Genomic DNA, 573,684 nt, shown 5'->3' with positions numbered 1-573,684 from the left:
AGGTATTGAGGTGCTCCTATGTTAGGTGCATAGATATTTACAATTGTTATGTCTTCCTCTTGGATTGATCCCTTGATCATTAGGTAGTGTCTTTCCTTAAAGCATCTGAATGCAGAGTTCCAAAGAATAGCAAGAGATAAGAAAGCCTTCCTCAACAATCAATGCAAAAAAATAGAGGAAAACAACAGAATGGGAAAGACTAGAGATCTCTTCAAGAAAATTAGAGATACCAAAGGAACATTTCATGCAAAGATGGGTTCGATAAAGGACAGAAATGGTCTGGACCTAACAGAAGCAGGAGATATTAAGAAGAGGTGGGAATACCAGACCATCTGACTGGCCTCTTGAGAAACCTATATGCAGGTCAGGAAGCAACAGTTAGAGCTGGACATGGAACAACAGATTGGTTCCAAATAGGAAAAGGAGTATGTCAATGCTGTATATTTTCACCCTGCTTATTTAACTTATATGCAGAGTATATCAAGAGAAATGCTGGGCTGGAAGAAGCACAAGCTGGAATCAAGATTGCTGGGAGAAATATCAATAACCTCAGATATGCAGATGACACAACCCTTATGGCAGAAAGTGAAGAGGAACCAAAGAGCTTCTTGATGAAGGTGAAAGAGCAGAGTGAAAAAGTTGGCTTAAACCTCAACAGATCATGGCATCTGGTCCTATCACTTCATGACAGATAGATGGGGAAACAGTGGAAACAGTGTCAGACTTTATTTTGGGGGGGTTCCAAAATCACTGCAGATGGTGACTGCAGCCATGAAATTAAAAGACGCTTACTCCTTGGAAGAAAAGTTATGACCAACCTAGATAGCATATTGAAAAGCAGAGACATTACTTTGCCAGCAAAGGTCCATCTAGTCAAAGCTATGGTTTTTCCTGTGGTCATGTATGGATGTGAGAATTGGACTGTGAAGAGAGCTCAGTGCCAAAAAATTGATGCTTTTTAACTGTGGTGTTGGAGAAGACTCTTGAGAGTCCCCCGGACTGCAAGGAGATCCAGCCAGTCCATCCTAAAGGACATCAGTCCTGGGTGTTCATTGGAGGGACCGATGCTGAAGCTGAAACTCCAATATTTTGGCCACCTCATGTGAAGAGTTGACTTATTGGAAAAGACCCTGATGCTGGGAGGGATTGGGGGCAAGAGGAGAAGGGGACAATAGAGGATGAGATGGTTCCATGGCATCACCGACTGGATGAACATGAGTTTGAATGAACTCTGGAAGTTGATGATGGACAGGGAGGCCTGGCATGCTGTGATTCTTGGGATCACAAAGAGTCAGACACGACTGAGCGACTGAACTGAACTGATTTTGTCTGATGTGAGGATTGCTACTCCAGCTTTCTTTTGCTTCCCAGTTGCATAGAATATAGTTTTCCATCCTCTCACTTTCAGTCTATATGTGTCTTTAGTTCTGAGGTGGGTTTCCTGTAGACAGCATATATATAGGTCTTGTTTTTGTATCCCTTCAGCCAGTCTGTATCTTTTGGCTGGAGCATTTAATCCATTGACATTTAAAGTAATTATTGATGTATACATTCCTATTGTCATTTTCTTAATCGCTTCGGGTTGATTTTGTCGATCTTTTCTCTTCTCTTGTATTTCTTGGCTATATAAATCCCTTTAATATTTGTTGTACAACTGGTTTGTTGGTACTGAATTCTCTTAACTTTTGCTTCTCTGAAAATTTTTTATTTATTTCTCCATCAATTTTGAATGAGATCCTTGTCGGATACAGTAATCTTGGTTGTAGGTTTTTCCCTTTCAATACTTTAAATATATCCTATCATTCCCTTCTGGCCTGTAGAGTTTCTGCTGAAAGATCAGCTGTGAAGAATATGGCGTTTCCCTTTTATGTTACTTGTTGCTTCTTCCTTGCTGCTTTTATTTGTTTTATTTTTTTTATGAGAAAAGTGTGAATTTTATTTATTTCCATAATGACCCATTGCCAGTTCATTTATTCACCCTCAGAATCCTAATTTAAATTTTGTGAGTTTTTTTTTTTAATTTTACTTTATTTTATTATTTCTTTGTGTTTAGTTTTGTCAGTTTGATTAGTATGTGCCTTGGCATGTTTCTCTTTAGGTTTATCCTATATGGGACTCTTTGTGCCTCTTGGACTTGATTGACTATTTCCTTTTCATGTTGGGGAAATTTTCAACTATAACCTCTTCAAAAATTTTCTCATACCCTTTCTTTTTCTCTCCTTCTTCTGGGACCTCTATAATTTGAATGTTGGTGCTTTTGATATTGTCCCAGAGGTCTCTGAGACTATCCTCATTTCTTTTCATACTTTTTACTCTATTCTCCTCTTCAGAAGTTACTTCCACCATTCTATCTTCCAACTCACTGATTCGTTCTTCTGCTTCAGATATTCTGCTACTGATTCCTTCTAGATTATTTTTCATTTCAGTAATTGTGTTGTCTCTGTATGTTTATTCTTTAATTCTTCTACATCTTTGTTCATTGATTCTTGCATTTTCTCCATTTTGTTGTCAAGATTTTTGATCATCTTTATTATTCTTAATTATTATTATTCTGAATTATTATTTTTTATCATTATTCTGATTCTTTTTTCGTAGTTTGCTTATTTCCTCTTCATTTATTTGGACTTGTGTGTTTCTAGTTTGTTCCTTCATTTGTGTACTATTTCTCTGCCATTTTATTATTATTTTTTAACTTATTGTGTTTGAGGTCTCCTTTTCCCAGGCCTCAAGGAAAGTTGAATTCTTTCCTTGAAGAAGGTTGAATTTTTTCTTCCTTTTGGTTTCTGCCCTCCTAAGGTTGGTCCAGTGGTTTGTGTAAGCTTCATATAGGGTGAGATTTGTGCTGAGTTTTTGTTTGTTTGTTTGTTTTTCCTCTTATGGGCAAGGGTAAGTGAAGTGTTAATCCTGTCTGCCGATGATTGGGTTTGAATTTTTGTTTTGTTTTGTTTGCATAGGGTGCTACTGTGGTTGGGTGATGCTGGGCCTTGTATTCAAGTGGTTTCCTTTGAGTGAGTTCTCACTGATACTCTCTAGGGTTAGTCTAGGGTCTTGGAGTCAGTGCTCTCACTCCAAAGGCTCAGGACTTGATCTTCGGTCAGGAATGAAGATTCCACATGTGGTTTGTTATGGCATTAAGTGAGATTAAAACAAATATCCAAAAATGAGAAGCCAAAGATGAACCCCAGACAAATGGCAGCTACAAAATCAGGCAAGTAATGATTAAAATAATGGAATATATATATGTACAAATACTCCCATGTGCAAAGTCAAAACAGTCAAACAAAAATAAAGTACAGTAGATTGACCTAGAGAATAAAGAAAATCAAAAATTATATTTACCAGTTAAGAACAAAACTAACTAAAGCACAAACTGGAAAACAAAACTAAAGCAAGGTGCTAAGTGGGGAATAGAGCAATGAAAACAAAACTAACAGATATGTTGAGAGGAAAGGAAAGAAAGAATAGATATGCAATGTTAAACAGAGGTAGATAAAGAAAATTTATATAGATTAAAGATTAACTGCAGGGGGAAAAGAACAGCAGGAAACACAAACAAAGGAATGAATGTAGAAAAATATAATAGGTTTAAAAAAAATAAAATTATAAAAAAGAGAAAAGAAAAAAAAAGAAGAAGAATGAAAAAAAAAAAAGGAAAACTTCTCAGAACTGCAAAAGCCCAACGTAGAAGCAGAGGTTTACAGCAACAATAAAAATTGTGACTGAATATACACATATACATATACACCCATAAGTGAAATCAAAACAGTCCAACAAATATAAAGTACAATAGATTGACCCAACAAACAAAGGAAACCAAAAATTAGGTCTATCAGAACAAAACTAACTAAAGCAAAAACTAGAAAACAAAACTAAAGCAAGGTGCCAATTGGGGAATAAAGCAATGAAAATAAAACTAACAAATACGTTGAGAGGAAAGGAGAGAAAGAAAAGAAAGAATAGATATGCAAAGTTAAATAGAGGTAGATAAAGAAGATTCAAATACGTTAAAGATTAACTGCAAGGGGAACAGAAGAGTAGGAAAACTAAACAAAGGAATAAATGTAGAGAAAATAATTATAGATTTAAAAAATTAAAATTAAAGAAGAGAAAAGAGAGGGGGCAAAAAGGAAAATTCCACAGAGCTGCAAAAGCCCTACATAGAGGCAGAGGTTTATAACAGCAATAAAAAATTTGAGAAAAAAAGCTCAAAATCTTAATTGGACTTCATAGTGCCAATAAAATCAACAACTACAACAGAGGTGGAAAAAAGGGGGGGGGGGCGGAATTCCAAAAGAATCTACAGAACAAGTTAAAACATAAGAATAAGAAATGTTTTCTTGAGTCACTGCTGTCAGAGTCCTTTCCCTAGCTGGGAGTCACGGTCCACCTTACCTCCCTAGAATGCCCTCCAACACTGTGCTGATCTCTGGACCTGTGGTGGGGGCAGCTGATTCTAATTTGGTCCTGCTTCTGTATGTCCTTGTCTCCAATGTCCACAGCTATCAGAACTAGTGTGTTTTATTTTGTGGGCACTCTGCCATGACCTTTTATATATTCCATAGACACAGAGTCTGCCTAAGTGATCATGTGGATTTAAGCTGTAGCTTGTATAGCTGGTGGGAAGGTTTTGGGTCTTCATTAGTCACACTGCCCCCTGGATTTCAACTGTGGTTTTATTTCCACCTCTACATGTGAGTTGTCCACTGAGGTTTGCTCCTGAGGCTGTCCTGGAGGACTTGGGTTTGCCCCTTTGAGGGCCAGATGTGGAGGTGGTGCAGTTGTTTGAGTCACAGGGGTTCTGGTAGCACCAGGTACTCAGGGGAGTTGACAGCTAAGGCCACAGGAAATATAGTGGTCTAGAAGGGTATGGCAACCAGTATGGGCCAATAGGCTCCAGTATTCTTGCTTGGAGAACACCCTCCCTGACAGTGAAGCTTGGCAGGCAGTCTACAGGGTCGCAAAGATTTGACACGACCGAAATGACCCTTCATCCATAGATGCAAGACATTTTTTTGCCTGTGGTAGCTCTGACCCAGTAAGAGTTTAGCATGAAGGTGGCACAGCTGATTGGCTTTCAGGACCCTAGTGGCATCAAGTGTGCAGGGACACCGACTGCCTACACTGCAGGAATTATGGCTGTATCAGAGTCTTTTTTCAAGCTTCTTGTAGCTGGCGATCAGAAGGCCTCTTTGGCTAGTCTTTATAGCGCCACCCATTCAGGCACTTAGAGGGCTCCCTTGCCTGGGGTCCTTCTCCGTTGTTTGGCAGGTCAGGCTCATAGAGGGGTCTCCCTGTCTAGGATTCTACTCTGTAGTTCCGTGTGCCAGGTGTTTGATGGGCCACTCTTTATTGTTTAGCTGCCAATGCTTGCGGGTGGGGAAAGAGAGGCTATGGTGATGGCTCCATCCGCTATGTGTGACTCAGCAGTATCACCTTGCTTCCATGGCTGCCTGGCTTTCTTCCACCAGCATTTCCCACCACGATCTCCTCACTCACATTCCCTTCAGTCCATCTCTCCACAGTCAACAGCAGTCCTCGCCCTGGGATTGCTCCACAATCCCTAAACTCCAGCCCCCAGCCGCTGCACCTTCCAGGGGACCAGCGTTCCTGTCTGGGATATGTATGGCTGCTGTAAGGACTGTCTGATTCTCATTCCATTTAGGCTGCCTCAGATCAGCTGTTTCACTCTCAGCCTTAAATGTTTCTCCTCTAACTCAGACAATTGCCCCAATGTGGGGATCGGACCGCTGCTTCAGTTTTCCCCCCACCAAGCGCAGGTCCTGTCCTACTAACACTCCTGCTTTTCCCCCAGTTCCTTCGTCCTACTGAGTTTTTCATGGTTCTATATATTCTTTTCCCCTGGTCAGGTATTCTTGTCCACTCTCAGCTGGTGTTCTGCATGCACTTCTGTGTCTGAAGGTGTATTCCTTATGTATCCATGGAGAGAGATGTACTCTACGTCCACCTATTCCTCCTCCATCTTTTTACTCCTAAAATCATCTTTATATTCATTAATTGTTAACAGAAGCTTACTATTTCTTTCCATTACAAAATAGGCAAAAAAAAAAAAAACCCTCAACAACCCTGTAATATAAGCTTTATCAGTGACTTTTTCACCAAAAGAAATCATAGATATTTTCATTTCATTTAATAGTTGTTAGATATGCATCAAAATATATTTATACTCATTACAGCTTTGAAATTATGTAATTAGACTCATTGATATATTCCATTATCTAACATTTTAAATGAGAAGCATATTTACTTCTATTCAAAATTGTAATAGACACATATATAGGTATGGCTGAGTCCCTTCTCTGTTCACCTGAAACTATCACAACATTGTTAATTGGCTATACCCCAATACAAAATGTTTTTGGTGTTAAAAAAATTAAAATGAAATTTTAAAAAATCCCAATAAAAAAAGATTTTTAATAATAATAAATATTATTTATTATAGATAACTATAATGCCATATACTGTTTTTTGTATAATCCTATGTATTTTATCTTATGCATCTAAAAACATTATTATGAGAAGGGGTCCATAGTCTTGACCAGAGAGCCAAAGATGACAATGGCTATGGCACAAAAAAGAAGTTAAGAGCCTTTAACCTACAGGGTAAAGACAAAATATAGTTTCAAGACATACAAAAATTTCATGATTATCCTCTTATTTTCCATTTTAATCTCTCACCGTAACTCTTTCCTTTTCCTCTTATTCTTTTTTTAATTCTTAATATAAATTTATTTATTTTAATTGGAGGTTAATTACTTTACAATATTGTGTTGGTTTTGCCATACATCAACATGAATCCACCACAGGTATACACGTGTTCTCCATCCTGAACCCCCCTCCCTCCTCCCTCCCTGTACCATCCTTCTGGGTCATCCCAGTGCACCAGCCTGAAGCATCCAGTATCATGCATCAAACCTGGACTGGCGATTCATTTCATATATGATATTATACATGTTTCAATGCCTTTCTCCCAAATCATCCCACTCTCTCCCTCTCCCACAGAGTCCAAAAGACGGTTCTATACATCTATGTCTCTTTTGTTGTCTCACATACAGGGTTATCATTACCATCTTTCTAAATTCCATATATATGTGTTAATATACTGTATTGGTGTTTTTCTTTCTGGCTTACTTCACTCTGTATAATAGGCTCCAGTTTCATCCACCTCATTAGAACTGATTCAAATGTATTCTTTTTAATGGCTGAGTAATACTCCATTGTGTATATGTACCACAGCTTTCTTATCCATTCATCTGCCAATGGACATCTAGGTTGCTTCCATGTCCTGGCTATTATAAACAGTGCTGTGATGAACATTGGGGTACATGTGTCTCTTTCACTTCTGGTTTCCTCGGTGTGTATGCCCAGTAGTGGGATTGCTGGGTCATAAGGCAGTTCTATTTCCAGTATTTTAAGGAATCTCCACACTGTTCTCCATAGTGGCTGTACTAGTTTGCATTCCCACCAACAGTGTAAGAGGGTTCCCTTCTCTCCACACCCTCTCCAGCATTTATTGCTTGTAGACTTTTGGATCACAGCCATTCTGACTGGTGTGAAATGGTACCTCATTGTGGTTTTGATTTGCATTTCTCTGATAATGAGTGATGTTGAGCATCTTTTCCTGTGTTTGTTAGCCATATGTATGTTTTCTTTGGATAAATGTCTATTTAGTTCTTTGGCCCATTTTTGATTGGGTCATATATTTTTCTGGAATTGAGCTGCATAAGTTGCTTGTATATTTTTGAGATTAGTTGTTTGTCAGTTGCTTCATTTGCTATTATTTTCTCCCATTCTGAAGGCTGTCTTTTCACTTTGCTTATAGTTTCCTTTGTTATGCAGAGCTTTAAAATTTAATTGGGTCCCATTTGTTTATTTTTGCTTTTATTGCCAATATTCTGGGAGGTGGGTCATAGAGGATCCTGCTGTGATTTATGTCGGAGAGTGTTTTGCCTGTGTTCTCCTCTAGGAGTTTTATAGTTTCTGGTCTTATGTTTAGACCTTAAATCCATTTTGAGTTTATTTTTGTGTATAGTGTTAGAAAGTGTTCTAGTTTCATTCTTTTACAAGTGGTTGACCAGTTTTTCCAGCACCACTTGTTAAAGAGATTGTCTTTAATCCATTGTATATTCTTGCCTCCTTTGTCGAAGATAAGGTGTCCATATAAGGTGTCCATAGGTGTGTGGATTTATGTCTGGATTTTCTATTTTGTTCCATTGATCTATATTTCTGTCTTTGTGCCAGTACTATACTGTCTTAATGACTGTGGCTTTGTAGTAAAGTCTGAAGTCAGGCAGGTTGATTCCTCCAGTTCCATTCTTCTTTCTCAAGATTGCTTTGGCTATTCGAGGTTTTTTGTATTTCCATACAAACTGTGAAATTATTTGTTCTAGCTTTGTGAAAAATACCGTTGGTAGCTTGATAGGGATTGCATTGAATCTATAGATTGCTTTGGGTAGTATACTCATTTTCACTGTATTGAGTCTTCCGATCCATGAACATGGTATATTTCTTCATCTATTAGTGTCCTCTTTGATTTCTCTCACCAGTGTTTTATGGTTTTCTATATATAGGTCTTTAGTTTCTTTAGGTATTTTATTTTATTCTTAGTATTTTATAGTATTCTTAGTATTTTATTCTAAGTATTTTATTCTTTTTGCTGCAATGGTGAATGGAATTGTTTCCTTAATTTCTCTTTCTATTTTCTCATTATTAGTGTATAGGAATGCAAGGGATTTCTGTGTGTTGATTTTATATCCTGCAAATTTACTATATTCATTGATTAGCTCTAGTAATTTTCTGGTGGAGTCTTTAGGGTTTTCTATGTAGAAGAACATGTCATCTGCAAACAGTGAGAGTTTTACTTCTTTTCCAATTTGGATTCCTTTTATTTCTTTTTCTGCTCTGATTGCTGTGGCATGCTCTTATTCTTAATTTTCATTTTTTAAAAAATGTATTTTAGTGTTGTAAACACACTATAATGTCACATGCACACATGATTCCCTTTGCATAGAATTTCTTTCTTCCTCATCACTTTAGCAAGTTTGCATTCTTGAAAGGGATATGTAGATATGATCAATATTACTAATCTCTTGACTTTGAGTTAATAAAAGAAAGAGATTTTTCCAGGTGGGTTGAAGTCTAAGCCTTTAGAAGTAGATTTCCTTAGAAATAGAGAATATTCTCTTCTGAACAGCAGAAAAATCAAACAGATTCCAAGTGTGAGAAGATGTACCACTGCTGGCTTGGAGACAAAGGGGACCATTTATCAAGGGATGCAGATAGCCTCTAGAAACTGAAGGCAGCCCAAGCTGACAGGCAGCAAAGAAACAGGGACCTTAGTCCTTCTGCAATGAACTAAATTCTACCATCAGACTAAATGAGCCAGCAAGTGATTCTTTACCACAGCCTCCCGATAGGAGCCCAGCTGAGCCCTCACCATGCTTTTAGTCTTGAAACACTAAGCAGGGAACAACACTGAACTCACCTGGACCTCTGTCCAACAGAGTGAAAAACAGATCATAAATGGCTATTGTTTTAAGTGGTTAAGTTTGTAGCAATTTGTTTTACATGAACAGAAAGTGGACAAATGAATAGAATTTTTAATTTATTAGCCAATATGTTCATTTATTCATTGTAATTATATGTGACTGCTTTGCCAAAAACTTATTTTCAAAGCAAAAGGGAACTTGAAATATGAATTCAAATGTTGATTTTCAAATTGACTAAAAGAAAGACTGAGTAAACATTGAATGTCAAAGTGTTTGCAGAAGTGCTGAAAATTCCATTCATTCACAGACATCACAATTTCTGGCCTCAAATCTTTCATTATCTAGCAGAAGAAATATTTTGAAAATAATCAAAACTAAAACTAGATGCCTGCTTGAGGGGAAAACATGGGTCAAGGGCTATTTGGACAGTGGGGAAATTAGGGGAAAACATCCTGGGGGGAACATAGGCTCTCAAAGTCTAGGGACCCTGTGTTCAGTTCAGTTCAGTCACTCAGTCATGTCCGACTCTTTGCGACCCCATAAATCACAGCATGCCAGGCCTCTCTGTCCATCACCATCTCCCGGAGTTCACTCAGACTCATGTCCATCAAGTCCGTGATGCCATCCAGCCATCCCATCCTCGGTCGTCTCCTTCTCTTCCTGCCCCCAATCCCTCCCAGCATCAGAGTCTTTTCCAATGAGTCAACCCTTCTCATGAGGTGGCCAAAGTATTGGAGCTTCAGCTTTAGTATCATTCCTTCCAAGGAAATCCCAGGGTTGATCTCCTTCAGAATGGACTGGTTGGATCTCCTTGCAGTCCAAGGGACTCTCAAGAGTCTCCTCCAACACCACAGTTCAAAAGCATCAATTCTTTGGCGCTCAGCCTTCTTCACAGTCCAACTCTCACGTCCATACATGACCACAGGGAAAACCAGAGCCTTGACTAGACGGACCTTAGTAAAGTAATGTCTCTGCTTTTGAATATACTATTTAGGTTGGTCATACTTTTCTTCCAAGGAGTAAGCGTCTTTCAATTTCATGGCTGCAATCACCATCTGCATTGATTTTGGAGCCCAAAAAAATAAAGTTTGACATTGTTTCTACTGTTTCCCCATCTATTTCCCATGAAGTGATGGGACCGGATGCCATGATCTTCGTTTTCTGAATGTTGAGCTTTAAGCCAACTTTTTCACTCTCTTCTTTCACTCTCATCAAGAGGCTTTTTAGCTCCTCTTCACTTTCTGCCATAAGAGTGGTGTCATCTGCATATCTGAGGTTATTGATATTTCTCCCAGCAATCTTGATTCCAGCTTGTGTTTCTTCCAGTCCAGCGTTTCTCATGATGTACTCGGCATATAAGTTAAATAAGCAGGGTGACAATATACAACCTTGACTTACTCCTTTTCCTATTTGGAACCCTGTGTAGTCAGATTCTAATTAAATGTCTTGAATCTTACAGTGAGGTGGGTTTTTAGTTGAGAACTATACTACAAAGAGAGGAAACAATATTTTAGGTATACGGGCAAAGACACAATGGGGGAAAAAAAAGGATCTGATCTACAGAAAAGAAAACTTTAAGTCAATGAAAGTAGGTGCTGATGTTGTTTAATCATGACTGACCCTTTTGTGACACCATGGACTATAGTCCACTAAGCCCCTCTGTCCAGGAGATTTTCCAGGCAAGAATACTGGAGTGGGTAGCCATTTCCTTCTTTAGAAGGTCTTCCTGACCAAAGGATCAAACCCACATCTCCTGCACATATCTCCTGCATTTCAGGCAGTTTATTTACCACTGAGCTATCTAGGAAGTCCAGGTGCTATTTTAGCTACAAAGAAAATCACAAGGTGAGTTAGGAGAGCGCTTGAAAATGGCAATTGGCACAAACATCAATATATTTTCACTTTCTCATCTTAAAGTTGGATCCCTCTTTAAGCAGACACCAAAGAATTACTGGGCCAGATCCAGACATGTCTTGCACTATTGCACTAATAAAATCAAGTGAACAGCTATCCAACCTTTTATGAAAAAGTTTGATCTTATTCAAAGGTTGATCTGATCATGTTTCACACCTGTCTCTTCAAGGGAAAAGGGCAGGGCCTGAAGACCAGACTGTCCTGACTCAGAACAAAGAGTACCATCTCTTGAAAGACAAACACAAAACTGCTCCAAGTATTAAGGGTGTTGCTTAGGTCTTGGACACAATATTTTCTCATTTAATTAGCCAGAACCAGGAAATTCTTACTTGCTATGACAAAGGTTATCAAGTGATTCTTCACCTCAAGTCACACTATTGGTTAAAGTTTACCCATCCCAACTTGTTCAACTAGTTTATTTTAAATCCTTTAAGTATCCTTTCTTTAGTCAGCTGAAAGAATGCCCAGAGTGCTACTCATTTGACGAGAAATCACAAAGCAGCACAGAGGTGGAAGAGTTTGTATTCTTGGCAGTGGATGATGTATCAGTAAGTTTAATTTTATTTCATGTTTAAAAGATATGTTTCATATTTGTGGCTTCCAATTCAGGAATTATTCTGATTTGTGGATTTAATAGTTATTTTTTCCTCTACTGTTGGAGAAAATAGTAACATAGTAATGTTAAAACTCTTTATTTCAGGAAACCATGCTAACAATTTTTTTTTAATCTGAAAATTCCACATGTTGGATTTTAATTGGGAAATTTAAATTTAATGTGAAAATGACATAATAACAGAGAAAGGGAGGAAAAAATACAGAGCCTGAGGTAAAATTGTGTAAGTTTTCAACATGGAAAGATGGAGAAAGTAATAAAGTGTTTTCTCATCCCAGTTTAGAATGCTGTTTGTGATCTTTCTAAATTATGCATTTAATAGATACACTGAAAATAGAAGAAATATATAAGTTGTATTTGTGTGTCTGTTAGTTGCTTAGTCGTGTCTGACTCTTTGCAGACTCATAGACTGCAACCCACCAGGCCCCTCTGTCCATGGGATTTTCCAGGCAGGAGTACTGGAGTGGGTTGCTATTTCCTTCTCCAAAAGGAACTATAGAAAGAAAGAAAGTGAAGTCGCTCAGTTGTGTCCAGCTCTTTGCGACGCCATGGACTGTAGCCTACCAAGCTTCTCCATCCATGGAATTTTCCAGGCAGGAGTACTGGAGTGGGTTGCCATTTCCTTCTCCATATAAGTCATATAGGAAGTATTATGTTATAGCCCTTCTTCTGAAATTTATAAATATTATTAAAACTTCAAAAAGAAAATAAGAACTTTAATGACCTTTGATAAATTCTTTGTCTTTTAAAATGAAAAATTAAAGAACAGTATAAGAATAATTTATACATATGACTATAAAAAGTGAAAAGCAAAAAATAGTGATAAGTGAATAAATAATTCTAAGATTTTGTTCTTTAATAATTTGGAAGGAAATCTACAGAAAATAAAGCTTAAATGCTTTAACCTCCATTTCCCTATCCGATCTATTCTTCATTTTCCTACATTTTCCAAATGTTTCATTTGGAACATTAATTCTTCCTACACAAATATGATGTCAATAAGTACAAACAGCTCAAGGTAATAAAGGAATTACAGATGTATTTTCTAATGACTTTTGCCTGGAGTTGCACTCTTGTCTTCATTGGTAATAATAGAATATTGTCTATAAAACTTAAACACATGGATTTCTGGACCACAATCCCCCAACAAAGTCTTTACAATCAGTCCAAATGTTCCCTTTCTCCTTGCTTACCTTAGAGACACAAATTAAGATTTAGGTGGTTAAAAAAACAAAACAAATTAAACAAATAAAAACTTTTCCCACTTAATTGATCTTATTTCTAACAGGCACACACTAGGATTTTCTTTTCAAATGGACAGTAATAGAAACATAGTGATGATACTATTAACAATATTTTTATTTTTACTTCAAAGTATTTCTAATCTGTAGGGGAAATATGATGATTCTATACTAATAATGATAATTCAATTAATCAAATTATTTTTTGCTCTTCAGTATATTTAACTGTCATGTATTTATGCAAGATCTATTTGTGCTGTACCAGTCACCTTTTTTTTTTTTGGTATTGAAAAGATGGGAATAAGTAAACATAAAGTTTTTTTAAATTTTATTTATTTTTTAATTGAAGGATAATTGCTTTACAGAATTTTGCTGTTTTCTGTCAAACCTTAACATGAATCAGTAATAGGTATACATATGTCCCCTCCCTTTTGAAACTCCCTCCCATCTCCCTCCCCATCCCACCCCTCTAGGTTGATACAGAGCCCCTGTTTGACTTTCCTGAGACATGCAGTAAATTCTCATTGACTATCTATTTTACATATGGTAATGTAATTTTCCATGTCACTCTTTGCATACATCTCACCCTCTCCTCCCCTCTCTCCATGTCCATAAGTCTATTCTCTATATCTGTTTCTCCATTGCTGTCCTGAAAATAAATTCTTCAGTACCGTTTTTCTAGATTTTGTATATATGCATTAGTATACAATATTTATCTTTCTCTTTCTGACTCACTTCACTCTGTATAATAGGCTCTAGGTTCATCCACCTCATTAGAACTGACTCAAATGTTTTCCTTTTTATGATTGACTAATGTCTCATGGTGTACATGTACCACAACTTCTGTATCCATTCATCTGTCGATGGACATCTAGGTTGCTTCCATATTCTAGCCATTATAAACAGTGCTGCAATGAACAATTGGATACATGTGTCTTTTTCAATTTTGGTTTCCTCAGAGTATATGCCTAGGAGTGGGATTCCTGGGTCATATGGTGGTTTTATTCCTAGTTTTTTAAGAAATCTCCATACTGTCTTCCATAGTGGCTGTATCAGTTTACATTCCCACCAACAGTCCAAAAGTGTTCCTTTTTCTTCACACCTTCTCCAGCATTTATTTTTTGTAGACTTTTTGGTGATGGCCATTCTGACCAATGTAAGGTGATATATCATTGTAGTTTCGATTTGCATTTATCTAATAATGAGCGATGTTGAGCATCTTTTCATGTGCTTGTTAGCCATCTGTATGTCTTCTTTAGAGAAATGCCTGTTTAGGTCTTTTTCCCACTTTTTGATTGGGTTGTTCGTTTTTCTGGTATTGAGTTGTATGAAATGCTTGTATATTTTGGAAATTAATCCTTTGTCAGTTGTTTCATTTGTTATTATTTTCTCCCATTCTGAGGGTTGTCTTTTCACCTTGCTTATAGTTTCCTTTGCTGTGCAAAAGATTTTAAGTTTAATAAGCTCCCACTTGTTTACTTTTTATTTTATTTCCATTACTCTAGGAGGTGAGTCATAGAGGATCTTGCTTGGTTTGTGTCATTGAGTGTGTCATTGAGTGTTCTGGCTATGTTTTTGTCTAAGAGTTAAACCTACAGTTTTAATTCAGCTTCTTTTAAGACTTAGGTAAATTTCAGTTCTGGTTAAGTGTTACAGCTGGTTAATGGAAAAAGAAATCTACCAGAAAAGTAAGGAGAGAAATGAAAGTGACGTAAAGAGACCAAAACAAAAAAAAAATAGACTGAAGTAAAAATCAGAGAAAAGCAAAAGACCTACATCTGGTTAACAGACTAACAAACCATTTAGATCTCTCCATTCTTATTACTTTCCATTTTCAAGGTTTTCAAATTTTTCACCTCCAGGACCAAAATCCTTAAAACTTGGACAGTCCCATCCACTATTCAGATAAGCCAGTAAGCCTACTTTACAGAGTTTTGCCATACTAGCCTTGGCTTTCTTTGGCTTTGTGCCTCACAGGAATAGTAAAGGATGAGGGTGCTGGGAAGAGTTGGAAGAGGTGTCGTTTAAAAGCTGTCTCTACTCCTTCCATTGATGATCCACGCCCCAGAGTAATTAAGCCCCAGAGGACTTTTTCCATTTGGAATACCCAAACAAACATTTAGTTATTCGTTTTTGTCACCCATGGCTAATATGAAGAAAACATATCTTATTCCTCGTTGTGCATGCCAATACAAAGTAGAATGCTTGTTGAATCATTATTCATTCTTCAAATTTATTTGGGACCAATTTCCAACTAACAACTCATCAGCTACTGGTTGTTTGAATATTTTCTGTTATCTTAATATCCACATAATTGGATTTTATACTATTTTTAAAGACTCCTTTACATACAGAAATATTTTGTATTTCTGTGTATATATATAGAGAGAACATATTTCTGTAATATATATATTATATATAGAGAGAGAAATATATTTATAATATTTAGTCCTTTTTTCTTTCCTGAAAATGAGTATCTATGAACTAGATTTCCTGGATTATTGCATTCTTACAGTGATGTTCTGAGTAATATTACATTCCTCTTTACCCCACACAGAAATATTAGAGTCTCTTTTTTTAAAAAAAATTAAGATACAGTTTACATATAACCTTACAGTTTCAGGTGTATGATGTAATGATGTAATATTAGCATTAATATATCTTGTGAAATGATCACCACAATGTTTAGTTAACATCTGTCATCATACATAGTTACATTTTTTTTCTTGTGATGAAAACTTTTAAGATGTACTTTAGTAATTTTCAGATACAAAATATGTTATTATTAATTATGCTGTACATTATATCCTCATACCTTATTTATTTTATAACTAGAAATTTGTACCTTTTGCTCCCCTTCACCCATTTCTCCCATCCGACCCTTACTTCTGGCAACCACTTAGAATCTCTTTTCATGTAGTAACACCCATCAGTAAATTTTACTTCCCACAATGATTGTTTAAATGAGGTTTATGGTTTATATCAATAGGCATAAAAGAACTCTGTCAAGTGAAAACATATCAATGTAGAAATCAGAGACTAATGATTTTAATTTAAAAATCAAATATGATTTTAAGTGAGAGTCTTTCCTCAGCTTCTCTAATAGTACCTTATGTCCTAGAAGTTCAGCATTGTCAGTGTCGTACTAGGAATAGATATCAAAAAGGTGAGATGACTGATGACCCCCCCAAATGAGTAATTAATATCTCTGATGTTTCTTTCAAGTTCAAAAATGCACTTAAAACTTTATCAGAACATAGATACATATAATATACATATATTTGTATTGTCTTTTTTATAATATATATTTTTAAAAATGAGTTAAGATACAAACATATCTATTTTATCTATTGTGTATTTTTTACAGGAAAATATGATAAATTATCCATATTTAAAATGTTTTTAATATTGGAATCATTAACACTCATTTTATAATTAACACTGCAATAATGAACAACCCTCTGGGTAATCTTTGCATACATTCAAAACTATTTCCTTAGAATAAGTTATTTTTTACACTTGCACAATTTCTGGAGTACCATCCCATAATTACCAAACTACTCCATGTCCCAGATAATTTTTTTCTCGGAATATTGCCTATGTCCTTGTAAAACTGAAATGTAATCTTTCGTCAGGACACAACATTGTTTACAGCCCTCTCAAGTAAGAGATTATTATTGAAGATTTTGCCTTGTCTTCACTGCTTAATGCCACCTCAGATCATTCCTTTCTACATCCCTGTAAACCACTTTATTACTCTGAGGCTCACACAGTTCTGCTCGCATTCCTTTCCTTCCTCATCTTTGTCCTCATGGACTTATGATAATGCCTTTATTTATTAAAGGCTGACACTTGCTTCCCTATATCATTCTTTACTCCAAGCCCTACATTTACCCTAAGTAGCCTCAGTGCTTATGCTGATTGACCTTGAAATCCTACTCATTCATTTCCTTGTCTCATCACTATAAACTTCTCTTCAAATATCACTCTCATCCCACACCCCAGACTTTGTCATGACTCTCTGAATCATACTTTTGGACAATTATCACTATCCTAACCTTCCTTCTTACAGTCTCAGTTACTTCTAGTGTATAAAGCATCCACTTTTTAAAAATTATTATTTATTGGTTTTTCCAGTCTATGAACTCTTCCTATCCTTCAGCTTGCCACCTCCACCAAACACACATCACACACACATACATACACTCCTCTTGGTTTCTCTTGTGATCCTTAAATTCATCAATGGAACAAATTTTTCAATGTCTTAAACTCCACTAAATTCTCTTGCTGCATATTTTCCTTCATCATTTATACCTGGATAAATTCTAGACAGAATATACCTCTGAACAATGGTTCACCTCTGCCAAGACAGAACACTGGGAGTGCAACAAATGTGTTTGAAGTGCCTGTTCATCTGAGCCCTCAGCTCTAATCATTACATCCCCTTATTCTATGCTCTCATTTTCTATAATTACTGTTTTCAATTTCTCTGGCCTCCTCAAACTGCCAGTTCTCACCACCTGTCCTCTCATGTTTCTATTTCTAAGATATATTTTGATGATCACTTAGATGAGAATTCCTTCAGCTTCCTTATCTGAAACCAACAAACCTACCTATATCCATTCATACTCTCAAGAGGATGCTGCAGTTTATTCAAGTTCTCCAATATATTAGATTGAACCATATGAAGCTGTCAATATATTAGCACTTTTGTCCTACACAAATGGCAATTTTATATGTGTGAACTTAATAGTTTAGAATTCATGATCCTTCAGCTGTGCTCTCAACTCAGTCCTCCTCCAAACTTCAGCATCTCTACAAGTTCCCTGGTGGCTCAGATGGTAAAGAATCTGCCTGTAATTCAGGAGACCTGCGTCTGATTCCTGTGTCCGGAAGATCCCCTGGAGAAGAGAATGGCTACCCATTCCAGTATTCTTGCCTGGAAAATTGCATGGACAGAAGAGCCTGGTGTGATCCCAAAGAGTTGGATATGATAAGCAACTAATATTTTCACTTTCACTTTTCAAGTATACTCAAAACTTAAATATTCTAAAGAAAAAAAATCTTCCATCAACCCCATAACTTCTCTCTCTTCTAATCTATAATTCAACTCATAAAAAATTGTTGGTATCCATTGTTTCATCTCATTTCTTCCAGTTATTCTTCAAACCCTTGACATTTAGGTTGTAACTTTGGTTTACTACTCTGTTCCTTCACCTGTTGTGGTCCCTGTGATCCACTATTATTTAATCCACTAGTTATTTGAAACTTTATCATTTGATTTCCTAACCACATTGGACAATTTGGATCAATCTCTCCTTGGATATCTTTTATCCTTTGTTATCATATCACACATATTTTCATTAGAGAGTGAAGAGGAACTGAAGAGCCTCTAGATGAGGGTGAAAGAGGAGAGTGAGAAACCTGACTTAAAACTCAACATTCAAAAAACTAAGACTATGGCATCTTCTCCCATCATTTCACAGCAAAGAGAAGGGGGAAAAGTGGAAACAATGACAGATTTTCTTTTCTTGAGCTCCAAAATCACTGCTGATGGTGACAGCAGCCATGAAATTAAAAGACACTTGCTCTTTGAAAGGAAAGTTCTGAAGAACCTAGATAGCATATTAAAAAGCAGGAATATCACCTTACCAACAAAAATCTGTATAGTTAAGAAACTATGGTTTTTCCAGTGTTCATGTATGGATGTGATTTCAGTAAGTTCAGTTCAGTCACTTAGTTGTGTCCCGCACTTTATGACCCCATGAACCACAGCATGCTAGGCCTTCCTGTCCATCATCAACTCCCAGAGTCCACCCAAACCCATGTCCATTGAGTTGGTGATGCCATCGAACCATCTCATCCTCTGTCGTCCCCTTCTCCTCCTGCCCTCAATCTTTCCCAGCATCAAGGTCTTTTCAACTGAGTCAGCTCTTCACATGAGGTGTCCAAGGTATTGGACTTCCAGCTTCAACATCAGTCCTTCCAACGAACACCCAGGACTGATCTCCTTTAGGATGGACTGGTTGGATGGCCTTGTAGTCCAAGGGACTCTCAAGAGTCTTCTCCAACACCACAGTTCAAAAACATCAATTCTTCAGTGCTCAGCTTTCTCTATAGTCCAACTTCCACATCCATAAATGACCACTAGAAAAACTGTAGCCTTGACTAGATGGACCTTTGTTGACAAAGTAGTGTCTCTGCTTTTTAATATGCAGTCTAGGTTGGTCATAACTTTCCTTCCAAAGAGTGTCTTTAAATTTCATGGCTGCAATCACCATCTTCAGTGATTTTGAAGCTCCCAAAAAAGCCACTGTTTCCATTGTTTCCCCATCTGTTTGCCATGAAGTGATGGGACCAGATGCCATGATCTTAGTTTTTTGAACGTTGAGGTTTAAGCCAACTTTTTTGCTCCCCTCTTTCACTTTCATCAAGAGGCTCTTTAGTTCTTCTTCACTTCCTGCCACAAGGGTGCTGTCATCTGCATATCTGAGGTTACTGATATTTCTCCTGGCAATCTTGATTCCAGCTTTTGCTTCCTCCAGTCCAGCGTTTCTCATGATGTACTCTTCATATTAGTTAAATAAGCAGGGTGACAATATACAGCCTTGATGTACTCCTTTTCCTATTTGGAACCAGTCTGTTGTTTCATGTCCAGTTCTAACTGTTGCTTCCTGACCTGCATAGAGGTTTCTCAAGAGGCAGTTCAGGTGGTCTGGTATTCCCATCTCTTTCAGAATTTTCCACAGTTTATTGTGATCCACACAGTCAAAGGCTTTGGTTTAGATGGATGTGAGAGTTTGACCACAGGGAAGGCTGAGTGCCAAGGAACTGATGCCTTCAAATTGTGGTGCTGGAGAAGACTCTTGAGAGTCCCTTGGACAACAAGGAGATCAACCCTGAATATTCACTGGATACTTTGGCCCCCTGATGTTAAGAGCTGACTCATTGGAAAAGACCCTGATGCTGGGAAAGACCATAGGCAATAGGAGAATAGGGTGGCAGAGGATGAGATGGTTAGATGGCATCACCAACTCAATGGACATGAATCTGAGCAAACTCCAGGAGACAGTGAAGGACAGGGAAGCCTGGTGTGCTGCAGTCCATGTGGTCACAAAGAGTTGAACACAACTTAGTGACTGAACAGCAATAATAAGATTTATGGTAGGCTAGAGACCAATGTCAACAGGAGAGTGGCAGTGAAAAGATGGTAGGTTCTGTGAATTATAAATCTCAGTGGGGTTAAAGTCAGGGTACTAAGGCAGTAAACTAGAAGGATATGTCATGACAATTGAAGAGTTTGATGACTAAATTAAAATTTAGTTTGGGGAGAAATAGAAGCTCTTGGTAATGATGAGATATAGAGTTTGAGTATGAAGGTGGGCAGCTAAGGTAGAGAGAAAGACAAGGTCACTGGCACAAACAGCCAGAATATAAAATAGGACATGATCACTATAACAAAATAGACAGCAACAAGGCAGGAGAGGAAGCGTCAAGGTAGCTGTTAATTGGAGTGAGATAGCTGTGAATAGATTAATGGATTTGGCCCTTATAGAAGGCTTTATAACAGCACACTGAAACGTTTTCAGAAATGGAAACACCAGGGATTTCCCCGGAGGCTCAGTAATTAAGACTTCAGCTTCCAATGTCGGGGCTGTGGGGTCAATCCCTGGTCAGAGAGCTAAGACTCCACATACCTCCGGGCCAAAAAAAGATACAGAAGTAATATTGTAATAAATTAAATAAAAACTTTAAAATTGGTCATCAAACTATCTTTTTAAAAAATTGAAAAAGAAATAAACAAATGGAAATGTCAGCCACTGGAGAAAAGGAGATTAGAAACACAGAGGGAGAGAGGATATTTTAGGTAGAGGATGCTGTGGTAGAACAGGGGTGGGGGCTGTAAGAAAGAGAATAGCACATGTGAAGGGAAGTACTATACATTAAGAACCCAAAAGTGAATTAGACACAGCAAATGAAAGACATTTTTTTAAATAAAATGTAAAGCATATCAACGTCCCTCCCATATTACTGCCCACTGGGTTCCTATAAACCCTCAGAATTAATAACACCTTGCCATGGACTTCAGGGAACCCCATGATTTGGTCCTTGCTTGTCTCTCTAGCTGGACCTTTTCTACATTTCCCTAGACCCACTGTGATCCAACACACTATGTTCATTTCTTCCTGGAACTCAACAAACTCACTCCTATTCCAGCTCTAGGAACTTGTTACCATTGGATTGCTCTTTGCCCAGTTCTTCTAGATGTTTCCTCCCTATTTACCTCTTAGCTCAAAGGGCATCTCGTTGGGGATGATCCCTTAAATACCCTCACCCCTTGGCTTCCAGTCACTCTTTTTTCATCAGTGTGTTTTTACTTTCATGAGTTGAATCTTACTCTTTGGCTTGTTTAAGTATTTCTTGGATGAATGAATGAATATTAATCTAACAAGTACAGTCTACATAATGATAAACATCTGAGAGTTTTTATACAAGGGGATCACATTAATAGAGCTGTATATTTAGAAGATAGTTCTCACTGCTACACTGTAGAACATAAATATTTGATAGGAAATCATCTGGAGATAAAGAAATCTATTAATGGCCACTCTGCTTTTTCAGATAAGATACAATGAAAGCCTAAGGTTGGATGGTATTAAGCAAATGGGAAAAAGACAAATAAGAAAGACAATTCAGCAGTGACTGATGAGGTAAAGGAGTTTTTGAGAGGAAGATGTCTGTGATTTCAGGTTTCAGAGAATGGGTAATCTAGAAAGCTGCAAATAATATTGTTAATACATATATTTGCTTTCTCTATTTGATTAAAAGGTAAAAGGAATTAAAAGGTGATGGGAATAAGAAATGAACAGACTCAAGTGGAAAAAGAGTGATATAAGAATGAGTCAGAAGAAACTAGAAGATAGAAAAGATAAAAACCACTGTGCTGTGCTGTGCTTAGTCACTCAGTTGTGTCTGACTCTCTGTGACCCCATGGACTGTGGCCCTCCAGGGTCCTCTGTCTATGGCTCTGTCTATGTCTTCTCCAAACAAGAATACATGAGTGGGTTGCCATGCTCTCCTCCAGGGGCCCTTCCCAAACTAGGGATCGAACCCAGGCCTCCGGCATTGAAGGTGGATTCTTTGCCATCTGAGCCACCAGGGAAACTCAAAAACAAATACAGCACAGCAAAGAAAAAAAGATTAGTGAAGATGTGGAGAAATTTTTAGATTAAAATTAACATTTTTAGATTGTCAATGGGAATGTAAAATGCATAGACACTTTGGAAAAGTTTAGCAGTTCCTCTAGATGTTAAACATAGATTTAGCATATGACCATATTCAACTCTTTGATATACGTGCAAAGAAATGAAACCATGTACATACAAACTTTGAACATTAATGTTCACAGAACCATTATTTATAATAGCCAGAATTAGAAACAATTCAAACGTCCATCAGCTGATGAATACATAAATAAATCATAGTATATCCATAAAATAGAATATTATTTGACAATAAAAAGAAATGAAGCTTTACCTTTCATTACAGAAAACCATATGGAGGTGATACATGCTACCACATTGATGAATTTTGAAAATACTACATTAAGTGAAAGAAGACAGATAGCAAAGACTTCATATGATTTTATTTATATGAAATATCCATAATGAACAAATCCACAGAGACAGAAAGTAGATTAGTGGTTGTCTACAGTGAAGGGTTAGGGGAAAACAGAGAATGACTATTAGTGGGTATGGTGTTTCTGTTTGGGGTGATGAAATGTTTGAAAATTGATTGTGATGATGGTGGCACAACTTTTGTGAACACACTGAGGACAACTGAACTGCATACTTTAAGTGAGTGAACTGTATGGTATGTGAATTACATCTCAATAAAGCTATTAAAGAAATAAAGGAAGGAAAGAGACAAAAAGAATGAAGAAGGAGGGAAGACACCAAAATGTTCTAGAAGCTCAAAAGGGTATTTTCATTAAATATAAAAGCTCCTGAGAGCTATTGCTCACTGAAGCTGTCAGTTACCTGCCTCTCACCATCCCCCCAATTTGGCATTCATGAGACCTCTATAGCAGTATCAAACAGTTCCGTCAGTAATTCTTTCTGACTCAAGAAAATCCTCAGTTAATTGTCTTTTCATGTTTTAAACTTTATTTTTTCAAATAAAACTATCTCCCAATGCTCAGATATAGTGACCGAACTCTTTCATTAGGAAGGATTTGTAGCTAACATGTTAGGACATATTTCAATGTTCAGAGAAGCCCTGTGTCCTTGCAGAGGTCAAAATTTATTCATAAATATCAGTAGGAAGAGACATGATTAAAAATAAATGATGCTTAATTGAAAACATTAGTAGGAAATCAGGAAAAATTGAAGCCAAAGTGGGTGGGAAGTACTGCTCCAGCAATCTTCTTCAACAGCCCAGGTCAATGGCATATGCCCTCTTTTTGGTTTTCATCAGGCTTTAAGGACCTCAGTGTTCTAAAATTCCCTTCAAGGAACAGCTTCTCATAGAGTTTCACCATGTAAATTTGCATTAATGAGCAGAGCTCTGAAGAGTAACACTCTCTGACCTTGTTTATTTCCTTTTGGACTCTTATCAACTAATACACTAATTATTTTAATTACATTTTAATTATGACATCCATCAACTTATCTATGAAACATTACATATTTCTTATTTGCATTATGTGGGGTTATGTAAACAATACACACAGCTTGTCAGAAAATGAAGCATAAAAGAAAGCGCAAATCACTTAATCTTTTACACAACTTTGAATAAGTCTATCCACATTACAGATTTAATGAAAGTCTCATAATGTCTGGTGGTACAATTGAAATGATCATTATTATCATTGTTCAGCCACTGTTATCATGAGTAATAACACCACCGCCTACGGATATTTGCATAACAACTTTCTTCCAGAGTTATTCCATCTTCCTCAGGTGATGAATTAAAACCCCAGCTAGATGACTTATCTGTATTATCTTGCCTTGAATTTTCCCATACCCATTATTTTTGCCCAGTAATTCTTTCCTCATGGATGCTCACCATGTGAGCATCAAAATGTGTTCACCACATAGCGTCTACTTCTGAATCCTATGATTTCTCTTGAAGGCTCTAAAGTCCTTCCTCAACCCAGATAGAATGATTTTATCTGCTGGAACTCTCCACAGGTAAAATCGGGGCTTTGCTAGTCTCCCAGACTGCTTCCCTGTCTCTGTGTATTTTGTGCCTAGTGTCATCACTCAGATTCTGAAGTCCTGGACACCAGTTCTCACTTTTTTCTTTCATGAACAGCACATCCAATATCTAGTATAAACTTTCCACCAGCTCACTCCACTCCATTTATGTACAAACTCCTTGCTAACATTTTCAGTTGCTTTCAATAATAAAAAAAAGAAAATAATCCAAACTCCTAAGTCCTCACCTTGTTTTAGATACAGTTCTAAGTGACTTTTCATATATTAACTCATTTAATATTTTCAATAAATCCCACAAGGTGGGTATTATTACTTTTATCTTACCATAAGGAAGCTGAGGCACAAAGGTCCTGCAGTGGGGAGTCAGGATAAAAACTCAGGTAGGCTGGCTACAGAAACTATTCTCTTAACTGCTCTGCTGAGTAACCTCTCTCAGAGACCAGAAGCCCTTCAAATCATGTTGTGGCTGCTGTGCAGAAAAATCACTTTATTCCTCATATTTGAATTATTGGGCTTCCCACATGGTGCAAGTGGTAAAGAACCTGCATGCCGATGCAGGAGACATAAGAGAAATGGGTTCGATCCCTGGATCAGGAAGATCCCCTGGAGAAGGGCATGACAACCACTCCAGTATTTTTGCCTACAAAACCCCATGGACAGAGGAGCCTGGAGACTTACAGTCTATGGGGTCACAAAGAGTAGGACACAACTGAAGTGATTTAGCATGCATGCACATTGATTCACTGGCTGACAAACATTTTGATTAAATAAAGCATTTGCAAAAACTCCAGGAAAAATAATAGATGCTCAGAGAGCCATGTAAGGTGAAATAACCTGAAGATGTACTTTGGTAAAGGCTGTAACATTGAAAGAGAATGGTTGATAATGAAAAGAAAAGGCTAAGTTCTTTCTATTCTGAAGTTTGGTTGAATACCTCCGCATGGGATAGTCTGGATAATGTGTCTGTGAGTGCTCAGTCACAACTGACTCTTTGCGACCCTATGGACTATAGCCCACCAGGCTCCTCTGTCCGTGGGATTTCCTAGGCAAGAACACTGGAGTGAGTTGCCATTTCCTCCTCCAGAGGATCTTCATGACCCAGGGATCAAACCTGTCTCTCCTGAATTGGTAGGCAGATTCTTTACCACTAAGTGTCACCTGGGAAGCCAATCTGGTTGATAAGCCCCCTCAGAATTTAAACAAAAGTAGAGAGCATCAAAGTTTGAGATGGCTGGACAGCATCACTGATGTAATGAGCATGAACTTGGGCAAACTCCGGGAGGTGTTGAAGGACAGGAAGGCCTGGCATGCTGCAGTTCATGGGGTTGCAAAGAGTCGGACATGACTGGACGACTGAACAACAAGAGAAGGGATTAAAAAGATGACACTTTTCAAAAATACTTTGACTCTTTGTGAAAGGCTCTCTAAAGCCTGCTGAAAGGATAGCTTTTGTCACTGCCCATCTTCACTTTGATGTGAATGCCTCAAAGGTGAGGTCACTTAAATTTTTATTTTGTTTGGATGTCAAAGTCTTTTCTAAGGCTGGATTTTCCTAACTACAGTGGACCTGTTTATTGGACCTTATTGGAACAGTCTGACCAAAATTAAATTCTTTGTATCTGAAGGGTTGGGGGAAGTAGAAACCAAGAAGGGAAGAGGAGAAAGCTGCCCATTAGCAATTTTTAAGTACAAAATGTACAATTGTATCTTGATTCCAAATAAGTGCTTAATCTGATTTTTCCTCCTGCCATGTTTGAGGTAACTCATCTCTAGCAAAACTACTAAAAATAGTTTTTCTGTTGCTAGTAGTTTAGGGTTGCTTCTACCTTATACACAATATTTTATTTAGTAAACAAATATCTACCAAGAACCTAAGAGGTATAATCTCTACCAATATCAAACAACCACTGAAATTAGTCATTGAAATTAGTCAACGTTTAAGATAAAATTCCATTAGAACTAAAATAAATCAGAAATAAAGCATTGTTTTATTTAAAACAAAAACATATATTAATAAATATTTTAGGGCATGTCAGCATGGTTTCCTGGTAGCTCAGACAATAAAGAATCTGCCTGAAATGGGGGAAACCTGGGTTCGATCCCTAGCTTGGGAAGATTCCCTGGAGAAGAAAATGGCAACCCACTCCAGTGTTCTTGCCTAGAGAATTCCATGGACAGAGGAGCCTGGTGGGCTACAGTCCATAGGGTCACAAAGAATCGGACACAACTGAGCAACTAACACTTTCACTTTCTGCATGGTTAAGGAAACGAACTCAAACAATTTTTCACTTGTGATCCTTACATAAAATGGTAAGTAAGTCACAGTGATTTTCTGGAGTTCAAACAGTTCAACAGGAAACCACAACATTTTGATGATGAGAATTTTGTTGCAAAACAATCTCCCTCTTTATGAATGGTTTTCTATATCTGATACAGAGGGGGAAAGAATGAGAAGATGGATCTAGCATTTTCAAGTTTTAAAAAAGTATCATTATTTTTCAGCCATTATTTCCTCCAAAGAAAAATCATTAGTTCTTCTCTGAAATTCTATTAGAAATGTTCTGCAAATCCGGTACAATGTGTTACATTACGCTCCTCCTTTAAAATACTGTAAGTTCCTGGAGGGGAATATTGGAGATTCTTTTCTATGTTCCCCTGCATTTCATACATATGTAAATAAGTTAGTCACTCAGTTACGTCTGACTCTTTGCAACCCCATGGACTATAGACCTCCAGGCTCTTCTGTCCATGGGATTTCCCAGGCAAGAATACAGGAGTGGGTAGCCATTTCCATACATAGTACTGCTCAATAAATATCCACCAAGCTAACTAATTGCTCTCTCTTAATTAACTTCACCTCCGTTCTCATTTACGAACTCTACTTTCTCAAGTATGTTCTTGAGACATTCTTGTCCTTGTCTCATGTCACCTTAATTTATACTATTCCCTCTGCCTGTGATACATCCAGGCAGATTTCCTTCTCAGCCTTCAAGAAGCAGTTCACAAGACAACTTCTCTAAGGCAAAACCATGTACCCACTCAGCTTCCACAGCGTACCAGGCATCATTCCATCATGACATTTATCACTGCTATTACAGTAGTTACTTAATATGTTTCTAGATCACACCTTCTTTGAAGATGGAAACCTATATATTATTCAGTTTTGAGTCTCAAGCAGAAAGTGACGCACAGATGGAACTCAGCAAATCTCAACTGAGTTCATGATTGCCCACGACCTTCTGTTAATAAATGTGATGAATACATTCAGCAGCACTTGCCTGGGCCCGAGCAGCATCCCAGCTCTTTTATTGATACTTCAAATGTTTGCAGATGTAATACTCTTCCCACCAACCAAAGAGTAGAAGGCCAGAGTAACTTTAACTTTAGATCCTTCCAGAAACACAGAAGAACTCAGATTTGGTGCTACCTGAGATACTTATAAGAGGTCAGGTTGATGGTTCTGAGTGGGGAAACTGCCTCTATCTTCTTGCCCAGATACAAAGACACATTGTTGCTATTGTTTTTCAGTCACTAAGTCTTGTCCAACTCTTTACAACCTCATAGACTGCAGCCCACCAGCCTCCTCTGTCCTAAACTATCTCTCTGAGTTTGCACAAATTCGTGACCTTGAGTTGGTGATGCTATCTAACCATCTTATCCTCTGCCACCCCCTTTTCCTGCCCTCTGTCTTTTCTAGCATCAGGGTCTTTTCCAGTGAGTCGGCTCTTCACATCAGGCGGTCAAAATTTTGGAGCTTCAGCTTCAGCACCAGTCCTTCCAGTGAATATTCAGGATTGATTTCCTTTAGGATTGACCGGTTTGATCTCTTTGCAATCCAAGGGACTCTCAAGAGACTTTTCCAGCACCACATTTCGAAAGCATCAAGCATCCCTAATCCTTCCAGATAGCTGATGCCAAAAGGCACACCTCAGTTAATATCTTTAATTTTTTATCTGGGGCCTATTTTCCACCAGCTACCAACTCCAGGGAAGAAAATTCCTTATTCTTCTTTTCCATGTGTAATTTTTAGCAGAACAAGAACTGGTACCTTTAACTTCCTAAAGAATATTCCTGTTCAGTTCTCCCATAGATTAGATCCTCCCAGACCATCCATGTTCATCACAACCCTGTCATTGTTCAGTTAGTCCTTAGACTCTGGGCCCTGACATTAGGATGGAGACAGGCTTTTCCACATCTTCCTGCTTCCGCAAAATTTTCCCAGATATCAGTCATTCGCATTCCACTTTCATTCTTTCCATTATATTTTCAATATATTTCAATATGAAAAGTAAAAGTGAAGTTGTGTCTGACTCTTTGCGACCCCGTGGACCGTAGCCCACCAAATTCCTCTGTCCATGGGATTCTCCAGGCAAGAATACTGGAATGGGTTGCCATTTCCTTCTCCAGGGGATCTTCCTGACCCAGGGATTGAACCCAGGTCTCCCACATTGCAGGCAGACGCTTTAACCTCTGAGCCACCAGGGAAGCATATATATTTCAATATATTACTGTCTTAATATTTTTCTTTAAATTGATTATTTATTCAAATAAATCTGTCCTTATCCTGTGCCACATCACCTATAAAAGTCACAAGTTTAAAATCTCATCATCTTATGACATAGATGTTTATTATATAACACCAGTGGCTCTCACACCACATAGTACCTTGGTCCAAAATGTCAAGCTTTCACTATTAATTTGTTTACCATGTAAATGATATCATTTTGGTTCACATATTATTTTTTTTCCTTATAGTTCCATTCTGTTTTCTTTTCTTCAACCTGTCCTATTTCAGATGCTCTTCATATGCATTATAGATTACTTGTCTTATAAATAAGGATTATGGGTTTAAGAAGTGTGAAAGAGTCCCAAAACCCATGTTCTAGTGCCAATTCCTCCAATATCCAATTTGAGGATTTAGTAATCTCTCTGAGTCTGACTGTTCATGTTAGAACAAAAGGAGTGTACCAGAAGCCCTCACTCTTCGAGGCTCATATGATGTGAGGCACATAAACCAAATATGAGGTATTAGTTCATTTACAAAAACAAAAATATTTCAGAACATCTAGTATCATTAACCAGAAACAAAGGAAATAGTAGTCAACTATAGTACAATTCTGAATTTTTAAAATAGAAATGTAAAGTCAAAGGCCAATGAGACCTTTAATGGTATTTTTCTAATTTTTTATAGAAAAATATATTCAAATGTTACTAAGTGCAATAAGGGCTAACTATGAATTCCAGAAAAAATATTCTATACCTAAGCTATATGAAATTGAGATTCTAATGTTTAAGTTCTATTTGTTTGTAACATACAACTCTTTCTCAAAAGGCCAGCAATTCTTGGTAGAAGAACATATTCACTGAAACCATGGATGATTGCCCTTATTATTACAGCTGTTGTGTTGGTCCTAGCAGTAATCATCGGTCTCCCTGTTTATTTTTTGGTATTTGGTAAGAATCTGATTGCATTATTTTGAAAATTTAAAGACCTAGACAATTGATTTTAAAATCTTAATATTTTAGAAACCCTTTTCTAACATTTTCAAATGCAATTTTTATTGCAATAATTTATATAGATGTATATATACTTTGTATAATTCAATATTTATTTGCATAAATTTGTCTACATTTGGGAAATGTAAACATTTATGTGTAAAAATTACTTCTAGCATTTAAAATTTGACTTGGTTCATATAATATTTTCTCTCAAACAGTGCAGTAGAGTCGTATCATATATTATTGTATGGTTTAATAATACTTAATGTACTGAGAGCAAAATGTTATTTTAGTAGCAATTCTAACTTTTAGGTCAGCTTTTTCAATATAATACATTCTACTATTATTATTTAATTAAGAGCTTAAATTTATAAGTTACCACTAACAGGTGGTAATTGTGTCAGGATGCAACTGACAACCATGTGACTATGAGAATGTGTGATCTTAATAAAGGTTAAACAGCTACAGCTGTTGTGTTTAATTCCCAACAACTTGTCAGTTACAGGAGTTTTCTGCATATCATCCCTTCTGATAGTTATACAACTCAAATGATCCATTTTTGTTTTCCTTTCCAGATCAGAAGGTTCATTATTACCAAACTTCCTTCCAGATCCCTAGTATTGAATATAATCCTGATTTTTCAGTAGAACATTCAAAAAATAGGACAGACCTGAAACGAAAAATCAGTAATGAGGTAAGTCTGAGCTTTTCTGCCATCATTCCTACCCTGACAATATTATTAATGAGGGAGTTTAAATTATAATAAGAGGCAATTTGAGAACATACAAAATTGCAGTTATGTTAGGGTTGCCAGAAAAACAAAGAATGCCCAGTTAGATTTTAATTTCAGATTCTCCTGAGTATATATTTCATGCTTATACTAAAAAAATCATTGTTTATCTGAAGTTAAAGCTTAACTATATTTTTATTTGCTAATCCTGGCAACTCGAACTATCTCAGGAAGACTGGAACAATACATTGGACAAAGGATAATTGTACCATATGCTGAACAACATAAGCCCAAGAGATAAACAGGTAGCTCAAATACACACAAAAATATATATATATATTAGATTTATCTGGAGACATAACTTAGTTAGGTACAAACATTACCACATACAATATAGTAAGCACCTACTGTGTGCATGACCCGATTTAGGCAACTTATACTGAACATTTTATTTCCGAAAATATACCACAGAAACACACAGACTAGCTCTTTCACTGAAGACTTCAGTTTATACACAGATTCTACGGAATATAGCATTGACCAAAGATGGCAGATCTTTGCCAGGTTTAGAAATACGTCTTTAGATCTTTCCCAACCAAAAGCAGAAGCTGATGAAATGAGTTGAAGGATGCAACTGGGTAGGATTGGTGTGCCTTTCCAAAAATACATTCTAAGCAAATACTTAGGGGAAAAAATTGGTGCAGAATATATACTATTTTATTATATGAATCTAGGTAAAGATTTGATGCCTTTTTCTTGATAAGTATATTAATTTTTAAAAAGTGTTCCCCAAAACACACATTTTCCTCCTCTTCCCCATTTACCACAGTTTCAAAACACAGCCTATAAATTTTCACCAAAGCCTAAAAAGTTTATTTTTAATCACACTCATGGGGATGATAATTATGTTTGAATGATAGTGGTTGTTAAGTCCATTCATAGCAAGTTTTCAATGAAATTCAGTCTCTGTACTGGCTGTTGAAATATATGACTTCAGACCAGGTGATAATTTATTCAAATACCAACACTCAGTTGCAGAGATGACCTTTATAACCAGATGATGCCCAAATGAGCTTTCTGGGCCTAGCTGTAAACAAACTTAGAAGTAAATACTATTTGAATCACTGTACATTTTATACAAGCATTTTTGTAATACCCTAAAATGTGCAAAATTCATATTTAACAAAGTTCTACATTTTTTTTTCTTTTCTCAGATAAATGAGATATTTCAAAGATCCAGTTTAAATCATCATTACATCAAGTCTCATGTTTTCAATGTTAGGTAATTATAGCTAATTACTTTGATGAAAAGGCAACTTTGTATTATTTAGTTTTTCTTCAATTATTTGCTTTCTGGATATGATATAAAAAATTAAGATATAATGAGAGTAAAAATAAGTTAATATTATTGCATTTAATTGTTATTTCTCCTTTACAGAGTACATTTAGGGAGAGTGCTGTAACTTGGGTAGTGATGAAATATATTCTACTGGTTGTCTTTTAAAAGTTTTTTGTATTTCAGTTAAAGATTCTTACAATCATTAAAAACTCCTCTCAGTTTTACTTACATTTTAAACAATAAACAAATATAATGGATTTTTTAAATCAAGAATAAAATACAAGGTTGATGAATTTAACAAGTGCTTTTATTTGTCCAGAAAAAAAAAGATTGTACCATTTTCAGATACTCTCCCCTCCCTAAATATGATCAAGTTTTACAAACTAGGAGTAATTCAGGTATTAACACCTATATGATACAGAAAGGGAAAACATCCATGACAATGAAGAGTATACAATATTTATGTTGTATTTGCTTGAATATATAACTATATTTATGTAATAAGTTATAAAATAGTAATTACTATGCTACATCCTCACTCATTTATTCTGATATTTTTATTTTTCAGGCCAAGTAATAATGGTTTGAAAATAAACGTATTGCTCAAATTTCAGTTTACCTCTAACAATGCAGACACAATAAAAAAAGAAGCTGATAGCATTTTGCATCAGAAGTTGAAATTAAATGAAAGCTTCTTGAAGATAGATACTTCATTGCCCTATCTTAAAGGCAAGAAATACCATTTTTCTTTCTTTGTTACAGTTTATCATTTTAACAGTCTTCTCATCTACAGAGAAATCTTTATTTAACCATAAAATTAAATCACTTTTATTTGTAAGTCTCTTATTTACTTGATAATAAACAAATCTCCACATGATCAACACTTCCTTTGGTTAGTATGGACACAATTGTAAGACAAGGATAATATGATAATCCAAATAGAGTAGTATGTCCTACTGTTTAAAAAATATTTTAGTGGAATTTTTTGAACTAATTAAGCATTGTTGTTTTTGTTCAGTTGCTAAGTCTTGTCCAACTCTCTGTGACCCCATGAACTGCAGCATGCCAGTCTTCCCTGTCCTTCACTATCTTCCAGAGTTTATTCAGATCCGTATCCATTGAGTCTGTGATGCCATCCAACCATCTAACTCTGCTGCCCACTTGTCCTCCTGCCCTTAATCTTTCCCAGCATCAGGGTCTTTTCCAATGAGGTGGCTTTTCACATCAGGTGGCCAAAATATTGGAGTTTCAGCTTTAACACTAGTCCTTCCAGTGAATATTCAGGATTGATTTCCTTTAGGATTAACTGGTTTGATCTCCTTACTGTCCAAGGGATCTCAAGAGTCTTCTCCAACACCACAATTCAAAAGGATCAGTTCTTTGGTGCTCAGCCTTCTTTATGTTCCAACTCTCACATCTGTATGTGACTACTGGAAAAACCATAGCTTTGACTATATGGACCTTTGTTGGCAAAGTGATGTCTCTGCTTTTTAATATGCTGTCTAGGTTTGTCATAGCTTTCCATTCAAGGAGCAAGTGTCTTTTAATTTAGTGGCTGCAGTCACTATCCGCAGTGATTTTGGAGCCCAAGAAAATACAATCAGTCACTGTTTCTACTTTTCCCCCATCTATCTGCCAGGAAGTGATGGACCAGATGCCATGATCTTAGTGTTTTGAATATTGAGTTTTAAACCAGCTTTTTCATTCTCCTCTTTCACCCTCATCAAGAGGCTCTTTAGTTCCTTTTCACTTTCTGCCACTAGAGTTGTATCATAGGCATATCTGAGGTTGTTGATATTTCTCTCAGCAATCTTGATTCCAGCTTGTGAGTCATCCAGCCTGGAATTTCACATGATGTACTCTGCATAGAAGTTAAACAATCAGGGTGACAATATATAGCCTTGACATATTCCTTTCCCAATTTTGAACCTGTCTGTTGTTCCATATCCAATTCTAACTGTTGCTTCTTGTCCTGCATACAAGTTTCTCAGGAGACAGGTAAAATGGTCTGGTATTCTCATCTCTTGAAGAATTTACCAGTTTGTTTTATCCACATAGTCATAGGCTTTAATGTAATCAATGAAGCAGAAATAGATGTTATGCATGTGATAAAAATCTACTCTCTCTTACTGATATGGTAATATTTAGTACTTGGGTTTTTCTGATGCAATACTCTCTCCAATCTGAATTCAAAATGTAAGAATGGTCTGCACACAGATATCACAATATGTGAGGTACTGCATGATTTGGCTCCAGTGAAAAGAAGTCTGATATTTTTTCTTGTACTCCCATAACCTTTTTTAGGCATGTAGGATAGGACTGGCCTAGGTAATAAAAGGAAGAGAAAAATGACACACCCTGATAGTACCTGTCTCAGGCATAAAGACACCATCTTATTTACATCAGACATATTTCTAGGTGATGAATGTTTGGGGTCTGAGATTAAACAAAACTTATTATAATTTGAAGACTACTGTTAGCCTTCTATAAATTAACTTTGAAATGTTCATATTTTACCAGACTAAGGTGTAAATGAGATTAAAAAGCTAACAAGCTACCAGTAAGTCTTCTCTTGGTACTTTTTTTCCCCAAATTGTTTAGAGGGCTAGAGCAGATATACTATAATATGTTAAAGAGGAGAAAGGCATCACGGATTTGACTAAAGAAGAAAAACAGCTTGAAGATAAAGACATGAAGTCTCTGTAAGTGATGTTCAGCGTTCAGTTCTGCTAGTCATGCAAACAGAATAGGGTAGATTCTGAATCTAGTGCACTGGGTTTAGACAGCAAAAAAAGATTTCCTGAAAGAAATATTTTGTTAAAAAGGTGTAGGTATGTACAAAATTTTAATTTCAAAAAATTTAGATTTTGACCTCCCATTAAGACAACTGTTAGAAGCTGAAACCCCATCATTTCTGTGTCTGTCCCCCACTCTTACCCCCACTCTGTGATGTTAGTGGATTTAAGTTGTATACAGAGTTGCTGGATCAGGGTGGGGGGACTGGTCCATGCAGGCATCTGCTGGTGATCCATCCATCCAAAGATTTTCAGCTGCCTGTCTAGGCAAATTACTGTTAAGACATTCCTCATTCCCACAGGAAGGTCTCCTAAGATTCATAATTTATCCAGAGACACTTCTGTCCTTATCAGGGTGCTTGAAAATTAATTCATATATTATTTTTAAGAATGTACTTCTCTGCAAAAGAGTGATAAGTCCTTGAATACAGGAAATGTGTCTTCTGTAGACATAATCACCTTCAGAAGATTAGCACAGAACTCAGTACAGGACAGGAACAGGGTATTTGCAAAACGTTGTGTCTTTAACTCTGTAAACTAACTCAGGGTGAGCATGAAACAAAAGTAGTGCTTTAACATTAACAGACACCACAGAACACTGAGGAACCTGGAATCCTTCCTTTCCTCACTTAAGAGTTTTATAACTATGCTTTAGAAAGTAAGAGGTTATATATATAATATTTAAAAAACAAAGTCTCGCTTTATAGGGTAAGAGAACTCATTTAAATACATATAATATAAAGAGAAAATGCATGGAATGCACACCAGGAAGGACGGTAGGTGGTAGGGAAGAGAAACCATGACTTAGAAACCAGAAGACCTATGTCCTGGCAATAACAGTTGTAGCCTCCGATAAATTGTTGGACCTTTGTGTCTCAATTCCTGTTTCGCAAAATGAAAATACTAAGTGCGCGGGGATGACCCAGAGGGATGTTGTGTGGGAGGGGTGTTCATGTTTGGGATTGCATGTACACCCATGGTGGATTCATGTCAATGTATGGCAAAACCAATACAGTATTGTAAAGTAAAATAAAGTAAAAATAAAAATTAAAAAAATACAGTATTCATTGAAAACTACATAATTTCACAAAAACTGAACTTTTATGAAATACAAGAGAATATATTTGTAAATAGAGAAAATAAGAATTCCAAAATAAAGTATTAGAAATAAGAATCCCATCACTTACAAAATTAAAAAAAAATACTAAGTGAAACTTATTCTTTAGGAAAACGTAAAAATTTTGAAACATACGAGAACAAGCAAATTAGTGTAATGTATTATTAAATGGATTTTCTCTGATGTCTTTAACAATGTTAATCCTGGGAAGTTGGAGAATTGATTAACCTGTCTTTTAAAAAGGGAGAGCTTGGAAACTAAACACACAAATGACTCCAAAACACAAATATTGAAAGAGTTATCTGAGAATATCTTGATTCCAGCAGAAATCTGTTAAGCTTAGTCTTTTAAAGGTATTTTTTACAGGATTATGATAAAGCTCAAGGAGAAGATTTGAGTGTAGCTTTCAACTAAATTTTGTTTTGGGTAATGAACAGTTAAAATCGGAAAGGAATGACAATAAATCAAAAATTTTAAAAAGCTGATTATCTAAATATCATGTAATTCATAAAAAATATGCTTTTTCAAATCAATTTTAATTGGAGGATAATTGCTTTACAATGCTTTGTTTATTTCTGCCATGTAACAACATGAATCAGCCATAAGTATACATATGTTCCCTCTCTCCTGAACCTCCCTCCCACCCCTCAACCTATCCCATCCCTCTAGGTTGTCATAGAGTACCAGGTTGACCTCCTTGTGTTACACAACAACTTCCCGCAAGCTATCTATTTTACATATGATAATGTATATGTTTCCATGCTACTCTTTCTATTTGTCCCACCCTCTGCTTCCCTTGCTGTGTCTACAAGTCTGTTCTCTATGTCTGAGTCTCTATTTCCACCCTGAAAATAGGTTCATCAGAATCATTTTTCTAGATTCCATATATATGCATTAATATATGATATTTGCCTTTCTCTTTCTGACTTACTTCACTCTGTACAGGCTCTTTGTTCATCCACATCAGTTCAACTGATTCGAATTCATTCCTTCATTCCTGGCTGAGTAATCGTTGTATATGTGCATCTCAACTTCTTTATCCATCCATCTGTTGATGGACATCTAAGTTGCATGCTATTGTAAATAGTGCAGCAGTGAACATTGGGGATGCATGCATGCGGAGAAAGCAATGGCACCCCACTCCAGTACTCTTGCCTGGAAAATCCCATGGACAGAGGAGCCTGGTGGGCTGCAGTCCATGGGGTTGCTAAGAGTCGGGCAGGACTGAGCGACTTCATTTTCACTTTTCACTTTCATGCATTGGAGAAGGAAATGGCCACCCATTCCAGTGTTCTTGCCTGGAGAATCTCAGGGATGAGGGAGCCTGGTGGGCTGCCATCTTTGGGGTTGCACAGAGTCAGACATGACGACTGAAGCAACTTAGCAGCAGCAGCATGCGTGTGTGTTAAGTTGCTTCAGTAGTGACTGGACTCTTCACGAAACTATGGATTGTATCTCACCAGGCTCCTCTATCCACTGGATTCTCCAGGCAGGAATACTGGAGTGGGTTTCCCTCCCCTTCTCCAGGGGATCTTCCTGATGCAGGGATTGAACCGGTGGCTCCTGCTTTGCAGGTGGATTCTTTACTAGAGATACTGGGGATGCCCCAAATATTGGGGGTACATAAGTCTTTTTAAATTTTAGTTTTCTCAGGGTATATGCCCAGTGCCTTTGACTGTGTGTATCACAATAAACTGTGGAAAATTCTAAAAGAGATGGGAATACCAGACCACCTAACCTGCCTCTTGAGAAATCTATATGCAGGTCAGGAAGCAACAGTTAGAACAGGACATGGAACAACAGACTAGCTCCAAATAGGAAAAGGAGTACGTCAAGGCTGTATATTGTCACCCTGCTTATTTAACTTATATGCAGAGTACATCGTGAGAAATGCTGGACTGGAAGAAACACAAGCTGGAATCAAGATTGCCGGGAGAAATATCAATAACCTCAGATATGCAGATGACACCACCCTTATGGCAGAAAGTGAAGAGTAGCTAAAAGCCTCTTGATGAAAGTGAAAGAGGAGAGCGAAAAAGTTGGCTTAAACCTCAACGTTCAGAAAACAAAGATCATGGCATGCAGTCCCATCACTTCATGGGAAATAGATGGGGAAACAGTAGAAACAGTGTCAGACTTTATTTTTGGGGGCTCCAAAATCACTGCAGATGGTGACCGCAGCCATTAAATTAAAAGGCGCTTACTCCTTGGAAGAAAAGTTATGACCAACCTAGATAGTATATTCAAAAGCAGAGACATTACTTTGTCAACAAAGGTCCGTCTAGTCAAGGCTATGGTTTTTCCAGTAGTCATGTATGTGAGAGTTGGACTGTGAGAAGGCTGAGGGCCGAAGAATTGATGCTTTTTAACTGTGGAGTTGGAGAAGACTCTAGAGAGTCCCTTGGACTGCAGTGAGATCCAACCAGTCCATTCTGAAGGAGATCAACCCTGGGATTTCTTTGGAAGGAATGATGCTAAAGCTGAAGCTCCAGTACTTTGACCACCTCATGCAAAGAGTTGACTCATTGGAAAAGACTCTGATGCTGGGAGGGATTGGGAGCAGGAGGAGAAGGGGACCACAGAGGATGAGATGGCTGGACGGCATCACTGACTTGATGGACGTGAGCCTGAGTGAACTCCGGGAGATGGTGATGGACAGGGAGTTCTGGCATGCTGTGATTCATGGGGTCGCAAAGAGTTGGACACGACTGAGCGACTAAACTGAACTGAACTGATGGTAGTTTTATTCCTAGGTTTTTTTTATTGTTGTTGTTTTAAGGAATGTCCATGCTGTTCTCCATAGTGGCTATATTCATTTATATTACCACCAACGGTGCAAGAGTTTCCTTTTTCCCACATGCTCTACAGCATTAACTGTTTATAGATTTTTTGATAATGGTCATTCTGACTGGTGGGAGATGATACCTCATTGTAGTTTTTATTTCCATTTCTCTAATAATAAGCAATGTTGACTATCTTTTCATGTGTTTATTGGCCATCTGTATGTCTTCTTTGGAGAAATGTCCTTTTAGAGCTTCAGTCCATTATTTGCTGGGCTGTTTAAAAACACCCTTTTTTTATTTGTTAGTTACTTCATATTTCTCTGTAATATCTTACTATTTTTCCCTTACCTCTTTTTTTTGTTGTTGTTGTTGTTGTATACTCTTCAAACATCAAACTTGTTATATTATTTTTAAAGAGAAAGATAATTCAGACTTTCTATCAGCATGTTTGATGGGCTTTTAAATTATTATTTTGAAATAATTATAGATTTACATGAGGTTGCAAAGAAATTTATAGAGAAATCTCATGCACTTGCACCCTTCCCCAAGCCTTCCTTAATGCAGTACATTAAAACCAAGAAATTCAAATCAATACAATCCACAGAATTTATTCAGATTCCATAATAATATATGAACTAATTTGTGTGTGGATTTGTGTGTATCAGTTCAGTTCAGTTCAGTTCAGTCGCTCAGTCGTGTACGACTCTTTGCAACCCCATGAATCGCAGCACGCCAGGCCTCCCTGTCTATCACCCACTCCCGGAGTTCACTCAGACTCACGTCCATCGAGTCAGTGATGCCATCCAGCCATCTCATCCTCTGTCATCCCCTTCTCCTCCTGCCCCCAATACCTCCCAGCATCAGAGTCTTTTCCAGTGACTCAACTCTTCTCATGAGGTGGCCAAAGTACTGGAGCTTCAGCTTTAGCATCAATTTGTATGTATATCTCTAGGTAATTTTATCACGTATTGTATAACTACCACCAGAATCAATATATTTAGCTGTAAAATGTGAAGGCTCTCTAGTGTTACTTCTTTAATGCCACACCTATTTCCTCTATCTATACCTAGCCCAACTACCACTAATCCAGTTTTCATCTCTGTAATTGCATTATTGTACAGATTTCACATAAATAGAATTATATACTTGGTATCCTTTTGAGATTGACCATTTTTGTTCAACATATTTTGCTTGAGGTTCATCCACCTTATTGTATCAATAGTTTGTTCCTTGTTATTGCTAGGCAGTTTTCATAGCATTCCAGTTTGTTTAACCACTCATTTGCTGAAGAGCATTTGGGTAGTTTCAAGTTTTTGGCTTCTACAATGAAGCTGCTGTAAACATTCATGTCCAAGTTTCTTCATGAAAATGTCTTCATTCTTTGGGATAAATGTCTAAGAGTACAACTGCAGTTGATAAAAACATTTTTAGTTTTGAAAAGAACTACCAAACTATTTCTAAGAGTGGCTATACAATTTTGCATTTCCTATTATGTGAGTTAGCCAGTTTCTCTGCATCTTTGCCAAAATTTGGTGTTATCACTATTTTTCATTTTAGCCCTCCTGATAGGTGTGAGGTGATATCTACCTATACCCTCTTCTGTTTAACTTCCATTTTAATTAATTGATGTGGGATTATGAACAGGATTTTCCCAGAGGCCACATATAGTCAGAAGAAGGGTTTAATCTATGTCTGGGCCTCTACTTTTTGTAGAATTTTATTTAAATTAAGAATTTATTGACTTTTCAATTCCTCCAAAATAGAAATATTCATGTCGTGTAGAGTATTTAAATTATAATTGTTGCACTGCTGACCAATCATCTTGTTTTTTTCCCACAGCTATGAAGAATGTAGAAGCAGAGCATATCCTGAACAGCTGTAAGTTCAACATTATTATTGAGATGCACATAAATCAAATTCTTGCCTGTGGCTCAGTCGTGCCCGACTCTTTATGACCCCATGGACTGTAGCACCAGTCTCCTCTGTCCATGGGCTTTTCCAGGCAACAATATTGAAGTGGGTTGCCATTTCCTCCTCCAGAGTATCTTCCCCACCCAGGGATCTAACCCACATCTGCTGCCTTGGCAGGCAGATTCTTTACCATTGAGCCACCTGGGAAGCTCATATAAATCAAATAATAGAACCCAAAACACTTCTGGAATATCACTATTCCCATATAAACTTTTTCCCAGAAGTATATAACACCTTCTAATGGACACATAATTTAACTCTCCCCAAGGGGAAAAAATTACTATTAATAATCGGAAATGTCTATATGGACATACTTGCTCTACTGCAAAGAAAGTTTCACTGATGACTTTTTTTTTTTACAATCCCTTTTCATTTTATCTTATTTGTTTTTATTTGGCTCATTTTGCTAAAGCAGATTTTTCTTAGAATTTAATGACATCCACTAATTTTAATATGTGAACTTTGACATGTATGCTATTGTAGCATAATGATTTTTTGTAACATTAGAGAAGTATTTTAGAAGAGTAAAGATGGTATTTTTCTGCTATAAGTAAGGTACATTTCACACTCAAAATTGTCAAAAATCACTCGGGTAAACTTCTGCCTATAAAAATGTAATTCAGAAAATATGAAAAAAAATGTAAAGTGAAATTGCTGCAAGATGTATCAAATATTTTTTTAAGTTAATCCTTTTTTCAGTGTGAATAATTATTATTCTGTCATGCAGTTTTGATTAATTTTTAAGGTAAGGCAAGGTTACATTTCCATTTTAATGTGCCAAACATACTCACACACATTTATAACTCTGGAAATAACTGTCTAATTCCCTCTGACAGGTTGCGGTTTAGGGAGGGAGTTCCCTTCCATGGAAAGAATTGCCGATGGTAGTGTTGCAAAGAAAGCTGATTGGCCTTGGCAAGCCAGCCTGCAGGTTGATGGCATTCATTTCTGTGGAGCCACTTTGATTAGTGAGGTGTGGCTCCTGACTGCTGCTCATTGCTTTGATTCGTAAGTCCTCACCTATGCCAACCTCTCCATATATAACAGAGATCACCATTTCATCTCCTCACCTTCATATCCTGTAATTATTATCCCCTTTTCATTGGTCATCTTAGACCCTAAAATGGTATACATAATTGTCCAGCAGACTTAGAAGTAACAATTACTGCAGAATAGGAAAAAATCAGAATATTTTCAATTCCAACTGAATATAGATTCTCTAACAACCTCAACTTTAAAAACAAGTTAACATCACCAAAAGTTAAACACATACACACACACACCAGTTTTCCTGAAATATACTGTGCATTTCTTAAAATAAAACTCAGATAATAGTATCCCGACCCTCAAACTTACATCTGATTTTCCCACATGAATATCTGGTGCTGTGCTTTTATTATTTGTATGCTTTTTGGTGACAACATATGGAACACTTGGGGATACTAAAGAGATACAATAAACCTATTGAAATTCATATAAAATAGGAAAATATTCTAGATAAAATGTTTACTGAAAAGGAAGGATGTGAAAATAATATAAAAGTGGCTCCATCTCTCGCTCTTTCGCTCTCTCTTTTCTCTCTCCTTTCCTCTCTATTTTCTCTCTCCATAAATATACATACATTTATGTGCACAGATATGAGTACTTCTGTGTGTACATGTGGGTACATATGTCTGATTTTTATTTACTTGTATACTCCTCAACTAATCTGAATTACTTTTACAACCAAAACTGGTGATAATAAAGTTTCCTTTAAAAAAATTACACACTTTCCCTCAAGGAGAGTAATTTTAAGCTATTTTAGAATGAGGAAGCATTATCAGCAAAATGAAACAAAGCAGTCCCAGGGAGAAGCCACAAATAAAGAAAATGGGAGGATCCCAAGCAACTACTACTTTAAACAATTTGCCCTTTCCCACCACTATGTCCATGCTCATTCAGAGTCCTGGGCAACTTCCGATCAGAAATGATCTAAACCAATCATAATCCTTTTAATATGTGATCAGCTACGAAAACCCCAAACGCTGGACAGCTAGCTTTGGAACAACTCTAAGCCCCCAACTAATGAGACGAGAGGTGCAGTCGGTTGTCATTCATGAAGACTATGCTGCCCATAAGCGCGACGATGACATCGCTGTGGTGAAGCTCTCCGCCCCTGTCATATTTTCGGATGAGGTGCACAGAGTCTGTCTCCCGGATGCTACTTTTGAAGCCTTGCCTGAGAGCAAAGTGTTTGTCACTGGATGGGGAGCTCTAAAAGCCAACGGTGAGTATCTCAGTAAAAATGTACAAGTGAAGAAAACTCATCCTCCATTGGAATGCGTGCGTGCATGCTAAGTCACTTCAGTCATGTCCAACTCTTTTGACCCTCTGAACCATAGCCTGCCAGGCTCCTCTGTCCATGGGATTCCCCAGGCAAGAATACTGGAGAGGGTTGCCATTCCCTCCTCCAGGGGATCTTCTCCCCTGTTGGAAGACATATAAGATACAAAATCAAAATAAAGAAAATAGATGAAATCAAGATGTCACATGAAAAATATGGCTGAAATCAAGATGTCACATAAAAAATATGGCTGAAACAAGATATAAACCCTTGGTGATAGGGTTTATATCACCCTGTATCAACAGGGAAGCTTGGCATGCTGCAGTCCATGGGGTCGCAAAGAGTTGGACATGACTGAGTGACTAAACTAATGGTAAATTCTGAAAACTACTATTAAACAGTGCCTGTATGTATTATCTTCTTTATGGGATATTGGAATCTATGTAGCTATAGCTTTCCTTTAAAAAAAAAAATGACAACCTACTCCAATATTCTTGCCTGAGAAACCCCATGGACAGAGGAGCCTAGCAGGCTATAGTCCCTGGGGTCTCAGAAGAGTCAGACACAACTTAGTGACTAAACAACAACTTTCCATATAATGTTTTTCTTTCTTTTGTTGCCATTTGTACACAGAGATTGTTATGGTTGATGATTCTTAAAGGATGTAACTTGTGAACACTAATAATGACAAGCTTTCTGTAATGTACAGAATACAGTTAAATGGAAATACCTTAAGCAAGCAATTTGAATGGTGTTCTTGATACTAAAAATTAAAGGAGCCCTTTGTATCCATGTATCTATGAAAGAGTTTCTGGGCCTGAGACTTTATAAATTTGACAGACATTACATTTTACTACACTTAATAATATACAATAAACTGCAAAGAGAGAACTTTAGAGCCTGATTTGAGTTTCCAGTTCCCATGTCTCTTGGTTGGATTTATTACATATAATTTAATCTGCTCTTGAATTTCTGACTCTTATAGGCTTCCCTGGGGGCTCAGGGATAAAGAATTTGCCTGCCAGTGCAGGAGACACAAGTTCCAACCTTGGGTTGGGAATATCCAATGGAGAAGGAAATGGCAACCTAATCCTGTATTCTTGCCTAGAAAATCTAATGGACAGAAAAACCTGGTGGGCTCTAGTACATGGGGTCACAAAAGAATCAGACAAGAGTAAAATACAAGCAACAATATAGACTCTTATAATGGCATTACAATCTTGTTTGTGTCCTTGCTCAAAGTATAGCTTATATCTGAGTCTTTATCAAGTAGCAGTTAGTATTTTCCAGCAATAAGATTTTTAAATTAACATGTATATATATACATATATATATATAGAATAATGCTGTTGCACACTTGCTATCAGTTCAGTTCAGTCAGTAACTCAGTCATGTCCGACTCTTTGCCACCCAATTAATCACAGCATGCCAGGCCTCCCTGTCCATCACCAACTCCCAGAGTTCACCCAAATTCATGTGCATCGAGTCTGTGATGCCATCCAGCCATCTCATCCTCTGTTGTCCCCTTCACCTGTCCTCAATCCCTCTCAGCATCAGGGTCTTTTCCAATGAGTCAGCTCTTCACATGAGGTGGCCAAAGTATTGGAGTTTCAGCCTCAGCATCAGTCCTTCCAATGAACACCCAGTACTGATGTCCTTTAGGATGTCCCTTGCAGTCCAAGGGACACTCAAGAGTCTTCTCCAACACCACAGTTCAAAAGCATCAATTCTTCAGCACTCAGCTTTCTTCACAGTCCGACTCTCACATCCATGCATGACCACTGGAAAAACCATAGCCTTAACTAGAAGGACCTTTGTTGGCAAAGTAATGTCTCTGCTTTTCAATATGCTATCTGCGTTGGTCATAACTTTCCTTCCAAGGAGTAAGTGTCTTTTAATTTCATGGCTGCAGTCACAATCTGCAGTGATTTTAGAGCCCCCAAAAAATGAAGTCTGACACTGTTTCCCCATCTATTTCCCATGAAGTGATGGAACCAGATGCCATGATCTTCGTTTTCTGAATGTTGAGGTTTAAGCCAACTTTTTTCACTCTCCTCTTTCACCTTCATCAAGAGGCTTTTTAGTTCCTCTTCACTTTCTACCATAAGGGTGGTGTCATCTGCTTATCTGAGGTTATTGATATTTCTCCCAGTAATCTTGATTCCAGCTTGTGCTTCTTCCAACCCAGCATTTCTCATGATGTACTCTGCATATAAGTTAAATAAGCAGGGTGACAATATACAGCCTTGATGTACTCCTTTTCCTATTGGAACCAGTCTGTTGTTCCATGTCCAGTTCTAACTGTTGCTTCCTGACCTGCATATAGGTTTCACAAGAGGCAAGTCAGGTGTTCTGGTGTTCCCATCTCTTTCAGAATTTTCCACAGTTTCTTATGAGCCGCACAAAGGCTTTGGCATATTCAATAAAGCAGAAATAGATGTTTTTCTGGAACTCTCTTGCTTTTTTGATGATCCAGCGGATGTTGGCAATTTGATCTCTGGTTCCTCTGCCTTTTCTAAAACCAGCTTGAACATCTGGAAGTTCACGGTTCACCTATTGCTGAAGCCTGGCTTGGAGAATTTTGAGCATTACTTTACTAGTGTGTGAGATGAGTATAATTGTGCGGTAGTTTGAGCATTCTTTGGCATTGCCTTTCTTTGAGATTGCAATGAAAACTGACCTTTGCCAGCCCTGTGGCCACTGCTGAGTTTTCCAAATGTTCTGGCATATTGAGTGCAGCACTTTCACAGCATCATCTTTCAGGATTTGAAAGAGCTCAACTGGAATTCCATCACCTCCCCTAGCTTTGTTCGTAGTGATGCTTTCTAAGGCCCACTTGACTTCACATTCCAGGATGTCTGGCTCTAGGTGAGTGTTCATACCATCGTGATTATCTGGGTCATGATGATCTTTTTTGTACAGTTCTTCCATGTATTCTTGCCATCTCTTCTTAATATCTTCTGCTTCTGTTAGGTCTATGTCATTTCTGTCCTTTATCAAGCCCATCTTTGCATGAAATGTTCCCTTGGTATCTCTAATTTTCTTGAAGAGATCTCTAGTCTTTCCCATTCTGTTGTTTTCCTCTATTTCTTTGCATTGATCACTGAGGAAGGCTTTCTTATCTCTCTTTGCTATTCTTTGGAACTCTGCATTCAAATGGAGATATCTTTCCTTTTCTCCTTTGCTTTTCACTTCTCTTCTTTTCACAGTTATTTGTAAGGCCTCCCCAGACAGCCATTTTGCTTTTTTGCATTTCTTTTCCATGGGGATGGTCTTGATCCCTGTCTCCTGCACAATGTCACGAACCTCAGTCCATAGTTCATCAGGTACACTGTCTATCAGATCTAGTCCCCTAAATCTATTTCTCACTTCCACTGTATAATCATAAGGGATTTGATTTAGGTCATACCTGAACAGTCTAGTGGTTTTCCCTGCTTTCTTTAAGTCTGAATTTGGCAATACGGAGTTCATGATCTGAGCCACAGTCAGCTCCTGGTCTTGTTTTTGCTGACTGTATAGAGCTTCTCCATCTCTGGCTGCAAAGAATATAATCAATCTGATTTTGGTGTTGACCACCTGGTGATGTCCATGTGTAGAGTCTTCTCTTGTGTTGTTGGAAGAGGGTGTTTGCTATGACCAGTGCATTTTCTTGGCAAAACTCTATTAGCCTTTGCCCTGCTTCATTCCGTACTCCAAGGCCAAATTTGCCTGTTACCCCAGGTGTTTCTTGACTTCCTACTTTTGCATTCCAGTCCCCTATAATGAAAAGGACATCTTTTTTGGGTGTTAGTTCTAAAAGGTCTTGTAGGTCTTCACAGAACCGTTCAACTTCAACTTCTTTAGTGTTACTGGTTGGGGCATAGGCTTGGATCACCATGATATTGATTGGTTTGCCTTGGAAATGAACAGAGATCATTCTGTTGTTTGTGAGATTGCATCCCAGTACTGCATTTCGGACTCTTTTTTTAACCATGATGGCCACTCCATTTCTTCTAAGGGATTCCTCTCCACAGGAGTAGATATAAGGGTCATCTGAGTTTAATTCACCCATTCCAGTGTTTACACTATACACTTACTATAGTGTAAATTGTAAACATTACTTTTCATATGTACTATAAAATAAAAAAAAAATTGTATGTCTGGCTATATTGAGATATTAACTTCAGTGTGGTGGTCTGGAACCAAACTTGCAATATCTCTGAGATATGCTTATATAGCTGTGTGCTTTGTCAAATGATGAGGCAGATTTTCAGATAAGGTAAGGTAAACTGTCACAGATTATCCCAGGTGGTGAGGAATCCCAAGTTTAAATCTAACATTATCCTTCATGTAACTATGTGATCACAGCTAAGACTCAAAACCCAGTGAACTTTGGTTTCCTCTTCTGAAAAAAAGAAGTCTCACACCTATCTTTGATGATGGTAGCTAGGATTAAATAAGATAGTAGGAGTCAGTGTGCCAAGCATGGTACCTAGCACATAGGAGATACCCTAGAAATAAAACTTGAATCTGAACACTGTCATCGAGTCCAGAGTTATATTACCTCTAGAAATAGGTTTTATCACTGGTTCATCATTTGCAAGAAACAACAATTAACTGTCATAAGCAATAATATGGAAATTCTTCATCTGTTTATTTTTTTCTCTTTAGGTCCCTTTCCCAATACTCTAAGAGAAGTTGAAATAGAGATCATAAGTAATGATATCTGTAATCAAGTTCATGTATATGGTGGAGCTGTATCATCAGGAATGATATGTGCTGGATTCTTGAAAGGAAAACTAGATGCCTGTGAAGTAAGAATACATTTACATCTACAAAATGAATCTGTTACTAGAGATGACTTGACTGAATATAGACTAATGTCACTTTATATGACTCTATGACATTAACTTTGTGGAGGAGAGAGAATAGCAGAGTATACAGGGTTACATTTAAAACAGATAACCAACGAGGACCTACCATATAGCGCAGAGGACTCTGCTCAATATTCTGTAATAATCTAAATGGGAAAAGAATTTGAAAAAGCATAGATACATGTGTATGCATAACTGAATCACTTTCTTGTACATCTGAAGTTAACACAACATTATTAATCAACTATACTCCTATATCAAATTAAAATTTTTTAAAATGAGAAAAATTTTAAAAAACAAGCATGACCAGAAATTTTTTTAAAAAGTTACAGAGAACAGAAGAGCCATAATAAGTAGTCCTTGTTTACTATTATCTAGTGCTGTGCTTAGTCGCTCAGTTGTGTCTAGCTCTTTGCAACCCTATGGACTGTAACCCACCAGGCTCCTCTGTCTGTGGGGATTATCAAGGCTAGAACACTGGAGTGGGTTACCATGCCCTCCTCCAGAGGATCTTCCCAATGCAAGCGTTGAACCCAGGTCTCCCACATTGCAGGTGGATTCTTTACCATTTGAGCCACGAGGGAAGCCCAGAGCCATGTGTAAAGAATAATCACCAGCTGCAAACTGGTGGGCTCTGATTAAACAAAAGCATTTCTTGTAGATAACAGAAACCAAACCAGAGAGATATACAATCATTACTTCAAGCCATAGTCAGACTTTGTAGTTATGTACCTAATCCCTCTAATTGCAAGGCCCTGTGGCCTGGGACCTGCAGATGTCTCCATGGCCAGTAGAGCATCATCCCACCAGTGCTTGAACCTTTGAACTTAAATAGTGTACATCACATAGAATTATACTACTTAAGAGAGAAAATATCTATACATTCATTTTAAAGTGTTACCTCACAAATCACATACTAATTAAATAAATTACATTTCCCTCAACCTTCAGTTCAGTTCAGTCACTAGGTCGTGTCCAACCCTTTGCAACCCCATGAATCGCAGCATGCCAGGCCTCCCTGTCCATCACCAACTCCCAGAGTTCACCCAAATTCATGTGCATCGAGTCAGTGATGCCATCCAGCCACCTCATCTTCTGTCGTCCCCTTCTCCTCCTGCTCCCAATCCCTCCCAGCATCAGGGTTTTTTCCAATGTGTCAACTCTTCACATGAGGTGGCCAAAGTATTGGAATTTCAGCCTCAGCATCAGTCTTTCCAATGGACACCCAGAACTGATCTCCTTTAGGATGGACTGGTTGGATCTCCGTGGTTGGATCTCCGTCCTTACAGAGAATTAATTTTAATCATTAAGCATTTAAAGATAATACATTGTAAAGTAGGGCTATTTCAAGGACTGAAAATAAATAATTAAACTTTCTACCTATAGCATTTGAAACTGAATCCAATGGTTTAGTAATTCTATATATGAAATAGACTCAGCTCCACAAAAAAAGGAATCTGTTGGATAGAGACTTGTATCTGAATTTATTCCATAAGAGAGCAGATGTTCTCATTCTGTTGGTTCATGCTCCCTTGCTTCCTTCACCTCTAGTACACTAAGAACCTAAATTAGCATTTAGGACTTTGGGAAAGAAGTTCAGGACAACTGTTTTTGGTAGACCAGTAGGATTGCTTTTGGTAGACCAGAGTTCTTACTCTCTGTCCACTGGGCAAGAGAGTGTACTAAGAAGTATGTGATGGGAAGAGAGTTTAAAGGCACAAGACTCTAAGAATCCTGCCTACTTCAAACAGAATCATCTCTCTTATTTAAAAGAAACATCCGGAAGGGGTTTCCATATAATATTTCTTTTAAGTGAATAGATTCATTGCTAAAAGATAAAATTAAAAATTATTTGTGAAAGGGTTAAATACCTCAGGGAAGTCTTCTTGATTGCTACACTCAAACCAGTTCACTTGGGAGCAAAATCCTGTGTGTAATCAACAATGCACATTTATTTGGAATGTCCTTTGCCTATCTTTCTCCTCTCAAACCTATTGCTACACAGTGATACAGTGCCTCAGACATCTTCCTATCAACTGGTGGAACAAGGTGGGGATTCAGATTCAAAGCATGAGATTATTCCTACCTAACAGATTTAGGAGAGGCTTCATGGCAGAAGTGATACTTGAGGTCACATTTATGTAATAAATGGATGCTTAGACCTAGGTTGAGTTTGTGCTGTCTGCTGAGACCAAGCAAAACTAAAAACTATGCAAGTACAAAACTGAAACCTCAACTTTAGTCACACTACCTTACAGAAAGAGACATTAATAGAGGTAAACAGACATAATCAGATAACAGATAATAAGAACCTCAACTATTAAATTAATGGTGAGTAAAAACAGAATTTGTTTTTCATATTTCAACTTAAAATATTAATTTATTAGACATCCAGATTCTGATTAACTTGTATTTCTGACACCCCTTTATTTATCACATTGATCTTTTTTTTCTTCCCGCTTGCCAGGGTGATTCTGGGGGACCTCTGGTTATACCACGTGATGGAAATATCTGGTATCTTATCGGAATAGTAAGCTGGGGAATGGACTGTGGAAAAGAAAACAAGCCTGGAGTCTATACCAAAGTGACTCGTTATCGGGACTGGATTAAGTCTAAAACTGACATCTAATATAATAACCGCCTCTACCTCCAAAATGTAAATGCCATGTGTGGCCTCTGGCAAATCATGTTTAGTATGTGCTGCTATGTATATCGTCATCAGATTCAAGATGCAAATAAGCCTGATCTGACAACTCTCCTCTAACATGTGAGGAAAGGCTTTCTTTCACATCACCTGAAGTGTCTCATGGTCCACAAGCATATACCAACTCCAGCAAGATCTGCCACTGCTGCTAAGTGTCTCTGATTGCCTCCTGGCTCATCTTTTGGTTTCTACTACACACTTTCCATTTTAGAAAAATCCAGCAGTTTAATCAGATGAGTACCAGCTGGCTAAGTATTCCTTATTTTTTTCCTGACACAGCATACTGCCCTTCCCTGACTTCACAGTTTTTAGCTTCCTCCTCAAATAATCCTCATTCAGGATCTGTAGATTCACTACACCAGACAAATCCAGGTGATTCTTTTTGGCTGACACTAATGCAAACAATGAAGAGGTATTAGGCATGAAACCAGGACTCAACAGATGGCACTGCAAGAGTCCTCTCCCCTTTGCCCTCAGATGTTCATTTAACCTCTTTCTGAAACTTGAAAAATCTTGACATTTAAATTTACACCCAACAGTGCAGATTTTAAACTCTTTAAACAACTACACTAATGTTCACTTTAGAACAGTGAATAAATCCTTGGATCAGATAGTAGAACTGGAAATATTGCCTAGGATAGGATTTTGTTTCAAACTATGTAAAAATGACTTTTGATAGTCAGAAAATAAAAGCAGTTCCTTGGCTTTTCATCAGGTGGGGAATGAGAATAGGCAAGAACTTAGTGAGAGAAGTTACTTTCCAGCTCTAAAAACTGGAAAATGTTCTGGTTCTGGTGTAACTGTACTTTTCACTTGTTTAATTACCTACTAATGCAGCTTATTTCTTAAACCATTTTATTTTCAACTTCAGAAAACTTAAGGGACCCACAGAATGAAATGCCAGTATAAATTATATATTCATAAATATATGAGAAGTCAACAGAAAATTAGAAATTCATTCAGTTTGATATGAGTTTGGGAAAGACTTTATTGTATAATATTTAAGTTTACTGTTACAAATGGTAGTCATTCTTTGAAGAACTGTATTTATAAAGAATATTCAAATAAAGCATCTTTGGAATGGTTTAATAATGATATAGTCATTTTATATATATTTAAATGCATATTTTGTGGCACTGTACATTACTAGTGTTCAGCAAAACTCAAACTTTTATTGTGCATCTGAACTTTATTTGGCTCCCCCTCCTGTTATAATTAATTTAGTTAATGAAATAACTGCCATGTGAAGACATTTTGAGTTTTATATCAAGAGTCTTCCTTCTCCCACATAATGTTATATTGTAAATTAAAATATATTTATAATGATAAATTCAGACTCATTATCTTTGAATCATCACTCCATGGCAGAGTTTCTTAATCTTGGTACTATTGACTTTGTGTCAGGTAATTCTTTCTTGGGGTGGAGGTGGATGGGGGAGGTTTGAGGGGCAGCAGAATCTTCTACAGTGTAGAATGATTAGCAACTTTCTTTCCCTCTGTACCCTAGGTGCCAGCGGTAACTCTACCAAGCTGTAACAAATAAAAATGTACCTAGTCATTGTTAAATGTCCCCCAAGGGGCAAAATCACCCCCCAGGTGAGAACCACTGCCATGGAATCAACAGAAAAAAAAGAGTCATCATTAAAAATCTTGTACCCACAATTGCCTTACATGAGTTTGAAAATATCTTTCTTCTCATCCTTTATATAATGTCGATACAGTGAGAATGCCAAAATGCCATTTATCATGATGGTATTTAGACACTCATATCTAAACAATCCAAGCCAAATTAAGATCATTTGAGGATTGAAACTAGTTGGATAAAGGAGGCAGTTTGAAGACTGAGATGCTACAAAGAAATAGTTCATCTCTAGTTGGGCAGATGGGTGGGTGGATGGATGGATAGATATAGACATAAATAGATAAATTTATTTATCTAGAAATATAGAGAGATTGTATAGATATTAATATAAATATGTATCTAGAAGCATAAATGTCAAATAACTAAATCCTGAATAATTTGTATATCTTAAATATCCTTGAAATGTATAAACAGATGTAATTTGAAAGAGTATTACATAATGAGTTGAGGCAGAATGTCTCAGACCATCATTCACTAACACTGTAGAGTGAAGAATAGAGAATCATGTAGCATACAGTTCAGTTCCATTCAGTCGCTCAGTCGTGCCCAACTCTTTGCAACCCCATGAATCGCAGCACGCCAGGCCTCCCTGCCCATTACCAACTCCCGGAGTTCACTCAGACTCACGTCCATCGAGTCCATGATGCCATCCAGCCATCTCATCCTCTGTCGTCCCCTTTTCCTCCTGCCCTCAATCCCTCCCAGCATCAGTCTTTACCAGTGGGTCAACTCTTCGCATGAGGTGGCCAAAGTACTAGAGTTTCAACTTTAGCATCATTCCTTCCAAAGAACACCCGGGGCTGATCTCCTTTAGGATGGACTGGTTGGATCTCCTTGCAGTCCAAGGGACACTCAAGAGTCTTCTCCAACACCACAGTTCAAAACCATCAATTCTTCGGCGCTCAGCTTTCTTCACAGTCCAACTCTCACATCCATACATGACCACAGGAAAAACCATAGCCTTGACTAAACGGACCTTTGTTGGCAAAGTAATGTCTCTGCTTTTCAATATGCTATCTGCGTTGGTCATAACTTTCCTTCCAAGGAGTAAGTGTCTTTTAATTTCATGGCTGCAGTCACCATCTGCAGTGATTTTGGAGCCCCCCAAAATAAAGTCTGACACTGTTTCCACTGTTTCCCCATCTATTTGCCATGAAGTGATGGGACAGAGGATGAGATGGCTGGATGGCAGAGAATGAGATGGCTGGATGGCATCACTGACTCGATGAACGTGAATCTGAGTGAACTCCGGGAGTTGGTGATGGACACGGAGGCCTGGTGTGCTGTGATTCATGGAGTCGCAGAGTCAGACACGACTGAGCGACTGAACTGAACTGACTGATGGGACCAGATGCCATGATCTTAGTCTTCTGAATGTTGAGCTTTAAGCCAACTTTTTCACTCTCCTCTTTCACTTTCATCAAGAGGTTTTTTAGTTCCTCTTCACTTTCTGCCATAAGGGTGGTGTCATCTGCATATCTGAGGTTAATGATATTTCTCCCAGCAATCGTGATTCCAGCTTGTGCTTCATCCAGCCCAGTGTTTCTCATGATGTATTCTGCATATAAGTTAAATAAGCAGGGTGACAATATACAGCCTTGACGTACTCCTTTTCCTATTTGGAACCAGTCTGTTGTTCCATGTCCAGTAAAATCTGGATTGTCTAATATAGTAGACACTAGCCAGTTATAGCTATTTAGATACAAATTAATTAAAATTAATACAATTAAAATTTATTTCTTCAGTCATACAAATCACATTGTTTTAAACAATTAAGGTCGTTTCCTTTTTTCTAAACAAAAAATTAAACAAGAACCATATTTCAAATCCCTTTTCTGCTGGAACCAGAAAGATGTAGATACAAATATGTTTTAAGGCTTTACCCTGAACCCTTTTATACTCATGTAATTTAACTTCATAAGAATCAGAGTATAAAACACATATGTAATCTAAATATTATTAAGCTCCAAGTGAAACTGCACAAATGTTAATATTCATCAGCTACATAAACAAATCACAATGCAAACACAAAAATCACTACCTGTGACTAGCGGCTACCTATACAGATAAGTATGCATCATTTTCATCGCAGAAAGTTCTATTGGACATCACTGACCTAGAGTATTTGATGCAACTACCTATATAATAACGTATTCATCTAACAAACATTTCTTAAATCTCTATGCATTAGACATTGGGTATTCTAGACAATGGGTACACCGTTGTATATAAACCTCAGTCCTATGCTCAAGACCACATAAAGAACCAAAAGTACTTTTTAAAACTGCTGTTGAAAGTAGCAGACCCTTTGGAGAGTATGGTTAGGCAGGCAAAGCATGACCACTTTTGGACTCTTGTTCCTCTGGGGCTGCTGGTCCACTAGTGGAGAGGGGATCTGTATGATGATCTACAGCAGGTCCACAGGGACCCACAGGTAGAAATGGGGCTTTCCTATTTCCCTTAGATAACGATCCTAGAACTTCCTCAATTAGCAGTATATTAAAGAATCAATGAGAGGTGTTTTTTTGAGGTTGTTACTTTCTAAATCAATAGGGAATTTCTTGTAAACACAAAAGCTATGTTAATAGCAACCAAACAAGAGTAGCAAATAATGAGGTGTATCAGAGTGACTTAGTCACAAAGAAAAGAAATATCAAATTATAGGTTAAGCAAGAAGTCAACCCCCAAAATCAAGGATTGGATTGTGCAATCTGATAATGTAAATTTATTATAGATGAATCTGCTGCTGCTGCTGCTGCTGAGTCGCTTCAGTCGTGTCCGACTCTGTGCGACTCCATAGACGGTCTCCTACCAGGCTCCTCTGTCCCTGGGATTCTCCAGGCAAGAACACTGGAGTGGGTTGCCACTTCCTTCTCCAATGCATTAAAGTGAAAAGTGAAAGTGAAGTCGTTCAGTCGTGTCCTACTCTTAGCGACCCCATGTACTGCAGCCTACCAGGCTCTTCCGTCCATGGGATTTTCCAGGCAAGAGTACTAGAGTGGGATGCCATTGCCTTCTCCGACAGATGAATCTAGAAAATATGAAACCAACAAATCACTGTGACCACACATATGTTCATTCAAACGTTGCCAGGACCTAAGAAACTTAGGAAACCTAAGAAACTTAGACCAAACGTGTTACTATGCTGCCATCTCCTGGTTCATGTTATTTTAAAAATATATTTTATTGTAGTTTCATTTCAAGATACGAAATTACAGGAGCTGTTTGCTAAACATAAAGCAGTACAGAGATAACTCTGGCAATACCTCTCCAATTCTTTCCTAAGATAACCAAGTTTAAAGTTCTATATATGTTTTTATTGGGCTGGCCAATAAGTTCATTCAGGTTTTCTGTTACAGCATATGGGAAAATCCGAAAGAACTTCTTGGTCAACCGATTATGCTGTTTTCTATGTATACAAATATGAATGAATATATCTGTTCACTTATAAATAACTTACCCACCTTTCCCCCCCAAAATGATATTATTTTATATATACACACACACTCTCTCCCACATATGAGTATATCTGGGCTTTTATTTCTACCAAAATGGTAAACTAGCTTAGGAAAATACTCCTTTCTCCAAATCAACCAAATCAGATAAATTATAGAATAAGAAGTAAACATGAATCTAGACCAGGAAATCATAACAAAAGTGAGGTAGCAGGAGAGAGGCCTATCTTGAACCAGAGTACATAGGAAGGGTGGGCCCCTGAAGCCTAGAATGTAATGAGCAAATAGTTGAAAGAAGTTTTTTGTTTTTTTTTTTTTTTTTAAATTTTACTCGGTCCCCTAGGACCCTGCCTTGCCCTGTATTACCTTGAGGCAATGTTCACCTGTTTTTCATATCAGTCTAGACTCAGCAACCCAAACCACCAATTTTGGAAGTATCTGGGAAAATTTATACAAAGGAGAGAAACTTCTGGAAAAGATAGCAAATGATCAGCTGCTTTCAGGTTTTCTTTTCCTCACCCTCACTTCTCCAGACCTCCAGGACTGGTGAACTGAAGTCTAAGAACAACATGACTTCTCCCGAGTGCTGCTTCACTGTGAGAGCCCAGATCTGTAGCTATTAGTATCCTGGTCAGCCTTCACCTGCAGAGGAGCGCCAACTTGGCTATGCTCAACCCCTGCCCACCAGCTCAGTCCTGGTGGCTTTGGTAAGCGGCATGGGCCTGCCCACGGTAGATATCCACTGGTGGATCTTCTGGCTTCATATAACACCTGTTCCAGAATGGCCATTTTCCTTGGCCTTTTTATTTCTTTCTCCAGTATCTGCCCGGCCAACTACGGAATTTCTGCTTCACTCAGTTTTAATTGTGCTTCTTCCAGTCTGTTAAGATCTACTCTTGCAAGTGTGCCCAATCTCCTTGGTCCTTGACAGGATGTTAAATTCCCTACCTCAAGAAGGTCGATGGATTCTTACTTATCCCATCTTCAGTTCAGCCCTCCTTCGTCAGGGAACTTCAGAACCCAATGCCAGGAACAGCAGTACTCCTCTGCCAGCACATGCTCACTAATTCTTATAACTTCTTCAGTGCATAGTCTCCTTACCTCCTTCTCAGGCTCAGCACATTTTTAGCTGAGTTATTGGCATGGTTGTCAGTAGAGGAGGGGGGATATCTCTAGAGGAGCCATCGGTTGCCAGGTGAGGGAAAGAGTTCTGCAGCTCTTCCAGCATGGGATAAGTGTTGGCACCTAAAAGGAACAAGGGGCTGAGGTTCAGGAAATCTGCAGGATTTAACACCAATATCTTTCCGCCTGTCTCCCTCTTACATTTCAAGATTCCAGGTTTTCTTTGTGTGTGTGTTAGTCACTCAGTGGTGTCTGATTCTTTGAGATCCCACGGACTATAGCCCACGAGGCTCCTCTGTCCATGGGATTCTCCAAGCAAAAATACTGGAATGGGTTGCCTTGCCCTCCTCCAGGGAATCTTTCTGACCCAGGGATTGAACCTGAGTCTCTTACGTCTCCTGCATTGGGAGGTATGCTTAACCTTTAACTGATTTTAAACAACCTTCAGTTTCTCCTTATCTCTCTGTAGGGCAATGATACAATTTAACAGTAACCAGCCAAGTCCACTATCTTTGTAGGCATTCCTCCTTTTCATCCCTTAATTGCTAAACCATCACCCCTACAATCATGTCCCCTCCGCCAGGAAGTTTTCTGAGATCACTGTTGGCGAAATCTTTAGCAAATTAGGTGTCACCTCCTGCCAGGGATTATCTGTGCCTCACATGCCACTCAGAATGTCCTCTTTACCAATAGGTGGGGAAATGAGTTTTCTGATCTTCAATTTTCTGAAATAACTCAATCATACTCCACAGTTGGATTTAAGGCACAAGAGATTTATAGGGGTAAATTTCTGTGAAAAAAAAATGAGACATATGTTGGAAGAGGAAAAGAGACCCTTCAAGATGCAGTTCAGGTCCAAAATTTGTGTAGTAAAGGGGGAAAAGAAGAGTTAGGAATAAAAGTATCACTTGGCAGTGCAGGTGCAAGGAAATTTGGCCAAGCCTATGGGCAGTCTTCAAATTAAAGTCAAGCATCAGAGAAGTCCCACATTTTCTAAGAATATGTTTGCCTTAATAAGCCTGCTGTGTGCTTGTATACTGCTTCTGTTAGGTAAATAACACCATGGATAGAATGGAAAAAGATATTTAAAGTGTTTAAAACTGAAAAGTTAGTGATATCTTTAGCAAAATACAAAATACTCTTGCAAATCAACAAGGAAAGGAACAACCATATTAGAAATATGGACAAATGATATGAAATGGCAATTTATAAAAAAGAAGCAAGCATATAAAGCAAATGCTTAAAGAATTAGTATTTGGATTATTCAAATACAGTTAAAGCAAATGTAAGGCATGGCTATATACCTAATAAGCAAGTAGAATAATGGCAAGTGCAAGGAAGGATGTAAACTTTTCATGAACTACTGATATTCGCAGTCAGTTTTAGTTAAATTATGTATACACTTGTCCTATGACCCCCAAATTCTATCATATGTTATATCATGCACAAAGTCAATTTCAAATTGTTTCCTTCTACATTTTCTTCAGATCAGATAACCTGGAAAAGTTTTAATTTTCTCATATAATTTCAAGTTCAAGCTAAAAATCAAGAACACAGGAAATCTTCATTTAACAATAGTTTAGCCATGAGAGTAGCAGACTTATGACAGAAGGAAAAGCATGCATTCTCAAGTAATGCTGTTAGGCTTCACAGCCTTGAGAACTGATGACCCATCTCTACTGCTGCAGGAAGGAGAGAGTGTTTCCTCACTTTGAATAAATTTCCCTAGGTTGTTAGAGTAAGCAGTAAATGATGAGCCTGGCATTCTATGCAAAATAAATGACATATTTTCATCTCTCAGAGGTGCAAGGAGTAGAGGGAAGGTTTTGGACATTAATCTTTTAATTTTAATAGATTCTTATATTTATAACTAATACCTGTAACTTCATTAACTCACAATTTTGATTGAAATTAATACATTAACAAATTTTCTTCTGTTTTTCTACTTAATGTAAGATGTAAAGTATGATGTAAGATGTAAAGTAAGATGTAAGTATGATATCCATGCCAATGATATGCTTAGATTATAATCCAAGCCATGTTCTTTCTTTTGCATAGAACAGGGTAAACAGTCTTCTGAAACCTCTAGGGCAATAGTTTTCATGGGGACCATCTCTCAGGAGACAGAGATGCTAAGTAAGTGGGATTCCAGTTTTGCCCTGCTCAACTCAACCAGAACTACTTCAGTGTGATTTGCTCATGTATTTAACTTCAGCATAAAATTCATTTAGAGTAAATGGTCCCATTACTTCATCTCCCCCACCCCTAAATAACTGTTGTAATTCATTGTTTTAGGAGGATGTTTGTTAACATTTTGTGACTTAGTGGAAGTGGGGTATAGGTTCTTATGTTAATGAGAAGGAGACTTTGAATAAATGCAAGTCATGACAACTTAATAGATGTAGAAAACCCGAGAATGGATGAAGGGAAATTGGAGAACAATATCTTGTTTGGGCATTTTAAATTTGAGATATCAGAAACAATACCATGTAGAACTATTCCAGAAACAGAACTTTAAATCAGAAGAATTATAATAAATATTTAAAGAGATTTGTGGGTCAGATGCTTATAGATGATATCTGTGGCAGTGGATTAGAAAGTATGGAAGACAGATTTCATGATATGAATTTGGCAGTGATTTCTTAGACATGACACCGAAAGAACAGGCAACTAAAGAAAAAAATGGATAAACTGGACTATGTCAAAATTTAAAACTTTTGTACATCAGTGGAAACTATCAACAGAGTGAAAAGGCAACCCATGGAATGAAAGTAAATATTTGAAAATCAAATAAGGGGTTAATAGCCAGAAATATCAGAGAAGGCAATGGCACCTCACTCCAGTACTCTTGCCTGGAAAATCCGATGGACAGAGGAGACTAGTAGGCTGCAGTCCATGGGGTCGCTAAGAGTCGGACACGACTGAGCAACTTCACTTTCACTTTTCACTTTCATGCATTGGAGAAGGAAATGGCAACCCACTCCATTGTTCTTGCCTGGAGAATCCCAGGGACGGGGGAGCCTGGTGGGCTGCAGTCTATGGGGTCGCACAGAGTCGAACATGACTGAAGCAACTTAGCAGCAGCAGCAGCCAGAAATATATAAAGAAATTCTATGACCCAGCAACTAAAAAACAACCAACCAAATTCAAAACTGGGCAAAAAACTTAAACAGTATTTCTCTAAAGATACACAAATGGCAATAGGCATATAATATGTTGCTTCCGTGGTAGCTCAGCTGGTAAAGAATCCGCCTGCAATGCAGGAGACCCCGGTTTGATTCCTGGATCAGGAAGGTCTGGAGAAGGGATAGGCTACCCACTCCAGTTTTCTTGGGCTTCCCTGATGACTCAGTTGGTAAAGAATCCACCTGCAATGCAGGAGACCTTGGTGTGATCCCTGGGTTAGAAAGATCCCCTGGCAACCCACACCAGTATTCTCACCTGGAGAATCCCCATGAACAGAGGAGCCTGGCAGGCTGCAGTCCATGGGGTCACAAAGAGTTGGACATGACTGAGTGACTAAACACACACAGGTGTTGCTCAATATCACTAATCATTAGGGAAATTCAGATCAAAACCACAGTGAGATACCACTTCACATCCATCAGGATTCAAAACAAGAACAACAACAACAACAAAAACAACAGAAAATAGCAAGTGTTGGCAAAGATATGAAGAAATTAGAATACGTATTCATTGTTGGTAGGATATAAAATGATATAACTGTTATGGAAGGTGGTATGACATGTCTTAGTTGTTTCTGGCTGCTATAACAAAAATAGCATGGAGTGGGTAGCTTACTAATAAACATTTGTTCCTCACAGTATGGAGGCTGGGAAATTCACGGTCAAAGCGCGGGCAAATGCATGACTATTGAAAGTTTGCTTCCTGGTTCTTAGATAGCCATCTTCTTGCTGTGACCTGACATCCAGAAGAAGAAACAGAGTTCTTTGGAGTTTCTTTTATTAGGTTCTAATCTCATTCATGATGACTCTAGCCTCATGACCTCATCACCTATGAAAGGCCCTACTACCTTTATCATCACATGGGGGTTAGTATTTCTACATATGAATTTTGAGACAACACAAACAGTCCATAACCAGTGGTTCCTCGAAAACTGAAAGAGAGTTTCCATATGAACAATGATTCAATTTCTGTGTATATATCCAAAAGAAATGAAAACAGGGACTGATATTTATATATCCATATTCATAGCATCATTATTCTCAATCACCAAAAAGTGGAAGTAACTCAAGTTACTCAAGTACATCGACAGATGAATAAACAAAATACGACATGTATATATACAATGGGATATAATTCCAGTTTTAAGAGGAAGGAAATCCTGATACATGCTATAATATGGATGAAACTGAGGATGTTAAGTGAAGTAAGCCAGTCACAAAAAACCTACTATATGATTATACCAATATGAGGTAGCTTTAAGGTCCTTAGAGTCATCAAATTAATAGAGACAGAAAATAGAATACTGGTTGACAGAGTCTAGGGGAAGTGGGAAACTAGAAATTAGTGTATAATGGGTAAAGAGTTTCAGTTTTGGAAAATGAAACAGTTCTAGAGATGGATGATGGTGATGGTTGCAGAACACATGGGTTCAGTCCCTGGTCGGGGAGTTAAGACCCCACACACCCAGAGCCAATAAAACAGAAACAATATTGTAACACATTCAATACTTAAAGATCATCCACGTCAGAACATCTTTAATAAAATAAATACAATGGTAAATTTTGTGATCTGTATATTTTATCACATTAAAAAAGAGAGAAAAGGAGGGAGCACAAAGAGAACAAAGAAGAAATCCACGTCAAGACTCAAACAGAGATTGGAGTTTTTAGATACAAGCCAAGGAATTCCTGGAGCTACCAGAACTAGAAGAGGCAAGGACGGGCTCCCTTTAGCCTTTGGAGGGAGTGCAGCTCTGATGACACCTTAATTTCAGACTTCTGTCTCCTGAACTGTGAGAGATTACATTTCTAGGTTTGTTGTAATTTGTGAAAGCAGCTTCTGCAGCCTAACATAATCATGTAGGAAGCAAAGTCATCAGCTAATAGTGAGAAGTGAAGGGATTTGAGTAAAGAAGAAAAATGAAAAATTGCTGTTCAGGAGTGTGAGAAAGGGAAAGGCCTATGAACTATAAACTGACAACCTGCAGCACTGAGCGACTTCCCTTTCACTTTTCACTTTCATGCGTTGGAGAAAGAAATGGCAACCCACTCCAGTGTTCTCGCCTGGAGAATCCCAGGGAGGAGGGAGCCTGGTGGGCTGCCATCTATGGGGTCACACAGAGTCTGACACGACTGAAGTGACTTAGCAGCAGCACTAGGAACCACTTTAGGATGACAGAAATTTAAAATTAAATCTATCAGTTTGTGTGTTTTTCTACAGGCCTCCCTGGTGGCTCAGAGGTTAAAGCGTCTGCCTTCAATGCGGGAGACCTGGGCTCGATCCCTGGGTCGGGAAGATCCCCTGGAGAAGGAAATGGCAATCCACTCCAGTATTCTTGCCTGGAGAATCCCATGGACAGAGAAGCCTAGTAGGTTACAGTCCACAGGGTCTCAAAGAGTCGAACACAACTGAGCGACTTCACCTCACCTCAGCTTGTATATCTGCATAATAGTTACAGGTGTAGAATCATAAAAAGTTGGATTTATCTAAGGTTATCTTTTTAATCAAGAGAGTACTAAGTGAGAGAGAAGTTGGCAGCATACGAAAGTGAAGTGAAGTGAAAGTCACTCAGTCGTGTCCAACTCTTTGTAACCCCAAGTACTATACAGTCCACGGAATTCTCCAAGCCAGAATACTGGAGTGGGTAGCCTTTCCTTTCTGCAGGAGATCTTCCCAACCCAGGGATTGAATCCAGGGCTCCCACATTGCAGGAGGATTCTTTACCAACTGAGCCACAAGGGAAGCCTGAGAATTCTGAAGTGGGTAGCCTATCTCTTCTCCAGCGGATCGTCCTGACCCAAGAATTGAACCAGGGTCTCCTACATTGCAGGTGGATTCTTTACCAACTGAGCTATCAGGGAAGCCCCAGCATACGGAAGGAAGCAATTTTTTGTTCAACAAAAATTTAACAGCATTTCCTGAGTCATATTGTAAATCTAGGCTTTAAGAATAGCTGATTGTCTTTATTAAGAGCTTTTTATGTGAAGGTTTCTTTAAGATATTTGCATACCTACCAATAATCTTCTTTAAACTCTTAATCCTAGTGCATTCCTAAGGTATTTCTCACTCAAATCCCTGTAACCAGTTTCTTCTCCCTTAACAAAATTAGTCAATATCAAAAAAAAAAGAAAGAAAGAAATATTGCTTTCTTGTTGGGACTATGCTCTCTCTGGGCTCTTTTCTTCAAGCTGTTCTATGGGTTGAGGCTTCTCTGTTCAGACTTGTCAAACTAGTTTCATTTCAAGTGCTTGTAATTCATTTCCTTATTTCTTCCAGCCGTAGATCTCTAATATATCTAGAGATGTCATATAGTTGATTAGAAGGTCAGATTGAGTGGGCGCACACCTTGAGATCATCTTCTTCCTCCTACAGATAATGTATCGGTAAGTTCAGTATTGTTTGGCAATGGCTTGTCTACTCTGTCAATGGCTAGATTCTCAGTGTATCCGGAGGACTGCCTGTGAGGTGTCCTCAGTGGATTCACTCTGGACTGGATGTTGTAAGATTTCAGAAATTATTATAGCAGCTGGATTAATTAATCTTCATAGTTAAAATGAGTATTTTTGTATTAAAATCACTATTAGCTTTATTTCATGTTGCCAAATTCAATAGTTGGGATTTTAGAAGAAGATAATGAAAAACTATATTACGTTGTGTCCTGATTGCTTCTGATTTTGGAGGGGATGGAAGAAGGTGTTAATTTGATTTAAGAAAAGCCTCCTTTCAGCAATCTGATTAAACTTATCTTCTTTAACACTTTACCTTCACCTGCTTTTTCTTGTACCTTATAGTCAGACATTGGGAACTAATATAGATTGGGAGGTCAAAAGCTGCCGAGACATTTGCCTTTATCTGGAAATGCTAGGACTTCTTGCTGAGAGAAAAAAGATGAATTAAGTTTGGGGAAAATATGTTTACTCTCTAAAATTTTTTCTATTAAATATTAAAGATAACAGAAAACTAAATGATTTCAAGGTTTTTATTCAAAGTAAGGTTTGCTTACTGGCATAACCTTTGATAAAATCAAAATAGTGGTTTTAAACATCCATGATAACAATAATATTTCACCATTGCTTATATGTATGCCATTTCCAAAACATTTTTACATTTATTATTTCATTTATATGTATATGACTATATTTCATAATAGTCAGGACAACCTTGTGAAATCAGCAGAACAGAAATAAATTACCATTTTAAAATGAGGAATCTAAGGAAAACAGATGTTAAGGGGCTTCTGTGTGTCGACAGAACTGTGATACCAGAATCAGAGTACTGCAACCCACAAATCCTTAAGTCCAGTCTTCCTGGACTCTTGCAGCCTCTCTAGGTGGCCAGGATTCCACCTGGGGAATTTCAAAGATGAGAGCTTGACACAAGATCAGCCACTAAGCCCAGTGAATTTCACTGGGTTTCCTTCCTCACTAATAAAATACACATTTAGATCAGTTCTTTAGTGAGCAAATAGTAGCTGCCAGAGGGTCTCTGAGATCCTTAGACGGTGTCTACAATGCTTCACACAAAACTGGCACTCCGCAAATATTTGTTGAACAAATTAATGAATAAACAAATACAAATGTCTAGCATTAGTGTTTTGCTTATTAAAATTTGTTGATTTGAAAATATATATTCCATGCCTATAGAAATCATGATACTGTAAAGCAGTAATTCCAACCTTTCCTATTTCACATTTTCCAAAGTATTCTTTTAAAAATATCAACTCTCATGATTATAAACACCAAAAATCCTCTTTTTTAATGAATATTTATGTGCTTAGAGGAATGTTTTCAGCTAAAGGGAAGTAAATTTTAAGAGCAATATGGGGAATCAGTGCTATGATTTAGAACCTCCATGACAAAGGGAACAGTGAGAAACACTGAATTTTTATGGTTTCTTTAAGATAAACTCAAGGAACATTAATCCAGGATTTGGAGGATTTGCAGGAGTTGGCCAGTCAGCCTTAAAGATTGAGGCAAAGTAAATGCTTAATAATTACTATGACGCCCCATGTCTCACCTACACAAATTCTACAATACGCTCTAGAGTCGTGCTGACCATTCTTACTTCTCCACTAACAAGAAACTTAATGTGGAAACTGTGTCAAAGTATACTTGATTCGTATCATTGCTGTTTCTGTCTGTTAAATCTTGGACTTTTTTCTGTGGGTTTTGTGACCTTCTTCTTGACCTTTCAGAGATAGTCCTTAGTGTCCCAACTTTGCAATGAATATCCACTTTCACTTGCCTTTAGCAATATCCTTACCCCTACTCTTTCCTATAAATTTATTAGTTGAGTGATGCATTCACTTAAAATCTCAATTATTTCTCTTATAAAAGATAAAATATCAAATGACTTCTTCATCTGAGATTCCTGTCCTGTACCCAGACAACTGGCATCTCTCTCTTCCTGGGCTTCCCTCATAGCTCAGTTGATAAAGAATCCACCTGTAATGCAGGAGACCACGGTTCAATTCTTGGGTTGGGAAGATCTGCTGGAGAAGGGTAGGCTACCCACTCCAGTATTCTTGGGCTTCCCCTGTGGCTCAACTGGTAAAGAATCCACAGGCAGATTCTTTATAAGACCTGTGTTCGATCCCTGGATTGGGAAGATCCCCTGAAAAAGGAAAGGCTACCCACTCCAGTATTCTGGCCTGGAGAATTCCATGGACTGTATAGTCCATGGGATCCCAAAGATTGGACACGACTGAGCAACTTTCTGTCTTCCTATCACTTCATAAATGCAAAATTAGATTTCTCCTTGTCATTATCCTCATTTAGAGAAAAAGTCCTGGAAAAGTCTTTGCAAGCATTCATGTTTTACACTTTAATTTCATTTTGAACACTCATTTTAATCAACTTGTTAATTTGCCAATTTCTGTCTCTAATATACTCAAAAACTGTATCTTCAGAGTTAAAGTCAAAATAACAGGCTAAAACCTCCATGTTACTGATCACTAAATTTGTATAAATTATCAGTTAAATTTTACTGTCTTATTAGTTTTTAGCAAATTCATAGTGCTTGCCAGGTGCTACATATGCACTGCATTATATTAGCTCATTTAATTATCAAAACAATTCTTTAATCAAGCAGTACTATTATCTCCATTTTATAGAGTAAAAAGTAACTAGCCCTACATCACAGGCTATTGAGTAAAAGAGTTGGGATTTGAGCAATCTGGAGTCAATACATGTGGGTTCAATCATGTTGCATTAATGAAAACTAACATGTGACTCTGTTCTACCTCTAATCTGAAATCAAAATTCAATGCCATTTATTTAGACTTTGTGCTAAACTACCACAATAAAACTCCCTGTTTTGCTTACATATGAAGGTGAGAGAATTAAATGCCAGTCATTTCTCAGATTAAGGCTAGAGAAATCCCCCTTACTGATTCAGGACAGGGAAATCTAGAAGGGACTCATTATGGCTGAGTAGATGCTAGAAGAAAGACAGAGCTGCCAGGATTCAAAGCAAATCCAGCCCAGCAGGAAGATATGATAAGTAGTGAGTAACTGTCTATGCCAGGGAGAGGCAGGGGTGGGAGGATGAGTACATATCCCTCCAAGAGGATGAGTACATATCCCTCCAAGAGGATGAGTACGTCCATAGCGATTCCAGGAAAGGTGTTCTTAATCCCCTTTAGTTCACATTTTCTTCTTCCAGACTCAAATGCTCAGTTATGTTCCTTTTTGCTCAGTGCAATCATTGTTTTTTTGGACCAGGGTGAAGGAATTTCCCTAAATAGGTGAAGAAGTAGGGTCTTGTCTCTTCTGGTGTTCTCATTTTCTTTCTCTGAGTCACCTGAATTCAGTTCAGCTTGAATCTTCATTATTTTCTATAGACAATCTTCTTTGGTCTGGAATCACAATGATGTTTTATTCAATTTTGCCCCTCCTTCTTTGTCACAGCCCTCACTTCATTCATAGCTGAAAATTAAATACAGATGGAATATTAGAAGTTTTCTTTGTTTCTTTCTTTTTTTTTTTTTTCTTAACCTTCTGTCAATGAAGCATTCCATGGAGTAGCACATTGGTGTAAATACATCTGTTTTTGTTTAGGTCATGTCTGACTCTTTTGCAACCTCATGGACTGTAGCCTGCCAGGCTCCTCTGTCCATGGGATTTGCCAGGCAAGAATACTGGAGTGGGTAGCCATTCCTTTCTCCAGAGTATCTTCCCGACTCAGGGATCAAATCTGGGTCTCAAGCTTTACAGACAGATTCTTCACCATCTGCACCCAGATAAGTCCAAATGTGATTATTAATTCTCCTCATACATACTTGCTTTTACATTCCTCTTTCATTCCTCTTCCTCACCTCAAGATGACCTCTGCTACTGTCTAGAGAAAGAAAAGGCAATATTATACTATAGTATAGTTTGAGAGTTCTATGCCATACTATACTTTGAGAGTTCACAAGCATTTAAAGTCAGTAGAAATGAAGATGTGAAAGCAAAAACAAATTCAAGGCTTGACCACAAAGGAGATGGGTCATCCCCTCTGACCAGTAAAACACCCTCTGCCTTCACTTTATAAAAACTTCATAACACTTCATAGAAAGTGTTTATTTTATCCTCCAAATGCTCTTGTCAAGCTCCTCTGCAAAAGTTGGGCTAGAACTAGGTACTATCTCTGCAACTGGCTGCATGAGTTGAACAAACTGTTCACCTGTAAAATGAAGATAAATAATTCTACTGACAAGAGCGTTTGGAGAATAAAATCAACACTTTCTACAGGGTCGCAAAGAGTCGGACACGATTGAGTGACTGAACTGAACTGATGAAGACAGCACTTGCCATATAGTAGCACTTGATCTTATCACCTTTAGTACTAAATGTCATTCTAAAATAGTCACAGAGTACCCAGACAGATACTCACATATCAGGACCTATTAAGTCACCATGAAAGGTTGCTTTTCTGTAGCAAATGACTGAGTTCAGCTGCTCAAAGGGAATGATGATTTTTATTGATGGAAGGAGAGTTTGGCACTTTGGTTTATAAGAATGTTCCTCCGGGGATGGGTGCCAGTTTAGGAAAAGAGGAGCAAAGTTTTCTATACTAATTGGCTCCCAGGAATTCAATGCATTTAGCACCTTTGACAATTACGTTACGAGTTAAGTAGACTATAGTTTGGCCTGGGAAGCTAACCAATAATCAAAAGGTTAGCAATAATAAACCTTTTCAAGTCATTTAGTATATCTTAAACCTCAGAAAATTGTCTCTATGAGGATTTATGGGAATATAACCTGCCTGGAAATTGGCACTTGTATAATTATCACATGTATCTAGATTTGTATAATGATAACATGCAATTACAAGAAAGCAGAAAACTAATGCTAAAAAGTAAAGATTTAGAGCTTGTAGATAAAATGATAAAGGGCACGTAGTTGACTATGGAGTAAACCAAAGTGACTGCCTTCAGGGGAGGTCTTTTTAGGAAGGGAGGAGGATCTTAATGGAGGAGGGGATCCATGATGACTTTTGCTAACTCATCTTTGAACTCACATATTTTAAAGTCATCAGCTTAGTTTGGTTACTGAGAAAATGAACATCCCAACTCTGATCATTAACAATTCATGCTGCTCTGTGTATTCTTCAAGGTATATATCCTTCAGTCTTCAAATTTGCAGAAAGCAAAGTCACAAAATTATTCATATTATCACCATGTTTTTATTGATAACATCTTTGGAAAAATCATACCATAAATAAACTCCTTTAAACAATGAATAATCAAACTTAATGAAGGTAATGGGTAAACTGGATTTCACACAGATTATAGGTTACGTTAGACTAAATAAATGTCTTCTGTACTTGTGCTTTCTTTAAAAGAATGCAATGTGCTAATTAGGTCATGACTAGGGATTACTTTCAGCTCTTTTCCTACTTTATAAGAGTTCACTTTGTATTCTCCCAAGTTGTTACTGAATAAAATAGTCTTATAATTGTATCATTAAAATAGAATTCCCTTTTTTTATCCTGAATATATTTTATTTTATTTTTAATTTTTATTTTTATTTTATTTTACTTTACAATACTGTATTGGTTTTGCCATACACTGACATGAATAGAATTCCCTTTTAATAGTCTTCTCCCAACTCCACAAAAATTACAGAATATTTTATATCTCACATGCTTTCCTCTGAAGGCTGCAGATTTCTGCCCCTTTTTATGAAAGTTGTATTTTCCATTGTGAAAAAAGATTATAAGATCCTCCAAGATTCCCATATATCTGTGTATGCATTCCTTCACATTTAAACACTAACCTAGGTACTGTTGTGAGAGGATTTTGCAGGTATAATGTAATGAAGATCTTAAATCACTTTTTTTTTTTTTTGGTAACATTTATCTATTTAACTACATCTGGTCTTAGTTGGTTGTGGCACACAGGATTTTCGTAGCATCACTCAGGATTTTTCCTTGCAGTGCATGGACTCTCTAATTGTGGCATGTGTGCTACAGAGCATACCAGTTCAGTAATTGAGACACACAGTCCTAGTTGCTCCATGCTATGTGGGATCTTAGTCTCCCAGCCAGGGATTGAACCCACATTCCCTGCATTGCAAGGTGAATTCTTAACCCCTGGACCACTAGGGAATTCCCAATCAGTTGACTTTTAAATGGAGAGATGACAATTAGTAAGCCTAAGCTAATCAGATGACATCTTTGAAAAGAACAAGACTCTACCTAGAGAAAGAGACTCAGAATGTGAGAGATTTGATGGAAGATTCCCCATAGCTGGCTTTGAAGATGGAGTGGGCCACATGGCAAAGAACGTGGGTAACCTCTAGAAGCCAAGAGAGGCCTCTGACTATATAATCAGCAAGAGAATAGGAATCCTGGTTCAGTGTCAAGGAACTGAGCTCTCCCTAAAACCTAAGTGAGCTTGGAGGAGGGTCACAAGATGAGACGACAGTCCCAAACAACAGCTTGATTTCACCTTCATGAGATCCTAAGCAGAGAACTCAGCCATGCCATGTACTGAACTGTGAGTGAATAAATGACTGCTGTTTTAAGTTGCTAATTTTGCAGTAATTGTTACAGTCACAGAAAATTAATACACCAGTGTTTGTTTAATGGGTGCAGGTAAAAAAACATGCTTAAGCATCTCTACTTACAAACAGGCTAGATTCCAAAAGGCTTTATGAAGTATATTTCTTTTCAAATCTGAAGTGATATGATGCAAATCACTAGCAGAACCTCTTCATAATGGGTGGTTGATGATGTATATTTGCTCTCATGCATTTCTTGTTCATATTTATCAAAGTCAATGTTGAGTTGAAGTTTATTCATATAGGATTAAGCAGCTATGGCTTTAACCTATGAATCCTGAAACTTTCGCAATTTGGCATTGTGCACACATACCCCAAAGGTTTTCTGAAAAAGGAGACATGCTCTAAATGACAATGTATCATCCCTATCTGTTGGCCACCATTTGCTCCGCAATGTTCACAGCTTCTTGTATGGGATTTGTGGACGTGACTGCCGGGGCACTTGAAGAAGCATGTCAGTGAGTGTTGAAACATTCTCCTGCCTACTGTCTCATAGTCTGTAATAGTGTGAGTCTGCATAACTCTTGATGGTGGGGATGTGATCTTGCTGTGTCTACTTTCTCCATTTGTACTACTCAGGCGAACTATGTCATGATAGGAAGACAAACTTGAAAGTCTGTGAATCTCCTTGAGATCTAGCCTTTCTCCTTTGGCCTATTTTTAGTTTTGAAGTGAAGATACACTGATAAAATTCTCTAAGAAAATAAATGATCATATATGATCATAAATGAAGAATGAACTGACTCTTTGTGACCTCATGGACTGTAGTCCACCAGGCTCCTCTGTCCATGGAATTCTCCAGGCAAGAATCCTGGAGTGAGTAGCCATTCCCTTCTCCAGGGGATCTTCCCCACCTAGGGATCAAACCTGGGTCTCCTGCATTGCAGGCAGATTCTTTACCATCTGATCCACCAGGGAAGTCTGATATGATTATATATATATATATATATATATATATATATATATATATATATATAATCTAGTTAAGTATTAAAATGCAATCAGCATTAGGGAGGGGGGCTGTTACTCTGGCATTGAGAAAAAAATAGTGTCCCTGAAGTTAGAAGACATGAGTTTGAGATGATTGCTAGTTCTTCTATATTGAAGAAGTCACTTAATCATCTGTAGGCCTCAGCTTCCTTAACTGGAAAATGTTAAATGTTAAATGCATTGTCCTAAATAGTCTATAAGTTATCCTTCATTTCTGAATTTAGATTTTAAGTCAACTAGGAGGCTAAGTAATGTAATAGCTCATGAAACTTCTATTTGTTGTTTTTATGTTATGGCACCTTAGCTCTTGTGGAAAGAGCTTTCCACAGAGAGTTGTCTAGGTTATTTTTAATCAGTCAAATGTGCATTGCCAGTATTTTCCATAACCAACAGAATTTAGGTCTCTCAAATTCTACTAGATTTATTGGCTAAATGTAATTTTTATGCCCAAACTATCACCTTAACTATTTAGATCCAAATACTTTGTTAAAAGCTGGCATAAATGAAAATATCTTATATTTTAAAAGACTTCCTGTAAATCAATTAATATTTCTTAAAAAGTCTATTAGAGTGGCCTTCCTTGGTGGTTCAGTGGTAAAGAATCTGCTTGCAATGCTGGGGACTCGAGTTTGATCCCTAATTCAGGAAGACCCCTTGGAGAAGGAAATGGCAACCCACTCCAGTATTCTTGCCTGGAAAATCCCAAGGACAGAGGAGCCTGGCTGGACACAGTCCATGGGGTTGCAAAGAGTTGGATATGCCTTAGTAATTAAACAACATCGACTACTTAGAGTAAATCAATGCACTAAATTTTGTAAAACATGAAAAAAAGCTTCTGCCCCCAAAGAATTTAGGTAATCAATACATACACACAAAAAGATAAATTCTAATGAAAGGGATAAATTGACTACAATGGCAAATTGCAGAGAAGAAACACTAGAAAATGAGTTACATGTCCTTTCAAGATTCTTGACTCTAACAAATACCAAATCCTCTCTCTCAGCCTCACTTAATTCATATGTAAGGTTGATGTAATACCTGCCTGATTCTCATGGATTTATAAAATTTTCACTTTGTACTAGATACCTTATTAGATCTTAATAATAAAAAAATGAATAAGAGTAGTTTAACTCATTGAGGAAAGCTGCAGAGCAGTTAACACACAGAATGTGTGTCTGACTCTGCAACCTCACAGACTGTAGCAGACTAGATTCCTCTGTCCATGGAATTCTCTAGGCAAGAACACTGGAGTGGACAGCGGTTCCCTTCTCCAGGGGATCTTCCCCACTCGGGGATCAAACCTAGGTTTCCTGCATTGCAGGCAGATTCTTTACCATCTGAGCCACCAGGGAAGCCCAACACATTGAGGAGTTCACAGGTAAGTATAGGTTAATATACATGAAAATAAAGTTAATACAATATGATTAGCACTATTCTTGAGCATATCTAGAGGAGGAAGAGCAAAGGTTTACTTTTTTCCTCCTAAACTGTGGTAATTTCCTCTAATCCAGAGGTGATGTGATATAAAATATACAGTATCACTTTAGAAATATTTTGCCAAATGAATTTAATCAAGTATTTTAGATCTAAATTTAAATTCACAAGAAATGACTAATTAAATGGGATCACACGAAAACATTCAGACAAGTCCAGAAGCTGGTCATTCTAAAGAAAAATTGGCTTGATCTCTTCAACAAGTCAATGTCATTAAAAATTAAAAAGTGATCAGTACTCAAATATTAAAAAAGACTTAAAAGACATAACAACCATGCTACTATGAGGTCCTTGATTTGTACAAACCATCTCTAAATATAATAGGGACAAAAAAGGAAACTTGAAGATGGATTTGGTATTATGAAAAGTCATGATTTCCTATTTTACATTAAAATACAGAAGAAAAAAATAAGTAAAGCCATTATAACAACTGATAAAATGATGTGATGAATATAGGAATGTTCTAGTATAATATTTTTTCTAAATTTCTGTGTCTGAAAATTTGTATAGTTAAACATGAAAGATAAAAAGTAAATAAGACAATAGATTTGAAATCACTTTGTAAACTTTAAAACTATAGATAGATAAAGAGATTTTTTAAAAGACTATTGGAGAAAGAAGGAACAGTTCTTTCTCAAGCATAGGTACTACTTGTACCACATGCTAACACTGGCTACCACAGCAGTCCATCCAATGCCTCTAGAAATAGAAGCTAGGAGCACTAGCATGGATTCGCAGATCCTGATCTTAATACCTCCCTTAATGCCAATGTGACCTTGATTAAGTGCTCAGTCAGTCATGTCCAACTCTTTATGGCCCTATGGACTGTAGCCCAACAGGCTCCCCTGTCCTTGGAATTTTCCAGGCAAGAATACTGGAGTGGGTTGCCATTTCCTGCTCCAGGATATCTTTCTGACCCAGGGATCAAACCCACCTCTCTTACATCTCCTGCATGAGCAGACAGATTCTTTACCACTAGCACAACCTGGGCAACCCCAACCTTGACGTAAATTCAAGACAACTGTCTTCTTGCTGAGGTAGGCGAAAGCAATATATGCTTATCCAAGGACAACCAGAAAGCCTGTAACCATTGCAACGTGAGAGTAACTGGTGAGTTTTCCTTTTTGCAGAGCGGCAGTATTTGACAGCCGAAGCAGAGGTCTGAAACCATGGATGATTGCCCTTCTCATTGTACTGTTACTGACAGTGGTGGCTGTGGCTATCGGTCTTCTGGTTCACTTCTTAGTCTCTGGTAGGTAAAATTAGGGATTTCGCTCAGTTTGATTCATTTTTTCTGTAAAGCTTCATTTGTACATATGTAAATTTAATTCCATCCAAAAATAATGTACTTTCACTAGTAAATATCCACATTTTGAATTGTTTAATTTATTCAATCATTTCATCACCTACTGTCTAGTATGTCCAAGTATTTTTCAGGGCACCAAGAAACAGCATTAAGCAAAGCAGATAAATTTCTCACCTCCTTGGAGCTCACAATCTGGTATTCTTTACAGAGTCTACACAAAAGATCAAAATATTAATTGTCTAAAATTTACCAGTAATCATAATAAACTCTAATCATTCATGTATATGCAAATGAAAATTTTTGATAAATTAGTCATTAAAATTGGCTTTTTTACTCAGCATTTTCTATTAGCATTTCTAGAGGAAAATAATACATGTCCAATGAGATAACGAATTTTGAAGTGATTAATAAATTACAAGTATGATGCAATATGATTACTTGCTTTTACAGAAAAATAGCTATTCTTTCAAAAACAATATTCAGGTATTATTTTTCTATTATATGATATATTTATAATTCCACAAAGATTCACTTCAGAATTCTCTTTATATTTCATTACTCTGCAGAATGCAAAAATTTTGGATAAATGCCCACAACGTCAATCTCACATAGATGTATGTTGTAAAAACAACTAGTTTTTACTAGAATGGACTTATCTGTTGTCATCTTCCCCAGACTTGGTGGAACAGTGAAGATTCTTTTAGGAACTTTACAGGGCTTCTAAAAACATAGTTCTAGGCCCCATATAATATCTGTAGTTTACACCAATGGCAAAAGATTCTCAGGTCAGTTCATTTAACACATAGAAGCCCCTTTACTATGAGTATAATGTAAATTATAATATGGACCATATAGATTAGTTATTGGAGGGGCCAAAAAAGGCACTACTGAGTCCAGAGATGTCCCTCAGAGACAGACCATCCTGAGGTTCCCATTCTTAACTAGATCCATGGCTCCCTAAGGAAAGCGGTAGCTCTGTGGTTGCTCCATTCTCTATCTTTAACTCTGCAGATTTCTTGCCCACTGTACCATACTCCTAAGATTACTACATTCCTTAGGAGTCTTCACTGCTCTGTTTTCTTACCTTTCCTGAGCAAACAAGCAGAGATCTGATTGATCCAGTCCTATTAAACACTGTTCTCACCTCCAGCCTCAGACAATCTTTTCCCTGCCTTTCTTTTCACATCTTTCTTAGTGTCCCTGGTTCTTCTGTTACAAATCAAAATTCACAAAAATACTTATTTACCTCTACTTTCAGTAGGGTATAAGGTGCTATACATTTCACCTCAGCAAGAAGCAATATAGGAATTAAATATGCCACCTCTAGAGCTACACTTGTCTGGGTTTAAACTTGGATAGCCAATCACTAGTTGTATAGCTCAGAGCAAGATATTCAATGTTTCACGCCTCACTTTCTTCATCTGTAAAATGAAGGTGATACCAGTCTTAGATTTGGTGTTTGAACAGCAACAACTATTACTAACATAGAGCATTAATCATTATTTTTATTGTATTTATTATTAAACTAAAGTAAAATCTCAGATATATATTCAAGACTTCATATTGGCCCCATCATAGTTGAGCCTTGGATCCCAAAATCTATCCTCAAAACCTCTTAATTTAATGACTTTTCTTTTCATCACAGACCAGAAAATGGAATATTATCATGCCACTTTTAAAATTTCAGACCTACGAGGCAACCGTAATTCTGGACAAAACAGCCCATATCAGTTTATGGAATTACGGGAGATTAGTGAAAATCTGGTAAGTCAGATAAAATTCTATCATTAAATAATGCAAGTGGAAGGAATTTTTGTTAGCTGTTTCCCCTACTATTTCTTAAAACATGATTTTAAGACCACTTGCACCATAATCATCTTGCAGATTCCAAGGCCCCACTCCAGACCCTCTGAGTCAGTGTCTGATGGGATGCATGGATGGGGAGAGGGGGCTAAGGGAATCTACAATCTGGCAAATGGATGATTCTGATAAGTCACTCTTTATAGAACTCAACCACCTCACTTAAAAGTGAGAGAACAGAAGCCAAGGTATCCGAGTCCATCATTCCTCCATTCTACCACAATATTACTCAAATGAAAAGCTTAATCATACCAGAAGTGGTTATAAGTAAAACCACATGCTTTTTTTTAGACCATATTTTAAGATTTAAACTATTTTTTAAGAATGAAAAAAGGAAAGAGGATTATAAATGTTCATTTTATCTCATAAACATGCTAATTAAGATAGAAATCATAGATACATTGTGAAATACTGAAATGTAATGCCAACAACTATGTTAAAATTGAAATACAGGACAGCCTTTACATCCCCCCAAAAGTAACCACATTTGTATCATAGCTCTGCTCATGATGTGTGTGACCCACACTCAAAAACTAAGGTCAAGTTAACTTCCTTGACAAGGAGCCACAGAGCATAGAGTTATTTTAAAAGAGTGGAAATGTCAGGTATGTTGGTTGGTTTTAGTCAAAGAATCTTTTTTTATTCAAGACATTTCTTTTCTTTCTCAAACCAATTTCATTTTTTCATATCACTATTTGATCTTTGTTCATGTGGATACCCAGTTGCAACATATTTACAGTAATATTATTGATGGAGTTTGTAAGTTATATATTCAATTCTCATTATTCACATATGTTCTATCTTGCAGTCTCATTTCCCCAAATCAATAATTACATTTATAGATTGATATACACCATCCATTCTTCTATATTCAGAGTACCTTAAAAATTAGCTTTAGCAATCCTTTCTTGAGGAATGCCAGAAAAAACTTTGTTATATTAACCCAGTACCCCTTTCCTTCTTCTGACCCTGAGTGACTCCACAAAACCTCCTCAATGTGAAAGTACTAATAATTAATTAATCTTAGTTTAAAAGACACATAATTTCTTTGAACATTGAGAAATATTTATAATTTATCAGGAAAATTTTAAATTTGTTTTATGTTTTACAGCCAACGTTGTTGGCGTTGCTTTAGGCTGACATTGTTTCTACTGAAGTAAATGGAGAGGAATGCAGATCTTTTCAAAGAAAGTGAAAGAAATGCACTTATAAAGGTTCATCTATAAGTGTTAGAAAGTGGACTTTGAAGCTTCAGTAAAGCATACATTTGTAGATGTGAAAGAACTTCAGATACAAAAGTTGTTAGGTGATAACACATTACCATCATGAGAGCATGCAAGTCCCTTCTCTAGTTGTTTATTTATTTATTTATTTATTTTTGAGTTTGCGTGTGTATTCAGTCAAGTCTGACTCTGCATCCCCATGGACTGTGGCCCTCCAGGTTCCTCTGTCCATGGGATTTTCCAGGCAAGAATATGGGAGTGGTTGCCATGTCCTCTCCCAAGTGGTCTTCCCAACCTCAAGGTTGAACTCATGTCTCCTGCATCTCCTGTATTGTCAGGAAGCCCTCCTTCTCTAGTTGCTACTATTTATTTCTTCTCCTTTATTCTCATTCACCTCCCCTTGCAGGCAACCATAATACATTTCACATATATTCTTTAGTTTGTAATAATTCTTACAAAAGTACAGTTTTGTTAGGTGTATAGCTCATGTTTTTACTTTATTCTTTGTGTTATAAATTCCTTGTTTTAGTCAGTTTGGACTGCTATAAAAAAGCACCATAGTTTGAGTGGCTTACAAACAACAGAAATTTATTTCTCACAGTAATGGAGGCTGTGAGAAGACTGAAGACCAGCCATTAACATGCTCAGGTACTGGAAAGGACTATCTTGCAGAATGCAGACTTCAGCCTTCTTGGTGTATCCTTACATGGTAGAGAGCAGGGAGGCTAGAGGTCTCTGGGATACCTTTTACAAGGCACTAATCAGACTCATGACCTAATCACCTCCTAAAGGCCCCACCTCCTATGAAAGTGTTAGTTGCTCAGTCATGTCCAACTCTATGTGACCCCATGGACTGTAGCCCACCAGACTCCTCTGTTCATGGAATTCTCCAGACAAGAATACTGGAGTGGGTTGCCATTCCCTTCTCCAGGGGATCTTCCTGACCCAGGGATCGAATCCTGGTTTTCTGCATTGCAGGCTGACTCTTTACTATCTGAGTCACCAGAGAGAAAGCCACCTCCTGTACATTGTCTTTATTATGTTAAGTTCCCTCTATGCCCACCATCTGGAAAGGATTTTTTCTTTTTTTCCAAAAAAATGCGTACTATCTGGAGTGGAGTTTTTTTGTTTTTTTTTTTAACATGTTATCTAGGTTGGTCATAGCTTTTCTTCCAAGGAACAAACATCTTTTAGTTTCATCGCTGCATGAAATCATGGTGAATGATCCTTTTAATATATTCTTAGATTCAGTTTGCTAGCATTTTGTTGAGGATTTCTGTATCTATATTCATCAGTGATAATAGTCTGTAATTTTCTTTTTAAAAAATATATCTTTGGATTTCTGTGTGTTGATTTTATATCCTGCAAATTTACTATATTCATTGATTAGCTCTAGTAATTTTCTGATGGAGTCTTTAGGGTTTTCTATGTAGAGGATCATGTCATCTGCAAACAGTGAGAGTTTTACTTCTTCTTTTCCAGTTTGGATTCCTTTTATTTCTTTTTCTGCTCTGATTGCTGTGGCCAAAACTTCCAGAACTATGTTGAATAGTAGCGGTGAAAGTGGGCACCCTTGTCTTGTTCCTGACTTTAAGGGAAATGCTTTCAATTTTTCACCATTGTGGATAATGTTTGCTGTGGGTTTGTCATAGATAGCTTTTATTATGTTGAGGTATGTTCCTTCTATTCCTGCTTTCTGGAGAGTTTTTATCATAAATGGATGTTGAATTTTGTCAAAGGCTTTCTCTGCGTCTATTGAGATAATCATATGGCTTTTATTTTTCAATTTGTTAATGTGGTGAATTACATTGATTGATTTGCGGATATTGAAGAATCCCTGCATCCCTGGGATAAAGCCCACTTGGTCATGGTGTATGATCTTTTTAATGTGTTGTTGGATTCTGATTGCTAGAATTTTGTTAAGGATTTTTGCATCTATGTTCATCAGTGATATTGGCCTGTAGTTTTCTTTTTTTGTGGCATCTTTGTCAGGTTTTGGTATTAGGGTGATAGTGGCCTCATAGAATGAGTTTGGAAGTTTACCTTCCTCTGCAATTTTCTGGAAGAGTTTGAGGAGGATAGGTGTTAGCTCTTCTCAAAATTTTTGGTAGAATTCAGCTGTGAAGCCGTCTGGACCTGGGCTTTTGTTTGCTGGAAGATTTCTGATTACAGTTTCAATTTCCGTGCTTGTGATGGGTCTGTTAATATTTTCGATTTCTTCCTGGTTCAGTTTTGGAAAGTTGTACTTTTCTAAGAATTTGTCCATTTCTTCCACGTTGTCCATTTCATTGGCATATAACTGCTGATAGTAGTCTCTTATGATCCTTTGCATTTCTGTGTTGTCTGTTGTGATCTCTCCATTTTCATTTCTAATTTTATTGATTTGATTTTTCTCCCTTTGTTTCTTGATGAGTCTGGCTAATGGTATGTCAATTTTATTTATCCTTTCAAAGAACCAGCTTTTGGCTTTGTTGATTTTTGCTATGGTCTCTTTTGTTTCTTTTACATTTATTTCTGCCCTAATTTTTAAGATTTCTTTCCTTCTACTAACCCTGGGGTTCTCCATTTCTTCCTTTTCTAGTTGCTTTAGGTGTAGAGTTAGGTTATTTATTTGACTTTTTTCTTGTTTCTTGAGGCATGCCTGTATTGCTATGAACTTTCCCCTTAGCACTGCTTTTATAGTGTCCCACAGGTTTTGGGTTGTTGTGTTTTCATTTTCATTGGTTTCTATGCATATTTTGATTTCTTTTTTTATTTCTTCTGTAATTTGTTGGTTTTCAGAAGCATGTTGTTCAGCTTCCGTATGGTGGAATTTTTTATAGTTTTTCTCCTGTAATTGAGATCTAATCTTACTGCATTATGGCCAGAAAAGATGCTTGGAATGATTTCAATTTTTTTGAATTTACCAAGGCTAGATTTATGGCCCAGGATGTGATCTATCCTGGAGAAGGTTCCATGACCACTTGAGAAAAAGGTGAAATTCACCTTTCAGCTCATGCAGCTCAATTTCAGAAAAATAAATGACCCAATCAAAAAATGGGCCAAAGAATGAACCAGACATTTCTCCAAAGAAGACATACAGATGGCTAACAAACACATGAAAAGATGCTCAACATCACTCATTATCAGAGAAATGCAAATCAAAACCACTATGAGGTACCATTTCACAAAAGTCAGGATGGCTGCAGTCCAAAAGTCTACAAGCAATAAATGCTGGAGAGGGTGTAGAGAAAAGGGAACCCTCTTACACTGTTGGTAGGAATGCAAACTAGTACAGCCACTATGGAGAACAGTGTGGAGATTCCTTAAAAAACTGGAAATAGAACTGCCTTATGACCCAGCAATCCCACTACTGGGCATACACACCAAGGAAACCAGAAGTGAAAGAGACATGTGTACCCCAATGTTCATCACAGCACTGTTTATAATAGCCAGGACATGGAAGCAACCTAGATGTCCATCAGCAGATGAATGGATAAGAAAGCTGTGGTACATATACACAATGGAGTATTACTCAGCCATTAAAAAGAATACATTTGAATCCGTTCTAATGATGTAGATGAAACTGGAGCCGATTATACAGAGTGAAGTAAGCCAGAAAGAAAAACACCAATACAGTATACTAGCACATATATATGGAATTTAGAAAGATGCTAATGATAACCCTGTATGCGAGACAGCAAAAGAGACACAGATCTATAGAACAGTCTTTTGGACTCTGTGGGAGAGGGAGAGGGTGGGATGATTTGGAAGAATGGCATTGAAACATATATATCATATAAGAAATGAATCACCAGTCTAGGTTTGATGCAGGATACAGGATGCTTGGGGCTGGTGCACTAGGATGACCCAGAGAGTGGTATGGGGAGGGAGGTGAGAGAGGGGTTCAGGACTGGGAACACGTGTACACCCGTGGCGGATTCATGTTGATGTATGGCAAAACCAATACAGTATTGTAAAGTAAAATAAAGTTAAAATATATATATATATATATATCTTTGGTTCTGGTATCAGGGTGATGCTAATCTCAAAGAATGAGTTTGGGTATTCATTCCTCTGTAAATTTTGGAATAGTTTCAGAATAAGTGTTAAGTCTTCTCTAAACATTTGATAAAATTCACCTGTGAAGTCATCTGGTCCTGGACTTTGTTGGGAGATTTTTAATCATAGTTTCAATTTTAGTACTTGTGATTAGTCTGTTCATATTTTCTTTTTCTTTCTGGTTTAGTCTTATAAAACTGTACCTTTCTCAGTATTTGTCCATTTCTTCTAGGTTGTCCATTTTATTGGCATATAGTTGCTTGTAATAGTTACTTCTGTCTCTTTATTATCCTTTGTATTTCTGTGTCTGGGCTTCCCTGGTGGCTCAGAGATTAAATCATCTGCTGTGTCTGTGTAACTTCTTTTATATTTCTAGTTTTATTGATTTAAATTTCTCCTTTTTTGTCTTGATAAGTCTGACTAAAGGTTTATCAGTTACTTCTGTCTTTTCAAAGGACAAGCTTTTAGTTTCATTGATCTTTTCTGTTCTTTTCTTCTTCTCTATTTATTTCTATTCTGATTTTTATGATTTCTTTCCGTCTACTGACTTTGGGTTGTGCTTATTCTTCTTTCTCCAGTTGCCTTGGTGTCAAGTTAGGTTGTTTGAGATTCTTATTTCCTGAGGTAATATTGTATTGAACTTCCCCAATATGTTTAGTAACATACTGTTTAGCCTTCATGTGTTTGTAATGTTTAGTTTTTTTTTTATGTGCATGCTAAGTCACTTCCGTCATGTCTGACTCTTTGCAACACTATGAACCATAGCCCACCAGGCTCCTCTGTCCATAGGATTCTCCAGGCAAGAATATTGGAGTGGGTTGCCATGATCTGTTTCTAATCTCATACTGTTGTGGTTGGAAATGATGCTTGATGTGATTTGAATCTTCTTAAACTTACCAAGGCTTGCCTTGTGACCCAGCATGTGATTTATCCTGGAGAATGGTCCATGTGCACCTGAGAAGCATGTGCATTCTGTTGTTTTCAGACAGAATGCTCTATAAACATCATTTAAGTCCATTTGTCCTAATGCATCATTTAAGACCGGTGCTTCTTTATTGATTTTCAACCTGGATGATCTGTCCACTGATGTAAGTGGAATGTAAAAGTCCCCCACCATCACTGTGTTACTGTCAATCTTTAGATGTGGCTGTGGGCTCTGGAAAGCTTTAGGAAGCCCGTCTATTGATGGATGGGGCTGTGATCCCACCCTGTTAGTTGTTTGGTCTGAAGTATTTCAGCACTGGAGTCTACAGGCTGTTGGGTGGGACCAGGTCTCCATGCAAAAATGGCAATCCCTGGAGCACACACCAAGGAATATTCTCATCATCAAAGTCCTTGTCTTGCCAGTGGGCCACATCTGATTCTTGGCTCCCCAAGAGACTCTCTAAGACTTTCAGGTAGATCTATGGGCTCCTATGGAGTCACTGCTTTGCCCTGGGTCCCAGTGCATATGAAATTTGTGTGAACTGTCCCAGAGTAGAGTCTCTATTTCCTCAAGTCCTGCAGAGACCCTGCACTCAAGCCCTGCTGGCCTTCAAAGACAAATGCTCTGGGGCCTCCCCTTCTCAACGCCAGAACCCCAGAGCCTAATGTGGGACTCAGAACTTTCACTTTTATCAGAGAACTTCTGAAATGTATTTATTTTCCAATTTGCGAGAAGCCCATCCAGCCAGTATGAGGTTTGATTATATAGTAAATGTGCTCCTTTTCTTTGTCTTTGCATGTAGAATATTTTTTCTGATAGATTCTACTCTTTTTGTGGATGGCTATTCAGCAGATAGTTGTGTTTTTGTGAGAGAAGGTGAACTCACATCATTCTATTCTGCCATCTTTTCTCCAATTTCACTTACTGGCCCCACTTTCTAAGACCTTCATGTTGCAGGTTAGAACTTCAACATATGAATTGAAAAGTGAAAGTGAAGTCGCTCAGTCATGTCTGATTCTTTGCAACCCCATGGACTGTACCTGCCAGGCTCCTCCATCCATGGGATTTACCAGGCACAGGAAAATCTTGCCAACCTAGGGATCAAACCCAGGTCTCCTGCCTTGCAGGCAGAACTCTTTACTGTCTGAGTCACAAGGGGGCTTCTATGAATTGGGCAGGAAGCAAATATTTGACCATTGCATCATTTTTGTTTAATACTTTTTTACCCAGATCTGTTTTTTTTAACTCTATCCATATTGATAAATTTACATTTAAATCATTTCTATTAACTCCTGTATAATGAGTTGTAGTGTATATCTTGGAGAAGGAAATGGTAATCCACTCCAGTATTTTGTCTGGTAAATCCCATGGACAGAGGAGCCTGGCAGGCTACCATCAATGGGATTGCAAAGAAACAGACATGGCTTAGTGACTAAACAACAACATCAATAAACCCTTGTTTTCTTTGGAATCTTAACTCTATAATTACAGTCACTAAAATCCACAATGGAGGAAATGTGGGTTCAATCTTTGAGTCGGGAAGATCCTCTGAAGAAGGAAATGGCAACCTACTCCAGTATTCTTGCCTGGGAAAAAATTCCATGGACATTGAAGCCTGGTGGGCTACAGTCCATGGGGTTGCAAAAAATCAGACATGACTTAGCAACTAAACAACAGGTGTATATCTGCAATACTGATCTCTTGTCCATCATCTCAAGAAAGACTGAACTAAACATCCTCCTACTTATCCCTTTATGGATCCATTCCAGTTCTTCTGGAAGCAGAATTACTGGCTCATTGGGTGTGCATACACTTAATCTGAATAATTGATGCTGAATTGCTCTTCAAAATGGCTGAATTAGTGTGCACTCCCATCTGTAGTGCATGAGGATTCCTATGTCCCCTTATCTTTGTCAACACTTGGTAACATTTGGCTTTCTAATTACAGCCAGTGTAATAGGCATTAAAAGTGTATCTTATTCATAGTTTAATTTGCATTTTTCTATTGCATATTTCAATTGTGCATCACTGCCATATACTTGTCAGCCTTTCAGACTTCCATTTCTAAAAACGTCCAGGTCTTCAAATTTGAGTCAGTTCTAGTAAAGTGGATGAACCTAGAGCTAGTTATACAAGTTACTCAGAAAGAGACAGACAAATATCATGTATTAATACATATATATGTCATCTAGAAAATGGCACTGATAAACCTATTCACAGGGCAAAAATAGAGACTCATATATAAAGAACAGACTCATGGACACTGCAGGGGAAGGTGAAGTTGGGACAAATTGAGAGAGTAGCATTAAAATACATACATTACCATGTGGAAAATAGATAATTAATGGGAAGTTGCTAATGAGCAGGGAGCTAAGCCTGATTCTCTGTTACAACATAGAGGGGTGGGTTGGGGTGGGAGATGGGAGGGAGGTTCAAGAGGGAGAGGACATATGTATACTTATGGCTGATTCATGTTGATGTATGGCAGAAACCAACAAAATATTGTAAAGCAAGTGTCCTCCAATTAAAAATAAATACATTTTAAAAACTGTTTTTATTGTTTGCCTATTTTTCTATTATAGCTGTTTTATTAGATTATTAAAATCTTGCTTTGTAAGATTTTCTTATGTTTTGTACATGTAAACAGTTTTTTGTAATAGACATTGCACTTATCTATTCCATTTTTTATTAATTTGAGCCATATTGTCCTTCAAAAAACAGAAGTCCATAATTTTAAAAGAATCATATTTACCAGTTTTATCTGCCCATAAATTTTTAAAAGAATTTATTTCCTCTTTTTAAGTCATAAAATTATTTTACCGCACTTTCATTCTATTAAACTTATACTTTTACCTTTTACAGAAGGTTTTTAAATGCATCTTAAAGCTACCTTTGAATGTGATGTTAGGTAGGAACCCAGGTAGTGAGCTAGTTTTCCCAATGTAACTAACTAAACAATCTATGAAATATATGATTATTCAGCTCATGACAATTTTTAGCCCCTGAGTCTTACAGTAAAGGAAACACAATCCACCTCTTCAAACTCCTTTCCATCTCTTTGGAGTGATGATAGTAACACACATTAACTGAACAGCACCACATGATATAATTAAGGACTAAATTGTCCATTGAGGACAGTAAGTGCAGAAGAACTTCAAAGAGGATCAACTAGGGTTCACATGGTCAAGAAAGGCTGTGTATTATTTTAGCCCTGTTTAAGTTAGATGGTGTCCCTTTCCCTCCACTCCCCATGAATTTACCTTTAGGAGAATTCTAGGAAGTATTCAGGCCTCATCCAGAGCCACCCCTGTGTATTGTTGCTAACTCCCAATGAATAAACCAGATTCTTCTCTCTGATCTTTGTGAGTGCTAATTAAACAGCCAAGAAAGACAGGTTGTAGATCTTGTTCTTCCTCATATTTGGGGATTTACTGATTTGAATGGAAATGGAGACGCAAAACTAAAATGAGTTCATGCTCAGATTCTACTAAAATCCATTCCAGTTACTAGATAGTAGCAAGGACATATCTCATCTTTCATATTATTCTTCAGATAAGAGTCCAGTAACCAGACACTATGATATTCCCAAATAGGTAGGTCTTTTTCATTATTATTATAAGTTTGAGTAGGATCACTGACTAAGGGGGCACTTCATTTGAAGAAATATATTTCAGAAATGTTTTTAAAGTATAGCATCATTACAAATGTGGAAACCAAAAACTTGTAACATTCTAACAATAACATTAGTTAACATGTGTTGAATGCCAAGCTCTCAATTAGCTTAGCACCTTAACCACTGTATCTGTATTATTTTAGTTAATTCTCAAAAAACAAACTTATGAAGTAAGTACAATTATTATCACAGTTTTATAGATGAGAAAATCAAGGTATCAAAGTTAATTTACCCAAGGTCATTCAGCTAGTAAGCAACGTAGTTAGGATTTGATATTACATTTTCTTAATAAATTTTTGTCATCTGTAAGAATCACCTGCATGATTTTATTTCCTATCTACCATCCCACAAAACACCAGAAATCAAGTAATTATCTGTGTTATATTTTTCTCTTTCAATTACAGTTGACCCTTGAACAACATGGGTTTGAACTGCACAGGCCACTTATATGCAGATTTTTAAAACAAATACATGCTATAGTGCTGCATGATTAGTGGTTGGTTGAATTCACAAATGCAGAACCAGGGATACAAAGGACCAACTGTGAGCTATATGCATATTTTTGCCCTAACTCCCCAGGTTGTTCAACGGTCAACTATGTAACCACCATCTGAACTGACAATAATGGCACTGGTTAGAAACTTTCTTAGGGTTGTCTCCAAAAAAAAAAAAAAAAAAACCACATGACTCCTGTACCCAAAGTAGTTCTGAATTTTATCTTCCTTGTGCCCAGGAACACCAGAACAGGGCCTAAAATGATCCTCAAACTATCTTTGAGATTATGTGTCTAGAGTTGTAGAGACAAAGAACTTGGAAACAGAAAGTGATGTAAGGAGAAGACATAGTTCAGGAACACTCTATAAAGAAATTGAAGCACCAGTGAGAGACTTGGCTCTCTGAAGCAGGATGCTCTCCTCTTGAGAAAAGGCAACCAGGTCAAAGTAAAAAATTTAACAAAGGTATTAGACTATCTAAAGTTTAGAGTTGCATAAGGTAATAGGAGTAAGAGGCCCAATGCCTGGTCTTGTTCTGAGAGGAGTGATTGAACTTGAAAGTCTAGAGAAGAAAATAAGCAGCCAGTATTTAAAAACAAGAACAACAACAACAACAACAAAAGCTTCATGTTCAGAGGTTCAGAAAAATTGGATGAAGAATGTAATGAATTCTTACTTGGGAGCTCAAACTCACATTCATTTTGTAACTGAAGATTAGGAATGACTAATAGAGGAAAATGTGTATCACAACCTCTGCCTTCAGTGTATTTAATTTTAATTCTGAAAGAAAAAAGCTAGTTGCATATTTCATGTCTGATCTCCAATAAAACATTGCAAAGGAGGCATTGTTATTCACACTTTATAGATAAGAGAATTAAGCTCCTGAAGCTAAAGTGCACAGTTTGTAAATCATGTAGGTGAGATTTGGAGCATATAGGTTAACTCTAACATGTGCTCTGTCCACTAAATTTTTCTACTTGTCAGGAAGGGACTCAACTATAACAGAAAGTTCAGATCTACATCAGTTCTTCTCCCATTTAATTTTTAAATCCATATATATTATAAATCTACATGTTGTATTAGATCACTTTTACTCAGCCAACACATTGGGAATACATTGCTAATTATATAAAGATGTCTTCATCTTTAGTTTCTTCATTTTCTTGTATCAATTTTTTCAGCTTTATTAATACATAATTTACATATAACATGTGAAATTTGATGATATGATACACTTATGTTGCAAAATGATTACCACTGTAACATCTCCATCATATCACATAGTTATTTCCTTTTTTGGGTGAGAACATTTAAGATCTACTCTCTTAGCAGCTTTAGGATATATAACACAATGTTGTTAAGTATAATCACTACAATATACAAGAGATCCAAGAGCATATTCATTTTATAACCAGAAGCTTGTACTCTAATCAATATTTCTGCATTTTCCCCATCCTCTAGCCTTGGTAACTATCGTTCTGCTACCTGTCTCTATGAGTTCAACTTTTTAGATTTCACATGTAAGTAACTTAGTAAAGTATTTGTCTTTGTTTGACTTATTTCACATAGCATAATGCCCTTAAAATCCGTCCATGTTGTCATAAATGGTAGAATTTCATTCTTTCTCATGGCTATAGAATGTATAGCTAACCTTTGAAAAATGCAGGTTTGATTTGCAAGGGCCCACTTATATGCAGATTTTTTTTCATTAGTAAATTCAGTAGGATTACATGATTCAACAATAGTTGGTGGAATCCATAGATGCAGAGCCATGAGTAGAAAGAAAATATTTATATGGGAACTGTGGATATGTAGGGCAAACTATTTGTTTTATGGGGACTTCCAATCACACAGAGGTTCAGCACCCCTAGCCCCAACATTTTTCAAGGGTCAGCTATGTCTTTAACCATTTGTTTTTTCATGAACAGTTAGGCTGTTTCCATATCTTAGCTACTATAAATAATGCTGTGAGGAACATGGGAGTGCAAATATCTCTTTGAGATCCTGTTTTAATTTCCTTTGAATGTATACCCAGAAGTCAATCCAACCAGTCCATCCTAAAGGAGATCAGTCCTGGGTGTTCATTGGAAGGACTGATGTTAAAGCTGAAACTCCAATACTTTGGCCACCTGATGTGAAGAGCGGACTCATTTGAAAAGACCCTGATGCTCTGAAAGATTGAAGGCAGGAGAAGGGGATGACAGAGGATGAGATGGTTGGATAGCATCACCAACTCAATGGACATGAGTTTGGGTAAACTCCAGGAGTTGGTGATGGACAGGGAGGCCTGGCATGCTGTGGTCCATGGGGTTGCAGAGTCAGATATGACTGAGCTACTGAACTGAACTGAATTGAGGATTGCTGGCTCATATGGTAGTTTATTTTTAATTTTTTAAGGAATGTCCATGCTTTTTTCCAAAGTGGCTATATCAATTTACATTCCCAAAAAGAGTGTGCAAGAGTTCCTTTCACCAAAGTCTTGCAGTTTTAGTGTTAAGATCTTTGACCTCTTTGGTTAAATTTATCCCAAGGTATTTTATTATTTTTGATGCTATTATGAATGAGACTGTTTTATTTATTCTTTAGATATTCTGTTGTTAGTGTATAGAAACAAAACTGATTTCTATATGTGAATTCTATATGTTTGATTTCTCCATTGATATGTACGCAATTTTGTGGAATTCACTGGCCAGTTCCAACAGCTTTTCAGTGGCATCTTTAAGATTTTCTATGTAAAATTATATTATCTGCAAATAAGGCAATTCTACTTCTTCTTTTCTGGTTTTGATGCTTTTGTTATTTTTCTTGCCTGTTTCCTCTGGCTAGAGCTCCTAGTACCACAGTGAATAGGAGTAGTGAGAATGGGCACCATTCTTGTGTAGCTCCTGATCATAGAGGGAAAGTTTTCAATCTTTTATGGTTGAGTTTGGTGTAAGCGGTGCCTTTGTCATATATGGCCTTTCTTGTGTTATGTTCCTTCTACATGTGATTTGTTTACTGTTTTTATTTTAAAAGAACCTTGTATTTTTTCAAATGCTTTTTCTGCATCTACTGAGGTGATTATATGATTTTAATCTTTCATCCTATTGATGTGTTGTGTCACATTTATTGTTTTGTATATGATGAACCAACCTTGCATCCCAAAGATAGTTGTTGTTAAGTCACTAAGTCATGTCCAACTCTTTGTGACCCCATGGACTACAGTATGCCAGGCTTTCCTATCTCTCACCATTTCTTAGAATTCATCCAAGTTCATGTCCATTGAATCAATGATGCTATGCAACCATCTCATCTTCTGCCACCCTCTTCTCCTTTTGCTTCCAATCTTTCCTAGCATCAGGGTCTTTTCCAATGAATTGGTTGTTCACATCAGGTGGCCAAAATACTGGAGCTTCAGCTTCACCAGCAGTCCTTCCAATGAGTATTCAGGGTTGCTTTCCCTTAGGATTGACTGTTTAATTAATTTTTCTCAGAGATAAGTCTCACTTAATTATGGTATATTATCCCCCCAATATGCTGTTGAGTTTTGTTTAATACATTGTTGAGAATTTTTGCACCAGGAATATTTGTAGTTTTCTTTTCTCGTAGTATCCTTGCTGGCTTTGATACCAAGGTAAGGCTGGCCACTCAATTTGGGTTTGGGAGTGTTCCTTCTTCTCTGGTTTTTTGGAAGAGTTTGAAAAGGAATGTCATCAACTCTTATTTAAATGATTGGTAAAATTCACCAGTGAAACCATCAGGTCCTAGACTTTTCCTTTTGAGAAAAAGGCTTTTCCTTTTTTATTACTGCTTTATCTCCTTACTCATCATTGGTCTCAGATTTTTTATTTCTTCATGATTCAGTCTTCATTGTATTTTTCAAGGAATATATCCATTTCTTCTAGATTATCCAATTTGCTGGTGTATAACTGTTCACAGTGGAAAATTCTTAAAGAGATGGGAATACCAGACCACTTGACCTGTCCTGAGAAATCTGTATGCAGGTCAAGAAGCAACAGTTAGAACTGGACGTGGGACAACAAACTGGTTTCAAATAGGAAAAGGAGTACATCAAGGCTGTATACTGTCACCCTGCTTATTTAACTTGTATACAGAGTACATCATGCAAAATGCCAGGCTGGATGAAGCACAAGCTGGAATCAAGATTACTGGGAGAAATATCAATAACCTCAGTTATGCAGATGACACCACCCTTATGGCAGAAAATGAAGAAGAGCTAAATAGCCTCTTGATGAAAATGAAAGAGGAGAGTGAAAAGTTGGCTTAAAACTCAATATTCAGAAAACTAAGATCATGGCATCTGGTCAGATCACTTCATGGCAAATAGATGGGTTAAAAATGAAAAGAGTGACAGACTTTATTTTCTTGGGCTCCAAAATCACCTCAGATGGTGACTGCAGCCATGAAATTAAAAGATGCTTGCCCCTCGGAAGAAAAGCTATCACCAACCTAGATAGCATATTACAAAGCAGAGACATTACTTTGCCAACAAAGGTCCATCTAGTCAAAGCTATGGCTTTTCCAGTAGTCATGTATGGATGTGAGAATTAGACTATAAAGAAAGCTGAGCACTGAAGAACTGATGCTTTTGAACTGTGATGCTGGAGAAGACTCTTGAGAGTCCCTTGGACTGCAAGGAGATCCAACAGTCCATCCTCAAGGAAATCAGTCCTGAATATTCATGGGAAAGACTGATACTAAAGCTGAAACTCCAATGCTTTGGCCACCTGATGCAAAGAACTGACACATTGGAAAAGACCCTGATGCTGGGAAAGATTGAAGGCGGGAGGAGAAGGGGACGATAGAGGATGAGATGGTTAGATGGCATCACTGGCTCACTAGACATCAGTTTGAGTAAGCTCCAGGAGTTGGTGATGGACAAGGAAGCCTGGCATGCTGCAGTCTATGGGGTCACAAAGAGTCAGACACGACTGAATGACTGAACTGAACTGTTCACAGTAGTCTTTATGATCCTTTGTATTTCTGTGTTATAACATCTACTCTTTCATTTTTTATTTTATTTGAGCCTTCTTTCTTTTAGATATTCTCACTAAAGCTTTTCAATTTTATTTATCCTTTCAAAAACACAGCTTAGTTTTGCTGATCTTTTCTATTATTTTTATAATCTTTATTTTACTTATTTCTGTTCTGATTTTTAATACTTCTTTCCTTCTGCTATCCTTGGGATTAGCTTGTTCTTTTTATAGTTCCCTGGGGGCTAAAGAGACCAAGAGACCAATAAGTCTCTAAAATCCTGTGAGCACCACCAGTGCTCATGTTGGCCATGTTCCATACAGGCTTAGGATAATCATTCACAGTTCTTAAATTTTGGATTTTGAAAAAGTCTGGTTTTTATATAGATAGCTTAGCAAGCTTAAAGGATTTCAATAAGGACTATCAAGATTATTATCCTTATTTTTAAAGGGCAAAGAATATAGACTGCCTTTGGAGATGGGTAATCATTACACATTGCTTGTACATGCCAGGAATCAAATTACTGAAAAAGTCAACTAGGAGAAAAAATTCCCCTCAAATATTCATGGGCAGTTTTATTTTTTCTCTAGGGGTATTGATCTCAATCTGGCTAAATCTCATTAAAAAATGCTAATAAAAACCTCCTGGTAAATAAATGCAAGCAGTATTGTTGTTTAGTTGCTAAGTCATGTCTGACTCTTTTTGACCCCATAGACTATAGCCCACCAGGCTCCTCTGTCCATAAAATTTTCCAGGCAAGAATACTGGAGTGGGTTGCCATTTCCTTCTCCAGGGGATCTTTCCAACCCAGGGACTGAACCCACAATTGAATCTACAGATTCACCTGCTTTGCAGGCAGATTCTTACCACTGAGCTACCAGGTGTGATCCAAATGCAAGGTAAATGCAAGGCTTTCAATAAATTCTCTTTCTTTTATTAATTCATTCAAAAAACCATGCTACATTCCTACATACTGTAGAGTATGAAAAAGACTGATTGCCCCTATCCATAAAGAGTTTGCAGTTTAGTAGAGGGCTTCCCTTGTGGCTCAGCTGGTAAAGAATTCGCCTGCAAGCAGGAGACCTGGATTTGATCCCTGGATTGGGAAGATCTCCTGGATAAGGGAAAGCCTACCCACTCCAGTATTCTGGCCTGGAGAATTCCATGGACTGTATAGTCCATGAGGTTGAAAGAGTTTGACACGACTGAGCGATTTTCACCTTCAGAGGAGATAATGTATTAGCATAAGCAACTATATTAAGGAGTAAAAGATATAAGAGGGATAAGAACAATTATGTCTTCCTTGGTGGCTCAGAGGTTAAAGCGTCCGCCTCCAATGCAGGACACCTGGGTTCGATCCCTGGGTCGGGAAGATCCCCTGGAGAAGGAAATGGCAATCCACTCCAGTATTCTTGCCTGGAGAATCCCATGGACGGAGAAGCCTAGTAGGTTACAGTCCACGGGGTTGCAAAGAGTCGGACACGACTGAGCGACTTCACCTAAGAACAATTAAGAGAGAAAAAGGAAAGATTACTTTGAGGTTTAAGGAATTAACCCAAAGCAGGTCTTATCTGAAATAGACCTTGAAGGAGATTCAGAAAAGTAAAACTAGCAGGATTAGAGAGAGAGCCACAGACCAAAGGAATAGTCTGAGAAAGGCAAGCATGCCAGGAAACAAGAGCCATGCCTGAGAACACTGCTCCCAAGCATGAAAGATAATGGTGGTGCTGATAGGTGGCAGGGGGGGATCAGTCGCAGATGGTGAAAGCATCTAAAATGAAAGACAGGCTACATGTGTGAACAGAGTTAGTTTGGGAATGAGAGTTCAATGGCTGGGTGTGTCTATTTGTTTGAGTGGAAAGCCTCTCCCTAACTCTTTCATTAAACACACAACTAACCTTCCATTGCCCTCTTATAATTTAATCTCAGTTCAACTTCCAGTATTTCAAAATCATCATACATAAAGAGGTACCACCCTGAAAGAGGGACTTTTATTCAATGTTAGGAGACTAACTCCAATCACAAAACTCTGCAAATGCCCCCAAAAGGAAGAAAGATAGATTTATAAATCACTAAATCTATTAAGTTATACAAATAATAAATTTATAACAAGTTGGCACACAGCTTTAAAAACAGTGCCCTTTGAAACTTCTGAGAATTCAGAATTAGAATGCCAAAGTGTTGGCAGATTATTTGATGAAAGAGGCCTTAATCTGCCAGGGAAACATTTTTAGAGGATCTCTAGAAAGCAGGTTCATATATAAACTCTATTCAGCAATAAAGTTTGCATTCATGTTTTCTCGGGAGAAGGCAATGGCACCCCACTCCAGTACTCTTGCCTGGAAAATCCCATGGACGGAGGAGCCTGGTAGGCTGCAGTCCATGGGGTTGCTAAGAGTCAGACATGACTGAGCGACTTCACTTTCACTTTTCACTTTCATGCATTGGAGAAAGAAATGGCAACCCACTCCAGTGTTCTTGCCTGGAGAATCCCAGGGACGGTGGAGCCTGGTGGGCTGCCGTCTATGGGGTCGCACAGAGTTGGACACGACTGAAGTGACTTAGCAGCAGCAGCATGTTTTCTCTGATTTCCCATTTTAAATTCCTTTGGTGTAGGAACTTCTTAGCCAGTCTCTGTCCCCCAGTATTTCTCAAGCTGTTTTCCTGGCTACATGGATCACCTTAAGATTTTGGGCTTCACACCAGACCAGGCTATATGGATCACATAAAATTCTGGGCTTCACCCCAGGCCCAACCAATGAGACTTTACAGGGACAGGTATTGGAATTTGAACAATAGAGAAGAAACTTCTATATTTCTGTGGTTACAAAAGTTACTTCTACCTAGATTCTTCCTGTGTTATTCTTTTATCGCTTACCTTCCCAGACACTTGAACTGTTCAAAGATGGAATGGATGCTGGGGCTGGATAGTCTTCTCAGCAGGCACTTTGCCAGATGAATGATGTCATCTGGAGTCAAAAACTTAATCCAATACTTTTACCAACAAGTCACAAACAGCCAAGGGATCTACTGTGGGTAGAATTTCAGAGGATAACTACAAATCAAACTATTTTAAATGCCTAAAGAAATTTACTTTTACTCCTTTTAATATTGATCAATTTTCTCCCCTTTGTTTTTGGTTAGCCTCTTCTTTTCTATTTCCCCCAGATACTGAGTAACAGGACTGGCTCTGAGTACCACAAAAGGAATGAATAAAATAATATCACTCTTACAAAAATGTATCTTACCAAACAATTTCATTTCTAACATATGAACCCCACATTTCTTCCGCCCATTTAAACTTTTCTTATTTAAAGTCAAATGAGTGTATATTCTGGATACAAGTTTTCTAAATACTGCCTTGGATGGAAAGTGTAAAAAATATATAACCAAATATATCTCTACAAGTTTTACACTTTAAGTCAATCAACTGTTTATGCTATAACTTATTGTCATATGTTCTTTGACAGAAATTGAAGTAAAATGTACATTATATTTAACAAGGAGGTTGTGTGATTGATAAGAGATGAATGAAAAGACAGAAACCTACATTTAAATCCCATTATATTAATCCACATGATGCTAGGGAAATTCACACAATGTCTCCATGTGTCAGTTCTGTCTTCAAATGAAATAAGAATCAAAACATTTTTTATTTCATAGTTATTATAAGGAGTAAGGGAGATCATGTATATTTTGTTTCCTAATCAAGCTTTTTATGAATGCCTGATAGTGCTAAAACAAGTCATAACTTGTTCCTTGATCTCTGAAACAGTCTTCTTTTTATTTTCATTAAGAGTTAAACTTTTCCTGTATCCTCCTTAAGGATTTAGGATGTAGTTTTTTCACACTTGGCTCATCAGTCAAATATGAAAATCAGTGCCTGGATTCAGATGACACTGGTCACTAGTGGATACTGCAAGCCAAACTCTACATGTGATGTCACAGCATCATGGTGCCTTGTTGCTGTTGTTCAGTTGCTAAGTAGTGTCCTACTGTTTGTAACTCTATGGACTGTAGCACGCCAGGCTCCTCTGTCCTCCACCAATTGCCAAAGTTTGCTGAAATTTATGTCCACTGAGTCAGCAATAGATCTAACCATCTCATCCTCTGTCACCCCTTTCTTTTGCCTTCAATCTAGCCCAGCATCAGGGTCTTTTCCAATGACTCAGTGCTTCATATCAAGTAGCCAAAGTACTGGAGTTTCAGCTTCATCATTAGTCCTTCTAATGAATATTCAAAGTTGATTTTCTTTAGGATTGTCTGGTTTGATCTCTGCAGACCAAGGGACTCTCAAAAGTCTCCTGCAGCACCACCGTTCGAAAGCATCGATCCTTTGGTGCTCAACCTTCATACGAACCAACTCTCACATCTGTTCATGACTACTAGAAAAACCATAGGTTTCACTGTATGGACCTTTGTCAGCAAAGTGATGTCACTGCTTTTTAATACACTGTCTGCATTTATCATGGCTTATCTTCCAAGGAGCAAACATCTTTTAATTTCATGGCTGCAGTCACAGTCTGAAGTGATTTTGGAGCCCAAGAAAATAAAATCTGTCACTACTTCCACTTTTTTCCCTTCTATTTGCCATGAAAGTGATGGAACTGGATGCAATGATCTTAGGTTTTTGAATGTTGAGTTTTAAGGGAACTTTTTCACTCATTATACAGTGGAAGTGAGAAATAGATTTAAGGGCTTAGATCTGATAGATAGAGTGCCTGATGAACTATGGAATGAGGTTCATGACATTGTACAGGAGACAGGGATCAAGACCATCCCCATGGAAAAGAAATGCAAAAAAGCAAAATGGCTGTCTGGGAAAGCCTTACAAATAGCTGTGAAGAGAAGAGAGGCGAAAAGCAAAGGAGAAAAGGAAAGATATAAGCATCTGAATGCAGAGTTCCAGAGAATAGCAAGAAGAGATAAGAAAGCCTTCTTCAGCGATCAATGCAAAGAAATAAAGGAAAAGAACAGAATGGGAAAGACTAGAGATCTCTTCAAGAAAATTAGAGATACCAAGGGAACATTTCATACAAAGATGGGCTCGATAAAGGACAGAAGTGGTATGGACCTAACAGAAGCAGAAGATATTAAGAAGAGGTGGCAAGAATACACAGAAAAACTGTACAAAAAAGATCTTCAAGACCCAGATAATCATGATGGTGTGATCACTAATCTAGAGCCAGACATCCTGGAATGTGAAGTCAAGTGGGCCTTAGAAAGCACCACTACGAACAAAGCTAGTGGAGGTGATGGAATTCCAGATGAGCTGTTTCAAATGCTGAAAGATGTTGCTGTGAAAGTGCTGCACTCAATATGCCAGCATATTTGGAAAACTCAGCAGTGGCCACAGGACTGGAAAAGGTCAGTTTTCATTCCAATTCCAAAGAAAGGCAATGCCAAAGAATGTTCCAACTACCGCACAATTGCACTCATCTCACAAGCTAGTAAAGTAATGCTCAAAATTCTCAAAGCCAGACTTCAGCAATATGTGAACTTCGAACTTCCTGATGTTCAAGCTGGTTTTAGAAAAGGCAGAGGAACCAGAGATCAAATTGCCAACATCTGCTGGATCATGGAAAAAGCAAGAGAGTTCCAGAAAAACATCTACTTCTGCTTTATTGACTATGCCAAAACCTTTGACTGTGTGGATCAAAATAAACTGTGGAAAATTCTGAAAGAGATGGGAATACCAGACCACCTGACCTGCCTCTTGAGAAATCTGTATGCAGGTCAGGAAGCAACAGTTAGAACTGGACATGGAACAACAGACTGGTTCCAAATAGGAAAAGGAGTACGTCAAGGCTGTATATTGTCACCCTGCTTATTTAACTTATATGCAGAGCACATCATGAGAAACGCTGGACTGGAAGAAACACAAGCTGGAATCAAGATTGCTGGGAGAAATATCAATAACCTCAGATATGCAGATGACACCCACCCTATGGCAGACAGTGAAGAGGAACTCAAAAGCCTCTTGATGAAAGTGAAAGAGGAGAGCGAAAAAGTTGGCTTAAAGCTCAACATTCAGAAAACGAAGATCATGGCATCCGGTCCCATCACTTCATGGGAAATAGATGGGAAAACATTGGAAACAGTGTCAGACTTTATTTTCGGGGGCTCCAAAATCGCTGCAGATGGTGATTGCAGCCATGGAATTAAAAGACGCTAACTCCTTAGAAGGAAAGTTATGACCAACCTAGATAGTGTATTCAAAAGCAGAGACATTACTTTGCCGACTAAGGTCCATCTAGTCAAGGCTATGGTTTTTCCTGTGGTCATGTATGGATGTGAGAGTTGGACTGTGAAGAAGGCTGAGCGCTGAAGAACTGATGCTTTTGAACTGTGGTGTTGGAGAAGACTCTTGAGAGTCCCTTGGACTGCAAGGAGATCCAACCAGTCCATTCTGAAGGAGATCAGCCCTGGGATTTCTTTGGCAGGAATGATGCTAAAGCTGAAACTCCAGTACTTTGGCCACCTCATGCGAAGGGTTGACTCATTGGAAAAGACTCTGATGCTGGGTGGGATTAGGGGCAGGAGAAGAAGGGGATGACAGAGGATGAGATGGCTGGATGGCATCACGGACTCGATGGATGTGAGTCTGAGTGAACTCCGGGAGTTGGTGATGGACAGGGAGGGCTGGCGTGCTGTGATTCATGGGGTCGCAAGGAGTCGGACACGACTGAGCGACTGAACTTTCACTGTCCTCTTTCACTCTCATCAAGAGACTCTAGTTCCTCTTCATTTTCTGCCATTAGAGTGCTGTCACCTGCATGTCTGAAAGTGAACGTGAAAGTGAAGTTGCACAGGTGTGTCCAACTCTTTGCGACGCAATGGACTGTAGCTTACCAGGCTCCTCCATCCATGGGATTTTCCAGACAAGAATACTGAAGAAGGAAATGGCAACCCACTCCAGTATTGTTGCCTGGAGAATCCCAGGGACGGAGGAGCCTGGTGGGCTGCCATCTATGGGGTCTCATAGAGTCGGACACGACTGAAGCGACTTAGCAGCAGTAGCAGCAGTAGCAATACTGAAGTGGGTTGCCATTTCCTTCTCCAAGGTTGCTGATATTTCTCCCGACGATATTGATTCCAGCTTTTGATTCCTCTAGCCTGGCATTTTGCATAAGGTACTCTGCATATAATTTAGACAAGCAGGGTGACAATATTCATCCTTGACCTACCCCTTTCGCAATTTTGAACCAGTCAATTGTTCCATGTCCAGTTCTAATATGATGCCTCAGCAGGTGATTAAAATTCTGCTCAAACAGACCCAAAACAGTAGTTTTCCTTCTACTTCCCTGTTGACATAAACTGAATAACACAACTTTGACCTAAACCTGCAAGACCACCTTACTCTTTCTTCCTCCCTTGCCCACTCTAGGGCTCACAGTCAACAACAATTAAAAGATCATCGCCTCTTTCCTAAATCTCTAGTACTTCTTCCCTGTACTCACATCCAAAGACCTGCAAAGAAATCTGAGACCTGCAATGCCCGGATGAGTGTTAACCTGACCCACCGACAGGCTACTACCAAAATATACCCAGCATTTTATATGTGTTTAATCTTTACAATCCTATGAGTAGCATATCAACATCTTTGTTTTAGATGTTAGGATACTGAGGCTCAAATTGGCTCAGTAACTTTCCCACAGTCACCCAGTTTATGAGTAGCAGAACAGGTTGGCTTCAAACCCAGTACTAAGCCAGGGTTCTCTCCACCACCTCTCAAGGACTCCCTCTATAATCCATCTCTGCTCTCCATCTTTCTGCTTCACTTTCTGTGGAATTTTAGGAACATAATGTCTATCCCAAATACCTGCATCAGCATATTAGAGTCATCTGGGAGATTTTTACAACTACAAATGCCTAGGTTTAATTTAATAACCAAATTTAATTACCTAGGGTAATTTATAACCAAAACTCTGGCAGAGGCACTCCAGCATCTTTAAGTCTTTTCTTTTTTTTCTGAAAATGATTCTGTTGCACTGTTAGATTTGAGAACCAGTGGTTTAAATAATGATATTACTCATGTTAAATTTTTTTTTATTTTTATTTTACTTTAACATTTAATCAGTGGTTTGTTCTTATTATAAAATATCTTATTAACACATAGTTTCTCTTTATTGTAATAACAGGTGGATGAGACATTTATAGATTCGGCCTTCAACAAGCATTATATCAAGAACCAAGTAGTGAAACTGACGTATGTATGCTTGGGCAAAGGTGACTTCACAGTCTAGAGTGACCAAAAGCACAGGAGACAGGAACCTTTATACACTGTTGCCTCTATGAGACTGGCTTTTGGCCAGGACTTCTTATTAATATGATTGCAACAACAGTCTCACCATCATTTTGTAAATGCAAAAACTGAGACTTTGGGAGGTTACGTGAAACGTTCAAAATTCCCCAAGTGACAGAACAGGATTCAAATCCCATCAAGTGATGGATGGTAAGGCCTGAGACTACCAGAAACCAGGCCTTGAGAAAACCCAGCAGCATGTCACTGCATGCACCAAATTGTATTCTTTCAATATATATGTCATTTTAAAAATATTAAGGAGCCAAAGTTGACTACAAAATAGGGTCACAAGTCTTTCCTGTATTGAACCCCTAGTGACAGGAGGCATGCCCAAACACAAAGAAATAAATTTGAAATAAATGTTGAAATAAATTTCCATTTGTAGACGTGGAGGAGGAGACTCATATAGACTGAGAAATTCCTCAGAGGTTTCAGTTGTCTGGAAAGTTCATAGCAAAACATGTATGTAACAGATACAAACCTATGGGCCTGTGTGACTCATTTTCTTAAAAAAAAATGAGAATATCTAGATGGATATATTTGAAGGAAATAATAATCAGTTTTCTTACCAATAGGCTAATGCCCTATTTGCAGAATGACTCCAAGTTTCTTACACCTTTACCGAGTAACTAGTGACCTCCAGAAGGATTTTACAACATAAATTTGATACATTTTATAATATCTAGGAGAGACAAAGCATGTTTTTGCTGAAACTTTCTAGATTTCCTGCCCTCCATTTTCAAATTCTGACTTGCCATAACATCCTAGCAAAATTATCATAGCCTTATGCACTCCTTTGAATGTGTAGTCACTATCATTTTGTAACTTTTTGTGTGGGTGCATTCCACCTGGTAAACAATGTTTTCCCTCTGATTTAAGAAGAGGGGATATTTGCCAATTTGACATAAAATTCTGATTATTTATAGCTTCACATTCCAGAGCCTAAATGAACCACAGTATATAAAATCCCTTCAAATTGATACCATTTCCTCTTTTTTAAAGTCAAGGGATTCAGGAAAATAGGGCTTTCATGCTTTTTATAGCTTTGATCTTTTGAAGCATAAAAATAAGAGATGTGGCAGAACAACATATAGCTTTCCGTTTGTTAAAAGACCTTTAACTGTTTAATTTTCATATTTTAAGTATATATGAAAATCCAGCCCCTCAAGTGAAGGGGCTTAAACATGTTTATATAGAAAAATTTCAAGGAATTGGATATGCTTAATTTGGAGAATACTCAGAGACCAAGAATACCAGTGTCTTCAAATACTATACATGGAAGAGGGAACTGATGTTTTATGTATGTCCCAGCTGGTAGACATAAGCCTATGGAATGGAAGCTTTAGGGAGATATGTTCAACTCCAAGTGAAGAACTCTCTTAAAATCAAAGCTGACCAAAGAGAAATAGCCTATTTATGGAAGTAAATTTCTCATTATTTTAATTACTTGCTGGGGTGAGATGACCACTTATCATGGAGGCTTAGAGCTGATGAAGGTATCACATGAGTGATAGATCAAAGACACCATTGAAGTTTTTTCCAGTCTTCAGGGTTTATGATTTTGCTGATAACATTTTAGTGTCTGAGTCTTATACAAATGCTATAGCAAGCCTTCAAATTAATGGCAAAATTCACTTAAAGCAAAAAGAGAACATGAAGAGGGAATATATGAAACAATCTTGAGTCAGAGTGACATAAATGAGAAGCAATGTGAGATAATCAGCTGCTGACACTTTCAATTGAGGCATAATTCAAGGGAATAAAATACGAAAAAAAGAGTGCAGGATAATACTGGATGTACTCTTTGAACAAGTACCTTTCTATTCTGTGTCATAGTCCAGAGGAAGATGGGACGACAGTAGATGTCATTATGGTGTTCCAGTTCCCCTCTGCTGAGTCAAGTGCAGTGAGAAATAGGAAAATCATCAGCGTCTTAGATGAGAAGATAAGGAACACAAGAGCCTTGTCAATAAACACCTCATCAGTAGAAGTTAATGGTAAGTAGGTACCTTTCTACGTGATGTGAAGTTCTCTATTAAGTCTATTTTATGTCTAATCATAAATTTATTTACTATTATTTCCATTCCAAATAATAGCTAGAATTCAGATAGAAAAAAAATTCAAGTTAAAAAAGTGACTTTTAAAGGTTTTATTGTTCTCTGATAAAAGCATATCTGAAATTAGTCAAGTGGCTTTTCCTGTAGTAATTGACTGGCACTCGTCCTGAAATAAAAGCAAACCTTTACCACTAACAGAGTTCATCTGACCCATCCACTGCCTCCATGATTAAGCAAGTGAAAACACCAAGTGTTGAGCAATGGCTGTTTTTCTGTTTCAGAAACATAAACCCAGTTGCTGCCCTTTAAAAATAGAAATAGTTTCAGTGAATAGTGAAATTGTGAAATTTGTGTTAACTTTTTTCCTTTGGGCATTTTGGAAAATGATAAACTAACTTTGGAGCCACTAAAAGCCATCTTACAAGTAGTGATTAAAATAATCACAAAACTAGAAATTATAGGAACAATTACATCATCATTGCTTCTCTAAAAGAAGTAACTTTTATCGAGGCCCTTCTCTATGCCCTTTACATTTAGCATTTAACTTCTTTATTCTTATGAATTAGGCAAATTCATCTTTAAAGATGTGAAAGAGGGGCTTTAGGCCTTCTATCTATAGTGAAAGGACTCTGGTAACTAAAAAGGGCAAAGATTTAGTTAAAGACCCAGTAATTAAAAAGGGCAGAGATTCAAATCTATTGATAGATTGCTAATTTTTTGAGAGGCTTTTTGCGAAAAAAAAAAAAAAAGTGTTCTTTGGTCAAACACTTTTTAGAAATTCGGTCTACAATATTGACCTCTTAGAAATTCACCCCTTATATTAGCATACCAAAAATTCTCAGGAGTCCAGCCAGACAGAAACCTGTTTGAAAGTAAAAGTGAAAGTCACTCAGTCGTGTCCGACTCTTTGCAACCCCATGGACTGTAGTTTGCCATGTTCCTCTGTCCATGGAATTCTCCAGGCCAGTATACTGGAGTGGGTTGCTGTTTACTTCTTCAGGGGATCTTCCCAACCCAGGGATTGAACCCAGGTCTCCTGCATCACAGATGGATTCTTTACCATCTAAGCCACTAGTGAAACCTGAAAACCTGTTTACCCCTGTTCATTAAGCTGCTTCCACAAGCATCTATTCCTGAAAGACAAGTACAGATTTCCCCTACACATTCCAGTGGACACCAGAAGAGAATCAGAGTAAGTGTGATTCATAACAGACATGAAACAGAAAGCCCTACCCTTTCAAGGGTCTGGCTGACTCTATAGGAGGAAACCTGACCAGGAAATAAAATCTATGGGAATGGGATGGGCAGGGATGTGCTGATGAGACAGTCAGTTAGTCAGGAAATGAACCTGGGGACCTCTCCCAACCCAGGAGGGAAGAACCTCTCAAGGGCTTAATCCGCCTTCTTTGTTTTCTCCTTTGTGGAGAAACAAATGAATCGAGGTTGTGAAATAGTGGAAGTTGTGATTAGTTACAAGATGTGTTCTACATAATTTTAAATAACCAGTTAATTTGCAAGGAACTTAAAAGCCTGAGCTATCTGAAACCAGACATGAAGCATGAAGTGGCCATTGGGTATCTGGGCTTTTTGTTTCTTATAGGTTCAGCTTGTGACCTGTAGTCTGTTTTAATGTCTATAGTAGATTAAAGGGCAGGACGTGCTGATGAAGAACCTGATTTGAGAGTTACCTGATCCTAACTCCACTGAGTCACTACAGGACTACGCAAGTTCTGTAAAGGACTTGTATTTACAAAGTCCACCAAAGGGCTACCATGCCTTTTCCTCCACTTTCTCATCTACAATCTTGCAAATATAATATTTGTTCTTCCTTAAGTCACAGAAATATCAAGAGGTGGGAGGAGGGTTCAGGATGGGGAACACGTGTACACCCATGGCAGATTCATGTTGATGTATGGCAAAACAAATACAATATGGTAAAGTTAAAAAAAAAAGAAAGAAAGAAAGAAATGTTAGTAACTTAAAAAAAAAAAGAACATATGCAAGAAAACAGAAAATATAATATTGAACATATAGGCTATTAGAAAGCTAGAAAATTGTGCATATGCTTTAGAAACCTGAAAACATTAATGCAAATAATTGGTGGTAGAAAAAACTAGAAGCCTGAAGGTTTCCAAATTTCCAAATGTGAAAAAAGCAGCATTTACTAGCACTTGGGAAAGCCTCACTTGGTAGAAAACTGATTAGAATCCTCAAGGCAATCCTTGTAGACAAAAAAACTGCTCTCCAGCAATACTTAATTTGGGGGATTTCAAATGAATGGAAAATTGCAGAAATTCTAGACAAAGTCTAGAAATAACCTTGCAGCCCTAGATTGATCCATAATCTGGCAAGAATCTGTGTTTTGGTTTGACAAATAACTGTGTGGTATGCACCCTTCCTGTGATGTGATGTCAGAACAAAATTAATATTGACTCCTTTGAATTGCAAATGCCATGGCTGTGGAAGAGCTGCTCATCACCCATGTGCTGTTGATGTGGCCAGTCCTTATCATGTTATCTGTAGTGTGTACAGCCCTGAATACGATTACTGTCAACTCAGAAGTGTGTTAGAGGGTCATGTTCAAAACTAAGGTGTTAATGTTTGTTTTCACTCCTAAACGTAGAAAGTAAAACCATTTTGTCAAAATTGGTAATTTGCAATAGTCAGTCACTTGTATATGGGCAGTTTACCTTCAGGTATAATCATTCTGTCTAAAATGCTTTCCTCAAAAATCCAATGAAACTCCCAACTATTACATGTACCCTGGTCTCATTCCTGGAAAGAGCTGAGTTGCATCTTGCTCAAACTAAGCAGAAGAAGCTCTAACTCAAGAATTCTAAATTTATACCATTGTAATGCATTACTAACATGGTCCATATTCAAATACCTCATTTTATTTCACTTCACTTTATTGCACTTCACAGATGTTGTGTTTTTTTTACAAATTGAAGGTTTGTGGCAATCCTGTGTTGTCAGATGACAGTTAGCATGCTTTAGCAGTAAAGTACTTTTTAATTAAGGTATGTATATTGTTTTTTAAGACATAATGCACACTTAATGGACTACAGAATGGTGTAAACATAAACTTTTAAATGCACTGGGAAACAAAAAAATTTTGACTTGCTTTATTGTGATATTTGCTTATTGCCGTGGTCTCGAACTGAACCCACAATATCTCCAAAGTATGCCTATAGTTTTAAAACATAAAACAAATTTACTACCTTAAAACTACATTTGACCAAAAATCGAGTTTCTTCTATAAATAAAGACTGAGGATCTGTACTGAGCAACTGATTCTTCACTATATAATGATTTAGTTATGCCTTTTACAAGTTTATTGGATATTCTCAAGAGCTCCCACTTTGTATAGTTCATCATCATTAGTTTCCCAAGTGAAATTTATAGAAGGTAAGTGGAAAGAAACATTCTTACCATGCATAATGGGAAGTTAAATGTACAGAATATGAGTCTGAGACACATAGGACTGGTAGAAATAAGTAAAACCATCCATCCTCATTTTACCTATTAAGCGCTTTTATTTTGAAAACTATCCCACTTTTCATGCAACCATTCATCAACTTATGTTTGTATTTCCTTTATCAGGTTACCAACTTTGTTGGAAATGACAGAATTTTATCTTAGATTCTGTCCAATAATTAGCCTCTACCAGTATCCAGCAGGTGTATGATAACAGTATATAGTAGTTTATTCCTTGGGGAGGGGAACATTTTGATAATTTAAGAACTGTGTTTTAGAAGTATTTTAAATATACTTTCTGTGGTAGTTTTCAAAGTTTGTTTTTTTTTTTCATCCTTAAACCCCTGCACCAAAGAAAGGCTTATGTGAAATCTTAAACAGAAGAGATAAAAGCAGACTTGTTCTAGTTGAGGCTGAGTTTGCACCTAAAGACTCCATTAGTTGTTCCGTCTTTCCCCACTTTCTCTATATCCTTAAGTAAAATCCAAAGATTTATCCTAAGCCATTGGAAAGCCACTGTTCTGTATTACTACAAATGATTTGTGGGTTTTGATTATCCATATTTGAGCCTTAATCATTCACTGCTTATTGCCTATATGTGCAGTGCTTAGTCAGTCATGTTCGACTCTTTGTGACCCCATGAACTGTAGCCCACCAGGCTCCTCTGTCCATGGGGATTCTCCAGGCAAGAATACTGGAGTGGGTTGCCATGCCCTCCTCCAGGGGATCTTCCCAACCCAGGGACTGAACCCAGATATCCCACAGTGCAGAATTCTTTACCATCTGAGCCACCAGGGAAGCCTAGAGATTGCCTATAAATCTTTACCAAAACCATACATATATCCTGTTATATCAGCTGTTTTCCTGACTCATCCATATGCTCAAATTTCTGGACTCCATATATGATGAGTATTCTATGATTTCTGGTCATTGAGACCAACTAGGAGAATATCAAATTATCATTCTTTGTTCTATCTTGTTTTTCAGCAATGAGCTCATCAACAGGGAAGCTAACTGTCCAAGCATGTAAGTCTAGTTAGTTTATAAACACAAGTTCCATTTCCATCTCAGAAAGGATAATATCTTCAAATATTAGCTCATAATTTCCCACTCATGTTCCACATTTTCTTTTGGAGAGAATAACAATTGTGTAAAAAATGAAAATACTTTTTTTCTAACTCTAAAACCAACCTTTTTTGTCATCTTCAAGAAAAATATTTTACATGGTGGAAATCTAGGAGCAATTTGAAGAAATTTTATATTTCTGATTTGGAATAAATGGACTTGCCTTGATAATTTTTAAATGCTACTAATTATGCTTTCTACTGAGAAGTAAAATAATGAGAAAGTGATAAATGGAAAAGAGATAGACTCCTTTACTTGTGATTGTCTATACAATTTACTGATCATACTCGTCTTCATGGTTGACAGCAGCTCCACTCACTCACTTCATATCATTATTTGCTTCATATCACTGTGGCCTAAATTTTGAAAGAATTTTTTTAAAGTGGTGATGACTTTGAGCAAAGGTGTTCATTCATTTTCATCTGTCTTGCAAATATACTATACAACATTCATTCAATAAATATCCTTTTAAAATCTACCAAGTGCCAGAAAGTGAATACAAGTGTCACTAAGACATGATTCCTCCTCTAAAATTAAGGGTTTGAATTTAGAGGAAGACATAAATCAATCAGGAAATGTTAAAACAGTGTGATAAATGCTATGACAGAGATAGTGCAGTGAAAGTCAATCACAGAGTCAGCTAACCTGACTTGGTCTTATGGGGTCTGAAAGTGATCCTTGAGACAGGAGAAAGGAAGGACCACAAATCAAGTGACAAGTGGGATGAATGTCTTGGGCAAGGAGAATAGTATGTAAAAATGTCTCTAGGAAAGCAAGAACATGATCACTTCTTGTAAATGAAAAATGTCAGTGTGGCTGGAATATAGGATTGGGGATTGGGGACATGAAAAAGGGGTATTATTAATTAATGATTAATAGTCATCAAGGACCAGAATCATGCTAAAACATTTCAACTTTATCTGGAATGAAAAGTCACTCAAGGGTTTTAGACAAATCAGAAAGGCCACTCAGGTTTCAGGGTGGAGAATGGATTGGAGGAGCAACACTGGAGGTAAGGAGATGATCAGGGAAGCTGTTGCAGTCCTCCAGGTGAGAAAAACAGTATGGCACCCCACTCCAGTACTCTTGCCTGGAAAATCTCATGGACAGAGGAGCCTGGTAGGCTGCAGTCCATGGGGTCGCTAAGAGCCGGACACAACTGAGCGACTTCACTTTCATTTTTCACTTTCATGCATTGGAGAAGGAAATGGCAACCCACTCCAGTGTTCTTGCCTGGAGAATCCCAGGGACGGAGGAGCCTGGTGGGCTGCCCTCTATGGGGTCGCATAGAGTCGGACACGACTGAAGCGACTTAGCAGTAGCAGCAGCAAACTAGAGATGGCAGTGATGGGGATTTCTAAACAACTGGCCACAGTAGGAGTGTCATCAGTACCAGTACAGTGAATTTCCTCTTTTATACCGAATTTTTTGGAATAAAAGTTGAACCTACCGTATTTTCTTTATTAGCAGCATGCTTTAAACAGGCTTCATTCTTAGTGGGAATCCTAAGCAGCAAACTAATCTCTGATCTGACACACAGAATAGAGTACTTATTTATCCCCACCTATAGCGAATGTGATATTTACCTGGAAACATAGAATCCTCCATCCTAAAGAGTAACAGACTGGTCATGATGCATTAACCATGCCACTTGAGGAACTAGTCACTCAGAAAAATGTATGAGAGGAGTTCCAAGGAATTGGCAATTACTTCTCTGATCAGTTCTTCTGGTGAGGACTTTTATGTCAAAATAACATGGTGGGATCACCTAAAACCAGGAAAGAATCATCTTAGTAGGAGCTCCCAGAACATCTGGATAATTGACATTGCAGGTCCTCAAGACATACACTTTGTGGTGTGTCAATACTTCTCAGACTTAAGTAGCTTCAGTGGGCAATGTATATCCATTCTATAAATAGAGGGAGTGAGCAAAGCATCAATGAGAAGGTGGATATTCATATTGTACTTGTTTATATAATGGCAGATGCAAACATTGCACTGCAGCCCTCTACTAATTTCTCTGTATCAAGAGTTACAGAGACATTTCTTATAATTTAACGATCGCATCTCTTTCAGGTTGTGGGAAACGAGTTGTTCCATTAGTAAGCAACAGAATAATGTCTGGAGAGATCGCGGGCAAGGCTGCCTGGCCTTGGCAAGCTTCTCTTCAGCATAAAAACATACATCAGTGTGGGGCCACCTTGATTAGTAATACTTGGCTTGTTACTGCAGCGCACTGCTTTAAGAAGTAAGTGATTGATGTTACTACTACTTAAAAAACCATCTGAGTTTTATTGTCTTCTGAGTAATAATCAACATCCCCAAGTATGGCTGAGGTAAAATAAGAAAAGCATCTTTCACGACTTTGTACTTGAACTTATTTGGAAAGTTCCTAGGGGGAGTAGTCACTATCCTAGTATATGCTAATCAGGTCCTTAGGGTTTTAAATAAAGAAATTATGGCTAGAGAACATTTGGATATAACACTGGTGGTGAAAATGTAAATTGGTGCAGCCAATATGAAAAACACTATGGAAGTTCCTTTAAAAAAACTAAAAATTGTGTTGCCACATGATCTAGCAGTCCCACTCCTGGGCATATATCCAGAGAAAACTCTTAATTGTAACACATACATGCACCCCAATGTTCATTGCAGCACTACTTACAGTAGCCAAGACATGGAAGCAACCTAAATGTCTATCAACAGATGAGTGGATAAAGAAGATGTAGTATATATGTACAGTGGACTAGTATTCAGCCATAAAAAAAGAATGAAATAATGCCATTTGCAGCAACATAGATGGACCTAGAGATTATCATACTAAGTAAAGTAAGTCAGAGAAAGACAAATATCATATGATATCACTTATATGTGAAATCTTTAAAAAGATACAAATGAACTTATTTACAAAACAGAAGCAGACTCACAGACATAGAAAACAAACCTACAGTTATCAAAGAGGAAAAGTGGGCAGGGATAAATTAAGACTTTGGTATTAATAGATACTCACTACCATATATAAAATAGATAAACAACAAAGACCTACTGTGTAGCACAGAGAGCTATATTCAATGACTTGTAATAACTTACAGTGTAAAAGAATCTGAAAAAAAGAATATATATAAGCTGAATCATTTGATGCATACCTAAAACATTTTGAGTGAGTAAAAGTCGTTCAGTTGTGTCTGACTCTCTACAGCCCGCCAAGTTCCTCTGTCCGTGGGGATTCTCCAGACAAGAATACTGGGAATTACCATACCCTCCTCCAGGGGATCTTCCCAACCCAGGGATCGAACCCAGGTTTCCCACATTGCAGGAGGATTCTTTATTGTCTGAGCCACCAGGGAAGCCCAAAATATTACACATCAAACGTTTTTTAAAAAAAATAGGTTGATAAGCAAATATCTATATGCACAGCATCTGTATCTTTGCCTATTCCTCTTCAATGATGTTATTAATAGTTCAGTTAATTAGTTAAGGAATATTAATCAGTTCAGAGACACTCAGTCATATCTGACTCTTTGAGACCCCATGGACTGTAGCATTCCAGGCTTTCCTGTCCATCACCAGCTCCTGGAGCTTGCTCAAAATTATGTCCATCAAGTCAGTGATGCCATCCAACCATCTCATCCTCTGTCATCCCCTTCTCCTCCTTCAATCTTTCCCAGCATCACGCAGGATCTTTTCTAAGGAGTTAATTCTTTGCATCAGGTGCCCAAAGTATTGGAGCTTCAGCTTCAATATCAGTCCTTCCAACTAATATTCAGGGCTGATTTCCTTTAGGATGGACTGGTTTGATCTCCTTGCAGTCCTAAGGACTCTCAAGAGTCTCCTCCAACACCACAGTTCAAAAGCACCAAGTCTTCGGCACTCAGCTTTCTTTATGGTCCAACTCTCACATCCATACTTGACTATTGGAAACACCATATCCTTGACTAGATGGACCTTTGTTGCTCTCTAGGTTGGTCATAGTTTCTCTTCCAAGGAGCAAGTGTCTTTTAAATTCATGGCTGCACTCACCATCTACAGTGATTTTGGAACCCGAGAAAATAAGGTCTTTCACTGTTTCCATTGTTTCCCCATCTATTTGCCATGAAGTGATGGGACTGGATGCCATGATCTTAGTTTTCTGAATGTTGTTGTAAGCCAGCTTTTTCACTCTCCTCTTTCATTTTCATCAAGAGGCTCTTTAGTTCTTCTTCACTTTCTGCCATACGGGTGGTATCATCTGCATCTCTGAGGTTATTGATATTTCTCCCAGCAATCTTGATTCCAGCTTGTGTTTCATCCAGCCTGGCATTTCACATGATGCACTCTGCATATAAGTTAAATAAGCAGGGTGACAATATACAGCCTTGATGTACTCCTTTTCCAATTTGGAACCAGTCTGTTGTTCCCTGTCCAGTTCTAACTGTTGCTTCTTAACCTGCACACAAATTTCTCCAGAGGCAGGCAAGGAGGCGGTTAGTTACCAAGGAACTTTAATCTTATTATTAATAATATATTTTACTGGGAGATGGTATCCAAGAAAGAACAGAGAGAGGCAAACAGACATGTGATACTAGGCATATAATATAAAACATCTAGGTTATATTTTCCTTAAGTATAAAACAAAGGCTTTACTAGATGACCTTTCATTACTAGATGACCTTTCATTACTAGATGATTTTTCCGGTCCCTACACGTGCCATGATACACCAGCTGCTCAAGCCACAAGCTAGAAGTCACTCACAATCATCTCTCTTAGGACCTCTGACAGCTTTACCTAACCCACTCTTGCCTTCTAACAGTCTAATCTCTGGAAAGAACCATTGTGATTTTTTAATGTAAATGAGAGTACATTACTCTCATTAAAATCATCCAGTGAATTCCCATATTATTTGAATAAAATCTAAGCATTTTATTCAAGACCTATTTGTTGTCATTCAGTTGCTTTATTCTACTCTTTGCAACCCCATAGACTGCAGCATGCCAGGCTCCCCTGTCCTTAGCTATCTCCCAGAGTTTACTCAAACTCATGTCCATTGAGTCAGTGATGCCATACAACCATCTCACCCTCTGTTTCCCCATTCTCTCCCTACCCTCAATCTTTCCCAGCAATAAGGTCTTTTCCAGTGAGTTGTCTGTTCGCATCAGGTAGCCAATATCTTGGAGCTTCAGCTTCAGCATCAGTCCTTCCAATGAATATTTAGGGTTGATTTCATTTAGTTTGATCTTCTTGCAATCCAGGGGACTCTCAAGAGTCTTCTCCAGTACCACAATTTTAAAGCATCAATTCTTCTAGACTCAACCTTCTCTATAGTCCAACTCTCACATCCATACATGACTATTGGAAAAACCATAGCTTTGATTATCTGGACCTTTGCTGGCAAAGTGATGTCTCTGCTTTTTAATATGCTGTCTATGTTCATCATAGCTTTTCTTCCAAGGATCAAGCATCTTTTGATTGACCTACAAAACACTCTAAAATCTGGCCTCTGCCTACCTTGTCAAACCTCATTTCCCACCATTCTTCCTTTGTGTCCTGAACTGCAGCCAGTCTGTTCTTGGGATATTTGCCTGAAAGGTTATCATCCCATCTTCCCATAGCTGACTGCTCATCAACCATGTCTCAACCCAAATGCCATGTTCTCAAAAGTGACTTATCTAACTACCCCCTTGTACCCTAGTCCACTGCCCTATTTATAGTCCTTATCGCTGCTGTAAGTTATTGATCTATTTTCTATCATTTTGCTCTTTTTCCTTCCCTGGAATCAGATGTACCCACCAGCAGGGGCTTTTCTGACTTGTTCACCACTTTATTCCTGGCATTTCAAATAAGGTTCAACATGTAGATCATCAATAAATATTTACTGAAGAAATGAATGAACAACATTTTATAGGCTTTACAGTTCTAAAATTCAATAATTCTGTACTGGATTCCAGCTCAAAGATGCTCTTTGTATATATTTTATCTTTCAAAATAGTAGCAGTAGACTATATGGTCAAAGAAAGTTATCATTGAATCCAAGTGTATTAGGGTGGAATTTTCTTTTTTATCAGCCTACATGCAATTATTGTAATGCAGTTCATATATTCTGTTAATATCTAAACTTTTCCAGTAAAGCAAACCCACGTCAGTGGACTGTTAGCTTTGGAACAAAAATCAACCCTCCATTAATGAAAAGAAACATCAAAAGAATTATTGTCCATGAGAGGTACCGCTCCCCAGCAAGAGAGTACGACATTGCTGTTGTGCAGTTCTCTCCCAGAGTCACCTTTACTGATGACATCCGTCGAATTTGTTTGCCAGAAGCCTCTGCATCCTTCCAACCAAATTCAACTGTCTATATCACAGGATTTGGAGCACTTTTTTATGGTGGTGGGTATCCAAAAACGAATCACGGAGCCCTAAGCTCTATTTATGACAGTGTTATTTAATGTCCATCAGTAATATCCTATCAGACTTTTCCACACAGTTTGGATTAGGGCTTTTGTTTTGCAAGTGACAGAAACTCAACCCAAATTAACTAAGTAAAAATAATAATAATATGGCAAATTTGGCCCTTGTAATTTGGAATTAAGAGGTGAGATGAGTTTGACTTCAGATACATGTGGATTCAGGAATTTGTGTGATGTCATCAGGCTCTGAGTTTTTCTTTGGGTTGGTTCTGGTTCCCCAGGTCACCTTCATTACAAGGGATTCTAGCGCCACATAGTGGTGAGAGTGGCCAACAGCAGCTCAGCGTGTACATCTTCACCTAGCTGATGCCAGGGAAGAACACGTGTCTCTCTTTGCCAGAATCTATGTTAATCCCTGAAAAGGTCTCTTTTGGCCCAGGTTGTGTCCAGGGGTACCAGACTGACTGGTTGACTCAATTCTCACTCTTAAGCCTACAGAAAGAAAAGTAGATATGTGATTGGCCACCTGGTCAGAATCACATGTAATGAGGGAAAGAGCTCCAACAGGAAAGGCTTCAAGGAAGATATAAAGGGAAAGAAGGTTCCCTCAGAAACACTAAAGTCTATCTCTATGTCCCATTTCCTATGCAACGCCAGATATACACTAGATATGCTAAAATACTCACGCCCGCCTTCACTCTGACTCTTTCACTTTGAGCCTCACCTCTGTGAGTCTCCTCTCTTTCTCACCTCCCTTTCCCTTTAGTTTGCTCCGTCACTTAGTTTCACTTTTCTCAGCCACCTCAAAAATGTTTCCTTTGTTCAGCTATAATCTCCAATTGCAGCAAAATCTGCGTCAAACCTAAAGAAGGTAATTAAGAGTGATTTGGGTAAGAATACTGTATAGAGACAAATCATCTCTGATAATAAAGTTTCCACTGACCTCTCTAAAATGATTTAACTTGATATACTAACAATCTCCTAAGAAATAAAATTGGCTTCATGTTTTAAGGTTTTCAAAACAGACTCAGACACACTCTGGATTCTAAAATCTGGTCCAGGCGCATACATATAACAACAGCGACAGGGTTTCTTTGACTCTAGGCTTGAGAAGATAAGAAAGGACTTTTTGAGAAAGACAAAATTCATTCACAGAGCTCTATACAATTTATTGATATACAATAAACTCTAAAGAATAAATCATTAATTCTCATTCTTCACTAAGGAACCAGGAATACCTTTCACTAATGTGGTTGATAATGGGCTTGATGGTCTTTAGATTTTTCTCCAGATGTTCCATGTGGTTTCTTTAATGTTATATTTCCAATCACAGAAATTATTACCCATAGCTTAATAAGCCTAGGGAGCTGTGAGCCTGACAACAATGTCTTCTCTCTCTCTAATGGATCTTCTCCTAAGAGTTGCATTCTTTATTTGATGAGAGGAGCATCTCAGATTCCCTTTGCCTTGATGGAAAGAAATCATTTCTGACCTGGAGTCTAAGTTTGGTATAGAAATATATGTGCCATAATAGTTTTTGAATAGCAATAGAATCTAATTTATGCAGAACACTATAATTAGCAACAAGATACCTACTTTTTTAAAGCACCAATGGAACATTCGCCAAGATAGACTATATCTAGTTCTATAAAACAGTCTCTGACAAACTTAAAAGAATGGAAATCATATATAGTATGCTCTCTGATGATAATGCAATCAAACTAAAAACCAGTAATAGACTGATAATAGGAAAATCTCTAAATGCCTAAAAATTAAACAACACACTTCTAAATAATCCATAGATAAAAGAGGAAATCTTGAAGATAATTATAAGTATTAATAGAATGAAATGAATGCAGGATCCAGCTAAAACAGTACAGAGGGAAGCATAGCAAAATGCATGTATTTATAAAATAAGAAAGCTCTCCTTTTAAGACACTAGAAAAGAAGAGAAAATAAACCTAAAATAAACACGAAAAGGAAATAATATGTTAAGAGTGGCAATGAACATAATCAAAATGAAAAAATGGAGAAAATTGAATTGAAAAACTGATTCCTTGAAAAAAGAGCAATACTTTCTGGGAAATGTCATTAAGCATTCTCACAATAGTTGAGAAATAGTTGAGGGATGTACAGGATTTGTAGGCTAAACTCTTTATAACTCCTTGCCAATGAGTTTTATTTAAAAGTTATGAATTTACACTGTTACCTACAATATGCGTTTCATCTCACCTTTCCCAGCACTGGGCATGAATTATTTTTAATTGATAATGTAGTAGCCAAAAAATATTACTCTAGGTGTACTCAAAGAACAGAATATCTTAAGCATTTTTAAACATTTTAGCAAATACCTGTCCTGAAAATTCCTGATTGACATTTTACGGAAATTAGTGTCCATTATTAGTTTTCTATTGCTGTGTAACAAATTGCCACAAATTTAACAACTTGAAAGAAAATGCGTTTATTATTTCACAGTTTCTATGGGTCAGAAATTCAGACATAGCATAGCTGGCATCTCCTCTCAACGTCTCACAAATTAGTAATCAAAGTATTGGCTGGGGTTGAGGTTTCATCTATGACTCTTTGCCAAGCTCACTGGTTGTTGATGGAATTTAGTTTCTTGCACCTACAGAGTTTATGGAAGCTTGCTTCTCCAGCACCATTGAGAGAAAGTCTCTGAACTCAGGGAAAGCCTAGTTCAGGTCATTTCAGTCACTCAGTCCTGTCCAACTTTTTATGATCCCTTGGACTGCAGCACTCCAGGCTTCCCTATCCATCACCAACTCACGGAGCTTGCTCAAACTCAGGTCCATTGAGTTCGTGATGCCATCCAACCATCTCATCCTTTGTCATCCCCTTCTCCTCCTGCCTTCAATCTTTCTCAGCATCAGGGCCTTTTCCAGTGAGTCAGTTCTTCACATCAGGTGGCCAAAGTATTGGAGCTTCAGCAGAAGGCCTAAACCCCTTTCAAAAGGGCTTATCTGATTAGATCAGGCCTACCTTGAATAATTTCCCTTTTGATGAACTCAATGTCAAGCTGACTACATCTTAATTAATCTTCAATATCCCCTCACCTGTGTCCCAGAATATAACCTAATCATGAGAATGACATCCATAATATTCACAAATCCCACTTAGACCTAGGGGAAAAGAGATCAGATAGGAATCTTGGGGATCATAGTAGAATTTTGTCTACTGCAGGGTCAGTTTCCCAACCAGCATGTGGCTGATACAAAGAACCCCTGAATACTTGTGATATTATTGGTTTCTGTCATAAATAGTTGTCTTCTGCATTAGTATCGGTTTCTATAACTCAGGCTCTAGTTTATGACCTGGGGTTCCAAAATTACAATACATAATGAAATCATTGCCTTTGTGTGTCATTATGTGTGTGAGAGTTCCCCCTAAAATATAAAGGATAAAATAAAGATATATAGTTATTTTATCAAGCCAAAACTGTCTAGGCCTACAAAGTTTCTGGGAACAATCTACAAATAAAAACTTATTTTAAAAAATAAATACCTTCCTAAATATACAAACTGATTGTTTTTTAGTAAAGGTACAAAGGTTTTCCAGAAAAAAGAAACAAAATGTTTTCTTTGCTAGTATAGGTATTTAAAAATGAGATAAGGACAATTTTCATTTACATTTGCCAGAGAATAAATAGAACTTATTTCCTTAAGAATTGTTTACATTACCTTCATCTTGTTTGACAATTTTTGTTGTTCAGTCACTCTGTCATGTCCAACTCTTTGTAAACCCATGGACTGCAATGTGCCAGGCTTCCCTGTCTTTCACCATCTCCCAGAGCTTGTTCAAAGTCTTGACCATTGAGTTGGTGATGCCATTCAACCATCTCATCCTCTGTCATCCCCTTCTCCTCTAGCCTTCTATCTTTCCCAGCATCAGGGTCCTTTCTAATGAGTCTAATCAGGTGGCCAAAGTATTGGAGCTTCAGCTTCCACATCAGTCCTTCCAATGAATATTCAGGATTGATTTCCTTTAGGAATGACAACTTTAGTTTGAAATAAAAAGGTCTGCACTTCATTCTAGCTAAGAATACTGGTTGTAAACACTAAAATTACTTCGCTTTTCCTTAAGGGGAATCCCAAAATGATCTTCGAGAAGCCAGACTGAAAATCATAAGTGATGATATGTGCAAGCAGCCACATGTGTATGGCAGTGATATAAAATTTGGAATGATGTGTGCTGGATATCTGGAAGGAATATATGATGCCTGCAGGGTAGGTGGAGAGAGATTATTTTGATGTCATTAACTCAAAAATATTTTATCTGGCTCAAAAATATTCTATGCTCTTTATATTAGTAAAATACAGAGATATGTCCATGCAAAAATTTATAAATACTAATTTCAAACACAAACATTTTAATGTTCCATTAAGCAAAACAAAATAACCAAAAAGCTTCCTTGATGTTATCAAACTAACCAATAAAATTTAATTTTAATACCAGAAATCCAGAGTTTCATAAAGCAGAGTCTCTTTCCTTAAAGAGCTAACATCTAAAAAGGAAATAATCATGAACAATAAACTATGATGTAATGTTATATAATGGAGAACAATTTTTTATTTAAAGTATAGTTGATTTACAATACAATGTTAGTTTCAGATGTGGAGAATAAACATTTTTAGCTTGAAGGGAACATGTTTGGAACAAATATGAGATAATACTTCAATGAGGCCTGAAAGATAAAGAACATTTAGCCAGTTATAGAATAAGCAGAGAATATTATAGAAAAGAGATAAAGCATAGCCATATTATGAAGGTGTGAAATTACAATTCATATTTGAGGCAACTGCAAGTAATTTGTTGGGTCTCAGCCTAAGGAGGATGAGAAGTGAGAAGCAGTAAACGGTGAGGTGGATTAGGTCAAGTTGTATCTAGTCCCCTTTCCAGGGCCCTCCTCTTGTCCAGCATCTATCCTGCACGTATATTTTCGGACAAATGCATTTGTAACGTGTTTCATCCTGTAGGCACTTGCTTTATAAGTGTTTACAAGAACATGTGGGGTTCTTGAAAACTCCAAGGAGGTGATTCCATATGGTGAAATGATGGGAACTGTATTGTCATCAGGTGGCAGAAAACCCTGCCCAGAGTCCCACAGATTACACAGCATAGACAACCTCTGTCAGAAAACCAGCAGGGAGTTGTGCAGCACATGGGCTGGGCTAGAGCAGAATCCGGTACACATCTAGCCCCAGTCGCCAAGAGTGTGGAGAGGGGCAGCTAGCATTCAGGGATTCCAGAGAGAGGTTCATGCTATGACAGACAAGTGAAAGGCGGTGACTGGAACACAGGGGACATGGGAATCTAGGCGAATGGTGAGATTAGTGGTAAGTCTCTAGATAGACTGGGGGTCATAAAATAGAGAGCTTTCACTGCATTGGAGGGAACAGGTAAGACTCCTGCCTTGTGACTGTGCAGTGTATAATAAGGCAGCTCTAGGCAGTTCTAGTCATAAAAAAGTTGGGAAATCATCAAGGAAGGGACTCAGGCACAATGGAAGCAGGAATACAAGGATGGCTACTAGGGTGCATGGGGAAGGGTTTGGTTTATCTGATAAAATGAAGCCCAGGCACCCTACTTGGAGTAGGAAAAAAAAATCACAGCTTGACTTTCTGTGTTGTATACTTGAAATCTGCTAAGAGTAGACCTTAAGCATTCTCACCACCCACCCACACACACACACACACACACACACACACACACACACACACAGGCACACATGCACACATGCACACATACACGCCAAGTAAGTATGTGAGGTGATGGATGTGTCAATTAACCTGATCGTGGTAATCATTTCGTAAAGTATATATGTCAAACTATCACAATGTACACTTTAAATATATATGATTTTATTCATGAATTATCCATCTATAAAACTGAAAAATAATTTTTAAATGTGGAAATTGAACTTTAAGGCTTTTATAATTACTGAAACCCATGTTTCAATGAATTATCCTTCAATTGGTAGTCTATAAATATACTTTCTAATAATAAAATATGTGGTTCATCAAAATATCTTAAGTAATGAGTTTCATATTTAATTCATCTTCTTTCTCTTTTTTTCTTTTCAGGGTGATTCTGGGGGACCTTTAGTTGGAAAGGACCTTAAAGATACCTGGTATCTCATTGGAATTGTGAGCTGGGGAGATAACTGTGGTCAAAGGAACAAACCTGGAGTCTACACAAAAGTGACTTATTACCGAAACTGGATTACTTCAAAAACAGGCCTCTAATTCACTATACAACTTAAACACTGAGAGCTGTATGCAGGCCATACATGCATGAGAATTCATATATTCTGTGGTTGTATTACAATGAAGTGAGATTAAATGACATGATTTATTTCTGAATCACTTTAATCAACCAAAAAACCCATGGCCAATTTGTAAAGGATTTAAATTTATAAGATAATGAGCCAGTTTAGCCTGGTTTGGAAAATACAATAGAGATACTGAGCTTTTTAAGTCAGTGAGCTAGAGTATAGAAGAGAAGCAATGCAAATTTTTTAGGATAATCCACAACATTTTTAGGATGTCTTTGTAAGGGATGTCTTCTTAAACAAGAAACAAGAGATTTTACATATTTTCTAGTTATAAATCCATTGGAAGGATTTTAATTTTTTTAAAAGTTATATATAAGAAACAAAGTATGGTGATAAATTAAGCCAGAGATCTTCTGACCTTTGTCTGCTGTGAAATCTCCCTAATTTTTCAGTGATAAAGATAAGAAACACACACACATACCCCCACACACATGGGCACATACAGAATATCCCTATCTTCAGATATTCCCAGAAAAGCGTGATTGATAAATATAGACAGTAATTAGCTAGTCAAAACGTATTTTTGTTTCAAATATTTGAGGGAATGTGATAGTAACTTTATGAGCTGTCCCAAAACAATGGGAAACATTTTACAGGTGCATTTACATGCTTTGACTACCAGGGGGAAGCTTTGTAAATTATTGTTAAGGTTAAATGCCTAGAAAAAAATGAGAATTTGTTAATATGTTGAAGAATTAATGAGCATTATCTTTCCACATGGGATTCTCTGGTAGCTCAACTGGTAAAGAATCAGCCTGCGATGCAGGAGACCCTGTTTCAATTCCTGGGTCGGGAAGATCCGCTGGAGAAGGGATAGGCTACTCACTCCAGTATAAAAGTTTATTCCTTTGTATTACTGTAGCCAATTGTCTCCTAAGGCTTGTGGCAATAGCCTATTGTAACCATGAAATACCAAGTATTTTTTTCTAATTTAATAAATGCAGATTGTGATGACCTGCCATACAGAAGATATGAACAAAGTTCTTTGAAATAGCAAATGAACCCATAGATAAAGTGTCTCATGAAGATATTAGGAGAGTCATGCTCATGTATTCCATAATATTAATACGATTAGATGATGATTTTGTAGAAACTGTTACTCTGTGTGACAATACTGGTTAGACATCAGGGTTATGCATCATTTACTCATGTAAACCAAATATAAACCAAGCCATTAGAAAATTGAGCTATTTTATAATTCCCCTCACGTGCTATTGATAAGGCATAAAAATAATCCTAAAATAATCCAAAGGAGATTTAAAATTTATTCACCATAAAAATTAATCCATAAGTTAGACTCGTAGAATTTGAAGCGTAGAAAACACTACAAGTCCTGTAGGCCAGTACACTTAGAGTTCAGAGAACTGAAGCCAGGAAAACTAAATGACTTAGTGAAGCTATAGGTAATTTGTATCCCCAGTGGGCCTAGGGCTCAGAGCCTAGGACCCATCAATTTCACATATCCTTTTGTTACAACCTATCTTTACGATCATCTATATTATTGAATCATCAGCTGTATAAAAATTTCAGTGAGTTCTACTGAATCTGTTTTAAATTAAGAAACTCAAGAATTTTAAATGATGTGATTCACTTAAGCAGCTGGCTGCCAATTCTCAGAACTCACTTCAGGATAAAGTTGCTTCTTCATACATAAAGATATACATAGGCACATAAATTATTCAATATTATGATAGTAAGATACCATTCCAATTTCTAGAGATTCAAGGAACAATCTTAGAGTTATAACTTTGTGTTTCTAAAGAGTGTTGTGAAACATTTAATCCTGGATCACATATAAGCAAATATTGGTGTATCACTTAAAATCTAATAATAAAGTTGGTGATCAGAGCATTCTACAAATAGTATCATTGAATCTGTGTTAGGCCAATTGAATAAATCTTTCTTTCAACTTTTGTTTAAAAATTACATTTCTTTTAATTAACTAGTTTGGGTCACTCAAACTAGTTTGAGACCTAACAGAAGCAGAAGATATTAAGAAGAGGTGGCAAGAATACACAGAAGAACTGTACAAAAAAGATATTCATGACCAAGATAATCACAAGGTGTCATCACCAACCTAGAGCCAGACATTCTGGAATGTGAAGTCAAGTGGGCCTTAGGAAGCATCACTACGAACAAAGCTCGTGGACATGATGGAATTTCAGTTGAGCTATTTCAAATCCTAAAAGATGATGCTGTGAAAGTGCTGCACTCAATATGCCAGCAAAAAATCTGGAAAACTCAGCAGTGGCCACAGGACTGAAAAAGGTCAGTTTTCATTCCAATCCCAAAGAAAGGCAATACCAAAGAATGCTCAAACTACTGCACAATTGCTCTCATCTCACACACTAGGAAAGTAATGCTCAAAATTCCACAAGCCAGGCTTCAACAGTACATGAACCATGAACTTCCAGATGTTCAAGCTAGATTAGAAAAGGCAGAGAAACCAGAGATCAAATTGCCAACATCTGTTGGATAATCAAAAAAGCAAGAGAGTTCCAGAATAACATCTCTGATTTATTGACTATGCCAAAGCCTTTGACTGTGTGGATCACAGTAAACTGGAATTCTAACAGAGATGGCAATACCAGACCACCTGACCTTCCTCCTGAGAAAACTGTATGCAAGTCAAGAAGCAACAATAGAACTGGACATGGAACAACAGACTGGTTCAAAATTGGGAAAGGAGTACTTCAAGGCTGTATACGGTCACCCTGTTTGTTTAACTTGTATAGAGTACATCACATGAAATGCTAGGCTGGATGAAGCACAAGCTGAAATCAAGATTGCCGGGAGAAATATCAATAACCTCAGATATGCAGATGACACCACCCTTATGGCAGAAAATGAAGAACTAAAGAGCCTCTTGATGAAAATGAAACAGGAGAGTGAAAAAGTTGGCTTAAAACTCAACATTCAGAAAACTAAGATCCTGGCATCCAGTCCCATCACTTCATAGCAAATAGATGGGGAAACAATGGAAACAGTGACAGACATTTTGGGGGGGGGGAATCCACAATCATTGCAGATGGTGACTGAAGCCATGAAATTAAAAGATGCTTGCTTCTTGGAAGAAAAGCTATGACCAACCTAGACAGCATATCAAAAAGCAGAGACATTACTTTGCCAACAAAGCCAACAAGGGCTGTCTAGTCAAAGCTACGGTTTTTCCAGTAGTCATGTATGGAGTGAGAATTGGACTATAAAGAAAGCTAAGCACTGATGTACTGATGCTTTTGAACTGTGGTGTTGAAGAAGACTCCTGAGAGACCCCTGGACTGCAAGAAGATCCAACAAGTCCATCCTAAAGGAAATCAGTCCTGAATATTCATTGGAAGGACTGATGCTGAAGCTGAAACTCTAATACTTTAGCCACCTGATGCGAAGAAATGACTCGTTGGAAAAGACCCTGCTGCTGGGAAAGACTGAAGGCAGAAAGAGAAGGGAACGACAGAGGATGAGATGGTTGGATGGCATCACCAACTCGACGGACCTGAGTTTGAGTAGGCTCTGGCAGCTGGTGATCCACAGGGAAGCCTGGCATGCTGCAGTCCATGGGGTCACAAAAAGTTGGACACAACTGAGTGACTGAAATGAACTGAACTAAACTGAATTTGGGTCACTCTGAAGCAGGATTTTTCAACTTTAGCACTCCTGACTTTCCGGACTAGATATTTCTTTGTTTTGAGAGGCTACCCTGTACATTGTAGAATTTTAGCAGCATCCCTGACCTCTCCCTTTCAGACATCTGAAATACACTTCTCTCCACCCCACTCAAAATATGTTAACTGAAAATATCACCAGATGTTGGCAAATGTCTCATAAGAGGTGAACTTCTTCCCTATTGAGAACTATTATTCCAAAGGCATTTGATTATTTTCAAAAACGCCAGAGATAATCTGAAAATTTTTACAGAGTATTCAAAAACTATAGTCTGCTGGTCAAACTGTGTGTTCACTATCATGTTCTTAAAAGAAATGGCAGAGTAAGTGACAGATACTTGACAGATACTGTAGTCAGTGACTATTTCAGATACAGAGTGATTGCCTCATATACAATGTGATTGAAGAGTTTCTCATGCTTCTGCTTACAGCAAATTGATAGAGCACTATCAGCTATTGCTATGAAGACAGGCTTTCTATGAATACACCCTCTAGTAAGAATTTCTCTACACTGACCACAATTCACAGTAAGAAATATATCTCATATCAGTTCAGTTCAGTCGCTCAGTCGTGTCCGACTGTTTGCGATCCCATGAATCGCAGCATGCCAGGCCTCCCTGTTCATCACCATCTCCCAGAGTTCACTCAGACTCAAGTCCATCGAGTCCGTGATGCCATCCAGCCATCTCATCCTCGGTCTTCCCCTTCTCCTCCTCCCCTCCCAGCATCAGAGTTTTTTCCAATGAGTCAACTCTTCGCATGAGGTGGCCAAAGTACTGGAGTTTCAGCTTTAGCATCGTTCCTTCCAAAGAAATCCCAGGGTTGATCTCCGTCAGAATGGACTGGTTGGATCTCCTTGCAGGCCAAGGGACTCTCAAGAGTCTTCTCCAACACCACACTTCAAAAGAATCAATTCTTCAGCGCTAAGCCTTCTTCACAGTCCAACTCTCACATCCATACATGACCACTGGAAAAACCATAGCCTTGACTAGACAGACCTTAGTCAGCAAAGTAATGTCTCTGCTTTTGAATATGCTGTCTAGGTTGGTCATAACTTTTCTTCCAAGGAGTAAGCATCTTTTAATTTCATGGCTGCAGTCACCATCTGCAGTGATTTTTTAGCCCAAAAAAATAAAATCTGACACTGTTTCCACTGTTTCCCCATCTATTTCCCATGAAGTGATGGGACCGGATGCTATGATCTTCATTTTCTGAATATTGAGCTTTAAGCCAACTTTTTCACTCTCCTCTTTCACTTTCATCAAGAGGCATTTTAGCTCCTCTTCACTTTCTGCCATAAGGGTGGTGTCATCTGCATATTTGAGGTTATTGATATTTCTCCCGGCAATCTTGATTCCAGCTTGTGTTTCTTCCAGTCCAGCTTTTCTCATGATGTAGTCTGCATATAAGTTAAATAAGCAGGGTGACAATATACAGCCTTGACGTACTCCTTTTCCTATTTGGAACGAGTCTGTTCTTCCATGTCCAGTTCTAACTGTTGCTTCCTGACCTGCATACAGATTTCTCAAGAGACAGGTTAGGTGGTCTGGTATTCCCATCTCTTTCAGAATTTTCCACAGTTGATTGTGATCCACACAATCAAAGGCTTTAGCATAGTCAATAAAGCAGAAATAGATGTTTTTCTGGAACTCTCTTGCTTTTTCGATGATCCATTGGATGTTGGCAATTTGATCTCTGGTTCCTCTGCCTTTTCGAAAACCAGCTTGAACATCAAGGAGTTCACGGTTCACGTATTGCTGAAGCCTGGCTTGGAGAATTTTGAGCATTACTTTACTAGCTTGTGAGATGAGTGCAATTGTGTGATAGTTTGAACATTCTTTGGCATTGCCTTTCTTTGGGATTGGAATGAAAACTGACCTTTTCCAGTCCTGTGGCTACTGCTGAGTTTTCCAAATTTGCTGGCATATCGAGTGCAGCACTTTCACAGCAACATCTTTTGGGATTTGAAACAGCTCAACTGGAATTCCATCACCTCCACTAGCTTTGGTCTTAGTGATGCTTTCTAAGGCCCACTTGAATTCACATTCCAAGATGTCTGGTTCTAGATTAGTGATCACATCATCATGACTATCTGGGTCATGAAGATCTTTTTTGTACAGTTCTTCCGTGTATTCTTCCCACCTCTTCTTAATATCTTCTGCTTCTTTTAGGTCCAGACCATTTCTGTCCTTTATTGCGCCCATCTTTGTATGAAATGTTCCCTTGGTATCTATAATTTTCTTGAAGAGATCTCGAGTCTTTCCCAATCTGTTGTTTTCCTCTATTTCTTTGCATTGATCGCTGAAGAAGGCTTTCTTATCTCTTCTTGCTATTCTTTGGAACTCTGCATTTAGATACCTATATCTATCCTTTTCTCCTTTGCTTTTCACCTCTCTTCTCTTCACAGCTATTTGTAAGGCCTCCCCAGACAGCCATTTTGCTTTTTTGCATTTCTTTTCCATGGGGATGCTCTTGATCCCTGTCTCCTGCACAATGTCACAAACTTCATTCCATAGTTCATCAGGCACTCTATCTATCAGATCTAGGCCCTTAAATCTATTTCTCACTTCCACTGTATAATCATAAGGGATTTGATTTAGGTCATACCTGAATGGTCTAGCATTTTTCCCTACTTTCTTCAATTTAAGTCTGAATTTGGCAATAAGGAGTTCATGATCTGAGCCACAGTCAGATTCTGGTCTTGTTTTTGTTGACTGTATAGAGCTTCTCCATCTTTGGCTGCAAATAATATAATCAATCTGATTTTGGTGTTGACCATCTGGTGATGTCCATGTGTAGAGTCTTCTCTTGTGTTGTTGGAAGAGGGTATTTGCTATGACCAGTGCATTTTCTTGGCAAAACTCTATGAGCCTTTGCCCTGGTTCATTCTGCATTCCAAGGCCAAATTTGCCTGTTACTCCAGGTGTTTCTTGACTTCCTACTTTTGCATTCCAGTCACCTAGAATGAAAAGGACATCTTTTTTGGGTGTTAGTTCTAAAAGTTCTTGTAGGTCTTCATAAAACCGTTCAACTTCAGCTTCTTCAGCATTACTGGTTGGGGCATAGACTTAAATAACTGTGATATTGAATGGTTTGCCTTGGAGACGAACAAAGATCATTCTGTCGTTTTTGAGATTGCATCCAAGTACCGCATTTCAGACTCTTTTGTTGACCATGATGGCTACTCCATCTCTTCTGAGGGATTCCTGCCCGCAGTAGTAGATATAATGGTCATCTGAGTTAAATTCACCCATTCTAGTCCATTTTAGTTTGCTGATTCCTAGAATGTCGACATTCACCCTTGCCATCTCTTGGTTGACCACTTCCAATTTGCCTTGATTCATGGACCTGACAGTCCAGGTTCCTATGCAATATTGCTCTTTACAGCATCGGATCTTGCTTCTATCACCAGTCACATCCACAACTGGGTATTGTTTTTGCTTTGGCTCCATCTCTTCATTCTTTCTGGAGTTATTTCTCCACTGATCTCCAGTAGCGTATTGGGCACCTAATGACCTGAGGAGTTCCTCTTTTGGTATCCTATCATTTTGCCTTTTCCTACTGTTCATGGGGTTCTCAAGGCAAGAATACTGAAGTGGCTTGCCATTCCCTTCTCCAGTGGACCATGTTCTGTCAGACCTCTCCACCATGACCCACCTGTCTTGAGTTGCCCCACAGGCATGGCTTGGTTTTATTGAGTTAGACAAAGCTGTGGTCCTAGTGTGATTAGATTGACTAGTTTTCTGTGAGTATGGTTTCAGTGTGTCTGTCCTCTGATGCCCTCTTGCAACACCTACCATCTTACTTGGGTTTCTCTTAACTTGGACATGGGGGTATCTCTTCACAGTTGCTCCAGCAAAGCACAGCCGCTGCTCCTTACCTTGGATGAGGGGTCTCCTTACCGCCACCATTCCTGACCTTCAATGTGGGATAGCTCCTCTAGGCCCTCCTGTGCCTGCGCAGCCACTGCTCCTCAGGTTGCTCCTCCTGTCTGTGGGCCCTGGCCTCGGGCGTGGGTGTCTCCTTCCAGCTGCTGTCCCTGGCCTCAGGCTCGGGGTGGCTCCTCATGGTCACCGCCCCTGGCCTCAGGCACGAGGTGGCTTCTCCCGGCCACCCCTGACCTCGGACCCGGGATGTCTCCTCCTGGACGCCACTGGCCTCGGATGCGGGGTAGCTCCTCCCGGCCACTGCCCCTGACCTCGGACACAGAGTAGCTCCTCTCGGCCATTCCTGTGCCGTCCCAGCCTGTCACTCTAGGCTGTTGCCCCTGACCTCGGACGTGGGTAGCTCCTCTCAGCCGTGCTTAGTGAGCCGGCTCTCGCCGGCTCTCTCAGCTGCCCGCGCTTAGTGAGCCGGCTCACACAGCCACCCACGCACAAAACACATATAGATTAAAAATTGAAACAGAAGATTCCTAAAACAATGCCTCTCTTACTAAATACAATAAAATTTAATATTTCTGTTCTATTCTGCTTTTTAAAAATGCTTGACCCACCAACTAAATTGATTTCACAATCTATTAAAAACAAGTTGTAACCTGCAGTTCCTATAACACATTCTGGAATAATCATTCGCCATTATTAATGCCATAGTGTTATTATCTCACCTGTTCCCACTACATTCCCTAACTTCAAACTATATTTTTAGCAAACTGTAGCTAGATTATGGGGCTTCCCAGGTGGTACTAGTGGTAAAGAACCTGCTTGCCAATGCAGGAGACATGAGACTCGGGTTCGATCCCTGGGTTGGGTAGATCTCCTGTAGGAAGGCATGGCAACCCACTCCAGTATACTTGCCTGGAGAAGCCCATGGACAGAGGAGCCTGGCAGGCTAACGTCCATAGGGTCATAAAGAGTTGGACATGATTAAAGCGACTTAGTACAGCACAGCACAGCTAGATTATGATACTGTTCAATACTGCTATTCCCATGCACTCAAACCTTCACTGATTTCCCCTTTGCCTGATAAACAGAGTATAAATCCACATCACCATAGCTTGCAAGGCCCTTTACAATCTGCCAACAACCAAGTAAAATTTTGTTTCACTCGTTCTCAGTGTTCTTGTAACACTGAATGTTACTCTTTATTTCCTAACACATAGATGGTATGTTATGCAAGATTCTCTTAACTCTACAAGATCTAGCTCAAATATCACCTCTATCAATAATACCTTTACTATCCAATAAAAATTACTCTTTATCCAGTTTTTTTGAATGCTTTTTTTCTTTCCCTAGAGCTTTTCTCATACTTTACTCTGTTTTATAACTTTTATGTACATTTATTATCTCTAAAAACATACTAAGTTCCATTAGGCTAAAGACTGCTTTATTCATTTTTGTATTCCCTACAGCTTTTAGGAAAATAATCTGTATATATTATGGTTCATTAAAGAATAAATTAACAGGCTAATTATGAATTCTATGAAGGAAAAACACCTCAGTTCTCGGTTACTAACTGCCTCCCTCAGCTCACTTTCTTTTACACTGCTTTCCAACCTGTGCTGGCCCCATCTAGCGTATTCTTGAATGTTTCTAAGGAGTTCCAGCTCTCTGTCTACATTAGAAGCAATCAAAACACAGTAAGACAAGTCACTAACCTTTCAGGAGCCTCTTTAAGTCAAAAACTTTGCCCCATATTCCCTTAACTGAGCACATTCCAAACCTAAAGGATATTTGGAGATAAAATCAAAAAGCACATCTCCCATCTTCTTTTTTGTGTTTTTATTTGATCTATGAGGACTGTCCTTTCATCTTTTTTCTTTCATGGACCTCACAAATATAAGTACTTCCAAAAGGTCACCTTAGATCTCCATGATTGTATTTTTGCAGTTTAGGCTCTTCTTTGTTGAATTTTCCCAATGAGAGATAATAGAGATAAAACTAAAATTCATATACAATATCCACTTTTGAATGCTCACAGAAATAAAAGGATTGGAATTTCAGAAGAAAAAAAAAGATGACATTTGGTTCACCAACTTTAATTATCCATATGCCTGTCCTTTCCTTTCCATTAGTAATCAAGAATTAAATGATAAACTAATATTTTTAAACTGATTTTATTCTTTTCTAAGTTCAGGAGACTCCTCTCACACCAGAAGTCAATAAAAAAAGTGAAAAGAAATCCCAAATGTCACTTAGAAAGTGAGGGAAAATCAAAGATGAAAATGTAGGCTTCAGGAGTCAGAAAAAGAACTGAAGAGCAGTTCTTCAGATTACCCTAAACTGTGTTTAGCCTTGAAATAGGTGTTATGGGTTAAAGCATATAGATGATGTTATGTCCTATACAGGGCCACTGAAAATTACTGCATAACCTGTTGAATATTTTGCATGGGCTATAATGATCAATTAGGGTAACATCATGGTACAGAAAAAAATAGATTGAGCCCCTCTCTGACTGAGGTATGTGGTAACTGCCCTCACAGAGTGGACCAACCACCTCTGCACTCTGGGCCTCCCAGGGTCATCTCAGGAGGATCTGCCCTGTAGAAGCTCATTGCTGCTTTGTTTAAGTGACTAAAGCAGAAAAGTATGAAATGACTCACTGGGGAACCTTAAATTTTTTCACTCAACCTTGACAATTCCCACATATTAAACTGTTGTCAAATCATCTTGCTGGGATCATGTCTGGGTAGAGACAGCATTCAGATTTCTATCAGTGCTTTCTTGAAACTGTACTATGCTGCTGCTGCTGCTGTTGCTGCTAAGTCACTCTAGCCGTGTCTGACTCTGTGCGACCCCATAGATGGCAGCCCACCAGGCTCCCCCGTCCCTGGGATTCTACAGGCAAGAACACTGGAGTGGGTAACTGTACTATAAACAGTAACATAATCTGGCTCATGATACACTGCACAGTGGGGGTCAGCACAAGCCTATAGCTGGGCCTCCAACACCCAAAGCTCCTATTCCTTTCCCTGGAGGGACAACTGGGAAGTAGGATGGAGACCATTCTAGGTCAAAAGTCATGCCACGGCGGACCACAGTTCTGTTTCCTCTCTCTCCTTCTCATGCAATGAACACTATTCCTGGTACAAAGGCACAACCTTTTCTTCTGGCTTTTCATGAAAACACTCCAAAAACAGCCCAGCCCTCACATTGCCTTTCATGGGGTCATTTTTAAGAACCTAACCATCAAATAGGAGATGCTTACACCATCTCCTAATTCAGCCTCATTTCTTATTTCCTTCTCATTTAGATGCCTCTGCAAAAAATCAGATCAACAGATTCTAGCACAAGACAAATAAAACAAACAAACATTTTTTTTCCTAAGCTTTTTATTTTGTACTGGGTTATAGCTGATTAACAAACAATGTTGTGATAGTTTCAGGTGAAAAGGGAAGGGACTCAGTCATTACATATACATATACAAATACATATACATATACATATATCCATTCTCCCCAAAGGGCTTCCCTGATGGTTCAGTGGCAAAGAATAAGCCTGCAGTGCAGGATACACCAGAGACACTGTTCGTTCAGTGGGTCAGGAAGATCCCATGGAGGAGGCAATGGCAACACGCACCAGTATTCCTGCCTGAAAAATCTCATTGACAGAGGGCTATGGTCCAAAGGGTCTCAAAGAGTTGGACATCACTGAGCACAAACATTCTCCCCAAACCCTCCTTCCATCCAGGCTGCCACATAACATTGAGCAGAGTTCCATATCACATACAGTAGGTCCTTGCTGGTTATCCATTTTAAATAGAGCGGTGGTAGTGGTTTAGTTGCTAAATCGTGTCTGACCCTTGCAGCCTGGTGGATTGTAGTCCGCAAGGCTCCTCTGTCCTTGGGATATTCCAGGCAAGAATACTGGAATGGGCTGCCATTTCCCTCTCCAGAGAATCTTCCTGACCCACGAATCAAACCTGGGTTTCCTTAATTGAAGGTGGATTCCTGCATTGCAGGCAGATTCTTTACCAAGTGAGTTACAAGGGAAGTCATAGCAGTGTAGCAGTGTACACACTCTAATCTTCTTAGAGGATTAATTATTTTCTAATTCATCTAGATTGCCTTTGTTTTTTTATTTTTTTAATTTTTAATTTTTATTTTTTAAATTTTATTTTTACTTTATTTTACTTTACAATACTGTATTGGTTTTGCCATATATTAACATGAATCCGCCACAGGTGTATACGAGCTCCCAATCCTGAATCCCCCTCCTACCTCCCACCCCATATCATCTCTCTGGATCATCCCCATGCACCAGCCCCAAGCATCCTGTATCCTGTATTGAACATAGACTGGCGGTTCGTTTCTTACATGATAGTATACATGTTTCAATGCCATTCTCCCAAATCATCCCACCCTCTCCCTCTCCCTCACAGTCCAAAAGTCCATTCTATACATCTGTGTCTCTTTTGCTGTCTCGCATACAGGGTCATCAATACCATCTTTTTAAATTCCATATATATGTGTCAGTATACTGTATTGGTGTTTTTCTTTCTGGCTTACTTCACTCTGTATAATTGGCTTCAGTTTCATCCATCTTATTAGAACGGATTCAAATCTATTCTTTTTAATGTCTGAGTAATACTCCATTGTGTGTATGTACCACAGCTTTCTTATCCATTCATCTGCTGATGGACATCTAGGTTGTTTCCATGTCCTGGCTATTATAAACAGTGCTGCAATGAACATTAGGGTACATGTGTCTCTTTCACTTCTGGTTTCCTCGGTGTGTATGCCCAGAAGTGGGATTGCTGGGTCATAAAGCAGTTCTATTTGCAATTTTTTAAGGAATCTCCACACTGTTTTCCATAGTGGCTGTACTAGTTTGCATTCCCACCAACAGTGTAAGAAGGTTCCCTTTTCTCCACATCCTCTCCAGCATTTATTGTTTGTAGTCTTTTGGATCACTGCCATTCTGATTGGTGTGAAATCGTACCTCACTGTGGTCTTGATTTGCATTTCTCTGATAATGAGTGATGGTGAGCATCTTTTCATGTGTTTGTTAGCCATCTGTATGTCTTCTTTGGAGAAATGTCTATTTAGTTCTTTAGCCCATTTTTTGATTAGGTCATTTATTTTTCTGGAGTTGAGCTGCATAAGTTGCTTGTATATTTTTGAGATTAGTTGTTTGTCAGTTGCTTCATTTGCTATTATTTTCTCCCATTCTGAAGGCTGTCTTTTCACCTTACTTATAGTTTCCTTTGTTGTGCAGAAGCTTTTAATTCTAATTAGATCCCATTTGTTTATTTTTGCTTTTATTTCCAGTATTCTGGGAGATGGATCATAGAGGATCCTGCTGTGATTTATGTCGGAGAGTGTTTTGCCTATGTTCTCCTCTAGGAGTTTTATAGTTTCTGGTCTTACGTTTAGATCTTTAATCCATTTTGAGTTTATTTTTGTGTGTGGTGTTAGAAAGTGATCTAGTTTCATTCTTTTGCAAGTGGTTGACCAGTTTTCCCAGCACCACTTGTTAAAGAGATTGTCTATTCCATTGTATATTCTTGCCTCCTTTGTCGAAGGTAACATGTCCATAGGTGTGCAGATTTATCTCTGGGCTTTCTATTTTGTTCCATTGATCTATATTTCTGTCTTTGTGCCAGGACCATATTGTCTTAATGACTGTGGCTTTGTAGTAGAGTCTGAAGTTAGGCAGGTTGATTCCTCCAGTTCCATTCTTCTTTCTCAAGATTGCTTTGGCTATTCGAGGTTTTCTGTATTTCCATACAAATCTTGAAATTATTTGTTCTAGTTCTGTGGAAAATACTGCTGGTAGCTTGGTAGGGATTGCATTGAATCTATAGATTGCTTTGGGTAGTATACTCATTTTCACTATATTGATTCTTTTGATCCATGAACAAAAACAAACAAATTTTTTAAAAAAGACTAAATTCCAAGGTGAGCTGGTAGCTTTTCCCTGTTCCATGACTACAGACTATTCCTAATCCTCAAAAGGATCATAGTATTAAATGTTCTTTCAAAAGCCTTGGAAAACAAATAAGGATGAATCAGTAGAAAATCACCAGTATTACTGAAAAAAAAACAACTCAAGTACAAGCTATTTAAACAGTAAGTGAGACCTATTATCTTTGTGTCAAAAGGATGTTATGATCCACTTTCATGGTTCCAAATGACCTCAAACTCTGTTCAAGTACCTCCCTACTGCTAAGTCACTTCAGTTGTGTCCGACTCTGTGCGACCCCATAGACGGCAGCCCACCAGGCTCCCCTGTCCCTGGGATTCTCCAGGCAAGAACACTGGAGTGGGTTGGCATTTCCTTCTCCAATGCAGGAAAGTGAAAAGTGAAAGTGAAGTCACTCAGTTGTGTCCGACTCTTAGCGACCTCATGGACTGCAGCCCACCAGGCTCCTCTGCTCATGGGATTTTCCAGGCAAGAGTACTGGAGTGGGATGCCATCACCTTCTCCTAAGTATCCCTCTATTATCATGTATTTCACACATTGGTGAAAGAGTGCATTACTAATACAAAGCGAGTACACTGATGTTAATTTAAATCAACTGGATTATTAAATATAGGTTTCAATAATCTTGAACAAACAAAAAGCTATGTGGCAGTCTAACATAACATTATGCTATGTTAATGTTACATGTATATATATATATATTATATGTACATATATAACGTTTTATATATATATGTGGAAGGGGAGCTGAGGGAGGAATGGATACATATATATGTATGGCTGGATCCAATTGCTGTGCACCTGAAGCTATGAGGACATTGTTAATCAGCTATACAATACAAAATAAAGTCTTAAAATATTTTTAAAAAATTAAACAAAATCCTGTCTAGACTTTAAAAAATAATAAATAAAACACAAAGCAAAAAATAATAATAATAAAACAATCAGAGAGCTTTTACTTTTTACTACATCTGTTGAAACTACTCATGTATATTGGCAGAATTTTTACATTTGGTATAATGCCATCACCTTTCTTTCTATCATTTATCTCATTTTGAGCTAATTTCTTCATAATCTTTATTTCCCAAACATGCACCCACTCTCAGCAATAAAGACCTTAATAAATATTTCTAGGTACTTTCTTCCCTTGGTAGGAGATTTTATATATCTTAATCATAATAGGCTAATCATTCTGTTTTAGACATGTATATACTGTTTCCTTTAAAGCATCTAAAAACAAAAATGAAAAAAAACCATGTTTTTAGCTAATACTTAATGTAATTTTATCTTACAAAACACTCCTACTTGCCTCACCTCTCCAGAGGAATTTCCCCTACTGTGACTTAATCTTGGTTACTGGCCTGGCAGCCAGGAGAGGAGATGTCTGCTGCTCCTGGAGAGAATGGCTATCAGCTTGTGAAGAAGAGGCCTGTACCGAATCCCTGCACAACCTGAATGCATGCTAAGCTGCTTCAGTAGTGTTCAACTCTTTGTGACCCCATGGACTATAGCCCACCAGGCTCCTCTGTCCATGGGATTCTTCAGGCAAGAACACTGGAGTGAGTTGACATGCCCTCCTGCAGGGGATCTTTCCAGTCAAATGATCAAAACTGTGTCTCTTACATCTCCTGCATTGGCAAGCAGATTCTTTACCACTAGCACCACCTGGGAAGCCCATCCCTGGACAATGCTAGTTCTCAAAGGAGAGAAAACTCACTTCTGCAGACTCAGAAGGCTCAAACAACAACAACAACAACAAAGTCTTCAGAGTCAAAAACTTCAGGTTATCTTGCCCAGTAGCCACATCCCATGTTCAGGTCCCAAGTTTTACCAACTAGGTCTCTGACTGGATCAACAGATCTGTCTGTTGAGCATCCAACTATCACTGGAGTTCAGACACTATCCAATCCTGTGTTTTATATTCAGCTTTACCTGCTCATCCACTGCATTAGATGAGAGCTTTTCAATCCACTGAGGATAATCTCTGGATCTCATATTCAGCTTTCAATTGTGTTAATTTCCCTCAACCTTTCGTTATCCATCTCTGGTACACACATGCAAACTAGTAGAAACCATGCAATTACACTGTCTTTATGTGTATCATCTTCACCCCCATTCCTTTCAGTGCATAAACTGGCACTGGTCCATGCACTCACCTCTACTGTCATGCTGGCCTGGCACCAGGGCTGAGAGTTGTAACAATCATATCGTCATACCACCACCTCATGCTGGAAGCTATTGGCATGCCACCTAGTATCCAGTTCTCACTACCAGCTGAGTGGTGATTGATCCAGTTCCCAAATCTCATCTTAACTCCTGTTTCCTTGGAGCTCTTTCAGTACTACCTACTATGAATTGGCCTTTCTGGGTAGCAGAAACTTTGACAAAGTAAAAGAGAGAAGGTTTATTGAGAACTAAAACCTGTGAAAGGAAAAGAGAGGAAGGATCTGTCAGGGAAAGTTATCAGATGGCAACACAAACCTGACAGAAATGTCTTTCAGATCATCTGGAAAACTCTGAAATAAATATTCAGTTCAGTTCAGTCACTCACTCATGTCTAACTCTTTGCAACCCCATGGACTGCAGCACGCCAGGTTTCCCTGTCTATCACCGACTCCTGGAGTTAGTTCAAACTCATGTCCATCGAGTCAGTGAAACCATCCATCTCATCCTCTGTCTTTCCCTTCTCCTCCTGTGTTCAATCTTTGCCAGCATCAGGGTCTTTTCTAATGAGTCAGTTATATGCAACAGATGGCCACAGTACTGGAGTTTCAGCTTCAGCATCAGTCCTTCCAATGAGTAAATATTACCTGTTGAGAAATCCACACTAGGTGGAAATGACAAGACCTTTATGCCACTACCTTGCTCAATCATTGGCTGAGGACTACCCAGAAAAAAAAAAATGCTTTGAGCTTGAAAACTGAGGCAAACCCTGACAAAGTTAACAGCTAGAATCAGGTTATTTTAAGTATATCTTCTTATTCTGATGCTTCAATATCTGAGGGCTTGCCGACCCTTGGATAGACTGCCTCTTCCAGGGCTAGTTATTTCCCAGAAACAGCAAATAACTACACAGTGAGTATGTACTCCAAATGCAAACCGACCGATCCAGAGCCTATACCCCTCCTTTTTTGAGGTCTTACACTCTGGGCCATTATTCCTCTGCCAGGGAACAGGATACACACAATTACAGTGTACGCATGCCAGAGTCAGATACCAGACAACTGGCCACAGCCCCTGTGTCACAGAGCCCACTGAAATTATTCAAACTAGCTAGTCTTAAGCCTGCTACCCTGACTTGCCCATTCTTCTGACGGAAATCATAATGAAGGCTCTCATACACAGTTGTCCCTTTTTCCCTCTGCCTCTGAGTGACCCTGTGCTTCCCCATGTGACCCTGTGTGATGTACATGTCCCCTTCTTGGGAGCAATAAATAACAAACTATCTTTTCTATCAATGGAAATCATCTCCTGATCTGTTAGCCTCACTTTACTAAATAAAAATGAAATTCATGCTGTAAATCTGTGCTGTAAAACACACGTACTTATACTCTTTGCAGCTGAGTAGGTTGTCTCGAAGGATGATCTGAAGGCTACCTCTATGTGTTTTACAGGAGTGATTTTTTAAAGCAGGTCAAAAATAGCTATAATACTTCAGAGAATCATTTCATTCAATAATTTTTTTAATTAACCTAGTTATACATGCTAGTTACAGATGATTGGCTCTCAGCATAGCAGTTCTTTTCCCCATAGACCAGTATGGTCTACTGTAGAATGATTTTAAAAATGTGCTGACAATGAAGGAAACTATAAGCAAGGTGAAAAGACATCTCTCAGAATGGGAGAAAATAATAGCAAATGAAACAACTGACAGAGGATTGATCTCCAAAATATACAAGCAAATCATGCAGTTCAATGCCAAATAAACAACCCATCAAAAAGTGGGCAGAAGATCTAAATAGACATTTCTCCAAAGAAGACATACAGATGGCTAATAAACACATGAAAATGCTCAACATTGCTCATTATTAGAGAAATGCAAATCAAAACTACAATGAGCTATCATCTCACACTGGTCAGACTTGTTGTTCAGTCACTAAGTCATAGCCACCTTTTGGCAACCCCATGGACTATTGCAAGCCAGGCTTCCCTCTCCTTCATTATCTCCCTGAATTTGCTCAAACTCATGTCCATTGAGTCAGTGATGCCATCCAATCATCTCATCCTCTGTTGCCCCTTCCCCTTCCCTCAATCTTTCCCAGCATCAGGGCCTTTTCAATAAGTTGGCTCTCCGCATCAGATGGCCAAAGTATTGGAGCTTCAGCTTCAGCATCAGTCCTTCCAAGGAATATTCAGGGTGGATTCCCTTAAGGATTGACTGGTTTGGTCTCTTTGCTGTCCAAGGGACTCCCAAGCGTCTTCTAGACTCTTGATTCAAATCAAAATTTGAGAGCATCAGTTATTTGGCACTCATCCTTCTTTATGATCCAACTGTCACATCCATGCATGACTACTGGAAAAACCATAGCTTTGACTATATGGATTTTTATTGGCTAAGTGATGTCTCTGCTTTTTAATACACTGTCTAGGTTTGTCATAGCTTTTCTTCCAAAGAGCAAGTATCTTTTAATTTCATGGCTACAGTCACCATCTGAGGTGATTTTGGAGCCCAAGAAAATAAAATCTGTCACTGTAGACTCTGTCACATTCTGTCACCAGTCAGAATGACCATCATCAAAATTTGTACAAACAATAAGTGCTGTAGAGCATATGGAGAAAATGGAACTCTCTTGTACTGTTGGTGGGAATGCAAATTGATAGCCATTATGGAGAACAGTAGGGATATTCCTTAAAAAGCTAGGAATAAAACCACCATATGACCCAACAATCCCACTACTGGGCACATACCCTGAGAAAAATCATAACTGAAAAAGACACATGTACCCCAATGTTCACTGCAGCACTATTTACAATAGCTAGGACAAGGAAGCAACCAAGATGTCCATTGGCAGTTGAATGGATAAAGAAGTTGTGGTACATATATATAATGGATAATTACTCAACTATAAAAATGAATGTATTTGAGTCCATTCTAATGAAATGGATGAACCTAGAGCCTATTAGTGAAGTAAGTCAAAAAAAGAAAGACAAATATCATATATTAACACATATTATGAAATCGAGAGTGATAGTACTGATGATTCTACTTGCAGGGCAGCAAAGGAGACACAGACATAAAAAATAGACTTTCGACACAGTAGGGGAAGGAGAGGGTAGGATAACTTGAGAGAAGAGCGTGGAAACATATACATTACCATACATAAAATAGATAGCCAGTGGGAATTTGCTGTATGATGTAGGGAACCCAAAGTTAGTGCTCTGTGACAACCCAGAGGAGTGGGATGGGGAGTGGGGGTGGGAGGCTGGTTCATGAGGGAGGGGACATATGTATACCTAAAGGTTAATTCACATTGATGTATGGCAGAAACCATCACAATATTGTAAAATCAGTTCAGTTCAGTTCAGTTCAGTCACTCAATGTTGTAAAATAATTATCCTCTGACTAAAAATAAAAATAAAAGTGTGCTATAATGAGCATGAGAGGAGAAGCAAACAAATATGGGATCACATTAAAGAGAAGCCAACCTATCCTAGGGACTTCTCCAGCGGGCCAGTGGCTAAGACTCCATGCTCCCAATGTAGGGGGCCTGGGTTCAATCCCTGGCCAGGGAACTAGATCCCACATGCTGCAAACAAGACCCAGCACATAAGTAAATAAGTAAATAGTAAAACATTGGAAAAGATCCTGATGCTGGAAAAGATAGAAGACAGGAGGAGAAGGGGATGACAGAAGATGAAATGATTGGCTGGCATCACTGACTCAATGGACATGAGTTTCAGCAAGTTCCAAGAGACAGTGAAGGACAGGAAAGCCCGGCGTGCTGCAGTCTATGAGGTAGCAAAGAGATGGACACGACTGAGTGACTGAACAACAAAAACAATAATAATAATAAATTATTTGTTGGGGCTTCCCAGTGGCGCTAGTGGTAAAGAACCTGTGTGCCAATGCAGAAGATGTTAAGATATGCGGGTTCAATCCCTGGTTGGAAGAGCCCCTGGAGAACGGAATGCCAATCCATTCCAATATTCTTGCCTGGAGAATCCCATAGACAGAGGAGCCTGGCATAGTCGGACATGACTGAAGTCCAAGCATGCAAGCTATCCTAAGAGTGAAGAAGCCCTCATAGAGGGAAAGCATACAAGCAGTCCTGACAGACTATTCGGAGTTGGAAACTAAGAAATGTATCAAAAGAGACATAAAACAATGGGGAGAGCTGAAGGAACAGAACTGAAGGAGACAGAGAGGGCAGTGTATGCAGGTAACAAAGGATATTCAGGGTATAGACTGTAGAGTTCAAGAAGCAGGGTGGGAAGGAGGGTGAGAAGGTAGGCAAGGTCCAGCTGCTTCAGAGCTCTGCCACCTGTGTTAAGGAGAATGAACTCTCTTACCTGCAAGGGAAGCTACTGAAGAGTTTTTAAGAGGGTAGCAACATAACTCAATCTGTAATAATCACTCTCATAGTGTCAAGAAGAGACTAGATTGGGAAAATATTATGGGCAGAAAAGCCAATCAGAAACTGTGGCAGTAATCCAGCTGAAAGATCAGAGTGGCTGGAGTCATGTACTGGCAGTGGGTATAAGGACAAGGGGAAATGGGTTCAATAGCTATTTATGCACATAAGGCATTGAGAAATGAGATAGAGACAAGGATGACACCCAGATTTCTAGTCTGAGAAACGAGGTGAATGGGAGGTGACTTATTGAGATGGAAAGTACTGGAGAGGCAGATTAGGAAGAAGCACAAAGATGTGCATATAAAGAACAAGTGAAAAAATAAGTGGCCTCCCAACAGAGGACAAAAACCTTTTCCACTATAAAAGGAAGGATACAGGCAGAGGCATAAAATTTACAGATTCAATGACAAGTAGTTAAAGGAGTGTCCACCTAGAGGCTTCCATCTTTTTCTCTAACAGTAGAACTGTAAGTCATCCATTTAAAGCAAAGGTAGAAATAAGAGATAGAAAATAAACACTTGGAGAAGAATAGATATGATATGAAATGGTTTTTGTAAACACTAAACCCTGAATATTCATTGGAAGGACCAATGCTGAAGCCAAAGGTCCAGTACTTTGGCCACCTGATGTGAAGAGCCAGGTCATTGGAAAAGACCCTGATGCTGGGAAAGACTGAGGACAGGAACAGAAGGGGACAACAGAAGATGAGATGGTTGAATTGCATCACCGACTCAACGGACATGAGTTTGAGCAAGTTCTTGGAGATAGTGAAGGACAGAGAAGCTTGGCATGCTGCAGTCTATGGGGTCACAAAGAGTTGGACACAACTTAGCAACTCAACAACAAAGCACTGATTAGAGAAACCTGGCTGCATTGCTGGGTAGTGTTGAAAAGCCAGCTAAGGCTAAAAGTCATAAACTGATAATGGGATAAATTTTAAAATAGATACTTACAATGATTATGTGTATTCATAGTGTTTCTGCTACTGCTAATTCATTTTAGTCATGTCCAGCTCTTTGAGACCATATGGACTGCAGCCTGCCAGGCTCCTCTGTCCATGGGATTCTCCAGGCAAGAGTACTAGAGTGGGTTGCCATGTGCTCCCCCAGGGATCTTCCCAACCCAATAATCGAACTCCAATCTCTTACATCTCCTGCATTGGCAGGCAGGTTCTTTACCACTAATGCCACCAACTGTTCCTATTATCAACCAAATAAAAGATCACTTCCCTGGTGGCTCAGAAGGTAAAGCATCTGCCTGCAATGCGGGAGACTTGGGTTCAATCCCTGGGTCAGGAAGATCCCCTGGAGAAGGAAATGGCAACCCACTCCAGTACTCTTGCCTGAAAAATCCCATGGATGGAGGAGTCTGGTAGGCTACAGTCCATAGGGTCACCAAGAGTCAGACATGACTGAGCGACTTCACTTAATTTGAGTTTACCAGCCAGATCTTTGAACTGATGAGATGATTTACATTGTTTATTAATATGCATTATATTTATTTGCCTTGATTGTTTCTCTGAATGTGGAGGAAAAGGGAAAGAGTCAAATTTTCGTATATATGTAGGATGATGGAAATTACTTTCTATAGGAGAAAACAAGTCTAGGCAGCCCAAGGCCAACTGATGTGGAGAACTTAGGCGAAGGGTAAAGAATACAAGTTTCTTCCTCTAACAAGATAAAAAGGCTTATGACCAAGATGCTTCTTTGACCTCTTACTATCAGAAACTGGCTTAAAAAAATTTACATGTGAAAAGCATAAGAAAATAGTTGGCTCTCAACATAAAAGCAATTACAGATTTTTAATAAGCTTTAGATTTCTTAAACCATGTTTGAAGGAATGCTATAGAAATCAGATTATTTTGGCAAATCACAGCCAAAAATGTGAATCTAGGAAAGAGTGTACTTTAGAAACACTCAGGGCCATTTTCAAACTGTCTGTGCTTTCCACCTCTCAGTAATTGTGACTTCTACACATGTACAAAAATACTATCTTGAGACTCAGTGCAGAAGGAATGACCACATAACAGTTGCATTGCCGGGTGGTTTATCTTGATTAGTTCATTTGATTTGATTTCTTAGAATTTTCACTTCTCCATGAGAATGGTACTTTAACATCATTTGTACATGTAAGAAACCTGAGGCAGACACAGATAAATAATTTTGCTCAACCCTGTTGGATGGTGAGTAGAAGAACCAAGATTTGATTCCAGGTATATTCTAACTCCAAAGAATGCCTTTTGAATAGACAAAAGCCTTTGAAACATAATGCATGTGTGTGAGCTTAGTCCCTCAGTTGTGTCCAACTTGCAATGGACATGGACTGTAGCCTGCCAGGCTCTGTAGCCCCCAGGCTCCTCTGTTCATGGATTTTCAAGACAAGAATACTGAAGTGGGTTGCCATGTCCTTCTCCAGTTGCAACATAATAGAACATACTTATCTGCATATGCCCCCTTACCTCTCGCTGCCTATAGGTCATAACCCACAAAATTAAACTTGGTCACACTGAAAAAATCAAATTACTACCCAACTTTTAAATTTATACTTACAGTAAATATAAACATGCTTATTTAAACAACACTTTACAACTTACAAATGGTGAGCACATCCATTATCTTTTTTTTTCTATCTATATAATAACTCTATGAAGGAGGTCATGACAAATTCATTACCAACTATAGCCATATGACTGTGCTGCCATGAACGTGATGACTAAGCAAACTCCAAATTTAAAGAAAACACCCTGGCCCACACCTTCTTAGATCATCTGCCTTTTGGTTGCTTTCTTCTGCCCTTATTATTATGATAGGTTCAATTGAATGACTCATACTTCTCTCAAAGCTAGAACTTTTTTCAGACATTTGTGTACCTGATGATACTGTCTTTACCATGGTCTTCCCCTTCAGGCTAGGCAGGCAAAAGAACCAACCTCAACAGTGTGTACACTACATGATTATCCTCCATCTAAATAAATGATCTCATCTATTTTCTTGAAGCCTGTTCCTGTCAGTCCTAGGTCACACTATCTTAGTCTTATGAATGTACAGTTGTAAGAGTAAAATCAAGCCCATGGCAGACAAGAAGAGGATTCTGATATTTTTTGTACAATGTCATTCTATACACCTTATTCTTGCAATGACCACCTTTTGTAGGATAGAAAAGGTCAAGCCCTATCCTGCCACTCCCTGAGGATCTGAAAATTAACAGTCAACATCTTTTGAATTAGTCCCTGTTAAGAGCAATCCCTTTGCTTCACAAACCGTAATTTCATGCTCCACCTCTCCTTCCATGTTGAGCTCATCACAGGAAAGCAGGAAGATGCTTTCAGACTGAATACAGTTTTCCCCATGCCTTTCCCCTGACTCATTCCCAATTTCTGTGTGAATAGTGATGGGACACCAGAATCTGCATTAATTCATTTAGTTATTAGACAGTCAAACAATATGTGCTGACTAAGCACCTTCTCATTAAAAAGGACTCTGCTGATTGTTCTAGGAAAAGAACATCAACATTGGAGATGGAAAAGAAAGAACACGTAAAGTTGGAGGAAAGTGCTGTCAACAAAAACCAGAAGACAATATACTTCACATCCTTAAAAAAAGTACTGAAACAAAAGCAAATTTTAAAGGTTGTTAAATATTTAAATAATTTGCCCCAATAAACAGTTTTTCTTTTCATTTATTTCTAGGAAATATTTAGCAATGGGGTTAAAAAACATGTTCATGAAGGTGGTCAAAATACTTCATATTAGGAGATGGTTTCAGTATTTTATGATGAATCTATTTGGTGTGATATGATTCTATATGGTTGCATATGATTAAAATTCAGCCATTAAAATTCTTAACAATTGATGGATCTAGGTCCTATATTTGCAAGTTTTCTGTAAACTTGAAATTGTATTAAAATAAAAAACTACAATACAGCTTCATATAATACATAGTATCATATATATAGTTTAGTATAATGTATAATGTTATATATAACTTATGTAACAAGTCATAATACAGCTATACAGCTACTGGATACATACATAGCTACTAGAAATAATATAGAAGCCATTAGAAATAAAAATTAGTAACACAGGGATATGCCTATGAAATAATATTGAGCATAAAAAAGCACAATACAAAGTTATACACTATGATATAACTTGTGAAAAAGATCTGTACATTCAAGGCTAACATGTAAAATGAAAATGGCTTGTTTAGGTAACTGTTTCATTTAGGTAACTGTTTGTTTAGGTAACTTGCTTATATCAACTGTTTTGATATATTGTTTTATTCTTTTTAAAAATAAAGATCAGGATGTCAGGCATGAGATATGAAAATGCATAAAGGAATGGTAGGGAGGAGCCCATGCATTCCTATTCCTGTTGTATGCAAAGCTTTGCACATTATATTTTAAAAATGTGTAATTGAACACTTCTTGAGTTACCGTCCTGGAGTAAATTCATTAGTGATCCATGATTTACATGATAGTCATAGAAGACCAAGTAATCAGCACCTAATTTTTTCAGCAAGTAAACGAGACTCATAAAGGCATAAATAATGTTTTGCTTAAGCTTCACAATTAATTGGTGAAAAAGCTGAAATCCAAATTCAAATCGCCTAATTCTGTTATACAATTCCAATAATTTAGTATTCATTATTTCTCACAAAGTAACTTCAGCAGAACCTTCCAATCCTTCCCAATACAATACACAGAAATAGCTTTTCTCACTTCCATGCTATTCTACATGGAATTCCCGTTCTGCACTCTGCTTCCCACTCATCTGCTGCAATACTGAGTTAGAATATTTTTTAAAGACATACTCAGAGAAAGACTAAGTGAATTTTAGTTTCAGTTGTTCTTGCTTATCTCACAAATTTGTATACATACTCAATTACTTCTCTGATTTCAAATGCTATGAGGAAAAGAGAATTTTATCAAAGAGAAGGGAGTATTACCAATTAATCTATGGAAAGCATTTTCTGATAGTCTTTCGCTTGCTGTGGCAAAAAATAAGGTGTGTGATAACATGATAACATGGGCAAGAGTGTCACATCCTTTTTAAATTAAAAACTATGATGCTGCAGCCAATGGAGTAGTTATAGCCTTTCACAAAATACATATCACCTGTTATGTTTAATCACACGTTACCAGTATAAATAAAATTTTTACTGATTTGTAAGATTTCCTGTCCATTCCACAAGTCATATGATTGGTTCAAGTTGATTCCTTCAGACTTGTTTAACAAGTTAGGTTTTAATTGTGTGGAATTTCCTCCTTTGCTTCAGTTCTTTCATAGATCACATATAACATATAAGAGTCATTCATTTGAGTGGAAATCTCAGAGCAGTTGCATAGGCAGAAAAAAGGACTTCTTCATTGTAAAGGATTAAAATGTATAGGTAAGTTCTGTTTTTGTTTTGAAATTTTGACTGTACCATAAAGCATTTGAAACGTATACAGAAGCTTAAGAAATTTTAGTTGTTAGTTACTTCTAGGTACTGTTCTCAAAACTTCATTGCAACTCTTATTAGCTAATGTTTAGGTAATATGCTTGATATTGTTTAAATAAGGTGCTTGGCTGCTTGACTGAATTTTTAACAAATTGAATAAATCTAAATAGATGACTCAGTGTTATGAACACATATATTTAAATCAGAAAGTGTTTTGGTTTTCTCATGTTTAACTTCTCAGAAAACTGATGTGTGGTTTTAAAATATAATCAGTAAAAAATTCCTTTGTTGTTTTAAAGTTTTTAAGGGTTCTGTATTTTCACTTCTGTCATGATATCACTTTAGCTATTAAATATGAAGTGAATTCTGAAGTTCTCTTTAAGAAAGCAAAAACTGTGTTTGTCTACCTTTTATACACTATGATATCATTACTTTCAAGCAAGTTTTTGTTGATACTTAAAAAATGGTATTTGCCTAGTTTTATTTTCAATAGCTGCTTATCTTCATATACTTCCACATTAAAGAGTAATAAATTGTAGCACAATCTAGAGTCAGATGGTACAATCTCAAAATTATATAATTTGAGATGTTTGTGCTTGCATCTGTGAGTATATTGTTCATTTTGTTTTCCCATGAACACAAAAAAAGTGTGATACAAATAAGTCATTTTAAAAGGGAAATAAATGAAGTATGGATAGTTAGTCATGTCAAATGTAGTTGAGTTTATTTTAAATCTCCTGAACTTTAGGAAGGAAGAAATCCAATCAAAATTCAAAAATTTTTAATAAAATATATATAATTGTATGCATTTAAATATATATATAAAACAATAAAAAATGGGTGGCAGGAACTTCCCTGGTGATACATTGGTTAAGATTCCACCCTCCCAATAGAGGAGTTACAGATTTGATCCCTAGTTGGGGAACTAAGATCCCACATGGTGCAACCTTAAAAAAAACAAACGTGTAGCAGCCTAAGCTTTCAAAAATAAGTATTAATTAATAAGTAATAATATAAGAAAATAATAAAAATAATTTCATATTCATACAAGGGATAGTATAAGAACCTATTAAACTAGGATAAAATCAATAAAATAGCATATATTGTATGCTCCCATTTATGTGAAAATGAATCACAAAATTGTATTTACTCATTTACCCACCTCTAAAAACTATACATATGAAAATGTCTAATGAGAAATATAAAATATTAATGTTTGTTGTGTTAGAGTGGTGAGCTTATGAATTATGTTTTTCCCATTATTCCTAAACTTTTTATGACAATGTGGGATTGTTCTAATAATCACAATACAATTTGAAATGATTTTTCTAAAACATTTTTAATTTTGTGAAGAAATTCCTCTGATTAAAAAAAAGTATCCTCATAAATAGCTAAATGTCTTTCAAAGAAAAATAAAAGGAAACCTGTAAACAATGCAAATAATGAAATTGTACAATTTCAGAAAGCCTTGAATCAATCTAACTTCTAAACTGATCCATCCTTACACTCAATAAGACCCAAACTTTACAGTTACAAAAATAAAAAACAACAACAAACAACAGCTCTTCTTTGGAACTTGGTTTCTATGCAGCATACTTTAAAATATTTTCTCTTAAAAATAAGCTGCATCTACAAATAATCAGTTTTTACTTTTTTATTAACCTGAAAGTACGTAATCAGAAATTAGTTTTGCTCATTGGTTGGTTGATTTTTAATTGTAAGAAGATAATCAGAGTCACTATGCCAAACTGGTGAATTTTAAGAATAACAACCCTTGTTCATCAATTTGAGGACCCATGACTAGGAAACAATGTCCCTGTCAACCTGAGTAAGCAGAATTTTCAGTGGAAATGGGAAACCTGTTACTCAAATGGCATGGGTAATTTAAAAACAGCAAATTTTTACTTTGACAAGACATATGCCTGAGTTTAATGGTGGGAGGAATTAATTAAAACTTTCAGTTTCCTTTTACTGGAATATCCCCATCAGCATAAAGACACACCCTACTATCTTCAATTTAAAATAAATAAATAAATAACTCAAGCTTCACTATTTTCCAGTTCCTCCATATGCTCTGAGGGAGCAACTGGGTACGGGAAGTGATATGAAAGTAATGTTTTTAGGTAATTCTAGGTCATTTTTAGGTAAAATAATCAGGTAATTTTGTGATACTTTTGGTTGACAGTGGCGTCTCTTAAATGGTTTGTGTGCGTGTGTTAGTTGCTTAGTAGTGTCCGATTCTCTGCAACCCCATAGACTGTAGCCCACCAGGCCCCTCTGTCCACTGGATTCTCCAGGCAAGAACACTGGAGTGGGTTGCCATTTCCTTCTCAAAAAGGAACTATAGAAAGAAAGACAGTGAAGTTGTTCAGTCGTGTCCGACTCTTTGTGACCCCATGGGCTGCAGCCTACCAGGCTCCTCCATTCATGGAATTTTCCAGGCAAGAGTACTGGAGTGGGGTGCCATTTCCTTCTCCATAAATGGTTTGATTACTTGCATATATACTCTAAGACCTCTTTTAGGTTGTCCTCTCCTAAAGATTGCAAAGATGGTGTGTTTCTTTTTTTACCTGCCTGTTCACCTCTCTCTGAAAAGGGAAATCCTATCAGAGGACCCAGGAATCTGGGCAGTGGAGTTATCATGATATAATTATTATTCTTTTCAAATCCTTAAGTACCCCAGATTTTCTCAGGTCCTCTAAGAGAGTGTGTTTTCCACTGGATTACATGAAAAGTGTGAAATGAGGTTTGGAAAATAGGATGAAGATTCAAATTTGGAATTTAGCATGTAGTTTAAGGAAAGATTAAAGTAAATAAGAATATCTCAGCTCAGGAACAGACATGTCTTAGAAGGACTCCTCCCACCATAACAAATCTTATTTCCATTTTCTTCCTTTTTGTTCATGCTCATGATATGATTAACTGACCACATAGATATGTCAGTCAGTCAAAAGACATGGGGAAAAAAGCTATAACTGTCAGAAATACTTTCCAAATTCTGCCTGTTGATTCAATTCTGGTTTGTTAATTGCTATTTTAATTTTCAAAAACCATGCTTAAAATTGTAAAGCATTAGGCAAAGGATATATTTCTCAGTAGAAATTAGGCAAGTGGATACCAACTTATCTTTACAGTAACAGAGCCCAAAACGGTGCTTTTAGAGTACAAGATACTATGCATAAGAACTTCAAGCCACAAGCTGAAAGAGCTACCCAATGGGCCAGACCAGAATGTTTAAACAAAAAGGAACTGTCAAGGGTGTGAAATGTTGCTAAAGGTCTATGAGACACTTGTACCCCAATGTTCATCGCAGCACGGTTTACAATAGCCAGGACATGGAAGCAACCTAGATGTCCATTGGCAGACGAATGGATCAGAAAGCTTATCCATTGGTACATATACACAATGGAATAATACTCAGCAATTAAAAAGAATACATTTGAATCAGTTCTAATAAGGTGGATGAAACTGGAGCCTATTATACAGAGTGAAGTAAGTCAGAAAGAAAAACACCAATATAGTATATTAATGCATATATATGGAATTTAGAAAGATGGTAATGATGAGCCTATATGCGAGACAGGGAAAGAGACACAGATGTAAAGAACAGACTTTTGGACTCTGTGGGAGAAGGAAAGGGTGCGATGATTTGAGAGAATAGCATTGAAACATGTATATTATCATATGTAAACTTGATTGCCAGTCCAGGTTCAATGCATGAGACAGGGTGCTTAGGGCTGGTGCACCGGGATGACCCTGAGGGATGGGATGGGGAGGCAGGTGGGAGAGGGTTCAGGATGGGGAACACATGTACACCCATGGCTGATTCATGTGAATGTATGGCAAAAACCACCACAATATTGTAAAGTAATTAGCCTCCAATTAAAATAAATAAATAAATAAACAAAATCTAAAAAAAAAGTCTATATCTTATGTTCCCTTAGAAAGTCATGAGGGCCTTAAAGCAATGACAATTGGTCATTTTTTAAATGTCCCCACTGTCTTACAGAGTGACACAATAAGTACTTGATATCTATTGATTTTTTCCACCATTCATTCAATAAACATTCAATTTAATGTTTCCACCATTCATTCTGTGTAAGAGAGTGCCCATAATATATTAGGTTGATTAATTAATTAATTTAAAAGAGCACAGACAAAAAAATTAACAGACAACTCCATACCACCAATTAATCTCTCTTTAGATCAGTTTGTTCATCTGGATAATGGATGAAGTGGAGTAGGTATTCCTGCAGTTCCCTTCTACTGCTAACATTCTGTGATACTGCAGAAAGTTATCACTCTTACAAGATGCTATTACAGAAATAAATAAATAAAATGATACCTGCAGTTAAAATTGGGTTTTACCTAAAAGAAGAATATAAAATTTGCCATTTATTGAAAGCAGGCCAGAGTTCTAGGTACTTTACAAACAGAAACCCCTTTAATTTTCACAACCCTTTGAGGTATGTGATTGGCCCTATTCTATGAATGAGGAACAAAGGCTTAGAAAGATTTTTTTTTTCTTTTTTTTTAATTTTTAGTTTTTTATTTTTTAAATTTTAAAATCTTTAATTCTTACATGCATTCCCAAACATGAACCCCCCTCCCACTTCCCTCCCCAGAACATCTTTCTGGGTCATCCCCATGCACCAGCCCCAAGCATGCTGCATCCTGCGTCAGACATAGACTGGCGATTCAATTCACATGATAGTATACATGTTTGTCACTAACCCATGGTCACATTGTGTCTGTCTGGATACAAAACTTGTGATTATCATTACTGTACTATATTATCTTTCTGTATTTTTGTAAAATAAAATAGAAAAAAGCTGAGTAAATAGATCCATTTATCCAGAAGACAGAGAGGGATCTGTTACGGCTCTTCATGCCCATGCTAGAAGCCTTAACAACCTTCACAGAGTGGACAGGGCCTCCCCTCCACTATCTAACCCACCTCTCACTGTACAGATACACTTAAACAGACCATCACAAACTTCAGGGGACACAGTGGAGAACTAACCACAGTTAGTCCCTCCCTCATGAATTTGACTGGCTGCACACTGACAAAGGGCCGAATGTCAGACAATAACTCTAGTTTTGTTAACACAGTTCTTTATCCTCACGACAACCTAGAGGAAGGTACCATTATCTCCTCTATTTTGCAGATAAAGTAATAAGGAGAAATAAGGTAACTTCCCAGGTTCATGCAGCAAGTAAATAGCAAAAATAGAACCTGAACTCATGTAGTCCAGCTTCAGAGTCTATACTCTCAACTGTGGCTCCTCTCACAGAACTTAATCTACCAGGGAGGGGAGGGAGGTGATGTGGGAATGGGGAGATAAGAAAAATATAAGCAGACAGACATTGTTAAGGGAATAAAGTATTTGCAAAAATTTAGTGTGTGGTAGATGCGAGAGAATCTACCAAATAGAATGGTCATGGAGTGAGAAGGAACCATCTATGTGAAGCAGGAGAAAGCAGAGAATACTGTGAAGGTGGTCAGGAAACTCACTGATTCTTCAGTCAATGACAAAGGAGAAAACTCAAGTTCATAGAAGTGATTTGCCTAATGTCAAGCAGCTTTGCTGATCTCTTCCAACAGTGTTTTCCTCCACACTATGTAAACTGCTTCCCAAGAAAAGAGATATATTTGCAGCATTTTTACTAAGTTCTGAAGAATATATTCTATTGTGTAGGTTTCAAAAAAGTTAGCACCAAGACCCTGGAACTCTGTTCATTTCATATGACATGGAATCCTCCTGGGAAAATGATACAGAGAATCTCAATTTTTTCCTCTGCCTCTTTAGAAAACCTGGGCAAGAAGCCACTAGGATTAAGTTGTGAAGGGTTGTTGTTTTAAAGATGTTGTTTTAAAAAATATACTGATGCAACTAAATATTACTCAAGAGCATTTGAAACAACTAATCTTGGGTTTGGTCCATGATTCATTAAAAGCTACTGCTTTTCCCTATGAGAACAATTATCATGTACTGGGCATAGTTAAATAGAACTAGCCACGAAGAATACATACGAGGTTCTGATTTTGGTCTTCACTCTTTCCAAGTTATGGGTAATAACACTTAACTAGTAGCTCTGAGAGAACAGTTCAGTCAATTTCCAGATTCTCTATTCTATCATGCCCACTAACTTATTCCATCCAGCTTGTGCTGGCTGAAATATCTTTCTTGCTTTAGAACCTACACTAATACATTTTTACTTAACTTGTACATTTCATTTTCTTTCTTCCACCGCATCATTCACTGTACCTCCTCTGTGCCCCTATAAGTAAACAATGTTAAAAATCTAGTATATATGTTTCCACACAAATTAAACCAGATTGTCGACTGGCAATTATTAGAATTTTTAAAATTTGGGTCTATAAAGAATAATCAAATCAAACATTGTAGGATAAACACATTTAGAGCACACACACAAAAAAATGCTTCCTTGTGCTTCTTCAGAGTGTGATATACCAAATTTCTCACCTCACTGAGACATGCTTTGAAGAAACAATGAAACTGGAAATATCCTGATGCTCTCAGTTTGGTATTACAAATCAGATCACATTGAGTTAGGAGTATGAGCCCCTAAATACTACACTCATTTATTTCCTACAGAAAACAAATACATATCTGGTTTTATATTAGGGTCAGTATATTTGACAAAGCAGTAAGTTAAGGTTTTCAACATTTCATAATGATCTTATAGGAGGATTGTCTCCATTGTACTTGGACTTTCAGGAAACAGAGAAAAAACTAGGATGCCTTTACTAAAAATCACTCTTCTCTGCCTTGGAGCTATTCTGATCTAATTGTATCCAAAATTTTTGCTTCACAAAGTGTGGTCCTTGGACTAATAACATCAGCATCACCCTGGAACTTGTTAGAAATGCAGAATCTTGGGCCCAATCCCAGATTCACTAATTTAAATTGGCATTTTAACAGGTAACTCATATACATATTGAAATATAAGTACTAAACAAACCAACTGAAACTAAACAGCTACAAGGTAGTTTCCAAGCATTATTCAAAATGGAAAGAGAGTTACAGCAAGACGTACTTCTTTGCATTTACATATGAATGAGCATGCCCTCTAAGCTGGGTGTGCAGTAGCTCTCCCATTCCTTTCCTGCAGAAACACTGAGTGATTTAGGCAAGTCAGAACTCACAGAGGAGCATTTTCTTAACTGAGTTCCAGGAACACTATGCTCCTCAAAATGTTAGGTATTTCAGAAAGAAATGTTTCTGCACTCAAATAAGTCTAGGGGACACTCTTATTTAGTCAGTTCAGGCTGCACAAAAAAGGAAGAAATGGGAGAACTGGGGAATGTGTAGAAAATAAATGGGATTTTTTGGTCATTTAGCAGATGGAATTTAAATATAAGTTTTTCTCTAGGACTTCTTACCTTTTTTTTCTACCCTGACAAGTAACAGTAATATGCATGACAGACTTCTGTAGACCTAACCAGGCTTATAAGCAATTCCCAGTGCACTCCTTGTAACTTCACTCAAAAAATAAATTAATAAAAGGAAAACACAAATGAGTGAGAACAATGTTATGGTGGAATTATGCTTTAAGTTGTGCATAAATAATTTCAAAACTCTGAAGCTTTAACTATTACTTTGAACAATTCGCTTGCTATTGTTGCTGTTGTCATTAATGATAACACACCACTGCATTCTAATACCTAGCAGAGAATTGCTTTAGAGGAAATGGCACTGAAACTTGAACTGAATGGGTTCAGTTCAGTTCAGTTCAGTCGCTCAGTCGTGTCCGACTCTTTGCGACCCCATGAATCACAGCACACCAGGCCTCCCTGTCCATCACCATCTCCCAGAGTTCACTCAGACTTGCATCCATCAAGTCAGTGATGCCATCCAGCCATCTCATCCTCGGTCAATCCCTTCTTCTCCTGCCCCTAATCCCTCCCAGCATCAAAGTCTTTTCCAATGAGTCAACTCTTCTAATGAGGTGGCCAAAGAACTGGAGTTTCAGCTTTAGCATCATTCCTTCCAAAGAAATCCCAGGGTTGATCTCCTTCAGAATGGACTGGTTGAGTCCTTTTTTGTCTCTGTGAGTTCAAGTCCACCTTCACTGTCAATTATTCTTTGAAAGTTTGGTAATTTTGTTATTGCAGTAAGTTGAGAATCATAAAAGATAAACAATTTTAACAGCTTTATGGAAATGTAACTATGTATAATAAAGTTCACCTAAGTGTACAATTCAGTGGTTTCTAGTATACTTAGGGTTGTACAACCATCATCAAAATCAAATTCCAGAACATTTTCATCATCCTAATAGATTTAATTTTCAAAACTAATTTCAAACATTCATTTTTAAAAGAGCATTTTGACAATAAAATATCACATCCCATGCTTGACATATACACACTACCATGTGTAAAATAGGTAGCTAGTAGGAAGCTGCTGTATAACACAATTTGTTCACCTCGGTGCTCTATGATGACCTAGAAGGGTAGGAAGGGGGTATGGGAGGGAGGTGCCAGAGGGAGGGAATATAAGTATACACATAGTTGATTCACTTTGTTGTATAGCACAAATGAACACAATATTCTAAAGCAATTATACCCCAATAAAAAATAAAAATATCACATGTATATGGTATCATGAATAGTCCTTTGCAATTTGCAGAAAGATGGCAAAATAATGTTGGTGCCAATGAAGGTTAAATATCATCTTTAGGCTTCCTTTGTGGCTCAGCTGGTAAAGAATCTGCCTGCAATGCGGGAGACCTGGGTTCAGTCCCTGGCTTTCAGAAGATCCCCTGGAGAAGGGAAAGGCTACCCATTCCAGTATTCTGGCCCGGAGAACTCCATGGGCTGTATAGTCCACCAGGTCACAGAGAGTCAGACGTGGCTGGGTGACTTTCACTTCACTTTAGTTTAAAAAAAAAAAAAATGTAAAGGAAAGGAAAAGGAAAGAAAAAAGAAAAAAATCTAGTCTTTAGAAACTAAATCTATATAGGAAAAATACTATTTGGAGGAATACAGACAAGCAAATCTTCAATTAAATAGTTATTTCTTACTCTGAAACTACTCTGGGCTCAATGATTCAGTCAGTAGCTACCTACACTTTATAGAGTTCAGATGGAGTACTAATATGGAGAGCAGTGCCCTCTAGAGTACATGCTAATCTTTCCCTAACGTTAATCAGCCAAGAAGACAGGGAACCTGTGTCAGGACTTTCTCTGTTAAGTGTCTGTACTGATACACCAGGTACATGTGTTTTTAGTGGTAGAGTCAAGATAGCATGACTCCATGACTGTGGGTTTGGTGATTTCTAGAGAAATATTCTTAAAATATCAGTGTCTCAAGTTCCAGAAGTAGCTTACTGTTCTGTTGTTTCAGATCACTGAGGCAGGCTCACTTTTGCAGACAGTGTCACTGTGTACCATAGTACCACTGTGCCTGTTTGCATACTGAAAAGGCTCCATCATCTCAATTATAAAAGCAGAACCTACCCTTTGGGCAGCTGTACTGTTTCAGCAAAGTTGACTTTCCTTATAGAAGCATATATGTTAAGTTTAGCAGCACTGTGCTGAATCGCTCAGTCATGTCCCTCTCTTTGTGACTCAACAGACTATAGCCCACCAGGCTCCTTTGTCCATGGGATTCTCCAGGCAAGAATAGTGGAGTGGGTTATAATACCTCCTCCAGAGTATCTTCTAGACCCAGGGATCGAACCTGCATCTCTTATGTCTCCTGCATTGGCAGATGGGTTCTTTTACCACTAGTGCCACCTGGGAGGCCCGAGTTTAGCAGAGCAATAACTTAAAAAAAAAAAAATGCCTTTAAGTCTTTAACTGACTCTGTCATTTAGGAGTCATCAAATACCTTCTGTTAATAGTTATACAAGTCTAACTCTATTACTGAATATAGAGATATATTCTGAGTAAGGGAAACCTGGCAGACTTTACTGATCTCAGTACAGCAGCATTCTTTAAACCCTCCTCAGCGGTCTACTCCATTCGATTAACCAGACCATCTGCTTGAGAAAAACGAAGCATGAGTGGGACAATTCAGATAAACCACTTCCTTCCTTAGTCTAAAATAAGATAAATATCAAACAAAGGTCAGAAACAAGCATCTGGAAATGCTTACTTTAAAATAATAGCAGCAAGGCTGCATTAGAGTTCTGATTTGAACAGGAAGAACTTTGATTTTCTTTGGATAAGTCTTCCAGAGTCAAGAATTTATTCCCCTGAAAAGGTCTTTGAAACCAGCCTGACTTATGAACAAAGACTCTTGTTTTTGGTGTATGTCACATTCTATTATAGTCGTTTCAATATTAGAATCAGTTCTTGCTTCTAGTCAATGCCTTTCTTGAAAGATTTCTTGAATATGTTGAACACACAGAAACCAGAGTAATGGGGCCAGTCTTCTTAAAATAAAGACATTATTCATGAGAAGGAAGTAGAAGGAAAGGTGGGAAAGAAGGAAGGAAAAACCTAGGGAAGGAAGGAAGGAAAGACGGAAAAATCCCCACCTTCATGAAGCTTCTAAACCAAAATAGCAAATAAGCAAATTTTCAGAATAGCAAATAAGAACACAGTCTCAGCCTATAGCTGTGAACTGGTTGGGAAAATTTATCTACAATGAAATTATTATGATCTTGGTCTCATTATATTATGCCATAAGTAATAAAATAATTAGCTACTGAAGGGCCACTCTTACTCCACTAAACCATCAATCGATTGTTTAAATCATCATACACCCAAGCACCCAGCATGAGTAGCCATTTATGTTGTTTCATTCATTTGGCTATTGTTGCCTCTTTAAATCATAGGCTAGTAAAAGAAGTACAGAAAACAATTTGTATTTCTTTTCTATTTGTCAGCCACAATAAAAGTTCATTTCTTCTGGGTCATGGTTTATTGCATTTTTAGCCTCATACATAAAAATTATTTCACTTAGGACAATGGTGTGATTACATGTATTTTGTTGTTTTGTCACCAAGTCATGTCCAACTCTTTTGCAACACCATGAACTATAGCCTTCCAGGCTCCTCTGTCTGTGGGATTTCCCAGGCAAGAGTACTGGAGTGGGTTGCCATTTCCTTCCCAAGGAGATCTTCCTGACCAAGGAATGGAATCCGTCTCCTACATTGGCAGGCAGATTCTTTACAACTGAGCCAGTTGGGTTATCCTTACAAGTGTTTAGTAAGTATTAATTAATGGCTGCCTAAATTATACATACACACTGATTTCATAATACCAGGTGTTTTTACTTATTACTGGATACCTAAGGCTGTGATAACAGAAAGCTCTTTATGACATCAAATTCACGTGCGTTTGTGTATCTTCCTGGACATTTACATTGTAGTTTTTTTCCATCCAAATTTAGTGAAATTAGTTAGTTTCACACTCTCTTTTTCAGAGCTTTAAATTACTCTCTCTCAGAAAGTAGCTTCAGAAAGGATCTCTCCAGTCCCAAGATCTTTTCCCAGGCTAGTTACCTTTCCAGCTAACTGCTGGGAATTATCATACAGATATTATTAGTTACCAAAATTAAATATTATTAAAATATCCAAAAAAACCTCAAATTGTCTATTAATATAACTAGTATAACTAATTCTTAAGTTCCTCAGGCTGAACTTTCAGTCTCATTTTGGGCTGCCACTCTTGCCTCTGGCACTGACTCCTCTATCAGGAAATGGTCATAGTTTTCCATCTTCCATCTTTCCCTCAATCCCTCCTTTTCCACCCCACAGTCTCTACAGGGTACAAGGCCCATCCTATCCCGTTCATGGATTAATGGGTTAGTCTCTCCAGTAAGACCTCCTGCCTCCCAACTCCTCCCATTCAGCCCAATCAAGCCATCAGATTGGCCTTTCTACAACATTGCTGTTTCACTATAACCCATCTCAAAAGCCTGAGTGATGTCCTAACGCAAAGACTCCAAATCTATCACACTTAGTCTCTTCCATAATCTCGACTGATCTCGTTTTTCTAGATTATCTTCCATTTACTCCTCGGTAAGTGCAATACATGACCAAGTACTCTTCGCCAAGCACACTGTACTTTCTATCTCTTTTGTCTTTGCTTATTTGTCTACTCAGATCTCCTGTCCATCCCACAAAGCAGAGCTCATGTGCCACATGTTCTGTGATGACTGGAAAAATTCCTCACCCAAAAGTTGTTCTCTCTCTGACCTCTCAATTTTCTATAGCATTTGGCATCCTTACGTGCCACTATCACTCTAAAGTCATTTAAGGAGTTTTTTTGCATGTCCAGCAAAATAACACGTATGTAAAATCAACAAATATTTCTGAGTAAAGCAACTGATGACTATAGAAGAAGACTAGAAAATTAATATTAAATTTCTTCTACTACAGATATTACCTCAGTAGAGGTACTATGGACATGTCCATAGCTATGGACATATCCCTTTCCTTCAGTATAAGGTATATGTGTGATAATACCAGGTGTCAGTTGGAAGATATTGAGAGTTCATGAAAAGCATTATAACAGACATGTGGACACAGGAGGGAAGGGGAGGGTGGGATGAACTGAGTGATTGGAATTGACATATATATAGTGCTTGTGTGCATGCTAAGTCATGTCTGATTCTTTGCAATCCTATGGACCGTCGCCAGCCAGGCTCCTCTGTCCATGGGGATTCTCCAGACAAGAATACTGGAGTGGATTGCCATGACCTCCTCCAGGGGATCTTCCCAACCCAGGGATCAAACCCAGGGCTCCCAGGGCCCCTACATGGTAGGCACATTCTTTACCACTGAGCCACGTGGGGAAGCCCTGTGTAAACAGATAGCTAGTGGGAACATGTTATAAAGCACAGGGAGCTCAGCTTGGCGCTCTGTAAGGAGCCTGAGTTCCAGGCCACAGCCTGAGTCCTAGGAAAGGAAGAACTTGACAGCCTATGAAGCGATTGAACCCACACTCTTGACTTCACCGGCAGTAGGTTCTCCTGAACCATCATCAAGCCCCCAATTCAACTACTATATACATGCCAACATACACACATGCTTACATACATACCTATTAGCCATTTGTCTGTATCAATTTGCAAACTTTGTAAGAGAAAAATGAATCCTAGGTTGGCATTTCCTACAAGCAGCAGATTCCAAATTTTGATATATCATTTCTGGTCTGTTGTATACAGCTATGCAGCTTGTATAATGCACAAAAATGCTGGTTCAGGGGGAGACTTGAAGTCAGGATTGTGCCTATGCTCCCTGCCACGCTGTCTGGCTCAGACTAGAGCTGCATGTAGCCCAAGGAACACCTTATGTCTGTTTCCCAGAGAAGCTGCTCTTTTCCTAACTTTCACAAAAACATTGTACAGGCTTGCTCAAGTACCACTTGCCCAGTCTCTGTATCCTCAGCTGGTATTAGTTCAGGTGCTCAGTCGTGTCCGACTCTTTGCGACCCCATGGACTGCAGCATGACAGGCTTCCTTGTCCATCACCAATTCCTGGAGACTACTCAAACTCATGTCCATTGAGTCGGTGATGCTATCCAACCATCTCATCCTTCGTCGTCCCCTTCTCCTCCCACCTTCAATCTTTCCCAGCATCAGGAGCTTTTCCAATGAGTCAGTTCTTCGCATCAGGTAGCCAAAGTATTGAAGTTTCAGCTTCAGCATCAGCATCAGTCATTCCAATGAATATTCAGGACTGATTTCCTTTAGGATGGATTGGTTGGATCTCCTTGCAGTCCAAGGGACTCTCAGGAGTCTTCTCCAACACCACAATTCAAAAGCATCAATTTTTCAGTGCTCAGCTTTCTTTATAGTCCAACTCTCACATCCATACATGACCACTGGAAAAACCATAGCTTTGACTAGACAGACCTTTGATGGTAAAGTAATGATTCTGCTTTTTAATATGCTGTCTAGGTTGGTCATAGCTTTTCTTCCAAGGAGCATATGTCTTTTAATTTCCTGGCTACAGTCACCATCTGCAGTGATTTTGGAGCCCAAGAAAAAAAAGTCTGGCACTGTTTCCATTGTTTCCCCATCTATTTGCCACGAAGTGATGGGACCAGATCCCATGATCTTAGTTTTCTGAATATTGAGTTTTAAGCCAACTTTTCACTCTCCTCTTTCACTTTCATCAAGAAACTCTTTAGTTCTTCTTTACTTTCTGCCATAAGGGTGGTATCATCTGCATATATGAGGTTATTGATATTTCTCCTGGCAATCTTGATTCTAGCTTGTGCTTCATCCAGCCTGGCATTTTGCATGATGCATTCTGCATGTAAGTTAAATAAGCAGGGTAACAATATGTGATTTATATCCTCAATGAGTATAAACTTATTTAATTGTTATCCAAGATTAAGTTGGAAAATAAACTATTGAATTAAAAGAAAGTCAGGCAGTGCATCCCAAAGGCATATGCACATAAAGTCTCATGGATGTGTGCTTCAAGGATAGGAATCTTATCTTCCATATGAATCCAGTGTTTTAAGAATGCATCATGTTTTAATAAAGCAAATATATCAAAGAAAACTTAAAACTAGAGCACCAACTCTACCATCATCCAGTTGTGCAATCTTGAATAATTCTGTGTCTCTCTTTTCTTTTGGAGCACACTAAAGCTATCAAAAACAACAACAACAAAAATTTTCTTAATAACACTTAAGAAATTATTAAAAGCGTTGGGCTAGATCAGTGATTTGTTAGAAATAGGAAAGGGTCCTTTTCCCACAACTCAAAATCAAACAGAGAAGCTATTCCATTTTCATCTGCTTTAATCATTAAGCTTTCAAGTTTTTTAAGACCTTGTTTGAACAAAGCATTCCTCAACTTAAAAAATTAAATCACTGAATTGGATAGTCTCTAATGCCTGCCTTGTGACAACCATCGAGATTTAATGAAAGGGAATAAAATAGAAAAAGTCCCTCTTCTTTGGAACTATTTCTCATATTCTGCATAACACCAACATATTAATACATACACTCAAATAACTGTCTTTGCATATCCTGTAATATAAGGGCTATAGAAATATTTTGAACTTTCTGTTTCTTAGTACCAACAAGGTAGTAAATGTGATAGAAATTAATAACAATATAATAATTAACAGAAAACTTCTTCCCATCTGAAGTGGTCATTTTGTAGTTTGAACTTGACAGATCTGGGTTTGCATTCCAGCCCTCTTACTAGCTGACTAATTAAGCTTCTATTTTATTATCTGTAAACTAGAGAACCTGGTGTGCTGCAGTCCATGGGGTTGCAAAGAGTCAGACACGACTGAGCACCTGACCAAGGGTTTTTAACAGGGATTAAATTAAATGATGTTGAAAAGATCAGCCAGTACATTGTAAGCACTCAATAAGATGGCAGAGATTATTCTCTGATCCGTATTTTTTTAGTATTTAAAATAAGAATGCACAGACTACAGTGCTAAAGTCCTTCCAAACAATAGTAAAATTATTTTTTATATCCCTCTTTGCAGTCATTCATCAATTTTTCAATTGCAATGCCCAATGTGGACTCACTCTATAATAGGTATTGTATATGAATGAGGCATATCCTTGCAGACAAGATGCATCTCTACCTTTCATGAGTTACGGCAAGGGTCACCAACCCCTGGGTCAAAAATCGGTACTGGTATGTGGCCTGTTAGGAACTAGGCTGCACAGCAGAGGGTGAGCAGTGGGTGAGCAAGTGAAGCTTCATCTCTATTTACAGACACTCGCATTACTGCCTGAATTTTGCCACCTGTCAGATCAGTGACAGCATTATATCCTTATAAGAGTGTGAACCAAAGTGAACCCTAACCCAGAAGTCAAGGCACAATATACTGAGATTGCCACAAAATAGAAATAAAGTACACAAAAATTTTAATGCACTTGCATCATCCCAAAATCTTCCCCCGCCCCCTCCCCGCCATTTGTGGAGAAACTGCCTTCCAAAAAACTGGTTCCTGGTAAAACAAAGGTTGCACACTGCTGAGCTACAGCCTAGATGAGGATGCAGGCACATGAAGGGATAAGGACTGTAGTAGAGAAATTCATTGAGCATTATGAGATCAGATGAGGGGCAGCAAGAGGAGAAAAGAGTAACTACCTGGTGGGAAATGAAAGATGTTTGAATTATTTTAGGATAAAATGAGAACTATACAGATATGACATTCTCCAGGCAAAAGACATCACATGCAGAAGTGACTGTGACACTTGATCTGGATGAGGTCAGTTGGGCAGGTGAGGCTGTGACAGAAGATAAAGTTGCAGAGGTTGGCCTTAAATGCCATGGACGGTTTGAACGCCATTTGAGGATTTTTGATGAGCTGTAGATAAATTTAAAATAAGGTATTATTGGAAGGGAGGATATCGGACCCTAAGATTTACATTTTTTAAAGCACTTGAAGGATTTTAAAGGGTTGACTGGAAAGAGGCAAAATCCTGAATTCAGTCTGGATTCCTCCTTTTCCCACATCTCGTAAGTGAATCATCAGCAAATCCTCTAAGGCCTAAATTCAAAATATATAGAGATTCTTACCACTTTTCATCATCTCCACTTCTACCACCCTTTTCTAAACTACCATTGTCTCTCATTTTAGTTATTTAGCGACCTCTTAAGAGGTCTTCCTGGAGGAAGAAATGGCAACCCACTCCAGTATTCTTGCCTGGAGAATCCCATAGACAGAGAAGCCGGACAGGCTACAGTCCATAGGGTCACAAAGAGTCGGACACAATTGAAGCATCTTAGCATGCATGCAAGAGGTCTCCCTCTCCATCGCAGGCCCACTACTCCCCATGAAGTACCCAGAGTGGGCACCTATTAAAGAAATATATCTGATGTCATGCCTTTGCTCAAAACCCTCAAAGACCCTGTCTCACACAGAATAAACATCAAAGTCCTTAAGTGCAAAACCCTAAATGATTTTCCCCCAACCACTGCCTTCCTGCTCCTTATCTTTCTGACATTATTTTCTTTCAATGTCAATGTCCCCCACCCCTGTCTCACTCCACTCAGTTCAGTTGCCTCTCTTAATGGTCCTCAAATTTACCCTGTGAGTTCCTGGCTCACGGCCTTGAAACTGCTGTTCTTCCACCTAGATAATTCTCCCCCTGATATCTTTATGGCTTGCTCATTCACCTCCTTCTGATCTTTACTCAAATGTCAACTGCTCAGCAAGGCCTTGCCTGGTCACTCTATTTAAATTTTCAGCATCCCATATTATTCCCTTTCTCATCTCTTTGCTTTTATTTTTCCTTTATTTTACCTACTTATCTTATTCATTTCTCTCCTCTCACTATTAGGACTGCTATGATTGTTTCTTTTCATTGTATTTCCAGCAATTACATTCTGCCTAGACCATCGCAGGCACGCACCAAATGTCTCTTAATTAGGTAATGGAAGAAAGGAGACCGGTTAACAGGCATTTCACATAATACAAGATGATAACATCCAGAATTGAGAGAGAGGGAATGAACAGAAAGATTTAGGCAGTAGGATAAACACCATTCAGTGACCTCTCAAAAGTGGAAAATTATCAAGAAGGAGCAGGTACAACTAAATCTTAGATCTTTAATTTATGGTACTAAATAGACGGTAGGGACATTCCCAATATTAGAAATAGCAGGGAGGAGAAAAAAACTTGGAGAAAAAGACAGCAAGTTCAGTTTTGAACTTAACTGTTATACTTAGTGAAGTGAAAGTGAAGTCGCTCAGTCGTGTCTGACTCTTTGCGACCCCGTGGACTGTAACCTACCAGGCTCCTCCGCCCATGGGATTCTCCAGGCAAGAATACTGGAGTGGGTTGCCAGTATTCTCCAGGGGATCTTCCCGACCCAGGGATTGAACCTGGGTCTCCCACCTTGCAGGCAGAAGCTTTTAACCTCTGAGCCACCAGGGAAGCCCAACTGTTATACTTAAGGAGGCTGTAAAACCACCATAAGATGTCCAATGCACAGCTGGATATAACGGTGTGGAGCTCAGAGACTGAGATCTGAGGGGGAAGATCTATCTCAGAAAATATTACCTTATTAAATGCTACCTGAAACCAGGGTGTAGGATGGATCAGCGAGGAAGAATATATATCAGGAAAAAAACAATCATGGACCAAACCTTTATATCATACCTTAAATCTTATTCAAAGAGACACAAAACTGTCTAAAAGTCCTCTACAGACAGACTATGTATATCTGAATTTGTAATTACCGTTCCCTGTTTTCCTCTATTCTTACAAATAATGGAAAGCCATTGCCAAGTGACTCTATTAATCAACAACCATTTATTGGTTCTAACTATGTGTTGATGGACAAAATTAACTAGTACTCTTACATAAATCTGATATATTAATCTAAGATGTACTCTCAAATTAAACCAACAATTATCTTATTGCACATATACTATGTGTAAGAACAAAATCCTAGCGCTCAATTTAATAAAAACTAAGGCAATGGCACCCCACTCCAGTACTCTTGCCTGGAAAATCCCATGGACGGAGGAGCCTGGTAGATTCAGCCCATGGGGTCGCTGAGGGTCAGATACGACTGAGCAACTTCACTTTCGCTTTTCACTTTCATGCATTGGAGAAGGAAATGGCAACCTACTCCAGTGTTCTTGCCTGGAGAATCCCAGGGATGGGAAGCCTGGTGGGCTGCTGTCTATGGGGTTGCACAGAGTTGGACACGACTGAAGTGACTTAGCAGTAGCAGCAAAAACTCAACAGCTGTTGATTCTCTTTGCTTCCTCCAAGTGATATCAGGAGAGAGAAGAGTCCCAAAGCTTTTCTGTCTCTTGTAGTGTGAGGGAGGAAGTGTATGTCAGAGGAAGTCCATGTTCTTACATTCTAACTGCCCTTTCTATTTCCAGTTTCTGTCACTCCTGAGAAATTATGAGTTATTTATGTTTCTCTGAGCCTCAGTTTTCCTGTCTTCCAAACAGTGGTCATAATATCCACCTTATAAGACTATTATGTAGATTGGCAATAAACATGTATAAAGTCTGCCATTTAGGTTCTCATAAGAGCATAGAATATGTTTTTCAACATTTCTTGTAATTTTCCAAGTCAATGAGAGAAAGAAGGAGGCGGAAGCTGGTTAAATATGTCACAGCTATATATTTGTTTTGCTGTTTAAACACAAGCACCAAAAACTTCACTGATTAAGATACTGCTTTAAAAGCAAAGTATTTACTTGCAGATTTCCACTGCTTGTGAGTCAAAATTCAGACAGTGTTAGCAAACTTATTTTCCCTAAGAATTTGCAAAGCAAACACTGAACACAATTTAGTGTATGTTGTCCTAAGCTTTATAATCAGCCACATACAAAGGCTCAATGACAAGTTGAACCTGTAACAAGAGAGCAGATACCAACAAGAGAACAGATACTTCTTAAGTTGTTTCTACAAAGTGGAACAACACATTGTTATGTAATTAAATACAGCTTGTGAGATTAAGCTAATTTGAGGTCCACACCCTTTGTTTATTGAGTCATATGTCTCATGGTGTTTTTCAGCCACTGAGTTTTAAGATGTTTTCCATGAACCGAAGCAAAGTTGCCTCAAAAACCATTCCCATGAGAGGCTCATCCAAGCTAAAGCATATGCTGACTCTAGCCTTTGCTTTGGGGTTTTGTTTTGGTTGTTTTTGTTGTTGTTGTTGTTATTTCAGCTTTCAACTTAAGCCTAGTTCTTAGTAATTTCTCACTCTACTCTAATAAATCTTGACACTTCTACTCATCTCTGGAAATACAGCTGGTTCCTGATAGTTGAGGTGATACTTTGGGGTGGCTTGTTTCCAGCTCTTCTTTTGGCTCTACCCTGCCAAGCACCCACTGACATTCACAACTTGCAAATGTCAAACAGTGTGCAACTGTGACCACGTGTCACCAGCCACAGCAAGACTTCAAAGAAACAGAAGAGTAAACTGAGGCTTAAAAAGTTAGCAAATATCAATGTACCAATTTTATCCTATTTATAAAATAACTACAGTTCAGTTCAGTTCAGTTGAGTTCAGCTGTTCAGTTGTGTCTGACTCTTTGTGACTCCACAGACTGCAGCACTCCAGGCCTCTCTGTCCATCACCAACTCCCAGAGTTTACTCAAACTCGTGTCCATTGAGTCGGTGATGCCACCCAACCATCTCATCCTCTGTCGTCCCATTCTCCTCCCACCTTCTATCTTTCCCAGCATACAGTTAGTTATTCCCAAATGTTGGACTCTGGACTCAGTGTTAGTGAAAGTCAGTTTTCACTAGCATAGCAAAATTAATAAGAGCAATGGAGTAAAAATACATCATTAAGCTAAGGCTAAATTATTCATCTTTTTTGTTATTCTGAGATTATGTTATTCCTATTTTCATGAATTTAAATGCCATTTTATTAAACAATAATATTTGAGCTGGTCAATTTTTATAATGTTTAATGTGTTTATTCAACAAAAAAGTCAGCAAGTCTATGCCTACCTCCAATAATCTTCTGAAATGATGTGCTTAGCCATTCAGTCATGTTTGACTTTTTGCAACCCCATGGACTGCAGCCTGCCGGGCTCCTCTGTCCACCGGGATTCTCCATGTAAGAATACTGGAGTGGGTTGCCATGCCCTCCTTCAGGGGAATTTCCCAACCCAGGGGTTGAACCCAGGTCTCTCACATTCTGGGTGGATTCTTTACCATCTGAGCCACCAGGGAAGCCCAGGAATACTGGAATGGGTAGCCTATCCCTTCTCCAGAGGAACTTCCCAACCCAGAAATCAAGCCAGGGTCTCCTGCATTGCAGGCAGATTCTTTACCAGCTGAGCTACAGGGGAATTCCTCTGAAATGATACTGGTCCCATATCCAGGGCCTTCAATGCACAGGTGATACAAAGTGGGAGATGCCCCTTCATCAGTGTGAGTTGCGTAAAGCCCAAATACCAGGCAACCCTGCTGTGAAACCTACACTCAGAGTCACTGACTCTCAGATCATCCCCTTCCTATATACATCAGAATGTTAGCAAAACAAAAAGAAAGAAATGGAAGTCTGTATTATGGCAAAATGTAACTGCTTTTCAGTTCTGTTAAGGCTTTTAAAACTGAAACACAGGAGTTAACATATACAACAAATATTTATAAATATCATAAATCGTAGGTGATCCTAGTAGTAAAGAACCTGCCTACCAAAGCAGGTAGACATAAAAGATGTGGGTTTGCTTCCTGGTCGCTCCCTGGGTCAGGAAGATCTCCTGGAGGAGAGCATGGCAACCCATTCCAGTATCCTTGCCTGGAGAATGCCATGGACAGAGGAGCAAAAAGTCAGACAAGACTGAAATGACTTAGCATGCACCACCTATATATACCAAGTAGCCTACAAAGTGTTAGAAACATATGCATGAATACCAACTTTATCTTCAAAGTTCTCACAGCCTAGTAGATAACATATTTAGTAGAAATATCTACTTTATACACTTTACATAGCCTACATAACATAACCTCATTGATTTTCAAAACAGCTTTAAGAAGCAAGTATTAGTCCCATTTTTCAGATGAAGAAAATCTCAAATAAATGACAATATGATCTTCAAGCAAACAGGGATAAAATAGAAATTTATACACAGTACTTCTGGTGACCTTCCCAGAGTGAGTGTTTGTGGTGGGAAAGGAGACAGTGATGAAGTGTTTGGATTATATGCCTAATATAATCCAAGAAATCCGCTACTACAATCTAGAAATGAGATACTGTGTTAGTACAAATCTGTTGGCTTACACTGCTATTGATAAATTCATGAGTGAACAAAATCACACAAATACAGTTCTAATTAATTATAAGTGCTTGTTACTCTCCTGGATCTCAGCTCTCAGCTTCTAGCCATATCCTCATTTTAATAATATAGAGGCTATTACTGTGAGAAAAGCTACTATTCTGACTCCCTATGCCCTTCTTCCCACCAAAATTGATCTCTCTTCAGCACATCCCTGCGGATGGTGCCCAGGTAAGGGAGCTTACTACAGTAGTGTCCAACAAGGGTTTTAGAAGTTGTAGTAAAACAGAAAAGAGTTGTTATTCTTGAGAAACTTATTAACTATCAGAAGAAGGAAAAGCAGTTGCAAACCATAAATCATATTTCCTTATTCTTCTATCAAACTACCTAAATGTCAACATTTTAGTGCTTAAAAAATGGTAAGAAATACCATTAAAGAGAGTGTTGTTCAGTTTGATTTCATTTCAGAGTCATATTGCTATTTGTATGGTGAAAACCAACATGATATTGTAAAGCAATTAACTTCCAAATAATAAATTTAAAAAAAGAACCAATCAATTTTCTATGATAGAGCCATGTGCAACCTAAGAGACTTCAGAAGTGCTGAAATGATGGTTTCTCTGAATGAAATGTATGAGCTTTGATCTTTTCCCCTTGTTCTAAGGCCAGCACGAGTGACATCAGCCTCAAGATCCCTGAATCCATACATAGTATTTTTTGTCGTTGTCGCAGTGGTGGTGATCCTGGCAGTGATCATAGGTCTACTTGTCTACTTTTTAGCTTTTGGTAAGTACCAAAAGATAAATACCACTTCTCAGATGAATTAACTGAATATACTTTCAGATTCAAAGTTTGGCCTTCTCTCTTTTATTGCCACTTTTATTTTTTAATACAACATAAGTATATATTTTATTTATATACCTCTAAATATATTCTCATGTTTATATTTTCTATAATTCAGTATTTTTTTCTCTTCCATTTTATTTGTTTATTTAGTTTTGGTCTTTTTTAGTATACCAAACAACATTATTACCCAGGCAAGGATTATTCTAGCCAACGAAAAAGACAGTATTTATCTGATGCTAGAGTTCACCTGTTTTGTTTTTCATTAACCTTATAATTTCCTTCTTTATTTAAAATATTGCAAAGCACCTTAAGTTTCAAAATCTAAAAAGTTGGATGTACCTAAATATTCATTAATTCATGATCTGTGTCCTGAAAACAATCTTAGGAGCAGAAAAGAGACACAGATGTATAGAACAGTATTTTGGACTCTGTCGGAGAGCGAGAGGGTGGGTGGGATGATTTGGGAGAATGGCATTGTAATGTGTATAATATCAGATATGAAAGGAATCGCCAGTCCAGGTTCGATGCATGATACTGGATGCTTGGGGCTGGTGCACTGAGACGACCCAGAGGGATGGTACGGGGAGGGAGGAGGGAGGGGGTTCAGGATGGGGAACACGTGTATACCTGTGGCGGATTCGTGTTGATGTATGGCAGAACCAATACAATATTGTAAAGTAATTAACCTCCAATTAAAATAAATAAATTTATATTAAAAAAAATAAAATCAGATGTAAGGCACACACACAAACACAAAAAGAAGTAGAAAGAGCTTAAAAACAAGCTTACACACAACTTAATATCCCAGTGAATATTCTTTCAGAGGTTTTAATGTAGATAAAATGTGTCAAATTTCACTAGATAATATATGCTATGATCTGTTTTTTTAAAATTTCAGCTATAATTCCATTGCATTATTTAAATAATTGGGGCTGGGATAAGAAGAGAATGAAGGTATATGGGTATGTTTAAGGGTAGAGATTAAGTGAGAATAAATTTATTCCAGTAACTAGTAATAGTCTTTTCAGTCAATCGAATTATAAAATTGTAGCTAAATTTTACTTTGGACTATATTTTGCTATCAAATCACCTAGACACTATTATGTGCAAGGTGAATTACAGAAGTAGGAAAAACCAACATCAAGTTTCAGATTTAATGAATTTTCCCTTCTAACAACACTATTATCACACTTAAACACAAAGACAGGAGCCTAAGCCCTCTTTCAAAGTGTATTCGGTGACCATTCATGGCCCTAGAAAGACTTGTCCTTCCGCCACAAAGGACCATACTACCCTATCCCCAGGATCTCAAATGCTTTCCCTGATTGAGATATTTCTCTGTATAAATTATGTATATGCATGATCAGATGGAAACAGGGATTTTTTTCCTGAGACAGATTAGGTTATGTCCATGTTCATAATGTTTCTAAGATATGTACAAGTGTGTTAGGAATTTTCATTTCCTTCATAAAATTTAACATCCTTTGTAAGACCATTTCTGATAGAAATAGTTAACAATGAACAACCAGATTAGCTGTTTTGTCAGAATAGTTATTTTCTAGACTAGCTCAGTCCAGAAAACTGACAGGTCATTAATTCCTCTAAAAAGAATGGCATTTGAAATAATTTTTAAAACTATTCAGAATCATTTTGGATTATTCCTTAATAATAAATGAATAATAATAGCATGTTATAGACATCAATAATTCTTGAGCGAATATATCTGCAATCACAATATCCCTAAAATATAGTAGGAGTGAAAATTATGATACTGCTGAACAATTTAATTTCTCAAATAATGCTGCTCTGATTTTCATGCATTTTTAATGTTTCAACTTTGCCAATCTTTTTAAAGACTGAAAGAGAAAATAATTTTATTATAGTTACATTTTTACTGTTTAGAATCTTTTCCTTTTAAAGGAATTAAATTTTTTTAATTGTATAACATAGCCTAAATAATCCTGAAATAAAAATTAAAGTACTCAGTAATGTGAGACTGATTCTGCCTTTTCCTTGTTTTACAGATCAAAAATCTTCCTTTTACCAAAGCAGCATTCAAATCCTGAATGTTCAATATAGTGATGAGTTAAGTTCACCAGCTACAGAGAAATATAGGACTTTGAGTGGAAATATTGAATCTATGGTAAGTTAATATTTGTCTTTGTTCTTTATTTTATCATAAAACAAATATGATAATAAACCTAATATTTTGTGATATATTTACAACTGCTAGATGCATATTTTCCTTCCCTGAGTGGTGAAGGATGTGTTTCATCATACTTCTTCCAAGTCAATTTGCTTGTACATTGGTTCTTATTCACATTTTCTTACATCATAAGTGAAGAGCTTTAGGTCATGAGTAAGTATATTTTTTATGATTATGGCTTCAAAAATTGGAAGTCTATTGTTTGTGAAATTTGAGCATTTCTCTATTCTTGAGTTTGTTTTTTTAATCATTTTCATTTTGCCTTCTTTCCTTTTTACTTATGCAGCTAAACACACAGGTAGTATGTGTTAAAATACATATCAACATAGTTTGGACAAATCATACTTTGCTTCAATGATCAACATAGAAAATAAACAAAGCAAGTCTGGTTTCTCAAATGAAGAGGCCCCAAGGCTGCCTGCCAAGAAATCTCACAAGCAGACCCCTAGTTTATTATCATAGACCAGGGTTTGGCCTTCAGCCCTGCAGAGTCAGTGCTGACCAATCTCAGCTCACTTACATTACCTTTTCTGAAACTCTTAAGAATATAAATTAATCCAATGGATCTAAAACTTCAGCATGTAACAAAATCACCTGGAAGGCTTATTAAAAAACAGATCTCTGGGCCCCAATGTCAGAATTTCTGATTCAGTAGTTAGAACTTTCATTTCAGCAAGTTCCCAGGTTATGCTGATGCTAACTGTCCAGGGACCTCACTTTGGAATCACTGAGTCAAGCTATAATGAGGCCTATGATGGATGGGGGATTGAGTCATCTGCTTGTCTGACAACCTTTACCCCTAGAGACAAATTATACTGGGAGCCAAGTTATGAGAAAAGTGCTCCGTGAGCATAAAATTAGAGCAAGGGAAGTTAGGTATATTGTTTAAGTGTTTAATGAGATCAGAATAAACAACTGAACCAGAATAATTTGGGAACAGAATCTAGGCCAGGAGGCAGAGGTAGGGCTAATATTGTGGAACATCAGTTGGTTATGTCAGAAGTGGGAGCCTCCTGTTCCTTCAATAAACATTAAACATTAATCCCGCAAAATGCAGTGGACATACAGAAAGTGGAGTAGATATCAGATATTGGATATAAGTTTGTGCTAAGAGGATAAATTATATCCTATCCTGGAGATGAGAGATGGTTTCTTATAAAAGATGATTTTCAGGCTGATTTTTAGAATGAGTAAAGCATACCACAGCTAAAACATGAGCCAAGACAGAGAAGAAAATGTCCTTAGCTAATAACAAATTTGGGTTTTATTTTGTAGACAAAAAGTCTTGAGCTACAGGCAGAATGATGCAAACAGGATCTGATAGATTCATGTTCAGAATGTAAAAATTAGGTTATAAAGAGAAGAGTCCACACACAGTAAGGCTAGTTAGAAGCTCATTACCCTGGTCCAGAAGAAAACCAAGGGGTTGAAAGCTTGAATTAGGGCATATTTCAGAAAATATAGAAATGCATTTTAGGCTTACCTCCCCAACTTCACTTCATGGCAAATAGATGGGGAAACAGTGGAAACAGTGGCTGTTTTATTTTTCTGAGCTCCAAAATCACTGCAGTAGGTGATTGCAGCCATGAAACTAAAAGACGCTAGCTCCTTGGAAGGAAAGTTATGACCAACCTAAGCAGTATATTAAAAAGCAGAGACATTACTTTGCCAACAAAGGTCTGTCTAGTCAAGGCTATGGTTTTTCCAGTGGTCATGTATGGATGTGAGAGTTGGACTATAAAGAAAGCTGAGCACAGAATTGATGCTTTTGAACTGTGGTGTTGGAGAAGACTCTTGAGGGTCCCTTGGACTGCAAGGAGATCTAACCAGTCTATCCTAACGGAGATCAGTCCTGGGTGTTCATTGGAGGGACTGATGTTGAAGCTGAAACTCCAATATTTTGGCCACCTGATGTGGAGAGCTGACTCATTTGAAAAGACCCTGATGCTGGGAGGGATTAGGGGCAGGAGGAGAAGGGGATGACAGAGGATGAGATGGTTGGATGGCATCACGAACACAATGGACATGAGTCTGGGTGGACTTCAGGAGTCGGTGATAGACAGGAAGGCCTGGCGTGCTGCAGTTCATAGGGTTGCAAAGAGTCATACATGACTGAGCGACTTAACTGAACTGGACCCCAACTTCCTACTATCACTTCCCAACCTGTTGTTAAAAAATCATTAACAATACTTAGTCATATCATTTGAGTCATGAGAGCCTATTGTTTAGGCTTCAAACCAATGCCCATTCTTAAATTTCTTGGAGAAGCTGCTAGAGATAAACATCTCAGGAGGCCAGTCTGAGGACCATTATTCATAATGAAGCCCTCATACCCACACAAAGACATCTTGTAATGTTTCAGCTGTGTACCTAGTTTAATAAAAGGGAATAAATTGAAAGTGTGTATTTTGAAAATCCCAGCTTCATTCTAGGGAATTAGAACCTGGCTACCAGTCATTAGAGCAAGATGCCAGAAATGTCCTCAGCCCTAAAGAGGTCATTCAGTTTCTGTTAGAGAGACTAGATATGTTGGGTGAGTTCATCCTTCATAGAGCACATGTAAAATTGCAAAACACTAATTTGGAGAGAAATGGCATAAGGCATAAAGCACAACATATAACACCTTCAGCAATGTGAAAACATAAACTAAATAAGTTTCTTTGAAAACCTTTAGAAGATATTCAGTAAGTCTTTAAAATACACTCTCCAATGCCAAAAAAAATTGTACAATCTAACTTGTTATTTTTAATTTATTCTCAAAAATGGTCTATAAAGCAAATCATAACATATATAAATTTTCTTATCAAAATGAAAATTTTATTAATGTCTTTTGTTGTAAAGATAAAAAACACAAATGTATAAAATTCAGGGCATTCAAGAAATCTTAAAAAAAGAAACATGCACAAAATCTCAATACTAATATATCCACGATTAATATTTTGATGTTTCAAGTATCTTTCATGTAAACTTCATAATCATACATGCACAAACACATATAATTTGCTGTCAATGGAATAAGACTATATATGCTTGCTTTTTCCTATTTTTTTCTCAAAAATGTGTCATCAGTTCAGTCAGTTCAGTCACTCAGTTGTGTCCAACTCTCTGCGACCCCATGAATCGCAGCACGCCAGGCCTCCCTGTCCATCACCAACTCCCGGAGTTCACTCAGAATCGTGTCCATCAAGTCAGTGATGCCATCCAGCCATCTCATCCTCTGTCGTCCCCTTCTCCTCCTGCCCCCAATCCCTCCCAGCATCAGACTCTTTTCCAATGAGTCAACTCTTCGCATGAGGTGGCCAAAGTACTGGAGTTTCAGCTTCCGCATCATTTCTTCCAAAGAAATCCCAGGGCTGATCTCCTTCAGAATGGACTGGTTGGATTTCCTTGCAGTCCAAGGGACTCTCAAGAGTCTTCTCCAACACCACAGTTCCAAAGCATCAATTCTTTAGCGCTCAGCCTTCTTCACAGCCCAACTCTCACATCCATACATGACCACAGGAAAAACCATAGCCTTGACTAGACGGAACTTAGTCAGCAAAGTAATGTCTCTGCTTTTGAATATGAGATAGAAGTATTTGAATATCAATGAAGAAATCTACCATTTTAAATAACTAAACATTATTATAGTGCAAAAAGATACAATACTTCATTTAACCACTCTTTTGCTGACAGATGTTTAAACTGTTTCCAGTTTTTCACTATTATATTCAATATTCTGATGACCATTCTTGTTGATACATACTTGCACACCTGAATGATTATATTATTGGGACATATTCCCAGGACTAGAATTATATCAGAATATAGGTTTATGCATTTATTTCTCTCTAAAGATTTTCAAAATTTTCTTCAGTTTTAACAAGTATTTTATTTCAGAAGCATTTTTGATTTATAGAAAAGTTGCAAAGATAATATAGAATTCTCATACACATCACACCCAGTTTCCTCTGTGTTTAACACTGTTGTTCAGTTGCTAAGTCATGTCCTACTCTTTGTGACTCCAAGGACTGCAGTATGCTAGGTCTCCCTGTCCTTCATCTCCCAGAGTTTGCTCAAATTCATGTCCCTTGAGTCAAAGATGCTATTTAGCACCTTACAATAGTACATTTATTGCAATTAATGATCAAATGTTAATCAGTTCAGTTTAGTCACTCAGTCATGTCCGACTCTGAGACCCCACGGACTGCAGCTCGCCAGGCATCCCTGTCCATCACCAACTCCCAGAGGCTACTCAAACTCATGTCCATCTAGTCGCTGATGCCATCCAACCATCTCATCCTCTGTCATTCCCTTCTCCTCCTGCCTTCAATGCTTTCCAGAATCAGGGTCTTTTCCAATGAGTCAATTATTTGCATCAGGTGGCCAAAGTATTGAAGTTTCAGCTTCAGCATCAGTCCTTCCAATGAATATTCAGGACTGATTTCCTTTAGAATGGACTGGTTGTCCTTGCAGTCCAAGGGACTCTCAAGTCTTCTCCAACACAGTTCACAGCATCAATTCTTCAGCGCTCAGCTTTCTTTTTAGTCCAACTCTCACATCCATACATGACTACTGGAAAAACCATAGCTTTGACTAGAGAGACCTTTGTTGGCAAAGTAATGTCTCTGCTTTTTAATAGGTTGGTCATAGCTTTTCTTCCAAGGAGCAAGTGTCTTTTAATTTCATGGCTGAATTCACCATCTGCAGTGATTTTGGAGCCCCCAAAAATATAGCCTTTCACTGTTTCGATTGTTTCCCCATCTATTTGCCATGAAGTGATGAGACTGGATGCCATGATCTTAGTTTTCTGAATGCTGAGCTTTAAGCCAACTTTTTCACTCTCCTCTTTCACTTTCATCAAGAGGCTCTTTAGTTGTTCTTCACTTTCTGCCATAAGGGTGGTGTCATCTGCATACCTGAGGTTATTGATATTTTTCCAAACAATCTTGTGCTTCATCCAGCCTGGATTTTGCATGATGTACTCTGCATATCAGTTAAATAAGCAGGATGACAATATACAGCCTTGATATACTCCTTTCCTGATTTTGAACCAGGCTGTTGTTCCATGTGCAGTTCTAACTGTTGCTTCCTGACCTGCATACAGATTTCTCAGGAGGCAGGTCAGGAGGTCTGGTAATCTCATCTCTTGAAGAATTTTTCACTGTTTGTTGTGATCCACACAGTCAAAGGCTGTTGCATAATCGATAAAACAGACATAGATGTTTTTCTGGAATCCTCTTGCTTTTAATGTATTAACTCTAATGTTAATACATTGTTATTAAACAAATTTCATATTTTATTCAGATTTCTTCTTTTACTTAATGTTCTTTTCTGTTTCCTGATCCCATCCAGGATAGCAAATTACATAATTGTTATGTCTTTTTTAGGCTCTGAAAGTTCGTCAAATTTTACTTCTGGTGATAATCTTGACAGTTTGAAGCATACTAGTCAGGTATTTTATAGAAATGTCCCACAACTAGGGGTTTTCTGATGTTTTTGCTTATGGATAGACAGGGGCATGGGGATTTAGGGAGGAAGACTATAGAGGAAAAATTTCATTTTCTTTACATTGTATGAAATGGGGGTATATAGTATCAACATGATTTATCACTATTGACATTGATCACCTGGCTTTAGTAGTGTTTGTCAGATTTCTATTAATACACTGAAGTTCCTCCCTTTTTCATAGTATACTCTTTGAAAGAAAGACACTATGTACAGGCCACACCTAAGAAGTGGAGTGAAAAGTCATGCTTTGAAATTTAAAGTATATTTGAAGTTAGAACTGGACATGGAACAACAGACTGGTTCCAAATAGGAAAAGTTGTATGTCAAGGCTGTATATTGTCACCCTGCTTATTTAACTTATATGCAGAGTACATCATGAGAAACGCTGGACTGGAAAAAACACAAGCTGGAGTCAAGATTGCCGGGAGAAATATCAATAAACTCAGATATGCAGATGACACCACCCTTATGGCAGAAAGTGAAGAGGAACTAAAAAGCCTCTTGAGGAAAGTGAAAGAGGAGGGTGAAAAAGTTGGCTTAAAGCTCAGCATTCAGAAAATGAAGATCATGGCATCCAGTCCCATCACTTCATGGGAAATAGATGGGGAAACAGTGGAAACAGTGTCAGACTTTATTTTTTTGGGCTCCAAAATCACTGCAGTTGGTGACTGCAGCCATGAAATTAAAAGACACTTACCCCTTGGAAGAAAAGTTATGACCAACCCAGACAGCATATTAAAAAGCAGAGACATTACTTTGCCAACAAAGGTCCATCTAGTCAAGGCTATAGTTTTTCCAGTAGTCATGTATGGATGTAAGAATTGGACTGTGAAGAAGGCTGAGTGCTGAAGAATTGATGCTTTTGAAGTGTGGTGTTGGGAGAAGACTCTTGAGAGTCCCTTGGACTGCAAGGAGATCCAACCAGTCCATTCTGAAGGAGATCAGCCCTGGGATTTCTTTGGAAGGAATGATGCTGAAGCTGAAACTCCAGTACTTTGGCCACCTCATGCGAAGAGTTGACTCATTGTAAAAGACTCTGATGCTGGGAGGGATTGGGGGCAGGAGGAGAAGGGGACGACAGAGGATGAGATGGCTGAATGGCATCACCGACTTGATGGACGTGAGTTTGAGTGAACTCCAGGAGTTGGTGATGGACAGGGAGGCCTGGCGTGCTGCGACTCATGAGGTTGCAAAGAGTTGGACACGACTGAGCGACTGAACTAAACGGAACTGAAATTCTTCTATTTGTCTGATCTCTCCATGTTTTTGTGCATCCATTTGTTTAGATCAATATAGTGGTCTAAGCGTCTTTAAGAATTATTTTAATTTCTAGATTGCACTCAAGTGCCCTACGTTACATTCTTACCGGTCCCAGTATGCATTCAGTTCAGTTGACTTCAGTTCAGTCATTCAGTCGTCTGACTCTTTGCGATCCCATGACTGCAGCACACCAGACCTCCTTATCCATCACCAACTCCAGTAGTTTACTCAAACTCATTGAGTCAGTGATGCCATCCAACCATCTCATCCTCTGTCACCCCCTTCTCACATGCCTTCAACCTTTCCCAGCATCAGGGTCTTTTCCAATGAGTCAGTTCTTTGCATCAGGTGGCCAGAATATTAGAGTTTCAGCTTCAACATCAGTCCTTCCAATGAATATTCATGACTGATTTCCTTTAGGATGAACTGGTTGGATCCCCTTGCAGTTCAAGGGATTCTCAAGAAGCTTCTTCAACACCACAGTTCAAAAGCATCAATTTTTCGACACTCAGCTTTCTTTATAGTCTAACTCTCACATCCCATAGATGACTACTGGAAAAACCACAGCTTTGAGTAGTTGGACATTTGTTGGCAAAGTAATCTCTCTGCTTTTTAATATCCTGTCTAGGTTGGTCATAACTCTTCTTCCAAGGAGTAAGCGTCTTTTAATTTCATGGCTAAAGTCACCATCTACATTGATTTTGGAGCCTGCAAAAATAAAGTCAGCCACTGTTTACCCAACTGTCTGCCATTAAGTGATGGGACAGATGCCATGACCTTAGTTTTCTAAATGTCAAGCTTTAAGCCAACTGGTTCACTTCCCTCTTTCACTTTCATCAAGAGGCTCTTTAGTTGTTCTTTGCTTTCTGCCATAAGGGTGGTGTCATCTGCTTATCTGAGGTTATTGATATTTCTCCCAGCAAACTTGATTCCAGCTTGTGCTTCCTCCAGCCCAGCATTTCTCATGATATACTCTGCATAGAAGTTAAATAAGCAGGGTGACAATATACAGCTTTGACGTGTTCCTTTTCCTCTTTGGAACCAGTCTGTTGTTCCATGTCCAGTTCTAACTGTTGCTTCCTGACCTGCATACAGGTTTCTCAAGAGGCAGATCAGGTGGTCTGGTATTCCCATTTCTTTCAGAATTTTCTGCAGTTTGTTGTAATCCACACAGTCAAAGGCTTTGGCATAGTCAATAAAGCAGAAATATATATTTTTCTGGAACTCTCTTGCTTTTTCGATGATCCATTGGATGTTGGCAATTTGATCTCTGGCTCCTCTGCCTTTTCTAAAACCAGCTTGAACATCTGGAAGTTCACGGTTCACATATTGTTGAAGCCTGGCTTGGAGAATTTTGAGCATTACTTTACTAGCGTGCGAGATGAGTGCAATTGTGCCGTAGTTCGAGCATTCTTTGGCATTACATTTCTTTGAGATTGGAATAAAAACTGACCTTTTCCAGTCCTGTGGCCACTGCTGAGTTTTCCAAATTTGCTGGCATGTTGAGTGCAGCACTTTCACAGCATCATCTTCCAGGATTTGAAATAGTTCAACATGAATGCCATCACCTCCACTAGTTTTGTTCGTAGTGACACTTCCTAAGGCCCACTTGACTTCACATTCCAGGATGTCTGGCTCTAGGTGAGTGACACACCATCGTGATTATCTGGGTCATGAGATCTTTTCTGTACAGTTCTTCTGTGTATTCTTGCCACCTCTTCTTAATATCTTCTGCTTCTGTTTGGTCCATACCATTTCTGTCCTTTATTGAGACCATCTTTACATGAAATATTCCCTTGATATCTCTAATTTTCTTGAAGAGATCTCTAGTCTTTCCCATTCTATTGTTTTACTCTTTTTCTTTGCACTGATCTCTGAGGAAGGCTTTCTTATCTCTCCTTTCTATTCTTTGGAACTCTGCATTCAAATGGGTATATCTTTCATTTTCTCCTTTGCTTTTGGCTTCTCTTCTTTTCACAGCTATTTGTAAGGCTTTCCCAGACAGCCATTTTGCTTTTTTGCATTTCTTTTTCTTGGGGATGGTCTTGATCAGTCTTCTGTACAGTGTCACGAACCTCCGTCCATAGTTCATCAGGCACTCTATCTATCAGATCTAGTCCCTTAATTCTATTTCTCACTTCCACTGTATAGTTGTAAGGGATTTGATTTAGGTCGTATCTGAAACATCTAGTGGTTTTCCCTGCTTTCTTCAATTTAAGTCTGAATTTGGCAATAAGGCGTTCATGATCTGAGCCACAATCAGCTCCCAGTCTTGTTTTTGCTCTCTGTTAAAGCTTCTCCATCTTTGGCTGCAAATAATATAATCAACCTGATTTCAATGTTGACCATCTGGTGATGTCCATATGTAGAGTCTTCTCTTGTGTTGTTGGAAGAGGGTGTTTGCTATGACCAGTGCATTTTCTTGGCAAAATTCTATGAGCCTTTGTCCTGCTTCGTTCTGTACTCCAAGGCCAAATTTGCCTGTTACTCCAGATGTTTCTGGACTTCATACTTTTGCATTCCAGTCCCCTATAATGAAAAGGATATCTTTTTTGGGTGTTAGTTCTAGAAGGTCTTGTAGATGTTCATAGAAGCATTCAACTTCAAGCTTCTTCAGCATTACTGGTTGGGGCATAGGCTTGGATTACCGTGACATTGAACGGTTTGCCTTGGAAATGAACAGAGATCATTCTGTCATTTTTGAGACTGCATCCAAGTACTGCATTTCCAACTCTTTTGTTGACTATGATGGCTACTCCACTTCTTCTAAGGGATTCCTGCCCACAGTAGTAGATATAATGGTCATCTGAGTTAAATTCACCCATTCCAGTCCATTTTAGTTCGCTGATTCCTAAAATGTTGACATTGACTCTTGCCATCTCCTGTTTGACGACTTCCAGTTTGCCTTGATTCATGGGCCAGCCATTCCAGGTTCCTATGAAATATTGCTCTTTACAGCCTCAGACCTTGCTTCCATCACCAGTCACATCCACAACTGGGTGTTGTTTTTGCTTGGATCCGCCTCTTCATTCTTTCTGGAGTTATTTCTCCACTGATCTCCAGTACCATATTGGGCACCTACTGACCTGAAGAGTTAATCTTTCAGTGTCCTATCTTTTTGCCTTTTCATACTGTTCATGGGGTTCTCAAGGCAAGAATACTGAAGTGGTTTGCCATTCCCTTCTCCAGTGGACCACATTTTGTCAGATCTCTCCACCATGACCCGTCTGTCTTGGGTGGCCCTACACAGCATGGCTCATAGTTTCATTGAGTTAGAGAAGACTGTGGTCCATGTGATTAGATTGGTTAGTTTTCTGGGACTGTAGTAGGTATGCTTATTTTCCCACAGCATTAACACTATACATTGTAAATCTTATTCCTTGCTGCTAATCAAACAGATAAGAAGTAATGTCTCATATTATTTTGATTTGCATCTCTTTGATTACTAACAAGATTTAATCTGTCCCCATATATTAATAGGTCATTTTTATAATCACATTTGTGAATTTCCTGGTCATGACCTTGCCCACTTTCTTACTGGAGCATTTGTGTTTTCATGTAAATCTGGAAAAAAATTATTTCCTTGTTAGAATATCAGAATTTGCCCGTTTTTCATCTGCATATATTTCTCTAACTTGTGATTTGACTTTCAACCCCATTTATAATCTAGGATTTTTTAATGCCAAATAGATTTAATTTTTTATGAAGCCAAAATTATCAATCCATCTGTAATTTATTTGTAATAAGATAGAAATCCAGCTTTTCCCCAAAAAATAACTAGGTGGTGGTACCAAAGCAGTATATTAAACAACATAATGGATTTATTTGTTGTACCACTTTTATCATACACTAAATTCTCCCTTTATTTTTCTGTATTCCCCTCTCTTTCACTGACTCATCTTTTCCTGCACCAGTACCAAACTATTTACTGTGGCTTTATGATTGAACATCTGGCAGAGAAAAATTCCGTTTGAAATTCTTTTGACTGTGATTTCCATAGTTAATCTCATTTATTCATACTTCTGTAGAAACACTTTGAATAATACTCTAATATAGTGCTTTATAGTTTCTAAAGTACTTTTATATATATCATCTAACCTTCAGTTCATAATAGGTATATTATTTTTATAGATGGGTAAGTAAAGATAGTGAGCTTAAGAAACATGTCAAAGGCCATTCAACTAGAAAGTGCTAGAAAAAAAATTCAAACCAAGGTCTCCTGATTTCAAATATAAGAATCATACCATTCACCAGTGTTAATATGAGTCACATCATCATTCTTGTATCATAGTCAGTAGTGTTATACTTAATGAGCAGTGGAATAACTCCAGAACTTTCTATTATATCAAATAATTCACTTCTCTTTCCTGGTTCTCAGTTCATTCATTAGTAAAATAAAATCATTTGACTAGATGATTTTTATAATACATTCTAACTCAAAAAGTCCATGATTATGTGATTTTTGCACAAGATACCACGCTGCCCATTCACCAGTTTTTCTCACCCTGCTTCTCTCACCATTCATTCCTCTGTACATTTTATAGTCTCATCTTCCTCTACACTGACATTAAATGTTAAGATTCCCCAACTCTTTGACCTATGCCCTCCTATTCTGTCACTATTTTCTGTCTCTAGATGATCTCAACCCTGACCAACTTCAACCAACACTTACATACTAATGTCTCATTCTGTCTCCAGCCCAAACTTTTCTTCTCTACTTCAGACCCTCACACCCAGCTGCCTGCCTAATAGCTCTACTTGGCTCATGTAAAAACAACTCAAATATATTTTGTCCCCAAATCAAACTCATGATCACCCCATGCCATACTAGCCTTCTTCCAATAATTCTATCCCCATTAATTAAAATGTTATTGTTTTCCAAACCAAAACCCTAAAACTCATCTTTTATATACTGTTCTCTATCATTGCAAATACCCAGTCTATAGGTTTTACCCCTATTCTTTCCCTCAAATCCATTCATTTCCCTCCATATCTACTACCACCGTATCTGTCCAAGCCATCACCTCTACAATGAAGTACCAAAATAGCACCGTGACTAATCTGGCTTATTTTGTACCTCAAATTGTTTATCCAGATGCAGCCAGAGAAATTTTTCTCAAATTGCAAATCTGATTTTATTACTTCCTTGTTTAAAACACTTCCCATTATTTAAGATAAAGACTAAATGCTTCACCACTAACAAGGCTTTCATTCTGGTCTTTCTATCACTCTAGGCTCCTTGCTTTCTATGCTACAATCACCTTGCCTTTTAATTTCTTAAACACAAAGTGTTTGTTCCCACCTAAGGGTTTTTCATGTGCCATTCACTCTACCTGCATAGCTGTTTCCTTCCTCTTCAACCAGTTAACTCTGATTTTTCTTTAAGATCTCAATTAATATGAATGTACAATAATGAACAAGTAAATGAGCAGTTAGTTAGGTAATACAAGAACTGACACTCTTCTATTCCTGGCTAGAGCCACACTGCCAGGTAAAGCAATGTCTTAAGTAAATCAGTATACTTCTTAGAAGTTTAAAAGAGAAAAGAAAACAAAAGCTCCATCAAATAAGAGGGTATTGAAAACAAGATAATGATTTACCTTCTTGGAATAGCTAACAAGATCTTTTCCCACTCAAGATGAAAAAATATGTAACAATTGTAGGCATAATATGTATAATGTATAATGTTTTATCCTTCATATGACTTCATCTGTTAACAGGTTAATGATGGTAGTTTGCAAGAATTTAACTCAATAATCCATATCTCACTTCAATTCTTATCAATATGAATATTACTGAGGTTTAAGGATCCAAGGCTATTCTATATTTCAAAGATAGTATTGTCAACCAGGAGAGAAACATAAAATAGTCCTTTTTTTCATTGTTTACTTTATTTTTGCCTATTGTAATAAAAGGGTCAATAATACATATTCCAAAATAAAAGATGTGTGAAAACAAACTCATCTGACCCATTAAACAATAATTTTGAAGGGAGGGGAAAAGGACAAAAGGTTGTATATAAACTTCACTGAAAGTAGATGCATAGCCTCTAGGACTTGCAGCAGCCAACTGTGCACAGATCAATTTTTTAAACACACTTTGGACTGTTCTCCTCTTACAGATGAAGATAATGAGAGGAAGAAAGGTTACAAAATTCATTCAAGTTCCCAGAGCAAGCTAACTTCTCTCCGTATACCCTGTGTATACACTTCCCACCTAGCCCACTGTCTTCCTATTCAAGCATCTGCTCACTGATTTTCTACCAAGCATTTGATAAGTTCTGATGAAAGAGTCCACAAATTTTTCATATTCTCTATGAAATACAGAATCTTATACATAGGCTTCTTCTTTTATCCTCATATATGGATACCAGCCAATTAATCAACTTTCTTTATGTTGCTTATTATCTTCACCAAATTACCTCAATATTTTCCACATAGCAAAAATGTAATAATTAAAGTGGATTTTTAAGCCTTTGGTCAAGTCTAGCCTGTGCTGGTACAATACTAAATCATGAAATATAATTACAAGAAACATTTACTTAAATTTTAGCAATTCCTTCAGTTTTAGGTCAGTTCTTTCTACTTCTGTTAAAGTCAAGTAACATTAAATTTAAATCAGTTTACTAACCTACCTCCTACAATATACCATATAAACAAAACATTAAAACCCATCCTTCTGTCTGGTGTGAGATGGTACCTCATTGTGGTTTTGATTTGCATTTCTCTGATAATGAGTGATGTTGAGCATCCTTTCATGTGTTTGTTAGCCATCCGTATGTCTTCTTTGGAGAAATGTCTATTTAGTTCTTTGGCCCATTTTTTGATTGGGTCGTTTATTTTTCTGGAATTGAGCTGCATAAGATGCTTGTACCATCTCACACCAGTCAGAATGGCTGCAATCCAAAAGTCTACAAGCAATAAATGCTGGAGAGGATGTGGAGAAAAGGGAACCCTCTTACACTGTTGGTGGGAATGTAAACTAGTACAGCCACTATGGAGAACAGTGTGGAGATTCCTTAAAAAATTGCAAACAAAACTGTCTTATGACCCAGCAATCCCACTGCTGGCCATACACACCGAGGAAACCAGAATTGAAAGAGACACGTGTACCCCCAATGTTCATCGCAGCACTGTTTATAATAGCTAGGACATGGAAACAACCTAGATGTCCATCAGCAGATGAATGGATAAGAAAGCTGTGGTACATATACACAATGGAGTATTACTCAGCCATTAAAAAGAATACATTTGAATCGGTTCTAATGAGGTGGGTGAAACTGGAGCCGATTATACAGAGTGAAGTAAGCCAGAAAGAAAAACACCAATACAGTATACTAACACATATATATGGAATTTAGAAAGATGGTAATGATAACCCTGTATGTGAGACAGCAAAAGAGACACAGATGTATAGAATGGATTTTTGGACTCTGTGGGAGAGGGAGAGGGTGGGATGATTTGGGAGAATGGCATTGAAACATGTATACTATCATGTAAGAAACGAATCGCCAGTCTATGTTCAATATAGGATACAGGATGCTTGGGGCTGGTGCACAGGGATGATCCAGAGAGATGATATGGGGTGGGAGCTGGGAGGAGGGTTCAGGATTGGGAACTCATGTACACCCATGGCGGATTCATGTCAACGTATGACAAAACCAATACAGTACTGTAAAGCAAAATAAAGTAAAAGTAAAAAATTAAAAAATAAAACCATCCTTCTACAAAGTTAACTAGAATATGGCTGACCAAATGGTAGCATCCTATAATTCTAGATCATAGAATTTTGAGTGACTTTTTGCTTTCTTCTTAACACTTACTAGTACTTCTTGAATTTTTAAAAAAGGAAATTATTTTGATAAAACTAAAAGCCTCATAATTCTTAAAAATATTCATGACTTCTAGAAAGAAAAAAAGTTATCATATTTTCTAACAACTGGTTGGTCCAATATCAGCCTAAAGAAATGGATATTGAAAAAAATAAGATATAATATGGTGTGGCAAAGATTATGTAAACTTTACAATCTCGAGAATTGACTTCAAATCCTGGCTTAATATAGTATTCAGCATGCTACTTAATTTCCCCATTTGAATATCTTCACATTCACCTCAACCTTGATCCAACCTCACAGTACTAGCCAACAGAATCCGCTCCACAATATGATGGCTTAGTACATCTCGCCTTGCATCTTGGTAGAACTGTTCCAGTCACAGAATCACTACTAGTTCTCTGTGAAGCTAAACTTTATACCTCAAGTGAACCATTCTTGCTGGCACTGAGCAATAATTCAGGGGGAAGGTTAAAGTTAGACCAGGAAATAACAACTGATCTTAAAAATAACTTAAGATGTTTAGGCATTAATCAGAAACAATAAGGAAAAGACTGTCCTTTATTTCTCTTCCTCCTTTTCATCAGGCTCTCCATTGCTACTCATTTTAATCTGGTTTTAACCTATTTAAGAACTGTAGGATCACAGTGTAAGTTGTATAGTGTTGGGTTGGCTCATGCCCCAACCTCTTCAGGAACAGCCACAAGATCACATAACATGAGCTCTCATTGAGCAAAATGTCTGCTGTGTTTAGAATGGCTTCTAATGAAGATGCAGCCTGTCCATTATTATCTTTGTGTAATAGATGAAGAACAGACACTGCTTCAGAAGGTTTTTAGCCTGTCTAAATTGATCCCAGGTGTTCTGAAGTGGAACTGAACTAAATTGAACTAAAAAAACTCCAGTCTATATTCTTCATTAACATAGTCCCATGTTTCAGTGTTGGAAAGAGGAAGGAGAGAAAGAACTGTAATTACAGAAAGGTGTTTTTTTCCCCCTTTCTACAGATTACTAGAACATTCAAAGAGTCAGATTTAAAAAATCAGTTCGTCAAAGCTCATGTTGTCAAACTGAGGTAAGTGGAACTATAATATATATATAAGCCTAGATACAATTTGCTTCATTTGACTTTGTTCATAGCATAGATAATGAAAGAGACTTTAATACAATGTGTTGCAATATCATGAAAATAGTATCATGGGCAGCTTAAAAAACAATGTCAAATTATCACATATGGTCTGTATATCTAGTAATGTGAATGACTGTTACTTCAATTCTTCATGGGAAAAGGAAGACAGTTGGGTGACGGCACAGTAACAAGGCTATTTATAAATTCAGGGGATACTATTCACAATGCAGTCTGTGCAAACAGTGCCTTGTGGAGATGTGCAATGCTGTGATCCTGGGCATATTCATCTAAGATAGGAATGCTAAACCAACATCAAAAGTAGCTTTTCAGTTTTTGTCTCCCTGGAATGTTTTAAAGGATGCTGTGGCCAGATACAGACATGTCTGAAATGAATCAGTAATAGGGGAAGTAGCAGCATGCATATTTATTATTTTCCATTCCTACCTGAATGGAATACAGACCTATTCTTGTGATGTGATGTGATGTGATGTGATGTGATGTGATGTGATGTGATATCTCTCCCAACTAAAATAGTTACCCTTACTGAACTGAAAGTAAAAGTGACTGGCCCTACCACTAATGTCTCAAATATCCACACTGCTCAGTCCTTCAAATAATGTAAAAAAATTCTTCAGAAGAAAGAGAAATTATACTAATTCTTTCTCAAACACTAAAACCACAAAAAGATTAATTTTTCTTATTCTTGGTACTGTCACCTAGTTAAGTACAAGCACGGCACTCTGGTCAGTTAAGTTTTGCTGAGGTGCTTGAGAAGTAAGAAGAGTTTGTTTCAAAATGTATTTCAGTCAGTTCAGTGCACATTCACCTTAGGACTTTCTTGAGCAAGTTTCTGTACTAGCCACTAGCTGGCAATACTTGTAGAACAGAATCTGTATTTTTTTTCCTTTTGTTCACTTCCCACTTACTGCTCAATCTGCCCTCTGGCTTCTGATCTCACCACAAAATACTAGTTGTTCTTCCCAAGTTCAACAATGACATTTAAATCACAAATTCCAAAAAAAATTGTATCAGTCCTCTTCTTGAACCTCTCAACAGAATTTAGCACTGTTGAGCTTTTATTCTTTTTTGAAATAGTGCCATCCCTTGGTTTCCATAACCCTCTACACTTTGATTTTCCTTTTACTTCTCAGTTATTTCTTCTCAGTTTTCTTTTTTAGCTCTCATTCTTTCTTTTTACATTCCTCAAATGTCTGCCTGTGCAGTAAGCCTCTCATCACACTGAAACTCCTTTTAGGGGCTTCCCTGCCCCCTATGCTGGGAAACATTGAAGGCAGGGGGAGAAGAGGACACCAGGATGAGATGGCTGGATGGCATCACCGACTCAATGGACATGAGTTTGAGTGAACTCCAGGAGCTGGTGATGGACAGGGAGGCCTGGTGTGCTGCACTCTATGGAGTTACAAAGAGTCGGACACGCCTGAGCGACTGAACTGCCCCCTGTATGCTGCTGCTGCTGCTGCTGCTGCTGCTAAGTCGCTTCAGTCATGTCCGACTCTGTGCGACCCCATAGATGGCAGCCCAGCAGGCTACCCATCCTTGGGACTCTCCAGGCAAGAACACTGGAGTGGGTTGCCATTTCCTTCTCCACCCTATATGCTAATTATTATCAAAGTTGTATCTCTGGGGCCAGACCTCTTTTCTCATCTCTACATGTGAACATATACAGCCATCTACTTGATATCATAATATGGCTATCTTGCAGATAACACAACTTTAATACATCCAGACCTGAACCTATCCTCTGTCCCCAATAAAATATGTTACTCATTTAGTGTTGCCTTTATTGACTATGCCAAAGCCTTTGACTGTGTGGATCACAATCAACTGTGGAAAATTCTAAAAGATGGGAATACCAGACCACCTGACCTGCCTCTTGAGAAACCTATATGCAGATCAGGAAGCAACAGTTAGAACTTGACATGGAACAACAGACTGGTTCCAAATAGAAAAAGGAGTATGTTAAGGCTGTGTATTGTCACCCTGCTTATTTAACTTATATGCAGAGTACAGCATGAGAAACGCTGGGCTGGAAGAAGCACAAGCTGGAATCAAGATTGCTGGGAGAAATATCAATAACCTCAGATATGCAGATGACACCACCCTTATGGCAGAAAGTGAAGAACAACTGAAGAGCCTCTTGATGAAAGTGAAAGAAGAGAGTGAAAAAGTTGGCTTAAAGCTCAGCATTCAGAAAACTAAGATCACTGCATCTGGTCCCATCACTTCATGGCAAATAGATCAGGAAACAGTGGAAACAGTGTCAGACTTTATTTTTGGGGGCTCCAAAATCACTGCAGATGGTGACTGCAGCCATGAAATTAAAAGACGCTTACTTCTTGGAAGGAAAGTTATGAAACCTAGATAGTATATTGAAAAGCAGAGACATTACTTTGACAACAAAGGTCCATCTAGTCAAGGTTATGGTTTTCCATTGGTCATGTATGGATGTGAGTTGGACTGTGAAGAAAGCTGAGCACTGAAGAATTGATGCTTTTGAACTGTGGTGTTGGAGAAGACTCTTGAGAGTCCCTTGGACTGCAAGGAGATCCAACAAGTCTATCCTAAAGGAGATCAGTCCTGGGTGTTCATTGGAAGGACTGATGCTGAAGTGGAAACTCCAATACTTGGGCCACCTGATGTGAAGAACTGACTCGTTGGAAAAGACTCTGATGCTGGGAGGGATTGGTGGCAGGAGGAGAAGGGGATGACAGAGGATGAGATGGCTGGATGGCATCACTGACTCAATGGACGTGAGTTTGGGTGAACTCCGGGAGTTGGTGATGGACAGGGAGGCCTGGTGTGCTGCAATTCATGGGGTCGCAAAGAGTCAGACATGACTGAGTGACTGAACTGAACTGAACCTCTGTCAGCGGTGTTAGCTTCAACTTAGTTGCTCAAGAAAGAAATATGAGAGTTATCTTTAACTCCTGTCTCTCCTTCAGCCCATACATACGATCGTCTAACCTTCACAGTTCTGTTTCTTAAAATGTTTAAGATCCGTAACTTCAAACACACTGCCCTCAGTCATCTCTCTTCTGGACTTCCACCACCTCCTAATGAATCTCCTCTCCTCTAGTCTTGCTCCATTCCACATTTTACATAGCAGCCAGTAAGATTTTTTTGAAATGATAAAGCTAAACATAGTATTTGCTTAAAGTTCTTCTAACTTCCACTCCTTACCCCTATGATATATAAACATACATTATGTCTGTATGTATAACATTATATGTGCATATATGTACATGTGTAACACAGTATATTTTAAAACAGAAGAAAGAAGAAAAAGTGGTGTGAGTGTGTTTATGTGTATTTCAGACAGAAAGAATAGCTTATATATGAAGTTTTTGAGGTTAAAAAGAGTGAAAACCGGAAAGCAGCCTAGTGGGACTGGTGAGTAAAGAACACCATCGGTTAAGTTCAGTTCAGTCACTCGGTCGTGTCTGACTCTTTGCGACCCCATGAACCGCGGCACACCAAGCCTCCTTGTCGATCTTCAACTCCCAGAGTTTACCCAAACTCATGTCCATTGAGTCGGTGATGTCATCCAACCATTTCATCCTGTCGTCCCCTTCTCCTCCCGCCTTCAATCTTTCCCAGCATCAGGGTCTTTTCCAGTGGTTCAGCTCTTCACATCAGGTGGCCCAAGTATTGGAGTTTCCGCTTCAGCATCAGTCCTTCCAATGAACAGCCAGGACTGATCTCCTTTAGGATAGACTGGTTGGATCTCCTTGCAGTCCAAGGGACTCTCAAGAGTCTTCTTCAACATCACAGTTCAAAAGCATCGATTCTTCTGCACTCAGTTTTCTTTATAGTCCAACTCTCACATCCATACATGACTACTGGAAAAATCATAGCCTTGACTAGACCTTTGTGGGCAAAGTAATGTCTCTGCTTTTTAATATGCTGTCTAGGTTGGTCATAACTTTCCTTCCAAGGAGTAAGCGTCTTTTAATATCATGGCTGCAATCACCATCTGCAGTGATTTTGGAGCCCCAAAAAATAAAGTCTGATGCTGTTTCCCCATCTGTTTGCCATGAAATGATGGGACCAGATGCCATGATCTTAGTTTTTTGAATGTTGAGCTTTAAGCCAACTTTTTCACTCTCCTCTTTCACTTTCATCATGAGGCTCTTTAGTTGTTCTCCACTTTCTGCCAAAGGGTGGTATCATCTGCATATCTGAGGTTATTGATATTTCTCCCAGCAATCTTGATTCCAGCTTGTGCTCATCCAGCCCAGCATTCAGAGTAATAGAAGACTAGCCCAGAAATAAGAATGGTAGGAGCAAACTCGATATTGGAAAGTTTAGTAAACCTTATAAACACACATCACTTTTTCTCCTTCCTCTTCTTTTTTAAAATACACTGTGTTACAGGGAACTATACTGAATATCCTGTGATAAACTATAATGACAAAGAATATGAAAAAACAAATGTATTTATATAACTGAGTCACTTTGCTTTACAGCAGAGATTGGTACAACATTGTAAACCAGCTATACTTAAATATTAAATTAATTTTTAAAAAATACTGTGTTATCAGAAAATTTGAGGTACAATAAGGCCAAAAAATCAGATGATGACTTCTGAAAAGACAGCTTGTTACTCACAGTTTCCAAGAGGAAGGGATATGACTCTTAGACAGAGTTGTTATCAAGATCAAATAAATGATGCATAAACAGAATCCTGTTTCATCTATTTACATGTTTCTCGTTCACCAAAGGTCCCTCTTCTTTGAATTGTTTTTCTATTGTTTGTCTTTTCCTTATTAATTTGTAGGCGTTCTGTGTTTATAGGAGGCACCAAACATTCATTGAGTTCCGAATATATTCTCCCTGTCTATAGCTTATCTTTACAGTTTGTTTATGGAATCTTTTGTTGTAGAATATCAATTGCAAAATGTCTTATTTAAGAATCCCTTCCTTCTCCTATATATAAAGACATTCTCTCATACCTGCTTATAAGTTTTAAATTTGTGCTGTTCACATTCAAATGCTTTGTTTGTGTGTGGTATAAGCAGAGATTTCTTGCACGAAAATCTCTTTATTTTCCTTCAGATTTGTGATACTACTTCTATAATATATTGTCATACATGTCTATGAGTCTGTTTCTGGACTCCTGCTATGCTATGTACTCCTCCCAAAGTTTTACACATATTAACTCATATAACCTTCTCGATAACCCATTTTAATGTGAGGAAACAGACATAGATTAAGAAGAAAAAAAAAAAAAAACCACCTAAAGTCCAACAGTAAATGGTAGAGTTGGTGTGCAAACTCTGGCATTCTGACTTCAAAAACAAGCTATCCTGAATGGTGGGTACAGTGTCCTATGCACTGAAATCAAGTGTTTGCAGGATACCATTGTGATATATTATTACATATACAAACACTGTGTGTGAATCTGTCCTAATGTTAAATTTCTTCAGTAATTTTTTAAATGCTTAATCAAGAAGATGTAAAAAGAACAGAATATTATCCTAATTGTACACTTAAAAATATTTTTATGGGTATTCAGGCAAAGCGGCAATGGCGTGATAGCGGATATTATCATGAAATTTAAATTCACCAGAAGAAACAATGAAGCCTCAATGAAAAGCAGAATCGAGTCTATTTTACAGCAAATGACAAATAACTCTGAAGACGTGACAATGAATCCAACTCAGTTAATATGCAAGTATCATTTTTTTTATATACCATTTCGTTTCAGTGTATCCCTCTACAAATTCTATTTCTTGTTTTTATTTAATGAGGGACTCTTTTTTCCTGAGTTAAATTTTGTGAAAACAGCTTACTATGAAGTTAAATGTAATATATAGTTCACTAATATAAAATATTCTGATGTTTTAAAGAATCATATTCATATCATAACTTTTATTTGCTAAAAATTCTTTATTGTTTTTCCCCTCTCAATATTCTTTATGAGGGACATTGCTGTCAGATGTTCAATTTGTAGGTATGTTATAAGGATGGTAAATAGCTGTTCAAGGTCAGAGAACAGTTTAATTTAGCATCCACCTCACTGAGAAAAATGTATGTAATTGGAAGGGGTCTGGTAAATACTTGTAGAATAAAGAAGGAAATTAGATTTAACAATGTCTCTATCTCCTCTCTGAAAATCCACACTACTTCTGCCTGGAATGAAATTCTAGTTCCATTGTTTTCCATCCCTATTGCGATCACTGTGGTCCAAGCCAACATCATTTCTTACTTAAACAATTACACTAGCCTCCAAGCTACACTCCTTCTTTTACTTTCATAGCCCTTCCAATGTATTGGCCACATATTGATCAAGGAAATATTTTAAAATATAAATACAATCTTGTTTAAAAGTCTCCCATGTATTCCCACAAAATGAAACAAAAACACCACCTATAAGCAGAATACCATATTTCCTGGTTTACTCAGGACAGTAATGGGGACCATGTCAATTGTCTAAGAACCATTATTAATATTACCCTTTACATGTTCTGATTTGAACAATAAATGATATGGTGATCTCATCTAAAGCACTGTATGATCTCATTCACGCTCTTCCTCGTTTACCACAATCTGGCCACATCTTTAACTTCTCCATCTGCAAAGATTCTCTCCTTCCTGCCCCAAGCCTTTGCATACACCAGTCCAGTCTCTTAAAACACTTGCTAGATCACTCCCTTGCATCTGTCAAGTATCATCTGGATCATTTCTTTCTAATGTAAGCCTTTTCTGACTTCCACTACTAAATTGTTTACCTCTGTCACAGACATCTTCATTTTCCTTCACAGCATTTATCATAGCCGAAACTACAAACTTATTTCCATGAGTTTGTATTGTCTTCATACTACTCTAAGTTTTTTGAAGGCAAGAACCAGTCTGCCTTGTTAATCCTCCTTACTTCTCTTACTCAGTATCTAGTACATAATAAGTACTCTGTTAATATTTGTCACATAATTTTAAAAAAGAAATTACTCAATTCATGTATAAATACTCCTCCAACTTTGTCATGTACTACTATCTTAAGAAACCATGATTCACCTCATAATAAGCTCCAGATTAAAGGGTTCTGGTGACTCCCACATTGGACTAGTAGTTAATCAACATACACTTGTTAAAATTTTTTTTTTTAGTTTTTTATTTTTTAAATTTTAAAATCTTTAATTCTTACATGCATTCCCAAACATGAACCCCCCTCCCACCTCCCTCCCCATAACATCTTTCTGGGTCATCCCCATGTTACCAGCGGTTAAAATAATGAAATTCTTTCCTATCTGTTGGCAAATAACCACTACACCAGGCCCACAAAGTTGCCTCTCTAACCCGTCCAAATTCTCCTATCCCTATCCTGGACTCCCAGATCCAGACCCTGAAACTACAGAGTTGATGCTTAGCACATCAAGGACCTCCAAGACACTGCTCCAGCTCTGTGGGTGGTTGTGTCCTGCCTGACTTGCTGATGTTTATTCAAGTTTGTCTAATGCCCACAACAACCACATACTATAGATCCTTCTATTGTCCCCACTCAGAAAATATAGATAATTGTCCAGGGCATATAGGCAGGATGAAGGCTAATGTTAAAAGTAAAGGTGTCAAAAAAAAAAAAAGAGTATAGGTGTCGAATGAGGAAAGCATGTACTCAAGTAGTAGCTAAAGGGATGGGAAAGATGGGGCTAATTCAAAGGATAGTTAGATGCTAGAAGGTACAAAATTCGGAAGCCAATACGATGTGGGAAATAATGAGAAAGGAGTTAGAGACCATTTCAGATTTCCAGCTATTGGTGGAAGTGATGTCATTTATTAAGTGTGTATGTGTTTGTGTGTGTGTGTTAGTGGCTCAGTAGTGTGCAACTCTTTGAGACCTCATGGACCGTAGCCCACTGGGATCCTCTGTCCATGGGATTTTCCAGACAAGGATATCAGAATGGGTTGTCATTCTCTTCTCCAGGGGATCTTTCCAATCCAGGGATCAAACCTAAGTCTCCTGCAGTGCAGGCAGATTCTTTATCATCAGAGCCACCAGGGAAGTAGTAAATTGGGGCTAAAATTGGGGGACATTGAGTTTGAGATGGCTTTAGGACATTCAGAGGAAACAGCTCTGTAAGCAGAAATCGAACTGGAATAGACAGGCCTTCAGTGTCTGGTACCAACATAGTTTCTTTCTGTGCTCCCCCATCACTTTCCTACATGCAACATTTGTATTATCTCTACTGACTTCATTGCTCCACAAACATCTTATATCTTCATGCATTTGTGCCACTATACCTTTCACCTGGAATGCCTTTCACCTCTTGGCTGCCTGAAAAATTGCTTTTAGGTATTCAAAATACAATTCAAATATTATTTTCACCATGATAACATCTGTGAATCAGACAGCATTAGTAACGCTCTCCTTTCTCCTCTCTACTTTGCATTTAAATTTATTTGAATGATTCCTTAATTTCTTTCTATAAATTATGTGAGAGCAAACCCCCTATATTTTGTTATACCTGCAGTACTACAAATAATATCAGTCTAGGAATACAGATATAGTTATATATATATATATATATAAGAATAAGTGAAAAATTAATTTTTCTTAGAGTTTATTGCTTTGTATCTCAATAACTATGTTTCTGTTTTCCCAAGTAAACTGAGTGACTTGAGAACAGAAATATCTTTTAAATATCTTTTAACTGTTTGATGAGAAGTTAATGCACAAACTTTAGTGTGATTAATGACAAATTGGGGCAAGATAATAAAGGCAGTTTTGTGGAGCCTGTGACTCAGATTGTCTCAGCAGGTCTGGGGTGGAGCCTAGGAATCTAAATTTACAGAGTCCTACAAATGATTCTGATTATGGTTGTCTGAGGACTACACTTTAAGAGATGAATGTGAAATGATATAGTCTTTTTTGTATTGAACTGACTCTCCCTCTTTTTTAACCCTAGCATTAACTGGCCAGGATACAGTACAATTGTTCACTCGAGGTAAGATTTTAAATTACTTTGTAAATGTGGTTTACCAAAATAACAAGGGTAAATGTTCAAGTGATTTGTACTCTTTGCCAAGGAAGTATGTATTGAGATGGTATCAGTAATCTTAGTTTACTCATGTAGGTGGTTGTTGAAATTAGACACTGCAAACTTCATTGGGCTATGAAGTGATATTTAGGTTTTCTCCTATTTTCAGAAGGAGAAAGAAGTATTAGTGCCATTTCACCCACTCTGTATCAAGTTTGGTCTCATTAAAGTTTTCTTGGCAGCTTTGGCAAGTTTCTCCAGCCCTGATTCTATGGTAGCGTTTTAGCAGACTTGCAAATTACGTTTGGCTGCACCATTTATATAGCTTTTCCTAACTACCAGAATAGTTTGCTTTGTGATAGATTTAAGTTAATCATAAAGTATAATAAAAAAATTACAAAAAGCATTATGAGTTTTATGTCTATAACATAACAGAAAAGTCAGGGTTTTTCAATGTCATTATATATACTCTCAGGCTAGATAGCGGACATATAAACCCCTTGAAAAGAGTAGTTTGCTCCTTAGGCTGATAACATGTAGTTAGAAATTTGTTTAATACATCTTGATAGCTGGCCTATCTCAGATACTTAAGTGATATTATAAGTTAATACTTCCTCTATGGGTATTTTTCAACTTCATGTATATTTATTTTAATAATTAATGCTTCTTTTTTATTAGAATGTGCTTAAATAATTTACTAGGGGCTTCCCTGGTGGCTTGGATGGTAAAGAATCCACTTGCAACTGGGAGACCCAGGTTCGATCTCTGGGTCGAGAAGATCTCCTGGAGAAGGGAATGGCAACCCACTCCAGTATTCTTGCCTGCAGAATCCCATGGACAAAATAATTTACTAGAGAACTTCCTTGGAGTATGCAGCAAAGGAACCTATATGCCATTTATATTCTTAATAGAAGTCTATTCCTCCTCTATCTGGGAGATCTGTTGGAAAATAAATGCCTTTGGATGGCATCCTATTGAAGTCATATCACTTACCTTAGAGCTGGTTCAGCAACAGAAATTTTTCATGGTGATTTACGTCTAATTTCTTGGTAACATACTAACCAAGAGCAAATAAACCATGAAAGTAGGAGTTGAGTGATTAAGCCCACTCCAGAGCATTTCAGCTTTGGCCACTGGAGTATCATGGGCTTTCTTAAGATGTTTACATAACCTAATCTAGATACTTAAAAACTCTCAATCACCCTCAAGAATATTCTGTGGACATAAAATAATTCCTTTTCTATGGCCCATTTGGTAAGATAGAATCAGTTATGGATGTGGACTGGGTCGTCTGTGATGAACTGCATTACCACTACAGTCTTCATGATAAGAGCAGTTTCCCTCTAACATCACTATGCACATGAATCACTTGTTAAATACAGCTGCTAGGAAGTTCTGGGAACCTAATGTATGGCTTGGTGACTCTAGTTAGTAACAAGGTATTATACATTTGAAAGCTGCTGAGAGTAGGTCATAAGTATTCTCACCAAACATACACACAAAAATGAGTTCACTGTGTGAGGTATTGTGGGCTTCCCAAGTGACTCAGTGGTAAAGAATCCACCTGCCAGTGCAAAGATACAGGAGACCTGGCTTCAATCCCTGGGTCAGGAAGTTCCCCTGGAGGAGGAAATGACAACCTACACCAGTATTCTTGCCTGGAGAATCCCATGGACAGAGGAGTCTGGCGGGCTACAGTCCATAGGGTCTCAGAGTTGGACAAAACTAAGTGACATGCCCATGCATACATGTGTGAGGTGTGAGATGTGTTAATTATCTTGAACTTGGTAATCATTTTGCAGTGTATTTGTATATCATATCATCACATTGTACACTTTAAATACATACAATTTTATTTGTCAATTCCTTAGTAAAGTTGGAGGAAAAATGCAGTTTTTGATTTGTTCCCTAATATGGGCCTGAGAGTCAACATTTCTTTTTGTTGTTGTTCATCTTTATTGTGGTACAGCTGACAAATAAAATTGTAATATATTTAAAGTGTACAATGTCATGATTTGATGTATGTATATATTATGAAAAGAGTTCCTTCATCTAGCTAATTAACACATTCATCACTTCATGTATTTATTACCTCCCTCCCTTTTTTTGGCAAGAACATTTAAGTTCTACTTTTTAGCAAATTTCAATTATATAATACAGTGCTATCAGACACAGTCATAATGTTATACATTTGATTCCCAGACCTTATCAGCTTATATCATCCTTTAACCAAACTCTTCCTATTTCCCCTACACCCTGGCAACCACTTTCTACTGTTTCTAGGTGTTTGCTTTTTTTTTTTTTTAATTTCCACATAGAAGTGATACCATGAACTATTTGTCTTTGTCTGGCTTATTCCCTTAGGACAATACCCTACAGTTTCATCCATGTTGTCACAAGTGACAGGATTTCCTTTCCTTTTAAGGCTGAAAAACATTCCAACGTGTGTGCATGTTTCTACGTGCATATATACCACACTATTTCTTAATTCACACATCTACTGATAATCACTTAGATTGTTTCTACACAGAGCCAACATTTCTATCAAGCTTTTTGGAGACACTCATGTTGTAGGTCCACAGACCACACTTTGAATAGCAAGGCTATTGAGAAGATGGATATTCCCCAGGGAACCTGTGGCCTCAGCTATTTCCTCTAGCACTGACCTACCTTAAACCCCACTCATGACAAATTCCAAAGAACTGTGAATCTGCCCCACAATTTGCAGCCTCCATGACAATCAAGTTCAGAAATGTTCTCTAAAAGGAAGTCTATAGGTAACAGTCAGATAAGTATTCTAAAAGTATAACATATTGATCATGCTTTTGGAAAGCCTAGCATGTCCTGAGAAAGAATACATAAGACATAAAAGTCATAAATTATGGTGAAACTCCTACAGCATCTCCCAGATGTAAGCGTCATGATCTTCCTAGCACATTTCTTCCCTTTCCCATTAGAATGTGGGGTCCGCTCAGACCTGATAACCTTGTCTGCGGAGAGAATCATGGGAGGCATTAAAGCTGAGGAAGGAGACTGGCCATGGCAAGTCAGTCTACAGTGGAGCAGTTCTCACCGCTGCGGAGGAGCCTTGATCAGTAATACTTGGATCCTGTCAGCAGCTCACTGCTTCAGAAGGTAAGAATGCAGTTCCCTATCCATCTTAGCATGCCCTAGATGTTTCAGCGAATACTTACGTCTGTGTTAGAGGGTATCGATCAATCACATAGTACTAGAGATATTAAGTAACTTGCCCAGAATAACACTGCCAATGTGCAACACAGGTAAGGTTCATAAATTCAACTGGTTCCAAACTTTTGCTGAAAGAAAGGAAAAGAAGGGTGGGAGAGAGGCAGACAGAGAAGAAGAAGAGTGCCTTTTAGCATCTTCACTAAAATGACCTGAGTAAAAGAAGTTTAGTGTAAAAAAAAAAAAATCCATGTAATTTGTTTGTTGTCAAATATTTTTTCTTTAGAATTTCTAACTAGCACTTACTCTTCTGCAAATTGCTATACCTCACAAAAGTATCTCCTGGACAATAAACATAATTTCTATTGTTCATATAACTCTACTATCAAAACTCCACAAAACTCTCAAGTTATTTGGTTACATTTTGTTTTTATTCAACATTAGGAGCATGTTGAAATTATCAGCTTCCAATTCACAGAACCTTATTTTCATCAGTTTGTATAAGACTTTTCTCTCATTTTATTTTTCTCCTGTCATACCTGAATTTCAATTCTAGTGCCTTCCCTGCCCCCCATAGGCCTCACCCAAATACTTGACATGTGTCTTTAAATATGCAATTACCTGTAAAACCTTTAGTTTGTGTGTGTGCTTCTTTAATTTATACAAGTAAAACTGTGTATAAGTCTCATATTGTTCCTTAATGTTTTTGCTCAACCCTGGCAATTTTAATCTGGTCCACAACTGCATGTACCATATCCCTTCATCCAGCTAAGCTGCGCCAACTTCCCACAGCCACAGATTGCAGCACATACAACTTTTTCTCATGCCTGCATATGTGCCTCTCTATAAACCTTCATCACATCACTGCAGATGGTGACTGCAGCAAGGAAATTAAAAGATACTTGCTCCTTGGAAGGAAAGCTATGACAAACCTAGACAGCATATTAAAAAGCAGAGACATCACTTTGCCAACAAAGGTCCATATAGTCAAGGCTATGGTTTTTCCAGTAATCATGTATGGATGTGGGAGTTGGACCATAAAGAAGACTGAGTGCCAAAGAATTGATGCTTTCGAACTGTGGTGTTGGAGAAGACTCTTGAGAGTCCCTTGGACTGCAAAGAGATCACACCAGTCAATCCTAAAGGAAATCAACCCTGAATTTTCACTGGAAGTACTGATGCTGAAGCTGAAGCTCCCCAATACTTTGGCCACCTGATGCAGAGAGCCAACTCACTGGAAAAGACTCTGATGCTGGGAAAGACTGAATGCAGAAGGAGAGGGAGACGACAGAGGATGAGATGGTTGGATGGCATCACCAACTCAATGGACATGAGTTTAAGCAAACTCCAAGAGATGGCAAAGGGCAGGGAAGCCTGGCAGGGCTGCAGTTCACGGAGTCGCAGAGTCAGACATGACTGAGAGACTGAACAACTACAAATAAACCTTCAAGAATTTCTCTGACACATGCACCCAGAAGTGTATATACAGTGTGCTAAATACACTGCAGTGCTTTCCAGAATTTTGTATCTTCACATTTAATGCAAAAGAGTTTGAACTTCTTTCTCACCAACACAATATTATTTTTTCAATTTTTTCCATTCTTATGAATATACATTAGATGCTCATTACTGTTATAATTTTCACTTCTCCACTTACTAGTGAGTTTGAGTATTTTTCATGCCTACTGGCTGTTTGGCCTTCTCCTCCCATAAATGCCTATTAATATTTTTGTTCATTTTATAATGGTTCTCTTTCCATTTATTGTTGGTTTATAGAATTCTGTTTATTCTACAAAAATTTTAGATGTTAAACATTGCAAGAATTTTCTCATGGTTTTTCATTCATCTGATAAATATATCTATGGTGCAGTTAATTTTGTTTTTAGTTTTATATATCTTTTAATTGATTTGCTTTTTTAATGTTACAGATGTTTTATTGAAGTATAGATGATATACAATATTATATAAGTTATAGGTGCACAACAAAGTAATTCACAGTTTTTAAAGGTTATACTCCATTCATTATAAAATATTGGCTACAATCCCTGTGTTATACTATATATCCTTATAGTTTATTTATTTTATCCATAACAGTTTATAGTTCTTAATCCCCTGCCCTATCTTGTACCTCCCCCTCTTTCTACCCTTAGTAACCATTAGTTTGCGCTCTATGTACAGCACACTTAGTGTTAATTTCACGAAATTCATTCTTCTTAACTGTTCAGTTTGTATTTTGGGAGTTTGGCAAAAAGCCCCTATTCCTAGATCATAAAGATAATGCCTTACATTTTGTATACATTAGTGCTCTGTCTCTTTCTGTATTCATACACACAAACATATGCACCAAAATCTTCAACAAGCAACATACTTAGTACAGAAAAATCATTTATCCACTGATAAGACAAGGAGCTCATTCATCACTACTATTTAAATGGGGCTTCTGCCTAAAGGAAAGGAAAAAAATAACAAAAGGAATCAGTTAAAACTAAAGTGAATGGTGTTTCAGACTTCTTAGTTGCTTAAATGGAAGGATGTAGAAAAAGGGAGAAATAAAAGAACAGTTTTGCTACACTAGTGTTCTTCAAAGTACCAGAATATCCTCATTGGAACAGAACACCAGGATGTTCATCACCCCACAATATGTTTGCTAAAGCATTTCCATGTTTCTTTAGACCAATGATCATTGTGCCAGTAAAGAGTTACAGAAATAGATCCCAAAGAAATGTCTATCAACTAGTTCCTAGATTGGGGGGCCGGGGCCAGGGCTGGATGACGAACGCAAAATCCAAACATTTGAAATTCTCACAAGTTCTCTATTCAAATAGCATGTTTTCATATTTTTTAGCTACTCTGATCCTCGTCAATGGATTGCCACCTTTGGTACTTCCACAACATCTCCTCAACAGAGAGTAGCAGTAAGGAGCATTTTAATCCATGACAATTATAATCCTGAAACTCATGAAAACGATATTGCACTTGTACAACTTGATAAAGAAGTCACCTTTAACCGATATATTCATACAGTGTGTCTCCCAGAGGCTAACCAGGCCATTTCTCCTGGTTCCACTGCTTATGTAACAGGATGGGGATCTCAGAGTTATAGCGGTAAGTCTCTCAGGAAAAATAAAAACAAAGACAACAGCAATATCTCCTGGTACTTGCCACTATGCACTTTTTTTCTAATCAAGGGACACCTTAAAGGCAGGTTCTTCAGAGAAAATCATCCTACAGTTTGATCATCCTAAGCTCTAACAAGAGTTCCCTCAGCAAAGGAAAGTGCTGTCCCTAGAAGCTATAGGGAATTCTCAAATATAGTAATAGGGAAATGTGAAAGGAAGTGACGAAAAAATATGAGTTCTTCAATAATTCAGAGACTCTACAGAGACTTAAGTGTCTCCCCTAAAAAGAAAATTTTTTAAATTTAAGATAGAATTTGGATAGGTATCCTCTAAGGGTTTTAACAACCTTTAAGGTATTACCAGCCATTTAAGTTATTCTGAAATGAAATAAAATTCTGCCTTTACAGCAAGAAATTCTGTGTATACACAAATGTTTTTCACACTTGTTTTTGAAGTGAATAAAATCAGATTAAAAATAAGGATAACATGAAAGAGCAAATATGACCAAAGGGAAAACAAGAGTTATCAGCTAGGGAGTGGAAGGGTAGAATTAACAATATGTGTATGTTTCTACCCATGTTGTAGACCATCTCTCCAAGGAATAAAACAAAAGCCTCATTGTCCTAAAAAAAAAGTTCATTGTATTTTCATGGCCCAAAGTAATTTGGTATAATAGATAAAATTTGTGCCAATAAGAAAAAATGGCAATGCCATTGTGAAGAAACATCAATATGCAATAAATTCATTCTTTAGCCTTGAAACCAGATTGGTTACTCTTTTGTTACTAGATTAAAGGTTACTTCAACATGTAAATTTCTAATTCAGAATCACTCAGTGGATGTTTCAGAGTCTACTAATCTATTTTAAGGAAGCAGATGCTTTTCCCTTATGGTCTAAGGGGCACTATTTCACAAAGCTAAAGTAAAACAAACAAAACAAAGATACTGATGTATGTAAAGGGGTTATCCATCTCTAATGCAGAAATCATTGCTAAGGAAAAGACTCCTAGGACATCTTCAGTAGCCTTCTTTGCTGAATAAGAGATATATTTGGAGTACAAATATTCTTTCCTATATCCACCATAGCTTCATTAATTCATCTACCCTGAAGTCCATTTTATTTCTCCCTTTATATTTAACAGGCAGCACAGTTACAAATCTACAACAAGCACGGGTCAATATAATAAGTAATTATTTATGTAATGCACCAGCTGGTTATAATGGAGCTGTCCTGCCTGGAATGCTATGTGCTGGAGTACCTGAAGGTGGAGTGGACGCATGCCAGGTAAGTTCAAGACAGCCTTATCCATGTCATGTTCAAGTTTATAAGCACTTACTAGCATGTCTTACCATGATAGACATAATAGTAGTAGTATTGTTATTTGCTCCGTTGTGTGCAACTCTTTGTGACCCCATGGACTGTAGCCTGCCAGGCTCCTTTTGTCCATGGGATTCTCCAGGCAAGAATGCTGGAGTGGATTGCCATTTCCTTCTCTAGGGGATCTTCCTGACCCAGGGATCAAACCCAGGTCTCCTGCATTGAAGGCAGATTCTTTACTATCTGAGATACAACATAATTTTACCCTAAATGTCTAGATTTTACAGACTCATATGAAATTTTCCTGCATTTTCCACGCTGGGCCTCACTGATTTTCAGTTAAAATACTATAATGCCTAGAGTTTATGTCTCAAAATAGCACTTTACATAAGAATTTATGAGAGCCTATTTGTTTTTGTTCACTCATTCATTTTTTTTAATTGCATCACTTAATTTCTATGTGCCAGACTTTGTACAACATCACTTGAGCTCAGCAAGTGTATGGTCTAGAAGAGAGAACACAGGCCTAACTGTCTGTTCAGTGAGGCGGTAGAGCTGGCCAAATATAGGAAACATTGCATCTATTAAACTAAGTCCCTCTTAGTTTAATATTTGCTCGCCCTCTCTTGGTAACATGTTTTGTAGAGAAATCTCTTACTATAGAAGAAATAGCAGGAAAACACAGTGAAGGGAAAGTGCTGAAAACTGGCAAACTGGAGCACATATGCATTATCTAAAGGAGCCGGGAGCCAATCGGCTCCACACAGGGAGTGTCATGCAAGCTGGTGATTCAGACACTAAACCCTTCTCCCCATATACACCAGTGATTAAGCACTCATGGAAGAACTAACTACTAAGAGCAGTCAAATGAATACCAAACTATTCTAGAAGCATACTTGGTGATAATAGCTGACTTTTATTAGTACTGACTATTTAGCAGGATGTACTCAGAGTGCTAGGTGTGTTAAACTCTACTAAACACATAAAATTATTATTTACAGAGGAAGAAGCTGAAATACAGAGGGCTGTTATGTGGCTTACTGGAAATCATATAGTCATTAAGTAGAGGATTAAAACCTAGACCAATTCAAGAACCTCAGACTTAACCCATCATGCAACATGGAAGATATACCAATTTTTCTCTCCATATGGACTATTACATGTAAAAATATTTAGTTGGTTGATTTATTATCAATATTATAAGCGGCTCATAAACATTTCATAAGGAATGCTTTACCGATTGCCATATAAATTTCTTTTCTATTATTCACCAAAAGGATATTTTTGATATATCAATACTATACATGAAACACTATGCATTATGCTATGAATAGGAAGATAAATGAGATTTCTAAAAACATGTTCATGCAATAAATATTTTCTTAGCATCTCCTTTAGGCTAGAAGCTTAGGGCATAGCAGTGTCCAGAACACATATGCCTCTCTTCCCTGATGAACCTTACAGGATAGCCTGAAAACTACACACTGAACAATATCATAAATGCAGTGAGGGTTACAGAGACGTGCAACTGCTACAACGAGGGGAGCTGACTCAGTGGGAGTAAATTCAAAAGGCATGCAAATGTGCTTGTATAAAATAATGAAGTAGCAATGAAGGAGATATACACGGGGTGTGGGAGCACTGGCAGTAAAAAATAACCTAGCCCAAAGCTAGAAGGGGTGACACGGGAGGAAAGGTGGAAGTCAGGGGCAACCCCCTGAAGGAGGGGAGCCTGGTGGGGGTAGCAGGCTGGTGAAGTCTAGGAGATGTGCTTCTCATCTTCTCACACTTGCTGAAGGAACAACGTGTGTACTTGGAGGATTTTTTAAATTTTTGCATAACTTAGTATATAGTATTTCAACAGGAAATTAAGACTAACTTTTCTGTCATTATGTATGTGATTTCTATTATCATAGAAATAAACTTCATACTTCTGGGTTGTCTTAAAGTTTACTTATTTATTGTCTTCAAGTTTAAATAATCTATCACTCTATTTCCTTCAGGGTGACTCTGGTGGCCCTCTAGTACAAGAAGACTCGCGGCAACACTGGTTCATCGTGGGGATAGTAAGCTGGGGGTATCAGTGTGGTCTGCCAGATAAGCCAGGAGTGTACACTCGAGTGACAGCCTACCGTCACTGGATAACCCAAAAAACTGGGATCTAGTGCAATAAATACATCTCGGTTCAAGCGTCTGAATGCAGACATGCCTGTCTAAATTTCTAAAACTTTCCAGCTGCAAAAGAAACTAAGCGTCCTATTTTAACATTGTTACATAAATATGTTTCACACTATTTAATCTTTCTCTGTTACTATGGGTTTATATTTTCTCAAGAAAATTACATGAATGTTGCATAGTACTGGGGCTATGTGCCAGGAGAAACATAGTAAACTAGTTACAGAGGTAACAATTATGCTATACTTGTGATAACTTAAGTACTACTAGTGAGAAAAGCAGGTACCCAGAGAGTGGAAACTAGAGGCAACTGCGCAAGTCTCCAGGGTCAGAGGAGTTTCCTCTAAGGAAGTCTCATCGAAGCTGAGAAAGGGGCAAAAAGTATAGAAACTTGCAAAGGAAAAACTTGTAGATAACATTCAGGACAGAACACCATGAGGCAATAAAAATACTAGTTTTTAAAATTTCTGGTTACTTAATATTTTATATGAGGTGTGAGTCCTAAAAGTTATGTATGAAGTCACTGTAGAATCATATAGCAATCTTAATTATCTTGTAGGAACATGCTCCCAAGAGAACTAACCAATGAATTTCAGGCACTTAACAATCCAAACTAGAATATTCACTCCTCATCAGAGAACCAAAGAATTATAATTTTCATAACTATTGTTTAAAATACCTTCATCTATGTGAATGAGAGAATTTGTCTCCTCCATAGAGGAACTGAGTAAATATACCTACACAACATTCTCAGGTAACTTACAACTGTGTACATACGCATTGCTTTTTAACAACTAAATATGAGTAACTTTAAGATCTAAAGATCACCAGTGGCATTTATTTTTGAAAGTTTAGGGATCCTTTGTAGCTAACTCAAGTAATGAATTGAAAGTCATGAGGGAAAATAATAAGGGAAAAAATTTTTACTTTGCAAAAAAGTAAAATTAAAAAGGGTAAATAGCTTTATTTCAACACAATTATTTTAGTGAAGAAACTTTTCTCTCTCTCCTTTTCCCTCCTTCTTTCTCCCCCCTCCCTCCATCCTTCCCTCTCTCTCCCCATCTCCTTCCCTCCCTCTTTTAATAGATGCACATCCAAAGAACATGCATAAAATGTATTAACATTTAATGGCACAGCAATTTATGTAATATAAATTATGAGTGTCACTGAATTTTTATGGGATTCTAGCATGATCATCTATGTGTCAGAGCTTCCACCTTTTAAAAGCTAATTCATGACACCTGGATGTCAGAACAACTACATGCATTGTGATGAAAATGTCTTGTATTTACTCATGTAAAATTGTGAAAAGACCTCCACTGAAATCATTTACTTCATAAAAGCTGAAAATTTAACTGACTCTTAGTGAAATGTACAAATAAGTACTGGTACACATTATTCCAAATAAACTATTTTAAAATCACTTCTCTGCCTAAGTATTTATTGAAAGTTATGGTTTATGAAGGACAATCTAAAACAATTTATTTAATTGGTTCTCCAATAAGAGAACTGACAATTAGACTCTACAGTTTTGGCACTTTTGACTGCCTTATAATCAAGCTCTGTAACTAAGCAAGTATCTAGCTTGACACTTCCTGGCTGCTCCCAATGAGGACAATATTAAACTGGTCATTTAGAGTAAGTCTCAAGGGAATGTGTTTGTGCAAGAGTGTTGGTGTGTTTTCATGTTTGCGTGTGTGCCTTCACATAATCATAAACATACTAGTTTCTATTTATTGAAACCTATAAAGGAAAGTACTTCTTTAGCAGATTTGATTATTTCTTTAAAATATTTAGCAAATATTCATATCTTTATGAAGAGACATTTGAATAAATCCGCCTCTCACATATCACTTCATCTCCAAATTCTCTCATGATGAAGCAAAAACTTTAAATTCATCAGGAACAAAACAAATTATCCAGGGTAAAGAAATCAAACTGATCAGAATTCAAATTAAGTAGAAAGCCATTCTGGTGAAAAAGAGAACTGAACTAAATGAGAAATTAATTTAAAAAGCAAACAAAGCTCAGGCACTTTCCCACCTCCAATCACACAAGTTAGACTGGAATTACTCATGCAATAAAAATCTGTTGATACAGTAGTAATAAATGATTTTTACCTTGCAAAATTCATCCATCTAATGAGTCATTCATTTTTTTTTTACTCATCTATTCGTTTACCAATAGATTTTGAGCACTTCCAATTTGCCAGGAAAATTGTTGGCCAGCTGAGTCAACTTCAAGGAAAGAATAAGGTAAGCAGAAGAAGATGCAAAAGTCCTGAGCCAATTACAAGTTTCTGGGTTTGAGGAACACTAAGGGGTTTCCCAGGTGGCACTAGTGGTAAAGAACCCACCTGCCAATGCAGGAGACCTAAGAGACATGGGTTTGATCCCTAGGTTGGGAAGATCCCCTGGAGGAAGTTTGACAACCCACTCAAGTATTCTTGCCTGGAAAATCCCATGGACAGAGAAGCCTTGCCAGTCACAGTCCATGGGATCTTAAAGAGTCAGACATGAAAAAAAAAAAAAAGAGTCAGACATGACTAAGTGACTAACACACAAGAAGTCAGCATGACTGGAGTGAAACTAATTAAAGACTGGTGTTAGGGGAGGTTGAAGAAATAAATGTAAAGGCAAAATTCTGAAGGGAAATTAGATGATGATGATGATGATGACAATTACTTTTTACTTTCTAGACTTCCCTGGCAGTCCAGTGGTTAAGACTTCACCTTTCAATGAGGGGGGCATGGGTTTGATCCCTGGTCAAGGGTCTAAATGCCTTGAGGCCAGAAAATATAAAACAAAAGCAACATTAAAACAAATTCAATAAAGACTTTCATTTTTTTAATTTTTATTTTTACTTTATTTTACTTTACAATACTGAATTGATTTTGCCATACTTTGACATGAATCCACCACGGGTGTACATGCGTTCCCAAACATGAACCCCCCTTCCACCTCCCTCCCCATAACATCTCTCTGGATCATCATCGTGCACCAGCCCCAAGCATGCTGTATCCTGCGTCAGACATAGACTGGTGATTCGATTCTTACATGATAGTATACATGTTTCAATGCCAATCTCCCAAATCATCCCACCCTCCAATAAAGACTTTTAAATGGTCCACATCAAAAAAGTCTTTGCTCTGCTGAGTAGCTTCATTCGTGTCCAACTCTGTGCAACCCCACAGACAGCAGCCCACCAGGCTCCCCCGTCCCTGGGATTCTCTAGGCAAGAATACTGGAGTGGGTCTTTAAATTTTTTCTATTTTCTGAAGTCTACACTGGTGAAACTGAGGTTAATCATCAGTTGGATCCATTAAACCTGGAACTTACCTTCACTGATCCAATTCCCTTTAATTGCTACTACAAAACTTGTATGTCCTCCAAGTGGCATGTAATCTAAACAATATAATGTTTTCCCAGGTTGTGTCCAGTTCAAGCTCCAGTTGCTTAAGACTGGTGGCGACGGCAGACCCTCCAACCTGGAATGCCTCAGTGACCACTTAGTGACATTTTGACGCCAGAGGGCCAGGTGCTCCACCCTCAGAACATGCCAACACCACCATTTTATGACCATGAGTTCTAAGATGAAGGCTGTAGATTAGTTATATCTGTGCAGAAACGCAATTACCTTATCTTTTTCTTATTTCCAATCATCTTTCCCCACTCTCCCCATGAATGGTTAATAGGGTAGCAGAGATGTGCCTGCAAATGGGTCTCTCTGCTCGGGCTGAGAGTCCCTGCAAACGAGGCATTCTGCCAAAGAGTCTGGACACAGCCTTGAGTTTAATGGTCCCTTGCAAATGAGGGAGCATTCCCTTCTTGAGATAAGAAGGAGATGAGGGCTTTGGGCAGACTCTGCAGTAGACAGGTATTTCACTCCCCTTTGCTGTACGATAACATGTATGCACCTGCACTGTGCTGAAAAGGCTTATTCATGCAGTCTGGAATTCTGCCTAGGGGGCTTTTATAATAAACGGCAATTAGTTTTTTGCCCAGTTCTGTTCCTCCAGCCGGAGTGTGTGTCTATCTTTTGTGTGTGTCTTGTTTTATGTCATTTTACTCGTAATCTCCAACATCCCCACACTTCAGACCACCCTGTTTGCTTATCCCAAGTCCCTCCCTTTGGGAAGTCCAATTTGATATTTTGTTCTCCCATCTCCTCACTTGGCCATCTCATGAATATGAAACAAAGTCCCCCTGAAGCTGAGTTCCTCTGCCAAATTTATGATTAACCTCTCTATCCAAAACTATTTTTCCTTTCTTGCCCCATACCTATTGAGGAAAGTGGAGATTCAAAGAAAAGAAGAGATTGATATTGAGCAAGACCCTGTGGGGTCCTTCTGGGAATAAAAGCACTTCCTTGTCCCCTTTGTTTCTTGTTCAAAGACTTTCCCTGAGTTCCAAAAAGCACATTTAAACTGCATTAGTTCCTCTTTAAATTATATACATAACAATCTGATACTTTTTTTTGAGTTCTTTGACAGGAAGTAAGGCCTTGACCCAGGTGAAAGATGGTAACTTCAGGCTGAGCACAAGCATGTAGACCTCAGATTGGTTGGAACCAGAAGGCTGCTGATTAGGATTCCTGGACCACCACCCTATAACCTCATTACCAACCAATCAGAAGAAAGTCATGCATCCTGCAGCCCTCCCCTTAAGTTTGCCTTTAAAGATTCGTCCCTGAAGACTACTGGGGAGTTGAAGTGTTTTGAGCATGAGCCTCCCATACTCCTTGCATGGCCCCTGCAATTAGCCTTTCTCTGCCCCAAATTCCAATGCTTCAGTTTGTTTGGTTCCATTGTGCATCAGGCACAGGAACTTGGGTTCAACAACAAATAAACACTTTCTCTGTTGCAACACTCCGTGGTCTCAGCATTTGACTTGCTATCATCAGGCAAATGAACCTCATTTGGTTACACTGGCTACTCTGTAGAGAAAGGTAAAGAGGACAAGACAAGAAGGGAGACAGTCAGAAGACTAATGCAGTAATTGAAGGAAAAGATGGGACTGACTTGGGTTAAAGAGCTAACAGTGAAGATGGTGACAAATAATGCCATTCAGAAAACATCTGTGGGGAGAAACAACAAGAGTTTTTGATCGACTAGATTTAGAGGCTGAGGAAAAGGAAAAAATTGAGGTTGACTCAAATTAGGAGTCTGAACCACTGAGATGAAACTTGAGAGGCGTAAGTTTGGCTCAGGGGTGGAGAACTGACAATTTCTTTCTGAATCTGTTACATTTTAAACATACAAGTAATAAGGTCAGGTAAACAACTGTAAATGTAAATACCTATCTGTAGTTCTGGGGAGAGATTGACACCTGAAATATCTATTTGATGGCATTTACAGTTTCAGGGAAGTGGGGGACAAAAATCATGTTGGATGACTAGAAGAGGAAGTGGGAAATATAGCTTTTGGAAAATGGGGAATATGGAAGGAAATATCTTGATGATCAAGAAATATTTTGATGGCTAAAGAAGATGGAATGATTTTAGCATCACAACAGAAAGGGATTTAAATGAAAGAAGTTAAATTTGATTTTCTTAAAATTAAGAACTTTCTATCCAAAATACACTATTAAGGAATAAAAAAAGTCAAAATGACAGAGTGAGAAGATATTTGCAACATACATAACATATACCATATATCTAGAATGCATAGGGAATGAGTACAGATCAAAAGGAAAAAGATAATTCAAAAGAAAAATGGAAAAAGATTGAAAAGGCATATGAGAAAAAAAGAAGTTTAAGTGGATGATAATGCAAGATGAGGGGTTTAACCTTATTATAAATAAAGGAATGTAAAATAAAGCCATTGTAATGTATCACAGCCACACATGTACCAATGGATAAAATTGGAAAGTCTGACGATATCAAGCATTGGTAAGGATGTTGTTGTTTATCCACTAAGTCATATTCTGACTCATTTGTGGCCCCATGGACTGTGTCTACCAGGCTCCTCTGTCCATGAGATTTCCCAGGCAAGAATACCAGAGTAGGTTGCCATTTCCTTCTCCAGAGGATCTTTCCAATAAAGGGATCAAACCCACCTCTCCTGCATCATGGGTGGATTCCTTATAAGTGAGCTGCCAGGGGCTCATTGGTTAGGATGGGAGAGTGTAAATTTCTTTAACATGAAAAAAAAATGACATTCTCAAACAAGAATATCATATGCATATCCTACAATACAGCAAGTTTATTCCAAAGTGAACACTCAAGAAATGGTTGCACATGTGCAGGAATATTCAAAGCAGTATTATTCTTCACAGCCAAACAGTGGAAACAACCAAATGTCCATCAACAGTAAAATGGACAAATAAATCTTATTTTTCATACAATGGAATAAAATGCAACAATCAAAATGAACAGACTAGAGTCACACCTAATAACATGGCTGAACCTTAATATGCCAGCAAATATGGAAAACTCAGCAGTGGCCACAGGACTGGAAAAAGTCAGTTTTCATCCCAAACCCAAAGAAAGGCAATGTCAAAGAATGCTCAAACTACCACACAATTGCACTCATCTCACACGCTAGTAAAGTAATGCTTAAAATTCTCCAAGCTAGGCTTCAGCAATACATAAACTGTGAAATTCCAAATGTTCAAGCTGGTTTTAGAAAAGGCAGAGGAACCAGAGATTAAATTGCCAACATCTGCTGGATCAACAAAAAACAGAGAGAGTTCCAGAAAAACATCAATTTCTGCTTTATTGACTATGCCAAAGCCTTTGATTGTGTGGATCACAATAAACTGTGGACAATTCTGAAAGAGATGGGCATACCAGACCACCTGACCTGCCTCTTGAGAAACCTGTATGCGGTCAGGAAGCAATAGTTAGAACAGGACATGGAACAACAGACTGGTTCCCAATAGGAAAAGGAGTATGTCAAGGCTGTATATTGTTACCCTGCTTATTTAACTTATATGCTGAGTACATCATGAGAAACGCTGGGCTGGAGGAAGCACAAGCTGGAATCAAGATTGCTGGGAGAAATATCAACAACCTCAGATATGCAGATGACACCACCTTTATGGCAGAAAGTGAAGAGGAACTAAAGAGCTTCTGATGAAAGTGAAAGAGGAGAGTGAAAAAGTTGGCTTAAAGCTCAACATTCAGAAAATGAAGATCATGGCATCCGGTCCCATCACTTCATGGCAGATAGATGGGGAAACATTGGAAACAGTGGCTGACTTTATTTTTCTGGACTCCAAAATCACTGCAGATGGTGACTGCAGCCATAAAATTAAAAGACGCTTACTCCTTGAAAGGAAAGTTATGACCAACCTAGCTGCTGCTGCTGCTGCTAAGTCACTTCAGTCGTGTCCGACTCTGTGCGACCCCATAGACGGCCTCCCACCAGGCTGCCCCATCCTTGAGATTCTCCAGGCAAGAACACTGGAGTGGGTTGCTGCCGGGGTCCAGCCCCGGTGGATCCGGGGAAATCGAAGGGTGGACAGTGTTGGCGTGGAAAGACTTGTTTATTGATTGATATAAGATTAGATTAAGAAACTATCGTGTAGTAAGAAGATTAAGTGGAGGAAGAGGGCTGAATAGCTTGGTTTACGCGGAAGACCAATAAAATTCCAGACAAGGAATTTGCACCATCTACGTTGGGCCACCGGCGCCCGCTGGAGTATCTAAGGGTGCCTCGCCTTAAGCTCCCTTTCGCGCGGGTCTTAACAGCCAGGGCAAGTAAGTAGACCTGGCGAGCCTCCACGCCCCAGATGGAAATTCAGCCTGAAATTAAAGTAAAGAGCAGAGGGAGGGAAAGGAAGAGAAAAAGAGAGAGAGAGAGACACGGGGGGGGGGGGGGGGAGCCAGATTCCCAAAAAACCAGGCCGAGAGACTAGTTCGAGAAACTGGTCTGAGAAGCTGGTCCCATCCTTTATTGTTCAGAAGGCCTTTTATACTTTTGATAAAACAGGGAGATCAATGGGTAACACAAAATTATGTAGCATTCTCAACCCAGACTCTTTCTGTATATCATTTTGTATACAAAAGGTCTCAGGTGATTTACATTATCTTCTGGCCAAGAGGCTTGTTAACACTTTTTGGCTCTCTTCCTTAATGAATGTTAATTTTGTTTCCCCTGAAGTGTTTTTCTTTAATCTACATCTCCTTAAAGCATTAAAGTTACATCTCTATAGAACAAAGGTGCAGTGGGTTATAACAAAGAAGGTACTTAACTGAAAGATCTAATGTTGCTAACACCAGGTCTACTACTTGTTTTTCTATATACCAACTGTATCTAAAAATAAAGGATATGACAATTTGGCAGCAAGCATTGACTCAACAAATGAAACTTTTAATCAGTCCTATTCTAAAGATTTTGACTCCTCGGAAGCTCCTACATTCCTAGGATGTTTTAAGCTTCCTGTGCCTCCTGTGGTCAGGAGGCCTCAAACAATCACATGCGCAGCTGTATGAGTCCTGCAGGCAGGCTAGAAAGCCACCGGAGGGGTTTTTGGATTGAAACACTCTTTCAAATGCAGAAGACTAAAGCCCTGAATTGACTTTTTCCAGAAAATGTCAGAAGAGTGGAAAAGCAGAGCACAAAAACCGGCAGATTTTTGTTGGGGTACATGCTTAGGAATTTCCAGAGGGGCCCCTGAAGTCTGAGCACGCCTTGCGTATGTCAGCTTCCTTCCTCATGACCTTGTCACGGGCGGGATTCCTCACACTGGCTCCAGGCAGGTTGCCATTTCCTTCTCCAACGCATGAAAGTGAAAAGTGAAAGTGAAGTCGCTCAGTCGTGTCTGACTTTTAGTGACCCCATGGACTGCAGCCTACCAGGCTCCTCCATCCATGGAATTTGCCAGGCAAGAGTACTGGAGTGGGGTGCCATTGCCTTCTCCAGACCAACCTAGACAGCATATTAAAAAGCAGAGACATTACTTTGCCAACAAAGGTCCATCTAGTCAAAGCTATGGTTTTTCCAGTGGTCATTTATGGACGTGAGAGTTGGACTATAAAGAAAGCTGAGCACTGAAGAATTGATGCTTTTGAACTGTGGTGTTGGAGAAGACTCTTGAGAGTCCCCTGGACTTTAAGGGGATCCAACCAGTCCATCCTAAAGGAGATCATCCCTGGGTGTTTATTGGAAAGACTAATGTTGAAGCTGAAACTCCAATACTTTGGCTCATTTGAAAAGACCCTGATGCTGGGTTGATTGAAGTCAGGAGGAGAAGGGGATGACAAAGGATGAGATGGTTGGATGGCATCATCAACTTGATGGACATGGGTTTGGGTGGACTCTGGGAGTTGGTGATGGACAGGGAGGCCTGGTGTGCTGTGGTTCATGGGGTCACAAAGAGTCAGACATGACTGAGCAACTAAACTCAACTGAATGAAAGAAGCCAGGCACTAAAGAATATATACTGTATTATTTGTTTAAAATGGTATATTTTTAGGAATTCAGTCTTACCAATTTAAAGGTTTTTTTTAAAGAAAGTAATTAATTACCAAAAGATACCAGACAATATTTACCTTTAGAGTTGCTGGGTAGATTGTAATCATGAAGGGAAAACCTGGTTTGTTAGCAAAGATTTGTGGGTATATGCTTTATAGTAAGCCATTAAGTTGCATATATATTTTTTTATTTGCTTTCCTATGTTTTATTTGCTTTCCTATATATGTATTGCTTTTCACATCACTGATACAGAATATCTGTGGGCATTCCACCCACAGTGAGGGAAAGTAATCTATAATTCACAGATCATCCAAGAAAGAATGTTTGAAGAAAATATATGAAACTTTTTAAAAGTATATATCATGATAGACAACAGAAAAGAGCATATTATTTCTGCTCATGATTTACACTAATCTTTTAAAACTTGTTTTTATTTGAATTTTAAAGATTTAGCAGGATTGCCTGTCAATGTTAACACTGTTATTATACATAAACATTTCTAATGTGCATGTACTGCTGTGCTTAGTCATTCAGTCGTGTCTGACTCTTCACTACCCCATGGACTGTAGCTTGCCAGGCTCCTCTGCCCATGGAATTTTCCAGGCAATAATACTGGAGCAGGTTGTCATTTCCCACTCCAGGGGATCTTCCCAACCCAGGGATTGAACCCAGGTCTCCAGCATTGCAGGCGGATTCTTTACAAGCTGAGCCACCAGAGATACCCAAGAATACTGGAATGGGTAGCCTATCCCTTCTCCAGGAGATCTTTCCAACCCAGGAATGGAACTGGGATCTCCTGCATTGAAGGTGGATTCTTTAACAGCTGAGCTATCAGGGAAGCACTCTAATGTGCATAGTACTATTCAAATATCTGACTCTATTTCTTCCACAATTAGCAGTTTTCCTAAACTGTAAGTTATTGAGGGTAAAATAAAAAGATACATAAAACCCCATTTTGTAACAAGAGGCCGGATCAAATGATTCGAGTTAAATCATATTCAATGCTTCAGGTTAAATAATTGTACTTGTAAAAAAAGTAAAAATGGTTTAATAAAAGATTGTTTCGTTTGTAAATAGAAGGCTTCTTGAACACTTCATTCTACTTTTACTAATTGCCTCTGCCTTAACATCTAAACAAACTTCTCATTATAATAAAAATGTTCTGTTTTTGGCTTTGACTCCTTTAAGTATAGACAGTCCCAGGGACTTGACACATCCCCTGAACTCCATCTAGCCACTGCCTCCAAAAAAACTCCTTCCATGCAAGAAAAGAAAACTAAAGCTTCCATAAGTGTTAGCACAATGAAACAGGGAATCTGAAAGTACAGAGTGAGGTCGCTCAGTCATGTCTGACTTTTTGCGACCCCGTGGACTGTAGCCTACCAGTCTTCTCTGTCCATGGGATTTTCTAGGCAAGAGTAACAGAGTGGGTTGCCATTTCCTTCTCCAGGGGATCTTTCCTACTCAGGGATTGAACTCCGATCGCCTGCATTGCAGGCAGACGCTTTACCCTCTGAGCCACCAGGGACAAAAGGTATTGGTAAACTGGGTTTCGAGTGAGTCGGCCAGACTGTAACTTTTAAACTACCATACTTTTTTCTGCAATGTTTGCTTCCTTTCAGTTCTAATGCTGTCCTAATTCAGTACCTCTCATACTCATTATGGGCCATGGGGGGCGGGGGGGACCTGCATTTTGATCCTTTCATGATGATTTATCCATCCTTATAAGGAAATTTCACTAACATTTTTTTGTCCTGAACAGGCTTAGGATGCAGCCCTGTTTCTTTTCAACCATAAATGTATCACTTTCTCTCTAGTTTTGACAGTAAGAGTAATTTCATGAACTCATCAACATTGGCTCATAAGATATGTGTTTATCACCCACTTAGACTAAAAAAAAAAAACCAAACCTTTAAAATTATCCCACAGATGTTAAAGTCTGTATAATTATATTATTCTGGTTTAAAAAGGAAATCTCCATTTGGTTTATAGCACTTACCAGAAAAGAAAATATTTTTTCCTCTAAAACGCTGAAGCTTTTTATAATCCTTTCTCTAAAGCTTTTCTCTATAGAAGACTCAGCAAGCACTAGCAGTAGTCATCGTCGTTAGTCGCACAATTATGTCTGACTCTTTGTGACCCCATGGACTGTAGCCGGCTAGGCTCCTCTGTCCATGGGATTCTCCAGGCAAGAATACTCGACTGGACTGCCAAGGCATTGTTATTATAAATTGACAGTGACTTCATTTTTTTCCCCAAACCTGACTCAGGAAACATCAGTTGCAAAATGAAACGCCTTTAAATTTAGGGTAACACTTACCTATGGTACTGCCGTCAATGCCCACAGGAAAAATAAGATGGAATCTCGGTGGTAAGGTCGCCCTTCCTTTGTGCTTAGTCTAGTTTCATTTGCTCATAGAGGCCCCACACAGAGGCCTTGTATTAACACACTGGATTAGCACTCCCAGCACAGAACCATAAGCCGACCCCTTGGCATGTGTGCAGAATCTGCACACAATGCTGGGATCCAAGATGGCGGGAGGGGGCCGGGTGCAAAAAGGCTGTGCCTAGCACTCCTAATCTAGAGTGTGAGCCCTGTCACCTTGCGAGAACTGTGCGCACCCAGCAATATCTCCTCCAGATGAGGAGAATTCTGTAAATCTACCCTGCTGCCAGCCTGTCAGGGAGAACACATAGACTAGAACAAGAGCTCACAACTCTCCATTCTTCTTGTTTAGTCGCCAAGTGATGTCTATTTTGCAACCCCATGGACAATGTCAGGGTCTATGTGGAACAATATTTCCACTTGATCCTATAAGTTGGAGTTTCTTTAACAAAGACTGTTATCCAAGGAAGCCTTTGCTCCCACCGTAACTGGATTCTCCCTTCCTGCTGGTCCCTGGCCTCTGGCAAATTCTTTTTCTTCCAAGTGGCTAAACATTAGAATGTTTCCTATCTAGTTTCCACAACATTATCTAAATTGGCTGCTAAGAACCAGAATGATATCTAGAAATCTGAAAACTTACTGGTTATTCCATATATACTTTTAATTAAAAAAATAATCACCACCTTTTGGACTTCAGAGAAGTCCAAAAACTTCTTTAATGAAAAACTCTTTAATGAATGCTAATGTTAGGTTTCTTCTGGGCTTGGGCAGGGGTGGGTAGGAGCCGGCACCTGAGGAGGCGGGATGCAGGTTGAGGGAGCTCACTGATTTAAAACGTCGGAGGCTGCCTAAGCTCCCCCTGCCCTCCCTGCTCTGTCTGCTCGGCCCGCTGCTCCATGTTCTCCTTCTCTTCTTCAATCAACTGGATCTCTTCGTTGATGACGTCCAGCTGCTCCTGCAGCATCACAGTCAGTCTCAGCATCTGCCTGCCCGCTGGGCGACAGCTGAGTGGCCGAGCTGATGAGAGGGAGACCAGCTGGGAATCATGACTATGTTACAGAGGAAGGCAATGGCAACCCACTCCAGTACTCTTGCCTGGAAAATCCCATGGACTTAGGAGCACGGTAGGCTGCAGTCCACAGGGTCGCACAGAGTCGGACATGACTGAAGTGACTTAGCAGCAGTAGCAGCATGCAGTAACAAGCATAATGTAGATGGATCCTAAACTACATATTAAGTGTAATTCATAAATGAGATTGTGCTTACATAAAGAAATGATCCTCTGAAGTGTAGAATTAATGGACTTTTAGATATGCAGATGACACCACCCTTATGGCAAAAGTGAAGAGGAACTAAAAAGCCTCTTCAAAGTGAAAGAGAGTGAAAAAGTTGGCTTAAAGCTCACCATTCAGAAAACTAAGATCACTGCATCTGGTCCCATCACTTCATGGGAAATAGATGGGGAAACAGTGGAAACAGTGTCAGACTTTATTTTTTTGGGCTCCAAAATCACTGCAGATGGTGACTGCACCCATGAAATTAAAAGATGCTTACTCCTTGGAAGGAAAGTTCTGACCAGCCTAGATAACATATTGAAAAGCAGAGATATTACTTTGCCAACAAAGGTCCATCTAGCCAAGGCTATGGTTTTTCCAGTGGTCATGTATGGATATGAAAGTTGGACTGTGAAGAAAGCTGAGCGCCGAAGAATTGATGTTTTTGAACTGTGGTGTTGGAGAAGACTCTTGAGAGTCCCTTGGACTGCAAGGAGATCCAACCAGTCCATTCTGAAGGAGATCAGCCCTGGGATTTCTTTGGAAGGAATGATACTAAAGCTGAAACTCCAGTACTTTGGCCACCTCATGCGAAGAGCTGACTCATTGGAAAAGACTTTGATGCTGGGAGGGATTGGGGGCAGGAGGAGAAGGGGACGACAGAGGATGAGATGGCTGGATGGCATCACGGACTTGATGGACATGAGTCTGAGTGAACTCTGGGAGTTGGTGATGGACAGGGAGGCCTGGCGTGCTGCAATTCATGGGGTTGCAAAGAGTTGGACACGACTGAGTGACTGAACTGAACTGAACTGAATGTTAGTTTAGCAGTAAAAATGTCAGGGAGGAAGTCATGAGAGGGTGATATGAGTCTGAGGATACAAGAGTTATGAGTTGTAGAACATTAAGATTCTAGTGGAATGTTAGAACTTGGAGATCCATTGGTCTTCCACCCAAAAGCAATAAAGAAATTGATGCAATCTAGGTGCAGGGTTCCCCAACCTCCAGTATCTACACCTGATGATATGAGGTGGGGCTAATGTAATAATAATAGAAATAAAGTGCATGATAAATATAATGCCCTTGAATCATCCCAAAATCATCACCCCCTCACATCTGTTGAAAAATTGTCTTCCACAAAACCAGTCCCTGGTGCCAGAAAGGTTGGGGACCACTGAAGGGAATAAGGGCGGCCGCTCTCTTCAGACTCACAAATACGGAACTGGGTAAAGACTATCCTTCTCAAACCAGGTGACCTTATTGCTTCCTCAATCACAATGACTGAGAGTTTTAAATTTTGCCTCTACTGTGTTGAGTATTTATGATTTATGGAATAGCTCATGTTTTACTAATGTACAATTAGGAAATACTCAGAAAGTGCTTTGACAATGCAAAGTTGTATGAGCACTAAGTATTATCATTACACCATTATCATAAAACACATAGTAGCCACAGAATCTCATAAGCTAAATAGGTGGAGAATGACTGAGCTGCACAGCACTCGAGGAGAAGATGGCGAAAGGACAACCTCCACAGAGAGAGCAGGCATGGACACCACGGCAGAACAGGTGGGCTTGGGGGCTGGGCAGCAGGGGGGCTTGCCCTTCATTCTCAGAGAAACTTTCTAAAGGGACCAAATTCATTAAAGTAGCTTCATTCGTAATTTAAAGTCTCAAAAATGAACTTTTTATGAAAATAAGAACAAAGTATATTCCAAATCAAAGAAAAACAAGAATGATTAAGATTGATAAACTCTAATTATCAGAGTCTGTTTTGCTTCTTTTTGTGAGAAATTTTTTCATCACAGTTAAAACAGTCATGAGAAGTGTATGTATAAATTGCTGAAGCAAAATTGGGACATTTTGCTTTTTAAGATAACTTCACTTTGAAAACTGAAAGATCACAAGATAGTTTATATATATATATGTTTATATTTATTTAATGGTGTGTGTTGATACAGAGACATTAATGTTCATATTTATAATATGCTATTTTACCTACAGGAAGTGATAGATAAAAGTTTAAGTTAATTTTTGATCACTGAAATATAAAGTGCTTCATTGCTATACATTTTTACTGGTATGATTTAATATTTTAGATAGAAATAAGAACAGAAGGAGATTTTATTTTATTTTATTTTATTTTTGATTAGCAACACCATATGCTTAGATAGCAATTGGCCCAAAAGTCAAAAAAATGTGCTGACTGGTTCCATGGCACACACAGATGGACAGATAAGTTTTGATTAGCACACAAAGATAAATGTTCTCACACATATTATAGTCTTTTCTGTTACTTCAAAATGCATGCCTTAACAAGTCCATTAGGCCTGATCCAGATTTTTAAACAAGTTTTCTGGTTTTCACATCTTGACAACATCTAGATTCTAGGTGAACAGTTTAATAGAGGTCAGAATGTAACTTAATTAATAATTGGTCACTTTATGCATTCACATTAATATTTAATGTAACTATAAGAGAACTCCCAAAATCTTTTCCATTAAATTTTGACTGTTAATCCATATGATTTAATTGACAAAAAGTCTAGTAAAAATGTTTGGTCTTGGCTCTAAGTAATATATTTTATGTTCATGTTAACTTGCTCAGTTCCTTATGCTCCATTAACAATATATGAGAAATAATGTACAGACACACCCTGATTTCATCCCTTCAAGGAAATAATTTTTAAGTAAAACTCACCAGTTAAGTCACATTTTCTGAAATTGGTAAATCACCTTCAATACCATTATTACACCTGAGTGGCTTAAAAATTGTTGTTGTTGTTGAGTTGCTAAGTCATGTCCAACTCTTTGCAATCCCATGGAATGCAGCATACCAGGCATCCCTGTCTTTCACTATCTCTTAGAGTTTGCTCAGTCTCATGTCCATTGAGTCAGTGATGCCAATCAACCATCTCATCTTCTGTCACCCCTTCTCCTTCTGCCCTCAATCTTTCCCATCATCAGGGTCTTTTCCAATGAGGATTCAAGATACACTTGGTGAATAAGTAAAACTCAGGAGAAATAAGCATGTGGTTGAAATCAAAATGTTTTTCTATTCCTCATGCCACCTCCCACCTAAGACCCAATTTCTGTTGGTAGTCTATTTTGCAACAGACCCTTCATATAATAACACTTTAAGAAAGTAGAATTTAATATGTCTCACATTGTTTCTAGAGAATACTTTAAAGAATCTGAATGGTGACAAGGTTTAATTTGTCTTTTGAATTTAGGAATACCCACACACACACACATACAAACAAAACATTCAAACAGAAGATAACTAGTTTCCAAGTCAATAAAACCCATCTTCATCTTTGAAAACTCAGATAATAACAGAAATAAAGTTTATTTGCCTTTAAATTTTTATTAACGAACCATAATTTTACATTTGTGAATCAAGATAGTTAAGTCTTGATCACTACAGTGATCTCAGATTTTGGCTGGAAGATTAGTGAGAGTTCGAAGTTGGAGAGTCCTATATAATTTAATTTTCTTTCTGGAGATCAGGAAAGAATCTTAATCCAAACTCTAACCTTATCACTAAATATACTGCTAATAATCAAAGAAGAAATCTCTACCTACCTAGAATGCTTGTCTTCCCTAGATTCAGAAGGTTCTAAAAGAAAATATTTTCCTTCAATTTCCACATTTTTAATAATGAAACAGCAATGGATGATTTGCAAATTCCCTGCCAACTCCAAAAGACCATGCATCTCTCATTCTAGGAACTTTACATTGAAGAGAAGTTTGAAGCCAAACAATCTTTCTAGTAAACAAGTTCTTGTTTACAAGAATCACTTTTTTGTCAACTTATAGGCAAAGAAGGAGAAAAAATTAATGAAATGTACATGTATCTATATGTTGAATTATTATAAAATTGGCAATATTCAAAATTTTTTATTCACAAAGCAGTGTTTTTATATAGTTCAATATAGTTTTAAGAACACAGCTGAGATAAATAGAAAATATATTCTAAGTATTTGCCACATCAAATTTCACACTCCATTTATCACATTTTCATTGAGGTTTATTCCATGGTAACCTGTATTAAGGAAAACATATAGACATATACTTTTCGGTATGGAAGAGAATGCTTTAGGATAACATACTCATCTACAGGAATTTAAGTTACCAAGGTTTTACAATGTCCTTTAGTCTTTTCCTTTTCCAAAACCTGTGTCATATACTCTTCTAAACTCAGTAAGTGAATTGGTCCAACTGAAAAGTGTTTTCTTCTAAACTTTTACATAGTCAGGTATCCTTAGGTTTTTTTTATTTTATTATGGACCGAAAGAGTTCATGACTATCATATTTCTTTTTTTTTTTTTAATTTTAGTTTTTTATTTTTTAAATTTTAAAATCTTTAATTCTTACATGCATTCCCAAACATGAACCCCCCTCCCACCTCCCTCCCCATAACATCTTTCTTTAGAAATATTGAGATATTAATTTTATGTGCAGGATACAAACATAATTTTGACAAACAATATTTAAATAGTCAAAATGAGCTTTCTTTTTAAGTAAAAGGAAATATCTAAAAAACTTAAAATTTGGACATTTATCTATTCCAGGGATCTAGTAAATATTTCTCCAAGGAATATTACCTTTCAGAGAATGACTGTTAACTAACTAAAAAATAAATTTATGATAGATACTTGACTCTATTTACAAATTAAAAATCAAATTAATATGAATGCTTTTAAAGTAATGAAAATTTTGTATAGTCATTTTAATGTATATATTTCAATGACATATATCAGCAATGTCTTTCACATGTACAAGCATACCTGGAATATTATACATGTGGGTATATATAAAATATGAAATATATAATATAAATTAAAATGTATATTATATTATCAATATAAACATGAAATGCTTTAGTTTCTTAGGTAGAACATTCTACAGCACAACTGACCCAGTACCTTCAATAAGTCAATGTCACAAAAAATTTAAAAAGGAAAGCAGGATATGAAAGGTATTCTAGATTAAATGAGACATAAGCAAAATAATAAACAAATGCAATGTGAGGGTTTTGATCTGATTTTTGTTCAACAACAAAAAAAAATGTAAAATATATCTTGAGGAATATGAACTTGATATTACAGTATATTTTAAAATTATTACTAATTTTATTAGAAATGATAATCATTTTTAAATGCCCTTACTTTTTAGATAGAAAAAATGTTAAATTACTTTTCCATTGTTAATGTCATGATGCAATTATTTTCTATAATTATTGCTTTCTGTAACTACTAATACTTCAGAAAAATAGATGAAAAACTACAAAATGTTTTTAAATATATTCAATTGATAAATTGAGTTTTATTAAACTATTTTCTATACTTGTATGCATATATTTAAATTTTCCATAATAAAATAAGGCTTTTCTTGATCCTGTTTTCTTCACCATGTGTATATTCCCATATCTTTACCCCCTTTTTCAGCAAAATCTTTGAAAGTGTGGTCAGTGCTTATTGTCTCTAGTTCCTCTACTTCCATTCTCTCTCAAACCATCTCTAGCTACTATCATACCCCTTCTATTCCTAAAATTTCTTGCATCAAGGTCACCAATAACCTCATAATGGTAAACCAATGATGAATTGTCAGCACTCATCAATTTTATGAGCCATTGGCAATCATCTGACACAGTTGATCCCCTACACAATCCTTGATACACTTCTTTTGGCTCCTAGGACATCGATTTTCTTGGTTTTCCTCCTACTGGCATTGGTGGCTTCCTCTCAGTCTCCTTTGCTTGGTCTTCCTCTTCTCCCTGATCTCTTAAAATGGGAGTGTCCCAGTGATCATCTCTTGATCTTTTTCTCTAGTTACACTAGCTCCTTTGATAATGCCTTCTGGTCCCAGAGCCTAATCTCTATGTTGAGGAATGCCAAATATATATCACCAGCCCAGACCTCTATTCAAATCTCCAGACTTGTATATCCCACCTGCATCTTCACTTGGATGACTAGTGAACATCTAAAACATAAAACTGAAATAATAATCATCTCAAAAACCTTCTCAAATAGCCTTCCTATCTCAGATGTAGACAACTCCCTCCCTCAAGCCCTCAAGCTAAAGAACTGGAAACAGTCTTTCACATGTCTTTTCCATCCACTCCACCAGTTCATCAGGAACTTCTATCAGCTCTGTATTCAGAATATATCCAACTCAAATCCTTTTCATTTTCTCCACCTCCAGCACTCTGGTCCAAGTCAACATCATATTGTGCCCCAATTATTATCATTTCTTATCTTGTCACTCTGCTTCCAGCCTTGCCATGTATAATTTACTTTCCACAAAGCAGTCAGAGGGATCTCATTAAGAAATTAGGCCAAATCATCATAGTCTTCCATTCAAAGACTTTCAAAGTTCACACTTAATTCAAAGGGAAAAAAATTTATTACAATGACCCACAGTCCTTATATGACCTGGACCCTGGTACCAATAAGAATTACTCTTACCACTTTCCCCCTCATTCACATTCCTTATGTAGCACTACTTTTCCTACAGTACTTATTATCTTTTTACCAGAATGCATTCTATTTATTCAATATATTCTATTTGTTGTCTATATCTCCTTAGTAAAATGTAATCTTCATAAGGAAAGAGATTTTTATTTCTACAACTATGCTTAGTAGGCTATCTATAAATATTTGCTGAATGAAGTAAGTTTGATTTTAGTAATACATTATCCATATGTGCTGAAAAATAAGCAGGTCAATATTAATTCACTAGTTTTACATATTGTTCCCCAAGCTCAGCTTCCCTGGTGGCTCAGAGGATAAAGGGTCTGCCTGCAATGCAGGAGACCCGGGTTCGATCCTTGGGTTGGGTAGATCCCCTGGAGAAGGAAATGACAACCCACTCCAGTATTCTTGCCTGGAGAATCCCATGGACAGAGGAGCCTGGCAGGCTACAGTCCATGAGGTTGCAAAGAGTCGGACACGACTGAGGGACTTCTCACACACACACACACACACACACACACGCACACACACAAACTCAGCAGTCCACTGAGTCCATAATTAATGTAAAACAGTGCACTTTTACATTTTACATCAAAGTCCATGTTTATTTCTGAGAGTATCTTATATTTTGCTCATATTAACACTTGCTTCCCTATCCTTACTGCTCAAAAGAACGGATTCAAACACAAAAATGAAAATCACAAGGTGTGGAAAAATTACCCTGGGTATCTTAACAATGGTCATCGCCATACTAGTCATCGGACTCATTGTTTGTTTTGTCACTTATGGTGAGTACTCAATATGTGTGACTTTCTGATTATACAGAATTATTGGTTCCATTGTTGGGAAAATTAGGAATTTTGAGAATGAGGGAAGGAAAGCAGTCCAATAAGATTACTAGACAGAGAGAATTTCTCGTGGTTAATAACATTTAATGAGATTGTTCTTTAGCAAACTTTGGCTTAGGGCATTCTGCATCCAAACATTTGATGTGGTGGTTTCTGGGTAAAGATTGATGTTCTCAATTCAATGTATTATTGAATCAAGTGGTCATAGTCCCTACCTTTGCTGAACATAGAACTTTCTGAAGAGAAAGTCAGTGAGTTAACAAATATACATAAATCTATAACATGGGATTCTAAGCTTTCTTATCCCAAGGCCTGTAATTTTTTCTCTATACTAAGTTTTCTTCTCATAAAATTCTTACTAAAAAGTAGAATTTTCCCTATTATTGAGGAATAAAATTTAAAAGGTCAGAACAATATTTTTCTGTATTTTGCATGCTATAGAAAAAAATGTGGAGTCATCCTGGGGGCTTTCCTGGTGGCTCAGATGGTAAAGAATCTGCGTGCAAAGCAGGAGTCACAAGTTTGATCCCTGGGTTAGGAAGATCCCCTGGAGGAGGGCATGGCAAGCCACTCCAGTATTCTTGCATGGAGAATCCCATGGACAGAGGAGCCTGGAGGGCTACAATCCATGGGGTCACAAAGAGTAGGACACAGCTCAGGTACTAATGCTTTACTTCCAGGTCGTTTTTCTTAAAAATAGCTTTTTGTGCCAAGTTTTCTGTTCTATTCTTGTTACTGTCTTTAACCCCCTCTTTCCTAACCTTTTTAAGAATGAGGACTTTTTTATAGGGAAAATATTTTTCCTACATTCCCTCAAGAGAATAAATACTTCTTGAATTAAAAAAGGCATAAACAATAAAAATTTAGTAATGCTTTTGGTTAACCTGCTTAATTACATCTATATATGTTTGAAAATGACATATATATATGTATAAGAATTGTTTTTTATTAAGTATAGAAAAAATGCCTGGTATATATACATATATTTTTTTTTTTCCCCAGAATCATCTCTACTGCCAACTTACCCCTACCCTGTATAATTCATGGCTTACAGGATGGGGACAACTGCTGTAAATCATACAGTATTTTTTTTAATACATTTAGAAAGAGGCTTTCTGGCTAAATAAACACTCATTTCAGTTTATAAGAGGACAAGAACTTGGATAAAGAGAAATTGAGTTGTGTGTAATGGAATAAAGAGGCCATCTCCTGGGTAACTATGTGTTTTACTACCATCTGTTTCATCTTCCAGAGACAGACACAATTGTGTGAACACTATCATTAGGTAGGTTATAATGCCAGCTGCTACCATAGCCAAAACAAGAGTCATAGTCATAGTATATGCTCGTAAACTTTTGAGTAAGAGGTGCTCACTCGAGACAGACATTGCCTTTCATCAAGTGTGTAAAAGTGCCAGAAACTGTAGATAGGAAAGGATATTTGAATAGGTTATCTTTAGAGATAGGTGCACTGTAATTTCCCATACAACTACAACCACCCTGATATGTGAAGAATACGTGATGTATTTCCCTTTACATCAAGCTGAGAGAAGGACTTTGAAAGAGACCAATGCAACCCTAAGAACACTTGCAGATCCAAGAAGAGAGTGGACTGGACTCTGACTCACATGAGGACATTCTAAAAGGCAAGAGACGTGGTGCTTGTTTAGCAGAGTGAAGAGAAGACAGTACCCTTGGGCCGTTTGAACAACTAGTCTTTGAGACAAATAATGCATAAAATGTTTCCTGTGAAGCAGATATAGACCACCCTAGAAAAAAGCCCCATCACCTTCGGTTGTTTTCAAGAGGCCACCTGGAGGGGTAATTAGATCTTCAGTTAAAGAATGGGAAGTATCTCCAGCTACTTAAACGCTAAGGAATAAGTAAAGTCAAGCTGGAATTATTACATTTGTTCGTGTAAAGGAACTGTAGTTGAAACATCACCAGTAATAAGTAGAAAAATGAATGTCAAAATTCAGGAAAAAAAACTAGAAAGAAGTTAACTTTAAATACAAACTAAGTTCCTAGAGCACAAGAGCTAGATGCCAAATTCTCAACCATTCAAGTAGGCACCTACAGGGGTCCAAATCCTGTAAATTAAGTGGAAAGGGAGGAATAGCCAGACTTAGTGGGTAAAGAATTAAACTATCTCAACTTTAAATTAAGTTCAAATTTTGATTATTAAATGGACCTGGATATCTTACTTTCTGAATCAAGATCCTGTTTTGTATTTATAGTGACTGTAAGACTTTTTAATACTAAAGAATTAAATCAAATGTTTCCTTTGAAATATCAGTCTATATACATGTGTATATAGTACAAATATATGCATCATGTTGTATATAATGTATATATGAAAGTAAAAGTGTTAGTTGCTCGGTCATGTCTGACTTTTTGTGACCCCATGGACTGTAGCCTGCCAGGCTACTCTGTCCATGGAATTCTCCAGGCAAGAATATTGCCATGGTTAGCCATTTCCTGCTCCAGGGGATCTTCCTGATCCAGGGATTGAACGCAGGTCTCCTGCACTGCAGGCAGATTCTTTACCATCTGAGCCATCAGGGGTAGCCCAATATATATATAATACACATATTTTATACATTATATGCATATGATATGCATATTATATACATAATCACCACTTGCAGTTTATTCTAAAACAATTAAATTCAGATAATTTCAGTGGGCCCAGAAGAAACTACTCATGGGAGAAATTAGTATGAATGCCATGCCATCCAACCATCTCATCCTCTGTTGTCCCCTTCTCCACCTGCCTTCAATCCTTCCCAGCATCAATATCTTTTCTAATGAGTCAGCTCATAGAATCAGGTGGCCAAAGTATTAGAGCTTCAGCTTCAGCATCAGTCCTTCCAATGAATATTCAGGGTTGATTTCCTTTCTGATTGACTGCTTTGGTCTTCTTGCTGTCCAAGGGACTCTCAAGAGTCTTCTCCAGCACCATGGTTCAAAAGCATCAGTTCTTCAGCACTCAGCCTTTTTTTACTGTCCAGCTCTCACATCTGTACATAACTACTGTAAAAACCATATCTTTGACTATAGGGACTTTTGTAGGCAAAGTAATATCTCTGCTTTTTAATACACTGTCTAGATTTGCCATTTTGCTTCTCTTCCAAGCAGCAAGTGCCTTTTAATTTCATGGCTGCAGTCACCATCCACAGTGATTTTGGAGCCCAAGAAAATAGTCTGTGAGTCGTAGCTCATAGGCCATACAAAACTCAGCAGCAGGCTAAATTTCATAGTTTGCTCATCCCTGATCTAGAGTAATAAACTTTAGCCCTGACTGCACCTTAGAATCACCTGGAAAGCTTTTTAAAAGAGTACTAATACAAAAGCCCCACTCAAAAATGCTGTGTGGAATGGAAATTTTAACTTTTAAAAGCTCCCCAGATGGTTCTAATGTTCAGCCAAAGTCAGAACTATTGATCTGGAAGGAGACAGATATACTATAAGATTCAGAGGTACAAATAAGGCACAAATAAGTTTAGAGGTCAGTGACTCAGGTTCAGTTTGTCACTTCAAGATTTCAGGGACCCAGTCTCCTTCAATCTTGCTATGCTACCATTGTCCAGATCTTAATGTTCAAAGTGATGGTGTCAGTTCTGACCATTAAGTTCTCATTCCAGACAGACAGAAGGCAGAGTAGGAAGGAAATGAGCATGCTTTCTATCAATAAGAAAACATCTCAGGAGCTGCACATATCATTTTCCCTTTCATTCCATTTGTCAGAACCTAAGTGCACTCCATCACTCCCAGGTGGAATAAACAGGGGCAGAAAAATATAGATTTTTATTTCTGGATAGAATCTCCTCAGTTAAAAATCACAAACTATATTGCTATAGGAAAAGAGAAGGTAGAATATCAAGAAGTAGCACATAATGTCTTCCTTGGGAATTTAAAATTCTATCTAGGCTAGGCTGTGAGTAATTGATGAGGAAATGAGCAGATGAGACTTCCAGGGAAGTTTCGGAATATGCATGGAGAATGTTAATCTGTCTGGATGGTTTTCTCACTACTGGTAATTCAGGAAATTTCAAGTATTCCCATGCCAACTGTAAATGGAAACTGTTAATCCAAAAATAGCAATCTCGCTTTCAAGGAACAGGAAAAGAAAGGGAAAACAGAGTCAAGGCAAAAATCATTCCTTCTTGAATTGAAATTTATTTTCTTTGTTTTTGTTTTTGCTCCTTAGCAAAGAACAAAATGATATTAGTAAATATATGAGATACTTTTCCTAGACTTTCTTTTCAGGGCTAAGTTTAATGTTAACTAGTAGGCTTTGGAAAAAAGTATTTCTTTGACTCTCTAGATCCTAGTCTAGAGAACTACTTTTAACAAGTACTAAACTTTGAGAACAGAAACCAAGGACCAAGCTGGTAGTATTTCAGGTGATTCATTTTTTAAGATAATAGCAGCCAAAAATGGGAGCAATTGGTGGCCACTGGAATCCAGTTTTGAGCAAATAAGTCACCATGTGTGAGAAAGAGCTAGGGGTGGAAAATTCAAGGACAAGTACACAAATGCTGTTATCAGTTAAATTATAAGCCCACAATACATGTATGGTCCTTACCACAGAAAGAGTTCTATTTGTCACAGAACAAGTAGAAAATTCAACATAAATCTATTTCCTTAACAGCATTTTTTTTTATTACTTCTCAGTAGTTTTGGAAAGATACAGCAGTAGGGGAGAAATCTGGCACATGGACCAAATGAATAACATCAGCTCTAAGGGGACAAACTGATATCAGGTGCCTAATATTTGCTGAAGGACACATAACTGTTATGATATTTATTGGCAGAAAAATAAGCAAATCATAATCTAAATCTAGTCATAAAAAACATCAGTCTTATTCAAATGTCAAGCCACAAAGAACTCCCATATTCTAGAGAGGCTGTGTCTCATAATTACTCTTCTTTTTTAGAAAAGTCTATGTTATTCTGGACCATTAATGCCATCCTCTCTAGAAGTGCATTTTCTTAATCTTGGTCTACAGAGAACTGATGGAGCATCCATATAGGAACTAAACACTACATTTCCCTTCACTGATAATCCCAGGCCCCCACTTCATCCCACATAGGAATTTTAGCTATCAATAACTTCCCAAGTGATCTAGCACAAAGGGAAAATTTTCTGTAGTTGCAAGTCATTAATTTGTGATGGGTATTGCTAAAGGCCCATCAGAAATCTGAACAGAGAAAGAAAAGAAGAATTTGGGATATAGAAAAGTAGTATAAAGACTTAACCTTGACTATCACAGGAAAGAAGAAAATAAGTTGAAAAAAACTTGTTAGGCAGGAACACCAGAGGTACAAAAGTAAAATTTTTCAGTTGCAAAACCATGGCATTTCAAGAAGTAAGGAGGACATAGCCCCTAACAGGACACTTACCTGAGAACCTGCTATGTCTTCCTCTTCTGCTTCCTCCTCAAGGTTTCCTCCTCAGGTGAAATAATGCGGAGAAATCACAGCAGCATCTTCAGAATATGCCTTTAAAAGCTTCAGCACAGACCCTTACCTGCTACCACCACGGCCACAGGCAGAAGGGTCTGGAAATTCAGGAATGCCTATACTTCCCTGTCTCAGGAGAGATTCAGGAAAGATGACTCCTACATGAAGAACAAACTTTGAGCTTCTTCTCTGTCTTTGAGGACCCTCCCTTCCCACAAATGTCCCAAATTTTGCTACACAATGACTAATGTGGGCTGCACCACTCTGCCTCTACCAAACCCATGCAGAACAGACCCTGTTACCTACCCTAGGACCAAAGGCTGAATCCAACCCTCATAAATATGCTCGGGAGCCCAGATACTTAGCCCCAGCCTCAGAATCATCTAGAGCTCTTAATTAAAACAACATTCATGCTCCCACCGAGTCCAATAAACAGATCTGTGGGAGAAGACACAAAGAATGATAGTTCTTCAAAGTCCACATGTGATCTTAATTGAAAGTGCAGGCTTAGAGCCACTTATCTAAACCCTGCTTTTCAAGCTTTAATATGCATAAAAATCACTTGGAAGGATGTTAACTAGACATTATGGTGATCATTTTTCAATATGTACATATATTGAATCATTATGTTGTACACATGAAATTCTGGTAGCTCAGTTGGTAAAGAATCTGCCTGCAGTGTAGGAGAGCTGGGTTCGAGCCCTGAGTTGGGAAGATTCCCTGGAGAAGGAAATGGCAACCCACTCCAGTATTCTTGCCTGGAAAATCCTATGGACAGAGGAGCCTGGTAGGCTATAGTCTATGGGGTCACAAGTCGGACATGACTTAGCGACTAAACTACCACCACCACACATGAAACTAATATAATGTTGTATGTCAATTATATCTCAGTTTTTAAAACCACTTGGAAATCAAACAAAAATAAGTAAAGACACAGAGAGAAAAACTGGTCAGGATAATAGTCCTCCCTGAAGCTCTTAACCCTAGCCCAGAATGTGACCTGGAACCTTTGAAAAATGTGACTCTTCTAGGAAGGAAAAACCAATCAAAATAATACTTAGATCATAATCCATAATTTTTCTTGCTTAAGGTCTAGGTTACATTTGAAGGACAGAAGCTAATCTTTTAATATAATAGTCTGATAGTTCCTTTGAATGCCAACAGTGGCACTCAGTTTACCACTGTATCTTCTAATTCAGGACTCAGAGCTCTAACAGGATAACAGACCTAGGGAATGGCTTTCCTTTCTAGTGTTTAAAATTCTTTTAGTAGTTCAACACATTAATAAAGCCTAATACTATCTAAATGGCCTAGATTTTCAACCCTGATATCCTAATGGAAAATTAAGAAGTCATACAGTATTTATGGATAAAAATATATAATGACAAAAATACTATGTTCCTTTGAAACTTTCTTTTGCCAGCTTTACTTAAATATAATTGACATATGACATTAATGTCAGTTGAAGGTATATAACAAGTTGATTTGATATATATTGCAAAATGGTTACTACTATACATTTATATAAAATGATTATCACAATATGCTTATACATTATTTCAGATGTTTCATTGTTAGTGTATAGAAACACAACTCATTTTGTATCCAACAACTTTACTGACTCAATTAGTTCTAACAGTTTTTTGGCGGAGTCTATAGGACTTTCTGTATATAAGATCATCCATGTACAAATCACAATTTTCCTTCTTCCTTTCTAATTTGGATGCCTTTTATTTATTTCTCTTACCTGATTGTTCTGGCTAGGATTTCTAGAACTATGTCAAATAGGAGTAGTGAGAGTGGGTACCCTTATCTTGTTCCTGATCTTTCAACCTTACATCCTTGATTATCATGCTGACCGTGGATTTGTCATGAATCACCTTCATTATGTTGAGGCTTGCTCCCTTAGGTTTTTATAATGTGAAAGGTTATATTTTGTCAAATGCTTTTTCTGCCTCAATTGAGAATGGTCAGTGATTTTTATCTCTCATTCTATTAATATGGTATATCAAATTTATTGATTTGTGTATATTGAACTATCCTTCAATTCCAGAGATACATCTCTATGATGTAGATCCTTTTAACGTGTATTAATAGTTAAATTCAGTCTGCTATCATTTTGTTGAGGATTTTTGTACCATATTCCTTAGGGATTTTATTGCAGTGTCCTAATCTGGTTTTGCTATTAGGGTAATACTGGCCTTGTAAAGTGAGTTTGAGCTTCCCTGGTGGCTCAGTGGTAAGGAATTCACCTGCCAATGCAGAAGACTTCAGCTCAATTCCTGGGTCGAAATATCTCCTGGAGAAGGAAATGACAGCCCACTCCAGTATTCCTACTTGGGAGATAGCAAAACAGAGGAGCCTGGCAGGCTACAATCCATGAGGTTGCAGAATCAGACATGACTTAGCAACTAAACAACAACAAAATGAATTTAGAAATGTTCTTTTCTCTTCTATTTTTTAGATGATTTTGAGAAGGATTGACATTAATTCCTTAAATGTTTGGTAGAATTCATTGGAGAAACAATCTAGCCCTGGGTTTTTCTCTTTGGGGAGGTTTCTGATTATTGGTTCAAACTCCTAACTCATTGTTGGTCCATTTAGATTTTCTGTTTCTTCATGATTCAGTCTTGGCAGGTTGTATGTTTCTAAAAATTTATCTATCTCTTCTAGGTTAATCAACTTTTTGGTGCATAATTGTTCATAGTAGTCTCATGATCCTTTCTATTTCTGTAGTATCAGTTGTAAAGTTTTCTCCTTAATTTCTGGCTTTGACTCTTCTGTCTTTTTCTTAGTCTAGCTAAATTTTGTTGAAATTTTGTTTAAAGTTTCGAGAAACCTTGATCTTTGCTTCACATTATTTCTGCTCTGATTTTGTTGTTTTCTTGCTTCTGGTAACTTTGGGGCTTCCTCAATGGCTCAGTGGGCAAAGAATCCGACTGCAATGCTTGATGAAGGAGAAGAGGGTTTGATCCCTGGGTCATGAAGATCCCCTGGAGAAGGGCATGGCAACCCACTCTAATATTCTTGCCTGGAGAATCCCATGGACAGAGGAACCTGGGGGGCTCTAGTCCACAGGGTCACAAACAGTTGGATGCAACTGAAGTGACTAAATACACACACACACACACACACACACTATTATTATATCATTGTCTATTTCTTCCTTCAGATCTATCAGTATTTACTTAATGTATTTAGATGCTCTGATGTTGGGTACATATGTATTTAAAATTTTTTGTCTTCTTAATGAATTGACCCCTTTTATCATTACATATATTATTATGTTATGATCTTCTTTGTCTCTTATTATTCAATACTATTTTTAGCTTAAAATCTTTTTATCTAAGTATAGGCACTCCAGTTTGAGTATTATTATTTTTGTCACATTTGCCAATACAATTCAAGAAAAATGATATCTTATTTTACTTTGCTGTTTTCTTTTTTACTATTAGTGAGTGTATAAGAAAGATCTTTTAAAATAATTAACTGCAGTCACTCATATGAATAATTTTATTAGAATGCTAAAATATGACTTACATTCTTTGACAAGGTTATAATTTAATATGCAAAGTTATTTCAACAATCACTAGGAACTAATACTATTTAAATGTCAAGTTACCTGAAATTTCATAGGAGTATTCTATTTCACAAGATTTTTCTTAGGAATGAAAGCAGTTATAATAAGCAAAATGAAAACTGTTTTTTCTTTTTTCTTCTTCTCAGGAAAGACATATTTCTACCATCATATCAGCTTTAAAGTCAATAATATTGACTATGACAGCAAGTTTGCAAAATCATATTCACAAGAATATATGGACTTAAATAATAAGATAGTATCTTTGGTAAGTTGAAATTCTTTTCTTAGCATTGTTTTTTTTTTTTAATGCTATCCTCCTTTAAATGCCTGAATCGTAGCAGTCACCTTCCAAGTTGAAGATGATTTATAATTTTATATTATTTCTTGCCACTACCTCATTTCTAGATGAAGATAATCAGCCCTTTCAGAAAATCAGTTAGAAAACATGCATGGGAGGAAAAATGTAAGAGACATATTTTGAGAACACCTAACACCCACTTTGTGATAGACACTCAAAGAAGGTTTTTAATGTATTAAAAATTAAATGAATGAAACTTATTCCATATCCAAGATACCTGATAAAGGACATGTTGTTTCTGCTTCTAATTTAAACAGTTATTCAAGGAAGAGAAATGGTCAGTGTAGAAAAGAACATACAACCCCAAATAAAGATCTTCATGTTAAACCTCAGTGTATGTAAACATTAATGTCTATTTAAGAGTACGTTTTGTTATGTGTGCTGTGCTGTGCTTAGTCGCTCAGTCGTATCTGACTCTTGCGACCCCATAAATTGTAGCCTGTCAGGTCCCTCTGTCCATGGGATTCTCCAGGCAAGAATATTGGAGTGGGTTGCCATTTCCTTCTCCAATATTTTGTTATAAGTTAAACCCAATGAAGAGTCTTGACTGCCCCTTTAACATTAGCTTCCTTTATCATAGATGCCACTTTAACTCAAATAATTTTATCAACCAAACCAAATTCTGCAAGAGTAGTGGTGGCATCATTCATCTCCCATTTTCCTGAGCAGATTCTTGACAACACATTTTCAGACCTAACTCTCTGACAAAAGCTTGTAGTTTTTCTAAGGAATTTCAGTACCTCCCAGTTTCTAATAAATCGATGTCCATCAGCAGATGAATGGATAAGAAAGCTGTGGTACATATACACAGTGGAGTATTACTCAGCCATTAAAAAGAATACATTTGAATCAGTTCTGTTGAGATGGATGAAACTGGAGCCAATTATACAGAGTGAAGTAAGCCAGAAAGAAAAACATCAATACAGTATACTAACACATATATATGGAATTTAGAAAGATGGCAATGATGACCCTGTATGCAAGCCAGCAAAAAAGACACAGATGTGTATAGCGGACTTTTGGACTCAGAGGGAGAGGGAGAGGGTGGGATGATTTGGGAGAATGGCATTGAAACATGTATGCTATCATGTAAGAATCGAATCACCAGTCTATGTCCGATGCAGGATACAGCAGGCTTGGTGCTGGTGCACGGGGATGACCCAGAGGGATGTTGCGGGGAGGGAGATGGGAGGGGGGTTCATGTTTGGGATCGCATGTACACCTGTGGTGGATTCATGTCAATGTATAGCAAAACCAATACAGTATTGTAAAGTAAAATAAAGTAAAAATAAAAATTTAAAAATAAAAAATAAAAATAAAAAGAACCAAAAAAAAAAGTTTTGGTATACTTTTACCATTATACAAAGAGTTAGTATATTAAAAAAATGAAAGAAAATTCCTGCTTTTAATTTAGCTTTATGATAAAGAAGGAAATGACATGGAAGTAATCAATATAACTCACTGATTAATAAATAGGCTTTGGATTCAGAGTCCTTGTTCAATTCTAAGTTTAACCATTTACTAGCTGTATGACTTAAGACAAGTTATTTCATCTCCCCACAACTTCAACTAACAATGAGATGGCAGACACAGATACAATACCATGGGAATATTCTTGGCATTACATAAAAGATGCTTACTCCTTGGAAGAAGTTATGACCAAACTAGATAGCATATTGAAAAGCAGAGACATTACTTTGCCAACAAAAGTCCATTTAGTCAAGGCTATGGTTTTTCCTGTGATAATGTATGGATGTGAGAGTTGGACTGTGAAGAAAGCTGAGCACAGAAGAATTGATGTTTTTGAACTGTGGTGTTGGAAAAGACTCCTGAGAGTCCCTTGGACTGCAAGGAGATCCAACCAGTCCATTCTGAAGGAGATCAGCCCTGAGTGTTCTTTGGAAGGATATGATGCTGAAGCTGAAACTCCAGTACTTTGGCCACCTCATGCGAAGAGTTGACTCATTCGAAAAGACTCTGATGCTGGGAGGAATTGGGGGCAGGAGGAGAAGGGGACGACAGAGGATGAGATGGCTGGATGGCATCACGGACTCAATGGACGTGAGTTTGAGTGAACTCCGGGAGTTGGTGATGGACAGGGAGGCCTGGCGTGCTGCAGTCCATGGGGTCGCAAAGAGTCGGACACGACTGAGCAACTGAACTGAACTGAAGGTTATATATGTCATAATCTTAGCAGAAGTTCTATTAATCTGTAAGCCCTTAGAATTAGAATAAGGGCTAAAGTGAGTACCATTAATAGATAAGTATATAACAAAGCTAATGTATAACTTTAAAATAACTCCAAATATGCCTATACTAAGAAATTCACCTTTTATGCTATAAATTCAAATCAAGATATTCAAATAAATTAACCTATGTTTACTTCACAAATGAATATTCCAAAACTATCAGTCTGATCTATTGTTATATCATCTTGGTTAATCAAACATTAAGATGTCCTGACATCTTGTTTCAGGCTTCTTTTGCAGCCCTCATTCCCAGTTTCTAACTACCTGTATTAAGACAATCACCAAATATTTCTCATACTTTTTTCATTTAGATGGGTCAGGATGCCTGCTTTTACATGCCTTTCTCTCTATTTTCATTTAATCCAATGTTTTTTGTATTATAAGTATTACCATATACACAACATCCATAAGTACAACACTAGTGATAACCAAATGGAGATAGAATGTACCAAATGGAATTCTGAACATTCATCAAACTTAGCTATTAGTCACAATTACAATGTACACAGCCTGATTTCCATTAAATAATTCTTGTGATGATTCACTCTAAGAGAAGAAAAGGAATAAAGAGAGATGTTGCTTTATTATGAATGACAGTATTTAATTTTTTACTACTGAGAATACATGTTCCTTCATACAGAACATTTTCATGTTTTAAATAAATGGCTTTCCAGTGGGAAACTTGAGAAATATCTGTAATTTCTTACTTTTTGTAGCTCCCCAGCAGATATAATGCCCCACTATAGTCAATATAAATTCCAAAATTTAGGAGTGAGGCAGTACCTTAACAACAAAAATTAGCTTTACTAATTGTCAGTACTGGTCTAAGCACTTTACATATTAACTTATTTAATTCTCCTGGCATTCTCATTTTCTGTATGAAGAAACTGAGGCACAAAGAAGTTATTTTACCTAAAGTTATACTGCAATACCTGCATCTTCTTCATGATGTATTGCCCTATAATTAATGAGCATGTGAACATTATAAAATTTTAAGTGTACATCAGATTACATCATCTTTCATATGACCAGTCATATATTCCAAAATGTTTAAGCAACTCCCATGTAGTTTTCACATATAAATGCAGTGGATTATAGATGACCAAAATGATACCTGGTATGTGTAAGGTATCTAAGATGATCCATAAGAAACAGATCAGCCAAACATATACATCAAACCACTTACCAGAGTATCCAAGAGCAGAGAGCATCTTTGGTCATTATATAACTATAGCATTTGTCAAATAACAAATATTCAGCTGAGCTAACCTAAACCTGGTGTAAGCATATACACCTTTATGCTTATAACTCTTCTTGCAGTCTACCAAATGATAGATCATCTATGGAATTCATCAGACTTAAAAGTATGTGATTTTTAAAAGGTAACAAAGTGAAGGATAATATTCAGGATTCCTGTTCCATCTAATACAGATTAGAAATGTCTCAGGTTGAGTAAAAATTAGGTTAGTGTTCATTCAGTTTCATGCCCCTCAAAACTTATCAGAAAAGTTTTGTGTACTCTCCAGTATAAGCTACTGAGAAAAGCGCTAATCTGATACAGTAAATGAAAATCATTGTGCATTAAGTTTCTAACATGAAGGAACTAAGAATATCCAAGGTTTATAAAAAAATGCAACCAATATTACAGAGACATTATTCATATTTCAAATGGTATGAAGAAAACTTACAAAACTTACTGATGGACCAGCTTTCTTTCATACAATTGGAACATAAGGAAAGAAGAAATAAATACTAGATGCTCAGGGCAGGATGTCTGCAGACATGGTTGCCGGGGCAGGGGTTGATAATGCCCACTAACATAAGTTAGTGAGAAACTAAGTGAGTTTCTGAAACTTGGCATTTGGTTTCAGGTCAAATATCTAACAACCCTTTTCCTACAGGGTGTGCCAAGAGTCTGACCCTCTTAAAAATAGGAATTATATGACTGTTACTGGGGAAACTCTCATAAATCCACCTTACAGCTTCTTGGAACACCCCAAGCCTAAAGTTACTATTCGCTCAAAGGATGGTTCTACATCATCCAGCTATACACACCTTATTAAACAAATATTATACTCTAAGCCTGGGTGTCTGAGTTCATTCTGAAGCAATTTTTTAAAGGATCATTTCAGTTCAGTTCAGTCGCTCAGTCATGTCTGACTCTTTGCAACCCCATGAATCGCAGCACTCCAGGCCTCCCTGTCCATCACCAACTCCCGGAGTTCACTCAAACTCATGTCCATCGAGTTGGTGATGCCATCCAGCCATATCATCCTCTGTCGTCCCCTTTTCCTCCTGCCCCTAATCCCTCCCAGCATCAGAGTCTTTTCCAATGAGTCAACTCTTTGCATGAGGTGGCCAAAGTACTGGAGTTTCAGCTTTAGCATCATTCCTTCCAAAGAACACCCAGAACTGATCTTTAGAATGGACTGATCTCCTTTAGAATGCGCTCACTGGATCTCCTTGCAGTCCAAGGGACTCTCAAGAGTCTTCTCCAACACCACAGTTCAAAAGCATCAATTCTTTGGTGCTCAGTTTTCTTCACAGTCCAACTCTCACATCCATACATGACTACTGGAAAAATTAGTAGGCATCATTTCTGATCTTGATTCTAGTCTCTTTCCATGGTTTTAATTCATGGTATTCCCATTCTCAGACTCACCTAGCCACCATATCTTAAGGTCAATTTTGACCCCTCCTTCTCCATTATCTAACCATTCACCAAATTTTATTACTTATTCCTTCAAAGTGTTTCTAGCCTAACTTCCAAAGCAAAATTGCTGAATAATAGTGAAAATTTATCCCTCTCTCTCCTCAAATTTCACTAAAATGACAGAAAACAAATAAAAACAATGTGTCTTATAATGACAGAAATGTTGCCACCAAAAGAGTGAGGAGTTTTTGGAAGATAAAAACTAGAGATTTGCAAAATCTCAGCATCACAGTTGCTGACAAATAACTCCCTGGAGATAAAAATACTGGTCTCCAAGAAAGTGAGTTTTCCAACAAAAACTTGGAACAACCTTGAGATCAGAGAAATCAAAGATTATGAAAGAAAGTCACAGTGAATAACTAATTAATTAATCAATTTAAGGTATTATTTCTACAGGAAATAATATATTGTAAATTAATTAAAGGACTGAATCAAATATTCTACTAGAAGTCTATTCCAATGCAATTAGAAAAAGGAAAGGAAGTAATATATGTACATTGGAAAGAATGAAGGAAAATGCAGGGGTCCAGCCCCGGTGGATCCAGGGTAATTTGAAGTGGGGACGGTGTCGGCAATCTGATAAGATTATTTATTCAGAGATATAAAGAGAGATTAGGGAAGAATAATGTAATGGAGAAAATAATAGGGAAAAGAGGCTGTATTCCTTGGTTTACACAAGAAGCCAATAAAGTCTCAAGACAAGAGACTTGCACTGTCTACATGAGGCCGCAGAAGGAGTGGAGACACAAATCGCCTCCCCGATCAGGTCTTTGAAGCCCAGGCAAAATTAGTAGACATGGCGAGCCTCTGTGTTCCAAACGGGAATTCAGCCTGAAAAGGAGAGCGAGAGAAAAGACAACACGGGGAAACCAGTCTTTCCAGGAACTGGTCCAACTCTTTATTTTTCAGGAAAGCTCTTATACTTTAGGTTATACATAGAGATCAATGGATAATACAAAGTCATGCGGGGTCAACAGGCCTGACGTTTATCGAGACCAGGCACTCTTTATGCATGTATACAAAGGTCTTAGGTGGTTTTACATCATCTTCTGGCCAGGGGGCCTGCTAACATTTTATGACCCTTTCTTTCTGATAATGGTCAGCCAACCAGAAAACTTATTTTTTCCAGGGGTGATTTTTCTTAAACCAGGCGCCAGCCTCCAAAGGCGCCAGATAAAGTTGCATTCCTACAAGGCAAAGGTGCAGTGGGCTGTAATCAAGAAAAGAATTTACTAGCCTAAGGTCTAATGTGATTAATATCAAAGATTGCTACTTATTTTTCCCATATGCCAGTTATATCAATTAATGTATATAAGGGACAAGGGATATGGAGACTTAGCAGCAAATATTGGCTCAACAATGAAACCCTCTACTGGTATATTTCTAACAACCCACTAATAATTTCTAATTTCTCAAAAGATTCTGTATTTGGAAAGTTCAAAACATCTCATGCCTCTCACGGTTGGGAGGCTGTGAACAATTATGTGTGGTTGTAAGAGGCCGGACAAACTTGTCAGGCAGGCTAGAGAGCCATCAGAGGAGTTTTTGGACTGAAACACTCTTGTTACACCCAGGAGACTTATTAACTGGAGCTCCAAGTTAACTTTCAGAAGAAGGTGGTGGGGGACAGCCCCCCTGTAATGTCAGAAGAGTAGGTGGAAAGCATAACGCAGTAAAGCAGGCAGACTCTGCTTTTGGGGGTAGATGCTTGAGAAAATCCAGGGGGACCCCTGAGGCCTGATCCCGCCTTTGCATTTGTCAGTACCCCTTCCTCCTGACCTTTGCCACAGGCAGGATTCCCCATGCTGGCTCCCGGCAGGAAAAGGTCATTATTTACTGATAATGTTGTTGTTAAGACACTAAGTCGTGTCCAACTCTTCTGAGACACCATGGAATACAGCCCACCAGCCTCCTCTATCCATGAGTTTTCATAGGCAAGAATACTGGAGGGGTTACCATTTCTTTCTCCAGGGGATATTCCTGACCTAGGGATTGAACCCGTGTCTCCTGCCTTAGCAAGCAGATCCTTTACCATTAAGCTACCAGGGAAGCCTACTGACAGTATTCTGTATACTAAAATACTCAAAGACTTAGTTGAAAAATTATTAGAATCAACAGTAGAGTTTTGTAAGGTGGCCAATTACCAGACCAAAATATAAAAAGTAATATTTTTCTTAATTACCAAAAGAAACAAAATATAAACATTATTTTTAAACTCCACTTAATAGCAACAAAATCTATATGATATACATGAATGAAACTAACACAAATTATAAACAGTCTATATGAATAAAAATATGAAACAGTCTATATGAATAAAAATATGAAACCTTGTTAAACAATATAAAAGAATAAATAAGAGGAAAAAACATGTAACTTTATTTTAATTATGCCAATCCTTTGCAAATTAATCACAAATTCAGTACAATCCTTTATGATAAAGATGTTATTTCAAATTCAGTAATGTTAAGACAATCAGCTAGCCATCTGGAAAATATAGGAAGTAATATTGCTTGCATTTCTGGCATAATCACTCTATTACATAAGTAGTTAGCTTGGGCAAGATTCTGTTTAGTTATTTGAAGAACAGGACCAATTAAGATTAAGGTGGTTTATAGATTTAAATTCCATGAATCTGTGGATTTATTACTATCAATTCTAGGATGCTATTATCTAACCACTCCAACTCAAAATGTTGTCTCCCATCTCTGAATATCTACAGAAATCACAATCTGTGGTATGAATTTTGTCACTGTGTCTTTATTTAGCAGCTACAGGTATGCTCCCTGTACAATTGCCCCAAACTTTCCCTCATATTCAAATAATATTTGGGGAAATAGGAGAATAAAAAGTCAGGGGAAGGGGGTTAGGAAGGAGTGAGAGAAGAAAAGTGATGAAATAGCTCAGGTATATCAGCAGAAATATTTCTGCAGCCTAGAAGAGCTAACAACAGGTACATTATTCTGAGCATATAAGCAGTTGCATTATTTCCTCTTTTCATAGGTTTTCTTTTGTGGCTCATTTGGTAAAGAATCCACCAGCAATGCAGGAGACCTAGGTTCCATCCTTAGGTTGGGGAGATCCCCTGGAGAAGGGAAAGGCTACCCACTCCAATATTCTAGCCTGGAGAATTCCATGGACTAAGTCCATGGGGTAGCAAAGAGTCAGACACAACTGAGCGATTTTCACTTTCTTTTCTACACGAAACAAGATACTGCTCTTCCAGAGTGCAGTACAGTATTTCAGGTCTGTTCTTCAGTGATATCAGTAGCTAGCTCACACACTCTCATCTTAAAAGGTTGCTCTTGACTCTGTTCTCCTCCAGCAACAGTTTCCTGCTCTCCTTCTCAGTAAAATTTTGTTGAAAAAATTAGATTTCTGTGCTGTTTCCACCTCCTTGTCACCTGATCTCACTTTAACCCTGTCCAGTTAGAATTTCTTTCTCTCTACCCCATTCAATTATTCTTATAGAGGTCACCAAAGACCTCACAGTTGCCAAATCTGATGGTCACTTGAGCTTAGCCCCATTATTATCTTCTTCCTTCTTCCTTTTCTCTTTTTGGTGTCTAAGACACTTCCTTCATTTTTCCTTCTTCTTCACTATCTGCCTTTCCCAGCTGCCTTGGGTGGTTCCTTATCATCTGCAGGCGCTAGTGGTAAAGAACCCACCTGCCAGTGTAGGAGATCTAAGAGATGTGAGTTCAATCCCTGGGTTGGGAAGATCCCCTGGAGGAGGCAACTCATTCCAGTATTCTTGCCTAGAGAATCTCATGGACAGAGGAGCCTGGTGGGCTACAGTCCATAGGGTGGCAAAGAACTGGACATAACTGAAGTAACTCACCATGCATGCACACTATCATCTGTAGATCTCTAAATATAGGTGATCCCCTCTGCATTTTCCAGACCCCAAGACCTGTTTCTCCTCCTGCCTTACACTTCTCAGTAAATAACACCAAAATCAACCCACCTGCTCAACCTAAACACTTAACAAAGAAATACTTTTCTCAATCAAGAAATTAGTACATTCTATTGACTCCATCACCAAAATATAACTTTATAAATGAAAATCAAATCACATCACTTACCAGCTTTAAAACCTCCAAAGATGTTCAAGTTCATTCATATTTATATAAAGATGTAAACATAAAAAATAAACTTAAAATGAAAACTTATGCAAGTGGAAGGATAGGGTAAAACACATAAATGGATTTTTTTTTTAATTCAATCTTCCTTTTGCTTTTTTCCCTATTTTTTCCCACTCCTTCCTCTCCCTCTAACATACATCCCCAAACTCTACCTCTAAGTAATTCATATTGACAAAATGGTATATATCCTTTCTTATTCTCCTCCTTGATTAATTAGCCTACATAGAAAAGAAAATCCATAGGAGTATTTATCAGTATTTTACTGAAGAGGGTTTATATTATACACAATCTTCTGAAATTTGTTTGCTTTTCTCAGCAATATCTCACAGATACTCTCCAAGGCAATGTAAAGGTTCAACCTATTCTTTTCTATGACTGCATAATATTCCTCGGTATGGATGTAGCACAATATATTCAATTTTTCCTGTATTTCTAGTTATTTACTTTGTTTCCAGGCTTTGACTAATATGACCAACATTGCAAAACTGTCCTTGTATATACATCCTTATATAGATTCGATAGGTTTCTAGATTGAAATTTCTTAATCAGATGAGAATTTTTAATTTTAAGAAACATTGCCAGATTGTTTTCCAAACAGTTGAAAGAATTCACACTTCCACTAGTTGTGTATTTGAGTACTCTTCCTCTACCACCCCCTGCCCCCCAGCAACAGGTACACAGTTTTAACTTTGTGCTAATTTGATAAGTACATGCTAGTGTTAATTTAATTTGCATTTTCTCTAACTGGTAATGAGGTTGAGAATTTTTTTCTCTACATACTGACCATTTGGGCTTGCTCATGTGTGAATTTCCTGTTACTTTCTTTGCCCAGTTTTTCTATTGTGTCGTTTGCTTATCCTTGTTAATCTGTAAATATCTCTGTAAATTATAGATGTTGAAACTTTCTTTACTATTCACATGCAAATATCTTCCCAAATGTACTTTTTGCCATCTGACTATTTATGTGGTCTTATGTTGACTTTATTTTAATTTTTTGAATTTTTGGTCTTGATTCAAATGGACTTCACAGCCCATGAAAAGAAGTGTATCCAATTTCCTTGGGAGTTTTCCCCCCCTATTTTTAAGTCTTTTTCCACACAGAAATAATTTAGTACAAGGTGATTCTCAGTCACTTCAGTAGTGTCTGACACTTTGCGACCCCATGGACTGTAGCCCACCAGGCTCCTCTGTCCATGGTATTCTCCAGACAAGAATACTGGAGTGGGTTGCCATTTCCTCTTCCAGAATTAGTACAAGGTAGGAGCCCAAATGTATTTTTCCCCAAGTATAGAGAGCCAGTTGAGTTGGCAGTATTTATTAAATAATTCAACCTATCCCTGTGATTTAAAATGCTAACTCTGTATGCAAGACAGCAAAAGAGACACAGATTGTATAGAACAGACTTTTGGACTCTGTGGGAGAGGGGGAGGGTGGGATGATTTGGGAGAATGGCATTGAAACATGTATAACATCATGTAAGAAACGAATCACCAGTCTAGGTTCGATGCAGGATACAGGATGCTTGGGGCTGGTGCACTGGGATGACCCAGAGAGATGGTATGTGGAGGGAGGTGGGAGGGGGGTTCAGGATTGAGAACTCATGTACACCCGTGGCGGATTCATGTTGATGTATGGCAAAACCAATACAGTATTGTAAAGTAAAATAAAGTAAAAAAATAAATAAATAAAATGCTACCCTTTCATAAGGAGAAGCACAACATTCTTCCTTCACCAAAACAACAACTAGTGTTTCCACTGCTTCATTAAAAAAAAAAAAAATCTACAGAACTAAGTGTAAGAAAGAGGCAGGAGAGATTTATTTGCCAGGCTCTATACCTAATCCTGGGTTTCCCCAATGGCTCAGTGGTAAAGAACCCACCTGCAATGCAGAAGATAAAGGAGACAGGTTCTATCCCTGGGTCAAAAGATTCCCTGGAGGAGGGCATGGCAACACACTGCAGTATTCTTGCCTGGAGAATCCCATGGACAGAGGAAACTGGCAGGCTATAGTTCATAGGGTCATAAAGAGTTGGGCATGACTGAAGGGACTGAGCAGGCACACATACCTAATCCTACTTCTCTATAGGATTCTCCAGAACCCAACAAGATGGTCTTCCAGCACTTTTGTTTCAACTGGGATCTGTGTGCTGAACCAAATCAAATTTCCTTCTGCTTCACATTTTGTATGTATCTCTGTGTGTTTATTTCTTTATTGCTCCGCATCTTTGCCTTTTGACCCTTTGGTATTTGCTCTTAACTTTGTCATCCCATATCTGATGTTTGATACGTGTTTTCAAGTTCTAAACTCTGGCTTTCCAGTTCTCAACCTTCAGTTTTATTTCAGTCGGTTTAGTTCCCTTCAGTCACTCAGTCGTGTCTGACTATTTGCGACCCCATGAATTGCAGCATGCCAGGCCTCCCTGTCCATCACCATCTCCCAGAGTTCACTCAGACTCAAGTCCATCGAGTCAGTGATGCCATCCAGCCATCTCATCCTCTGTCTTCCCCTTCTCCTCCTGCCTCCAATCCCTCCCAGCATCAGAGTCTTTTCCAATGAGTCAACTCTTCGCATGAGGTGGCCAAAGTACTGGAGTTTCGGCTTCAGCATCATTCCTTCCGAAGAAATCTCAGGGCTGATCTCCTTCAGAATGGACTGGTTGGATCTCCTTGCAGTCTAAGGGACTCTCAGGAGTCTTCTCCAACACCACAGTTCAAAAGCATCAATTCTTCAGCGCTCAGCTTTCTTCACAGTCTAACTCTCACATCCATACATGACCACTGGAAAAACCATAGCCTTGACTAGACGGACCTTAGTTAGCAAAGTAATGTCTCTGCTTTTGAATATACTATCTAGGTTGGTTATAACTTTCCCTCCAAGGAGTAAGCGTCTTTTAATTTCATGGCTGCAATCACCATCTGCAGTGATTTTAACAAGCCCTTATACAGCTTTTTTTTTTCTTTTGGAAAAGTGTCTGTCACTGTTCTAAGCATAGTCATCATAACAACTCATAAGCTACATATAATTACAAGCCCCGTTCACAAAATGCTTGAAGTATGAAATATTGCCAACACCTGCAGTGAATCTCATCCAAGTCTTAGGGCATCCAATGTAATTACTGGGAGACAGTCACCAACCACATAAGCATGGAGTGGCCACATGACTGACCTTAACTGTTTAATCTGTAGCCCCTCCAGAGGTGAAACTGATATACCCTGACCAGAGCCCCAGGCAAACAAAAGCAAGCATCCCTTTTGTTTGTTAACTTGAAGACTGCTGCTGCTGCTACAGCTAAGTCACTCCAGTCATGTCCGACTCTGTGCAACCCCGTAGATGGCAGCCCAACAGGCTCCGCCATCCCTGGGATTCTCCAGACAAGAACACTGGAGTGGGTTGCCATTTCCTTCTCCAATGCATGAAAGTGAAAAGTGAAAATGAAGTTGCTTAATCATGTCCAACCCTTAGCGACCCCATGGACTGCAGCCTACCAGGCTCCTCTGTCCATGAGAGTTTCCAGGCAAGAGTACTAGAGTGGGTTGCCATTGCCTTCTCCCAAAGCCTCAGGTTTACAAGACACTTCTCAGGCAAGATAATCCAAGGTTCAAATGTTATCTCTCAGAAGTCGCTCACGGGTCTCTCTTTTCTTTTGGAATGAATGTATAAAGTTCCTATGCCTACTGAGTTAACTCTTTACTGAACAGATAGCTTCTAGAATTTATGCATCTCATAGGAAAATTAACACTATTATATGAGGATGAGGGTCAGGGCCCTAAAATGATGATGAATGCATCATGAACACCAACACTGGAAGTATGGGGCAGAGAAGGATAAATTAGTCTTGGTATTATGGAATCAGAATCCAGTGTGTTGGAAAATTTTTCCAAATTGGACATGCAAAATATTTTAAAGGTTTCAGGTCTTTCTTTTTTTTTAGATGTAACTGACATTTAACACTTTCAACATTTTGTTGGTTCATAACATGATTCCATGTATATACATATTGTGAAATGATCACCACAATAGGTCTGTTTAAGATCCATCAGTATTTACACATATTTCAGTAAATGGTCAAATGGATGTTCCCTTGTACTGGGAACATATTTGATAAGGTAGTATATAAAATCATAAATATACATCACATTTTTTCTCTTATAATGGAAATCATACAAAATAAACTATATAAGAATCTTTGTGTTTTAGAACTCAAACCTGTGGTCCTTAAACAGTGAGTACACAGGTACAAACATGAAATAAACCTAGATCTTCCCTAATTTAAACTACATTTTTCTAAATAAAATTTTAATGTTAATTTGAAAAATAAATAAAATAAAATGCCATCCTTGTTGTATCCTAAGTCCCTATATAACCTGGGATCTATTTTTGGATTCTATATTGAGTGCCACATTAATTGTATACCATCTCTTTCTCATACCTTCTTTTCAACAGTCTTTATCCCTTTATTTACAAGTATGATTCTTTTAAAATAATAGATAATTAGGCTTTAATTTTGAATGCAATTTGATAGATTCTTTAACAACAAAGCTTTATCTATTCTCATTAATTGTAGCAGGTAGTATACCTGATTTCATTTCTTCAGTTGGCTTTACGTAAATAATGTACTTTTTTAGTTTCTTTTCCTTATTCTTGCTGATTTTCATTGTTTTTCATTCTATGTTTTTCTTCTTGAAAATTTCAATGTACTTAATTAATAGTTAAGTTATCTTTCCTAAAACTCAGTTAGATGAATATTTGTCTGTTATTAAAAAAATTATTAGCCCTATCAAGACGTTATTTTCCTTACCTAAACCCTAATCCAAGAATAGGAGGCCTTCGACATACTTTCACGTTTCTTCTCTCTTCACATTCTTATTCCCCACTGATAGGGCTTTGAAGCATTGTTTCCTCTCCTCTTCTGCCCTCCTTTCCTATTCCTAATAAGCAGGTTTGCCGAGATAGCACTGCAACTGCTGAAGTATTGTTAGCCTGTTTCTTACAGTACACTGTTTCTGCTACAAGCATTTCAATTTTACATTCATTGTATTTCACACACACGCCTCAGGTTTCATTGCTTGATTTGCTCCCTCTCCTCTTCATCTCCCCCTCTATAAAGACTCCAATTCTAGCTTAGATTTTGCTTTCCTAAAAACCTTAGTCATATATTTTTCTTTATTGAGATATGTGAGTGCTATGCCACTGAATTTTCAAGTATCCATAGGTATCTTTCTTTTACTCTAAAAAGAGATTATGTCCTGATTGGGAATAGGATTGTTGAATTGTCAGTTTTTTCTCTCAGGTATGAGGCTATTATTCCACCAGCTTCCATCTTCAAATGTTACAAATGAAATTGATTCTATTTCTTCTATTAATATATTTTAACTGTCGCAATGACAAGGAAGAAAAGAGGAATGAGCTGTCTTCCTTCCTTTTCCTGAGATCAAAGAAAATAAAGAGAACAGTGAGCAGGTCTGAACACTCCTAGTTTGTTTACTTATTTATTTATTTTACTTTAACTTCTCCAAATTTTGCATGTCTGTAACTAAGTTTGCTTTTCTGCCTCCTAACATTGCAGGAGCTATATTCACACCTATTTTCCTTTGACTCTGCTAAATACAGCCTGTATCTGCTGTTTACCCTTACAACACCCATCCTCTTGGAGAAGGCAATGGCAGTCCACTCCAGTACTCTCGCCTGGAAAATCCCATGGATGGAGGAGCCTGGTGGGCTGCCATCCATGGGATCACTAAGAGTCGGACACAACTGGGTGACTTTACTTTCACTTTTCACTTTCATGCATTGGAGAAGGAAATGGTAACCCACTCCAGTGTTCTTGCCTGGAGAATCCCAGCAATGAGGGAGCCTGGTAGGCTGCCGTCTATGGGGTCGCACAGAGTCAAACACCACTGAAGCGACTTAGCAGCAGCACCCATCCTCTCACAGTTACATATCAGAAAGTAGGCCACAGAGCCACTGAACTACCAGACTCAATTACTGGGTTACTGACACCAGCCTATGACTCTTTTTGACAAGATCCTAACACTTTGTTGCTCATCACTGACTCCTGACTGTGAGCCTTCAACTGATATAAGCCCCTAGACTCCTTATGGAGGGGAGCACAGTTGTTGAGGCATGAGCTTACTGTATTCCCCTCTTAGCCAGCTGAGAATTAAAGCCACTTTTCTATTTCCTACAAACTCTGTCTCCATATTTTTTTATTCAGCTTCAGTGGGCAGAGAAGCCAAGATTTTGGCCAACAATATAACTTCAATATTGAAGTTGGTAGAAGTGTTTCTTTGTGTCTAAAATTTGAAAATATTCCTCTGATATATCAAATCTGCCTGAAACTCAGTCTATCTCTTTGAATAGGCAGATTTTGATCTTTCTTTAATTCAGAACCTCTCTGTCCTACTACTTATATTACTATAATTTTTTCTCTCTTCAAGATTCTATTATTCATAACCACTTTTGGAATCATGATCTAAGTGTTTTGTTTTGTTTCTCTTTGTTTTCTTCTTTTTATTTTTTTTTTATTTTTTATTTTTTGTTTTCTTCTTTTTAAATTTTACTATTTAGAGTATATATTATTTTTGGCCTTTTAAGCCACAAATTTGTATCTCAAGAATGACACTCATCTTTTTAAATTGACTCACTAAATATTGAAAAGTGTGCTTCTTAACACTATATCGTCTTTTTTTTAACCTACCTAAATGTTGGCATGAGTGCTTTTTTTGTCATTGTTGTTTTTGTCATTGCTGTTTTCTCCAGAAGTTCTGTTTTCATGAGACCTAATCTGTTATTTCCTTTCTCTGGCTTCTGGGTTTCCTTATTTGTGTTATCATTTTTCCTTGTTGGTGTATTCAGGCCACTGCCTTGTTACTGGAGACAATCCTACAAGATAGAAGGTGAATGTTCTTAAATCCTGTAGGCTGAAGTTGAGGCAGCAGGCCTCCTGCCTCACCAAGGACCCAGGAGGAAGTCTTCCAGCTTCCCACTTTCCACCCAGTACTCTCCCAGTATCAGGAGCAAAACAGCTCCAGCCCCCTTTGCAGTTCCTTCATGACCTCTGTTGGTCCATGGAAACACAGTCTCATGGTCCAGTGTCAAACTTATCCCTGGATATTCACAAACCTCTGTCAGCCAGGATCTTCCCAGGGCCTGTTATGATTCTGTCCTTGCACAGGACTCAGATTATTCTCTAGGTTCTTCCCTGACCCATGGGAAATGGTTTCTCATCACCTTCCTGTTTGTAGGACTTCTATAAAACTCAATCCCACCTTCCCCTCAGGAGTGGCAGATTGGAATAGAGAATTGAAGAAAAATACAGGATAGTTTAGTTACCATGGTGTCAGGATTCTTCCATTCATTATATTTAGGAATAACATCCAAATTTATTACCAAATCCAAATTTATCCAAATAGGCTCTCTGTAATGGCATTGCTATTTACCAGGGCAACCTCAACTTAGACACTCTCCCTTACTCACTTTACTTGAGTCACAACCACTTTACTTCTCTCCCTCAAATACTAATCTCATTTTTATCTGGGATTATATCACCTGCTGTTCACTCCATCTAGAATATTCTTCTCCCCTTGATTATCAACTTTGCATCTTTCAGGTCTCAATCAAATGTCTTAAAAAGGATCTTATTTTATCATTCAAACAGTATCCCCTGAATCACTCCATTATGTTATTTTTCATTTTCAATATCACCTAACACTATCTCAAGTTATCATATTTATATATTTATTTCTTTGTATGCTTATTATCTCTCTCCTTCATTGAATCTCCTAGAAAGTATGGATCTATCTAATTAATTATTACTTTTATTTCAGTAGATATTATTGAATAAATGAATACTTTCAATTGCTTTGGAGCCAGAGAAAAAAGATATATTAAATCTCTGCAATTCCAATAATAAGTGACTATTTTTGAAGCACTATCTTTGCCGAAATAAAAGCTATGGACAGTGCAAATTTTGTCTTGTACTCTGTGAAGATCCTGTTGTAATAAATTATCCATTAGGTTAAATCCAGAACAGCTGAGGAAATGACTCTTACATAAAATTTCTCTGAGAGATTTCCATGTATACTGCTTTGAACCTACCAGTAGCACATAACTGAAAGATCAGGAAAAATGGTTTGCAGTCCAGATGTGAAGAAAGAGCTTCCATAGTACAAAAATAAACTAGAAACATTTCCTCCTTCTGGGGACACTTCTGTTTAGTGGCATTGATGTTCACCAAAAGTCTGAACATGGAAGATAAGCTCTATCAGGTGAACCTTTGAATATAATTCTCCAAAATAAGAGAAAAATATTCTTTCCTTTCATATTGTTAGGAAGGAAGCAAATATTTTTGCCTCACTTTGTCACACAATTTATTGATTTAAGAATATTTGTGAATTAGTTGAGCCAGTATAAAGGTAATTTAAAAAATACATGTTTAACACACATTGCATCTCTTTTTAAAATGAGATCCAGAGAAATTTGAATACTATGTATTTGATGATATTAAGTAATTATTTAATTCCTAGGATATGGGTAGTAGTAAAATTAAACTGATTTGGTCATTTATTGATATTTGGTGAAGCTGACTGATGGGTATGCCGGGTTCATTTTTCTTTCTATACTTTCACATATATTTGAAGTTCTCTACAATGAAAATTAAAAAATAAGTCATTATTCATAATACTTTTAACAGATAAATGAAACATTTCATGGATTGAGACTGAGAAGACAGTATGTCACATCCCATGTTGTCCAAGTAAGGTATGTAATGCAGCCTGAAATGCACAAAAAATAAAATTTTCCTTTGCCTTCATATCTTATATTTAACAGAATGTCTTTGTATAGGATATAATCAAAAGTTTGAATCTAGGGCTTCAAAACCACTAGCAGTTTCAAATGTAAAAAATATATTCAAGGTCTGCTGGAAAATTATTAAACCAGAACCAAGAGTTCCATCTCATGGAGAGTATCAGCTAAGGGTTAAATGGATTTGTTTTTCATTTAAAGGCACAAAGCCAAAAAGCAAATTTAAAATGAGATGATTATTTCAATATAAGAAAGAATGGATAAGATAATAGAACCAGGTACAGAATGTCTGACACAGGAGTAGCTAATATCTCAAATCAGGTAATATATCACCTTACCTGATATGACCTGGCTGCTCTCTGACTTCATCTCATACCCTCATCCTCATGTAACACTTGATATCCACGCAGATCTGCTGTTATTCCTCCAATAAACATGCCAACATTGTTCCCATCACAGGGCTGTCAAAGCACAAATTACACCAGACAAAACTGAACAGACAAGGAAGACAATGTTCAAGTCTTTTGCAACAGAGAAGAGAAGCCAGAACTGTTTTACCTTCCCTGAAACAAAGCACCATAGGGTTTTTAAAGGCTGGGGTGAAAAAGAGACCTTAGGCCATCTATGTTTGTGATTGGCTTTGCCCAAAGAAAAGTAAACTTTTCACATATTCACAGTAAGAGAACTTGACCCAGTCTTGCAATTGTGCCTCCACCAATAAAGAAAAAAAAAAACTATAAATGATTCTCTCATCTTTACCTGTTACATTTCATTTCATTATTTGCTACTGGCTCTTCTTACAAGGTCCATAGTGCATTTATGAAACATAGATACATTTATGTTAGTAAATAATTGTCCCATAACATTCTGAGATTTTTGAAAACACCTCTACATACATTATCTTATGTCGTGTTTACAATAACCCAGTAAATGGTATTATCATCCCCATTATAGAGATGGAGAAGGAAACAGCAACCCACTCCAGTATTCTTGCCTGGAAAAGGCAAGAATAGTCCTCTATCTCCATGGACAGAGGAGCCAGGCAGGCTACAGTCCATAGGGTCACAAAGAGTCAGACACAACTGAACGACGGAGCATGCACACATTATAGAGATGAACAGTATGGAGTAGAGTACTCCTTGCTATAGTCAATGAACTGGCAAATGGTAGATCTAGAATACAAAGTCAGTTTCCATGAGTCTGAATCACTTTCTCTTTACTGTTCACTATGCCAACAAAGGGCCATTTTCACTCCCTTTAAAGGAATTGGAAAACTGCCAGGAACTCTGCTAACCAAAGGATAGAATGACTCCACTAAAAATGATAGAGACTCCGTAATAAAGTACAATTTCTTTGTATTTTTTTTCTGTTTTGCAGTCGAGCCAAAGGAAAGGTGATAATACACATCGTGCTTAAGTTTAAATCTTATTATACAAATACTTCTGCAAAATTTCGAGATAAGATTGAAACCATTTTACGTCAGAAGCTAAAGGGAAAAACTGGGTCATTATGTATAGATTCTTCTTCATTTAGATTTTCAGGTAAGTCTTTTTATGTATGGGGCAGAGTAATTTTCATCTTTTAATTTGAGTGTGGTGCTTTGTTGTGCAATTGAAAATAATACTGCTCTCTTTAATTATCATTTAATAGATAATGGTAATTACTTTTAACCACTGTTAAAGTAATTAAGGTCTGTGTTAATCAATTTTTAATATTATTCCTTTGTTCTTAAAATCAAACTTTACTTAATTATAGATTTTTTTTAAAAAAAGCTATCATGGTCCCAAATTATCATGGTCCCAAATATGAGTCCCAAGTTTTCTTTGCGTGAACCCAAATATCAGGGTGCCAAAGAGTGCTATTTCTTTACTATGTGAGCTCATGTTTTTAGCAGACGAATTTCCAAAAATATATTCTTGGTGGTGAATTTTCTATAAACTGGAGAGCTACTTTATTTCTCTGTGGTTTTGTTTTTGAAATCATCAAAGGTTGGATAAGCTATGTAAGGAGAAAGGCTCTATGACAGAGTATCTAATAGTACCCAAAGAGAGTAACACTGGTTTCCAAGTTTTCTTTGCAAAACAAGGCAATCTTAAACTAGAACTCTTATGGCTTGTTTCTGTGGGTCATGATTTCTCCCTGAGTTCTTTTGGATGTCTCAAGAATCTAGACTCCCAAATTCCAGAAATCGAGTTTAAATCTCCTTAACAGCAAATTTATTTCTTGATAAGCCTTTAGTGGACTTCATTTCTTTCACTCTTATGTATAGTCTAATTCTTGTTCTTGGTCATGTGTCAATATTGTGGAAGACAGCTTCTAAAAGACAGGGACACACATTCTCCATTCCCAGGATAATCAGTGTTTCTCTGGTCTTGAAAGTACAGCCAACGCCTGGCACATCTAAGCTAGGCTATCAGTTCTCTGCTACAACAAATATGATCAAGGGAAAAAAAGGATCCCCAGCCTACAGAAAGGACTGAATGTTTGTGGAAAAACATCTGCTCCAAGTGTTCATTTGTCTGGAATAGCAAAAGAATCAAAAAGCACAACCTGAATATGCTTCTCCTGGATAAAAAGCCGTCATGTTGTTGAAATGTGACTCTCCTCAGGTTATATTAGATGCTCTGTTGTAGAGCCTTCCTTCTCACATAGCTTACCCAACCTCTGATGACCTCAAAACAAAATCACAGAGAAATAAAGCAGTTCTCCAATTTATAGAGAATTCACCACCAAGGACATATTTTTGGAAACTCATCTGCTAAAAACATGAGCTCATGTAGTTAAGAAATAGCATTATATTCCTGGTATTCCTCCAGACTTTAAGAACATTACATAGGATCCCAGGAAAATGAACTTTCTGAAAGTATTTTCTAGGTTTATGTCTTTTCTCTGTAGTTTTATTTATTACAGTGCATCCTACAAGTTTCTGAAGAGCAGTGACTGGTAAGTGCAATACACTTAAGTACATACAGTGCTTTGGTACGGTCTTAGCCTCCACCTGTTGCCTAGAAACCCCCTCTCTCTCCTCCCATCACCTTTTATCAGAAGCTAGATGTCTCATGAAACTGACTGGGCGTTCACAGGTGCAAGATCAAACTCAGAAGCCAACCGGGCTAGGCCTCCAAAATCACAGTGAAGTGACTTAACACAAAGCTCACATTCAAGACAGTTCTTACTTAAAGAGATTATGAATATTCACTGGTCACCACATAAATGGATCTCTGGCTTAGGGATTTACGAAAGCTTATTTAGGTAGCCAAGGTTGCTGTCATAGCATCTTTTTGAATAACCTGACCTTATTCCTGCCTGGTTAGTTGGGTTGCCTAGCACTTGCTAAGTATGTCAAGGTTGTGGATTTCATTTTCATACAAGCTGCTAACACAGAGGAAAAAGACATCACTGACCAGTGCTCTAAGCTACAATGAATTGCTGAATACAATATCCAGTGTTTCTATATTATTATGCTTAGAAGAGCGCATGTCGAATAACGATATGCAGAAACTCTGAATCATCTGGATGATATTTTAGGTGCATAAAAGTTTCATCAAAACAAAAGCCACCTGGGATTTTTGAGCTTAATCCCCTTCCAAAATCCCAATTGAGAAAGACTGATGGCAAGTTTGGCACATATATGTTCTAGCAAACATTTTATCCCCAGATTTAAGATGTAAAGAATATCTTAATTACTAAGAAGTACGAACATAATATGTAATTTAATTTCCCACTTACTCATGAATTCCAAGAAAATGACACTTGAAACTACTGTCCTAGGTATTAACAGTCAGTATTTATGGTTTATTCTTCAGTGAGAGATCAACATTTTCTCCATCAATTATAAACTTATTAGATCAGAGGGTTTCAAATTGACCAATGAGTGTAAAACCTAGAAAATAACATATAATTTTCCCCTGCCCATGATAGAAGAGTTTTCTGAAAAAACTCTCAGGTGGCTTCAGTGGTAACAGATTTTATGCATTCCCAAACCCCTAAATTTATATTCACTTATGCTTTATGCTTAAACAATATTACATTATTTTAAAAATAGAGATGATAACCTCAATAGTTATAATTAGTTAACACAATTTTTCTTTTATAATGTCCTTTGTAAATTATAAGGTCATGTTTACATGATCTTGTTGTTTCACAGCTTAAGAATCAAAACAGAACATACATATGATACTTATGTTCATGTAATTAAAATTTTAATGCAAAGAAAGAAAAAACAGGTAAAGCATTGCAAGTGATATATCACCCAGCAAGTCGAGCTCACAATATGATGCACTTGACTATCACTGCCGTAAACTATTAAGCCAAGAGCTAAGAAGAAAATGTAACGCTAGATGTACCAACTACACAGCTGCAAGGATGACCATATTGTGTTTCTCTCCTGGAAGCTCTGGAAGGAAAAATCAAAATCATTTTTTGTAAAAACAAAAAAATAGCCTCATAAGCTGAAGTGAGGTTTTTAATAAAATGCCTTATAAAGTTGAATGTTCATGACGTTAATAGGCATACTTAAGGATATGACTGTAACTTGTTTTAAAAAGTAATTATTATTTCCTGCAGAAAAATGCCTTGCACATACTGCTACACTTAACCATCTACTGATTAAGCATGAAAAATATTTTAAATACTTATGCTAAATCATAGTTGGTTAAAGTAAAAACTCAAATTACGTAGAACTAACAGAAATTCATACACAAGGATGGTCATCCTGACCCACTATTAAGGGTTTTACAAGAAGAATAAACTCTGGTCTTGAACTCATTTGTGAGTAACTGGCTAATGCTGAGATATAAATCATGTTAATAGAACACACCTTTTTCATGCGGCTTGATCCTGAGATGCTGCATAGGTTCATTTGTAACACATGTTAAGCAACTTTATCCAATAATTCTTAGATAAACTCTAGAATACATTTTTTCAAAGTATGTTGCCTCCCACGGTGTCCTTTCTCAACCAAGAAGCAATCTTCAGCTCCACAAACATGTTTTATCTGCAAAGTATCTCTTAAAATAGTCTCAGTAGTATAAGACCTTGACCATAGACAATTCTTTGAAATAAGTCTTTCTAAATAGGCAAAGTTCCTGCTGCTGCTGCTGCTGCTAAGTTGCTTCAGTCGTGTCCGACTCTGTGAGACCCCATAGACGGCAGCCCACCAGGCTCCCCCATCCCTGGGATCCTGAAGAGTTTATATTTCATCTTTTTAACAAAACAGAAAAATTCTCTTTAAAATTATATTTTTACAAAAATCTTTCTCAAACCTACCACCTCCTCTTTGACATAACTATGGACATCCATTAATTTAGAGTAGATATTGTAGCGCCCTCAAAGCATTTAGGGAATGAAGAGATATTAATGCCTTCACCAAATAAATCCCAATATAGGAGTTTTGAGCTCTCATATTTGTTCATTTTCATATTTCAATTCTTGCTGTCACTTTTATTTTCTCTGTTCTTCCTCCTATCTTCTTCAAATTCATCTTAAAATGTTAAATTTTAAAATTTAAGAATATCTTAAAATGTTTTATAGTAATTTCTATATTAAAAGTGGAAAAATGAAACAGCCTTTCAATTAAGGTGTGTTGAGCTTCCTTATTTAGTTACATAAGCTTTAGTGAGCTGATATTTTTGATATATCTTTTGATATAGCTTTTGACTTCTCAGATACCCTTGTTTCCTGATTGTTGACTTTATTGCAGAGAATATGTTTCCATGTTCACCAAGAGATATGGAGCACTATTGCTGTTGGCAATTCAAAATGTCTTTCAATAAAGCCAGGAATTTGTTTCAAGTAATATTTAAGTTACTTTTCAAATGCAAGTTTGAAATATATGTTATTGAATGATACAGCTATTAGACATTGTCCAGATATTTAAAAGAATTAAAAACTTGTTAATAGTCATTTCATTAAAAGACACTATCAATAGGGCCCACAAGAGACACTGCCACAAAATTATCCATGAACTAAGAATGATCTTCCAAATGAATCATCCTTATTTTCTAATCTCTAAAAAGGAAAAAACATAATTTACAATAATTATTTTTGATAGTTAACACCAAGTTTAAATGATTAATGCTAAAACACTGCCTCTAGTGAGCCAATTCAATTACTTGCCTGAACTACCTGTTAGATTAACTAGAATGACTGACACTCTACATCAAAAGAGGCATCCTAATAGCTGACCAGACTCCACAGATTTTTTTTAGTGAAGTTCTAAATTCATCTTGCCAATTTAGATCCAGTATACCTGAGATGAATCCTGAATTTCTGCCCTATGCTTTCTGCATCATCTCTTTCCCTTGATACTTCTTGTGACTGAATTCCCAATCTGCTTCTCTATTCTGTACAGATCTCTATTGTACAGAACCCCTGGAGAAGGAAATGGCAACCCACTCCAATATTCTTGCCTGGAAAGTTTCATGGACAGAGCAACCTGGCAAGATATAGTCCATGGGGTCACAAAGAGTCAGGCACAACTGAGCACACAATCCTTGTACCCATGGCTTTCAACACCTGCAAACCAGACACTACTGTCCTGACTAAAGTCTGGCATTATTCATCTGAGGTTATATGATGGTAAATTTTGTGCCAACTTGACTGTGCCATTCCATGTGCCCAGATATCTGTTTAAACATTATTCCTGGATTCTGTGAGGATGTTTTCAGAAGACATCAGTATTTGAATTGGTGGACTGAGCATTTGAATTGGTGGACTGACTCATTGCCCTCTCCAATATGGGTGAGCATAATCCAATCCAGTGAGGGCCTAAACAGACCAAAAGGATAAAGGAAGAGTGAATTCTCTCTCTCTGCATGGCTGATGAACTGAAGCATTGGTTTTCTCCTGCCGTCACACTCACTGGAAGTGCATTTCTCAGGCCTTTGACTAGAATGACAGTACTCTCTTGGTCTCCAGCTAGCAAATGGCATATTGTGGGATTTATCAGCCTCCATAATTGCCTATGAGCCAATTCCTCATAATATATATGTTTCTCTAGAGAACTCTGACTAATACAGACTGCCAGAGAGCACTGTAAGCTACCATCAAGCCCAAATAAGCTCAGACTTGTTATGGGCTTTTGGAAATCCCACTTGTCTTACATACTCCTAAGAGTCCAACTGTGCATATAGCTAGAGCAACTCTCCTATCTCTTTTCAAGTCTGTCCTGGCTGCCTTTCATTTCCCAGGAACTTAAGTCTTTGAAGCCACAGAATTCCACATGCTCAGCTTGAGTATTTTATAATATAATATATATTAAAAGTGATTAGTTTTAGGTTAAAGAGTTTGTGCTTTGGTAGTTGTAAAGGGTCCATTAAAATCCATTAAATCATGAAAGACATGTAATCAAAGCTCTGTTTTCTAAAATTTTTATCTGATAATATTGTGTAAGATGAACTAGTGGGGAGAGTTTAAGCAAAGAGATCAGTTAAGAAAGAACTGCAACTGTCCAAGTGTGAAGAATTAAAAACCTGAAATATAATAGTGAAAATAATACTAGAAATAATAAACATGTCAAAGAGATTATATTTATAGAATTGGCAGAACTTAAGACAGGATATGCAGAAGGCAATGGCACCCGACTCCAGTACTCTTGCCTGGAAAATCCATGGATGGAGGAGCCTGCTAGGCTGCAGTCCATGGGGTCGCTGAGAGTTGGACATGACTGAGTGACTTCCCTTTCATTTTTTACTTTCATGCATTGGAGAAGGAAATGGCAATCCACTCCAGTGTTCTTGCCTGGAGAATCCCAGGGAGAGGGGAGCCTTTTGGGCTCCTGTCTATGGGGTCTCACAGAGTCGGACACGACTGAAGCAACTTAGCAGCAGCAGCAGCAGCAAGACTGGATATGAGACACAACAGTGAAAGGAATGGAATACAACATCCAAGTTTTAACTCTGAATTATCAGTGAGATGATAACTTCATTGAGAACAGATGAAAAGGTAGGAGAAAAAAAGGTTTATAAATATTCAATAAGGGATACATAATGTTACCTTCTAAGAAGATGGACTGGATACACTTTTCCATGTTTCTCTCACTAAATACAGTTTAGACCCCTAAGTGTTACAAATAAAACAGATATAAGAAGAGCCCAGACTGGCTAGTGACCTCAGGGCCCAACAACATGGTGAGACTCACAGGTTTGTTTTATATATCCTGAAATTGGAACTGAAGAGGCCGGCAGTCCCAAAACTTCCAAGGGTACAGGAGAAATCATCTTTACATATTGAAAGACTCAATTAGACAGCAATTGTCTCCAAATTGATATACAAGATCATATTTTTTAGGAAAAAATATGGGAGGAAACCTTCGGCATCTAGGGCTAGGTAGAGTTCTTTAGACTTGACACCAAAAGCATGTTTCATAAAAAGAAAAAATAATGAATTGGACATCATCAATGTTCAAATTTTTCTCTGTGTAATATAACCTGTTGCTGCTACTGCTGCTAAGTCACTTCAGTTGTGTCCGACTCTGTGCGACCCCATAGACGGCAGCCCACCAGGCTCGCCCATCCCTGGGATTCTCCAGGCAAGAACACTGGAGTGGGTTGCCATTTCCTTCTCCAATGCATGAAAGTGAAAAGTGAAAGGGAAGTCGCTCAGTCGTGTCCGACTCTTAGCGACCCTGTGGACTGCAGCCTACCAGGCTCCTCTGTCCATGGGATTTTCCAGGCAAGCGTACTGGAGTGGGGTGCCATTGCCTTCTCCGAATATAACGTGTTAAGAGGAGGAAAAGACAAGCTACACACTTGGAAAAATATTTGCAAATACACATCAAATGACTAGAGTTTAAAATATAAAAAGAACTATCAAGACTCAGTGAGAAAACAAACAATCCATTCAGAAAATGGAGAAAAAATATGAAGATACATTTGAGCAAAAGGAATATATAGATAGAAAATAAGCACATGAACAGATGCTCAATATCATTAGCAATTAAGGAAATACAACTTAAAACTGCAATGAGATATTGCTACACACTTATGAGATGGCTAACAAATTCTAGCAAGAATGAGGAGAAACTGAATCACTCATACAATGCCTGTGGGAATGTAGGATAGTACATTCACTCTGGAAAACTCTTTGGTAATTTCTCAAAAAAAGCAAGCATGCAACTACCATATAACCCAGCAGTGGCATTCCTTGTCATTATCTCAGACAAATAGTGAGTTGTGTTCAAACAAAAATTTATGCATGAATGTTTATAGGAGCTTTATTCCTAATAGCCAAAAGCTGAAACAACCTAGGTATCCTTCAACAAGTGATGGTTAAATAAACTCAGGTACATCATGACATGGAATACTTCTCAACAAAAATAAAGAAATTGAATACTTAAAGAAGCCAGTCCAAAAAGTTACATCGTGTATGTGTCTATTTATATGAATATATGACATTCTTGTGGAGAAGGAAATGGCAACCCGCTCCAGTGTTCTTGCCTGGAGAACCCGGGGATGGAGGAGCCTGGTGGGCTCCCATCTATGGGGTCGCGCAGAGTCGGACACAACTGAAGCGACTTAGCAGCAGCAGCAGCAAGACACTCTTGAAGTGACAAAATTACAGAAAGGGAAACAAATTAGTGTTTGCCAGGAACTTGGCTGCTGTCTATGGGGTCGCACAGAGTCGAACACGACTGAAGCGCCTTAGCAGCAGCAGCAGCAAGAATGGAATAGAGTGGGAGAAAACAGGTGTGGCTATAAAAGAGCAATGTGATAAATTTTTGTGGTGATAGTGTTCTATAATTTAGCACCATCAATGTCAATATCCTGGCTATGATATTGTAGTATAGTTTTGACAATGTTAACCTTTACAACATCTTTGCAAGATATTACCTTTGGTAGAAATTGGGTACCAGAGTACTTAAGTGGTGTTTATTGCATCTGCACCTGAATGCGCTATTATAACAAAATGATCATTTTTTAATTGCACTGATGAATTTGGCTCCTATCTCTCATGTTCCTAGATCTCTAAGTTGCTGCATAACAAATATTATTTAAATGAGTCATAGTATGAGTTTTGATTCATAAAAAGACATAAAAAGTCTTATGAATAAGAAGTCTTTTATAAAAAAACATTCATAAAAAGTCTTGATAAAAAAAGACATTTTTTTAATTTCTTTGAAAAATTTGGACATCTTTTCATACAAGCATAATGGATTACTCCTACTACAACATAATAATATTTTATCTTCCATTCCAGAAGCCTGAAACCTTTTGACATTCATAAATACTTTATATAAGATTGTGAAAGTACTAAAATTATGTGAAAAGCCAGTTTGATTTTTTCTTTTTTATTACTGATAAGTTGCATATGATTCTTTAATTCCTGCATTAAATAGCTAAAAGTACCATATACTAAATGCCAGTTTTAATGTTTTCTTCCTCTTCAATTGATTTCTGTTTCTGATAAAATATGCATTGAAGAGCCTTTATTAAAGCTTATAATGTGAGATAAAATCAATAAGGGATAAAATAAGGCATTAAAAATATTAAAAGCTCTTTTTTAAAAGAGAAAAATCTTTCTCAAGTCTGTCAATTCAGGCCACAAAGAAACTTTAAAATTTCAGAAATTTCTCCCAAACCAATTTTTTATTCTTTTAAAATAAAGTATCTTTATACTCTCTGCATTTTTTTGTCTCCTATGTATAATTTCCAAAGAAACACACGAGTCCTACATGTTCTGAGTAAGAAAAAAATAGTTGTGGTTTGTCTATAATGACAGCTCATTTGTTCAGCTTCAACAACCATGTAATTGTCATGGATTTACTCATAAGTAATGCATAAAATAAGTCTATAAATTCTGTCATAGTTGTAATTGAATCTATTAATCACTGCCTGAATATTATTTCTCTGTGTGTTTTTTTAAATATATACAGTTCCCAGAAGAATTTTCACTTTGGGAAAGATATATTCTTTTTTTTTTAATGACCAATATTTATTTATATATATTTGTCAACATTAGGATAATGGTTAAGTAGATGATGGTATATCAAATGGGATATTGTGCAGCTTTTCAAACTCAATGACATGGAAATTATGTCGAAACATTCAAATGTTTGTGGTTTGATATGAAGTTGAAAAGAAAGACATAGAGTTATCAGTGTACTGTGATTCAGTTCAGTTCAGTCGCTCAGTCGTGTTCGACTCTTTGCGACCCCATGAATCGCAGCACGCCAGGCCTCCCTGTCCATCACCAACTTCTGGAGTTCACTCAGACTCGTGTCCATCGAGTCCATGATGCCATCCAGCCATCTCATCCTCTGTCGTCCCCTTCTCCTCCTGCCCCCAATCCCTTACTTTGGGGAAGATATATTCTTATTTCAAGAAACTTGAAATAAGTTTCAGAGAAAAAAATTTTGTTTGTTCAGAATGAACAAGTGAATATTACCAGGTGATGGTTATTTTGAATCAAAAACTACTATAGCATCAAAATGCAAACTCCACAGTGTCTAGGTATGTGGGAGAGCCAGTCTAGAAACTCTCCAAACTGAAAATGCTAATCTTAAATATTAACTTCCTGTCCAACATTATCCACTGAGTCCTACATCAACATAATTGTCTAAAGATACTTCTCAGTACATGTACTGTCCTCTCTTCATTACAGCAATCTTTTATACTGCTTCCAAAACAAAACCAACAAAGTCATTGGAGAAGCATTTGTAATATCCAAATAAAAATAGATGCTTCCTATCTTTCACATTCCCTTCAGTGAATAGTTCTACCTTTCAAGCTATCACCTGTGTATACATCTGGTTATTTAATTGATTTATAAATAATTATTTAAATGTAAATAAAATATTTTAAAATTTTATCTTCAGAGTCAGAATGGCAAACATATTAAAGATCTGTACTGTGAATAATTAATCTACATCACTTTGATAGTATTACAAATGATATATAATATCAAACCACAGAGATAATTTTCAGTCTATTAGAAACATAAAGAAAAGAGGCTAAATATGCAGCCAAGTGACTATTCAAAACCTGCAGTGAGTGAATGGGGGATTCAGATTTTGTTCAACCACAATCCAGGTCCATGCTCTGTTCCCTTGCCTTTCAATGTAGATCAGTCATATTAATGCTCCAAAGTAGCTGTTTTGGTGAATATATTGTGAATAAACTTACCTGATAGGAGATGATCATTTCTGTGTCAGAAAACAATTTTATTTGTAGCAGTGTCTTGCTCAGTAAGTCCCTGTATGTTTAAAGATTTTCAGAAATTTATTACATGAATATTTTAAAATAGTTCATAAAACAAATTTGTAAGATAATTCAGCTGATCTCCTCTATATTTTTACTGCTGTAACCCTAGGAAAACTATCTGAAAAGTAGGGTTGATCAATTAATTTAACATTGGATTCATGTAAAGTAATAACTACCTGCATTCCTGTTTAGTCGCTCAGTCATGTACGACTCTTTGCAATCCCATGGACTGCAGCCCACAGGCTCCTCTGTCCATGGGGATTCTCCCCCAGGCAAGAATGACGGGTTGCCATGTCCTCTTCCAGGGGATCTTCCCAACCCAGGTCTCCTGCATTGCAGGCGGATTCTTTACCATCTGAGCCACCAGGAAAGCCCAATAAATTCACCTCAGTGGAGTTAAATCCCATGGTCTATGTAAAATTTATATTATAAATGTATCCACTGCTACTGTAAAATTCTTCCTTATTGGAACCATATATCTCAGTTTTCATTATTATTATGCTTCAGACTTCTTTCTTAAGAAATAAAATATTCACTAGATAGCAGACTTTTAGAGTCCTCATTCTTACCAGTGCATCCAAAGTTGCATTTCTTACTTCCTAACCTCAAAAAGACACCAAATATGAAGTAATAGTCATGGATTTGCAACACTACAGATCCAAAAGTCCATTTAGAGAGCACTTATGAAAGTGAAAAAGTAAGTGTTAGTTGCTCAGTCATGTCCGACTCTTTGTGATCTGTGGACTGTAGCTCACCGGGCTCCTCTGTCCATGGAATTCTCCAGGCAAGAATACTGGAGTGGGTTGCCATTCCCTTCTCCAGGAGATCCTAATCTAATCTTCAGTAGTAAGTGAATTATGCCTATTTTGCTCCAGTAAAATTAATTATTTGACCCTTCCCCAAAAGAATAGTTGTTGTCAACTGTTCCCATTGTCCTCATCATCCCTCTATGCTAGGTATATCCAATTTTCTATGCCTACATCTAACATAGTACTTATCACATAATGTTATCTATTTAATTGTACATCTCTTCCACAGCACTCCAAGTTCATTAAAGACAGGGTCCATGTCTCTCCTTTGATTACTGGCCCATTGGAGAAGACCAATGCTAAAATTAGCTGAGCTGCTTTTTAAAACTGCTTTTTCATATTACTCTTTGGTGGAATCTCCTCCTTAGCAAGGGCAATGCCATTGTTTTTTGTCACTTCCTTTATGTGGTACATTGTAAACAGATTACCTTAGGTTACAGCACTGACTCCCTGATTCAGAGGTAAATCCAGAGGAGTCCCAGCCCTCAAGTGTGAGCCAGGGGCTCACAGGGTTAGGACAGAAACACAGACAGCCATAGCAGTGACTCAGTCAAAAACAATGATGACTTCAGTCATTTCCCCATTCATCGTCCTGTCTTCTGCCTACCTAAGATATACTTGTTATTTTAAGCTCTAAAATAATACAGCTCTTACAAGTAAGTTCTAATTTAAAGACATTTCTTCTTTTTAGAAAATCATGCATTAATAAAGAAAACCTCAAAGAAAGAAGAAAGTCTGCCAACAAATTAGGATTTCTAAACAATTAATTCTTAAGATATAGGAATTAACATTTTTATAATTGAATTATGGGAGTTTAATTTTTAATTATTTCCCAAGATATTAATACAGTTTGATATATTTTACCAGCCACATAAAGCTCAAAATCAAACTGCACAAGTATAATGTTGAGTAAAAATTAGTTTCTGGAAAGCAGTCATAAAGGATTAGATGGAAATATGCCATCTGTTTAAGTAGGTGTGGCTCATACTCATAGTCCATCTAACTGCTGAATTGCTCCTGCCTTTTTGTTCAGGCAGGTTGACTTTCTGGTAAAGCATTCTTATGTCTCCCTGATTCGTTGTGCAACCTAATATAAGAGTGTAATTGTCATTGGCATATATAACTGGATACTCCCTCTGGGTTTACAGAAATCAAGAGCACAATAAAAAATGAAACTACATTGGCATGTATACTATTTAACTCATAGAACACCTGGTGATTTTTTTTGAAGAGCAACTCCTAAGAAGAAATGCCTCATAGTTTTACAGTTCTCTGCATCTGAAACTTGGGACATAATTGTAATCCATTTACTCACCCTCTCCTCACACAGTTTGCACATGAATTATAAACAGGTTTGCAATTCTGCAGGAATTGGAGAGGCATAGCAAAATTATCTGGATTAAATCTTACTCTAGAATATTCCCTAGATATCGAGGAACGAGTAGGAAATTATTATTAATATATTTTTATCCAAAATGAATGAGAAGTGGAATGGCACACTTAACTGAATGTTCTGAATAATGGAAACTTACTATACAAAATGTATTGATTTCTAAATGAGCAAAATACGGCAAAATGCATGTAACACCAAAAAATTCATTAAATGTAACAACATATCGCTCTTTCCTGGTTACAAGCATTATTTTTTCTGTTATATAGTTATTTTAGTGTCATAGCCTGCTTTCTCAAAAAGCAGAGCCTGAGACAGAGACTTGCATGCAGTAATCGATTTGAGAAAGAATAAAGGATAGAAAGAGTAAGATGGGGAGAGGAAGTTGACCATTACTAGCAGCAACCCTGGCTTCATCTCACTGGACGTTTTGAATTTTATTTCCCCTATGACTAACGGGGGAAACATTTTTGCATCAGCTCTCATCCTATTCTGGCTCTAACAGAGTTACTGCCCCTATCTCCCATTGTCCATCTGGGAATGTCCAGTGGTTTCCTTCTAGCAGAAACTGAAAAGTCCTAGGTACTGACTTGAGAAAGTCATTTGTTACTCCTGAGATGAGCAGATCCAAATCTGCATGGAACTGGTAACCATACTGTGGCCAAGATAATTGGGCCAAGAGCATTCAAAGTGGCACCCAAAAAAAGGGGTTAAATGCATTTAGTATTTAGTGATTTGTATTCAAGATGTGGTAAAAGATCACCATTTTTCATATATTTTAGTATTTTTGAGGACCCAGACTTCTTTCTCAAATAACTTGTAATGGGGAACTTGAGAGTCTTTTTAGAAACAGAATAATAAATACTAAAATTTTATTACTCTCTATGCTAACATATGAACATAGAAATCACATAGTCAGCAAATGAAGCAACTGACAAACAACTAATCTCAAAAATAAACAAGCAACTCATGCAGCTCAAGTCCAGAAAAATAAACGACCCAATCAAAAAATGGGCCAAAGAACTAAATAGACATTTCTCCAAAGAAGACATACAGGATGGCTAACAAACACATGAAAAGATGCTCAACATCACTTATTATCAGAGAAATGCAAATCAAGACCACAATGAGGTATGATTTCACACCAGTCAGAATGGCTGTGATCCAAAAGTCTACAAGCAATAAATGCTGGAGAGGGTGTGGAGAAAAGGGAACCCTCTTACACTGTTGCTGGGAATGTAAACTAGTACAGCCACTATGGAGAACAGTGTGGAGATTCCTTAAAAAACTACAAATAGAACTGCCTTATGGCCCAGCAATCCCACTACTGGGCATACACACTGAGGAAACCAGAATTGAAAGAGACACGTGTACCCCAATGTTCATTGCAGCACTGTTTATAATAGCCAGCACATGGAAACAACCTAGATGTCCATCAGCAGATGAATGGATAAGAAAGCTGTGGTACATATACACAATGGAGTATTACTCAGCCATTAAAAGAATACATTTGAATCAGTTCTAATGAGGTGGATGAAACTGGAGCCTATTATACAGAGTGAAGTAAGCCAGAAAGAAAAACACCAATACAGTATACTGACACATATATATGGAATTTAGAAAGATGGTAATGATAACCCTGTATGTGAGACAGCAAAAGAGACACAGATGTATAGAATGGACTTTTGGACTGTGAGGGAGAGGGAGAGGGTGGGGTGATTTGGAAGAATGACATTGAAACATGTATACTATCATGTAAGAAACAAATCGCCAGTCTATGTTTGATACAGGATACAGGATGCTTGGGGCTGGTGCACGGGGATGATCCAGAGAGATGATATGGGGTGGGAGGTGGGAGGGGGGTTCAGGATTGGGAACTCATGTACACCTGTGGCGGATTCATGTCAATGTATGGCAAAACCAATACAGTATTGTAAAGTAAAATAAAGTAAAAGTTAAAATTTAAAAAAAGGAAAGAAATTACATAGTCAAGACTGACTAAAATTATATGCCTATAGAATGTGTTCTCCAAAACAAAATAGTTAATATTAATATTTTTAAATGTATTCATAAATCTAACTATGTCCATTTTCTTCTCCCTTGACATTTAGATATTGCAATGCCAATAGCAGAAAATTTTCTCCATACATGTAAGTTCATTAATAGTTATTTTCTAGTAAAAAATTTCCTAGATGGGAAAAAAAAAAGAGGTTTCACTTGAGAGTTAATGTGGTATGCACAAAGGGGCAATGGAAAACCTTCTTTAAAAATTGTGTGAAGGTGATTGTAGATGGTCTTACATTAACTGATACCATGGATTTAAAATGAGGAACACATTATCTCATGCCATAATGGCAGAAGGGATCTAAGCACTGATAATTAAAATCTCAGAATCTAAATGTAGCTATACATGTTTTGAGCCCCAGGTCTGCCACTTACGAACTGGATGAATTTACACAGGTTACTTAACTTCTCATACCTTCAGTTCGAAGGTACTGTGATGATAAATGGAGGTACAAGTAAGTACTTAAAAAGAGTACACGCTCCTAGTGAGCACTCAAAAGATGTCAGCTATTTGCATTTTCTATTCTGCCAATGAAAACTTCAGGCCTAAGAGCTCTCTGTGGAATTCTGATCCTAGAAGCCAAGTCCATTAGTGTGCTGAGAAGTCTGCTGCCTTACATACAAGCAGCTCCTTGCTGGCCAAAGCCTTCTGCTTCTACTCTTCTGCTAGACGCTTTAAGAAATGTGATCCCCAAGGTTACTAGAACCTGGAGCACACTGTCAGGGAGAAGCACTCTTCTTACCTGAGGTTGAGCAGCTGGATTAGAGGACTTGCCCTCCAGAGCGAGGTGACACCAACCCCAGTGGGTTATCCTTCAGTCACAGCGTGGTTATTCCTGAGCAACCTGGGTAATATTTAACACAAATCTGTATTAGATTGCTTTCCTCTGTGATATATTTTTATGAAACTATCATTTAGCAACTAATAAGACATTTTAAGCTAAATTATTCCTATAAAAAAACTTCAGTACTGATATGATCAAAATCAAAAATTAGGAATCTGTCAGGTTGGTAGAGAGAAGTAATCCACATAGGAATAAAAGCAGTGATAAGAAAGAGATCAGTCAGTTTGTGCATCCCCCCAGACTAGAACATTAAACAAACATCTATATCAATATCCGAATTTGACTTGGTTTATCTGAGATTTTAACTCTACTTTAAATAAAAGGGGAGAAGGGAGAAGCAAGAAAAATCAAACAGGGTTGAAAAAAGAATAGAGTGGCATGTGACATAAAGTGACATATTAAAATGCAGTAGTAAGATAAACAACAGTGTCCTACTGTATAGCACAGGGAACTATATTCAATATCATGTGATCAACCATAATGGATAAAGAATGTATATATATATATATATATATATATATAAAATTGAGTCACTGTGCTGTATAGCAAAAATTAACACAGCATTGCAAATCAACTATACTTCAATTTAAAAAAAGTGTAGTAAAAAGTGATGATAGAGAGGCTGTTAGAGCTTGGTAGATTATTTGATGTTTCTGAAACTATCACCCAGAGAGCCTTTATTGTATTCCTTAAATCCTTGAAATTTGCCATAAGACTTCTTTTGACAGAACAAAAGCTCTAAGGTGCCAGGTAAGATTTTGCAAATATAATAACAAGGTAATACTGCAGAGGTGGCATCCAAAAGCTTAACAGAAGTAATTATCATGAATAAGTAAAATCTTGGAATGAAAATTGGTGCATGGATGTAAATTAGATTAAAATTCTGAGTAAGAGCAGAGACAGGGAAGTAGAGTCACCGAGGGGAGGTTCTACTAGCCCAGAGAGCATCTTTGTTTTTACATTCCTCTGAAAGAAGTTGAGTAAAAGCCAACTTCCTTTAGGAGTTGTTCAAACAGAAGGGAGGATCCAGAGGAACCCTTATAGTTTTAGGTTCTGCATTATTTGCTTTATCCTCAGTAGCGTCCATGGTAAGGGAGTGGAAAGAAAGAGGGAAAGAAAAAGGAGTCATACTCAGTGAGTCAATATGAGGGTTCTCTCATTCAAAAATAACAACCACAAAGGCCCTGCTTCAACTCAGTGATGCTTGCAAAGAACATGCCTTAACAACCTGAAGTTTGCGTCTCATCAAAGAGAACAATCTAGAATCAGAAGCAATATATAAGCTTAAAGACTTCAACAGGCTAGTGAAGGCCTTTTAAAAGTCTATGTCCCTCTTCTGTGTTTCTAATCCTTTCCACACTCAGGAAAGAATATCTCAAGATACATCTTGTCACATATAATGCATAACATCTCTATGAAGCAGTTGACCGTCTAACCTTTCCAATAAATTTAAATATTCCCACTCTTGATACAAATACCTTTATCTAATTCAGAGTTTTTCAATCTTAACTACTAACATTTTGGGCTAGAAAATCTTTTGTTTCAAGGACAGTTCCATGCATTACAGGATTTTTAGCAGCATTCCTGTCCTCTACCCACTAGATTAACAGTAGCCAAACACTGCCCTCCTTCCAGTTATAACAACCAAAAATGTTTCCAGATATTGCCAAATTACTTCTGGGGATGGGAGGTGGCATGTTAAACTGACATCAATTGAAACCACTACTTTAATCTATGACCACTGCATTGATTTTGGCAAGTTTTATTTACTCTCCAAATTCTTATGAACAAACCTTATACATAAAAGTTTTGTAGTCAAATATTTTTATCTTAAGATGTCTCATGAATTACACTATATAGACTTCATTTCTACAAACATTTGAGAACTTGTTCGAGCTTCTTTTATGTGATGAGTTCTCTCCATTAGGTTCTGGATATATAATTTTTAAAGATATGGTTCTTACCCTCTAGAAATATTAAAGAGACTGAGAATCTCTAGCAAAAGGTATCATAAATTGTTAAGGGACAAGCTCAGTGCTTTAGATGGAGTAAGGCAAGATAAGAGAATCAGAGAGTGGGTCAGATGGGCAGGATAATAGTGAAGTTATACTATTACTGCAGATTTGCTTTAAAGAGTCTAGCAGTTTCTCTGGACCTGAATTGACACTAAAGTACAGTCTTGATACTGAAAAGTATGTGACTTTGGGGAAAGGGTTAGTTCTCTTCATGTATTATTCCTTTTACCCAAGTAAAATACATTTTTGTGTACTCTGTCTCTCATCAGTAATTCATTCACATTCACATTCATTCACATTTTCTTATAAATGCTTCCTAGCAATCATTGCTTTAAACAACTGTTCACAAATTCTAAAATCACACATTTTTCCATGCAACTTCGTAATTTGTTTTACAATTATTCCAAATTTAAACATTTAATTCCACCTACCTCTTTCAGGAGGTCATAGCAAGGACATGCACACACACAAAGGGGATGAGGATGGGGGAGAAAGATGTCCATCTATATTGAATAAATTTTCAGGAAATCTCAAGACATCAGTAAATTAGTATTAACGTCTTCAAGACTGTGTTTTTTCTCAATTAAAAGTTAATAGTGACTTATTTATAGAAAGGTAGATTGCTTAAGAATGCATGCATACATGGTATCAATATCGTTATGTGCTAATGACTCCATTTTGGAGCAGGTTGTGGACATCGCAAAATTACTCACTCTGGCAACAAGATAGCCGGGGGCATGGATGCTGAGGAAGGAGAATGGCCCTGGCAAGCTAGTCTTCAACTGAAAAGTGTCCACCGATGTGGAGCCACTCTGATTAGTAACAGCTGGCTTGTCACTGCTGCTCACTGTTTCATAAAGTAAGCTCTGGACCACATAAATTTCTCAAATTCACTCAAGTACCTAAAAGTCTGATAGGTATCTTTCAAGAATACAGCCATATAACTATGCTTCCAACTGTCCAGTATTGTGAGGTATAGCTCAAAATTACTCAATGAATTATCAGTTTTTTTAAAAAAAAGATATATTCAGACTGAGCGATGTTATCAACAGTGGCACATTTTGGACCAAATAATTCTTTGTTGTGGGGAGCTATTCCGTGCCTTATAGAATGTTTAGGAGCATCCCTGTCAATAGCATCAAATGTCAATAGCATCCCCTCAAGACTGACAACCAAAAATCTCTCCAGACATTAGCAAATGTCTCTTGGAAGACAAAATAGCTCTCAATTGAAAGTCACTAAGATGAATCTACTTAACTCAATTTCATAAGGAAACTGTAAAGCCCAAATTGAATGCAGATCTGTTTCTTTCTCATCTGTTACATTAGGTCTAATTTACTTAATTATAAGTATTTTAGTCCCTCCTGCAAACTTCCATATATACATCTCTCTTTGAAATGATTTTTTCTTTAAAGGACATATTATTATATCAAAAGTTTGCTTTTTTATACCTAAAAGTTTTTTACCCTTTTGTTTGATGGTTTGTTTCACCAATTTCTGTTGACTTTATATAACACTTACTGGTTTTATATACAAACAAAAATTCCTCTCAAACTTGAGAGTTGTAAAGTGTTCCAGCAACAGTACTTTTCAGTGCTTAATGTGTTGAATACAACCCTTGATTAACAAGTAATAGTAAAAATCAGAATATCTTTCTATTTATAGTTTTTAATGATTATAAAAGAGAATTTTGACTATATCCTTAATTTCCATAGGTTTACTCTGTCTCATATCCTTGCACACTATTTATAAAATCTTATTTATCTTGTGTTGTTATATTTACCTTTCTAAATCCTCCTGAGTCTTTTCTGTACAAATAATAATAATAATAAAATATAGTTTCTATGAGTTACTTTTTAAAATAGAGCTTATTGACTTATTCAAAATTTATTCATGCTATCATTATTTTAGCTTTTTTTCTTACATACAGCTTTGCTTTTGTGTGCTTATATGCACTATGGAATTCAAAATTTATCTATTTCTTTTTGCAAGTATAAGATATTAATTCCTACAACTCCAATATATAGGACTTTTAATAAATAAATCTATTTTCTTTAGGGCCAGGGATCCCAAACAATGGAATGTTAGTTTTGGGCTCCTTTTAAGTGATCCACAAATACAGCGAAGTGTCAAGGATATTATAATTCATGAAAACTACCACTACCCTTCACACGACAATGACATTGCTGTAGTGCATCTGTCTTCACCAGTACTGTATACAAGCAATATCCGAAGAGCATGTCTTCCAGAAACTTCTTATGCATTCCCATCCAATTCTGATGTGGTGGTCACTGGATGGGGAACATTAAAGTCTGATGGTGAGTTCCTAAACTTCTATCATTATATGGTTTGGGTTTTAGGAGTTTAGAAAGATACTCAGAATCACAGCTAAACCTGAGAAGTACTCTCTCTAGGTCATTTTAAAGGAGATGAAAACCAACTTCAATGACATTCATATAGAAACTACAATTTCGTAGCATTTTTTAATGTAACTTCACTTCCCTTAACAATGGCAGTTTTTATAGAAATGTAATATTTGAATAAATTGCTTATTACTTGAATAAGCAATTCATTTACCTTCATTTCATTTATTGATTTACTCATTCAATAAACATTTACTTTGATCACAACCTTTATTCCAAGTACTGTCCTAGGTCATTTAGATATATTAGTAACTAAAATAGGCAAATATTTCCTGCTCTTACAAAGCTCACATTCTTGGCAAAGGAAGACAGACAATAATCATGAGATATAATAAATAAGATTACACAGCACATTTTCTATAGGTAAGTACCATAGAAAAAGTAAGCACCACAGAAGATTGGACATTTTTGATGGGGTAAAATGAATGACCTGTGACAAAGCAATACTTGAGCAAAGACCATTTAAACATGTGCATTTACATGACCCTAATAATGTAAGCATGTTGTGTTTGTATTCATAAATGCATTTAAAAGCAGAAAATATAAACTCCAAATTCCAAGATAGGATTATAGTAACAACAGAAAATCTAAAAATAATCATAAAATGTATATTTCTGGAGTATGAGTTTTTCATTTTGTTTTCTAAAGTATATGTGTAATAAACATAAACCTCCAAAACAATTCAAAAGTAAAAAAATTACATCAACATGGATGGACGCACTTAGTATTTCTAAATATGGTCATTTTTAACAGTAGCTGGGTGTGTTCGTAACATTGTTTCCTTGTCAATAAGAAAGCACACAAATACAAGTTTAAATAAAACATATGTTTTACATTGATTTTGAAATTGTACACAATGTTAGATACTAATAACCAAGCAAGGGAGATTAATATTGACTTTAGAAAAAGTTATATAATTTTTTCCCTAGGAACAAGTCCTAATATACTCCAAAAGGGATTAGTGAAGATTATAGATAACAAGACCTGCAACAGGAAAGTGGTATATGATGGTGCAATCACACCTGGGATGTTGTGCGCTGGGTTTCTGGAAGGAAGTGTCGATGCCTGCCAGGTAAATCTGCTTATTCTATTTTCAAATGGATTTTTTTGTATGATTTTTAATTTCCAATTAATCTGTTCAATGGTCTCAAAAGACTGATAATCTTTAAAGACTGAAGTACATATTATACCCAAAGTAGCTGATTAAAATTATATTTCATATATATAATGCTAGGTCTCATTAAAGTATTAAAGGGCTAAATCACCCTTACTGAAAGGGGATGAGAATCAATTTCAAATAAGCAATGACGAGATGCAACTGAATATTGGTAACTTTAGTTCAACTGGTCCTCTTTCACTGGGAAACACAACTGGGTTTGACAACAGGACTAAGGATTATGGAGCTTTTTTGATTTAGAGTGGCTCCAACACATTAAATTTTGATTTATTTAACATTTATGTAGCATCTTCATGAGCTAGCTACTGTTTTAAGCTCTTTAAAAATAATTTAGCTGGGTTATGCCAATCTTGTGATGTATGCTTATACTATTATAAACCCTACTTCTCAAATGAAGAGACTGGGACAAATAGATCAAGTAATGTCTAAACTAACACAGGTATTAAATGATAAAACTGAGATTAAGTTAGGGAATTAGACTCCACAGCCTCTAATTTGAATGCTCCACCAAGTTTCCTTTCCATATGCTTAATATACTTCAAATACTTCTGATGCTGTTTATAAGCAATAGTCCTAGAACCAACAAAAATACTATTGTAGTTATCTAGGCAGGCAGAATCAGTGATAAATCCAGAAGGATTCTTATCCTATTCATTCAATTCACTTATTATTCTTTCACTCTAGGAGCTAGATGACATGCAAACAAGAACTTGTAATACATAATTATCATTTCTTATTACTTATTCCCATTTTCCCAACTGTCCCATTAAACTTACTCTTCAAAGTCATTACAAAATTAAATTCTGTTTCACTCACTTTATCCCAGTCTATCACCCTCTACCCCATGACTCTCTTCTAAGTTTGTGCACCCTAGAATCCATGTTTTATTATTTCAGCCACTATATTGACAGCACCATCAATGATTTCATCATCTTTTGATTCCCCCACACCCATCTTAATCTCCAAACACAAGGCAATCTATTTGCCTTACTTGCTTTTATATATGATCCGCTGTTCATGGGGTTCTCAAAGCAAGAATACTGAAGTAGTTTGCATTCTTGTAATGGTTTGCCTACAAGACCTTTTAGAACTAACATCCAAAAAAGATGTCCTTTTCATTATAGGGGACTGGAATGCAAAAGTAGGAAGTCAAGAAACACGTGGAGTAACAGGCAATTTGGCCTTGGAGTACAGAATGAAGTAGGGCAAAGGCTAATAGAGTTTTGCTAAGAGAATACATTGGTCGTAGCAAATACCCTCTTCCAGCAACACAAGACAAGACTCTACACATGGACATTGCCAGATGGTCAATACCAATATCAGATTGATTATATTCTTTGCAGCCAAAGATGGAGAAGCTCTATACAGTCAGCAAAAACAAGACTGGGAGCTGACTGTGGCTCAGATCATGAACTCCTTATTGCCAAATTCAGGCTTAAATTGAAGAAAGTAGGGAAAACCACTAGACTATTCAGGTATGACCTAAATCAAATCCTTTATAATTACACTTCCACACAGTGGAAGTGACAAATAGATTCAAGGGATTACATCTGATAGCCAGAGTGCCTGAAGAACTATGGATGAAGGTTCATAACATTGAACAGAAAACAGGGATCAAGACCATCCACCAAAAAAGAAATGCAAAAAGGCAAAATGGCTGTCTGAGGAGGCTTTACAAATAGCTGTGAAAAGAAGAGAACTGAAAGGCAACGGAGAAAAGGAAATATATACCCATTTGAATGCAGAGTTTCAAAGAATAGAAGGAGAGATAAGAAAGCCTTTCTTAATGATCAATGCAAAGAAATAGAGGAAAACAATAGAGTGGGAAAGACTAGAGATCTCGTCAAGAAAATTAGAGATACCAAGGGAACATTTCATGCAAAGATGGGCTCAATAAAAGACAGAAATGGTATGGACCTAACAGAAGCAGAAGATATTAAAAAGAGATGGCAAGAAAACACAGAAGAACTATACAAAAAAGATCTTCACAGCCCAGATAATCATGATGGTGTGATCACTCACCTAGAGCCAGACATCCTGGAATGTGAAGTCAAGCAGTTCTTAGGAGGCATCACTATGAACAAAGCTAGTGGAGGGGATGGAATTCCCATTGAGCTATTTCAAATCCTAAAAGATGATGCTGTGATGATGCTGCACTCAATATGCCAGCAAATTTGGAAAACTCATCAGTGGCCACAGGACTGGAAAAGGTCAGTTTTCATTCCAATCTCAAAGAAAGGCAATGCCAAAGAATGCTCAAACTACCACAAAAGTGCAGTCATCCCACATGCTAGCAAAGTAATGCTATAAATTCTCCAAGCCAGGCTTCAGCAATACATGAACTGTGAACTTCCAGATGTTCAAGCTGGTTTTAGAAAAGGCAGAGGAACCAGAGATCAAACTGCCAACATCCACTGGATCAACAAAAAAGCAAGAGAGTTCCATAAAAACATCTGCTTCTGCTTTATTGACTATGCCAAAGCCTTTAACTGTGTGGATCACAACAAACTGTGGAAAATTCTTCAAGAGATAGGAGTACCAGACCACCTGACCTGACTCTTGAGAAACCTCTATGCAGGTCAGGAAGCAACAGTTAGAACTGGACATGGAACAACAGACTGGTTCCAAATAGGAAAAGGAGTACGTCAAGGCTTTATATTGTCACCCTGCTTATTTAACTTATATGCAGAGGACATCATGAGAAATGCTGGGATGGAGGAAGCACAAGCTGGAATCAGGATTGCTGGGAGAAATATCAATAAGCTCAGATACGCAGATGACACCACCCTTAAGGCAGAAAGTGAAGAGAAACTAAAAAGCCTCTCGATGAAAGTGAAAGAGGAGAGTGAAAAAGTTGGCTTAAAGGTCAACATTCAGAAAACGAAGATCATGGCATCTGGTCCCATCACTTCATGGCAAATAGATGGGGAAACAGTGGAAACAGTGACAGTCTTTATTTTGCGGGGCTCCAAAATCACTGCAGATGGTAATTGCAGCCATGAAATTAAAAGACGCTTGCTCCTTGGAAGAAAAATTCTGACCAACCTATACTGCATATTAAGAAGCAGAGACATTATTTTGCCAACAAATGTCCGTCTAGTCAAAGCTATGGTTTTTCCAGTAGTCATGTATGGTTGCACTATAAAGAAAGCTGAGCGCTATTGGAGAGATGGTGTGCATGATAAAGAGGCAGGTTGAGGAGGGTAAAAGTTCCATTTGGGATTTGTAAAATATGAGGTGCCTATGGAATATCCAGATATATATGTTTAATATATCATTGTAAATAAGAATCTTGAGGTCAGAAAAGAGTTCTGGCTACAGATATATACCTAAAAGTCATTGTCATCTGGACAGTAGTTATATTCATGAGCATGGATCAATAACTCAGTGTATAAAATAAGAAGCAGCTAAGTAACTGAACTCAGGTATCATGCTTTTAAAGGACTAACAGTAAGAGATAAGAATGATCAGAAAAACTGAAAAGCCTAAGAAATTGATCTCACCAGAATCCAGGGATCGGGAAAAAAAAGGGGGGATGGTTAATAATAATACATAACATCAAGTCAAGTTAACTGCTGGAAAGTGTCTATCAAATTCAACAACTGTATATTGGTAAAGTTGGAAAACTGCATTGGTAGAAAACCCATTTTGAATTTTTCTACCAATTGAGTAAAAGATTAAGTAAGTTGAGCAAAAGAGTATTAGTTTAATATAGTCTCATTTATTTATTCTTTTGCTCTTGCCTGAGAAGACATCCAAAAAGCTATTGCTAAAACCACTGTAAAAGTGATTACTGCTTACATTTTCCTCTAGGAGTTTTATGATTTCAGGTCTTATATTTAAATCTTTAATTCACTTTGAGTGTATTTTTGTATGTGATATACGACAATGGTTCAGTTTCATTCTTTTGCACATAACTGTCCAGTTTTTCTGAAAGTGAAAGTGAAAGTCACTCAGTCATGTCCAACTCTTTGTGAAATTCCAGGCCAGAATAGTAGAGTGGGTAGCCTTTCCCTTCTCTAGGGGATCTTCCCAACTCAAGGATCTTCCCAACTCAGGGATCAAATTCAGAATCCACATTGCAGGCAGATTCTTTACCAGTTGAGCCACAAGGAAAGCCCAAGCACCATTTATTAAAGAGGGTGCCTTTCCCGCATTGCATACTATTCTTGCCACATGAAAAGATGCTCAACGTCATTAATTATCAGAGATATGCAAATCAAAGCTACAATGAGATATCACCTCATACCTGTTAAAATGGAAATTATGAAAAAGAAGATACAAGTCTTGGTGATTGCAAAGAAATGGGAATCCTTGTACACTGCTGATGGGAATGTGAATTGGTGCAGCTGTTATGGATAACAGTTGGAAGTTCCTCAAAAAAATAAAAATATAACTAGTTTATTATATGGAAGCTTCCTAACTGTCCATTGATAGGTGAATGTATAAAGAAGATGTGGTATATACACACACACACACACACACACACACACACACACAATGGAATATGATTCAACCATACAAAAGAATGAAATCTTGCCATTTGCAGCAACATGGATGGACCTGAAGGGTATTGTGCTAAGTGAAACAAGCAAGACAGAGTAACAGTAACTATATGATTTCTCTTATATGTGAAATCTGAAAAACAAAATGAAACAGACTTATAGGAACAGAAAAGAATCTAGTGGCTACCAGAGGGGAAGGAGTAGGGGAACAGATGAAATACGTGAAGAGAATTAAGGGGTACAAAATTCCAACTATAAAATAAATAATGAAGTAGAACATAGAAATATGTCAATAACACTGTAACAACTTTGCATGGTGACAGTGGTACCTGGACTTATCATGGTGATCAATTCATTATGTGTTCAATATAAAAGATCAAATCACTATGTTATATACCTGAAAATAACATGATATTATACATTAATTATAATTCAATTTAAAAAAAAAGAAGTGAAGAATGAGAAACTGGAAACTTCAGTATAGACTACTACATTAAGTTTGGGCTTCCAAGTGGCTCAGATGGTAAAGAATCTGCTTGCAATGCAGAAGACCTGGGTTCAATCCCAGATCAGGAAGATCCCCTGGAGAAGGAAATGGCAACCCACTCCAGTATTTTTGCCTGGGAAATCCCATGGAGAGTGGAGCCTAGTAGACTACAGCCTATGAGGTTGCAAAGAATCAGACATGACTGACTCATTAACACTATTACTACGTCAAGTCCCTTTTATGAAAAGAAGATAATTAGGACAATAAAAGAGCTTTTAATATCCAGAAATACTGTGATTTTTTTCAGGTAGACAAACCAAAACAGGCAGACAAAAAGTATATATGCCTACAGAGAAAAGGCAGTGAAGGGAATGAAGACATATTGGAAAAAAATACACAAAACAATTACTGATAGAACAAAGTTTTGATTCAAAGAACAGATGAGGGGATTAACCCTGAAAAGAAACAAATACATCCATTTGCCTGAAAAGGGGAGTAAACATAGATGTGGGCTGATGTAGGTGAGCTGGGAAATCAAAAGGGACAAGGACAGGAAACAGAGAGATTGCTCCCTGTTGCTCTCTACTTATTCCATCAATTTGAAACTAAGTAAGATACTAGGTTCCAAGTGAGAAAATCAAATTTTTAAAAATTCTGAAATGAACCTTGTATGTTGCTGGTGGGAATGTAAAATGGTGACCCTATATGGAAAGCAGCATGGTAATAATTTTTCAAAAACAAATAAAAATATATTAACCATACATTCCAGCATTTCCATTTCCCAGTATTCACCCAAAAGAATTAAAAGCAGGAACACAGATATTTGTACATCCATATTCATAGCAGCTTTATTCACAAGAGCCAAAAGACTGAAGCAACACAACTTTCCATTGATGGAAAAATTGATAAACAAAATGTAATATATGCATAACATTACATATTATTCAGCCTTAAAAAGACGAAACTTCTGAGACACTCTACAACATGGATGAAACTTAAGACATTATGCTAACTGAAATAAGCTAGTCGCAGAAGTACAAATGCTATACAACTCCATTCATGTAAGGCACTTGAAATAGTTAGATTCATAGAGACAGAAAGTGGAATGGTGACTGCCAGGACCTGGAGAAAGGGGACAATGAGGAGTAATCATTCAATGCTGGGTGTAGAGTTTCAGTTGTCCAAGATGGAAAGGTTCTGGAGATGAGAGGTGATGATGATCACACAATATGAATGTACTTAATGCCATTGAATTGCATACTTAAAATGGTTAAAATGGTAATTTTATGTGTATTTTATACAACTGAAAAATAAATAATAATTTTTTAAAATTATGAAATGAGAAGAGTTTTTACTGGCTCTTCTTAACAATGAGAATGAAATATGTCTAGGGACCCCACAGGGGAGGGGATGTTGGTTTAAGGATGTAAATTTGTGACAAGATTTTCTTTCACAGTGTATGGTTGGCCCAGATTATAGTGTGTGGAGGGTAAGAAGCTAAGAATCTTGTTGGCAGAGTGATCGTATGGATAAATCATGCACTATAGTCACATAAAGAAAGATAGAAAGTAGGAGGTAAGTTGGAGAAGGCAATGGCACCCCACTCCAGTACTCTTGCCTGGAAAATCCCATGGACGGAGGAGCCTGGTAGGCTGCAATCCATGGGGTCGCGAAGAGTCAGACATGACTGAGCGACTTCCCTTTCACTTTTCACTTTCATGCATTGGAGAAGGAAATGGCAACCCACTCCAGTGTTCTTGCCTGGAGAATCCCAGGGGCAGGGGAGCCTGGTGGGCTGTCACCTACGGGGTTGCACAGAGTTGGACATGACTGAAGCGACTTAGCAGAAGCAGCAGCCTCAGGAGGTAAGTTAATACACTAGGAGAAAAGGGAGGAGTCAAAAATTAGCTTTCTCAAGAAGTTGAAGAGCAGATGTAGGCTGAAAAGGAATAGAGTGCAAGTATAATGCTGGTAATAGCATCTCAAAGGTGGAGCCGATCCAGGTATTTTCCCAAGATTGGAAGAGCAATAGCCCAGTGCTGGTAGTGAGTAAATATAAATTACTTCTTTTTCAACATCTGTGTGAAAATGAGAGCATTTGGGGAGATAATCAGAGAATTCCTCAGCATACTGATGATGGTATAAGCAACAATATCTTAATTATCTCTTTTGGGTAATAATTGAGATTTTTCAAATGTATTTCTTATTATTATATTGTTGTATCCAAAGACATATATTGATGTCTTTGATTTAAATAAATGATTATAAAATTAAAAAGTGTTCTTGACTAGAATCATTTTAATATTGAAATATTTAGCATTTTTCCTTCTGTTTCTCCTGTCTTTACTACAGGAGAAAAAAATAAGCAATATTCATACTTAAATTATAAATAGTCATCATATATCCTTTTCTCTCTAGGGTGACTCTGGTGGACCTCTGGTTGGTGCAGATTATAAAGGCACTTGGTTCCTTGCTGGTATTGTAAGCTGGGGAGATGAGTGTGCCCTTCCAAACAAGCCTGGAGTCTACACTCGAGTGACACACTATAGAGATTGGATCATGTCCAAAACTGGTCTCTAGTGCAGAAGTACATTAAAGTTCAAAAATTATACCCTTGTAAAACATGTTTGTAATTTCAAAGCATATTTAACTTAGTATCACCTCTCTTTATGCACATTTAATGTTTCAAATTTAAACATATTTGTGTAATTTTAGAATTATGAAAAGTTTTTGTGTATTAGATTTTGACAGATATTTACTGATAGCAATGGAGTAGGACATAGAAATCTCCTTTCAAAGAAAAAAAAAAAGAAATCTCCTTTCACCCCGCTCTAGACTGAAAGGAATTATTTGAGTAAATATGGATTGCAGTTTACTAAGGAGATGTTCTCTGTTGATTTGTAGATCCAGGTCCCTTGAGAAGTCACAGATTAGATGTTATCAATAAACTCCCTTCTATTGCATATAAACAATCTCCTCCTGAATCACATGGACTTCTCCAGATCCAGATATCGGTGGGTTGTAAGCTACTGAGCTGCAATAATACTGCCTATAAAAATTTTTTCAGGAAAATTTGTCTACTTGTTTTCTTTCTAGTTTTTGTACTAATGCTAATCCCCTATTGATAGCTTCCTTACCTTGAGTGACACACAATAGAATGATAATCCCATAAACTATCCCAAGTCAATAGGTCCCTTGACAAATTCTGATGTCCCTACAATACTGTTATATGATATAGCTGTTACTAAGTATCTACCTAGCATAGCACCTAAAATGAAATATTTGCCGTAAAATTTTTGCCTGATTTAACACAGTAGGTTTATTATTTGATTGGTCTTAAAATATTCTGTTGTATCTTGAGACATAAATGTGTAAAAATTAACATTTCTACGCCCCGCCAAAGTAGTGCTGAAGTCCTGTCCAGTGTTCCTGAGCACAAGAAGGCTGTAACATGCCTTATGGAGAAAATGTACATGTTAGATGGGCCTTGTCAGGCATAAGCTATAGTGTTGTGTCCATGAGTTCAATGTTAATGAATCAAAAACCTTGTACATCCAGAAAAGGTAAGAGGAAATTTGCTGATCTGTACATAAGGCTGCTTCAGAGAGTGCTAAGCTGAAACCCATAGTATATGACGAAACCATAGAAAAGCTGCATGATGGTGAAAGTTGTGGATTCACGAGATGAGGGCTGATTTTTTTTTAAACAAGTCAAAATTAATTTAATCGGCAAAATGTTATAACTTCAAAAGGTATTTACACTGACAACACAAACATTGTCTAAAAGATCTTAACGAAATAGTTTAAATTCTCTTTTTCTTATCCCATCTTCAGAATCCATTGTGCATTTTACACTCAAAGCACATCTCAGTTCAGCTAAGCCAGACTTCAGATGGTCAGTTGCCACCTCTGGTTGATGGCAAAAGTGCTGGAGTGGGGTGCCATTGCCTTCTCCGGGTTGATGGCTATAGTGCTGGACAAACCCATGTCTCGTCCATTTCACCAACTCAAGTCGAAGCTAAATGATAGATTGAGTCTTTCATTCTAATTAGCATCCCAAATATCAGAAGTTCTAGGCCAAGGGTCAATTATTCGTATAGGCTTGTGGGAAGAGCAGGTATTCAACACTGATGACTTTGGCTTGTTTTTATAAGGAGGTTGACAAATGAATCTGTGTGATGCAAGTGATATTTTTGGCTTGCAGAAACCTAACAGTGTGTTTTCACTAGAATCAATGGTTCAGTATTCACTAATTCAGAGTTCATGGCAACTTTATAGAATATAACTACCACAAATTATTGTCATATTGACTTATTAGAGCAAATAAGTAAAGTGAACTGTATATTTATGATATATTTTTGTTTAAAAATGCATGTGTTACATTTTTCTAAAAAAAACACACTCCTCTTGATTTCTAACTCATCTATTTCCGCCACTAATTTTTCTAAAGCTGTCTATTTCAGAACCAAAACAATCCATTAGAAAATATTTCCAGACCCTTCAGAAAGGCACTTAGGAAGTAGATTCCATGTCCTATGGTATAATATTTCATCCAGGTCTAGAAGTAGGGAGGAAGCCAGTATTTCTGAGCATGTGGTGACAACCAAAAGGGAACCCAGGTAAGCAACTGGTCTAAGCTGCTCAAAACCCAGGAGCTAGCACAGAAGACACTGAAGAGGTACGTAAGGTAAGTCCAGTACCCTTATCTATCCTTATATAGTACCAAATGACTCCTTCAGGGCCTCGGTGATGCTATGTTGTTGTTGTTGGTTAGTCTCTAAGTCATGTCTGACTGTCTTGTGACCCCATGGACTATAGCCCACAAGGATCCTCTGTCCACAGGATTTCCCAGGCTAGAATACTGGAGTAGGTTATCAGTTCCTTCTCCAGGCGATCTTCCCAATCCAGGGATTGAACCAATGTCTCCTGCAAAGGCAGGTGGATTCTCTACCACTAAGACACCAAGGAACCGCAGATGATGCTATATTCATGTTTCATTCACCTGCCAAGAGAGTATATATAGCAGGTATTTAGTAATTATTTACTTAATAAATGAATGTAAGACAACAAACAAACAAATGAAACTACAAGAATGGGCCATCTAAATTAAAATAACCACTCTTACTTTTAACATTATTCTTTCTTTGGCTGCTACAGAAGCAAACTAGCTGATAAGACAAATCAATCTGGTGATTTAATAAATTCCAATCTAAGTCATACCAGTAGTAGGAAACATCATCAAACACTCAATATGTAAGATACAACAACAACACAGAGAAAGTTTCTAAGTGGCCCTAATGTGAAATGATCCAACTACAATATAAACGGATGTATATTATATATAAACATGCATAGATGTGGTTAAAGCATTTATATAGTATTCTCTCTAATACCAAGCTACCCCATGAAATAACATGCAAAAACAGCAAGTACAATAATTAGACAATTATAAAATCAAAGCAATAACAGAAAAATTGTTCATGAAGTTAATGATTTTATCTAAACATTAAGACTGATTGCATAAATTTGAATGCATCTCAGTATTAGATCAAATTAATTCTAACTGTTAAGGTATTAGTTTGATGTTTCATAGAGAACAGTTCTGAATAAATATATTTATCTAGTGTTTGGATGCTCAGCATTGTATGACTGAAAACAAAACAAATTTTTTGAGAAATTACAAATTTGTGATTCTTTAAATTACAAATCTTAACTGGATCAAGTTCTTTTTTAGTATTTTCTTCTTTTTCATTTTGCATGTATTGAACAGAACACTTAACATTCTTTTTCTAGAAAACGTCTTCACTAAAGTTACTTGAATAATATCCTAAGAGAATTTTAAATACAAAATTAAGTTTCAAACGTCCTTATTCACTTAGGAAAAATGTTGTGAAAACCAGGCCATCTGCTGAGATACTACAGTTACATTTGGCCCTCAGAAAGTGTTTGTCTGCTTCGCTTTAGCACCCTGTTGGATTACAAGCCCACAAAACAAGTTCACCTTGATCTTTCACTTTAAATACAAAGTATCTCAGGGACAAAATTTGACATAAATATAAACCTGTGACGTTACCAGCCAAAGAAGGCTGAAATAAAACAGGACTCCAAGTGCAATTACAATAAAACATCAGAAGTGCCAGAAACACGAGTCTTGAAGCTGTATCAGCCATAAAGGATGGCAAACGGTGACTCTCCTGATCAGAATGAAAACCACTGTTCAGCGATCAACAGCAGCATCCTACTGACACCGGGCAGCCTCCCCACCCTGACCCTATCTGGAAAGATCCGAGTGACTGTTACTTTCTTCCTTTTTCTACTCTCCACAATTTTCAACACTTCTTTCCTGTTGAAACTTCAGAATTGGACTCAAAGGAAAGAGAAGAGGAAAAAACTCTCAAAAATGAAGGTGCTTTTAAAACACTTGACTTTAGCCAACCTGCTGGAGACTCTGATTGTTATGCCACTGGATGGAATGTGGAACATAACTGTTCAATGGTATGCTGGAGAGCTCCTTTGCAAAGTCCTCAGCTATCTGAAGCTTTTCTCCATGTACGCCCCCGCCTTCATGATGGTGGTGATCAGCCTCGACCGCTCCCTGGCCATCACCAGGCCTCTAGCAGTGAAAAGCAACAGCAAGCTCGGACAGTTCATGATTGGCTTGGCCTGGCTCCTCAGTAGCATCTTTGCTGGACCACAGGTAAACCAATATTGCAGATTTTTTATGGAGATTACAGATTTCCTATCTAAATCTGAATGAAGGTCTTGTCAAAGGTAGTATTGTATTATCTCTGATAGCTTGGGCTCTGGAAGTCAGAGGGTGGAATTTAATCCTGACTCTGCTGTTACCTTTGGCAAATGTCTTAACCGCTCTGGGTTTCAGGTCTTGCATGTATAAAATGGAGGTAATGTCTACTTGATGCACCTTTGTAATGATTAAACAAATAATTTGTTAAGTTTTCTATCATACTCTCTGGCACACAGCAAATGCTCTCTCAAAATGAAGCTATTTCCAAATTTGAACTCATCCTCATTTGATTCTTCCATCTACATTTTCTTTTACTCTGGTTGACATGGTAAATTGGGAGAATCTTTAGGAACAATAAAATTTGCATAGGTAGAAAGTATGCATACCTTGTTTTATTTGGAACTTCGTGAGTCTTCTGTCATTGCAGCATAGAAAGAACTATCCTTAATTAGTATGTTCTGCAGTTTGCAGCTGGGTGGGATGGAATAAAAGGAAATGTGGGGCATCGTAGACGTTGATTTCCCTGAGGTTGACTTGAGCTTTATCTGGAGGTAGATGAGACTGTAACAGGCTGTGAGCAAAACTCTGTGACTACTGGTGCAGGCAAGGCCCTTTCCTTCAGAAAGCAGATAGCCCTCCAGACTGTCTTTATCAAAGGCACTCCGGTTGATGGATCTTCAGAATCTGCCTCTTCAACTGTCACATCTCTGAAGAAGACAATGAATTCTTGAAAATGGCAAAGATGACCAAATTGTCTCTATGTGTGTGAATGTACCCTGTGAAGAATCCAGGGTACAGGGATGTGTCAGGAAGTCAGGCTCCTCCGTCCATAGGATTTTCCAGGCAAAAGTACTGGAGTGGGGAGCCATTGCCTTCTCCGGAGTTTACCATGATCCTCCAAAAACTTGTCACTACAAATAGACATTTATCTAGAGATTCTAAACTAGCCAGCTGGCATAAAAAACAAACAAAAAACAAGCAAACAAACAAAAGCTGCCACACAGGATGCACTAAATAGTTCACGACACTAGAACGTTAGATAACTATATTCTCCCACCAATTCCTCACTTAACATTTTTTGTATATCAGTGTGTGTTTTATGGCAGAAAAAACCAAAATGCTTTGATTTCCCTGGAGAAAAGTATATTAAAATTATTCTCACAGTGACTGCATATATAAGAATTAATTTAGCAAACATGTCACTTAAATGAGGTTACTTAGCAAAGGTTTATGCTCTGAAATTTTTCATTTTATTTCTTTGAACTATGAGTGAGGTGTATTTGTGTATTGTTCAATTTTCTTAGAGAAGATAAACACAAGTTTGGTTCCTAACACTGAACCAGGTACTGATGAAACAAAGAGACAAAAAAATGTCATTCAGTTATAGAAATAAAACTTATACAAAATGAATACAATTATGTACAAAAAAGTTTTCAAGCCTATTACCAGTATAAGAAGAGAGAGAGAGACGAATTATTAAAATGGTGAAGGAAGGGTAAAAGTAGGATAAACTGAGTTTTTTTTAAAAAAAGGTCTCTAACAATTTTATTAATGCTTATATAATAGGTCTTGTGCTTAGTTGCTCAGTCGTGTCTGACTCATTGTGACCCCGTGGACTGTAGCCTGCCAGGCTCCTCTGTCCATGGGATTCTCCAGGCAAGAATACTGGAGTGGGTTGCCATGCCCTCCTCCAGGGGATCTTCCCAACCCAGGGATCGAAACCAGGTCTCCCACACTGTAGGTGGATTCTTCACCAGCTGAACCACAAGGGAAGCCCTAAAGTGAGTTTTTAAAGATGAATGTATTTGAATGGAAAAAATAAGCCAAGGATCAAATGTATTTTTCAGCAAAAGTTGTAAAGTGGTTAATTTTCAAAGGAGATTTGTTTGGCTGAAGGGACAGATTGACCAGTAGCAGGAAATTAGATTTCATGGTTGCTGCCTTTCCTTTGACCTCATGCACACTGTTTGTCAGAAAACATTGTAATTGTGTACTTGTTTGTCTTTGCCATTATGATATGTGCTGCTACAACAGTGAAAACTGTTGTGTTCAACTTAATTCATATTCACAATACCTAATGAGACACCCAACAAAAATATAAATTTTAAATGTTTGGATACCCTGGTTCCTCTTCAGATCAAATAAACCTTTCACCTTTTACTAAAATGAAAACAAAGTTTGGATAGATCAATCAATAAATGGAGGTGGAATGGATGTATATAACAGAAGATAGCTGGGGGAAATTCTGAGAACAATGTGGAAGACATATAACTTTCATGAGTCTTACTCAAGGATTAAATGATTTTTTTGTTTTTCTTCATTTTCATTTTTCTGAGAAACAGTCTGTGTACATCACCATGTAGGTTTAATGTGTGCAGCATGATAGCTTGATTTACATATAATGTGAAATGATTAACACAATAGTTTCAGCTAACTTCTTACATCATCTCATATTGACACAATGAAAAGAAAAGAAAAAAGTTTTCTTTCCTTGTGATGAGCTCTCTTAGGATTTACTCTAACAACTTTTCTAAACATCATACATCAGTGTTAACTGTGGCCATCATACAGAATATGGTAGTATTGACGGTATTTCATTTTGTAAAACAAATGACTCAGTCTTGCTTTCAGCAGCACTTTAAATTGATAAAGCACTTTGCTGATGTTTCCTAAAAAACCGCACATTCATAATCTTATGTGGTATTTATATGGACTCTGTAAGGTATGTAAAAGCTATGCTATTATCTCCATTTCACATAAAAAAGACCATTCAAAGAGAACCTTTGAAATCAATGTCCTTCAAACTTTCTTGACAGTAATGGAAAGAAAGAAATACATACTACATAAAGACTTAATCTGTCTCTCATAGACCTATAATTGAGAAAAGTTTTCATAAAATAAATACTCTATTCTGTTCCATTTCATTTTTTATTATTGATTACAACCAACTGATGGGTACAACCTGCAGTTTGAAAAGTATTCACTTAAAAGGATTGTTTGCCCAGTGCCTGTTGAACTCCTGTCTTTTTGTAAGTCCAGTTTATCTTTTTATTATAGCTCTCTGCTCTTTCTCTCTGAATAAAAGAGGCTTCAACCCTGTGACTAATGTTATGTGTGCGTGATGGGGAAGACAAGAGATAGGAAAGGCCTTTGATTTCCAGGCTGTGTGACAGTGAGTACAGCTCATGCTTCACCACGCTCCACAAAGCCCATTGACAAAAGCACATCCTGTTGTAGCTAATTTAAAAGGAGTTTGAAAGGATGACTTTTAGTTTTCATCCTTTGTTTGTTATTGTTCAATTGCTCAGTCATGTTCCACTCTTTGCGACCTCATGAACTGCAGCACACCAGACTTCCCTGTCCTTCATCATCTCCCAGAGTTTGCTCAAACTCATGTCCATTGAGTCAGTGAGTGATGCCATCCAACCATCTCATCCTCTGCCGTCCCCTTCTCCTCCTGCCCTCAATCTTTCCCAGCATCAAGGTCTTTTCTAATGAGTCAGCTCTTCACATCAGGTGGCCAAAATATTGGAGCTTCAGCTTCAGCATTAGTCCTTCTAATGAATATTCAGGATTGATTTCCTTTAGGATTGTATTTATCCTTTGGTATATATATATGGATATTCTATCACTTGATTAATTCATGCTAGGTTGGAAAAAGAAAAAAAAAACCAACAAGCTAGTTGTCATGTTCCCAGGAACCTGAGAATTTATGACATTTTGCTAGAGTTCAGAATGACCAACTTTCAAACTGACCACCTTGCTTTTCCACCTTGCTGATCACCTCAGAGTTCTGTCATGGTTTGGGGATATATTTCCAGAACTTTCAGTGTACTGTGACCAAAATTTTATACTTTTGCTTGTAATTGAATTTTATTTAAAATGAAATTCTGTGTGGAGCTTCAATAAATGAAACAGATATAAATGGAGTTGCTCTGGTCAAATAGGGATAAGGGAATCCCAGTCCTGTTTGACCATTCACTGGCTCCAGTCCTAGTCTCTGAAGACCTCAGATATCCCTGCAAGTCTGAAAGGCAGTGGGATTTAAACAAAGCTGGTTTCAAATCTCAGTGCTGTCTTTTGCCAGCTATCTAAGTAAATTACTTAACCAAGTTTAAAAGGGTCATTGTAAAAAGTGCTACAAAGAGTAAGATATACACAATCATACATAAGACTTTAAGTATAAAGTCTTAAAAATGCATTACTATTCATTCCTTCCCCTTTTCCTACCTTAATTACTTCCTTCATAATAGGATTTTTGAAGTCAGGAGAAAAAAGTATTATGGAAATCTGAGTATGAAATAAAATAATTATTTAAGAAACAGCAAACAAAATTGCTTATGTAAAGATTGCTTCAAAAAATTATGACATTTATTCTGACTGATAAGTAAATTGGGCCAATGTCCTCCCTAGTCACTAAGCTGTCTTATTCACTCAAAAAGCTTTATATGCCAGAGCATAATGATTCAAGTCTTGGAGGTATTGTTTCTAAAGTAGGATAAGAAAGGAAGAAAAGGAGGAAGGGAGAGGAAGGCAAGGCAAAACAGCCAACAGGACTTGAAAGGATATCTGACTTAAGACTGACTGTGGTTAGGCTAGCAGGTGTATGTTAAGGAGAAAACATTTCCTGAATTTGGTGTGTCCATATCCAATTAAAAAATGCAAGGTTTCTGATGACTGTCATCTAAGACCACAAGAATTCCAGAGCAGCAGATTATTTGCAGATAGAGTTCACATCACTAGTTTCTCTATGCTACTAGGGAGAATTATATGTTGACAGCTTTTTAATTCTGTAGGTAACCCAGGTCTGTAGAGAAAATGCAGTCACCCTCAATATCCCCAGGGGATTTGTTCCTAGACATCCTCCTTCCCCACCATGGTGGCCTCAGATAAGAAATTTCCCAGATGCTCAAGTCTCTTCTATAAAATACAGTATAGTATTTGCCTGTAACGTATGTACACCCTCTTATATAGTTTAAATCATCTATAGATTACTTATAATACATAATACAATGTAAATGCTGTGTAAATAATTGTAAATACAATGTAATATATAGACAGTTGCTGGAGCTTTCCAAGTTCAAGTCTTGCTCTTTGGAACTTCCTAAAAATTTTTTTTCTGAATATTTTTCCATCTGCAGTTGAATCTGCAGATGTGGAACCCAAAGATTTGGAGGGTCTGTTGTATATGAGTATTCCTTTATTCTTTGGTGTGAAGATGTGTGGTTTAAATAAATGTGGAGGGTTGCCTGTTACAAACAGAAATTTACAATTCTAGCAGGCTCTTCTGAACTTGACAAGCAGCTTGTGCATCCTCTGTCCTTGCTGCCACTTCAGTCGTGTCTGACTCTTTGCAATCCTATGGACTGTAGCCTGCCAGGCTCCTCTGTCCATGGAATTCCCAGGCCAGAATACTGGCTTGGGTTGCCATGCCCTCCTCCAGGGGATCTTCCCGATCCAGGGATCGAAGCGGCATCTCTTATGTCTCCTGCATTGGCAGGAGGGTTCTTTACCACTAGCGTCACCTGGGAAGCCCCACAAGCAGCTTAAATTCAATAAATACTCATTACTGTGTACAATACGTCAAAAATGTTACTGAAACATAGTAATAGCATACTAGTAGCAGAAATAACAATAATAGTGATGATGATTTTCGTAGATAATAGTTACTCAGTACATAAACATGTGCCAGGAATTGTGTTAAACGCTTCTATGTTGCTTTGTGTTTTTTTGTTTGTCTCTGGTCATGCTGCGTAACTAGCAGGATCTCAGTTCCCCTAGCAGGACTGAACTCGGGCTTCAGCAGTGAAAGCCCAGAATCCTAACCACCAGGATTTCCAATCCGCTTGGAAAATTACATGAACAGAAGAGCCTGGTGGGCTATAGTCCACGTGGTCACAAAGAGTTGGGCACGACTGAGCGACTGAGCATGCATGAGTATCATTATATCACAGTGTGCAATACTGTCTCTTTTTTCCTGTAAGAGGCTAGAGAAGGAAAAGGCAGGAAAATCTTAAGGTGAGAATAAATAGTTAAGTGGTATCAGGAAAAATATGGTATAAATTTATAAATATGTAAACATATGCAATATATAAATTGTGTGCCTCAAACAAAATTTTAAGAATGGCTAGGATTTATATAGTGCTAACTGTGGGCCAGGCATTACTCTAGGTGCTTTGCAAGTATTTGCTTGTTAATTGTCATGACAGTCTCTAGAGTTATTTATATCTCCCTAGCCCACCAGGTTCCTCTGTCCATGGAATTCTCCAGGCAAGAATACTGGAGTGGGAAGCCATTCTCTTTTCTAGGGCATCTTCCCAAGCCAGGGATCAAACCCGGGTTTCCTACTTTGCAGACAGATTCTTTATTGTCTTAGCCACCAGGGAATCCCAAGAGGAACCTAAAGCATAGCATCTAAAGATGGAAAGATTAAGTCATGGTGTCACTAGTATGGGGTAAAGCAAAGGTTAAAAATTATATGCTAAGAGGAATAGCATCTGCAAGTGACTGTAAAGATGGAGAACAAACTGCTGTTGTTTAGGGCAAAATAAAGTAAACACTGATGAGAACTGGGGCCAGGCATGAGAGAGGAGAAACAAAGAAATTTTTAAAATATCATCGAAGTATAAAAGAATCATTGGAAGTAAAGTATATCCCTATATTAATCATTCAAATGAACACGGTCTTGGAGTTGAAAATAAACTGAATGAAGCCTAAAACAAATTAGTTTGTGGATGAGTAAAATTCTCAATTTTCATAACACTGTAACTCACCTTTGGAACTTGTCACAGTCTATTATTATAGTTGTCACATACATGCTGTATCTCCCCTAAGAAATATTTAATTTCTTGATAGCATGATATATTTAGTTCATCTTTCATGAGAGTGTACCTACTATAGTTTTATGACCAAGGAGTTGCTTTAAAAACAAGCATTCATTACATAAAGATGAAAACCAAATTCAAATCATAGTACTATAAAGTCCTTTTCATTGAAAGATTCATCATTATAACTTAAGAATATGAACTATTAAAGTGAAAATGTGACACAATGCAGAGCAGAAAATCAAATTCAGATTATCTGGTTCCAAGGCTGACTAGGGAGATGGAAAGAAAAAAGGGTTTTTAAGAATTAGAAGACTCTCAGGGTCATGTGAAAAAAACCCTTCCCAAGATTTCAATTCACAATACCTGGTGGGTCAAATTTAAAACTCAACTTTAAATAAGGACAGTTTTCAAAGAAGTATGGAAAACTGAAAGGGTCACTTTGTAACATGGAAAAAATTGATCTGGATCATAAAACAGAATTAGCTGAACTTGCTTTTCTTGACTTTAAGATCGATAATATTATCATTGGGCGCCCTCTAGTGGATTAACTTCAAAATTATTGTTTGTCCTTGAAGCTGAAAAGATCACAAACTGAAAATCAGCATTTTAATTACAAATAAAAGAAATAGGCTTGTATTTTATATTATATGTACTTAGATCTTATTATATCTGTATTTATTTTGTTCATTATATTTTATATTTATTAAAGTTTTTCTACTCTACAAGCAAAGAGGAAAAACAGTATTTTTTAAGGTATACTATTTCCACTCTGCCACCCCCAAAAGGAAAGAAATTCTGAGCTTATTAAATTAACTAAATGGAATTTAAGTTTACTAATTCAGTGAACAACTAAATGAATACTGTCCCTCACTTGCTTAAAACTTAAAAAAAGAAAACCTGCAACATTTTTGTTTGAATTAACTTGTTACCAGTTTTAAAGCTCTTGGGCACTCATCTCTTCATTTTAATATTTTGTGGTAAAATGAAGTTTTTCAGTAGAAAATTTTGGAAATTATGAGGTAAGAAATCTTGACAGATTGGGAAAGAATGAATAAATGTCAACTAGAACTTGTTTGTGAAAACCACTTGCATTGTTTCCTTAATTGTTGACTCAGTTCTTTTTTTAATATAATTTCACACTTAAGGAAAGGTTGCAAGAATCATACAAAGATTTCTAGGATACTTTTCCCTCAGATTCCCCAAATATTAACATTTTGCTACATTTGCTTATTTGTTTATTCTCTCTCTTGTATGTATGTTTTTATGGATTGTTTAAAAGTTCAGACATGATGTCTCTCTCAGTACCTCAGTGTGTATTTTTTCTAGCACATTAAGTGCAGTATAAAGTATCAAAATCTGGAAATTAACATTAATACAGTACTACTGAGTGCCAAAGAATTGATGCTTTTGAATTGTGGTATTGAAGAAGACGCTTGAGGGTCCCTTGAACTGCAAGGAGATCAAACCAGTCAATCCTAAAGGAAATCAGTCCTGAATATTCATTGGAAGGAATGATGCTGAAGCTGAAGCTCTAATACTTTGGCCACCTGATGCAAAGAACCGATTCCTTGGAAAAGACCCTGATGCTGGAAAAAACTGAAGGCAGGAGGACAAGGGGACAACAGAGGATGAGATGGTTGGATGGCATTACCAACTCAATGGACATGAATTTGATCAAGCTCCAGGAGTTGGTGATGGACAGGGAAGCCTGGCGTGCTGCAGTCCATGGGGTTGCAAAGAGTTGGACACAACTGAGTGACTGAACTGAACAGTACTACCATTTAATCTATATGCCCTATTCATATCTCAGCTGTCTCAATAATAACCCCTTTAATAAAAGAAAATTCAAGATTATGCGAAAGGTTGTCGCCTTGTCTCTTTGCTTGCGTGTTCAGTCGTGTCCAACTCTTTCTGACCCCATGGACTGTAGCCTGTCAGGCTCTTTTATCCACAGATTTTTCCAGGCAAGAATACTGGAGTGGGTAGCCATTTCCTACTCCAGGGGATCTTCCCAACCCAGGGATCAAACCTGTGTCTTCTGCGTTGATGGGCAGATCCTTTACCACTGAGCCACCTGGGAAGCCCCGTTGTCTCTTTAGTCTCCTTTAAACTAGAACAGTTCCTTGGTCTTTCTTTGTATTTCATGACACTGACATTTTTGAAGAGTGCAGACAAGTTATTTTGTAGAATGCCCCTCAATTTGAGTTTGTCTGATATTTTCTTGGGGAGAGATACAGGTTGTGCACTTGTCAACTGAAAAAAAAAATCTACGACCTAAAAGTTGAGAAATATGTTTTATTCAGTAGACTTTTGAGAACTTAAGCCTAGAAGACAGTCTCTCAGATTGCTCCCAATTCATAAGAGGCAACGGAGGAGCCAGGATTTTTTAATAGGAGGCTTCTTTGCAACAAAAACCTGGTAGTCAGAACATCAGAAGATTATTGCTAATTAAAGAAAAACCATTCATCTCAGGTTAATAAATGTAGCACTTTTCTAAGTATAGAAAGATGCAAGAGTTTGGGCTTATTGAGATCATTCCTTTGATACATCACCTTAACGATCTAGGGCCATGTTTCTACTTTTCTCCATCCTGAATCCACTCCTTAGGGAGCACTCCTGAGGGTAAGTGCAGTGGCTAATAACTTGATGGCCACAACATCCTTTGTTTGCTGACATTGTAGGCAATATTCTTTGTCTACATTGTTGTTGTTCCACTCAGTTGTGTCCGACTCTTTGTGACCCCATGGAATGCAGCACACCAGGCTTCCCTGTCCTTCACTATCTCCCAGAGATTGCTCAAAATCATGTCCGTTGAGTCAGTGATGCCATTCAACCATCTCATCCTCTGTCATCCCCTTCTCCTTCCACTTTCTATCTTTCCCAGCATCAGGGTCTTTTCCAATGAGTCAGTTCTTCCCAGCAGCTGGCCAAGTATTGGAGCTTCAGCTTCAGCATCAGTCCTTCCAATGAATACTCAGGATTGATATCCTTTAGGATTGACTGATTTGATTTTTAACAAAAACATGAAAGAGGTGACTCTGAGTTCTTCTCAATGCTTTCTAGAAGGAAGCAGATGCTGTCAATCTGTCCCATTATTGGCAATGTTAGCTTAATTATTTGGTTATTTCTCTACTGTAAAGTTATTATTTTACTGTTTATAATGCAATGTATCCTACAGGTAGATACTTTGAGATGACATAAATAAACTAGTCTCCTCAAGCCTACACCCATATTTTTACCATTCATTGGTGATTCTTGCCTGAATCAATTATTATTATAGTAATTACAAAATGGTAATCACTACTTCCATTGTATCTTTTACATTTACTAGCTGATTTTCTGTAAAGAGCTTTTTCCTTTTCCCATGTATTTGTTATTCTGGTTTTGTCATTTACATCAGCATGGAGTCATGGTTTCTTTCTGTATTTGAACTCAGTCTTTTCTTTCAGGATTGGTTTGTTTTCATGCTTAAACTATCCCAGATTTGGCCAATGGGACCTCTTTCAAGCTGGTGCCTGAAATGTTTTCACATGCTCCATCATTCCCTGGGCATTTCCAGACTTTTTGGCACAGCAGGTGTTCCAATGACTTATTGTGCTTTGATTGCCCCAGCCTTGGGATTACGCACTTCGCCAATGAGCTCTGATTCCTTTTGTTAGAGAATGATACTAAAAATAAGATTTGGGTACTGGAGAGCGAGGTATGCTCACTGCTACTTAGATGACATTGTTCTTAGCCTCTCTCCACACAGAGCTAGAATAAATGTATGTACATGTACACACACACAGACCTTCAGATAGAAATTTCCCTCCCTCTTTTTTTTACTACTGTACAGGACTCCACTGTGTGGTCCACCATAGTTTATTCAGCTGCTGTTCTATGAATTAGTATTTAGATTATTTTCAATGTTTTTCACTTATAAACAATGCATCAGTGAATAATCTTGTGCATATGTATTTTCATATAATGGAAGTAGGGGTGTATCTTCATGGAAAACTCCTGAATGTCAGATTCCTGAGTCAAAGTTAAGTACAAATATATACTAATTATTGCCAAATTCCTCTCCTTAATGACTGTATCAATTTGCGTGCCCATTAGCAATGTATGAGGGTCTCTGTTTCCCTATAGCCTTGCCATGAGAGTTTATTACTGTTTTTTCTTTTTTTTTAATTTTGCCAGACTTGATAGTGGGAAATGGCGTTATCAGTGTAGCCTTAATTGATTGACACTGCTCTTATCATAAGTGAGGTTGAAACTATGTTTTTATATACTTAAGGGTCACTGTTACACCCTTTTTTAATGAACTGTCTGTACATGTTTCTGGCCATTTTAATGAGATCTTATGTCTCAAAAATAAAATTTAAATATTTATTTTGAGGGCATATTCTAAATGCCAGACAGTTTTTGTGTGTGTGTGCTGCAGATTTAACAATAAAATCACTTGCAAAAATTTACTCATCATAATAGCATCTGAAATTGAAATACAGAGGAGGTTTAAATCTTTGGTTGGTGATTGTTCTGCAAGGCTGAAATAATTTTGGAAGAAATTCAAAGTCCTACAGATCCATTCACATTACCCAAACATATTTTAAGTAAAGATCCACTTACAACTTTTTGTAGAAAAGCCAAAAGCCAAATGTCAAGAAGCTTAGCAGTTGCTTTGGGCAACAACATGTTAGAAGATTAGTACAATACAGAAGAGAAAACATTCAAGAAAACTTGCAAATATTGTTTGAAAATAAGCAATATCCCTTTTTAATTGTTTAAATTTTCTCCTACAGTTATACATCTTCGGGATGATCCATTTAGCAGATGACTCTGGACAGACTGAAGGTTTCTCTCAATGTGTAACACACTGCAGTTTTCCACAGTGGTGGCATCAAGCCTTTTATAACTTTTTCACCTTCAGCTGCCTCTTCATCATCCCTCTTCTCATCATGCTGATCTGCAATGCAAAAATCATCTTCACCCTAACAAGGGTCCTTCATGAGGATCCCCACAGTATGTATTTCTCAGATTATTTGTGGATGGACAGTTGTTAATGGCAATACTCCTACCAGAGAATCAGAATGGCACTTGCTGTGCCATATACTATTTTATCTAGAATAGTATTGTATTGTAGTAGTATTGTGATATTATTATGAGCAACTAACATAAATTAACTCTTTCAATATTCAAAATCACTCCATGAGGCAATACTTTTATTATCCCCAATTTAGAGATGAGGTAATTTAATATCTCCCCATATTATACATTTACAGCATGGAATTAAAGCTAAAAGGACAATTACTTCATTTACCCAGTAGAAGCATGGGCAAATTGTTCCTGCTGGTTCATCATAACACTTTATCAAACACCTGATGCCTAGAATATAGCAAAGTACAACTCATAATGTAGTTGCCAATAGACTTGTTAAAGTTACGCTGTTCTGTGTCACATTCAAATCTCCTATATCCACACACTATGCACATTTCGGTGTGTGTGTTGAGTGTGCTAAATATTATGGAGCATGCAACTGACTATTTGATCTTTCACTTCACACACATGGTTGTACCTTTTTTGCTTCAAGAATCTGTTGCATTCTCTAAAACAAATGTATGAATTTTTAAAATTTTATATTGTAGTTGATTAGCAATATGGTATTAAGTCCTGATGTACAGCAAAATGATTCAGTCATACATTTACATGTATTTATTTTTAAATTATTTTCCCATTTAGGTTATTTTAGAATAGCCTAATAACAGAATAGTGTTCCCTGTGCTATATAATAGTCCCTTGTTGGTTATCTACTTTTTGAATGAATACCTTTTTCCATCCCTTCACATTCAGTCTGTGGTGGTGATTGCTAAGTCTTATCTGACTCTTGTGGTCTGTATGTATCCCTAGATTTGAAGTGTGTCTCTTGTAGACAGCGTATATATAGGTCTTGTTTTGGTATCCACTCAGCCAGTCTCCGTCTTTTGGTTGGACTATTTAATCTGTTTACACTTAAGATAATTATAGACATGAATGTTATTGCCATTTTGTTCATTTTTTTTGGATTTGTTTTTGTAAGTTTCTTCCCTCCCTTCCTATTTTGTTCTCTTCTCTTGTGATTGATGACTCACTTTCAGTTCAGTTCATTTCAGTCACTCAGTCATGTCTGGCTCTTTGGGACCCCATGGACTGCAGCACACCAGGCTTCCCTGTTCATCACCAACTCCTGGAGCTTGCTCAAATTCATGTCCATCGTGTTGGTGATGCCATCCAACCATCTTATCTCATCTTCATCCCATCTCATCCAACCCTTCTCCTCCTGCCTTCAATCTTTCCCAGCATTGGGGTTTTTTCTAATGAGTCAGTTCTTCACATCAGGTGACCAAAATATTGGAGCTTCAGTTTCACCATCAGTCCTTCCAATGAATATTTAGGACTGCTTTCCTTTAAGACTCACTTTAGTATTGTGTTTGGATTCCTTTTGTGTGTGTGTGTATCTATTGTATACTTTTGGTTTGTGGTTACCATGAGGTTTTGATATAGCAGCCTACATATAAACAAGACTGTTTTAAGTTGCAGGTCTTTTAATTTCAAATGCCTTTCCAATATCTTGCATTTATGCTCTCCTCACAGTTAATGATTTTGATTTCATATTTGTCTACAGATGATTTCCTACTTTTATTGTATGTTTGCCTTCACCAGTAAGCATTTCCATTCATAATTTTCTTGTTTCTAGTTGTGACCTTTTCTTCTCCCCCTGGAGAACTTCTTGTAGCCTTTGCTCCAAAGCTGCTCTTGTGGTGCTGTATTCTCCTAGCTTTTGCTTGTCTGTGAAGCTTTTGATTTTTCCATCAAATCTGAATGAGAGCCTTGCTGAGCAGAGCATTTTTGGTTATGGGTTCTTTCATCACTTTAAATACAGTAAATCCTCTATATACAAACCTTCAAGTTGTGAACTTTCAAAGATATAAATGTGCCTTCACATGTCCAATCACATAAGTTAGTTCATGTGTCTAGTGTGTGAAAATGGCAGCCTTCAAGAGAGCTACACCAATGAGTACTCCCCAGAACTACCACTGTCAGTGTCCCTGTCCTCACAGTGAGCCACAACCACCCCCTGCCTCCATAGGAGACCCTCCAATACTAGCAGGTAAATCTAACTCAGTCTCTCATGAGGTCCCTAGTTTTAACTTGGGTCCTAGTATTCACAAGACCTTGTGTGTGCTCTCTAATAATGGAGTTTCTGTTTCCTCCAGTAACTCCTAAGATCAAACCCTGATGGTCTTCAAGGACAGATTCTCTTGGGGCTCCTCCTATTGCCAGATCCCCAGGCTGGGGAGCTTGATGTAGGACTCAGAACTTTCACTCCTGTGGGAGAATTTCTGTGGTCTAATTATTTTACAGTTTGTGGGTTACCCACCTGGTGTGTATGGAATTCGATTTTATCACTATCGCACCCTTCCTACCATCTCATTGTGTCTCCTTCTTTATCTTTGGATGTTCAATTCAGTTCAGTTCAGTCGCTCAGTCGTGCCCAACTCTTTGCAACCCCATGAATCGCAGCACGCCAGGCCTCCCTGTCCATCACCAACTCCCAGAGTTCACTCAAACTCATGTCCATCAAATCGGTGATACCATCCAGCCCTCTCATCCTCTGTTGTCCCCTTCTCCTCCTGCCCCCAATCCCTCCCAGCATCAGAGTCTTTTCCAATGAGTCAACTCTTTGCATGAGGTGGCCAAAGTATTGGAGTTTCAGCATCAGTCCTTCCAATGAACAGCCAGGACTGATTTCCTTTAGAATGAACTGGTTGGATCTCCTTGCAGTCCAAGGGACTCTCAAGAGTCTTCTCCAATATCGCAGTTCAAAAGCATCAATTCTTCAGCGCTCAGCCTTCCTCACAGTCCAACTCTCACATCCATACACGATGTAGGGTATCTTTTTCGTTAGGTTATAGTGGGGTTTTTTTGTTGTTGTTGACAGAGTTGTTCAGCAGTTAGTTCTGATTTTGGTGTTTCTATAAGAAGAGGTGAGCTAATGTCCTTCAACTCGTCCATCGTGTATTAGTCCTTAAATCTCCTTAGTGCCAACTAGGATTCTGACACCAATCCAGTGCATGTGTGTTTTTGCCTACACCAAGCTTACATCACCTCCTATGATGGCAACAGGGCTTCCTGCTTGGTCAGTCAGGAAAGGTGAAAAGTTATAAATTTATAAAATAAATGTGGCAATGTTGGCATGACAACCAAAAGGCAGTGAATTAAATTCAGTTCAACCTCAGTCCACTCTCTTAAAATTTTATTTGAAGAATTTGAGTAACCTCATATTTCAAATCCTTATTAGTTTGATGGAAAATTAATTTTAAGAGCATTACTATCTTTAATATTTCTATTTATTATGTAGCAGAGTGGAAAATTTGAGATATAAACGTGCTTTGTAAGCATATTGTCATTATTAAAAATATTAGCAATTTGCCTCCATTATATTCACCAGGTTGAATTACGATTCTCTGTTTCTTTTTTTCTACTTTGGCTTTGTAATAAAACTGGTCATTAAAAGCACCTTCTATTTTCTCTGTTTAAAAGAACTACAACTGAATCAGTCCAAGAACAATATACCACGAGCTCGGCTGAGGACCCTAAAGATGACGGTTGCATTTGCCACTTCATTTACTGTCTGCTGGACGCCCTACTATGTCCTTGGAATTTGGTATTGGTTTGATCCTGACATGGTAAACAGGGTGTCAGATCCAGTAAATCACTTCTTCTTTCTCTTTGCTTTTTTAAATCCATGCTTTGATCCACTTATATATGGATATTTCTCTCTGTAATTGTTAGATTGCATAGAAAGTCAAAGAAAGGCAAAGTAATGAATTTCCCCTTTTGGGAATGAGAAACGCAAAGCATATTGTGACATATTTACATATAAATAAAGCAGAGTTTAAGGTAATATTACGCTTCTTCCTTTAGAAATCACAGAAACTCAATTACAAGGAAAAGATTTTTTTCAGGAAAAACAATGAAATATTTTCACTTAATCACGTTTCTGAATTAATCTCTTTGCTTTCTAAATTCCTATAACACATTATATGGGTTTTTTAGTCACTTTATTCTTGTATAATAATATATAAATATTTAAAATAGCCATGGCCTAAGGCAAACAAATGCCAAAAATTAACACTGAGAAACACAGACCTTTTTCTGCAAAGGGGCTTAGCAACAATTACAATCTTATGCTAAGATAATAAATACATAAAGCACAGATAGTATTTCCCCTGCCCTTATGATCAGTTTTTCCTCCTGTGGGTTAAGAAAAAATGCAATGAATCTAATTTTTCCCTTGGCTTCAAAAGCATTCTGATGTTTGGAGTATTTAGCAACCAACCCACTATCCACTCCTTCAATTTGACATGACTTATAGTTCTCCTTCATCCCATTCTTCACCTGGTACAGGTTGTGAAGTACTTCCATATAAAAGAGAGTTTCAGAGGGGTTCAGATTTGGACTGGGGGATAGAACATTCCTGTCAGCTATGTGGTCTATGGAGTTTGTGGTAATTAAGTGCAGTAATAACAACATTGTTTTAATATACAATCAAGAAAAGATCTATAGTGATTATGTTTTATAAAAAATATACCCTCTCTTTTAAGATGATGGATTTTTTCTGTCTTCTGATCTTTCTAAATCCATAATCCACAAATCACTAAAAAAAAAAAATCAAGCAAAATGCATAAGCAAAATATTATTTGATATGTAAAATGAACTCTGGAAACCTCAGTCTCACTATTACAAGTCAAAAGAGACAGAAGAGTATTAGAAAAAGGAAAAGAAAAACTCTGTAAATGTGAAACTAACATCCACTGATATTCGCATTAAATGCTGTGGTTTCCAAAGTATGTTGGCACAACACCTCTTTTAATTCAGGCCTGTTTCCATACATTCCATGAAAAGGGGACTAGGATGAAAGGGTTCTTTAGTATCCACTAAATAAGAAAACTATATAAGGACTTAAACTCAACCACTATTTATTTTTTTAAATAGGTAAAATATTACTATATTCACATGTGATATGCAGTGCCACATTGAAGATGAAATGTAATTTCCACATATTCCAGGCCTTGTGGAACTGTGAAAAGTAAATTGCTAATTAAACTAATGGCAGGTCTTTGTTTTCCTTATTTTTCTCTCCTCATACTTTGTCTTTTAGTTTTGTAGGGTGTGGTGGGTTTTTTTCCACATTCTATATTATTTTCCAATTCTGTCTTTATTAATTGAATTCCTTCTTTCTACCTTTTTTTCATTCACATCTCCTTTTTACTAAACTCATACCTTTAGCCAATCAATGACCCAACTCCACAACTGAATTGGGCTGGACTCAAAATTTGTAAAGTGCTAAAATACTCAAAGTTAACTTTAAAGGTGTGTATATTGATACCAAGAATATATAGTTCTGCCAGATGACACAGGAATATAAAGATAAGTCACAACAAAACCATGCTTCTCCCTTGTCTCTTCATCATGCGTATTCTTACTCCTAAACTTATAACAATTCTGTTGGGTGGATTTAAAAGCAAAAATATATGAGATACAATCTAAGGGCTTTAGTAGATTTGTGTTTATAAAACATATGTCAGTTTGGCTTTGTTCATGGAACTGTTTTATTTAGATATGTTCTTGGGCATTTTTGTAAATATATTAACTAAAGGGCTATTCAAAATCTTTATGCAGGTGTTTTTAACCTGTGCTCTATGCACAAAACTGTTTCAATGGAACAACTTTTCTTTGATTCCTATTTCTATTATTTTATGTACTTAAAAACATTATCCTGAGAGGAGTTTATAGGCCAAATCAGGCTGCCAAAGGAGCAATGTCACAAAAAAAACTAAGAATTGCCAACTGATCTTGTATATTTATAAAGAAGTTTATTATAATAAAAATGTATCAGAATATATTCATCTGTTTGTGCATAGTTGTGACCCCATGGACTGTGTTTATATATACATAATAATATTGAAACTGGATTTCAATTTGATCACTCACCATTTTAACCTTGGAAACTCTCTTAAGGCTCCAAATGTATGAAAAACTTTGCAGAAGTAACTATATTATATAAAATATTGTGGTATGTAAATTATGAATACAGATGCAAACCAAAATTAATAGTGCAAAAGGTAAATGTAACTTTTAAAAGTACATCACTCAACAAAGAGTATTTAATATTTGATATTATAGTCATTTACTCTATTTTCAGGCATAATAAAAGATGAGGATTCCTTGTATCTTCTGTAATTAAATCTATCAGATAATTAAGAGTCTATCTTGGCTGTCTTTTTTCTATTTAGCATATGCTGCTGCTGCTGCTGCTAAGTCGCTTCAGTCGTGTCCGACTCTGTGCGACCCCATAGATGGCAGCCCACCAGGCCCCCCGTCCCTGGGATTCTCCAGGCAAGAACACTGGAGTGGGTTGCCAGTTCCTTCTCCAATGCATAAAAGTGAAAAGTGAAAGTGAAGTCACTCATAAAACAGGTTTAAAAAATGGATTTCTGCTTGCAATTCAATTTAGTTATACATAACATGAACAAACAACAATGAATTAAACAAAGACTGCACAAAGTCAAATTCAGTTTGAAAAACAGGTATCATAGCTAAAAATAAGCAAACCAAAAAGTGTTGAGGTACCACAAACATTATCTTCCCAGGAGAATAAATCAGTGTAAATGAACTAGAAAAAAATTTTAAGTGCTCTGGTCTCAGAACTTACTTGGTAGTCTCAAAGACATAATATTTGTGTTAAAATACATTTAAATTTCATCTGTTAAAATACATCTGAATTTCATGTTTTATCTTTGGCCTAGTTTCAATGTCAAATCAATTCCTAAAGCTTGTCTGACTGCTATAATTTGTGTTCATAGGAAACCAAATAAAATTAAGATTCAATTTAATCTCTAATTAGGATTAACTGATTTAAATCTTTAGTTCTCTTGGTTATTAAGTTTAAAAATTAGGTATAAAACAATTAGTTTAATGTTTAAATTATACAATATACAAAGTGCATGCATAGGAACAACAGAATATATGCAAAAAGTGTTGACATAGTTATCTCTCATTTAAAAAAAATTTTCTTTCTTGTGAACACCTATATCCCAAATTTCCAAAATAGATATATATTGCTTTTGTAATGAGAAAAGGGTAAAATAAATACTATATGTGTGTTTGTATGACTTTTGTTTTATGCTATTTCTGTTAGAGTGTTTTCTGTTGTAATAGAAATGTCAGACTAGAAATGGTGTGTTTTCATTTCATGTTACAGGAAGTCCAGAAGAAAGCATGCAGAGTTGGTTAGCTCAGAGCTTTGAGTCATTTTCCCTACTTCCTCTAGGTTTTGCTTTATTGATTAGAAGTTAGTTGTCACTGACTAGGAGTCTTAAAGGCATAAAGAAAGGGTGGCTTCTCACTGTGCTTCTCTCCTTGCCAGAACCCTCAGCACTTCCTCTCAAACTGGCTAGAACTGGAGCACATGACCACCCCTAAACTAATCACTACCAAAGGAGAAAAGGATTACCCTAAACACTTTAAGGATATGTTTTATCTTACAGAGAGCAGCACTCGGTTTCCTTGAACATTTAGTCACCTGATAATTTTTTAAAAATCAGTTCTCTTCCCGCCCCCCGCCCCTGGCCCCATCTCTCTCTCTTTTTCTTTTATCTTGTTTTGTGAGAACAAGAGGGGAATGTTTTGGGGATGAGAAGTCAGAAGTGCCAGCTACAATCACCAATTACCTTCTCAAAATCATAACTAGGTATACCACAAAGTTTAAATAGCACAAAATTCAAACACAAAGAATAAAGGCTAAATATGGTAATTACACGATAGCAATTAAACAATAAATGTAGCCTTAAGGGAACAGATTTTATTATTTTTCAAAATCAAAATCCAAGCGTGGTCCTAAGATGGTGGAGGAATAGGACAGGGAGACCACTTTCTCCCCCACAAATTCACCAAACGATCATTTGAACACTGAGCAAATTCCATAAAACAACTTCCGAATGCTGGGGAAGGACACCAGGCACCCAGAAAGCCAGCCTATTCTCTTCGAAAGGAGGTAGGGCAAAATATAAAAGATAAAAAGAGAGACAAAAGAGTTAGGGACAGAGACCTGTCCTGGGGAGGGAGTCATGAAGGAGAAGTTTCCAAATACCAGGAAACCCTCTTACCAGTGGGTCTGTGGAAAGGTTTGGAATCTTGGAGGGCAATATAACTGGGAGGGGAAAAAAAAGAGAGAGAACCCACAGATTAGTTGCCTAGCTGCAACTCCCAGCAGAGAGGTAGCCCAGAGGCTTGCGTCTGCCAGCAGCTAGTGGGGGCTGAACAGGGAGATGCCGGCAGCATGCATAGGGTAGGGACCCGGCCTGAAGGCCCTGAAGACAATCTGAGGGAGCTAACATGAGATAGCAATCCAAACTGCAGGATAGCCAAAGAAAAGGAGAGAGAGAACTTTCCCATGAAAAGCTCTAAGGCACAGCCTGGCCTGCTCACAAAACAGGATTGAGCGGAATACTAGAGGAGAGCTAGCTGGCTGCGGACCAGCCCCTCCCCCCACTGGAGGCAGAGACACAGGCAGGCGACAGCCAGAGCCAGAAGGCAAGGGACAATCATGGCCCCAGAGATAGGATCCTCTACCAAACTGTGAGCAAGTCCCCAGTTACTAACAAAGTCTTGCTGGGATCCTGGACGGCTGACATCCGCCATGAGGGTTGCAGTCAGAGATCAGCTCCCCAGAGGAGCCACATGGCACATTTGAGACTGCGCTCTCGTGGCGCACCCAGGAAACCAAGAGACTGGGACCGGGGAGTTGATAAGATGCACCGCCCAGCTGGGAGAGTCCACTCACCGAGCACCTGGTTGCCTGAGCTGTTCAGACCTGAGAAGGGCACAAAACGCAGGCCCAGCTGAGTCTGTCCCTTTGTGGAGTACCCGAGAACCTGAACCTGAGTGGCTTAGACCTGGGAAGTACATGCAACCCAAGGCTCACTTTAGACAGTTCCCCTGCAGAGCAACCTGGAGCCTGAGCATTGTAGACCAGGAAAGCATATACTCCATGAGCAGGGGCAAACCTAGTGTGGCCCAGACACTGTGAGCACTCCCCACACACACCAGTGATATTTGTTTGCAGTGTTCCTTCCTCTCCACAGCACAACTGAACAAGTTAGCCTAAATAACCTAAATAACTTTGCCCCCTTGTGTCAGGGCAGAAATTAGACGCTGAAGAGACTTGCAAAGAGAGGAAGCCAAAATAAACAAACAAGAGGGGACTGCTCTGGAGGTGACAGGTGCAACAGAAAAAACCCTGTAGTTAGCATTGACTACATTGGAAGGGGCCTATAAACCTTGAGAAGAAGTATAAGCTGGAAGAAGGAATTATTTGAAACTGAACTGACCTATTTGAAAAGACCCTGATGCTGGGAAAGATTGAGGGCAGGAGGAGAAGGGAATGACAGAGGATGAGATGGTTGGATGGCATCACCGACTCGATGGACATGGGTTTGGGTGGATTCCGGGAGTTGGTGATGGACAGGGAAACCTGGCGTGCTGCAGTTCATGGGGCTGCAAACAGTCGGGCACGACTAAGCGACTGAACTGAACTGAACTGAACTGACCCCACACTGCCCTCAACAGCTCCAGAGAAATTCCTAGATATATTTTACTATTATCATTTTTTAATTTTTTTTAGTTTTAAGTTCTTTATACTCCTTTAATTTTCATTTTTATAACCTAATACCTTGCCAAAAAAAGACCCCTTCTTAAAAGCAAATTTCATATATATATATATCTATATTTTGTGTGATTTTGTTTAGTTTTTTTAATATTGTATTTTCAAGATTTTAACCTCTATTCTAGATTTTTAATCTTTGCTTTTTGGTTTTTGTTATCAGTTTTGCATCTTTAAGAATCCAATCTTCAGTACCCATTTTTACCTAGGAGTGTGATTACTGGCTTGATTGCTCTGTCTCCTTTTTGATCTTTCTTTTTCTCCCTCATGTCAACACTATCTCCTCTGTCCCTCTTTTCTTCTCTGCCCAACTCTGTCAATCTTTTTGGGTGCACTGGGCACCCAAACCCATAGACACCTCAAAACTCACTACTGAATACTTTAGTGCAGTCCAGAGAGAGGAGATCCAGCATCACCCACCAGAACACCGACACAAGGTTCCCTAACCAAGAAACCATGACAAGCCACTCATCCAACCCCACCCACAGAGAGCAGGCTCCACAATAAAGAGGAACCACAAACTTCCAGCATACAGAAGGCCACCCCAAACACAGTAATCTAAATAAGATTAAAAGGCAGAGAAATATTAAGCTGGTAAAGGAACATTATTGGAGAAGGCAATGGCACCCCACTCCAGTACTCTTGCCTGGAGAATCCCATGGACAAAGGAGCCTGGTGGCCTGCAGTCCATGGGGTCGCTAAGAGTCAGACACGACTGAGTGACTTCACTTTCACTTTTCACTTTCATGCATTGGAGAAGGAAATGGTAACCCACTCCAGTGTTCTTGCCTGGAGAATCCCAGGGACGGGGGAGCCTGGTGGGCTGCCATCTATGGGGTCACACAGAGTTGGACACGACTGAAGTGACTTAGCAAAGGAACATGATAAGTTCCCACAAATCTAAACAAAAGAGGAGGAGATAGGGAGTCTACCTGAAAAAAGAATACAGAATAATGATAGTAAAAATGATCCAAAATCTTGAAAACAAAATGGAGTTACAGATAAATAGCCTGGAGACAAGAATTGAGAAGATGCAAGAAATGTTTAACAAGGACCTAGAAGAAATAAAAAAGTCAATCAATAATGAATAATACAATAACTGAGATAAAAAACACTCTGGAGGGAACCAAAGCCTTTGACTGTGTGGATCACAATAAACTGTGGAAAATTCTGAAACAGATGGGAACACCAGACCACCTAACCTGCCTCTTGAGAAATCTGTAGGCAGGTCAGGAAGCAACAGTTAGAACTGGACATGGAACAACAGACTGGTTGTTGTAGGAATAGGAAAAGGTGTACGTCAAGGCTGTATATTGTCACCCTGCTTATTTAGCTTATATGCAGAGTACATCATGAGAAACACTGGGCTAGAAGAAACACAAGCTGGAATCAAGATTGCTGGGAGAAATATCAATAACCTCAGATATGCACATGACACCACCCTTATGGCAGAAAGTGAAAAGGAGCTAAAAAAGCCTCTTGATGAAAGTGAAAGAGGAGAGTGAAAAAGTTTGCTTAAAGCTCAACATTCAGAAAACGAAGATCATGGCATCCGGTCCCATCACTTCATGGGAAATAGATGGGAAAACAGTGGAAACAGTGTCAGACTTTATTTTTTTGGGTTCCAAAATCACCGCAGATGGTGACTGCAGCCATGAAATTAAAAGACGCTTACTCCTTGGAAGAAAAGTTATGACCAACCTAGATAGTATATTCAAAAGCAGAGACATTACTTTGCCGACTAAGGTCCGTCTAGTCAAGGCTATGGTTTTTCCTCTGGTCATGTATGGATGTGAGAATCGGACTGCGAAGAAGGCTGAGCACCAAAGAATTGATGCTTTTGAACTGTGGTGTTGGAGAAGACTCTTGAGAGTCTCTTGGACTGCAAGGAGATCCAGCCAGTCCATTCTGAAGGAGATCAGCCCTGGGATTTCTTTGGAGGGAATGATGCTGAAGCTGAAACTCCAGTACTTTGGCCACCTCATGCAAAGAGTTGACTCATTGGAAAAGATTCTGATGCTGGGAAGGATTGGGGGCAGGAGGAGAAAGGGACGACCAAGGATGAGATGGCTGGATGGCATCACGGACTCGATGGACATGAGTCTGAGTGAACTCCGGGAGATGGTGATGAACAGGGAGGCCTGGTGTGCTGCGATTCATGGGGTTGCAAAGAGTCGGACACGACTGAGTGACTGAACTAAACTGAACTGAACTGGAGGGAACCAACAGTAGAATAACTGAGGCAGAAGATAGGACAAGTGAGATGGAAGATAGAATGGTGGAAATAAAATGAAGTAGAGACAAAAAAGAAAAAAGAATTAAAAGAAATGAAGACAACCTCAGAGACCTCTGGGACAATGTCAAACACCCCAACATTTGAATCATAGGAGTTCCAGAAGAAGAAGACAAAAAGAAAGGCTATGAGTAAATAATCAAAGAGATAATAGTTGAAAACTTCCCTAAAATGAGGAAGGAAATAGCCTCCCAAGTCCAAGAAACCCAGAGAGTCCCAAACAGGATAAACCCAAGGTGAAACATCATAAGACACATATTAATCAAATTAATGAAGATCAAACACAAAGAAGAAATATGAAAAACAGCAGGGAAAAACAACAAACAACACACAAGGGGATTCCCATAAGGATAACAGCTGATCTTTCATTAGAAACACTTCAAGCTAGAAGAGAATGGCTGCTGCTGCTGCTGCTGCTAAGTCACTTCAGTCGCATCCGACTCTGTGCAACCCCATAGATGGAAGCCCACCAGGCTCCCCCGTCCCTGGGATTCTTCAGGCAAGAACACTGGAGTGGGTTGACATTTCCTTCTCCAATGCATGAAAGTGAAAAGTCAAAGTGAAATCGCTCAGTCGTGCCCAACTCTTAGTGACCCCATGGACTGCAGCCTACCAGGCTCCTCCATCCATGGGCTTTTCCAGGCAAGAGTACTGGAGTGGGGTGCCATTGCCTTCACCGAAGAGAATGGCAGGACATACTTAAAGTGATGAAAGAGAAAAACCACAACACAGATTACTGTACCCAGCAAGGATTTCATTCAAATATGAAGGAGAAATTAAAAGCTTTACAGACAAGCAAAAGCTCAGAGAATTCAGCATCACCAAACCAGCTCTTCAACAAATGCTAAAGGATCTTCTCTAGACAGGAAACACAGAAAAGGTTTATAAACTCGAACCCAAAACAACAAAGTAAATGGCAACGGGATCATGCTTATCAATATTTACCTTAAATGTAAATGGGTTGAATGCCCCAACCAAAAGACAAAGACTGGCTGAATGGATACAAAAACAAGACCCCCATATAGGCTGTCTACAAGAGACTCACCTCAAAACAAGGGACACATACAGACAGTAAGTGAAGGGCTGGAAAAAGACATTTCATGTAAACGGAGACCAAAAGAAAGCAGGAGTAGCAATACTCATATCAGATAAAATAGACTTTGAAATAAAGGCAGTGAAAAGAGACAGAGAAGGACACTGCATAATGATCAAAGGATCAATCCAAGAAGATATAACAATTATAAATATATATGCACCCAACATAGAAGCACTGCAACATGTAAGGCAAATGCTAACAAATATGAAAGGGGAAATTAACAGTAACACAATAATAGTGGGAAACTTTAATACCCCACCCACACTTACGGATAGATCAACTAAACAGAAAATTAGCAAGGAAGCACAAACTTTAAATGATACAATGGGCCAGTTACACCTAGTTGATATCTATAGGACATTTCACCCCCAAAACAATTTCACCTTTTTCTCAAGTGCACATGGAATCTTCTCCAGGATAGATCACATCCTGGACCGTAAATCTAGCCTTGGTAAACTCAAAAAAACTGAAATCATTCCAAGTCTCTTTTCTGATCACAATGCGGTAAGATTAGATGTCAACTACAGAGGGGAAAAAAAACAAAACTATTAGAAATACAAACATATGGAGGCTAAAAAACATGCTTCTGAATAACCAACAAATCACTGAAGAAACCAAAGATGAAATCAAAATATGCATAGAAACGAATGAAAATGAAAACACAACAACCCCAAATCTATGGGATTCGGTAAAAGCAGTGGTAAGAGGAAGGTTCATAGCAATACAAGGTTACCTCAAGAAACAAGAGAAAAAATCAAATTAATAACCTTACTCTACACCTAAAGCAACTAGAGAAAGGAAAAATGAAGCTCTCCAGGGTTAGCAGAAGGAAAGAAATCATAAAAATCAGGGCAGAAATAAATGAAAAAGAAACAAAGGAGACCATAGTAACAATCAACAAAGCTAAAGCTGGTTCTTTGAAAACATACCACAAAATACACAAACCATTACCCAGACTTATCCAGGAAAAAAGGGAGAAGAATCAAATCAACAAAATTAGAAATGAAAATGGAGAAATCACAACAGACAACACAGAAACACAAAGGATGATAAGAGAATACTATCAGCAGTTATATGCCAATAAAATGGACAACTTGGAAGAAATGGAAAAATTCTAAGAAAAATATAACTTTGCAAAACTGAACCAGGAAGAAATAGAAAATCTTAACAGACCCATCACAAGCACAGAAATCGAAACTGTAATCAGAAATCTTCCAGCAAACAAAAGCCCAGGACCTGATGCCTTCACAGCTGAATTCTACCAAAAATTTAGAGAAGAGCTAACACCTATTCTACTCAAACTCTTCCAGAAAATTGCAGAGGAAGGTAAACTTCTAACTCATTCTACAGGGCCACCATCATCCTAATACCAAAATCAGACAAAGATGCCACAGAAAAAGAAAACTACAGGCCAAAATCCTTAACATGCAGAAATCCTTAACAAAATTCTTAACATGCAAAAATCCTTAACAAAATTCTAGCAAACAGAACCCAACAACATACTAAAAAGATCATACATCATGACCAAGTGGGCTTTATCCCAGAGATGCAAAGATTCTTTAACATTCACAAATCAATCAATGTGATACACCACATTAACAAATTGAAAGATAAAAACCATACGATTATCTCAATAGATGCTGAGAAAGCCTTTGACAAAATTCAACATCCATTTATGATAAAAACCCTCCAGAAAGCAGGAATAGAAGGAACATACCTCAACATAATAACAGCCATATATGACAAACCCATAGCAAACATTATCCTCAATGGTGAAAAATTGAAAGTATTTCCCCTAAAGTCAGGAACAAGACAAGGATGCCCACTCTCACCACTACTATTCAACATAGTTTTGGAAGTTTTAGCCACAGCAATCAGAGAAGAAAAAGAAATAAAAGGAATCCACACTGGAAAAGAAGAAGTAAAACTCTCACTGTTTGCAGATGACATGATCCTCTACATAGAAAACCCTAAGACTCCACCAGAAAATTACTAGAGCTAATCAATGAATATAGTAAATTAACATACAGAAATCCTTTGCATTCCTATACACTAATAATGAGAGAACAGAAAGAGAAATTAAGGAAACAATTCCATTCACCATTGCAACGAAAAGAATAAAATACTTAAGAATAAATTTACCTAAAGAAACAAAAGACCTATATATAGAAAACTATAAAACACTGATGAAAGAAATCAAAGATGATACAAATAGATGGAGAAATATACCATGTTCATGGATCAGAAGAATCAACATAGTGAAAATGAGTATACTACCCAAAGCAATCTATAGGTTCAATGCAATCCCTATCAAGCTACCAATGGTATTTTTCAAAGAACTAGAACAAATAATTTCACAATATGTATGGAAATACAAACAACCTCAAATAGCCAAAGCAGTCTTGAGAAAGAAGAATGAAACTGGAGGAATCAACCTGCCTGACTTCAGGCTCTACTACAAAGCTATAGTCATCAAGACAGTATGGTACTGGCACAAAGACAGAAATATAGATCAATGGAACAAAATAGAAACCCCAGAGATAAATCCACACACCTATGGACACCTTATCTTTGACAAAGGTGGCAAGATTATACAATGGAGAAAAGACAATCTCTTTAACAACTGGTGCTGGGAAAACTGGTCATCCACTTGTAAAAGAATGAAACTAGAACACTTTCTAATACCATACACAAAAATAAACTCAAAATGGATTAAAGCTCTAAATGTAAGACCAGAAACTATAAAACTTCTAGAGGAAAACATAGGCAAAACACTCTCCGACATAATCACAGCAGGATCCTCTATGACCCACCTCCTGGAGTAATGGAAATAAAAGCAAAAATAAACAAATGGGACCTAATTAAACTTAAAAACTTTTGCACAACAAAGGAAACTATAAGCAACATGAAAAGACAGCCTTCAGAATGGGAGAAGATAATAGCAAACAAAACAACTGACAAAGAATTAATCTCAAAAATATACAAGCAGCTTCTGCAGCTCAATTCCAGAAAAACAAATGACCCAATCAATAAATGGGTCAAAGAACTAAACAGACATTTCTCCAAAGGAGACATACCGATGGCTAACAAACACATGAAAAGATGCTCAACATCACTCATTATCAGAGAAATGCAAATCAAAACCATAATGAGGTACCATTTCACGCCAGTCAGAATGACTGCTATCAAAAAGTCTACAAACAATAAACATTGGAGTGGGTACGGAGAAAAGGGAATTCTTTTACACTGTTGGTGCGAATGCAAACTAGTACAACCACTATGGAGAACTGTGTGGAGATTCCTTAAAAAACTGGAAATAGAACTGCCATACGACCCAGCAATCCCACTGCTGGGCATACACACTGAGCAAACCAGAATTGAAGACACGTGTACCCCAATGTTCATCACAGCACTGTTTACAATAGCCAGGACATGGAAGCAACCTAGATGTCCATCGGCAGACAAACGGATAAGAAAGCTGTGGTACATATACATAATGGAATATTACTCAGCTATTAAAAAGAATGTATTTGAATCAGTTCTAATGAGGTGAATGAAACTGGAGCCTATTATACAGAGAAGTAAGTCAGAAAGAAAAACACCAATACAGTAGACTAACACATATATATGGACTTTAGAAAGATGGTAACAATGACCCTATATGTGAGACAGCAAAAGAAACACAGATGTAAAGAACAGACTTTTGGACTCTGTAGGAGAAGGCGAGGGTGGAATGGTTTGAGAAGATAGCACTGAAACATGTATATTATCCTATGTGAACTAGATCACCAGTTCAGGATCAATGCATGAGACAGGGTGCTCAGGATTGGTGCACTGGGATGACCCTGAGGGATGGGATGGGAAAGGACGTGGAAGGGGGGGGGGTGTTCAGGATGGGGAACACATGTACACCCATGGCTGATTCATGTCAATGTATGGCAAAAACCACTACAATATTGTAAAGTAATTAGTCTCCAATTAAAATAAAAACAAAATAAACACTAAAAAACAAAATAGGGAAAAAAAAATATCCAAATGTCTAAACTCTAGTGGCTGGAATCTTCATCTGATGCATAGAAGGTAGCTTCTACCTAATTACTGACTTTCTCTCATAACTAGTCCATTGAATAAGAAATTCACATGAGTTTTTAAAATTCTAACAATCATTTCAGATCAAGATAATAATTGTCAAGTAAATTAATAATTTTAAAATGTGGCAACCTGAAGTGGATTTCCTAGGAAACTAATGAAACTTTACTTCAAATCTCCTTGTTCATCCCCCTCATGAGCCCTGGAAAAGAAGTCTTCCTATGGTTATATGCTTTTATAGAATCACAAAAATAAGATAAAATCGTAATGAGCTAAGACCACCTCTTTTCACTTTTACTTCCCCTCTATCACATTCCTTTATCAGATGAGGTGGTGGTGGAATGACCATGGATAGCTTTGGGATACAGCCAAGGTGAACCTGTTGTTCAGTTGCTAAGTCCTGTCCCACTCTCATGCCAGGCTCCTCCGTCCTCCACTATCAAAGGGAGCTTGGTGGTAGGCAAATCTATTTCTTGCCTATCCCCTTCATCCAGAATTGCCCAACATTTGGAACTAAATATGAAATCTTACCAGCAGAGGGATGAGGATTCATGGGAGTAGTCTGTCATTGTTGTTGCTATTTAATATTACCTTAATTGGTAATAAAAATCTTTAGAGTATTTTATCCTAAAACCGTCAAATTTCACTATTAAAGATAGATCTCTCTCTTCCTGTCTTATTGGAGATGATAACCTAGACTCAGTATGTTTTTCCACACCTTTGCTTCCTATCTCTATCATTAAAGCATTAAATCATCTAGCATTAAAGCTTCCCTAACTGCACTGGTGAGGGTTATTGTACAGATTAGAAAAGAGCTGCTGGGAGCTCTACTTGCTGGAATATAAAATCCAGCCTCCACCCAAAGCCCAGTGAAAAGAGGAATGTGAGAGATGACTCCTTCAATACCTTCTTCAGTGAGATTAGTGTTGTTAAGCATGTCCCCACACGAATGTTTCTAGACCTACAATGGATTGTAAGTGATGAAGGTATCTCTAGAATGACACCATTGGCAAAGAAGATGTTGCAAATACCTATGCCCCTAGGCACTACACCACTGAAAAGAAAATCAATGAGCTAGTGTTGGACAGGGTTCAGAAGCTAGCTGACCAAAGTGTAGGTTCAGGCTTTCTTGGATTTCTGCTGACTGTTTGTAATGCCAGTTTCTATTTCACATTTCTGCTGATAGTTGATTATAGGAACAGAATTCATTTACCCAACTTGGTTTTTCTTAGCTGTCACTATAAGTCTTCATCTACTATATAGCATTATGATTCTTCTTTTATATGAGCTAATGGAACTATTTACATTTGTGTTGAAACCCTGATAACAAGCAACCAATATGCAATAAGCTTTAACCATATTTCAACAGGATTCTATTCTCCATCAACACTTCCCTCAAATTTTATGATGCCATTCATATCTATATGACAGACTTCCAACCAACTTCTTCTCTGTTTCCATACCTACTCCCTCTGTCCACATATATTCCATATATTGCTTTTTAAAAAAAGCCCAATTACAAACATTTTCTGTTCTAGTGCTTGTTATGAGTTAACCAACCCTGTGACCCTTCCAATGGTAAACATAAGGCATGTCTAAGGAAAGGTAGGATCCAGAGCACAAAATGACATCAGACCCAAAAGGAATGGGACTGCAAATAAACCAAGCAATAGAAACAAAAGACTAATGCAAAGATAAGTACAGCCCAGAATTCAATAAGGAAAGCTGTACTGAAAAAAGGTTTAGAGGTAGCCCACAGAATGAGTTAGAGGAAGCGACTGAGCAATGCAAGGCACTTTCAAACCAAAGGCCTAGGTCTAGCAGAAGAGATATCACCAGGGAACTTTTTAGAAAAGCGAATGCTCAGCCCCTCAACCAAGCATAGCGAAGCAGAAATGCTACAATCTGCTTTAACCTGCAGGCCAGGAGATCCTGCTGTGTGCTGAAGGTTGATGCCCCCAGGCTACAGGTTTTGTTGTTGTTGCTCAGTCACTATGTCTGTCAGACTCTTTACAACCTCATGGACTGCAACATGCCAGCCTCCTCTGTCCTTCACTATCTCCCGACCTTTGTTCACATTCAGGTTCATTGACCTGGTGATGCTATCTAACCACCTCATCCTCTGCCACACTTTTCCCCTCCTGCCCTCAATCTTTTCCAGAGGGCCTTTTTTAAAGAGTCTGCCACAGTACTGGAGCTTCAGCTTAAGCATCAGTCCTTCCAATGAATACTCTGGGTTGATTTCCATTATGAGTGACTGGTTTGATCTCATTGCAGTCCAAGGGACTCTCAAGTCTTCCCCAGAACCTCAATTCGAAAGCATTAGTTCTTCAGTGCTCAGTCTTCTGAGCAACATCACACATCTGTACAAAAACTATTGGAAAAAACCATAGCTTTGGCTATACAAACCAGCTAGAGGTGCTGGTTGTCAAACTAAAGACTAGAAAACAAGCCATCCATGGGAAGGGAGATGATCTGAATATTGTTTCAGTCAAGACAAAGAGGTGAAATCCAGTAGTTTGTGTCTATGGTGAATAGTGACTGGTTGAATTTGGATCTCTGGAATAGGGCGCTGAACAGCTTCCCTCATAAAGGGATTGAAGCATCTTTATCACGAATTAGGGCATATTCTAATGCATTTACAGCATATTGCCTAGAAAGCCACAAAAATACAAAGTCACACTTAGGGATTTTCAGATTTATTATCTGTTTTCCACCAATATTAGAAGAAGGTTAAACTTAGGAGTATGATTTATTATATTTTATCTCTATTTACTGAAAAAGTGGGTTAAAACTCGAGATCAGAAAATTAAGATTATGGCATTTGGTCCCATCACTTCATGGCAAATAGACAGGGAATCAATAGAAACAGTGACAGACTTTATTTTGGGGGGCTCCAAAATCACTGCACATGGTGACTGCAGCCATAAAATTAAAAGACGTTTGCTCCTTAGAACAAAAGCTATGATCAACCTAGACAGCATATTAAAAAGCAGAGATATTACTTTGCCAACAAAGGTCTGTCTAGTCAAAGCTATAGTTTTTCCAGTAGTCATGTAAGGATGTGAGAAGTGGCCTATAAAGAAAGCTGAGCACTGAAGAATTGATGCTTTTGAACTGTGGCATTGGAGAAGACTCTCGAGAGTCCCTTGGACTGTAAGGAGATCCAATCAGACAATCCTTAAAGAAATCAGTCCTGAATATCCATTGGAAGGACTGATGCTGAAGCTGAAACTCTAATACTTTGGCCACCTGATGGGAAGAGCTGACTCACTGGAAAAGCTCCCGATGCTGGAAAAGACTGAAGGCAGGAGGAGAAGGGGACGGCAGAGGATAAGATGGTTGGAGAGCATCACCGACTTGATGGATGAGTTTGAGTAAGCTCCTGGAGTTGGTGTTGGACAGGAAAGCCTAGTGTGCTGCAGTCCGTGGGGTTGCAAAGAGTCAGACGTGACTGAGCAACTGAACTGATCTCTAGTCACTGATGCATAAGTCGATAAATGAAATAATAAAGTGTCTTGGAAATTTCTATTTCAATTGTTAATCTACAGTGATTTGTCTTTGTACTGTTGTATGGGCAACTAAAAATATATATATTTCAGGAAAATGTTACATGCATATATCCCAATCCATAGACCACTTAAGAGGATAATTATTCACATTTTGGAAAGGTTTATTTCCTTCACAAAAGAATTCCCTCGAGTTCTTTCAAATGGCCAGCTTGAAGAAAATTCAAATGTTACTGCAGCAGCTTTGGACAGTGAAGTCTGCTTTCCCAATAAAATCTCTGGCTTTGTCAGCACGTGTCTCCTCGGACAATTCACTTCCAAGTGTTAGACAAGAGCCTAGTTTTGGGCCCTGGAAGGGGTCCTCCTTCCTGCAACAAATGAGTGTTAGACAAGAGCCCAGTTTCAGGCCCTGGAAGGTGTCCTCCTTCCTACAACAATGGGACCAGATGCCATGATCTTAGTTTTCTGAATATTGAGCTTTAAGCCAACTTTTTCACTCTCCTCTTTGATTTTCATCAAGAGGCTTTTTAGTATTCAAACATACAAACATACACAATACATATAAACACATGTGCAACACAGGGACAACAGAAATGATGGAAATTATAGAAATCAGCCACCATACTTTTCAGCACTCCACTAAAGCAAGAAAGGAGCTTTCTAGTCCTGGAAGAGTTTTCCTGAAACCTGAGAGAAAGAAACATGAGCCTGAACTAAGAAAAGTAAACATCTGCTTTGCCATTCATCAGGCATAAAGACAGATAAAGACAGCTGTAAAGTTAACAGAAAATACTATTTCTCCCAATAACATGCTGTAAAGCATCACCAAAAGAATCCACTTCAAGTAACTGCTACTTTTTTCACTCACAAAGAACTCTTTTCTCTAAAATCATAGATTGTCAAACAAACCAAAAAAAAAAAAAAAAACTTGCTCTTTGAAATCTTTCATTAAAACTGAAATATCCCATTCTTGGCTAGATGACCTAAGTTATGTGAAACAGCCTCTAACTCCAGAACTTCAGAAAAGGAGTTTGTAGACATATTCCCCGTCTACTTTCACTCTGTAGCTTCAAAAAAAAAAAAAAAAATTAGTTGAGAGATTCTTAGACGTATATTTTGGTACTTAATCTGACAAGTCACTTAAATTGATTGTAAATTTGTCCCTCACTCACAAACTAAGGGCCACCTGGATGACATATGCCATTCATCGTTCAAGAAAATCACGTGATTCTACCAAATCTGTGACAGTGCTTGACATGTAATAGACATCCAAAATTAGATGTTACACGTATAACGTCTTAAAATGGAATTCCAGACTGGAAATCCGGAGCTACTTATTACTAGCGTTTCGGTTTTTTCTATTTTCAATAAAATGAAGCGTTTCTTCTTGCCGTAAAACTCTTAAGGATTTTGCTATGCAATCTTACTTCGCTAGCCATTGAAATCCTGTGTTTGGCTTGCGATGAGTTTTGGTTCAGCTTAAATCCGTCAGAACCAAGTCGCTACAGTGCCACTTCAGGGTTCACTGATGGGTCAGACGGTAACGCTCTGACAGAGAGACAGACAGACAGACAGACACACACACACACACACACTCCCCGTTCCCAATTCCCACAGCCCCACCACACACTGACACACACACACATCCGTACACCCCTGCGCACTTCAACTACCTGCGGCAAAATCCTCTCCCGGACCACACCCAAACCGGAAGCCAGGACGGCCCTGGGGTTGACGGGAAGGCGCCGCCTGGCTGTTGGCTTGTCAGGCCTGCCCCCTCCTGTGACGTCATTACCCGCCCCTTGACCTCGCGGCCCCGCCCTCTTCCCTGCCTCCCACTAGGCAGCTGCGGCTGCGTCTCTGGAGGCGATGGAGGAATCCCAGCCGGAGGCAGCACGTCCGGGGGAAGAGGCATCTTGCTCCTCCTGGAGGACCAGCCGGTGAGAAAAAGAATGTGGGCGCGAAGTGAGGCATTGCGGGCAGGACCAGGGGTCCGACTTTCTGCATCTCCCACTCGGGCGAGCAGGGAGCGCGCGAGAGGCCGCGGGGCAGGGCAGAGCCGGCCTTGGGCGGCGAGGGTAGCGCGCAGGGTAGGTGTGGCGGCGTGGGCTCCGGCCTGTGCGACTCCCGGCTTTGCTGAGGAGGAAATCCACTGGTCGCCCCTTTCGTCGCTTTCTCAGTTCTGGTTGGGGTCTGCCATCCTTCTTCCTTCCAGTCACCGGACGTAGGAGGGAGGGAGGGAGGGGCTTTCGGTGCGAGCTTCCCTGCCCCGGTGCCGGACACCTTCCTTCCTTTCGATAAAATGAAAGCTGAGCTCCATGGTGCACGACCCTATGCTGAGATTCTCCTTTGAAAACTGTTACCAGAGGGAACTCGGTAATAATGAATCAGTGGTAGTCAGAACACCCTGAGGCCTGTTGATTGCCCTTTAAAACAAGAGAGAGAAAAAAAGAAGCGCAGGGGAAAAAACCATGAGTTACCCATTCTTATTTCGCAGTTGGTGTTGAGGTTCACATCTTTTTCATTCCTGCAGAAATAGAGGGGAAACGTTTGTGTAGTTCCTGTTTGTCATTTCATAATTAATAAAGCGGATAGTTACATTCTGCCCACTACCAGAATATGATGTGCCGAAGATAGAGGTGGTGGATATTTGATTTTGAGCTAATATGAATGTTCACAAGCCTATAGCTTTTTCACCAACCTTAGACTGAAAGGGTGCTTTGATACCATGGTATTGCCTGCCATTGCCAGCACTGCTAGACTTACGTGGGGGATATTATGCAATATAAATAAAACCTCCTCTTATTTAAAGCATTTTCGTTTGCCATTTAAGAACTTATCAGAAGAATGATATTTGAAAGATTCCAGTAAGGCAGCACTTTCTGAAAAGTGGGTGTCAGTCATAATCATTAAGTGACAGAACTAGTTAGAATGTAGCTCTTCTCATTTTTACTTAAGAGCTTTACCATCTTAGACTGTTGCTCTCCATTCAAGGAAGACAGCTAGAGAGAGTGTACTAACTGTAAGAAAGTTGTAACAAGACTTTTTCTTGAGTTTTGTATTTTGTTAGAGTGCCAGGGTATATTGTGTATGTGTTTTTATTAGTTAGCTGGAAGGTGATATCACAATGATAAGAGAAATAATAACATTTTTGATGATATATTTTCAAATTCTTTACCTATATATCAATATACCAGGCCTAGAAAATTGGATCTTGAAACTGAATTTTGTGTTATCATGTTGTTTTTAGAATCCTGAAACTGATATATAGAACTTCCCCAAACCTAGAATGAATTACACTTTTGCCAAGATGGTATTGATTTTAGCTCAGTCCTGGCAGTTCCCTCTGCTCATGAACCATCTGTGTTTCCCAATTATCATTTTTCTTTCTATGCCACACTGTGAAAAAATTGAAATGAGCTGCAGTGATGGATATCTCACTCTGTATCTTGTCATACTAGTATGTTTCAGTTCAGTTCAGTTGCTCAGTCACATTCGACTCTTTGCGACCCTATGGACTGCAGCATGCCAGGCTTTCCTGTCCATCACCAACTCCTGGAGCTTGCTCAAACTAATGTCCGTTGAGTCGGTAATACCATCCAACCATCTCATCCTCTGTCATCCCCTTCTCCTCCTGCCTTCACTCTTTCCCAGCATCAGGGTCTTTTCTAGTGAGTTGGCTCTTCACATCAGGTGGCCAAAGTATTGGAGCTTTAGCTTCAGCATCAGTCCTTCCAATGAATATTCAGGGTTGATTTCCTTTTGGATTGACTGGTTTGATCTCTTTGTAGTCCAAGAGACTCCCAAGAGACTTTTCCAACATCACAGTTTTTTAATTTTTAAAATTCATTTAACAGATTTTTTTTTAGTGCTATCTTCATGCCCTCTATGAGAGGTCTCTGTGTGTGTGTGTGTGTGTGTGTGTGTGTGTGTTCAGTCGTCTCCAACTGAACCCATGGACTGTAGCCTGCCAGTCCATGAAATTGTCCAGGCAAGAATACTGTAGTGGGTTGCCATTTCCTACTCCAAGAGATCTTCCAGACCCAGGGATGGAACCTGTGTCTCCTTAATTGGCAGGTGGATTCTTTACCACTGAGCCAGCTTGGAAACCCCCACTGTGAGAGGTAGTAGACAATATAGTGTGGTTGTAAGGAACTAGACTGATTAGTTTCAGGGCTTGCCATTTACCTGCTCCATGACCTTGGGCAGGTTATTTAAGTTAATCTCTGTCAACCTCAGGTTTTTCCCTCTGTTCAGTGGGTATAGTAATAGTGTCTATCTCATAAAGTTGTTGAAAGGGTTAACTGAGTTAGTAAACACTTAAAACACTGTGACACAATGTTTGTTCTTGTTATTAAATGCCAAGTACTGTTTTAGAGATTTGAAATATAGTAGTAAATTCTTAATGGAGCACACATTCTATAGGGAAAGGCAGCTGATAAATAGTTAAGGATATGTGATTTGGAAAAAATACGGCAGTGAGCCACCTGAGCAGAAGGAGACCATTTAGTTGATAGTGTTGCCAAACTTGGGTCCACTCACTGAATGTGCAGCAAAGCCAATCTACTGACACCAGGTTGTAGTGAAGAAAGTACAGTTTATTGTAGTATTTAGCAAAGAAAACCGGCAGCTCATGCTCCAAAGACAAAAACTCCTCCATTGGCTTTCAGGGAAGAGTTTTTAAAGACAGTCTGAGTGAAAGGGTTATAGGGTATGTGATCCATGCTCAGTTCTCTAATTGCTTGATGGTGAGATAACAGGGTAATGTTTTTGGAACCTTGGTCATCAACCTTCTGGTTCCAACTGATCTGAGGTCTGCTTGCTGCTGGTCAGTTAACTTCTTCCGCTTGGTGGGGATGTTAGCATCTGCAAGACAACTAAAGTCCTTGACTTTGTTTTACTGCTAAACTATTATTATTTTGTCTTGCTTGACTGCTGGAGTGGATAGCTGTTCCCTTCTCCGGTGTATCTTCCCAACCAGGGATCGAACCCAGGTTTCCCTCATTGTCGGAGGATTCTTTACCATCTGAGCCACTGGAGAAGCCCAAGAATACTGGAGTGGGTATCCTATCCCTTCCCCAGGGGATTTTCCTGACCCAGGAATCGAGCTGGGGTCTCCTGCATTGCAGGTAGATTCTTTATCAGCTGAGCTACCAGGGAATCCCTAGATATCATCATTATATGTTAAATTCTGGGTATGTATATTATAGAAGGTTTATGGGGCACTCAGTATTGCTAAAATATAAATCATCAGAATATATATTATAGCAATGATATTTATAGCAATTACAGCAATGATAAAGTAACACCTGAGAATAAAACAACTATGGGCTCTAATTTACACATAGAGCAAGCAGTGAATGAATTTAATTTTGACCAATTTTTAAAATCTAAATAAAGTGGTAATAAAACATATGTCTGGTTTATAAAATCTGTTTTAGTACCTGGTGAATCTGATTTCATGTATAGTTGAATTTTACATTACAAAATATGAATATTAAATAGCTATACTTACCCTTATGTTTTCTTTTTTCAGTGCAAATACAAATTTCTCCAGCATGCCAACAGAATCTGTGGAGATTGATGATGCATTATACAGGTAAGAACCTTATGGAAGCAAATGTTTTTCCCATTTGTTGTTCTCCTGTAATGGAGTATAGATAGTCTGTTGAAGACACCATTAGGCCTTCGCAGAATTTTGTAAAATGTATTTTAAGAGTTCGCTCAAGTAAAAATTAGGGTTTCTTTCTTTCTTTTACTATAGTCTGAAAGCTTGAATAATATTTAAATCTTGGTTGCTTTAGGTTTGGTTTATGTGACTAAGAATGATTTTGCTCTCTATTACCAAATATACCTCTTATTTCTGGATAGGAGTACATATTTAATTTCCTGATATTGCAGGAGTGAGTCTCATGAAAGAATTCATTTCACTTTAGTGATACAGTAGCATCTAGAGAATATGTTTACTTCAGTGTAAGCTCATTAACAACAATCCATGTTTGCACTGCATAGACAGTGGAGAAGTGATTGAAGAGCTGTGGTTTGAATGGAATTTAGTGGGACTTTTTTTTACCATATTTTTTCGTGAAATCAGGATACCTTTTTCAAAATTAAAGAGAACGTAAAAATACATAAGGCTTCCCTGGTGGCTCAGATGGTAAAGCGTCTGCCTATAATGTGGGAGACCTGGGTTCAATCCCTGAGTCAGTAAAATCCCCTGGAGAAGGAAATGGCAACCCACTCCAGTACTCTTGCCTGGAAAATTCCATGGATGGTGGAGCCTGGTAGGCTACAGTCCATGGGGTCACAAAGAGTTGGAAACTACATGACTGAGCAGCTTCACTTCACTTAAAAACATATAAATTGCTGTCATTTCTAGTAAATTTCTTAAATACTTGGAGATGTTTGCATAGAAGATAGTATAATCTCCATTTAAAAGTGTTTGGATTTTTCTCTATATGTAATCATGAAGAAAGATTTTATGTAGGTAGGATTTGGAACAATAGGCTTTTTATGTATTTTGGATTTCTTTTTATATTTTATTACATGGGATGCATAGTCAATTTTGAGCAGCTTAGGAGGAGCTGATATGTTGATTTCAAGTCCTATTTTGTCCTATACCCTTGGAAGAAGAGAGAAAGGCTAACTTGATTTTGCTTATGTGAAAACTGTTTACCATATGATCTCCTAGCTATGATTATATTGGGTTGACCAAAAGGTTCGTTCTTTTTTTTTGTAAGAAGGCTCTAGTAGCGCTTAGTTGTCTTTAAGTTCATTCAAAACAGTTTTATTAGGTGATATTATGACAGCTGTCTTGTCAGTGTGTGTTTTGAAAAAACTTATCAAAATTACTAAATTTTTGTATAGTCATTTCAGTATTGAAGATGGAAGAAAGCTTTTTTGGTGTATTATGCTTTATTGGTTCAAGAAAGGTAAAAATGCAACTGAAATGCAAAAAAAAAAAAACAGATTTGGTACATTATGCAGAAGGTGCTGTGACTGAACATGTCAGAAGTGATTTGCAAAGCTTTGTGCTGGAGATTTCTTGTTGGATGATGTTACACAGTCTGGTAGACCAGATGAAGTTGATAGCAGTCAAATCAAGACATTAATTGAAAACAATCAACATTATATCACACAGGAGATAGGTGACATACTCAAAATACCCAAATCAAGTTTAAAAAATAATTTGTACACCAGTCAGAATGTCTGTGATCCAAAAATCTGCAAGCAATAAATGCTGGAGAGGGTGTGGAGAAAAGGGAACCCTCCTACACTGTTGGTGGGAATGCAAACTAGTACAGCCACTATGGAGAACAGTGTGGAGATTCCTTAAAAAATTGCAAATAGAACTACCTTATGACCCAGCAATCCCGCTGCTGGGCATACACACCGAGGAAACCAGAATTGAAAGAGACACGTGTACCCCAATGTTCATCACAGCACTGTTTATAATAGCCAGGACATGGAAACAACCTAGATGTCCATCAGCAGATGAATGGATAAGAAAGCTGTGGTACATATACACAATGGAGTATTACTCAGCCGTTAAAAAGAATTCATTTGAATCAGTTCTGATGAGATGGATGAAACTGGAGCCGATTATACAGAGTGAAGTAAGCCAGAAAGAAAAACACCAATACAGTATACTAACACATATATATGGAATTTAGGAAGATGGCAATGACGACCCTGTATGCAAGACAGGAAAAAAGACACAGATATGTATAACGGACTTTTAGACTCAGAGGGAGAGGGAGAGGGTGGGATGATTTGGGAGAATGGCATTCTAACATGTATACTATCATGTAAGAATTGAATCGCCAGTCTATGCCTGACGCAGGATACAGCATGCTTGGGGCTGGTGCATGGGGATGACCCAGAGAGATGTTATGGGGAGGGAGGTGGGAGGGGGGTTCATGTTTGGGAACGCATGTAAGAATTAAAGATTTTAAAATTAAAAAAATAAAAAACAAAAAAAAAATAATTTGTACCAGCTTGATTATGTTAATTGCATTGATGTTTGGGTTCCACATAAGTTAAGGGGAGAGAAAAAAACCTTGATTACATTTCTGCATGCAAATCTGTAGTGAAAACTCTATTTTTAAAACAAATTGTGATGAGTGGCGAAAAGTAGATACTGTACAGTAATGTGGAATGAAAGAGATTATGGGGCAAGCGAAATGAACTACCGCCAATCACACCAAAGGCCATTCTTCATCCAGAGAAGGTGATGTTGTGTATGTGATAATGTTGGGAAGTGAAAGTGCTAGTCACTCAGTTGTGTCCGCTTCTGTGACCCCATAGACTGTAGCCCACCAGGCTCCTCTGTCCATGGGATTTCCCAGACAAGAATACTGGAGTGGGTAGCCATGCCCTTCTCCAAGGGATCTTCCCAACACAGGGATTGAACCTGGGTCTCCTGCATTGTGGGCAGATTCTTCACTGTCTGAGCCACCAGGGAAGCCCTGGGGTTGAAAGGGAGTCCTCTATTATAAGGTCCTTCTGGAAAATGAAACAGCTCCAACAAGTACTGTTCCCTGGAGACTGTAAAAGGCACCTGGAACAGTTCTTTGCTCAAAAAGGTAAAAAGTTTTGGGAACATAAAATTATGCAGTTGCCTGAAAAATGGCAGAAGGTAGTAGAGCAAAATGGTGAATACATTGTTCAATAAAGTTCCTTCAGTCTTTAAGTGAAAATGAAAAGTATATCTTTTATTTTTACTTAAAAATAGAAGGACCCTTTTGCCCAACCCAATATATATATTTAAGTAGAAAATATTTTTAGGGCATTTTCAATACCTACTTTAACAAAGTGTCTTGCTAAATATATTTCACTTTTTTATTACTCAATCTTAAACCACCTCATAGTTTCTGATCAACTAAACCTGCAGTTATTCTCAGAATCTAAAGGTTTTTGGGGGGCTGGAGGAGCACTTCTGACAGCATTCTGAGCCACATCTCTATTTAGTTTCTCATCTTTATTACCAGTACATTGTCAGGTAAGTTAGGCAGACTTGGCCAGTTGTATAGATTTGCCCATTTCTTTTTCTCCAAAGATATGCCTGAGCCTGCTAATCCAGCGATTTATCTAAAGATAATGAATGAGTCCCAATTTAGTACTCAAGCCTTGGTTTTCTAACTTTGCTTTTACCAAAGGATGCTCCATTGGAGGTATCTATATATGTGTTATTCACTCAGTCATTTCTGACTCTCTAATACCATGGTCTGTAGCGTGCCAGGTTCCTGTGTCCATGTTCTCCAGGCAAGAACACTGGATTAAGTTGCCATTCCCTTCTTCAGGGTATCGTCCTCACCCAGGGCCAGGTCTTCCACATTGCAGGCAGATTCTTTACCATCCCACACCAAGGGACACAATTGGAGGAAATTAAAACTAATTCAGGTAATTCTAAAATTATTACTTTGCTGTACTTTACTGTCTCTCTTTTCTCTCTTTTTAATGTTTCTTGCATATAGGCTCCTATGTAGAGGTCACTATATGAAGAAGGGGTGAATATCAGAGCAGCATCAGGGCATTCTTAGGTTCTGGATTAGTGCAATCATAGTGGTATCAATACTGTGCGTATTCTAGTGGAATACTAGAGGAAGTTCCTCTGGCTTTTGAGATAACAGTTTTCTTGGATTTGCTTGTATTCCTCAGATTTCTCAGACTTCTCTTAGTCTGCTCTTGCTTTTATGTAAAGCCAGGTCCCAACTTTAGAATTTTTATCTCAGTTCATTCTTTGGTTCATGTCCATTTCCACGATTTTAGCTATTTCTCTAAGCTACTGATGCTTGAGTCTCTTTCTTTAGCTTTCTTCTTCCAAGCTCAGTATATTCTTTTTAAAATGCATACAGGATGGTTTAAATGTAAACCAGGCAGATGTTCAGCAGATAGCTCATTTTGTTTTTTTTTTTAATTGACATATAGTTGATTTACAGTGTTGTTAGAATATCGATTTTTTGAGAAATACTTTGTAGAGAGAAGTGAACAAGGTCTTTGACTTTAGAAGAGAATGTTCACATCCAATCCTGGCATTTATATGAACCAAAACTATTTAATCTTTCTACTTCTCATACTTCTCACATGTAAATGAGAAGAATAATACCTCTTAAGAATAACATTTTAGCCTTAAAGATTTCATGAAAAAACTATTAATATAAAAAAATTTTCAGCGTGAAGTATCTCAACACTGCTGCTGCTGCTAAGTAGCTTCAGTCGTGTCCGACTCTGTGCGACCCCATAGACGGCAGCCCATCAGGCTCCCCCGTCCCTGGGATTCTCCAGGCAGGAACACTGGAGTGGGTTGCCATTTCCTTCTCCAATGCATGAAAGTGAAAGTGAAGTCAGTCAGTTGTGTCCGACCCTCAGCGACCCCATGGACTGCAGCCCTCCAGGCTCCTCCATTCATGGGATTTGCCAGGCAAGAGTGCTGGAGTGGGTTGCCATTTCCTTCTCCAGCTAAATAGTATAATATACATTTAAGCCCTCTTTGGGTATAGCATAGCAGTGGCAAGAGTTTGAACTTTGGTGGTGTTAGATCTGAATTTGAATCATTCTCCATTGTTTGTGAATGTATGATATTAGGTTACTTAACTTTTAAGTGTCATTGTTTCTTTCATTTATTAATTTTTTTTATCCACTCACTTATTCAACATATTTAATGAGAAAATGTGCACAGATTGAAAATTCATCATGAAGAATGATACCTATGAGTTCAGTAACTTCTAATTTGCCATGAGTTATGGTCCTGTCTTTGTTTTTGGCTTCCATGTCACTTCTCACCCCTTTACCCTCTGACATCCTATTGCTTATCTTTGCCAAAATTTATATTAATATTGTCAAGATTTAGGATTTGATTTTGCCCCACTTACAAGCTAAAAGCTAGCCTATTATTATTTAGTGGATGCTAATAGGCTGGATGGCATCACGGACTTGATGGACGTGAGTCTGAGTGAACTCCGGGAGATGGTGATGGACAGGGAGGCCTGGCGTGCTGCGTTTCATGGGGTCACAAAGAGTCGGACATGACTGAGCGAGTGAACTGAACTGAACTGAACAGAAAATGTGGAATATCTGGGTCAGAGACAAAGTGTTTTGCTACTAATGATACAGCAAAGAGCAGGGGCATCATCCTAATATTGGTTCTCCTTACTCCCAAGTCCCACCTCATCTCTCAGAGTCAAATACAACCCTGAGAAAAGGCCAAGTAAAGAGCAGTCAAGACATTGTCTTCTAGGCATATCTAGAGAGACATCTTGGAGTTGAAAGACCCATGAAAGAGTATCTCCCATCATAAATACATATTTTCCCACAGCTTCACTGAGATATAAATTAATGTAAAGTAGATCAGGCATATTTAAAGTATACAAATTGATATGTTTTGACATGTGTATATACTCATGAAATCATCACCACAATTTAGATAACATCAGTCACAACTAAACATTTTCTCTGTGCCCCTTGGTAATTTCTACCTCTCTTCTCACTCCAGCTGCCATTTTCCCCAGGCAACCACTCATCTGCTTTTGTACTGTAGAATAGTTTTCATTTTCTAGAATTTTATATAAATGGAATCATACAGTATGTACACCTTTGGGAAGTTTGGCTTCTTTCACTCAGTGTAATGAGTTTGAGATTCATATATGATTTTGTATCAGTAATTTTTTCCTTTTTATTGATGGGTTTTCTATTTTATGGCTATACTACAGTTTATTAGCTTCCTTGTAATTTTTGCAGTTGTACAAATACAGGCTTACAAAATTATACAGTATTTGTAATTGTACAAATATAGGCTTCACTGGTGGCTCAGCTGGTAAAAAATCTGCCTGCAATGTAGGGGACCAGGGTTCGATCCCTGGGTTGGGAAGATCCCCTGGAGAAGGGAATGGCTACCCACTCCAGTATTCTGGCTTGGAGAATTCCATGGACTGTATAGTCCATGGGGTCACAAAGGGTCAGACTCAGCAACTTTCACTTTCATAATTTATTTAATCACTTAATAATTGTTGATGGACCTTTGGGTTGTTTCCAGGTTTTGGGTATTACAAATAAGGCTGTTATGAGAATTTATATATACTGATGTTTTAACTATTGAACTTTAAGAACCTTTAATATGGTATGTCTGTCAATATTAAGAACCTTTAATATGTCAACTTTAATATGTCAACTTTAAGAACCTTTAATACGGTATGTATGTCAATTTAATAAGGTTATACAGTTGAGTCGGACCCAACTCAGACTGAACAACAGCAGTCAGTTAGATTAGCAAGATTGTAAGATAGGAAGTAAATATGCAAAAATCAACTGTTCTCCAATTTAACAGTAATGAATAACTGGAAACTGAAACTTAAAAATTACCATTTACAATAATATGAAAAATATAAAAATTTGACAAAAGTTATGTAAGATCTTTGCACTGGTAACTATATAACATTACTAAGGAGGGTACAGCAATATTTACAGACTACCATATTAAAATTGTGTCAGACTCATTTTGAACCCATGACTTGTAGCACAGCAGGCTCCCTTGTCCTTCACTATCTCCCAGAGTTTGCTCAAATTATATCCATTGAGTCAGTGATGATATCTGTCTCATCCTCTACCATCCCCTTATCCTTTTGCCTTCAATCTTTCCCAGCATCAGGGTCTTTTCCAAGGAGTCAGTTCTTCGCATAAGGTGGCCAAATATTGGAGCTCCAGCAACAGCCCTTCCAGTGAATATTCAGGGTTGATTTCCTTTAAGATAGGCGACTTTAATCTCCTTACAGTCTGAGGGACTCTCAAGAGTCTTTTCCAGCACCACAATTCTAAAACATCAATTCTTCTGTGAGGATATAATGTTCAGTTCAGTTCAGTCACTCAGTCATGTCCGACTCTTTGCTAATCCATGAATTGCAGCACGCCAGGCTTCCCTGTCCATCACCAACTCCCGGAGTTCACTCAGACTCACATCCATCGAGTCAGTGATGCCATCCAGCCATCTCATCCTCTGTCGTCCCCTTCTCCTGCCCCCAATCCCTCCCAGCATCAGAGCTTTTTCCAATGAGTCAACTCTTCGCATGAGGTGGCCAAAGTATTGGAGTTTCAGTTTTAGCATCATTCCTTCCAAAGAAATCCCAGGGCTGATCTCCTTTAGAATGGACTGGTTGGATCTCCTTGCAGTCCAAGGGACTCTGAAGAGTCTTCTCCAACACCACAGTTCAAAGGCATCAATTCTTTGGTGCTCAGCTTTCTTCACAGTCCAACTCTCACATCCATACATGACCACTGGAAAAACCATAGCCTTGACTAGATGGACCTTTTTTGGCAAAATAATGTCTCTGCTTTTGAATATGCTATTTAGGTTGGTCAGAACTTTCCTTCCAAGGAGTAAGCGTCTTTTAATTTCATGGCTACAGTCACCATCTGCAGTGACTTAGGAGCCCAAAAAAATAGTCTGGCACTGTTTCCACTGTTTCCCCATCTATTTCCCATGAAGTGATGGGACCAGATGCCATGATCTTTGTTTTCTGAATGTTGAGCTTTAAGCAAACTTTTTCACTCTCCAGTTTCACTTTATCAAGAGGCTTTTTAGTTCCTCTTCACTTTCTACCACAAGGGTGGTGTCATGTGCATATCTGAGGTTATTGATATTTCTCCCGGCAATCTTGATTCCAGCTTGTGTTTCTTCCAGCCCAGCGTTTCTCATGATGTACTCTGCATATAAATTAAATAAGCAGGGTGACAATATACAGCCTTGACGTACTCCTTTTCCTATTTGGAACCAGTCTGTTGTTCTATGTCCAGTCCTAACTGTTGCTTCCTGACCTGCATAGAGGTTTCTCAAGAGGCAGGTTAAGTGGTCTGGTATTCCCATCTCTTTCAGAATTTTCCACAGTTTATTGTGATCCACACAGTCAAAGTCTTTGGCATAGTAAATGAAGTAGAAATAGATGTTTTTCTGTAACTCTTTTGCTTTTTCCATGATCCAGTGGATGTTGGCAATTTGATCTCTGGTTCCTCTGCCTTTTTTAAAACCAGCTTGAACATCAGGAAGTTCACGGTTCATGTACTGCTGAAGCCTGGCTTGGAGAATTTTGAGCATTACATGGTCAACAGCGAAATCAGATTGACTATATTCTTTGCAGCCAAAGAAGGAGAAGCTCTGTACAGTCAACAAAAACAAGACCAGGAGCTGACTGTGGCTCAGATCATGTACTCCTAATTGCCAAAATCAGACTTAAATTGAAGAAAGTAGGGAAAACCATTAGACCATTCAGGTATCACCTAAATCAAATCCCTTATGATTATACAATGGAAGTGAGAAATAGATTTAAGGGACTAGATCTGATAGAGTGCCTGATGAACTATGGATGGAGGTTCATGACATTGTACAGGAGACAGGGATCAAGACCATCCCCATGGAAACGTAATGCAAAAAAGCAAAATGGCTGTCTGAGGAAGCCTTACAAATAGCTGTGAAAAGAAGAGAAGCCAAAAGCAAAGGAGAAAAGGAAAGATATAAGCATCTAAATGCAGAGTTCCAAAGAATAGCAAGAAGAGATAAGAAAGCCTTCCTCAGCAATCAGTGCAAAGAAATAGAGGCAAACAACAGAATGGGAAAGACTAGAGATCTCGTCAAGAAAATTAGAGATACCAAGAGAACATTTCATGCAAAAATGGGCTCAATAAAGGACAGAAATGGTCTGGACCTAACAGAAGCAGAAGATATTAAGAAGAGGTGGCAGGAATACACAGAAGAACTGTACGAAAAAGATCTTCAAGACCCAGATAATCACAGTGGTGTAATCACTCACCTAGAGCCAGACATCTTGGAATGTGAAGTCAAGTGGGCCTTAGAAAGCATCACTATGAACAAAGCTAGTGAAGGTGATGGAATTCCAGTTGAGCTATGTCAAATCCTGAAAGATGATGCTGCACTCAGTATGCCAGCACATTTGGAAAACTGAGCAGGGGCCACAGGACTGGAAAAGGTCAGTTTTCATTCCAATCCCAAAGAAAGGCAATGCCAAATTATGCTCAAAGTACTGCACAATTGCACTCATCTCACACACTAGTAAAGTATAATGTTAGCTATACGTTTTTCATAGTTACCCTTTGTTAGGTTGAGGAAGTACCCTTCTGTCACTAGTTTGCTTAGAGTTTTGTTGTTTTTTTAAATCAGAAATGGCGTGTTGTAATTGTCAAACATTTTTTCTGTATTCATGAAAGTGATTATATGGCTTTTCCAATGTAGTCTTTTAATATTATGAATTACAATGATGTCTTTTAGAGTATTATACCACCATTGCATTCTGTTTCTGGGATTAAACTCACATGATGTATTTCTACAGGAATTCTGTTAAAAATTTTTGCATCTATGTTACATGAAGGATATTGGTTTGAGTATTTTTTAACTGAATGATTTTGCCTGGTTTTGGTATCAGAGTGATGCTGACCTCACAGAATAAGCTTAGAGTTATTTTTTCTTCAGATTTCTTGAAAGCTTGTGTAGAGTCAGAATTATTTTTTCTCATATTTTTGGTAGAATTCACAGGGAAGCTGTCTTTGGAGTTTTCTTTGTGGGTAAGTTTTAAATTATTAATACATATTAAATAGCTAGTAGATACTGGGATATTCAGATGATATATTTCTTCTTGAGTGAGCTTTAGTAGTTTGGGTCTTTCAAAGAGTATGTTCATTTGTCTCATTGGTTGAATTTAGTGGCATGAAGTTGCTTGTAATATTCCCTGAATATCCTTTTTTAGTTTCTATAGAATCTGAACAATATTCCCTGCTCATTCCTGATAATGGTAATTATCAAGATAATTATCTGATAATGGTAAGAGAGGATAATTCTGTCTTCTCTTCTTTTCCTGATCATTCTGACTAGAGGTTTTTTCATTTTATTTTCTTCTCAAAGAACCAGCAGTTAAATTGATTTATAAAATATTTTTTATTTTGTATTTCAGTAATTTCTGTGCTTTAAAGGGTTTTTTCCCTGCTATTTTTAGTTTAATTTGATCTTTTTCTTATTTCTTATAGTAGAAGTTGAGATTATTGATTTTTGAGACCTTAAGTGTCTTACTAGTTTCCAGATATTAAGGAATTTTTTTTCAGAGATCTTTCTGTTGATCTCTAATCATTCCAGTGTTACCAGGAAACATACTTTGTGTGACTTAAATTTTTTAAAGTTTTTTTAGTGGAGAATATGGTCTATCTTGGTCAATGTTCTGTGTGCATTTGGAGAGAATATGTATTCTGTTATTTACTGGCTTGTCCTATCAATGTCAATTAGATCAACTTGATTAATAACATTGTTCAACTGTTCTGAAACATTACTGATTTTCTGTCTATTCTTTATACCAATTGTTAAGAGATGGATATTGTCCATAATTTCCTGTTTGTGTATTTCATACTTTTTTGCATCACATAGTTTGTCGCTGTGTTATTAGTACATAAACATTTAGAATTGTTGCTGCTGCTGCTGCTGCTAAGTCATTTCAGTCATGTCCGACTCTGTGCAACCCCAGAGACAGCAGCCCACCAGGCTGCCCCGTCCCTGGGATTCTCCAAGGAAGAACACTGGAGTGGGTTGCCATTTCCTTCTCCAATGCATGAAAGTAAAAAGTGAAAGTCAAGTCGCTCAGTCATTTCCGACTCCTAGCGACCCCATGGACTGCAGCCTACCAGACTCCTCCATCCATGGGATTTTCCAGACGAGTACTGGAGTGAGGTGCCATTGCCTTCTCCATTAGAATTGTTATGTCCTATTAAAATAGTCTGCTTTTCCCTTGATTGTTGGTATCATGATATCTTTTTCCACCCTTTTACTTTCCTTTTTTGTGTGTATTTAAGTGGGCCTCCTTGTAGATAGAATATAGTATAATTGGGTTTTTCTCTTTATTCAGTGTGACACTCTTTTAGAGGCATGGTTGCACCGTGTATATTTAACATGTAACATGCGAGATCTTCAGTTCAGTTCAGTCGCTCAGTCATGTCCTACTCTCTGCGACCCCATGAATTGCAGCACGCCAGGCCTCCCTGTCCATCACCATCTTCCGGAGTTCAGTCAGACTCACGTCCATAGAGTCAGTGATGCCTTCCAGCCATCTCATCCTCTATCGTCCCCTTCTCCTCCTGCCCCCAATCCCTCCCAACATCAAAGTTTTTTCCAATGAGTCAGTTCTTCGCATGAGGTGGCCAGAGTTCTGGAGCTTCACCTTTAGCATCATTCCTTCCAAAGAAATCCCAGGGTTGATCTCCTTCAGAATGGACTGGTTGGATCTCCTTGCAGTCCAAGGGACTCTGAAGGGACTCTGAAGAGTCTTCTCCAACACCATATATCAAAAGCATCAATTCTTCGGCGCTCAGCCTTCCTCACAGTCCAACTCTCACATCCATACATGACCACTGGAAAAACCATAGCCTTGACTAGACAGACCTTAGTCGGCAAAGTAGTGTCCCTGCTTTTAAATATGCTATCTTGGTTGGTCATAACTTTTCTTCCAAGGAGTAAGCGTTTTTTAATTTCATGGCTGCAGTCACCATCTGCAGTGACTTTGGAGCCCCAAACAATAAAGTCTGACACTGCTTCCACTGTTTCTCCATCTATTTCCCATGAAGTGATGGGACCGGATGCCATGATCTTTGTTTTCTGAATGTTGAGCTTTAAGCAAACTTTTTCACTCTCCTCTTTTACTTTCATCAAGAGACTTTAGTTCCTCTTCACTTTCTGCCATAAGGGTGGTGTCATCTGCATATCTGAGGTTATTGACATTTCTCCCGGCAATCTTGATTCCAGCTTGTGTTTCTTCCAGTCCAGCGTTTCTCATGATGTACTCTGCATATAAATTAAATAAGCAGGGTGACAATATACAGCCTTGACGTACTCCTTTTCCTATTTGGAAGCAGTCTGTTGTTCCATGTCTAGTTCTAACTGTTGCTTCCTGACCTGCATACAGATTTCTCAAGAGGCAGGTTAGGTGGTCTGGTATTCCCATCTCTCTAGAATTTTCCACAGTTTATTGTGATCCACACAGTCAAAGGCTTTGGCATAGTCAATAAAGCAGAAAGAGATGTTTTTCTGAAACTCTCTAGCTTTTTCCGTGATCCAGTGGATGTTGGCAATTTGATCTCTGGTTCCTCTGCCTTTTCGAACACCAGCTTGAACATCAGGGAGTTCACGGTTCACGTATTGCTGAAGCCTGGCTTGGAGAATTTTGAGCATTACTTTACTAGCGTGTGAGATGAGTGCAATTGTGCAGTACTTTGAGCATAATTTGGCATTTCCTTTCTTTGGGATTGGAATGAAAACTGACCTTTTCCAGTCCTGTGGCCACTGCTGAGTTTTCCAAATTTGCTGGCATATTGAGTGCAGCACTTTCACAGCATCATCTTTCAGAATTTGAAGTAGCTGTACCGGCATTCCATCACCTCCACTAGCTTTGTTCGTAGTGATGCTTTCTAAGGCCCACTTGACTTCACATTTCAGGATGTCTGGCTCTAGATGAGTGATTTCCCCCCCAGCAGAAGTGCAGAGTGTTAACCACTGGACCACCAAGGAAGTTCTATTGATAATATTTCTGCTATTTGTTTTCTAATTGCCTATCTGTCTGTTACTGGTATTCCTTTTCTCTCTCTTTTTGTTGAATAATTGATCATTTAAGTTATATTTTATTTTCTTTACTGACATGTTACAGTTGTAACATATTGTCCCTCAGTATCCATGGGGTATCCATTCCAGGAGCCTCCATGTATACCAAAATACATGAATGCTCAAGCCTTTAGCATCAAGTGATATGATATAATGAATACAGTTGGTTGTCCATGTCCTTGGGCTTCCCTCTGGCTCAGATGGCAAAGAGGTCCCCTGCAGTGTGGGAGACCTGGGATCCATCCCTGGGTTGGGAAGATCCCCTGGAGAAGGGAAAGGCTACCCACTTCAGTATTCTGGCCTGGAGAATTCCATGGACTGTATAGACCATGGGATCGCAAAGAGATGAACACAGCTGAACAACTTTGACTAACGTCCATGTCTTTGGATGTAAATATGGAGGGCTGACTATATGTTTTTTGAAAAAAAAAAAAAAAAAACCCCACATATAAGTGGACCCACACAGCTCAAACCTATGTTTGAGAGTCAGGTGTACTTTCTTTTGCTTTGTTTAGTGATTCAGTTCAGTCTCTCAGCTGTGCCCAACTCTGCGACCTCATGGACTACAGCATGCCAGGCTTCCCTGTCCATTACCAACTCCCGAAGCCTAATCAAACTTATGTGCATCGAGTCAGTGATACCATCCAACCATCTCATTCTCTGTCATCTGCTTCTTCTCCTGCCTTCAGTCTTTCCCAGTATCAGGGTCTTTTCCAGTGAGTCAGTTCTTCGCATCAGGTGGCCAAAGTATTGGAGTTTCAGCTTCTGCATCAGTCCTTCCAGTGATTATTTAGAACTGATTTTCTTCAGGATTGACTGGTTTGATCTTGCAGTTCAAGGGACTCTCAAGAGTCTTCTGCAACGCCTCAGTTCAAAAGCATCAATTCTTCGGTGCTCTAGAGGATGAGATGGCTGGCTGGCATCACTGAATCGATGGAATGAGTTTGCATAAACTCCGGGAGTTGGTCACGGACAGGGAGGCCTGGCGTGCTGCGATTCATGGGGTCACAAAGAGTCAGACATGACTGAGCGACTGAACTGAACTGGACTAGCTTTCTTTGTAGTACAGTTCTCACATCCATACATGACTACTGCAAAACCATAGCTTTGACTAGATGGAAGGTGATTACTTTATGGTTTATAGTTTAAATCTCTACAGTGTGTACTCAGATCTAACATCACTTCCTGTATGGTATAAGAAAGTTACAATAGTGTTCTTCTGTTTCTCTTTTTTGGGACTTGAGTTATCATTGTCTTAAAATTTTACTTTGACATAATGTTATAAACTCACAGTTGGAGAAGGAAATGGCAACCCACTCCAGTGTTCTTGCCTGGAGAGAATCTCAGGGACGACGGAGCCTGGTGGGCTGCCGTCTATGGGGTCGCACAGAGTTGGACGTGACAGAAGCAACTTAGCAGCAGCAGCAGCAGCATAAACTCACAATACATTATTGTATTTGACTTAACCAGTCAATTATCTTTAAAAGAGATTTTAAAAATAAAGAAACAAGAGTTTTGTGATTTCTGATGTTCTCTATTCCTTTGTGTAAATTAAGATTTCCATCTAATACTGTTTTCTTCTGCCTGAAGATTTACTTTGATATTTCTTATGGTGAAAGTCTACCAGCAATGAATTCTTTCAGCTGTTATATGTCTGATGAAGGCTTTACTTCCCTTTTTTGAAACTGAGTATAGAAATTTAGGTTGACATTGTCTTCCTTTCAGTGTTTTAAAAATGTGCCTTTGTCATCCAGTTTGTACTGCTTCCTGGGAGAAAGTCAGTATCATTCTTACCTTTCCTCTGTAAATTGCATAATCTGTTTTCTCTGATTATTTTTAATATTTTCTCTTCATCCCTGGTTTTAAACAATTACGATATCCTTTAGTGTAGTTTTCTTTTTACGTTTTGCTGTTTGTTTACATCATGGTCTGTGAGTTTGTTGTGCTCCTAGAAAAATTTTAACTGCTTAGTTCTTCAAGTATGTTTTTCTCTCCTCTTTTCTCCAGTCTCTTTCAGGGACCTCAGTTTCACATAGACCAAGTGAAGTTGTCCCACAACTCACTTAAGCTCTTTTGGTTTTGGAGGGGTTTTATCCCCCAGCTTTGTTTTGTTCTGTTTCATTTCTGTTTTTCATTTTGTAAAGTCTGTTGCTGTGTCTTCAGGTTCACTTCTGCAGTGTTGAATCTGTTAATTCCACTCAAAGTGTTTTTCATCTTACATTTTATAGTTTTCATCTCTGGAAGTTTTGCTTCTTCTTGAGCATATGAATTATATTTTTAACTGTTTTAGTCTTTGTTCACACATTCTATCATATGTCATTTCTAAGTCTCTTCTATTGATTTTTCTATCTAGAGTTGTATTTCCTGCTTTTTTGCATATCTAGTAATTTTTTTTTTTTTTGCATTTCTAGTTTTTTGTTTTTTGTTCTTTTTAGTGTATGTTAGACATTATGAATTTTATGTTTTTGGGTGCTGAATTATCTTAAATTCCTTTAAATATTTTTGAGCTTTTTCAAGGACACAGTTAAATTACTTGAAAACAAGTTTATTTTTATGAAGGCTTACTTTTAAGCTTTGCTGGGTAAGACCAGAGAAGACTCAATTTTGAGGCTACTTCCCCCCCAGTACTGATGTATTACTCTTTTCTATTTTATCCAGTGCTCTCTGTATTAAAAGGTTTTCCATTTGGCTGAAGAGGAACACAAACTGTCTTGGCCCTGTTTAAACAGTGATTGTTTCACTTGGACTTTTCATCTGGTTCTTTCCCTAGCTTGAGGTTGTTTCCTCCCCTAATCTCTGTGCATTTGCTCACAAATTCTAGCCTTGAATTCACACCCTGTTCTCTTCAGTTTGAGAAGACCACCAAGCTCTTTTTGAGTTTCCCTTCCTGCTCTACCTTCTGGAAACTCTGGGCAGTGACTAGGGCAGTCATAAAGCTCACCTCAGTTGTTTTTCTTCTCTGAGATTATTGTCCTGAGTTGCCTATTGTCCAGTGTCTGAATTGTTTCATTTATATTGTCCATTTTTCAGTTCTTTAAGGCAGGAAAAGGATAAATCTGTTCCCCCTTATTTAACTAAGGCCAGAAATGAGTTTTATGTATGTACCATGTATCTCTTATCTGTCATTCTTTTTCATGCTTTTCTTTTTCCTAGCATAGAATGCTTTTCCTTCTTTGATTAATTTTTAACTCAAGTCTTCAGATTTCAACTTGGGTGAACCTCATTTGTGAAACTTTCCATGGCCTCCACTGATAGCGATAATCACTTCCTATTCTTTCAGGTTCCCTTAGTTTCTGTTACTTCTGTATGTAGTACTTGGAGAAGGCAGTGGCACCCCACTCCAGTACTCTCGCCTGGAAAATCCCATGGATGGAGGAGTATTGTAGGCTGCAGTCCATGGGGTCGAGGCAGACACAACTGAGCAACTTCACTTTTCACTTTTCACTTTCATGCATTGGAGAAGGAAATGCCAACCCACTCCAGTGTTCTTGCCTGGAGAATCCCAGGGACGGGGGAGCCTGGTGGGCTACCATCTATGGGGTTGCACAGAATTGGACACGACTGAAGTGACTTAGCAGCAGCAGCAGTACTTAATAGTGGATTATTTGATTATTCCTCTCTCCCAATAATGTCACAGGCATCCTGCTAGGTATTTTATTTATTTTATCTTATTTAATTTAATCCTCACATTACCTCATGATGTTGTTGCTATTGTGATCCCCACACAGTGCCAGTGCTTGGCTTGAAATAGATATTTTAATAAATCTATGAATGCCTAAAGGTAACTGAAGTACATCCAAAGGAAAGTGATTAGAGTGTTGATGGGGACTCAAAATGATGTCATGTTTAGAATTGTTTAAGGAACTGGAGATGTTTAGCCTGGAGAAAGAAGACCCTGGAACCTGAATACCATCTTTAAATGTTTGGAGGGCTGTCACATTGAAGAGGGATTAGACAAGTTCCCTATGATCCCAAGAAAGTAAAATTAGGACTAGTGGTGAAAACTACAGGGAGATATAGTACCTTTGTAAGGGGAATCTTTAATAAATAGGGCTCTCTAAAAGTCGAGTAGATAGCCTTGGAAATTTCTTTCTTTCTGATACAGTTACTAATATATGCATGTCTGCTTAATACAGTCAGGTCTAGTATAACAATGGTGGGCTTGAAGTTACACTCTCAGCTCTTTAAGTGTCAACTGCAGAGTACCTGACATTAACAAACACGGAGTAGGCACTTACTTAGTATACTCTTCCCCTTGGTAGCCAAACATTGAAAAGGCAGGTAATTTAGTTACCTGTTGAGAATTTGAAATTTTATGATTCTATGAACAACTTTAGCTCATATATTTTAATTCTTTTCCTTTCTCTGGATGATCTGTGTCATTTGTAACCATATTTATGTCTTGGCTATTCATTATTTGCCTGCTGCTGCTGCTGCTGCTAAGTCGCTTCAGTCGTGTCTGACTCTGTGTGACCCCATAGACAGCAGCCCACCAGGCTCCCCCGTCCCTGGGATTCTCCAGGCAAGAACACTGGAGTGGGTTGCCATTTCCTTCTCCAATGCATGAAAGTGAAAAGTGAAAGTGAAGTGTCTCAGTCGTGTCCAACTCCTAGCGACCCCATGGACTGCAGCCGACCAGGCTTCTCCATCCATGGGATTTTCCAGGCAAGAGTACTGGAGTGGGTTGCCATTGCCTTCTCCCATTATTTGCCTAAGTAGTCTTAAAAATAATTGATGAAGACAAGTGTGAAAAACGTATTTTTTTAATGCAGTTCTTAGACTGTGAACACAAAAAAAGAATTCATGCCCTCTGCTTAGTAGAGCATGAAAGTGTTGTTCTTGTTGCCAGTTCATTTCTTTCATTAATTTAGCAGATAGGTTTTGTGTGTCTGTTATGTGCCAGGCCCTGTTAGTCACTGGGGATACAGTAGCAAATAAGGTAGGCTCTGTCCTAAGGAATCTACAATCTCCTAGAAAAAATAGGCAAATAAATAGTGAAAATACACTGTGATAATTGTTATAATAAATTGAATGTGTAGTGTTAGATGCACAGAAAGATGATCCAACACTGTCTTAAAGAAACTTAGGGGCATCAGGGGAAGCATCATGGGGAAAGTAACATGCAGTTTGAGACCTGAGGACAAGGAGTTATTCAGGCGTATTGGGGAAGAGGAATATTCCAGAAAAGTGTCTTAGCAGCCGAAGAGAGTATACCATGTTTGGAGAACTGAAAGCCTTTAGTACACCTGGAACATGGAGTGTGATGGTAGAGTGACAAAAATGAGACTGGAGAGCTGAGCAGAGACTAGATTATGAACAGCTTTGTGATTAATGGAGTCTCGACTTTATCATAAGGGAAATACAAAACCAACCAGAGTTTTTAAAGCCGGGAAATGATTTGACTGGATTTGTATTCAAAAATTGAAATTCATGCCGTCTTTTTTAGTTGAAAGTTGATAGATAATACTTAAAGCTGAAAAATCAAGAAATAAAGTACAAACATGTTTATTGAGAAATATAGGGGGTAAATATTAGAAGAAATAACTGAAAGAATTGAGGATGGCTGTTCTTAGGGCTTGGGAATTGGGTTATGGAAGAGTTAGGCCAGGAACTGATTTTTTTCTCTCCCTGTAAGACTTGTAGAATGATTTGCCCTTCTTAGTCTACATTCAGTGTATCATAGTGGTTAAGAATATGGATGCTAAGGCCAGACTGCCTGGGCTGAATCTTGCTTCCACTATTTATCAGCTGCTTAATTTCTCTGTGCTTAGGTTTTCCTCTCTGTAAAAATGAGAATAATAATAGAATTTCTGTAGTTTTATGAGGACTAATGAGTTAATACAAATAAAACTGTGGTGCATAATAAACGCTGAGTGTTAGCTGTTATTCTCACTCGTTAGCATGTTCAGGTACTAATACATAAGGAGAATAGACAAATTTGCAATCATAGTGGGCCATTTTTTAAATGTTACTTTTAGTAATCAAGAAAACAGGCAAACAAAGTCTGAACAAGTATAGATCTCATCAACATGATTATTAAGATTACTCTAATGCACATGTAAGGAGTATTGTATGTTAACAACTGTAGGGTACATATTCCTTTCAAGAATGGAACATTTGTAAAATTGACCAAAGAAATTCTCAAATATTAAAGTGTGAAATTATGTAGATTGTGATGTCTATTCACAATGCATTTAAACTAGAAGTCAACACAAAATATAATTGTAAAATTCCTCATAAAATTAGAAATTTAAAAATATACTACAGGTGAATCCATAAGTCAGAAAAAGAATCATAACTAAAATTAAGAATAATCATTTAAAGTACTATGGATCAAAATTTGGTATACTTTTTAAAATCACTTAAAGTTTTACATGTGTATTTTAGAGAAGAATATCTAAAAGCTAAAGGAGTTTTTATTTCAAGAAACTCAAAGAAAAAGAGAAGTAGAATTATTAGAATAGGAAACATTTCAAAAGCTAAGTGCACAGGCAGCAGCCAGGGGCTAGCCCCAAAAGCAGGCTAAAGATCAGGCCTGCTGTGTTAACTTTTTTCAGCACATTCAGTTCAGTTCAGTCGCTCAGTTGTGTCCGACTCTTTGCAATCCCATGGAATGCAGCACTCCAGGCTTCCCTGTCCATCACCAACTTCTGGAGCTTACTCAAATGCATATACATTCAGTCGGTGATGCCATCCAACCATTGCATCCTCTGTCCTTCCTTTGTCTCCTGCCTTCAATCTTTCCCAGAATCAGGGTCTTTTCAGATCGGTCAGTTTTTCACAGCAGATGGCCAGAGTATTGGAGTTTCAGCTTCAGCATCAGTCCTTCCAATGAATACTCAGGACTGATTTCCTGTAGGATGGACTGGTTGGATCTTCTTTCTGTCCAGGAGACTCTTAAGAGTCTTCTCCAGCACCACAATTCAAAAGCATCAGTTCTTTGGCACTCAGTTTTCTTTATAGTCCAACTCTCACATCCCTACATGACTACTGGAAAAACCATGCCTTTGACTATATGGACCTTTGTTGGCAAAGTAATGTCTCTGCTTTTCAATTTGCTGTCTGTGTTGGTCATAGCTTTCTTCCAAGAAACAAATGTCTTTTAATTTCATGGCTGCAGTCACCATCTGCAGTGACTTTGCAGCCCAGAAAAGTAGTCTCTCACTGTTTCCATTGTTTTCCCATCTATTTGCCATGGAGTGATAGCACCAGATGCCATGATCTTAGTTTTCTGAATGTGAAGTTTTGAGCCAACTTTTTCCACTCTCCTCTTTCACTTTCATCAAGAGACTCTTTAGTTCTTTGCTTTCTGCCATAAGGGTGGTGTCATCTGCGTATCTGAGGTTATTGATATTTCTCCTGACAGTCTTGATTCCAGCTTGTGCTTCATCCAGCCCAGCATTTTTCATGATGTACTCTGCATATAAGTTAAATAAACAGGGTGACAATATACATCCTTGATGTACTCCTTTCTTGGTTTGGAACCAGTCTGTTGTTCCGTGTCCAGTTCTAACTGTAGCTTCTTGACCTGCATACCAGTTTCTCAGGAGGCAGGTCAGGTGCTCTGGTATTCCCATCTATTGAAGAATTTTCCACAGTTTATTGTAATCCACACAATCAAAGACTTTGGCATAGCCAGTAAAGCAGACACAGATGTTTTTCTGGATCTGTCTTGCTTTTTTGATGATCCAGCAGATGTTGGCAATTTGATCTCTGGTTCCTGTGCCTTTTCTAATCCAGTTTGAACATCTGGAAGTTCACAGTTCATGTATTGTTGAAGCCTGGCTTGGAGAATTATTTTGAGCATTACTTTGCTAGCATGTGAAATGAATGCAATTGTGAGCATTTTTGAGCATTCTTTGGCATTGCCTTTCTTTGGGATAGGAATGAAAACTGACCTTTTCCAGTTCTGTGGCCACTACTGAGTTTTCCAAATTTGTTGGCATATTGAGTGCAGCACTTTCACATTGAGTTTCACACTGAATTTTCTTATTGAGTTTCAGCACACTAAGGATGTGAAAATTTGGGGACTTTGATACATTGCCAAGCAGGATGTCAACTGATAAATCCACTTTGGAAATTATTCTGGTATTATCTAATAGTTAACTTTGCATTTTCTTTCATCAGTATATGCTAGAGAAACTACTACATGTGTACCATGAGACATATATAAGTGTACTCATAGTCTTCTTATTGGTAACTGTCCAAAACTGTAGAATTGCTAAATTATGGTATATCACAATAGAATAGTATAATACAAAGAATACAGTATGAAGTGAAAATAAACAGCTACCTTGATATGAATAACTCTCATAAGTATTCAAAATGACCCAGTTTATATAAAGTTCCAAAACAGACAAACGTTAAATATATTGTTTAGGGGTACAGAAATAAAGGTTGTAAGACACTATAATATACTTTTCCATATATACTATGTAAATGTTCAATAAATATTTCATAAATAAATGAATCAGTTTTATCTCTGAAGCAAAAATGGTGAATATCAATTTAAAAAGTCTAATAGAGAATGGACTGTGATTGCCATGATGAAGGGATGGATTGGAAGTTTGGGATTAGCAGATGCAATCTATTATATACAGAATGGTTAAACACAAGTTCATATTGTAGAGCACAGAGAACGATATTCAGTATCCTGTAATAAAGCATAATGGAAAAGAATATGTAACTGAATCACTTTGCTGTATAGCGGAAACTAACATTGTAAATTAACTATACTTTAATAAAATAAATTTTTAAAAATAAAAGTCTAGTAGATTTTATTATTCATTGTAGGGAATAAGGATGGAAATAATAATAATAGCTTGTGTTTATAAAGTTTCTTCTTACTGGACAGGTGACCCCATTTCAGGCATTTATATTGAATATCAATAGCTGAATATAGATATTAAACGAACATACCTTAAACCAGCATGTGTGTGTGTGTGTGTGTGTGTGTGAGAGAGAGAGAATTCCAAAAGAAATACTTATAACCCAAGGAGTTCTGGAATTATTTATTTATACTGAACTCATCTTTCTGAATGATTCTGGTAAGAATCCATTGGCATGCTCCTGTCTTCGGAAAGTAGTATAAAATCGTTTATCAATGTTCTTTGAAATAAACTATTGACTTTGTTACTATATCTGACATTTTTTTAATTGCCAACGTGTATTTTTTGAAATTCCCATTTTGATACTAGGGGCTTCCCAGGTGGCTCATCGGTAAAGAATCTGCTTGCTAACGCTGATGAGATTCAGTCTCTGGGTCAGGAAGATCTCCTGGAAAAGGAAATAGCAAAAAAAAAAAAAAAAGGAAATGGCAACCCACTCCAGAGCCTGGAAGGCTACAGACCAAAGGGTTGCAAAGAGTCAAACACAACTTAGTGACTAAATAGCAGCAGCAGTAGCATTCTAATATTAGCTTGTGGCTATTAGGATGGATGACTTAATAAAGTCCTTTATATAATTTGTCAGCTTTTATATTTAAAATAATGTTTGAAAACTGCTCAACTTTAAGTCATCTAAATTCCAAGGAAGGAAACAATTTTTTGCCTGATAAATCCTTTTTGTGGTGAAAGGCTTCAGGTGGAAGTGAGAAACTCAAATGCTTGTAGTGGCCACAGAGGTGATAAATGAGAGAAGAAGGATGGAAACTTTGCCAAGTCTAGAGCACATAGTCCTCCCTCACTGAACAGGGCAGCTCCTACTCAGCTCTGTAGCCATGAAGGTATATGGGTTATGGTGCCAAATCTAATTTATCAAAATATGTATTTGGCAGTTAATTGAGGAATTCTAAGTATTGTGCAAGTGATCCAAAAAAAGTCTGTGGGCAGAATCTAGCCACCAGGGTGTTAGCTTGCAAATAACTATAAAAGGATATACAATTTTGGTGAAATAATTTGTTTTTGTTGTGTTTTACATGTAGTCGGCAGAGGTATGTTCTTGGAGACACAGCAATGCAGAAGATGGCCAAGTCTCATGTTTTCTTAAGTGGTATGGGTGGTCTTGGTTTGGAAATTGGTAAGTAGTATTTTTGTTCATAATTTTATATGATGCTTTTGAGCAACATAATTTAAATAATTTAATTCCTCTCCCATGTATTATTTTCTGTAAAAGAAGTTAGATCCAAAATCTTGATCCGATTCAGTTTTTATTTGTTTATTTATTTTTTTGGCAAGACTGTTTCACGTTCTTGCATGAGAAACCAGTTATGACTCTCTTGCTTCTCTTTTGATGTTGTTAATAGCTGTTAATGATCTTTCTCTGTATCTATTAATTCATTATGGTAGAGAGCACACACATATTCATAACAGCATGTCTGGAAGTATACACTGAAATTTTAAAGAGTGATTATCTCAGTGTGGTTTGATTATGGAAATCAAATTTTATTTTTATTCCTTTTTCTTCATCTCTATTTTCTAAGAAACTGAAATTTTTAAAGTAGTAAAACAGTTAAAATTAGTCAGAGATATGAACAGACTCCATGAAGACATATCTAATATACAATTCCTAATATTAAGCTATTCCTTTTTTTTCCTTCATTTTAGCAAAGAATCTTGTCCTTGCAGGGATTAAGGTAAGCGGGTAAATGTTCTTGATAAGAAGAATTGCTTATGAACTCTTCTTTTTTTTCCCTCATCGGTAGTGATAATATTATTTACACTTTGGCTTAATTATTGCTTCTTCATTTAGTAGAAAAATTGTCTTAATTCTCTATTTTCCTTTTTTAATAATACTTTTTATTATAGAAAATTTCAAAATTATACTAAAAAAAAGAGAATAGTTTTAGCTAACCCTATGTACACATCTCGTATATGCAGTTATCAGCTCATAGAGAAATTTGTTTCATGTATCTCGTTCCCCACTGCCCCCTAACTGCCCAGTTATTTTGATATAAATCTCAGAAATCTTATGTTATTCTTAAATTACTTTAGTATATAGCTCAAAAATATAAGGGTGTTTTTTTAAAACAACCACAATATTACTTTCACACCTAAAAATGTTAACAGTTTTTAAATATCATTGTTATCTTCAAACAAAACTTAGCAATTTGAACTACAGCATTTATATCACTTTCTTTGGGTCAGGAATTAGATGTACTTTTGCTAATACCTCTGGTTGAGCGTCTCCCACAAAGCTCCAGTCAACATATTGGCAGGGCCTGTAGTCATCTTGATGCTGGGGAAAGGGTCTGCTTCCCAAGCTCGCTCACATAGTTATTGGCAGGATTCAGTGACAAGGATGTGCCAGTTCACATTCCCACCTCAGTTCCTTGCTGGCTATTAGGTCACCATCAGTTCCTTGCCATGTGGCCCTCGCCATAGGGCAGCTCACAGTATGGCAGCTTGTTTCATCAGAGTAAGCAAGCAAAAGATAAGAAGAGAAATGTGCCAGGTCTTTTGTAACCTAATCTCAGAAGTGACATTCCATCACCTATGCTATAGTCATCAAAAGCAAGTCACTTAGGAGATGGGATAGCACAAAGGCCTGAATATCAAGAGGTATGAATCATTGGGGCTATCATAGAAGACTACCATAATTATTAAGTATCTAGTTAGAGTTCATATTTTCCTTTCTTTTATTTGATTTGTTCTAATCCGCATCCAGGTAAAGCCCATATACTGAACTTGGTTTCTTTTAATCAGTAGATCTTCCTACCCTGATTTTTTTTCCTTCCTTGCAATTTACTGGTTAAAAAATCAGGTCATTTATCACATCTACCTCCATATTTATATATTTGTGTGTCTTCTCTTACTATAACAATTTGAGTCTTAATGACATGAACCTGATTACTTATTTGCTTTACCCTATATTATATTCTGGGCTTCCCTTGTGGCTCAGCTGGTAAAGAATCCGCCTGCAATCCAGCAGACCTGGGTTTGATCCCAGGGTTGGGAAGACCCCCTGGAGAAGGGAAAGGCTAACCACTCCAGTATTCTGGCCTGGAGAATTCCATGGATTGCATAGTCTCTGGGGTTGCAAAGAGTCAGACAAGACTGAGAGAATTTCACTTTCATATTATATTCTGCTTGTCTGTGACATAGCTATAGAATAACAATTCCAGCATTATTAATATCAATGTGATTATTGAAAACAGTTTAAGGTGAGTTTTTTTTTTTATCCCTAGTATCCCATCTGGATTTGACAGACAGATTAATTGCTTTCTTAAGTCATGTTAATTCTTTTGTGTAGTTATGCAACAAATTCAAATAGATAGTTTTGCCCATTTATTCATCTTTCTTGGGATCTTTAGGGATTGCTTTTTTAGTTTGATTTAGTTTACTATTATATGAGAAATAATGCAAAGTCAATTTATAAAGCAAAGTATGTTCAAGTAAGTCTATCTTCTCTCTACCCTATTTTGTCCTTTGTGTATTAGGTCACCTTCTTTTTAATCTCTTTTTAAATATAAGCAAATGCATGTACATAGACATGCAAATCTGTACATGTGTGTTTGCACATTTATCCTCACCTGCCTTTCATAGATAAAGTACCGTACTTACTTCTACCTACCTTTTTACCACATATCAGCATATCCTGGTTTTACTCCATAGTGATTTTTTTTCATTATTTTTTAATAACTATGGATATACATTGTGTAGATGTATCATACATAATTATACATAGTTCTTCATTGGTAGACATTTTTATCATTTCCAGTCTTTTGCTATTACAAATAGTGCTACAGCTACCGCTCTTGTGTGTGTGTGTGTGTGTGTGTGTGTATTTATATGTATATATATATATCTTTGTATTTTTTTCCAGTGTGTCTTTGTGATAGATTCTTTTTTTGTGTGTGTGATAGATTCTTAACAGTAGGATTGCTATATCAAAAGAGAAATGCCCTTGTCATTATGCTAAAGATTGCCAGATTTTTTTCATTGAGGTTTTGTGCTACTTCACATTCCCACCAGTAATGCCTGATTCACTTCACTCCCACCCGTAGAGTATATTGTCAAACTTTTAGATTTATGCCATGCTGATGAATGAGAAAAGGTGTTTCATTCTTGAGCAAGGTTGAACATGCTTAAATATTTTGATGGCTCCTACATATTTCTATTTTGGGATACCCTGTGTCCATATTTGTGGCTTATAATATAAGTTTAAAATATCTTTTTTCCAGTTAGTATCTTTCTTACTTTAAACATGACCATTTGGAAAAGTTTATTTATGTGATTTTAAAGTCAACTAAGGTTCAGTACTATCTGTAAAATACATACATACACACCCAACAGCAAACATATAGTAAGTTTATATGGAATTACAATATGACCATCATGTTAATTATTATTGACTTAATTGAGAATTGTTATTGATAAATGTCATAGTGGAAAGTATTGTTAATTCTTATTGTCATTAGTATACAGCTATTAATAGCTAAAGAATATGGTTATATAAATGTCTTTGTAACTTGGAATTACAGTTTTACTATTTTAAGTAATCAAAACCCTGCTTTTAAGATTTATCTTAAAAAAAAAAAGATTTATCTTAGCTCATTTCACAGTTGAATAATGAAGGTATATTCAAGTTAATATAACATTGATCTCTGCAAAAAAATAATATACTGGCATTAAAATAATATGTTGTGTTTATAAAAGAAATAATAGTAATAAAATAGTTTTTCCATGATCTTTTCTGGATTTGTAGATGTCTATAGTCATATTATCTGACTGTAGACATGAATGGATCTAACTGGATTTTAATTACTTTCTCTGGTCTAATTACATAGGCTAATAGTTCCAATCCAGTATAAATAATATTGGAGATAGTGAGCATCCTTGATTTACTCCTGACTTTAACAGATATTTTTCTCCTTTTTGAAGGCACTTACAATTCATGATACAGAAAAATGCCAAGCATGGGATCTAGGAACCAACTTCTTTCTCTGTGAAGATGATGTTGTTAATATAAGAAACAGGTGAAAATAGATATTTTGATGTGTTATCATAGGATTTTTTTTTAATGTTGCAGTTACTTAGAACATTTTCTGAATCTAGAATACCAATTCAGTCTTAGCTATTTAACTCATCACCATAAATTCACTCTACCATAGACAAATAAGTACTGACATGTAAATATTTATGTTTGTCAAAATTTTAATATTGTCACATTGCTACTTAGGAATGAATTTCTTTGAGATTGTTAAAGTAAGTCCTTATTATTGCTCAGTCATTAAGAGACTGAAGGAGCATTGGCCTATAAGAGTATGTACATTTTGAGATTGTGTGACTTCCTCTGGAATATGACAGTGTGCTACATCTTAAGATTATATAGTATAATTAACCCTTAGCTTCTTTCTTCCTCTCCAGTTTAAAATTCCCATTGAAATTTTGTAACATTTAGGTTTCTCTAATGTCTTCAAAGTGTCCAAATTTGAAAAATTGAATGTGTTTATTGAACAAAAGAGTAGTAAAATTCTTTTTTCTTTTTTGTGTGTATGTGTTTTGTTTTTTTTAGGGCTGAAGCTGTACTTCAACATATTGCAGAATTAAATCCATATGTTCATGTCACATCATCTTCTATTCCTTTAAATGAAACCACAGATCTCTCCTTCTTAGATAAATACCAGGTTAGTACTCCATGTTATATTATGGATGTTATTGACAGATTCCAAGGTTAAAGGTTGGCTTAAAGCTCAACATTCAGAAAACCAAGATCATGCCATCTGGTCCCATCACTTCATGGGAAATAGATGGTGAACCAGTGGAAACAGTGAGAGATTTTATTTTGGGGGGCTCCAAAATCACTATTGGTGGTGACTGCAGCCATGAAATTAAAAGACGCTTACTCCTTGAAGGAAAGTTATGACCAACTAGACAGCATATTAAAAAGCAGAGACATTACTTTGCCAACAAAGGTCCGTCTAGTCAAGGCTATGGTTTTTCCAGTAGTCATGTATGGATGTGAGAGTTGCACTATAAAGAAAGCCGAGCGCAGAAGAATTGACACTTTTCAGCTGTGGTGTTGGAGAAGACTCTTAATGAGTCCCTTGGACTGCAAGGAGATCCAACAAGTCCATCCTAAAGGAGATCAGTCCTGAGTATTCATTGGAAGGACTGATGTTGAAGCTGAAACTCCAATACTTTGGCCACCTGATGTGAAGAACTGACTCATTTGAAAAGACTCTGATGCTGGGAAAGATTGAAGTCAGGAGGAGAAGCAGGCAACAGAGGATGAGATGGTTGGATGGCATCACCGACTCAGTGGACATGAGTTTGCGTAAACTCCAGGAGTTGGTGATGGACAGGGAGGCCTGGCGTGCTGCAGTCCATGGGGTCGCAAAGAGGCGGACACAACTGAGCAACTGAACTGAACTGAAGGCAAATCATTAAGTATTAATAAAGTACTGATTTAATATAGTCTATTAAGTAGATCAAAAAATTCAGGTTAAAAGACTTAGAATAATACCTTTAAAGTGCTTTGTTTTAGGGCAATGACCTAAAAATTACAAAGCAATTATATCAGTCAGCTATTTTTGCAGTAACGTGCATGAGAAACCACAAATTCAGTGGTTTATAGCAGCATGCATTTCTTTCTCATGCTTCTGATGTCAGTTGGAATTCAGCTGTTCTAGCTATACTTGAACTCCTCCACAGTCTGAGTCCTGGTCCATGAACCTCTCTTCGGGGACCAGGAGGCTACCTGAGACATGGTCTCATACCAGTAGCAGAAATACAAAGGAGCAAGTGCCACTTTCCAAGCACATTTCAAACCTCTGTTTGTGTTGCTTCCATTAATATTTCATTGACAGAGCAGGTCACATGGTCAAGTCCAAAGTAAAGGAGCAGGAAAGCACTCTCTACTCTTCCTAAGGCCATAGGCAAAGAGTAATATATAGCCCAGGTACCTAGAAGTAAATAATATGGATCAACAGTTCAGTCTTCGTTAGGTAACAAATAAAAACAAAAATTCTCAACACCTGGGATGTTCTGAAAGTGACTGCATTTTTTCCTGTGATATTATGATACCCATTGTCTAAGAAAAAGCACTCCTGTGTTTCTTAAGATCTCAAAACTTCTGACACTTGTGTGACTATATATTTATGCGTTTTCTCCACACACCAGGCAATTTTCCAACTCTGGACACCTAGCTTGGTGTCCTTCAGTTCAATTCAGTCCTGACACTCTGTCTGGAGAAGATAGTGTCAGATCCCACAGGTTAAGGACTCAGTCCTATAAGAACCCACATCCTCAAGCCCTTTTCTGATGCCAGTTGCAAGTTCAGGTTGTTACATGTGCTTCTCAGAGCTGGCTATGAATCAGATGTTTTCACAATCCCCTCCTTAGGTTCAGTTAGTTTACTAAAGCAGCACACAAACTCAGAAAAACAGTTTACTTACTAGATTACGAGTTTATTGTATTATAAAAGACGGTGACTCAGGAACAGCCAGGTAGAAGAGATGCATAGGTTAGGGGATGGGGGGTGGGTACAAGGGGTGCCATGTTTCCATGGCCTCTCCAGTATGCCACCTTCCCAGTACCTCCACGTGTTGAATCCCCTGGTTCAAGGATTTTTATGGAGGCTTTATTATGTAAGCAAAAATGATTAATAGTATACATTGGCCATTGGTGATTAAGTCAGTTTCCAGCACAAGAGGTCTGGGAGATAGGACTAAAGGTTCTAAACCTCACAGCCTAAGGTTGGTTCCCCTAACAACCAGCCCCCATCCTTAGGGGCTTCCCAAAAGTCAACTCATTAACATAAACTCAGGTGTGTCTGAAAGGGCTTGTTACGAGAAACAAGACATTTACTTCACCTTTTTCACTGTGAAGATGTGTCCCAAAGGACAAAACTAAATATTATAACGAAAGATGCCCCTGAGCTCTTATATAGGAAATCACAAGAGTAGTAGCAACTATGTGCTAGAAACCTTGAATGAAGACAAAATATGTATTTCTTATTATAATGACAGTATCACACCCACTTAAAGATCATTGTAGATGTCCATTCTTGGTTGGAAAACATGAAATCCATCCTGCTACAGAGATATTTAATAGACTGTCTACAGTAGAATTACTTAATAGACTTCTTTTTCAGTGATTACATGAGGTCAAAATTGTATAAGGGAAATGCTCAGAGACCAAAATTGAATAGGTAATTAAAAGGAAACCAGTTAACTGTGGCTGTGTTCACTTTCTGGACAGAGTTTGCTTGTCTCAGTTACCACGTTTCTTGGGGATTGGGAATGGTCACACAGAAACTAGATAAAAATTTGTCTGTATGAGATACGATATATAATTGAGCCGTACCACCTCTTTCTAACTCTCTGGAACCTCAGAAAGCTAAACCCTTAATGAAAAGGTGTATGAGAACAATCTTTGACCATCAGAATAGGAAATTTGTCCATTTTCTCTTATTGGTGTTTAGTCACTAGGTCATGCCAACTCTTTAAAACTCCATGGACTGCAGCATGCCAGGTTCCTCTTGTCTTCTACTATGTCCCAGGGTTTTCTCGAATTCATGTTCATTGAGTCAGTGATAGTATCTAACCAACTCATCCTCTGCTGCCACCACCTTCTTTTGCTTTCAATCTTTCCCAGCATCAATGTCTTTCCCACTGAGTTGGCTCTTTGCATCAGGTGGCCAAAGTATTGGAGCTTCAGCTTCAGCATCAGTCCTTCCAATGAATATTCAAGTTTGATTTCCTTTAGGATTGACTGGTTTGATCTCCTTGCTGTCCAAGGGACTTTCAAGACTCCTCTCCAACACCATAGTTTGAAAGCAACAGTTCTTTGGCACTCAGCCTTCTTTATGGTCCAGCTCTCACATCCATACATGACTACTGCAAAAACCATAGCTTTGATTATAAGGATCTTTGTGATACCTCTGCTTTTTAATACGCTGTCTAGGCTTGTCATAGCATTCCTTCCAAGGAGTAAGTATCTTAATTTCATGGCTGCAGTCACCATCTGCAGTGATTTTGGAGCCCAAGAAGAGAAAAATCTGTCACTGCTTCTACTTTTTCCCCTTCTGTTTGCCATGAAATGATGGGACCAGATGCCATGATCTTAGTTTTTTGAATGTTGAGTTTCATGCCAGTTTTTTCACTCTGCTCTTTGACCCTTGTCAAGAAGCTGTTTAGTTACTCTACACTTTTTGCCATTAGGGCAGAATAATCTGCATATATGAGGTTGTTGATATTTTCCCTGGCAGTCTTGATACCAGCTTGTGATTCATCCAGCCCAACATTTCACTTAATGTACTCTATATATGGGTTTCCCAAGTGGTGGTGGTGCTGCTGCTGCAGCTAAGTCACTTCAGTTGTGTCCAACTCTGTGCAACCCCAGAGATGACAGCCCATCAGGCTCCCCCATCCCTGGGATTCTCCAGGGAAGAACACTGGAGTGGGTTGTCATTTCCTTCTCCAATGCGTGAAAGTGAAGTCACTCAGTCGTGTCTGACTCCTAGTGACCCCATGAACTGCAGCCTACCAGGCTTCTCCGTCCATGGAATTTTCCAGGCAAGAGTACTGGAGTGGGTTGCCATTGCCTTCTCCCCCAAGTGGTGCAGTGGTAAAGAATTCTCCTAGCAATGCAGAGGATACCAGAGATGCAGATTTGATCCCTGGGTCAGGAAGATTCCCTTGGAGTAGGAAATGACAACCCACTCTAGTATTTTTGCCTGGAAAATTCCATGGACAGAGGATCCTGACAGGCTACAGTCCATGAGGTCTTAAAGAGTCAGACACAACTCAGCACATGAGCACAGCACATACTCTGCATATAAGTTAAATAAATAAGGTGACAGTATACAGCCTTGTCATACACCTTTCACGGTTTGGAACCAGTCAGTTTTTCCATTCCAATTCAAACTGTTGCATCTTGACCCACGTTCAGGTTTCTCAGAAGACAGGGAAGGTGGTCTGAAGCTCCCACCTCTTTAAGAATTTCCACGGTTTGTTGTGATTCACACAGAGCTCTCTGGAGCTCTCGATTAAAAAAAAAAAAAAAAAGATCTTCTCTGGGAGTTCTTAACCATAGGCATGCCCTCACATAAGTTTGATATGAACTTAAATTTCCCAAGCTGAGAACTTAATGTTAAAATGTAGTACTGAGCTGGTGATACACTGGAATGCCAGAAACAAAACTCAAAGATGTATCCTTTGAGTTATATGTGCTCAACCATATATCCTCAGGCATATATCCTCAACCAGGCCACAGTTTATTCTAATATGTAAAGCCCCTATGAGGCTATGTTCATAATACAAAATAATAAGACAGGAAAAAGTTCAGCGTGATCAAGAGTCAGTGACAATAGAGCTAAACCTCCAAGAATTTCAGATAATAGAATTATTGGATGGGGACTATAAAATGTTGAAATTAAATCTTATAAGAAGAGATTAAAAATACAATATGAAAATAAGATAGCAGTGAAAGCAGTTAGGCAGATACAACAAATAAAACTTTTTGAAATGGAAAAAATAGTCCTAAAAGTTAAAACATTTAATGAGTAGATTAAACAGTGCATATAAGAATTAATGGACTGAAGGATAGAGCTGAGGATATTTTTGAGACTACAGCACACTGAAAGAATATATGAAAGAGAAATATATCATTTTAAAGAGAAATATATCATTTAAAGAGAATATATCATTTCTAAAAATGATAGCTTGAGTAAAAAGCTCTAATTCATGGGGTTGGACTTCTGGAGAAAGGCTTATTCAAATAAACGGTGCTTGGGAATTTTCCAGCATTGGTGAAACACAGACCAGGCTCAGTAAGTACTGTTAGACTTAGTAAGTACTGAGTCTAATAAGATTTGATTTTACTGTATTTGAAAGCTAATAAGTTAGCCTGTTACAGTTTCATGGATGTTAGCAGAAAACATGAGATTCCTGGGTCAGAGACTAAGGACTTAATTACACCTGAGCTGGTAAGTGTGAGCATGACATTTGCCTTGTTTCCTCCTGCCTTCCTCCAGATCTCCCCTGTGATGTGCAGAGGGCTCAGTGCATGCCTGCACATGTGGTGGGTTCCTTTAGAAGAAAGAAACATTAAGCTAGGGGAACCTGCCTTTATAGCAAGCAATGAATAAGCTTGCTCTTTGTCCCAGAGGGAGACATTATCTCATTTTTCAAGTTTGCACCAGGCGAATGCAATCCTGAGAAACAACCCATGTAAAGAATGGTTAGAGCCTTGCATTCATGGCAATACCAAGTGGGAGAGCTATGAAGAATTACCTCTCTGTAGGAAGCATGTTGTATTCTAAGCTAGATAAAACTAAATCCATACCCAGATAGATATTGGTAGTGAAAGTGAGTTATTCATTTCCTGGAACAAGCATCAAGGAAAGCTCCAGACTGCGAGATTTGACCTGCTTAGGCCATTTTTGATAGATGATTGATGGTAATAAAATATTTTGGCCTTTCATGAGTTTTTCAGATATGATAAAATCTGATTATAAAACTTTCTTTGCTTATCTCACTGGGTGATGATAAAAAAGTAAGCATTGAAAATGATAATTTGCTGTCTTAAATAACAGGACTTGGTTGTTTCACTAGTAACACTGTCGTAAAACAAAAGATGTGTTGTAAGTCTGTGAATCTCTGAATAAAAGAAAGCTAAGCCAACTAATCTGCCTCTTGAGAAACCTATATGCAGGTCAAGAAGCAACAGTTAGAACTGGACATGGAACAACAGACTGGTTCCAATTGGAAAAGGAGTACATCAAGGCTGTATGTCACCTTGCTTATTTAACTTATATGCAGAGTACATCATGAGAAACGCTGGGCTGGAAGAAGCACAAGCTGGAATCAAGATTGCCGTGAAAAATATCAATAACCTCAGATATTCAGATGACACCACCCTTATGGCAGAAAGTGAAGAGGAACTAAAAAGCCTCTTGATGAAAGTGAAAGAGGAGAGTGAAATAGTTGGCTTAAAGCTCAACATTCAGAAAACAGTGAAAGAGGAGAGTGAAATAGTTGGCTTAAAGCTCAACATTCAGAAAACGAAGATCATGGCATCTGGTCCCATCACTTCATGGAAAATAGATGGGGAAACAGTATAAGACTTAATTTTTTTGGGTTCCAAAATCACTGCAGATGGTGATTGCAGCCATGAAATTAAAAGACGCTTACTCCTTGGAAGGAAAGTTATGACCAACCTAGATAGTATATTGAAGAGCAGAGACATTACTTTGCCAACAAAGGTGCGTCTAGTCAAGGCTATGGTTTTTCCAGTGGTCATGTATGGATGTGAGAGTTGGACTGTGAAGAAAGCTGAGTGCCGAAGAATTGATGCTTTTGAACTGTGGTGTTGGAGAAGACTCTTGAAAGTCCCTTGAACTGCAGGGAGATCCAACCAGTCCATTCTGAAGGAGATCAGCTCTGGGTGTTCTTTGGAAGGAATGATGCTAAAGCTGAAACTCCAATACTTTGGCCACCTCTTGTGAAGAGTTGACTCATTGGAAAAGACTCTGATGCTGGGAGAGATTGGGGGCAGGAAGAGAAGGGGACGACAGAGGATGAGATGGCTGGATGGCATCACCAACTCGATGGAAGTGAGTTTGAGTGAACTCCGGGAGTTGGTGATGGACAGGGAGGCCTGGCGTGCTGCAATTCATGGGGTTACAAAGAGTCGGACACGACTGAGCAACTGAACTGAACTGAAGCCAACTAATGTATCTTTTTAAAAACGTAACTGTTATCCGTTTAAACTAGCATTTAATTTATACTCTGATGAGTAGCTTAGCAGCTTCATGGCAGTAACAGATAAAGGAAAATCTCTAGATGCATATATACCATAGAGAATGCTAAGGTTTGCTTCTAATTATGAAGTCTGTACTGGTAATTGAATTCAGTGTGGGCAGGTTTTTCCCTGTATGTACTATGCCATTTTATGTAAGGGACTTGAATGTCTGCAGGTTTTGGTTCTGGAACCAGTCCCTCTGTAGGTACCTAAAGATGGCGGTATATGTTACATTCACTTTTGCTGTTCTATATCTCTGAAGGTGTTAACCTTAAAATGGAATACAGTAGATTAGTATTTTTTACAAAGAAAACAATGTATTTTTAGCAGAGTGCAAACTGGGATGTTTCTGAGTTAGAAGTTGTACGCTACCAAAATAATTGTTTATTTTCTAATCTTTAATTTCTTGTATCCTTCTCAACAGTGTGTAGTATTGACGGAGATGAAACTTTCATTGCAGAAGAAGATCAATGACTTCTGCCGCTCTCAGTGCCCTCCAATTAAGGTGATAATATCACTTAATAATGACACAGTTTACCAAAGGAAATGCACTTTCACTATTAGAATTTATAACTTTTCAGTGAATTGCATAAGAAACTTTTTACATGAGTAATATTTTTAATTTTGATTTTCAAAGTGTGGTCCAAGGACACTAAGGGTCCCTGAGACCCTTTCTCAGGGTCTGCAAAGTCAAACTATTCTCTTATGGGGTGCAGTAGAGTTTCCAGAGTCTACTTGATGGTGATATCATGGCTCTGACAGCTGAAGGAACGTGTGTTTATGTTGGCTTTTCTTTCTAACACAGTGATTATCAGTAGATATAACCCACATAAACAAAAGCTCATTGGATCGTCCATAATTTTTAAGAGCATGAAGGGATCATGAGACCAAAAAGAAAGAGAACTGTTAAATTGTTAAAGTAGAATAGAGGTGGCCAGACCTGTTAAGGGCTAATACAGTAAGTAGTCCAAGTGAGAGATGCTGGTGCCTTTTTCAAAAGAGATGAAAATAGAGATTGTGAGAAGTTGTTGAATTTGAAGCATCTTTTGTAAAAAAGACTAATGGATTGAGCCTGAATAAATGAGAGTTGTGAAGGAAAGAATGATCAAGAATGACTCTGAGATTTTTATCCAAAATAATTAGATAAGTAGTGATGACACTCAGAAGACTTGAAGGAGGTCTAGATGGGTCAAATCATAATCCATCCCCTGCAACTGAATACATACTACTAACTGCACTTCTTTGTTGGAGTCCTTTATTCCTTTGGAAAAAGGAAAATGCTATTTGTTCCTTTGAGATAGGCACTGAACTATCACCATACTGTATCAGATAGATGTGAAAATTTTTGGACTGTGGTATTTACATAGCATATATATGCACCTTATAGAACATTTGTGCCATGGTTCATAAATTATTAAGATGAATAAGATATACAGTAGTCATTAAACTTCGAACAGGACAGAGAAGTTTTATAAAGTAATTATCCTGCTGCTAAGTCACTTCAGTTGTATCCAACTCTGTGTGACCCCATAGATAGCATCCCACCAGGCTCCCTCGTCCCTGGGTGACCCCATGAACTGTAGCCCACCAGGCTCCTCTGTCCATGGGATTTTCCAGGCAAGAGTACTGGAGTGGGGTGCCATTGCCTTCTCCAATTATACTAGTTTACAAACTAAAATTTTTGTTTGTGTGATTGACACATTTATTCATAAAGTTTTTTTTGCAAAGAAAGAAATTGTTCTTGAGTTTGCCAACTTAAAAAAAAGTTTCTAGCTTTCTTCTGTTTCATGACTCATAAAGAATGCTGTAAATAGCTATTTCAGTAGTAAAGGCAGTGCATGATCAAGTAGAAGGTAATCTGTAAACCGTTTTATGACATTATCTGATAGGGAGTGTAAGTCATTTTAATGAGCTACATTCTTATGCCCAAATATAAATAGGCTAGTTTTTCTTGGAAAAATATCAGTTTATACAGTATCATGTGTGTTACAGATTAAGAATTTTTCTTTATTATCGGTATCTAAAAATAACTAAGCACAAGAACAATTTCTTTATATTTTCTTAGAACAGAGTGTGTGTGTGTGTGTGTGTGTATATATATAAAAATCACTTTCAAGAACACATTTATGACTGTGTTTAAGAATTTGGTTTTAACCTTTCCTGACTTTGATATGCTCTGTTCCTCAGTCCCTTTTCAGCTGATTCACTCTTAGCTTTTAGCTCTCTTTTGTTTTCCTCTAACTGTACCGCTTTTGGTGAATGGACACTCCATTCTGCTTTTCTAAAATGAAAAGCAAGAATTCACTGCTAGACTATTAAACCACAGTATCTCTTTCTTATATTCTGTGCTTGATTTTTAGGATAAGGCAGGAGTTTTTGTTATTTAAAAATTACAGAATGTCCAGTGATGTGCTGATGTTGCTTCTAGTTTTGTGACACTAATATCCAGTCCTAAATACGTAAACTCTTGATTCTGAAACCACTTTACAAATAATTTATCATATTTGTGATCACTTTATATCTCAAAGAATACGCTTAATTATAAATAAAATTGTCACCAGGGGGTCCAAAGATAGTTCAGTTTTTTTTTTCTTTATATAAATGAAATAAGCTTGAACTTATTTTTTCATTTCACAGTTCATCAGTGCAGATGTACATGGAATTTGGTCACGGTTGTTTTGTGATTTTGGTGATGAGTTTGAAGTTTTAGATACAACAGGAGAAGAACCAAAAGAAATTTTCATTTCAGATATAACGCAAGTATGATTATATATGTGTATTATTGTTTATGATTGATTTTAAGTTGATGTTTTAAAAAGGTAATATTAGCAAAATATTGTAATACACAGTCTTTGATTAAAATTGAAATTGGAATATTAAGAAAGTATTCTGGTTTCCATCTAACATTTAATAATTGGTAGATCAGCATTTGCTGATGTCATTAATTTTAATTTTGTTCTATGTCATGTTCCTATGGGACATTAATTGTGAGTCAGTGTTTACTGAACAGTTTATTGTGTCAGATAATAGATGTATTACATGTGCCATAAGTCACTTGGCCCAACACTCTTGACTCCAGGAAGATGGACACTTAAGTCATCACAGACAAAAGCTTTTCTAATTTGAAATATTTCTAAAACATTATTTGGAGGAGGATGAAACCTTAAGAGTTAATTAACTGTCAAATCAAAAGGTCTGAATTTTCTGTGTTCTCTTAATGTCATGCAAGCTTAATTTTTTATTACCTAAAAGAATTGGAGAAACTATTATGATCCACTTTTACTACTGTTTCCTTTTAGCCTAAATCCTAACTTTATTTGCACTCTTTATAATCAATTTATATTAAAGCTCAAAAGAAGCCAAGTACAAAGGAGTGAAAATATACTTTGAATAGTATTTGTGCTTCTGTCTTTATGCTTTATTTTTAAACCCAGTGTTAATGTTGGTATTCTCACCACTTTTTAAGGCAAATTCATTAAAAAGTCATTTTTTGTATCTGTTTGCTTACAGAATGGTTTGTTGTTCAGCCTTTTACCTTCTCTAGTTATTGTTAGTTTGTCCCTGAGAATATTATAAAGTTAGAATAAACTCCAAGGAATCTTGTATTGCACTGATATTTTCTTTTATTAAACAGTGCAGGAAATATGGAAACTAGCCATGAAAAATCTGAAAAATATCTTATAGTCTTCATTTAACTTATCTGCAAGTCATTTCTCCTTCTTAAGGTCCTTATGAATTCTATTATTCTTGTCTTATTCTTAACATGTCTATTATTCTATTATTAATAGTAAACCCACATTACCTTAATTTTTTCTACATGTTTGTGGTCTTAATTGTGTTTCTCAAATCATTAAACAGCAAGAGAATTTCTAGAATCTACACAATTATGACAGAGACAATAATAATTCCATTAGGTTTTATGTAAATTAAATCACTGTCACCTTATTTAAGCAATAGTTGGATTATATGCAGTTAGGAAATTTCTAGTTGTCTGCTGTATCTCATGCACCCTCTTAGATGAGATAAGCTAATTTCTTCTATTTTTACCTTATATTCAGGGCTATATACTATTTCTTTGATTTAAAGTGTTGTAGCTTTATACTGTTAATACCACTTTCCTAGCACTAAATTTCCATCCTTCATTCTTAGATTTCTTTTATTTTTAAAGTTAGACTCATCTTTTATGTACACAGTCTTTCATGTTGTTGTTATTGTTGTTCAGTCTGTAAGTCATGTCTGACTCTTCATGACCCCATGGACTGCAGCACACCAGGCCTCCTTCTCCTTCAGTGTTACCCAGAGTTTGGCCAAGTTCACATCCACTGAATCAGTGATACTGTCCAACCATCTCAGCCTCTGCTGCTCTCTTCTCCTCTTGCCCTCAATCTTTCCTAGCCTCAAGGTCTTTTCCAGTGAGTTGGCTTATTTTGTATCAAGTGGCCAAAGTACTGGAGCTTCAGCTTCAGCATCAGTCCTTCTGATGAGTTTTCAGGATTGATTTTCTTTATGACTGACTGGTCTGATCTCCTCAGTGTCCAAGGAACTCTCAAGGGTCTTCTGTAGCACCACAGTTTGAAAACATCAGTTCTTTGGTGCTCAGCCTTCTCTGCGGTTCAACTCTCACATCTGCCCATGGGAGACCATAGTTTTGATTGTACATCCCTTTGTTGGCAAAGTGATGTGTTTGATTTTGAATATACTGTCTAGGTTTGTCATGGCTTTCCTTCTGAGAAGCCAGTGTCTTCTAATTTCATGGCTGCAGTCACCATTCACCGTGATTTTGGAGCTCAAGAAGAGAAAATCTGTCACTGCTTCTACTTTTCCCCCTTCTATTTGCCATGAAGTGATGAGTCTTTAATAAATGACTTTAAAACATTCAGTCACTTTGAGTATTTTTTATATATCACAGGAATCCTTGAGTTTGTGAAATATTTGAACTGCTTGTGATATTTATTTCTGCTCAACATAGAAATTATAAACATTCATAATAAAATGATACGGTTGTCACTGTTTTGTGACAGTTCTTTAAATATTTGTGTTTATGATGGAAGGAGAAGAATGGCTTACAATTTTAGTTGTTTTGAGAATTTTATGATAACATGGTCCTTTTTATGTGAGATTTGGAATTTGTATAAAAAAGGACTATGTGAACTTGTTTTCACTCTTTATTTCTAGGCTAATCCTGGCATTGTCACTTGCCTTGAAAATCGTCCTCACAAACTTGAAACAGGACAGTTCCTAACATTTCGAGAAATTAATGGAATGACAGGCTTAAATGGATCCACACAACAAATAACTGGTAAGTTTATGTTTATTAATTTGTTTATACTTATTCATTATTCAGTGCATTTATAGTTCAGACACTCTACTTTTTGAGAACACACAATCAACTCAAAAGGGGTGATCCAGTTCTTCACCTCAAGACATTCAATCCAACTTGTTGTTCACTCGCTCAGTCATGTCCGACTCTTTGCAACCCCATGAACTGCAGCAACTGGGCTTCCCTGTTCTTCATCATCTCCTTGAGCTTGCTCAAACTTACGTCCATTGAGTCAGTGATGCCATCCAACCATCTCGTCCTCTGTCAACCCCTTCTCCTCCTGCCTTCAATCTTTCCCAGCATCAGGGTCTTTTCAAATGAGTCAGTGCTTCACATCAGGTGGCCAAGTATTAGAGCTTCAGCTTCAGCGTCAGTTCTTCCAATGAATATTCAAGGTTGATTTCATTTTGGATTGACTGGTTTGATCTCCTTGCAGTCCAAAGGACTGTCAAGAGTCTTGTCCGACACGTCAGTTCAAAAGCCTCAATTCTTTGGCATTCAGCTTTCTTTACAGTCCAACTCTCACATGCATACATGACTACTGGAAAAAACCTAACTTTGACTATATGGACCATTGTCAGCAAAGTAATGTTTGCTTTTTAACATGTCTAGGTCTGTCATGACTTTTCTTCCAAGGAGTCAGTTCAGTTCAGTTCAGTTCAGTCGCTCAGTCGTGTCCAACTCTTTGCGACCCCATGAATCGCAGCACGCCAGGCCTCCCTGTCCATCACCAACTCCCGGAGTTCACTCAGACTTAAACGTCCATTAAGTCAGTGATGCCATCCAGCCATCTCATCCTCTGTCATCCCCTTCTCCTGCCCCCAATCCCTCCCAGCATCAGTCTTGTCCAATGAGTCAGCTCTTCGCATGAGGTGGCCAAAGTACTGGAGTTTCAGCTTTAGCATCATTCCTTCCAAAGAACACCCAGAGCTGATCTCCTTCAGAATGGACTGGTTGGATCTCCTTGCAGTCCAAGGGACTCTCAAGAGTCTTCTCCAACACCACAGTTCAAAAGCATCAATTCTTCGGCACTCAGCTTTCTTCACAGTCCAACTCTCACATCCATACATGACCACTGGAAAAACCATAGCCTTGACTAGATGGACCTTTGTTGGCAAAGTAATGTCTCTGCTTTTCAATATGCTTTCTTGGTTGGTCATAACTTTCCTTCCAAGGAGTAAGCGTCTTTTAATTTCATGGCTGCAATCACCATCTGCAGTGATATTAGAGCCAAAAAAATAAAGTCTGACACTGTTTTCACTGTTTCCCCATCTATTTCCCATGAAGTGATGGGACCAGATGCCATGATCTTCATTTTCTGAATGTTGAGCTTTAAGCCAACTTTTTCGCTCTCCACTTTCACTTTCATCAAGAGGCTTTTTCACTTTCTGTCTTAAGGGTGGTGTCATCTGCATATCTGAGGTTATTGATATTTCTCCCGTAAGCATCTTTTAATATCATGGCTTCATTCACCATCTGCAGTGATTTTGGAGCCCAAGAAAACAACGTCTGTCACTGTTTCCATTGTTTCTCCATCTATTTGCCATGAAGTAATGGGACTATATGCCATGATCTTAGTTTTTTGGATGTTGAAGTTTTTTTTCTTAAATTAATGATTCTGATTGGAGGATAGTTAGTTTACAGTATTGTGATGATTTTGCCATACATTGACATGGATCAGCCACAGGTAGACATCCACAGGTGCACATGTATCCCCTCATCCCAAACCCCCCACCCCATCCCTCTGGGTTGTCCCAGAGCACCAGCTTTGAGTGCCCTACTTCATGCATCAAACTTGCACTGGACGTCTATTTTACGTATGGTAATATACATGTTTCAGTGCTATTCTCTCAAATCTTCCCACCCTCACCTTCCCCCACAGAGTTCAAAAGTCTGTTCTTTATTATATCTGTGTCTCATTTGCTGCCTTGCATATAGGATCGTTATTACTGTCTTTCTAAATTCCATGTATATGCGTTAACATACAGTATTCGTTTTTGTCTTCCTGACTTACTTCACTCTGTATAATAGGTTCCAGTTTTATCCACCTCATTAGAACTGACTCAGATTCATTCCTTCTTATAGCTGTGTAATACTTCATTGTGTATATGTACCACAACTTTGTTATCCATTCATCTGCCGGTGGACATTTAGGGAATGTTGAGTTTTAAGCCAGCTTTTTCTCCCTCCTCTTTCACTTTCATCAAGAGGCTCTTTAATTCCTCTTTACTCTCTGCCGTAAGGGTGGTGTCATCTGCATATCTGAGGTTATTGATATTTCTCCTGGCAGTCTTGATTCCAGATTGTGCTTCATCCAACCCAGCATTTTACACGATGTAGTCTGCATATAAGTTAAATAAGCAGGGTGATGACATACAACCTTGATGTACTCCTTTCCCTATTTGTAACCAGTCCATTGTTCCATGTCTGGTTCTAACTATTGCTTCTTGACCTGCATACAGATTTCTCAGGAGGCAGGTAAGGTGGTCTGGTATTCCCATTCTTTAAGAATTTTCCGCAATTTATTATGATCCACGCGAAGTAAGGAGATACTAACATTAGGCAGTGGTGTTACAGAGAAAAGGCATTCTGGGAACTCTTACCTTAGCAAGGATCCCTGCTCAGTTTTGGTAGCAGCAGTAGGGTTGGGGTATCTTGATTATAACCAGTTGCATTGGCTTAGAAAGATGGTGATGAGAGTATTCTGTGCAGAAGCAAACAATAAGAAACAAGACAGAATGCAAGGAACTTAAAGACATAGCAGCTCTACAGTTGGAGTTGAGATAGCAAGAAACATACTGCTATCTCATGGTAGACAAGTGAACATTCTGACAGCTTATTTATTCACACATTAGGAAGTGCAAAAAAGGGAGCAAATTTTGGAGAGAAGATGAGTATAGTCTAGGCTGTTTAGGTGAGGTGACAGTGAAGTATTCAAGTGAAGATACTTTTTTGTTCAGTGACTTGGAAAAAAAGGATGAATGAATGTTAAGTGCAGGCAGATTTGTGGGCTTATTGGCAGGAAACTGAAGGAGTCTGTTTTGTTAGTAGACTAAGGTGAAATCATGACCCAAAGGAGAGATAAGGTGCCAAGGCCAGAGATCTGAAGAGAATAAACAGTTTTAAAAATCAAAAAGTTACCCAGTTTCATTTAAGGCCATTTGAAAGTGAAGAGAATGCATTTATGGCATCATTAGGCTTCATAGTTTATGATTTTCCTCCAGCCATGTGTAAAAGTGTTAAAGACATTGCTTTACATTGTGTAACTCACAGACAGCATGTTTACACCTGTTCAGCTGAGAGTGACTCAGTTTTATCTTTAGGGCATCGGAACATGTAATTATGTAATCAGTGTATAGACTGGTGGTAAACTGATTACCTTTTTTTTTTTTTTAATGACTACAAAAATGGATCCTTAGAAGAGAAAAAAAGACAATCCCTGTTACGGGCTCTTTATAGCAAAACAATTTAAAATCTGTTTTTAAGAAGCTTGGGTAATCTATTGTATTTTGTTTCCAAGATTGTATCTAAATTTATAAAATATAGGTTCAGATCATTGATATTAAAAATTTTGTGTCTATTTTTACATAAATTGACCGAGTTATTTAAGATTATCCTTTTTTGTCTTGGGGTCCATTCAGTGGTGGACTGTGGTGCTGGATCCAAATCTTGGGGCTATATTTATGAAAGGAGAAGCCACTGGATAACAAGAAATGAAAATTTAAAAACCCACATTTTGCATGAAAAATTCTTTGAGCAGAGAAAGAATATTTAAGTAGAGTAGCAATTGATAAGTCTTTTTGTCCCCTGATATTTATTAATTGATAATTTACTGCTTTAAAATAATTTTCCTGTTACTTGAAAACCATTTTTAAGTGACTAAAATAGTATATGCTTATTCTTGATATAAATTGCTAACATCCAATGAATCATCGAAAAAGCAAGAGAGTTCCAGAAAAACATCTCTTTCTGCTTTATCGACTGTGCCAAAGCCTTTGACTGCATGGATCACAATAAACTGTGGGAAATTCTGAAAGAGATGGAAATACCAGACCACCTGACCTGCCTCTTAAGAAACCTATATGCAGGTCAGGAAGCAGCACTTAGAACTAGACATGATTAACAGACTGGTTCCAAATAGGAAAAGGAGTACGTCAAGGCTGTATATTGTCACCCTGCTTATTTAACTTCTATGCAGAGTACATCATGAGAAATGCTGGGCTGGAGGAAGCACAAGCTGAAATCAAGATTGCCGGGAGAAATATCAATAACCTCAGATATGCAGATGACACCACCCTTAAGACAGAAAGTGAAGAAGAACTAAAAGCCTCTTGATGAAAGTGAAACAGGAGAGTGAAAAAATTGGCTTAAAGCTGAACATTCAGAAAACTAAGATCCTGGCATCCGGTCCCATCACTTCATAGCAAATAGATGGGGAAACAGTGTTAGACTTATTTTTTTGGCCTCCAAAATCACTGCAGATGGTGATTGCAGCCATGAAATTAAAAGACGCTTACTCCTTGGAAGGAAAGTGATGACCAACCTAGACAGCATATTCAAAAGCAGAGACATTACTTTGCCAACAAATGTCCGTCTATTCAAGGCTATGGTTTTTTCCGGTGGTCATGTATGGATGTGAGAGTTGGACTGTGAAGAAAGCTGAGTACCAAAGAATTGATGCTTTTGAAATGTGGTGTTGGAGAGGCTCTTAAAAGTCCCTTGGACTGCAAGGAGATCCAACCAGTCCATCCTAAAGGAGATCAGTCCTGGGTGTTCATTGGAAGGACTGATGTTGAAGCTGAAACTCCAATACTTTGGCCACCTGATGGCAAAGAGCTGACTCATTTGAAAAGACCCTGATGGCCGGGAAAGATTGAGAGCAGGAGGAGAAGCGGACGACAGAGGATGAAATGGCTGGATGGCATCACCGAGTCAATGGACATGGGTTTGGGTGGACTCCAGTAGTTCCTTGTAAACAGGGAGGCTTGCCATGCTGTGGTTCATAGGGTCGCAAAGAGTCAGAAACGACTGAGCGACTGAACTGAACTGATTCTTGATATATGAATATATATATATGTTTAAATAAGAGTTAAAAATGAGTACTGTTTCAGACCTCGCCCCTCTACTCCAGAATTAACGACAACTAAGTTCAATGTTTACTCTTTTGGTCTTTTCTATCTAGTTAATATATAAGGCTTGTTTATTTAATTGATTTTTTTTAATAAGCAAATCATTAAAAAAAAAAATAGAAGGCAGATGTTTACAATGAAAACTTTAATGCCCACTTTTGTCTCCCTCTCATTCTTACCTGTTCATTTCTCTTAGTTTATTAGTTGCCCTTCCTGGCTTTCCTTAGGCATTTTTAGATGCAAGGTAGCATCTTATGAATAGAAACCCTTTGTGTTTCTATTAAACTAAACACCTCGATGGTCTTTTCACATCATTAATGTAGAATAGTCTCCTCCTTTCCCCTTTATGGCTCATAGTATTTCATGGTCTCTTGAATATGGTATAGTATAATTTTGATGTGCATTTTATATATTATGAATGAGGTTAAGTATCTTTTCTTAAGCTTTAGAACTATTTCATTTTCCTTTAATGTGAGTCATCTATCCTTTACCCATTTTCTTAATGAGTGTTATTGATCATTTCCCCCCAGACTCCTAATATATGGGGCATATTTGCTAAAGGTTGTTTTTTTTTTAATGTGAGTCACAACAATTTTTTTGTAATGTGGCATTTGACTTTGTGATGGCTTTTACTGTATGTATATGATGTCAAAGTTTTCCATTTTTTCTTGGATGCTTTTGAGTCATAATTAGAAATGCCTTCCTTAGTGCAAAGTTTTAAAGAAATTTTTATCCCATACTCTTATCTAATAATCTTTTTGACATTTAAAACTTCTGTCCATTTGAAGTACTTCCCCATGTGACATTTTTCCCCCAAAATTTATTGAGTGGTCTTTTCTTTACTGGTTTGTGGTACCACCTTAATTTTGTCTTTTGCAGGTCTTTTACTGAATAATAAATCTTTCTGCCTTTCTATTCATGAGCCAGTATCACAGTTGTATTATTATCAACTATGTGTATAACACATACCAGTATATTAATTATTGAGGCTTCATAAAGTATTTTAATACCTAATAATAAGCACCTCTCATTCCCTTTTTTCCTTCCAAGTTTTCATGGGTGTTTTTGCATTTAAGTCCTTATATTCATATTGGAAAGATAATCTGTCTAGCTCCCCAACTTCCACCTACCCACACATCCCCCAAAATAGAAAAGATTTATACTGAAATTTTCTTAATTTTTTTAAATTAGGAAAAATTAACATCTTTTTTATCATAAACTTTCAAATTAAATACTCATATCAGTAGATAATGGTTTTCTTTTTTCCCTTCTTTTAGTGGTATCACCATTTTCTTTTAGCATTGGTGATACTACAGAACTGGAACCTTATTTACATGGAGGCATAGCTATTCAAGTTAAGACTTCTAAAACATTCTGCTTTGTAAGTATTTTTTTTCTCTTAAATATATTTCTTTACAGAAGAATGGCAGGAGAGAAAAAGACAATAAAATTACTCGTTGAAAAGATTTTGTTTTTTAATTTGTACCCACTTTGAGGAAAATGAAATCAATGAAAATAAACCGACATTAACAAAAAAAATTTAGAGTTGATCATGCTTCTTATAATTACTTCCTAAGACAGAAGATGCAACTAATGTGTATTTGAAAAATTTAACAAGCATTGATTCAGTATATATTTTATTATTCAGTTACATTTTTAAAGCAAAAGAAATATTTCTTTTATTTATCATATTTGTTATTCCAGGTTTTTAGATTTTAATTTTTTTGGATTTCAAGAAGGTGTATGTTAGATATGTTAAATAATTCCTATAAACTGGCATTGAAAGGAAATGTATGTATCTGTTTAAAGAGAATGTAGAGGCTACTTTTATCAAGGAATTATGAAGCCTCTTGCTGCTTAAATCCTTAGGCCACTTTTATTATAAGTAGTCTAATATATCTCTTTTTTCTTGAAAGTTCTCAAGGTTTTGACTTGAATAAGTTCTTTTCCAGAACAATTATTAACTGAAGTCATCCACAAGGTTTTGTTCAGCCCAGAGTTAGAGCAAAGCAACAGAATAAAATACTTCATCCTGTCAAATCTGCCCCAGCATTGCTTCCTCTTCCTGTTGTCCCTAGTTTTGAATTACGCTTCAACTTAGGCCTCAATAAATTTAAGATTGGGTTTCGTGAGTGTTTTTCAGAGGGGGTGGTTTATTGTCTTGTTTGTTGAGTTTTTTTGGCCTTCGTGTGTTCCTTGCTCCACACAAAAAATTTTAGCTGGATATTTATTCAATCTTGTCAGGTATAACAAGTCCTGAAACTTGGTATCAGAAAAAATATGATAGCTCTTTGATGAAGATAATAGATTTTTTTCGAGTACACACACACATGTTTAAGTTTCCCAGATTTATTATGTGGAGCAGGTTGTCCAGTTGTATTTAACATTAAAAGTATAAAGTGAGATAGTAAGAAAATAAGTAACCAGGGAATGGTAGCTACTATACATTTCAGTTAAAATGTATTAGCCCAACCTTACTTATCTCAGACCTTTTAGAAGGAGCCATTGCTTTTAGTGCTCTGTGTCATTTATCAAGTAGTCACTTGCTTGCTCTGAAGTCATAGTGGATTTTTTTTCTATTGTTTTTTTTTTTTTTCTATTAGGAATCATTAGAGATGCAACTAAAACATCCAAAGTACCTTATTGTGGATTTTAGCAAACCTGAGGTAAATAAACACTGTAGATTTGAGAGAGGCAGTGCAGTGGGGGGTGGGAATGATAAGCAATTATAAATTTAAAACAGACCAACTATATATATATGTATATATAAATATATATAGTGCAACTATATATATATATCTGTAGTGCAACTGTATATATATATATAGTGCAACTGTATATATAGAGAAAGCAACTATATATATATTTATAGTGTGTGTGTATGTGTGTATATATATATATATATATATATATATACTTTTCTGTCAGACCATTAGCTTCTTTAAAAATAAAGGTTGTATTCATGTATCAGGCTGACTCCTAGATTAAAAATAGGATTTTATATAGTGGAAAATGTTTAAATAATAGGGAAAATGTTTTCTTTTATGATATGCCAGGTTTGATAGTTAAAAGGTGGTTTCATTAATTTATGCAAAGGTAATCTTATTAAGAGATTTTCTGAACCATGTAGAGTTTTATATAATACATATTTCTTCCCTAAAAATCTTGGAAGCATTTATTTTGCTTTTTGAAGTCACTGGATCAGTTTTATACTGGTGAATGTATTTGTGATAAGTAAAGAATTATAACAACAGTTTTGAAATTTATAAATAATTGATAAGAAAAGAAAAAGGAATTCTCATACCAACACTTTGTTTCCTTTGTTTAGTTGATACTACTTTGTTTCATATGGATAACCTAATGAAAATTAGGCATACAGCTTGGGATTAGAACTTGGATCTGTTACTTAACTATAGCTTGAAGTCAGTCAAGTCCTTTAACTTTTCAAGCCTCAGCTTCCTCATCTGTTAAAGATAACAGTAATAAGCTAATTCATTTATTAAGTTAAATTATGTCTTAAAGGTATTAGCACAGTGCCTGACACATATTATACACTCACTAAATACTGACCAATTTTTAATGTTCTCAATAGGCACCTTTAGAGATTCACTCAGCCATGCTTGCCTTGGACCAGTTTCAGGAGAACTATAGTCGCAAGCCAAATATTGGGTAATGTTCTTTCTCTGAAACAACCTTTTTTCTTATTGAAATACTACTAGATACACCAAATTGTGTAAACACTTCTGACCCAGCCTATTTTTCTCATAGAAGTGGAAAGATCAATTTATAAAAATGGAGTTATACTAAATAAAATTTTTCCTATTTTGAAGTTTTCAAAAGCTACAACTTAAAAAAATCTGAGAACTATTAAATTATAAATCCATTATATAATTTTTACCTTCTATGTATTGTTGCAAAAAGTTTTTCCTTTGTACATTTAAAACTAAATTCTTACTTACAAACTGTTCTTAAGTGAGCATGATTTTGAAGGAATGTATTTATAAACCAGCTGTCTTTAAAGTCAGTAAACACTTCATGTTACATGGTTGGCAAAAGTCCAGTTTTTTAACATATTTCTTAAATTTCAACTAGCTATTGAGAAAATTGACATTGAGGAGCTTTATTTTGAATTCTAGGTGCCAACAAGATTCAGAAGAACTGTTGAAACTGGCAACATCTATAAGTGAAACCTTGGAAGAGAAGGTGAATATTCAGTTTGAGTGTCAAAAATTATATAACATAAAAATTTTCTACATATTAATGTTCTCTTAGCCTTTAAATTCCAGTTTTGCTACTTATTGACTCTGTGACAGTAGGCAAGTTATTTGACATTAAATTCAACCTGAGTTTTTGAAACCTTTGCCTCTTTTAATTAGATCATTTTCTTCTTATTGATTAAGAAGAAATCATATAGAAATCAGTTCTTTACATATAGAAAACACATTTTACAGATATTCTCTTCCAGTCTGTGGGTTGTCTTTTCATGTTATTACAACGTCTTTTAAGGAACAGAAGCTTTTAATTTTGATAAAGTTTAATTCATCAGTTTTTTCTTTTTTATGGTTTGTGCCTTTTTTAGGCCAAAATCACAAATCTTTTCTCCCTTATTTTCTTCTAGATATATTGTGTTGTGAGTTTATATTTATAGACCTTGCACAGTGTACATCATTATACATTTTTAAGTCATTGTGTACAGTTTTGTACATTTATGAATTCATCTTTTTCTCCTTTGTTAGGCATAGAACTAAGTTAATTTTTTGTATCAGAATATTTTGTATCAGTAATTCTAGCCTATTTATTGAAAAGACAGTTTTTTCTTCATTTGTTTTTGTTTTTTGTTTTGTTTTGTTCTTTGTTTTTTTGGCTTCTTTGTCAGAAATTCATTGACCACATATGTGTACGGCTCTTTCTGAATTCAGTATAGTCTTCCATTGGTTGTTTCTGTCTTTCTACTAGTACCATCCTTTCTTGACTGCTGTAGCTTTAAAATAAGACTTGAAATCACATGTGCTCTCTGGTGCATTTCTCAGAAAGAAAGTGAAAGTGTTAGTCACTCTGTCATGTCCAATTCTTTGCAACCCTGTGGAGTGTAGCCTGTCTGATTTCTCTGTCCATGGATTCTCCAGGCAAGAATAATGGAGTGGGTAGCCATTCCCTTCTCCAGGGGATCTTCTCGATTCAGGGATTGAACCCAGGTCTCCTGCATCTGCAGATCTGAACCACCAGGGAAGCATTTCTCAGAAGGAGCTTAGAATTAACAGTATTCCCCCCTAAATACACAATTTCACATAGAATTTCAAGAGATTAATTGATCCCTACTTGAATCTTAAGATCACAGTTACTGATACTGAAAGAACAGGAAGAGAAAGAGAAGCCAGAGCTCATGAAGAGATCTTTGTGACAAATAAGAATTGTGCTAAAATAATAGCTCTAACATCCAGTTCTCCATTTTTTCCTTAAAAATACTAATAAATTATATTTTGAAAAACATCGTCTTTAAGTATGATAATGAGAACTTTGTGATGAGTGGCCCTTAGATTAGTATATAAAAGTGCCATTACTCTCTTGATTTTTTTTTCTAAACTGCCTTTTCTTTTAAGATTTTTTTGTTTTTAGAATTCTGTTTATTTATTTATTTTTGAGTGTGCTGGGTCTTCTTTGCTGTGTGGGTTTTTCTCTAGTTACATCACGTGGGGGCTACTCTGTAGTTGCAGTATGCAGGCTTCTGATCTTGGTAGCTTCTCTTGTTGCAGAGCACGAACTATTGAGGGTACACAGGCTTTAGCAGCTCCAACACGTGGCCTCAGTAGTTGCAACTCCCAGGCTCTAGAGTACCAGTTCAATAGTTGTGATACATGGGCTTAGTTGCTTATGTAAACTGCCTTTTCTAACAATACATAGTCTCATTATTTTACTGTTTTACTTTTTATGTACCACTTAACGTAAAATGATGGCTCCTTATCCTTTCTTATCCTTGGATCATTTTATTTTTATTTATCTGGTTCAAGGTTTTACCATGTTTTTCATTAAAATGTATCTTTAAAAATTTTGGCTAATTAACATCACAGAACTGTTCTCTAACAAGAACTATAAGTGGTTGATAATCTAGGTAATTCTAAGTTGTTCCCTAGTGTAACATGGAGAGTCAAAAAACAAAAATGCATGGGTTCTGGTCAAGAAAAATACTGCCTACTGTTAACTGTAGTTGGATCTTTTGTTATGAGATTGGGACTTTTTTTAGGATTTAAAAACTATTCTGGAAATTGAGTAGCTCTTTTAAAAGTTAAACTATAGTTATTCTCACATCAAGTCATTGCAGTTTTGCATATACCATAAAAATACTATTAAGATTATTGTCTTTTGTGGCTTGTGTTTCAGCCTGAAGTAAATTATGACATCGTGCGTTGGCTTTCTTGGACTGCCCAAGGCTTTTTACCCCCACTTGCTGCAGCAGTAGGAGGTGTTGCCAGCCAAGAAGTACTGAAAGCTGTAACTGGAAAGTTTTCTCCTTTGTGCCAGTGGGTTAGTTCTCTATTTTAATATTTTTTATACTTAAGGCTGAATTAGTTACCCATACAACAAATTCTAAGGTACAACATAGTATTGATCAATATGAAAGCAAAATTATATTTTTCATGCATAAATTGGGTGTGATGTGCCACCAAAATTTAATTCTGTAATAGAAACTGGCAAGATCATTTGTTGAAGATATGGGATTTAACCCAGAGTTGCATTCTAGGATGTATTTCTCTCATTTGTGAGAGTGAGGGAGTGCATTTTCTATCCTTTTATTTGGTTTCCACTACTGTTAGCTTAGCAGTCATGCACTTTCAGGATTCTTGAACTGTTCCATGGAGTTACATTGGCATCATGAATCTTCAGATTCCCTAGCATCTAAGTATAAATTTCTAAAGGTAGAAAGCATAGGAATGATAAAAGTTTGAGCACTATATAGGGTAAAAGCATCACAGGATGGAAAACCTTTGGTTTCTGTTATCAAAAAGAATAATTGGCAAGAGTGTATAAAAGGACACTTTTCAGGCCCTTTATTTTTTGAAAAACTTTGAACATATTGTTTTTAAAAGTTTTAAATTTAGTTTTAATAATTAAAATTTGTAAATTTATAATTTAAATTTGACAGATGCTATTAAGTAATGCTATTTTGCTGGTGAATTCAGTGGTAAGAGTGGTTTAGGTATAATTCTTAGCAGCATATGGAATGTAAATTGGGTTATTACCGTAGAGTTTATCTTTAAATAAATAATCATTTATTTGTGTTCATGATCATGTTCAAATTTAGCCATCAGTTCAGTTCAGTTCAGTTGCTCAGTCGTGTCTGACTCTTTGCGACCCCATTAATCACAGCATGCCAGGCCTTCCTGTCCATCACCAGCTCACAGAGTTTACTCAGACTCATGTCCATCTAGTCATTGATGCCATCCAGCCATCTCATCCTCTGTCATCCCCTTTTCCTCCTGCCTCCAATCCCTCCCAGCATTAGAGTCTTTTCCAATAAGTCAGCTCTTCGCATGAGGTAGCCAAAGTACTGGAGTTTCAGTTTTAGCATCTTCCTTCCAAAGAACCCTCAGGACTGATCTCCATTAGAATGGACTGGTTGGATCTCCTTGCAGTCCAAGGGACTCTCAAGACCCTTCTCCAACACTACAGTTCAAAAGCATCAGTTCTTCGGCACTCAGCTTTCTTCACAGTCCAACTCTCACATCCATACATCACTACTGGAAAAACCATAGCCTTGACCTGATGGACCTTTGTTGGCAAAGTAATGTCTCTGCTTTTGAATATACTATCTAGGTTGGTCATAACTTTCCTTCTAAGGAGTAAGCGTCTTTTAATTTCATGGCTGCAGTCACCATCTGCAGTAATTTTGGAGCCCCCAAAAATAAAGTCTGACACTGTTTCCCCATCTATTTCCCATGAAGTGATGGGACCAGATGCCATGATCTTAGTTTTCTGAATGTTGAGCTTTAAGCCAACTTTTTCACTCTCCTCTTTCACTTTCATCAAGAGGCTTTTTAATTCCTCTTCACTTTCTGCCATAAGGGTGGTGTCATCTGCATATCTGAGGTTATTGATATTTCTCCCAGCAGTCTTGATTCCAGCTTGTGCTTCTTCCAGCCCAGCGTTTCTCATGATGTACTCTGCATAGAAGTTAAATAAGCAGGATGACAATATACAGCCTTGACGTACTCCTTTTCCTATTTGGAACCAGTCTGTTGTTCCATGTCCAGTTCTAACTGTTGTTTCCTGACGTGCATATAGGTTTCTCAAGAGGCAGGTCAGGTGGTCTGGTATTCCCATCTCTTTCAGAATTTTCCATAGTTTATTGTGATCCATGCAGTCAAAGGCTTTGGCATAGTCAATAAAGCAGAAAGAGATGTTTTTCTGGAACTCTCTTGCTTTTTCGATGATCCAGCAGATGTTGGCAATTTGATCTCTGGTTCCTCTGCCTTTTCTAAAACCAGCTTGAATATCAGGAAGTTCATGGTTCACATATTGCTGAAGCCTGGCTTGGAGAATTTTGAGCATTACTTTACTAGCTTGTGAGATGAGTACAATTGTGCAGCACTTGGAGCATTCTTTGGCATTTCCTTTCTTTGGGATTGGAATGAAAACTGACCTTTTCCAGTCCTGTGGCCACTGCTGAGTTTTCCAAATTTGCTGCCATATTGAGTGCAGCACTTTCACAGCATCATCTTTCAGGCTGAAGTAGCTCAAGTGGAATTCCATCACCTCCACTAGCTTTGTTCGTAGTGATGCTTTCTAAGGCCCACTTGACTTCGCATTCCAGGATGTCTGACTCTACGGGAGTGATCATACCATTGTGATTATCTGGGTCGTGAAGCTCTTTTTTGTACAGTTCTTCTGTGTATTCTTGCCACCTCTTCTTAATATTTTCTGCTTGTGTTAGGTTCATACAATTTCTGTCCTTTATTGAGCCCATCTTTGCATGAAATGTTCCCTTGGTATCTCCAATTTTCTTGAAGAGATCTCTAGTCTTTCCCACTCTGTTGTTTTCCTCTATTTCTTTGCATTGACTGCTGAGGAAGGCTTTCTTATCTCTCCTTGCTATTCTTTGGAACTCTGCATTTAGATGCTTATATCTTTCCTTTTCTCCTTTGCTTTTGGCTTCTCTTTTCACAGCTATTTGTAAGCCTCCTCAGACAGCCATTTTGCTTTTTTGCATTTCTTTTCCATGGGGATGGTCTTGACCCCTGTCTCCTGTACAGTGTTACGATCCTCCATCCATTTCATCAGGCACTCTATCTATCAGATCTAGTCCCTTAATCTATTTCTCACTTCCACTGTATAATCATAAGGGATTTGATTTAGGTCATACCTGAATGGTCTAGTGGTTTTCCCTACTTTCTTCAATTTAAGTCTGAATTTGGCAATAAGGAGTTCATGATCTGAGCCACAATCAGCTTCTGGTCTTGTTTTTGCTGACTGTATAGAGCTTTTCCATCTTTGGCTACAAAGAATATAATCAATCTGATTTCAGTGTTGACCATCTTGTCAAGTTTTTTTCATTAACTTAAACTAATTCTGTCTGATGTTATTTTATATGCTTAGATTGTGGCTCTATAGACAACTTCCTCCTAGTATGTATCTAGTAATTATAAGAGATATATAATATACCTAAGTTCGAAAATAATACAGGATAGGTACTTTCTATCTAAGTAATCAAATTATTTATTCAAATGTAATTGAAATTGAATGATGCTTCCTGAGTTTATGTAGTAATAGTAAATACATTTGGAGGTGAAATTTCCTTTTGTTTAAGATTTAGATATATCATCTATAAGATGGCTAAAATGACCTGAATCAAATATCATCTTTTTATAATTCCTCAGATTTAACCATACTACAGAAGATAATTACTTTTTCTAGCAGTTTAATTTTCCACATAATAAGCTGTGTTTTTATATTCTACTTTAAGTTATACATTGAAGCAGCAGATCTTGTCGAATCCCTCAGCAAACCTGAACGAGAAGAATTTCTCCCACGGTAATACTGACATTTTTTTGCTTTTTCCTTAGTTGTGTATTTATAAGCAGCACCAAAATTAAAGAATTTTTGTATAAACATGGGTTTTTTAAAAATGTATTTTCTCCTAATTCACTCCTGCAGTCTTTTCTCCTCTACATGTATAGATTGTGTCATAATAATGCAGTATCTTGTAAACATTTTATTAATATTGAATATAAAGTTTTAAATTGTGTATAATGAGAGTGGTGAAGTTTCAAAACACCATTCTGATTTTATATGAAAACTGTTGATACCTGCATCTCTTATTTATGTCAGTCATTCTTCACTTATTTGGGTTACAGATCTCTTTGAGAATCTAATCAAAGCTTATTAATTCTTTCTGCAAAAAATACATGTAACCCAAAGTTCTGCTTTCAATTTAAGTGGGTTAACAGCTTCAAAGCCCATCCATAGTCTTCTCTATAAACTTTTGTAAAATCCCTGCCTTAAAAATGTTTTTCTAGATAAACTAAAGTTACCTTCATTCAAGTCATTTGGAGTTATATTAGTCAAATGAAAAAAAGAATAACCTGATTTTCTATGAGGTTTTTTTCGCTTTCAAATAAAATTAATTATGTTTTAGTTTAGAAGAAACTCCTAAAGAGTATTCTATTTAAATAAAGCATTAAATTGGTACCAGTAGTAATGAAACTAACCTTAATTTTTTTATGCCTTTCTATTTTTTTGGTTTGTGTTGTTTTCTGCAGAGGAGATAGATATGATGCCTTACGAGCCTGCATTGGAGACACTTTATGTCAGAAGCTACAAAATTTGAATATCTTTTTAGTAAGTGGGAATAATGATGAGAATAAATAGTACAATCAAATTGCTATCATGCTTCAAATTAATTTGTTAAGGGAGTACCATTTCTAAATAATACAGTAGATATTCAGGAAATGTTTTAAACAGGAATTTTTTAAACTGTGGCTTGCAGGCCAGATCCATCCTACTGCCTGTTTTTATCAAGTTTCATGAGAACACAGCTAAGTCATAGGTTGTCTGTGGCTTCTTTTATACTTTAATAGTGGCAGTTGTGTAGTTATAACAAAGACCATATGGCCTACAAAGCTAAAAACGTTCACTGTCTGGCCCTTTATAGAAAGAGTTTGCCAACCCATCACCTAAAGAATTAATACATGTAAAATTAAAATATAATAGTTTTGAACATTAAATGATTTTCTAGAAATACATTAAAAATTGTGTGTGGTTGGAGGTTCTTTGTTTTTTCTTGTCAAATGTTAAGAATATGTAGGTGGATCTTTCTTAAGTGTCTTACTGCATTGGGCAGGGAAGCTCCTCAGTAGCATAAAACTTCTTTTCCTGCCATAACTGTTATAATCGGTTCTAAAAATACTGCTGATTTTTAATATTCCTTTTTTAAGTAACATTTTGAAAGTCAGCAGTTATTGCTGAGCTTTTATTTACGTGTAGAACTATTGTTAGTTTTCATTTAAAAGTCTGGGAATAGTTATATTCATCAAATGAATTTAGAAAAATTTCTGCAAACAAGTAATCTTTTTAATTAGAATTTTACAGTCTTTCATGCTGGCTGTTTCCATCTTATATAAAAAAATGAGTTCAATATTTGGCTTTTGTTTGGAATATTAAAATGTCTTCTGTTTGAAAGAATTTTTAATACTATGCTTTTCCTTCTATGATTTATACATTTTTTTCTTTAGCTGAAACACTCATGATACCATAAACCACTAAATATTTTAAAATAAAATAATTTTAACATTGTTTTTAATATTCACATTATTTTTAAAAGTATGTTATTATAATAGCATTTGAAGAAAATTAAGATGAAATTGCTCTTTAGTAAGTAGAAGTTTTAATATTATTTAATCAGTTATATTTTTTTCTTCTCCACAGGTAGGATGTGGAGCCATAGGCTGTGAAATGTTAAAAAATTTTGCTTTGCTTGGTGTTGGCACAGGCAAAGAGAAAGGAATGGTAAGATATAAATCCTTGAGACTTAAAAAGTTATATTTCTCTGGCTGCCCGTTTTTGAACCACATTAGACTGCTTGGATCCAAAGCATTGATTTTTGAGGGTAGGGTATTAGGCTACAAATTGGATGATTCTACCCTGACCATATTTCAAAATTCATGTAACTTTGTGGCAAATCACTTGAGTTTTCTGCTCCTCACTTTCTTTCTTAATTTACTGTGAAACAGTTATTGTACTACTTGCCTCATAATCATGAAGATCAAATATGAATGGGCTTTTCCAATAAAAAAGCACATTAATATTGTTATTTCATTAGATACTACTTCTTATTAAATAAATATTTAAGATGAGAGAAGTTAACATTAGAAAGTTGCAGAGTACTCAGATATTGTTTCAATTAGTGATCAAAGAAGAATGAGTAATAACAACATTGGTATATAATATAAATTAAGATGATATATGTGAGTTAATTGGAAAACCATGTCATATATTTAAATAAAATATATTTCACTGATGCTGCTTGCCTTTAAAATGTAGTAGTACTTACAGTAGTGATATTATAGATTTACCATGATGCTTAATAGTAATTAAATGACTAAAATTTGTGGAATCGTTCATGTTTTATAGTTTATTAAGCTTGCTATTACAGTCATAGGCAGATCTCCTACAGTTACGTTATTCTTGATCAGTTCAGTTCAGTCGCTCAGTCACGTCTGACTCTTTGCAACCCCGTGGACTACAGCCTACCAGGCTTCCCTGTCCATCACCAACTCTGGAGCTTACTCAAACTTACGTCCATTGAGTTGGTGATGCCATCTAACCATCTCATCTTCTGTCATCCCTTTCTCCTCCCGCCTTCAATCTTTCCCATCATCAGGGTCTTTTCAAATGAGTCAGTTCTTTGCATCAGATGGCCAAAGTATTGGGAGTTTCAGCTCCAGCATCAGTCCTTCCAATGAATATTCAGGACTGATTTCCTTTAGGATGGACTGGTTGGATCTCCTTGCAGTCCAAAGGACTCTCAAGAGTCTTCTCCAACACCACAGTTCTAAAGCATCAATTCTTCTGCTCTCCGCTTTCTTTATAGTCTGTCCATACATGACTACTGGAAAAACCATATCCTTGACTAGATGGACCTTTTTTGGCAAAGTAATGTCTCTGCTTTTTAATATGCAGTCTAGGTTGGTCATAACTTTTCTTTGAAGGAGCAAGTGTCTTTTAATTTCATGGCTGCAGTCAGCATCTGCAGTGATTTTGGAGCCCAAAACAATTAAGTCTGTCACTGTTTCCATTGTTTCCCCATCTATTTGCCATAAAGTGATTAGACTGGATGCTATGATCTTAGTTTTCTGAATGTTGAGCTTTAAGCCAACTTTTTCACTCTCCTCTTTCACTTTTATCAAGAAGCTCTTTAGTTCTTCCCTTTCTGTCATGAGGGTGGTGTCATCTGCATATCTGAGGTTATTGATATTTTTCTTGACAATATTGATTCCAGCTTATATCTCATCTAGCCCAGCGTTTCTCATGATACACTGTGCATATAAGTTAAACAAGCAGGTGACAGTATACAGCCTTGACGTACTCCTTTCTTGATTTGGAACCAGTCTGTTGTTCCATGTCCATTTCTAACTGTTGCTTCTTGATCTGCACACAGATTTCTCAGGAGATAGGTCAGGTGGTCTGGTATTCCCATCTCTTTAAGATTTTTCCACAGTTTGTTGTGATCCACACAGCATTCTTGCTCAACATTTCCTAAATTGTTTTCCACAAACCACTATTAGTTCTGCTGACTGTTAAAATATTTATAAAAAAGAAAAGAAAGTCCTTCGTGGTGTTAAGTTTGAATAACACCTACTTTACTCCTTAGAAATTCATAATAACATATCAGCATATAAAAAGTCAGGAAAAGAGCTATAGTAAATAAACCAACTTACTTCAAGTAACAAAACAAGATAAGTTAATTGGGCAGTCTTTAACCTACTGCAAATACTATATAAATTATTCTTACTGTATAAAGTATTCTTTTATAAAATATTTACATGTGTATCCAAACTTAACTAGAAGGAAGTAAAGAGAAATCCCCAGGTTCCAGGAAACAAGAGGGAAATTAGTCCCTGACCTAAAAGCTATGGTAATTCACAAGTGTCCTGGTACATTAACTATTAATAGAAAGGGAAGTCATTTGTGAGAAATTGCAACTCATCATGCACCATGCTGGTGTATGTGTCCAAAATTTTATCATATCAAAATTTCAAGCAGATAAAAGAATATAACATATTTGGGGGTGTTGAAACCTCTAGATTAAACAATGGCAAAACTGCGTTATGGTGATACACACTGAGCATACATAGGACTATACAGCAAAATCAACATCCATTCAAGACAGTCCACAATGGAAAATGACAAATCTCTAGAAAAAAGTACCACCTGAAAAGTGAAAGTCACTCAATTGTGTCCTACTCTGTGACCCATGGACTACATAGTCCATGGAATTCTCCAGGCCGGAATACTGAGTGGGTAGCCTTCCCTTCTCCAGGGGATCTTCCCAACCCAGTGATCAAACTCAGGTCTCCTGCATTGCAGGCAGATTCTTTCCCAGCTGAGCCACAAGGGAAGCCCACCACCTAAAAGAATCAGCCAATGAAAATAGAAGAATTAGCTCTCCAAGAAATACAGAAAATAGAAGTGCTACAAATAATGTAACAAACAGACTGTAAAGTTAAAAATAACCAAAGACAGAGTAATGAAAACATGAGGTGGGGAAGGAAATTTTTACCAAAAGCCCAGAAAGAATTTCTGTATAGTCAGTGAACTTAAAATTCAAATGTAGCTGAAGTGAGAACTGATGACTAAGAGATAAATATTAATACCTAGAATGTAGTGTAGAGAGAGTCTTTTTCCTTGTTAATTAAAGAGGATACATTTGCATGGTCTAACATAAATGTAGAATTTCCAGAGAGAGTAAAGATAGGGAAGATATAAGGATAATGACAGAAGTTTCCAGAATTGAAGAGACAAGTGTGTTCCGATTAAAAACCTAAATTAATCCCAAACAAATCAAATGCAGAAATGAAAAAGATTACAAAAAATGATTACTTGGTAGACTTAACCAGCAATAAGTATACACCTGAAGACAAGGAAGCATATCTTCATAGTACACGTGACTTATCAACCTAGATTTCTATACCCAACTAAATCATCTTTTGAGAGAAATAAAGATAACTGACAAGTAAAATGATGAAAGATTATCACTAGCTAGTTCTCAGTGAATGAACTATGGGATTAATACAGGCAGTGTGTGAAGCCAAGGGTAAGTAGAAGCATTTGACAACAGTCTTAGGTTTAGATAAGCATTGATTTTTAAAACTTTTAATTAAGATGTTGACATTTTGGAATGAGATGGTTAAAAATAAGTAAAATGTTCCTTGATATCACAGAAAATAGGAGGGAGAGTTCAAATATCCTCCATTGTTCTAGAGTTTCATTTTAGATCTTAAGTCACATGTACATGTTAAAATTTTGAATATCACTGCGTAAAAACAGAGATTTAACTTCCATACCAGTTCATGAGTCATACCATTATGACTACTTTTAAAATTATCTTGGCTCTGTTTACTTTCATCTTGCATCCTTTAAAATGCAGGTATGCAAATTTTTTCTTAACCAGACTGTAACTGTTCTAGGTTTGTGGATGTTAAGTTTATCATAGCTACTGAGCTCTGCCATTGCAGTATAAAAACAGCCATAACCAATACTTAAACAAATGGTGTGACAGTGTTCCAGTAAAAATTATTTACAAAAACAGCTGTTTGCACTGTAGTTTGTATACCTCTGCTTTAGCAAGAGTTCCTTTCAAATTGAAACATGTAAGTGTTCTTTTCAGTCGAGATTGAGAATAAACATGTATAGAAAAAAAGAGCCAAATCTTCTATGACTAACCCATTACGTGTTTCTAAAATGTGATAGTGATATTTAGCCTCTATTTTGTTATGAAGAAAAATGTTTTGATCAGGATCTTCGATTGGTTTTAGCTATTTTGTTTGACATGTTCCTATGCTAAATATTCTTTAAATATAAGTAAAAAAAAAGTAGTATTGGTAACCAGTTTTGAGTATTTTTTATTATAACTTTCACCAGCCAAGATGATTTATAACTTGTGGGAGTTAGTCATTCAGAGGAAAGCGAAGACAATTTAAACTTATCTCTTATGTAATTTCAGGCATTTTTTTTCTTTGATATTAGGTTACAGTAACAGATCCTGACTTGATAGAAAAATCCAACTTGAATAGACAGTTCCTATTTCGTCCTCATCACATACAGGTGTGTTGTTATACTAATTCAAATTTAAATCCTCTGTTGTGTTATAGAAAAATAGAAAATGGTGCTTGAACAAGTGTAGTATCTTTATTTTATTAGAATCTCTCAAATTATCGACAGGGAAAATACATAATTTTATTTTAATATAAAATTTATTTTTGTATTGATTCTGGGTGTTAAAATCTGAGTTGTGAATCATGGGCAATATTTTTGTCATTTTATAATCAAGATGTATCATATATTCAATTTTAGAAACATCTAAGGATATAAAAACTGGTTCCCTAATTTAAAGTTTTTTATAGGTGACAGATTTAACACTTTCTTTTAAGTTTTATTATAAAACAGATAAAGTTTTTGCTCTTTTGATCTTGTTTGATTATTTAACAATCTGTTTTGATTGTAAACCAATGCTTATTTTCTGTCTTTTTTTATGGAGGTCAAAATATTTGTCAGGAAAAGAAACAGTCAAGTAACTTTGCTCTGACTTTAGAAATGTTTTTTCACTTTATTGTTTTACAGCTCATTGAGAATCTTAGTAAATTAGCTTAGAAATACCATAAACAGAAAGATAAAGCATACTTTTATATAGTTGTATAAGTGGCATAGTTAACCAAATGACTCACCTATCTAAATATAAAGAACTAAGTAACAGGGTCTTTAATGAACTAAAATTTATGTCATAATATTCATTCACTGAACTGTGCATTTTACTTATAGAAGAACTATTAAGGCCTGTTTGCTTTAAACTTCTAATGTTTACAGTTTGTAACACTTGAAATGACAATAGTGATTTTAAAAAATTATAACTGAAACAAATAATTTCTTAAATATGTCCATCCAGAAGTGTTAAATTTTTTAAAAAGGTTTTAGATTTTAAAATGTTAAATTACCATACCTCTGAGCTCACTTTCTGCAGAACTTACATTTCTGATATTTTGCTGAGTGTGTTCTAAACTTTTTTAGGCATAATAATGTGTGAATTATTAATTCTAATATGCAGTATTGGGATTTAGCATGACCACAACGAATATAATTTTCACAAACTAAAAATGAAAACCAGTCTCATTACATTATTCTTCATATGTAAATTGTATATGTTCAATCTTAGTCTATTTTTCCTGTTAACATTTATTTCCTCTGTTTTTATATATTGTTTAGAAGCCTAAAAGCTATACTGCTGCTGATGCAATCCTGAAAATAAATCCTCAGTTAAAGATAGATGCACATTTGAACAAAGTATGTTCAGCCACTGAGGCAATTTACAATGATGAGTTCTATACTAAGCAGGATATAATTATTACAGCATTAGATAATGTGGAAGCCAGGAGATATGTAGACAGGTATGTTCTTAAAATTCAGGTTCATAGAAATTGTCTTTGTTTTGTTTTTACTTCATTTTTTATACCTATTTATTGAACAATTACTGAATTTTCTGATTATTCTTTACATTCCTATTATATTTCTTGAACCCAGAACTTCTGATGATTTCCACTATAGATAGAATAAAATTTTAAATCTTTAAAATGACCTAAATTTTTTTCATAGAGTATCTGCCACCTATCCGTGACTCCAGCTTAAAATTTGCTATTTTTCCCTGGCTCTCCTTATTCTAGCTACACATTCTTTCCTTCTGTTCTTACAGGGGAACATCTAACACATTTCACCTCAGGGACTTGCACATACTCTCCTTCAGTCTCTAGAAATTGTGTTTATATTCTAAAAGTCAATCCCAAATCTACCTACTTATTCTTCACTTCCTTTAGTTTATTCCCCTCATCCTTTTAGTTTCAGCCTGAATGTCTTTATTGAAAAAGACTTTCTTTAACCCCCAAATTCTTAATTAGATCCTTCTCTGATAATCTTTCATAATACTGTTTTCTTCTTTTATAGCACTTATTTTTATTGACATGCATATTTATTTAATGTTTGTCTCCTCACTAAATCATTTATTCAGTTTTTATTTATTTTCCCATCACTCTATCTTCAGTGCTGAATACATGATGTCATTCAGTAAATATTTTTTAAATAAGTAGATGAATAAATGACTGTGATGTACATACTTTAATGTTAGAGTGCTAGAGCAGATTTATTAGCAGGAATATTTATCAGTTGAGAGTATAATGGAAAGTTTGTAATCTTGGCCAGCAAAAAACAAAAATAAACTTTAACAAATGAAAGTATATAGAATATAGATATTGTAACTCTTTAGAAAGAAGGTTTGGGATAAAGAAAATGTTGAAAAGATATAGTAAGGTGTGTTTGTGCTCAGTCACTTCAGTTGTGTCCCAACTCTTTGTGACACTACAGACTGTAGCCTGCCAGGCTCCTCTGTCTATGGTATTTTCCAGACAAGAGTACTGGAGTGGGTTACCATGCCCTTCTCTAGGGGATCTTCCTGACCCAGGGATAGAACCTGTGGCTCCTGCATTGCAAGCAGATTCTTTACCACTGAGCCACCAGGGAAGCCTATAGTAAGGTAGATATATACAGAGAGAGTTTTATATATACATACATATATATATATATATATATATAGTCATATAGAGAGAGAGTCAGAAAATACAGAAAATAACCAAAGAAGAAATAGAAAGCAAGAGAAGAAAGAGTAATACATTAATTAAGAGTTAACCCAGAAGGAAAAAAGCCCACAATTTTGTAGGCTTACAACAAGATAAATATAGTGTATCTTATTCTAAAACTACTCAATTTTGGTAATGGAAGGTGGAGGCAAAAGTTGCTACATTGAGCAACAAAGTTTATGGGAGAAAGGGGATGGAAATAATAAATGGGTTTTTGGTGGTAATGTATCTATTTCCTAAAATATTATATCCAAGAAGTGATCAACATGTATAATGAATGGTCAGTAAACATTGGTAGAATGTCCTCTGCTTAACGTTGTTATTGCTAACATCTATGTTTGTTACCTATCTTCTTTTTGCTTAGCCGATGCTTAGCAAATCTACGGCCCCTCTTAGATTCTGGAACGATGGGCACTAAGGGACACACTGAAGTTATTGTACCTCATTTAACTGAATCCTATAATAGTCATGTAAGTGAACCAGTTTTTTTAAGTAAATCTTTCTTTTTTATATCTTATCATTTTTCTATCTCATGATTTGTTTCTCTTTATCAGTCAGCACATTTGGTTAAGCATCCTTAATCAGTTCTGATTTTGATCTGCCAATAATGTTTGTGTATATATGTGTAGACGTTATTTTAAATATAGTTAAACTTAGTTTCTTGTTGTTGTTTTATTTGCCAAGTCATGTCTGACTCTGTTACTTACCCCATGGACTGTAGCCCACCAGGCTCCTCTGTCCAGGCAAGAATACTGGAGTGAGTTGCCATTTCCTACTGCAGATGATCTTCCCGGCTCAGGGATTGAACCTGTGCCTCCTGCATTGGGAGATGGGTTCTTTACCACTGAGACACCTGGAAGCCCTAAATGTATTTTTTTTAAATCATCAGAATTTTGTTTCTGGTCTTTCTGGAATATTATTCTTATGAGTTTACTGTTTCTTATTGCTGCTTGATTAGTTTCCTAACAACCTTAGTGACCCACCCAAAATCTTACTGAAGACTCAGTTTCTCTATATGAGGAACCAAGTCATTTATAGCTGTGTATTTTATATAAATGATATAGAGGTAACTTTTTATTAACCTTTACAAGTGATATTGAGATACTACTAAATTTAAAAATCACTAGTCTAGGAAATAATTGTAGGCTTTAAAAAGAATTTTTAAAAGGTCAGCCCTGTTTGTAAAATTAAAAGAATATTATTTTATAAACATAAACATTCCCTTTATTTAATGGCTATATATGGTTTAGTAAAATTATTAAATTTTAATAAAATTTGTTTCCCCCTCTACTCTCATGAAATCAGAAGTTTATATAATAAAGACATGATAAGAGACATAGTTGATAAGTTTGCTTTGAAGTAAATTAGATGAAGAAACTCATGATATGCCGGGGTCATTCTGGAAGATTTTCAAAATAGGGATGTTGCAAATTTCTGAAAGTCTTGATTCTCTCATACTACCACATCTTTCCCAAACCTTCTCCTATATATTTATAGACTGTGCCTTCATATTCAGGAAAACTAGAATTAAATGTTCCTTCTGACTTTCCTCTTGGCTTATAAAATATTTCGTGGTATTTTATAGATCAACAAAGGAAAATACAAATCTCTAAGTAAGGACTTCCCTGGTGGTCCAGTGGTTAACAGTCCACCTGCCAGGGCAGAGAACATGGGTTTGATCTCTGGTCCGGGAAGATTCCACACGCCGTGGGGCAGCAGAGCCTGTGTGCCACAACTCCTGGGCCTGTTCTCTAGAGCCCACGAGCCACAGCTACTGAACCTGTACTCTGCTACTACTGAAGCCTGTGTACCCTAGAGCCTATGCTGCATAACAAGAGAAGCCTGCACACAGCAACTAGAGAGTGGCCCCCTCCTGCTATAAGTAGAAAAAGCCTGCACACTGAACCCAGCGCCGCCATGAAATAAAAAATTAAAAAATAATAAGCGCAAATCTTTACAATAACAACAAAAAAAATTTCTAAGTAAAAAGAGACAAAGTGAGTTGTTTTAGATTGGGTAAGCCAGTAAGACTAAACGTACAAAAGTACCTGTAATAAATATAGATTTCTTCATTTTCACATGACACAACAAAGACATCTGTCATTTATTTAATGACATGCTTTCTGTAAGAGACCATACCAAGCATCAAGAGCACATATTCCTATTGGCAAATATTGTTTCTCCCTGGAGAAAGAAACTCATGGTATGCTGAGCACTGTATCAGGAATTCTCTAATTGCTTTTCAAAATAAACAGTGTTATAAAGTTTTAAATATTACCTTTATGCTTTGAGAAAAATAATATAATTATATTTGGTAGTCTGTTATGGTACTACATGATACCAGAGGAGTTTGTTGTTACCTTGCCATATAAACAAGTCTGTTACAGAGTGTCAAAAGAATCAACGTTTCCTCTTAATGCCTAGGAAAAAGATTTTTTTAAAGTTGGATTTATTTCATTTTTGAATTTTATTTTTTAATGGTCTTAAAACACTCAAGTAAATTTAATCCATTAAAAATTGTCATTGCTGCTAACTGTTGTCATATTTTATAAATTAGCGGGATCCCCCAGAAGAAGAAATACCATTTTGTACCCTAAAATCCTTTCCAGCTGCTATTGAACACACTATACAATGGGCAAGAGATAAGGTAACAAAGATATTGTATAAGAAATTTTTCTCTGAAGTAGAAAAGATGGTATTTCTATCTTTTAAATAGACTGCTATTTATAATATTTTTTTCCTCTTTTCTGTTATAGTTTGAAAGTTCCTTTTCCTACAAGCCTTCATTGTTTAACAAATTTTGGCAAACATATCCATCTGCAGAAGAAGTCTTACAGGTAAAAATCAATACACTTTATTTTGAAGTATAGTTAATTTATAGTATAGTGTTAATTTCTGCAGTATAGTAAGATGCTTCCATTTTCTATATATACAAATATATACACACACACATTGTTTTTCATATTCTTTTCCATTATGGTTTATCACAGGATATTGAATGTAGTTCCCTGTTTTGTACAATAGGACCTTGTTGTTTATCCATTCCATATATAATAGTTTGTATCTGCTAACCCGAACATTTTGTTATTGTAATCTTACTTTCAAGTTGCCTATAAATCATTTATTTTACATTCTTAAACAGTTATGCATTATTATTTACATAGTAATTAAGTATTTGAGGAATCTTGAAGTTAGCAGGTCACAAATAACCCTTCTTTTTTTAGTTTGGTCAAACTATATGGAATTGCCACTATTTTACCATATTTGACTCACAGAGCAGCAGTTCATATGGTTCAGCCTAATACAGGTATATAATAATAATGATGAGATAGCTACAAATAATAAAACAAGATTGTTAAGCTCTTTGGAAAAAACTGAGGTAAGTTCTAGTGAAAATTTCAGAAATAGGCCAAGGTTTCAGATTTTATTAGTCTCCTGGTGAGGACAGCATCAAAGCTGCTTTCTTACTTTCCTTCAATTCTGCACTAAAAAGGCCAACTTTTTAGTGTAAAATATTATTCATAGCACTTCTCATAATAAGTGCATTTATAGTATTAACTTGCAGCTAGCCAGACATGAGGATGACTTGTGAGATAAGAAACAGTTTGAGAGTTAAAATTTTACATGCGATCTTTACCTATTCCCCCTCCAAAAAAGAAAAGAAAGAGGGAAAGGAGACAGACAGAGACAGGGAGCTTCATATGAGAATAATAAATTAAGGCACATGAGCTAGCACTTCAAAAGTTGCCTAACAATTCCTGGGAAATGCATGTATATGTTTGTGTGATTAATTGGACATGTGTTTGTTTTGTTTTTTCCTCATTCTAGAAGATACAAACCGGACACAGTTTAGAAGGCTGTTTTCAAGTGATTAAGTTACTTAGCAGAAGACCTAGAAGTTGGTCCCAGTGTGTAGAATTAGCAAGATTAAAGTTTGAAAAATATTTTAACCATAAGGTATGTGTATACTGTAAAACATTTAGAAAAAGTCTAAACTTGACTCATTTAATTATTATAACATTCATTTAATTGACCTGAAGTGTCTACTCTTTCTTTCTGGAACCTTTTCAAAAATGAATAGGTTAACTGAGAACAAGTGATGGACACACAACCCATTTCTTTCTGAATGTCACTGATTCAAGTGTGAAAGTGTTAGTCACTAAGTCATTCCAGCTCTTTGTAATTCCATGGACTGTAGCCTCCAGACTCCTCTGTCCATGGCATTCTCCAGGCAAGAATACTGAAGTGGGTACCATTCTCTTTTCCAGGAGATCCTCCCGACCCAGGGATCAAACCCTAGTCTCCTGCATTGCAGGCAGATTCTTTACCATCTGAGTTACTAGGTAGAATGTGTTTCAACTCCACTCGTTGTCTTGTCAGTTGTGCATTTAAGTAATTCTTGTTCCTTCTAGAGAAGGAATACATTTAATCAGTCTTAAAAGAAGGGTTTTTTTCAAATTAAAACAAGAGCTCGAGAAAATAGAGATTCCATCAGAAATTTGTTGGAATTTTGCCTTCTCCATCTAAATCTAACAATCACATTTTGTCTGTTTCCTCATTGTAAAAAGGGGGTTATAAATTGGTACCTGACTCATAGTATAGTGGTGAGGATTAAGTGAGTTAATACATGCAAAGTATTTAGCATAGAACCTGGCCCATAAATAAATGTCCATAAATATTTAGTGAAATGTTAGATGTTATTCTTTCTCCAGTTACATACGGTTCCTGAAATGTGTCCATCACTGTCTTTCATCTCTCCCTCTTTTTAGGCTCTTACCTATTGAAATATAAAATAAGTTCATCTGTTTTCAAACATTTTTTAATTATACTTAACCCTACTTTTCACTTCCTTTTTTTGCTCTGCTTATTGGAAAAGTGGTCTGTACTCACTGTTGCCATATCTCTACCCAATATGTGTCTTCTTTCCCTACGGCCATTGAAATTATTCTTAACATGACTATCAGTGACCTCGTGTTTCAAAATCTAAAGAACTCTTTTTTTAATTTTATCTTTATTGTCTGTGGGTTTTTTAACTTTTTTTCTTATGGAAAAATTCAACCACAGAAATAATAGAGGAAGTAGCATGTAGTGAATCTCCATGTACTCCTCATATATTCTTCACCCAGATTTAACAATTACCAACTCATAGAACCCCAGGTGACTCAGTGGTAAAGAATCTGCCTACCAGTGCAGGAGACTCAGGAGATGTGAGTTCTATTCCTGGGTTGGGAAGATCCCCTGGAGGAAGAAATGGCAACCTACTCCAGTATTCTTGGCTGGAAAATCCCATGAACAGAGGAGCTTGGCAGGCTACATACAGTCCATGGTCACAAAGAGTCAGACATGACTGGGCATGCATGCACAGAATCACAGAACTCACAGAAATCCTGTTTCATATATATCCCGCCTAGTGTACCCTTCCCCTAGATGGTTTTGAAGCAAGTCTCAAACATCGTATCATTTCAAAATAAAAAATGTAATGTATTTTCACTGGATTTTTTGGTTGGTTTGTTTAAGAATTAGCTCTTCAAAAGGAGCAGTTTGCTGTTTAGTTGTACAGTCATGTCTGACTCTTTGCAGTCCCGTGGACAGTAGCCCACCAGGCTCTTCTGTCCACGGGATTATCCAGGCAAGAATACTGGAGTGGATTGCCATTTCCTTCTCCAAGAGGGGCAGAATGAGATGTAAAGTATGCCACCATTTGTGTAAAAGGGATAAAATAATCTATATTCATGTTTGTCATAGATGCAAAAAAAATATGTTAAGTGCTGATAAAAAAATAGCTAGAGATTATTCCAAGTGAGGATCAGGGTCAGTGACAGGAGAATAGACAGGTAATGTACAGGGTGACTGGGAGACTTTACTGTATATCTTTTTATTTTTTTTTTTTTTACTTCAGTTAATAATGAGTAGTGATTGTTTTTAATTCAGTTTTTTTCTTTAGGCTCTTCAGCTGCTTCACTGTTTCCCTCTGGACACACGATTAAAAGATGGCAGTAAGTACTGAGAAGAAAGTTTAATGTGGTTTATTATTGACTGCTGAAATTGAAAATAATGTATTTTTTCATTTTGTTAGGTTTGTTTTGGCAGTCACCAAAGAGACCCCCTTCTCCATTAAAATTTGATCTAAATGAACCTTTGTAAGTATATATATCCAGTTTTATATATATCCTTCATTGTAAACCTCTTAACTGTTTAGGTTTACATTGCAGGGTAAAAACTTCATTTTAATGTTAAAATATTGCATCCATCATAATCTAAGAATTATCATAGCATTTTGGCCAAGAAAGCAAGCCACAGTTCTTCTCTCCCCACATAGATAAATCTGTTTATTTACATGGTAAATAGCTTCATTATTTTTATCTTTTCTAAAGTGCAACCAAAGTGTCATCTCTTTGACTTTATTCATAGAAAATGTAAAATGAAAACAAATGTTCTCCTATTTAATGAACTCAGTATATAAGAAACTTTGATTATATGGGGGAGAATGATTATTACTAAATAACTCCCTAAATATTCTCAGATTAATTTTCAGAAGAGTTGGTCTTTGAGTAAATACCTGTATATCCTATCTGTATTAGATACAGATTTATAAACACACACTCACTTTTATGTACACAGTTTAATTAAGCACTTAGCTTAATTAAGCACTTCCAACAAGTAACTCTGTGCTTTGTTTTTTCCTCTGAAGCTTATTCTAGTCACCTTATCCTACTGCTGCTTCTGTAAAACTTGACTTTTTTGTTTTTAAACACTCATTTGCTTAGTTTGATCTCATTATACACGTTTTACAACCAAATTTGCAATATTTTCTTATGAATTAAAATGAATTTTCTTTCAATACTTTAATTTTCTACTTCTGGCCACTTCTCTCCCCAGAGTAGTCTTGATCACTACCTGAATAATAGTCCTTATGAAAATAAACATCTGATGTTTTCTTTTCTTTTTTTTTTTTTTTTAGTTTTTTATTTTTTAAATTTTAAAATCTTTAATTCTTACATGCGTTACCAAACATGAACCCCTTTCCCACCTCCCTCCCCACAACATCTCTCTGGGTCATCCCCATGCACCAGCCCCAAGCATGCTGTATCCTGTGTCAGACATAGACTGGCGATTCAATTCTTACATGATAGTATACATGTTAGAATGCCATTCTCCCAAATCATCCCACCCTCTCCCTCTCCCTCTGAGTCCAAAAGTCCATTATACATATCTGTGTCTTTTTTCCTGTCTTGCATACAGGGTCGTCATTGCCATCTTCCTAAATTCCATATATATGTGTTAGTATACTGTATTGGTGTTTTTCTTTCTGGCTTACTTCACTCTGTATAATCGGCTCCAGTTTCCTCCATCTCATCAGAACTGATTCAAATGAATTCTTTTTAACGGCTGAGTAATACTCCATTGTGTATATGTACCACAGCTTTCTTATCCATTCATCTGCCGATGGACATCTAGGTTGTTTCCATGTCCTGGCTGTTATAAACAGTGCTACGATGAACATTGGGGTACATGTGTCTCTTTCCATTCTGGTTTCCTCAGTGTGTATGCCCAGCAGCGGGATTGCTGGGTCATAAGGTAGTTCTATTTGCAATTTTTTAAGGAATCTCCACACTGTTCTCCATAGTGGCTGTACTAGTTTGCATTCCCACCAACAGTGTAGGAGGGTTCCCTTTTCTCCACACCCTCTCCAGCATTTATTGCTTGCAGATTTTTGGATCGCAGACATTCTGACTGGTATGAAGTGGTACCTCATTGTGGTTTTGATTTGCATTTCTCTAATAATGAGTGATGTTGAGCATCTTTTCATGTGTTTGTTAGCCATTCGTATGTCTTCTTTGGAGAAATGTCTATTTAGCTCTTTGGCCCATTTTTTGATTGGGTCGTTTATTTTTCTGGAATTGAGCTGCAGAAGCTGCTTGTATATTTCTGAGATTAGTTGTTTGTCAGTTGCTTCATTTGCTATTATTTTCTCCCATTCAGAAGGCTGTCTTTTCACCTTGCTTATATTTTCCTTTGTTGTGCAGAAGCTTTTAATTTTGATTAGATCCCATTTGTTTATTTTTGCTTTTATTTCCAGAATTCTGGGAGGTGGATCATAGAGGATCCTGCTGTGATTTATGTCTGAGTGTGTTTTGCCTATGTTCTCCTCTAGGAGTTTTATAGTTTCTGATCTTACATTTAGATCTTTAATCCATTTTGAGTTTATTTTTGTGTGCGGTGTTAGAAAGTGATCTAGTTTCATTCTTTTACAAGTGGTTGACCAGTTTTCCCAGCACCACTTGTTAAAGAGATTGTCTTTACTCCATTGTATATTCTTGCCTCCTTTGTCAAAGATAAGGTGTCCATATGTGTGTGGATTTATCTCTGGGCTTTCTATTTTGTTCCATTGATCTATATGTCTGTCTTTGTGCCAGTACCATACTGTCTTGATGACTGTGGCTTTGTAGTAGAGCCTGAAGTCAGGCAAGTTGATTCCTCCAGTTCCATTCTTCTTTCTCAAGATTGCTTTGGCTATTCGAGGTTTTTTGTATTTCCATACAAATCTTGAAATTATTTGTTCTAGTTCTGTGAAAAATGTGGCTGGTAGCTTGATAGGGATTGCATTGAATTTGTAAATTGCTTTGGGTAGTATACTCATTTTCACTATATTGATTCTTCCGATCCATGAACATTGGTGTATTTCTCCATCTATTAGTGTCCTCTTTGATTTCTTTCATCAGTGTTTTATAGTTTTCTATATATAGGTCTTTAGTTTCTTTAGGTAGATATATTCCTAAGTATTTTATTCTTTTCATTGCAATGGTGAATGGAATTGTTTCCTTAATTTCTTTTTCTACTTTCTCATTATTCATGTATAGGAATGCAAGGGATTTCTGTGTGTTGATTTTATATCCTGCAACTTTACTATATTCATTGATGAGCTCTAGTAATTTTCTGGTGGAGTCTTTAGGGTTTTCCATGTAGAGGATCATGTCATCTGCAAACAGGGAGAGTTTTACTTCTTCTTTTCCAATTTGGATTCCTTTTATTTCTTTTTCTGCTCTGATTGCTGTGGCCAAAACTTCCAGAACTATGTTGAATAGTAGCGGTGAAAGTGGACACCCTTGTCTTGTTCCTGACTTTAGGGGAAATGCTTTCAATTTTTCCCCATTGAGGATACTGTTTGCTGTGGGTTTGTCATATATAGCTTTTATTATGTTGAGGTATGTTCCTTCTATTCCTGCTTTCTGGAGAGTTTTTATCATAAATGGATGTTGAATTTTGTCAAAGGCCTTCTCTGCATCTATTGAGATAATCATATGGTTTTTATTTTTCAATTTGCTAATGTGGTGAATTACATTGATTGATTTGCGGATATTGAAGAATCCCTGCATCCCTGGGATAAAGCCCACTTGGTCATGGTGGATGATCTTTTTAATGTGTTGTTGGATTCTGATTGCTGGAATTTTGTTGAGGATTTTTGCATCTATGTTCATCAGTGATATTGGCCTGTAGTTTTCTTTTTTTGTGACATCTTTGTCAGGTTTTGGTATTAGGGTAATGGTGGCCTCATAGAATGAGTTTGGAAGTTTACCTTCCTCTGCAATTTTCTGGAAGAGTTTGAGGAGGATAGGTGTTAGCTCTTCTCGAAATTTTTGGTAGAATTCAGCTGTGAAGCCGTCTGGACCTGGGCTTTTGTTTGCTGGAAGGTTTCTGATTACAGTTTCAATTTCCATGCTTGTGATGGGTCTGTTAAGATTTTCTATTTCCTCCTGGTTCAGTTTTGGAAAATTGTACTTTTCTAAGAATTTGTCCATTTCTTCCACGTTGTCCATTTTATTGGCATACAACTGCTGATAGTATTCTCTTATGATGCTTTGTATTTCTGTGTTTTCTGTTGTGATCTCTCCATTTTCATTTCTAATTTTATTGATTTGATTTTTCTCTCTTTGCTTCTTGATGAGTCTGGCTAATGGTTTGTCAATTTTATTTATCCTTTCAAAGAACCAGCTTTTGGCTTGTTGATTTTTGCTATGGTCTCTTTTGTTTCTTTTGCATTTATTTCTGCCCTAATTTTTAAGATTTCTTTCCTTCTACTAACTCTGGGGTTCTCCAATTCTTCCTTTTCTAGTTGCTTTAGTTGTAGAGTTAGGTTATTTATTTGACTTTTTTCTTATTTCTTGAGGTATGCCTGTATTGCTATGAACTTTCCTCTTAGCACTGCTTTTATAGTGTCCCACAGGTTTTGGGTTGTTGTGTTTTCATTTGCATTAGTTTCTATGCATATTTTGATTTCTTTTTTGATTTCTTCTGTGATTTGTTGGTTATTCAGAAGTGTGTTGTTCAACCTCCATATGTTGGAATTTTTAATAGGTTTTCTCCTGTAATTGAGATCTAATCTTAATGCATTATGGTCAGAAAAGATGCTTGGAATAATTTTGATTTTTTTGAATTTATCAAGTTTAGATTTATGGCCCAGGATGTGATCTATCCTGGAGAAGGTTCCATGAGCATTTGAAAAAAAGGTGAAATTCATTGTTTTGGGGTGAAATGTCCTATAGATATCAATTAGGTCTAACTGATCTAATGTATCATTTAAAGTTTGCGTTTCTTTGTTAATTTTCTGTTTAGTTGATCTGTCCATAGGTGTGAGTGGGGTATTAAAGTCTCCCACTATTATTGTGTTATTGTTGATTTCCCCTTTCATACTTGTTAGCATTTGTCTTACATATTGCGGTGCTCCTATATTGGGTGCATATATATTTATAATTGTTATATCTTCTTCTTGGATTGTTCCTTTGATCATTATGTAGTGGCCTTCTTTGTCTCTTTTCACAGCCTTTGTTTTAAAGTCTATTTTATCGGATATGAGTATTGCCACTCCTGCTTTCTTTTGGTCTCTATTTGCATGGTATATCTTTTTCCAGCCCTTCACTTTCAGTCTGTATGAGTTCCTTGTTTTGAGGTGGGTCTCTTCTAAGCAGCAAATAGAGGGGTCTTGTTTTTGTATCCATTCTGCCAGTCTTTGTCTTTTGGTTGGGGCGTTCAACCCATTTGCGTTTAAGGTAATTATTGATAAGTATGATCCCGTTACCATTTACTTTATTGTTTTGGGTTCGGGTTTATACACCCTTTTCGTGTTTCCTGTCTAGAGAATATCCTTTAGAATTTGTTGGAGTGCTGGTTTGGTGGTGCTGAATTCTCTCAGCTTTTGCTTGTCTGTAAAGCTTTTGATTTCTCCTTCGTATTTGAATGAGATCCTTGCTGGGTACAGTAATCTGGGCTGTAGGTTATTGTCTTTCATCACTTTAAGTATGTCTTGCCATTCCCTCCTGGCCTGAAGAGTTTCTATTGAAAGATCAGCTGTTATCCTTATGGGAATCCCCTTGTGTGTTATTTGTTGTTTTTCCCTTGCTGCTTTTAATATTTGTTCTTTGTGTTTGATCTTTGTTAATTTGATTAATATGTGTCTTGGGGTGTTTCGCCTTGGGTTTATCCTATTTGGAACTCTCTGTGTTTCTTGGACTTGGGTGATTATTTCCTTCCCCATTTTAGGGAAGTTTTCAACTATTATCTCCTCAAGGATTTTCTCATGATCTTTCTTTCTGTCTTCTTCTTCTGGGATTCCTATAATTCGAATGTTGGAGCGTTTCATATTGTCCTGGAGGTCTCTGAGATTGTTCTCGTTTCTTTTAATTCGTTTTTCTTGTTTCCTCTCTGATTCATTTATTTCTACCATTCTATCTTCTATTTCACTAATCCTATCTTCTGCCTCCGTTATTCTACTATTTGTTGCCTCCAGAGTGTTTCTGATCTCATTTATTGCATTATTCATTATATATTGACTCTTTTTTATTTCTTCTAGGTCCTTGTTAAACCTTTCTTGCATCTTCTCAATCCTTGTCTCTAGGCTATTTATCTGTGATTCCATTTTGATTTCAAGATTTTGGATCATTTTCACTATCAATATTCGGAATTCCTTCTCTGGTAGATTCCCTACTTCTTCCTCTTTTGTTTGTTTTGGTGGGCAACTCTCCTGTTCCTTTACCTGCTGAGTATTCCTCTGTCTCTTCATCTTGGTTATATTGCTGCATTTGGGGTGGCCTTTTTATATTCTGGTAATTTGTGGAGTTCTCTTTATTATGGAGCTTCCTCACTTTGGGTGGGGTTCTATCAGTGGCTTGTCAAGGTTTCCTGGTTAGGGAGGCTTGTGTTGGAGTTTTGGTGGGTGGAGCTGTGTTTCTTCTCTCTGGAGTGCAGTGGAGTGACCCGTAATGGGTTATGAGACATCAAAGGTTTTGGGATAATTTTGAGCTGCCTGTATATTGAAGCTCAGGGGAGTGTTCCTGTGTTGCTGGAGAACTTGCGTGGTATGTCTTGTTTTGGAACTTGTTGGCCCTTGGGTGGAGCTTGGTTTCGGTGTACGTATGAAGGCCTTTGATGAGCTCCTATTGTTTAATGTTCCCTGAATTCAAGAGTACTCTAATGTTTTCAGGCTTTGGATTTAAGCCTCCTGCTTCTGGTTTTCAGTTTTATTTTTACAGTAGCCTCTAGACTTCTCCATCTATACAGCACCGATGATAATACTTCTAGGTTAAAGATGAAAAGTTTCTCCACATTGAGGGATACTCAGAGAGGTTCACTGAGTTATAAGGAGAAGAGAAGATGGAGGGGGTAGTTAGAGGTAACTGGAATGAGATGCGGTGAGATCAACAGAGGAGAGAGCAAGCTAGCCAGTAGTCACTTCCTTATGTGTTCTCTATAGTCTGGACCGCTCAGAGGTATTTACAGAGTTATACGGGGCAGAGGAGAGGGAGGAAGTAGACAGAGGTGACCAGGAGGATAAGAGAGAGGAATGAGTAGGAGAGAGACAAATCCTGCCAGTAACCAGTTCCTTAGGTGTTCTCCACCATCTGGAACACACAGAGATTCACAGAGTTGGATAGAGAAGAGATGGGGGAGAAAAGAGACAGAGGCCACCTGGTGGAGAAAAAGGAGAGTCCAGAGGAGGAGAGAGTGGTCAAGCCAGTAATCTTGCTCTCAGGTAAACTTGGGTAGTGAAGTTTGGGTTTTTAAATGTACAAAATTGACAACAAAAACCTAAGAGCAAAGATTAAAAATCTGTTTTTGAAGACAATGGTCTGCTTTTCTGGTTGCCTGATATCCTCTGCCAGCCTACAGAAGTTGTTTTGTGGAGTTTGCTCGGCGTTGAAATGTTCTTTTGAGGAATTTGTGAGGGAGAAAGTGGTCTTCCCGTCCTATTCCTCCGCCATCTTTCCCTCCCTCCCCTCTGATGTTTTCTTTTTTATAGCTTTGGCAATGCCTTGGTCTAGACCAGAATTTCATTGCTTAATTTAAAAAAATAATAATAATACTGAACATTACTTGTCTTCAACATTTTAAAGGCTATAGTTTCTGATGAATTAAACATCTTTGAAATTGTACACTCACACTTTATTTTTTTAATTTCAAAAGGCACTTCAGTTTTCTTCTAAGCGCTGCAAAATTATACGCTACAATCTATTGCATTCCATTTACAGAAGAGGTAAGATATTCTTCAAACCCCAAGAAGACCTAGCTTAATTGCATCATCAGAACGTGTTTTATAGGAATCATTCTTTGATATAAACTTTTAATTTTGTTGTAGTGTTGCCCTTTCTAATATAGCAGAAGCTAAACACCTCATTGCAGCGTTACTAAGTAGAAGAAAGTTGAATTTTTCTTTCTAAACAAATATTTGGAAGAGAAATCTTATCTTTGTTTTTAAAATGTTTATGACCTACAAACTTTAACTATTATAATTACTTTGAAAACCCAAAGTGACCTATATCATAACATATTTTAAATATTCCTTAGTGGTTCTCTTTATTAACATTTGTTTGGCTTATTTTGTGAAATTAACCTATGTGCATCGCAGGAGACCTGAAAATGATCTCCCATATTAATATTTTGTAACTTTTATCATTTATACATTTTTTCTTAGACATTGCCTTCATTGACTAATATATAAAGGATCTAATGCAGTTTTATTTGAAAGGGAGGTCTGCATTAGTGAATCATCATCCTCAAATGCATAATAGAGCTAAATAAATGGTTATACTTTTAGGTACTAGGCTGAATGGGAGAACATAGCCAGATTCATAACTAGCACTGGCTCTTTTGAATCTACATAAAAATGTAGATTAATCCCTTTTGGGGTTAAAGCACAGTAAAATATACCATAAATATCTGGTAAAGATAGTGGTATCTAGTTAGTTATTCTTCTTGTGAAAAAAGTGGTAATTTGTGATAAGAGTTGTAGGTGACCTCAAAAGCGCTATGTCTCAGTTTTTCCTAAGCAGATTATTAATAATAAAAATGTATATAGCTTTAAATTCATTTAAGTTTATCTTGAACCATGTAAATATTTTCCAGCTTCTGAAGATATGAATCCCATTTACTTATTTATTCATTTATTTATTGAGTCAGCATATATTGAATAAAACTTTCTGCAGGGAACTTTGTAAAACATTGAAGAGATAGTTGCTCATCTCAGGGCACTCTGTGTGAGACTCACAAGCAGTCCTAAAACTAACTTTTTAAGAATTTGGAAGACTAAGATTTTGGTCAACTAATACGTTGACTATTAAGTACTTTTTTACATGCACCGCCCCCACCTCCCAGCCATTACGGATGATATTTCTATAGAAATAAAAGTAAATGTCACAAACAGATGTGGTCTAAACAGTTATAAATTACTCAAATATTTTAGCATGTTAAAGTACCATTTTTTGGTTGTGTTTAGCTTTAGAATTCAGAATTTTAAGAATATGGTGATAAAAATTACTGTTTTAAAAATCAGGACTTATCAGCAGATATCCTGTTGAATATTCTTTCTGAAGTAAAGATTCAAGAATTCAAACCGTCTGACAAGGTATGTGTACAAGTTCATTCATTCAGCAAATAGTCATTGAACTACTTCTTGTGTCAAGTTTCATTCTAAACCTGGAAAAGCCCATAATGAACAAAATTCTTGTTCTTGTAGGAGTTATATTCTAAGGGACCAAAGACAGACTATTTTTTAAAAAGTGCCAATAATTATGTAATATTGCATTATGGGCAGAAGAGCTGATAAGAAAAGGCAAAGCAGGGAAAACAAAGGTGATGTAGCTGGTGACATTTTATGTGAGCTGAAAGAGGACAGCTTCTCTGATATGGTTATGTCTGAACAGAAGCCTGAAGGAAATGAGGAATGAGCCATGCTATTATCTGGTTGAAAAAACAGTGCAAACAGCAGAGAAAGAAGACGAGAGAATTTTTCTTGAGGAGACTATGGTAGAAGAGTGATAGACAGTGAGATTGCAGAGGTGGTGAGGGTTATGATAAGTACTTTATGTTTTATTATAGAATAAGGCAGTTGAAGATTTAAAACACAGGGTACAATCTGACATATTTAAAAGGAAGACCTTGGCAATTGTGTTAAGAAGGATTATATGAGACATGAGAGAGGAAGCAAAATAAGTTATTAGGATATTATAGGCAAGAGATGATGGTGATTTGAATGAAGTAGGGGAAGTTTTAAGAGGTTGAATTTTGTGTATATTTTGCTGTAGCCCTGACAGTATTTAAGGAATTGCTCTGAGTATGAGAGGGGGGAAAAAAAGATTGTTGTTTTCTTAGTTGAAGAAAAGAAACATTAATAGCTCTGAGTGATGGGGAAAAGATTGAGGATGTTTGAGCAGAGCAAAAAAAGAAAGATATGAATAATTGCCATGGGCTAAGTGAGAAATTAGAAAATGTATAATTTTGAGACAATACTTAGGATCAACTTAATGTTAATTCCAATAATGTATTCCACCAAATGAGTCTAGAGAAAAGGCAGTTTAGCTGCTTGGATGCTGTTGTAGAATAGCTGGGAATAGGATTTTAATAAGGGTTGGAATTTTGCCAGGCAAATATGTTGGAAGGAGAGAGAGACAGGGAGTATTAATAAAGGTGGAACATGAAATGTACGCAGGGTAAATAGGAAAGTCTGAAATACTACATATTTTTTTCAATTCATCATACCCCTTTTTGTATGCACTCTAAAAAAAATAAGCCACAAAACCCTTAACAGTAACAATAAACTGTAAACCCTTAACAATAAACAGAACCCTTCTGTTCCCCTTATCCTTTAACTATACTGGAAAATGTGGAGTAATGACTGCCGCCATGCAAAATTCAAGTCGGAAATGGTTTTGCAGTCTTCCACTCTGCATTTTTATTTCAGAGAAAAGGAAACTTGTAGGTAGTTCATTTTGTACAAGTAAATGGACTTTCTGAATGAGATATTCATGACTTGTAGTCACAAAAGTACAGAAAGGATAAACAAAATTCCGTTATAAACATTCCTAGCCCATGTTTTAATGCACAAAACTGCTAGACAGCCACCAAGGAAATATGCATCAATAACTTTGCAGGTCTTTACTGCTCTTCAGTGTTTTCTAACTTGAATTGCTTCTTTCTGTATTGAAGTTTAGGGGTAATATATTATCCTAAGCAAATAAGCCACAATTTTAACAGGACTAATTAGCTTAAAACTCCCTGAAGCAGCTTCCCCAAAGCTTCAGGGTCTGGCACTCCTAGTTAACAGATGGCCACAGACAAAAATACCAACTGCACATTCTGGCAAATAAAAATTACTGCTTCCTTGACTCCTTTTGAATTATGGGTCTGCAGCCGCACCAGGCTCCTCCATCCCTGGGATTTTCCAGGCAATAGTCCTGGAGTGGATTGCCATTTCCTTCTCCAGGGGATCTTCCCAACCCAGGGATCAAACCCAGGTCTCCGGCATTGTAGAGAGACGCTTTACCATCTGAGCCACCAGGGAAGTCCCCAAATACTTATAATAATACTTAGTATGTAAAATGTGAGTTGGATGTGTTTTTTTAAAAAAGAAGTAATTTAGTAATGATGTAGCTGGTTTCTTGGTTTGAGAATATCAGATTACCAACATCTGCTGGATCATCGAAAAAGCAAGACAGTTCTAGAAAAACATGTACATTCGTTTTATTGACTACGCCAAAGCCTTTGACTGTGTGGATCACAACAAACTGTGGAAAAATCTTAGAGAGATGGGAATACTAGGCCACTTGACCTGCCTCCTGAGAAGCGTATGCAGGTCAAGAAGCAACAGTTAGAACTAGACATGGAACAACAGACTGGTTCCAAATCGGGAAAGGGGTACATAAAGGCTGTATATTGTCACCCTGCTTATTTAACTTATATGCAGAGTACATCATGAGAAACCTGGGCTGGATGAAGGACAAGCTGGAATCAAGATTGCCAGGAGAAATATCATAACCTCAGATATGCAGATGATACCACCCTTTCGGTGGAAAGTGAAGAACTAAAGAGCCATTTGATGAAAGAGAAGAGTGAAAAAGTTGGCTTAAAGCTCAACATTCAAAAAAGTAAGATCATGGCATCTGGTCCCATCACTTCATGGCAAGTAGATGGGGAAACAATGGAAACAATGACAAAAGTTTATTTGGCGGGGCTCCAAAATCACTGCAGATGGTGACTGCAGCTATGAAATTAAAAGACGCTTGCTTCTTGGAAGAAAAGTTGTGGCCAACCGAGACAGCATATTAAAAAGCAGAGACATTACTTTTCCAACAGAGGTCCGTCTAGTCAAGGCTATGGTTTTTCCAGTACTCGTGTATGAATATGAGAGTTGGACTATAAAGAAAGCTGAGCGCCAAAGACTTGAAGCTTTTGAACTGTGGTATTGGAGAAAACTCTTGAGAGTCCTTTGGACTGCAGAACAGTCCAACCTGTCAGTCCTAAAGGAAATCAGTCCTGAATATTCATTGGAAGGACTGATGCTGAAACTCCAATACTTTGGCCACCTGATGCGAAGAACTGACTGATTGGAAAAGACCCTGATGCTGGGAAAGATCGAAGGCAGGAGAAGGGGACAACAGAGGTTGAGAAGGTTGGATGGCATCACGAACTTGATGGACATGAGTTTGAGTAGGCCCCACGGGATCATAAAGAGTCAGACATGATTGAGTTACTGAACTGAACTGATGTGAACTTCTCTGACCTTGTGTTTAATAAGTAATTTCTTAAAGATAAATTACTTTTATGTGCTGTCCTAAGCATGCAGCTGTAAGAAGGAACACATGTTCTTTGAGATAGAACTTCATGTCAGCATTCAATAAATATTTTACATGCCCATATTATATGATTTGTGGATTTCTTCAATTTCTTTGAGACACAAAAGAACTTTGCACTAGTTAGAGGTACATAATTTGTTTTGAAGTTGATTTTTCAGAATTGCAAGCTATTGATTAATATTAACTATATTTTAGTGTGGAATTTTAAAAGAAATTTGTATGAATTCAGATCTTATAAAGTATTCAGTAAGTATTTTTAACTTAGGCAGGTTTATTTTAGATATATTGAGATTCCCTCAGATAAAAACTACTGTTCTCATAGAGTTTATGTCAGTGTGAGGTAGTAGATAATAAATATGTAATTAATAATATTTACCAGTATAAGGTATAAAATACTTTGGACCATAATGGTTAATAATCTAATTAAAACTAGATAGAATGTTTCCTCTTTATGACTTGTTTGATAAAAGCAGATATGTTAATTAAGCTTATGTGTAAGAGGTGATATTGTTAATGAATATGTATACATATATTTAAAGGTTGTTCAAACAGATGAAACTGCAAGGAAACCGGACCATGTTCCTGTGAGCAGTGAAGATGAGAGGAATGCTATTTTCCAACTAGAAAAGGCCATTTCATCTAATGAAGCTACCACAAGTAAGGGAAAATCCTTATAAAACTATTTTGAGCTAAAAATATTTTATTTTCACTAAGCTCTACACTCACAGGTGAGGTGAGGTGAGGTGAAGTCGCTTAGTCATGTACGACTCTTTGCGACCCTGTGGACTGTAACCTACTAGGCTTCTCCATCCATGGGATTCTCCAGGCAAGAATACTGGAGTGGATTGCCATTTCCTTCTCCAGGGGATCTTCCCGACCCAGGGATCGAACCTGGGTCTCCCATATTGGAGGCAGATGCTTTAACAGGTTGTGAAATTAAATCAGTAATAATGATATTACTTGATTTCATGATCATATGAAAGTCACTGTTCATCTTGAACTATAATTAAATTCACCAGTTTTCTCTACCATTTCCTTATCCTTAAAGGCTGATATGTAAGTCTGCTTTGTTTTTGTTGTTCTGATTCTTTAAATCCTTGAGATTCTGTTATGTCATTGCTTTATAACTTACTGCTAGCATAATGAATGAAAAATGGAGTCCTTGTGGAGACTAACCTTGTGTGTGTGCTTGCATGCTTAGTTGCTCAGTCATGTCCAACTCCTTGTAGTTCATGGACTGCAGCCTACCATGGACTGCAGCCTACCATGCTCCTCTGTCCACGGGGATTCTCCAGACAAGAATACTGGAGTGGGTTGCCATGCCCTCCTGCAGGGGATGTCCTAACCCAGGGATTGGACCCAGCTCTCTTGCAGTGTAGGCAGATGCTTTACCGGCTGAGATACCAGAGAAGCCGGACTAAACCTGAGACCCAGTTAAATCACTTTAGGATAAAAAAATTATAGACAGATTTCTTCTTGGCTTCCATAATTATACACAGGTAATATAAATTTGACCTTTGTACACCCTTACTAAATGATCTTAAATATAGAAAACTGAATTTTGATTACTGAAAAACAGATCTGTACTAGCTTATGTTTTGAGACCTCCTCAGCATCCTTTAATTACATAAATCAGCGGTTTCCAAACTTTGGGGATTTTACATAAAGACCAGTAAAATTCAAGAAAAAAGCCTGGATTAGCCAACTATTTAGGGCATCCCTGATGGGCTCAGACAGTAAAAGAATCTCCCTGCAATGCGGGAGACCCAGGTTCAATCCCTGTGTTGGGAAGTTACCCTGGAGAAGAGAATGGCAACACACTTCAGTGTTCTTGTTTAAAGAATCCCATGGACAGAGTCTGCGAGCTACAGTTCATGGTGTCGCAAAGAGTCGGACACAACTGTGTGATTTACAGCCAACTATTTATTTTGCAAGTAAACAGTTGATATCCTAAGTTAATAATTAGAATTCTAGAAAAAGCTTATTACCATTTCTTACTTCATCACAGATCAAGCTACACCTGTCTGCAGAATGATTTGGGGAACTACAAATTAGTCTAAAAAACTTCCCCCAAAATACTTGTTTTTATTTGACCAGTTGAGTCTATTCTTAGTTATCAGAGGTAAAATATTTCAGAGTATTACTTAGGGAATCGGTTTTTGAACAGTACCCAGTGTTGACTTTTTAATTGTAAACTGCTTAATAGTAAATGTACATGGCTTTTTTTTTTTCCACTTTATTTATTTTTTTGGAGGCTAATTACTATACAATATTGTATTGGTTTCATCATACATCGACATGAATCTGCCACAACTTTATTTTTACATTTTTTAGAAAAGTTTTTTAATATCAGAATTTCTCTAATTTAGTGGTATTAAAGCCATCATTTTCCTGTCCTTCAATAATTTAAGTTCTCTGACTTTTCTTTCTTTTTTCTTTTTTTCTTTTTTGGTATTTTTCAGTTACTTACAAAGCTAAACAAAAGAAAAGTTTCTTCAACAGCAGTGAGCCCACATTGCTTTTTACTTAGTAAAGCCTTTATTACTTACTAGCAAACTTTGTTTTTCTGGTTATCATCAGGTGACCTTCAGATGGCAGTGCTTTCATTTGAAAAAGATGATGATCATAATGGACACATAGATTTCATCACAGCTGCATCAAATCTTCGTGCCAAAATGTATAGTATTGAACCCGCTGACCGTTTAAAAACAAAGCGCATAGCAGGTAGAATTATACCTGCTATAGCAACATCTACTGCTGCAGTTTCTGGCTTGGTGAGATTATCATTATTCTGTGAAAATGTTACTATATCATTGCTTCTTTCCTGTCTTCCCTATTATACCACTCAGAGATCTTAGAGAAGGAAGGATACTTATTGACCTTATAATTTAAAATTGTAAGGTATTTCTGAAAATACAGTAATCTTATATTTTGAACTTTTACAGATAATGCAAACATTTTAAAATAAGTTCCACTGAGTTAGAGTATAATTTTTCTTATAAGCAGTAATCCTCTTAATCATCATTGTATCCTCCATACAATCCATGTGCTTTATTTTTCTTGAATAAAATGAACTATCCTAGACTTTGCACTTTGATAATATTAGATTTTAGTTCTTTGCCTTAAAAACTGTTCTCAATAGTGATTTGGGTTTCTTTCGATTTAGTCTTTCCTTAACAACTCCTTAACAATTTAGAATCTTTAGGACCACGCTAGTTATTATACTATACTGTAGTGTTACTCATAGAAGCTATGTAGTTACTGTTCCTATTATTAAATGATTTCAGACAGCTGTATTTCTTGAGTGCTGCTGGTGTCTGCTTTCAAAGTAGGAAGATTACATGGTCAGATTATTTAGACTTACAGAAATCTTTATTGTTCTAGTCTAATAACTACTTTTATACTCTACGCAGAATTGCTTAAGAAGAATTCAGGAAAATTATATAAGTGCAATTAAAGCCATAGTTAGTTTTAGGCTATTTATATAATCAGATCACCTTCTTTTACCTAGGTTGCATTGGAGATGATCAAAGTAGCTGGTGACTATCCATTTGAAGCTTACAAAAATTGTTTCCTTAACTTAGCCATTCCGATCATAGTGTTTACAGAGACATCTGAAGTAAGAAAAACTGAAATCAGGTATGCATGAAGGTCTGCTTCTCTTGCATAATGAGAATGAAATAGTTTTTTTTTACTTTTTAAAAGGGAAAAATAATAGCTTTATCTCTCCTTTTCCTCTTTACATATTCGTATCTTTTCTGTCACTTAAAGACAAGATCATAACCCCATCTTCATGTAGCATTTTTTTCCTTTTCTTTTTTTAATTATATAATTGACTTGCAACATTAGTTTACTTTCAGGTGTTCAACACAATGATTTGACACCTGTATATGTTGTGAAATGATTACCACAATAAGTTCAGTCACCATCCATTATCAAACATAGTTGCAGAATTTTTCTTATGAGAAAGAACATTCAGGATTTACTCACCCAGCAATTTTCAAATATGCAATATAATATTATTTATTATCTATAGTCACTGTGCTGCACATTATATATATCCATGACTTACCTTACAACCAGAAATTTGTACCTTTTGATTCCCTTTATCCATTTCATTCATCCTCACCACCTGCCTTTGTTTCTGTGAACTTGTCGGTTTTTTGTTTTTTTTTCTAGTTAGTTGATTGAGTTTTCTGGGGAAGAGAGATGGTTTGTTTGTTTTAAATTCCACATATACATAAGATGATAAGGTATCCGTCTTTCTCTGTCAGACTTATTTAGTATAATGTCTTCAAGGTCCATCTCTGTTGTTGCAAATGGCAGGATTTCATTCTTTTTACGGCTGAATAATACTTCACTGTATATGACACCACAATTTTTTATCCATTCCTCCAAAATGGACACTTAGATTAATTCCATGTCTTAGCTATTGTATAAACAATGCTTCAGTGAACATGCGAGTACAGATACCTTTTCAAGTTAGTGTTGGCATCTTCTTTGGATAAATACCCAGAAGTGGTATTTCAATTTTTGTTGTTTTTGAAGAACCTAAATACTGCATTCCATAGTGGCTGTATCATTTTACATTCCCTCTAGAAATGTACAAGAGGTTGAAGTGCTTCACATCCTTGCCAGCATTTGTTACCTTTTGTATTTTTGATGATAACCATCCTAACAGGTGTGTGATGATACCTCGATGTGGCTTTGATTTGTATTTCTCTGATAGTAATATGAGCGTCTTTTTATCTACCTATTGGCCATCTGTATGTTTGCTCTGGAAAATTGTTCAGGTCATTTGCCCATTTTGTTATTGGATTGTATGCATTTTTTTTTTTTTTTTGCTGCTGAGTTGTCTGAGTTTGCTATATATTTTGTGTATTAAATCTTTATCAGATATATGATTTACAAATATTTTCTCCCATTTAGTAGGTTGCCTTTTCATTTTGTTGATTTTTTTTTCCTGTGTGGATTTTGAGTTTGATACAGTCCCGCTTGTTTATTTTTTATTTTGTTGCTTTTACTTTTGCTGTCAAATTTAAAAAATCATCACCAAAACCTAGTATCAAGGAGCTTACCACCTAAGAGGTTTCTTCTAGGAATTTTATGGTTTTAGGTCTTAATTCAGGTGTTCGATTCATTCTGATAATTTTTGTGTATGGTGAAAGATAGGAATCCAGTTTCATTCTTATGCATCTGACATGAAGCATTGCTGACTAAACTAGCCATAGTATCGTCAGCACACTATTAATCTGCCACACTATTCAGCATTGTACTTTCTTATGGTTTCATCTATGTTTGCCTAACTCAGATGAATTACAAGCCACCCCTAGTGTCTGACTAATGGATAATGAGAATAAGCATCTAGTTCCAAAAGCTGTATGACAAAGCAGAACAAATCCCTGGGACTTTCATTTTTTACAGTTTAAACTGGTAAGAGCAAAAAATTTGAAAATTACCATCTTGGCAAGAGTGTGAGAAAGCTTTACTCTCACACATTATTGATGAGAATATAAAATAATATAACCCATACTAAAACATATACAGCACTATATTTCAAACTTGCATAAACGGTTTCACTCATTTCAAATGCTACATGTATAGGATGTTCATTCTGGCATTGTTTATCATAGCCAAAGATTAGAACAACCCAAGTGTCCAATGATAGGAGACTGAAACATTCGCACAGTGAAACTCATACAGCTATTGAGAAACTGAACTCTCTTGCTAAGACATACTGGCTTATAATGAGACATTGGAAAGATAACAAAGTACTGATAAAAATGGTTACCTGTGTAGTGTACAGGGGAAGTAAGATTTTGGAATATTTTAAGTTATATTTTCCTTTTTTTTTACTCACATTAATATCTAGTTAAATCACAAATAGTAGATTTCTGGGTTTTTTTTTATTATTACTCAAGGGAAGAAAATGTAAATGTTTTTGTTCTGAATATTTTTCTACAACAGAAATGGAATATCATTTACAATTTGGGACAGATGGACTATACATGGAAAAGAAGATTTCACCCTCTTGGATTTCATAAATGCAGTCAAAGTGAGACAATTATTCATTAGTTGCTTTGAGTCTGTTAGTTTTCCTACATGATCTCATTGGCGTTCAGTCATGTCTAACTCTTAGAGGTTTTTATAAATACTATTTATCAGAAATTTGCTCTCTTTTTACTGGTTGTAAAACATTGTCACATACCATTTTCTATTTGGATGGAGCTTTGATTGTTTCTCTTTTCGGTATTCATTTTTAGGAGAAGTATGGAATTGAGCCAACAATGGTGGTACAGGGAGTCAAAATGCTCTATGTTCCTATAATGCCTGGTCATGCAAAAAGATTGAAGTTAACGTAAGTATCAAACATTCGTATGCAAGAGATTCTCGGAAATTGAAATATAATTTGGGTGTACACTAGAAAATTAAGTATAGAGATTATTGAAGTTCAGATGAAAATACATGATTTTATCTAATGATAGAAATAAAGACAGTGAACGTACCAAGCTCCATAGGCTACCATCCAAGTGAGATTTATAGGATTACAATATTCTTGTGAATTTATTATAGTTCTGAGTCAGCTTTGAAACTAATGGGTTTAGAAACCTGATTTGATCAATATACTAAGTAAAAGCAGATCCACCTCTTAAGTGCAAGCACTGAGGATTAGGCTGGTGAGACTGAAGTATTAAAAGAAAAAGCCAATTGTTATTGTCATTCATTTATTCAACACATTTTTTCGAAGAGTGCCTGCTATATCCCAGGTACTTTTGTGAGCATTAGGGATACAGCAGTGAGTGAAGCAAAGTCCCTACCCTTCTTGAGGAGGGACATGAATATCAGATGGTGGTAATTGCTATGGAAAAATAAAGCAGAATAAAGGTGTGTTAAATTGCTACAGTATATTGGTATGTTGGATAATCTTGGTAATCCCTCTGCCTGTCATATTTGGATTTGATAAACTGACATTTGAGCAGAGATAAAAAGGAAGAGAGGGAGCAAAATCAGCCAGTCTTTATAGTGGTCTGCAAGGCCCTTAAAGTATCTGGTTCCCACTTACTCCTCTGATTTCCTTTCATACTTCTCTGTCCTGCTCACAATATTCTAGTTATAAGGAACTCCTTACTTTTCCTTTAACATTCCATTCTCCAGCATAGGACCTTTGCTCTAGTTTTTCTCTTTGCTTACAATTCTTTCTGAGATGGCCATCTGACTAACTCTCACCTCTGGTCTTTGCACTTCCTAAAGAGGCTACTCTGAACCCCATCTAATACTATATCCTGTCCGCTCTCCCAGCCTAGCACTCCTAATCCCCTTTATTCTGCTCTACTTGTTCCCTTTCTCATAACATTTGTCACTAATAGTCACTATATTATCATCTCCCCCCCACTAATAATATAAACTTCATTCACAAGAGCAGGAATCTGTATTTCCCATCTATATATTCATTTTTTAAAAGCATTGCTTTCATTTTGGGGTTTTTTGCTATGAGGTTTTTTTTGGGGGGTGGTGTTTTTTAATAAATGATCTATATTCTTTATTATTACCAACAGAGGTAAAAATTGTTAGGTAAATTATTCATTTCCTTAATTATACGAAAGCAGATGAATTACTACATTTAAAAGTAAATTTAAACAAGATCAGATTCTTTGAATCACTCTTTCATTTTACAGACTTTACCAAATTATTTGTCCTTGCTTATTTTTCTTAGAATGCATAAACTTGTGAAACCTTCTGCTGAAAAGAAATATGTGGATCTTACTGTGTCGTTTGCTCCAGATGCTGATGGAGACGAAGATTTACCTGGACCTCCAGTAAGATACTACTTTAGTCATGACACTGATGAACAGAAGTTGTCTTAAATTTAAGACTACTTGATTTTGGAAAGAATGCACTTAATTCAGGAACTAAAAAAGTCAGCTCAAAATGCTATGGATTTCTCTCTTTGATAAAGGCTTAATTTAAGGGAACCATCAGTAAAAAAAGAAAGTACAGTGAAGAATTGTAAAGGATTTTGAAGCATAGTATATACACTCGTGTTGTGCTTCATATGTGGATGTGATCACAAGCAACTTTGAACTGGAATGCCATTTTATAATGCTTACCAAAAAATTGTGTATTAACTTCTTTGGATGAAACGAAGGAAAAATTACGTATCCAAGACTAGAAGAGATAAAACAAGAAATTGAAAGTTACAAATGTAATTATCCAAAACGTTTAATCTCATTTTATAAATTGTTGTTGTTGTTGTTGTTTAGTATTTGAGGCCCATTTTTCTCTTCAAATAGTACCTCTCAAGATGAGGCTTTGAATTTAACATCAACAGGGGGGGATAGTAGCAGTGGATAAAGAGTAGACATTTGGAACTGTACAAATGTTATGTCTGCTCATTTTACCAGAGTTTGCTATATCACTGTCTCTCCAAAATCAGGATCTTTGTTGACAGCATCAGTGTCGTAAGTCATGATGGCAGGTGTTAACCAGAACTAAATGTTAACAATACTGTGTGAACTCTTGACAGCCCTTTTAGAGAATCCACAAATGCGAACAGATAAATATGGTTGGTCATTTGATTCATCAGTATGCCTTCTAATGTGGCTATTTTATTTATTTGGAACTCTAAATCTAACTGTCATAGTATATAAGACTAAAAGGTTTTGTAAATGGAGTGTCCTTAGAAGTAGATGAAAAGTAGAAATTAAAAAATTATCACTAGTTGAGTCTTGATTTTTTTTTCTTCCAGCAAACAAATGGACAGAAAAACAATTTTTTTATTTTAAAGGGAAATGTATTATTTAATTCCACATTCCCAGAAAGGGAGTTGACAAAGATAAAAATTTATTTTTTTAGATCTTTATTGATAGAAACTTTCTGTTTTCTGCTAGGAGCTATTGCAGGTATTCATAGAAATGCTTTCATTAAAATAACGTAAAGTATACTCAACACTGTAAACTCAGTGAAAACAGCAAGTGTTTGTTTTACTTGCAGTGATATCATGCGTCCTAAAGCAATTGGCATTTCGTAACCACAAAATGTCATTTCCTTCTAGCTGCTTTTCTTCTATTTTTCTGTTCAGACCATTAATAAATACTTTGATAAATTAAATACTGATTCAAATCAGTATTAATCCAATTTTATATCTTTTTCTATTCCCGCCTTAACTTCCCTTTTATTCCACCTGTATATAGTTTAGTCAACTAGGTATATTATTTGATTCTTTTGTAAAAGCATCATCCCATTGGGAAAATAAATTGGAATGGAGGTTGAGTTTGTATGATTAAAGGGTAATCTGCATTGGAGGCAAGAATAAGTGGACAGGATGAGTCTAAAGGAACTGACTACCTTTGAAATAAGCAATTAATTTTGGTTCATCATATCCTTCTCTCTCACTTCATGTATATTGCAAACACAGTGCTTAAAATTAATATTACTTAAAATTGAATTTAGGAATATCAAAGTTCTGTGGCTTGGAACATTAGAGGCTAGCACTAATAAAAGAACTTTCCTATAAGAAGTTTGTTCCACTTTTTTGTTTTGTACTCTACGACAGCAACTGATACTTTCTCAGTAGCCATTCAATAATTCTCAACTATGATATAGTATCTTACTTACTCTATATAAATCTCTACATCTCTTCAGAAGTAAATTTAGAACAGAACCTGGCTATCAATTCTTATTTCTGGAGATCAGTGCTTTAGCAGATATAATCAACAAAGATTAAGTTCATTTTATGATTAAATGTGAAACCATTTTATCATTGCTTTTTTTTTCCTATGGGTAACAGTATTGCCGGTTATTTCTTCTATTCAGTTCTGCTAAACTGGAAAGCCAGCATGAATTTAATGACAGTTTTTTTTTTTCATTGTTTTACTTCTGTACCATGAGATCACTGCTGGTGATTGAAATACTAGGTGCAAAAATTAATGATTTTATTTTGTAAAGTGCCGCTGAATGGTTTTTTACTTACTAAAAATAAATCAAGAAATTTGACATTATCTTTGTAAATCCTGTTCTGCAATTGACTCTGGAGATTCCTGTTTTACTATTCATTTTATGAGTAGTATTGCTTTGGTGTTTCCTAGTTTTCAAGTTGTGCAGTCATGGAGATACAGCACTCACTGGATGTGGAGGGACATTACTTCCAAGTGCTTTTGGCTCCTGGAAATTCTGTTAATTGAGGGGGAAGATCTGGTAAATCCCAGACTGTTGGTCAGGGATTTCTAAAGCCCATTCATTACTTTATAGAGTTCAGAGCAGTATGTTACTAATGTATAAGTTCCTCTAAATTGTCCCAAAGGTAGAAGTTGGATATAGATGTGTATTTTTATTTTTTGTGTAATATGATACTCCCTGATGGCGCCAGTGCTAAGGCATAAAAAAACATAAGCAGTGTTTAGAGTTCACTAGTTTGTAATTGTAAAGTGAGATCTTGAGGGGGGAGAAAAATCTCTTTACGTGATACCTTTCAACTGCAGTGAATATTATCAGAAATTTCATTATGATTGTAAATACATAACCATTTAGTATACAGTCATTAGGTATTGCTTTAACTATTTTACTTCTAACAAATTCAAAACATAAATCAGGAAGTTGCAGTCTTGGATGTCCCAAAACCAGTCGATAATTTGTTTTTCTTGCCATGTCTTAGCTTTCTTTATTTAAGAAATTTATATGTATTCATATATATATACATTTGTGTGTATATACATATTCAAAAGAGTACATAAGATACAAATACACAATTTTGGGAATAATTTTAAAGTAACTAGTTGTATAGCAAGCTCTCAAGTCAATACAACATTGACATCAGCCCAGAAACTCCCCTTATAGTCCCTTCCCATTCACAACCAGCTTCCCCACACATACCCTGTAGCAATTAGCACTATGCTACCTTTTGTGATAACTGTGTCTTTGTTTTTATTTATAATGTTACCTCCTATGTTTGTACCTAAACAATACTGTTTACTTTTGATGGTCTTTTAATTTTATGTAAATAGAATTAGTATATATTTTCCTTCAAGATGGGATTCTTCTTTCATTCAACATAGGATTCATCCATGTTGTTGCTTGTAACAACTTCTTTCATCATCATGATGTATAATTTACCTTTGCATTAATGTAACACTTTATTCATTCTGTTGACTGTGGACAGTGGGTTTTGGGGAAAGGAGGATCACAGTTGCACAGTGAACATTATTTTATGTGTCAAAGTCTCTCAGTCATGTCCGACTCTTTGTGACCCCATGGACTATAGCCCGCCAGGCTCCTCTGTCCTTGGAATTACCCAGGCAAGAATACTGGAGTGGGTAGTCATTCCCTTCTCCAGGGTATCTTCCCAACCCAGGGTTCAAACCTAGGTTTCCTGCCTTGTAGGCAGATTCTTTACCATCTGAGCCACTAGGGAAGCCCAAGAATACTGGAGTGGGTAGTCTATCCCTTTGCCTAGTGCAACTAAGCTATGTATGCCTAGGAATGATCCTTGATCTTAGGATATTTACATCTTAAATTTTATGAGATTAAAACAAAACTTTTCCTGAGCGTGTCATGCTTTTCCACTTTGCTCAACTCCGGTGTTAACAGGTTTTTGTTTTGTTCTGTTTTGTTTTAATTTTGCCAATATTTTGGATGTGCAGTTATATCTCATTGAAGTTTTACTCTGCATTTCCTTAGTTGCTTGTGAAATTGAGTACATTTTTATATGTTTGCTGGCCACGCTTTCTTTTTTGTGAAGTGACTTTTAAATTCTTTTGCCCATTTTTTTGCTGTGTTGGAAGATTTTTTCTTCTTTGATTCATTAAAGAGCATTATAAATCCTGTTCTTAGTTGGCTCAGTTCAGTTCAGTTGCTCAGTCATGTCCGACTTTGCAACCCCATGGACTACAGCACGCCAAGCCTCCCTGTCTATCACCAACTCCCAGAGTTTACCCAGACTCATGTCCATTGAGTTGGTGATGCCATCCAACCATTTCATCCTCTGCTGTCCCCTTCTCCTCCCACCTTCAATTTTTCCTGCCATCAAGGTCTTTTTCAGAGTCAGTTCTTCATATCAGATGGCCAAAGTATTGGAGTTTCAGCTTCAGCATCAGTCCTTCCAATGAAAGCTCAGGACTGATCTCCTTTAGGATGGACTGGTTGGATCTTCTTGCAGTCCAAGGGACTCTCAGAAGTCTCCAACACCACAGTTCAAAAGCATCAATTCTGTGCTCAGTTTTCTTTATAGTGCAGCTCCCACATCCATACATGACTACTGCAAAAACCATAGCCTTGACTAGATGGACCTTTGTTGGCAAAGTAATGTCTCTGCTTTTTAATATGCTGTGTAGGTTGGCCATAACTTTTCTTCCAAGGAGCAAGCATCTTTTAATTTCATGGCTGCAATCATCATCTGCAGTCATTCTGGAGCCCAAAAAATAGTCTGCCTCTTTCTCCATCTGTTTGCCATGAAGTGATGGAACCACATGCCATGATCTTAGTTTTCTGAATGTTGAGCTCTAAGCCAACTTTTTCACTCTCCTCATTCACTTTCATCAAGAGGCTCTTTAGTTCTTCACTTTCTGCCATAAAGGTGTGTCATCTGCATGTCTGAGGTTATTGATATTTCTCCCAGCAGTCTTGATTCCAGCTTGTGCTTCATCCAGCCTGGTATTTCGCATGATGTACTCTGCATATAAGTTAAATAAGCAGGGTGACAATATACACCCTTGACGTACTTCTTTCCCTATTTGGAACCAGTCTGTTGTTCCATGTCCAGTTCTAACTGTTGCTTTCTGACCTGGATACAGATTTCTCAAAAGATAGGTCAGGTGGTCTGGTATTCCCATCTCTTAGTTGGCTATATAACTGCAAATATTTTTTTCCCACTCTGGCTTGCCTTTCCCTCTCTTATGATGTTCTTTGATATAAAGAATTTTTTAATGGTTATTTACTGAAAAGTATCCAATTTTTTGTTTAAGGCTAGAGTTTTTTGTGAATTTTTAAAAGTTGTTCTCTGAAGCCGCAAAGTCAAAAGGTACTCATCTGTATTATCTTCTAAAGCTTTCATTTTGACTTCCATACTTTAAGTTTTTAATGTATGAGAAATTACTTTTCTATATCCTAGGAAGTGCTTCATCACCATTTACTGAAGTCTGTTCTTTTCTGCAGTGCCGCCAAAGTCATGTGTCATATCCGTATATATCTTGCTGTATTTTTTGTTCATTTTCTATCCCTGTTCTGATATACTGTCTTCATCACTATAGCTGATATATTATTTTTGATACTTGGTGGAACAAATCTTCCTGACTTATGTTTTGTAATGCATCTTGCTTATTTTTAGCCCTTTGTATTTTTAGTTCTCAAATTTCTAATTTCAAATATGCGTACCCAACACATCACAGTTTCTAATTGTCCTGCTGCAATTTTATATCTTTCATCTAACTGGACATGGAAAGCATTATTATTTAATAGTCTGTGTTTCAGTTCAGTTCAGTCGCTCAGTCATGTCCAACTCTTTGCGACCCCATGAATCGCAGCATGCCAGGCCTCCTTGTCCATCACCAACTCCCGGAGTTCACTCAGACTCACGTCCATCAAGTCAGTCATGCCATCCAGCCATCTCATCCTCTGTCGTCTCCTTCTCCTCCTGCCCCCAATCCCTCCCAGCATCAGTCTTTTCCAGCGAGTCAGCTCTTCGCATGAAGTGGCCAAAGTATTGGAGTTTCAGCTTCAGCATCATTCCTTCCAAAGAAATCCCAGGGCTGATCTCCTTCAGTCTGTGTTTAATAATTCCTAAATAGGAAGCTCTCCTGGGTGCTCTATGCTTGTTTCTGCTAATTCTCATTATCTTGTGTTTTTGTATGTGTGGTTATCTTTACATTTATGTGAAGTGAGAGTGAAGTCGCTCAGTTGTGTCTGACTCTTTGTGACCCCACGGACGGTAGCCTATCAGGCTCCTCTGTCCATGGGATTTTCCAGGCAAGAGTGCTGGAGTGGATTGCCATTTCCTTCTCCAGGAGATCTTCCTGACCCAGGAATCAAACCCGGGTCTCCCTCATTGCAGGCAGACGCTTTATCGTCTGAGCCACCAGGGCCAATATTATATTTGAAGACCTGCTTGTAGGTCTTGAATGACACAGTTTGAACTGAATGGGCCCACTTACGTGCAGATTTTTTTCACTAAATATATCTTGTTGTTGTTTAGTCACTAAGTCATGTCTGGCTCTTTGCAACCCCATAGACTGCAGCGTGGGCTTCTCTAGTGGCTTCAATGGTAAAGAATCCACCTACAACGCAGGAGACCCTGGGTCAGGAAGATCTCCTGGAGAAGGGCATGGCAACCCACTCCATTATTCTTGCCTGAAGAATCCCATGGACAGAGGAGCCTGATGGGCTAAGTCCATAGGGTTGCACAGAGTCAGACATAACTGAAGCAACTTAGCATGCAGACTGCGGCATACCAGACTTCCCTGTCCTTCACTGTCTCACGGAGTTTGCTCAAACTTGGATCCATTGAGTCGGTGATGCCATCCAGCCAACTCATCCTCTGTTGCCCCATCTCCACCTGCCCTCAATCTTTCCCAGCATCAGTCTTTTCCAGTGAGTCGTCTCTTCGCATCAGGTGGCCAAAGTGTTGAAGCTTCAGCAGCAGTCCTTCCCATGAATATTCATGGTTGATTTCCTTTAGGATTGACTGGTTTGATTTCCTTGCTGCCCAAGGGACTCTCAAGATCTTCTCCAGCACCACAATTCGAAAGCATCAATTCTTCAGCACTCAGCCTTCGTGATCCAACTCGCGCATCCATACATGACTATTAGAAAAGCCATAGCTTTAACTATACAGATCTTTATTGGCAAAGTGATGTTTCTGTCTTTTAATACACTGTCTAGATTGTTCATAGCTTTTCTTCCAAGGAGCAAACGTCTTTTAATTTCATGGCTGCTGGTACTACATTCTACCTTTGAATCCTTTGAATGTTTTAGCTTTACTCAGCTTCTCAGTGACCTTTAAAAAGTCTATGAAAGCTCCCCGGGTACAAGTGCTCACAGATGAAGAATGTTAATCCAAATCACTATCCACAGTGATTTTGGTCCCAAGAAAATAAAACATTTTCCCCATTTCCACTTTTTCCCCATCTATTTGCCATGAAGTGATGGAACTGGGTGCTATGATCTTAGTTTTCTGAATGTTGACTTTTAAGCCAGCTTTTTCACTCTCCTCTTTCATCCTTATCAAGAGGCTCTTTAGTCCCTCCACAAAATACATACTACAGTATCTTACGATCCATGGAAATGGAACCTCAGTTATAGAGGACAGACTGTAAACTCATAGGCAGATTTTCAGCTGTGCAGTGGGTTGGTGCCTAATTCCCATGTTGTTCAAAGATCAACTGCAGTTTGATTCCTAACATGATACATTCATCTTCCATAAGACTTTTCATATACTTTGGTAAGCACTTGCTGCTGCTGCTGCTGCTGCTAAGTCGATTCAGTTGTGTCCGCCTCTGTGCAACCCCATAGATGGCAGCCCACTAGGCTCCTCTGTCCCTGGGATTCTCCAGGCAAGAATATTGGAATGGGTTGCCATTTCCTTCTCCAATGCATGAAAGTGAAAAGTGAAAGTGAAGTCGCTCGAGTCATGCCTGACTCTTAGCGACCCCATGGACTGCAGCCTACCAGGCTCCTCCATTCATGGGGTTTTCCAGGCAAGAGTACTGGAGTGGGTTGCCATTGCCTTCTCCATGATAAGCACTTAGGCACTAGTAATTCAGGATCTTTTTGACACAATTTCAGGAACTGAGATTTTTCTGAATCATATCCATGTGACTCAGAGCTGAGCTGACTGTACTAGTACCCTTACTTCCTGTTAATCCTTAGTTCAAAAATTCTTCAAACTTGCTATTGTGGACTGGGGTTACCAGAGCCAGAGCCCCCATCTCTTTGCTGGTACTACATTCTACCTTTGAATCCTTTGAATGTTTTAGCTTTGCTCAACTTCTCAGTGACCTTTAAAAAATCTATGAAAGCTCCCAGGGTACAAGTGCTCACAGATGAAGAATTCATTTCCTTTATGAATTTCTATTTTCTCCCAGATAATAGCCTGATAATTATTCACTGACTTAGCTTTCTGATATCCAATACTTTTTCAAATACAATTTGTCCAACTTTCCTAAATATTTTCAAGTGAGAATGTTAATCCAAATTACTCAGCCCACTTTATTTCAAAATTTTCATTAGGGGTTGTTCCTCTTCAACTCTTAGGTTTTTTAGGAGAGTGTTTATTTCCAGCATAAAGTGTGGGTAATCCAACTTGATATTCTTTGTCTTTAAAGTGGAACACTATGGGCTACTTACATTTAATATAATGACTAATTTATTTCTGACATTTTATTTTGGGGGGATTTATTTTTTGTCTGGCTTGTTCTATGGTTTTTCTCTATTGCTTTTTAAAATTTGTTTACTGTTAAAATTTCTGTGTATGCCAGGTATTATTAAACGGTTTTCTCTCAATTCTAGATATCCTTCTGTATTCTAGAACTTTGTAAACCCTATTTGTCCTTCATCATCTTGCTTCCCTTAGGTTCTATAAATAGGGGACACTAGCAGGAGGCTGGAAAGCTGAGAAAGGAAGAAGAGACTTTGACTATTGGCATTTGGTTCCTGGTCATCAGTTTATCACCTCAGTAATGGCTTTTCTTCCAGTAGTTGTGGTTGGTTCCCAGGCTCTACCTTTTTTCTGCCTCTCTTTAGGGTATCTCTTCTAGATTTCCAGGTTCTAATAATCCTGTCATCTTCCCCTTAGTAGTTGTGTCCATTGCTGACATTTTTAATTCTCATAAAACCTATTTAACCAATTCCTTCCCTTAAATTCTTTCTTAATATAAATAATATGGTTTTTCTTTTCATGAATTATACATATTTTTTTCTTTACTAATTTAGTAAATTTTATCTTTTAATGATTAACTCTGTATTGCAACATGTGTATTCAGATTAAGTCTGACTAAAGTTGATCATCATATTTACATTTTGGAAGATGATAATTTCCAAAGATGGCCACAGTGATATTTGCATGCTCATGTGATTTTCTCTTAGAAGCTTGCAACCAACCATCAAGAGACAGAATATGATCAGTTACTTTGAAACAAGAATTTATGACTGGCTCAAGTAATACTACAGAAGGCAGCATATGTAACTGTACAACTTCCAAGGTTAGTTGGAAGGAAAACAGTCTATAATTTTAAGCTAGGCAAAAATGTGTCAGATATAACACAAAAAAGTGCAATCCACAGAAGCAAAAGTTGATGGGCTTCTGCTCTGCAAAAGATGATTTTAAAGGAATGAAAAACAAAATGAAATATTTGCATATCATTTATCTAACAAGGGGCTTGTATTCAGAATATGAACAGAGCTGTCAAAACAAACAAATAACCCAATAAAAATATGGTCAAAATAATTAAGTGTATATTTTGCTGAATTAGATTACATGAATGGCAAATAGCACATGAAAAAATACTACATCATTAATCATTAGGGAAATGCATATTATAACCACAGAGATACCAGTACAAATTTAAAGATAAGATGAAGTGCTGGCAAGGATGCAACCAGAGCTCTCAGACATTGATGGTAGAGGTGTAAAAAGGTAGGACCACCTGTGAAAAGAGTTTTACAGTTTCTTATAAAGTTAGACATACATGTGTCATTTGACCCAGTAATTTCATTCCTAGATATTTTTTTCAAAGTGAAATAAAGACTTATATTCACACAAAAATCTGTGTACAAATATTTATGTAGCTTAATAATTGCCCAGAAGTGGAAATGACCCTAATATATTTAAGTTGGTTAATGGATGAACAAACTGGTACCTCCCTACAGTGACATTTCCCCTATATTTATATACTATTCTATATAAATATGATAGTATATAAATAAAGCAGAGAATTATAATACACAACACTTGTGTGAATCTAGACATTATAATGAGTGAAAGAAGTCCTAGAAGATTCTGGACTGTGGTACCATTTATATGACATTCTGGAAAAATGCTGAACTATAGGAATGGAAAACAGATCGGTAGTTGCCAGGGATTGTGTCTGAGAAGAATTGACTAAAAAGAAAGGACATAGGGCATTTTTTGAGGTGATGGAACTTTCTATATCTTGATCATGGTGATGATAGTCAGAATTCACAGAACTATACACCAAAAAATTAATTTTATTGCATGCAAATTAAATTTTTTAAAGGAAGAAAAATAATCCCTGTATATAAGATATACTTTGGATTATTTATTCAATTCAAAGTTTCTCCTATAATGAAAGCTCCAAGAGAGCCATACTTAATTCTCATCACTAAGAATTCCTAGCCCAAGGACATGCAGCTATCCTTCTCTCTTTAAATGCTCTGAGTTCTCACATGAGAGAACGTGGGCTAACCTTCAGGATTAGAGACCACATGAAGAGAATGGTTCAGCCAGGCCCAGCTGACCACCAGCACCAGATGGGTGAATGAAGCCAATTTAGACCATCCAGCTCCAGTCAAGCCACCAGCTGGTTATAGTCCTACAAATGACATCAAGATGCTAGCAGAAGAACTGCCCAACTGAATCGAATCCAAGTTGCTGATGTGCAGAATTGTGAGTAAATAAAATGGTCATTGATATAATCACCATGTTTTAGGGGTGGTTTGTTATATAGCATGAGATAGCTGACACAATATCATCCATGGAGAAAAAAAAAAATGTTTGGATTCCCCAGCCTCCCCCCCCCTTTTAAAAAATTATTTTAAAGATGTCACAGGAAATCCTTTCGTCTCTGGAGGAAAAAAAGAAAAGAAAAACACATTAATAGCACATTCCCAGAGATTTCTGCTAGGTGGTATTTTCTTATATAGAGTCCAGGTAATGTATTATGCCATCATATCTATAATAACATGTTCTTCATTTGTGGTTATATTGCAAGATAGAGAAGGGCAAAGATTAGGGGAGAGAGCTAACGGGACCAATAATTTATAGAGGATAGAGGGATACTGGGATGGGTTTTTTAAAACCACGTGTCGTTTTAAAGTAAAAAGTGAGGTTAATATGTATAAATAAAAGGGAGAATGTTTCAGACTTAATAGTCAGAAAAAATGCTCTAAAATGAGAGCTAACCAAAAGTGAACTATGCTGCCTCAAAAATCAGTGAGACGGCTATCATTAGGAATTTGCAAACAAGTTAAATGGTGACATCTTAGAAATGTTTTTTGTATTGATTGCTATATAGAATGAGACACTACTGGGTAATTTTCTAAAGTTCCTTCAGACTCTGAGTTTGTTAAAACTATTTGTCATCACAAGAATCATGCCCATGTTTTAAAACTTGGACTTTTAAACTTGGCTGTCTTTTTAATTAGTAGACTTTCCAGATGTGCCCTGATGCAGGTAACCAAACCAAGTTGTTTTGCCTCATAATCTGTAGAAACAGGAGTTTATTTTGATAACTGAATCCAAACGAGCTGTGTTTTTCTCTGCTGCTTACGGCTTGTCAAGTGATTATGTGTACCAGGAATCGTTTAAAAGGATGGAAAGAAACTGTCATATCCAGCCTGCCCTGCTTTGCCAAAAACTGGACTACAAACAGGGCCAGCCTTGTGTGAACTGTGCACTGGCGCTGGGTCCCATGCTTGGTTTAACAGTCTGCTGCCACTGCTTTGAAATTCTTAATAACTTATCAGCAAGTGGCCCCACAAATTCTGTAGCTGATCCTAACTACAATCTTTATCTCTAGTTCCTTGCCACCCACTCAATCCTTGTTATCTTGCACTCTGCCTTCTGCCTTTACAGTAGAACAAGACTTCTCTCAAGTCATGTATGTCTAATGACCAATCCCAAGTTCCCGCTTAATAATCATTCGTTTTCATCTGTCTCAAGCATCTGACACTGTTGACAGACCATACCTTTAAATTCCATTCAGTTTCCATGACTGTATGGTTTTCTTCTTATCGAACTTATTTGATAAAGCTGAGTAGAATGATGGAGTGAAGCTAGTAGGTACCATACATGCCTCAGGGTTTTTTTCTCCAGAGTGGGCCTATACTCTATCCACCAGGATATAATAGACCATAGACTTTAATCCTATAGTGTTACAGGATTAATACTATATTATTGATACTATACTACAGTAGACTATAATCCTACCTGGTGGCTATTATAAATCATATATAGGTTTTTTGTTATTTTTGTTTTCCTTTTTTTAATACAACAGTGAAGTGAAGAACATACCAAGGGTTTCATCAGCTGAATATATAAATGGTCGTAAATTTCCTCGCGTCTCCTTCACAAAATAATCAATGACACTGAAAAGATTTGGGAGTGTTACCTGTATAAAGAGAGAAAGAAGTCTCAATGTTGCCTGTGTTAATGATAGAGTAAAAGAAAGCTCAAATGAAATTTAGTGGAGATTACTATGTATTTCCTATCTTCCAGGAAATCATGTCAGTTCCTCACTTCAGTGGCTTACCGAATGTTCAAGATTTTACCTATTCATGAATTTTATTTCTCCTTAACAACCATATCTTCTTCCCTATTAAGAAGTTACCACTTTCCTGTTGTATACAGTTGGGTGGCCAATAATTGGATACTCTGATCCTTCCCAGTTTGTTGCATGAGAGTGTGACTGAAGTTAGGCCCAAAAAGCTTCTCTCCTGCAATTTGAACTTGAGTAGAAGAACAAGAAAGCAGATTCCTAATCAGATGATGCTTAATACAAGTAACTGCTTCCTAGTCCCTAAGGGTTTCCTAGCCTTCTGGTCATGCTATGAGTTTTCTATATTCTCTCTCTCTCTCTCTCTCTTTTTTTTTTTTTTTTGCTTAAGTTACTCTTAAGAAAATTGGTTTCTTCTGCTTGAAACTAAAGACCCCTTTGAAGCCAGAATACTTAGTATTTTAATATCTCATTGTAACAGGGTAATTCCCACCATTGCAGCCTAACATCAGAGATACTCTGTTTCCCCAGCATCCTAGACTGCAGGCCACATTACTTCATTCTCATTGGCTGAAACCAGTGTAGATACCAGTTTTTCCACCTGTATAATAGGTGTTGACTCAGGGTAGTGATCAAACTTAAATTAGGTGTTGTGGGTAGAGTATTTGGTTCTGTGCCTAACATAGTACTGAATGGTGATAATACTATGTGTCAGTTGGGGTAGAAGAGAACAATCCTTTCTTCACTACTTGTTACTTTTAAAAGGGGAATTTCTGAACTTCTGCATGATAGCTATTAAAGGACCAGACACAAAGATTTTTCTTTTCCCATTATAAATAAGCATATTGGAATACTATATACTTCTAATTGGAGAATGTAAAATAGATGGTAAAAAATGTTTTTGTCTCCTTGAGACAACTGTATCGAAAACGATTTTTAGAGAAAGAAAGAAATGGCAAGAATTGATAGAAGATGGTCTTCTACATTGCCTCTTCCACCTCCTCTTGCATCTCGCTTCTCACCCTGGATGTGTGCCACCTTTAGGGCCTCTTAACATGGCTGTTTTTTGCAGCACTGTTCTCCTAGGCAGAGAGTCTGCTTTTCCACCTTACTTTGAATTCTATAAGGTAGGTGTTTGGGAGGGAGCAGAAGAAAATCAACAACAAGGAAATTGCTACTTACAGGCTTTTCCAATTCAATAGTGTAGTTTTTCCCTATATTCATCACTTTGTAGTGCTTGATTCTTGGCAGGCTGAAAAACCAAAAGAAGTTCATCTCCATTTGAGTGCAAAACAGGGTCAAATCAAACTAAAGTGAGTATAAAATATCACCTGTACAGTAAAAATCTATGTTCCCATGATTCTAGTTTGGCCAAAAAGGGGTGGGGGGTTTACTCATCATTTCCTGTGTCTCTTTTTTAGGGTGTTATACACTAGTGTTCTGTGTGTTAAGCCGATTCAGTTATGTCTGACTTTTTGCAACCCTATGGACTGTAGCCCACGAAGCTCTGCTATCCATGGGATTCTCCAGGCAAGAATACTGGAGTGGGTTGCCATGCCCCCTTCCAGGAGATCTTCTCAACCTGGGGATTGAACCCACATCTTTTATGTCTCCTACATTGGCAGCCAAGTTCTTACCACTAGCGCCACCTGGGAAGCCCATTTATACACTTGGATAAAGGAAACCTGGGTCATTGAGTGGATGAATGAGAAAGAATAACAGATGAAAAAAGGAATCAAGAGCTGAAAATCTTTCAGGCTTTTTAATGCTAGTAATTTACAAAGTAAAAAACATAAAATCCTATGTAGGCATACACATATCAAATATATATTCTCTATATTAAAAGGGATATTCAATTCATTTTTGTACTCTAGCATTAGGCACATAATAAATATTTATAAAACTGAATTTTAAAGCATTAGTAACACATATAATAGTGCTATTTGCTAGAACTAATTTCCACTGAAAGCAGAAGTCAGTATGTTTCCCTTGATTCATATGTCAGTAGTGTCAGAACGAAGACTTCTCATTGTTGAAAAGTTAATAGCATTTATTACACCTCTATTTGTTTGAAAGACAAACTAATTCAACATCTGTCCAGTTTACAGAAGCTGCACAAGCAAAGTTATCCCTCAGATTGTTTGTCTACAGAGCCTCCCATGTTCTTTTACATCATTCCTCTCTCCATTTCCAGATCACATTCCTCTAGAACTAATCTATCTATAATTCTATTTAAGAAACTATCCTTTCATCTACTGTAATATCCAGATCTTCTCTTAATTGAGTATCATGTTAGAAAACAGCTAACAATTGTTTCCAATGGCTTATTCTAAAGATTTATTCTGAAAACATATGATAAAACCTAACCCTCTTCCCTCCTAAGGGGGGAAAAATGTATTCCCTAGTGCTGAACCTTCAGGAGGAATAAGTCAGAGGCTGGTGAAGGAAGCTTCTCGACAGAGGAGATCCTACAAATACCATCTTTTAGGGTGTCTGACTCTGGCTTTATCTTTATCCCTACATGAAAGATCTTTTTAATCATACTTCTGAAAACCCTTACCAATTCCAGTTGCAATTCCTTTATTCCTATGAAATAAGTGATTATTATTTCTTGGAAGACTGATAGAAATCTTGAGGGGCATGGCCTTATCTAGATTCAAATTCTGGTTCAATTGTGTGACCTCTTTGAGTCTCATTTCTTCATCTATATAATGGAAATGGTAATGCCTTTCTTCACAGTGCTGTTATGAATTAATGTTTGAAAAATCCTTAGTACAGTGTCTGTCACAGTAAACACTCAGTAAATTATAGCTGTTTTTAAAATTTTTTTTATTGCTTTTTAAAATGCATTGTTTTAACTTAGTTTCTGTCAGTCTCAGCTTCTTTGCTTGTAAAACATGGAAAATACTGTCTCGGTTTTTATTGTGCTTGAAGGAAGTTTTTGTCAAACACTCAACACCCACAAATGTACCCGATAAGTTGGGATAGCAATTGTTGCTGTTAATAATAACCATCATAGCATCATCACCATCATCATTATCATCCCCAGTAAAGTTGTGGGAGGAAAAGCAGCAAAAGTTAAGAGCCTCTTGGCACTTTAAACTAGTAAGACCAAGTTCTAAGGCCAAAAATGGCTTCAGCAATACATGAACCGTGAACTCTGATGTTCAGGCTGGTTTTAGAAAGGGCAGAGGAACCAGATATCAAATTGCCAACATCTGCTGGATCATGGAAAAAGCAGGAGAGTTCCAGAAAAACCTATTTCTGCTTTATTGACTATGCCAAAGCCTTTGACTGTGTGGATCACAATAAACTCTGGAAAATTCTGAAAGAGATGGGAATACCAGACCACCTAACCTGCCTCTTGAGAAATCTGTATGCGGATCAAGAAGCAACAGTTAGAACAGGACATGGAACAACAGACTGGTTCCAAATAGGAAAAGGAGTATGTCAAGGCTGTATATTGTTACCCTGCTTATTTAACTTCTATGCAGAGTACATCATGAGAAACACTGGACTGGAAGAAACACAAGCTGGAATCAAGATTGCCAGGAGAAATATCAATAACCTCCGATATGCAGATGACACCACCCTTATGGCAGAAAGTGAAGAGGAACTAAAAAGTCTCTTGATGAAAGTGAAAGAGGAGAGCGAAAAAGTTGGCTTAAAGCTCAACATTCAGAAAATGAAGATCATGGCATCCGGTCCCATCACTTCATGGGAAATAGATGGGGAAACAGTGGAAACAGTGTCAGACTTTATTTTTTGGGGCCCCAGAATCACTGCAGATGGTGATTGCAGCCATGAAATTAAAAGATGCTTACTCCTTGGAAGAAAAGTGATGACCAACCGAGATAGCATATTCAAAAGAAGAGACATTACTTTTCCAACTAAGGTCCATCTAGTCAAGGCTCTGGTTTTTCCTGTGGTCATGTATGGATGTGAGAGTTGGACTCTGAAGAAGGCTGAGCGCCGAAGAATTGATGCTTTTGAAGTGTGGTGTTGGAGAAGACTCTTCAGGGTCCCTTGGACTGCAAGGAGATCCAACCAGTCCATTCTGAATGAGATCAACCCTGGGATTTCTTTGGAAGGAATGATGCTAAAGCTGAAACTCCAGTACTTTGGCCACCTCATGTGAAGAGTTGACTCATTGGAAAAGACTCTGATGCTGGGAGGGATTGGGGGCAGGAGGAGAAGAGGACGACCGAGGATGAGATGGCTGGATGGCATCACTGACTCGATGGACGTGAGTCTGAGTGAACTCCAGGAGATGGTGATGAACAGGGAGACCTGGCGTGCTGCAATTCATGGGGTCGCAGAGAGTTGGACACGACTGAGCAACTGAACTGAACTGAACTGAAGTCACTTGAGTTTTTACTTATTTCAGACCTGTGCTTTGCTTGCATATTTTGTTTTTCCAAAGGAATAAAGGGATAGGAAGAAAAAAAAAAAAAACTAGATTGTTAAATTTACTCTACTGAGGTGTCCTGATTTTAACCTCATAAAAGAAGTAACTGTCTTTTAAAAAAGAATGTGTGGCCTTAAGTGTGGCTATAAAATCTTAGCTTCTGACCCCAAATTTTGCAGAGGAATGAATTTGGGGTAAATATTTTCTATTGCTTTCTTGCTAATGGCTTCCAAAAGAGTTTATACTTCTAACTTGCCATGTACTCATAACAGTTCTGAGAAACCAAAACCAAATTGTGATGCTTGTAAGAATAGCTTTGTCTTATGAATTCACGCATCACTGGGCTGAGTGAAGGTGGATGATATCTTAAGTCAAGAGAGGAGTCACCTCATAAGTTACCATTGAATGACTTTTGTTTCTTCCTGAGAACTATTATCTTTCCCCCCATAGTTGGCTTATTTACAGATAGATACAATTTTACTTTCAAGTATGGCTTTGTAAACCAACTTGTCCTTTTCAGCTAGCGTTTTATCAGACACAGGGGGTCTAAACTTGCATGGCTGAAAGAACATTTCTCCTACAACTTGCAAGAGAGTAAATTGGTTTTGTGGGTAACACAGGTGCTTCCTAATAGTCTAGATTTCTGCCAAAGTCTTTACATTAAGTGCTACAGTCTAACAGGCTTAACTTCTATTGCTTTCCTTTAAAATTAGATGACCTGTTAAACAAGATACTAAATCCAGGCATCCTAAAAGACTTATTTTGAGACATTAGAGAACACATATATTACATCATAGATATATCTGGCTCTTAAGGAATACTTGTGCAAAAACAGTTAAAATTTTTCATAGGCACTTTCATCAAGTATAAACTATTCCCAAAGCCTAAATACCACATACTGATTCTTATGTTAAAATACTCTGCTTTGACTATTCTACCTTACTCCTTGTTTTCTAGATAGCAACTTTTCTTGAGAGTAGAGAGAAAATCAGTTTTATGAAATGTTATAAGTTCTTATGACCATCAGCTATACCAGCGTGAATTTCTGTATGAATTTAAATTAGAAGTATGTTTACTAAAATTAAACTTAGGTAATTTTGATATGAACTCCTTTGCCAGACTTTTTCTAACGAGGTTAAATGTAACTTAAATATGATATGAATGAAAACTCACATTAAATCCATATCCTAAGAATAGAAACTCATTGCATTTGGTTACAACCCATATTTACAACAGAAAACTCTGTTCTTTCTCATAGCTCACTCATCTGGAAAATGCAAATTGAAAGTTGGACTAATTTAGACCACTCTAAAAAAGATCTTGCTACAGTCTTTGAAGAGCCATTAGATCTCAGGATTTTGTTCCTTTCATGCAGAATGGCAGCACAGGGTTCATATGTAAATGAATCAAACACTCAACCTAACCAAGAGTATGAAAGAAAAAAATTAATCACTTACGTGATCTAATTTAACTTTCAAATAGTTAGGTTATATTTCTCTTTTAAAAAGTCTGTGAGATAAAGTTTTTGCTAAATAAGAATTATATTTTTCAAATTCTTAATATTTTATTTAGAAAACCTTAAGATGACTCAGAATAAAATCCAACAGTAAATATGCAGTACTGTATTAAAAATTTATAAAATATTATTGAAGAGCATTAAAGATGAGTTAAATATTGACCTACAAGAGGACAAAATCTCCAAGTAACAATATGGACTAATCCAAAAGTATGTCCTCAGGGTAAACATGAAGCTGTAGGTTGGTGAGAATCATACATCATTTCTTTAAAACTTAAAAACATAAAACAATGCTGTGTGATAATTGAGGGACAAACACATGGAGAAAGAGAGAGTAACTCAGAGTGTGCACCTTCCAAGGACTGGTTGAGGGTGGGGAGTGCATTTGGAGAGAGGTGGACAGATATGGAGTGTTTGGTCACAGCTAGGATCTGAAATATTTCAATCGCCGCTTCAGATTCTATGCTAACAATTCTAAGTTCTATGCCAAGTTCATGAACTGCTGGAGAAGGGCCAGGACCTGCCTCTACTTTCTCCCACACCCCCAACCTGAGAGTTGGCTCCTAGGTAAGAGTGGCTCCATCCAGTCACTGGCTTGATCAGATGCTACACAGGTAAGAGTCTCAAGAGCTACCACGCCATGGACCTGGGTTCAGCTTTGTGACTTAGGGCATCCCTTAAACCAGGGATTTTGTTCACTGCTGTATCCTCAGTATCTCGAGTATCACTTGGCTTATAGTTGCTCAATATTTCTTGAAATGAGTGAGTGAATGAATAATAGAACTATATCCAGGACCAAAGTAATTTGTTCACTGTTCTTCCCTACTACAAATACTAGTTTTGACTAGCATTGTTTATATAATATTCCCTCCCTATTCTTGTGTTCACATGTTTATCCCCAGTGAAGCACACAGCAGATGCAGATCTGAACTTGTATGACTGCTTTCTAAAGTGATAATCATGTTTTTAACAATTCCATACATTTTAAAATTAAACATACTCTATCTCCTGCCGGATGGTGATGGAGTAATTTCTGCTGTCACTGCCAGGCCTCAGGATCATATTTCCCATGGAAGGGTTCTTCTCGAGCATCTCAGTTGCTTCTTTCCGGGACACTGAGTAAAAACATCTACAGAGGTGAGATTTAAAAAAATGTTTTTAACTGATGAAGATCATTACTTGAAAAGATGCTACTAAAATTACTCTTAAGAACTACAGTTATTAACTTTTATTACCATTTCCAGTTTTATTATTACAGTTAATGTGATATAATTACTGTTATTACAAGCCTGTGCCACTGGGAGTATGTGGATATAATACTTAAGGCACTGCTTCCTTCATTCCTCCAAAGCCTTTATTTTTAAACAATGAAGACCTGAAGAGTTATCTACTGATCAGTATATATTTACCGTTACCAATTGAAAGTCTAAGATAACAATATATTCCCAGTTTCAGTTTATAATAAGCTCTTAGATAAATAATAATTGTTGGTGGTTTCTTTACAGGGATACAAAACATACATATAGTATAGCATAGGAAGTCTGCTATAGTGCTACATCTGCTGAGGACAGCCTGGATGGGAGGGGAGTCTGAGGGAGAATGAATACATGTATATGTATGGCTGAGTCCCTTTGCTGTCAACCTAAAACTATCACAATGTTGTTAGTCAGCTGTACACCAATACAAAATTCAAAGTTATAAGAAGAAAAAATATATATATATACACATATAATTGTTTTGTTGTATGATCTCTTTTAAATAACGTAATTAAGGGTTTGTCTGAATTCACTCCTTTGGTATAATATGGGTTTTAATGGCATTGGTAGCATTTTTATGTGTAAAATTTTGTAGAAAGCACTTGAATTCTTTTGGACTTATAGTAAAGATTGTAGTCACTGAAAAGTCTGATTTTTCAACAGAAAAAAAATTTAATTCATAAGCAATACACCAAGATATTGAAAAAGTGTTTCTGAGAGGTGGGACAAGGAGTGAGTTTAATCTTCTTTTTATTTATTTGTAATAAACATGTATTATTTGTTTCATTGAGCAAAAAAAATAAAAGAAAAAGAAGCAGTCTATGTGACTTTTAACCTATTAATCCTGGTTTCAGCTAAGAGAATGGCTAGCAGTTTTCAGTGGTTGTAGTACAGTTGGAATACATGTCAGAACCTGATGTCAAAGATGGTACCAGGACAAGTTTCATTGACAAGAAAACCCAAACTCCAGAGTTCACAGTCTTAGTCACACTTTCAACAATATAAGAAGTTAAAAAACTAATGTAGACTGTTACTGATGTTAGGATGTTCTGTGCCTTTTCATCTCCAATAACACTTTGCCCATTTCACATGGTGTCTTCCTCAAAGTACAAGCTCTAGACTAGTCACTGATTGACCCATTGAGGAAAATGTTCAGGTAGCTTGAATCTTTGGTCCAATTTCCTGATAGAAACTCAGTCAATCATAGAGTTTCATAGTGAAAAAACATCTCTTCCTTCCTTCTACATAGAATTTTTATTTAGGTTTGTTCTTTGGAAAAAAAATATCTATTTAGTCTAAAGGTGTGGGTGGAAGGGGATTTCCTCTGTGGTAAGAAACTTAGTTCAGGTCTGCATTTGTTGATACAACATAGAAGAGGAAATGTGGCTTGAACGCAAGAGCTCAGAGATATACTGTATATCCATAAGACAGTTATTGTTCCTGGTTTAATGAGTCCAATGACTAGCTGTCCTTCATAACTAGAAACTTTTAACAACCTAATAAGCAAACTGGAGTTCATGGTGCACTTACGCTGGCATAGGGTTCAGTACATCCTCATAATCTTCAAATGGTTGCTTCCCTTTTTCTGGAGATGAGCTTGGTGTCCGCTCTGTCTCAATCCTCCTTTTCTTTTCTTTCTCTAGGACTTCATGCAGTCTAATTACTTGCCCAGGAAGGAGTGACACATGTAGGGGAACTGACAGCTGAAACCAATTAAAGGAGTAGGCAAACATGAAAGGCAGCCAAGTAACTAACTGGTTTTAGCAAAGATGAGCCTGTTCTGGTCCTAAGAAGCTTCAGTTACCTAACAGAGATGGAAGGAGAGGATCATGAATAGCGGATCTTAGTGTCTTAGAACCGCCTCTAAACCAACTAGTTTCTTCTTCCAAGAAACATTCCTTTTGGTCTAGTCCAAAATAAAGTGTACCTGGCACTACAAGCTGATTCAAGTTAAAACAAATCTCTCATTTTTTTATTCTGAGCTCACTGGATCTCGCTGCCAGGGAAGTCCCAGAGCACATGCAAGTTGCCCAGCTGTCCCAAAGGTAACCTGGAAAGGTAACCCCAGCCATATGGCAAACAGGGTTGAGAGAAATATTTGTTAAATGACTGAGAATCAGCAATCAGAGATCCATATTTTTGATGTATTTGTGTTTATATTTTGAATTTTTACTCATGCATTAGAATTATGATACTGCTCTACCTACTAAGGTTTTTTAATAACTTGTTTTTAATAGCTTTTCTAGAATGTGTTTGGATTGAGTCATCTATATTCACCTTAGCTATATGCATACCCCTGATTTAGACTTCATTATGACCAGCTATGTACTCTTGGAAGTTATCATCTAAATGGTAGAATGTTTTTCTTTATGTGAAACTACCTAGCCTAAATAGTCAGCTGTGTCTGATTATCATTTTGAGCTCCAGAATAGGGTACACACTTTCCAGGGGGTGTATAAGAAAGTTCTTTGGAGTGTGGGAAGAAAACACTAGAACTTAATTTTCTGTTTACACATTATCTAATGAATCTTAGAGAGTATTCTTCTGAATAACTAACTCATAATCAGTAAGTCATTCCCTTATATATCAATCCAGAAAAAAGAATGAGGAAAAACTGATGAAATGGCTGTCCCTTATTAATTGCCTGTTATGCCCCAAGCATCATGCTATTGTAAATCCTCACAGCAATGCTACAAGATAGACATTGCTATTCCTACTTTACAAATTAAAGGAAAAAAAAAAGGTTCAGAAAGATTAAATAACTAGTCCAGGGTCACATAGCTAGAAAGTTGAGGAGCCAGGATTCAAACTCCAGTTTAATTAATTCAAAAGCAATGTCTCTGCACTTTCAACTATAGACTATGTTCCTGAAACTTTTACTAAAGTTGCCCTAACGACAGTATGGTATGAATGTACACACAGAGTGACCTGGGAACATTGTGCACAACTGGTGGCTCAGTGGTAAAGAATCCGCTTGCAATACAGGAGGAGACGTAGGTTTGATCCCTGGGTTGGGAAGATCTGGAGGAGGAAATGGCAACCCACTCCAGTATTCTTGCTTGGAAAATCCCATGGAGAGAAGAGCCTGGAGGGCTACAGTCCATGGGGTCACAAGAGTCAGACATGACTTAGCAACTAAACCACTACCATAGAGCACAACATTTGAGGCAAACTGTCACCTTTTGAAAGTTCACATGAATTTTATTTTAATTCTGCACATTTTAATTTAAAAAAATGCTTTTTATCCTTCCAGTCCAGTCCAGTTCAGTCGCTCGGTTGTGTCCGACTCTTGGCGACCCCATGAATCGCAGCACATCAAGCCTCCCTGTCCATCAGGGAGTTCACTCAGACTCATGTCCATCGAGTCAGTGATGCCATCCAGCCATCTCTTCCTCTGTTGTCCCCTTCTCCTCCTGCCCCCAATCCCTCCCAGCATCAGAGTCTTTTCCAATGAGTCAACTCTTCGCCTTTTTATCCTTACCCCAGGGGAAAAACTAAAAAAAAATATTTTGTGCCAAAACGTCAAATATAGTATTCTAGGAAAAATGTAACCCAAGTTTTTTCCTAGTAGTTTTATATTCCTTGATGCCTAACCACATACCTTTGGGATATTGTACTCCAGTATAAGAAGTGCCAGACCACACACACAATAGTGACTTTCCACAACAGAGGGAAGGGATGCAGTTCCCCAAAGAGTTTCTACCCTCCCCTCAAGTCAATACTCCTATTACATCTCTAACAATCCTACTCTTCTAGCTTTCTGTGACTTTCCTATGTGGTAGTTGAACCTCCAACTTTTATTTGTTTTTGGCTGAAAGTGCAGTGCTTATTTCATGTGAATGTAAAGCCTTTACTTAGAAACTAACTTTGGATAAAGTCTGTCTTTATCTGACCCTAACACACATGGGAAGTTTTCACGTCCTCTAAGAGTGTTAGAAAACATGGTGCCCTTTAGGTAATTGGTTTTCAAAGTACCTCATATTTCTTAGTGGATTTATTTAAAATAATGGTATTTATCTTGCTGCAACAGTTGACTATAACTGTTCATAGGTAGATCTTACTGTTTGTCTCAGATAAGATGCCACAGAGTTGAACAGATAAGCTTCCCTTTGTCTTAAGACTCACTAAAAAAATGTTGAAAGGTCACTTTTCATTTTGATAATCTGTCCCTGTCATCAGTTCAGTCCAGTCGCTCAGTCGTGTCCGACTCTTTGCGACCCCATGAATCGCAATGCGCCAGGCCTCCCTGTCCATCACCAACTCCCGGAGTTCACTCAGACTCACGTCCATCGAGTACGTGATGCCATCCAGCCATCTCATCCTCAGTCGTCCCCTTCTCCTCCTGCCCCCAATCCCTCCCAGCATCAGAGTCTTTTCCAATGAGTCAACTCTTCCCATGAAGTAGCCAAAGTACTGGAGTTTCAGCTTTAGCATCATTCCTTCCAAAGAAATCCCTGTCATATTGCCTATGTTATTCATAAAATCTGGGTCTTCCCAGTGGTAAAGAATCTGCCTGACAATGCAGGAGACAACAGAGACACGGGTTCCATCTCTAGATTGGGAAGACTCCCTGGAATAGGAAATGGTACCCCACTCTAGTATTCTTGCCTGGAAAATTCCGTGAACAAAGGAACCTGGCAGGCTACAGTCCACAGGGCTGCAAAAAGTCAGATGTAGCTGAGCAACTGAGCACAGCACATAAATAAAATCCATCTCTGCATTTTATAAATATGTATTAAATGAATAAAAAGGAGATGGAAAATACTTTAGAAGATGCCATGTAGCTCTGAATATCAGAATACACAAAGGACCACTGTGTCCAGAGGATAAAACTGAAAAGTAGATCTCCCTGACCACCTATTATTCACCAGCTAGAATCATTGCCCTGTTGATTTTCTTCATAAAGGTTATCACAATTTTAAATTTTCTTGTTTGTTTTCTTGCTTATTTTCTCCTTTTCATTCACCCACTAAAAATAAAAATTTCATAAGTAAGTGTAAAGTTTTATATCTGTACTTTTCAATTACTATAACACCAATCCCTTCAGTCATCATGGCTCATAGTAAGTGTTCAGTCAGTAAATATTTGTAGAATGAGTGAGTCAATCAAAAATATCCTTCCTACCTCTGTTACTGTAAGAATGAAGCCTCTCCATTCTTCCCCACTTTCTGTATTCTCTGTCTAAAGATGAAGACAAAAACAGGTAAGGACAAAGAGGGAAAGACATGAATAACTATGAACATTAATACTTTTGTTAACTTAGAATAATGGTAGAATTTCACATGACTGTTTTATAAGACCCCAAATATGTAAGCCCTCAAAACCCAGCAAGATTGACAAAATGCATAGTCTTCTATTGAAGCACAAAGTTTTAAAAAGTCAAGTATCTTTTAAACCACTTAAAATCAGTTAAGCAATAATTCAATTTCCTTTTTGCTTAGAACCATTATTGTGTATTTGTTATGAAATATTTCCATGCCATTTTCTTTTGTCAGAAGACAGAAGTACATAGCTTTAATTTGCTTGCTTACTAAACAAGTAAAATTGCACATATTTATTTAATTTGAAAAAATGTCAGTGTTAGCACACTTATTTCTGCAGTTGTCAGTTCACAGTTACTCCCCCTACTGATATTTAACACTGATTGGCTTTAAGTTTGAGGCACCCAAGTAGTAAGTTACCTTAAAAGCTTCCAGTTCTTAGCTCTAAATATTATTGATACAGCCAACATTTATTAAGTGCTTATTATTAAGTGTCAGCTACTGTTCTAAGCATTTCAGCTATATTAACTGATTGAGTCATGGCAATTGTGCAAAAAAAATGACTTTTTAAAAAATTTTCATTTTACAGATTTATTCATTTAACAGATACTCATTGAGTGTCTTTAAGTGCTAGGCACTTTTATATACTAGTTTACACCTAAGACTAAAACAAAACTCCTTATTCTCAGAAAGTTTAGGGTCTAGTAAGGAATAAATAATAAACATAATTGTGAGTAAATGTTTTAACTTCAAGTGGAAATAAGAAAATAAAAAGTAGAGCAAGTTTAAGAGAGATTGGGAACGCCATTAGTGGTGAGGGGAGAGGGAAAACAGCAATTTTAATAAAGTGGTCCAGGTAGGACTCAGTAAGAGGGTTACATCTGAGTTAAGACTTACTTCTGGATGAAGAAACCAAGGCAATAAAGAGGTTAAATAAGTTGCCTATAATTACACACTAACAAATAAAACAACTAGAGTTCAAATCTGGGCATCTGACTCCAAGGTTATTCTCTAAATGCCACATCAGAATTATCCAGGGAGCTTGCTTAAAATGCAGATTCAGAGGCTTGGGAATGCAACCTCACATTTCCTGAGTACAAGTGATTTCTGGTACACTGAAGCTAAAGGACCAGCGCTTTGAAGATTAAATCCAACTGCATCTTATTCAATTGCAAGTTAATTCTCTATGTTGCAGTTGTCGGTTGACTTTTCACTGGCTCACTTTCAATGCCAATTCAAGAATAAAAACCTTTTCCTATATAGGTACTGTTATACAGTGGTAAGTTTAACAAACATCTCTGCCTTTGTAGAGTTTAGAGTTTTACAAGATTAAGTCCATATTTCACAAATTGAGTATATATAACAATTCTCATTCATTTTTCTAATGGTTCTTTATAGCTTTTGTTTTCTGATCCAGTATCACACTTTGCATTTAGTTGTTCTGACTTCATAGTCTTCATAAATGTGAACAGGTGTCCAGTATTTCTCTGGCTTTTCTTACACTGGTATTCTTGATTAACATAGGCCATTTATGTAGCAGAATGTCTCTCAGTTTGTGAAATATGAGTTTGTCTACTTCAGTGGTTCCAAACATATATCATGTTGGACATGTCTCAGAATCATCTGGGAACTCAGTGAATGCTGAGTTCTTAGATGCCAATTCAAGAACAACTATCTAAAAACACCAGGTGAGATGGATTTCTGACTTTGCCAGAGGACAGAAGTATATGGTTTCAGTGTGCTTGTATACTAAACAGGGAATGTGCCCTTTCAAATCCTTATTTAGAAAACTGTGGTTCTTGGCAAAAGACAAGAAATGTTAACAAAATATAGGACTTGATGTGCCTCACATAATTCCTCTTTAATTCCTTTTAACATTTTGAAGAAGTGAATGCAGTTTATCACTATGACTTGTTTAAGTCTAATTTCTTCTCACTCACCTTCAATTGTACGTCCTCTTTTGGCAAAACAAGGGTGAATTTTACGCAGTTCTTTTCAGTTGGATTCTGATCAGTAAGGCATGTAAGGTCTGTTATATCTAACTTGTCAACATACTGCAAGATAAAGGGAAATCTGATTAAATTACTTCATAAGTAATATATGTTGATATTAATTCTAGCAGGAAGAAAAATAAATAATATCTTCATTTCAACTTGTTTGTACTTGCCATGGTATCCTGGCTTTCAGCTGTGCGTGGCACCCCTTCCCAACCCAGAGGCATCGGAAAATGTATTATGTGGTGGTGAACTCATACTTGCGAAAGCCAGTTGAGAAATGTTGAGGAATTTTGCAAGCCAATTGTTAAGCATAGCCATTATTAAAAATTAAATTGTATAAACATAAAATTAAATTAGTCATATTAGCAACAAAGGTAATTAAAATTCAAAACTCCTGTTTTCCTAGTTATATTACTGTCCAGTGGGCCAAAATATTTGTTCAAGTTTTTCATGTTTACAGAAAAATGTGAAAGAACTTTTTTGGCCAACCCTAATATATAGCAGGAGAAGGCAATGGCACCCCACTCCAGTACTCTTGCCTGGGAAATCCCATGGACGGGGGAGCCTGGTAGGCTTCAGTCCATGGGGTCGTGAACAGTTGGACACGACTGAGCAGCTTCACTTTCACTTTTCACTTTCATGCATTGGAGAAGGAAATGGCAACCCACTCCAGTGCTTTTGCCTGGAGAATCCCAGGGACGGGGGAGCCTGTGGGCTGCCATCTCTGGGGTCACACAGAGTCGGACACAACTGAAGCGATGCAGCATCAGCAATATATAGCATTCTCTGTACTCTTGTATTTATTTATATCTTTATTTCTATGTAGTGAAAATGCTATAAACGTACTGTGACGATGTGCTGCTGAACCTTTCTTTCCAACCCCATGTACAGTGAAATAATATTGATAGGGTGAAATTAGTCATGGTGGGAGTTTTTACACCTTGAAAATTGGCAAACCTTACTGGTGGCTCAGCAGTAAAGAATCTGCCTGCAGTGCCGGAGACTCAGGTTCAATCCTGGGTTGGGAAGATCCCCTGGAGAAGGAAATGGCAGCCCACTATAGTATTCTTGCCTGGAAAATCCCATGGACAGAGGAAACTGGTGGGATACAGTCCATGGTGTTTCAAAAGAGTCAGACATAACTGAGCGACTAAACAACAACAAATTAAAGTTTGATTTAGGTTTTATTTTGTTAATTGTCCAAGGGGCCCACAAACTTTTTCTACGAAGGCTAAGTAGGATATGTTTTAGGCTTTGTGGTCCATATACTTTTGTTGCAAATGCTTGTTTTTTTAAACAACACTTTAAAAATGTGAAAAATATTCTTAGCTCATAGACTATACAAAAACAGGCCATAGGCTAAATTTAGCTCAAAGACCACAGTTTGCTGATCTAAACTTCAGAAAATGAAGGGGAGAATGTCAGCACTGCAGATGAAATTTTAAAGTTTGCTGTCTCTCAAGCTTTTTAATTGTAAACAGAACAAAAAATGACAAAATATTCTTCCATAATTCTAAAATCATTATCTCACTCAACAAAGATGTTGCTCACATCATTGACAAATGGGTGACATTCTTACATACATAATTATTGCTTTGCTTGCCTCCTACTCATTAATGTAAACATAAACATTGGCCAACATTCATGTCAAATATAATATTTAGTGACAATAAAAATATTAGGGAAACAGCAGATTGGAAAACAACTCCATTTGTCAAATCATAATTAAATAATAATTGGCTACAGATACAGGTTCAAAAAAATTAGTAAAAGTATTCTGTGAGAATTAATTGCCTATATGGAAGTTAGTAAAGAGTATGTATTTTACTTTTTAACTATGAATTACACATTCTCTGTATCGGTAATACTCTAATAAATATATATGTTCATATATAATTTTTCCTGTTAAGCCATTGTTCAGCATTTACCAAATGCTGCTGGTTCAGTTCAGTCACTCAGTTGTGTTAAGACTCTTTGCAACCCCATGGACTACAGCATGCCAGGCTTCCCTGTCCTTCACTGTCTTCCAGAGTTTTCTCAAACTCATGTCCACTGAATCAGTAATGCCACTGAACCATCTCATCCTTTGTCACTCCTCTCCCTGCCCTCAATCTTTCCCAGTATCAGGATCTTTTCCAGTGAGTCACTCTTTGTATCAGGTGGCCAAAGTGTTAGAGCTTCAGCTTCAGCATCAGTCTTCAAATGAATATTCAGGATTGACATGCTGCTGGTTATAAGGATCCTATTAAGACATTTCTATCTTATTCTAGTATAATAAAAACATTCCTTCTGAGCAGTTGGTCTATGTGGCCTGGTCTGAATCCGGCTGACGAGATGTGCTCTGCAATGTCTGAAAGATTACTACCATCTCTAATCTTATTAGGTATTATTATATTAGTTATAATTTTTGCTAAATCTCCCTCATTCTTGACTTCTTTTTATTTCCTTTACTTTCCTCTCTGTTGTGCCCAATATAACTTATTTTATTATATTCTTGTAAGTATACTTATTCTTGTTTTCTGACTAAGGTAAGGCATAAAAATAAGGAAATGAATTTTTTTCCAGAGTTATTCCTGTATTGATATGGTTGAGGGTAAGTCTGGGTTGATCTATTTATCTTCAGTGAACAAAAAAACAATTAAAAATAGAAGCGGAGGTATAAGGGAAGGGGGACAAAATTTTTAAATTACACAGAATCTTTTTCTGGTAAATTATCTAAAGCTAAAGGAGGAAGCAACAGAGGAAGAAATGGTGCAGTTAGATAAAGTATCATAAGCTTATCTACTGATTAGAAGAAAGGAGTCTATCTTTTGTTTTTAATTGTAGTATTGAAAGACCCTTAGTGGCCATCTGTCTAATCTAGCTGCCCTCTGATGCTTGAATCTCCCCCAGCGTATTCCTCCATGCAGCCATCCAGCCTGTGTTGGAACATCTTGAACAACATGAAACTTACATCCTCCACAGCTCTGCCTGTGGCAAGGTTTTTCTTGTATTAAGCGTTTTTCCCTAGACAGCTTCCATCCATGGGAACTAGTCCCTCTTCCCTGGAATAACACTAAACAGATTCAGTGACTCTTTCACATGATGCCTGACAGTCTTTCAAATATTTAAAGGCAGCTTTAAATTCTTCCCTTCTTCTTGTTCAATCACTCAGTTGTGTCTGACTCTGTGACCCCATGCACAAGCCAGGCTTCCCTTTCCTTCACCATTTCCTAAAGTTTGCTCAAACTCATGTCAGTTGAGTCGATGATGCCATCCAACTATCTCATCCTCTGTTGCCCGCTTCTCCTCCTGCCTTTAACCTTTCCCAGCATCAGGATGTTTTCTACTGAGTCAGCTCTTCCCATCAGGTGGCCAAAGTATTGGAGCTTCAGCTTCAGCATTAGTCCTTCCAATGAATATTCAGGACTGATTTCCTTTAGGATTGACTAGTTTATCTGCTTGCTGTCCAAAGGACTCTCCAGAGTCTTCTCCAACATCACAGTTTGAAGGCATCAGTTATTCAGCACTCAGCCTTTTTTATTGTTCAACTCGCATCTGTACATGACTACTGGAAAAACCATAGTGTTCACTATATGGACCTTTGTCAGCAAAATAATGTCTCTGCTTTTTAATACGCTTTCTAGATTTGTCATTGCTTTTATTCCCTTCTTACAGGCTAAGTATCTACAGATCTCATTTGTTCTATCTCTATGCTTTCTCCTAAACTATCACTGAAAAAATTCCCCAAAAGTCTGCATCCTCTTTTAACAAGCAATTCCACAGAATTTCATTATTCCACAGTCTCTTCATGGGTCATGGTTAAGAATGCTGGCTCAAGAACAAGATCTGGTTATACTCCTTGCATTAGCTTTCTGATCATGTATAAGTTTTTTAATCTTAAATGTGACAGTTCTCATCTAGAAAGTTGGGATTACAATAGTACCCACTCTTTAGGGTGGTTGTGAAAATTAAATGAGATAATACATGTAAAATGCTTAAATGCTTACTATATGCCAGCTACTCTCAAGTCTTTAGACTCTCTTTAGTCCGTTTATTTACTATTGCCTTTAACTTGGGTGGGGGTGGGGGGACTTTATGAGATGGGCTACTGTTTCCATCCTAATTTTGATTTGAAACTGATTATGTTGGAGATCTTTCGTTTGCTCCTCTAGAGTCACTTTTATTCCTTCACCATCTAACACTGTGCACCAGGAGCAGGAGCTGTCTGGACAGGATGAAGGGCTTCCTTCACCTCTGACTTCTGTTGGGCTGGAACACTGGTGAACACTGATGGACACTGGCAGGAGATCAAAGCAACAAGGAGAGTGAGATCGGGTGTTTATTACTCTGTACAATTGCTTCCTCTGTCAAAGATCACATTCTCTTCAAGGCAGTCTTCCGCTCTCTCAGTACTCTCCTCTTTCCTCTCCTCATGGGTGTGGTAATGGGGCACTGTTACAGAGCCTCAGGTTCTGTACTATCCTTTGTGGTTTTCCTACTTCCTCTCCACTACTTTGAATGTAGTATCTTCATTAAACTGTCTTTGAATTACCTAATTTGTTTCCTGCCAGTACCCTATCTGATACACTGAGACACAGAGGGATTAGGTAAATAGCCCAAGATCCCAAAATGGCACTATGAACAGGAGCAGGGCTGGGACACAACCCCGGCAGTCTACCTAAAGACCATATCCCAATCACTAAGTTGTACCTCTGTTGCCATGGAGTAAGTAAATAGTAACTATTAACTCTCTCACATACGTGTATTGTACAAGGTTTAGGCCAAGGTCTTTTATTTTCACTGACATCAGTGGGAATTTGGAGACAAGACAGAGAAATTTTGTTAAAATTTATTTTATGGTATTTAAAAACACTTATATAAATCTTATCTCCAGAAATCTGGTGAAAGATGACCATTTTAAGTTTGTTTTCTGTTTGTTTGCTTACTATTATTAATGGTGCTGAAATGCCTGCAGGTAAGATACATCACACAGACACTTTTTCTGTATCTTTCATTCAATCTAGTCATGTGATAACCATGTTCTAGAAGTGTGGGCTACTGTATCCATGGTCTAAAATATTTATATTGTTATTGGATTATAAAATCTCATAGGCATAGCATTCCAAGGTAGGCATGCATTTGCTACTAAATGCTACATTTTATTTGTGGAAAAAAATGAAATGCGCCATTTTCAATTTTTTGTGGATAAATTGAAATAGAAATCAATTATTTAGAATTAATACAAATAAATAATCTCAGAATTTCTTTATTGTTATCCTCATGATTGAGCTCTTCAAAGTCCTGTCTTATGAGGTTTGTTTGTGTCTTTCTAGAAAATTTAAATTGTGACATACTCTATGTTAACAGGCTTTGGGATCATCTAGTTCCCTTCAGATTATAAATACATGCTACAGCAAGACCAAAAGTAGGGGAAATTAAAGCCATCACTTGGTAGTAGGCAATTTGAATCCAGATGTTTAGCTAAAATTATCACTTCTCAACTAAGTTTTTGTTATCAGGCTCAGAAAGAAAAGAATGCAAAGTTAAAAACATGAGTTAATACCTTCTGAGTTGCCCAGGAAATTTTTACCACGGATCACAGATATAAATGTTCTTATTTCAATTGGTTATATTAGCACGTCTTTACTTTCAGAAGGCAGAAAATGAATAACAGACAAGAATGAATAATAGAATACTATATGGCAAGTATTTATTGGAAAAAAAATTGAATCAGCTGAATATGTCTACTTACTGTTGTACTTTTTTTGTCTGTGTAAAAGAAAAGTGTAGTTCCTCTCAACTCTGTCCAGTAATGCTTATACTCCTGGAGGAAAGAAATTGTAACCATTATTTCATTATGTATACTCAACTATTTTCCTGTTGATATTTCCCTGTATAACTTTCTTAATTTCTGTGTGATATATGGTTCTTCTTTATCCTGAGATAAATAACCTGCTTTTATGGCTTAATTTTACATTTAATTCCTCCAGTAAATCCTTCACAAATTTTAGTATGCGGCATGTAGTAGGAATGTAATTTGATTTGTATTTAAATATGTTATTTTCCAAAACTTTCCTCATTGATTCAAGACTCAACTTTCTGTGCAGTTTCAATGAAAGCTTGCACCTGTAATCAAGGGATCAGGTTAGAACAAAGCATTTTATGTCTACCTTCCAAGACAGTTGAAAGGATTGAATGAATTAAAACACATAGATCACTTAGCATAGTACATGGCTCATAGTTTAGGTTCAATAAATATATAGATCAAGGAAATACAAGCAATTGATAATGATAAAAATAACACAATCAAAGCTGAAATTTGAATTCACATTCATGTGCTTAACATTTCATAATTAACATATTCACTTTATTGTGAGTTCTATAGAAAAACAATTTTTTTTTAGTTTAAAATATTTAAGTAGTCTAGTAAGGCTCTAGACCAAGTGAAAGGCTATTTAGATAAGAACTTAACATTCTATGAAAAGTGGCTGTATTACAAAAGAATGGAAAGCGTGGTAGTTGGGGGGGAGTGGTTAAAGAATTTAAAAAAAAAAATCCTAAACACTTACCTTTACACCCAGCTCTTTGCAAAAATATGTTTTGAAAAATACCAGTTAGTTTTATGAACATGTTGATCTTTCCTTGCTTTAGGGTTTACTAAGCTGGGTTTTCAGATGTTAGATTATCTTGACTTATATGGAGGATCAATGTAACAAAATCAAATGAGGAATATTTTTCTTTTGCTTATAAATGTGAAGACACTCTTACGTGTTATGGTATTTTGTAGCTCGTTAATAATGACATAGCATTTGCCTTTTTCTGATCAGCAAAACGTTGGTCACTTCTTCAGAATTTATATACTTAATTTTCTCAAATAATGGGGACACTATAACCCATCTTGCTTTAATTTTCCTTGGCTCTCAGAAAGCTCAAGATTAAATTGATTCTGAATTACAGCAACCACCTTTCTCATGGTCTTAACAGAACTATTTTCTCACTTTGTCTTTATGGCTGATAAGGTGCTATATTAGCTTTTCCTGTATATCAAGCCACCCTAAAACTTAGTGGACTAAAACAGCAAGCATTTTCTATCTCTCCTCATCCTTTGACTGACTGATGATACTTTGGGTCCAGGTATACTTGGCTATGACTTAATGGTCTAGGATGCCCTCATTCACTTGCTTGGGGTCTTGGCTGGGACTGTAAAATGACTGAGTGTGTTAGTATAAGAAATATATTTAGTCTTTGTTCCCGAGTTCCTGGTATAGAGATCCTAAAACACTTGGAATTTCCTAATAGAAGTGTTTTTGTTACTCCTAGTGAACCCCTTTACATCGTATCAGAATTTTTACTAATGTGGTAGTTTAAGATGGGACCCCTAGATAGGTTCAGGATGGGTCTAGTCACCAAAAGAACAAATAATTAGAGGGTTGGAGCTTTAAGCCCTACCTACCAACCTCCAAGAAGGAAGAGGTTAAGCTTTATAAAAACTCTTGAATGACGAGATTTAATAAGCTTCCATATGCCAGAGGGGTAGTATACCTCATCTCCACAGAGACCGTAACACGCATGCTTTGGATCCTTCCAGACCTCGACCTCTTCATCTAGATGTTCATTTGTTTCCCTTTTCAGTAAATGTAAGCAGTGTTTTCCTGAATTCTGTGAGCCATTCTAGTAAATTGTCAAATCTTGGGAAAGGGTCCTGGGAACCCTGATTTATAGCCAGTCAGTGAGAAGGACAGGAGATCTGGGACTTGGGGCTAGTGGTTGAAGTAGGAGGTAGTTTCGTGGGACTCAGCTGTTAATTAAGCTATAGGGTCTTCGCTAAATTTGAGTAGGTAATTAGTATCAGAATTGAACTGAATTGTTGAACACCCAGTTGATATCCAAGAGAATCAGAGAATTGGTTTTGGGGGCTAGAAACCACCCCACTGAAACAACTGGAATCACACTCCATGCAGTCTCACCTTCCAGTCAGCAAGCAGCCTAGACGTGTTCCCGTGCTGGCAGAAGGAATGCCCAGGGACAAGAGAGGGCAAAACCCAAAGTGCAAGTACTGCCTGATTCTCCGCTTTTGTCACATTTATCAAAGCATGACCCAATCTAGATTCAAGGGGCAGGAAAATAGACTCAGTGTCTTTATGGAAGGAGCAGAAAAGTCATATTTCCAAAGGGAGTGTATACAGTGAGGAATGAACAAACTGATGGTAGTCCTGCAGCAACCTACATCAGGGGCAGAGATAGAACTTGGAGCACAGTTTCTCTGTCCAAGTCTTGTGCTCTTTCTTCTTCCTCCTACCTCTCAACACAGAGTGGGCTATAACATAATGTAACGAACTTGCTGGTGCTTCCTGAACCAATAACTGAAGACCAAAGAAAAGAACAATTCCAAAGGGCATAGGATTGATGTTATCAGCCAATAGATGGTCCCCAAAGGAGCAACTGTAAAACTGCGCAGGGATTTTTCCTCTTGTCTGAAATCCAGATGCCAATATATACCTGACACATCTTGGAGTCAAGCAGTTTAATAAGGCAACAGAATAAACCTTAATTTCAGCCCCCATCAGAAGTTTTTTATTTCCTTATTTTCACATAGGATTAAAAAAAAAAAGGCATTGAAGTAACCCTTTGCCTGCTGTCTCTGCTGCTTTCATTCGCCCTCCAGTCTATCCTGAATGGTACTGCTAGAATTACTCCTCTGCAGAGAGTAGGACTGAGTATCTAAGAGGTAAGTCTGGGAGACAGGGTCCTCAGCTCAGTCCCTTGCCGTCTTAACTCAGCGTACCACACAGAGAGGATGTTCTGCTCTGTTCCTGCTATGTGGCAGAGGGTCTCCAAGAGGGATAGGCAGAGGTTCATTCCGTGGTGGGGGAACTAATAGCTCATATGCAGCAACTAAGAGTTTGTACGCTTCAACTAAAAAAAAATCCTGTATTCCGAAGGAAGATTGAGGATCCCATGTGCTGCAACTAAGACCCAAGACAGCCAAATCAATTAAAAAAAAATCCTAAAGACTACTTAAATCTGGGGTAAAGTGTCAACACAGTTTTAGTCTTGAGTCTAATCCATATATTGATAGAATTTATTAATAAGAGTAACATTCTTTCCACATGGTAATTGGCATGAGTGTGTAACAGTGGTGGCATCTAAAAATCTCTAAAATAGATCTCTTTCAATGGGATTCTGTACAAGAAGAAATTTTGTAAACTAGAATAATGAAATTCATTGTAATTCCTATATGAAATCATGCTTTCATACGGTCTTAAGTAAAGAGAGAGAAAACTGCATTGAGAAATTTGGTTTCAAAACTTGCTAACCTATACTGTCTGCGATCAGCCCAGTGTTCTGTAAACACTGTGAAAGTATATTGTCACTCTGTTGAAAGAGTACTTGAATTTTCTCAGAATTGACTTGAGATTAAATAATAAAACAATTCCGTTTTATTGTGGAGCTTTAAAAAAAATCATATCTCTCTTTTTAAGGCTTTTACATTCTGCTCTAATAGGAAGTCTCTTAATGCAAGGAGCAAGTCAAGGATACATGATATTTTGGAACTATGATGGCGGTGAGGAAGTGGGGAGGAGTTGGAACATAGGCATATTGGTTAGAGAATTGAATCACAGATTGTGTAGTTTTACTGAAGTATGGCATCTAAGATCAAGGCCAAACCCGATTTTATGATTCCTGGAGGAAAAGAAAACAAGAGAAAAGCCTGTATGAAAGTCTACCACTCTGTTAATCTTCTTAATTAGCCTCATCAGTATTAACCTACCATAGATAGAAAAACTAAAATCAGTAACAGCAGTCAAAGTTTATTGCATTCTCTCATATATATGCATACATGCATCTATGCTTCTGAGAAAAATTATAGAGGTGTTCAGGCATGAGAGAATGGTATGAATTGCAGAGTTAATGAAAGAAACATGGGAGCATTACTGATAAATAAACATAGATTTTTAGAAAGGATAAAGGAGGGTTTATTAAATGAGGGAAGAAGCAAGAACAAAGGACACTGAGTTGAGAAAAAGGCAGCCAGGAGGAAAAGGAAGATTATAAATATCAGTGGGCTCTGTGAACACCAACCATAGCCACAAACCTAAGAATACTTCTAATTTACATTTGGTATGCAGAGAACTGCAGGTCATAGTCTTGATTTAGTTTCTGAGAAGTGCTCCTGGAAACTAGTATAATTTAAGTCATCTATAAATATCAATTGTAATGACCAACATATAGGTATATATTTATATCTACAGAGATAACATAAATATTTTAAAAATTAAATTTGAAGGACCTGTTTTTGAATTAAATACATTTAATACAAGATGTCTTATTTTTAAGCAGTCACTTGTGTCCTTGCTGAAGTAAAAAATACTGAAATGGGCCTTTTGAATTTATCACTAGCTTCATTATCATTAGATGACCTTGTATTTAGAGTCTAATGTGACTATTATTTTCATTCATTAAGCAGTGTTTTTGAAAGTCTACTGAGCTTACTGTTGAGCTCAGTGTGATGAAGAATCTAGTGATTAGACATCCCCAATCTTGAAAAACCCAATAAATGGATTTTTTTTTTTTGAAAGGCAGCATGATGTCAAGTGCTTTGCAATAAAATCCCAGCTGGGCTCTTTATGGTGAGGCACTTTGAACACAAACTCTGTGAGCAACAATTCACCCATCTTGAAGTGGATAAAATTATTTCTACCCAGAAAAATTATTATAAGGACCAGAGAGACAAGATATTAAGAGCCTAACATATCTCCCATGTCAACACCTCAAGAAAATATACTCATATAGTCCATTTGATCATCACAGCAACCCATTCAGTTATACAAGAGAGTAACTGTCCATTTTACAAAACAGGAAACAGATGAAAAGATATGAGGGATTGCCTAAGTTCTACAGGAGGACTGATACATCTCCTGGCACCCAGGACTCTTTTCTCATTGATGTAACTACTAAAATAGGTGACAGTGCAAATCCAGTAAAGTTCCTCTCTATCCCCTGTCCCCAATAAAAAGTTCCTTCCTTTTTTTCTCTTGTGAGTGAATAAAGGTTCTTTGCTTAAGGAAGACCGTTGTATAGTAGTCTACAAAGCGTGGCACTAAACCCCGGAAGCATGTAAGATGATCTCATTGGGGAAGAAACTTTTAGAATATCTCTATTTCATTTATTTCATCTTTCTTAATTCTTTTCTTGCATATAGTCAGTCATTTTTTGGACTTAGTACAGGAGCACACCATAATTTCTAAACTAATATTCTTATGTTAGAGATCTACGTTCAAAATATTTTCTTGAAAGGAGTGTGTTACTTTAAAAATTTGGAAAGCACTAGCACAGAGAACTTTTTGAGAGCACAGCCAAGTCCTAAAATTTTTCTAAATGAATTAGTGGCAGTTGGAGGACTAGTGAGAGAAATGTTACTTTGAAGCTATTTTAATGGTCATATTCTATGTTCAGGCTAATAAAACATATTACATATCATTGTTTTAATTTGAACACATCACAGTTTGAAGAAACTGTGAGATGTTACCCAAATTCTCTCTTATTTTCAAATAGTTCCCCCAAAATAAGAATTTTGTACATTTCTAAAAGCTGTAATGCCATGGATATCTCATTGTAGCACCTAATGGCTTTTATTCGGAGAAGGCAATGGCAACCCACTCCAGTACTCTTGCCTGGAAAATCCCATGGACAGAGGAGCCTGGTAGGCTGCAGTCCATGGGGTTGCTGGGAGTCGGACACGACTGAGTGACTTCACTTTCACTTTTCACTTTCATGCATTGGAGAAGGAAATGGCAATCCACTCCAGTGTTCTTGCCTGGAGGATCCCAGGGATGGGGGAGCCTGGTGGGCTGCCATCTATGGGGTCGCACAGAGTTAGACACGACTAAAGCGACTTAGCAGCAGCAGCAGCAGCAGCAATGACTTTTATTATCTAATATATCTAATCATCCAGAATTCTAGTGTTGTGGGTTAAGTAAATTTTCCCACATTTTCACCATAAAAATTATGTACTTTTATGGGTTCCTGACCTCGGATCCATGGAACTCTTGGAATTGTGGTTAAAATGGTATATGTTGGCACATTTTCTTAAGGGCAAATCTCCTTAATTCTTAAAAGTGCCCCTGTCAAAGAAGACCTTCTATATACCTTTGGTTCACCTCCCTTTCAAAAATTCTTTGGCACTATGCTGCCACTTGTTTAGAAATCCCAGTATTCTCCTTAACTTTCTCTCCATGCTTCTGTTTTCAAGCAATCTAATTATCACCATGGCCCTCCTTTGAGCGGGATTAAAAACTGATTTTCATATGTTAATAAGAATGTGATAGATAATAAAATAGAAGGAGAATGAATCTAATCTCTAGTATGAGGCAGGTGTTTTATATTTGTTATCCCTTTAGTCCTTGAAACCACCTTGTTAGTAGACATTACTGTCGTTCTCTTGCTCTCTTCTCTCTGATGTATAAGTAAAAGATACTTTACTATGAATTCAAGTGGAAGCATAAGTTAATTTCCTCCAAAACATTTGCACCTATAGTTTATTCTTTCCATTTCAAAGTATGCTTTCTAAGAAAAGTTAGACTGGCATTCGGGTAAGTGAAGTGAGTCATCACTTCTGACTAACCTAACCCTCACGAAGGTAGGGGTTTGTATTTTATTCATATTCTCTGAAACTGAGTGTGATGTTTGGTGCATAGGAAACACAAAATAAACACCACTTAAATGAATGAATTGATTAAGCACTGACTGTATCCCAGGCATTATACCTTGAGAGGTAAGTCATATTCTCTCCATTTTACAGTTGAGGAAATTTAGTCTCAAGGAAATTAAGTAACGTGTATAAAATCACAGAATATAAGTGGCAAAACCATTAGGTAAAGACATGTTTTACTGACACTCTAAAATCTTTGTTTTTTTCTACTATCCAGACCAATGGAATGCCCTTTTTAAACACTAAAGGGAACCCAGTACCAGAAACAGTCATTACAAAGTCTTTGGAAAAATTTCAATAAATAGACAAGTTTAAATTATAGTCTAAACATTTCTTTTTCCCAACTCCCCTTTCCTGGCATGTAACTGACAGATATTACTAATTCATGTTAATACCCATAACAGAATACAAATTACCATGTCTTTCCTCTCCAATATTAAATGATCTGATTATATATACAAGAAATATGATTGTGCTGCTACAGATATTTTTACATACACAAATTTTCTGTAAGCATTAATAAATCCTCAGAAAATATATTTTTGTTATTAAACATTTCTTAAGGCATTTCTCAAAAACCTAATGTTTTTCTAGCTTCAGTTAATGTTAACATTTCATAAATTTTGACCCAAGTTAATTATTTCTTTTTTCTTTAGTCACATAAACACACTTCTGTGTTTATGTCTTATTCATTTCAAATTATCCACAATTAGTATTTCAAAAGCACTGATTTTAATTAATTATGTTTTCATTTTTACATTTAAAAAAATACAGAGTGCTTTGTGAATTTTCTTAGGGTGAATGTATTTATGTAGCTTAGTGTACACCTACCCATAGAGCACCCTAAGTATCATCTTTTAAAATCACTATCTTGAAAGTGTCTTAGAACATATAACTAACTATACAGAATCTTAAACATTGTCAAGTTTATCATTGTCTCAATTTTTTCAAAAGTTTATCATAAAAAATAATTTGATCATTATTTAAAAACTTCAATCAAACAGAATAGGAGCAGAAGTTTTAATTTCAGGAATAGTATAATTTTATCTTAATAGTACATGTCATCATGGAAGCATAGTAGTACATGCAGAGAAAATATATACCAAACATTTTATCTTCTAAGCTAAACTTTTCTGTGATGTTTAAATACATTTTTTGGAAATTTAGGAATTTTTTTTACATTAGTGACTTAACATTAGAATCTTATATTATTATACATAATACTCATATATATGCACATGTGAGTTCAAGCCATATGTTGTATTTAAATTATGCAAATTGGGATCATATTTCTTACCTCAGGAAAGAAGGTTCAATTTTAGCAGAAACAAGAAGGCCCTTGTTTCATCATGTCACCATAAAATAAATTTTACATTAAGACAGAAGCTTCTAGTTTAATATGATCATCTGTGGACTTACCTGGTATTCTGACCGCTTAACTAATAAAAAACCTTCAAAGTACAAGGGTAGAGCAGTAATCTTTGACCTTTCTTGGAAGATCCTGCGTGGGGCTGGTTTCGGGGGCTTCTTAGCCATCATACCCTCTCGTTGGTGTGTGGCTAGTTTCAACTTTATCCAGTTTCAGACAAAATGAGATCTCCCTTGTGTGAGAGGAAAGGGCAACTGTTCAAAGAGGAAGTCCCAGCTAAGAGTTTAAACCACCAATAGGACACATATGCGCACTTTTTTTTCTTTACTTTTTGTGAGGTAAGAAAGAACAGGCGTAGACCAACTTTGATAGGGTAATCTCTTAGGAACCTACATGTGTTTAGACTTACAATAGCAAAATAAACAGAAAAGTAATATCACCAGAGGATGAAGAGAACAGATGTGGAGATTATGGACTTTCAAGGAGACATCAAGGTCATGTTTGTTTTCTCCCACCTTTTTTGTTTGTTGCTGCCCGTTTTTGTCCTGAGAAGACATGACTTGAATTAGTTCCACTTCATTAAAAATTACTTAATAGGATAACTATATTAATACTATTTCTGTTTTAGGTACAGCTGGTCTTCTATCTAGATTCTACATGGATTGAATTGACTATACATAGAAAATTTTAGAAAAAAAAAATTCAGAAACTTCCAAAAGGCAAAACTTGAATTTCCCATGTTTTGAAAACTTTTCATATATTGTATTAAGTATAATAAATAACTGAGATGATATAAAGTATACAAGAGGATTTTGTAGGTTATATGCAAATGCTCTGCTATTTTATATAAGAAACTTGAGCATTCAAGGATTTTGGTATCTGTGGGGGTCCTGGAACTGATCACCTACTGATAGCAAGGGAGGACTGCATTTCAGCATTGAACTTTGTTTAAATTTTTAGAAAAATGGTGCTATTTATCCCATGCCCATTTTGATGGTTCACTAAATGTAAACTGCAGTTATGGGAATGTGATATTTTTTACTTCTTTGTTAATCAATATTTTGAGTTGGTCATTTACCAGTGGATATTTGGCAAAATATGTCTGGAAGAGAAAGCTGTAAATTTTCAAGCTTATATTTTGTTCCTTTTTCTTTCTAAGCAGAGGATCACTGGTGCTATGATGCATAGATGAGGTATGGCTACCTAGTAAGATTTATAGAGCTACACTGAGGCCCAAATGCATTAATTATTTGTTTGTGGAAAATGCTCCTTGAGAGACTGGATTTGGTACAGCACTGTGCAAAGAATGATGGGAGAGAGGAACACAGGAAGGAAATCTGGTTTGTTTTGCAGGGGTCTTGAAAGGTTCCACCATTTGCTATTTCACGCTTAGCATTATTACAGAGTTGCTTGAGGTCTAGAATGCAGCCCTCAGCATTCTTCCCTGTTAGACTAGCCTATTCTCATCAGTCAAAGCAATACAGGAATCTACAATCTGAGCCTCCTTTCCTAATGGAAAGACCATGTGGTTTTCCCCACCAGTATGGTTCTATTGGATCTTCAGCTGTAGGTGTGAGGAACCAGACTGTCTACAAAATGAGGTATGATGAAATAAAATTCCTATTTTATAGCCAGACAAGAAAAATTTAAACATAAAATGTTTCTCTTCCCACTTGGGCCTCTTCTCTCCCCTTCAGTGTGTTCAGTATTGTGTATCTGCATTAATCAGGCCTCCCTGGGAGATAACCTTCCTTCTCAATCTGGTAAGGAGGTGTGATGACCCACCACTTGCTTTGTAGTGGCATGTGTAAACTGTCAATATGTTTTTGACCTAAAACTCTTTGTCTCAAAAACTTTTATGATGGTGTTTTGATCTCTAATAAGCAGAACAATCCTTAGAACTATCTGAAAGGTTGTTCCCAAGGTTATAATCCTCAGGTTGGCTTGAATAAAGTTTTCCATTTCTTTCTTAGATGTACTATTGATTAACTTTTTCATTCACATGCATGATGTAGTTGGCAACATACAAGCGATAACCCACAAGAAGATGCCTGGAATCTTCCCTGACTGGCACTCCACATGAGTATGAGTCCACTGAGCCCCACTGGCTTCTTAGTACTCCTCAGAACAGTGAGTTCTCCTGTTATCTGGATCTCATTGCTTTTAAGTCATAAGCCTGAAAATTTTATTTGAGCTATTTTTATTCAAGACTCGGAGTCTTAGGGGCACTAGTGCATTTCCTAAGGTCGAGATCTAGGGGAATCTGGGGAGGAGGCCCAAGGAAATATGAGTGGTTGGATTTCCGTTAAATTTGGCTTAAGTTAAAAAAAAAAACTTGATATATAGTCTGAATAAAATATTTCTAGTGAAATGAGAAACTGAATTATTCAGCTTCAAAGAAAAAAGGACATTTGTTCCTTTGGGCCACAAAGTATTCTCAGGTGACTGAGCACCTAGAGGAAATGTCTGAAGATTAATTGTGACAGAAGTTCTATGGAGAAAGGAATTCTATAGAGAAACTCATTGCAATTGCATAGAATTACAAATAAGTTCTTCTCAGGCGGAGCAATACAGACTGATTATCAGTAAACTAAAGAGTGTTCAGATACATTATGAAAATGAAAACAGCTTTGTCAGGAAGCATTTAACAGGAGGCTTCCTGTGTGCTGTTTTGGATCTGTCAGGAATTCTCTGTTCCTTATTAATTACTGAATACTCAGGAATCAAGAGGAGAGGCAAGCCTCTCCCAGGGGCTGAGGAGTCCAGGCATTTCTTTCATTACTTTTTCTATATAGGGATATGTACCCTCTTCCTTCTTGTGAACCATACGGTAAAAGTGATTGTTTACAACTCTCTCTCTATATATATATGGATCGCCTATGTTTTGTAAGTCTGGAATTTTAATCTTTATCTTTGCTGAGAATAACTACCTTGTAAGACAGTATATATGCCCAGACCATGTTGATTAAAACGCCTTTGCTCCATCAGAGCTCTGGTCCCCGTGTCTTTCTTTCTCTCTCTCTCTCTCCCTCTCTCTCTTTTTCAGGCTGATCCCCTGGAGCACAGAGGCTCTCTGAGTTCACTTTCCTGCCTGGGCTTCTAAGACCCTCTCAAGAAGGCGCTCTGTGCCTTCACCCCATGGAGAGAGTGCCTGAGGCTTTCGTGAATAGAGCAAGCCCCGTGCAGGTGCTTTATTGGCTTTCTGCGTAAACCAAGGAATATCAGCCTCTTTCTCTCTCCTTTACTTTCTTATCGGTAGACTCCAGACCACCAAGTTCCGGTCCATTAAAGGACCTCAATACAGCTTGAAACTGAAATTGGGAGATGAAGATTCAGAATTACTGCCTTGCCTTTATATTGAGACCTATTTCTTGCTACCCCAAACTTTAAATGATAAAATATAAGTCCAAGTACATTTTTTGAGACAAAGCCATAATTAATTTTTAGTTTCAGTATACTAAGGAAGTGATTTGAGTGGTAATCATCAATGGTTGGAATAGAAGAAAAGTAGTACTGAAGAAACCAGTTCAACAGCTTCTGTAAGTTTCTTTGATTTGCCAGCTTGCAAGTAAAATTGATCCTTAATATAACAATGCTCAAATTATATCCCCCAAAACTGACAAAATGCAAAAATCCTGTTGAAATATTATTATCCAGTTGGACCTGTCCATGACTTTCAACATCATTATACCACTGCACCATTACAATAGAAATCCTCTTACAGATATTGCAAGTTTTAGGTGGTGAATAATAAATTTGTAGGTAAGAAAAAGTGTTGAAGCAGAGGGAGAGAAGCCAGTTTTGCTGCTAACCAGCTCCAGACCTTGAACAAACCAGTTCACTTCTCTGGGATAACAGCTTCCTCATTTCTTGCCTTAAGAGCTGCAACAGGCTGCTTTCTGCATGCATGCCAAGTCGCTTCAGTTGCGTCCGACTCTGTACAACCCCATAGACTATAGCCGACCAGGTTCTTGCCATGCCCTTCTCCAGGGGATCTTCCTGACCCAGGGATGGAACCCGCATCTCTTAAGTTCCTGCATAGCCAATCAGATTCTTTACCACTACTGCCACCTGGGAAGCCCCGGCTTCTTTCTGCTGCTGCTGCTGCTGCTGCTGCTGCTGCTGCTGCTAGGTCGCTTCAGTTGTGTCCGACTCTGTGCGACCCCATAGACAGTAGCCCTCCAGGCTCCCCCATCGCTGGGATTCTCTAGGCAAGAACACTGTAGTGGGTTGCCATTTCCTTCTCCAATGCATGAAAGTGAAAAGTGAAAGTGAAGTCACTCAGTCGTGTCTGACTTTTAGTGACCCCATGGACTGCAGCCTACCAGGCTCCTCCATCCATGGGATTTGCCAGGCAAGAGTACTGGAGTGGGTTGGCTTCTTTCTAGCATCCTCCTGTTTTCCACTCTTTGCCTCTCTGATCCATTTAAAATGCAGTATAAGCCAGTCATTTCCCTGCTTCAAACATTTTATGAATTCTCAGTCCTTCAGATTCATTCTTTTATCTTTTTCATCAGCAGTAAATATTAATTGAGCACCAACAAAATGTTCAAACATCACAAGGTCATTCCTAACCCTTTTAAATCTACTCCTTAAAAATACTCTCTCTTCTAGTAACTTTGCTTACTCTCAGTTGTCTTAATACTCATGGTCTTTCCCCTCTCCTCATACCTTTCCAATCACTGTACACTTTGCTTTGGTGCCCTTCTGCCCTCTTGTTAATACAACTCCCTACTTGTCCTTGAAGACCCATATTGAGTATATCTTTGTTGTGAAGATCTTCTGAATCCTTCCGCATCCTCAAAAGGAACATTTGTCTCTCTCATCCTGCATTCCCATAGCATTTTATGAATTTTTTATTATAGTATTTGTTCCATTATATTTTAGTTACTTATATAGCCTCTGTATGAACAGGACACTGAGTTTTTCAAATACAGGGATTGTTTTGAAGTCAAGGCCAATAAGAAGTATTATAGATTGTGGTAACCATAACTATTTATTAAATTTTTCCAGCTGAAAAAAATGTTGTGATTCTAGTTCTTAGCCCCCACTATGACAGGAATTTCTTTTTTTTTCTGATATGTGTGAACATTGGTTGTTGTATGATTGTTTTGTTGCCTTGTATAACAATCATGGACTTCCCAGGTGGCAGAGTTGGTAAAGAATCCGCCTGCCAATGCAGGAGATGCAAGAGACACAGGTTCAATCCCTGAGTTGGGAAGATCCCCTGGAGTAAGAAATGGCAACCCACTCTAGTATTCTTGCCTGGAAAATTCCATGGAGCCTGGCAGGCTACAGTCAGTGGGGTCACAAAGAGTTGAACACAACTGATCAACTAAGCACATGCACAAACATAACAATTATATTATTATAAAATTCTTGAAAATATTCAAAATCCAACTTGTATAGTCATCATCAGCATCTTCATCACAGGAATTTGTTTTAGATCAGGATATATGAAAAATATAACTCAACAGCTTTGAGTGAACTTTATGAATTAACTCAAATAAAACCAATATTTTAATATTCTTTGTTATCTATAAGTCATCTATGTTATAATACAATTAAAGTGAATGGATGCACATTTTTACAATATTTAAGGGTCTCTAAAATACTTTATTATCCAATTTATTGAAATTGATTCAGTCGGTAAATCTGAATAGAAGTTTCCAATCCCTCTCTGCTGCTGCTGCTAAGTCACTTCAGTCGTGTCCAACTCTGTGCGACCCCATAGACAGCAGCCCACCAGGCTCCCCCATCCCTGGGATTCTCCAGGCAAGAACACTGCAGTGGGTTGCCATTTCCTTCTCCAGTGCGTGAAAGTGAAAAGTGAAAGTGAAGTTGCTCAGTTGTGTCCGACTCTTCGTACTTCCTAATTTCTGACCCTTGTTTTAATTAATGTTTATTGACAATTTATTGCCATTTGTATCACAGTGTATTGCAGTAAATCTTGAAGATATGTGAACTGAATACATTAATGTTTCACAGCTTTAATTCTAACTGAAAACAGTCTTAATTTTAATGATTAGGTGAAAACTTTATGCCATAGTAAGTCATGTGAAGAGTTGACTCATTGGAAAAGACTTTGATGCTGGGAGGGATTGGAGGCAGGAGGAGAAGGGGAAGACAGAGGATGAGATGGCTGGATGGCATCACTGACTCGGTGGGCATGAATCTGAGTGAACTCCGGGAGTTGGTGATGGACAGGGAGGCCTGGCGTGCTGCGATTCATGGGGTCACAAAGAGTCGGACACGACTGAGTGACTGAAATGAACTGAACTGAACTGAAGTCATTTTTATTCAGAAAATGTTTCTACTAGATCTTCTGTGACAGAAAGGAAAACAAAATGTAAGGAATCACTGTTACGGAAGTGACATTAGTTGCTCTGTCAGAGTGGTTTAATTCAATAACCTTGTTAACCATAGGTTGGTGCTTTACATCCATTCCAACCCCTGCTAGTGTGCCATTCTTTACTGCAGAGGCTTAAAAGTTAAAAACTACATTTCTCAGTCTTCTTTGTAGCTAGAGAGGGCCTGCATTCAATATTGGCAAGGAGGAGGGGAGATAGAACTCATTCTTTCTCAGTCCTTTGGTTTTTCTGTAGGTGAGCATGGTTTATAGGCATCTGATTTTTCTGTGGCAATGTTATCAGAAGTCTCAGTGTGTGATCACCAGTTTCATGAGTGTTGATAGTCAAGGCATGGAACACTGGTTTTCTGATAACAATCAGGGCAGGTACAATGGGCTTCTGAAGCCAGAAGCAGTTAGGATGTTTCCTGCTCATGGAGACTTCTTGGTTTTGGTGGCTTCCTTGACATGGCAGTTTGGTAATTATGGTGACTTTCTCATTATGCAGCATCAGTATGGTTCTGGAAACTAAGCATTAAAATCGACTTCCCAGTTTTTCACTTTGCTTCATGCAACTGGCTCTTCATGGTTCAGTTCTGTAGTGTATGTTTGGGAATCATTTCTAAAAGCCCAAAATACATTATTTTTCCATCCCTTCCAACCATACTGTAAGCTGACAAATGCCTAAATTAACTAGCATGAATTTATGTAACTTATCCCAGATCAATACAGTTTTCCAAGGTCTATAGGAATAAAGGAAAAGTTATCCTAACATTGGAGTTGCTCTATAATCTAGTTCTATTTTGCAAATATGAACAGTTTTTCAGTGTCTGACAGATTTATCAACAGCACATCGTTTCTGCCTCACAACTTTGCTTGTAGTTTATCTTTCTATTTCTTTCAGCTTGTAAATCTCTTACTGTTAGGTATTGTCAGCAAGCTACAATTTTGGCATTTTGTGTGTTTAAACTTTCTTTAGGCACTTGAGTTTATAATATATATCACTTCCTATACATATTTAAAATAATTTATTTTTTCTAATTATAAGTAAACTTACATGAGTCTTAGACAAAAGCGAAAGGCACAAAGACAATGAAAATTACATGTTATTCTATTATCTATACCATTAGCATTGTTTGGATGGGTATCATAACTTTTTGGCACTTTTTCTCTATTTGTGTATATTTATACAGTCAGGTAAATTCTGTACTGCTATTTGATAAACTATGTTTTTCGAATAATGTATCTATTCAAAGTGAAAGTGAAAGTTGCTCAGTGGTGCCTACTCTTTGCTACCCCATGGATTGTAACTCACCAGGCTCCTCTGTCTATGGAATTTTCCAGGCAAGAATAGGAGTGGGTTGCCATTTCCTTCTCCAGGAGATCTTCCCAACCCAGGGATTGAACCTTTGTCTCCTAGAGTTGCAGGCAGAGTCTTTCTTTACCTTTCAAGCCACCAGGGAAGCCCATGATCTATTCAAATAATGTATCTAGAGCACGTTTATGTCAATAATGCTTAGTCGCTCAGTCCTGTCCCACTCTTTGTGACCCCATGGACTGTAGCCCACCAGGCCCCTCTGTGCATGGGGATTCTCCAGGCAGGAATATTGGAGTGGGTTGCCATGCCCTCCTCCAGGGAATCTTCCTAACCCAGGGTTTGAACCCAGGTTTCCAGAATTGCAAGCAGATTCTTTATTGTCTGAGCCATCAAGGAAGCCCAAGTATGAATGTACATTGTTTAAATTTTTGCCTAGTACCATCAAAGTAATTTGTCTTTGCAAGGTTAAACTTATAATGCACAACTGTATTAAATTTTTGAAAATCTAAGTGTGTTTTAAATTACAAAAGCTCTGTTTTTGAGAAAAGAGTTATATTGTCTAAAAGTAAACTAGAGGCAACAGAAATGGAGACTAGAGAATAGAGATTTGTTATGTTCTTGTTAAGAGAAGCAATGTATTATATAATGAAGTATAATTGCAACTAAGAATCGAATGGTTGGTGCCAAAATAACATAGGAAACTTAATGCTGGATCAGTTTATACAGCACTCTAAAATTACCAGCTCAATGCAGGACTTTAAGACATAGTGCTTAACATTATTTTTTTTTTTAATTTTTTTTTTTTTTTTTGGTGAACGTTGCTGCCATCTATCTGCATATTGCAAGCACACTTTATTAACTTGGCAGTCACAGTCTGGTAGAATCTTTGAATCTGAAAACAATTTCGTCAGAAAAAGCTAAGTGAATATACTTAACAAACGAGGTAAGGACATTCTCTTATATTAACAATAGCATTATAATATCTAAGAAAATTTACAATTCTCGGTCATACAGTGGTCAATATTTTACTTTTCCACTGTTGGTTAATGCTCTAATATAGCTTCTTTGATCCGAAGACTCTGATCAAAGCTCACACATTGCATTTGGTTTGTATGTCTCTCTCTCTCATGTTCTTAATTTTTCAAGTTAAGTTTCAGTTCAGTTCAGTTCAGTTCAGTTCAGTTGCTCAGTCGTGTCCGACTCTTTGCGACCCCACGAATCGCAGCACGCCAGGCCTCCCTGTCCATCACCATCTCCCGGAGTTCACTCAGACTCACTCAGACTCCATCGAGTCCATGAGGCCATCCAGCCATCTCATCCTCTGTCATTCCCTTCTCCTCGTGCCCCCAATCCCTCCGAGCATCAGAGTCTTTTCCAATGAGTCAACTCTTCGCATGAGGTGTCCAAAGTACTAGAGCTTCAGCTTTAGCATCATTCCTTCCAAAGAAATCCCAGGGTTGATCTCCTTCAGAATGGACTGGTTGGATCTCCTTGCAGTCCAAGGGACTCTCAAGAGTCTTCTCCAACACCACACTTCAAAAGCATCAATTGTTTGACACTCAGCCTTTTTCACAGTCCAACTCTCACATCCATACATGACCACTGGAAAAACCATAGCCTTGACTAGACGGACCTTAGTTGGCAAAGTAATGTCTCTGCTTTTGAATATACTATCTAGGTTGGCCATAATTTTTCTTCCAGGAGTAAGCGTCTTTTAATTTCATGGCTGCAATCACCATCTGCAGTGATTTTGGAGCCCAAAACAATAAAGTCTGACACTGTTTCCACTGTTTCCCCATCTATTTCCCATGCGTGATGGGACCAGATGCCATGATCTTTGTTTTCTGAATGTTGAGCTTTAAGCCAGCTTTTTCGCTCTCCTCTTTCACTTTTCATCAAGAGGCTTTTTAGCTCCTCTTCACTTTCTGCCATAAGGGTGGTGTAATCTGCATATCTGAGGTTATTGATATTTCTCCCAGCAATCTTGATTCCAGCTTGTGTTTCTTCCAGTCCAGTGTTTCTCATGATGTACTCTGCATAGAAGTTAAATAAGCAGGGTGACAATATACAGCCTTGATGTACCACTTTTCCTATTTGGAACCAGTCTGTTGTTCTGAGGTATTATTTAGTCGCTAAGTTGTGTCCCAATCTTTTGCGACTGTAGCCTGTCAGGCTCCTCTGTCCATGAGATTTCCCAGGCAAGAATACTGGAGTGAGTTGCCATTTCCTTCTCCAGGGGAGACTGCAGACAGATTCTTTACCACTGAGTGACCAGAGAAACCCCTGCTGCTGCTGTTGCTGCTAAGTCACTTCAGTTGCCTCCGACTCTGTGTGACCCCTATTGAGATATAATTTACAACAAAGTTCATCCTTTTAAAAATGAGCACAGTTTTAAGAGGTCATATATGTATTTTTACATATAACCACCACTATAATCAAGACATAAATTATTATTTCCACCATTGCAAAAATTTACCTCCTGATTCTCTGTAGTCAGTGTCTTCCTCCCCCATGACATCATCCTCTGGTAACCTCTGATCTCATTTCTGTTCACATAATTTTACATAGTTATGCACATGGGTTCATGCCCAGCTCTGCTGTTTAATGGTAGTGTGATCTTGGGCAGTTACTTAAAGACAGTTCCATTTCTGTTGACTATAAAATGTCAATATTAGTTGTCTTTTCTCATAGGAATATTCTAAGAATTAAAAAAGTTATTGCATGGAGAACATTTAGGATAGAACTTGCCATACAGTATGCACTCAGTAAATAATTGTATGTGTTACTATTTCAAGTGTGAGACCAAATTATATAATATAGTCTGGTTGGCAAAAGTTCTGCTAGACCAAGTCTAAAAAGCACCATAATAATACCAGTAGCATCATTTATTGAATTCTTGCCATGTTTTAGGCATTTCAACTAGATCTCAAAACAAATTAATCCAGATTTCAACAACTTTAACATTATTCCTATTTTACCGACAGGAGAATTGAGAAACTTACAGTTTAACTTGTTCATTATGGCAGAATTAGTGAAGTAGAGTGAAACTCAGACTTGTCTGATTTTTCAGTGCTTCTTTCCTACAAAAAAAAAAAAAGTCTTTTCTGGTAACAACATTTGTTAAAACATTACAAATTAAAAAAAAATTTGTTCAACTCTTGATTAATGAATTTATTCAATAAATAATATATTTTATTAGTTATTGACTATATTCCCTACACTATATATTTCATATCTGTGACTCATCTATTTTGAAAGTAGAAGTTTGTACCTCTTAATCTTCCTCACCTATTTCTTGCCTCCCCCATCCCCCCCATAACCACCTGTTTGTTCTCTGTATCTATACACTCAGTCAGTTCAGTCACTCAGTCGTGTCCAACTCCCCTTGACCCCATGAACCGCAGCACACCAGGCTTCCCTGTCCATCACCAACTCCCAGAGTTCACCCAAACTCATGTCCATCGAGTCAGTGATGCCATCCAGCCCTCTCATCCTCTGTCGTCCCCTTCTCCTGCCCCCAATCCCTCCCAGCATCAGAGTCTTTTCCAATGAGTCAACTCTGCATGAGGTGTCCAAAGTTCTGGAGTTTCAGCTTTAGCATCATTCCTTCCAAAGAACACTCAGGACTGATCTTTAGAATGGACTGGTTGGATCTGCTTAGAAAATGTCTATTCAGCTCCTCTGCTCACTCTTAATTGGGTTCTTTAGCTTTTTGATGTTAAATTATATGAATGCTTTGTATATTTTGGGTATTTACTCCTTATTGTATGTACAACTTGCAAATAGCTTCTCCCCTTTGATAGGTGGCCTTTTCATTTTGTTGATAATCTCCTCCAACATGCAAAATATTTTTAGCTTGATAAAGCCCCATTTATTCATTTTTGCTTTTGTTTCCCTTGCCTAAGGGAAGGTCATCCATTTTCTGATTTGAATTCCCTGATACATTTTTTTATTAAATCATAAAAAAAGGTCATAGACTCATAAAATGGTCAGGTCTAGTCAGTCTTGGAGAAGGCAATGGCAACCCACTCCAGTATTCATGCCTGGAGAATCCCATGGATGGAGGAGCCTGGTAGGCTATAGTCCATGGGGTCGCTAAGAGTCGGACATGACTGAGCGACTTCACTTTCACTTTTCACTTTCATGCATTGGAGAAGGAAATGGCAACCCACTCCAGTGTTCTTGCCTGGAGAATCCCAGGGACAGAGGAGCCTGTTGAGCTGCCGTCTATGAGGTCGCACAGAGTCGGACACGACTGACGCGACTTAGCAGCAGCAGCAGTCAGTCTTCAGAGCATCTAACTTAACTTTACCTTTATGTAAATAAGGAACCTGCTAAAATGGTGCCAGAGCTTGTCATACATGACATAACTAGTCCACTGAGCAGGTTTCAAGACTTCTGATTTAGGATTCTTTTCAGGACATCACACTTAAGTGGTACGTACTTACATAGATCATTTTGTTGCCACTGCCTCACAGAAATAGTAATCCCCCCCCACCCCCCGCCGTGTAATAGCGGAGGGGGGGAGCGGAATACATCATCCATCACTATTATTAATATACCATTATTCCTTTCAGAGATGATGCATATGTGGGCTAGGGTGTGGCTAGCACAGTTAAACCTGCACAGTAAAACATTACTCTTTAACTGTTTTCAGCAGTTTTTTCACCTTGTATCCTTCCAAATATTACTGTTTACTTTGTAATGTAACCATCAAGAAGTTTTACACCTCCTCCGCGTGGGATAGAGGGAGAGTGAGCCAGAAAGGGACAAGGAAGCTGTGGGAGCAAGAGAGGTTAAGTCTTTGGGAGGATGGGGTCGCGCTGCTTGGTGGGGCGGGCGGGGCTACTGCGGGTGGGTGGGGCTACGAAAAGGCGGCGAGGGGAGTACAAGTGAGGGGGCGGGCACACAACGTCTCTTCCTTTGGAGTCGGCAAGCCCATTTTGCGCATGTGCAGTCCGTTTTAAATTGCGTAGGACGCGGCGCGCTTGTGGGCGCGCTTGCTCGGTAGCCTGGGGACTCTTGGAGCCCGCCCTCTGCCTCCCTTTGTTTCTCGCCTAAGGGCGCTGCTGGGTTTCCTTCTGGCTGGTTTTGGGGTGACTGAGTCCTCGCTGGGCTGCCCAGAGCTTTGACCCGGGTAGACTTACGCCCTAAAACCCTGCCCGGTCGGAGCGGGGCCGGAACATGGCTGCATGGGGGCTGGTAAGTGCAGGCCTGGGACCGGGTGAAACGGGGAGAATGAAGCTTCGGGCCGGTGTTGTCGCTTCTGGAGGATTTCGATGGAAAGCAGCGCGAATTTTTTGAGTTGGGAAGTGAGCGGATGCCACTATTCAGAGTTACTTTACTTGCAGTGTTTCTTCAGGCTTTTTGTAGTCCAGTTGTGACGGGTAGCTTTCTCTTCTGAGAATCTTGTGATTTCTACTTTTGAGCCTAACTTCAGTTCTAGGAATTCAGCAAGTGGCTCAGTGGTAAAGAATCTGCCTGCCAATGCAAGGAGATGTCAGAGAGGAGGGTTCGATCCGTGGGTGGGGAAGATTCCCTGAAGGAAGAAATGGCAACACACTACAGTGTTCTTGCCTGGAGAATCCCCTGGACAGAGGGTACTGGCGGACTACAGTCCATGAGGTCGCAAAGAATCGGATACCACTGAGCGACTGAGCTTTCAGTTCGTAGTCCTCCCAATAATTTTCTGTCCTTGGTAGTGTTGGGAAGCCTTGAAATTGACAGTTTCTTTCAGAATTGCTGGTGTAAAGAGGCAGGTTTCTGACAGGTTTCTGAGAGGCAGCACCTGGTTAAAAGTGTAAACGGTGAATGACTGAGGGGGCAGAAACTCATTTTTATTGGACAGTTTCTGGACTCCTTGGTATTCCCTTTTCTGTACTTTAGATTTACGGTTTTGTTAATTTAGCTGCTGAGTCTCGTATCCGACTATTGGCGACCCCATAGCCTGTTATGGTTATTATACGTTATACAACCTTAGCAGTCCCTATCTTAAACTCCTACTTTCTCCTTTATCTCCCCTTTTAAGATCTTGTTGTATATATATGCTTGTATGCATAAAGTAGGACTTCCCTGGTGGCTCAGACGGTAAAGTGTCTGTCCACAATGCGGAAGACCTGGGTTCGATCCCTGGGTCGGGAAGATTTCCTGGAGAAGGAAATGGCAACCCTTTCCAGTACTCTTGCCTGGAAAATCCCATGGACGGAGGAGCTTGGTGCAGGCCACTCACTGTCCATGGGGTCGCAAAGAGTCGGGCACGACTGAGCGACTTCACTTTCATGCATAAAGTTTATTGTGGACAAAAATTATTGCCCTCCACTTAAGTAAACAGAATGTAGCCCACCTTCAGGCCACCCGAAACTGCAGCTGCGTCTAAGTGTGCCTGAGGGGACTTAAGGATGTAGGAAACAGGCTACTGGCCCTAGATAGTTAAAGAGACTTATGTGAGTCTGGACTCTAGCGTCTTCGCATTTAGAGAGAAGTACTAAAATTATTAGCTTGAGGTGTCTTTTTTCGTGATTAGCAGTAGTTTTGATACTTGATTTCTTTTTCCCCGCAGCCCAAACTCCTGTATATCCTAGGTCCTCCCTTACCTCTTCGGGGTAGTTCTGAGAGTCTGTCTCCTGAGCTATGGTCCTAAGTAAGGTCACCAAATAGAAATTATAAATTTTAAGTTGTGCATTTTTTTCAGCTGACAATTATATATAATGTAAATAACACATGTGCTCATGGTAAAAAGTACTGTCTATACCAACACTTTAATACTGTTGACTAAAGAAAAATGCACTGTTGCTGGGTCATTTGGTAAGAGTATGTTTACTTTTGTAAGAAACCACCAAAAAGTGGCTGTACCGTTTTGCCTTCCAAAATGAGAGTTTGCATTGTTCCACAATTGGCATTGTCATTTTTCCAGATTTTGGACACACAGATATATAGTAGTATCTGGCTTTAGTTTGCATTTCCCATTTACGTATGATGTAGAGCATCTTTTCACAAGCTTACTTGCCATCTGTATATCTTCTTAGGTATCTTTTAAGGTCTTCGGACCATTTGTTTTTTAATTGAGATAAAAAACTATTTTATTCATTTTTATTTGTTGATGGTGCTGGGAGGCATGTGGGATTTTAGTTCCCTGACCAGGGATTGAACCTGCACCTTCTGCATTGGAAACTGGAGCCTTAACCACTGGACCTCCAGGGGAGTCCCCTTTTTTTTTATTGCGTTTTAAGTGCTCTTTGTATATTTTGGATAGCAGCCCTTATCAGATGTGCCTTTTGCAAATATTTTCTCCTCATCTGTGGCTTATCTTCTCATTCGTTCTCTCTTTTTAAAAATCATGATCAGTGTTTTATTTATATTGATGTTGGGATGTGTTTAAAATCTATGATCAATAATATCAATGATATTATTAATAAGCAACTTCTTTTCTCCCTATGATCTCACCTTATAAGTTTCTCCTAGTTTTAGGATGATGCCCTTCAGAATATGGAAAGCTTAGACTGGTTGAAGCTTTTCTTAGTTCTCACATTGACTGCTTTTCCTGCTGCCTGCTTTTTCTGTCAGTCTTCTGTAAACATTGCCCTTGTGTCTCCTTTCAAAGTTCTCTTTCCTTCTCTTTGTAATGGTCCTCCCCATTGACTGCACTTGGCTTCTCAGATTAAGGAGGAGAGAGAGAGACAACACTGAAACTGGAAGAGCAGCTGCTGGTTTTCTGTGTTTTTATTCTTTTGATCGCAGTTCACTTTTAGTTTTCAACAAAAAGTCTCGTGTTTATTACTGAGCCAAAGCACTAATGCAGAAACACTGACACGACAAAAATCATAAATCATTTTCCTAGTAAAACACATCCAGCTATTCATATAGTATTGATTTTTCAGAGTGATATGATAAGATGCAGGTGCTCTTGGCACAGTATGAATATGTGTGCCACCTCATGTGCAGGACGCCTTATAGATCCAGTTTGGTTCTTCTCCAGTGTCATCTTTTGTGTTTGCACCTGATTTTATTACCAGTTTTATTCAAATTCACTGGGGAATGGGACGATTCTACTTTTGTTTTTTGTCCAGGAATCACTTGATCATGAAAGTTTGTTGAGAAGATTTGGCTTGAAGCAAATGCCACAGTTCACTCCACCTCCACACCTTAGCTGTGCCATGTGGCATGTGGGATCTTAGTTTCCTGACAAGGGACCGAATCCACTACCCGACCTCTGCATTGGAAGCCTGAAGTCATAATCACTGGACTACTGGGAAAGTCCCCCCAAAGTCAGAATTGTTTTGACCCTTTTAGTTCTAATATCTGACTTTGCATCATAACTCATTTAAAAGACAAAAGGAGAAAGGAGTTGAGAGATTATCCTCAGTCATTCCTGTACTTTAGTGATTTCAGACTGGGTGTAATTTTGCCCTGCAAGAGGTGTTTGGTGTTGCCTGGGAAAATTTCTGGTTGTCTTAAAAAGGTGTGGATGAGGGGTATAAGTGCATCCAATGGATGGAGGTCAGGGATGCTGCAAGTATCCTACCAATGCACGGGACAGGCCCTCATGAGTCATTCAGCCCAAAATGTCATCAATGCTAGATTTGAGAAACTCTGCTGTGACGTATCAGAGAAGGCAATGGCAACCCACTCCAGTACTCTTGCCTGGAAAATCCCATGGGCGCAGGAGCCTGGTAGGCTGCAGTCCATGGGGTCGCTAAGAGTCGGACACGACTGAGCGACTTCACTTTCACTTTTCAGTTTCATGCGTTGGAGAAGGAAATGGCAACCCACTCCAGTGTTCTTGCCTGGAGAATCCCAGGGACGGGGTAGCCTGATGGGCTGCCGTCTATGGGTTCGCACAGAGCTGGACACGACTGACGCGACTTAGCAGCAGCCAGCAGCAGCTGTGATGTATATTATTTTCTTTGAGAAACAAAATCTCATAGTGAATGAAAGAATCTGAAATTGAATGAAGATGAGTTGAATGTGAAAGTTGTTAAATGTGTTTGAAAATTAATAATTTTTGTATTCTAACTTTTAATTTAAAATTAAAAGACCTTGTCTGTCTTGTTTTCTACTGTGCCAAAATAGCATTTGGCCTCTAGTAGGTGCTTGATTCATATTTGCTGAAGGCATGTATTGTCTTAGCCTTAAATTTTTGCTATTTAAAAGAGTAACAGAGTACTTTACAGGTGTTATTTATTTATTTATTTTAACTTTTTATTTTTACTTTATTTTACTTTATAATACTGTATACAGGTGTTATTTAACATTCAGAAACATTCAGTGTGAAAATATGACTTTTTCATTTTATTGTGTTAAATTAGAAGTATGACCTTAAATTAGACCTCGGAAGGGAGTTAACTAACATTAATTATCAAGGATTTGCTTAAGTGTTTCAAATGGTGAGTGCTGATGAGAGACCTAAGTGCTTGCATTAATTTTGTATCTTGTGATAAAATTCAGACTCGTTAGATGTCTTTGTTCCTTAGTTTGCTATCTGTAAAATAGATTTAATCTTTTGCTCCTTCGGTACCTCCTGAAATTAATAGGGTATGTGAAACACTAATTTTCTTTAAAGAAAAACACTTTTATCTCATAAATTTTAGTCTTATTTGTTTGACATGTCAAAATAACAAAACATGTTTTTGTGGTATACAACACTGGCAAAGTTCTGGGAAGAATATAAGCTAGCTTAAGACAAAGTCTCTACTCTGAGGTTTCTTAAACTCTAAGAGATGTCTTCATCTTTCTGAACAATTCAGTTCAAAAGTGAAGCAAGGTAGCAGTCCCTGTGAGTAGAAACTACAGTGGCTTAGAGCTGTGCATAAAGAGCATTAGGAGAGTCAGAATGTCAGAGCGTGAGTAGGGTAAAGAGAGTGTTCACATGAAGTGGGATTATTTATATCCCATAGGGCCAAGGAAGAGTACAGCTTACTGAACATTTTATATTGATAATAATTTATTTATTTTTAAAAGCATACTATTTATCCTATTACTATCCAATTTTCAACCTGAAAAGTTAACTTTATAGATTTTATACTAAAAAGATAGGACCCAGATTATCACAAATGTGTTTTCCACTTCCAGTTTCAACATGTCCATGTGTTATATTTTTTTCTGTCATTTCCATTGATAGGGGCTTCTTCTTTGTTCCTAAGTCATTTCAGTCATGTCTGACCCTTTGTGACCTTATGGACTGTAGCCCGCCAGGCTTCTCTATCCATGGAATTTTCCAGGCAAGAATATTGGAGTGGGTTCCCATACCCTCCTCTAGGGGATCTTCCCAACTTTGGGATTGAACCTGCATTTCTTATGTCTCCTGTATTGGCAGGCTGGTTCTTTACCACTAGCACCATGTGAGAAACCCCTCTTCTTTGTTGGGGTTACCTAACTTCTCATTTGGAGACATTCTAGCACTTTTTAATCTTCAGTTTTTCTGATATTTCACTCTTAGTTTCCTAGGTATGAATCTTCTTGCATTTTCATTATGTTGGTCATTTACTCCTCATCCAGGACAATATCCTCTGAGCTTAAAAGTTAGGCTGTTTCTGCTTTTTTTCTGTTTCATCAATTATCATGTTTCATTTGTTTCCATCTTTCAGAAATTTGTTGTATGTGTTTGTCCACAGATGGTCCTCTGTTCCATTCTCTTTTTCATTGTAATTTTATGGCAGTCTATTCTTTACTGTTATTTAGAGGGATTGATCTACAAGAAAAGAAGATAGATAGATACTGTTAATGGACTAACTTGAGTTACTGGAAGCCCAGATAGTATGATTTTGATTACGGAAGAGGTGTAGGGGGAGATAGAGGAGTGGGAAGAGGAAGAAGACGATAAAAAAATCCAGGGTAAGGAAATAATGTAAAAAAGGTTTGGAAACAGAGGATGTGAGCCAAGTTGTTTTTCACTTGATCCAGAAGAATTACTCTTTATAGTATTATAGTAGGCAGTCAGCAGATACTTGCTGAATGGATAAATGAAGAACTTAACTTTTTACCAAACTGATGATTTACTTTTCTTTCAGGATCATCTCAAAAATGACTATAGAAGAAGATTTTGCCGACCTTCCAGGTGATCTGTATACTTAAGCTTTTAAGATGATTTTTATTCCCATCTTGAGAAAGTGGAATTTTTAAATGCAGAAAGGAAAAACTATTAACCTCTGACTAAAATAATGATTTATATGCTCATTGGTTAAGTATAATCATCTTAGTTATTTTATATTAACAGAGAAATATTAGTGCAAACAGTGCATTGGCTAAATGGCAGTCATAAAAGAAATTCGCCTGATGAGTGATGGATCAGGAAGCGGCAGTTTCAGTTTTGACTGAATGACAGCTACGGATAAAGCACTCTAGGCTTTGAATGGTACTAGCAGAGAGGTGCAGTTTATTCTGTGGGGCTGAGAAAGGGACAAGGTGGGTGTGACCCTAATGGGCGATAGAAGGGCCTTCGTGGTGGCAGAACTGTTCAGCACCTTGGCTCTTGTGGGCATAACTGAATCTTCAGATATGATAAATTGCATAGAACTTAGTACATACACGAACATAAACATGCAAATGAGCACATGTAGAACTGGAAAAATCTGAATAAAATTGGTGATTTTGTCAATATCCGTATCATGGTTTTGATAATATATTCTATTAGGTGAACTGTTCCTATTGAAGGAAACTGGATAAAGTGAACAGGAGATCTCTTTTATATTATTTTTATAACTGCATGTGAATCTAAAATTATATCAATATAATTTTTAATTAAAAAATTATATTGATTCATTAGTTCCTTCAGATTAAGGGTATTGAATCAAAAGTGCATTTGAAATGTAGGGAAGACTATGTTACTTGGAGCTGTTAGCACTTGTGACTATAGAGTCTTTATTAAAGAAGCATTTCAGGAATGATTAGTTCTTAGTTCAGTCGCTCAGTCATGTCCGACTCTTTGCGACCCCATGAGTCGCAGCACGCCAGGCCTCCCTGTCCTGTCACCAACTCCCGGAGTTTACTCAGACTCAACGTCCATCGAGTCAGTGATGCCATCCAGCCATCTCGTCCTCGGTTGTCCTCTTCTCCTCCTGCCCCCAATCCCTCCCAGCATCAGAGTCTTTTCCAATGAGTCAACTCTTTGCATGAGGTGGCCAAAGTACTGGAGTTTCAGCTTTAGCATCATTCCTTCCAAAGAAATCCCAGGACTGATCTCCTTTAGAATGGACTGGTTGGATCTTCTTGCAGTCCAAGGGACTCTCAAGAGTCTTCTCCAACACCACAGTTCAAAAGCATCAATTCTTCGGCGTTCAGCCTTCTTCACAGTCCAACTCTCACATCCATACATGACCACAGGAAAAACCATAGCCTTTGTTCAAAAAAGTTTTATGTTCTTTGTTAGGTACAGCAGTAGTCTAAAACAGCTTTAGACATGGCTATTCAATCAGGGAATATAATTGTTAATGTAGACAATAAATACTGCTTCGTATACTTTTTGGGAACTCTTGGTCTCTCAAATACTTGTTTTATCCTCAGATTTTAATGGTGATATTTTTCTCATTAAGTAAAAATGAGTATTTTGTAATAAGGAGATATGGAATTTTCAAGATAGATGTTAATAATTAGCAAATACCTTTTAGAAATGATACATTAACATTTTCTGTTCTTTGTTTCTTACTAGGGCACCTGACATTAATACAGAGCAAGGCCAGAATATACTGGAAGTCTTACTAGACTGTTTTGAAGAAAAAAGTAAGGTTTCACTTTGTGGATTGGGATGGCTGAAATATAAATTTGTCCATTGACATCAAATTCAGCAAATATGTTCTAGCATTTCAGTATATATTCTCCCAGGAATTTTGAGTACATGTGCAGTCCTTCATGTACCTTCTGGTATACTGAAGATGTGTGTTAGTTGTTCAGTCATATCCAGCTGTTTGCGACCTCATGGCTTATAGCCCGCCAGGCTCCTCCATCCATGGGGTTTTCCCGGCAGGAATACTGGAGTGGGTTGCCATTTCCTTCTCCATAATGAAGATAGTACTGGCAAAAATGAGAATAATTTGTTATTCCCTTTAGTTCACACTAGATTCCTATAGTCTGGAATTCTGTAAATAATTATTATACACTAGAGGATGTATCTTATTAATGGAAATAATGTGCAGAATTCTTGAGATCTCTGAAGAGCTTGTAATAACATTTGGTGATTTGCACCCCTTCCTAAAGAAAAGATATATTATGGCAAGTTTTAGGAAACTTTTCTAAGTGCTGATTAATATCAGAAGGGATTGGAATAAAAGCCAACCAAAACAAACAAAGCAAAACAAAAAAAAGCCAACCAAAGAAAAGCACACATAGTGGAAAGGTATCTCTTCTTTTTAAGTTCTGAAAGATGAATTGGCACATACTTCTTCAGAAATCTTGTCTGTCTTTTTCAGTTCCTGATGCCTTCTGGGTACATTTGAATATTGAATTGATGTCTGTACTTCAGTTAAACTAATTGTGCTTAAAAGAATCAAAAGAATTCTTCATGTATAATATAGGGCTTCTTTTAATTTTAACCAAAAATTTTTATATGTTTAAATTTTTTTTGACTTTTTAGGTCTTGCCAGTGATGTTAGTAAAAATGCCACAAAATCAGTGCTTTATTCAACACCTAAAACAAAAGATATTTGTGTTCAGTCATCAAGCAAAGAGGTAGGTCTAAAAGGAGAGCTTCATGAGTAAAGCTCAATACACAAAATTAGATACATTTTAGTTGTTTGTAAGTCTTATTCTTTAAAAGGAACCCTATATTTCCATTGAGTTTACATGAAATTTAGAGATATTTTATGAAAATTTTGGTCCTACATTTCCTGTGGTTGAAATTGGAGGTCTGGGAATTAGAATCATCAAATTATAACACAATTATTTTTCACTCTTAGTGAAGGTAGTTTATTGCTAAACAGGGAAATCAGTCTTTCATTCATTATATATCTTAACGGGATACATTGGCCTAACTCTACAAAACAGCCGCCTTTGAAATAGAGATTTTGAAGCTAATGATTGAAGACAAATTATTCAAAAGCACAGTAGTAATTGAAGAGAAAAATTGTATATAGACATACATTGTAGATTGTGCTTTGCCTGTTGCCCTTCACAGATAGTTTACAAATTGAAGGTTTTTGGTAACCCTGTGTCAAGCAAGTCTCTCTGCTGTTTTTTTCTGACAGCATTTGTTTGCTTCATGTCTCTATGTCATGTTTTGGTAATTTCTCACTATATTTCAAACATTTTTATTATTATTATATTTGTCATGATCTATGTATGATCAGAGACCTTTGAAGTTACTGTTGCAAAAAAATTATGACTTCTAGAAGGCTCAGACAATGGTTAACATTTTTTAGCAATAAATATTTTTTAAGGTATGCAAATTTTTTTAGACATAATGCTGTTGCACACTTACTCTACTACATTGACATTGAAGTCACTCAGTCGTGTCCAACTCTTTGAGACCCCATGGACTGTAGCCTGCCAGGCTCCTCCCTCCATGGAATTTTCCAGGCAAGAATACTGGAGTGGGTTGCCATTTCCTTCTCCAAACTATACTACAGTTTAGTGGAAACAGTTTTTATGTACACTGGGAAATCAAAAAATTGATGTGCCTTGCTTTGTTGTAGTACTCTCTTTATTGGGGTGGTCTGAAATGGAATTTGCAGTATCTGAGAGGAAGACCTGTAATGCTAGAAATAACATTCACTAGAAACTTGTATAAACAAATAGTTAACCACATATAGCCTTTTGGTTCTAAGGAATGAAGACATCCATTGTTGTCATAATTGAGAGACTTTTTTTAATGTGATAAATTATATTAATTTTTGACAGTTAAATCAACTAAGTTTCCTGGGATAATCTTGGCTTGGTCATGAAGTATTAACTTGTTCTGATTTGGTTTGCTAATATTTTAAGATGATTGCATCTGTGTTCATGAACAATATTTTATTTTTCTTTTCTCAAAATGTTCTTGTGGGGCTTTGATATCAAGGGTAGAGGTTCTACTTTCAGGTAGGATGTAACAGATTGCAGTAGGTCAATGCTTCTGCTGCAACAGCTAGTTTAAAAAAAGAATAAAATGCAAAAGAACTGATGTTTTTTAGAGACATGGGAGTTGTGGAAGCAACAAGGACTAGATGAACTAAAAAAGAAAGTGAAATCCTTAGAACAGGAGTTGATGATTGTTAGTCATTTTCTTCCCTGAGAGTATTTGCTGATTTGGGGCAAAAACTGAAGATTTTAGGTTGGCCCAAACAGAGTGAGTCCACTGAGGGAAAGCAGAGCTTTTGACACTTGTGCAGGGATGGCATGACATATTGGAATCCTGGAGGTTCCCCAAAAGGATAACTTTGTTGTTGTTCAGTCACTAAGCCATGTCTGACACTTTGCAACCCCATGGACTGTAGCCCACTATACTCCTTTGTCCATGGGGTTCTGGCAAGAATACTGGGGTGGGTTGCCATTTCCTTCTCCAGGGGATCTTTCCAGACCAAGGATCAAACCTGCATCTCCTGCATTGGCAGATGGGTTCTTTACCACTGTACCACCTGATAAGCCCTAGCTTGGAGAGAGAATTTAATTTTTTTTTTTGGAGAGGTAATTTTAATTTAACATTGTCCATTGTGTGTGCTAGTCACTCAGTTGGGTCCTACTCTTTGCAACTCCATGGACTGTATCCCTCCAGACCCCTCTGTCCATGGAATTCTCTGTCCATGGGTAATATTTGCCTCGGTATATTTTAAAAGGTAAAAATGCTTAAGGTAGCACATGTGTTGTCTTGGTGGGACAAGGTCAAGAGTGGTAGCCAAGAATACTGGAGTGGGTAGCCATTCCCTTCTTTAGGGGATCTTCCTGATTCAGGGATTGAACTCGGGTCTCCTGCATTGCAGGCAGATTCTTTACCATCTCAGTCAAATGCTTATACTAGGACCTTTGTCAAATGTTCCAGTGGTCCTTATTGGTCTCCTCACATTTAGGAGTGTAAAACTAAAATGGTAATTGGAAACTCTGCATACTTAAGAGTTGTACATTTTTAGATTTTGCTGTAGTGTGACCTGTATGTCCACATCATTGTGAAAAGCTTCTTGTTAATATCTGCAGGCTTTCTTCTCTTGACTTGATAAGTTTTTCTGACAAATCTCTCCTGCTTGGGTGTCTGATTTTAACAGTGAGTGTTCTCAGCCTAGTAGGGGCAAGGAGGAAGATGGATTTTGAATACTTCTACTTAATGTCTCTATTTTCAGTGTATTATTCTTACCTTCAGTTTCTGATCTTCATGTCTCTGATCTCACAGTCTTCTGCACCTTGCTTTTTGTTTTGTTTTGTTTTACATAATCATTCATGTTGCTGTACTTTATTCATTTCTCTTGTATTTGTGATGTTAAATGCCTATATGGCAATTTATTTGTCTAATCTTCTTTAGGTTTTTAAAAGCTATTCATTGTTTCTATGATAGGTTATATGAATTTGGTTTCTACAGTGTTATTTATGTATGCAACTTTACCAGCCCGTTTCATGTTTTACAATTTTTTTTCAATTTTAAAACAAATATGTTTAATCACAATTGGTAATTAAATAGAGTAGATCTAATGCTGTATCTCTTTTAGACTCAGAGCCCAAAGTCACATCCAAAGTCAGGTCCAGTTTCTTCAAGGAAGAAAGAAGCCCCTCTGCAGTTAACTGTAGAACTAAATGAAGCTGTCAGCAAATCAGGTTGGTAGCATCCCCATGGGTAATACTTGCCTTGGTATATTTTAAAAGGTAAAAGTACTTTAGGTAGCACATATGTTGTCTTGGTGGGACAAGGTCAGGGTCAGCCTAGACAGAATTGTGAAATAGATGAAGTTGTTTTTGAGTCTCTCTCAAGTCCATTGTTGGTGTGTGTGTGTGTGTGTGTGTGTGTTTAACGTGAATAAGTTTTAAAATTTTTATTGAAATATAGTTGATTTACAATGTTGCCAGGGTCCAGCCCCGGTGGATCCAGGGAATTTGAAGGGTGGACGGCGTTGGCGTGGAAAGACTTGTTTATTTATTAATATAAGATTAGATTAAGAAACTATAGTGTAGTAGGAAGACTAAGTGGAGGAAGAGGGCTGAATAGATTGGGTTACGCGGAAGACCAATAAAATTCCAGACAAGGAATTTGCGCCATCTACGTTGGGCCACTGGCGCTCGCTTGAATATCTAAGGGTGCCTCGCCTTAAGCTCCCTTTCGTGTGGGTCTTAACAGCCAGGGCAAGTAAGTAGACCTGGCGAGCCTCCGCGCCCCAGATGGAAATTCAGCCTGAAATTAAAGTAAAGAGCAGAGAGAGGGAAAGGGAGAGAAGAGAGAGAGAGACACGGGGGGAGCCAGATTCTCAAGAAACCAGGCCGAGAGACTAGTCCGAGAAACTGGTCCAATCCTTTATTGTTCAGAAGGCCTTTTATACTTTTGATAAAACACGGAGATCAATGGGTAACGCAAAATTACGTAGCATTCTCAACCCAGACTCTTTCTGTAAATCATTTTGTATACAAAAGGTCTCAGGTGATTTACATTATCTTCTGGCCAAGAGGCTTGTTAACACTTTTTGGCTCTCTTCCTTAATGAATGTTAATTTTGTTTCCCCTGAAGTGTTTTTCTTTAATCTACATCTCCTTAAAGCGCTAAAGTTACATCTCTATAGAACAAAGGTGCAGTGGGTTATAACAAAGAAGGTACTTAACTCAAAGATCTAATGTTGCTAATACAAGGTCTACTACTTGTTTTTCTATATACCAACTATACCTAAAAATAAAGGATATGAAAATTTGGTAGCAAGCATTGACTCAACAAATGAAACTTTTAATCAGTCCTATTCTAAAGATTTTGACTCCTCGGAAGCTCCTACATTCCTAGGATGTTTTAAGCTTCCTGTGCCTCCTGCGGTCAGGAGGCCTCAAACAATCACACGTGCAGCTGTACCAGTCCTGCAGGCAGGCTAGAAAGCCATCAGAGGGGTTTTTGGATTGAAACACTCTTTCAAATGCAGAAGACTAAAGCCCTGAATTGACTTTTTCCAGAGAATGTCAGAAGGGTGGAAAAGCAGAGCACAAAAACCGGCAGATTTTTGTTGGGGAACATGCTTAGGAATTTCCAGAGGGGCCCCTGAAGTCTGAGCACGCCTTGCGTATGTCAGCTTCCTTCCTCATGACCTTGTCACGGGCGGGATTCCTCACACTGGCTTCCGGCACAATGTTGTGTTTAATTTGTGCTGTATAGCAAAGTGACTCAGTTATACATATATATATTCTTTTTAATATTCTTTTCCATTATGGTTTATCACAGGATAGACAGGATAGTTCCTTGTGCTCTACAGTAAGACCGTTATTCATCCATCCTGTATACAATAGTGTGCGTCTGCTAATCCCAAGATCCCTATCCTTCCCTTCCCAACCTCCCTCCCCCTTGGCAACTGCAAGTCTGTTCTCTATGAATCTGTTTCTGTTTCATAGATATATTCATTTATGTCATATTTTAAATTCCACATATAAGTGATATCACATAGTATTTGCCTTTCTCTTTCTGATTTACTTTGCTAAGATGGACCTTAATCTCTAGGTCCATCCATTTACTACAAATGGAATTCTTTTTAATGGTTAAGTGATATTCCAGTGCACATGCACGTGTGCATGCGTGTGCACGTGTGTGTGTGTGTGCAGATTGACTATATGTGGTTAGTATTCATTTTCTGTCTCCTCCTTTTGTTCCATTTCTTTTAGTCAGTTATATGTGGTGCTGCTTTTTAAAGTGTTGTTTATATTTTTCAAGTTAGAAAAGTTCTTCATTTAAGGTAAGAGTCAAAGATTTAAAAGAAAAAACTAATCCTCATTTCCCTCATCTTGCTGAGGTAACCTTGAATCCTTCCGTATCTTCATTGGTGCTCCTTAATGAATACATATAGAAATGTGTGTGTTTATGTGTGCATGTGTATGCACACTTGTGAAAGAGACTTTCACAATTTACTTTTTACCAGGAATGTAAGAATGTACCTTTCACCTGATAGATTTTTATTCTACTTTTTTTGCCAGTTTGATCAGTATTAAGTAATCTGTTATTTTAGTGTATTTCTGTGATTACCACGGAGTTTGAACACCTTTTTATAAGTTTACTAGCTGTTTGAATTTCTTTTTATCTTAGTTGTTTGTCCATATGCTTTGCCCATTTGTTTCTCTGGTTTATCAGAAGTCTTTAAAATGAATATATGTAATTAAATATCTGTAATCTGTGTGGCAGGTATTTTTCCAAATGATCCCTTAACTATTACAGATTTTGGTTATAGTATCTTATATGGTAAGTAACATTTCTTATTTGACTTGTCAAATGTTGGATTTCTTTTTCCCATTTCCTATTTGTTAAAAGATTTGTTTTATCCTGAAAGTATATATAATACTTAGATTTTCATCTTAGCATCTTTATTCTTAAACTTTTAATCCGTCTGGATGTGTTTTGGTATATAATGTGACATAATGTTAAAATTTTATTAAATACTTTCTTCATGATGGTCATTTGTGCTAGGTGCATTCATTAGTTACTTGATCCATTCTCATCTCAATGGGCTACTTTTATCATATATTATTTAATAAGCTTTAAAAAATAATTTTTATTTATTATTTTTGGCTATACTGGGTCCTCATTACTAAGTGCATGCTTTCTTTAGTTACACTAAGTAGGGGCTACTCTTCACTGTGGTGTGCAGACTGCTCCTTGCAGTGTCTTCTCTTGTTGCAGGGCACAGGCTCTACTGTGGTGCACTGGCTTAATTGCTCCATGGCATGTGGGTGTGTCCCCTGCATTGGCAGGTGGATTCTTACCACTATACCACCAGGGAGGTCCCTCAATGTGCTTTTGAATTTTGGTTCATTTGTTTATTCTTAATGTCAATACTGCTTTAATAATAGTATTTTTACAGCAATATGGTGATATAAAGGTGTTTATAGTCACTATTTTGCCACTCTTAGAAGTTTTTACTTTCTATGAACTTTATTTATTGTTTACAGTAAAATTTTGTTATGATTTTCACTGAGGTTGGATTGATTTGTATAGGAATTTTGTGAAAATTCTAATTTTTCTATCATTTAGCTTTTCTATATACAAACATATGTATTTATGTCGTTCAAGCTACTATCACTAATGAACATAGATGCAAGAATCCTCAACAAAACTCTAGCAAACAGAATTCAACAACACATTAAAAAGCTCATATATGATGATTAAGTTGGGTTTATTCCAGGGATGCAAGGATGCTTCATTATATGCAAATCAATCAGTGTGATAAACCATATTAACAAATTGAAAGAAAACACTGCATGATCCTCTCAATAGATGCAGAAAAAGCCTATGACAGAATTCATCACCCATTTATGATTAAAACTCTTCAAAAAATGGGCATAGAAGGAACCTCCCTCAACATCAGTTGAGTTAGTTCAGTCGCTCATTCGTGTCCTGCTCCTTGAAACCCCATGAATCACAGCACGCCAGGCCTCCCTGTCCATCGCCAACTCCCGGAGTTCACCCAAATTCATGTGCATCGAGTCGGTGGTGCCATCCAGCCATCTCATCCTCTGTCGTTCCCTTCTCCTCCTGCCTCCAAGCCCGCCCAGCATCAGGGTCTTTTCCAGTGAGTCATGAGGTGGCCAAACTATTGCAAGGAGGCTGGTTGGATCTCCTTGCAGTCCAAGGGACTCTCAAGTGTCTTCTCCAACACCACACTTCAAAAGCATCAATTCTTCAGTGCTCAGCTTTCTTTATAGTCCAACTCTCACATCCATACATGACCACTGGAGAAACCATAGCTTTGACTAGACGGACCTTTGTTGGCAAACTAATATCTCTGCTTTTCAATATGCTATCTAGGTTGGTCATAACTTTACTTCCAAGGAGTAAGCGTCCTTTAATTTCATGGCTGAAATCACCATCTGCAGTGATTTTGGAGCCCCCCAGAATAAAGTCTGACACTGTTTCCACTGTTTCCCCATCTATTTCCCATGAAGTGATGGGACCAGATGCTGTGTTCTTAGTTTTCTGAATGTTGAGTTTTAAGTCAACTTTTTCACTCTCTTTTTTCACTTTAATCAAGAGGCTTTTTAGTTCCTCTTCACTTTCTACCATGTGGGTGGTGTCATCTGCATATCGGAGGTTACTAATATTTCTCCCAGCATTCTTGATTCCAGCTTGTGCTTTTTCTAACCCAGCGTTTCTCATGATGTACTTTGCATAGAAGTTGAATAAGCAGGGTGACATACAGCCTTGACGTACTCCTTTTCCTATTTGGAACCAGTCTGTTTTTCCATGTCCAGTTCTAACTATTGCTTCCTGACCTGCATATAGGTTTCTCAAGAGGCAGGTCAGGTGGTCTGGTATTCCCATCTCTTTCAGAATTTTCCACAGTTTATTGTGATCCACACAGTCAAAGGCTTTGGCATAGTCAGTAAAGCAGAAATAGATGTTTTTCTGGAACTCTTGCTTTTTTGATGATTCAGCAGATGTTGGCAATTTGATCTCTAGTTCCTCTGCCTTTTCTAAAACCAGCTTGAACATCTGGAAGTTCACGGTTCACATATTACTGAAGCCTGGCTTGGAGAATTTTGAGCATTACTTTACTAGCATGTGAGATGAGTGCAATTGTGTGGTAGCTTGAGCATTCTTTGGCATTGCCTTTCTTTAGGATTGGAATGAAAACTGACCTTTTCCAGTCCTGTGGCAACTGCTGAGTGTTCCAAATTTGCTGGCTTATTGAGTGCAGCACTTTCACAGCATCATCTTCCAGGATTTGAAATAGCTCAACTGGAATTCCATCACCTCCACTAGCTTTGTTCATAGTGATGCTTTCTAAGGCCCACTTGACTGCACATTCCAAGATGTCTGGCTCTAAATGAGTGATCACATCATCATGATTATCTGGGTCGTGAAGATCTTTTTTGTACAGTTCTTCCATGTATTCTTGCCACCTCTTCTTAATATCTTCTGTTTCTGTTTAGATCCGTACTATTTCTGTCCTTTATCGAGCCCATCTTTGCATGAAATGTCCCCTTGGTGTCTCTAATTTTGTTGAAGAGATCTCTAGTCTTTCCCATTCTGTTGTTTTCCTGTATTTCTTTGCATTGATTGCTGAGGAAGCCTTTCTTATCTGTCTCTCCTTGCTATTGTTTGGAACTCTTCATCTGAATACCTCAACATAGTAAAGGCCATATATGATAAGCCCACAGCAAACATTATTCTCAATGGTGAGAAACTGAAAGCATTCCTTCTGTGATCAGGAGCAAGACAAGGGTGTCCACTCTCACCACTGTTTTTCAACATAGTTTTGGAAGACATAGCTATGGCATTCAGAGAAGTAAAAGAAATAAAATAGTTCAAATTGGAAAAGAAGTAAAGCTCCTACTGTTTCCAGACGGTATGAATCTATACACAGAAAACTCTAAAGATACTGTTAGAAAGTTACTAGAGCTAATCACTGAACTTAGCAAAATTGTGGGATACAAAATCAGTACACAGAAATCACTTGCATTCCTATATACTAATAATGAAAAATCTCAGAAATTAAGGAATAAATCACTTTCACCATTGCAACAAAAAGAATAAAATATCTAGGAATAAACCTACCTAAGGGGACAAAAGAACTGTATACAGAAAATTTTAAGACACGGATGAAGAAATCAGATGACATAAACAGAGATATTCCATGTTCCTCGGTAGGAAGAATCAATATTGTGAAAGTGACTATACTACCAAATGCAATCTACAGATTGAATGTGATACCTATCAAATTACCAATGGCATTTTTCACAGAACTAGAACAAAAAATTTAACAATTCATATCGAGACACAAAAGACCCTGAATAGCCAGTACAGTCTTCAGAAAGAAGAATGGAGCTGAAGGAGGCAAATTTTCTGACTTCAGATTATACTACAAAGCTACAGTGATCAAGATAGTATGGTTCAGTTCAGTCGCTCAGTCGCGTCCGACTCTTCGCGACCCCATGAATCGCAGCACACCAGGCCTCCCTGTCCATCACCAACTCTCGGAGTTCGCTCAGACTTAAATGTCCGAGTCCGTGATGCCATCCAGCCATCTCATCCTCTGTCGTCCCTTTCTCCTCCTGCCCCCAATCCCTCCCAGCATCAGAGTCTTTTCCAATGAGTCAACTCTTCACATGAGGTGGCCAAAGTACTGGAGTTTCAGCTTTAGCATCATGCCTTCCAAAGAACACCCAGGACTGATCTCCTTTAGAATGGACTGGTTGGATCTCCTGGCAGTCCAAGGGACTCTCAAGAGTCTTCTCCAACACCACACTTCAAAAGCGTCAATTCTTCGGCGCTCAGCCTTCTTCACATTCTGACTCTCACATCCATACATGACCACAGGAGAAACCATAGCCTTGACTAGACGGACCTTAGTCAGCAAAGTAATGTCTCTGCTTTTGAATATGCTATCTAGGTTGGTCATAACTTTTCTTCCAAGGAGTAAGCATCTTTTAATTTCATGGCTGCAATCACCATCTGCAGTGATTTTGGATGCCAAAAAAATTAAGTCTGACACTGTTTCCCCATCTATTTTCCATGAAGTGATGGGACTGGATGCCATCCATGATCCTCGTTTTCTGAATGTTGAGCTTTAAGCCAACTTTTTCACTCTCCTCTTTCACTTTCATCAAGAGGCTTTTTAGTTCCTCTTCACTTTCTGCCATAAGGGTGGTGTCATCTGCATATCTGAGGTTATATATTTTTCCTGGCAATCTTCATTCCAGCTTGTGTTTCTTCCAGTCCAGCGTTTCTCATGATGTACTTTGCAATAAGTTAAATAAGCAGGATGACAATATACAGCTTTGACGTACTCCTTTTCCTATTTGGAACCAGTCTGTTGTTCCATGTCCAGTTTTTACTGTTGCTTCCTGACCTGCATACAGATTTCTCAAGAGGCAGGTCAGGTGGTCTGGTATTCCCATCTCTTTCAGAATTTTCCACAGTTTATTGTGATCCACATAGTCAAAGGCTTTGGCATAGTCAGTAAAGCTGAAATAGATGTTTTTCTGGAACTCTCTTGCTTTTTCAATGGTCCAGCGGATGTTGGCAATTTGATCTCTGGTTCCTGTGTCTTTTCTAAAACCAGCTTGAACATCAGGAAGTTCATAGTTCACGTATTGCTGAAGCCTGGCTTGGAGAATTTTGAGCATTACTTTACTAGCATGTGAGATGAGTGCAATTGTGCGGTAGTTTCAGCATTCTTTGGCATTGCCTTTCTTTGGGATTGGAATGAAAGTACCTTTTCCAGTTCCATGGTCACTGCTGAGTTTTCCAAATTTGCTGGCTTATTGAGTGCAGCACTTTCACAGCATCATCTTTCAGGATTTGAAATAGCTCAACTGGAATTCCATCACCTCCACTAGCTTTGTTCGTAGTGATGCTTTCTAAGGCCCACTTAACTTCACATTCCAGGATGTCTGGCTCTAGGTGAGTGATCATACCATTGTGATTATCTGGGTCGTGAAGCTCTTTTTTGTACAGTTCTTCTGTGTATTCTTGCCACCTCTTCTTAATATCTTCTGCTTCTGTTAGGTCCATACCATTTCTGTCCTTTATCGAGCCCATCTTTGCATGAAATGTTCCCTTGGTGTCTCTAATTTTCTTGAAGAGATCTCTAGTCTTTCCCATTCTGTTGTTTCCCTCTATTTCTTTGCATTGATCGCTGAAGAAGGCTTTCTTATCTCTTCTTGCTATTCTTTGGAACTCTGCATTCCGATGCTTATATCTTTCCTTTTCTCCTTTGTTTTTCATCTCTTCTTTTCATAGCTATTTGTAAGGGCTCCCCAGACAGCCATTTTACTTTTTTGCATTTCTTTTCCATGGGGATGCTCTTGATCCCTGTCTTCTGTACAGTGTCATGAACCTCCTTCCATAGTTCATCAGGCACTCTATCTATCAGATCTAGGCCCTTGAATCCATTTGTCACTTCCACTGTATAATCATAAGGGATTTGATTTAGGTTATACCTGAATGGTCTAGTTGTTTTCCCTACTTTCTTCAATTTCAGTCTGTCTTTGGTAATAAGGAGTTCATGATCTCAGCCACAGTCAGCTCCTGGTCTTGTTTTTGTTGACTGTATAGAGCTTCTCCATCTTTGGCTGCAAAGAATATAATCCGTCTGATTTTGGTGTTGACCATCTGGTGGTGTCCATGTGTGGAGTCTTCTCTTGTGTTGTTGGAAGAGGGTGTTTGCTATTACCAGTGCATTTTCTTGGCAAAACTCTATTAGTCTTTGTCCTGCTTCATTCTGTATTCCAAGGCCAACTTTGCCTGTTACTCCTGGTGTTTCTTGACTTCCTACTTTGGCATTCCAGTCCCCTATAATGAAAAGGACATCTTTTTGAGTGTTAGTTCTGAATTGTCTTGAAGGTCTTCATAGAACCGTTCAGCTTCTTCAGTGTTACTAGTTGGGGCATAGACTTGGATTTCTGTGCATAGGAACCTGGAATGTGAGGTCCATGAATCAAGGCAAATTGGAAGTGATCATACAAGAGATGGCAAGAGTGATCGTCAAGATTCTAGGAATCAGCAAACTAGACTGGAATGGGTGAATTTAACTCAGATAACCATTATATCTACTACTGTGGGCAGGAATCCCTCAGAAGAAATGGAGTAGCCATCATGGTCAACAAAAGAGTCTGAAATGTAGTACTTGGATGCAATCTCAAAAATGACAGAATTATCTCTGTTCGTTTCCAAGGCAAACCATTCAGTATCATAGTAATCCAAGTCTGTGCCCCAACCAGTAACGCTGAAGAAGCTGAAGTTGTACGTTTCTATGAAGACCTATGCAGACAGTATGGTACTGGCACAAAAACAGAAAATATAGACCAATGGAACAAGATAGAAAGCCCACAAATAAACCCACACATCTGTGGGTACCTTCTTTTTGACAGAGAAGTCAAGACTATACAGTGGGGCAAAGGTAGCCTCTTGAATAAGTGGTGCTGGGAAAACTGGACAGCTACGTGTAAAAGAATGAAGTTACAACACTTCGTAGTACCATGTGGGCTTCCCTTTTGTCTCAGCTTGTAAAGAATGTGCCTGCAATGCAGGAGACCTGGGTTTGATCCCTAGGTTGGGAAGATCCCCTGGAGAAGGGAAAGGCTTCCCACTACAGTATTGTGGACTGGAGAATTCCATGGACTGTATATAGACCATGGGGTTGCAAAAGAGTTGGACATAATTGATGCCATACACAAAGATAAACTCAAAATGGATTAAGGACCTAAATGTAAGACAGAAAACTATATAAAACTTAGAGGAAAACATAGGCTGAACACTTGATGACATAAAACAAGATCCTCTATGATCCACTTCCTAGAGTAAAGGAAATAAAAACAAAAACAAGTGGGAACTAATTAAACTTAAATGCTTTGCACAGCAAAGGAAACTCTAAACAAGGTGAAAAGACAACCTCAGAATGGGAGAAAATAATAGAAAGGAAACAACTGACAAAGGATTAATTTCCAAAATACACAAGTAGCTCATATAAGTCAATATCAGAAAAACAAACAATCCAATCAAAAAGTGGGAAAAAGACCTAAACAAACATTTCTCCAAAAAGACATGTAGATGGCTCATAAACACATGAAAGGATGTTTAACGTCACTCATTATGAGATATTATTTTTATTATTTTTATAGCAAATCAAAGCTGTGATGAGATAATATCTCCCACTGGTTAAGTACATTCTTAAATTGGTTTTTTAATTTTTTTTTAAATTTATACATTCTTAGATTTTGAAGTCCTAAGTGTCATCTCTTTAAATACATATATATATATACACACATACATATTAATATTCTCTATATAGACATGTATATTATATATATATCTGTTCCGTATGTCCATATGTATACATATGTGCAAAAGTGTGCTCATTTAGTTGCCCTAAGTTACTCAACTTTTAACCTGAAGATTGAATCTCATAATTTCTCTAGGATTACCTAATACTTATTTTAGCTATGTGTGGTAATGTTTAGTCACTAAGTAGTGTCTGACTCTTCCAACTCCCATTTGCCAGGCTCCTCTATCCATGGGGTTTCCTAGGCAAGAATACTGGAGTGGGCTGCCATTTCCTTCTCCAGGGCATCTTCCCAACCGAGGGATCAAACCCAGGTCTCTTGCTGGTCAGGCAGATTCATTACCACTGAGTCACCTGGGAAGCCCTTAGCTATGATTAGATTTATTCAAATCTTTAAAACATTTTTTATTTTGTTGTGGTAAAAATGTTTTAAGTGAGATCTCTCTCAACAGATTTTTAAGTGTACAGTAGAGTATTGTTACCTATAGACACAATGTTGTACACTAGATATCTAATTTATCTTATACAACTGAAACTTTGCATCTGTTAATCAACATCTCTGAATTTCTCCCTCCTCCCAGTCCCTGCCATCTACTTTTCTAATCTCTCCTTCTATGAGTTTGACTGTATTCAAATCTTGAATAAATTTAATGTATCAATAGAACTGTGAATTTTCTATGTTTGAAGGTTTTACTCATTTCAGAACTGTGGAGCATGGACCAAATACATCTTTCAGTTTATTAATTTCATAACTTAGAATTTTTAAAATACTTGCATATTTTATTCCTAGATCTTTGATTATAAACTTGAAGATTTGTGAGTCTCCTGAAAACTTTCTAATTAAATTGTTGCTGAACTTCAGAAAGCACATTTTGTTCTAATATTATTTAAAGAGTTTTTAATATCTTCATATAATTTTTTTTCCAGTTCAGGACCATGAGGTTCATCAGAAAATTTTGGCAACTGATGTTCATTCTAAAAATACATCTGACTTGAGAAAAATGTCAAGTAAAAAACTAAAAGATAATCACAGTGAAGCTGATGAGGATTGTTACTTATCTGTTGGCTCACCTTCTGACCTGGACATTAAAGCATCTTCATTGCAAAAGGGTAGTCCATCTGTTGCCCAAAAGAGAGAGACCCACACTTCCAAAAATTCAGTAAATATGCTGTCTTCAAGTACAGAGATTTCTCATAAAACCAGAAAAAGGTGAAGTTTTATTTATTTATGAAATATTAATCTTTCTGTAACAATTTCATTTTTTATGTTAAAAATGGGTAATTTAGTGTTTTATGTATTTTACAGTAAGTATTGAATATTTACATGTTATGAGAAAAGTAGACATGTGTTGGGTATATATTCAATTTATATTTATTATGGAAGGCCTTAAAGTGTACTTCTGAAAAGTCTGGGGGTAAATTTTTCTGTGGTCTATGGAAAAGCATACTTTTTTTCTTTTTTCTTTAAGATCTAAAAAAAATACTAATGACATAGAAAATAACACAGTAGGCACTCATATATTCAAATCTGACATGTTTATATTTTGTTATATTCAGATACTTTTTAAAAAACATTTTTTGAGTGTCATATAGTTGAATTAAAAATATTAATTGCTGCTGTATAGCAAATTGTTATGCATATATGTATGTATATATACACATTCTTTTTAATATTCTTTTTCATTATGGTTTATCACAGGATATTTTTTTTCCTCATAATAAATTTTCTATAGCTTCCTAAGAGAAATAATTTGTATTTTCCATATGTTATTTTTAATTACCAGGGTAAGTATATATCAGGTCACTTTGAGGGGTAGCAAACAATAAGTATTGTTGAAGATAGTTGTGGTAAACCCCCATCCATTTCCTGGGGCTTTCTTTCCCGTTGGTCTTTAAGAAGCACAATTGATTGTTCAAGGTCCTTTGCTATTGGAAAACCTCTGCCATAAGTATAATATCTGTATAGGGTCTTTTGTGTTGATTCTTGGAGCTGAGGAGTTAAGTACCCTCTTAAGATTTTACAGTCCAAAGTGTGATCTGCAGCTCAGGATCAAGAGAAATGGTATGATCTGGAAGCCTGTTAGAAATTCATAATCTCAAACTCTATGCTAGACCTATTGAATCAAAATCTACATTTTAATAAGATTCCCCAGAGGATTCAGATTCATATGAAATGTTTGAGAACTAGTATTTTAAGCTACAATTTGCCTTGATGTATGATTTAACCATCCTTTCTCTCTTTTTTTTCTATCAGCAAATACAAAATTTAATTTTTCTGAACAATTCATCTTGTGTAATTTGTGTGAGAGAAACACATCAGCATTTATAAAGTTTAAATAAAGGCCCATTGAAAAATTTTGTAAGTGGTGGTATTACCACTGTAGGGAAGTTCAAGAAAACTTATAACTCAGCAAATGATGGAAATATTCAGCTTGTTGTCCTTCTAACCTTTTAGGTTAAGCTTTGAAGATAAAGATGTTTTAAAGAAAGTAGAAATAACGAATGAAGTATCAGAAATAGAGGATAAAGTATCAGAAGGACTACAAGACAGGAAACAGTCAAGAACATCTCAAAAAAGAATACAAGATTCAGAATATGAAAACCAACCGCAAGCTAGAAAGAGTTTTTCAACGTTGTTTTTAGAAACTGTAAAAAGAAAAAGTGAATCCAGGTAAGTTATTAAGAAATGGTCCACGTTTTCCTTTTAGATTCTTTGAATAGTACCTAAGGATTCTTAATGACATTTAACCAAAAGTTAATCTTAATTAACATAATTTTTAATTGAAATTATGTTTAACCCATAGAGTGTATTTCTTACCAGTAAACTGACCACAAAGCCATCATTTAATGGTTTCTAAATTAAATGTGAAAGAAAATAAGTTTCTTCAGCTTTTATTACTTCTGTTCATCAACACTTTCTAGTATGTATGATATCAAAAACTAAAGGCGATATTTAGAAGTAAAATTGTCAAGGTGCCTAGGTGTCATTGTTAGGTGTCTTAAATATTTTTTTCTGCTTCTTTTGATTGTGTTAGTAAAATGGTAGTCCTAAAATAAGTTTTAATCTGTTCTTGCCTACTTAAAAACCTTCAGTAGTTCCACAGTGTCCATTCAGTGATTTTTAACTGGCTGCACATAGAGTTAACTGGAATTAACAGCTAGGGTTGAGAACCACTGGTCTATAGAATAAATTTCAGAGTTGTCAGTGGTCTACAGAATAAGTTTCAGAGTTATCAACTGGTATTTGGGGTTTCCCTGGTGACTCAGACAGTAAAGAATTTGCTTGCAGTATAGGAACTCGAGTTCAATTGCTGAGTCTGAAAGATCCCCTGGAGAAGGGAATGGCAGCCCACTCCAGTATTGTTCCCTGGAGAATTCCACGGACAGAAGAGCCTGATGAGCTATGGTCCGTGGGCTTGCAGGGAGTCGGACATGATTGAGTGACTATCACTTTCACTTTATAGCTGATATTTAAGGCTTTCACTCTCACTAGTGAACTGTTTCTGTCATATGTATTTGCAGTTGTCCTAGATCTTCCCTGTAGCTCAGATGGTAAAGAATCTGCCTGCAACGCAGGAGACCTGGGTTCAATCCCTGGGTCAGGAAGATCCTCTGGAGAAGGGACTGGCAATCCACTCCAGTATTCTTGCCTGGAGAATCCCATGGAGAGAGGAGCCTGATGGGCTACAGTTCTTGGGGTCGCAAAGAGTCGGACATGACTAGGCGACTAACCCACCCACATGGCTTTGGCACACCGTTTCCCCTTGACATATGCCAATTTATATTTTCTTCTAAAAGTTTCACTCCAGTGTTTTTTTTAAAATAATTTCTTACCTTGTATTACACTTTAACTATTTTATGTATGTCTTTCTTATGTAGGTGAAGACATAAGCCCATCTTTCTGGGAGTTTAGTTTCTTTTGTATTTTCTATGAGATCTGTCAGAGTGCTTGCAAATCTATTAGGAAGGTTTTATAAAAACATCGAATGAGTGAAATTCCTCTTTGGTTCAGTCTCTGTTCCATAGTTGACTCCTTCCTCCCTCCACCTCCATAGTCTTGCTCCTTCTCTCCCATCTCTCTTTCTCTTTCTCTTTCTGTATGTGTGTGTGTGTGTGTGTGTGTGTGTGTGTGTGTGTGTGTACACATAGGTACATATGGCATTTTTACCCCTGTATGCATATTGCCCTGCTATCTGATACAAATATGTTACATTTATGGGCTAATTATATCTGTGTCTAAAAGAGTAATTATTTTTTAATGTGTCAGTTTTTTGATAAACTACTGAGTATAGTTTAATTGCTATAACCAGGTGTAAATGTTCACTATTCCTCATGTTTTCTTGCTTCTTTGTTTTGCTTATGCTTTTCCTTTTGATTCTTTCTTACATGTCCTCATGGCCAAATCATATCCATTCTTCAAGATCCAACTCAAATGGCATTTTTCCACTGAGCCAGAAGTCATCTTTCTGTATTCTGAATTTTAGTATTTAATTAAAATTTTATTTTTAATTTGGGCTGCTAAATAGACCAGCATAGTCTGGATGGCTTATAAGCAACAGAAATTTATTTCACAATGCTGGAGGCTGAGAAGTCCAAGATCAAGGCTCAAGTAGTTTCAGTGTCTGGTGAGACCTGCTTCCTGGTTCATGATGGCTATCTTATTGCTATAACCTCAAATGATGAAAGGTAGTGAGGGAGTTTTCTGGGGTTTCTCTTATAAAGGTGCTAATTCCATTCATGAGCCATTACACCCTAATTACCTAATCACTACCTAAAGACTCCACCCTAAAATACCATCATATTGGGGATTAGGTTTCAATTTATTAATTTCAGAAGGATGTAAACATTTGATCTGTGTAGTAAGTGTGAAGGTTATTTCCTAAGGATATCTTTGGTTTGAATAACCTTAAAGTTATGAAAGTCTCTTGAAATAGAATAAAGGAGGGATATAGAGAGTTCTTATTAGCTGGTTTGGGAAAACTTTTATCTTTAAATACATAGCTTTATTTTTTGTTTTTCTGGCTGCCTGGCATGTGGGATCCTAGTTCTCTGTCCAGGGATTGAACCTGTGTCCCCTGCAGAGGGAGTGCAGAGTTCTAACCACTGGACCTCCAAGAAGTCCCTAGGATTACTTCTTTAATGTGTGGAATTAATAGATATTACAGGAAATATTTATTGTTCTTTAGTCCCTAAGTTGTGTCCACTCTTTTGTGACCCCAAAACCTATAGCCCACCAGACTCCTTTGTCCACATAATTTCCCTGGCAAGAATGCTGGAGTAGATTGCCATTTTCTTCTCCAGGGGATCATACCCTCTCCTGCATTGGCAGACAGAGTCTTTACCACTGAACCACCTGGGAAGCCCTACAGATAATACACAATAAAGCAAATTAAACATATTTCTATCAGATTGGATAATTAAGTGCTGAAAAATAATATTTGTTTAAACATAATCTTCTATTTATATATTATATAGTCTCCTATTTATACTTTGTTTTTTATTAGATTGTCTAGATTTTTCTGATTATATAAACTTGTAAGACTCTGCCTATTAGAAGATATATTGCTTAGCATATATATGTATATGTTTTTTATATTGGAAGATTTATGAGGTGTTTGAGATTAGAGAAGTATAGAAGGCATTTTCATCTCATAATCTTTTTATAAAGGGAAAAAATATAGACATGATAATCGTTTTTCCATCCTACGTTTTCCTCTACTGTGTATGAAAATGGTTAAGCATCCTTACTCAAGTGAAAAAGGCAGAAAAAGGAGTACATGTACTGCCTTCAGAATTTGGATGTTTGCCCTATTTATTTTTGCATTGAAGGATATGGTTTGCTCAAGGCTGTTGTCATAAAGAGGAAGGAAATGCAAAATTATTCCATCAGAGTAAACATGTATGACAATGTGTGTGAACTTTCAAACTTGGAATGAATTTTTATATAATTTAGTCTATAATTTAGTAGTGTTTTCTTAAATTGTTAAACTAGAAGGTGTCTCAGAAATAATCTTGTTTTGGATGGTAAGAAATTCATGCCCATGAGACATCTATAAAAACAAAATTTAATTTAACATTATAATAATGGCATGTTTTTTGAGTATATCTGGGCAGTATTTATACATCTCTGGATTTCATTTGTTTAATATTTCTAATGAATGGGGAACCAGAAATTAGTTGATGAAGTCTATAGAGATGCTTCCAGCTTTAAATTTCTGTGCTCCCATCTATGTTATAAATGAGTATTCTCAGATATTATAGAAATGTAAAAGGAGGGAAAGATTTTAAAGTGTAAGGAAAAATTGAAGAGACATGTCAACTGCTCTTTAAAGCAAAGATATAAACTTTATTTTCTTGAGCTATTGTTTATTGTAACACTGTTTTAGTTCTGTTGTTAGGCATATAGCAACTGTTCCAGCTCATTTATCTCCTGCAAATAATACGAAGTTATTGGAAGATGAATTTATAATTGATGAATCAGATAAAAGTTTTGTCAGTCAACCTTGGATTACTATACCAAGAAAGACTGGGCCTCTGAAGCAGCACACAGCATCCCCTGCTGAGAGCACTGTCCTTCAGAGGAAGAAGTCAAGAGAAAGACATGACAGTGTATCATCTGTGGCTTTGACAAGTAACAAGCATCCTGGCAAAGCTCACCCAGTAGAGAAATCTCAGCCCTCTGAACCAAAAATACCGGGTGGGAGTTGTGCTTTGTCAGATGATGTAGAAAATAACTGTAAATCTACAAAATATGAAATATATTCTGAGAATGCAAAAAAATCATCTGGAGACAAAAGGACTATAAAACAAAAACAGAGAACAAAATCTGAGGCCAATGTACCTGAAGAAGAAGTTAATGTGAGGCAATCTAAAGATAAAAATATAAATATATCACATACTGTCCAAGACAAGTTACAAAGAAATTCAGACAAAAATATGGAAGAGGATGAAGAGATAAGCGTTAGCATTTCCAAGAATCAGTTGCTTTCTGTGGGTAAGTGTTTATATTAAATGTAACTATGGATATTAATCTACCACTTTGCTCTTTATAATATTCCTATTTAGCTTTAGGAAGTAGGCATTAAATCTATACAAAGCCTTGAAAGCCTGTAAGCTGTTTTCTAGAGTCTCTTTATTTTACATTGTACTTCATCTTCAGGTCACTTGATTTTGGGGTAACGTCTAAGATTACAGCATATGTAAAGGGCAAAGTAAAAGGCAAATGCTTAGTAAACCAGGTAGTTGACACAAATAAGATGGCATCATATATTCTTGAGGCTTATTAAAATATAAATTTGGATAAGAAATCAGCTAGTGGGGCTAGTTCTTGCAGATAAAAATTAATAACTCCTCTGTTAAATTATTTACTCATTTATCTAAAAATTGAATGTCAGAGATTGTATTAGGCTCTGAACTTACAAAGATTGCTAATAAATAATTTTCATTATTAAAAAAGATCCATCTGGTAATGTCTGTAGACTAACAGATAAATATACATACATCCACAGGATGATATTGGAAGCAAAGAGAATAATCAACTAACTAATAATCTCAAAAAACTTTTTATTTTAGGACAGTATATCATTTATTATACAAACTGGGACACATAAAAATGGGAGAGGATGTCATGACAGTAAGCATTAACTCGTATTGTCCCAGTGAAACCTGAAATATAACCACTCTCTTTATGTTATCTCTCTGTATAGTAATTGAGGTTTATAATGGTGACAGTATCATGAAGAAAAGATCAACTTGTGCTTTTTTGTATCACTTTTTAAAATTGAAGTATAGTTGACTTACAGTGTTGTGTTTTAGGTGTATGGTAAACTGAATGAGTTACACATAGACACACACACACACACACACACACACACATTCTTCTTCAAGTTCTTTTCTCTTACAGGTTATTACAGAATACTCCGTATAGTTCCTTGTGCAGTATAGAAGGTCTTTATTGGTTGTCTGTTTCATTTATAGTAGTGTGTATATGTTAATCCTAATTCCTAATTTACCTCCATCCCCTGTTTGTATCTTTTTTATTTTTTCTGTAGGTTCCACAATAAGGGATATCATATGATGCTTGTTTTTCTCTCTCTGGCTTACATCACTAAGTATGCTAATCTCTAAATCCATCCATGTTGCTGCAAATGACCTAATTTCATTATTTTTTATGGCTGAGTATTATTCCATATTGTGTGTGTGTGTGTGTGTATTGTGTTTGTATGTATGTATGTATATAATTACCACACCTTCTTTATCTGTTCATCTGTGGATGGACATTTCGTTTACTTCCACGTCTTGGCTATAGTAAGTAGTGCTGGCAATGAACATTGAGGGGCATGTATCTTTTTGAATTATGGTTTTCTCTAGATCCATGCCCAGGAGTGGGTTTACAGATCATATGGTAATGCTATTGTTAGGTTTTTTTGTGTTTTTTTTTTTTTTAATTTTTTAATTGAAGGAAAGTTATTTTACAGAATTTTGTGTTTTTTTGTCACATATCAACAGGAATCAGCCATAGGTACACCCATGTACCCTCCCTTGTGAACCTCCCTCCTATCTCCCTCCGCATCCCACCTTTCACATCCCAGCCTGTCACAGAGCCCCTGTTTGAATTCCCTGAGTCATACAGCAAATTCCCATTGGCTGTCTATTTTACATAGGGTATTTTAAATTTCCATGTTACTCTTTCCATACATCTCCCCTTCTCCCTTCTCCTGTCCCCCCATGTCCATAGGTCTGTTCTCTGTGTCTGTTTCTCCATTGCTGCCCTGAAAATAAATTCATCAGTGCCATCTTTTTAGATGCCAAATGTGTGTGTCAGTATACGATGTTAATATTTCTCTTCCTGACTTAACTGCTCTCTGTATAATGGGCTCTAGGTTCGTCTCCCTCATTAGAACTGACTCAAATGTGTTCCTTTTATGGCCGAGTATACGTACCACAACTTTATCCATTCGTCTGTCAATGGACGTCTAGGTTGCTTCCATGTTCTAGCTACTGTAAATGGTGCTGCAGTGAACATTGGGTTGCATGTGTCTTTTTCAGTTTTTGTTTCCTCAGGTTGTATGCCTAGGAGTGGGATTGCTGGGTCATATGGTAGTTTTATTCCTAGCTTTTTAAGGAATCTCCATACCATCTTCTGTAGTGGCTGTATCAGTTTACATTCCTACCAGCAATGCAAGAGTGTTCCCTTTTCTCCACACCCTCTCCAGCATTTATTGTTTGTAGACTTTTTGATGATGGCCACTGGTCTGAAGCGGTATCTCATTGTAGTTTTGATTTGCATATCTCTAATAATCGAGTGATGTTGAACATCTTTTCATGTGCTTGTTGGCCATCTATCTGTATGTCGTCTTTGGAGAAATGTCTCTTCAAGTCCCTTTCCCACTTTTTGATTGGGTTGTTTGTTTTTCTGGTATTGAATTGTATGAGCTGCTTGTATATTTTGGAAATTAATTCTTTGTGAGTTTTTCTCTTTGCTATTGTTTTCTCCCACTCTGAGGGTTGCTTTTCACTTTGCTTATAGTTTCCTGTGCTGTGTAAAAGCTTTAAAGTTTAATTAGGTCCTACTTGTTTATTTTTGTTTTTATTTCCATTACTCTAGGAGGTGGAGCTTCCCTTGTGTCTCAGCTGGTAAAGAATCCACCTGCAGTGTGGGAGACCTGGGTTTGAGCCCTGGGTTGGGAAGCTCCCCTGGAGAAGGGAAAGGCTACGCACTCCAGTATTTTAGTCTGGAGAATTCCATGGACTGTATAGGCCATGGGGTTGCAAAGAGTTGGACACACTGAGCGACTTGCACTGCGCTGCACTAGGCAATGGGTCATAGAAGATCTTGCTTTAATTTATGTTATCGAGTGTTTTACCTGTTTTCTTCTAAGAATTTTACAGTTTCTGGTCTTACATTTAGGTCTTTAAGCCATTTTGAGTTTGTCTTTGTGTATGGCATCAGGTAGTTTTCTAATTTTTCATTCGTTTGCATGTAGCTGTCCAGTTGTCCCAGCACCACTATTCAAGAGGCTATCTTTGCCCCAAAGTATATTCTTGTCTCCTTTGTCAAAAAGAAGATACCCATAGGTGTGTGGGTTAATCTCTGATTTCTCTATCTTGTTCCATTGGTCTATATTTCTGTTTTTGTGCAAGTACCATACTGTCTTGATGGCTATAGCTTTGTTGTGTAATCTGAAGTCAGGAAGGTTGCCTCCTCCAGCTCCATTCTTTTTCTCAAGACTGCTTTGGCTCTTTGGGGTCTTTTGTGTTTTCATATGAATTGTGAATTTTTTTGTTCTAGTTCTGTGAAAAATGCCATTGGTAATTTGACGGGGATTGCATTGCATCTGTAGATTGCATTTAGTAGTATAGTCATTTTCACAATATTGATTCTTCCTGTGCAGGAGCATGGAATATCTCTTCATCTGTTAGGATGTCTTTGATTTACTCATCAGTGTCATAATTTTCCGTATATAGGTTTTGCCTCTTTACGTACGTTTATTCCTATTTTATTCTTTTTGTTGCAATGGTAAATGGGATTGATTCCTTACTTTCTCTTTCTGATTTTTCATTGTTAATGTATAAGAATGCAAGTAATTTCTGTGCTTTGACCTTGTATCCCATGACTTTGCTGAATTCACTGATTAGCTCTAGTAATTTTCTGATTTTAAGCAGTTTCTTTTGGGTTTTCTATGTATAGTATCATGTTATCTCTAAACAGTGAGAGTTTTACTTCTTTTCCAGTCTGTACTCCTTTTGTTTCTTTTTCTTCTCTGATTGCCATGGTTATGACTTCCAAAACGATGCTGAATAATAGTGGTGGGAGTGGACACCCTTGTTATGTTCCTAATCTTAAGTTTTTCACCATTGAGAATAATGTTTGCTGTGGGCTTTTCTTATGTGGCCTTTACTACGTTTAGGTAGGTTCCTTCTATGCCCATTTTTTGAAGCGTTTTTATCATAAATGGATGCTGAGTTTTGTTGAAGGCTTTTTCTGCATCTATTGAGATGATCATATGGTTTTTATCTTTCAGTTTGTTAATATGGTGTATAATGATTGATTTGCATATAATGAAGAATCCTTGCATCCCTGGAATAAACCCAACTTGGTCATAGAATATGAGCTTTTTAATGTGTTGTTGAATTCTGTTTGCTTGAATTTTGTTGAGGATTTTTGCGTCTATCTTCATCAATTATATTGGCCTGTAATTTTCTTTTTTCATGTTGTCTTTGCCTGGTTTTGGTATCAGGGTGATTGTGGTCTTGTTGAATGTGTTTGGAGATGTTCTAAGAGTTTGAGAAGAATAAGCATTAGCTATTCTCTAAATGTTTGATAGAATTCCCCTGTGAAGCCATCTGGTTTTTGGGAGATTTTTGATCACTGTTTCGATTTCAGTGTTTGTAACTGTTGTTTATCATTTCTGTTTCTTCCTGGTTCAGTCCTGGGAGATTGATCTTTCCTAAGAATCTGTCCATTTCCTCTAGGTTGTCTATTTTATTAGCATATAGTTACTCATAATATTCTCTTATGATTCTTTGTATTTCTGTGTTATCTGTTGTAACCTCTCCTTTTTCATTTCTAATTTTGTTGATTTGATTTTTCTCCCTTTTTTGCTTGGTGAGTCTAGCTAGTGGTTTGTCAGTTTTGTTTATCTTCTCAAAGAACCAGCTCTTAGTTTTATTGATCTTTGCTATTGTTTCCTTCATTTCTTTTTCATTTATTTCTGCTCACATCTTTATGATCCCTTTCCTTATGTTGACTTTTGGGGGTTTTTTGTTTTTCTTTTTCCAGCTGCTTTAGAAGTACAGTTAGGTTGCCTATTCAGTGCTTTTGTTGTTTTTTGAGGTATGATTATATCGCTATAAACTTCCCTCTTAGAACTGCTTTTGTTGAATCCCATAGGTTTTGGGTTGTCATGTTTTCAGTGTCATTTGTTTCTAGTAATCTTTTGATTCCCTTTCTTATTTTCAGTAACCTCTTCATTATTTATTAATGTCTCATTTAATCTCCATGAGTTTGTGTTTTTTGCAGTGTTTTTCCTGTAGTTGTTATCTAGTCTCATACCTTTGTGGTCAGAGAAGATACTTGGTACAATTTCAGTTTTCTTAAATTTACTGAGGCTTGATTTGTGGCCCAATATGTGATCTGTCCTGGAGAATGTTCCATGTGCACTTGAAAAGTGTATTATTCTGCATTAGGATGGAAAGTCCTGAAGATATCAATGAGGTCCATTTGGTCTAATGTTTCATTTAAGGTTTGTGTTTCCTTCTCGATTCTCTGTTTTGATGATCTGTCTGTTGGTGTAAGTGGGTTTTTAAAGTCCCCTACTATTGTGTTATTGTCAATTTCTCCTTTTATGCCTGTTAGTGTTTGCCTTATGTATTGAGGTGTTCCTGTGTTGGGTGCATAAATATTTACAATTGTTATATCTTCTTCTTGGATTGATCCCTTGATCATTATGTAGTGTCCTTCTTTGTCTCTGATAATATTCTTTAAAGTCTTATTTTGTCTGATAAGGATTGCCACTCCGGCTTTCTTTTGGTTTCTATTTGCATGGAATATCTTTCTCCATCCTTTTATTTTCATTCTGTATGTTTCTCTAGGTCTGAAATGATCTCCTGTAGGCAGCATATATATATATGATCCATATATATATATATGGATCTTTTTTTTTATGTCCAGTCAGTCTGTGTCTTTGGGATGGTAAATTTAATCCATTTACATTTAAGGTAATTAGTGATACATATGTTCCGATTGGCATTTTCTTGATTGTTTTGGGTTTGTTTTGTAAGTCTTTCCATTCTCTTGTGTTTAGTGGCTATGCAAGTCCCTTTAGTATTTGTTGCAAGGCTGGTTTGGTGGTACTGAATTCTCTTAACTTCTGCTTGTCTGTGAAGCTTTTGATTTCTCTATCAATTTTGAATGAGATCTTTGTGGGATATAGTAATCTTGGTTATAGATTTTTCTCTTTCATTACTTTAAATATATACTGCCATTACCTGTAGAGTTTCTGTTGAAAGATCCGCTGTTAATTGTATGGGTTTTCTCTTGTATGTTACCTGTTACTTTTCCCTTGGTGCTTTTAATATTCTTTCTTTGTACTTAATCTCAGTTAGCTTGATTAATATGTCTCATTGTGTTTCTGCTGTAAGGGACTCTCTATACTTCTTGGACTGATTGACTATTTCCTTTCCCATACTGGAAAAGTTTTCAGCTCTCAGTTCAGTTGCTCAGTCGTGTCTGACTCTTTTTGACCTGGGGCTGCAGCTTGCCAGGCTTCCCTGTCCATTACCAACTCCCGGAGCCTGCTCAAACTCACGACCATCAAGTTGGTGATGTCATCCAACCATCTCATCCTCTGTTGTCCCCTTCTCCTCTGCCTTCAATCTTTCCCAGCATCAGGATCTTTTCTAGTGAGTCATTTCTTCACATCCTGTGGCAAAAGTAGTGGAGCTTCAGCTTCAGCATCAGTCCTTCCAACGAACACCCAGGACTGATCTCCTTTAGGATGGACTGGTTGGATCTTCTCACAGTCCAAGGAACTCTCAAGAGTCTTCTCCAGCACCACAATTCAAAAGCATCAATTCTTTGTGCTCAGCTTTCTTTATTTTCTCACATCCATACATGACCACTGGAAAAACCATGGCTTTGACTAGATGGACCTTTGTCAGCAAAGTAATATCTCTGCTTTTTAATATGCTGTTTAGGTTGGTCATAGCTTTTCTTCCAAGGAGCAAGCATCTTTTAATTTTGTGGCTGCAGTTACCACCTGCAGTGATTTTGGAGCCCAAGAAAAGAAAAGTCTGTCACTGTTTCCATTGTTTCCCTGTCTATTTTCCATGAAGTGATGGGACCAGATGCCATGATCTTCATTTTTTTGAATGTTGAGTTTTAAGTCAGCTTTTTCACTCTCTTCTTTCACTTTCATCAAGAGGCTCCTAAGTTCATCTTTGCTTTCTGTTTAAATAAGCTAAGCAGGGTGACAATATACAGCTTTGACGTACTTCTTTACCAAATTGGAGCCAGTCCATTGGGCCATGTCTTATTTTACTTCTTAACTGCATACTATACTGTTCTGTAGTTATACTACTACTTATATAACTTTACTATAACTTAAGTTTTGCTACTTAACTGTTACTTCTTAACCTGCATACTATAATTTTTTAAAAAATTTTCTCAGTGCCTTCTTTTTCTTCTTCTTCTTCTGTGACCCCTGTAACTCGAAAATTGGTGTATTTACTATTGTCCCGAAGGTCTCTGATGATATCCTCAATTCTTTTCATGCCTTTCCCTTTATTCTGCACTTCATCAGTTATTTGCACCATTCTATCCTCCAGCTCACTTATCTGTTCCTCTGCCCCAGTTATTCTGCTGTTGGTTCCTTCTAGAGGAAGGTATTTTTAATTTCAGTAATTGTGTTATTCATCTGTTCGCTTATTCTTGATTTCTTCTATGTCTTGGGTGATTGTATTAACTGTGTTAGATGTTTCTTGTATTTTCTCCATTCTATTTTCAAGTCTTCAGAGCATCTTTGCTATCATTATTTTGAATTCTCTTTCAAGGAGATTGCTTATTTCTTCTTTATTTGGTGTTAATGCGTTTCTACCTTGCTGTTTCATTTGTGCTGCATTCTCTGTCTTTTTGTCATTTTGTTTTTCTAGCTTGCTTCATTGAGGTCTCCTTTTCCCAGGGTTTAGGGTTGTATTACTTCTTCCTTTTGTTTTTTGTCCTTGGAGGGAAATGTTGGTTGGGGTTTTGTGTTGATTTCTTGTTAGGTGTGACCTGTACCTGTGTTCTAGTTGGAGGAGATCAAGTGGATCAAGCAGGTAATTACAGAGATAATGGGACGTATACACATACTTCCACACATACAGTTATAACCAAAGTGTTCTAAAGAAAAGAGTACAGTAGATTGACTTCGTGAACAAGGAAAGTCAAAAGTGATATCAACCAATTAAAAGTAGAACTAGGTAATGCTCAATCTGGAAAACTATATGAGTAGAGGGCCAACTGGGGAATATAACGAAGAGAGCTCAGCTATTTAACCTACTTGGTGAGAAAAGAAAGAGTGAAGGAAAACAGGGAGAAGGAGAAAAGACAAAAAAAGAGAAGGGAGGCAAAAGAGAAAAGGAGGGGGTGGAAAAGAAGTTAAAAAAAAGAGCGATAGAGAAAATAGAAAAGCAAAGATCAATAGACATGTGGAGAAGATTTATATGTATAGTTAGAAATAGATAATAACCAGTAAAGAACTATAGGGAAAGCAGTTGAATATATAAAAAACAAAATGGAAAAACTCATTAAAAAAGAGGGTGAAAAAGAGAAAAAAAAATCTTAAAATGATTTTTTTTTTTTTTTGGACTGGAAAAGTAAAGAGCAAAGTTCCATAGCACCACAGAAGGCTAATGTGAAGATGGAAATATGTAGGGAGAATAAACAGTGTGATTTATAAGGAGAAAAAGGGTTTTCAAGGTCATAGTTCTCTTTGGTTGTGGAGTCTACCCCTGTGCATGGGATTGGGTTAGTGTCCTGTGATGTTTTCCTGGTTAGGGGAGCTTGTGCCTGTGTTCTGGTTTATGGAACTAGATCTCATCTCTGAAGGGCAGTGCAGTGTAGATTAGTAGGTTTTGGAGTGTCTGTGGGTTCAGTATGCCTTTGGGCAGTCCTTCTGGCTTTGGCAGTGTTGTGTGTGTGTTAGTTGCTCAGTCATGCCTGACTCTTTGCAACTCCATGGACTGCAGCCCACCAGGCTCCTCTGTTTATGGGATTTTCCAGGCAAGGATACTGGAATGGGTTGCCATTTCCTTCTCCAGGGAGAAGGATAGAACCCAGGTCTGTTGCACTGCTGGCAGATTCTTTACCAACTGAGCTATGAGGGAAGTGTTAGATGTGTCTATTTCTGCAGGCTCTCTCAGGATATCTTCAGTGCCACCAGACTCCTGCTTATCCCTGGGATCATCCTCCTGTCCTGCCCTGCACTGCTGGCCAAAGCTTGCTAGGTAGGGGCTTGCGTGGATCTTTTCTTGTGCCTTCTGCATCATAGAGACTTGTGTGGGCTTCCCTCAGCCCCCTGAGCCCAACCTCTGTGTCACAGGGCTTATGTGCACTTGTCTTGGTTCCCAAGGCCCTCCCTCTGTGTTGCAGGGCTTGTGTGCACCTGTTTTGGCTCTCCTGGTGTGCCCTTTGCTTCACGGGGCTTGTGTGCCCTTATCTTGGCTCCACGGTCTGCCCTCTGCATTGAAGGGTGTGTGTGCACTTCTCTCGGCTTCCGGGGTCCTCGTGCTGCATTGCAGGGCTAGTGTGGACTTGTTCTGGCTCCCCCTGCCCATTCTCTGCATTGTGGGGTTTGTGTGCAGTTGTTTCATCTCACTGCCTGCCCTCTTTGTTGCAGGGCTTATCCTATTGTTAGTTTTTTAAGGAACTACCATATTGTACTCTACAGTGGGTGCACCAGTTTACATTCCCAGCAACAGTGTAGGAGGGTTCTTTTTCCTTTACTTCCTCTCCATCATTTATTATTTGTAGACCTTTGATGATGGCCCTTCTGACCAGTATGAGGTGATACTTGTAGTTTCGATTTGCATTTCTCAAATAATTAGCAATATTGAACATCTTCTCGTGTGCCTATTGGCCATCTGTATGTCCTCTTGGAGAAATGTCTATTTAGATCTTATGCCCATTTTTCTTTTGGGTATTTTTGTTTTTTTCTTATGTTGATCTGTATGAGCTATATGTATATTTTGGAAATGAATCTCTTATCAGTCACTTCATTTGCAAATATTTCCTTCCCTTCTGTGAGTTGTCTTTTTCATTTTGTATATGTATTCCCTTTTACTGTGCAAAATCATTTAAGTTTAATTAGGTCATGTTTGTTTATTGTTGTTTTTATTTTCATTATCCTAGGAGGTGAATCCAGAAAGATACTGCTGTAATTTTTGTGAAAGCGGATGCTGCCTATATTTTCCTCTAGCAGTTTTATAGTATCTGGTCTTACATTTAGATCTGTAATCTGTTTTAAGTTTATTTTTGTGTGTAGTGTTAGAGAATGTTCTAATTTCATTCTTTTACATGTGGCTATCCAGTTTTCCCAGCACCACTTATTCAAGAGAGTGTCTTTTTTTTTTTTTTTTTTGTATATTCTTGTCTCCTTTGTTGTACATTAATTGACCATAGGTGCATGGGTTTATTTCTAGAATTTCTATCCTGATCCATTCGTCTGTATGTCTGTTTTTGTTTCAGTACCATACTGTTTTGATTGCTGTAGCTTTGTAGTATAGTCTGAAGTCAGGGTAACTGATTCTTCCAGCTCCGTTTTTCTTTTTCAAGATTGTTTTGCCTAGTCACAGTCTTCTGTGTTTCCATGCAAATTTAAAGTGTTTTTGTTATAGTTCTGCAAAAAAATGCCATGGTGATTTAATAGGGATTGTATTGAATCTGTAGATTGCTTGGGTAGGGTAGTCATTGTGAGAAATCTGATTTTTCCATTTCAAGAGCATGATATATCTTTCCATCTGTTTATGTCATCTTTGATTTCTTTTGTCAGCATCTTATAGTTTTGGAGTACAGCTTTTCTGCCTCCTTAAGTGGTTTAAGTATTTTATATTTGATGCCGTGGTGAATGGGATTGTCCTTAACTTCTCTTTCTAGTCTTTTGTTGTTAGTGTATAGAAATGTAGTAGATTTGTGTGTTAATTTTGTATCCTGTAAATTTTGTTTTTCACTGAAGACTTCTCATAATTTTCCAGTAGCATCTTTAGGATGTTCTATGTGTATTGCTGCTGCTAAGTTGGTTCAGTCATGTCCGACTCTGCAACCCCATAGACGGCAGCCCACGAGGCTCCCCCGTCTCTGGGATTCTCCAGGCAAGAACATTGGAGTGGATTGCCATTTCCTTCTCCAATGCATGAAAGTGAAAAGTGAAAGTGAAGTTGCTCAGTCGTGCCCGACTCCCAGCGACCCCATGGACTGGAGCCTACCAGGCTCCTCCGTCCGTGGGATTTTCCAGACAAGAGTACTGGAGTGGGGTGCCATTGCCTTCTGCATTCTATGTGTATTAGTTTGGTGCAAACATAATTGCAGTTTTGGACTGTTTTGAACTTTTAAATCATTACAACAAGCCTGAAATACATCTTTATTAATGAAAATATGAATCATTATAGTCAATACGTTTTTGTCAGTGAGTAATGTTTTATTCCTGTAGCTTAAAAATCCATGATATTTTTAGGCTACAGGAATATATTATGGTATATTTTATGATAAAACTGTTGTGTAGTGCATGCTTTGGCAAGAGGCTTTGTTGCCTGGATGAATATAGGATGTGTTTCAGACCTGAGATGTTTGGTTCAAAGAGCATGATTTTCATTGAGGATTTCTCTGGTGATTTTTCCAGTTATCCCTGATAATTCTGTGTATTGGTGTTTTTTTTTTTTTTTGGACGGGGGTTGGGGGGAAATGAGATGTGTCCAGTTTTTAAACCTAACATCTACTTTTGGGGACTTGCCTGCATCTCTGGGATTTGAATGAGGGTTGTGTCCTGTTTTACTCTCTTTTAAGTTTACATTTAACATGTTTCTCTTCTCTGCTCTCCTTGCCCACTGGGGACTCCTCTTTGGCTACTTAAAATTTGCTGCTTAGAGTGAAAGTTCAGTGGTAGTTGATCATGCTGCAAGTTCTTTCCGGACCTCTGGCAAAGGGAGTGATCAATGAAGGCCACTGCTCTCTTGGGATCTGTAAGACTGAGTGTGTTTGGTATCTGCAGTCCACAGCCCTCTTCTTTTATCAGAATACTTTGCCAGTGCACTAATCTCTTTGGAGATAAGAATGTTAGCATGTTACCAAATGTTAATTTATTTTGCAGAAAATATAGTACCACATCTGAATTATTTATTAATATTTAAAACATTTTATTCCTTAACTCCCTCATTTACTTTGCTCACAGCTGACTCAGTTCCTTTATTTGGCAGAATTCTACAAATTTGTGTCACCCACTGCTGAGATCATTTAGCCCCTGATGTATTTGTATTGATTTGTTTCTGGTGGTAGCTTGTCCTGAAATGTGTGTAGCAAGCAGGTATTTTATGATAAAACTGTTGTGTAGTGAAGGAAAACTCAGATTCAGTGAATAACAATGCCATAAAATGCAAGTAACTAGCCATTTTTCAAATAACAGCAGTGCTGTTTCTCTTTCGTGGCCTTTTAGACTTTCGTTGTCCTAAAATTCCATTTTATTGGGAAACCATTTTCCACCTGGTCTTTCTTGACAGGGGTTTTTCTACTTTAAACAGTTTCCAAATAAAATTCTGTGTTTCAAGAAAAAAAAAGTCAGTGCTTCAGGATTTGATGAACTCTTGGCAAGCATTTTCTGCCTCCTGCTGATTGGGGAAGCTTTTTCCCTGCAAAAAGTTGTCAAGGTGCTTGAAGAAGTGATAGTTGGTTGGCAAGAGATCAGGTGAATATGGCAGATGAGGCAAAACTTTGTAGCCTAATTCATTCAACTTTTAAATTGTTACTTGTGCAACATGAGGTGAGGTGTTGTTGTAGAGAAGCACTGGACTCTTTCTGTTAACTAATGCCAGCAGTAGGCATTGCAGTTTTCCATGCATCTCATCGATTTGTCGAGTATACTTCTCAGGTGTATCGATGTTGTCAGGCTTCAGAAAGCTGTAGTGGATCAGACGGACGGCAGACTACCAAATATGTACCATGATCTGTTTTTTGGTACAAGTTTCACTTTGGGAAGTGCTTTGGAGCTTCTTCTTGGTCCAGCCACTGAGCTCTTTGTTGCTGGTTGTTGTAGAAAATCTACTTTTCATCACATGTCACAATCTGATCAGGAAGGTTCATTATTGTGTAGAATAGGAGACGACGATGCTTCAAAGCATGATTTTTTTTTTTTTTTAAATTTTCAGTCAGCTTATGAGGCACCCATTTATTGAGCTTTTGCACTTTTTCAATTTGCTTCGAATGTCAAATGATCATAGAGTGGTCGACATTGAGTTCTTTGGCAACTTCTCATGTACTTGTAAGAGAATCAGCTTTGATGATGGCTCTCAGTTGGTCATTGTCAGCTTCTGATGTCTGGCCACTGCATTCCTCATCTTCAGGACTCTCATCTCCTTTGCCAAACTTCTTGAAGCACCATCACACTGTATGTTCCTTAGCAGTTCCTGGGCCAGATATGTTGAGGATGTTGCGAGTAGTCTCTGCTGCTTTGCAACTCATTTTGAACTTGAATAAGAAAATTGCTTGAATTTGCTTTTTGTCTAACATCATTTCCATAGTCTATTTAAATACTATAATCAGCAACTAGTAATAAGTCATTAGCAAAAAAACGTAGAAATGTGCATTAAAATAGTACATAACATAAATATGTTTATTTAAGACTATATTCCAATATCAAATAGCAAATTTTAACAATGCAAAAACTGCAGTTACTTTTGCACCAACCTAATAGTATCTTGTCATCTGCAGACAGTGACAGTTTTATATCTTCTTTTCCAGTTTGGACTTCTTTTGTTTCTTTTCCTTCCCTGATTGCTGTGGCTAAGACTTCTAAAACTGTTGAATAAAAGTGGTGAGAGTTGGTCTTAGAGTTGGTTTTCAGCTTTTCACTGCTGAGTATGATGTTACTGTGGCTTTGTCATATGTGTCATATATGGCCTTTATTTTGCTGAGATATGTTCCCTTTATGCCCATGTATTTGAAGAGTTTTGACTGTAAATGGATGAAGTGTATCACTTTTTCCATAATAGAGAGAAAAGGTATTTCTTACAGAAAGAACTTTCTCCAGAATAGTTAATGGACTAGAAAACACTTACCAGGTTTATTTATACTTTATATGTGTGAAATATAGCTTAATCCTTGACAATCCTATCCAATAAGAGATAACACTCAAAAGAAGTTAAGTATTAGTCTTAAGATCTGTCTCAACCTAGAGCCCATATTTTGTTACATCAAAAAGTTTTGAAAAGGTCAAAGTTTTTAATGCTTAAGTGGAATTGTTTTTGTGCCTGAATTTTCTGTACTCTATTGCTAGCATAGAGGAAAGAGAGAAAATATTAAAAGCTCAATGTTTATGCTAATCTTTTTTTTAATCCTCTTTAATATAGTTATTACTGGTGGCTCAATGGTAAAGACTCGGCCTGGCATTGCAGGAGACAAGGGTTCCATCCCTGGGCCAGGAAGATCCCCTGGAGGAGGGCATGACAAACCACTCCACTATTCTTACCTGGGAAATCCCATGGACAGAGAAGCCTGGCAGGCTACAGTCCATGGGGTTGCAAAGAGTTGGACACGACTAAGCTCATGCATACACCCAGTTATTTTAACTTTCTTTTTATATTGTCTATAACATAGACTTTATATCACATGAAATAATAGTTGTCAGACTTCAGTTTTGCCTATATATGCCTTTGCATATTTGACAAGTTCTGCTTACAGTAGAAGGAAAATGACCTATTTAATGGATCTCTTATAAATGTTAGACATGTACCATATGCCTTTTATTGGAATTATTCTTTATTTTTTTGTTTCCTTCAGTTTCTAATCAGCATTTGGTCATTTTAAGAAAACGCTATGTGGAGAATCTGACTAAACTGAGGGTGATAGTTAACATTACAAGAACGCATATTTCTTAAAACTAGTAGAATATGAATTCACAAAATTTGAAAGGTGCATATTTATAATTTCTTAGTAAAAAACATTGCATCATGAAAGTATACTTGCATGATACTCTTAAGTTATTAATGTTAAACCTGTATTGAGTACCTGCTATATTTTGTACACTAGTTTTAGTGTATATAAAACTTGTATTTATCCAGATTGCTTAATTAATGTAGCATTCTGGATTAATTTTATTTTGCTCTCATAACAACTTACTACATACTTAGTGGTTTAAAACAGCACACATTATCTTCCCATTCTGTGAGTCAGGAATCTGAAATGGATTTTACTGGATCAAAATCCAGGTGTTTACAGGTTTTTGTTCCTTTTTTGGTTGTTCTAGAAGAGGATCTGTTTCCTTGCCTTTTCTGCCTTCCTGAAATGGCCTGTATTCCTTAAATTATGGCTGTCTGCTTACAGTCTCAAAACCAGCAATGCCAGCCTTCTCATTGTAATTGGATTCAGCCAACTGGGATAATTCAGGATATCTCCTTATTTTAAAGTTTATTACCTTAATCATGTCTCTAAACTTTCTTGCCATGTAATGTAACATTTTCACAGATTTTGTGATTAGGGCAGGTGAATCTTTAGGAACTCATTATTCGACCAACCATATTATTTTCAAAGACTAAAAATGTGGAGATAATTCTAATTCTGAAAATAATTTTCTTTTGAGTCACAAGGCACTTGACATAATTGTATTGCCTAAACTGATGACTTGGATTGAGCAGATTAACTTTTCTACTTTTGTTGTCCCACAGGCTTCTCAAACTCAACATATTGAGAACTAAATTCCTTCCAACTTCTTCCTCTGCCAGTTTTCAATATCTTCATAAACAGAGTCATAATAAGAAGGAAATCTGATTCATCTTTAGCTCCTGTTTTCTTTACCTGGCATACTATATAAAGTCAGTAAGTCTTTTGACTTCTTCCTTCAGTTCAGTTCAGTTCAGTCACTCAGTCATGTCCGACTCTTTGCTACCCCATGAATCGCAGCATGCCAGGCCTCCCTGTCCATCACCAACTCCCGAAGTTCACTCAGACTCATGTCCATTGAGTCAGTGATGCCATCCAGCCATCTCATCCTCTGTCGTCCCATTCTCCTCCTGACCCCAATCCCTCCCAGCATCAGAGTCTTTTCCAGTGAGTCAACTCTTCTCGTGAGGTGGCCAAAGTACTGGAGTTTCAGCTTTAGCATCATTCCTTCCAAAGAAATCCCAGGGCTGATCTCCTTCAGAATGGACTGGTTGGATCTCCTTGAAGTCCAAGGGACTCTCAAGAGTCTTCTCCAACACCACACTTCAAAAGCATCAATTCTTTGGTGCTCAGCCTTCTTCACAGTTCAACTTTCACATCCGTACATGACCACAGGAAAAACCATAGCCTTGACTAGACGGACCGTAGTCGGCAAAGTAATGCTTTTGAATATGCTATCTAGGTTGGTCATAACTTTTCCTCCAAGGAGTGAGCATCTTTTAATTTCATGGCTGCAATCACCATCTGCAGTGATTTTGGAGCCCCAAAATATATAGCTTTCAAATCTATTATTTCCCTCCATTGCTACTGCTACTCGCGTTGGCCAAGTTACATTAATCTATTAGATTATTTTAGCATTTTATGCACATACCCTTGCTTTTCTTTCCTCTCTAGATTTGTCTCCTGGGCTGGTTTATAATGAGTTTTTTCCAGGATGAACAAGAAACAACAGACCACTTTCTCAGCTGTTGGCCTTTTTGTATTCTCTTCCTTTTACTTAGAAAATAAAATATACTCTGGGTTCCCTACCAAGCTGTGTATTAAGTTTAAATACTACTTTGTTTGACTATTATCACTCACCCTGTATGTTCCTACATCTGCTCCAAAGCACTTTTCATTTTCAAACATAATAAGGAAATGCTGAATTTGTCTTCTACTCTGGAGTCTGTACTGAAAACTCCAGAAGAATAGGAACTATATCTTTCCTGTTCCTAAAACCACTTTGCTGTAGCATTTCTATGGCTCACTGGATTATATTATCAGCAGTGACAGAAATATTTCTCTGTTTTGTATGAATACTCTTGCTACGTTTATATGAACATGCCCCATCTTCATTCTTTCTGGAGTTATTTCTCCACTGATCTCCAGTAGCATACTGAGCACCTACCAACCTGGGGAGTTCCTCTTTAAGTATCCTATCATTTTGCCTTTTCATACTGTTCATAGGGTTCTCAAGGCAAGAATACTGAAGTGGTTACCTTCTCCAGTGGACCACATTCTGTCAGACCTCTCCACCATGACCTGCCCATCTTGGGTGGGCCCACATGGCATGGCTTAGTTTCATTGAGTTAGACAAGGCTGTGGTCTGTGTAACTAGATTGACTAGTTTTCTGTGATTATGGTTTCAGTGTGTCTGTCCTCTGATGCCCTCTCGCAACACCTACCATCTTACTTGGGTTTCTCTTAACCTTGGACGTGGAGTATCTCTTCACGGCTGCTCCAGCAGAGCACAGCTGCTGCTCCTTACCTTGGAAGAGGGGGGTATCCTCACCGCCGCCCCTCCTGACTTTGAACATGGAGCTTCTCTTAGTCCTCCTGCGCCCGCACAGCCACTGCTTCTTGGATGTGGGGTTGCTCCTCTTGGCCACGACCCCTGACTTCGGGCATGGGGTAGCTCCTCCTGGCTGCTGCCCCTGGCCTTGGGCGTGGGGGTAGCTCTTCCCGGCCGCTGCCCCTGACCTCGGATGTGGGTAGCTCCTTCCGGCCGCTGCCTCTGACCTCTGACGTGGGGTAGCTTCTCTTGGCTGCTCTTGCACAGTCACAGCCTGGCACTCTTGGCCGCCGCCCCTGACCTCAGACATTGGATAGCTCATCCCGGCGCCTCCCCTAACATCAGATGTGGGGTAGCTCCTCTTGGCCTGCGCCATCGCAGCCTGGTGGAATGTTAGGTCCATAAATCAAGGCAAATTGGAAGTGGACAAACGAGATGGCAAGAGTGAACGTTGACATTCTAGGAATCAGCGAACTAAAATGGACTGGAATGGGTGAATTTAACTCAGATGACCATTGTATGTACTACTTCAGGCAGGAATCCCTTAGAAGAAATGGAGTAGACATCACGTTCAACAAAAGAGTCCAAAACGCAGTACTTGGATGCAATCTCAAAACCAACAGAATAATCTCTGTTCGTTTCCAAGGCAAACTGTTCGGTATCACAGTAATCCAACCCTATGCCCCAACCAGTAACACTGAAGAAGTTGAAGTTGAACGGTTCTATGAAGATCTACAAGACCTTTTAGAACTAACACCCAAAAAGATGTCCTTTTCATTATAGGGGACTGGAATGCAAAAGTAGGAAGTCAAGAAACACCTGGAGTAACAGGCAGATTTGGCCTGGGAATACGGAATGAAGCAGGGCAAAGGTTAATAGAGTTTTGCCAAGAGAATGCGCTGGTCATAGCAAACACACTCTTCCAACAACAAAAGAGAAGACTCTACACACGGACATCACCAGAGGTCAACACCAAAATCAGATTGGTTATATTCTTTGCAGCCATCGGTGGAGAAGCTCTATACAGTCAACAAAAACAAGACCGGGAGCTGACTGTGGCTCAGATCATGAACTCATATATTGCCAAATTCAGACTTAAATTGAAGAAAGTAGGGAAAACCACTAGACCATTCAGGTATGACCTAAATCAAATCCCTTATGATTATATAGTGCAAGTGAGAAATAGATTTAAGGAACTAGATCTGATAGATAGAGCGCCTGATGAACTATGGACGGAGGTTCATGACGTTTTACAGGAGACAGGGATGAAAACTATCCCCATGAAAAAGAAATGCAAAAAAGCAAACTGGCTATCTGGGGAGGCCTTACAAATAGCTGTGAAAAGAAGAGAAGCGAAAAGGAAAGATATAAGCATCTGAATGCAGAGTTCCAAAGAATAGCAAGAAGAGATAAGAAAGCCTTCCTCAGCAGTCAATGCAAAGAAATAGAGGAAAACAACAGAATAGGAAAGACTAGAGATCTCTTCAAGAAAATTAGATACCAAGGGAACATTTCATGCAAAGATGGGCTCAATAAAGGGCAGAAATGGTATGGACCTAACAGAAGCAGAAGATTTTAAGAAGAGGTGGCAAGAATACACAGAAGAACCGTACAAAAAAGATCTTCATGACCCAGATAATCATGATGGTGTGATAACTCACCTAGAGCCAGACATCCTGGAATGTAAAGTCAAGTGGGCCTTAGAAAGTATCAGTGCAAACAAAGCTAGTGGAGGTGATGGAATTCCAGTTGAGCTATTTCAAATCCTGAAAGATGATGCTGTGAAAGTGCTGTACTCAGTATGCCAGCAAATTTGGAAACTCAGCAGTGGCCACAGGAATGGAAAGGTCAGTTTTCATTCCAATCCTAAAGAAAGGCAATGCCAAAGAATGCTCATACTATCACACAATTGCACTCATCTCTCACGCTAGTAAAGTAATGCTCCAAATTCTCCATACCAAGCCTCAGCAATACATGAACCATGAACTTCCAGATGTTCAAGCTGGTTTTAGAAAAGGCAGAGGAACCAGAGATCATTTTTCCAACATCAGCTGGATCATGGAAAAAGCAAGAGAATTGCAGGAAAACATCTCTTTCTGCTTTGTTGACTATGCTGAAGTGAAGTCATTCAGTCGTGTCCGACTCTGTGACCTCTTGGACTGTAGCCTAACAGGCTTCTCTGTCCATGGGATTCTCCAGGCAAGAATACTGGAGTGGGTTACCATTTCCTTCTCCAGGGGATCTTCCCAATCCAGGGATCGAACCCGGGTCTCCTGCATTGAAGGCAGACGCCTTAACCTCTGAGCCACCAGGGAAGCCCAAGAGATGGGAATACTAAACCACCTGACTTGCCTCTTGAGAAACTTATATGCACGTCAGGAAGCAACAGTTAGAGCTGGACATGAAACAACAGACTGGTTCTAAATCGGAAAAGGATTACGTCAAGTTTGTTTATTGTCACCCTGCTTTTTTAACTTCTATGGAGAGTACATCATGAGAAACGCTGGGATGGAAGAAGCACAAGCTGGAATCTATGCAGATGACACCACCCTTACGGCAGAAAGTGAAGAGGAACTAAAAAGCCTCTTGATGAAAGTGAAAGAGGAGAGCGAAAAAGTTGGCTTAAAGCTCAACATTCAGAAAACAAAGATCATGGCATTCGGTCCCATCACTTCATGGGAAATAGATGGGGAAACAGTGGAAATAGTGTCAGACTTTATTTTTCTGGGCTCCAAAATCACTGCAGATGGTGACTGCAGCCATGAAATTAAAAGACGTTTACTCCTTGAAAGAAAAGTTATGACCAACCTAGATAGCATATTCAAAAGCAGAGACATTACTTTGCCGACTAAGGTCCATCTACTCAAGGCTATGGTTTTTCCAGTAGTCATGTATGGATGTGAGAGTTAGACTGTGAAGAAGGCTGAGTGCCGAAGAATTGATGTTTTTGAACTGTGGTGTTGGAGAAGACTCTTGAGAGTCCCTTGGACTGCAAGGAGATCCAACAAGTGCATTCTAAAGGAGCTCAGTCCTGACATTTCTTTGGAAGGAATGATGCTAAAGGTGAAACTCCAGTACTTTGGCCACCTGATGAGAAGAGTTGACTCAATGGAAAATAGTCTGATGCTGGGAGGGATTGGGGGCAGGAGGAGAATGGGACGACAGAGGATGAGATGGCTGGATGGCATCACGGACTCGCTGGACGTGAGTCTGGGTGAACTCCAGGAGTTGGTGATGGACCAGGAGGCCTGGCGTGCTGTAATTCATGGGGTCACAAAAAGTCAGACATGACTGAGTGACTGAACTGAACTGCCCCATCTTTCAGCATCCTATTCCTGTAGATCTAAATATACAAAATTTTCTACAGTAGTTACTTTTTTCCCCTTACAATTGCTGTACTTAGAACTTGTGTCCCCAGAGTGCTAAGTCACCTGTTTTCATATTATCATATGATTTATATATCAGCTTAATGGTCTGTATATGTTCCTTTTTATGTCATTCATTGTTTAATCTTTCTTGATCTGGAGCTGGAATCCAAAATGGTGTTCTTAATTTGTTTCTTTTTACTTTGTGTGATTTTTCTTTTTTTTTTTTTGTATCATTGTCTGAATAGATCTTTGATGGTAGCATTTTCTTCTTCATATTCTTTTGCTTCAAATCATTGTTCACATTCGTGTTGTTTTTGCCTTTTTTGAATCAATTCAGTGAAATTGGACAGTAATCTCTGTCATATTGAGTACCTCTCATTTATTGAAGCAGTTCCTGAGGATATTTTTGAGAAGCAGAAGGGAAAAACAAGAAGGAAAGACATAAATAAAAGGAATTAAAGAAGAGCGATGTGGATGGAAATCTTGGGGGCTGGAAAATGATGCTCATCAGTGAAAATTCTTGCTATTGTGCAAATACTGTTTCAAACTAATAGTGGCAACTGTGTTGAAAGTTCTCATTCTTGCTTTGGTGTTTTGTAAATTGACTCTTTATTATTTTCTATATGTAGTTCCTAAAATATGTTATTCATTTACAAGTTTTTCTTTGTGGTAGCTTGTAGTGTTTTCTGTTCTCATCATCTTGAAAGTATAGGTTGATACTCTTATTAAGCATAATATTGGTACAGTAGATTATTTCTTTTTTTTTTAATAAAAATTTTTGTGCCTGATCCAGTATAATTACAGAACAGTGTAAATACAGAAGTGAAGCACCAAACATAAGGAGAAGAGATTAAGAAGAGGTGGCAAGAATGCACAGAAGTGTAGAAAAAAAGTCTTAATTACCCAGAAAACCATGATGGTGTGGTCACTCACCTAGAGCCAGACATCTTGGAGTATGGAGTCAAGTGAAGTCAAGTGGGCCTGAGGAAGCATTATGAACAAAGCTAGTGGAGGTGATGGAATTCCAGCTGAGCTATTTTGGTTGCTTAAAGATGATGATGATAAAGTGCTGCACTCAGTATGCCGTCAAATTTGGAATATCAGCAATGGCCACAGGACTGGAAGAGATCAGATTTCATTGCAATCTCAAAGAAAGGCAATGCCAGAGAAAGTTCACACTGTTATAGAATTGTGCTCATTTCACATGCTAGCAAGGTAATGCTCAAAATCCTTCAAGCTAGGTTTCAATAGTATGTGATCCGAGACCTTCTTGTTGTTCAAGCTGGATTTAGTAAAGGCAGAAGAACCAGAGGTTGCCAACATCCGGGTCATATAATGAAAGCTGTGGTTTTTCTAGTAGTCATGTTTAGGTGTGAGAGATGAACAATAAAAAAGGCTGAACACTGAAGAATTGATACCTTCAAACTGTGGTTATGGAGAAGACTCTTTGAGAGTCCCTTGGACTGCCAGGAGATCAAATTAGTCAATCCTAAGGAAATAACCCTGAGTATTCATTGGAAAGACTCATGCTGAAGCTGATGCTCCAGTACTTTGGCCACCTGATGAGAAGAGCCAACTCATTGAAAAAGACTGATGCTGGGAAAGATTGAAGGCAGGAGGAGGAAAGGATGATAGAGGACGAGATGGTTGGATGGCATCACTGACTCAGTGGACATAAGTTTGAGCAAGCTCCAGGAGATGGTGAAAGACTGGGAAGCCTGGTGTGCTGTAGTCCATGGGGTCGCAAAGAGTCAGATAACTGAGCGACTGTACAACAAATTGGAACATAGAAAAGCAAGGGAGTTCCAGAAAAACATCTATTTCTGTTTCATTGACTACACTAAAGCCTTGGTGTGGATCACAGCAAAATGGAAAATTCTTAAAGAGATGGGAATACCAGACCATCTTACTTGCTACCTGAGAAACTTGTATGCAGGTCAAGAAACAATAGTTAGAACCGCATCTGGAGCCTTGGACTGGTTCCAAATTGGGAAAGGTGTGCGTCAGGATTGTATACTGTCAGTGTACTTTTTAAACTTATGTGCACAGTACATCATGCAAAATGCCAAGCTAGATGAATCCCAAGCTGGAATCAATATTGCTGGGAGAAATAACAACCACCTCAGATATGCAGATAATACCGCTCTAATGGCAAAAAGTGAAGAGGAACTAAAGAAACTCTTGATGAGGGTGAAAGAGGAGAGTGAAAAACCTGGCTTAAAACTCAGCATTCAAAAAACTAAAATCATGGCATCCAGTGCCATCACTTTCATGGCAAATAGATGGGGCAAAAGTGGAAATAGTGGCAGATTTTATTTTCTTGGACTCCCAAATCACTGTGGAGCCACAAAATTAAAAGTTGCTTGCACCGTGAAAGAAAAGCTATGACAAATTTTAATCGTAATTTAAGTGTATTGTAAAGCAGAGACATCACTTTGCTGACAGTGTTCCATCTAGTCAAATCTATGGTTTTTCCTGTAGTCATGTATGGATGTGAGTTGGACCATAAAGAAGCTAAGCGCCAAAGAATTGATGCTTTTCAACTCTGGTGCTGTAAAAAACTCTTAGAGAGTCCCTTGGACAGCAAGGAGATTGAACCAGTCAGTCTTAAAGGAAATCAGCCCTGAATATTCATTGGATGGACTGATTCTGAAACTGAAGCTCCAAAACTTTGGCTGCCTGATGCCAGTAGCCAGCTCATTGTAAAAGACCCTGATGCCGGCAAAGATTAAGGGCAGGAGGAGAGGCAGAGGATGAGATAGTTGAATGGCATCACTGACTCAGTGGACATGAGTTTGAGCAAACTCCAGGAGATAGCGAAGGACAGGGAAGCCTGGCGTGCTGCAGCCCATGAGGTCCCAAAGTGGTGGACATGACTTAGCAACTGAACAGCAACAGTATAATTAAGGCAAATAGTCTTCTTTTACTCCTTTATAAGCACAAATCAGTTCTCTTTATCACTATCAATCAGTTCTCTTCATTCCAAATTTAAAGTATTGCCAAATCCTATAACTTTCTGAAAATAGAATCAGAGAGTGATGTTCCTAAGGTTTCATGACAGAATTTCACTCATTTTTTCCTCTATCCCTCTACTTCCTAATCACATTTAACTGGGAGAATGACTAAAGCACCTAGAATAGCGTTTTTCATATTTGCATGTGTATTTGAATTCACTGAGGGTCTTGTTAAAATATTGACTAATAAACTGATTTAGTGGGTCTGGGGTGGGACCCAAGATTCTGTTGTTCTAAACAGTCTATCCCAGGTGATGCTAGTGTAGTTGATGTGAGCCACATTTTAAGTATCAAAATTTAGGTAGTATCTAAAATTGCTCATGCTTGGTAGCAGTTTAATCAGTATCATTGCCTAGTGAAATATAGGCTTTAAGCTGAAGTTGTTATTTTGTTGTCTGTTGAAATATGTATACAGGTCAGGAAGCAACAGTTAGAACTGGACATGGCACAACAGACTGGTTCCAAATAGGAAAAGGAGTCCGTCAAGTCATCCTGCTTATTAACTTCTATGCAGAGTACATCATGGAAACGCTGGACTGAAAGAAACACAAGCTGGAATCAAGATTGCCGGGAGAAATATCAATAACCTCAGATATGCAGATGACACCACCCTTATGGCAGAAAGTGAAGAGGAACTAAAAAGCTTCTTGATGAAAGTGAAAGAGGAGAGTGAAAAAGTTGGCTTAAAGGTCAACATTCAGAAAACAAAGATCATGGCATCTGGTCCCATCACGCATGGGAAATAGATGGGGAAACAGTAGAAACAGTGTCAGACTTTATTTATTTGGGCTCCCAAATAAATGCAGATGGTGACTGCAGCCATGAAATTAAAAGACGCTTACTCCTTGGAAGAAAAGTTATGACCAACTTAGATAGCATATTGAAAAGCAGAGACATTACTTTGCCGACTAAGGTCCAGACGGACCTTAGGCTATGGTTTTTCCAGTGGTCATGTATGGATGTGAGAGTTGGACTGTGAAGAAGACTGCTGCTGCTGCTGCTAAGTCGCTTCAGTCATGTCCGACTCTGTGCGACCCCATAGACGGCAGCCCACCAGGCTCCTCCATCCCTGGGATTCTCCAGGCAAGAACACTGGAGTGGGTTGCCATTTCCTTCTCCAATGCATGATAGTGAAAAGTGAAAGTGAAGTCACTCGGTCATGTTTGACTCTCAGCGACCCCATGGACTGCAGCCTACCAGGCTCCTCCATCCATGGGATTTTCCAGGCAAGAGTACTGGAGTGGGTTGCCTGAAGAATTGATGCTTTTGAACTGTGGTGTTGGAGAAGACTCTTGAGAGTCCCTTAGACTGCAAGGAAATCCAACCAGTCCGTTCTGAAGGAGATCAGCCCTGGGATTTCTTTGGAAGGAATGAGGCTAAAGCTGAAACTCCAGTACTTTGGCCACCTCATGTGAAGAGTTGACTCATTGGAAAAGACTCTGATGCTGGGAGGGATTGGGGGCAGGAGGAGAAGGGGATGACAGAGGATAAGTTGGCTGGATGGCATCACTGACTTGATGGATGTGAGTTTGAGTGAATTCTGGGAGTTGGTGATGGACAGGGAGGCTTGGCGTACTGTGATTTATGGGGTTGCAAAGAGTCGGGCACAACTGAGCAACTGAACTGATACCAAACAGTGTTATATGCTATAGGTAATAAAGATGACTTAAAGTGCTGGTAGAAAGGCTGTACCCTACTCAATTCTTTGCCCTTGTATAGTGTGGAAGCTGCTGCTGCTGGTTGGCTTAGCCAGGTCCTGGGGTGGTTGGTTGTGGTGCCTGGGGTTTGGGAGCTAATGTTGGCCTGCTGGTGGGCAGGGCGGTGGGCTGGGGCTGATGTTGCCTGCTTGTGGGCAGGACCTGTTCCTTACACCAGTGACTGTGAGGTCCAGGGTGTTTTGGAGCTGGTGTAAATTCACGGGTGGGCAGAGCTGGATCCTGGGATTTCTGGCTACTAAGGCCCTGGGATTCCTGGAGCTGGTGTCAGACTGATGGTGGGTAGGACTGAGTCCTGATAGTGGGGTTCCAGAGGTCCAGAGGCTAATGCTGTCCCACTGATAAGTAGGGCTGGGTCCCAAATAGGTTGGCTTCTTGGCCTGGGTTGTCCCAGGACTGATGCTGACCTACTGGTGGGTGGAGGGGGTTCTGGCATGAGTAAGCTAGATGTTTTATTAATAGTTGCTATGTCATACCTGACTGTTTTGTGAGCCTATGGACTATAGCCCTTCAGGCTCCTCTGCCCATGGGATTTCCCAGGCAAGAATACTGGAGTTGCCAATACTGGTTACCATTTTGTTTTCCAGGGGATCTTTCTGGATCAAACCCACATCTCCTGCATTGGCAAGTGGGTTCTTTACCACTGACCACTGGGAAGCTCTAGTAAGCTAGATAGAAGATTCCAAAAATCCAAATTTGTGGTTGCCGACAGCAGTGTCCTTGTGGTAGAACAATGACTGCAACCAGCATCTGGGTCCCCAGTGAGCTCCACTTACTACCTGCCTCTCTGGGAGGTTCTCCAAGATCAGCAAATGGTTCTGACCCAGGCTTCTTCCAAACTACTGCTTCTGCCTTGGGCTTTGGAGTGTTTGAGATTTTGCCATTTTAATTACAATGTGTTTGCCTGTTAAGAGTGGTGTCTATTATATAGCTCTCAGATTCTCCTGAAAGTAAGCCTCACTAGCCTTCAAAGTCAAAGTTTAGGGGGGCTTATTCCTGGTGCAGGAACCCTAAGCAGGGGAGCCCAGTGTGGGGCTCAGACCTGTGTGGCTCCCTGAGGAGAACCATGCAATTGTAATTATTCTTCTGTGTATAGGTTTCCCACCCTGGGTCTTGATTGTCTCTTGTCTCTGCCTTTCCTACCTGTCTTGTGGCTCTTTATGTCTTTAGTTGTAGACAGTCTTTTTGCTAGCCTTCAAATTATTCTCATCAATATTTGCTCTGTAAATAGTAGTTGTAATTTTAGTATGCCTGTGGGAGGAGGTAAGCTCAGGATCTTCCAGTTTATTTACCATATGAGTTTCCTACTTGATAATGATTTTAATTTCTTTGGATCTCATAGAAATATTTGTGTCAGAAACTTAAAAATGCAGGTTTCTTGATTGACTTGGTGACCAAGAAAATTTTTCATTATATAACATCTAATGTTTTAATCTCTCTGAAAAAAAATTTTTCCATTGTTAAACTCATGTTGGTGGTTATACACATTTTATTGTAGATGCAATGTTTGTATTAAAATAGCCTGTATTTCTGATTTCCCCTTCTTCCTGGTTGTCAGTCTCAAAAATGAAACTAGAATTCATCTTTCCTTTTTGTTAGATCTTTTCTTCTCTACCTGCTTTTGTAGTAAAATGAAACTACTATTGACACCTTTAACTTTTTGTTGCTTTCCATATTCATTCTTGTTTTAAATTCTTTTTCCTCTTTAAATTCTATTCAAAGAAATGTTCTTTTTTCCTTCAGATAGGAAATACATCTTTGTTGAAAACTTTCTTTAAGTATTCTCTTCCATAAATTAGCTTGACTAAAGTCATGAGTTATTTTAAAACAGAAAAGCAGTGGTTAACCTTTTCTTACGTGGGACTTTCTTAAGTAGTGGAAGGAGTCATATATTGCATTTTTCCTTTACATACTATGCTTTTCTTTTTGACTCAGGAGTATATGTTGCTTATCAAACAATGTGCAGTTTGCATTTAGCTGAGAGGAAGTTGTAGATTTCGAGAATGTGTGACTTTTAAAAAATAGAAGAAAAAAGAAGTCCATAGGATAAATTTAAGAAGTTTCTATAATTGAGAGGTCTTTTTTGTTTGTTTTTCAATTGGCTGTGGTTTTCTGAATATTCTTTGGTTCAGTAGATTTTTATTTTTATTGTTTATTTTAGGAAGCAAGAAAGGTAGCACCAATGTTCCTCATAAAAAGAATCAGAAAAAAGATAAGGAATGCAAAAAGAAGCATTTTTCAAGTGGGTCCAAGAACAACAAAATTGAACCTGAAGAATTAACTTCAACTATCAGAAGAAGTCAAAGAATTTCTAGATGCCCATCTGATTGGTGGGTGGTAAAATCAGAGCAGAGTAAGTATTTTTATTTAAATCATATTCATTCTATGAGAGGCTCTGTGTTTGATTTATATTCCTGTTCCCTTGAGACAAATCTCATGAGGAAAAAATTAAATTGGATCGCCAACAGAAATATTAATTAATTATAAAGATATTCATGAAGCTTTATCATATATAGTATTTTAGGTATAGGGATATAACTGTAGAAAAATAAAACCAAAAATGAAAAATTGTTGCTGTTATATGACTTACATTCTACAGAAGGAAGACCAGCAGTATAGATATATTGGATGAGGTGAGGAACTATCCCTGGTGGCTGAGAGGTTAAAGCATCTGCCTCCAATGTGGGAGACCTGGGTTTGATCCCTGGGTCGGGAAGATCCCCTGGAGAAGGAAATGGTAACCCACTCCAGTATTCTTGCCTGGAGAATCCCATGGATGGAGAAGCCTGGTAGGCTACAGTTCATGGGTTCGCAAAGAGTTGGACACGACTGAGTGACTTCACTTTGACTTCACTTTCATGATGTGAATTAGATGAGAGCTAAGAATTGACAGTGTGATTTTGACAACATGGAGGTTGTTATCACCTTGATAAAATTGATTTTTGTAGAATGATGAGACCAAACGTCTCTGATTGAGGTGGGTTCAAGGGAGTTTGGAAGTGAGACCAAAGAGACAGTAAAATAAAGGGATGTGGCAGATGTGGGGTCAAGAGGTCTCTCTCTCTTTTTTAATATGCTTACTCTTTTTTAATATTAAATCAGCTCATCTGCTCTTTAAAATGACTGTGTAGAAAGGTACAGGATCACAGTCCTTGTGTAAGCAAGGAATTGGTGTGGGCTTCCCTAGAATAAAAGGGTTAGCTTTAGATTGAATCAGGGACATTAAATGTGAAAAGGTAAAGGCAGAGTACGTGGCAACACTTAGAAGTAGGTTGGTGGGATTGATGGGAGGATAAATGTTGAAGGTAAACTTTGAGTAGATTACTTTGTTTAGTTTATTACTCTTTAAAATGTGACTACCATTACTTCTATCTCATTAAGTTATACATAGTAAATGGCATATATTTACTATTAAAAGGTTAAATACTACTGTTACTGCTTTCGAGAACTCATCTTTTTGTCCCATGTTGCTGGAAACTGTACTATGGTAAATGAAGATGTAATTATATGCATTAATAAAATTCTTACAAAGCTGGGATAAGCATTCTTGAGCTCCATAATTTACCAAAAAAAACTTGAAACATGTATTAGTCCTGAGACATGTTGGGGTCAAGTAGGCAGTCACAAAAGTGGAGGAATGCTTATAGATCGCCTGGTCCAAACTCCTTCATCTGATGGAAGAAGAAACTAAGTCTGAAGCATAGAAAAGCAGCCTAAGTTCTCCTTAAGGTCAGAGACCTTTGTGCTAGAATTGAAACAACAGAACCCTTATTTCTTTACTCTTGATCAGCCTGTAGTACATGCAAGAAACATTTATTGTGTGCCCATGGTGAGGTAGGAATAGTGATAGGCTGGGCCAGGCAAATGAGCAACCTAGAATGGGAAATTTAAGAAGACACTTGATCTTAGGGCTGTGTGACTGACTTAGAATAAAGTGAAGTGAAAGTTGCGCAGTTGTGTCGGACTCTTTGCGACCCCGTGAACTATACAGTCTATGGAATTCTCCAGGCCAGAATACTGGAGTGGGTAGCCTTTCCCTTCTCCAGGGGATCTTCCCAACCCAGGGAATGAACCCAGGTATCCCGTATTGCAGGCAGATTCTTTACCAACTGAGCTATCATGTAAGCCCTACTTGGAGTAAGCACCTTCTTAAATTTTACACCCTAATTAGAATTTTTAGTTTTTTTCTTTATGAGAACTTTTAAGATGTACTCTCTGATAATTATTTTGCAATATATACTATATAAGATTATTGTGTTTTGCACCTTAAACTTGCATAGTCAGTTATGATATATGTCAGTTATATATTGATATAACTGGTATCTGTTAGTTGTATATTGATAAAACTGGGAAAAATTATTTACTACCCTAGGCTACTCTTGCTTTATAACAATCCTGCCCCTGCTGTTAGACATTAGGAATATAAAGATAGGTCTTGGTCTAAATGATTGGCAGTCTGCTGGAAGAGAGTGGTAAGTAAACATGAGCTGTATGTTGTTGTTCAGTCGCTCATTCATGTCTGACTCATTGTGACTCCGGGGATTGCAGCACACCGGGCTTCCCTGTCCTTCCCTGTCTCCCAGAGTTTGCTCAGACTTCTGTCCATTGAGTTGATGATGCTTTCCAACCATTTCATCCTCTGCCCGCTTCTCCTCCTGCCCTCTTTCGCAGCATCAGGGTCTTTTCCAGTGAGTTGGCTCTTCACATGTATCAAGATGTATGATAAACATCACAGGACTGAGTGAAGTGAAGTCGCTCAGTTGTGTCCGACTCTTTGCGACCCCATGGACTGTAGCCCACCAGGCTTCTCTGCCCATGGGATTCTCCAGGCAGGAATACTGGAGTGGGTTGCCATTTCCTTCTCCAGGGGATCTTCCAGACCCAGGGAAAAGGACTGAGAGGAGCTGCTTAATTTAGCCTTGGGGTGTAGAGAAGGCTTCCTGAAAATGGGATGATTAGGAGCAAGCTAAGTGATTGGCTGTGGTGAGGAAAGAATGTTTGAAGCAGAAGTATCATGTATAGAGATCTGGTGCTGAGAGTTTAACCTTTTAAAATTGTTTTGTTAAAATTATCTGGGGGAGTTGTTAAAACATAAATTACAGGATCTTACTCTGAAAATTTTAGTAGGTCTGAGCTAAGGCCTGAGAATTTGCATTTCAAACAGATTCCCAGGTAATGCTGGACTACTATTTAAGATCAGTGCTTTGGAAAAATGAAAATAGTTCAGTACTGCTGCCTATTTTGATTTGTCTATTAGGAGAAGAGTGTTGAGTTACGCTTAATGAAAAAGCACTTCAGTTCAGTTCAGTTCAGTCACTTAGTCGTGTCTGACTCTTTGCGACCCCATGAATCCCAGCACGCCAGGCCTCCCTGTCCATCACCAACTCCCAGAGTTCACTTAGACTCACATCCATCGAGTCAGTGATGCCATCCAGCCATCTCATCCTCTGTCATCCCCTTCTCCTCCTGCCCCCAATCCCTCCCAGCATCAGAGTCTTTTCCAGTGAGTCAACTGTTCGCATGAGGTGGCCAAAGTACTGGAGTTTCAGCTTTAGCCTCATTCCTTCCAAAGAAATCCCAGGGCTGATCTCCTTCAGAATGGACTGGTTGGATTTCCTTGCAGTCCAAGGGACTCTCAAGAGTCTTCTCCCAACACCACACTTCAAAAGCATCAATTCTTCGGCACTCAGCCTTCTTCACAGTCCAATTCTGTAATAAATTGGAATTAAACTTATTTGGAGATTCCCTGGTGGCTCAGACAGTAAAGCATCTGCCTGCAATGCGGGAGACCTGGGTTCGGTCCCCAGGTCGAGATGATACCGTGGAGAAGGAAATGGCAAACCATTCCAGTACTCTTGCCTAGAAAATTTCATGGATGGAGAAGCCTGGTGGGCTACAGTCCACATAGGGTCGCAAAGAGTTGGATATGACTGAGTGACTTTTCACTCACTTTCAGTCAAACATATTTGAACTTAATCCTTAAGCTATGGGTAATCACTAAAAAATGTTAACCAGATTGTAGTGATTCCATTTGTGTTTTCTAAGGATGATTCTTAAAACAGCGTAAAGGATGGATCGAAGAATGGCATGGATTGAGAAAGGATATCAGTTTAGAGGCTGTTTTAAGGAAAGAAATGATAAAGGTCTCTGCTAATGACAGGCAGCAGTGCTTAAAAGAAGAGGATCTGAGAAGCATTCTTCCCTTATGGCCCAGTGGTAAAGAATCTGCCTTCAATGCTGGAAACCTAGGTTGAATCCCTGGCTTGGGAAGATCCCCTGGAGAAGGAAATGGCAAGCCACTCCAGTATTCTTGCCTGGAAAATCCCATGGATGAAAGAACCTGGCGGGCTATAGTCCATGGGGTCACAAGAGTTGGACATGACTGAGCGACTTCAATTCTGAAGAAAGTAGAGTGACAGGATTTAGGATTGCTTGTGGTTGGGGGCAGGAGTCTCAGATGACTCATATATCTGAGATAGTGAAACTTTTCATTAAGATAGGAAATAAAACGAGTGACAGATTTGGGGGAGAGTGGTAGGTCAATATTATAGATATCAGCATGTAGATAATAATTATATCAGAATATAGATAGTAATTAAAGTTCTGTATAGATAGATCCTTCAAAGAAAGTACACAGAGAGTGAGAAGATGAAACTGGGACCTTGGGGAAATTCCAGGATGTTAAGAAGAATAGTAGGCAGAGCCAGAGAGGATGGTTTTGAAAACTTATGATCAATTTAACAGATTTGGTGCATGTATCTGTAAATTGCAAGCAGATCAAGCCAGTCAGTTTTAAAGGAAATCAACCTCGAATATTCATTGATGCTAAAGTTGAAGCTCTAGTACTTTGGCCACCTGATGCAGAGAGCCAACTCATTGGAAAAGACCCTAATCTTGGGAAGGAGTCAGACATGACTTAGAGACTAACAACAACAACAATCTATAAAGTGAAGAGCTGAATAGTTTATGAATTTAACTTGAAAACAAATGTAGATTACTATGAGATTGGGTGCATGTATATGTTTACATGAAAAATATAAACAATATTGATATTTTAGTGAGCCAGATAATCAAATGTATACTTACTTTATGTTATCATTTAATCCTGTAGGTTCTTTTTCTAGCAGTTCTTCAGTAAGAAATGAACTGTCAGTGTATCATAACAGTAGACAAAAACCACCTGCTGAAAAAACAAACCAGTCATCTAAGAATATTGGAAAAAAAGCTGCTCCATTTAAAAAGCAGAAGAGAGCTAACAAAGGCAGCTCAGGAGCACAGGTTTTATATGCTAAAGATTCTGGTGGTGCCCAGAATGAGTCATTGGGAAGCAATGAAGCAGACCTGGCTAAGAAGAAAAATCCTAATCCTTCTGGGTAATGTCTCTTATATATACAAAGTAATTATTTTTGTTTGACACTTAATAAATGTCTCTGTTATTCAGTCATTTATAGAAAGCAATATTAGCATAAAGGAGTCTATAGTCTGACAGACCTGGTAGTAAATCCATGGTGTGTCGTTAGTTGCGTGACCCCTCAGGCTAAATAGTACTCTGAATTTGTTTACTCATATTAAAATGGGGAATAATATATAGCACATGAGGTATGATGATAAATTTAATAAGGTAGGTGTTATTGTCACCTAACAATCCCTTTTTTAAATTGTGATATAAACATAAAATTTATCATCTTAATCATTAAACTTAAAAAAATTAATTTATTTGACTGCATTGGGTCTTAGTTGTGGCACAGGAGATGTTTGGTCATATCTTCTTTGCATCAAAGTTGTGGTGTACAGACTTTCTAGGTGTGGCATGTGGGCTCAGTAGTTATGGTGCTTTGAGTTACTCTGCAAGATGTGGGATATTAGTGCTGCAACTAAGGATTAAACCCATGTCCCCTGCATTGCAAGTTGGATTCTTAACCACTGGACCACCAGGGAAGTCCCCATCTTGTTTTTAAGCGTATCGTTTGAGTTGCTTTCTTTTTTATTTTTTTTAATTAATTAATTAATTTTTGGCTGTGGTGGGTCTTTAGTTCTGTGTATGGGCTTTTTCTAGTTGCGGCAAACAGGGACAACCACTCTCTAGTTGCCATGCACAGATGTCTCATTGTGGTGGCTTCTCTTATTGCAGAGCACCTCATCTAGGGTGAGCAGGCTTCAGTAGTTGTGGCTTTTGGGTTCTACAATGCAGGCTCAGTAGTTCTGGTGCAAGGTCTTCATTGTCCTGCGTCATGTGAGATCTTGCCAGATCAGGGATTTGGCAGACTGATTCTTTGGCAGACTGATTCTTAATCACTGGACCGCTAGGGAAGTCCAAGTTGCTTTCTTTTAAGTGAGATTAATATAATTTTAGTAATTGGGAATGCATTATTTTTTTTTCCAATAAGATGATAATATTTAACATTTTAAGTGCTTTTTATTATCAAGTGTTCGCTAGATGCTTTCAATGAATTCTCATCAGTCCTGACAACCTAGTAAATACTGCTCTTAACGCATTTTTGCTTTTTGATATAGCATTTGCTTATTCATTCATTCAAAAAATACTTAATGCATATTATGTATGAGAAATTGCAGGTGCTGGGGATGTAGTGAATACATGATTAGAATACTCTAAAATACATTACTCTATGGCATTATGGTGCATACTATCTATAAATAGTTCACTGAATTGTACGTTTACCCCCAGTGATTTGCAGTGCTCCCTCTGTCTTATGTCAGACTTCCATATTTATAGTAACTTATTCTTTATATCAGGAGAAGACAATGGCAACACACTCCAGTACTCTTGCCTGGAAAATCCCATGGACAGAGGAGCCTGGTGGGCTGCAGTCCATGGGGTCGCTAGGAGTCGGACACTACTGAGCGACTTCACTTTCACTTCTTATTTTCATGCATTGGAGAAGGAAATGGCAACCCACTCCAGTGTTCTTACCTGGAGGATCCCAGGGATGGGGGAGCCTGGTGGGCTGCCATCTGTGGGGTCACACAGAGTTGGACACGACTGAAGCGACTTAGTAGCAGCAGCATTCTTTATATCATTTGGTTTTTATAAAGAATCTTGAGAGGTTGAGAGGATATGTATTAGCTCTATTTTTACATGTAAGTAAGGTACACTTAAGATAAATAAGTGTACCTAGGTCTTTTATTAACCTAATTGTTTTTACTTGAATGTGTTAATAATAATAAATCACTGTCTTATTAAACAAAGCAGATAAGCCTTAGTTATGGGTTGAGAGAAATACTAAGGTGTAAAAATAAAGTTTTTATGTTGAGTTTCTGAATTTGATCTAGTATCCCTATCTTACACATAATGGAACTATTTAGAAACATCCAAAGTTGATAGTTATTACAGTATCTGCTTAGGAAACCTGTTGGGCATCTGGATTCATAGAAAGGAAGATCTTTGAGACATTTGTATAGTCTACTTAATACATGTAGAAGATCAAACACGTAATTGTCTTGATATTTTACTTGTCATAAGGTGGAAAATCCTGTGGACAGAGGAGCCTGGCGGGCTATAATTCACAGAGTCACAAAAGAGTCAGACATGACTTAGCAACTAAACAACAATAAGCATACATCTCAGCAGTTTCACTTGTACACAGATGTTTTTATCAGCATTATTCATAATAGTCAAAAGGTAGTTTCCCAGATGGCCAGCAATGGATGAATGGATAATCAAAATATAACAGAATGTGCTTCAAAGAACACCATCAAGAAAGCAAGAATACCAGAGTGAGTTGTCATTTCCTTCTCCAGGGGATTTTCCCAACCCAGGGATTGAACTCACGTCTCCTGCATTACAGGCATATTCTTTACCACTGAGCCATTAGAGAAGCTGGAGTCACATGATAACTTTACATTAATCCTTTGAGGAACTGCAGGATCATTTTCCAAAGCATCTGCACTATTTCATATTCTTATCAGCAGTTGACTTCAGTGACTCCACATCCTTGTCAACATTTGTTGGCTTTTTGATTCTAGCCATCCTAATTGGTATGAAGTTGTAGCTCATTGTGATTTTTATTTTCATTCTGTGAAGACTAAGACTGTTTGTGGATTTTTAATTGGATTGTCTTTTTTTTTAAATTGAATTGTGTTGAGAGGTTTTTATTTATTCCAGATATAAGTCTCTTTTCAAATAAGTGATATTTGATAATCTGTCATTCTTTGGGTTGTCTCATTTTCTTGATGGTGTTCTTTGAAGCATGAAAGTTTTTTTTTTCTTTTTAATTTTAATTTTTTAATTTATGGAAGTATGCTAACACATTTACAGAAAACTTAGAAAATATAGAGCAAGGTTACATACAGTTCCACTATATATTACATTTTTTTAAGTAGATAAATTAAGATTTTTAGTTGGCATTTCAATAAAAACTCAAAAATTAATAGAATGAGTATATAGAGAAGTAGGATATAGTAGACCTGAAAACTGCTGTGAACCAATTCAACATAATTAAGATTTATACAATTTTCACACAACAGCAGGATACAAATTCTATTCAAATTCCTATAGGCTGTAATCTAGGAGACACAGAAACATATCCAGGAATGTAAAACAAAGTGCAAAAATTTCATGGTCTAAAGTTATTGAAATCATGCAGTCTGTTCTTTTATTCCTGTGGAATTATGTTAGAAATCAGTATCAAAAGATACTTGAAAATAACCCACATATCTTCAAGTATGATGTCACAAGTACAGGGAGACATTTACCAAAATAGATCTTCAACTTAGCCATTGAAAGCCTCAATAAAGTTAGACTGAAAAAAAAAACACAGAGGATGATTGCAGAGAAGAAAGCATTTAAATGGGAAATTAGTATAAAAATAAGAAATTAATGTTAAAGATACTTTAAAACTTCCCTTCTCTTGTGGGCTTCCCATGTGGCTCAGCTGGTAAAGAATCCCGCCTGCAGTGCAGGAGACCTGGGTTTGATCCCTCGGTTGGGAAGATCCCCTGGAGAAGGGAAAGGCTACCTACTCCAGTATTCTGGCTTGGAAAATTCCGTGGACTGTATAGTCCGTGGGGTCGCAAAAAGTCGGACACAACTGAGCGACTTTCATTCATTCATACTTTAGACAGAATCCCATGTATTTGGAAATTAAATGTCCACTTTTAAATGATGAGTGTATCTAAAAGGCCATAACAAGGAAAATTAGGAAATATTTGCAATGGAATAAAAATGAAAACAGATTTTACCAGAATTTGTTGCATATAGCTGAAGCTACTCAGTGCAATTAAATACAGTGTGGAGCCTTGAATAAGGTATGAAAACAAATACTGGGCAGTAGCATAAAGTTTTGTGAATTTGAACAAAATCTGTACTTTAGTTAATAATACTGTATCACTTGTTAATTTTCTGTTTTGTTTAAATAACAGTATTCAGAATTGGATTAGAAGTTTCGATCCTCATTCAAATTTTTTTTTTTTAATCACTAAGATAATAAATTTTGTAGAATTTTAGCAATAATACTAGATGCCAAAATACATGGAACTATATCAAAGTTTTGAGTGAATACAGATTTGAAATTTAGCATTCTATTCATACTAAGTCAAACAAGTGGAATCAAAATGTCATAAATTTTTTTGGTTTGGCAAAAATTTATTAATTTTCTAAAATATTATACATATTGTATATATATACACACACACAAAAGCTTTCTTACTACCAGAAGCACAAAAGTTTTTAATTTTGATAAAATCCCATCTATCTATTTTGTCTTGTCATTGCTTTTGTTGCTGTTGGTATTTTGGTGTCATATCTATGAATTCTTTGTCCAATTCAAGTTCATGAAGATTTACCCCTGTGTTTTTTTCTTAGAGTTTTGTAGTTTTAGCTCTTAAATTTAATTCTTTGATTCAGTTTGAGTTAAGTTTTCTATATGCTGTAAAGAGTCCAACCCTGTTCAGTTGTCCCATAACTGTTTGTTGAAAAGACATTTTTTTCCCCCATTGAATAGTCTTAGAACCCTTTTTGTAGATCAACTGACCATAGATGTATGGGCTTATTTCTGAATTTTCAGTTTTATTCTGTTGTTTACATATCAGTTGTTCTAGAACCACACTGTCTTGATAATCATTGGTTAGAGGTAAGTTTTGAAATCAGGAAGTGTGAGTTTTCTTTTTTTAGGAATATTTTGGCTATTCTGAATCTTGCAATTCCATGTAAGTTTTAGAATCAGCATGTCAATTTCTGCAAAGATGTCAGAATTCTGATATGGACTGCTTTGAATCTGTTGGTTTAAGGAATCTTGCTGTCTTAACAGTGTCTATTGATCCACGAACAGGGTTGTTTTTCCTATTAGTTAGGTCTTTTTAAATGTCTCTGAACAGTGTTTTTGTAATATAAGTTTTATATTTCCTGTTGTTAATTTTACTCCTAAGTATCCCTTTTGATGCTGTTGTGAATGGAATTGCATTTTAAATATTACTTTTGGATCAATCAGTGCAAATGTATAGAAATGCATTTGATATTTTTATGTTGATCTTTATCCTGCAATCTTGCTGAACTCTTGTATTAGTTCTGATAGCTTTACAAATAGATTTTATAGGACTTTCTAAGTAAAAGGTCTTGAATGTCATTTGTGAATAGTGATAGTTTTACTTGTGTTTTACTATCCAGATGCTTTTTCTTGCATTATAGCCCTGGCTAAAGTCTTTAACACTGGGCTCAGTAAGAGTGGCATGGTAGACTTCTTTGTCTTGTTCTTAATCTTAACAGGAACACATCCAGTCTTTCGCCATTCAATATGTTTTTAGCTGTGGGGTTTTTGTAGATGTCCTTTTATCAGGTTGAGGAAGTTCCTTTTTATTCCTAGTTTGTTGAGTGTTTTTTATAGTGAAAAAATGTGTTTTGTCAGATACCTTTTTTTTTACATCAGTATATTGAGGTGACCATGTGATACTTCTTTATTATTATTGATAAAATGTACTACATTAATTGGTTTTTGGCTTAAACCAAACATGCATCTCTGGTATAAATCCTATGTGATCATGACACATAATTCTGTTTTTATGTTGCTAGCATTTTGTTGAGGGGTTTTGTTTTCTTTTGGTCTTTAGTTTTCTTGTGATTTTTTTTTTTTGTGCAGTTTTGGTGTCTGGATAACACTGACCTCATAAAATGAGTTGGGAAGTGCTTTTCTATTTGGAAGAGTTTGTGAAGAAGTCCTGTTAAGTGTTTGAATGGTGGTAGAATTCAGTGGTGAAATCATCTGGGCAGTTTTCTTTCTACTGATTTATTCTCTAATTAAGTCTTTTGAAATTGATTATTTTTTTCTTGAATCAGTGTTGGCAATTCTTGTGTTTCTAGGAATTTGTCCATTCCACTCTAGTTATCTAATTTGTTGGTATGCAGTTGTTTATAGTATTCTCTAACAGTCCTTTTGTTTTGTTTTGACTGATGGTAGGACCTAGAGGGAGACTAGAAACTCCAAAAATAAATGATCAAAGAATACTCAGAAGTTTGCATGCTCTTTAGTTATGTTGCAGTTTTATCCCCACAAATAATAAGAATAAGCTGGTAGACTGAGTTAAGAAACTCATATATTTGCAGTATTTGCAGTAAGCTAACTAGTTGGCAGATACCAAAGAGGTGAGCCTATGTTCCTCTGAACAGTACTGTTTGTCAGGAGGCTGGGTAGAGATATCAAAGAAAACAATTTCAATTCTTAAAGGGTTTTCAACAAAAGCTGTGATAGATTAACTACCTGATAGCTCAGTTGGTAAAGAATCTACCTGCAATGCATGAGACCCCAGTTCCATTCCTGGCCTGGGAAGATCTGCTGGAGAAGGGATAGACTACCCACCTCAGTTTTCTTGGGCTTCCCTTGTGGCTCACCTAGTGAAGAATCCACCTGCAGTGTGAGAGACCAGTTTTGATCCCTGGGTTGGGAGGATCCCTTGGAGAAGGAAAAGGCTACCTACTCCAGTATTCTGGCCTAGAGAATTCCATGGACATGGGGTTGCAAACAGTTGGACACCCCTGAGCGACTTTCACTTTCCTACATCATAAGCCGCCTGTAGGTAATTACTCCCAGTTAGTCACTTCTATCTTAGTTAGGTCAGGTCTTTATCATTTCCTATGTCAGATTTTTTTAAATTAAAACTTTTAGTAGATTCTAAAATCAGATTTCCTTCCTGGACTAGTTGTTAAGTTTTAGAACCTGAACAAGATTATCTGATATTTGTGAGCATTGTATTGTCTACCCACCTGTGTTATGTTTATGGAAGAACTAATTTTTGAAGAAATGTGAACAGTTACATACTTTTCATTTTCGTAGAGATAGAGGAAGCTCAAAGAATCAAGATAGTATGGCTGCACAAAATGTTCATCAAAAGTCTCAAATGAGTGTATATACATGCACAACACCAACAAAGTCAAACTTGGATTCTGGAGAGCCTAGGACTTCAGTTTTGGAAGGAAGGTATGCATGTGTCCTAAGGATAATAGGATTTACTCACTATATTCGTTACCCATTGAGTATAACAAAGTACTCCCAAAGGTTCGTTTTAATTTTGTTAGTGCCTTGCAAACATTGTTTCACAGTTTCTGTGGTAGAAATCTGAGAGTGACTTAGCTGGCTAGTTCTGGCTCAGGGATTCTTACGAGGTACAGCAATCAAGATATCTATCTAGTTTGCAGTCCTTTGCCTGGTTAGAGCATAGAGGATCCACTTATCAGGTGGCTTGCTCACAGTTTATTAGCTGGAGGCCAGAGTTTCTTTGTCATGTGGCTGTCTCCATTGAGGTATTCAATAAGGCAGCTGGCTTCTCACAAAGCAGATGATCCAAGTGAAAGTGTGACTGTGACAGAGGTCATAGTCTTATAATGACCTAGTCTTTGAAGTCTTGGATTTTATTCTGTTTGGAAACAAGTCACTCAGTCTATATCATATTCAGAAGGGAGTTATTTTTATTGAAATTATTTGATTTACAATGTTGGATTAGTTTCAGGTGTACAGCAAAGTGATTCATACATATGTATATATTATTTTTATATTCTTGAAAGAAACGTTATCTAAGAATTTGTCTATGTATGTTTAAAGAGAGCATACTTAGTGAGTAAACCAAATTACCCTACCCTCATAATAACTGAAGTCATAAACCCTTTTTCAAATGAAGGAATGGTAAATAATAGCAAATTTTCAGACTTTAAAGGGATAACTAAGATTTCTTTACTGTTAGAGAGCCCTTGACTACTAGGCCTGTCCTGGGCTCATAATAGGAGGATGAGGATCTAGGACTGGGATAAACCAAGTCATCTCTGAACAATTTTAAATTACTTGTTTTTGCCAGTAGTTTAAAAAAAAATTAAAATAAGCTGATTTATTTCTAATTTTTATTTCTAATGATTTGATTTTTATCAAAGTGTGTTATTGAGTTAACTTGAATGTGTAACTCTGACTCATGAGTTAGTTTAAAGGTTATAAAATTCAGTGTTACTTTGTTTAAATCAAATGTTGGATTAAATTGTAGATTTTTAGACTTTTTGTTTTATGAATCAAGTAGGTATATTCTTAATGTCCTAAAGCATCATTACTGGTTTTATAAGAAAAAAAATCTTTTGCAGTTTTAGGAGAAAAATGACCATAAAGATAGCTATATTAAATACATATATTACAAGCACAAATTTTGTGGTTTCCTTTTTTTTCTTAAGTGGACCTGTTCGGCTCAAGAATTATTTAACGTCTGGAAAGAACAATTCAGATGTGGATGATAATGTAGTTCAAGAAAATTTGAGTAAGTTATGATTTATCTTCTACTGTCTTGATTTTTATAGCATTATGGATATGGAGTAAGGTGTGCTGTATTTTTTTTTAAATATCTTTTATTTTATTTATTTATTTGGCTGAACCGGGTCTTAGTTGCAGCATGTGAACACTTAGTTGCAGCATGTGGGGTCTAGTTCCTGACCAGGGATTGAAGCTGGGCCCCTTGCATTGGAAGCTGGACTCTTAGCCACTAACAACCAGGGAAATCCCTGTGCTGTGTTTCATTTAAATTATCACCATTGACATTTTTATGGAAAAAATATATTGAGTACCTACCCTTAAGAGCCTTATTTTATGGTTAGAGATTTGTAAAACCTTACCAACTGGGTGCAAGAGGGAGGGAGGGAAAGATAAAGAGAAAGAGTAAGATGAGTGACAGTCCTTTCTTTGAAGTAGAACATAATATAATTGGCATTTAAGGTGCCTACTCCAGTATTTTAAAATGTCAGGCTGATAAGGGTATAAATGAAGAAAGATTCGCCATATATTGATGATTACTGAAGCTAAATGTTGAAGTTTTAAAAAATGCCTCTTTATAGAGAGTTTTATAATTTTTTATACCCCTAAAGAATGTGCTTGACATATGATATTTTATATGTTTTTTCTTTCCTAATTCACTAACTCTTTTTCCTATTAAGTAGTTTTTTCTCCCTCTATTTAGATTAACTTTTATTATTTTTCTCTACTAAGTGGAATGCTTTTTATTTATTTATTTATTTTTTGAAATGCTTTTTATATTTATTTTTCTACTTTTAATTTGGTAAAGAGTTTGAATTTTCTGGAGTATAGTTTTAGTTAAAAAAAATTTTTTTTAATAGAGTGTTTTTACTGTTGTATACTCTAAATTTCAGTGGTGATTTTTCTTTGACCCAAATGTATTTTAAAAGAGTACATTAATCAAGAGCTTGGTCTCCATAGTCAGGAACCTAGAAGTGAGTCTAGCTTTACCCTTAGCTATGTTATCTTGAGTAAGATTTTTAAGTGTTCTTAGCTTCAGCTTCCTTATTTATAAAATGATGATACCAATTCTCATCATATGAATTGATCCAAAGATGAATATACATTCTTTGCTTAGTTTCTTTTTTTAATATACTATTTTATTTGGCTTTGTCGAGCCTTAGTTGTGGCACGTTGGATCTTCATTGAGTCATGGGCGATCTTTTGTTGTGGCACATGATCTCTAGTTGTGGCCCCCGGGCTCAGTAGTTGGGGTGTGCAGGTTTGTTGCTTCGCAGTTTATGGGATCTTAGATCTCTGACCAGGACTTGAAACTGCATTTGCTGCCTAGGAAGGCAGATTCTGAACCACTGGGTCACCAGGGAAGTCCTCTGCTTAGTTTTAATACTGGTGTATGTTAAACATGCAGTGTTCACTGTTATCCTAAGAAGTTGTGTTTTGTTTTGTTTCTTTGTTTATAGTTTCTAGTTTTGATTCATTGTTCTAGATAACTTTGGCCTATATTATTAATTCTTTGAATATGCTTAGAACACATAACTCATGGAAGAATTTCATAATTCTTCTGTGGATGCTTAAAAAAATACTACTACTTTTTGTGTATATGCATGTGTGCTAAGTGTTTTCAGTTGTGTCTGACTCTTAGTGACTCTTCGGACTGTAGCCCACCAGCCTTCTCTGTCTATGAATTCTCCAGGCAAGAATACTGGAGTGGGTTGCCATGCCCTTTCCCACGGCATCTTCCCAACCCAGCGGTTGAACCCGCATCTGTTATGTCTCCTGCATTGGCAGGAGGTTTCTTTACCACTAGCGCCACCTGGGAAGCCCCTTTTTGTGTACAGATGTGGATGAAAATATGTATATACACTCATTATTAATGTAAGTGAATATATATTTTAGTATACTTTGAATATTAAATATTTAAATTCTTAAATATTTATGGAATATTACGGAATACTTACTGTACATTCTTCTACAGGAAAAAGATCAAAATTTGTGGTTTGTTGGGATATTGAGAGTAAGAAAATAAAGTACAGATTTTTGGGGTAGAAAATAGGAGCTAGATTTTTAAGTAGATGGGCAGAAAAAGTCTTACTGAAGAAGTGATAATTTGAGCAGAGATATGAGAGAGGTGAGAAATCAATTGATGCAGCTGTATGGGAAAATAGTGCTCCATGCAGACAGAAGATAAGGACAAAGGTTTTGATATGGTAAAGACTCAGTTCTGATTGAAAAACACCAGGGAGGCTGGGAAGGAGGGGGAGGAGGAAGAGAATGAAAGTAGAAAATAGTAGGAGATGATGTCACAGAGGGAACAAGAATGAAAGATCTTATACAATGTTGAAGACTACTTTAAGGGTTTGTGCTTTACCAAGGGGTATGGGAAGCCCCTGGAGGATTTTGAGCAGAGGAGAGACGTGACTAACCTATAAACAATCATTGTGGCTGCTGTAGACTGCATGTTAGGGGTGGACTAATGAGTTCAAGGAGTCAGGTCTAAGGTTGGAAGCAGGAGGACCAGTTGGTGAAACTTGTAATTCCTTTCTTTTTTTTAAATTTTTGTATAATTTAATAAACAACTTTTAACACATTACTGCTTATGTTTGGCTTTCTTGTGTCTGTGTTTCTGCCCTTCTGAGTCGGTGGTCTTTTTGTTCCTGTTCCGGTTTTTCACGTCATGTGTTTCATAGTAGTGTACGCTGACTTTTCTAGATCGCTGCTGCCATGCTTCTCGCCTCCTCTCCTTAGATGTAAGTGTCCTGCGAGTTTTGTCTGGCTGCTCCTCTTCCCTCTGTGCCTTCCTCTTCTTTTCCCTTTTGGGGGGGTGTTGTGTCATCTACATCTTCTTCAGCTTTTCTTTTTAATTCCTGTGTGAGATGGTAGCTTGGACTAGGGTGGTAACAGTGGAAGGTGGAGAGACCAGAAGTGGGATTTTAGGTATTTTTGGTGGTAGAGTCAACATGATTTCCTGATGGATGGGACATAGGGTGTAAAAAAAGTGAGGGGTCAGTGATAAAGAACTTTAAATTTTGGGGCCTGGACCCCTGAAAAAATGACATCATTTCTTGATTTGGAGACCACTAGAGAAGGAGCAGATTAGGGTGGAAAACAACAGGATCTTAAATATGGACATTCTGTGTTTTATATTACTCTGATTCTTTGTATCCTTACCACTTGTGAGGTCCATTAAGGACTACCAGAATTAAAATCTTTCCTTTGCAGTGGTCTGTCTGTCTCTGGTATTTCCTGCAGTCATTGCTATGTGCGTTTCAGTGCTATTACTGAGCATATAAATTTGCATCTGGAATGTACCTATTTTACTCAAATTTGCCTTCTTGATGATGTTTTTTACTTTGTAGTCTTTTTGTTTTTTAATATTAACATTGTGACTCCCTACTTTCTTTTGGTTTCTTTCTTAGATTTTCATTCTTCCTTTTACTTTTTTTCTGTCAGTATTTTTTTCTTTTAATAAATGTTTAATGAATACGCTTTGTTACTTCTTTGTAAAGTTGGTAGACAGTCTCATGTGCTAGCAAGCAAGCACTCAAAAATTTTGTTTTTTAAATACAAGAAACAACTAGTCAAATAGTGAAAGTCTTGAGTCAGTCTTTTTTCCTTTAAGCTATTTGGCTGTTGCTCTTTTCCCCTCATGATAGCTAATGCTTATGAGTAGATATTTTAAACCAGCCTTACTTCTTTTTTCCTTTGTAGATAACCTGTTTCTTTCATTTTCATGCTTATTAGGCTTTGTTAGTCTTTGAAATTCTGGAATTATCTCTCTCTCTTTTTTTTTCCTCTTATATTTTTTTGGAAATAATTTCAGATCTACTCAAATACCATATCGTCTTCATCCAGATTCCACAGTTGTCAACATTTAATAATATTTGTTTCATCTTCCTCTCTGTCACCTCTACATAAATGTTTATATATGTTTATTAGTCTTTTTCTGGATTGTTTGGGAGCAAGACCCATACATATTATTATTATGTAGGAGTGTGCAGACATGGTACAAGACAAGAACATAATCACTCTTCAGTGATCCAAGTCAGAAAATCACCGTTAATAGGACACTAGTCTTCCTTCATTGAGTCCATACAGATTTCATCAGGAGTTCAATCAGTATTCCTTTTTCTCTCTGGTTCAGGATCCATTCTAGGATCATGGGTTGTTTAGTTTTGATGTCCCTTTGGTTTCCTTAAGCGATAGTTCTTTAGGCTTCTTCTTTCCTGACCTTGACGCTTTTTAAAGAGTACAAGCTTTTAATTCTTTAGCATGACCTTCAACCTGCTGCAGCTAAGTCGCTTCAGTCGTGTCTGACTCTGTGCGACCCCATAGACGGCAGGCTACCAGGCTACCCCGTCCCTGGGATTCTCCAGGCAAGAACACTGGAGTGGGTTGCCATTTCCTTCTCCAATGCATGAAAGTGAAAAGTATAAGTGAAGTCGCTCAGTCGTGTCCGACTCTTAGCAACCCCATGGACTGCAGCCCATCAGGCTCCTCTGCCCATGGGATTTTCCAGGCAAGAGTACAGGAGTGGGTTGCCATTGCCTTCTCCGACCTTCAGCCTGAGTCTAATACTCCTTCACGATCAGATGTGAGCCATGCATATTTGACAGAAATGCTACAGAAATGATGCTTTTGTGCATCATGTTAGGAAGTATATAGTAATGACCCCAGAGAAGGCAATGGCAGCCTATTCCAGTACTCTTTTGCCTGTAAAATCCCATGGGCGAAGGAGCCTGGCAGGCTGCAGTCCATGGGGTCGCTAAGAGTCGGACGCGACTGAGCAACTTCACTTTCAACTTTTCACTTTCATGCATTGGAGAAGGAAATGGCAACCCACTCCAGTGTTCTTGCCTGGAGGATCCCAGGGGCGGGGGAGCCTGATGGGCTGCCGTCTGTGGAGTTGCACAGAGTTGGACATGACCGAAGCAACTTAGCAGCAGCAGCAGCAGTGCTGACTTATCTCTTCTACTGGTGATTTTAATCTTCATCACCTGTTCAAGATACTGTCTTCCAGGTTTCTCCACTCAGATAGGGTTTTTCTCTTTGGTAATTTGTGAGTATTTTGTGGAATGATATTGTGATACTATTTTAATAACTTGTCCTTTTCAAACTTACCAATATTCATATCTTTTGAAAAATCCCACCTGAATTCACTAATGATGGTACCAGATTACTATTTTATATTTTCCTGATTCTTTCTCTATTAATTAGTTTGCATGTTAAACATTTATTCATTATTCATTTATTTATATTATTACAGACTATTACTAGGTTCCTATTTTATTCAGTGTGTTGTAATCTTTATCATTTGTTCTGGTACTCAAATTGTGCCAGATTTGGCTAGGAGGAAGCATCTCTTCAGCTGGCCCTTGTGATCTTTTGTCATGTTTCTTTTTTTTTTTAATGTTTTTATTTTTTAGCATAAGATGTTCCAAACTCTTTTCCCTGTCTCTACTCTGGAATCAGTTATTTCTCCAAAAGAACCTGTTGGAGGGATGACATTTAGAAACTTAGATCTGGGTACTAGGTGTGCTCATTGTTACTGGGATATTACTGCTTCTAGGCTCTCAGGGGACTGAGGCAATAGATACACACATATATGTACATTGTACATACATAAGCATCTATATCTATTTTTGTATTTATTCAGGCAGTCCCTGGCTCTACTGCTCTTTGTTTCATTGTGCTTCACAGATTTTGCATTTTTTACAAAATAAAGTTTTATGGCAACTCCATATCAAACAAGTCTATTGGCACCATTTTTCCGGTGGCATTTGCTCAATTATTATATCTGTGTCACGTTTTGATAATTCATGTGATATTTCATTATTATTATGGTGACCCATGATCAGTGGTCTTTGTTACTATTGTAAAAAATTCTGACTTACAGAGGACTCGGGATGATGTTTAGCATTTTTTAGCAATAAGGTATTTAAAAATACATTGACTTTTTTTAGACATGACGCTTTTACAGACTTAACAGACTACATTATAGTGTAAACATAATGTATTGGGAAACAAAAAATTCATGTGACTCGCTTTATTCATGTGACTCGCTTTATTGCCAAATTTGTTTTATTGTAGTGGCTCAGTAGTACAGAACTCGCATGCCAATGCAGAAGATGCAAGAGATGAGTGTCCAATCCCTTGGTCGAGAAGATCCCCTGGAGAAGGAAATGGCAACCCACTCCAGTACTCTTGCCTGGAGAATTCCATGGACGGAGGAGCCTGATGGGCTACAGTCCATGGAGTCTCAGAGTTGGACAGGACTGAGTGACTAAGCATGCATGCACTGGAAGCACACTCTCAATATCTCTGAGGTGTGTCTGTATTTAAAAACCATGCATGCACATCAGTACCTCCAACCCCGGTTCAACACATTTGAAAGACTTTTCCTTGTCCATTTTAATAAACCCTTTCTCTAAGATACTGAGAAGCCTGACTCCCATCATCTTCAGTATATTTGCTCATTTGCTTTGCTCCTTCTCTGGCCCCAACAGCTGCCTCCAAGGCAAACTGCTTTAGTAAATTTCCAAGAATTACTAGCTCTCTACTTGTTCTAGTGGGAATTACATGGGAGACTGGATTTTTCTTTTTTCTTTTTGGTAATAGCTTTATTAAGATAGGGTCCCTTATTAAGATATATTTCACATACCATACAGTTAATCCATTTATAGTATATGTAATTCAGTAATTTATAACTATCACTACAGTAGATTTGGACTCCCCTGATGGGTCAGTGGTAAAGAATCTGCTTGTGGATGTAGGAGATGCAGGATATGCAAGTTTGATCCCTGGGTCAGGAATTTCCCCTAGAGAAGGAAATGGCAACCCATTCCAGTATTCTTGCCTGGGAAATCCCATGGACAGAGGAGCCTGATGAGCTACAGTCCATAGGATTGTAAAGAGGTGGGCATGACTGAGCACACATGCAAAAAAAAAAAAAAAAACACCAGTAAATATTAGAACATTTTCATGATCCCCATTCTACTCTTTAGCTGGGAATAAAATGAAAGCTTAGACCTGCTTTTCAGGAAATGTATGCTGTATAAAAATTGTATTGAAAATCTCAGGTAGTTCATTGTATGTTCACTGTTAATAGTTTCAGATTGCTGCAGAACTTACTATCCAAATCTTAGTGCCTTAGTTTAACGGTTTATCTCTCATAGTTCTGTGGGGTGACTTAGCTGGGCAATTCTCATTTTGGCTCTTTCATACTTTTATAGTTAGATGCAAGCCACTGGGGCTGGAGTCATTTGAAAGGTCAGCTGGGCTGGAAGTCCACAGTGACGTATTTACTTATATATTTGATACTCAGCTAGGGTGGCTGAAATAACTGAGGGTTGGCCAAGCATCTCTTTTCCTTCACTTGGCCTTTCCACATGGTTGTTTTGGGTTTCCTCACAGCACAGCAGTCTTGGGATAGTCAATCTTCATAATTGTGACTGTCTTTCCCCAGACTGAAGTTCCAAGAGATCTAGGCGGAACCTGAATGTCACCTGAGGAATTAGCCTTCAAAGCCCCAGAATGTCACTTCTGCTGCATTTCATTAGTCAAGCAACTCACTGAGGCCAGTGGAGTTTGAAGAAGACAATTAAACTTTGTTGATAAAGGAAAAGAATTAATGACTGCTATGTTTAGATGCTGTTTGCCACACTAAAGTTATGAACCCTTGACCTAATTGTCACCCTGCCAACTAAATTCAGTACACTTGTGCTGTTTTAGAACTTTAAGAATCATAGATTGCATTATTAACTCAGCAGTTGTTCATAATCACACCCAGCATTTTTATTCACCCAGTGGCTTATTTTACTTGAAGTCCACAAGCAATTTAAAACCTGTTTGTTTTTGTTACTTGTAACTGTTTTCCTCTTAAGATATATTCATTGTAACAAAACCTTTAGACATGTTATTGTGGTTTTATTAGCTTTTCATCCTCAGCAGTGGAAAGCAAAGAGAGTAATAAAATGTATTATTGGGTTGAATTTTTTTTTTTAAATATTTATTCTGAAGTTGACCTAGTACATACTTTAACTCAACATGAAATTAGGAGCCATTACTCATGATATTTCTTTTGCAATTTACAGATGATTCAAGAGGAGAAATATCTGATTCAACACCAGAGAGCAAGATGCATCACAAATTAGGTAAGATTATTTTCCCTTAATATTTTCATATTATTATAAAATCTCTGTTTCTAAATATAGTTTAATTTTTTCTTAAGTGGGGGAAATATTATTTGGATTAATTGTCAAGTAATGTAAAACTTCATATTTCGTTTCATTAATTCATGGTAAATCATCACATGCCACAGAGTTTCTTTATTGTCCATTTATAAATCTTATAATCCACTCACTCATTGCCCAGTAGTAGGGAGCTGATCTTACCTAATGTAAGAAAGCAATGGTAGAGAATTCTGTAAAATGTAACTTCTGGGTAGATGGCATCCATGACAACTTCTCTCATTTTTTCCAGCTCACACCTAAACAAAACAGTAACTAGGATAAGTAAGCCAGGAGCTAAGGAACCCATGGAGAGGCCCACTTGGGGATTAAGATTCATGCGACCTCTCATGTTTGCAGAATTGGAGTGGCTTTTTGTTTTTCTCCCTATACTTAAGGCTTCTGCATTTTTACTTGATGAGAACCTATAGGGATGAAGCTTTCTCTAATTGCTTCCACTAGAACCTCACATCTTGTCAGTTAGTATTTTGTGGGTCCATGTGAAGAGAGACTGCTGTACTTCTCAATGTTTAATGCTTAGCTTCCTAGGTGATGCAGTGGTGAAGAATCCACCTGCCAATGCAGATGATGCAAAAGATGCAGCTTCTCTCTCCCGGTCGGGAAGATCCCCTGGAGTAGGAAATGTCAACCCACTCCAGTATTCTTGCCTGGAAAATGTCATGGACAGAGGAGCCTGGTGGGCTGCAGTCCATGAGGTCGCAAAGAGTCAGATACAACTAAGTGCATGCGTGCATACACACACACTTGCTTGACTTGGAGTGGAATATGCTGTGAGTCAGAGTAGGCAAAGAGAAATAAAATTGTCCCTGAGAGGGTCTGCAACCACACAAGAGAGGAAAATCAGCAGTACACAAATTATAGTAAGCCAGAACCTTTGTAGATAAATAACAGTTTTAACAATGAAGGAAATATGAGTATTTTCAGAAATTTAGTTATATCACAGAAGGCTTTCTGGTTGGTAAAGCATAATTTTTCAGTTTAAAAAATCAGCACATCAACTGATAAATAAAGATGAATACTGTTGAGTGCTAAATTAGTAGCTGGTGTTGACATGGAAGAAATTTATTGGAACAGAAATACAAAAGAGATTGAAACCATGAGGGAAAAATAGGCAATGGAAATAACATGGAGACAACATATAAAAAGTGCAAATAATAGAATTTTCAGAAAAGAGAAAAATTAAAATACTACTTAAAACTTTCCTGGAATAAAGATAGGCTTGATCTGCAATTTGAGAGAGTTTATCAGCTGCCAGTAAAAAGTAATGAAGAATATACACCTCTAGACAGAATTGAATAAAATTCCTAAATTTCAAGGATAGAGGAAAGCTTCCAGATAGAAGTTACATACAAAGGAGGAAAAAAAAAAAGACTAGCATTATTCATCAGTGTAACTCTGGAAAAATAAAATAGCCTACTTTCAGAAATGTATTACAATCCATGTTATAACTAGATATAACAAGATATCTTCTGATAACTGAATCTATTTTGCACATAATGCAAAATTATCATCCTCCATGGAAAATAGCATGTGAGGTTATTTTACCAAGTAGAATATAAATCAGTACTGCGTGCAAAGAGAGGAGAGAATTAGGAATGATTCTCAACATATGGTTAAATTTAAATAATGTAAACATTTTCTGTTGCCATGTGCCAAATTACTACAGATTTAGTGGTTCAGACATGTTTGTTATCCTGTGGTTTCCATGGGACAGAAGTTCAGATATAAATTAGCTGGGTTCTCTGTTAAAGGGTTTCACAGGCTTCAGTCAAGTGTCATCCTGGACCATGGTCTTATCTGAGCTCAAGATCCTCTTTCAAGCTCATGTGGTTGTTAGGAGAATTCAGGTCCTTGGAATTGTAGGGCTGAGATACCTGTTTTCTTGGTGTCTGTGAGCCATGGGCCTCTACTCTTAATTTCTAGAGGTCACCTGCAGTTCCTTGCCACATGACCCTTTTCATAGACTCTTTTCTCAGTGTGGCAGCTTGCTTCTTCAAAGTGAGCAAGGAATAATTTTTCTCTGCTTCTGCTAGATAGTGTCTTATGTGTAGAATGATGACATAGTCACAGGAGTGATTTCCCATTGCTTTTGCCATATTCAGTTGAGTATATCATAGGTTCCACATGTATCCTAGGGAAGGGGTGTCTCATTGCTCACACCCAAGGGTGTGTCTACTGCTTAATGCTAATATGATTGAGGATTTATAAGTACTAAGTAAGAATTTTTACAATGATAGTTTGAAATCTGCACTATCTTAATAAAACTTGGTATAATGAGGAGGAGAGCAGGAGTGGCAGAAGGGTGATAAAAGTAGTCTAAAAGTTCTGTTTTACTAAATGAGAGAAGAAAGATGATATCTTGGTAAGGAATATAGTTTTTAATATAATCATAGAGAAGTGAATATGATTTGAATGTCAGGAATAGGAAGGTAAATTAGGCTGAAAAAGCACAGTAAAACTTTGAAATGACCAAGGTTTGGAGTACGGGGAAAGAAATGGTATTCTGCCCAAACCAATGAAAAGGAGGGGGAAAAAAAATCATTGATGTAAAATAACAAGTAAATATAAAGTAAAATGGAAGGAATAAAAAGAACCATATATGTTATACTAAATAAGCATGAATGGATTGAATTCCTCTAGTAAGATAGAGACTAACAGATTTGGTTAAACAATACAAACTGACTTATATATTTATAAGAAACACTTGAAACAGGTTTTAAAATAAAAGATTATCAAAGAATTAAGTAGAGTAATATAAACAGAAGGAAGTAGTGGGGCATTTTTAATATTAGGTAAAGTGAAATTTAAAGTTACAAATGTGAACAGAATAAAGGACTTGTAATAATAAAATAAGCAATTTATGAAGAAAATAGAAAAATCATAAACTACTATGTACCAAACAGCCTAGCAGCTAAAATGTATAAAGAAAAAAAAAAAAACCTGAGGAAAAGCAAGGAGATTTTAAGCAATACAGTTAGAGATTTTGATAAACCACTTTCAGAATTGGAGAAATCCAGCAAACCAGAAATAAGAAAGAACATAGGAAGTTGATTATATAGCCAGCAAACTTAGCATATAGAACTTTGCATTGGTCAGATAAAATGAGTAGATATGTGTGTATACACAGAAACACATGCGTATATGACTACCCCTGATTAACACATTTCCTATTGGGAACATTTAGATGGTTTTCAATTTGACATCTGTTTTCGGTTCCTATGATAAACAGTACTACTGTGAATGTTTTTATACCTAGATCTTTGCCTATTTTTATGAATATTTTACAAATTCATTTTCTAAAAATGAAATTGCCACCTCAGAGTATTACAATTATAGATATTATCAGATTGTCTTTAGCTTATATTTCTATCATAAATATATGAGAATTTCAGTGTACCTTTAATATCGTTAACCATGAATGTTACCAAATTTTTAAATCTTTCCAATCTAGTAGTTTATTTTTTCATTGGCATTTCTTTAGTAGCCCAAATATGTCTTAAAATTTGTTTGTCTAGAAGCATTCCTGTTCTAGAAAGTAATAATATCAGTCTTTTCACTGCAGAGTTTTGTCCAACTCAACATATGTGTATATTTTTGTCTGATGTCTTTTACAGTATTGCCCTCCTATACACCAAATGTTCGCAGAACTATGAGAACACGATCAAAACCTTTGGAATACTGGCGAGGGGAACGAATAGATTATCAGGCAAGGCCATCAGGTAAAATTTATGTTCTAATGTCTCAAAATAAAAAATAATAATGATAATTGCTATAATTTATTTAGGTACGTGTTGTGCCAAGAAAGTGAAACTTGCTCAGTTGTGTCTAACTCTTTGTGACCCCATGGACTGTAGCCCACCAGGGGATCTTCTTGACCTGAGGATCGAACCCAGGTCTCCCACATTGCAGGCAGAACCACCAGGGAAGCCAAGTACTGTCTTACATATTTATAACATTACCTTATTTAATCATCATCCTCCAACAGTGTGACAAGAATAGGTTCAAGTCCAGGTTTCTCTGATTACTATAGAGATGCTGATTTTTTTTCTCTTTGCTAGCAATTTGAAGTGATTGTGTAGTTTTATAGAGTGTTCCCAGGTGGCTTTCCTAGTGGCTCCGATGGTAAAAAATTTGCCTGCCATGCAAGAGACCCAGTTTCTATCCCTGGGAGAAGGAAATGGCAATCCACTCCAGTATTCTTGCTTGGAGAATTCAGTGGACAGAGGCGCCTGGTGGGCTGCAGTCCGTGGGGTCACAAAGAGTTGGACACAACTGCGTGACTAACACTTAACCCCGATGGCCCAGTGGTAAAGAATCTGCCCGCCAAAGCAGGAAGCCCAAGAGATGCAGCAGGTTCAATCTCTGATTCAAGAAGATCTCTTGGAGAAGGAAGTGGTAACCCACTCCAGTATTCTTGCCTGGAAAATTCCATGGACAGAGGAGCCTAGCAAGCCACAGTCCATGGGGTAGCAAAGAGTCAGATATGATTGAGCATGGAGCACATTATTTTTATACAATCCAATAACATTTCTAATTGCATAAAATGAAACCTTAGATCAGAACATGAGAAAATTTTAACTGGCAAAGATTAAATATTCCCCATTATTATTCTCATTCCATTTTCTTGTCATATTTCTCTACAAAAATTATAGAAGATGGGAAAGAAAATAGAGTTGTATTAAAATTACTTCCTTTTTTTAAATTAATATTTCTGAGACAAGGACTAAACTGACATGTGGATTACTATAAATGGTTCTTTGCTAATCTTTGTGTCTTTCATTTTTTATGCCTCCACTGATGACTATGTTTCAAGCAGTAGAGATCATTCAGTGATGTTTCATCAGTGTGTCTAGATTTAGGATAGTGGTGATGGTTTAGTTGCTAAGTTGTGGTTGACTCTTGGTGATCCCATGGATTGTAGCCCACTAGGATCCTAGATTACTAGAGTGGGTTGCCATTTCCTTCTCCAGGGGATCTTCCTGACCCAGGAATTGAACCGGGGTCTCCTGCATTGCAGGTAGATTTTTTACCGACTGAGCCACCAGATTTAGGATAGTAAAGAGACTTAAGTGAAATTGCTTGCTATTTGTGTTACTTGAATTAGCTGTAGAGTAGTAATTATAATGTATTCTGTGCTTTGAAAAGAAGTGTGCTGTATTAATGTAATGAATTTTGTTTCAAGATTTTCACTTTGCTAGGTATGATAATTTACCTTTTTTGGGGTTAAATTTCAGGAGGATTTGTGATTGGTGGAATACTGTCCCCAGACACAGTATCATCTAAAAGGAAAGCAAAAGGAAACTTGGGAAGAATCATTACAACAGCTAATAGGAAAAGAATCTGTCTTGAAAATGAAGAAAGAAGTATGAACTTTTCCCTTATTTTAAATAACAGTGTTTTGAAAAATAGCTCTTTGCAGATTTTGAAATATACCTCTAAAGGCTTCGGAATATAATAGTACTTAAGGGTCAATTCTCTTTTTAATGTCAACTTTTCTTCAGATTTTGAAAGTAAACTAATTTTATTCTTAAAAAAAAATCATTAATATCATAGTGTAAAACATTTCCACATGGGTAAATTGTACTGTCAAATGAAACTTATCTCTTCCATGCATCAAAGTGGTCATTGATAAACAGGAAGAAATATGCCTCTTCCATTTTCCTTTTCAACTTGTCCTTAGCTCTGTTTCATACTAGATTTTTTTTTTTAATGGAAAACAGTTTTAAATAAATAGTATTTCAGTGGTATCTCTTTTGCAGAGAATAAATTCATGGTAAATCTGAATATACCTCTGGGAGATCCTCTGCAGCCAACAAGGGTGAAGGACCCAGAAACACAAGAGACTGTTCTTATGGGTAAGCTCAGGGTTGATTCTGAGAATGCTTTATTTAACATCTCGTAAGGACAAACTCGGAGAAGGCGATGGCACCCCACCCCAGTACTCTTGCCTGGAAAATCCCATGGGCGCAGGAGCCTGATGGGCTGCAGTCCATGGGGTCGCAAAGAGTTGGACACGACTGAGTGATTTCACTTTCACTTTTCACTTTCCTGCATTGGAGAAGGAAATGGCAACCCTCTCCAGTGTTCTTGCCTGGAGAATTCCAGGGATGGGGGAGCCTGGAGGGCTGCCATTTATGGGGTCGCACAGAGTCGGACATGACTGAAGCGACTTAGCAGCAGCAGCAACAAGGACAAACTGTTTGCTTGAAGGCTGGCTTTTCTACTTTTCCTTTCTCTCCCCAGATCTTTCAGAGCCAAAGTCCAATAGCTAGTCTGATTCAAATAAGTAGCCTGTATGAGGACTACTGTGAGGGAATTGATGGTAGACAACCTCCAGGGACATAGTACCATGCATTTGTCGTAGACAACCTCCAAAGACATATAGTACCATGTATTTGTCCTCTATGATACAAGTGCTACCATCAGGAATGTTGCCTCCTCCAGTAGGATCCAGGCCTTCTTTGATCAGGAGGACACTTGGGGACAAGAGCTGTTGAGGGGGAAAGTGAAAGTTGCTCAGTTGTGTCCAACTGTCTGCAACTCCATGGACTGTAGTCCATGGAATTCTTCAGGCCAGAATACTGGAGTGGATAGACTTTCCCTTCTCCAGCGGATTTTCCCAAGCCGGGAATTGAACTGGGGTCTCCTGCCTTGCAGGCAGATTCTTTACCAACTGAGTTATCAGGAAGCCTGTTCAGGGGGAATTGTAGCAAATTAACTGGCAGACTCCTGGATACACTCTTATTATGAGATCAGGTAGGGATTGTGGCTGGGTTTAGACAGCCTTTGGTGCTGTGGAGCAAGGACATCAGTCAGACAAATGTCATGTTTAAGGCTGGCATAGGGTCCTATAAGCCTCCTCCTACACTTAACAGGTATTAAAATTTTAGTTTCTAGGATACCATTGGAGGTCCCAAGAGATGGGTTATAGTGTGGTGGAGTTAAGTAGTGGACACTCAGCCATTTCCCAACAAGGCAATATTTACATACAGGAAATATTTAAGTGTTTTAAAAACTGTCATGACTGTACTAGTGAGTACTGAGGACTGTTTAGCCTAAATCAAAAGATAAATATGTCAAAGCAGAGAGACAGTGTTTACACTTAAAATTTTGACTGTGGAATAGGCTCCACTGATAAGTAACAGAGATATTCTATATTCAGTTGTTGATTTGGCTATAGAGGGAAAAGTACAGAGAATATTTTTTTTAGCAAAGTGTCTGATCTGAAAACGTTGCTGTACTGTATTAGTAAAAAAGGTGTGTTATCAAGAATTCATCACTTTTTGTTTCCTGGGCATATGTATTGTCTATATCCTGTTGTCTGTGGGAGTATAGTCAGAAGCTGATGATAAAATGTATTAATTACAGGTCTGGAAAAGTTTGTAAGTAAAAGGGAAATTTAAAAAATGATATAGTAATTTGGGAGCTATAGTTAGAGCTGGTTATTTAGAGCCTCTACCTGATAAATAAAAAGTATTATTACTTAATCAGTCACAAAGGTATTTACTGGCATGATGATGATACATTTGTAGTGTGGCTGTGTTATATTGAACTTTTTAAGGATAAGGAATCTTTTCTTGTCTCTTAGCTGATTTTGTTTTCCATCTGAGTTATTAGAGGGGAAATAATAATACTGCCATGTTACTAATAAATAATAAAATAATACTATTAACAAAGCTTACTGAATGCTTACTTTGTACCAGTGTTTTAAATACTTTATACACATTAACTCATTTGATATTCCCAACTCTAACAAACTATTGCTATCACATTTTATAGAAAAGAAAATGAGATGGAGGATAAGCAACTTGGCTAAGGTCATTCAGCTTGGAAGACAAAGACTTGATGTGACCTTTCTAAGTCCAGAGTCAGTGCTCTTAATCATATCTATCTTTCTAGGACAGGTTTATGTTTTTATTTATGAATGTGTATAAGAGGCTCAGGATTGATCCCTGGTTTGAGAAGATCCCCTGGAGAAGGGAATGGCAACTCACTCCAGTATTATTGCCTGGAGAATCCCGTGGACCGAAGAGCCTGGTGGGCTACTACAGTCCACAAGGTCGCAAAAAGTTGGTTGACTGAAGTGACTTAGAATGCACTCACTTGTGTGTATATGCTATATCAATGAGCAATGTCATTGCTATTACTTTATACTTACATTAATTTTTTCCCTTTAGATCTTATAAGGCCACGAGATACATACCAATTTTGTGTTGAACATGATGAGTTGAAAGTATATAAAACATTGGATACACCGTTTTTTTCTAGTGGAAAATTGATAATAGGACCACTTCAAGAAAAGGGAAAGCAGCATGTAGGCCTAGATACATTGGTGAGTATATTTCTCCATATATTGATGTATATGTTTTGATCTTGGCACAACTCTGAGTTATTGGACTTGATGAAGCATTAAAAATTTATTTTCTCAGAAATGATATTCTGTTACTATAGTACATAGGTAATTTTTTAGTTTTTTTCATCTGTTTAAAGTCAGTCAACCGAAGGCTATTTAAAAGTACTTATTCTGTGCATAGCAGTGTAGCCTTGAGATTCAGAAGTTTAGGGAATGTCTTAAAAGTATCTTCAAAATTAGATTTGCAAATAAGTCATTAGAATTTTAGAGCTGGAGAGGATTATTGAGATTAAGTCTAAATCTCATTTCTCTAATCATGAAGTTTAGAAATAAAGAATTTAAAAGACTTCAAAATCATGTAACTGATTAACAGCAGATTGACAACTGGGAGCTAGTTACAACTATTACTTGGGGCTTCCCTGGTACCTCAGCTAGTAAAGAATACGCCTGCAATGCAGCAGACCCCTGTTGGCTTCCTGGGTTGGGAAGATCCACTAGAGGAGGGATAGGCTACCCACTCCACTATTCTTGGATTTCCCTGGTGGCTCAGACAGTAGAGAATCTGCCTGCAATGTGGAGACTTGAGTTCTATCCCTGGGTTAGGAAGATCCCCTTGAGAATGGAATGGCTGCCCATTCCAGTATTCTGGCCTGGAGAATTCCATGGACAGAGGAGCCTGGCAGGCTACAGTCCATGGAGTTGCAAAGAGTGGACATAACTGAGTGACTTTCACTTTCAGTGTATTACTGTGTATAGCAATGTTGGGCTTCCCTGGTGGCTCAGTGATAAAGAATTGCTTGCAGTGCAGGAGATTGCCTGCAGTACAAGAGACATGAATTCGATCCCTGGGTCAGGAAGATCCCCTGGAGAAGGAAATGGCAACCCGCTCCTGTATTCTTGCCTGGGAAATCCCATGGACAAAGGAGCCTAGTGGGCTACAGTCCACCAGGTCACAAGAGTTGGACACAACTTAGCAACTAAACCACCACCACCACCGCCACATAGTATGTAGAATCCAGATCTAAAGTATTTAAAAGTTTTCTTTAATCCAGTCCTAAAATGTTGTAGATCTCCAGGTCGTATTAAAAGAGTAAAAGTAACATATTAAACTAACTGAAGTAATAGATAATCCCTGTGTAGTAATTAAGAAACAGTTAATAATGAAAATAAGCATTATGAAATGTTATCATTAAACTAATAGTATTAATACTATTACTAGTATTAATAAGATAGAATGTTGTTATTCCTTTAGGAGGAAGGAATATTGAATATCTAGTAAATATTTGAAAATGTTTAACCTAACATTCAAAGTAATCCATATTAAAAATAAGGCATACTTTATAATTACTGAGTTAGTAGAAATTATTGATTTATAATTTGTAGACTTATAACTATAACCTATAACTGATTTGTAGACTTTCACTTATGAATATCATTTCAGATTTTTTTCCTAGGAAAATAAAAGCTAGGGAACCCTGAACATAGGTAGTTACTTATTTTAACATTGAGAGTAATTTCTGAAATTGGAAACCACTGAAATGTGCTGTGGGAAGAAAATGCTTATATTTATCTTTTGACTTAGTAATGAAATAAACCATTATATATAATAATCTGGAGGAGGAAATGGCAACCCACTCCAATATTCATGCCAGGAGAATCCCCTGGACAGAGGAGCCTGGTGAGCTACAGTCTATGGGGTCTCAAAGAGTCAGACATGACTGAGACAGCTTAGCACACACACATATAATAATCAGTTATATAACACTTACATATTCCAGGTATTGTATGAAACATTTTGAAGAATAGCTGTATTGGAAGGATTTTCTGTCTACAGTTTGGTTAAATGTTTATCCTTAAATGTTAATCTTACAAATTGCAAGATAGAAAATCATTTTTGTTTTTTTCTAAAATAAAAAGTGAAAATGACAGAAATTTGAAGGAACTATAGAAAAATAACATGTTAGTAAGTGATTATAGTTTATTTTTATTTCTTCTAAATATTGACTTTAACTTTTTATAATGAAAATCAGAATTAAATTTTTTAGTAACGGGAGTATTTTTACATTTTTGAAAGAATGAAGTACACTTTTAAATACACACTTTTGAGAAGCAAAAGGGCAAGATGGAGAACCACTAATAAGGGATAAAGTAGCAGTGTTAGATTTATTAAAATCAAACCACAGAGACATTAACAAATTAACTGTGGGAGTTTGTTGTGGAGCTTTCCTAGAAGACAAGGGGATATTAAGAAATGGAAAATATTAAAGTTAGATAATATGGAAGAACAGATAAAAACAGAATCGAGAAGAAACCCAAATGAGCAAAAGGGAGAAATATTTGAAGAAGTAGGCAATAATTGTTTCAGAACTAAAAAACAAAAAGGGGGACACCACATGCTTAAAGGAACCAGAGTTCCTCAAGAAATGTCTGATCCCAGGCCTGGGACTAAGCTTGGAATATTTTATCATACCCAATAGCAAACTATCAAAAACCATTAGAATTGCTTTCTCTGGACAAAGATGTGAAAACTTGAGTATCAATAAGAATAACTTCATTGGGTTGATAGATATCAATTATATCTAAATCCATGAATTTGTAAGACTACTACAAAAAGGAAAACTTATTTCATTGCTGTTGGCAAATACTGTGATACCAACTCGCTTTAACAACAAATATGGCAAATAAAGGGAAATAATTAAACATTTATTCTGCTGTTCTCATATAAACTGTATTACTAGGTAACCAAATAATAGAGGAAGGAAAGTTTACCCTTTTAGAAATATTCCAGTTAATAAAAGAAGGAGTGTTAGGATGGAGTCTTGCCATTTTACAACACCCAATAAACTGTTGGATGTAGCATCATCATACACTAACATCTAAAAAGAACACAGCCATACATTATGTGCCTCCTATGGAAGAATACAACACTGCATAAGAAGTAGTCATGTCTTCCCCACCTCCTTTAAAAAACAAAACAAAACCTGCACATAACACCACCTGAAGTTAAGTCCTTGGATCTAACAACCAATTTATAGAAAATAAAGAATAGCAGACTTTACAAATGACACCCTGGGCCCAGCAAAATCCAGCTGTGTAAAGATTTTTAAAACAAATTTTGCTGCTTGATTTACTTACTAAATAAGATGCAAGGAATAAAAAAGACAACCAAGTGGAATGTACAGAGATCAGAGTTCTCAACCATGGCACTATTGTTTGTTATCCTGTGTCTTGTAAGATGTTTACAAGCATCTCAGGCCTCTCTGCACTAGATTCCAGTAATACTCTAGTTGTGACAATTAAAAATGTCCACAGACAGTGCCAATTGTCCCCTTAGGGGCAAAATCACCCCCAAATTGAGAACCATGCCATAGACTGAGTGTTTTAAAAGATAGATCAAGCACTGACAATAGATCAAGCACTGACTCTTAGTTATCCCAATTGAGACAAACCCTTCTTTTTTTTTAAACAAATGAAAAAGAAGATATTAATTTAATCAAATAAAATTAATAGCTCTTATTCAAAAGACTACAAAAAAAGCTTAAGCAAAGAAAGCTTAAGCTAAAACTAGGACAAAATACTTGCTATAAAGATAACCAACAAGTGTTTAGTATCCAGAATGTAAATGTTTTAAAATTTCAAAGAAAATGATAACTCAGTAGGAAAGAAGATATGTTATTGAAAAAAAAAAATTTTACAGAAGCAAAAACATAAGAAGCAAATAAACATGTACTAAAAATGCCCATACTCTGAGTGAAAAACAAATCAAGGTGTTATACATTCAATCTATTTCATTTATATAAATTCAGAAATATACAAAATTAAAGTTATTTTTTAAAGATCCATTTTTGCCTGGTAAGAACTGTAATGAAAACAATAGAAAAATAAATATAAAATTCAGGACAGTGTTTATCTCCATGGACATTTACAGAAATGGGAGAGGTATGCTTAGAGAGCCAAATTGAATAGATAAGCAAACAACATTTAGAAATGTATACTTGACCTGGAGTACAGTATGTTACCTTTTTTTTTTAAAGGCTATTCTTGGTATATAATAAAAATATTTCCTTTATTAAATTATAAAAGTACCTTTAGAACTACTTTAAGAACTTTTTTTTTCCTTTGAGGGAGTATATTGTAGTGACTAAGAACATGGATTCTGGAGTCAAAGTACCTGAGTTCAAATGCCTGCTGTTCCATTTACATTGTGACCTTGGAAATTTACACTGTTCCATGCCTCATCATCTTCATCTGTGAAAAGCTCTTAATATAGTGCTGTCTCACTGATAGATGCATACATTAAATGAATAAAAATGAAGTGCTTAGAATAGTGGTTTGCATAGTATGGGTACTATATAAGCTCTAGCTGCTCTTTTCCTGGTATTTTAGGCTCATTTTACAAAAGTGGTAAGAAAAGGAGGAGCAGGAGGCATAATTCTCTGAAGCAAATATTCTTGATGGCTTTATCTCAGAATTTGAATATCAAAGGTTGAGGGCCCTACATTTTGTATTTAGTTGTCAAAATAAAACATTATTGTCAAGTGGTATCTCTGTAAAATGTAAAATTTGCCCTGCTTGACTATGGAAGCCTGTACAATTGAGCACTACATTTATCCTCTTTTGCTTTCTTAATGTTGATGCTTTAAATGTACTTTTTTTAAAAAACAATTTTGTTCTCTTAGATTCCTCAGATTGTTACATATAGCAAGCATGTAACCTTTATAGAGGTATACATAAAACCTAGCTACTCTTCTAATATAGCAAAGTGATGTTCTTTACAATAGTTTTGAATTAAAAAAACAGTTCAGTTCAGTCGCTCAGTCGTATCCGACTCTTTGCGACCCCATGAATTGAAGCAGGCCTCCTGTCACATTGCCAGGCTTCCCTGTCCATCACCAACTCCCAGAGTTCACTCAAACTCACATCCATCGAGTCAGTGATGGCATCTAGCCATCTCATCCTCTGTCGTCCCCTTCTCCTCCTGCCCCCAATCCCTCCCAGCATCAGAGTCTTTTCCAGTGAGTCAACTCTTCGCATGAGGTGGCCAAAGTACTGGCGTTTCAGCTTCAGCATCATTCCTTCCAAAGAACACCCAGGGCTGATCTCCTTTAGAATGCACTGGTTGGATCTCCTTGCAGTCCAAGGGACTCTCAAGAGTCTTCTCCAACACCACAGTTCAAAAGCATCAATTCTTTGGTGCTCAGCCTTCTTCACAGTCCAACTCTCACATCCATACATAACCACTGGAAAAACCATAGCCTTGACTAGACGGACCTTTGTTGGCAAAGTAATGTCTCTGCTTTTCAATATGCTATCTAGGTTGGTCATAACTTTCCTTCCAAAAAAACAGTAAATAATAACAAAAGAAATTTCTTGTATTAGTTTTCTGTATTACTGCTTTACTTAATTGCTACATAATTTAAACAACATTCATGTATTATCTCACAGTTGTAAAAGTTAGAAATTGAGTGAGCTTGACTGAGGTCCCTGCTTAGAGTATCACTAGGCTAGAATCAAGATCTGAATTCCTCTCTGAATGCCCTTAGAATGAATCTGCTTTCAAATTGATTCAGTTTGTTGGCAGAATTCAGTTACTTGTCATTGTAAGACTGAGGTTCCTGTTTCTTTACTGGCTGTTGGCCAGGGTGTCTAGAAATAGCTTACACTCCTTGGTTCATGGTTGTCTTATCTTCAGCACTAGCAACAGTGAAAGTACTTTTCATGCTTCAGATTTCTCTGACTTCTCCTCTGCTTCATCCTCCCCCTCTACTTCTAGCAGGAAAGTTATCCACTTTCACGTAAGGTTTATGTGATTAGACTGGACCGTTATTCTGCCTTCAGTGTGTACTTCAAGTTTTTTGGAGTACAGATGTTGTGGTATTACAATTTGAAAATGAGATTTTAATTTTTAATTTTACAGGTTTTTTATGTTAATCTTGGTTACCTTTTATGTACCTTACATGAAACACCTTATATAGTAACAACTGGGGATTCATTCTATGTTCCTTCAGGTAAGAGTAATTAAAAACTTTTTCTTTCACATAGTTAAATACTTGTATAGTTGCTCATGAACACCATGAAAATGGAAACCACAATGGTCAAAATGAAGCATGATGCAACTGATGTCAAACATTTTGGTGCATACTGTAATTTTTTTGTTTAGATAAATGTTGGTATATTAGTATTTTGATACATGAAAATTGAATGAGTTGCTAATTGCTGAATATAAAAATACTTAGGAGATATGTTGTATCCAGCATGGAAGTAAAATTATTTCCCCTATGTTATTGCAAAGACATTATGTAATCAAACAGTTTTTAGTTGGTTATTTTAAACATACAGAATAGTGTCCTTCATCAGCTATTGAAGAGCAAAAGTCTTTGAAGGTAGGAATTTTAATCTGTTCATTCAATAAATGTGATTAAGAGTCTACCAAATAGTGCTTTGAAAATGGGATACATAAATGAACAAACAGGCAAAAATCCCTGCCCTTATGTAGTTTACATTCTAATGAAAAAACAAAGCTATAATAATAGCTAAGTTTATATAGTCCTTTATGTGTGCCAACACTGTTGTGAACAGTTTAAACTCATTAACTAAGTTAATCCTAATATGTATGAATTTCTAATAAGTCTAATAAAAGTCACAGGATTGTACACAGCACTATAAATGTGCCTTATGTGCAGCTGTCCATGTGTATTTTGCATTTGCTGTTACTTATTATTTAATTCATTTGAGTTACATTTGCTGCCTTTTAACTTTGAAATTTTATTTTATATTTATACTTTTTTACTTATCTTTTATAAGTATCTTTTATACTTATTTATATATTGTCTATATCTTGTATAGAGGAATCCATAGTGGTTTCAAAGACCTAATAATTGTGTTCAGTAAGTTAGACAGACAAAGATAGGTACCGTTTGTTTTCATTTATATGTGGAATCTAAAAAATAAACGAATAAAACAAAGCAAGAGCAAGAGTCATAGAGAACAAACTAGTGGTTACCAGCAGAGAGAGGGATAAAGGGAAGGGACAAGACAGATGAACAGTAATGAGGTACGCACTACTAGGAAAAAATAAAAAGATACTAGGATGTAATGTACAGCACAAGGAATATAGAAAATATTTTATAATTTTATATGGAGTATAGTCTACAAAAATAATTGAATCACTGTTGTATGCTTGAAACTAATATAACATTGGAAGTCACCTAAATCACCTATACTTCAATTAAAAAAAACAACAACCCTAAAACATGATTGGGCTCAGGAGATTTTTTTTTCCTTCCTACACCTTTGTCTAATTTGTTTTTATATTCATTATTAGAATGATAGGAAGTTTGTGTTTTTTGAAGCTTTATCTAGATCATAGGTGGTGGTTAACTATTAGATTTTTCAGTTTGTACAATTAGATAAGAGTTATTTGAGGTTAGATGAGTTAATTTTTTTGACACTATATATCGTAACTGACATAATGATGACTAAATATTTAATCAAAAGGAAATGATTCCTATGGAAGTAATTTTTAATTTTCTTATTTTATTTCTAGGTAATTATTACAACATCAAAAATCTCCTGAATGAGGAAAGTGTTCTTCTTTTTACTCAGATAAAAAGTTGAAAGATGAAGCAAAGTTTAAGTACATGTGTATATATATAAACATACATACATATAAAACACATTGTGCAGTTGAGATGTATATATTTGTAATTGTTAAGTTTTAAAGTTTCTGTGTTGTATATTTGTTTCCATAAACATCAAACTTCCATGTGTATCTTCTAATTTTTCCACAAATATGCATATAACCTGTAGTGATGCCCATATTCAGTTTTTAATAACATGAAAGGAATACCAAACACTGCTCTTGGGGATATACAGACAAACCTCGGAAATGTCATGGGTTTGATTCCAGACCACCACAATAAAGCAGATATTGTAATAAAGTGAGTCATGAATTTTCTGATTTCCCAGTGTATATAAAAGTTATGTTTACATTATGCTATCATCTGTTAGCTGTGCAATAGTTTTATGTCTAAAAATTAATGCATATACCTTAAGGAAGCTAACCATTATTGATTCCTTCAGTGAGTCGTCATCATTTTTCTGGTGGTGGGTCTTGGCTTGATGTTGATGGCTGCTGACTGATCAAGGTAGTGGTTGCTGGAGTTTGGAGTGGCTGTGGCAGTTTTTAAAAATAAGACAGCAGCTTTTTTCTAGTTACTGTGGCATGAGGCATCATGAGCAGTGAAGTCTCCTGTGACACCCTGTATGAGACAGTGCAGGAAGTCCTACATGGGAATCAACACAAGTGCCAAAATGTTCTGGAAATGGTGGATCTTCAGATCAGCCTGAAGAACTGTGACCTCAAAAGGACAAACACTTCTCAGTACTGTCAGGCTTAAGTTCATTCCCCTTACCAAGTTCTCCATATATGTTCTGAGAGACCAGCAGCACTGTGATGAGGCTAAGGCTGTGGATAAATCTCCCACATGAATATCAAGGCACTGAAGAAACCTAAGAATAGAAAACGGGTCAAGAAGCTAGCTAACAGTATGACTTTTTGGCTCCAGAATCTCTGTTTAAGCAGGTCCCACAAATCCTGGGCCATCGCCTGAATAACATTGGCGAATTCCCTTCCTTGCTAACCCACAATGAGAACATGATGGCCAGGGTTGATGACGTTAAATCCATGATCAAGTTTCAGATGAAGAAGATGCTGTATCTGTCAGTGGCTGTTGGCCATGTGAAGATGATGGATGATGAGCTTGTGTACAACATCCACTTAGCTCTTAACTTTCTGATGTCGTTGCACAAGAAAAACTAGCAGAATGTCCAGTCTTTGTACATTAAGAGCACTGTAGGCAAGCCCCAGCATCTGTACTAAGGCACAGCTTAAGGATACTGCCACCATTAAAAAAACAAAGACAACAGTGATGAATTGCTGCATCTATTAACTTCCTTTCACAAGTGATTTCTCTGTAACATGCCAGTATTTTTTGATAGTTTTCCATATAGAAGAACTCACAAAATTGTACTCAGTCCTCTCAAATCTTGCTGTTGCTTTATTGGTGATAAAACTCTAAATTCTTTGTTGTCATTTTAAACAGTCCTGTCATTTTGACAGTCTTTCTGACATTTCACCTGGAATAAATTCCATGTCAAGAAACAACCTTCTGTTCTCATCCTTAAGCAGCCTTGATCTTAGGATATCTTAGGATATTGTAGCAATCGTCACATTGCTTCAGACTCCACTTTTGATTCTAGTTCTCTTGCTGTTTCCACCACATCTTCAGTTCTTTCCTCCACTAAACTCTTGAACCATTCAGTGATCCATGAGGGTTGTGATCAACTTCTTTCAGACTTCTGTGTTCAGGTTGATATTTTGACCTCTTACCATGAATCACAAATGTTCTTAATGGCATCCTTTCCAGAAGGTTTTCAAATTGTTTTGCTCAGATCCATTGGAGAATTCACTATGGCAGCTGTTGTTCAGTAGCTAAGTTGTGTCCAATTCTTTGCGACCCTATGGACTGCAGCCCACCAGGCTTCCCTGTCCTTCATTTTCTTCTGGAATTTGATCAAACTCATGTCCATTGAGTCAGTGATTCCATCCAGCCATCTCATCCTCTGCTGCCTCCTCCTCCTCCTGCCCTCAATCTTGCCCAACATCAGGGTCTTTTCCAGTGAGTTGGCTCTTTGCATCAGGTGGCCAAAGTATTAGAGCTTCACCATCAGTCCTTCCAATGAATATTCATGGTTGATTTCCTTGCTGTCCAAGGGACTCAAGAGTCTTCTCCACCACCACAGTTTGAAAGCATCAGTTCTTCAGCACTCAGCCTGCGTTATGGTCCAGCTCTCACATCCATACATGACTACTGGAAAAACCATAGCTTTGACTAGATGGACCTTTGTTGGCAAAGTGATGTCTCTGCTTTTCAATACACTGTTTAGCATCTTGATACACAGTGTTCAGTTCAGTTCAGTCGCTCAGTTGTGTCCGACTCTGCGACCCCATGAACTGCAGCACGCCAGGCCTCTCTGTCCATCATCAACTCCCGGAATTTATCCAGACACATGTCCATTGAGGCAGTGATGCCATCTAACCATCTCATCCTCTTTCGTCCCCTTCTCTTCTTGCCTTCAATCTTCCTCAACATCAGGGTGTTTTCAAGTGAGTCAGCTTTTTGCATCAGGTGGCCAAAATACTGGAATTCCAGCTTCAATGTCAGTCCTTCCAATGAACCCTAGGACTGATTTCCTTTCTAATGGACTGGTTGGATCTCCTTGCAGTCCAAGGGACTCTCAAGAGTCTTCTCCAACACCACAGTTCAAAGGCATCAATTCTTCAGTACTCAGCTCTCTTTATAGTGCAACTCTCACATCCATACGTGACTACTGGAAAAACCATAGCTCTGACTAGACGGACCTTTGTTGACAAAGTAATGTCTCTGCTTTTAATATGCTGTCTAGGTTGGTCATAACTTTCCTTCCAAGGAGTAAGTGTCTTTTAATTTCCTGGCTGCAATCGTCATCTGCAGTGATTTTGAAGCCCCCCAAAATAAAGTCAGCCACTGTTTCCATTGTTTCCCCATCTATTTGCCATGAAGTGATGGGACCAGATGCCATGATCTTAGTTTTCTGAATGTTAAGCTTTAAGCCAACTTTTTCAGTCTCCTCATTAACTTCCATCAAGAGGCTCTTTAGTTCTTCACTTTCTGCGATAAGGGTGGTGGTATTTGCATATCTGAGGTTATTGATATTTCTCCCGGCAATCTCGATTCCAGCTTGCGCTTCCTCAAGCCTAGTGTTTCTCATGATGTACTCTGCATGTAAGTTAAATAAGCAGGGTGACAATATACAGCCTTGACATACTCCTTTTCCTATTTGGAACCAGTCTGTTGTTCCATGTCCAGTTCTAACTGATGCTTCCTAACCTCCATACAGGTTTCTCAAGAGGGAGGTCAGGTGGTCTGATATTCCCATCTCTTGAAGAATTTTCCACAGTTTATCGTGATCCACACAGTCAAAGGCTTTGGCATAGTCAATAAAGCAGAAATAGATGTTTTTCTGAAACTCTCTTGCTTTTTTGATGATCCAGCGGATGTTGGCAATTTGACCTCTGGTTTCTCTGCCTTTTCTAAAACCAGCTTGAACATCTGGAAGTTCGTGGTTCACGTATTGCTGAAGCCTGGCTTGGAGAATTGTGAGCATTACTTTGATACACAGTGTAGAGTTGCTATAATAAATTAATTAAAATGTCCAGTTGTCAACCACAAATTGAAAGAAACAGAAAGTGTGAATCGTACTAAGAGAAAGAGGCGGCAATTAATGGAAACAGACTGTATGGGCCTAGATGATAGATTAGAAAATATTTCAATAAAGGATTAATAGATAAGCTCAAAGAAAAGTAAAAATTTAAAAGTGAGTCAACAAAAAAATACATAAATAACATAATCCATAGAGAAATATAGACTAAATAGTAATCAGATTTAAATTATAGAGTTAAGCATGGCTAAATTAAAAATTATGGGCTCAACAGCAAATAGCGGAGATATTTTGAGATAGCAGAAATCATTTCTATGAAGGTATATCAACAGAAAGTATACAAAGAATTTAAACAGATTGAAAAAATGAACAGAACCCTGAACACCCATGATAAAATTACAAGCATTCCCACAAGTGTAATGGGAGTTGGAGAAAGAGAGGAAAGGGGACACATTTTTTATATTTTAATTTAATGTCTTCTGTCAGTAGTGATTTTTGGAGCTCAGGAAAATAAAATCTGTCACTGTTTTACACTCCTATTTGTCATGAAGTGATAGGACTGGATGCCATAATCTTACTTTTTTGAATTTTGGGTTTCAAGTGAGCTTTTTCACTTTCCTCTTTCACCCTCACCAAGAGGCTCTTCATTTTCTGTCATTAGACTGGTATCATCTGCATGTCTGAGGTTGTTGGTCTTTCTCCTGGCAACCTTGGTTCCAGATTGTGTTTCATCCACACTTTCATTTTGCATGATATACTCTGCATGGAAGTTAAGTAGGCAGGGTAACAGTATACCTGGTGCTGCACTCAGTGTGTCAGTAAATTTGGAAAACTAGTGACCACAGGACTGGAAAAGGTCAATTTTCATTCAAGTCTAAAGAAGGGCAATGCCAAAGAATGTTCAGACTAACGGACAATTGCTCTCATTTCACATGCTTACAATCAGTCAGAAATGGAATAAAGCATTGCACTTGTCATAGTTTTCTTAGCTGTGGAAATTTAAGCATGAATGAAAGTTAAAGCCCATCTGGCTGTTACCAAAGTTCAACTTATTTGTCTAAATTCACTGAGAACACTTTCTCCTCTGAATTCCAAAACCTTCAATTCTTTGGTGCTCAATCTTCTTTATGGTCCTACTCTCACTTCTATACATGGCTGCTGGAAAAATCATAGCTTTGACTTCATCAGAAAATTGATGGCTCTGCTTCTTAATATGCTGTGTACATTGGTCATAGCTTTCCATAAAAGAAGCAAGTGTCTTTTAATTTCATGGTTCCTTTCACTGTTGGCAGTGATTTTGTACCCCACGAAAATAAAATCTCACTGCTTCCACTTTTTACCCTTTTGTTTGTCATGAAGTGATGAGATTGGATGCCATGATCTTAGTTTTCTGAATGTTGTGTTTCAAACCAACTTTTTCAGTCTCCTCTTTCACCCTCATCAAGAGGATCTTTCGTTCATCTTCATTTCCTGCTGTTAGAGTGGTATTATCTGAATTTGTTCATGTTTCGCCTGGCAGCCTTGATTCTAGCTTGTGATTCATCTACCCTTTCATTTCTCATGATGTACTTGACATAAAAGTTAAATAAGCAGGGTGGCAATCTACAGCCTTGTACTCTTTCTCAATTTTGAACCACTCAATTGTTCTATGTCCAGTTCTAATTGTTGCTTCTTACAGGTTTCTCAGGAAACAGTTAAGGTAGTCTAATATTCCCATCTCTTCAAAAATTTTCCATAGATTGTTGTAATCCACATGGTCAAAGACTTTTGCATAGTCAGTGAAGCAGAAGTAGTTTTTTCTGTAACTCCTTTGCTTTCTCCATGATCTCACAAATGTTGGCAATTTGAACTCTGATTTCTCTACCTCTTTGAAACCCAGCTTGTACATCTGGAAGTTCTTGGTTTGCATATTGCTGAAGCCTAGCTTGAAGGATATTGAGCATAACCTTGCTAGTGTGTAAAATAAGTGCATTGTACAGTACTTTGAACATTCTTTGTTATTATAACCTTGCTAGTGTGTAAAATAAGTGCATTGTACAGTACTTTGAACATTCTTTGTTATTGCCCTTCTTTGGGACTGAAATACAAACTGACCTTTTCCAGTCCTGTGACCACTGATGAGTTTTCCAAATTTACTGACACACTGAGTGCAGCACTTTAACAGCATCATCTTAGGATTTTAAATAACTCAGCTGGAATTCCATCACCTCCACTAGCTTTATTCATAGTGGTGTTTCCTAAGGCCTACTTGACTTCAGATTCCAGAATGTCAGACTAGGTGAGTGACCACACCATCATGGTTATTCAGGTCATTAACACCTTGTATAGTTCTGTGTATTCTTGCCACCTCTTCGTAGTTTCTTCTGCTTTTAGTAGGTCCTTACTGTTTCTGTCCTGTGTCATGCCCATTCTTACACAAAATGTTCCCTTGATATCTCCAATTTTCTTGAAGATATCTCTAGTCTTCCCCATTCTATTGTTTTCTTCTGTTTCTTTGTATTTTTCATCTCAAAAGGCCTTCTTAACTCTCCTTGCTATTCTCTCTGCTATTCTCTGCATTCAGTTGGTTATATCTTTCCCTATCTCTCTTGCCTTTTGCTTCTCTTCTTCCCTCAACTATTTGTAAAGACTCCTCAGACAACCACTTTGCCTTCTAGCATTTCTGTTTCTTTGGGATGGTTTAAGTCAGTGCCTCCTCTACAGTGTTACAAACCTTTGTTGATAGTTCTTCAGATGCTCCCTCTACCAGACTTAATCCCTTGATTCTATTAATACTCATCACCTCCACTATATAGTTATCAGGGATTTGATTTAGGTCATACCTGAATGGCCTTGCTCAAACTCATGAGTTTGAGCAAGCTCTGGGAATTGGTGATGGATGGGAGGCCTGGCATGCTGCAGTCCATGGGGTTGCAAAGAGTTGGGCATGAATGAGTGACTGAACTGAAATGAATGGCCTAGTGGTTTTCTCTACTTTTTTCAATTTAAGCCTGAACTTTGCAATAAGGAGCTGATGATCTGAGCCACAGTTAGCTCCATGCCTTGTTTTTGCTGACTGTATAGAACTCCATCTTTATCTGCAAAGCACATAATGAATCTAACTTAGGTATTCATCATCTAATGATGTCCATGTATAGAATTGTCTCTTGGGTTGTTGGAAAAGGATGTTTGCTATGACCAGTGTGTTCTCTTGACAAAACCCTGTTAGCCTTTGCCCTGCTTCTTTTTTCACTCCAAGGCCAAACTGGCTTGTTTTTTCAGGTATCTCTTGATTTCCTACTTTTGCATTATAGTCTCCTGTGATGAAAAGAACTTCTTGTTTTTCTGTTAATTCTAGAAGGTGTTATAGGTCTTTACAAAACTGGTAATAACTTCAGCTGCTTTGGCATCAGTTGTTGAGTCATAGACTTGAATTACTGTCTTATTGAATGGTTTGCCTCGTAAACAAACTGAGAACATTCTGTCATTTTTGAGGTTGCACCAAATACTGCATTTTGGACTCTTGTTGACTATGAATGCTATTCCATTTCTTCTAAGGGATTCCTGTGCACAGTTGTAAATATAATGGTCATCTGAATTAAATTCACTCATTCCTGTCCATTTTAGTTCACTGATTCCAAAAACATTGATGTTCACTCTTACTATTTCCTGCTTGACCACATCCAGTTTACCTTGATCATTGACCTAACATTCCAGATTCTTGTGTGATATTGTTCTTTAAAGCATCAGACTTTACTTTCACCACCAGATCCTTCCACAACTGAGTGTCATTTCCGCTTTGGCCCAGCCACTTCATTTTTCCTGGAGCTATTAGTGATTGCCCTCCATTTCTCGAGTAGCATATTGGACACCTTCCAACTGGAGGCCTTATCTTCCAGCATTGTATCTTTTTGCCTCTTTACACTGTCCATGGGGTTCTTGGAGAAGGCAATGGCACCCCACTCCAGTACTCTTGCCTGGAAAATCCCCTGGACAGAGGAGCCTGGTAGGCTGCAGTCCATGGGGTCGCTAAGAGTTGGACACGACTGAGCAACTTCACTTTCACTTTTTACTTTCATGCATTGGAGAAGGAAATGGCAACCCACTCCAGTGTTCTTGCCTGGAGAATCCCAGGGATGGGGGAGCCTGATGGTCTGCTGTCTATGGGGTCGCACAGAGTCGGACGCGACTGAAGTGACTTAGCAGCATGGAGTTCTTGAGGCAAGAATACTGGAGTGGTTTGCCATTTCCTCCTTGAGTGGACCATGTTTTGTCAGAAGTCTTCATTATGACCTGTCCATCTTGGGTAACCCTGTAAAGAATGGCACGTAGCTTCATTGAGTATGCAAGCACCTTTGCCAGGCCAAGGTTGTGATCCATGAAGGAGTAGTCAACTATAACATGATGCTTATGTACCATTCTTTTGCCTTTAGTCTAATAGACTCCACTCATTTCCAGAGTTAGTTGGGTCAGCACCCGTGTCTCTCTCACCCCTTCAGTGAAATTGTTTGATACACTTCTAATACAGTTAGATTGTTTTGTCACATCTGCATTCTATCTGGAGATATTCTGACCTAAATCTGTAAACATTTGCATATTTTTATTTAACTTTGTACTGTAAATTCCTATGGGTTTTGATAAATGCATAGTGTCATGTATCCACCATTACAGAATCATGCAGAATAGCTTCAGTGACCTAAAAATCCCCTGTGTTGTGCCTCTTTAACCACCTTCTCCTTTGCCTGAACCCTAGCAAAAAGTGATCTTCTTATAGTGTCTATAGTTCTGTATTTTTCAGAATGTCATGTACTTGGAATCATATAGTATATAGCCTTTTAATAATGGTCATTTCACTTAGCAATATGCATTTAAGATTCCTACATGCCTTTTGGGGGCTTGATGGATAATTTTCTTTTTTTAATTTGTAAACAGAATTCCATGGTATGGATCCATCAGTGTTTGTTTATCCATTCACCTACTGAAGGACATGTGGTTGCTGCCAGTTTGGGGCAGTTATGAATAAAGCTACTATAAACATTTGAGAGTAGGTTTTGTGTGAATATAAGTTTTCAACTCAGTTGGTCAGCTACCTAGAAATGTGATGCATGGGTTGTATGGTATGATTATGCTCAATTTGTAAAACTGCCAAATGTTGTTTTATAAAACTTTGCCTTAGGATACTTTATAATCTGAAAACAGCTTATCCTTGTTTTTCCATCTATCTTCTCAACCCTTGCATTAATGTTGCTTTCACCATTGGCAACACATACAACATATATTCTCCTTTGACTCTTGCCGGGGTCCAGCCCCAGTGGATCCAGGGTGAGTCGAAGGTGGGGGGACGGCGTCGGCATCTTTGGAAAAATACATATTTAATTACAGATATATAGAGAGATTAGAAATGGATAGTGTAGTAGGAGATAGTGTGGTGGAGAAAAGGAGGCTGAATCCAGATGGGAATATCAGCCAGGGAAATGGGAGCAAGAAAGAAGCAATATAGGGGAATCAGTCTTTCTGGAAGCTGATCCGATTTCTTTATTTGGGGGTTTGCTTATATACCTTTTGTTACATATAGGGATGAATACAGAGTCACGCGGGGGTCAGCAGTCCTAACCTTTATCAAAATCAGGTGCTTCACATAAATGTATAAAAAAAAGGTCTTAGGGATTTTACATCATCTTCTGGCCATGAGTGAGACCTGCTGACATTTTATGATCCTTTCTTTCTGATAACCAAAAAATTTATTTTTCCCAAGGCACCACCCTCCAAAAAAAGTTACATTCCTATAGGGTGAGGGTGTAGTGAGTTACAATCAAGAAAGGAATCTATTTAACCCAAGGTTAACATGATTAATCTTAAAGGTTAATACTTATTTCTCCTATATGCTTAAAGGTTAATGCTTATTTCTCCTATATGCTAGTTATATTCATTATAAGGGCAGGGAACATGGAGATTTAGCAGCAAACATCAGCCCAACAAATGAAAATCCTTTCACCAATGTTCCCCGTAAGATCTATTTAGTCTTAAGATAGTGATAAAGTTACATTTTTACATAGCAAGGACACAGTGATTTATAAGAAAGTACAGTAATCTATTACAAAAGAGAAAATTCATTAACTCAAAAAGTCTAGTAATGCTAATGTCAAAAACTACTGTATTTCCTTTTCTATATTCCAAATACATTGATTAATATATTCCCAGGTGCCTAAGGATATGGAGGCCTGGCGGCAATGGTTGACTCAACAAGAAGAAAAAGCCCTATGCTAATTAAGACTCTCAAAATACTCCAAAACTCTCTGTGCTGTTTCTGGTTAAGAGGTAGTAAACAATCATGTGGCAGGAGTATGGATAATCCTGTCACACAAGCTAGTCTGTCAGCAGAGAGGTGTCCCACCCAGAGCAGGGAATTAGCAGCAATTATTGACACAACAAATGAAAAACCCTTCACCAATATAATTCCTAACCAACCCACTATACTAATAATTTCTAACTCCCCAAAAGAATTTGCCTTTAGTAAGTCTAAAACATCTCGTGCCTCTCAGATTGGGAGGCTGTAAACAATCACGTGGCCGGATGAACCTGTGCAGGCAGGCTAGATAACCTTCAGAGGAGTCGGTAAGCTGAAACACTCTTGTCACGCCCAGGAACTTTTATTGCCTTGGAGCTGCACATTTACTCCTCCGAGAGAAACGGTTATGGGCGAGAGCCCCCCGTAAAGTCAGAGGTGTAGGTGAGAGCATAAAACAGACTCTGGTTTGGGGTTAGATGCTCGGGAACAGGGGGTTTCCTGAGGCTTGATCATGCGTTTGCATATGCCAAGCTTCCTTCCTCATGACCTTTGCCATGGGCGGAGTTCCTCACGCTGGCCCCCAGTAGACTCTGTCTTTTATAACCATTACAGCCTTTTACATTTATTATTTTATTTTTCCTCAATATTTTTTTTCTGCCACCTGTTAATAGTTTAGATAAATTCATTTATCTGAGCCTTTTAAAAATACCTATGACTTATCAGCTATTGCAGTGCCTTGCCTCTTTAGTTTCAACCACCCTAGGTTAATAAGACACTCCAGGTTAATTGGATGACAGGAGAATCTTTTTCACTTTTTAAAAAAATTTTATCAAGTTGTAATAGCATCATCTTTTAAGATTTTAAAAAGCTCTGCTGGAACTCCAAAACCTCCACTAGCTTTACTGACAACAGTGCTTCCTAAAGCCCACTTCACATTCCAGAATGTCTGGACTTCACACTCCAGAATGCCTGGCTCTGAGAGATTACACTGTCATGGTTATCCATGTTAAGCCTTTGACTGTATGGATCATGAAAAACTGGAAAACTTAAAGAGATGGGAGTACCAGACCATCTTACCTGTCACCTGAGAACCTGGGATGCAGGTCAAGAAGCAACAGTTAGAACCCCATATGGAACAACTGACTGGTTCAGGATTGAGCAAGGAGTACAACAAGGCTGTTGTTGTCAGCTTGTTTATTTATATGCAAAGCACATCATGCAAAATGGCAGGCTGGGTGAATTACAAGCTGGAATCAAGGTTGCTGGGAGAAATATCAACAACTTGAGATATGCAAATGTTACCACTCTAAAGGCAGAAAGCAAAGAGCCTCTTGAGGGTGAAGAGAGTGAAAAAGCCAACTTAAAACTCAATATTAAAAAAATTAAGATCATGTCATCCAGTCCCATCACTTCATGGCAAATAGAAGGGGAAAAGTTGGAAACAGTGACAGATTTCCTCTTGTTGGGCTCTAAAGTCACTGGTTCCCTGGTGGCTCGGATGGTAAAGAATCTGCCTGCAATGTGGGAGACCTGGGTTCGAGCCCTGGGTCTGGAAGAGCCCCTGGAGAAGGAAATGGCTACCCACTCCAGTATTCTTGCCTGGAGAATTCCATGGACAGAGGAGCCTGGCAGGCTACAGTCCATGGAGTCGTAAAGAGTCAGATACGACTGAGCAACTAACACTTTCAAAGTCACTGCAGATGGTGACTGTAGCCATGAAATTAGAAGATGATAGCTTCTTGGCAGGAAAGCTATGACAAACCTAGACAGTATTATAAAGCAAAGACATCAGTTCCCTGACAAAATTCTGTATGGTCAAGGCTATGGTCTTCCCACTAGTCATGTATGGATGTGAGAGCTGAACAATAAAAAAGGCAGA

General features: G+C 37.5%; 8 protein-coding genes, 1 long non-coding RNA gene and 1 pseudogene across 18 annotated transcripts; 8 read left to right on the top strand and 2 right to left on the bottom strand.

Moving 5' to 3' along the window:
- Positions 1-23,028: 23,028 nt before the first annotated feature.
- LOC138442980 (transmembrane protease serine 11G-like) lies at positions 23,029-50,532 on the top strand. Its single transcript, XM_069595074.1, has 10 exons — positions 23,029-23,131; positions 29,789-29,947; positions 30,568-30,686; positions 31,937-32,004; positions 32,630-32,790; positions 40,596-40,634; positions 41,564-41,735; positions 42,734-42,993; positions 47,701-47,843; positions 50,371-50,532. Exons 1-10 carry the CDS (start codon positions 23,029-23,031, stop codon positions 50,530-50,532), a joined length of 1,386 nt encoding a protein of 461 aa, XP_069451175.1.
- Positions 50,533-73,715: 23,183 nt separating this feature from the next.
- Positions 73,716-118,646, top strand: TMPRSS11A (transmembrane serine protease 11A). Its single transcript, XM_069594230.1, has 8 exons — positions 73,716-73,794; positions 75,494-75,612; positions 99,180-99,247; positions 101,180-101,340; positions 108,079-108,250; positions 112,104-112,363; positions 116,485-116,627; positions 118,485-118,646. The coding sequence occupies exons 1-8, from the start codon at positions 73,716-73,718 to the stop codon at positions 118,644-118,646; spliced, it is 1,164 nt and encodes a 387-aa protein (XP_069450331.1).
- A 47,962-nt stretch (positions 118,647-166,608) lies between these two features.
- LOC138442579 (transmembrane protease serine 11D-like) lies at positions 166,609-203,491 on the top strand (the record flags this gene model as incomplete). Its single annotated transcript, XM_069594234.1, has 9 exons — positions 166,609-166,732; positions 168,817-168,935; positions 184,587-184,654; positions 190,245-190,399; positions 193,633-193,671; positions 196,662-196,839; positions 199,736-199,999; positions 201,155-201,293; positions 203,330-203,491. Coding segments are annotated over 9 exons (1,248 nt in total), but the record flags the coding sequence as incomplete, so codon positions are not given.
- Positions 203,492-218,091: 14,600 nt separating this feature from the next.
- LOC138442574 (transmembrane protease serine 11C-like) lies at positions 218,092-281,712 on the top strand. Its single transcript, XM_069594229.1, has 10 exons — positions 218,092-218,147; positions 223,726-223,841; positions 233,093-233,211; positions 251,105-251,172; positions 252,595-252,758; positions 267,728-267,766; positions 271,228-271,399; positions 272,599-272,858; positions 273,893-274,035; positions 281,551-281,712. The coding sequence occupies exons 1-10, from the start codon at positions 218,092-218,094 to the stop codon at positions 281,710-281,712; spliced, it is 1,299 nt and encodes a 432-aa protein (XP_069450330.1).
- On the bottom strand, positions 247,084-320,217 carry LOC138442581 (uncharacterized). Of its 3 annotated transcripts, XR_011257783.1 has the most exons (6): positions 320,107-320,217; positions 268,424-268,525; positions 263,340-263,409; positions 251,556-251,708; positions 249,110-249,294; positions 247,084-247,837 (listed from the first exon to the last, which is right to left on the bottom strand). It is a non-coding gene; the product is annotated as an uncharacterized lncRNA (long non-coding RNA). The 3 variants fall into 3 exon arrangements; XR_011257782.1 differs by lacking the exon at positions 263,340-263,409 and having other exon boundaries at positions 251,556-251,678; XR_011257781.1 differs by lacking the exons at positions 247,084-247,837; positions 249,110-249,294; positions 251,556-251,708; positions 263,340-263,409; positions 268,424-268,525 and adding exons at positions 282,827-284,133; positions 286,263-286,583.
- GNRHR (gonadotropin releasing hormone receptor) lies at positions 285,267-301,507 on the top strand. Its single transcript, XM_069594235.1, has 3 exons — positions 285,267-285,828; positions 297,485-297,704; positions 301,263-301,507. The coding sequence occupies exons 1-3, from the start codon at positions 285,307-285,309 to the stop codon at positions 301,505-301,507; spliced, it is 987 nt and encodes a 328-aa protein (XP_069450336.1). The 5' UTR covers positions 285,267-285,306.
- A 20-nt stretch (positions 320,218-320,237) lies between the features above and the next one.
- On the top strand, positions 320,238-416,218 carry UBA6 (ubiquitin like modifier activating enzyme 6). 2 transcript variants are annotated; one of them, XM_069594220.1, is made up of 33 exons: positions 320,238-320,373; positions 323,970-324,032; positions 346,993-347,087; positions 347,615-347,643; positions 350,891-350,985; positions 351,525-351,636; positions 359,181-359,261; positions 361,394-361,516; positions 363,932-364,055; positions 370,483-370,586; positions 371,809-371,871; positions 372,798-372,874; positions 373,342-373,408; positions 375,584-375,727; positions 379,164-379,231; positions 379,960-380,038; positions 381,125-381,205; positions 385,445-385,522; positions 386,678-386,859; positions 388,463-388,568; positions 390,656-390,745; positions 390,855-390,935; positions 391,927-392,055; positions 394,043-394,094; positions 394,175-394,238; positions 401,557-401,626; positions 402,923-402,994; positions 406,760-406,877; positions 408,801-408,994; positions 409,732-409,859; positions 412,188-412,275; positions 412,484-412,578; positions 413,935-416,218. In XM_069594220.1, exons 1-33 carry the CDS (start codon positions 320,303-320,305, stop codon positions 414,083-414,085), a joined length of 3,174 nt encoding a protein of 1,057 aa, XP_069450321.1. In that variant the 5' UTR covers positions 320,238-320,302; the 3' UTR covers positions 414,086-416,218. The 2 variants fall into 2 exon arrangements, with proteins under 2 accessions (XP_069450321.1, XP_069450322.1); XM_069594221.1 differs by lacking the exon at positions 412,188-412,275.
- An 8,176-nt stretch (positions 416,219-424,394) lies between these two features.
- Positions 424,395-455,432, bottom strand: STAP1 (signal transducing adaptor family member 1). Of its 2 annotated transcripts, XM_069594232.1 has the most exons (9): positions 455,210-455,432; positions 446,831-446,902; positions 441,040-441,153; positions 438,963-439,019; positions 435,369-435,541; positions 433,583-433,711; positions 427,841-427,910; positions 426,457-426,553; positions 424,395-425,008 (listed from the first exon to the last, which is right to left on the bottom strand). In XM_069594232.1, the coding sequence occupies exons 1-9, from the start codon at positions 455,327-455,329 to the stop codon at positions 424,974-424,976; spliced, it is 867 nt and encodes a 288-aa protein (XP_069450333.1). In that variant the 5' UTR covers positions 455,330-455,432; the 3' UTR covers positions 424,395-424,973. The 2 variants fall into 2 exon arrangements, with proteins under 2 accessions (XP_069450333.1, XP_069450334.1); XM_069594233.1 differs by lacking the exon at positions 438,963-439,019 and having other exon boundaries at positions 455,210-455,338.
- Positions 455,433-456,356: 924 nt separating this feature from the next.
- On the top strand, positions 456,357-562,215 carry CENPC (centromere protein C). 6 transcript variants are annotated; one of them, XM_069594224.1, is made up of 19 exons: positions 456,357-457,289; positions 473,833-473,879; positions 475,470-475,540; positions 476,391-476,485; positions 479,428-479,533; positions 490,600-490,882; positions 492,128-492,343; positions 496,071-496,666; positions 524,107-524,298; positions 529,057-529,318; positions 536,228-536,371; positions 537,604-537,686; positions 545,767-545,826; positions 549,537-549,641; positions 551,157-551,285; positions 551,682-551,777; positions 554,100-554,254; positions 560,193-560,283; positions 561,822-562,215. In XM_069594224.1, the coding sequence occupies exons 1-19, from the start codon at positions 457,239-457,241 to the stop codon at positions 561,890-561,892; spliced, it is 2,853 nt and encodes a 950-aa protein (XP_069450325.1). In that variant the 5' UTR covers positions 456,357-457,238; the 3' UTR covers positions 561,893-562,215. The 6 variants fall into 6 exon arrangements, with proteins under 6 accessions (XP_069450325.1, XP_069450324.1, XP_069450327.1 ...); XM_069594223.1 differs by having other exon boundaries at positions 496,059-496,666; XM_069594226.1 differs by lacking the exon at positions 456,357-457,289 and adding an exon at positions 467,730-468,028.
- Positions 562,216-562,300: 85 nt separating this feature from the next.
- On the top strand, positions 562,301-563,441 carry LOC138442578 (large ribosomal subunit protein uL1 pseudogene; annotated as a pseudogene).
- The last annotated feature ends 10,243 nt before the right edge of the window (positions 563,442-573,684 follow it).

This window comes from Ovis canadensis, chromosome 6, assembly GCF_042477335.2.
Source record: "Ovis canadensis isolate MfBH-ARS-UI-01 breed Bighorn chromosome 6, ARS-UI_OviCan_v2, whole genome shotgun sequence".
Classification (NCBI taxonomy): domain Eukaryota; kingdom Metazoa; phylum Chordata; class Mammalia; order Artiodactyla; family Bovidae; genus Ovis; species Ovis canadensis.
This window is presented reverse-complemented; position numbering and strand designations above follow the sequence as displayed.

Excerpts from the sequence above, each read along its gene's own strand:
- LOC138442980 (XM_069595074.1), top strand. The coding sequence starts at position 23,029 with ATGGTGTTTCTGTTTGGGGTGATGAAATGTTTGAAAATTGATTGTGAT. Across the intron at positions 23,132-29,788 it reads AACTGAACTGCATACTTTAA|TTCTATTTGTTTGTAACATA; the intron begins GTGAGTGAACTG and ends CTAATGTTTAAG. Across the intron at positions 40,635-41,563 it reads AGAGCATATCCTGAACAGCT|GTTGCGGTTTAGGGAGGGAG; the intron begins GTAAGTTCAACA and ends TCCCTCTGACAG.
- TMPRSS11A (XM_069594230.1), top strand. The coding sequence starts at position 73,716 with ATGATTGCCCTTCTCATTGTACTGTTACTGACAGTGGTGGCTGTGGCT. Across the intron at positions 99,248-101,179 it reads AACCAAGTAGTGAAACTGAC|TCCAGAGGAAGATGGGACGA; the intron begins GTATGTATGCTT and ends TCTGTGTCATAG. Across the intron at positions 116,628-118,484 it reads GAATATATGATGCCTGCAGG|GGTGATTCTGGGGGACCTTT; the intron begins GTAGGTGGAGAG and ends TTTTCTTTTCAG.
- LOC138442574 (XM_069594229.1), top strand. The coding sequence starts at position 218,092 with ATGGCGAAAGGACAACCTCCACAGAGAGAGCAGGCATGGACACCACGG. Across the intron at positions 271,400-272,598 it reads GCTGCTCACTGTTTCATAAA|GGCCAGGGATCCCAAACAAT; the intron begins GTAAGCTCTGGA and ends TATTTTCTTTAG. Across the intron at positions 274,036-281,550 it reads GAAGTGTCGATGCCTGCCAG|GGTGACTCTGGTGGACCTCT; the intron begins GTAAATCTGCTT and ends TTTTCTCTCTAG.
- GNRHR (XM_069594235.1), top strand. The coding sequence starts at position 285,307 with ATGGCAAACGGTGACTCTCCTGATCAGAATGAAAACCACTGTTCAGCG. Across the intron at positions 285,829-297,484 it reads GCATCTTTGCTGGACCACAG|TTATACATCTTCGGGATGAT; the intron begins GTAAACCAATAT and ends TTTCTCCTACAG. Across the intron at positions 297,705-301,262 it reads CCTTCATGAGGATCCCCACA|AACTACAACTGAATCAGTCC; the intron begins GTATGTATTTCT and ends TCTGTTTAAAAG.
- UBA6 (XM_069594220.1), top strand. The coding sequence starts at position 320,303 with ATGGAGGAATCCCAGCCGGAGGCAGCACGTCCGGGGGAAGAGGCATCT. Across the intron at positions 320,374-323,969 it reads TCCTCCTGGAGGACCAGCCG|TGCAAATACAAATTTCTCCA; the intron begins GTGAGAAAAAGA and ends TTCTTTTTTCAG. Across the intron at positions 381,206-385,444 it reads CAGGCAAAGAGAAAGGAATG|GTTACAGTAACAGATCCTGA; the intron begins GTAAGATATAAA and ends CTTTGATATTAG.
- STAP1 (XM_069594232.1), bottom strand. The coding sequence starts at position 455,329 with ATGATGGCTAAGAAGCCCCCGAAACCAGCCCCACGCAGGATCTTCCAA. Across the intron at positions 426,554-427,840 it reads CTATTGAATTGGAAAAGCCT|GTAACACTCCCAAATCTTTT; the intron begins GTAAGTAGCAAT and ends CTCTTTATACAG. Across the intron at positions 425,009-426,456 it reads TTCAGCTGATGAAACCCTTG|AGACGAAAGGATTTCCTGTG; the intron begins GTATGTTCTTCA and ends TTTTTCCTCCAG.
- CENPC (XM_069594223.1), top strand. The coding sequence starts at position 457,239 with ATGAGTATGAGTCCACTGAGCCCCACTGGCTTCTTAGTACTCCTCAGA. Across the intron at positions 479,534-490,599 it reads TGAAGCTGTCAGCAAATCAG|TTCAGGACCATGAGGTTCAT; the intron begins GTTGGTAGCATC and ends TTTTTTTTCCAG. Across the intron at positions 554,255-560,192 it reads ATGTAGGCCTAGATACATTG|GTTTTTTATGTTAATCTTGG; the intron begins GTGAGTATATTT and ends TTAATTTTACAG.